Raw genomic sequence first — 576716 nt, 5'->3', positions numbered from 1 at the left:
CTCCTTCTCTTCTTGCCAGGTGCCTGTGTCATTGATTCAGGTTCCTGGAACTTTTGACTCTCCTCTTCGGCTGCCAGTGACTGTGTGGTTAGGAAAACTCACTCAGGCATCCCTAACATCTCCAAGTGTGACCGGGGCTCTACCTCCTTCCAGATGATGTGCTCCATATCATTACCCAGCAGACGATCCAAAGTATGGCTGGACTCACAGCTACCTTCAAGTTACTTAAGACCCTGCTCCATTCAAATGGACCAGAGCCACAGGTTGTCTGCAGTAACCACCTGGTAGACTAGATTGGGAGGTTTGTGCTCCAAGAACACCAATTGTAGACGTACTGGCTGTTGTATCTCTCATAGCCTCCACCCTCTGCCCTTTGATGGTGTTTGAAAATGGCCCTCTCTGAAGTGTCACCTCAAACTTTTTGCCTTCCTCCTCCTATTTTTCTGACCTCGTTTTTGTTGCTGTTAGGACTCTGAGCACTTTACTACTGCTGACCAGTGCTTAAGTGCATGTGCTCTCTACTCTAAACATGGTGTAATTGGTTTACACTTTTTCAGCATATTTGATTTACTTCTAAGTCCCTTGTAAAATGATATGCCAAATACCCAGGGCCTGTAAATGAAATGCTACTAGTGGTATTACTTACCACCACTCGTTTGGGCTCCCAACAGTAAGGCCAAGCCACTGACCTGTATTTAACTAAACAAACACCAATACTGTTCTCTTATTTATAGTCTAATCAGTACAACCACATCGAAAGACCAAACAACATGTGCTAAAGACTACTAGTTTTGTCTGAATCAATTGTTTTAAGTATTTTTTGTCAAAAGAATAATTTTTCAATTTTGCAAAACATTTACATTTTTTTCATCATGATTACAACACACATACCACATTAAAACATTCACCTGTACATATTTCTAGTTTCCCCATACAGACTCTCAATCTCTCTCAATCACCTTTTTCAAACACTCAAACACTCATACGCTGCATTCACAACTAACATTATCTATTTACAATTCAGTTTCAGTTCAATCTTTTTTATTTAGAACAATGCCATTGATAAAACAATATCAGCACTTTATCGTTTTATGCATAATTCAAACTTTGTTTAGGTATTCTTATGGCGAGAAAAACTGGTCTACGCGTTTTGAACTCTTGTTGGATGTAGAGTTCTCTTCAGGACCCAATAGCTGGAAGGAAAAACAAAAAAGATGTTTTCTAACTCTTGGTCTTCAACCACTAGCTGCTCACCAGCTTTTTATCTCTTAATCAACTCTTACCTTCTCTTACACAAGCTTTGATCAAACCGACGTTGGGAACTTCTAAGTCCCTTGTAAAATGGTATACCAAATACCCAGGGTCTGTAAATGAAATGCTACTAGTGGTATTGCAGCACTGATTGTAACACACATAGAAGTAGCCTTTCAAACCTGTCTCAGGTCTGCTTCTGCAGTGCCTGTGTATGCAGTTTACTTCCACTTTGACTTGGCATTTACAACTACTTTCCAAGCCTTAAACTCCCCTTTTCTTACATTTAAGTCACCCCTAAGGTAGGCCCTAAGTAACCCTAAGGGCGGGGTTTTGTCTAACTAAAAGATAGGACATGTACCTTTATGTCTTGCATATCCTATTAGTGATAAACAGACAATTTCATTTTTCACTACTGTGAAGCCTACCCTTCCCATAGTCCAGCACTGGGAATCTCTTAATTTTTTTAATGTTTTAATTTTTTTAAATTTTATATAGCGCGAACAAGATCTTTGCAGATAACAGAGCGCTTTACAGAAACAGGTGCTAGGGGCAACAGGAGGGTGATTAAACAGCTTAATGGGTTCAATATAGCAGTCAGTAGTAAGTGAGTAGCAAAATAGGATAGCAGTCATGTACAGATATAATAACAACAAAAAAAACAATCAGTTAACCAATAATACAAAAACGGTGTAAAGTCTTTGATCCAGCAACAGTAGAGTACAGGTGAACTTTGGCTATAAGGATGGCCTGTACCTATTTCTTAAAAATTACAGAAAAACACAGGGTAGGGGCATCAAGAGGGTGATTAACCAAACTATTGGGTACAATATAGTAGTCAGTAGTAAGTGAGTAGCATAATAGGATCGCAAACATGTAAAAATATAGTGACAATAATCAATCAGGTATCCAATGATACAAAAGCGGTGCAAAGTCTCTGATCCAGCAACAAAAGAGTTCAGGTGAACTTGGCCATAAGGATGGCTTTTACCTCTTTCTTGAAAAATGCAGTGGAGGAGATAAGCCTGATTTCAGGAGGGAGAGCATTCCAGATCCTGGGTGCCATTCCTGAGAAGGAGCGTTTGTATGTTTTTTCCTTCCGGAATCTACGAGGTTTCAGGAGTAGATTTTTTGTACTTCTATTGGATCTCGAACCTCCTGATATAGTCAACTTCTGAGTGAGGTAGTTGGGTGACTTGTGGTGTACGGCCGAGTGTGTCATAATGGCAATTTTCAGCTGTATTCTGGCTTCAAAAGGCAGCCATTCCAGGGATTTTAAGTCAGGGGATATGTGTGAATGTTTTCTTGAACCAGTAATGAGTCTCGCGGCCGCGTTCAAGGAGGCTCTTAGGGGTGCCGGTGTTGATAGGGGGAGTCCGCTGAGGGCCACAATTCCATAGTCTATGCGAGGGATGACTAGGGCTTGTACAGCAGTTTGGAAGTCCTTGGCTGGGAAGAAGGGTTTAAGTTTCCTCAACGTGATGATTTGGAAATTAGCTCCTTTCGTTGCTTTGCTAATGTGCTGCTGCATGTTGAGCTTGGCGTCAAGTGTGATGCCTAAGGATTTCGCGGATTCCACGATGATGGGTTGGACATTGAGCGCAGTTAGGTGATTGAGCCAGATTTGGGTGATGGCAATTTTCGCAGGAGGTGAGATCAGAAGGAACTCAGTTTTCAGAGCATTTAGTTTGAGGTGATTATCGGCCAACCATGATTGGGTGTCTCTAAGTGTGGAGTTCAGAAGTTCGATGTCTTCCGGGGATTGTAGCTTGAGGTAAAGTTGAGTGTCATCAGCATACATATGGAAGTGTACATTAGATGCTTGGAGCAGGGTGGTGAGTGGTTCCATGACGAGGTTGAACAATGTGGGGGAAAGGGAAGATCCTTGTGGGACGCCTAAAGTTACAGGCACAGGTGAGGACAGCACGTTGTTGATCTTGAACTTCTGAGACCGGTTATGCAGGAAGGAGGTGAACCATTTGAGAACAGTCCCAGATAAACCCATTCTGGTATTCAGCAGCTCCAGTAGGTTCTCATGTTTGACCGTATCAAATGCTGAGGCGAGATCAAGAAGGATGAGGAGGCAGGAATCATTGCGATCCAAGATTTGGAGGGCGTCATCAATTATGTGCGTCATAGCCGTTTCCGTGCTGTGTTTCGCACGGAAGCCTGATCGATGAGGGTTGAGGAGGTCAAACTGATCAATGTGTTTTGTCAGTTGGAGTTGTACACATTTTTACAGCAGTTTGGCCAAGGTGGGGATATTGGTGATAGGGCGGTAATTGTTTAGGTCAGACGGGTCAGCTGTAGGTTTCTTGAGTATAGGTGTGACTTGCCCCACCTTGAGAGAGTCTGGGATGAGTCCTTGTTGAAGGGAGCTGTTAATGATTTTAGTCCAGAGTGGGAGGAGCAGGGGGTGAAGTCTTTTACAGCATTAGCAGGTAGGGGGTCTGTGAAGTGATTAGAGGGCTTCAAGGTACCGAGCAGTTTGTGAATTGCTTCTTCAGAGTAGGTGTCGAAGGACGTCCATGATGCGTTGTTTTTAGGTTGAGTGGTATTCATGCTGATGGGGCTGGAGTATCGGCTTACATCATTGAGGAGATCACTTCTTATGTTGTCGTTCTTTAGCTTAAAGAAAGCAGAAAAGTCTTCACAGTGTGGAATATTGCTTGTTGTGCTTTTTGATTGTATGGGTTGCAACTTGGTTTGATTTTTGACTAGTTCGAACAGTTTTCTTGGTTGGTTTTTTGCTTGGTCTAGCTGGAGGCTAAAAAAGTCAGATTTCGAGCGCTTGAGTTTCCTAAAGTAGGCATTTCTCTTGTTCTTAAGCGTTTTAAGGTGCCGTGCTGAGGGGTCAGATCTCCAGGTGCGCTCTGTCATTCGCATAGCACGCCTGTCTTCATTGAGTCTACCGTCATACCAAGGGTTCGAGTTCTTGGCGGAGACTCTCTTCAGTTGCAGTGGGGCGGCTTCGTTGATTATTGAATTCATAGAATCAAGGTAGAGGTCGGTCAGTGATTGAACATCAGAGGCGCCCAAAGGGGGAAGGAGGAGACTGCAGGTGTGAGGAGGCAAGGAGTTGGGGTTAAGATTCTTCATGTCCCTTTTCCAGATCTTGGATTTGGTGGGTTGAGCCGGGTTGAGTTTAACTTTTTCGTTGATGAAGAAAGTGATAATATGGTGGTCTGACCAGTCACAGGGTTGGATCGCCCCCAGTTGGGTAGAGTCCTCTTTGGCGATGATAAGGTCGAGTATCGAACCTTTGTCGTGTGTGGGGCTGTTGCATATTTGGGTGAGGTCAAGCGCATTAAGGAAAGTTTTGAGACTATTCACCACTGCGTCTTTCTGATCGTTCTGTCGTGTATTCCTATAGGTTCTGAATCGATCCCCCTATTCCTGACCCTATTCTGGTTAAACTAACTATCGAGTTAACTAACAGTCAGCCCATGAGGCAAGAAAAGCCCCCATAATGCAGATACCGTTATCTGACGCAGTCACACTACGGCACAGGAACGTGTTATCTGATTAGGTCATAACGCTTGAGATCTAATTAGACAAGCGACATTCCTCCAGCCCCTGATAAGGCATACGACGTTCTCATAACAAATCAAACCTATGACAACCTGGAAAATCCGTGCGGCCATTGTTTTGATTTCACAGAGAACTTCAGTAAAAGAATGTGCTAACGAGCAAGTCGTATGACATCTTTATTGACGTATCTATGTCCATCCTTACGTCAATCTCGGCACCTTAAAGGTATAAATATTGCCGATCTTGCCCTATGCAAACACACGCGTGGTGACGAGACGGAGCAGCCATACTTGCCGAAGCCAAGAGCAGAGCAGACCCCGCTGGCAGCAGCCCCGCCTTCCTGACGCGCTGAGAGAAGCTGCTTTCTCCTGCCGAGAATCCAGCACCGGCGTTTCCGGGTAGCCCTCGCAGGCAGCCTGGAATATCGAGACCAGAGAAAGAGATACCATTCCTCATTTCATCCTAACTTCCAGGTACAGAACTGAATAACCCCTCACAGAGAATTCTTTAGTTATTCACTTGGCAAAAACAAACTTAACTTAAACTGTAACTTTCTATTCCCGCCCACGCATTAGACTTAGGTCAGGTACACGGGGTAGGCGTATTTAGAAACACCAGTTGAGTACGTTTAGTCAAATGTATATGTGTATGTAATATATTTTAATCATTTTAAACATCATATGGCTCAGAAACCATATCAATGTTTTTACAGTATTATTTTATACTATTGCTTTTAATGTATGCACTTTACTTAACTATAAGTATTGCAATAATATCGATCCATTTCTCTTGTACGAGAAAAGAGACTGATCAATAAATAACACCTTTTTATTGAACACGCCCGTCTCTTCCTTTTCTCTACAATCTGATGAGACTAAGAATGCACGTACTGACTGAGTAAAATAATTGCCTTGTGCTCACACGACTCTGGAGATACACTCTTGATTAGGGGAGAGCAAAGTTGTCATGTTCTATGGTTGTCAGAAACTAAATCCCTTCTTGTCTAATCAGGGGAGTTAATTCTTTCCTGAACATTCGAGAAAGTTTCTAGCGAACTCTGAGCTACGCTGGCAAACCCAAAACTTAAGTCTAGTATCGACAGTAGTAGACCTAGTTAACGTCTGGCCTAGGCCTTTACTGCTGTAGGTATTATTCCAATGCGCAGAGCCTATTGGGAAGATAGGAACTACACTACATGGCGCCCAACGCGTTTGGAAAGGGCGATAAAACTAACGTAAGACATTTAGAGTAACTCAGTCGTGCTTTCTCACTCAGACCCCTTTTCCCAAATTCTCCAAAGACGTCTGGAGTGGGTGAAAGGTAATATCCTCCAAAACCTCGCAGGAGGGAACTCCTATGTATGGTTCTTGGTACAGTCAACGTTGAAGGATACACTGTTCCGAAATATTGTGCATCTAATCTTTGTTCCATTAGAAACCTGATCTGCAAACAAACATAATACCATCCTGTCGGTAAAATGGGAGACAGTGATGAAGAAAGAGAGGCAGTTAGATTAGCAGCTGAAATAGCAGCAGCAGATACTGCACTAAAGGATGCAGACGCGGATATAATACTCATTCCGGTCAGCAAAAGGAGATCTATAACCTTAAAACTTATAGAAAATGGACTGACACCTAGAGGTGGCACAGTCATATTCGTAATTGAGGCACACGAATATCGGCAGACAGAGGTATACTATACATGGATACATTTTCCAGCAGCAAATGCTGTAACAAAGTACTTCCACTATTACAAAATAGAGGTACCACCTGACATTTACACTCCTTTCGAGGAGGTGGAAGTACCACTCAAATTCCAAGAGCATTTGCTCTTATTTGATGGCGCCCTAATACATAACAATCACATTACAAGGCTCGGTCCTTTAGGTAGACCAGGAGCAACGTGGCCGGTCTTAGCCGGATACACACCACACCCAGACATCGAAGGGATGTCTACTGGAGAGCTGTTAATACAGCTAAAACAATTACTAAAAATTCATAGACAATTAGTCCAGTATGTAATGCGGACTTCAACAATTCAGCCAGCGATTAAACTTCCACAGCTGACCCCTCACCAGGGGAACACAAATAAAATTACACCACAGAACATCCAATCCTGCCTAGGTAAAGTTCCGGCTAAACGGGAACAGATACCATTCTGGTTGGCACAGAAAATCACCCAAATAGAGGCGGTGTTTCCTGACACCACCCCGCTAGAAAAACACAGGATTCTGACTATATGTCTCCCAATGGGAATCGCACCACACATAGAGGACTGTGACACTTGGGGTACAGTCTTTGCTTCAATCTACACAAAAACGCACGGTGTTCCATCCATTTCGGTAATACCAGATGTGCTAAAACAAATTCAAGATGAATACGGTCCAGAACCAGCTTTAACTCTTGGTATGAAATTACTGAAAGACTTCAAGCAGGTCTCGGCTATATTATTAGCCAATATAAAAGGTGAAGCAGCAAACCTGGCGATCCGCCAAAGGTTAAAAGAGACAGATATAGCAGACCAACCAGTTGAAATTGCCAGAATCATAGAAAAATCCTATGAGGAACTAGGTAGAGATAGTTTAGGGGGAATACCAGTAAAACCGCAACTGACTGAAAGTCCAGAAAAAATATTTTTTAATAAATCACCAAAAAAGAACTGGGATGGAAACAAACAATCCAATCCAAAAGAAAAGAAATTCCAGTCCCGAGGAAGGTCTCCTAGGCGAAGGGAGAAATCTCCGAACCAGAGACACAGGTCACCCCAGAGTGACCCCTCTGGGAAAAGATATAACCTTAGAAATAGGGATAATATTAAAAAACCTGATAGATATCAAGACATTGATACACGTCCCTCTCAATCTTTTCAAAATTCCTCGCAGAAATCGGAAAGAAGAGGACGATCAGAACAAAGAGAAGAGCACGCCAAGTCCAAAGACAAGGAACCTGCTCAGCTAAAAAAGAAATTACAATTTCCAAAAAAGAAGGTAGCCAGTATCAAGGTAGTTAACAATGCCGAGAATACTGAAGACACAACTGAAAAACGGAGAGTGGGCTCAGACAATGCTAGACAGCGCAGCAGAAGTGAGCATAGCTCGCAAAGTCCTTATGAATCATCTGGAGACAGTGGACACGAATGAATATCTTCAAGTGGAAACTGCAGACACCAGAGTTAGCAAACCCCACAAGATATACGAGATAACATTACGTATAGAGGGAGATAAGACTAGGAAAATAAGGGGACTATTTTGGGATAATCTCTCTAAGGGCTATGATATCCTTCTAGCTGAAAAAGACTGGCCACCAGAGTTTGTTAGGGAGTGCCCTCATGGCGAAGAAATAATTATGCCTGCCTTCTCGAATCAAATCCCGATTCATAAAAAATATACACTTGCCAGAAAGTGGGCAGTGGCTCTAGCACCTGCTTTATATAAAAATCATGTAGGATGGGATGAGGACTCCCCTCCTCACAAAATCCAGTTAAAATCACAACCTACTGCACAAAGGCAGTACCCAATTAAGCAAGAAGCTAAAAAACAGGTAAATGAAATACTAGATCAGCTAGAATACCAGGGGGTGATTGAAACTTGCACCTCACAAATGAACAACCCTTTGTTTCCGGTCTCCAAACCAGACAATACATATCGTCTAGTTTTGGATTACCGACACCTTAACACATGTTGCAAAACCTTTGCAGTGCAAAACTCACACAGTGCTGCACTAATGAATAACATAGTGCGCAAAAAATACAAAACAACCTTGGACATCTCCAATGGATTCGTTTGTCAAAACATAGCACCAGAGAGCAGATATTTAACTGCATTCTCGGTAAATGGCACTCAAAAACAATTCTGTCGGTTAGCCCAGGGGTACAAGAACAGCCCGGGGGTATTCTCAGCGAGAGTAACAGAATTACTACAACTATATGATGATGAAGCATTATCTTATGTCGATGACATTTACTTAACAGATGATGACTTGGAGACTCACTTGAAAAGAGTGAACACCATAATACTTGGGTTCGCAGCAGAGGGTTACAAATTCAACTTTAAAAAATCCAGAATTGCCCATCTGACAGTCCTATTCTTAGGATATGAATTATCAAGTGAAGGCAAAAGCCTGGCTGACAATTTCCTAGAGAAATGTGCCGTAATCCAAGCTCCTAAAACACTAAAAAACCTACAGTCAATTCTAGGCTTCCTAAATTTCGGAAGAACATACATTGCAAATTACGCAGAAAGGGTCAAACCCCTTTATGATCTAATTAAACCAGACTTTAAAAGATCCAATTGGACTCAAACACACACAGAAATTTTGAGATCCTTACAAACAGACATGCTAATTAAAACAAAATTAGAAACACGTGATAACACACGCAATCTTGTGATTCGAGTCATCCCAGGGAGATGCGGATTCACATACCTGACCTCTAATGCGGGAGAAAAGGTACCAATTGCATTCAAATCACACTTGCACACAGAAGCTGAACAGAAATTCAGTAATACAGGAAAAATCATTCGTGCAGTTCAAACCGCAATAGCTAGAGAAAAAGACATAGCTGACGGTAGACATATCACAGTCAGAACAGCAGAATCAGCCTTTGAGGCACTAACAACACCGTGTAATTTACCAACAACAACATTGAATCCGGAATGGATACAATGGGTGAATTCAATCACAACGGACAAAGTATACTACTACTTTGATCCAGAACTAGAAGTAGTAAAAAATCTAAAGTATGAAAAGACGTATCCTCTGCCAATCGACATTCTGCCTCTACGACATTACGCCTGTGTAATCTATACAGACGGACATGCTCAACCCCCCGTTTGGGGAGAACAAGCATACAACCCCACATGTGAGATTACAAAAGAAGTGTGGCGCGGAGGTAAACTAAAACCTCTATTAACAAAATCACACTCAGTAGAAACTAATTCAGAACAACAAACTGAAATAATAGCATTGAAAATGGCGCTAGATAATGCGGATCGCGAATTCCCGACACTTATAGTGTCAGATTCATATTACTGCGTCAAATCATATAACAGCGATTTGCAGGCATGGATTCAAAACGGTTACAAAGATGACACAGATGCACCAATAAAGCAGAAACTGCTGTGGGAACAAATAGCTCTTTTACAAAAAGAACTACCAAAGACTCACGTGACACACTCACTGAGTCATCAGCGTGATGGCGTTCACGTTGTAGGGAATTCATTGGCTGAAGAGGCCGCAGCGGCAGCCACTAAATCGGCTCCCGTAGTTCGAAAAAAGCATACATTAAAATACATTGACGGTGAAACAGTGCTGGCGGTGAAAACGTCATCAAAAGGCGACTGCTCAGCGTTACCGATCAACTATCCACTCAATTATACATACATAATCGATGCAAACTCCGTCCCTTTTGCTCGAATCCCTGGAGTGGGGGATAGAGTGATTCCAAACATGGACAGGAGAAACTTGTTAATCGCAGACGCACATATGGGCGAGGGTCTCAGACACCTTAAATTAAAAGATTCTCTGGAAGAATTACAATCACGGTACTGGTGGCCAGGCATGAGCCTGCATCACACCATGTTTGTAAAAAACTGCCCAAACTGCAACAGAGATCGCAGTGGGGAGAGAAACAGTTTAATACCTCGTCGTATCAAGGCAGATAATATCACCAGTAAAAAGCAGGGCTTGCGATTAACATATACAGGCTAGTTTCCACTTATAATGTCGATCCTCAGCACTCGGCTGACGTCCGGACTGTTATACAAAGATCTGCGAGTCTAAATGGCATATACGCTAAGAGCATGTTACGTTTGACCATTGTCTTCACTCTAGCCCTCCGGCCGGGGGGGAAACATGGCCAAATGAGCACAGCCCAGCGGGAATCTTCTCACTTCCTTCCTGAGGGTACGGGATGGTGTAAAGAAAAAACCAAGGCAGAAAGCAATCTATAATGGAAAGGATATTAGGTTCGGGAGCTGGGTGGGTCAAACATCTAATAAGTGTCCAACGTAGTCTAAATAACTTGCCAAGAAATTCTCTGAAGGGATTCAGTCCGTACGAATTATTATTTGGAACTAGAATGATTATCTCTGACCTCGACAGTCAGACTTCAGTGGTTAAAAAAAAAAAAGCTTTGATGTCAAAGACCGTTTGGCTATTTTGCAGGACTTAAACAAAACAAGAAAAGACCTGAGCAACATACAGTTGAAACAACAGCCAACAACCACTGAAGAATCACCATCTGTCCCAGCAAGACCTGTCTGGATTCCAAAAGTCGGGGATCTAGTCAGGGAGAAGATCGCGGTAAAGAAGGAATTTGGGCCTTCTTACAGAAAAGCAGTTCCTGTCTTGTCTGTCAACGGGACAAGATCAGTTGTACTACCGCCACTTGCTGGTAAAAAGGAGAACCGAGTTGTATCCATCGACCTGGTAAAACCACAACATGTGGCCGATAACAAACAGTAGGCCAAGTGGACTCCCAATAAGTAGCAGAACACCAAGGTTTGCTACCAGTACAGAGGTCCTAACGAAGAGGCTCATCACATTCGAAACGCCTACAGAAGAACAACAAGGACTATGCAACAATGCAATAGAACTAAGACCTCTGAAAACCCAAATAAAAACATTTAGCAGAGACACACCAATCTATAATGAAGTACCAAGTGAAAATGCAAGAAACAGAAATCCTGAACCAATTGGAACAATTGACAGAACTGCATCCGGCTACTTCATAAACTTCGATTATTCCTCTGAAGGCTTCAGTGAATCAAAGACACAGCCATCATCAAAAACCTTTAAAGAAAAAGCTAATGAACTTTTGAACCAACTGAAAGAAACATATCTGATTTCTCCATGGATTGAATTTTGGGTGGGTTTTGGTGCATTTATCCTCATACTTTGGCTCAGCATGGTATTAACTTTGGGACGCTTCATTGAGGGAAAATATGCTAAAATGGACACAGCAAGTCAGAACATCAACTTGATCCTCAAACCACACACATCTTCACACGTCGAGAAAAGAGAACTTTCTTCAGCCAACTTCACAGCCAATCCGATACCTGGTGGGGTAGCCTGGGACAACACTGACTATGAAATTTATGGTCCGGTCGAAATCCTGAAATATCCACACCAAATTAAGATCTCCTTGAGTGACTTTGTAAAACCAAACTCATTTGCTGATGATTGGGACTTCGAAAGCATTAATAACATGATGTCTGATTTAGTAATGTCTGCTAAATTTACCAAACATGATTATTTGCAGGGTTCTACAAATTATGACAGTATGTATTGCTATAACCACTATGGTAATCACTTTTTACATAGATCTGCACAACCTAGAAATGTGTTAAATTATAATCAATGGGAACATTGTGCGACACCTCCAAAAGGGAGCTCAAGAACCGTTTACGACAAATATTCATATTTTTCAGGTTTTAACACAAGTAATGCTGAAACATTTTATTTTAAATTATCAAACAAGACAGGGATGAAAACCATGATAACCAACACAAAATTGTTATATTCAGACTCATTTTTTGAACAAATGAATACTTTTGGATTTGATTATTGGGACAAAAATGTTGATTTGAAAAGTGTTTGGGGTACAAAAGAATGGCAAGTACAGGGTTTAGAAGCTTTGTTTAGAGCTTGCATGATCCCAGAACAAATGATATTTTTAAATGACACTGTTCAACAAACCACCTGTCTTGGCCTAGCCAAAATCAAAGATTTAAATAAACCGTCTATTCCAAAGCCAACAATGTTTAGCAATAGCTCTGATATGGATGAAGAGATAGACGTAAACCATATATTAAACCAAAACAGAAAACATCCTGATTGGAAACAATGGTTGATCTGGCCCACAGATACAAATAACTGTCAAGACAGATTCCTGAATAAAACACAGGGGTTCAAAATGACCAGGCCAGACCCTAGATATCCCCAAAGACATCACCCAGGGATAATAACAACCTACAGTGTGGGCAAATTATGCCTTCAATGGCTACAAACTTCCACACTGCCTGAAATTAAGCAACACCTAACTTTACTTACTGATGGTGCTGACTTGCGTGATTTCATTTTGGGACCACGCAAACAGCGTCAGAAGCGTTTCATAGCAGCCTCTGTATATGCAGCATACAATGAGGCCTGGAAGGTTAATCAAATTGAAACAGCAGAGAGAATACGGGAAATTGACCGTATTAATTTGGAAAAATCACTTTCTGTAGTGGACAATGGGTTAATGACTCTGTCCTCCAGAATTTTTTCATTGGACAGCATTGTGTCTTCAGCAATCGATATATTATCGCAAGACTTACTGTTATTACAACATGGTCAGTCACAATTGCGTTCTATTGTACAGCTTGGCTGGACGTTACAAAATCTTCGTTCAGGCTATGTGCCTTGGCGTTTTAATCAACACAACGTCACTATTCCAAATCTTTTACCTTACTGATAGACAAATCGGTATGGCGCAAAAGGGTGCTGATTATACAATCTTGAGCATTGAAAAACTAGAAAGATTACCAATGACAATGTCAGAACGACCTGTCAGTGAATGGATAATACATGGAATCATAAATATTCCAATCTCAACCTTCAGGTTTCAATACTGCCAAAAATATATACAGGCTGGCATGTACGAGCGATTGGGAAAGGGGTACCTTAAAACAACTTGGAACCTGCCCTATTCACATGCATGTGTCAGTAATAAAGGACAGAAAGTGTTTCTTAGTGGCAACAATTGTGCTATGTCACTAAGCGGCACGCTTCTGTGTAACGGAATTAGTTTGCATGGAGCCTGTGAAGGGAATTCATACAACCTTTCATGTCACCAGCAAGGCGCACCTGCAACTGAAATAGAACCATTCTTTCAAAGACTCTATAATGGGAGTTACATTCTTATTGTAGACCGCAGATGTTGTAGTCTTACGCCCGGGACTCCTTATCTAGTAACTACGACTGCGAAGGTCAAGTGCTGTGGACGTTCTTTGTTCCCCAGCTCCTTTCCAGACAGGGAGGCAAGGGCATGGCCCAATTTGAAAATTACTTCTATTCGAATAGATACTTTAAGCAGAATGAAAACAGTGCTTCTTCAGACGCCTACAAGGCTCACGTCATCAAAAGAAACGTATGATCTACAAGTCGCAAGGACGACTGCAGAGATACATACATTATTATCAACTAATTCACCCGTACATTTCGCGGTAATCCTGAGCGAAATCTTAAATATTTCTGATACCACTGGGGTCTCAAAGGTATTTAAGACAGTATTTTCGATGGCATTAACACCATTCAAAGCCATACTGGGTATTTTTCCAGATTTCGTCCATTCGATTTTTGGCGGACTTCCCCTGATCCTGGGACTAATTGCAGGAATCCTATTTTTAGTCCTTATTTTTCGTTATGGCAACCCATGTCAGAGATCAAACTCTCGCGACAATGGAAGAAACAATCCTAGCCATTGGATACCGGGACCGGATATCAAAAATCCTGGGACTCTCCCGGCTTAGAGACCTGAACATGACTCGGTTTCTATCATTTCGACCAATGTGGCAAAGGTGTGTTTTACCTGAATTAAGGTGTCTGCTATGCGGAGAAGAATGCGTGTTAGACACCTGTCTGACGCTACAATCGGATGCGCCAGTGGATGCAGATACATTGTTGGTTCCTACCAAGGTTCACGCTTTGTGCTGCCCTCAAAGGCTGCCAATCCTGATGACGGCATTCGTGGAGTCTTCACCACTACGATTGAAGAGTAGTGAAGTTCAAGATGAAAGCAGCATCGATCAGGTACGACCTTCTGTCAGCAATGCGAATCAGAATGTCAATGGAGACAATCATGCGCACGAATGCATGGTTACACCTATTTCCGACTTAGTGGAACTTTCCCATGAAGCTGTTGACAGTTTTTTCGAAAGCCTTAATGATATGATGTTCTCTCCAGAACAGAAATAGAGACTTTTGAGCAAGCTCGCACACGGCGTTCCCTGAATTCGGCCTTCAACTTTGAAAATAAAGTCACATGAACAATTTTTCCCACCAGTTCACGGACAACAATTTTTTTAGCAGCCCCAAATTAATTTATACAAAAATTTCGGGACACTTATCTTCTGCTTAAAGTAAGAAACTATTCCTAGAGAACTAAGATTTCTATTTTTAGATACTTTATAAACTTTAGTTGCCCGCTGGTATGTTCACAAATATTTTATTATGTGATGAAATGGTCTCGAACTTTCTTTCTGTGTAGCCGTATTAAGAGCCATTTCATGTGTATTTCTCATATACCATATAAGCAATAATGTATACAAATGCGTGTTTACTTTGGCATTTAATTCATAGCTTGAGTGCATACGATACATATGACTGCAATTTTTCAGTATATTTGAACGTTTCCAAATGCATTTATGTATTTTGGGGTGGTAAGGTATACACTATACTCTATAGTATGTTGTACTATGTTATACTATGCATAGATTAGTAAATATGACCATAGTTAGCGTGGAGTGGGTGTCATGTATTCCTATAGGTTCTGAATCGATCCCCCTATTCCTGACCCTATTCTGGTTAAACTAACTATCGAGTTAACTAACAGTCAGCCCATGAGGCAAGAAAAGCCCCCATGATGCAGATACCGTTATCTGACGCAGTCACACTACGGCACAAGAACGTGTTATCTGATTAGGTCATAACGCTTGAGATCTAATTAGACAAGCGACATTCCTCCAGCCCCTGATAAGGCATACGACGTTCTCATAACAAATGAAACCTATGACAACCTGGAAAATCCGTGCGGCCATTGTTTTGATTTCACAGAGAACTTCAGTAAAAGAATGTGCTAACGAGCAAGTCGTATGACATCTTTATTGACGTATCTATGTCCATCCTTACGTCAATCTCGGCACCTTAAAGGTATAAATATTGCCGATCTTGCCCTATGCAAACACACGCGTGGTGACGAGACGGAGCAGCCATACTTGCCGAAGCCAAGAGCAGAGCAGACCCCGCTGGCAGCAGCCCCGCCTTCCTGACGCGCTGAGAGAAGCTGCTTTCTCCTGCCGAGAATCCAGCACCGGCGTTTCCGGGTAGCCCTCGCAGGCAGCCTGGAATATCGAGACCAGAGAAAGAGATACCATTCCTCATTTCATCCTAACTTCCAGGTACAGAACTGAATAACCCCTCACAGAGAATTCTTTAGTTATTCACTTGGCAAAAACAAACTTAACTTAAACTGTAACTTTCTATTCCCGCCCACGCATTAGACTTAGGTCAGGTACACGGGGTAGGCGTATTTAGAAACACCAGTTGAGTACGTTTAGTCAAATGTATATGTGTATGTAATATATTTTAATCATTTTAAACATCATATGGCTCAGAAACCATATCAATGTTTTTACAGTATTATTTTATACTATTGCTTTTAATGTATGCACTTTACTTAACTATAAGTATTGCAATAATATCGATCCATTTCTCTTGTACGAGAAAAGAGACTGATCAATAAATAACACCTTTTTATTGAACACGCCCGTCTCTTCCTTTTCTCTACAATCTGATGAGACTAAGAATGCACGTACTGACTGAGTAAAATAATTGCCTTGTGCTCACACGACTCTGGAGATACACTCTTGATTAGGGAGAGCAAAGTTGTCATGTTCTATGGTTGTCAGAAACTAAATCCCTTCTTGTCTAATCAGGGGAGTTAATTCTTTCCTGAACATTCGAGAAAGTTTCTAGCGAACTCTGAGCTACGCTGGCAAACCCAAAACTTAAGTCTAGTATCGACAGTAGTAGACCTAGTTAATGTCTGGCCTAGGCCTTTACTGCTGTAGGTATTATTCCAATGCGCAGAGCCTATTGGGAAGATAGGAACTACACTACAGTTCCAGTGGAGATTGAAGTCACCCAGGTAGATTTGAGTGATCTGCCGACCGGCGTTGGATGAGATCGTGTCCATGAGTTGTTGGGTGAAGGTGAGGTTGTCCCCAGGCGGGTGGTAGATGAGATATAAAGCGCATACTGGCTTGCCCTCGCTGGAGATATCGAGGCAGAAGAGTTCACATGAGGTGAGGGAGGGGGAGGTGACTTTAGTAACGGAGAGGTTGCTCCTAAAAATGCATGCGATTCCCCCGCCCGTCTTGCCGGTCCTGTCGAGTCTAATGATGTGGTAGTTGGGGGGGACTAGTATGTCTTATATAGGTGTAGAAGCTTCAGTTAGCCACGTTTCAGTCAGAATGGCTAGGTCAAGATCCATTGTTATGACGAGATCGGCGATGTCGGAGGAGTGTCTCGGAGCCGATCTGCAGTTGAGTAGGATGCATTTGAGTCTGGGGGTGAGAAGGGTGGTCGAGTGTTCTAGAGAGAGGGGGACTTTTCTTAGATTATTGGGGACGGAGCTTCTGTTGCTTCGAGTGGGGGGCCTAAGGGGATTTGTGAGAATTGTGGGTATGGGGAGGTGTGTGGTGGTTGTGTGTTTTAAGGGGCCTGGGCCAAAAGAGCGGAGGAGGGAGCATAGGTCGTGGTCCGAAAGGGATTTGAGGGCGCGCCGGGGTCGGTGGGTGTGATTGCGAGCGGGGATAGAGGGCCAACGCGGGGAGAGTTGATTGCGAGGGTCTGTGGGGAGGGTGGGGGACTTGTTGGATGAGGAAGTGGTGGTAGGTCGGGGTTGTCTGGGGTGTGTGTAAAGAAGTTCTTTGATGGTGTGGAGATCTTCTTTGACTTGTAGGAGGGTGGATAAAATCATGTCCAGAGGTGGATTGGGGATGGTGTTGGGGATGAGAGCCGTAGGCGAGAGGTTGAGTAGGGAGCTGGAAAGGGAACTGGGTAGGGAGGGGGGGGGATATGCTAGAGTTAGTGCAGGGCTCTGAGGTAATAGTGAGTGGGGTGGCATTCGATGGGTGAGAGAAGTTGTGGGCGAGGGGTGTGGGTGAGGTAGGGGGGAGGTTGGAGGCATAGATGGGATTAATACACTTTTAAGCTGCAATTACTGATCAGAGAGGAGTAGCTTTTTCATGCTTGATATATTTGGAATGGTAATGATAAATCCTCCTTACTGATGAAGTTGGATATAACATGACTGTTTTAGAAATGGCACTTTTAGAAAGTTGTCATTTCACTGTACTCACTGTTCTTTGTGGGGCAGGGAGGAATCATAGGGGCTGACACTTACGCTTCAATAGGTAGTGGCCTGTCTACACACAAAGAACTGATTTACCCACAAGGGTTAGCCTGGCAGACAAGACTGAGTTGAAAGGGATCCTTGTGCACTTCCGAGAGTTCCTTTGAAGTCCCCCCCACATCAAAGGCACTTTGGGGTATAGGTACTGGGTCTCTGACCCCTGAAATCAGATGCTTCTGGATCTTGAATAAAGCCTCTGTCATAAGGACTGCTGTGCTGCTTAAACGACTCAACTGGAAGGAATGCTTTTCTGCTTGTTTCCCTGCTGCCTGCTGCTCCCTGACACTGCTGAAAGGACTCTGCCTTCCCTCTAAGTGAACTCCAAGGGCTTGCTAGCTTGCCTCCTGTTTTTCTGAAGTCTCAGGGACACAAAAGACTTCAGACAATTCTGATGATGCTGCTGGACTATGCCTTCTTTGAACCCTACCATTGCCTAAGGTGCCCCCTCCAAGAAGTGGGATCTGCAACTGTTTTCATGAAAAATCGAAGCATTGCATTAAATGTGTGTGAAATTCCACCACAAAATCCTTCGACACCGATGCAGAGGCTGCCTGATGATAGTGGTTCCACAGTCTGTGCGGCTCGATTATGGCAACCAGCGCGTTTCTGTGATGACACATTACATTCAATTCAGCCGAGTTCCAAGATGATGTGAGACCCCTTTTGAGTGGCTATACAATGACAAAGTAGACTCTTAACATCAATAAAAGCTCCATCCAAGGTATTTCTTCAGTAGGACCTGCCTGAGTCCTCTAGCCCACCTGCTGTTGATTGCGGCCAGTCTGAACTTTGGATTTTCACCAGTCCCCCATTACCTCAAGTAGCCTTTTGACTGCTAGTGACTTCTGAGCACTATTTTTGATTTAGGACCTGATTTAGAACTTGGTGGATGGGTTACTACATAACAATGATGACGGATATCCCATCCTTCAAAATAAAAGTCCCATTACATCCTATTGGATTAAATATTTCAGAGGATGAGATATCCATCACCGTTGTGACAAAGTAACCTGTTTGTCAAGTTCTAAATAAGATACTCAATCCTTAAAAAGTCAGATCTCAACTTCTACTGATTGGATTGCTGTCACTTTGGTCTTGTTTTACTCAAATACATAGTCTCTATTCTTCTAAACCTGCATGGAATCTCTGTGGTGTTTTCATTGTGTTACTGTGTGTGTTGCATAAATATTTTACACATTGCCTTTGGAGATAAGCTTGACTGCTTTGTGCCAAGCTACCAGAGAGTGAGCACAGGTTATCTTATTGTGTATCTAGCTTACCCTGACTAGAGGGTGGTTCGTGCCTGGCCTTGGTGCATACCTCAGCCAACAACGAGTCCCATTTATAGCAGATGATGACCCACTGCTTATGCATTTATAGTGTTATGTGGGGCAACGACCACTACAACGCGGCCTTTTCCACGAAAACCTTTACCACGCATGCATTACAACGCATGCGTGGTAACAACGAGAGGCTTTACCACGCATACATTTACTACGAAATACGTAGTAAAGGTATGTGTGGTAAATGAAAAAAAAGGTGGGCTTGGGTGGTCTCCCCCCAAAAACTAAAAAAGCGTGGGATTAAAAAGGGGGGTTTGGCAAAAAAAGAACTAACCTGAAGTGCCGAAGATCAAGCAATCAGCGTCGTTAAAGAGGAAACGGAATTAAACTTCCGCTTCCTCTTTACGACGTACGGCCGACGTAACCAAGAAGATGGAGAGGAGACGAGTTAAAAAGGTAAGGGGAAATGTAATTTAAAACAAAAAATTAAGGGTTAAGGGCAGGGGTAATTATAAGGAGTAGAGGCCAGGGACGTGTAAGGGGAGAGGTGTAACCTTTAACAAGAATATGCACTCACCATGCATAAATTAACAACAAAAACGTTGTTAATCTATGCGTGGTAAAGGAATATTAGTGGTAAATGTTATGCGTAGAAAACGAATTCCGTTGTAACGCATGCGTGTTAATCTATGCGTGGTAAAGGAATATTAGTGGTAAATGTTATGGGTAGAAAACGAATTTTGTTGTAACGCATGCGTGGTAAAGGCATGCGTTGCAACGGAATTCGTTGTAACGACATATAACCATTATGTGAGTCTTGGGTACTATCTATCTGCCACACAAGGAAACTAGTGTCAACTAGGGACAACCTCTTCCCTGAGCACTGCACTCGCCATTCCACGGTTTCCACACCAATGAGGGCTGCTGCCTTTTTTGGCAGGTGTGGACGCCCTTTGAGTGTCTGTACCTGTGACACTCAAAGCACTTAAGGGTCAAGTGACCTGAACGCTTCTTCTCTTAGAAGCCTCCCTTCTTCTGGTCAGAATGGGATGGAATCCCTTCCCTCAGAACTCAGTTGTTTAATTTTTGTCTCTCCCCTCTTTCTTCTGGTTTGGACCCAGTCCACTATTTGAGTGATGCCCTCTGGATATCTCCTTGTGGATCCTGGTGCTGAGCCAGCGGTCCACCTCCTTGGCAAGCTCCCTAGGGCTAGTGAGCTTGCTATCTGTCATATGTTGGTGGAAGCCTGGGAAGCAATGACTGAAAATGTGTTCTCTGGAAAACAGATTGTACAGCTCATCATAGGTATTTACATCACTGCCCTTAACCCAACCATCCAGTGCCTTACTGAAATACTCAAAAGCTCCACCCAAGACTGTAGGGGCAGCTTCTGGTTGTGACTGAACTTCAACGTACACTTCTCAGGGGTGAGTCCATACTTACTGATAAGTGCTGCTTTTAGCAGGGGCTATTTCATTCTGCCACCCTTTCTTAGGGCTGGGCTAGCAAAATAAAATCCCTGGCTCCCCAATCTCCCTCTGGGACAATGTGCATTTTCTCAGGCTAACTTGTAGGCCTCAATCCACTTATTCATGTGTTCTCCCACTCTAAAGTTAGGCACCAGGTCACTATTAGGGGCGGACAGAACTTGCAGAATTTTACTCTGTGGAGTTCGACGGAGTTACCCAAAAACTCTGCAAGACTCTGCAGAGTTCTGCGAGCAGTGGAGTTGTGGCACATTGCACTGCTTGTGTTAATTTTTAGCACCGTGAGCTTGTCCCATGCTGTAAAATCAACACAAACAGCACTATGTGGCGCACCGGAGGGCGCTTCTTCTTTCTTTCCACTCAAGTATATTTTCTGCTCCAGGAGCAGCTTTCTCACCGCATGCTGCAGCTTTCACAACCCGAGTGGGAGTGACCTGTCGCGACCGCCCATATTGGCAAATCTTGCTGGGAGGCAGTTTAGCGCTTAATTTTCTCGCTTGCACTAACCAACTTACTGTTGGTGAGCCACGCACAACAAAAAACTCTGTCATGCAGTGCTTGGTGGAGTTTATCCAAAACTCTGCACTCCAAACGGAGGGCACAGTGGACAAAACTCTGTGAACTCCACCAGTGGAGTTTACCGCCCACCCCATGTCATTAGGTACATGCACTCTCCTTTCTTCATGGGACACTGGGAGGTCACTATCACCAATGTAGCTGGACCCTGTGTGTTATTTGGCTTTGAGGTCCAACTCACGTCCTGAACAAGCAAATGTTTCCTCTGCCTCTGCCTTCTCCTTGGTTAAGACTCTTTCTGCCACAGCATTGTTCTCCTCCAGGACCAGCTACCTCTCCACCAAGGCCCTCTCAGCAGCTGCCTGCTCTTTGGCAGGCTATAGTTTCAATTTTTCCAGCTGCACCTTGAACTCCCTCTTAACCCTCCTGTCCTCCAGCTTCTCATCTGACATGTAGCTGGAAGACTCACTGCTTCCTGACAGGAGGCCTTGCTCCCCCAGTGATTGCAGCTTAGGGCCAGTTGCCAGGCCATCTCCTTTCGTATCCTCATCCCTAAAAGACCACCTCCCCATCCTCAAAATTAGGAGTGAGTGGTACTTGCAGTTTCACTCTGCGGTATTCCGTGGAGGTACACAAAAACTCTGCGAGATCCAAGAAGTCCCGCCAATGCAATGCGATTTAGTGTTGGTAGCACAAGCAGCACTGAAAAATCAGCACCAATGGCACCATTCATTACTCAAGAGCTTGCAACCATTTGAGTTGATTTTGCTACCTCTCGGCTAGAAACCACGACTGGCCACATTTGAAAATCATACTAGGAGATGCCAAATGTCACTCGCCAGCACTCATTTTCTGTAGCATCACAGGAGAAACATTCTTCCATGGGGAATTTGGCAGATTTTTAGCAGAACTCCACATTAAAGTGTAAAGCGGAATGACGCAATCAACAACATTGCAAAAAAACTCTGAGAAGGAAAAGGTGGGTTTCCTGGCTGGAGGGTGGTGAAGATTTCTACCTTAGGGTTTGGAAGTTTTTTTGGAGCTAAAAATACCAGAGTGGCACGAAACTGCAGGCTGTAGATGAGATGGATCCACAAGGCCTGATACAATCATTAAGAGGTCCTGCTGAAAGAAATTTACTGCTGTGGACAACAAACGGGAGCTGCTGAAAATTCAATCTTTGTTGGATTGGCTTGCAGGAAGGTCCTTGTCTCCTCTCAGTTTTGTCCTATTAATTGTCTAAGTTCAAGATGTCACATGGGACACCAAGCACTATCTATTACTTCATACAGATATTACTTGTATAAAACAAGATTTAGACTGCTTATTTTTTATTTGTGTATAAAATTCCTCCCTTTGACACCCTTTTCGCTGGTCTGAATTTGAGATTTGTAGTTATGTATCATTTATCATGTACATTGTCCACAAGAACCATTGTTTCTGTAATACACTAAGAGCCATCAGGGCCTACATTAGGGGCGCCTTATATGTACTAAAAAGTAAGGTTTAGGCCTAGCAAAATATTTATTTTGCCAGGTCAAAATGACAGTTTGAAAGTGCACTACAGTTCGCAGTGGCCAGCCTGAGGCATGTTTTAAAGGGCTACCTTAGTGGGTGGCACAATGAGTGATGCTGGCCCACTAGAAGAATTTCATTAACAGACCCTGGGTATACAGAGTATCTTTTACTAGGGACTTACAAGTAAAGTAAATGTGGCAATTAGGTGTAGGCCAATTTGATCAGGTTTCAAGGAGAGAGTACAAGCACTTTAGCAGTGGTTAGCAGTGGTAAAGTGCACATAGTCCTAAAGCCAACAATCACCAATTCAGCAACTAGGAAGTGTGAATGCAAAAAGGGTTAAGGGACTACCACCCAGGGAAGTCATGTCTAACAAACATACTCTATCATTTGAAACCTCAGGTGTTCATGTGATCACAAATCAGTTGTGCACATAAAGAAGAGAAAGATTTTCGATAATGTTACAATCAATGCATTTTTAAGGAGCTTGAGAACATTTTAGTAATCAAATGTTAATGAAGAGACACATGTTGTCTCATCACTGGGCATAGGGAGACAGTTGTGGCTATTGCACATAAATATCAATAGAGGGTATTGCTTCTTTTCTTTCCTTGGGCTCTTTCTTAAGAAAAAAGGTGTGATGCTACCTTACCCTCATTAAGATGACACTAGGAGGGTTCAAAAGGATTCTGAGCCAGGTGGCAAAAAATGGATAAGAATAAGCTGCAATCTTGATAGAGGTAGAAGGACACCTAAGTGAAGAATAAGCATAAGGGTCAAACACCTCTCAAAATACACAACATTCAAAGCCAAGCAAAGATGAAGTACATGGTAGGCAATAAGGGTATGCAGTGAAACTGAGCGATGAACATGATATTGTCAAGATATCCAGTGAGTCACTGGATGTACAAAGTACTTGCCATAAATAGGCCAGCCCATAAAGCCGGGTTGGTGTCCCAGTGGACTAATGCCTCCACGGCAGGAGCCTGTGTTCGACCTCATGGTCACAGGTTTAAATCCTGGTGGGTCCACTCAGTCTTTCATCCATCTGAGGTCGATAAAATGAGTACCATTGAGTTTGGTACCAAGAAACATCTGTTATTCAGTGCCAAGATACCTCCGGGTGAACGTGCGGCTTACAAATACTTATGTTATAAATAATCTTTTTAATTAGAACATCTGAAGCTGCCCATAAATGTTCTTACTCTTGCCCGAAAATGCAAACTCACAAATATTTTCCATGTAACTCTTTGGCTACCAGTAATACCAAATGCTACCCCTAAAGTTTGCTGTCCTTCAAACATACTTAACCAGTGTGCGTGTGTGAGAAAGTGCCTTTTTCTGCAAGGTCGTCTATATTTCTAGTGGACTGATGCTGCTAGGCTTATGACTCAGTTCACTGTTACACTGCCAACCAGGACTAGGTGCATGTGTTCTGACACTTAAAATGTGTTGAAATTGACTTACTCCTACTTGGCATATCTAAATTTCTTATCAGGCCATAGAAATTGTGTCTAAAAATACACCCTTAGCATGGTAAGTTAAATGCAACATATGGACTACAGCATAACTTTGCCATCTACTAGTGTGACAACAAACATGGATGCTACCCCTGTAACCTGGCTGATTCACATTTAAAAATTGCCGTCTGATCTGTCAAAAACACAACATTAGCAAATTTGACAAGAGAAAACTAAAATATTAATGCCACCCCTAAGTAGTCCTTGCAGCCCACAAGGCAGAATGCAGGCTATTTAAAACTAAGACATGGAAGCTAACATGTTATTAGAGAAGGTGTCTCCAACCAGTTGATCGTGAGTGAACAGTAGCTCTCAAAAACCTATAGAGTAGCTCCCAGCCTTGAGTTCATTTTTAACTAAGAACTGCAATACATTAATGTTGCGTTTTCCTTTTAAAGTTAAGGAAAGGCAATTTTATTTTACATTATTATCAGGCTGCAGATAGCAAAGCTTGATAATGAGCAGTGCTCTACTCAGATTTAAGACCCATGTGGGTCTAAGAGATTCAGTGCTGAAGCACTGAGGTATTCAACTGTGAAATACATTCTCAACTCAATATTGGAGCATGAGAACAAAATGATATTTCTGGATGCTTTTAAATAAGAGAAAATTAAAATGAATTAAACATTATGTCAACTCTTCATTTTAATTTTCTACCTTTTCAAAGTGTCACATTTAAAAACAGCAGGCATCTTGCCCCCAGTGTCTGGTAGACACAGTGCTATATTTATAACTGAAAAACATTCATATTCTTTTAAATGAGAGAAATTAAAAATGAAGAAAAATATTTCTATTAAATATTGTCTTAATGTTTTTCCTCACTTAAGCCAATTACGTCCTATTGTTTTATAAATCATGTTTCTTCACTTTAAATTTTTAACATTTAAATAAATGACTGTATTTTCCTGTTATAAATATGGCACACCGTGTCTACTGGTCACTGGAAATAATATGGAAAAAATGTTGTTTGTAAAGACACTTTGACATGGTTTGAATTTAAAATTAAAATGATGAGTTTTATGTAAGGCATTATAACATAATGTTTTGGGAAATTGAGATTATTTAAAGTGCAGAAAAATGTTCCATCAAGTGCAGAAAAAGGTTGCTTATTATACAAATTTTTTCAGAACATTTTTCTGCACTTTAAATTTCTCCCATTTAAATTCTTTTTTGAATGTTTGTGTTGTACATGTAATGATGCCACATATGGTGAAAGGTATGTCCTGTGTCATTAGTACATACAACACAGGCTTTCAGTCGCCCATACATATATATCCCATTTATTCACACACATGTTCATACATTCCCACAGACCATGCTCTCACTGAGGCACATGTTAGCTCTATCATAGTACCGCTAATCACAATACTTTGTTCAAACCAAGGTATCCGGCTCCATGGACATTAGGTTTGAAGTCAATGAAGCTGGGTAGGGAGTGTCTGATAAGAATGCATGTGTTACTTTGCCTTCAGTAGCTCACAATGTTTTCTCTGATCAGAAGTAGCTCTCATTACAGAATTGATTGGAGACTCCTGCCTTATAGTGATTCGCACCTTAAAGCCATTTCCACTGTAACAAAGTTAGCTAGTTCATCGAGAAACAGTGAGAAGCAACATTAACAACATTAGATATTAATTCAGCTATCTCAGGTTAGGGACCAACCAGAAAGTTGACAAATATTTTGAATACTTAATGGTGGAGCCGTATTTTTGAAAAATGTTAAGGAAAGGGGATTTTTAGAAAATTACATTCTTCCTACCTGTAAGCTAACTTGCATTAACCTCTAACTGTCACACAGCAGATGAATAGCCCTGTTGAGGCGTGAAAACTGCTCCCAGAGTAAAGACAATGGTCTGGGTGTGGGGAGGTATTTTGGTTCCCCTAACAGGAAGACAAGATGAGCTGTAGTTGGGCCCTTCTTTTATGTCAAAAGTGCACCCTGTCAGAAACAGATGTCAGCAGACACCTGAACAGGCCCCATCCTTTGTCCTTTCAATCAGACAGGCTCCATATCTAGTGGGGGAAAGCTGCACCCCAGCACTGGTTTGGAGTGACCACACCGAAAAGGAGAGACTTCTCATTACTCTGATCACACCTCTGGGTGGGCATACAGGCTCTGAACAAGGAGAGAACAATTTCTGCATCTTGGATTTAGGGAGTGAGCACTACTGTGGTATTGTTTGCAGTAGGGTAGACACGACCTTCTGTAAAAGTAGGTAGGATTCCCCCTGATAATATTTACCTTATTAGTTAGGGAGGGGCCAAGAGCCACATCAAACACCAAACTAGTACCAAGAATAAATGTGGCAACCCCAAAACACTTTCTTCAGACGACTCAGGATCTGTGGAAAATCACAAGAAAAGCTGCACCTGCTGTTTTAAACCTGTGAGGAGGCCTGAAAGCTTGGACTAGCTCCCATTTGTACCCAGGATAAAGAAGTGGACTCCAAGGGTTAGTTGGTTGGCCTCCTGTGTAGCTACTAAAACACAATAAGCTGCTAGACACATTTTCCTAGAGTACCCAGCTTAATAGTACCAACTGGACCTGACCTGGACCCTGCGTGTTGCCTTTGCTGGATTGAGTCTTGACTCTCATATGCTGGTACTGGGGTACTGGTACCCTTGACTGTCTCGAACTGGACTTCTTCTATCATCTTTGATAGGCTGGGAATTAGAAACTTTTTTAGCTCCAAGACCACTAGAGGACTGAGACAAACCTGTGAGATAATCTTCCCAAAATTCACTCTTCCTGGGCTGAAGAAACAAGGTTCTTCTACTCTGAGCTTCTCCACAGCAGTAATTCTGGTTTAGCAAAGCATTGGTGAGAATATATCCACCCTTGTGGAGTCCCTATCCAACACAGCCCACATGTTATCCAGCTGGAAAAATCTGCCCTCCAAAAAAGAGGCTCAGTCCAAAGGTAAAAATCTTGACAGGGTTATGATGTCAAAAGTATCTGGCCAGAAATAGGTCTTCTCTAGGTGCTAAATTTGAATTTTCCTGCTCTGAGGTTTTCTCGGCAAAAACCAATGGCTTCAGCGAGATCTTGTCCAATGCCCATCCCCTACTTAGATTTTTTTAATTTTGGTGTCATTTTGTTCATTAAATTATTCTCGATTATTATAAATTGAAGTGGGGTTTTTAATGTGTTCTGTTTTTGGCTTTTTAACTGTTTTGGTATTTCTAAAAGCTTTACACATTTTCTCTAAGTTAAGCCTGTCTGCTCTGTGCCATAGCTACCCGGGTTTGAGCTCAGGATTAACATACTGAAACATGCAGTAGACCTAACACAATACTCATCTTATCACTACCATCCATGCCAGTTAGTCATCAACTTTCTCACAGTTTGGCTAAAGTCCTCATTTGTTTTCATATGGGCTTGTGTTATCTGGTTAGGACACTGACAGAGCCGAATGCCATGTTCCAAAGGTTCGAGAAAAGGGCACTGGCAAATGCCAATGACCATAACAGGAGAACGTGCCAGCTGCAACCCTTCACTGCTTAACATGTGAGTCATCTCCAAACTGACTGAATGGGTTTTGGGAGTAGCTCGGGCAGGTGTCAGAAAGCTCCTCTATTTGTGGTGAGGGCATAACATTAAATCATTTTGAAAATGAAAAAATATCAGAACAATGTCGAGAATGAGGTATAATAAGTTGCATCTAGGTTTAAAATCTGAGATACTTTATGACCAGTGGAGGCAGGAATTAACATTTTAGTTTATTGGTTCATCACCCATGGCCTTAAAGACCAAAACACTATATAATTTAAGGTGTGTTGCAAATGGTGTCACTCAGAACTTGATGGGAAATATAAATTTGTTTGATACTTACCAATTTAAAATTTAAAATTCTACTTCTATAGCGAGAGAGAGCACTATATTGATAGATATTAACAAATATGTATGTATGTATGTATTGCACACTTGTATAGCGCTGCTATCACCCAGAGGGTATCCTGGCGCTTTGACTCTACCTGACCAGATACTTATGGGTATACATAGTAATATTTATATTTAGTTACTTGCTGTGTAATATCTCTTGTGAAATAGTGAATCCCACTGTTGTATACTCATATGCCCAGTGTAACTGGATACAGCATTGTGGCACCAGGGCTATATCTTATTTTTTATCCCTGTTCTCAAACCAGGAATGTGCAAAGTGCACAATTACTGGTTTGTAAATTAGGGATGTAATTTGGAATATGACCTATGTACTAATACTTTGCATTGCAATGTATCTATTTGCAGGGTCACAGAACAAACTACCTTATGAATATTAATTTGGCAGGTTGCATAAATAGCTTCAAATGGAGGTATGGTGGTACAGAAAGGGCAATAGTCAACCATCCGTCCAAGTACTTTCCAAAGCAGAAAACGTGTTCTTGAAGCAACCCACATCAATTACAGAGACAGAAATTGATATTGAAAAAAATTATCTTTTGGCAACACATCAGGGGGAACATGAGTCCCAAAAAAAGAAGTCATCCACAAGCCCAGGTTTCCCCTTTGTAAGTCATTTCCCACTCCATCTTAAGAAGTGGTAACATTTCAATGGCGTGTGACTGCAATTGGAATCACAAATGTTTGATGTATGCCTTTGCAATTCAGATAGGATCGCAAATCCTTTTATGACTCAGAAAGACTTTTGTTCATTGTGAAAAGTTGTTTTGCAAATCCTGATTCACATACTTTGGGGGTAAAGGAAATATATGTCCCGATTTACTAGGAGTTTGTGTCAAGGGTGCATACCTTTTTGTATACAGTCCCAAAAATTCTATTTTACTAAGCCGCATAATTCCGATTTGCATGGTTTTGTGTATCTTTTACATGTATTTAAAAAACAATAGTGAAGCAAGGCATATGGCTACCCTGCATTACTTTGCATGAGGTAGGCAATACATGGGTGATGCATGGCCATTTCCTGTGCATCCAACTATGTATTTTGATGAGAGAGAGAGAGAGAGAGAGAGAGAGAGAGAGAGAGAGAAAACTTTGTTTATTTAGACCATAGTCTTTTAAACATACAAAACACGATCAGGATCCATATGGTGTAAACAATCTAAATTCTACTGCATAATAAATAGTTAAAATACTATACATGTTAAAAGAAGGTAACACCCTCAAACACATACAATTAATTAAACACAATTTGCAGAAATCTCTAAATTCCTACTAAAAAATAAAAAGAAAAATTCACATTTGTGAAAGTCCTAAAAACATTTAAGATCAATGCCCCTCCTCCAGTTTCTCCCATACAAGTTCTTTTATGGCCTTCAGGAATGTTCCCAATCTTATTGCAATTTCCAACGAGGGCATATCTGTAAGTAAACAAACCGCTTGGACACGCAAATTTATCTTATGTGATAAAAATATAGGACGTAAAAACAATTTCCGTATGTCAAGAACAAATGTGCAATCAAGCAATATGTGCAATATGTTGTTTCTTAATCCTAGCCCACAATTACAGTTTCCATCTGGGCCAATCAATACAGTCTTTATTTTCCCGTCTATCTTCCAAGGGTTAATCCCAACTCGGGTCCTTAGGATTTCATATCTTAAAACTTGGTTGGGCAGTATATCCAAGTACGGAAGCCAAACTTCATTTGCCCATGAGTTCTTTAACCACTGGACCGATTTTTTCATTAACATATAATCAAGGTCCTGGGCCCTTGAAAAAGACTGACCTTGTTCCCTAAGCGTTCTCTTTGTAAAATTGGCCACCAAGGAGTCCTGGGAGAGTCTCACATTAAGGCGCCCTGTTACCTTCTGAAGGATTCTTCTCACATCCTTTGCCCAACTAAGGCTCCTTGTTTGAATCTCCTCTCTACACCATTGTGAGACCTTCTGTACAACTCCTGATGCTTCTAAAATCTTACCAGGGCCATTTGGGATTGCACACTCCAAGAAGTTAACCCTAGTTCCATTCTGATTGCTTGGACCATTGTGCAGCTAGGTAAAGACATTCATATTTTTAAAATGTTTCCTTCTTCCTGATCCCACTCATATTTACCACTCAGGTATAAAACTTCTGCCCCATACAATACTTGCGGGGGGATCATTGCTTCGAATGCCTTCAGCATTGGTCTGTGTGACATATCGCCATATTCTTTATGCATCTGTGCATGTACACCTGTGCCATGTGGCACACAGACATGCCCTAAGGGCATATCTGTGTGCCACATGGCGCACAAGCAAGTTACAGGGGTGCAACAGGGTGTCAAAGTGACACCCTGTCCCCCTTGTAAATTCGATATTTTTACCGATTCGGTAATTACCGAATCGATAACTGCCATTGAATCCTATGGGCTTCAAGGCCCATAGGAATCAATGGCAAATACCGATTCTGTAATTACAGAATCGGTAAATACCGAATCATACCGATTCGGTATTTGTTACCGAATTTCTACCTAAATTTGAATTACCGATTCATGAATACCGAATCGGTAAAATTCGGTATTTATGAATCGGTAATTCACATTTACCTAAATCTAGGCCTATATTCTTTAACTGCCTCCAATTTGTCATGGCCCAAAAACCACTTAAAATTCTTCTGGCTCTTCCCAAAACATAAAACCTTGTTTTTTTGCCATATTTACAGTCAATACTTTTCTATCACAATAATGTTTGAAAGCATTTAATTTCCTTTGGAGTCCTATTTCTGTTTGATCAAGGATCACTAGATTATCAGCATATAGGAGACAGGGCACTTTGTGACCACTCATTCTTGGGCTAGCGCTTCTTTCAACTTCTAATGCCGCGGGGAGATCTGCCAAGAAAATTGAAAATAACAGGGGTGCCAGAACGCACCCCTGTCTAAGGCCATTCTCTACAGATATCTTATGAGTTAATGGCCCCTGCGTGTCCCTAATGACCTGGGCCCAATTCCCTCTATGTAACTCTTTTAAGAACATCAATAAATCATCCGAGATTCTATATTTTAGCAAGTCTTCCCAGAGTCTATTACAGTCCACAGAGTCAAACGCTGCCCGAAAATCGACAAAACAACAATGCAACTTCCCATTTTGTTATATCGATTTCCGGGCCAGGGGCCATAGGGCAAAGCAGTGATCTATTGTGGAATGGCCTTCTTTAAAACCACCTTGTTCAACTGGGATACTTGATCCCTCTTCTGCCCAAGTCTTTAACCTACCTAATATTATTTTAGCAAATATCTTTTCACCAATATCAAGTAGATTAATTAGTCTATAATTCCTAGGTGCTTAGACATCCCGTTTTTTATGGATCGGTTTAATTATCGCACCCTTCCAATTAATCGAGATCGTCCCTGTTTCTAGGATTACTGAGAACATTAGAGAAAAAAATTCAGCCCGACATGATGTCCGTGACTTTATTATTAAGGCTGGCAAGTTATCTGGGCCAGCAGTTCTTGTTAAGTTTAGGGTCTTTATCGTAATAAAAACATTTTCTACTGAGAAGTCTGGTTCTAGATCCTCTACCAGACCACTCCAGTCCCCTAATACTTCCTCTACAATTTCTCTCCCCGGAGAATACAATACCTTCAGATAGTCCTCCCAGGCACCCTCTTCAACCACACAATTCATTGAAGAAACTGAGGCCTCTGTTACTGATTGTACTAACTTCCATAACTGTCGTATGTTCTTGGATTCAATAGCCTCCAACAGTTTCCCCCAGAAGGTTTCCTTATGGACTCTTTTGGTGCTATAAAGAAGTGTGATATATTCTTACTTTAGTTTAACAAGATTTTCTGCCCTAGATTTATCAAATTTTTTACGCAAGGTATGCTGTTCTCTCCTTAGTTCTCTTTTCTTGTTTAAACAGTCTATATTAAACCAGTTGCCTTGCCTAACCTGTGTATTTTGTTTACTCTTGGTGTCCTTTAAATCTATTCTAAGTTCGACCTTTATACTTTGTACCACTTGATTTATTTTTTCAATGTACCAGGCCAGGTTTAGTCCATCTACACTTCCTAGAGTGATGTTTTGTTGGAGCCTGGTTAGCCTTTCTATACATTTTTCGGTTAACCGTGTTGAAATACGCCTTGGGTAATCCATCTGATGTATGATTATTTACTCACAGGCAATCTGATGGAAATACACCAGATCCAATTCTAGAATATTGTGATCACTGTCTTCTATATGGTTAACCCTGAAGCCCTTTATTAAGTTGAAGTTCCATGCTGGCATACAAACATAATCTATGGGGCAATTTTGTGTCCCTTGTTTGAAAGTTTTCTTTGCTGGGCAGTCTTGGGGAAACCTACCGTTCAAGCAAAAAAGACTTTTTGTCGCTAGGTAATTTCCCAAACTTGCATCATGCATTGAACAAAGACTTTCAGGAAACTTTGCTTGAATTATATCATAGGACTCCAAAATTTCCAAATACATAAGGTCATGCCGCTTAGGGTTAAGTTTATGATTAAAATCTCCTACCAACAAAATCAAATCTGAATCGTACTTTTCAGATAATAAGTCTAAATCATTCTTAAAATATCCCATTTCAACACCATATTCCTCCAGATCACCCCATTGCATATAGACATTTAAAACCAACACATTTTCTTTCTTATTACCAGCAGCAATTAGGGTTATTCTACAGCAGAGCAGCCATTTGCATGTTACAGTGAGCTGGGATACATTTCTCTAGTTTTGTAGATAATAATGTCAGTAAGCCACCTGCAGGGCGGCCAGCCCTAGATTTTACTGCCGAGTGATAGACTTGGAGGAGCCCATCCACTACCGGGGTCTCACCACTTAGCCAGGTCTCCTGAATACAAATGATCTCGTTATTTTTTGCCAGTTCTTTTTTCCGTTCATACTTTATTTGATTTCCTAACCCATTTATATTCCAGGAGACCATTTTTAGGCCATGTGGCTGCCCCATTACCTATTCTACATCACTAAGGGGCCCATACCCATTGGATTCCTCTAAGTAACGCTGATAAGGCCCTGGGGGGATAGTACTAAGGCTCTAATTCTTCCAAGAGTCCTCCAGTGCAGAATTATTTATTACTATATTAAGGTTTCCCAAGCCTAAACCTACACCTCTTTCTAGTAGTCTTACTTGCCTCTTTCCAAGCCCTGCATGGTACTTTAGAAAAGCTTTTTCTTGCTGATCATTGTATTCTGCCCCTACTTCTTCAATGGGTACTAGCCGGATCCCTGCTTTTAATATCTCACTCTCTGCTCTCTCTATGGCAATTTTTACCAGATCAGAGTAGACTTGTACCTTAGTAAGGTCTTTTGCATCGAGTGTTGATTGAAAACCCACCTGTCGGAGGTATTTTGTGCCGATTCTTTTCAAGTTGGGGCAATGGGCGAATAAGTTAAGAAGAAGTGATTTATTTAGATACGATCTCTTCATCGTTTTTTTTTCCGCCCCTTCCCATTTTTACTTATTCAAAATACAGCCACTGGTTTCCTTTAGCCTCCATTCCTATTAATTTTGGCCCCCTATGTGGCTGTTGTATATTGGTTCTTGCCCCATCCTCTGATATATTGCTCAAATGATGCCACTCTTTAAGGGTAGCAGTTGTAGCAGGTTTTTTAGTTATATTACATGGTGCATGTTTTATGCATCTAGTCAACTTCTCCTTGAAATTTTGTTTACTAATACCAATACCCTTTTTCGCTTCATTCTTTACTGGTTTCTCAGTGCTTCCTGTTCTTATTCTACTCACTCTCTCTCTCATAGTTTTAGGTGTCTTTGATTTTAGCACTTGTTCCGCTAATCCTAAAGGATTCCTTCATCTCTCTCCCTTTTCCCACTACTCTGCCTGTACCCTTTCTTTGCGCACCTTTTCTAAAGGGTCTCCCCTGTCTTAATAAGGCATGTCTATTATAACCGCCCCTTCTTTTTACCAACATCGGCCATCTTGAGATGTATACTTCGTGGTTGGCAGGTGGGGGTTCTATATTCCCGACCTCCCCCCCCCCACAGTTGGGGTTATATACTCGGGGTCAGGAACAGGTCTTAACATTAGAGGCATTTGGCCCCTAATTCCTTGTAGTTCCCCCTGAATTTTAGAAAGATGCGAATTCTGTGTTTTTAAAATGTCATGATTTAACATTGTAACTTCCAGGATCCCCTGGAGTGCTTTTTGCAGCATTAGCATCAGTTCCAGCATTGAGGAGGCCGGAGTTGTAGAAGATTCTGAATTAAGCTGTAAAGATTGATTACAGTCATTTGTGCCCTTGGACCCTATAGTGTGCTCATTGTACGCTTCATGTCCCTTCGAGCTTCCGTCCAAGGCAGAACCATCTTCCTCCTCTTGCCCTAGGTCTTCACTATTTATTTCCTCGGGGTTATGGAGTAAGGACAACCTTGGAGACGAGGATAGTCGGGGTGACATTATTGGTCCATTATGAACTGTTAAAGATTGTAGGGATTGGTTGATTAAATTTGCAGAGTCCATCATTTGTTCATCAAATATAACGGAGGAACCTCCCTTCCATGATTCCTCCCCAGCTATTTCAAGATCAGATGCAAGGGGCTTGACTGGTGAGAAAAACCTTTTAAAATGCTTTCCCACAAAGTCTTTCAGGGAGTTTGATGCTATACCCCCCTTTCGCCCCACTTGCGGTGGCGCCTTGGGTATTTTCTCTTTTTTCTTCTGTATATGTTTTGATTTTGGTTTTGTCCCAGGGTACAGTGGGCTTCCTCTCGAAGCGTTTTGATCCATTGAGGGGTCTTTTAGTATCTTTGTCTGTCCCAGTGCACTTTTATTCTTCCTTGGAGCCATCAATTGGGCTTTTTGACTTAGAAATAGCTGCTTCTCTGTACCCTTGCAGACTCGACCCCTTATTTCCAAACACAGTCCTCAGGACAGGGGTGGTCAGATAAAGTATTAAAAATGAAAGAAATAAAAAAAGGAAAGGGAGAAAAAGCGAAAACTCCCTTTTCCCCACTTACCTCTGTTGTGCTACGTGCGTATACCTGCGCCGTGCCCGTGCCCTTCTCTACTTGCATCTGTGCATCCAACTATGTATTTTGATGCAAATACTAAAGACTTATAAACATCCGCTTGCACCAAAATGGTGCGCCTACCAGATGCTAGCATGGCAAGGAGAAATTGCTTTATTTCTCCACACTACTCCCTATTTGCATGTGTGCTGCATTCAAAGAGAAACAAGCTTCCATGAATAGGTTTTGTGCAGGAAGGCATACCTTTCTGTACATAAACTATCTTGATGCAAAGCTGTCTGAATTGGCGTTAGGCAGCCAAAAGTGTGCTACGAGAGAGAGCAGAACTGCACCATATCTTTGTAAATAGGGCCCCTTTTTGCTCTCTCTCATTCATGCAACAAAGCAACTTGAATTGGTGCATTGTGCTACATGAACTTTGAGTAAATATGGCCTGAGAAGGCCTGTATATTGTAATGCTTTGTTTGTTATGGCAAATATTGTCTTCTCCCTCTACATTTGCGTTAGTCTGGCCCTTTTAAAAACGCTTTTTAAAGTTTAAATCATGCAAATTCAGCTTCTTTATAAAATATTTGTGGAGTTTTAAAAAGTTTATTTAGTTCTTCTCTGTAATTCCATACCTCACTGAAGATAATACTGGCTCTCAATGCTTGAAAAGCCAGATTCTTCATATCCTCTTTAAGTTTGGTCAACTCGATGTCATCTTTCATTTTTATGTGTCTCAGACACAATAATTGCACCTCTTAGAAAGGCTTTCATACTTTTCCAAGCAACACTTTTACCCTGCATCCTTTTCATCTTTATACATGATGTCAGTCCCCAGTTCTGCTACAAAGTGTTTAGCTTGCAGAACAAAAGTGTTCATTTTCCAGGATATGTTTTGAGTGTGTTGAGTGTGTTGAGATGAAAATGCAAAAGGCGCATGGTTTTATCTGTGATATTATAGGTGTCTGCTACAGATTGTGCAATTCCTCTGGCATTGAGGTATGAAAGTCCTGCCTCAATACTAAAATCTTGTTTTCAATGGGAACTAGATGCTAGTTACACCACAGACTATGCCTGAAAAACGTTTGGTGTGTAATTGTATACCTACCCTGCTAAGGACTGGGATAGGAGATCCTCCAGTCCCCATTTATTGAAAGAGATATGGGACAATTGTGCCTTTGATCTTTAGACTGCCAGTGTATGACATGATTTACCTCTAACAGGTTAATAAATAATAGCCAGTCTCAAAATCAATGTTCACACCACATAAGTGATTTTTATCCATTTGCTTGTGTTTGTGTGGCATATTTGTTTCAGAAACTGTCACAAATCCCAAAAACAACTACAAATGCATATGATGTCTACATGAATGAATGATGAATGACTCACTACGTATGTGTCTGTCCCTAGACATAAAAATACAATATATTTTTCAAAACTGGTACAATTCAATATAACACACACATGCAGTATCTGTCATCACTGACAACATAATTGACACCAACCATGTATATCTGTAGCTCATGAAGTTATTTGCTTGCAAAATCTTGCAAATACATTACCTTTAAATAATAACAATATGCATTATTTGCAATCAAAATATCGACTTTCATCAACCCGCTGACCTTTTCTTATTATATTAACTTCTACTTGACTTTGTTACTTTTGATACATATTGAAGGCATTGTACAATATCAACTTTTTTTATCAATGTGTTTCGAAGCAATTCTATAGCCAAATGCATTGGCTGAAGAAACATTGGGCCATATTTGCATGGAGCTAACACCACTGCAATGTCGTATTCTTGATGCTGCAGAGGCTTTTTTCACATTTTCCCTGCTAGCGCCTTTTTTTGCATGCAAGGTAGGCATTCCCCTGGCAAAAGTATTGCATAACTGGCGCAGCTGTATTTACAAGCAGCTGCTTTTACTGCTACGGAAAAGCTAGCATAAAAATTACTCATGCACACTGGTATGAAAGAAGACCATACCCAAATCACTTTTGCAAGCTCAACTACACCATGGATATACTACTATTGCAGCTTGGAGCACCAAGGAGATATCTACAAGCACCACAGGAGCCACCACCACCACAGACCACCACCACTGACGCAGCGCAGGAGAAGGGAACGGACACACCACCAGAGGATTACCCTCATTGACCTTAGGGAGAAAGAGGAGGTCATTGCCTATTACAGGCTCAGGAGGGAGTCCATTATTCGCCTCCTGCACCAGATAGCACCAAGGGTGAAGAAATTGCAGCACTGAACCAACATACCTCCGCAGGCCTAGCTACTGGCTGTCCTGCATATGCTGGAATCTGGAAATTTCCAATCCATCACAGCCAGGGTGGCAGGAGTATCCCCAGGATGCTTCTTAAGTTTACTCCCCTCTGTCCTGGATGCCATCATAAGCCTCAAAGCCCAGCTCTTATACATAATACATCCTTAAATGGCAATAACTCTGGAAGAGCATACTCTACCAATAAGGAAGATCTATGTGATAGTCCCCCTGTTGAACAATCTTGCTTTTCTCTTGTGGTGACACAGGTTCATCTAAAACCAAATAGCTTTGAATTAAATGCTCTTTAACAACTGGACCTAGATTTTTCTCGATGAAGAGCAAAGAGGTATCAGAAGTGATTTTACTACTACCAGAGGAGGCATGAAGATTACCCTTCATGTCAGCCCAGGAGAGGTGAGGCTGAGGCTGAGGCTGGGGGTTATAGCTGCAGCACAACAATTTATATCACTGGCTACCATTGCATTTGCCAGGGGGTAAATGCATATGGTCTTACTTGCTGTCAACTTGCCAACTTGCTCGCTCGCTGCTCGCATGCACATCTGGAAACCAGATGCCAAACTAGAAGGCTTATAGAGTGGCAGGGAGCACCGAGAAGTGTGGACACCAGACTCCAAACACCAAATACCTAGACATTGTAGTTCTTCTCCTCGTCCTCCTCATCAGCATGCTCGAGTGAGATTAAGGGAACAAAGTTTCCAGGCAGGCTGAGCAGGTTGATTCTTCATCTGCGAGTCACAGGCTCAAGGGGTTCGCGTGGCTCATGCCGCCGGCGTAGTATGTAACGCTTTGTACTCGCCTTGCCTTGGCTTTGCTTCCTTCCTCCCCCTCCGAGAACACTGAAATGAACAGCGATGTGTAGGTTGTAGCATCAACATAGCAAAATGAAAAAGATGGACTGGGTTGCAGACATGAGTAATTACCAGAGACTGAGATTAATTCAAGCATTCCACCATTTCTTGTTTTGTATTCCTCAGTATTACACCTAAATGCAGAAGGTATGCTCTGTGCTTGGTGTGGCCTATGTGTCAAGCTGCAATCTACTGATGAGGCCCAATAGGCCAATCTAGGGTTGCTTGTGTTGTCAATCAGAGGAGACCTGGCCTTGAAGTCTGGGCTGCACTGTTCTACCTGGTTCAGAACCAAGGCTGATTTCCATATTTCTAGTTTGTGTCTAAGGTGGCATGCTGGGCAAAAAAGCAATGAACTCAGATGTGGCCCTAGTAATTAGCAGTGATTGAGAGGAACTCTAGGATTCGACCCATCACTTTTTATATTTCCGGCATTTTGTCAGCGAGCATCAAATTTGAAGATCATCCTAATCGATTAAGGGTCTTATTTATGAAGGCCTGCTTCACTTTTGCACCACCACTTTTAGTGACGAAGTGGCGGTGTAAATAATGCGCCATATTGCGCTATATTTACGAAGTGACACATCTAGGCAGATGCATCACTTTGCAAACCCCTGCGCTACATTATACCTGTGTCAGGTATAATTTATGCAAGGTGGGCATACCCCACAAGAGAGGGTCGTAGGAGTGGCACAGTGAAATCTATGAGATTTTTCTGCGCCACTTCTAGGACGCCAATCCTTCAAAATCTTACGCCTGCCTCGAAGCCCCATGTGAAAGGAACATTCCTGGAGTTACGTCATACTTCCATCACAACTCCAGCAATGCGCCACTTTGCGTCGACAGATAAGTCAGTAATACTGACGTATCTGCCATTCCTTGCGACATGATGTGTCATACAGCAAATATGACGCATCATTTGTGTCGCAAGGAGGACGGACTGAAAAGTGTTGCATTGCTGCTATCAGGCAGCAATGCAACACTTCTCATAAATGAGGCTCTTAGAGATTACAGACTCATCTCTCCCGCCTTGATGCATGTGTCTAAATTTCTGTCTGTATCCTGCTTTGTTCTTATTTTGTTAGCATTGTATACCGTGAGGCGTCTTTTTTCATTTCAAAGAATCTCTTGGCACCTTCAGTGCCATGAAATGGTGTCACTGTTAGCAGAAAAATCGTGCCTCATTTTGTCCTACGTACAAACCCACAACAAATGTCATCGGTTTTACTGGCGGGCACATTCCCCATGCTCTCCAGATTCTGGAGGGTTCGGTATTTACTTGATGTAAATGTTATTTGTGCACTGATTTCTGAATGTTTGACCTCGTTTCGGGGAACCTGCTTCTCACAGGTTAAATACATCGGTTTTAAAATGACAAGGTGCAGGTGTTACGTTTTACGTAATCCTGATTCTAGCGAAAATTCCCATTTAAACCCGAATTGAGGTTAGCACTGAACTTAAAATGAGGACCGTAAACCGAATTCCCCGAGATTAGACACAAAGCAAGCTGAGAACCAATAAAATCTGTTGGAGTGCGCACTTCTGTTGTGCTTGCACATGTGGGCACATGTGGGCACACTCCATATCCAGAATGTTCTCCTGACACTAAAATCACTGCACGAACCATCACGACTTTCAGCCTTGCAATGTGTTCATAACCCTGGGCACAGAAAAAGCTCGAAGATGCACAGTGGGCATGCGTCCAGCTAGGGCTCTGTGCACAGCTGCTGTGCACTTGGAACGAGTGGAACATTTTTTCTCCCGGACCTCATACATATTGTTTATTTAAGCTGATGATATCTTGCCGTAGGGCCTGCTTCCTCTCTTGCTGGCATGTGCCCCTAAGCCTCTGCTATACAAAGAACGTGGTCTTCTTAGCTGCGGATCACCACACACATTCTCTGTTTAGGGCCTAGAAGCCACGGAAAGCCTGGATTTCGACGTGGAGTGGAACCAAAATAAATTTCAGCACTCTGTCGCAGGGTCTTCTTGCTCGCTCTCAACTTGTAAATGAAAAACTGACCCAGTTGCACAGTTAGATAGGATTTAGTGGCTTTTATTCACAACAGATGCACATCATATTTGGGCACCAATTGCTGTCCTATTAGCCTGTGTCATTTGCAAGAGGGATTCCCGTAACTCGATCTGGCAGAATCCTAATGCGTTTTTCTATCAAGCATTGGCAGAGCCTATAGGATGACGCTGGCCGCTAGCCTTTAGCTTTGTCAATGCTTATTTTATTTCGGCATAGCTTTTGCAAAGCTTTATGGTTGGAGAAGCTGCCTGACTATGTCAATTTAAAGAAAAAAACATTGGCTAAAAATAGTATCAAAAAGTACACATTGCCATAGTAGTTCGTAGCACTTAGTGGAACTACTTTATGTGAGGATGTGGTTCTGGTGGAGGATGTGGTTATTGTTGAAGGGCAGAATACCAACACTCACAATGAAGTTGGCTGCCCACTGGCCTACTTCATTGCGGGTACCTAGAAAACCTAGAAAGTGTGAAAAAGTATCTTGCCTCTAGAAACCCAGACTATCTGGGCGCACTATAAAAAGCCAGATCCTAAAAATCCAAGTTTCCAGCAGTTCTTTCAAAACGAAGGGGCAGATTTATGTTGGTCATGCGCCACGTTTGCGTCACGCAACTGCGGCGTAAACGTGGCGCATCCCTACGACCCATTTACAACGTGACGCATCTAGGCAGATGCGTCACGTTGTAAAGCCCTGCGCCATATGTGGGCGTTCCGGCGCAGGGTGGGCGTTCCGGGGCAGGTGCGCCTCGCAAAAGTGGCTGAGTGAAATCTATAAGAATTCACTCAGTCACTTTCAGGCCAATGCTGCGTCAAAACCCTGCGCCTGATTGAAGCAGGCGTAAGGCTTGACGCAGCATTGGACAGATAGGGCACCCCCGAGCATTGCTGGAGCTGCGTCGCGCTTGCGACGCAACTCCAGCAATGCGCCACCTTTACGGCACAGATGCGTCACGCATCTGTGCCGTTTTTGCCCTATGGTGCGCCGCATTGTAAATGCGGCGTACCATGGGTGGCGGAGCTGCGGCGCAAAATAACTGGCGCATCCCTGGGGATGCGCCAGTTATCATAAATCTGCCCCGAAGTACTTTAGTTAACTTTTCAGAGAGAGAGCCATGACATTCGCTTCTTTGCCATCTGAAACATTAAAGATCAGCCACCTTGTATAGACTTCCTTGTCCTTTTATAGGACGTCGACTCTTTATATAGTGCACTAAAATCAAGTACACTGTGCCGAGAGTCCAGTGAGTCCCAGATTGGTATACAGGTGCAAAATTAGATAATACTAACGCTCTATTTGTGGTTGAGTGGGTGAGCAGTTAGGCTTGTCAGGGGTTAGCTCTAAGCATTTGTTGTACTCGGAGAGGCAATAAATGAGACACTCACTTAAATATAAACCCGAGAGCAATTTATAAAAATAACACCGATTTTGATGGTTTTTTTTCAGACCAAGAACTTTGTTCTACAGTAAGTACTTTTTATGATATAAATTTTCAAAGTTCGGAAAATGAATTACTTTTGTGCGCTATTACGTTCCATGGAATTCAAGGGGAAGAAACCAGAAAATCAAAGGAATTTAAAAGGTTCACCTTTGTGATTTAAGTAGCAACGCCAGGCCCAATGTTCCACCAGCGGATTCTCTGAAGTATCCAAAATTTGGCCTGGAGCAGGGTGCTGACGTCGTTGGCAGCTGGTGCGCAACGAACAAGAGGGCCACCTGGATACACACTGCACAAGGGGGCTTAAAGGTAAGTCTGAGGGGTCCCACTTGAGGGACCAGGTACAAAAGCCTCAGGACCACAGGAGCATAGCTGGTTTTCAGTATCCTGGCAGGCTGTGTACAGAGTAGACTGTTTTCAAGCTTGATGGGGAGACAGATGTGATCCTCCAGAGCTCGTGTTCCACTTTTGGTTTGGGTGCTGCATCGGAGTCGCCGGGGAGCAGCAAGTCGGCAAACTCAGATTCTGAGGTTCGTTGCCAGCGGGCAGAAGGGGACTGGGACCTTGACTCCAAAGGAGTTCTTTGTAATATGTAGAAGGCTGGAAGCGCTCCGGGGTTCTTGGAGGCCTCACAGTTGAAGGACGAGATGGCACACCACAATTCACGAGTCCTACAGGCAGCAGGCATGGTTTGGCATCAATTTTCTACAGCAGGGCTTCAGTCTTCGGGTCAGCAGCTCTTCTTTGTCCATTCAATCTGAGGTCAGGGTCCAGGGATGCCACTTAAATACTAAATTTAGGGGCATTAAAGGGAAAGACAGGTAGTAGTCAACGGGCCACCTAATTTTAGAGTGTTCACACCCTCTTAGTAACCACTCCTCTGGCTAGGAGACCTACCCTGACCCTTATTGGCTAATTCCCCCTCACACCAAGATGGAGGGAAATGGAAAATGTGGTCCACATCACCTGCCCCACCTTAGCTGTGGTCCTGGTTGAATATTCATCTCCCCTTGTTGGGGAAAGATCCAACTACTTATACTCTGGAGTCTCAGTGACCCCTCTGAGAGAGTCCACAGCACTAAGGAAGCCACTCACAGCTGAGGCATGGTATGGTGCCCCTTGCCAAAGCACTCCCGCTCCCCTTTTTGGGGAAGGATTCAGTAGGTAGGCCTTGGAGTCTCAGAGACCCCTCTGAGAGAGTCCACTGTGTAAAGGGAGCCTCTCACATCTGAGTTGGGGGAATGATATCAATTCCCCTGGGATCACAGCTTACTGGACTTTGGACACAGCTTTTACTCGTCTACTGGTTTGTGCCCCCATCACACTCCCCCTCTTCTTTCATGTTGTGTCTCTCACCCTCCCCCTCCTCTTTCCTTCCTTTATTCGCTGTCTACTTCCCCTGTTACTACCCCCTCCCCCCTGATTCGCTCCCCTTACCTCCTTTTTCCCTTAAGGGTATGCCCTTATTGTTTGTCTCGACCGAACATGTAACTATGTAGCTATGCTCTAATAACTGTATAACCTTTGTTACGATGTAACCTGCAGCTATGGTCTGATACTCATGTAAAGCGCTCTGATACCTCCGGGTCTAGCCAGCGCTATATAAAACCCTTCAAATAAATCAAATAAAATATGGACTCACATTCTACTTTACCTAATTTTCCCAGCTGTCCTCTTGCCAAATGTAGAGCAGGGAAGGGAGGTTGGCATCCTCCACTAGATGGAGCATGCCTGGGTTGCATTTCGAAGGCAGCATTGCCTTTGAAGCTTCCCATCTTTGAAGGCCATGCTGTCTAGGGGGAGGTGTGAAGCACCTCCGCCCAGAGCAGGCTTTGTTCCTGGCCACTGAGATTGCTGGTCCTCACCCCATGATGTCAGAAAAATGTCTGCAGGTGGCAGATTGGGTAAGACTAGTCAGAGACCACATCAGTGTTGGTAGGTTTACAGTGGACCCTATAAAGGGTCTCCTGTGTGCATTTATTATTAAATCCAGCTCCTGTCATCATTGAGGATAAGATTTTTGGTACCAAACTTTTTAGGGTAAGGTGAAGCCATCATGGAGCTAGGCAACCCATAATGACAAATACCTAATCCATTTTAAAACCAGGAAAAAGTAGGAGGGCAGTGCATCAAGAATATAGTTTCTCATGCCTTGGCATGCTTAAGAGAGAGGCTGATGTAGAATGTCACCTGCTTGTGGGATGACACAAGTGCGGGAGATGAGGAATGATATGGGGTCCTTTCTAGTAAAAGGCTTTAAAACAGACAGAGAGAATTACAAAAAAGTGTTTGTGCGTAGGAAACCAGTGAAGCGACTGTAAATATACAGAGATGGAATCCTGACACAGAAGTGTAAGTTAGACTGAGCCACTGCATTTTAACCATTTGAAGCTGATGAATAGTGCATCAAGGCAGATCAAAATAAAAAGAGTTTGCATAATCAGCCTAGAACAGACAATTGTTTGCAGAATAAGGATAGGATGTCAAGAAGTTTGGTAATCTGTGTTATAAATGCGAATACATTTCCTAATATCACTGCCTGATTTTTCAAGGTATGAGATGGTGGTGGACAATTTCCTAGTTCAATAGGCCACCATCATATGTGACACACTGACCACCATGCCTTCAGTGTAACTTCAATTAAGTTTCGAGCATTTACAGGTTATCAAGTCAACTACTGCTTTAAGACCAGACTGACAATTAAGATGAGCCTCCTCACTGCTGCTGTCTAAACTGAAAATCTGCTGGGCATTATCAGCATAACAAAGTTAGAAGTTATTGATAATCATGGAGGGGTAGGCAAGATAAAGATTTGAAAAGCATGGCATTTAAAGAAAAGTCTTAAGCAACTCCACAAACCATTGGCCTGGAGGATATATCTAAATAATGGACACTACCTGCACATGCTCTGTTAAAAGACCTAATCCATCCCACGGATGCCTCCCTCACTCCGATGTCCACCAGTGTGCCATGACACACAGTATCAAAGGTTGCGGAAAGGCATAAGAGGATAAGAGCCCGGAGAACGCCTGGGTCAAATATCACACTGAGTTCAACCTGAACAGCCACAAGGACCACTTCCACTGCATGATTAGGACGGAAGCCAGCTTGGGATAAGTTAAGCAGAAAGCTGGTAATAGCGAATTTTGATATCTCAAGTTGACTACTTTTTCGATCAACTTGGCACTGAAAGGTAGCAATGAGATCGGACGAGAATAATCTAACACCGAAGGGTCCAGGGATGGCTTCTTGAATAGTGAAATAAATTTGAGAGAAAGCAATAATAACTATCAAAAGTAATAATATAAGATAGGAATTTCTGACAAGAAAATTCTCCGACAATTAAATGCTGGTTTAACTCAGGGGGCATTGTATTAGTCAGGGAATACTAAAATGACAGAGTAACGGGGACAGGTATTTCACTTAACCACACACAATTCTCTTATAACATTAATATGTAGCTGCATGCAAAATCCGTCAATGATAAAAAATGCAGAACATTTTGGACCATGTTGTCTAAAGCTATTGGATTGAACTTTATCCCTTATGGCTGTCCTATATACTACTTTGGACAGCCCAGCATCAACCCACCACATGAAGAGCTAGAACTATACCGTTCTAGCTCTGGCACTGATTGCTTCCGAACCAAGGTCTTGATTCAGGAAATTGAGTAAATCCCGTAGTGTGGCCTCCTAAGGATCTCTTCTCATTCTTAAAGAGGGTGAAATAGGGGAACACGGGCACAATGCCCATGGCCCCCATTGCTGATAACCATTCACACACTTGCTTCTCCATAAAGGCTACATGTTTACACGAGGAAGAGTAAGGTTGAGACATCTCCACAAATACACCACCGCTGGCATACCACTCAAAATTCGAACACACCCCTTCTATTTCCTTTCACCCACACTTCCTGCCTACGATGCAATTTGTGATTTTTTAAATAAAGTTTCATAAAAAAGAGAACAAGAGCGAGAAAAGGAAAAACACCTAATCATCGAACAAATCACAGCACATTTAGGGCCTCATTAAAATACGCATACTTCGGGCCGGCCTGGAGTATGCAGATTATCCGCCGCAGTGACATAGAAGACCCACCGCCAGATCAGGATGGCGGTGGGAGTGCGGTTGGACCAGCGGCGGACGGCAGGTCCGTCCGCCGCTGATCCGCGGTGTGAGGAGGGCAATTTGGTGACGGTGTCTGCAAGACACCGTCAGCCAAATTAGGATTTGCACAAACACATGCTTTTCCGCGGCGGCTTTTCCGCCATGGAAAAGCATGTGGACTTTGGCTTTTGGGGGCCCGTTGCGGGCCCCCAGGGTGTCGGGGGTGGGGGGTGCACATGGGGGGTACCTATGGTACCCCCCAACATTTACATGCTCAAAGCGGCAGGCACCGCGCGGTGCCTGCCGCTTTGTGCATGTAAATGTAACACATGCAGTTTTAACATTGCGGCGGGTGCTGCTTCAAGCAGCACCCGCCGCAATGTTATAACATACAGGATGTGACCGCCAGGGTGCACGGAGGGACCGCCGCTGCCCCTGCGGACGGTCCCTCAACCTCTGGGGTGGCGGACGGACGCAAGTCCGGCCGCCATCCTAATCGGCCCCTAAATCAGCAATTTGATGCATTCTTAAAAGGCACCAAATACATTTATCAGTAGGACAATATAACAAGCATTGGAAAATCCAATAGGTCTCGGCAATGCCCGAGCTATTGGCCTTGTCAATGTGAATGTTTTTTAGCCATGTTGTTTAGTAGCACATCAGCTGTACAGCATGGCTGAATGTCACTACAAGCCCAGAACCTCAAGCTGCAGAGTCTCTTCACCACCCATGTTGAGTTTATAGTACAACACAAAAAATTGCTATGACATGTCCTGCACTGGCCACATCATAACACTTTTTCCAGTGACTGTTAGCAATTCCGAACAGCAGATGTGCTGCGAGACAACATGGCTAAAAGGCTTTCATATTGTCACGCCCAATAGCTCGAGCAGTGCAGAGATTTATTGGCTTTGCAAGTGCTTGTTCGGTGTTGAAGGGGTCTTGCTGAACAAATGTGGAAGTGATAGTGAGAAACAGTAGAGGAGCTTTGAAGAAAAGCGAGGCTATGGTGTAATGGCCACAGCTGACGACAGGGGGAATCTTGGGGTCGGCTGAACAATTTGTGATTCTGGGCAAATCACTTACATTTCCCCATGCCTTCAACAATGAATGTGTCATTGTGTAATGTAACTGGTGAGCCCTTGACTTAAAGCACTCCAATAACATTGCATTGTGTTGGCACTATGGCAATATGGAGTACAGAACAAGCGCTCCAATACTATCATATCGTGCAAAAAAAAACTGCTAAAGAACTTTGAAACAGTAAGAGCCCTATCTCTAGTCTGATGGTCTGAGGACCACCAGACTTGTGTTGGTGCAACGGTGGCGGATCCAGCCACTGCTGCACAGGCGGGCTGATCGGGCAGTCGCACCGCCCTGGGACCGCCAGCTCAACCAGGAACCTCCGTTCCCTAGTGTAGGAGCTGCAGTCAGAGGCCACAATATACTTAACAGGACCGCCATGTTTCCGCCAAGCATATTATAAGTTTCCTCTCCGCCATGAAAACCCTGGCACAGAGGAAACGAGGGCCTCAAACATATGCGGAAGCACACAGGAGGGCATAGCATGTGCCTCCCTGTGTGCATGCTCATATGTTCCTGCACGAAATGGACATTCGCATCCATGGTGTGCAGGAACTGTGTACTGTGGTTCCATTACGGCGCCTTTTTTAATGGCACCAGTGCCTTTGAAAGAGGAACTGGGCTTTGGACCACCATGCCACCTGCCTGCCAGACTACTGAAAAGTCATAATCTGGCGGACGGGCAGCGTAACCTTTGGCAGAGCGGTGGCGCGGCCTTGTACCGCTTCGCCAAAAAATCATAATAGGCCTCTAAGGGGTTGCGGTGGCTTGATACGCCACACCACTGCAAGTCTGGCAGTCAGCGAACTGCCAGACTCGTAATAGGGCATTAAGGGCCTGATTCACAAAAGTAATCTCAGACAAAATCCTAACCTTATGACTTTCGTAATTCACAAAAGTAATTTAGGAGTAGTAAAGTTAGGATTCCTAACTTTAGTACTCCTAAACTGAGAAAAATCGTAACATTTTAGACTTTCGGTATTCACAAAAGGCATTTAGGAGTAGTAAAGTTAAGATTCCTAACTTTACTACTGCTAAACTGAGAAAAATCCTAACTTTACGACTTTCGGTAATCATAAAAGTCATTTAGGAGTATTAAAGTTAGGATTCCTAACTTTACTACTACTAAAAGCCCTACGTGTATGCCGAAAGTAGACTGGTCGGCAGACTGGTTACCTCATTACAATGGTGACGGTTATCCCTTCAGCCGAAATATAAATCCTATTGGATATAAGGGGATTTATATTTCGGCGGACGGGATATCCTTCACCCTTGTGACGGAGTAACCTGGTTGTTAAGATCTAAATCAAGCTCTTTAGCACCCCAGGGCTACCAATAAATTAATGTATCCTTCTGTAATGTAACTGGTGCTCATATAATATGCTCCTATCCCTTTGGTTTGAGCTATCTCTATAAAAATACTACCAAAAAAAAAAACTAGCAGGAGACGGAGAGCGGATGCTACAACAGCCAGTGAAAGAACAGGGATTGTGAGAGGCAAAGAGAAAGAAATAATTAGTAGGCCTGGGCAGAGCTCCCAGAGTTTCACTCCGTGGAATTCCGTAGAGTTACGAAAAACTCCAGCAAATTCCATGGAGTTACACAAGCGGGTTGTAGTTAGTGACAAGAGAGGTGTAGTGGTGAAGTGACTCCCTAGCACTCCCTTCTTCCCTGTTTCTTATTCAAGTGGAATACTCTCAGATTCCGTATTTAACCCACCAACACACAAGCGATCCGCACAGTTCTTTTCATTCAGACTTCACGCGTGTTTTATCTGCTTAACCCTGAAGAGTACAGACAGCAGGTTTACTCAGTGTTCTACATGGGGAAATTAACAATTATTCACATCTCTCCAATCTAACTGAAGTGTATGCGAAGTCTGAAAATCGGGCCAGCCCAGTGCATGTGCTGCACTTGGTGCTTTACGGAAATGAGAGGGTCACCTCTGCATTACAAACTACATGCGGTCCGCAGCACCATGGTCAGGCTGCAGGGCCCTTAAAGGGAAACAAACTGCAACTTCTGTTGTTTTAAAAAATGTACATTTGGGCAAATACAGTAACAGTATCTATTGTCTGCCACAGCTAGTGGAAAACTACTGTTTTTGTTGTTGTTTTTTTAATAAATGTGTTATGTCTTTACTAACAGCCTAACAAATAACATGACATAAAGACTGAGTGTCCAAACTAACAATATCTCATTTATGCCTTGGAAACTTGCAACAACATGTAAAAAGTGCAAAGGATTTGTTATATGACAAAAATAATGATCCTCTCTCTCCTGTATATGCAAGACATAAATCAATGTGACTGCAAAGCCCCTATGCAATAAAATACGACAAAGTGAAAGCTACAGAACAGCTTAAATTGGGACCAAGAGTCTAATCCCCCGAAAAACAAGTTAATCGAAATCCCCTTTGTCCGACTCTGGTGATACGGCTAACTAAACAGGCTGCTTTTACTAAATAATGGCTACTCATTACACTAGAGCCTAAGGGTGCAGAAGGCGTATATGTGGCTGTGGACAACAAAAAAATCACCACAGCGGACCAAGCAATGAGCACCTCAAACTTCAGTAGTCCCACACAGTGTTAAAAGTTCTGTGCTGTACAACCTCCAAGACCTGCTGTGTTTCGGTCCCACTGGATTTCCAGATAACAACTTGAAGAAACGTGGAGGCAGCACCAGTTAGAAAGTGATTTGAAGAGGCATATAGTTGTATATGTGGCTGTGGCGCTGCTCATAAAAGGTGACCATGGTGGCACTGTATGCCAGCCTTAGCTCCACTGCTCTGTTCTTACTTCTACTCTGGACAGCTCCTCATTGGGCCTGTAGCCAACAGCACTTTGTAATCAAGGCACTGCATTAGCATAGCCAAGTTCAGTCACTCCACCAGCAATATCAGCTTGCCAAAGTATGGATCTAGACACATGTGAGCCATGCGGAACTCACAACCAATCGAAAAACGGTAAGCCTTTCCACAACCAACCTCAAGCCTTAGAACAGACAAACTACAACTAATGACAGTTTGACAATAGCTCACCAACCAATCCAAGACCTCCTCTTTTCCACTACGGAAATAATATGATTGGTTGCAGACTTCTGCATAAACATCCACAGAATGATAATTTTGAGGGGTGGCCATTCTGATATTGGACCACCACTACTAACATTTCAGGGCCGTGTTTGAACAAGGTCCCTCTGAGTGAATCAATGATTATGTTCTAATCTTAATTTTATTGCCTCAATATTGACATGGTGTGTGAAATTTTCTAGTTTTAATTGAATATCTTTAATAATAGTCCCTTAGGTTTTAACTCCCAGAAATTCTCTAATTGAAGATTGGAATATAGTGACAAAATAAAATGTATTCTATTAATAATTTACTAGGGGACGAGAACCAAGGTAGTAAGTAACCCCCAGTAGCTCAGGGGACTGCGAATAAAGATGTTAGCGACAATGACTATATGCTCGCTTCCCCGTTCGAGTTAGGAATATTATTTGAGCATTATGTTCAGTTAAAAGAAGAAGACTATATTAAAAAAATAATAAGAAGAATTTTTATAGAGTTTTACTGGTGTAGGGAGCTTAATGCAGTAGCTTTCTAACTACACAGGAGCAAATGGCCATATCACTAAAGGAGAAAGTGATGGAGTTTCATTACCAAATGAAAGAGTATGAGAAGTGGCTGCAACCAAATAACAAGAGAGTTAGTTGAGGGATTTGGAGCTCAGAGTATAATGCCATATACTCGAGGGAAATACGCAAGACAAGATGCATATTCCCAGAGATACAAAATGCTCCCTCAGTTGCCTTGATATAGTCTTATAATATGACTAGTTTTTTTACCCCTTGACTGGGGGTGAATGTATGAGTTATTCAGCATTCCGTCCATCATTTGTTTGCGTAGCACTTTTCTCACTAAGTGAGATGGGGATGCCCAGACGTTGGGCCCTTTCTCACTGTGCCACTGGATTAAAGCTAGCCTGGCTAATTAAGGTTAATACCAAGAAACCGGACCCAGTATGCTTGTTTTCGGTCCAGGAAGGACCTGGCTAGGCAGTTTGGTCTGGACTGTTCCCATGAGGCACAGGGTCAAGACTGATTTGCATATGGCTAGGTCTAAACTGGGGTGGCATGGTGAGCAAAAGAACAATGAATTTAACTCAGATCTCTTGACTAGGGGTGAATGTATGATTTTTTCAGCATTCTGTCCATCATTTGTTTACATAGCACTTTTTACCCTAAGTAAGATGGGTATGCCCAGACGTGGGTCCCTTGCTCACTGTGCCACTGAATTCAAGCTAGTCTGGCTGATGAAGGGTAATACCCAGAAACCGGTCCCAGGATGCTTGTTTCCAGTCCAGGGAGGACCTGGCTTGGCAATTCGATTTGGACTGTTCCAATGAGGCACAGGGTCAAGACTGATTTGCATATGACTGGGTCTAAACTGAGGTTGCATGGAGAGCAAAGGAACGATGGATTTACCCAGAGACCTTGACTGGGGGTGAATTGATCATTTTTCCAGCATTCGGTCCATCATTTGTTTGCATAGCACTTTTCAACCTAAGTGGGATGGGTATGCCCAACATGGGTCTCTCGCTCACTGTGCCACTGGATTCAAGCTATCCTGGTTGATGAAGGGTAATACCCAGAAACTGGTCCCAGGATACTTGTTTCCTGTCCAGGGAGGACCTGGCTTGGCAGTTTGGTATGCACAGTTCCCATGAGGCACAGGGTCAAGACTGATTTGCATATGGCTGGGTCTAAACTGGGGTTGCATGGTGAGCCAAAGAACAATGGATTTAACTCAGATCTCGACTGGGGGTGAATGTATGATTTATTCAGCATTCTGTCCATCATTTGTTTGGGTAGCACATTTCATCCTAAGTGGGATGGGTATGCCCAGATATGTGTCCCTTGCTTACTGTGCCACTGGATTCAAGCTAGCCTGGCTGATGAAGGGTAATACCCAGAAACCGTTCCTAGGATGCTTGTTACCGGTCCAGGGAGGACCTGGATTGGCAGTTCGGTCTGCACTGTTCCCATGAGGCACTGGGTCAAGACTGATTTGCACATGGCTGGGTCTAAACTGGGGTGGCATCGTGAGCAAAAGAACGATGGATTTAACCCAGATCTCTTGACTGGGGTGAATTTATGATTTAATCAGCATTCCGTCCATCATTTGTTTGCGTAGTATTTTTTTGTGACTCAGTTCCAATTGCAGACCCATGTCAAGGGAGCTCGAATACTGAGCAAAATATAATTTGAATTATTAAAGAATACATGAATTCAAAGTTAAATGGGGGGAGGAATGGCTTTCTCTAAAGGGAATACAAGTGATATATTAGAAAAGGAGTCTCATCTGCCTCCATGTATCCCCGCTCCAATGCAGTGACTAATATATATATGAACCATCAAGAGAAAATTGGAAGCTAGTTTAAGACCAGGATGACCTAAAGCTACGGATTTGAGAGGTAAAATTCATAACAAAATATATTGCTAATCAGGTGACCCCACAGGAAGCTTTATGGATAAAGATAGCTTCAAGCGCAGGAAACAAGTGGGATAAATAACCAGTGTCTATACGGAGCTCTAAAAATACAAAGAGATAACTGCCATGCGGTTTTACAAGAATTTTATAAGGCATGCACTTTTACCTACTCCCATGTAGCCAGTGTTTTAGATATTGTAATACATCCAATGTATTTGTAATTCTTTAGTAATTTTATTCTCTTTATCTAAGGAGATATATATGTTTTTATATATTTTGGGAGGCATTACAAAGTGTGTTTGTTAAAGAGGATTGCAAACGATAGAGAGGTAGATCAATATAGATCAAATATGAATGAACTAGGAATATTTACTTTCTATGTTTAAGGATGATTTAAAATGATACATCATTTTGTGTTGGTATCAGCCCTGATGAAGCGCAGTAGGCTGTTTTCTGTATTGAAGGCTGTTTGCTGTATTGACATGAAACATCTAAAGAAAGAATAAAAGAAATTTACAAGAAACAAAGAAGAAGAAGTTACTGTTGCTTGTGAAGTCTCAGTATTATGTTCTTTATATGATCAAAATGCCACACTGGTGGGGACAAGTAACTGAGATACTTAGTGCTGGGCATTATTCCTGTTACCCAAAGTAGATTGTTATATAAATTCAAACCGTAACATCGTAATTATCCAGTATATGATACAAATATATGTCCACCAGTTGATGTAGTTCAAATGAGTATGTCTGCAGTTTGCGGGGTCACCAGCGGTGGAATCACTGAGCTTGCCCGGGATATGTTTGTGTCGCTGCCTTCTTCTTACGAGGTGAAGATGTGTGGGCCTCTATCTTCGTCTGCTGCCATTGAGGCTCCAAGTGACCAGTGTACGGGTCATGGATTTAGAGCGCATGGTGAGTTTCTTGGGATGGCATCTGTTCTTCAGCATTTATGATTGTCCATTGCTTTTTGAGGTTGGGTGCGGATGATTTTGACAGTTTTGCTTCATCCCTTAATAGGCTGCAGCGTGGTCTGTAAAAATCATAGTGGTTCCATCATGCATAATTCTGAGTCGTGCTGGAAATAGCAGTGAATACTGGATTCCCTCTTGGCAGAGTCATTGGCTGACTTCCAGAAACGAAAATTGTTGGCACTACACTGATCGAGAGTAGTCTGGAAAGAGCATTATGTGTTTAGTCTTCGACTTAAATGGGCCATGTTGCCTGGTGGTGTGGAGCACCGCGTCTCTGTCTCTATAATAGAGAAACTTAGCTAGTAATGGACGGGGGGATCTTGGAAGTGGGCGGCAAACCCCCACCCTGTGTGATCTCTCCATTGAGAAGAAAGCGGTCAGATTCGCAGTCGGGGGGAATGTGTTTATCCAGGTTTCTAAGTAGTCAATGGGATTGGTTCCGTCTATGCCTTCAGTCAGGTAAAAATAAAACGTGAATGTTACATCTTCTCAAGCGTCCTTCAAGGTCATCTGTATGCTCCTCCAAGGTCGCTACCTGATTCTGCAGTGTCCGTAGTGTTTCTTGCTGCGTTTTTGTCAGAGGTTGTAGAGTGGCAATAGTTTTCTCTTCATCCGCTACTTTGTCTGTAAGTTTATGGTGATCGCCGCGTAATAGATTAAGACTTATAGCCTGGGAGCTGAACCATTCTTCCATTGTGTCCCTGGAGTGCTCAGTGGCCGCTAATACCTTATCCAAGTCAGACATGGTGAGGGCGGAAGGGGCTTCTCCCTCTCCTTGCTGAGTTGTAGCTGTTTGGGTTTGACTCTGTGCTGTGGAGGGCACCGGGGATCCAGTATGGGAGCGAAGTTTCCCCATATTTGTATTGGATTGGGCACATCTCGTCACCTTGATTTGGATTAGACCTTGGGATTTATACTGTCTTGTTTGTGGGAGCTATGCATGTTGTGTATTCCAGGCTTCTTTTCAGACACAGGAGCAGCGTAAGGGCTGCCGTTGGCCGTCCTGCCACATATATTCTGGCCAAACCTTAGCAGAGGTGGGTGGGGTGAGTTTTTAGATCTTGAAATAAGTAGAGGCTGTGTGGGTGCTGCTGCCCAGGGCCACACCTCGATTTTGGGTGCCATATGGCGCATGCTTTTTATTTGAAATTGTTCAGGTCCTCCTGATGCGTTGGGCCTTCTCGTTATGTGGGTTGTGCCCTGGGGTCTGCATTGGGGGCCCAGTGGGAGGAGGCCATGGACCTGCTTGCTGTCCTGCTACACCAATCATGCCTCACGGCCTGCGTTCGGTATTAGATGCGGTTATGGGGGATGAACCTCTGGGAGTCCACTGGGGTTCACCGAGCAGTGTGGTTCTCGCCACTGCAGCTATGGACCCCTGCACGAGTCCACAGACAAGTAGCCCTGGCAAGGAGATAAGTTGCAGCATGACCTCATGGAGGTGCTCCAAAAGGTACCCTTGAAGGCGCCGGCTTCTTCGTACCTGGCCTGTATGTGGGCCTGATGCAGGACTGCAGCCCCAGGTGCACACAGATTCTCACTCAGCACAATGGAGCCGATGGGGAGGGGCGCGTCTATTTACTCTTCATATTGCGCCTACTGCTGTCCTCGCTTATGTGCCGGGTGCCTCTCCCACCATCGCGAACCCTTCTGTGATGTCCTTCCTAAGGGGGGTGGCCGTCTGGACTCACTGGCTGGGCAACTCCACCACCGAACCCTGGCTCCTGCTGGTCATGCATCAGTAGCACAATTCTACTCCTCTGTGTGTACAGCGTTGCAGGTTCCAAGGACTATGGATCGGCAGGCTTATCAGGGTCCTGCCCATCCTTTGACGAGTGGATCCTTATTACTTTGGGGACGTATATGTTTTTAGCCAGAATTTTCACATGAGCTGACACAAGCTTAGAGGAAGAATACTTTCTAAATCGCCTTTCATTCAGACAGCCTAAACAGCTACGCGGTCTGCAGACTGTGTCATTAACCTTGCAATTTGAACATATAAGAAGGAGGGACGTAAATTTTCTTTTTGGATATCAATCCATACGTATAGCCTTGAAAAAGTCTAGGAGAACAAAACACGTGTCGACTGCCGTGTTTCGTGGACATTATTGTATAAAGAATTTTCTTCTGAAGCAAACAAGATTGAAGTACTGTGCTTTGTGACTGAATTTAACTACTGGATGAGTGGACCATCATAAAGAAATGAATTAATCAACAACAAACTGCACTGTGTGTGCTTGAGAGCTACACTTTGTGCTTAGATAGTAGGTGTGCATTTTTTCAAGTGCAGTCGGATTGCACCAAATGTGGCTGGGTGCAGGCAGCGCATTAGCACTACTAAAAGGAATTTGACTCTGTTATTTTTAGTGTTTTTGTTTTTGGCCTGGACCTGAAGATGGATTCGCAGAAATTTGGTTTAGCCACCATATATTAGGTTTTGATCGCAATTTTAAGGGGTTCGTTGTTGTGGTAGCATTGGAGCCCGTAGGCTAGGCCCAAAGTCTCTCAGTTGCCTTTCTGCTTGCGGGGAAGCCCCAGCATTTACCGCAGCATAGCAACACCAGTGAGATGTCCGCTCCGCTGGTCCAATGTGCTCTCCCAGCGCCGGAGCACCTGTGGGCTTATCCAGGGGGATGGATTAGGATGTGCATGTTGTGTGTCGATTTAGATTCTGTATGAATTTTCCCGATTCATTCCTTTATATAATTCACATTACCCTTATATAGGCATAGAAATCCAGTCCTTGGTTAGCATCGCCCATGCTACCCAAATACAGGCATGGCTTCTTCCTTTCGTTCATCAATGTCACAACGAGTTCTTGGAAAACCAGACTCTTAAGCCGTTAGAGACATCCCCTTGCTTGAATATTGATTTCTCCAAGAACTCATTATTATGCATGAACATCTATTCCCTAGAGGTTTTTTCATGATGTTCTTATTCCCGACTCTTACGTCAATACTGGCATTCCCAAACACCCTCAAGGTATAAATATACCTTCACTTGCTATGGCAAAGCACGGTGTGGTTCGGTGCAGTTCAACTACCTACTTGCACGACGCAGCTCGCCACAGCAAGTACCGAAAGAAGCCAGCTCCCCAGCTGACGCACTGACCAGATGCTTTCATCCTCCTGCTGAGAATCTATCTCCAGTGTTTCTGACTTCCCTTGCAGGGTGTTGGAAAATCGAATCCCAAGAAAGGGATACCAACCTCTCTCATTCTAAGGTATGGAGCTGATTAGAACCTAGAAAAACCTTTGACAGATTATTGGCAAAACTAAACTTATGCTAAAGCAGCACCTACTTCTTCCCTAGTACTATACTTAGGTTAGGTACACTTGGGTAGGATTATTTAAAAGCACCAGTTGAGTATTTTAGCCAATGTTATTAATGTATTTATTTTTATGAACATGTGATAGCAACAAAACCATCCTATTACAATATTATTTGATATTACTGCTAACGCTGTACATATTCTATTTCACATTCTGTCTTACGATTGTAGCAGTTTATATCTCTTGCATGAGAAAGAAGACTGTTCAATAAACTTTTTATTGAAACGCCCTTTTCTCTATGTCTGTGCAACTCTGTAGAAACAAAGCATGCATGATTGACTCAGAGAAATAGTTATCTATTGTTTCCACGACTCTGAAGATATTGTTCTGATTCTAGGGAAACAAAGTTGTCATGTTTATGCGGTTATCAGAGACTAATCCCTTCTTGTTTATTCAAGAAAGTTTCTAGTGACCTCTGAGTTAGCTGGCACACACACAATTAAGTTTAATATACTTGATAGAGACATATTGACCTCAGTCCTATGTCAAATCTATAGTGTATGTTATTCCAATGTGCAGAGCCTATTAGTGATATAGGAACTACACTACAGGGGCTGCCCCAGCTGCTTCTTGGCTATAGAGCTCCCCTCTCTCACTCGGGTGCCGCCATGTTGGTGCTGCACCACACATGGCATGGACCATGTTGCCCACAGCACCGGGTCTTCAGGGTCAGAAAATGGAGTGCTGTTGTCGCAGCGGCATCACAGGGCCTGATGGTTCCGATTGGTGGCAACTCCCACACGGATTGTGGGTGAGTCTCGAGCCAGTTCGCGGAGCCTCACCCAAGCATGTCCACCATCTTGGCTGGCTTGGCCATGCCCCCTTGTGATAGCCAGTGAGATGGGTCTATTTGATTTGCAGAGCTTAGCCATTGAGCGGATTTTACCAGAACTATGATCATTACTTCTTGCAGATCCATTTGACCCTGTTGTTTTACACAAGGCCAGTTGGAAAATCACATCACCAGCTTCATTTCCTGAGATCAGTTGCTCAAGCTGCTGTCGATAGTGATGGTTGTGGAATACTGTCTATGAAATGATCTAGTCCCAATGCTGAGCAAGACAGGTCGGCAACTTTAGAGGTGGCCGTAAAAGATTGCGAATCACACCACAGTTTTAAGGTGGACAACAAGGACACCCTCAGCAGAGCTCACCTCTCTGACATGTTGGGATGGGTCTTTTATGCAAAATGACCAATAACGATCTTTACTGACTTTATCAGAACAATTATAAATGTGTCTCTAAGTAGGGAACTATTAGCATTTTACAACTTCTGTTAAGGTTTGTCTTTAAAAGATCTGTACAAAATCTAATTTGACGAGCACATAAATCTCATAAATGTGCCCATATTTTGCTTGAGCTCAAGAAGTCCAATTTTGAAAAGTGCTATTGCCTCCTTCTTTTCCATTTTCAGTAAGTGTATGAAGCTCAAAGGCTGACCCTAAATCACTCACTTGAAGGCCTCCTAGAGCGTGACTAGATATTCAACCAAAACCGTAGTGACCTGAAAGTAGGAGTCCGCCTCCTCAAAGAGATAAGATCAGAAGACTTTATAGGCAATCACCATAGTGTGATTCTCCACATACCCCCACAGAGGGCTAAGTGGTGACCCAATGAAATTAGCTCTGGAAAATGGTTTGAGTTTCCAAGTGCAGGATGTTCATCTCAGACATAAGGTGTAAGTCAATAGTGGGCAGAAAAAGGTAATGGGATGGATCAATTGCCAGGAGTCCACCAATCCGAAGGAGAGTACAAAGTCCCAAAGGTTGTTTGGCCAGAACTGGTCATGAGGTTGTGCAAGTGCCTATCTCGTTCCCACTCCATGACCACATTGAAGCTTTCCACAGCAATAAAGGTGCCCAGGAATCAACAATTATCACCTGAAAAATTAAAAAGAGTAAATTGGCTAATGTCAGAGGAGAAGTGTAAACAATGGGACAGGTGATTGGGTTGTCATCTAATGACCCAGAGACAATCAGCTGTCACTCCTGAACATGCCTCTTAGTAGCATGGATATGGAATAGGGAGTTTGTAAATCGCAAGCCTCTGTAGAAGTTAGAATGTGTATGTCTATAAATCCATATCTACCCAGAAGGGAGTCTGAAGAACCAGTTAAGTGTGTCTGGTGAAGAAGTAGTGCATCTAGAGAGCACTGTTTGACATCCTTGAGTGAAGTTCCCCCTCGATCAGCCCATTAATGTACAACAACGAGATTCGAAGGTGGGGCATACCCATCCTGGTGTTTCAGGCATCTTTCATGTTATACCAAGGCAGTTATGCAAAAACACCTGGCAGAATACAGGGAAAAAAACGTTGCACAAGTCGGTGCCCATTCAAGAAAGAGGACAAAAGTGAAATCCAACTGACACACACAACTCCATGTGTAACTGCAACAAACAAGCAACCTCAGGAAGCCAATTATCCAGGAGCACAGTAATGGAAATAGAGGAGAGGGCTTCAGTACTGATGCTCCTACGATGTTGAACATCAAGGGCTTCATCCCTATTGCCCCCATTACTGAACTGCCCCATCAACTCTCCAAATCAAATAAATGAGGTCATGTAGTAATCAGGGCTTATGTTGGGTCTTCTTTGGCTTCAGCCCCACCATCTTTAAAGTACATCTTTGGCTCAGACGCCATATCATCACAAGCCACAGAGTCAATTCTCAGACATCTGGTTGATTTTACAGGATGTAGTGTAGCATCGGAGTCAAAGGAGTGTGATCTGGAGACTCAGGGGAGCACCCATTTCCCCAGACCATTGAGCTTTGTGTTTGGAGAAATTTCTCTTCCACTATAGTTCTTGGTGTTGTGAGTCCTGCAGCCCAGGTCATATCAGCCATTCACCAATTCCTATACCATTTCAGGGGTGTTGAAAAAAAAGGACTTGGACATGGGAATTACATTCAACTTATCTGCTTAGAGGAGCATATAGCAAAGTATCATACTTTTCAAATTCTGTTTGACTGCTTTGACTGACATTCTCATCACTTGAACCTGTTGGCTGTAGTCTGGATACACCATGATCTGGGCAGATTATTACTTAGTTTGCCAGTTGCACCCGGCCTGCCTCTCGGGTGAGGGGGCCGGTGCCGAGGATCAGGGGTCACGCGGGGACTTGAAGCGGGGTCACAATGGAGGGAGGGAGAAAAAAAAATACTAAAATAAAAATCACTTGCTTTGGGGCCGCTGGATCCCTACGTCTCTGTGCCTGCTCTTCTGCTTCCAACTTCAGGAACAGGAAGCAGGCAGCCAGGCTCCCTCCCCTTAGCCACTCACAATGCTGCAATGCAGGATTGTGTTTGGTCTGAGCACTGTGACACGGCGCTCAGCCAGGGGCTGAAGGGGTGGTGCATGTTCCCCATGCAGGCTGTAATGCAGCCTACATGGAGAAGGGGAAAGCGTGAATGACTGGTTTGGGCAGTTCGAGAGGGTGGGCACTTAGGAGTGTTCAAACCACTCCAGCCTGCCTGCCAGCAAAGAAAGATAAAATGGTAATAACTAAAATGTATTACCATTTTATGTTATTGCTTCTCCCACTGCGAGATATCAGTGGGGTGACGCTCCTCCGCCATAGCAGAGGAGCCGCCCCTGGAGTCTGCTCTAAGACATTATATATGCTGTAAGAATGCATCCCAGTCTTTGTAATTGAGTATTCTGGTTAAGTATAGTGGGTGCGCCCAACAACAAAAAAGGTGAGAGCACAGGAACTGGAATTGAATCCCTCAGTCATTGTTCAATGAAGCAGTCAGGCTAGGTCACCTCTACCCTCTCTGGAAAATCCTAGATTCAGAGGAATTTGCATCAAGATTATTCCTCTGCATCCACCATCTGCTCTTCTAGAGTTTTAGAAATCATATTCAAGGACGCTATGGGAGCCTGTAGTGTCTGGACCATGTCTTCCAGACCTGAAGTTTGTGCTTCTGCTTCAGTGACCCTGCCAATGACATTTGAAAGAGATCTTGGTAGAAAAGGGTCACATCTAGCCACACCTCCCTATCAGTGTCACAAGTGGAGAGGCCTATGGATTACTTTCGTGGAGGTTGTTAAAGGGGACATAACATGCATTTGTAAAGCGCACGTTCACCCAAGGGTAATGGAGTGCTGAATAACAGATGTTTATTGTCACCCAACTCAATGGTACTCATTTTTTCAACCTCAGAAGGATGAAAGGCTTTGTGGACCCGCCATGATTTGAGCCTGTGACCATGAGGTTGAACACAGGCCCTCATAGTGGATGCATTAGCCCACTAAGCCACCTGACCAGTTTGTTAAAGGGGACAGGGAGTCCTTGTGAGCTGGAGTTTGGTTATCCATTAAGTAGTTAGAAAACTGAATGCCCATGGCGATACCTTTTGTAAACTTGACTAATTTGGCCTGTTTGGGGTATCGGGCCATATTTGCCCGTCAAAAAATTCAAATGGGGAATGGATCACTTGTCCTGTGTAACCAAGGTTCTATGGAATTTTCGAATAATATATACCAATAAAAAACCCTCATTCACGTACAGAGGTTGGTAGTCGCGGTATATCTTGGTTCTCCACCTGACTCTTAAAAACGCGACAGCATCATCATAAGGTTAGTACTTATGCTTCCTCTGCCGGGAGGTGTACCCCTGGTTAGAGCAGTGATAAAGGGGTTCTTGTTGTAGTGAGTCTCAAAGCAGGAAAAAGTAAATATAGTAAAAAACGTCGTATAACCAGATTCAAAGGTTTAATGGTTCTGGGTTCGAGGTTGGCTTAAAATAGGTTCCATGCGTAGGGGGATCTTTAGGGATCTCCCGCACTTAAAATTGTCCATAAAAAGGTTGACATGTTTCAGCCTCAATATATGCCCTTACGGGTCAGATGGGCTTTCTTCAGGGCCTAGGGTGATAAGAATATAGATTAACAGTGATAGAGACCTTGTGTGTCTCCGTGAAAGTAGACCAGTGAGTGCCCGGGTCTTGATGGATCAAGGTGTATTAACCTGATTCCCAAGAGGTCAAGTAGTACCTGTAAACATAGAAAAGGGAGGGGGGAGACAACAAAATAAGATTGAGGATATCTACAAGACCAAAACCAAGGAGGTACATCCCTCAAGAGCCCAATCACATGCACACAAATGTTCCTCTCCGATAGCACACATCCACTTACACCGTTACACGAAGCACAGTCCAAGTAACTGGTAAGAAATGGGGCCTCATGCTAGAGGAGAGAACCCTCCATTTCTGTGGTTGTTGCTTCAGGAGGATTGAGCAGTCTTATTTTCTCCACTCACAGGTAATTTGTCTAGTTACTTTAGCTACCTGGGTCCAACAGTATCCATGTAGAAAACGAGCATTCCTGTTATGAAGCCATGCTGAGGGGTAGGTCTGATGGCCCACTCTCTTCGGCCTCGATACAGGGAAACGTATTTCCTTTCTAACCCACTCTCTGAGCCTGGAGGCTCTGCAATGGGTGGGCGAGAGAGAGCATAAGCATTTAGAAGTGAAGGGCCTGAGGTCCCAGATCCCCAGCAATGCTGTCAGAAACAACACAAGTCCACAATGGTCCATAATGCCTCCTTGCCTGCACCGTAATGGAGTTATGCTGCCCTCAATCTGAGACCTCAGCATTTGCCTCCAATTAGAAGGACAAGTGAGGGCTTCCAGCCCCAAGGTTTTAAGGCAGCTCACAACATCCACAGGATCCAGCACATGCACAGGTCTGTCATCCATTAAACCACCGGAGCAAGGACACAGGAGCCAGGTAGTGCCCTGCCCTAATTGACCTCTGCCATCACATCCCGTGGCGTAAGCCATTTAGCCCAGTTCAGTAATCACCAGAAGTGGCAATGATCAACACTGTGTATGAACCTCACCCGCTTTAGACCCTAAGTCCCCATCACCGCTTTAGACCCTGAGTCCCCATCATTACAGCATGTCGCATGACACAGCCCCACCTCTGTCCTCACAACAGAAGGAATTGGCTGTAGTAGCTTCAGCACTACTCAGAAAAGTGTCCCATATGTTAGTCAATGTAACAGGGGAGGCCACATTCTCGTCCTTGACATCCATGCCTTAATAAATGAAGGACGTTGAAGCATTTCACAGTGTGGAGCTTTAACAAAGCGCCATGTTGGCCACCATAGGCACTGCCCCCAATTTGTAATTTCTGATTCATGGTTCACCTCTTGTACTGTTTCCTGCTGCTGCAGTATGCATATTTGACTTCATCACACATTTCTCTCAATCTCTCCAGTGTTCCCGAATAAACATATAGCACATATGAAACCCTATTGTATACTAACAGTTCTTGTCAGTCTTATTGCACTGGACTATGCTCAATATAACTCTTTGCTATCCTCGCTCAACTGTGTCAGCTTAAAGTGTACGTTGCCATGGTACCTTAACAACTGAGTCACCCACACAAACAGTCAAGGTGTCCGATGTCCTCACATACGATAATTGTGACTGTCTCAGTATAAACACGTACCAACATTTACATCCGCTCCTCATATGTGTCTGTGATCAAGGGTAGTGTGTTTTGACCAATGTTGGTTAGACTTGAACCTCCTTGAATGTTTGTTTACTCAGTATCTCATTTTCTGCCCACAGAACTCTGCACAGAGGAACTTTCCTTGCTGTTGTTTATTCTTTCTTTTCAGTGTTTAGGACACAACTCATATGCGCAGCAATATTTTACGAGAATGGAGTTTACTTATTTTTACACCTCTCAATGTACTTTAGTTTGTTTAAATATATCAATGCATAACCTTTTCACATAAAATATAGGCCTTTTAAAAGTGGAGTGCTAGTTGCAAGATCCTATTTTTGAGACAGACAGCCAGCTCCAAATAGAGGGGGTTTCATGAGGAGGTTGTTATTTCTGTGCCATCATCAGAAAATGCTCCATAAACAACACGTTTATGTTATTTGGGGGTTTGTGTAGGAAATAAGTAATACAACATCTCAAAAATATACTTAGATTAGTTTTGTGCAACCGGTGAATCTCCGAATTTGCATATACTCTTGATGTACTTTTCTGATGTCACCTTTCTGTGCTTTTGTGAAATGCAAGTGCATTGCGTGACTAGTGAAGACTTCTATCACAGTACCTTTCAGTTTTAACTTCCTGGAAATCCATGTTAGGGGCCACCGGATTGCTTCATCTGACTGTTTAAATGTAGGTTCACAAAATGTCATATTTCTGCCTTTTTCTCACTGTGTGTCTCACAGGCACAATATGTGAAGCTTCTATACAATGTTTATGCTTTGTATTTGCTTACTTACCAAAACCACATTTTCAAGTGATAATGATTCTTTACTTAACTTCTGTCTACATTTATTTAGTTCCCTTGATTTTCAAATTAGAAGTTGCCCTAGGGGCCCATCATGAGTTGGTAAATTGCCCTTTCTCCATGAACTGATTTGGAATAATCAGTGTTCTAATTTGTGTTTACTTTACAATTTTCCCAACCCACCATTTTCCGAACTGTTACACATTACAAAGGAGTGCCAGGGACACAACAACTGTTGTTCATGTTCCCTTTCTTGATTTCTGCCATTTCATCACTTCTACCAATTTTACTTCTCCATGCAAAAAAACATATTTATTCCATTTAAATGTAGTTTTTTTTAGTTTATTGACTTTCCAGCCCATTTGTATTTCATTTTCTCTGCCACTCTCTCTATCTCACTCTCATTCAAGGATTGGATTGCGGAAAGAGTCGCTCTAGTTTTTACTTTGATTGCACAAGGAACGAGTGACTTCTCCCCTTACTACATATGAATGGTGTCAAGTGTTACTCAAAAGGCTCACAGTTAGGAGGAAAAAGCCACACGGAAAAAAAACAAATTGACAATTTTGATGGTTACTCAAATGTAGTTTAGAAGGAAGACTAAGGTTTAAATTCAAGTCACCATACCCACACTAAATCAGGGTTACTAAAGATACTTGCATAAGAAGGCCAAGTGCATGATAAAATCCTAATGAAAAAAGAGGCAAAAGTGAACAGCAATGAGCGAGGAATGCAACAGAAACTCATGGCATTAATGTGTTGCAATCTCTTCTATACGTGCTTGCTTCAGGAAATTATATCACAGGAAGAAAGATAAAAGTCATCTTAGTTTGGAAATTTCAGGAAACCATCTTGGACAGGAGTCGGTATAAAGTTAGATCGGTCTACTGTTTCCAAATATTGGTTTGCAAAGGAAGATGAACAAAGAAGGACAAAGATTTTACTTTCTGACTTTGTCTCTGAAATGGAAGTTGAAATCCCACAGCAGGGCATGGTGGCAGGGTACATCCAACAAAGTCCTGAAGAAGCCAACTAGCCATTTTAGCACATCTCGTTAAAGCCATTGGTTTTGGCTGGAGAAGCTCTGAGCATGAGAATTTAAGTTTTGTTGCTGCCAAAGTCCCCACATCAGACGGATACTTTTTGCACACTCCCTTGGTCTAGATTTCTACTTGGTCTTCTCTATGGAGGTCAGAATCCTCCAGGGGGAAGCCTGAAGCTGTATCCAAAGTAGTTCCTCCAGCACCCTTGCAGCGAAGTCCCACTGACTCTCCAGAGGTGTTGGAAATGCAAATATTTTCAGATTACCAACTTATCAGATGTTCTGGAGTAGCTCTTCTTGATCACTTCAAAGGCTCCAAGGACCTCAGGGACAGCAATTTGGAAACAAGGCTTACTCCAGCAGAGGCATCCAGCAGTGTCCAGTTCTAGGTTCAATTGCTTCTGGTCAGCTGGGTACTTCAGGTAAAAGGATTCTTGTAGCTTGTTGTCCTTCTGTAGCCACACAGGAGTTCAGCCTAATGACCCGTGGAGTCCACTTCTGAGTCCTAGGTACAAGTGGAGCAGGTACAAACCCCAGGTCTTCAAACCGCAGATCCAGTTATTTTCTGTTCTTCCACAGGTCTAGACAGTATTTTGATGAGCTGTGAATGAGGTGCTACCCTTTCAGGACTTACTAGCCAGTGATTGAAGGTGACTCCTGGACACTTTCTAACCAAGGAGAAACAAGTTCGCAGGAATAACCCTTCACACTTTTGTAGCACATCCTGTTCGCCCAAACTATCCCACACTGCTCTACGTGGGGGGAATATCCAATATGGCAGATTCTTTCTGCCCTTGAACGTAGCATGTATGCCAGCTAGGGATATGTTTAGAGAAAGGAGCTGTCCTTTCCTCCTCAGCTACACCAAACTGGTACTGGGTAGGGGTGGTAGGAAGTCTGTGGATTTCCGCGGAGATACAGAAATTCTCAGCGAGAGTCCTCCGAATTCTTCCAACGGGTGGAAAATATGCAGCTCGTGCTGCAATTTAATGCATGTAGTGTGAGAAGAGCTGAAAATCAGCACATACATCATCATGCATTGCATGCATGCCCATTTGAGTTGATTTTGATGCTGCTTGTTTAGAAAATCTACTCAAGTGTCAGCAAATCTACTCCAATGGCAGCCCTCTGACTACGACCGCTCATGAACACTGGTGACTGCCCTCATTGGAAAATCACGCCAGGGGACACCAAATCACGCTTCCATATTCTGGAGCACCGCAGGAGAAAAAATCCACTATGCAGTGACTGGTGGAATTTGGCCTGAACTTCGCATTGAAAAGTAACACGGAGTGTAAAAAATTCTGCCATTCAACAGGCAGAATGGAACATTCTGTTCACCCCTAGTTCTGGGACCAGCTCCCCCTCCCACTGGGCTCATGCCAAACTGGCTACGGCAGACCCAAACTAGAGGATAGAAGGCTTCTCTTCCCCAGAAATTTCTTTACAATTAACTATGGATTGTCTGACATGAACCATGTCTATTTCAGAATAATGAAGTTCCGGAACCTTTTTCTAGCTGCCCTTTTTGAAATGACACGGGTCATACCTTACGCCCAGGTATTCCTGACAAACGGCATTAACTGTTGTTTCTACCCTGGGAGTAGTTTTCTTACCAAACTAAACTAAAGCCCTGGCGGAAGAGCCATCTGCCAGTAGGGTAATGCTATTTAGCCACTGGAGGTTCATGTAGAAAACATCAAGTTTTAGACATCACTTTTTCAAAGTATGTATTAAAATGTTGACTTCACTACTGAAATGAATGTTCAATAAACATTGACATTTTTGTTGGAAATGTTCGAGTAGCAGGTCCCCAACAAGAGTTAGTAGAATTATCATTTTATTTAATTCTTCAGTTTTTCTCAAATGACAGCCACAGCCTTGTAGAGCACTCCACCTTGTTGACTACAAGGATTAATTAGGGGTGACTTATTTATTATTTGAAAGTAAGTTTAATTCCTGTCAGAAACAGTTATTTTGACCTGTTCACCTGCAGGTTTAAAAGCTGCAGGAATCAGGCTAAACAGGCAGGCCTGTAGTCATGTTTTCTTTGTCACTGTAGTCGATTGCATAATCTTCCGCAATCCAAAAATGACATATTTGCATTTTTCTATGCCATTGGTGACCTTCCTGCCCATTGTATTATGGCCAGACTGGAAATTTAAATATGTCAATTTGGACTCAAATGCTTTAGTATATTTTAGGGGCCAGAGCACATACACTGGGGACTGGACAGCAGAGTCTCAGTGTGCATAGTTAAAAACCTAGGGACATCAGTCCACAAAACATGTGTCTGATCACAAAAAAGATGCACATTCGCACACCTTCACAACTTACCGTTATATTCCTACACCCAGTGCGTGACATGCAGATGTGAGAGCAACATGGTATGAATGATAAACTCTCTTTGTGCACTTAACAAATGTATCAATGACGCACTTATTTTTTGTGGTTCACAGCAAAAAGCCAAAGGTGCACACCTCCGCTGGTGAGTTTTGCTCTGAATTCTGCTTTGAGATGTAACACTCCTTCTTGTTCTCTCTCTCCCTAACTGCCTTTCTCTTTGTCTATTACTATCTTCTCTCTTGCTTTCCGTGAGCAATTTGGAACTTAGCTTCACAAATGTGATCCTTTCCCACCATTCAAATGTATGAGCCACTGAAATATTTACCCATTTCTGTAATATGTTTTAACAACTTAATATTATTATTATTATGTTAAAAACATACAAACACCACAACGGGTGAAGGTTTACATACGAGACCTTGAAATCAGATAAATTTAAGTGTAAGATCAGTCTTCAATACATTGAACTGCTAAACTGACAACCATTTCTAAGACTATTGAGAGCCCTCTTCTAACTATTTGAAGCTATGGGTAACTGTTTGGGAGTACATCTCTGGGCTTAGGTGCTACAATTGTCAGGGCCCAATTGTGTTGTGGCACATTCCTCGCAAAAGGCTTCACTCAAGAGCCATTGTAACGGGAAGTGTAGAGGAAAAATGGAGAAATGTGCCCTCACGATTTGTCGACAATAGTTCAAAAAGGAAAATCAAACGTTCTTTGAAAATTTCACATGCGTGGTTTTTATTTCATATTACTTCTGCGGAAAAAGGACAGCCGACACGTGTTTCGCCCTAGTGGCCTATTGGCCGTGGGTTTTTTCAAGGCAAAAATCAGTTGTGGTGACAGTTTGAATTCATGAATCTCTGGAAAGTTGGTATATAGTATCTGCGTTCCTGGAACAAGACTATTTGAAGCTAGCTCACAAATTTTAAGAACTATGTACACATCTGGAGATAAGATTTGGCTTGCATCATTAAAATTAGAGAGCATTTTCTAATAATTGTTTCAAAAGTAGATGTTCGGTTGGGTTTTGGTATATCACTGTTTGACCAGGACACTTCACAGCTATACATTTGCTAAGTGCTATTAAACTTGGCACAACTGTATAGTTTTGGAACAAATTAAAGTAGGTACAGCAGATGCTCATCACTTAGGGCGGGGGCCATGCCCACATCTTTTGGACATAAGGAGTGTCTGTCAGACTGCACAAAGGTTAACCTGACAGACAGGCAGCAATGAGCGAGGCATGCTTTAAATGAGCAGGTTCCTGCTGCCTGACCTAAAGTTTGCTGGGCTGGGTAAGTGTTATGTTTTAAGTGACTTTTTGGTGTGTGCATGTATGTATGAATGTATGTTTATTTCTAAGTCAGTGTTGTGAATAAGTGTGTGTGTGCCTTTGCTTGTGAATGCATGGGTGTAAATGATTGTGCATGTGTGTGTGGCCCCCCTCCCCGCTAAGCTTTATTTACTGGCCACCACTGAGCAGGTGTCTGACATGATTATGCCTTCTGTGACACTCCACAGCCAGAAATTATTATGGAAGTGTCTTCGAGGTGTTGCCGAAACATGAGTGCAAAGAGGTGTTTGTTCAGTTTGGTGCTCATCACATTTTTCTTAGCAGTAGGCTCGTTGGAAAGACCTCCTAGGAGTTCTAGAAGATCAAGAAGTGGGGCTTGGAGCTGCAGTGACCAAATAAAGGACTCAGAAATCCCTATTAGATTGGGAATAGGTGATGTTGCAATAAAAGAATACCAGTCCATTCAGTTAGGAAAGCAGCTATGAGAGAGTAAAACACATTTTTCCTACATTTACACGCACATGTTTCTGCATAAGAGAAATAATGTTCTTGGTTATCATGCCAAACCATGAAATACTGAAATATTCAATGAATTTCTCTTCCAGATTACCTATGACTTTCTAGTCAGTAGCACCAGTAAGGCTGATGCAATAAGCATTATTCATGCAGTCTTGTAGGAGTGTACACATATACGATTTGTACATAGTGCTTTTGTTTTCAATCTGCTGCTGTATTTCACCAGTACAGCATGATATGGTTGGGTTGCTTTTGATTCTCAATAGTTTTCATATTTTCTTTTCAGAACTTCCCCTCAAGACAATTTTGCAAGAGTATAAGCTGGAGACCTTCAATCAATCAATCGGTATTTGTAGAGCGCTACTAATCACCCATGAGGGTATCCAGACACTAGGTTGCTAGGCTCAGTTAAAAAGCCAGGTCTTGAGTCTCTTCCTGAAGTCCGCCAGTGATTGTGATGCCATGAGGTGGAGGGGAGGCAATTCTAGGCCTTAGTGGCAAGGTTGGAGAAGGAACGGCCTCTGCTGTGGCAGATGCATGATGTCCGCACAAGGGAGGCTGAGCAAAGGTCTCTGGATGGTTGATGGAAGCTCAGGCAGTAGTTCATGTATGCTGATCCCTGGTTTTGGAGGACTTTGTAGGCATGCATCAAAATTGAATTAAATTGGTATCTTTTCTAGACGTGGAGCAGGTGGAGGTCCTTGAGGTGTGCAGTTATGTGGGTTTGTTTGGGTATCTAGAGGATGAATTTGGCCACTGAGTTCTGCATTGTCTGTCTCATGAGTTTGGTGTTGGTTCGTACATATAGTGCATTGCCATAGTCCAGCCAGCTTATAATTAGGGCCTTAGGTGATGGTTTTCTCATGCCATTGGGAAGCCATTTGAAGATTCTTCGGAGCATGCGAAGAGCATGGAAGCAGATGGAGGTGAGTAGTGTGGCTCACTGGTTAGAGGCAGCAGGCCTGAGAGCAGAAGTCGGCCCGGGACCAGGGTTCAATTCCCGACGCGGCAGGGTCGTGGACCTTGGTCAGCGGACTCGATAATTCTCGCTTCGGTGCTTACTCTAATCAGGGGTTCCACTCGGCAACTCTGGGCATTAGCTTGCCTAATCTCCACAACGGCCCCACCAATTCCGGGGATGCCTGGCTCCACCTCGGGGACTCCCAGCAAGGGACTATCCCACAGGGAAAGCCAGGACGGGTTCCCCAGAGTTATACAGCGCTGTGCGCTTTACAAGTATACTACATTTACATTTACATTTACTTTGTTGATCTTTTATTTCAGGGTGAGTTTTGTGAGGTGTGTGACAAAGTATCCTATTTATTATTCATCTGCTTCTTTTGAGTCAGGGAAGTACGAGAAATGCATTTGGAGAAGAGCAGGGCCATTGGAATAAAAAATAGATAATTTTCAACTACAGCTACCCTACCTGCAGACAGAGGCAAACTACCCGACGAGCTGGCTAGCAATAAGCATGGCTTCTTTACTTTAGCACAGCACAGAACTTGTACTCGATATAGTGAATAATGCCAAATTAATTAAGGAGAGGTAATTTATTTTTCAGCTCAAAGTGTCTGTTTATAGTTACCTGAAAAGCCTTTAGAAAAAAATATTCAAATTGCTGTATTTTTTAATCCGGTGTTATTCTGCCTTTTAATACTTTTCTGCTGCACAGTCAGTACTTCTTTATACAAGGCTTGTGTGGGTAAACCATAAATTGACTCATGTGACTCTCCTAATCATATTCACATCAAATTCCAATGGCCCCAGGGGATCAGCATTGTACTGCTACTGCGCCATCCTGGAATTTAAAACAATTGTTTGCACAGAGCATTATCTTTTTTTTTCTCAATAAAGCTGCTCCTGCTGGTCCAGACAGACTTCCCAACAGGCAGAAGAAAGCGATCCATTTGCTGCAGCAGAGGCTGGAGTGTAACCAGCAAGAGTACCAGTGGCTAGTGGCCCTGGAAGAGGACAACTCCTGTCCCCCTCTCACATTGACAACATGCCATTGCTGCACCGCATCCTCGGAAGCTGGACTCCATCGAGGGCCGACTCCCCATGACAGAGCAGAGCCTTGACCAGCTCCATACCGACACATCCATAATCTAGCTCTTTTTCAAACTGTTTGCTTTAGTGGGAGTGACTAGTTAGTTAGGGTTGGGTGGAGAGGGTGGGAAGTGAGTTGGGACTAAAGTTACTTTTTCTTTAGAAATTTTGAGTTTTGGGACTTAAAGGCTTGGGTCAGTTTTGTTTAGGGAGAGGGTGGGTTTCTTTGTAAAAAATAAAGAGGGAATCACATTTTTTTAATCTAAATTCATGCCTGAAGTAGTTTGTTTTACATTTACTTTGCACTGCTGCTTTCAGCTAGTTTTACGCAGCTTATTTATGTGCTTGTAAGAGAGACTGTAGTGCTTAGTTAAAGAGTTATACTTCTCTAACTATCTTGACCAATAGGGGAAATGCTGCTGTGATGACCTATATTGTCTATAACATTCTAGATACAGAATATAAGCAGTTGGTTATTTACTGTTAGAAATAACCCTGAGCAGAGATCTGCACACTGCTAGCGGAGTTAGCAGAGTTTCCCGCAGTCCGCGTTGCGTGGAGCTTGCGGAGTTCTGAAAAACTCTGCATCATGTAGCAGAGCAGAGTTTTTTCCTTGCTCGCGATCGTCAACATCAAGTTGGCGACCGCGAGCGAGGAAACTCAACCTCTCCGCGAGATTTTTCCTCGTTCGCAATCGTCTGCATCAAGTTGGTGAGCATAAGCATGGAAAATAAACATCCCGGCGAGATTTCTCTACGCGGGGTGGTCATGTTTCTCATTGCTAATGGTCGCGTATGCTTGCGACCGCTTGCGATGAGAAACTGCTTGTTCGCGTTGAGAAAGCTGCAGCTCGAGTAAAAATCTACTTGAGCGGCAGAAAAGGTAAAGAAGGGACTGCTTGCACTGTGCAAGGTGCCGTTCACGATGATTGCACTGTGCGGACAAGCCTCCGAACTGTGCAATCACAGCGAACAGCATTTTTCTATGAAACTCCGCTCCTTGCGGTGATCCTCGTAGTGCGGCAGAGTTTTATTGCCACTTCGCGGAGTTACGCGTAGTGCAACTCCGTGAACCCCGGCCAAGCTTAGTTCGAATTTGGTTTTCTGATTGGATAGGGTATGCACCTAAGCCAGACAGAATCCACACTCTAGTCAGGATAAGGGGATAGCCCATCTAAAATAAGCCCTGCTCACCCCCTAGGGAGCTTGTGATGAGCAGTCAGGCTTATCTCAGAGGCAATGTGTAAGGCATTTGCACACAACAAACTACCACAGCCTTGTGAGCAAAGAAATAACAGTTCTGGCTGCCCCCGGCATCACGGGACCTCTACTGTGTCGGGGAGACCCATAAAGCAGTACCTTTGGAGATGCAGGGCGTCAGACCTTGCAGGGAGCTCTGGAGGAGCGGCATTGGCAGAGGTCAGTTTCATCAGTCGATGCAGGAGTCGTTGGGCCCTTAAAGTCACATGTGTTGTGGGTTGAACTCTGTGAGTTTGAAGTCACGAGCACCAGCATTGGCAGGCGTAGGTGTGGAAAATGACAATGTATATGTACATAAGCGGCGTTCCTTTGTGTTCACCCTCGCCACTGTTGAAGGTAAAGCGAAAGTCACGAAACAGTGGCCCCGCCATCTTGTTCCCTTTTAGGCCCCATCACGAACATAGATAGTAGCCATCTTTGTGTCATGACCTCTCTGCCCATTGCCAATAGCCATCATCTCTCTCTCTCTCTCTCTCTCTCTCTCTCTCCAGCCTCGCAAGCACCCCGCGCCCTGACAGCCCCCGGTCTCTCCTGTTCGGGCCATAAACGCACCGCTAAACACGACCTTGTCTCCGTGCTGAACCCCTGCCCCCTCGCTCTTTCATCCTACTCATAGAACGGGCCCTTTTGGTAACCTCTTCCTCCCTGCCCGATTGCCCGGCCTGATCCCAGGCCATCACCTAGCCCAACAGATGCAGTTTATTGCTTCCTACAGTATGACCTCGCCTCACATCAGAGGAGCAGTGATTAATCAATGCCTTCACACCCCTAGATCTGACCGACACCCCTGCATTCCTCCCAGGAACACCCTTCCTCTCTTCTGATGACCCCCCCCGGCTACACCTGGCCTCTCGACCCAGTCCCATATCATAAAACTAGGTCTCGTGGATGTACCCCTCCGGCCCCGCATAGCGAAACATGATCTTATCGCCTGCCCAACCTTAGATCTGACCACCCCCTCCTGCCCTCGCGTCCTGTTGGAATGTCCGGCTGCAGATTACAATCACAAGTTACATTTGGGAGGGGAAAACAACATCAGAGCAGTCGGTATGGGAATGGGCCTGGAGCTGAGGTCCCAAACATGCCCTTTTTGTACTTCAAAGTGTCTTTATTGCAATAAGGAATGTTTGTACATCATAAACCTGTGTATAAAAGACGGAGCCGTAGAGAAACTCGAGAAGATACCCTGTTGTCTGATTTGACGTGTTCTGTTCCGTCGGAAATAAACTCCTGTTTCCTGCCTTCCAGTCTCCAGCGCCTGCCTCTTTGTTTGGTAATCGTGAGTTGGGTGAGAAGCGGCTAACGCCGGGCAAACCTAGAAAAGGGGTATAACCACCTGATCTGCCTGAACCCTTTTTCATCAATTGGCGTCCCAAACGTGGGGCCCATCAGCGACACGTGGATCCAGTGAGAGAGGTCCCAACGACAGAGTGAACGACTGCAACGATCGGGAAGAGCTCCTGCCCGATAGACCCTTGTCTGGCAGCCGATCATCCGTACTTCACTGGTTCCGAACAGACCTCTCTCGAGTGATCTACGGTCCTGACTGGGAACCATCAGGAGTGCCACAGCAATTACGGAGAATAGAGGACGATCGGGCGCTGGAAACGGAAGAAACTGTCCATACGGTCCGGGTAAGGTCGTGTAAACACGACAAATTGCGAATTGATTGTTTGATTGTCATTGGAAAATACTAGTATTACGCATTTGATTGTTTTGTCCTGAGAGATTCTCTGTCTACAAACGGGGAAGGATAGGAGTATTCCCCCTTTGCAGATAGTGAAGGGTGGGTAGCGCAGGCTTTTGCCCCCGTTGTAACCCGTCGCGCCTATTTCCCTCTCCATTTGATTGATTGTTATCCAAGCATTTATTGTTTTGGAATTGGTTCTCTTTGGATCATTCTCTATTTGCAAACAAGCACAGAGTCGCCATACTCTGTTTAGTCTTTGCAGATAGTGAAGGATAGGTAACGCAGGCCTTTGCCCCCGTTGTAATCCGTCGTGCCTATTTTTATCCCCCACTGATTGATTGTTTGACCGAACATTGATCGTTCGGAATTGGTTCTCGGAAAGGATCTTCTCTGCCTACAAACAGAGAGGAACAGGAAGATCTCTCTCTTTGCAGATAGTGAAGGGTAGGTAGCGCAGGCTTTTGCCCCCGTTGTAACCCGTCGCGCCTATTGTATTCCTCATTTGATTGATTGATTGTTTGTCCGAACTTGACTGTTTGGAATTGGTTCTCTCTTTGGGTATTCCCTATTTGCGAATACTGTAGAATAGAAATATTCTACCTAGTCTCCGCAAAGTAGTGAAGGATAGGTAGTGCTGACTTTTGTCCCCGTTGTAACCCGTCATGCCTATCTCCCCCCCATTGCTCGGTAGTTGGTTCAGCCCGGACCGTTTATTAGAGGTAGACCATCTGGCTCCACCGGAGGACACCCCTAATAAAAAGGACATATATAAAGAAAATGCGGATTAGCCGCTGTATCGTGCTAGCAAATAAAAGAACATAAGAATCGTTAGGAAAAACAAAAGGAATCGAGTAAAATCAGTAGGCCACTGATGATATCTCTTTTCAACCTCACTGAAATGGAAGCATTAGGAACAACCCCTCAGGAAATATGAAACTAGTGAGGAAAGCCAAACTCAACGCCATGATGACTGCGAGACAGCTCGGCTCCACCGACCACCCCGCCCAATTAACGACAAACCCTAGGCAAATATTAGAAATATACAACACAGTAGCAAAGTAACAGGTTAAACGTTTTTATTTGAACAAAAATATATTAAACAACTATTTACACGGCAAACGGCTGCAACAACAAACCCACAATGCATTTCGCCGTCTGCTTTACGCCGTTCCTGTCCCTCCTTCCCCAAAGTAGCAATGCTGGGCTACCTTGGGCTACTTTCTAGTAGGTTTTTGGGCGTCAGAAAGTCTACAAAAGCCGTCGGCGGCGGCCTGGGGTGGAGAACTATTACGCGAATAGTCCGGAGGCGACACCACGTGCCAAGGCCTGTCCCCAGGATGAACCAAGGGACCCGTTCCTGGGGCCGTGGCAAAGAGCGGCCGGCCGCCATCGGCCGGAGAAGGCATGGGCCCGACCCGAGATGTACTGGTCTTCCCGTTCCCTTCCTCTTTCGGCGCCTTGCAGGCCATGGGGGGGATGTCTTGCATATGCCTCCGACCCCCCCCTCTTCTTCATCGCCTGGTCCGGCCATAACAAATGTCAGCGAGACGCCGTGGGGTGCACTGGGAGGGAGAGGCGGCGCGGACGAGCCTCTCCCGCCTCCCCAGGTGGAGGCCCCTCAGCTGCACCCCCAACGCTCCACGCACCTGGCAAAGGGTTCGTCCACTCTTGCGGTGCAGGGACGCTCCACACACCCGGCAAAGGGTTCGTACACTCTTGCAGTATAGGGACGCTCCACACACCCGGCAAAGGGTTTGTCCACTCTTGCAGTATAGCGACGTTCCACTCACCCAGCAGGGTCTCGTCCACTGTGGCGGTGCCACGACACCTCGCCCAACAGGCTGGAGTGCGTCTGCTCATTTGACCCAGTGACTGCCGGTAGCTGCAGAACTCCTAAAAATGGCGGTCGACTCTGCAGGAATGAACCTGGCGTGCAAGGATGGCCTGGTCGCTGGCCAGCTAGAAAAACCAGTCCTCCGTTCTGAAACGTTCTCCTCAGCTTTGAAGATTCTACGAGAACTGCAGGGGCCCCGGCCCCCGATGGGGAGCGACTGCCATGATTGCCCACAGAACGACCAAGACGTAGCCACGAGACGTTGGCGCCCTCATGCTGGCGCCAGCCTCAGTTTTTGAATGACCAAAAATACTGCAGGCTACCGATTTGATCAGTTCCGGTGGAACATCAGTACGACCCGGTAGGAAAGATTGTTGCCCCTCCCTTTTCTTTGATTGATGGTTCATGTCACCGGTCCCTTCTGTTGCCCCTTAACGAAACTTTTGGACTGCCGAAAGAGGTTCAGGTCCGACCACGAGTTGGTAGAGACATTTTGACTATACTTGGACCCGCCTGACCCCACCCAAAATGGCGCCGGTACAAACGAAACTCGCAATTCCCCGTTGTGTTCCGGATGCTCAGCCTTGATATCATGAGATATGTATGCAGTTTTGAAGCACATGGCGGGAGGGGATGAGTATTGCTTGAACATTCGAACAATGAATTTGATATTAAGTTCTGACGCATCATTGATTACAGTATTATTGAAAGTTCGAATCTTTTTGACACTGATGGTACTTACCCACAATGAATTTTCGATATGATTTTATTGCACTTATCGTACCTTGATGAAATAAAACAACCACCGACTCAGTTATGTTTTCCGCAGATAAATATGCCCTCATGTACAGTTCCAGTCTGCTCCGTGGCTGGCCCATGTGGTTGTAGGCCTGCATTTGTACGTCTGAGAAACAAAAAGCAACCCACACTTCACATTTAGCACCATACAGTTTTGGTGGAAAAGAAGATAAACAAAATTTAATATGTTTATCCTGGCAATTAATTGCCTCGTTTTTATTCAATAAAAATTTTTTGGTTGTTATTCATAAAGTCCAGAGAAATGACATTGCCTTTCATGTACTAGCCATAAATGTCGCGATGTTCACTTGGTACAACACAACACAGAAAATTAAATCAAAATTCAATATACAATGTGCAAAAAATTTTTGAATCAAAATTACATATACAATGTGCAAACATATAAATATTGTGCAAAAAAAGTGATACCATATCTCACAACAAGAAGAGAAGAAAAATATTTCAATCAAAACATGATGAATGCTTATTCACAATTATTTGACCATCAAACAGACTATCACTGTGTCTGTTGAAAGCACTGCCAACGTTCTGTGGAAGTGCTAGTAGGCTACAAGTTCCTAAGCAATTTAACTATGAATCCGGACTAAGGACTTGATCCTGTTTGCCTACGCGTTACGAGTTTGGGAGGGTTCTTCACAAACTCTCATCAGGGCCAAATGAATTCCTTCCTTCGTTTCTCAAACCTAATAGTGAAAACATAAACCAAATTGTGGACATTTAATATAAATTGCTCCACTCAACCTTCCCGGTCCTTCTCATATCTACAACTGTAAAAATGGAACATACCTCAGGGGACTTGAGGTAAGTTCTGGTCTTCCATAGCAACATTCATGAATTCATGGAGTCTGTGGGTATTTCTAGAAAAACGTATTTTCACGTAAGGTGCTGATATTATGCAGTTCTGACCATTTGAAATGCTAATAAAACAGAGAGAGAGACAAATGACTGGATGTCTCTTACCTGAATTAAAATGGGGAGAGTGCCTGTTGGATTCCTGCTATTTCCTATTTTCTAATTCTGGAATTTATCGCCACTCGTTTTTAGGAAGCACTGTAACACATGTTTTAAAATTGCCCATTACTCGCTTATATTGCTCTGTATCACATTGTGACCCAACATTGCAGGCTGGGGGTTCGGGCAACTTACTGCGTTTGTGTCCCGCTTTCGTGATGGGGGTGGCTCACGAGCCTCTCACGAACGTCTTCATTTACTGAATTCCAAGAGTCTATCCAGTTACTCTTGCCGCTCAACCCAGGTGCAGAGATCCTGTATAGATAGACATGGGCACCCCTTATTCACCCTGAAATTTTACATATGTTCACTAAACACTAGAAGCCGGCCACCGAGTTTAGGCTTGAAGTCGTTTTTGTGGAAGACGCGCGCGGCGTTGTTTACAAGCGGCGCGTTTCCACTGCGGGCTTCTGAAGTTGACGTGCTGTTACTTGAGAGACAAGCGGTAATGCTTTGGCAACCCGCTTCTTAGTTTGAATGTGAGATAAACGAGGGCGCTTCCTATTTGCAAATGTTAAAAATAAATAAAGACTTTAAATCATTATGATGGAGGCGCGCGCGGGGATGTTTACATGCGTCGCGTTTATACTTTCAGCTTTTAAAGTTGAATGTGTGCAGGCGCACGTACTGTTGCTTAGGAGCAGCGCGGAATTGCTTTAACGAACAGCTTCCAAGGATGATTATAAGGAAAACGTGGGCGCTTGTTACTAGAAAATTTTAAGATTAAAAGTGTCTTCATTACCGAGGCGCAGGAACTATGTCTTCTCCTGTCGACTCTAAGTCACTCAAGCTGCACATACCTGAGGATTTGGCATCGCCTTTCACTTCCTCATTCCATTACACAGAGAGAGGGGGAGATTCACTTGCAATGGCCTATCTAAAAGGTTCACTATTTTCTCCACCAATCGCTAGTGGCGCGAATTAGTTAACCGGACCAGAGCATTATGGGATTTGGAGTGTATACTTGCATTCAACACTCAAAGTCTGGTGATTTTACTAATTGAGTTCAGACCAGTGTTTATGGTGTCAAAGCGAAGTATCAGATAGGCCTCTTTGCGCAACAACGCCTTCTCCACATTAGGCGATTTGTGCTGTGGGTCCATCCCAGCTAAAACTGTCCATTTGAAATCCGTCTCTTTGTGGTCGGCTGCCAAAAAATGCTCAACCATTGGGGCATTTTGCACTTTTCTCTTTAGTCGTGAACGATGTTGTGTTATCCTTACATTTACTTGCTGGCATGTTTTTCCTATATACAGTTTGTTGCATGCACACAGAATCCCATAAATTACATTTTTGCTTTTGCAATTTGTATGTAAGCTATGTCTCCATTTCCTACCATTATGGCAAAATTCATCTCCCTCTACAACATTATTGCAGGCCACACAAGTGCCACATTTGTGGTGGCCTGTGATGGGTTTAAGATTCCATTTTGTCATCAGGTCACTTTTTGGTTTCGGTATGTAACTGTCGGCTCGAATGATTTGTTGACCAACACTCTGATTTTTCTTCATTGCGAAGATTGGCCTTTGTAGTGGGAATTCCAATCCCTCCAACAAGTGCCAATTGCGCAGTATAATTTGGCGAAATTTGTTCGTGTGAACCCCATAGGTGGTAACACAAACGAGTTTCTCCAACTCCTTCTTGGCTTTTACTTTCAACAATTCTTCCCGTGGTGTGAAGTGTGCCCTTTTCTTCGAATGCTTCAAAAGCTTTTTAGGATAACCTCTTTTTGCTAGTTCCTCACAAAAACTGTCTGCATGTGTATTGAACTCATCGAGTTCAGAACAATTGCGTCTAATCCTGAGGAGTTGACCATAGGGAAGGTTCTCTTTTAAACACTGCGGATGAGCGCTTTTATAGTGTAAGATGGTGTTTTTGTCTGTTGCTTTCTTGAAAAGGGTGGTGGTGAATTTCCCCCCTTCCGTGCCAACAGCCACATCGAGAAATGTCATTCTTTGATTGCTGCAATCAATGGAAAATTTAATATCGGGGTGTCTCAAATTGAGCCATTCATAAAAGGACATGAGCTCGGTCTGGCTCCCCTGCCACAGGAGCCAGACGTCGTCAATGTACCTCATCCATTGCTTGATGTTTGTGCTGTAAGGATTGTCATTATAAATGAATTTCTCCTCATATTGTGACATGTACAGCACCGCCATTTCAGGAGCATAGGGACAACCCATGGCCGTACCCTTGACCTGGACAAAGAACTCGTTTTCAAATTTGAAGTAATTACTTTTCAGTGTAATTTGGGCCAAAGATAGAATAAATGCAGTTGGAACTCTATGTGGTCTTACACGTTGTTCTAAATAGATTTCCATGACCTCGAGGGCCTCCCCTTGGGGAATCTGAGTATAGAGAGAGGCAACGTCTAGCGTTACCATCAATTGTGTTTCTGAGTCAAAAGTCATTTCATTGAGTTTATTAATGAAATCGATGGTATCCCTTAGGTACGATTTGACCTCAGGTAAAAAAGGCTTCAGAAAAAAATCAATGTATTTTGATGCCGGCTCCAGGACTGAATCACAACCGGAGACGATTGGTCTGCCTGGGGGTGTAGTGTCGTCCTTATGAATTTTTGGAAGAAAGTAAAGAACAGGTGTTCTTGGTGACTTTTTATTTAAGAATTCCAATTCCTTTGGGCCTAAAAAGCCACTTTCAAATGCCTCCTTGGTAACGCATGCGATTTTGTTTTGGATTTCTACCACTGGGTCATCCTTTACCGCTCGGTGCCATTCCGAATTATCAACATGTTTCCTACCTTCAAGTAGATACATCGTGCGTGGCCAGACAACCACCGCACCGCCCTTATCGGCCTGTTTAATGATAATTGTTGGATCCGATTTCAAATCTTTGATGGCTTTAAGTTGACCCTTACTAATATTGTGATGAATAAATGATTTACTTTTTTCCAATTTTGTTAGCGATGACAAGACCGCTTGTTCGAAGGCGTATACCTGTTTAGGAATATTACTAGTTGGCATAAATTTTGATTTTTCTCTGAGGCCTGTAGCTTCAAAACTCGCGGTGACTTCAGCACCAGCAAAAAAGGTTTTGAGTCTAATTTTCCGGCAGAAGTCCAAAGCTTCAAGTTTAAGCTTTGTGAAATCCGTCCGGCGATTTGGTACAAATTTGAGACCGAAGTTTAAAATAGTGTTTTCATCCTCAGTGAGGGTTTTATTGGAAAGGTTAACTACTGTGGACACATCTAGTTGTTGTAGTACCTGTTCCTTGTCCGCATTTCCCATGGTGCTTTGAAGCGGACGTTTTGTTGACCGCCCCTTCCTAAAAAAGATTGGTTTGAACCCTTTTTGTTTTGCTGACCTTGATTGGGGTCAGAAGAAGAACCTGATGATGAGGTGGACGAGAAGGTAGTGAACCTTGTTCTTGACCTGCCTTGATGAGTTTAAGGCCCTCTTCGAATCAACCGTAGTGTAATAATCCTCTTTGAGAAAGGGGTACACTTGTTCTATTATAAATGATTTGGAGTCTTTCTCAAACTGAGCAGTTTTGGTGTTGATCGTGATATCTTTGAAGGTTTGAATCTCTTTTTCAATTTTCTCCAATAGATTTTTTGCCTCTAGTTCAGTTTTATTATCAGCTATGGCTTTTATAAGTTCAGCAATTTCCTTTTCTTCCTCACTACATAAACGTTGGGCCGTTTCAATCGTATGGACCATAAGGTCTCAAGGCAGGTCAAGAACAAGGTTCACTACCTTCTCGTCCACCTCATCATCAGGTTCTTCTTCTGACCCCAATCAAGGTCAGCAAAACAAAAAGGGTTCAAACCAATCTTTTTTAGGAAGGGGCGGTCAACAAAACGTCCGCTTCAAAGCACCATGGGAAATGCGGACAAGGAACAGGTACTACAACAACTAGATGTGTCCACAGTAGTTAACCTTTCCAATAAAACCCTCACTGAGGATGAAAACACTATTTTAAACTTCGGTCTCAAATTTGTACCAAATCGCCGGACGGATTTCACAAAGCTTAAACTTGAAGCTTTGGACTTCTGCCGGAAAATTAGACTCAAAACCTTTTTTGCTGGTGCTGAAGTCACCACGAGTTTTGAAGCTACAGGCCTCAGAGAAAAATCAAAATTTATGCCAACTAGTAATATTCCTAAACAGGTATACGCCTTCGAACAAGCGGTCTTGTCATCGCTAACAAAATTGGAAAAAAGTAAATCATTTATTCATCACAATATTAGTAAGGGTCAACTTAAAGCCATCAAAGATTTGAAATCGGATCCAACAATTATCATTAAACAGGCCGATAAGGGCGGTGCGGTGGTTGTCTGGCCACGCACGATGTATCTACTTGAAGGTAGGAAACATGTTGATAATTCGGAATGGTACCGAGCGGTAAAGGATGACCCAGTGGTAGAAATCCAAAACAAAATCGCATGCGTTACCAAGGAGGCATTTGAAAGTGGCTTTTTAGGCCCAAAGGAATTGGAATTCTTAAATAAAAAGTCACCAAGAACACCTGTTCTTTACTTTCTTCCAAAAATTCATAAGGACGACACTACACCCCCAGGCAGACCAATCGTCTCCGGTTGTGATTCAGTCCTGGAGCCGGCATCAAAATACATTGATTTTTTTCTGAAGCCTTTTTTACCTGAGGTCAAATCGTACCTAAGGGATACCATCGATTTCATTAATAAACTCAATGAAATGACTTTTGACTCAGAAACACAATTGATGGTAACGCTAGACGTTGCCTCTCTCTATACTCAGATTCCCCAAGGGGAGGCCCTCGAGGTCATGGAAATCTATTTAGAACAACGTGTAAGACCACATAGAGTTCCAACTGCATTTATTCTATCTTTGGCCCAAATTACACTGAAAAGTAATTACTTCAAATTTGAAAACGAGTTCTTTGTCCAGGTCAAGGGTACGGCCATGGGTTGTCCCTATGCTCCTGAAATGGCGGTGCTGTACATGTCACAATATGAGGAGAAATTCATTTATAATGACAATCCTTACAGCACAAACATCAAGCAATGGATGAGGTACATTGACGACGTCTGGCTCCTGTGGCAGGGGAGCCAGACCGAGCTCATGTCCTTTTATGAATGGCTCAATTTGAGACACCCCGATATTAAATTTTCCATTGATTGCAGCAATCAAAGAATGACATTTCTCGATGTGGCTGTTGGCACGGAAGGGGGGAAATTCACCACCACCCTTTTCAAGAAAGCAACAGACAAAAACACCATCTTACACTATAAAAGCGCTCATCCGCAGTGTTTAAAAGAGAACCTTCCCTATGGTCAACTCCTCAGGATTAGACGCAATTGTTCTGAACTCGATGAGTTCAATACACATGCAGACAGTTTTTGTGAGGAACTAGCAAAAAGAGGTTATCCTAAAAAGCTTTTGAAGCATTCGAAGAAAAGGGCACACTTCACACCACGGGAAGAATTGTTGAAAGTAAAAGCCAAGAAGGAGTTGGAGAAACTCGTTTGTGTTACCACCTATGGGGTTCACACGAACAAATTTCGCCAAATTATACTGCGCAATTGGCACTTGTTGGAGGGATTGGAATTCCCACTACAAAGGCCAATCTTCGCAATGAAGAAAAATCAGAGTGTTGGTCAACAAATCATTCGAGCCGACAGTTACATACCGAAACCAAAAAGTGACCTGATGACAAAATGGAATCTTAAACCCATCACAGGCCACCACAAATGTGGCACTTGTGTGGCCTGCAATAATGTTGTAGAGGGAGATGAATTTTGCCATAATGGTAGGAAATGGAGACATAGCTTACATACAAATTGCAAAAGCAAAAATGTCATTTATGGGATTCTGTGTGCATGCAACAAACTGTATATAGGAAAAACATGCCAGCAAGTAAATGTAAGGATAACACAACATCGTTCACGACTAAAGAGAAAAGTGCAAAATGCCCCAATGGTTGAGCATTTTTTGGCAGCCGACCACAAAGAGACGGATTTCAAATGGACAGTTTTAGCTGGGATGGACCCACAGCACAAATCGCCTAATGTGGAGAAGGCGTTGTTGCGCAAAGAGGCCTATCTGATACTTCGCTTTGACACCATAAACACTGGTCTGAACTCAATTAGTGAAATCACCAGACTTTGAGTGTTGAATGCAAGTATACACTCCAAATCCCATAATGCACTGGTCCGGTTAACTAATTCGCGCCACTAGCGATTGGTGGAGAAAATAGTGAACCTTTTAGATAGGCCATTGCAAGTGAATCTCCCCCTCTCTCTGTGTAATGGAATGAGGAAGTGAAAGGCGATGCCAAATCCTCAGGTATGTGCAGCTTGACTGACTTAGAGTCGACAGGAGAAGACATAGTTCCTGCGCCTCGGTAATGAAGACACTTTTAATCTTAAAATTTTCTAGTAACAAGCGCCCACGTTTTCCTTATAATCATCCTTGGAAGCTGTTCGTTAAAGCAATTCCGCGCTGCTCCTAAGCAACAGTACGTGCGCCTGCACACATTCAACTTTAAAAGCTGAAAGTATAAACGCGACACATGTAAACATCCCCGCGCGCGCCTCCATCATAATGATTTAAAGTCTTTATTTATTTTTAACATTTGCAAATAGGAAGCGCCCTCGTTTATCTCACATTCAAACTAAGAAGCGGGTTGCCAAAGCATTACCGCTTGTCTCTCAAGTAACAGCACGTCAACTTCAGAAGCCCGCAGTGGAAACGCGCCGCTTGTAAACAACGCCGCGCGCGTCTTCCACAAAAACGACTTCAAGCCTAAACTCGGTGGCCGGCTTCTAGTGTTTAGTGAACATATGTAAAATTTCAGGGTGAATAAGGGGTGCCCATGTCTATCTATACAGGATCTCTGCACCTGGGTTGAGCGGCAAGAGTAACTGGATAGACTCTTGGAATTCAGTAAATGAAGACGTTCGTGAGAGGCTCGTGAGCCACCCCCATCACGAAAGCGGGACACAAACGCAGTAAGTTGCCCGAACCCCCAGCCTGCAATGTTGGGTCACAATGTGATACAGAGCAATATAAGCGAGTAATGGGCAATTTTAAAACATGTGTTACAGTGCTTCCTAAAAACGAGTGGCGATAAATTCCAGAATTAGAAAATAGGAAATAGCAGGAATCCAACAGGCACTCTCCCCATTTTAATTCAGGTAAGAGACATCCAGTCATTTGTCTCTCTCTCTGTTTTATTAGCATTTCAAATGGTCAGAACTGCATAATATCAGCACCTTACGTGAAAATACGTTTTTCTAGAAATACCCACAGACTCCATGAATTCATGAATGTTGCTATGGAAGACCAGAACTTACCTCAAGTCCCCTGAGGTATGTTCCATTTTTACAGTTGTAGATATGAGAAGGACCGGGAAGGTTGAGTGGAGCAATTTATATTAAATGTCCACAATTTGGTTTATGTTTTCACTATTAGGTTTGAGAAACGAAGGAAGGAATTCATTTGGCCCTGATGAGAGTTTGTGAAGAACCCTCCCAAACTCGAAACGCGTAGGCAAACAGGATCAAGTCCTTAGTCCGGATTCATAGTTAAATTGCTTAGGAACTTGTAGCCTACTAGCACTTCCACAGAACGTTGGCAGTGCTTTCAACAGACACAGTGATAGTCTGTTTGATGGTCAAATAATTGTGAATAAGCATTCATCATGTTTTGATTGAAATATTTTTCTTCTCTTCTTGTTGTGAGATATGGTATCACTTTTTTTGCACAATATTTATATGTTTGCACATTGTATATGTAATTTTGATTCAAAATTTTTTTGCACATTGTATATTGAATTTTGATTTAATTTTCTGTGTTGTGTTGTACCAAGTGAACATCGCGACATTTATGGCTAGTACATGAAAGGCAATGTCATTTCTCTGGACTTTATGAATAACAACCAAAAAATTTTCATTGAATAAAAACGAGGCAATTAATTGCCAGGATAAACATATTAAATTTTGTTTATCTTCTTTTCCACCAAAACTGTATGGTGCTAAATGTGAAGTGTGGGTTGCTTTTTGTTTCTCAAAGTATCTTGGGCCCTTACCCCACTTCTGTCCATATGGGTCAAACTCTTTTTTGTTAGAAAATGCATTTGTACGTCAACATTTTTTTAAATAAAGATTTTGTGACAAACAAGTATAGTCGTAGCTTTTGGATTGGTAAGTTCGAATACATAGCCCTTGTTTCCGATCTATGTAAAATACAGGCGAAATAAAGCAAGTCGATTACTGAAAGGTTAAAAAGCAAAGTACCCAGAAATATTGAAAATGTGAATGATCCAAGTTTGTTGCGTGTGTTTTTTAACTTTTGTGCAACATAAGGCAATCGATAAAGGTCCCGGTGTTCTGTTTTACTTTGTATGTCACATATCTCAGGGAAATTGTTTCAGATGCCCCTAAACCAGACCCGGTACCACTGTAGACCACCCCGACTCCTCGAAGAAGAACACGAGTTCACCCCGCTTTACCCTGATTGCCCTTTTGTTTCGCCCCCCCACACAAGATCCGCAATACCACATGTGGGCGATCTATGCAATGTGTGGTCCATAAATGATTATGCCTCCCGCACGACCAGTCCCTCTGGGCTTAAACCGCCGAGATGGAAGGGACTGCACCCCGCGGGGATAGGTCGAATACGTGGTAAGTAAAAGCCTTTTGAGTTTATGCGCGCGAATGTGTCTTAAAACGCTGCCCCCACCCCTTCTTTTTCCCCTTCTTTCTGCAGGTCACATCGGAACATCGACTAAAGTATGGAAAAGACCTAAGCAACGCACCATGGTTCCGCGGGGACAAATGATACATTATCCATGGGGACTGCCCCTGAGGACATGACGATTTTGGGTGATATGAATGCACGCGTGTATGACCGGATGTGTATAACTCGACTGGATATACGTTGCACGCGTTGGCTTGATAAGAATGATGTTTTTGTACGACTTGAGTGATGATCGAACGACCGATGGAATGGGGAAAAAGGGGGGTATGAACATGGTGCCTATACACGACGAGCAAACATAGATATAACACTCCCTTACTTAGAAACGACCGTCTCTCTCTCTCTGAACCCAGCGACTGGAGGGGTGGCCTGAAGCAGAAACTTGGCGGGTTATTGCAGTATGACAAAAATATGACTCCAACCGGCCCCCGAATAATGCAACCAAGAATGACGTGCACCTACGAGTAGATTCTTACGCCATGAAACTCGAAGTTGCCCATTGTCCCCCCACCTAACACCCTCCGTTGCCTCAGCCTGGATACCCGTTCACTAAAAATGATTCAAAGATCCCACCGTAAGTACTAGCCCGACCAGGATAATTCCCGAACAATTGACGAAAGTATAAGTATTTGCAACAGAGACCAACAGCAAAAGACAGCCAGGCGAATTAAATGGGAAACTAAGGATGCGCAGCATGCAGGAGGAAATGTCTTTGGCCAAGTACTGTTCTATGTTTTGTCTTGAGTTCAGTATGTAAATACATGTACCCCCCCCGCCTGAATTCATGTGTACGTAGTATATGGATTTACGTTGTCCCTCAGTCTGTGTTTCTATATAATATGACCCCTACTGTTTTGTGTTGTGTGCGCACCAAAATGGCCTATTATTGTACACGTTTCTCTCTCTCTTCCTTTCCCTTCATGTTGTACGTGTACCGAATAGTTCATTTAAAATGCGAACGACCCCTGCTCCCTCTTCCTTTGAGTGGTAATGTTGTGCCCCGCCGGCACGAGCCTAATTGGTTTTTCGAACACAAAGGTGATCGACAAATTGCCAGAAACTAAAACAATTGTAATTTGCCATGTTACTACCTCTCCTTTCTGTAAAAATGATAGAACTCGAATTGGCTATAAGGAAAGGACAGGTAAGACGACTGATGTCCCCCTAATCTGGCCCTTTTTATAGGAGGACTATACGTCAGTGGCCTTCTGCTCTCAGCTCGTTAGAAACACAATCTCCTAGGCCCAGATTGCCCCACCCCTCCGCACCCAAGTACGGATGTCCAAAACGTCCCCGTTCCTCCCGCTTGACCCCAGCTCCGTAAACTCGAGGTATAACTGATGACCCTGCTTAACTGTTGCTCCCCGAGAAAAGAGTGTTTAGCCTCTACCCCTCTCTCATGATGATAAAAGACTGCCAGGGCTAGGGTCAGAAAGCCACATGCGACATGAATGAACGCCAAATAGACTTAGTACAAACTCAGTAGACATGCCTGTATACATGCTCCACAGTGATAACTTCTGACCTTGACCGATGAAACGTACCCCCAGCTACCTAGATCTGGGACGGAATTGAAATGTATAAATGCCTTCTCTTGCCAGTTCGCTAAAACCTGTTTTGTACCCATTCAAGGATACACAGTCACCGGAGGAGAGGGGCTGGACGTGACGCACAGCCTGGCCACAGATCGTGAGGCGCGTGTGACCTCGACCTAAGATGGAGCCGCAGAGCAACGGGACGCGGGACGATGCACCACTCTCAAACGCAGAAAACGAAGGAATGGAGGGCTGCCTTGAAGCCCTCTGCTTGTTGACCCACGCGTGCCAGAAGTCCCCGCCCTTTGAGCCCGATTGATGGACCTGCCTGCGCATCACCCTTTTGCTCCCTTGGTCCGTCTCAAAGATCCGGTCCCACTCCGCCCTCTCCTCCCTCGATTATCCGACAAAACCCCTTCTATCCTTTCCACGTGGATTCTGACTCCGAGAAAGAAATGCAGGTGCCCAGCATAAGGCACCCTTAAGAGAGATTAGCTAGGAAACAGGACTGTGGCCTAACGGCAAAGGACAGATCACACCCTGCGACGTGTAAAGAAGGACCCGAGCTGGACCTATAGCTCCACCGCCGGTGCTCAACAGCGCCAACGGAAGAAAACGAACTACCAGAGCCTACCAGTGATGACTCGCTACTAAAAAGACACTGTGGCGAAGACCCCCCCTTTTTTCGGAACTTTCTACACCCCTTGACTAAATTGCTTGTATTGGACTAAATTCCTTCCTCAACCACTTTTGCCTGTAAAATGTTTCATCGGTCACTTTTTAAGTACGACAAATGTAAATTTATATGTATTCCACCTCGTATGTCGCATCAACTGCACACGGTTATATGTAAGTCTACCAGTATTGACAAACGCTATTTCATTGACTACACACAACTATATGTACAGCCCGTCAGTTAGGATAAACACGGAAATGACCTATCTTATGTAAAAAGCGGCGACTGTGGAAAATGACAATGTATATGTACATAAGCGGCGTTCATTTGTGTTCACCCTCGCCACTGTTGAAGGTAAAGCGAAAGTCACGAAACAGTGGCCCCGCCATCTTGTTCCCATTTAGGCCCCATCACGAACATAGATAGTAGCCATCTTTGTGTCATGACCTCTCTGCCCATTGCCAATAGCCATCATCTCTCTCTCTCTCTCTCTCTCTCTCTCCAGCCTCGCAAGCACCCCGCGCCCCGACAGCCCCCGGTCTCTCCTGTTCGGGCCATAAACGCACTGCTAAACACGACCTTGTCTCCGTGCTGAACCCCTGCCCCCTCGCTCTTTCATCCTACTCATAGAACGTGCACTTTTGGTAACCTCTTCCTCCCTGCCCGATTGCCCGGCCTGATCCCAGGCCATCACCTAGCCCAACAGATGCAGTTTATTGCTTCCTACAGTAGGACCTCGCCTCACATCAGAGGAGCGGTGATTAATCAATGCCTTCACACCCCTAGATCTGACCGACACCCCTGCATTCCTCCCAGGAACACCCTTCCTCTCTTCTGATGACCCCCCCCCCCCGGCTACACCTGGCCTCTCGACCCAGTCCCATATCATAAAACTAGGTCTCGTGGATGTACCCCTCCGGCCCCGCATAGCGAAACATGATCTTATCGCCTGCCCAACCTTAGATCTGACCACACCCTCCTGCCCTAGCGTCCTGTTGGAATGTCCGGCTGCAGATTACAATCACATGTTACATTTGGGAGGGGAAAACAACATCAGAGCAGTCGGTATGGGAATGGGCCTGGAGCTGGGGTCCCAAACATGCCCTTTTTGTACTTCAAAGTGTCTTTATTGCAATAAGGAATGTTTGTACATCATAAACCTGTGTATAAAAGACGGAGCCGTAGAGAAACTAAAGAGAGCACCTCGAGAAGATACCCTGTTGTCTGATTTGACGTGTTCTGTTCCGTCGGAAATAAACTCCTGTTTCCTGCCTTCCAGTCTCCAGCGCCTGCCTCTTTGTTTGGTAATCGTGAGTTGGGTGAGAAGCGGCTAACGCGGGGCAAACCTAGAAAAGGGGTATAACGACCTGATCTGCCTGAACCCTTTTTCATCATAGGGGCTGAGGTGAGAAGCGGAGCAGTGTGACATTGCGGTGCCCTCAGGTCGCAGTGCAGCCAGCGGATAGGTGACAGTCATCCAGCAGCATCGGTGAGACCAGGGCTGCAGTGCGAAGTGGGGTGGTGCTCATTGCTTTGCTAACAGATCACGGTGCCATTGTTGCTGAAGCGTTGTCATCGGTAGACCCTAGGCTGTGGTGCGAGATGGGACAATGCGGTGTGCAGGGCCCATAGGTTGTGCTCCAGGCAGCAGCATCAGTTGACAAACTGGAGTCGATGGCGCTGATGTCGGTGGGAAAGGCTGCAGTGAGGGACAGGCTGGTGCATCATGTAACTTACGAGTGGTGCCCCTAAACTACGGTCCAAGCAATGGTGTTAATGTCAGCTTGGAGCGTCATCATTGGTGAGACCAGGACTGCGGTGTGAAGCGGGACGGTGCTCTGTGTTCTCTACGAGCGGTGTACATAGGTCATGATGCAGGTAGAGGCGTCGGTGTCAGCGTCGCAATGTCATTGGTGATACCAGGACGGTGGTGTGCAACAAGGAGGTGTGGAGTGTGGTGCCCACAGGTCACAGTGCAAGCAGCAGCTGAGTGGCAGAATTGGACGCTGTCATCAGTGAGACAAGGCTAGGGGTACAAAATGCACTGGTGCCCTCTGGGATGCCTTCAGGCCACGAGACCAGGAGCAGTGTCAATGACAGCATTGGGTTACCTTTTCCCTCCATGGCAGCTGAAACATCCAGTTCCAGAAACCGGCACCCAAAAGATGTTGAAGTCTTTGATAACCCTGAGATATCCAACAGGAGGTAAGCTCTACATCAAACCCCTGGAGATACTTAGGAGCAGATTTACAAGCCCCTTGCTCCACTTTTGCATCACGTTTCCCATGTTAAAAATTACGCAAAGTGGCTCAAGGGCCTTGTAAATAAGCACCATAGAATGCAGAAAGAACAGTCCAGTCCACTCTTTGCCAAAGACAGAAGCAGAAACTGCAGGCCAACTCAGCAAAGCACACAGCAAAGTGGTAGTCTCTCCTCACAGCTCTTCCAGCTTTTCCTCCAGGCATGTTCCTTAGTCCAGCAGTAATTTAAAGTTCTGGGATCAGGGCCGCAATATTAATACCACATTTGCTTTTTAAAGTTCTGTGGTATTAGCGCAAACAAAGTTCTCCTGGCACACATCAACCAGTTCAGCCTGGCTCAGGCCAGGTTCACCACAGGAGGTGGAGATAGCCTTGTGAGAAGTAGCCAAAGTCCATTCAGGTGCAGCAGACAACTCTTCCCACTGCACTGGCTGCAGCCAGTGCTATTCAGCCTGACTAAGAGTTACTCAGGAAAGGCAGAACACACCTCAACCCCCTTTGACCCTGTATTGTGGGAATGCACATCCCCTACTCCTGCCACTCTAAACACAAACAGGGAATACACAAAAGGCAGAGGGACAAAGGGTAGTTAGAGAAGAAAATACCCACTTTGCCAAAGTGGTATTTTCAAACACACAATATAAAAATCATCTTTACTAAAAGATGTCATTTCAAATTCTGAGTTGATGCATGCTAAATGCCACTGTTTTAGCAACTCCCAGCCAAATTTGTAAAAGTGTTACAAAGCAGCTCTCATGTTAACATATGGGAGAGATAGCCTTTCAACAGTGAAAATGAAATGCACAGTATTTCACAATCAGGCCATGTAACACACACCAGTACGAGTCCTAAATTCATGGCACCCTGCCCAGAGGGGTATCTTAGGCCTACCTTAGGGGCGTCTTTTATGTAAGAAAAGGGAAGGTTAGGGCCTGGCAAGTGCGTGCAAGTCGACATGGCAACAACACTGCATACAGACACTGCAGTGGCAGGTCTGGGAACTCTTTGAAAGGCTACTTGTTTGGGTAGCACAATCGGTACTGCAGGCCCCACTAACAGTATTTGATTTACAGGCCCTGGGCACACCTGTGCACATTACTAGGGACTAATTAGTAAATCATATTTGCAAATTATGGAAACATCAATCCATAAGCAAAATTTACATGGACAGCATATGTACTTTAGCACTATATAGCAGTGGTAAAGTGCCCAGGGTCGTAAAACCAATAAAAAATACGTCAAAAACAGGAGGTCAAAAGGCAACAATTCTGGCAGTAAACCTGCTGAAAAAGTCAAGTCTAACACTTACTTACTAAGTAAACTAGTTCAGTTTCATCCATACTAGGTGTCTTACCTGAATGTAGATGAAGCACTAACTGGGAAAGCATCACAGCTTCACAAGCGTGGTCCCACTTTCAGTTCCATCCAGGTGAGCTTCAACTGTAGGATTAATCTGAATGAAATAAATGAAAATAAAAAAACTAAGTTAGTGGGTTATATTTTATCAAAGCTTTACAAAGAATTGACACCTGAGCATGATGACACAACACGAATGCCTGATAGTGCTAAAATAGAAAAATAGCAAAACTAGTAAGTTTTGGCTAATGGGAAGCTAGTAGTATTATTTGTGAAATCATCTAGTTACAAAAATAATGGACTCACAGGGGCACATTCTCAAGAATGTGTGATGATTTTCGCAAAATCAGCTCAACGCAACTCTTCACATCGCAATCTATCGGGGGAAAATAACGCTGTGTTAACGTTGTGTTTTCAACACTGCGGTACCATGCGATAGTCTCATGACAGCGTGTCAAATGACAGCGTAAAAATTAACGCAATGCCGAAAAAACACGAAACATGAACGTGAAAATAGTAGCGATGAGGCCAATCGCGATTCAAAAATCAACAATAACCAGCGACAGGCCTGCAATTCCCACGCGTCATGTGGGAAAAATCCCGATAAAAGTAGAAAAAAACATACAAACAAAATCAAAACAACTGCAAAGCACAATGGAGGTAGCCGGAGCAAGTACAGAGGACATCCAGAACCCCACAAGCCCACCGGAGGACCAGCTTGGGACCTCGGGGTCAGGGAAGGGCAAGGACAAGAAGAATCGGAAGAAGCAGTTCAGTCTGCAGGAAAACAGGATCCTGATAACAGAGGTAGACTAACACCATCAACTACTGCTCATCACCGCCACTGTGTCATTGGCAACAAGAAATGGAATATGGCAATCCATCGTAGACAAGGTGAATGCAGTCAGAGTGCTGAGGAGGACAATGGAAGAGTCCAAGAGGCACTGGAATGATGTGAAGTGCAAAACCAAGTGGAAACTGACCAACAACCGGAAGGCAGTAATGCAGACTGGAGGTGGGAGTCCGGTGCCACAGGAGGACCTGGATGAGATGGAGGAAATGGTGTCCACAGTCATCAGTGGGGAGACAGTGGCAGGAGTTGGGGGACCGGACGCTGCCCAACATGACCGGATACAACAGCACCAGGGTGAGTAATGACCAGGGACTGGGGGGAGGTGGGAGATGGGCACAATGGCACACATGCACAATTAAGTCGAGCACACATGCGGACACACCATGCCCCAGATCCCCAATTCCCACCAGGAGACCAACGTACCCAAGTATGCAACATCTCAGCACTGTATAAGCACAGAAGTCAAAGGCATACCACATGAGAGGGAAAAGGGGCAGCAAAAACAGAGCTGCAGGTGTGTTTACCCCACAATGCAGCACACACACATAACATGCAGAGCACATCAACATTGACAATTATGTGGTAGAAAGCGCAAGACAGCCACAACAGAACAGAGGACACAACTGGTATTGCTTGTGTGTAGATACTGGCCAATCACATTTGGCATTGCAGGGAAATGTGAGTTGACAATGTACAAGTACAAACACACATCTGTGATGTTGTTGAAAGGTCTACTGTCCCGCATCAAATAGGCAGCTCCTCACAAACAGTCATAATGTACACTGTCATGCAGTCTGAATGTAAACATGTACAATGCGTCAGCATACATGTGAACACAATGTTAAACTGCATCTTGGCTTGGTAGTTTGGTCTGCCCTGTTCCCATGATGCACTGGGCCAGGGACAGACTAATTTGCATATAGCCAGGTTCTGAGCTGGGATGGGGCAGTGAGCTAAATAACGGTGATGGATCAAGCCCTGATCTTTGGACTGGGTAAGAGTGGTCTGCTTAATTCAGACACTCTGTTCATCACCACCCCCTTTTCTGAATCGTTTTTGGCCACTATAGGTGTGGCAGGGTATACTCAGACATGAGTCCCTTGCTCACTGCTCCATCAGGATTCAAGCAAGCCGGGCCGACGAGGCTGAAATGCCAGAAACCGGTCCCCGGTAGCTTGTATCCTTTCTGGTGAAGAATTGGCTTGGTAGTTTGGTCTGCCCTGTTCCCATGATGCACTGGGCCAGGGACAGACTAATTTGCATATAGCCAGGTTCTGAGCTGGGATGGGGCAGTGAGCTAAATAACGGTGATGGATCAAGCCCTGATCTTTGGACTGGGTAAGAGTGGTCTGCTTAATTCAGACACTCTGTTCATCACCACCCCCTTTTCTGAATCGTTTTTGGCCACTATAGGTGTGGCAGGGTATACTCAGACATGAGTCCCTTGCTCACTGCTCCATCAGGATTCAAGCAAACCGGGCCGACGAGGCTGAAATGCCAGAAACCGGTCCCCGGTAGCTTGTATCCTTTCTGGTGAAGAATTGGCTTGGTAGTTTGGTCTGCCCTGTTCCCATGATGCACTGGGCCAGGGACAGACTAATTTGCATAGCCAGGTTCTGAGCTGGGATGGGGCAGTGAGCTAAATAACGGTGATGGATCAAGCCCTGATCTTTGGACTGGGTAAGAGTGGTCTGCTTAATTCAGACACTCTGTTCATCACCACCCCCTTTTCTGAATCGTTTTTGGCCACTATAGGTGTGGCAGGGTATACTCAGACATGAGTCCCTTGCTCACTGCTCCATCAGGATTCAAGCAAGCCGGGCCGACGAGGCTGAAATGCCAGAAACCGGTCCCCGGTAGCTTGTATCCTTTCTGGTGAAGAATTGGCTTGGTAGTTTGGTCTGCCCTGTTCCCATGATGCACTGGGCCAGGGACAGACTAATTTGCATATAGCCAGGTTCTGAGCTGGGATGGGGCAGTGAGCTAAATAACGGTGATGGATCAAGCCCTGATCTTTGGACTGGGTAAGAGTGGTCTGCTTAATTCAGACACTCTGTTCATCACCACCCCCTTTTCTGAATCGTTTTTGGCCACTATAGGTGTGGCAGGGTATACTCAGACATGAGTCCCTTGCTCACTGCTCCATCAGGATTCAAGCAAGCCGGGCCGACGAGGCTGAAATGCCAGAAACCGGTCCCCGGTAGCTTGTATCCTTTCTGGTGAAGAATTGGCTTGGTAGTTTGGTCTGCCCTGTTCCCATGATGCACTGGGCCAGGGACAGACTAATTTGCATATAGCCAGGTTCTGAGCTGGGATGGGGCAGTGAGCTAAATAACGGTGATGGATCAAGCCCTGATCTTTGGACTGGGTAAGAGTGGTCTGCTTAATTCAGACACTCTGTTCATCACCACCCCCTTTTCTGAATCGTTTTTGGCCACTATAGGTGTGGCAGGGTATACTCAGACATGAGTCCCTTGCTCACTGCTCCATCAGGATTCAAGCAAGCCGGGCCGACGAGGCTGAAATGCCAGAAACCGGTCCCCGGTAGCTTGTATCCTTTCTGGTGAAGAATTGGCTTGGTAGTTTGGTCTGCCCTGTTCCCATGATGCACTGGGCCAGGGACAGACTAATTTGCATATAGCCAGGTTCTGAGCTGGGATGGGGCAGTGAGCTAAATAACGGTGATGGATCAAGCCCTGATCTTTGGACTGGATAAGAGTGGTCTGCTTAATTCAGACACTCTGTTCATCACCACCCCCTTTTCTGAATCGTTTTTGGCCACTATAGGTGTGGCAGGGTATACTCAGACATGAGTCCCTTGCTCACTGCTCCATCAGGATTCAAGCAAGCCGGGCCGACGAGGCTGAAATGCCAGAAACCGGTCCCCGGTAGCTTGTATCCTTTCTGGTGAAGAATTGGCTTGGTAGTTTGGTCTGCCCTGTTCCCATGATGCACTGGGCCAGGGACAGACTAATTTGCATATAGCCAGGTTCTGAGCTGGGATGGGGCAGTGAGCTAAATAACGGTGATGGATCAAGCCCTGATCTTTGGACTGGGTAAGAGTGGTCTGCTTAATTCAGACACTCTGTTCATCACCACCCCCTTTTCTGAATCGTTTTTGGCCACTATAGGTGTGGCAGGGTATACTCAGACATGAGTCCCTTGCTCACTGCTCCATCAGGATTCAAGCAAGCCGGGCCGACGAGGCTGAAATGCCAGAAACCGGTCCCCGGTAGCTTGTATCCTTTCTGGTGAAGAATTGGCTTGGTAGTTTGGTCTGCCCTGTTCCCATGATGCACTGGGCCAGGGACAGACTAATTTGCATATAGCCAGGTTCTGAGCTGGGATGGGGCAGTGAGCTAAATAACGGTGATGGATCAAGCCCTGATCTTTGGACTGGGTAAGAGTGGTCTGCTTAATTCAGACACTCTGTTCATCACCACCCCCTTTTCTGAATCGTTTTTGGCCACTATAGGTGTGGCAGGGTATACTCAGACATGAGTCCCTTGCTCACTGCTCCATCAGGATTCAAGCAAGCCGGGCCAACGAGGCTGAAATGCCAGAAACCGGTCCCCGGTAGCTTGTATCCTTTCTGGTGAAGAATTGGCTTGGTAGTTTGGTCTGCCCTGTTCCCATGATGCACTGGGCCAGGGACAGACTAATTTGCATATAGCCAGGTTCTGAGCTGGGATGGGGCAGTGAGCTAAATAACGGTGATGGATCAAGCCCTGATCTTTGGACTGGGTAAGAGTGGTCTGCTTAATTCAGACACTCTGTTCATCACCACCCCCTTTTCTGAATCGTTTTTGGCCACTATAGGTGTGGCAGGGTATACTCAGACATGAGTCCCTTGCTCACTGCTCCATCAGGATTCAAGCAAGCCGGGCCGACGAGGCTGAAATGCCAGAAACCGGTCCCCGGTAGCTTGTATCCTTTCTGGTGAAGAATTGGCTTGGTAGTTTGGTCTGCCCTGTTCCCATGATGCACTGGGCCAGGGACAGACTAATTTGCATATAGCCAGGTTCTGAGCTGGGATGGGGCAGTGAGCTAAATAACGGTGATGGATCAAGCCCTGATCTTTGGACTGGGTAAGAGTGGTCTGCTTAATTCAGACACTCTGTTCATCACCACCCCCTTTTCTGAATCGTTTTTGGCCACTATAGGTGTGGCAGGGTATACTCAGACATGAGTCCCTTGCTCACTGCTCCATCAGGATTCAAGCAAGCCGGGCCGACGAGGCTGAAATGCCAGAAACCGGTCCCCGGTAGCTTGTATCCTTTCTGGTGAAGAATTGGCTTGGTAGTTTGGTCTGCCCTGTTCCCATGATGCACTGGGCCAGGGACAGACTAATTTGCATATAGCCAGGTTCTGAGCTGGGATGGGGCAGTGAGCTAAATAACGGTGATGGATCAAGCCCTGATCTTTGGACTGGATAAGAGTGGTCTGCTTAATTCAGACACTCTGTTCATCACCACCCCCTTTTCTGAATCGTTTTTGGCCACTATAGGTGTGGCAGGGTATACTCAGACATGAGTCCCTTGCTCACTGCTCCATCAGGATTCAAGCAAGCCGGGCCGACGAGGCTGAAATGCCAGAAACCGGTCCCCGGTAGCTTGTATCCTTTCTGGTGAAGAATTGGCTTGGTAGTTTGGTCTGCCCTGTTCCCATGATGCACTGGGCCAGGGACAGACTAATTTGCATATAGCCAGGTTCTGAGCTGGGATGGGGCAGTGAGCTAAATAACGGTGATGGATCAAGCCCTGATCTTTGGACTGGGTAAGAGTGGTCTGCTTAATTCAGACACTCTGTTCATCACCACCCCCTTTTCTGAATCGTTTTTGGCCACTATAGGTGTGGCAGGGTATACTCAGACATGAGTCCCTTGCTCACTGCTCCATCAGGATTCAAGCAAGCCGGGCCGACGAGGCTGAAATGCCAGAAACCGGTCCCCGGTAGCTTGTATCCTTTCTGGTGAAGAATTGGCTTGGTAGTTTGGTCTGCCCTGTTCCCATGATGCACTGGGCCAGGGACAGACTAATTTGCATATAGCCAGGTTCTGAGCTGGGATGGGGCAGTGAGCTAAATAACGGTGATGGATCAAGCCCTGATCTTTGGACTGGGTAAGAGTGGTCTGCTTAATTCAGACACTCTGTTCATCACCACCCCCTTTTCTGAATCGTTTTTGGCCACTATAGGTGTGGCAGGGTATACTCAGACATGAGTCCCTTGCTCACTGCTCCATCAGGATTCAAGCAAGCCGGGCCAACGAGGCTGAAATGCCAGAAACCGGTCCCCGGTAGCTTGTATCCTTTCTGGTGAAGAATTGGCTTGGTAGTTTGGTCTGCCCTGTTCCCATGATGCACTGGGCCAGGGACAGACTAATTTGCATATAGCCAGGTTCTGAGCTGGGATGGGGCAGTGAGCTAAATAACGGTGATGGATCAAGCCCTGATCTTTGGACTGGGTAAGAGTGGTCTGCTTAATTCAGACACTCTGTTCATCACCACCCCCTTTTCTGAATCGTTTTTGGCCACTATAGGTGTGGCAGGGTATACTCAGACATGAGTCCCTTGCTCACTGCTCCATCAGGATTCAAGCAAGCCGGGCCGACGAGGCTGAAATGCCAGAAACCGGTCCCCGGTAGCTTGTATCCTTTCTGGTGAAGAATTGGCTTGGTAGTTTGGTCTGCCCTGTTCCCATGATGCACTGGGCCAGGGACAGACTAATTTGCATATAGCCAGGTTCTGAGCTGGGATGGGGCAGTGAGCTAAATAACGGTGATGGATCAAGCCCTGATCTTTGGACTGGGTAAGAGTGGTCTGCTTAATTCAGACACTCTGTTCATCACCACCCCCTTTTCTGAATCGTTTTTGGCCACTATAGGTGTGGCAGGGTATACTCAGACATGAGTCCCTTGCTCACTGCTCCATCAGGATTCAAGCAAGCCGGGCCGACGAGGCTGAAATGCCAGAAACTGGTCCCCGGTAGCTTGTATCCTTTCTGGTGAAGAATTGGCTTGGTAGTTTGGTCTGCCCTGTTCCCATGATGCACTGGGCCAGGGACAGACTAATTTGCATATAGCCAGGTTCTGAGCTGGGATGGGGCAGTGAGCTAAATAACGGTGATGGGTCAAGCCCTGATCTTTGGACTGGGTAAGAGTGGTCTGCTTAATTCAGACACTCTGTTCATCCCCACCCCCTTTTCTGAATAGTGACACACAGTGTGGCAGACATTCCACCTCTGGCCCCTGAGGTGTCACTGCCACACAGTGCTGGAGACAGAATACCACCACCCACATGTGAGGCACATGAAACAGCAGAGGATGAAGATGCTGATGAATCTGTCTTCGTGGCAAGAAGGACGGAATAGCATTCATCTCCGCCATATGGTCGGTTTCTGTTTGGTTCTGCCCTCTGCATCATCACCTTCCACTTACCCCCTGATTCACTCTGCGACACTCACCTTGGAACGGCTTTATCCCTGGAAAGGGTACTACAGATCACACTCGTAGGGCCATCTCTCTTTTCGACATCATGAGTGTGACGGGGGGGCCAGATGCCGATGATCCTGCTCGACGCCGAGAAGGCTTTCGACCGAGTCTCTTGGAAGTTTTTATGGGAAGTACTTGAATTGAACAACTTCGGACCAGGGTTTGCCAAATCCATCAAGGCAATGTACTCAGACCCTAGGGCTAGACTCTGGTAATGGGTACAGAATCGGGATTGATTAACATACAAAGAGGCACAAGGCAGGGCTGTCCATGCTCGCCGATTTTGTTTGCTTTGTTTATCAATCCATTGATTTTAAAACTAATTGCATCCCATACAATAGAACCAATTACGGTGGGGATCTATGAAACCAAGATACTGGCATACGCCGATGATGTGGCGGTATTAGCACCTAACCCTGCTGAGGCAATTCAGGAAATCGAGCAAATCACTCAGACTTTTGGCTACTATTCAGGGTATTCCCTGAACAGGGATAAAACAATGGTTTTATGCACGGAGAATATTTCGTACGAAAATCCAAAGAAGGTGAATAATGCTATTTATCTCGGAGATTGTATCTCCCCCAAGGAGGAAACTATTAATAAACTCAACTATGAACCCCTAATTAAGACCATTAAAAAGGATCTCATACGGGTAAATAGTCTCCACCTATCAATCATTGGTAGGGGGAACTTTTAAAAAATGTCATTATATCTATTTCGCGCGGTATACAACCTTTACAACGCAACTTTTACAACGACCTACCATTACCACGCATTTTTTACAACGCAGGATCCATTACAACGCATACCATTACCACGCATGTATTTACAACGCAGGTACTTTTACAACGCATACCATTACAACGTAAGTATTGGTAAGTATATTATTTTATTAAAAATATTATTTGGGTTTTTGGGTAAAAGGGTATTTTTAGGGTTCAGGGTCAGTTTTCAGTTTTTTGGGTAAAGGGGTATTTTTAGGGTTCAGGGTCAGTTTTCAGTTTTTGGGTAAAGGGGTATTTTTAGGGTTCAGGGTCAGTTTTCAGTTTTTGGGTAAAGGGGTATTTTTAGGGTTTAGGGTCAGTTTTCAGTTTTTGGGTAAAGGGGTATTTTTAGGGTTTAGGGTCAGTTTTCAGTTTTTGGGTAAAAGGGTATTTTTAGGGTTCAGGGTCAGTTTTCAGTTTTTGGGTAAAGGGGTATTTTTAGGGTTCACGGTCAGTTTTCAGTTTTTGGGTAAAGGGGTATTTTTAGGGTTTAGGGTCAGTTTTCAGTTTTTGGGTAAAGGGGTATTTATAGGGTTTAGGGTCAGTTTTCAGTTTTTGGGTAAAGGGGTATTTTTAGGGTTCAGGGTCAGTTTTCAGTTTTTGGGTAAAGGGGTATTTTTAGGGTTCAGGGTCAGTTTTCAATTTTTGGGTAAAGGGGTATTTTTAGGGTTCAGGGTCAGTTTTCAGTTTTTGGGTAAAGGGGTATTTTTAGCGTTCAGGGTCAGTTTTGGGTTTTTGGGTAAAGGGGTATTTTTAGGGTTCAGGGTCAGTTTTGGGTTTTTGGGTAAAGGGGTATTTTTAGGGTTCAGGATTAGTTTTGGGTTTTTGGGTAAAAGGGTATTTTTAGGGTTTAGGGTCAGTTTTGAGTTTTTGGGTAAAGGGGTATTTTTAGGGTTCAGGGTCAGTTTTGGGTTTTTGGGTAAAGGGGTATTTTTAGGGTTCAGGGTCAGTTTTGAGTTTTTGGGTAAAAGGGTACAGGGTAAAAATTAAATATAATTAAATTTAAATTAAATTAAATTAAATTGATTAAATTAAATTACATTATATTAATTTTAATTAAATTAAATTAAAAAAAATATTATATACTTACCAATACTTACGTTGTAATTGTATGCGTTGTAAAGGTATATGCGCTGTAAATACATGCGTGGTAATGGTACTTCGTTGTAATGGATTCTGCGTTGTAAAAATTGCGTGGTAATGGTAGGCGTGGTAAAAGTATGCGTTGTAACGTCATACATCCATTTCGCGCTATCCCCCTGATGGTCGATGATAATATTATCAAAACTATTCACTCACACATGTCCAAATTTATCTGGAACTATGGTAAATAAGAAGGGCTTCGTCATACCTATCATTACCATAGCACAGGGGAGGATTGCCGATCCCTAATATGATGCTATATCTTTGGGCAGCTCTTCTCCAGCAAATGACACCGTTATTCAACCCAAAAATACCAACTGGAATCATACAAGATGGGGAGATACCGTCAATATATGAATTAGCAATTGGGGACAAAGAAAGAGGGCTGCTGTTAAGACAATTGGAACCGTCTTACTTTAAGAGAGTAAAATTTAAGATCATCCATAGTGCATGGAATATTTGGAAAAAGTCCACCGAACATCTAGCAATACCAAAACTCAATAAATATACCCCGCTATGTCATAGCTCTGTCTTACCGATTCAATTTATTGATAGAACTGCCAAAAATTTGGAAAGCATGGGGATTGCTACAGTGGGGGACTTTCTTGGTCAGGAACCAAATACTGAATTTCTGAATTTACAAAAAAAATGTCTGTGCCTAGTAGTGATTTTCTTAAATTTATACAGGTGAACACTGTTCTTAATCAAGTTATCCCAAGAATCACACTGGAAAGCATCCCCTTCTTTGAGTTTATAGGGAAACGGTCTGCTAGGATAGGTGCTATTTATGACTTACTAATTAAGAAACAACGAGACGATCTGGAACATGTTGAGAGTGACTGGGCGGGCAAACTTGATAATCCCAATGTGGACATTGACATGTCATTATTGTTATCGTCTAAATTATTTTTAGCGTCTAATCTAAAATCGCAACTTTATAAAACCATATATAACTTATATTCCACGCCGGCTAAGTTATATACTTGGGGCAAAAGAACAAATAATGAATGTCCAAGATGCAGTCTGGGTCCTGCAAACCTAATACATATGTTCGCTGAATGTTCCAAACTAGACCTATTTAAAAAAAATATTTCTCATTATTGGAAAGAAGTCTTTGGTCATAAAGTGGTGGTATCAACAACACTTTATCTAGTAGGCTATGATGATACCCTTGGGCATAATAAGGAGGAGGAAATGAAATGAAATAAAATTAAATTTATAAAGCGCTACAGTTGCCCTGAGGCGTCCAGGCGGTAAAACTAAACAGAAGATGCCCTCAGAAGGTTACTACTTGTTGAACAGAAAGGTTTTGAGCTGTTTCCGGAAGCTAGTTAGATTGGAATTATCTCGCATCTGCAGAGGGAGGGTGTTCCACAGTTTAGACACATTATATGAGAACGAGCGTCCTCCTGCTCTGGCTCTAAAAATTTTGGGAATTTTGGCTAGTGATGCGGTTGAGGAACGGTGTGCCTTGTTGGGCAGATATGGGGAGATCAGGGCGCAGTTGATTTCTGGGCCCATTTTCCAGAAAGTCTTGTGGGCAATGCATAGAGCTTTAAACTTCACTCTATCCCTAACAGGTAACCAGTGTAGAGTTCTTAGGCCAGTTTTTATTGAGGTCCTCCGTGGGACTCCCAATAGCGCACGGGCTGCACAATTTTGATTGCGCTGAAGTTTCTGTAGGGTGTAGTATGGTGCTCCAAGATAGAGGGCATTATTAAAATCCAGACGGGATTGGACAAGGCCCTGTATGATTATTTGTCTGGCCTCAAATGGGAGAAGGGGAAGAATTTTTTTAATCATCCTAAGGAGGCCGATACAGGTGGCCGACACCTTGGTGGCCTGTGTATTAAGGCTCAACGATTTATCGAGCCATACTCCCAGACTTTTGATATTATCTCTCGGGGGTGGGGCTGCACCCATGCTTGTGGGCCATATCAGCTCCAGAGCAGAGGGGACCGCCGGGCCCAGGAGCATGAGCTCGGTTTTATCGTTGTTGAGCTTCAGACATGAGCTCATCATCCAGCTCTTTACATCCTCCAGGCATGCCGCTAGATTGGGCGGTGATTGGAGGCCGCTCTTCTGTGCAAGGGAGACCACCAGCTGGGTGTCGTCCACATAGGAGATGATATTGACACCATGCGGACGAACAATCCCAGCCAGCGGCCTCATATATGCGTTGAAGAGCATAGGGCTCAAGGATGAACCCTGCGGGACTCCACACCCCAAAGGCCTACTTGATGATACGGATGTGCCGTCGAAGACCTGGAAGGTTCTGTCCGATAGAAAAGACTCGAACCAAACCAGGGCTTTTCCAGACACTCCTAGGTCGGTGAGACGGTTCAACAGAATTTTATGATGTACCGTGTCAAACGCGGCACTCAGATCGAGGAGGATCACTGCCACTGACCCCCCCCCCGATCCAAGATCCGTCTCGCCTCCTCAGTTACGGCCAGTAGAGCGGTCTCCGTCCCATGTTTTGGGCGAAAGCCTGTCTGAGAGGCATCGAGAAGATGATTTTCCTCGAAAAAAATTCGTCAGAATGGTATTGACATGCTTCTCCAGGATCTTAGATGCCCATGGGAGCAGAGAAATCGGGCGGTAATTGCCTGGGTTAGCTGGGTCAAGGGAAGGTTTTTTTAGAAGGGCCCGCACCATTGCATGTTTTCAGGTCGCTGGTACCGTCCCACTTAATATGGAAGAGTTCAGCAATTCCAGGAGGGTAGGGAGAATAGTTTTACTGGCCAGCCCCAGTGAGCCCGGTGGAGCAGGGTCACATGGAGAGCCGGTTTTTATTTGTTGAGCTAGACTCTCCAAAGTTTCCAGTTTCAACAGAGGAAAAGACTCCAACCTATTGTCCCTGTCCAGAACTGAGTCCAGGTGTAGAGAGGGCGAGTCAGTGGGAGGGTTTAGAAAGGAAAGGTAGATTTTGTTCACTTTCTGAAAAAAGAAGTCCGCCAACTCGTTGCATTTGGACGATGAACTACTATTGTCTGTGAAAGGCAGGACGGGTTTTATCAGGGAGTTTACTATGCGATATATTTCTTTCGGCTTAGATTTAGCCGTTGTAATTTTGTCATTATAGTAAGCTGCTTGCGAAGTTTTTATGGCCAGTTTGTAATTCCTAATAATTTCCCTGTAGATGGCTTTTTCAGCAGGGTTATAGGTCATGCGCCATTTCCTCTCTTGTCTCTTACAGAGACGCTTTTGATTTCTGAGGTCTTCTGTATACCACAGGGCTGATTTGCTTTGCCTCTTTGACTTAGATGGATATGAAGGGAGAACCGAGTCAAGAGAGGTGGTTATCCACTCGTCATATTTAATATTGTTTGCCATTGGGTCATGAGAAAGTATGGGTCTGGTAGTGCTGAGAGCCTTCGTCCAGTTGTCGATCGGAACGATCATGTTTATTCTTGGGTATGGCGGTGTACCGGATTATATTGGCGGCCCAGTGGAAAGAAGTTGATCCTCCTAGCTTCCAAATGTGGTTAACTCGCTTTTTAGGAATTTATAACCAAGAAATAGCTATCTATGAAGCTAGAGGTAAAAAGTCTAGAATACGTGGATGCCAAATTTGGTCTCCAATTACTGTCTGGTCTAACGATATAAGGAATGCTCTCTGATGATTGTTTGTATAGACTTTTCTGCTATGATAAGCTATGTGAGAGAAAACTTAATGCTTTTATAATAATCCTATGAATTGATTTTGATCTTAACCTTTCCTAATGTTTACTGTGGTAATCTGATATTTCTTTCATATGTATTTTTGTATTACTGGAGTATGAACTATGTATTTTTGCATTATCTGAAACTAAAAATAAATTATTTTTTTTAAAAAAGGAACTCGACATGGACTGCCATATGTTGTTTAGTCACCAATATTATTTACAACAAGGGGTGGTGAGGGACAGAGTCTCTGAATTAAGCAGAATACTCTCACCCAGTCAAGAGATCAGGGCTAGATCCAACACCGTTTTTTAGCTCATTGCATCATCCCAGTTTCAGAACCTGGCTGTATGCAAATTAGTCTGTTCCTGTCCCAGTGCATGATGGGAACAGGGCAAACCAAACTACAAAAGCCAATTCTTACACTGGGAAGGAAACAAGCTTCCGGGGACCGGTTTCTGGCATTACAGCCGTCTTCGGCCCGGCTTGCTTGAATCCTGATGGTGCAATGAGCAAGGGACTCATGTCTGAGTATACCCTTCCACGCTTAGGGTGGACAAAATTATTTACAACAAGGGGTGGTGAGGGACAGAGTCTCTGAATTAAGCAGAATACTCTCACCCAGTCAAGAGATCAGGGCTAGATCCAACACCGTTTTTTAGCTCATTGCACCATCCCAGTTTCAGAACCTGGCTGTATGCAAATTAGTCTGTTCCTGTCCCAGTGCATGATGGGAACAGGGCAAACCAAACTACAAAAGCCAATTCTTACACTGGGAAGGAAACAAGCTTCCGGGGACCGGTTTCTGGCATTACAGCCGTCTTCGGCCCGGCTTGCTTGAATCCTGATGGTGCATGAGCAAGGGACTCATGTCTGAGTATACCCTTCCACGCTTAGGGTGGACAAAATTTTTTACAACAAGGGGTGGTGAGGGACAGAGTCTCTGAATTAAGCAGAATACTCTCACCCAGTCAAGAGATCAGGGCTAGATCCAACACCGTTTTTTAGCTCATTGCACCATCCCAGTTTCAGAACCTGGCTGTATGCAAATTAGTCTGTTCCTGTCCCAGTGCATGATGGGAACAGGGCAAACCAAACTACAAAAGCCAATTCTTACACTGGGAAGGAAACAAGCTTCCGGGGACCGGTTTCTGGCATTACAGCCGTCTTCGGCCCGGCTTGCTTGAATCCTGATGGTGCAATGAGCAAGGGACTCATGTCTGAGTATACCCTTCCACGCTTAGGGTGGACAAAATTATTTACAACAAGGGGTGGTGAGGGACAGAGTCTCTGAATTAAGCAGAATACTCTCACCCAGTCAAGAGATCAGGGCTAGATCCAACACCGTTTTTAGCTCATTGCACCATCCCAGTTTCAGAACCTGGCTGTATGCAAATTAGTCTGTTCCTGTCCCAGTGCATGATGGGAACAGGGCAAACCAAACTACAAAAGCCAATTCTTACACTGGGAAGGAAACAAGCTTCCGGGGACCGGTTTCTGGCATTACAGCCGTCTTCGGCCCGGCTTGCTTGAATCCTGATGGTGCAATGAGCAAGGGACTCATGTCTGAGTATACCCTTCCACGCTTAGGGTGGACAAAATTATTTACAACAAGGGGTGGTGAGGGACAGAGTCTCTGAATTAAGCAGAATACTCTCACCCAGTCAAGAGATCAGGGCTAGATCCAACACCGTTTTTTAGCTCATTGCACCATCCCAGTTTCAGAACCTGGCTGTATGCAAATTAGTCTGTTCCTGTCCCAGTGCATGATGGGAACAGGGCAAACCAAACTACAAAAGCCAATTCTTACACTGGGAAGGAAACAAGCTTCCGGGGACCGGTTTCTGGCATTACAGCCGTCTTCGGCCCGGCTTGCTTGAATCCTGATGGTGCAATGAGCAAGGGACTCATGTCTGAGTATACCCTTCCACGCTTAGGGTGGACAAAATTATTTCCAACAAGGGGGGGTGAGGGACAGAGTCTCTGAATTAAGCAGAATACTCTCACCCAGTCAAGAGATCAGGGCTAGATCCAACACCGTTTTTTAGCTCATTGCACCATCCCAGTTTCAGAACCTGGCTGTATGCAAATTAGTCTGTTCCTGTCCCAGTGCATGATGGGAACAGGGCAAACCAAACTACAAAAGCCAATTCTTACACTGGGAAGGAAACAAGCTTCCGGGGACCGGTTTCTGGCATTACAGCCGTCTTCGGCCCGGCTTGCTTGAATCCTGATGGTGCAATGAGCAAGGGACTCATGTCTGAGTATACCCTTCCACGCTTAGGGTGGACAAAATTATTTACAACAAGGGGTGGTGAGGGACAGAGTCTCTGAATTAAGCAGAATACTCTCACCCAGTCAAGAGATCAGGGCTAGATCCAACACCGTTTTTTAGCTCATTGCACCATCCCAGTTTCAGAACCTGGCTGTATGCAAATTAGTCTGTTCCTGTCCCAGTGCATGATGGGAACAGGGCAAACCAAACTACAAAAGCCAATTCTTACACTGGGAAGGAAACAAGCTTCCGGGTACCGGTTTCTGGCATTACAGCCGTCTTCGGCCCGGCTTGCTTGAATCCTGATGGTGCAATGAGCAAGGGACTCATGTCTGAGTATACCCTTCCACGCTTAGGGTGGACAAAATTATTTACAACAAGGGGTGGTGAGGGACAGAGTCTCTGAATTAAGCAGAATACTCTCACCCAGTCAAGAGATCAGGGCTAGATCCAACACCGTTTTTTAGCTCATTGCACCATCCCAGTTTCAGAACCTGGCTGTATGCAAATTAGTCTGTTCCTGTCCCAGTGCATGATGGGAACAGGGCAAACCAAACTACAAAAGCCAATTCTTACACTGGGAAGGAAACAAGCTTCCGGGGACCGGTTTCTGGCATTACAGCCGTCTTCGGCCCGGCTTGCTTGAATCCTGATGGTGCAATGAGCAAGGGACTCATGTCTGAGTATACCCTTCCACGCTTAGGGTGGACAAAATTATTTACAACAAGGGGTGGTGAGGGACAGAGTCTCTGAATTAAGCAGAATACTCTCACCCAGTCAAGAGATCAGGGCTAGATCCAACACCGTTTTTTAGCTCATTGCACCATCCCAGTTTCAGAACCTGGCTGTATGCAAATTAGTCTGTTCCTGTCCCAGTGCATGATGGGAACAGGGCAAACCAAACTACAAAAGCCAATTCTTACACTGGGAAGGAAACAAGCTTCCGGGGACCGGTTTCTGGCATTACAGCCGTCTTCGGCCCGGCTTGCTTGAATCCTGATGGTGTAATGAGCAAGGGACTCATGTCTGAGTATACCCTTCCACGCTTAGGGTGGACAAAATTATTTACAACAAGGGGTGGTGAGGGACAGAGTCTCTGAATTAAGCAGAATACTCTCACCCAGTCAAGATTTCAGGGCTAGATCCAACACCGTTTTTTAGCTCATTGCACCATCCCAGTTTCAGAACCTGGCTGTATGCAAATTAGTCTGTTCCTGTCCCAGTGCATGATGGGAACAGGGCAAACCAAACTACAAAAGCCAATTCTTACACTGGGAAGGAAACAAGCTTCCGGGGACCGGTTTCTGGCATTACAGCCGTCTTCGGCCCGGCTTGCTTGAATCCTGATGGTGCAATGAGCAAGGGACTCATGTCTGAGTATACCCTTCCACGCTTAGGGTGGACAAAATTATTTACAACAAGGGGTGGTGAGGGACAGAGTCTCTGAATTAAGCAGAATACTCTCACCCAGTCAAGAGATCAGGGCTAGATCCAACACCGTTTTTTAGCTCATTGCACCATCCCAGTTTCAGAACCTGGCTGTATGCAAATTAGTCTGTTCCTGTCCCAGTGCATGATGGGAACAGGGCAAACCAAACTACAAAAGCCAATTCTTACACTGGGAAGGAAACAAGCTTCCGGGGACCGGTTTCTGGCATTACAGCCGTCTTCGGCCCGGCTTGCTTGAATCCTGATGGTGCAATGAGCAAGGGACTCATGTCTGAGTATACCCTTCCACGCTTAGGGTGGACAAAATTATTTACAACAAGGGGTGGTGAGGGACAGTCTCTGAATTGAGCAGAATACTCTCACCCAGTCAAGAGATCAGGGCTAGATCCAACACCGTTTTTTAGCTCATTGCACCATCCCAGTTTCAGAACCTGGCTGTATGCAAATTAGTCTGTTCCTGTCCCAGTGCATGATGGGAACAGGGCAAACCAAACTACAAAAGCCAATTCTTACACTGGGAAGGAAACAAGCTTCCGGGGACCGGTTTCTGGCATTACAGCCGTCTTCGGCCCGGCTTGCTTGAATCCTGATGGTGCAATGAGCAAGGGACTCATGTCTGAGTATACCCTTCCACGCTTAGGGTGGACAAAATTATTTACAACAAGGGGTGGTGAGGGACAGAGTCTCTGAATTAAGCAGAATACTCTCACCCAGTCAAGAGATCAGGGCTAGATCCAACACCGTTTTTTAGCTCATTGCACCATCCCAGTTTCAGAACCTGGCTGTATGCAAATTAGTCTGTTCCTGTCCCAGTGCATGATGGGAACAGGGCAAACCAAACTACAAAAGCCAATTCTTACACTGGGAAGGAAACAAGCTTCCGGGGACCGGTTTCTGGCATTACAGCCGTCTTCGGCCCGGCTTGCTTGAATCCTGATGGTGCAATGAGCAAGGGACTCATGTCTGAGTATACCCTTCCACGCTTCGGGTGGACAAAATTATTTACAACAAGGGGTGGTGAGGGACAGAGTCTCTGAATTAAGCAGAATACTCTCACCCAGTCCCCCTTGTTGTAAATTATTTAGTCCACCCTAAGCGTGGAAGGGTATACTCAGATGTGAGTCCCTTGCTCATTGCACCATCAGGATTCAAGCAAGCCGGGCCGAAGACGCCTGAAATGGCAGAAACCGGTCCCCGGAAGCTTGTTTCCTTCCCAGTGTAAGAATTGGCTTTTGTAGTCTGGTCTGCCCTGTTCCCATGATGCACTGGGCCAGGGACAGACTAATTTGCATACAGCCAGGTTCTGAAACTGGGATGGTGCAATGAGCTAAAAAACGGTGTTGGATCTAGCCCTGATCTCTTGACTGGGTGAGAGTACTCTGCTTAATTCAGAGACTCTGTCCATCACCACCCCTTGTTGTAAATTATTTTGTCCACCCTAAGCGTGGAAGGGTATACTCAGATGTGAGTCCCTTGCTCATTGCACCATCAGGATTCAAGCAAGCCGGGCCGAAGACGCCTGAAATGGCAGAAACCGGTCCCCGGAAGCTTGTTTCCTTCCCAGTGTAAGAATTGGCTTTTGTAGTCTGGTCTGCCCTGTTCCCATGATGCACTGGGCCAGGGACAGACTAATTTGCATACAGCCAGGTTCTGAAACTGGGATGGTGCAATGAGCTAAAAAACGGTGTTGGATCTAGCCCTGATCTCTTGACTGGGTGAGAGTACTCTGCTTAATTCAGAGACTCTGTCCATCACCACCCCTTGTTGTAAATTATTTTGTCCACCCTAAGCGTGGAAGGGTATACTCAGATGTGAGTCCCTTGCTCATTGCACCATCAGGATTCAAGCAAGCCGGGCTGAAGACGCCTGAAATGGCAGAAACCGGTCCCCGGAAGCTTGTTTCCTTCCCAGTGTAAGAATTGGCTTTTGTAGTCTGGTCTGCCCTGTTCCCATGATGCACTGGGCCAGGGACAGACTAATTTGCATACAGCCAGGTTCTGAAACTGGGATGGTGCAATGAGCTAAAAAACGGTGTTGGATCTAGCCCTGATCTCTTGACTGGGTGAGAGTACTCTGCTTAATTCAGAGACTCTGTCCATCACCACCCCTTGTTGTAAATTATTTTGTCCACCCTAAGCGTGGAAGGGTATACTCAGATGTGAGTCCCTTGCTCATTGCACCATCAGGATTCAAGCAAGCCGGGCCGAAGACGCCTGAAATGGCAGAAACCGGTCCCCGGAAGCTTGTTTCCTTCCCAGTGTAAGAATTGGCTTTTGTAGTCTGGTCTGCCCTGTTCCCATGATGCACTGGGCCAGGGATAGACTAATTTGCATACAGCCAGGTTCTGAAACTGGGATGGTGCAATGAGCTAAAAAACGGTGTTGGATCTAGCCCTGATCTCTTGACTGGGTGAGAGTACTCTGCTTAATTCAGAGACTCTGTCCATCACCACCCCTTGTTGTAAATTATTTTGTCCACCCTAAGCGTGGAAGGGTATACTCAGATGTGAGTCCCTTGCTCATTGCACCATCAGGATTCAAGCAAGCCGGGCCGAAGACGCCTGAAATGGCAGAAACCGGTCCCCGGAAGCTTGTTTCCTTCCCAGTGTAAGAATTGGCTTTTGTAGTCTGGTCTGCCCTGTTCCCATGATGCACTGGGCCAGGGACAGACTAATTTGCATACAGCCAGGTTCTGAAACTGGGATGGTGCAATGAGCTAAAAAACGGTGTTGGATCTAGCCCTGATCTCTTGACTGGGTGAGAGTACTCTGCTTAATTCAGAGACTCTGTCCATCACCACCCCTTGTTGTAAATTATTTTGTCCACCCTAAGCGTGGAAGGGTATACTCAGATGTGAGTCCCTTGCTCATTGCACCATCGGGATTCAAGCAAGCCGGGCCGAAGACGCCTGAAAAGGCAGAAACCGGTCCCCGGAAGCTTGTTTCCTTCCCAGTGTAAGAATTGGCTTTTGTAGTCTGGTCTGCCCTGTTCCCATGATGCACTGGGCCAGGGACAGACTAATTTGCATACAGCCAGGTTCTGAAACTGGGATGGTGCAATGAGCTAAAAAACGGTGTTGGATCTAGCCCTGATCTCTTGACTGGGTGAGAGTACTCTGCTTAATTCAGAGACTCTGTCCATCACCACCCCTTGTTGTAAATTGTTTAGTCACCAATGACACAGCATTCAGACTGTGGACTGTACTCTTCATCTACGGATGAACTTGTCATTCCCTAAAGGACTCTGGCTGGCCCTCCACGGACAAACAATGTAAAGGGGGGTTTGCACGGCCCTGTACTGCTCCAGCTATGACATTCCACTGAATGTGCATTAAACATTCATATTCACACAGATGTGTCATGTCTCTGATCTTTCAAGTGTGGAGGTATGGATGAATGAAGGGTCAGTGATTCCTCCTTACGTCCATGTTGCTCTTGTTGTGGGACTTGGTTCACAGTGTGACACATGCTGATTGCGGTCCGGGCGGTACCGGCACTACAACAGAGACGCACAAATGAGTTACTTCCTTGCCCAGCCCATGACAGAACCACGCCCAGAGCCCCGGGGTCATTGTTCACACCCTTACACTGGACTGGCACATGCAAAGCCAGCCCAATCCGCGGACGCTTACAGGGGAGATGACAGCACTACATGTGCCAGGTCTTCCCGGTAGTAATATGCCGATCACAGGTCTAGTTGTCAGCATGCCACAGCCACTCCCTCAAAGCTGGTTTATACCCACACACACACATACAGCAAAGGCATCTCAGGACATTTGACCCTGCCAATAAAAAGGGCCTGGCAGACATGCCGGATGCCAGTTCCACTCTCTATCTGGGTCTATCAGTGTGGGTATTATTTATGCATGAGGGCCTAGGGCCCTGCCACCTCACTTTACCCAGTGCCGGAGGTGACATGATGGCATCCGCAACACAAGACTCAATCTTTAGGGGTCCATGACTTGCGGTGCAAAGACTTGGTGGCCCCGAATACACTGCGCCCGGCACAGGCCCACCGCCACGGAACAGTGACTTTTGGTGCACTGAAGTAGGGGCACCTTAAGTGCTGAACGGGTGTGCAGCCTGAGATGATGCCCCATCCTGTCGGTCCGGATTGGTAAGGGTTTGTGTGAGCCTGGATGGACCGCAGTGTAGGCCTGAGCCAGCGAGCAGCGCGTGCCTACCACCATGTGGCGTTGCCTCGCGGGTCGCAGAGTTAGTAGCACCTAAAGAGCTGAGCGGGTGTGCAGCTGTGATGATGCCATGTGCACAGGGGCGGGCAAGCGTTGCTGGCATGTGCAACTGTATAGACTGTACCATTCATGACTCTGGACTCTGCTTCAGATAAGGGATCTGGTGGACTGCAGTGTAAACCTGCACGTGGTTGGAGACACACTGGTGGCAGCAGGTGAGCAGTGAGGCCTGGGTCCGCAGTGTCGGCACTCTCTCTCCCTCTCTTCCTTTCACTCTCTCTGTTTCTCTCTTTCTCTCTCTCTCGCTCTCTCTCTCTCCCTCTCTTTCTCTCTTTCTCTCCCTCTCTTTCTCTCTTTTTCTCTCTCTCACCCCCTCTCTTTCTCTCCCTCTCTTTCTCTCTATCTCTTTCTCTCTCTCCCTCTCTTTCTTTCTCTCTCTATGTCTCTTTTCTCTTTCGCTCTCTTTCTCTGTTCTTTGAACTGCTGTGTAAGAACAAATAAATAAACAGAATTGCAGAACAAATAGAGAAACAGAATTGCAGTGTTTGCACAGGTTTTTGTTTGTAAACTAAAGTGACTGTTCAGGTCTCCTAAGAACCAGAAAAAAGGAAAGGTGCCTGCAATTTAATCCGGCTAAGTGTGAAAGCGCCGATCACCTCCAGGGAAAAAAGTAATTGCCCATCACTCAGGCCCCAAACATTTACAAATCAATAATCATCTCAAGATATTTATCGTATTACAGTTGAACACATCCTCACTCACTGTCAGCACCCACTGTCAGCCTCCACATCAATCATCACTCACAGTCCATCAAGAATCTGATCACTTGCAATGGTTACCTGTTCCGGTCCGGTCCTCGGATGCTTGATTCCGTTCTGGGAAGGACATGGCTTTTGTAGTTCGGACTGGACTGTTCCCATGGGGCAACAGGGTCAGAGCTGATTTGCATATCGCCATTGTCTAACCCAGGGTGGTGTGGAGTGCAAAAAAACGATGGATTTGGGCCCAGATCTTTTGACTGGGGGAGTGTGTGACATTGATCCACATTCAGTCCATCACTTGTTGTTTTTGCAATTGCCGCCCTAAGTGCGCTGGGGATGCCCAGACGTGGGTCCCAGGCACTCCACACCACTTGGAGTCAAGCTAGCCGGGCTGAAGAGAGGGGTTACCTCGAAATGGGTCCGGTCCTCGGATGCTTGATTCCGTTCTGGGAAGGACATGGCTTTTGTAGTTCGGACTGGACTGTTCCCATGGGGCAACAGGGTCAGAGCTGATTTGCATATCGCCATTGTCTAACCCAGGGTGGTGTGGAGTGCAAAAAAACGATGGATTTGGGCCCAGATCTTTTGACTGGGGGAGTGTGTGACATTGATCCACATTCAGTCCATCACTTGTTGTTTTTGCACCTGTTCCAAACCAAGCATAGTAGAAGGTACACTATCTCCCTTTTAATCCAAGGAACAGATTGGAATTTGGCAGTCTTTTAAATCAAATGATTGTCTTGGGCAGCCATCCTAGATGCTGAAAAAAACCAGAAGGATCATAGGAGTAGACCATACAGGTTAATTCGGTTTCAGTAAGTAAGTTTGAGAAGGCCAGTCACCTTCAGGGAAAAAATTATAGCCCATCCTTCCGGCCACAAACATTGCAAATGAATGGCAAGTTCTCATATTACAGTTCAACACTGTCTGTCACCCCATGAATCATCAATCATCATCATCACTCACAGAATCAGTCATTCACCATTGCAATAGTTGAAGTTACCTCTTCCAATCTAAGTATGGGTAGTTTAGGTATAAGGTATTCATCTTTGATGCTGGCAACACATTGGAATTTGGTATTGGCAGGCGGTCTTGTAGATGATAAATGATATTCTGGGACAGACCTTCTAGAGTCAGATATCCAAAAAGTGATAAGTAAAAGGCATGACAGGGGGCAGGTATTGTCCCCAATGTCATAAAAGGAATTGTGGAGGCTTCTTCAAAACACACTGGTCCAACTGCAATACGGCAATATATGTGACTAAATAAAAGGTTGGACAGCGTAAATCTGACACACAAATAATAATGTTATACTAGCTATTTTTTTGGCAAAGATACAACTAAGTTCAACAAGAAATAATTAAAAATCTTATATGGGCACTGGCATACTTAGTCTGGGAAGTAGAGTTTGTCCTCAAATTCAAGTGGTTCACCCAGAAGTTGGTCAGCTAACACATTTGATTCAATTTCGGACCAATCACCATCCTCCTCCTGTGTTTCTGTTTTAGGAATGGTGTAATTGTGTGGTATAAAATGTTGGTCCATTTGGATCATAGTCAATCTCTCCAGTTTTGAGGTGAGATACTGGTCCTTAGCACTGTAACAATCGCACCAGCTGCACTGAACACACATTCAGCAGGCACATTGGCAACAGGACAAGCCAGATACTTTATTGCCAACCTTCTGAGCTCAAGCCTTTGGTGCATGTTCCCATACCAATGCACCAATGGATTTTAATCCACATAGACCTTTTTTGAATCATCCAATTACTCCTGAAAAATCTTGTGGATGGTCATTGGTGCTGCTATTTGCTCAACATGTTTTGCCATTGTCTCTTGACTGGGCTTGACCCCTGCCAATTGAAACCAATACAATGCAGAGGTTGGGTCCGGTCCTTCCGTTATTGTTGTTGCTGGTGTTCTGGTTGACGGTGTTGTTGGCTGCTGTGAGACAAGACTGCCCTCTCTGAATTTGACTCCCTAAAGCAGGCCATGTGCTCAGCAGCTGTGCTCTAGGCCCTTGACTTCTCCATGGAGTTTATCATTCAAACAGATGCCTCAGAACATGGCATAGGGGCAGTTTTATCACAGCTAAATAAAGGGGGCCTAGAACAAACTATAGCCTTCATCGCCAGAAGGTTACTCCACAGGGAGCAAATTTAGAGTGCTGTAGAAAGAGAGGCCTTTTCTGTAATCTGGGCACTGAAGAAGTTGAGGCCATACCTGTTTGGCACTCACTTCCTTATTCAGACTGACCACAGGCCCATCATGTTGCTCATGCAAATGAGGATCGAGAATTCAAACTTGTTGAGGTGGTCCATTTCTCTATAGGGTATGGACTTCAGGGTGGAACAAAGATCAGAACTAGACCACACCAATGCTGATGGTCCATCTAGCTTCGTCCGCCCTATGATGAGAAATCCCTAGAGGTTGGATAGATCTCCCCACTTTCAGCTAGGGGGCACATGTTAGACCTGTCATCCCTGGGGCGGTCTTCCTCCAAACATTTTGCCTGCTTACCTCCTCTTTTTGCTGTACCTTTCTGTTGGCCTTAAGACTCTGATCAGTTTACCACCGATGACTAGCGCTGAAGAGCATGTGCTTTCCCACAAACATGGTGGTATTCATGTACACATGATTGGCATATTTAGTTTATTTTTAAGTCCCTTGTAAAGTGGTATACCATATCCCCTGGGCCTGTAATCTAAATGCCACTGCAAGTCCTGTGTGTGCAGTGTATTGCCACTTCGATTTGGCATTTAAAGCCCCTTACCAAGCCTTAAACTCCCCCCCTTTTTTAACACACTTTTATTGAGTTCTTTCAATTCTTATAGCATGTGAGATTCATAGCTGGTCAGTAAAAAGAGTATATTTTTGAACAGGTGATCTTGTGAGACTGCAATACAACCAAACTGTAATCGTATACATAAGAAAATATACATATTACCATTTTATTGTCTGTGGTTAAGAGGATTTTGGTACTCAATAAGATACAGTGTGCAAGAAATCACTGATACTGATGTCTGGTCGACATCAGAGTTGCCTATTGGGTCTGCACAGGTGACCCAAAGGGCAGAAAGTCAGTTACAGATTTGCGGACATGGCTATTTTAATAACGAAATGTGCCATTACCAAGAAATGGAAATATGCCTTCCCCTACACCACTTTCATGGCAAGCAGAAATGACCCGTTGGGGTACTGCAGAGAGTACGAATATTAGACAAGAAGAATTTTGTGGTCTATGTAAAATACCCATCTCTATGGAATGGGATCACACGCTAGAAGCTTTGAATTCCATAGATCCATTGGCTACTCCAACATGTCAGGCTGCAAGTACACCTCCCACTTTCATTTTAGCTAACTCAACCGTACCCGTATAATGCCATATATCTCACAATGTCTTATTAACTAGGAGCATAAAAATTTATATTATTAGTAAAACTGTTTGGGCGATAGAATAAAACCTTCTGTTACAACCACAATGATATAGGAAGCCTTAAACTCCCCTTTTATTACACTTAATTCATCCTCAAGGTAGACCCTAGCTAGCCTGAAAGGCAGGGTGCTGTGTAAGTAAAAGATAGGAAATGTAGTATTAGGTTTTGCATGCCCTGGCAGTGAAAAACATCAAATTTCATGTTTTTTACTACTGTTAGGCCTACTTCTCTTATTGGCTAACATTGGGATTTATTTAAAACATTCTTAAGCTGTAATTTATTATCAGAAAGAAGTAGCTGCATTATGTATTATATCTTTGGTATTGTAATGTTAAATCCTATTTACTGGTAAAGTTGGATTTAACATTACTATTTTAGAAATGCCACTGTTAGAAAGTGGGCATTACTGCTTGCTCTGTGTGCCTTGCAGCCTGTCTCCAAAACATGTCTGGGGTGGGTGACAGCTACACTTTGTGCAGTCCCTCTAGACAGTCACATGCACATGAAGGGTGGGGGTGACAGAGAAATCATCTGCAATCATCTGCATTCTGATAGATTTTCCTGGGCATAAAGAGAGGGGGGATCTGCAACTTACACCTGAATAGTAAGTGTCCTGTTTGCCACACAAAGGGCTGATTACCATCTATGGATAGTCTGGAACCAGGGCTGGAAAGATAGGGGGACTTGTACACTTCATGGACCTTCTTTGAAGTCAAACCCACTTTAAAGCACGACTTGGCATAAGTACTGGGCCACTGACTCTACCAAGACAATACACTGCTGGACCTGTGAAGAACTCTGCCAGGAGTAAAAACTACTTTGCTGCAAGGACTGTTGCTCTGGAAGAAATGCTTTTTTGCTTTGCTGTGCTGCCTTGCTGCCTGCTGATCTCTGCCCTGCTGAAGATAAGGACTCGACCCATCTCACTTGAAACTAGAGTGACTCCAAGGCCTTGCTGGTTTGCCCCCTGTTCAGAAATCTCAGGGCCATCAAATACTTCATTCAACCCTGCAATAGCACCTGGCTCTGCCATCTGTGAGATTCCAAGTGGTGGCAATCCAGTCCTGGGCACTTGAGAGGTGACTTCTGCTGTACAGAACCATCAAAATCAACACTGTGATGACTTTGCATCAACTGGAAGCAATGCATTGCCCATTAAATGCAATGCAGGAGCCAAACGGTTACATCGCTTTTACGGACTGCGCGGCTCGATGACAACATCCAACTCTGCTCGATGACAATTCGGTGCCTGCATCGTAAAGGGGTTTGTTAATGAATCTGTCTTCTCCTTTGTGGATCAGAACCAATGCATTGAATCTCCAATGTCGACTCTTGCTCCATCCAAGGTACTTTTTCAGCAGTACCTGCACGAGTCCTGTAGCTGGACTATCCTACATCACGGTCAGACTGAAATTTGGATTTACCAAGGTCCAGCGCTACCTAATGTAACACCTAAGTTCTACTTCCTTCTAAGCACTAATTTTTTATATTTTTATTTAAAAATTGATACTGGTTCTACTTACTGAATTGTTGTCATTTTGGTCTTGGTTTACTGGTAACATTATTATGTATTTTTGTAAACCTATGTGGAGTCTTTCTGTGTTGTTTTCATTGTGTTACTGTGTGTGCTGCACAGACTCTTTGTATGTTGCCTCTTTAGATAAGTCTGAGTTCTCTGTGCCAAGCTACCAGAGGGGGGCACAGATTATTTTTCAATCTGTATTTAGCTTACCCAGAGTGGTGGTTCCTGCTTGGACAGGGTGCATACCTCTGACAACCAGAAACCCCATTTCTAACTATTAAACAGAGAAATACATTTTATTTAGCACCAATAGACGTCATCTTGTGTAATAAATGGGGAACTGTTTGTTTCATTTGAATCTATGATTCTAACTCAGGGACATATGAACAACCATATACTAATAAATAATTGAAATATAAGGAAGTTTCAGCATGGTGCGAACATTACAGAATGAGATATATGAATTGACAGCTGGGGAATATAAACAAAGGACTGGATTTCCCAATAAACTGAGTTAAGTGCACAAAGAAAAGACTATTGGGCTACATTTCCAAAAGCATTTGTGAGCCTGAACATGTGCAAATAAAAAGGAAACAGAGAGACTTTTATATGCTGTGACCAAGACCGCACGCGGTTGCAACCACAGTATTTTCTTTGCATTTTGTCACCTTATTAGATATGAAATATCACACCATCATGGTATGCCGTTCATACTTTCTTTTTGCTTAGTTCAATGTATGAGGCATGGACAAATTTCACTGGGTGAGCTCCAGGGAGAGGGCATCAGCTGCTAGGGTCCATATTGTGGTGGAACAACACTAAAATATAATATCTTTAATAAATATAAAAACTGATTAAGACAATAAAACATAGTATGAAATCATTTATAAATAAACAATATACATTATTAAAGATCAAAATAACAGATTCAAATTAATAAATACATAAATTATATCAAAAACACATAATATTCTACGGTTATGAAAAAAAAAAAACATAATATACTATAAACACACTTACTACCTCACTCTCGAACAAACCAAGAACCCACAAAACTAATCAAACTGTTAGTAATATGTTACACAATGATTAAAAAATATACCTCTATAAAACCAGCTATTAAAAACGAAATCATAGTATGGTAGATTAATTTGATAAAGTAAATAAACCAAATAAATTAATTACATCATTAATTTGCCACCAAAACTTAAATAAATACATTGTTTTCAATTATAAAATATGTATTAAAAAAACGTCCCCCCCGCTTGCTGACAAACCCGAAATCCTGTCAATAAACAAACAAAATTGATATAAAATCAAAACAAATTCCTTACATGTATTACCTAAACACAAATGAGCTAGACATAATTACACAACATTAACATTAAAATCCATAAAACCTAACACATAAAAATTAATTAACAATAATAATATTTAATAATATATTAAATACTTTAAATAATATATTCTTACCGGCAATATTGTTTCCCATGCAATTCCCAACAGCACAATATTTTTGTCACAACATTTGTGTGCAACAATATTTGTAAACAATATTTAGGCTGCACACCATTTTAGTCACCTGGGAAGCTGCAGTTTTGGAGTACAGGGTGAGATTACACCAGAGAAATCCAACCCATGACATTTCTGAAAATTGAAAACTTGAGTTGATGGTGAAGTAGTTTATGTAGATTCTACTACTCGTTCTCACCCAGAGTACCTTGCAAATGTGAACCTTTGACTGAAATCACTGATGTTCCTCACATTGTTTGTGTGGGAAAGTTACACAATTATTCTGGGGACACTGGCAGCTTTTTCATACTTAGAATGCCCTGCAAACATCACACTATGGTCATAATCATTGAATTTCATCACATTTCTAGGAGGGAAAGATCTGGAATCTGTGGTGAATCACAAGAGTCCTACCACACAAAGGTTCCACACTAATCCAAAAGAATTGTACCCTACTTGTGTGAGTGGGTCTATAGTGTGGGACAGGGAAGTTCCCAAAATACAACGTAGATGTTTCCTTTGATTTTCAATCATACTATCTGTAGGGATCCACAAACGTCCTACTAGTCAGAGTTTTCACACTGATCCAAACAAAATGGTAACCTACTTATGCAGGATACCCTATAAAAAAACAAAGTATGGGCAAAACAAAACTTTCAACTTCCTCAGTTTCATGTGACATACAATTTCATAACTTGAAACCCACTGCAAAATCCCTACTTTAATGCATTTCCATTCTTCAAGATGAAAATGCCCCCCCCCCCATTTGTGGGTGGAACAATGTCAGTGGATAGAAGCCGGTGAAAACATGGAGTAGGTGAAGTCAATCTGATGTAAATGTGGCATTTGCAAGTTTATTATGGTTTGTTCCCATCACAGGCATTAGCCCAACCCACCCATGAGGTGCTGTTTTTCGCGAGAGATATGTGGGAATACATAATGGTAAGATTTTTTACATTCCTCAAAATGCCAGAGCTTCCTCTCTTAGAAGTGAAGGCAAAATTGCATTTTTGACCCATAATTTGTTTTTTCTACAGTGTATTCTAAGTAAGGAAACGTGCTGAGATCCATGCAACCCAAACTACCCTTATTTCACCTGGGTTGCAATTTGCTAAAAATGGACTGAAATGGTTTCTTTGGTGCCATCCATCTTTGGGCCCAAATGTTACAGCCATCTGCCATGAAAGTGAGAGTGATTTTGGTGTTTTAGGCACAATATTTATGTTTGAAGGGAATTCTAGGCAAGACAGTATGTTCAGACCCATCAAGTGGCATCACCTGGATTAACATGGGCCTCAGGATTTCATATTTTCCCAGGGATGGTAGGTTTCTCTTGCCCCTGAGACAAGTGAGATGAAATTGGGATTTCTTGTGGCATACTTTTGAAATATGGGCCAACAGAGAAAAGTTACAAACCTCATTATTTCTTCCCCCATAGTGGGAAGAAAGACTATATGGGGCCCATGGGATAGGGCAATTCAACACTTCATAGGTCAGCAACCCACCCATACCTTTTTTATATATATGTTAAACTTGGTGGTCTGGTGGGACTTTATGCTAGACTAGGGGCAGATTGGGAGTGCATATTAACTATCAGAAGACAGTCTTGGCCCTAGGGGTGCAGGGCATGGCCCAATACCAAGACTAATCAGCCTCCCAGCCTATACATAATTTAAAAAAGCAATAATAGGTGGTTAGACTGTCTTGGTCCCAGATGTGGGGATAGCCCAGTGTCATGATGGGTTAGATCCTCATGCTTTACCTAATAAAATAAAATTAAGATAAGTATTCCTAGGTATCTAGTGATGCTTCCTGACAATCCTGGGTAGATGGACTTGGGATTAACCCCCAGATGCATCAACAAACCAATTTGCGATTCCTTAATAGCGAAAAATACCGATTCGCTATTAAGGAATTGCAAAATGGAATGCATCAAGAAATCACGATTTCTTGATGCAAAAAAATAGCGATTTCTTAGAATTCCTTAATTGCGACTCGCAAATTACGAGTCGCAATTAAGGAATACCTCCCCATTCATTCCTATGGGCCTGGAGGCCCATAGGAATGAATGGGAAGACAATTTCAATTTGCGAATCGCAATTAGCGATTCGCAAATTGAGATTGCGATTTCAAGGGTGCAGGGGTGTCCAAAGGACACCCTGTTGCACCCCTGAAATCGATATGTGCACATATGTTGCGCACGCGCAACATGGAACTTTGAAAAATGCACTTTAGTGCATTTTTTAAAGTTTTTGCAAATTACCACGAAGTTGTACTTCATGGTAATTTGCGTGCCCTATTAGCAAATTCGCTATTTTAGAAACTTTCATGCATTGCATTTAAGGAATCTCAAATTGAGATTCAATGCAAATAATCACAATTTAGCGATTTCTAAAAATGCGATTTTTGCATTTGGGATGATGCATCCCAAATGCAAAAATACCGCTAGCAAAGGGCCAGATTCTCAGAATCTGGCCCTTTGCGTGTGGATTTTGGTTTGATGAATCTGGCCCTAACTCCTCAAACTCCTCAAACTACCTCCATTCAGGGCAAAACGACTTTATGGACCTCTAGGGTGGAAGGAAGCGGACTGATGGCAATAAACACTAGCTCTATATGATAGGAAACATCATATTTGTTGTCTAGTGGTGGATTCTGCCCCCCTCCTACTTGGGCAGAGTGGGACTAAACTCCCCATTCTTCCTCCCAAGTGTCAGAAAAACTGTGTGGGACCATTGGGTGGATGATTGAGGTTCAGTGCCAATTAGGGATGCTTCCTACCATACATAATAAAATAAATCATCAAGTGATCTTTGATATCCATTAGTACTTTTAATTTCCCACAGGTGAGAAGATTTTGGTTAAGCTCCTCAATGTGCCTACAAAGAGGTGCAGAAAGACTGTGCTGGCCACTGTGGTTGCGGAGGGCAGCCCAAAGCCAAAAGGGGCAGCCCAAGCCCACATATAATAAAAATAAGAACTCCCTGGAGTTTAGTGGTGCTTTCTACCTTCCTGGATTTCAGGTTTGGGGTAAACACAACATTCTGCCGCTAGAACGCAGGCATTATTACTGTCCGAGTCCCTGGGCTAGAACGGTTGGGCCTAATTCCAATACTGGCCTCTCCTTACTCTATTTTTTACAAGAACAATGGTCCCTAACTAGAACTCAATTTTGAAGGATTATTTATATAGAAATTCAATGATGTCTATATTTGGCTGTCCAACTGGACAAAATCGTTTACTATGAAGAAACAGCATACAAGTTGGGACATGTACAACAGAGAAAGGAAAAAATCAGACATTGCATGGAGCATGGCCAAATAAATACATCAATTGGGCCAGCAAACAATATACATTGATGCACTCTCGCACATACAGATATAATTAGAAGATTGTGTTAAGAGCGCTTAAACGTCAATGACGAATCGATCCCTTCAACACATTATTGGGATCATCTTCAGGAATAGGTGCCTGAGCACGATGCCTTTTGGTGTCTAGAAAGTAAAAGGAGGGGGAAAGGGACAAGAAGCTGAAGGAGAAAATTAGAGGGAGAAGGCGGAATCCTGGTAAATCATAGAGTAATGATCAATAATTAGCATGCGCCAATTGTGAGGTATGCTATTTACCGTACTCTTAAGGGGTTTGTATTTATACAGAGTTCCGACGTTAATTATCTGTACAGTGGTCACGTTTACCAGAATTCAATAGTAGTATATTCAAGAAGTGAGAATTTAGTTAGGCTAGTTTACCAATTCAGGGAGTAGTCCACAGTAAGTATGCTGGTGGTTCTCCTGCAATTTATATTCAAGGGTGATGGGGGCTGCCGTCTAGGTAGATAACCAACAACAGTGATAGAATGGATCAACCATAGAAAGTAGTGGGCAGAAAGTTACATACCCTTCCAGCTAATCAGGGAGAAGACCAAAAAGGCATTGCATCTGAGACGGACAAAATTGTTCAGAGTAAACGCTGGAAAATTAAAGTACATGAGTTGTTTATATATCTGACCTAAAGTCGATCAATGATAGCCCCACCTATGTCAAAAAATCTTACTGGGTTGTGCGATGGTGAAGAATCTCCAGGGGGATTGACAGCAATTGGGTGCTGTGAGCTGCAGAGATGATAAAGTGGGAGGAATTGTGTGTGATTAACGTGATGACGTACTCGCCACGCATGCAACTCAATGTATTGGCAAGAAATAGAAAAAATCACGGCCATGTTGGGGGAGGTGTTTCAAAGAAATAGAATAATAGTAGAGTGGAGAGAGGAAAGGGGAAAATGAGGAGAGATTGTGAAAGCCTATACCATGAGAGGCAATATGAGATATGAATATTCTTCCAAGACAGTAACTTATTATATATATGAGCTGGCAAATTTAAAAATTAATCTGCTCAAATTGAGAGAGTAGAAATGAGTGCTAGCGTAAATATATTATATTGAAAAGTTATTTTATTGTTGAGAATTGGAAGTGGAAGACTGATTGCACTTAAATCAAGTCTGTAATCACAGGGCATAAGGTGCAAACATAACTTACAAGGTGAAATAAGGTTGGGTGCACAATGTAAACTTGGAATTGTACAATACCACTAAGGAAGATTGTTAGAAATTAATACAATTCAATATTGTTAAGGATGCTCGTTAGGAGTCAAATAAGGTGGTCCAGTCCTCCAATTGATTTAGAACTGTGTAACTGGTGCAAAGAATACACTTCAGTTATTCTTTGTTGAGGAGTTGTTTGATGTTGGCACCTCTTGGTGGTAGTTTTACCACATTGATGACTTGCCAACAGATATTGTCTTCTGTGTGTGCTTTTGACCAGAATTGGTCCAGAAGTGGGGCATTTGCGACCTTGCATCGAAGGCGGCTGCGGTACTGACAAATATAGGCTATCACTTTTTGAGTAGTTTGGTCAAAATAAATCATGTTGAATGGACAAAAAATGGCATAGATCGCATTGGAAGTGTAAACACATACAAACAAGCATTGGCATAGCCAATAGGTCGCGCTTTGGGGCCTTATAAGTATTTAGTTATGCAGCACAATATCCGTGGTGCAAAAAAATCAACTGTTGCATGGCTAAACACTTATAAGGTCCCAAAGGGGAGACCTATTGGCTATGCCAATGCTTGTTTATTGTTGTTGTAGTGGTACAGTACGCAAGATCTTCATCTGGGCCCATCCAGTTCTCTTTTCCTACCTCTTTTTTTGCCATATACAATTCTGATAAAAACTCAACCCAGGCTTCTTCTGAAATCTTACAACTCAATGCCTCTCTGTTCTTATTAGTACCTTCCTTTACCAGTTCCTAAACTTTCTTCCTGTCCTTTGAAGCCAACATTGCTCATGTCCTTCCTATCCAAATTTACTTTGTAGTTTTCCGTCTTCCTCTCTCTAATTATTTTGGCATACTAAAGTTTAGTGTTTCGAAGAAGCCCTTCCCTAACGTCACTTGACTCTACAACTTCATATTGCATGTTTCCTCAACTTCCTTTTTAGAAACCAGTGCGCGCAGATCTATATTTGATTATTCGTGAGAATTGAATGTTTCTTTAGTGAAACCAGCAGACAGCCAACCACGTTAGCAAAGGTATCTAACACTGAACAAGATGATCTAAAGCTAACAACCCAACCAAGGCATGGTGAAGAGGATGCTTTATCACAATTTCATAAACTAGCTTGATTTGTGCCAACACCTGGGATAATGCATACATGTTTATTATGTTATTTGCGCCCTCTGAACTCAATTTGTTTGCTCATTAGACAAACATACTACATAAGGCAATTCAGAGAACGTTATGCTGTAATACAATGCCTGTTGCTTTACTTTAAAAGTCATGTTTTTGACTTGTCACAACCAGTGCTTAATTTGTAAAATAATAAATGGCAGGGACAAAGATATTTCTCAAAAAGCCACTGCTGCTTGTGCCACCTCAGGTCCCTCCCAGCGTTGCCAAATACCAGTACCAACAACACCTACTTACCATTACTACAACTGTTAGAAGTTACACTCTACTAGGTGATCCAAATCTGGAAGAATGGGCAGAGCACCCTGGTATTATTATTTTTATGTGTGTAATGAACTATTAAACAATTTGCTCACATGCTTTATTTTACTAAACAAAGTAGACTGACAGCGCCACCATGTGCTCAAATGTCATAAATATGTGCTAGTGAAATTAATTAAGTGCTGGCGCCAAGCATCAGCAAACACTGGCACAAATTAAGCATTGGTTACAACTTTAAAACAGTATATACATTTCATCACACCATAAACACTTAAAATAGGTAATTTAAACATGTGTACATGAAAAATATTGAAGTACTAAAGTTGAACTTCTGCATTAAAACTTTTAATCTGACGCTCTATCATCCATTAACATTAAGTTGTCAAAGCATCACTGTGCACATACATTGTAACACATGCATATTTTGTAACACTGCAAATGTATTTTATAGCGAATACACTCACTTGGGTTTATGTTATGTTATGTTATAATACATTTATATCGCGCACAGATACTCAAGAGTGTCCCGGCGCGGGCGGTGGGCGTGAAAGCGGTTGTTCTGAGATTAAATGGGCTTAATAAAAAGTAGGGTCTTTAATAGCTTCTTCAACAGCCTAGTATCCTGAGTATTCCCAAGCTCCACGGGGAGGGAGTTCCAGGCTTCCGCTGCTTTGATGGAAATCGAGCAACCCCCCAAGCAAGTCCTGCTGAAGCCCGGGACCACTGCCAATCGCTGCAGGGCAGAACGCAAAGTTCTGCGAGGGACATAGAAGGCAAAACACCTCCTAAGATATGCCAGCCCTAGTACATGCAAGGCTCTGTGAGCCAGAGTAAAGGCTTTGAACTGAACTCTATGGGCCACAGGGAACCAGTGGAGGTCCCGCAGACGCTATTTCATGCTTGATCTTCCTGGAATGCCCAGCAGAAGCCTGGCTGCTGCATTCTGCATCGTTTGCAGTTTTTGTAGCAGGTAACCAGGTTTGTAAAGAGCATTGACATAATCAATGCATGACAAGATAAGAGCATGAGCCACCATTTCCTTGGCTGATCTGGGCAACAAGAGGAGAAACTTTCTGAGCGATTTGAGTGTTCCGAAGCAGACACCTGCAAGCCTCTTAATCTGCATGGAGAACCTGAAATCCTCACCAAACCAGACCCCCAAGTTCTTAGCAGGGTTATCCACTGACTTGGGCAGAGGATACTCTGAGGGCCACAGAGTTTCCCTGAAAGATGGGGAAAGATCGATACAAAAGGACCCCCGACTTGTCCTCGTTGCACTTCAGCTGCGCTAGTGCAAGCAATTTGTAAACGGTAGAAAGACAGTTATAAGCTGTGTCATTTTCCCTTCAAGTAAAGAGGAACTGAGTATCGACTGCATAGGCTATGATCTTCTGCAAGATAAATCAGGGGCATGATATAGATATTAAAAAGCAGAGGACTCAGAGTAGAGCCCTACCGGACTCCCGTGGACACATTTCTGGGGGCCGACAAGAATGGTGGCATCCATCCTGCTGGGTGCGATCCTCTAAGAAGGATTTAAGCCATTCCCAGGCCCGTCCAGACATGCCAATGTTTGAAAGACAGGCAAGTAGTTGTTGATGGGGCACCGTATCAAAGGGGGCAGAGAGGTCTAATAAAATCAGAGTCACTCTGCCAGTTACGTCCAAGCACTCCTTTATTGCCTCCGACATTTCAACGAGAGCAGTCTCTGTGCTGTGAGTCACCCTGAATCTGGATTGAGCAGGGTGAAGTGCCCCGGTTGACTCGACAAAGGAGGAAAGCTGTCTAAAGACAGCTTTCTCGCACATCTTTGCTACAGCTGGAAGAAGGGAGATAGGGCGATAACTAGAGAGTATGGTAAGATCTAAAGAGGGCTTTTTCAAAAGCTGTAACAGTTTAGCCTGTTACCATGACAGTGGCGGTCTGGAGAGAAAAATTTATGATGACAACCCTTGCTAGTAACCTAGCCAGACACAGGTCTTTTGGAGAGCCCGACTTAAGTAATTTAAGGATAGACAATGAGTCCAACAAAGCAATAGGAGAGAAGTCCATCAGCGGGGGAGCTGGCGGAGTGGGAACTAAAATGTTCGGGATGTGGCACCCTGCCTGCTCAAGGAAGCTAGTCCCTAGGCTGTCCTGAATTGCCTGTATTGTATCAATAAAGAAGCACAACAGCTCCTCACAGCATTCCGCCGAGGCAGGGAGAGCAATATGCTCAGCGCAAGGTGTTAGAAAACTCTGGACGATGGTGAACATTTCCTTACAGTTGTCATTGTACCTAGCAATGCATTCCACATAAAAGTTGCTTTTCTCCTCCCTGATGGCTGCATAATAGTCTCTCTGAGCCCTTCTTAAAGTTGTTTAAGCCAGGGGGCAGTATTCCTATCTCCAGCTACGTTCACGTTTTTTGGAGCCCTTTTTAAGATCTTTAAGTTTGCTGGAGTACCAAGGTTTTGAGGGTGCATTTTTTACTTGTCTGTTAGAGAGGGGCGTGGTTATCAATTCAATCACCTGGGAAATCCAATTAGAAAGGTTCTCTATCACTCCCTTCAGATTAACAGCGGATTGCAGACCCACAATAAAAGCTGTTTTGTCGCACCTCTTGTTTTCCTGGTCGGCCAATAAATACTACTAACTAATTCGTAAGTCTAAAAGCCAAATTTACAAATATTTTTTTGTGACTTACTCTTCAAGTACCACAAAATTCCAGGACTACGGTGGGAGTACTTCTGTCTTGCTCCAGAAATTCAACAGTAAGCCAAGAGTCACATCAACTCATGCCTAAATCTTTGTGAAGAAAGCCCTAAAGTTAGACAATCATTTCCTAATTCCGATGATCAAATTAAAAAAAATGTGTACATTTCTACTGCTTGTTCTATTCATTCTCTGCTTGCTCTGTGCACTGCTCTTATGCTTTAAATTCATATTTCCATAGTTTTTGTCAGAAATGACAATTATCCCTCTTTTTATTTTAATAATAATTTAGAATTAATTTAGTGTGCCCTCAAATACTTTTAAAGTATGATATTTTTTTCATGCTTTTGCTGCTTTAGATTATTATTAAACAGAGTAAAATAGTGCATTTCACTGCTTTCCCACATTTTTAGTGGCATGGACATTACAATACAGGTCGGGAAGATAAAATATCCGCCTGGTGGCAACACTGGGCTATATGGCTAAATGGTGGAGGAGAATGGGCAGTTCTGTGGTGTCCGCAGTACCTGGTGCTTATATTGCTGTCACTGCATAAGGAGTCCACTGGTGACTGGTGGCAGTGGGAGTAGTTGTACGCACTTTGGTGTCCAGATGCTCTCAGCAGTACATAAAGGCTTGGGTGGTGTCCCTAGAGGGGGGGAGCCTGGCTTAGTGTGGGGTGCTGCATCAGGTGCAGTGCGTGCATTGGAAGGAAGGTGCAGTCGTTGGAGTTTAGTGCAATGGGACGGTGGTGTTGTCAGTTCGTGTTGGCAAGGGTGCAGAGATGCGTTCAAGCTTGTAATGAAAGAGTACAGGATAGGTAGTGTACAGATGCCTCATGATATTGAACAGACTTAAGGTTTGGGGGTGGAGGTGCACTGCGAGATGGTTGCAACTGTTTTCAGACTCCCCATTAGAACGTGACTTCACCTAGGCATGCTCTAATTGGTGGGAGGGTGCAGTGATGACTTAGCCCCGGAGCACCCCCATGCCTAATGCGTGACAGCAGGATTGTCCCTATGCTGAGGTGCTCCCAGTACATGAAACTTTGGTGGTTGGCATGGGAGGGAAATGCTGTGGTCCAAGACGCTCATTGGGATGCTGTCAGTTCTCGATGCTATAAGTGCAGTGATGACTTAGCCTTGGAGCGCGGTCACGCCTAATGCGTGACAGCAGGAGTGTGCCTGTCCTAAGATGCTACCGCTACAGGGAGCTGAGGCTGCTGTCACTGGAAGGAAGTGCAGTAGTCGGTGCTGGCAGTTTGAGGTGACATGGATGCAATCATGCAGGTAAAGGGGTAGTAGTAGGTTTAGTACTGGGGTGTACTGATGGGCAGTGGTGTATGGTGCCTCCGGTACTTGAAGCAAAGACTGCTGTCATTCAAGTGTGGTAGTGAATTAACGTGCCATTGCTCTATGGATCTGCAACTGTGAGGTACCCCAAACTGGTGGAGATGTGTCTTTAAGAGGCTGTCAGTAGCATCAGAAGCACGACATGCTCTCATCGAAGCTGTAAGTGCATTATGGCATGATGCGTGTGCATTAATATAGCATTATGCTGAATTAATGGTACGGCGAGTTCATTGTTGTGGTATTAAGCTGGTAGTGCTACTGCTTTTAAATGCTCTCAGTAGTACCTGTAGCCTGGGTACTCTCATTGGAGGGTGAGTGCTTTGATGAGGCATGAGGGTGATACGTTACCACTGGTAAAGAGATGGCTTTAAGGCACTATCACTGCAACTGTAAGTTAGCAGTACCTTACAGCCGGATCACTGCTATCTGAAGCTGAGTGTGCACTCATCCTAGTAGGGGATGAGTGCGTAAGAGAGGCATGCTGCTGTGGCACTGCGGCGCGCTGCTAGAGCATCCTTCACAGTGTTAGGTTCTTTGAAAGCTGTCAGTCGTACCTGAAGCTGAGGGTGCAGAGCAGCTAGTAGGACTTGTGGCTGCTGTTCTACCCCATGACTTTTCCACAGAAGTCGTTGCTTAAGATGCTCCGGAGCGGGGTCCCGGCCGGACATCGGTGTTGTTGATGATGGCCCAGATATCATTGTGCAGGAATTCCCCGGGCAGCGCCTGCCGGTAGCACAACGCGCAGACCAGGCACAGGGAAAGCAGTGGCCCGAAGAGCCGGGGACAGCGCCAGGCGTGCATCACGTCCTCAGCGCTCGGGCATCCCGCGAGTCTCAGCTACAGTCCACTTGCGCTACCCCAACCGTGTTCTCGCGGCCCTGCATAGCATGCGACCCTATTGGCTGCCTGTCTCGGCTCCCTCTGTCACGTGCTCCTCCTCGAGCCACCTCTCCTGCTAGCACAGCCCGCACTGGCAGCAGCTGCCCACGAAAGAAACATCCTCGGCCGTCTAGACTGCGCACATGCGTACTCTAACCTGAGCCTAAAATACATTGTGGAGTGCTGCGTGCAACTGGTGGAGTTGGGAGGGAAGAGGGGCAGGTGAGGTGGGCTGCGAGTCATGTTTATAGTGAAATATTAGATACAGTACAAAGACAGAGTAGTAACCTGCGATATGAGGCCTTTTGGGGGTGGGACTGTGCAGCACGCATGCAGGCAGAGGGAGGAAAGAATGTCTGCAGAGGCATTAAGATTGCAAGAGAGAGAGGCTACATGCACAGCGTTTTCCTTACGAGAGCGAGCAGCGGCACCATCTGTTTTGAAGATAATTAAAAACAGATCGTGCCGCTGCTTGCTCCTGCAACAGAAACGCCAAATGTGCACGAATTGCAATACAAACCAATGCTAAACATGCATGCAGTTAAGCAAAAGTCCTGAGCGATTGCTAAAGGTCCCCTCCTAAGCAGCGCTTGCGTGCTGCATGGCAAGACCTAAAAAGGTAGTGGGGAGTAAACTGAGCAAGGTAAAGTGAAATAGTAACTATCGCAAATATCTCCTTCCTGTTAGAACAAAAGTTCAAAGGAAATTGGGCCACGACCACCCAATGTTGTCAACAGTGTGGAACAATCCACACACTTCTAAAAAACACAATCAATTTCCTGAGCTACAGTCACTTAGTATAGGCACAATTAATCCATGCGGTATTCTTTATTCTGCATCCCTTGTTGTACAGTCCATTTTTCAGTTCTTCAAAAACAGAACAGCAACAGAACAGATAGCCACAGGTAAATGCCAACACGTGTTTCATCCTCTGGATTTAACCAAAGACTTCCTCAGGGCACCAACTGCGGTATGCAATATGCAATTGGTAATCAATGCCTATCGCTGTATTCAAATACAGAACATAAAAGTTCATAGTGCATCCATCGGAAGCGAAGTAGAGAAAACCTAATAAGTAATCATCACTCGGTACCAGCACAAATTTGGCTGATATCCGATCTTACAATCCTCGTTTATGAAACAGAGAGTAATCTGCATCTAGTTCCGGCGTGTCGCATTGGAAGTGCTACAGTTAGAAAAACATTCTAAGGAAATTCTGATGGCATCAAATGCAAATTCCTTGCTTTCAATGGTAAACTTACATGCAACACAGTTGCTGCATTTAGAATGGCCGGTTACAGGAGGAAAGGCCCAGTGCTCATTGAGTGTCTGTGCTCTGACCAGATGATCTTTAATGTTTTTATTTTTCCAAAATGCAAAAAGGGGGCGTTCCAAATTAGCATTACCAGCTTATAATGTTTGCCAGTGCTTTAGAATGCTTTTTGTCACTTTGTTGGATATAGGTGAGAAAGTTGTTACACATACTTTACTCTTTACATATTCAAAAATTAGTCAATTCCTGGTGTCTAGTGGTACTTTCTGATCCCCTCTATTTGAGCATATTAAGTTTAAACTCAGCAGTCTGACTCCCAAAGCAATGCAAAAAGACTGTGTATAACGGACAGTTGTGGGGGCAGCCCAACACTAGATAGGCGAGCACCCACACCACATTCTTTTTTTTCAACTATTTTCATTGGTGTCTCGTGAGCTTTCTTTCTCCCTTGTACAGGCAGATTGAGGGTAGATTCCTCAACCGACCCCTGAAAAGTGGTCAGAAAAGTGGCCTTAATGCTGGTGAGGGGCCTGATAACAGAAGAACTTGTCCCACCACCCCATACATTTTGTGTCATGGATTTCCCAAATGTCTAATGGGCTTTCCATCATCCTGGGGCTGGGAAATTGGAGGTAAAAAGCCTAATCTGCCCCCTGAGAGTGGACAGAAGTTCTGTGTAGGGAATGGGTGTGGGGAAAAGCCTGTACCTTGAGGATGCTCCCTGCCATGAAAATAACCCTGGTGGTGTAAAATGATGGATAACTGGTGTTTCCAGAGATTTCTCTCCGTTTAAGGTCAGAGTGGGGGGGGTCTGAGTGGTGCCCCAAGTACTGTTGACGTTGAAAGCTGCTGAATCTGAAAGCTGTGATTGCTTTCAGTTTCATATTTGATGACATCTGTGCACATTGCATGCTGGTTGTTCTCAATAAAAAATAGTGCCTCAGGCAACATGAAAATCTTTATTTGCAGCACATGCTGAGAGCCTCAGACGGAAATCCCTCTGGTGCAAGCACAAGAGGGATTTCCAACCCTGGGTGCTTTGATGTGACATTACCACAAATAGTGCTCTATGGCTTAAGAGGTTAAGAGGCTAAATTCTCTGCAACCCACTGCAATGTGCTTCTTTATCTCCCTGGGAAGGATATCTGTAACAACATACTTGAGTGTCTTTTTCCCTGCAAGAGACCAAGAGCTGGATGCCTTTAGAACCAAAACCTACGGTGTGCAATTGAACAATCCCTGAAAGAGTGTTCTGCCTCTCTGTTGGTTTTATTACTGAGGGAAGCAAATATGTTGGATATTTTTTCTGGAAAGTAATTTGTAAAGGTAACCCACCAATCGAGAATAGTATATTTTTCAGTTAGTACTACATTAGAATATTTATTCTGCTCAAGCCCATGCTATACTCCATTTGTTCTATCCAGCATACTAGCAGTTAGGACAGCAGAAGCCCAGGGTCACCAAGACCGTACTGTCTAAATGTCCTTGTGAGTGGGTTGCCCTAATGAAGTGCAGAATACTCCCTTGGTTAGGGATGTCAAATGGGAATCTCAAATGGTGAAAAGGTGTGCTGTCCGCATCTCAAGGCCTAAGGGACTCTCTATTGCCACATTAGGATGTGCTGATGAGGGCGCACTCTCTCACTACTCCCAAAGACATTGAGGCAGATTTTTGCTGTGAATTTAGAATAGAATAGATTTCTAAAGCACATGTTCACTCAGACACATGCTGAATCATAACTGGGATAGAACGCATCAGCCATGGCAATGCTGCCTCCAGACTATCAGATTTTTTTTATTTTCAAGGCTGTTACAAGTGTTAATTGTAATGTCATATGTTGGAGATCTTTTGGTAGATTATTAGAAGTTCAGGACCGTAGGTAGCTGATTGTTCTACTACCATATCATGTACACTTAACTCTAGGGTCTTAAAACAAAAGAACAAAATCAGAGTATAGTCCCTTGTTGGAAGAGTGTCTGCCAAGTTAGGAAGTCAAAGATGAAGTATCAGTGTTATAGTAAACTTTTTTTTCATCAGACAAGCACTTTTGAAGGGAACCAGAAAAGGATCTCCCTAGACTTGGACATGTGTTTACACTTTTTTAGTCAGATAACCTTTCTAACTCAAATGCTTTGGTTTATTTTGAGCTTAAGAGAAAGAATCAGGTGATCCTGAATATAGTCTGTTTACCATAATCAATTTTGGATGTAACAAGCACTGAAATAACTTTTGCATGGTTGTACGTAGGCAGAAATGGGAGGACCTTAGACAAACATTTGAGAAATAGAAAGGAAGCAGAAATGGCTTTATTTATTTTGAGTCTATAGGTAGATTAGAATAAATAACCTGTAAGGATTGTTCTGATGTTGCCTTAAGGAAGGGGCCACAATCTGTTCTTCCATCTGTCAATATGTTTGTCAATACATAACAGCCTTAGCTTGATACAGTTAGGTTTCAGGAAACTGTTACTCATCTGTGTTTAAACAGCCCTAAAACATTTTTTAGGCTGGTAAATGAGAAATAAACTTTGTGGCTGGGTTGAATTAACAGTTGGGTGTGGTAGGAAATGTTTACTCTTCTGCTGGGTTACCACATATTTTTCACATTTTGCTGGGCCCTATGTTTTGCTATCTAAAGAATTCTGTGAACTTTACCTCTGCTAACCAATGATACAGTGCCTGTGATCTCCCTTTCAACTTGATGAAACTGATATACTCATGATTAGCATGTTAATCTTACTTGTATGTCCCTAGTATAGGGTACAAATGGTACTCAGGGCCTCTATGTCAAATGTCACTAGTGGAGTCTTACACCTATCGTACCATCCACTACTGTGACAGTGCAAACATTACTGCAGGCTTACCATTTGTAGTCCGGCTGTTGCAGTTTTAAACTGCAAATACAACCATTGAAATTAACTCCCTTTAAAATATTTATAAGTCACCCCTATGAAGGCTTATTAAAAAAAACGCAGGGTGTATGGTATTTGGAAATGTAATGTTAAACATGTCCTTAGAGTGAAGAAGCCCAAAAAGCTATTTTCACTGTAGCAAGTCTGACTGCTCCATAGACAAACATTGAGCTAGATTAAATAATGCTCATTCTGGTTAGGAAACAGCTAGAAAAATAATTAAAAATCTCTTTTTAATAGTTATTAAAACTCCATTTTAATGGTGAACTTGGATATTTGATAACAATTAAAGAAAAGGTTCTTTTAGAATAATACAGTTTTCCTGCCTAAAGACTTTGGAGGCCCATTTGCTTTCCCACTTCTGCCAGCCATTAATTTGCATTTGAATAGGTGTGAATGGGTGTGAAATGCCTCCCAGAAGCAAATAATAGGCTGACATGAGTGGACAGAGATGAGACCTCTCAACCTGATAAAATATGCAAGGTGGGGCTACGAGCATTCTATTTGACATTACAGCATCAAATCCAGCTTGATAAAATGTAGGGCACACTTCAAACATGCCTCCACTTCCGCTGTCACAGACAAATGTAAGCCTATACCTGGGCAGGTCCCTTCCTTTACCCCCCACCCCGAGACAGACATGCTGCAATTCCAGTGGGCCTCTTTTCCATCTTCTATGCTGGTCGAGTGTTCTATCCTGCTTGACAGGTCTGCTGGGGTTTACTTATAACACTTGAGATGCACTTCAAGAGGCAAGAATAGGATGCCAAAGCAATGTGTGTGTATCCAGTGTCTGGTTGCTGGAAAACCCTGCATTTTTCTACCAGACTTCTATCTCTGGGTTTATTAGTGGTACAGTGACTGCCACAAACTGAATTTTAGGGTTAGGTGGGGGAGCACACGAGGAGTACCATAGTATACTCGCCATAAATTCCAAAGCTCTAAGAGCCCAAGTTTTGTTTGGCCAAAGACTTTCATAAAATCTTTGACCAAGATGAGCCTGGTAAATGTCTCAGACCTGAGCTCCATCGCAGTCAGCATCAAATTGCGACTTGGTTCGAGTCCACAGCGACCATTGTTTATCCTTGGCACTTTGTGCTTCTTGGCTCTATTTTAACCTAAAAGTTTTAAAAAATCATAATTAAAGTTCCCTTTATTAGAGTTTTGTCATTCTGGTGTCATTTTATTTATTACAATTTAGACTGTTTTTCTAATGTGGTTTGGGATGCCTATTGTTTTACATTTTTACTTTATTACTGTTTTAGTACTGCATATATATTTTACACATGGCCCCAAGTTAAGTCTGTCTACTCTTAGTCATAGATACCTGGGGACAGAGCACAGATTAATTTAGATACTTTGAGGGTTTATCCTAACATAGGTTGTGATTATCTCTTGAGGTCGATAGTCACCCGCCCCCAAAAAACGTGTCATCTATGTAATAATCACAAAGACCTTAAAAGGCCTAATCAGTCTCAAGACAGTTTGAAATACATAATAAATAGAACCAGGGATAATGAAGAATCATGTGGGAGATTGCATACCACTAAGCTATCCGTGGTTCTCAACGAAGACTCAATGCCTTAGAGTAGTCCATTAGAAAAGAGCTTTGACATTTGACAGCATTCCTTGAAATGCTTAGTTCCTCAATATGTGCCACAGGATACTGTGATCCACCTTATCAAAGGCTGCCGAGAGATCTAAGAAAATGAATGCTGCAGAGTTGAGGCTCCCTTATCTACTATCAGTCTTGCATCATCTGTGACAGTGTTCAGGCATGTCTCCATGCTTCGCCTAGGACAGGAAGCCATTTAAAAGTTATCTAAGAGAGTTTATATTCAAGGTGTGATGAAAGTTCAAAAGAGACTATTCTTTCAGCTACTCTTGCCAAAAAAAAGTGTAGAGTTATAGGCAACGGTTGTTAACCACCTTGCCATCCAGATTATTGTTAAGTTATGTTTTGCTGTGTTATGTTGTTTGTACTTGTAAAGCGCCCTATCACCCTGGAGGGTATCCTGCTGCTGAAAAGGTCTGAGACCAGCCTCGCCTGAGGAAGGCAGGAGGGACTAATAGAAAGATTAGGACTAACCGGACATTAGGTTATAGAAATGTACACTGGGATGAGTCAGAATTGTTCAAGACCTCCCCAGATTCAAACAGGGCATGCACAAAAACTGGGCATATTCTAAACAAACTTAGATTTTATCACTGTCTCATGGTAAAAGATCACAGGGCATATTTTCAAGGAACGGCATTAAAATTATCGCCGCTTTAGCGGCAGGAAACTGCCGCTAAAACTGCGATAATGGGCTTGATAATATGCCATAGAGAATTCCATTAGAAGCCCAGGTTAACACCAGAACATGGGCTTCTATTGGAATTCTCAAGGGCATATTATCGAGCCCATTGTCGCCGCTTTAGCGGCAGTTTCCTGCCGCTAAAGCGGCGATAATTTTAACGCTGTTCCTTGACAATACGCCCCCACATTTCTTTCTAGAGGGTCACTCTACTTCCTGCTGCAGGTGAAGCAGTATCGGGTTTTGTCTGACCCTGTAAAAGACCGTGGATCCAGAGAAAAGAAAAAAATAGTTGCTCTCACCTTAAATACTAGTGCTGCTACCACAATTACCCAGTTATAAATTGAAAGCTCTTACATGTGACGGCATGCAGCACAATAAATCATCATTTATTAATTGGAGAAATTAAAATGCACTTGCGAAGTAACAGGAAGTGCACCCTTCAGTAAGTGCACACTGGAGAGGCTGCACTGGGTGTCCTCTGCACAGTGTACTCTTTTCTTGAAAATTTCGCAGCATCAGTTAGCGCTGCAAAAATGCCACCCAAAGCACAGTCACAGACTGAGTGCTGCGCTGCTGTTGTTTTGAAAGGTGTCCAAAGTTAACAAGCCCGGCTCTCCCAAGCAGGGGTCGAACCCTCGAGCGCCGAACTGGGGTGGCTGAGCATGTAAGAGAGCAATCAGAAAACGCTGCCACGAACACACAAATATTAATCTACAGCTATTTCCTCTGCTTTCTTTAACATGAATGGAGGGCTTGTCTCCCTCTGCCTCGTAAATTGCTCTTGGTCACAGGGGGCATGCACAGTGTCAGAATTCTGACCGGCCAGGATCAAACAAGAAAGAGCCCTGTGAACACAAAGTGGAGACAAACACACGGTGATTAGTACCTCAAGTTTTTGCCTGGAGTTAAACTCATTTTTCTGTCAGCAGTATTGACTTTGTTTGCCTGGGAGGAAACAGGAGGTGATTTCTTAAGATGTAGATGCACAGGAGAAAAAACACTTGGGAACGTGAGATGCAGAAAAAAAAGACAGAGGTTACAGGAAATGGCGGACATTTTTTCTCTTGAATTAAACCATTAGGAGTGACCCAGCCTCCGACGAGCAAGGGAGGAAACAACTGGATACGTTTAGGTCACAGGGACGAGCCAAACGGGGAGCTGAAACCAATTAACATAAATGAATGTTTCTCTTTTATTCCTGACCACCGTGCGCGCTCCCAGGATGCTCTCCGCCTCGCAGTAGACACAGCTGCAGAAAAATACTGTTTTGTTCCTTGACCTTATTAGCTGATGCTATTGTTGGTGGATGCAAAATCTGGAAATAGTGGTAGGATGATTAATACACTAAATAAAAATAACGAACCATCTTGGAAATGCACCCACAAAGTAAAACAATAGCTTTGTGCATTCGTTTATGCAGTTCAGGATTATTTAATTCAGTAAATGATTTACAGCTGGAAATGTTAATTCCATAAACATAAGAAAGACTGATTGAGGAAACACAGATGTTTTATAAATTGTGTGCCCCCAAAAACAATGTTTTAAAAGTAGCTGTCAATGAGCATCCTTTACTAGTTTTGGTCAGAAAGTTATTTATTCGGCAAGACGCAATAAAAGACGTGCACATTAAAAAGACTTAATATAATGGAAAAACCCCAATATAAAATAATATGTAATGCGATACATATGCAATACATGATCTAAAAGCAAGATAGTTGATATATATTTAAGAAACATTCATGACCCTATGTTTCCTTAACCTAATAGGGGTCTGCATAATCTTGTATACAATAAAACAAATAATTTACTTTGAGAGCATTTGTAAATAAAGTAGTGCCCTTCTGCACTTTCTAATATTGAGTTATTTCAGTGAATGGTCCGGAAACAGCTTTCCAGGGCTCTTATAAAATATACAAAAAGAAAACAAAAATGCAAAGAATATTGGACAGAGACTGAGTGAAATGGACAACGTACAAAATCCGGCTCCCTATACATTCCTTCTGGATATCTTACTACATGGTATGCCTTATTAAACCTGAACCCAGTGAGATAGAACCTATGTTGCACAGATGGTAAAACCCTCAACTACGGTTCCATTATATTGGTGGTGGAGAGAACTTGATAATCTCTCACCATCCTATTGTTCATATACTGTAATTCTCTGTCCTCCTTGCACTGAGACAGAAACACGCAATTTGACAATATCTTTTGCAGAAGAGCTTATACAACGTGGATTGCCGAATACTTCTGGCTTACTGAACCTAGTAAACTGTACTTTCAGATAGGCCAAGCAGGGTATTTATATCGCACTATCGTGCATGAGACAGTCAGAAATGACGGTTGAAGCCAGTCTCCTTTTTTAACCAATGCAAATAAAAGGTGTAATCTGACATATTCTTCCAAATAAACTACACCCAATTCTGAGTGACGTAGGGCCAGATGTACGTAGCTTTGTGTTTGTGATTACCTAATAGCAAATTTCTGCAATTCACTATTAGGTACTCGCAAACAGCGATGTACAAATGTGTGTTTCACACTTTTAGCAATTCCCAGTGCGTCGCAAATTAACCTACCTCATAATCAGCCTGATTCATGAAAAACGGGATTTGCGATTCTCAAATAGCGATAAATTGCGAATCGCTATTGAGACATCGCAAATCTGAATTCATGAAGATTACCGATAAAAAAAAGCGATTCGCACGCGGGCGCAAATTCCGTTTGCGATTAACGATAAGCGCAGAATAATCGCTATTTCCGGCTACCCGCGTCGGGATTGCGATTCGCAAACTCGCGAGATCGGGAAAACGGGAAGTCGCATTTCGAGCACAGTGATGACATCACAACCAGGAAGCAGGCAGTTCCCACCCCCATTCACCACAGTGAGGCAGACCTGGAGGGAGCAAGTGGGAGAGCTGCTGCTATTCTGGTGATTTGTATACTGCAACTACTCTGCTGCCATGTCAGAGGAACCTGTTCCTGGCCCCTGCAACAACACAGGGCGAAAGAGGAAGCTCAAATTTTCTGAGCAGGAGCTCGAACATTTGATTGAAGGGGTGGTGGCCAACCATGAAACACTCTTTGGAAAAGACTCCAGGAAGGTCCCGGAGCAAGAAAAAAGGATGATCTGGCAGGGAATAGCCTCCACTGTCAACTCCGTGGGTGTGGCCGATAGGTCACTTGAGGAGCTGAAGAAAAGATGGTATGACCTCCGAGGTCGTGCCAAGGAGAGGGTGGCGGAGCGCCTTGGAGAGTCATCGGGCACTGGAGGTGGCGGACCTACAGTCCCTCCTAACACACCCTTGGAGGACCAGGTGGAGAACACCCTTGAGAGGGAGGAGTGCGTTGGCGTCACACGTCTGGACTCCTCCCGCCCCACCCAAGACACCCAAGGTAAGTGGCATGCGACTGCGACCCTGTCCCCTATGACTGTCCCTGACCAAATAGGCTCCCATAATGTCCCTTAGTCATGCCATTGTTGCACATCTGGGAATGCCCTGAAGCATTGTGGGAGATGTAGTGTGGCCACAATGTAGTAGTACCACAATGCAGCCAGACAGGTTCCAAAGTACGCATATCCACAGCCATTCAGGGAATGTCACCCAGCATGCATGTAACAACTGCACGTCTGACAGACACATGCAACTAATGATTGTCCACTTACCCTCACAGGTGGCGCTGAAAGCAGCGACAGTGAAAGGCTGCAAATAGATGAGGAGGCCCAGGAGGAGGATTTTCCACCACAAACCCAGGCACCAGCCCCTGCCGCTGCTACAACACCAGCAGCCAGGCCCCCCACCATTGTGCCCCCTGCATCTGGCGGACCACCGACAGCCACAGCCAGGCCCGCCACTATTGTGCCCCCTGCATCTGGCGGACCACCGACAGCCACAGCCAGGCCCGCCACCATTGTGCCCCCTGCATCTGGCGGACCACCGACAGCCACAGCCAGGCCCGCCACCATTGTGCCCCCTGCATCTGGCGGACCAGCAACGCCTGCTGTGACACCACCAGCAGCTGGTGCTACAACATCTGGGCCTGCGACAGCGCCAACACAGCTGCCAGCCACAGTGACAGGCCAGCTGAGCAGGCGTGGGAGGTCTCGCCAGCACACCACTGCTGCAATCAGCAGGAGGGGCAATGGACAGAGTCTTGCTTGTATGAGCGTCGAAAGACGCATGTTGAGAATACATCAGCGCCAGGCACGGCAGCAAGGTGCTATTCAGCTCCAGCTCCACAAGATTGGGCGCAATGTGGCCGGAGTGGGAGACCGCATGGACCGCATGACGGCGGCCATGGCAGGTATGGGAGACCGCATGGACAACATGACTGCAGCCATGGCAGGTGTGGGGGAGGGAATGGCCCGCATGACTGCAGCCATGGAGGCCAACACCGCTGCGATGACTTAGCAGCGCAGTGCAGCACGCCGGCGCCACCACCAGCTCATGAGCCGGCTGGCCTCCTACAGCAGGTCCAATTATGTGGCAGCGAATGCCACTTCACAGTTGTCGCGGCGGTCACTAGTACAGCAGCACCAACTCGTACAGTGCTGTGAGGACATGACCAGGGTCCTGGAGCACCTTACCACGGCGGTTACGGCACTACACCCTCCTGCTCTACCTGCCACTGTTGGGGGTGATGATGGCAGTGAGGGGGCATCCAGCTTCAGCAGCCACTCTGCCACACTAGTCCCGCCACTCAGGCGCAGCACCAGGGCAACGCCAGGTACAGGTGCCCCGGAAGAGGATGAGCCTCAGAGGCGCTTGGGCGGAACGCGCGTGAGGCGCAATTGACTCATTTAGACAATAACAGGCACAGGCTGACTCTAAGCCTGCCCTGTCCTTTGACACTGCAGTATGAAGTAATACTGTTAGTAGAAAATAGTTGTAATGGTGACATTTTTTGTGAATGAAACAAATATATTTATTTTGCAGCACACATTAGCGTTGTGTCATCATTACATTTTGCATGCAATTGTGATTTGTGGGGTGAGGGAAGAGGGTGGCCTAGAAACTGTTCACTGTGATGTGGTTGCGACGTCTGTGGCCTTCAGCTGGGTTCTCCCCGCGTGCATGGTGCGCATGTGCAGGTGGCCGGTCGTCCCCTTCAGATTCACTGCCAGAGATGTCGACAGGTATCCGGCGCTTGGTTGCAATGTTATGTAGTATTGCGCAGACAGCCACAATGCGGCAGCACACTGCAGGACTGTAATACATGGCCCCACCTGTCTTGTGCAGTATGCGGAACCTGCTCTTGAGCAGGCCAAATGTCCTTTCTATGCAATTCCTTGTCCGTATGTGTGCAACATTGTAGCGCCGTTGCTGGGGTGTGGCAGGGTTGAGGTAAGGGGTCAGGAGGTATTCACGTAGGGCGTAGCCACTGTCACCTGAATGAGAGGAGCAGATGGTGATTGCCTGTGCTGCGCAGTTACTTCATAGCAATGTGACATTGTCGACAAAGTGTACTTACCAAGTAGGTGTCCTTCCCCAAACTCTCCCCTGAGCAGTCGTGTGTGGAGGCCGCTGTGCCGGAATATAAAGGAGTCATGGGTACTCCCTGGGTACTGGGCGACAATGTCAGTGATGTAGGTCTTAGCATTGCAGACCATCTGTATGTTGAGGGAGTGGTAGGACTTTCTATTGCGGAACATATACTCCGTGGCAGCTGGTGGGCAGATGGCGACGTGGGTACAGTCTATGCATCCGAGTACATGGGGAAAATGGGCTACATTGTAGAATTGTAGCTTTGTCAAGTCCAATTCCTGTTGGCTCGTGGGAAATGTGATGTGACGGTGTAGCTGGGTGAGCATGGCAGCAACGAAAGTGTGGAGGCAGCGTGACATGGTGGGCTGGGATATCCCCCCAGCAGCCGCTACTATCCCCTGGAAACTCCCGGAGGCCAGGAGGTGCAGGCTACACAATACCTGCACATGTGTAGGCACCGCATTGGTTCGCCTTGTTGGGTGCTGCATCAGGGGGTCAAGGTCATGTATTAGCTGGATTATCATTTCCCCATTCAGCCTGTATTTTGCAAATATCTGCTCTCTGGTTTGGCCCAGCAAGGTGACCCGCTGGCGGAAAATCCTGTCCTGGATCCTGCGTCTCCTCCTTGCTGCTCGCTGTAGCCTTCGGCGCCTCACCACCATGTACATTCCTGGCATTGTGGAACACCTAATGCTGCTGCTGAATGTTCTTATGTGTGATTGGTCAGGCCTGAACCTGTTGGTGATTGGCCAACGGTTTTTCAAATGTAATTAGTTCATGGCTTTTATGGTTACCACCTGCTTTGAGTTGTCCTTAATTTGCGCCGCGCAAACAGCGATTTTTGGGTTTTTCGCTACTAGCGATTTTTCATGAATGCCGATTGAGAATATATTGCGATTTCGCTATTTATTTCGCAGAATCCGTGGTTTGTCGCATTTTCCGATTCGCTAATGCTCGCCTACCGGGAATCTGCGAATTTTATTGCGAATTCGCTATTATGTGTTAGCGAATTCGCTATTTTGTTGTTGAATGCCAATTACGTAAATTGCGCCCGCAATTGCATTTTCGCAGCGATTGCGGGCGCAATTTTACTTCATGAATCAGGCTGTAAATTTCATAAGTTAGGTCTCAGTTTGCTACCCATTGGGAATCGCAAAAATCACAGGGATTGTGGGCTGCTGGGGTCAGTAGACCACCATGTCTGTGATTGCTTAAAAAAAAAATAGCACGTTTTCAGTAAAAGGAAAATGGGATGTGTTCCAAAAAGAAAAATGACAATTTTTCTTTAATTTTTTGTGAGTAGGTAGTGGTTTGTGGGACCACTGCCTGCTCTAAAAAACGTTTTTTACAAACATTCACAAAGGGGAAGGGGTCCCATTTGCAAATGGGTTACCACCTACTTGCAGTCAGCAGTGAAATGCTAATGTTTTGTGACCAAAATATTCAGACGTACCACTGTGAGTTCCAATTAGGAAGGGACGCCCTTAACACTTCTCTTCCTAAAGCTGAACTGCAAACCCATTTTGTGATTTGAGAATAGGTCACCGAATCACAAAACAGGGCTCTGTACATAGAAAAATGTTTTCTTTCCGGGCGCAAATGTCCCTATTCTGCAAATCAGCCTGTGTGAGACCTAAACAAAGCATCATACATAAGACCCATATCGCTATAGGAGAACTATCCATTGTAAAAGTGAATACTCCCTGGGGAGGTAAGGAGGGCATGGTCCCTCCAAGATGCCCACTAGTTCCTGAAGTTTCAGATCCCCAGGCTGAACAAATGAGGACTTCTACCATATTCCTAATGGTTCTGCAGTGGCGGATGTGAGCGGGAGGCAGACACTAAGGGGTGTTCTGCCGTTGTGTCCCCCATCTTAGTTATCAGTTATGCTTAGAAGCACTTGTTGAACTCAAAATGCCACTTGCTGCTGTGTATTTACTCCAATCCATTCCAGCACAAGAACTTCACCTAAAAGTCTACTTTTTGTTAATTTGTGCAACCTATTCAGGAACTTCGCTTTTCATTACATTTTTTGCATCATGGGAAAGGACTACCTCACACAGAATTCTGATGGTTTATAAACTAAGTTAATTAGTACCCTGGTAGGGTTGTTCCTCACTATTGTAACATTCCTAGTCTTGGATGAAAGGATCTTCACAAAAAAAATCAAAGTAGCAGAATCATACTTCTCATTAAAAAAATTATCACAACTTCCATTTTAGTTCCTTAGAAATGTTAGAACCTATAGTTCTTACAATGGATAGCTTAGCAACATCCATCCCTAAATCTCTCACCTCTTCTGCTTTAGTTGGTCATCCTAATCCTCATCAAGATAGCTCTGGTGTCCTACTGTTTTGTTTCTGAAATTCGTTTTAAATTTGTATTTGTGCCTCTTCATTGACTCACTGTTTTACTCTTTTTCCTGCCGGGATCGTTCTTGTTTTGTCAGCTGAAGAGGATAAATGTTTCCATCATACTGTTGCTTTTTCTTGTTCCCCTGTTTACCCATACAATTGTCTCCTGACCTTCTGATGCTTGGTAAGTGTTTTCAACAGTGGCGGCTCACACAGGTAACGCTGTGGACGGCGAGGCGGGCCGGGAACGGGCCCGGGTGGGGGAGTAGTGCAGTTTGACATACGACGGAAAAGTGGAGAGTAAAGTAATAATTAAATAAAAGCACTTACTTTGCTCTCGCAGCATCGCCGGGTTGGCAATGCTTCACTTGCAAAGTGCTTATATTTATTCATTTCTTTACTCTCCACTTTCCCATTGTATGTCACACTCCACTACCACCAGCCCCAACCCTGGCCCGCCTCGCCCCCACAGTGTTACCTGTGCAAGCCGTAACTGGTTTCCAATATATTCCCTATGCAAATCTTCAGTCCTCAATGATCTGAAGTATTGTTTTAATGGGGACTCATGGAATCATGATGGCTCTTGCCTCAGGGTTATTATTGGTATTACTATGGTTGAGGAAATTCCAACATTTTACCATTCTTCTATCTCTATCCTCTATGGGATGAATTCGTTTCCCCCCCATTCTCTTTATTCTTTCACTCCTGTCTTTCCTTCTTATCTTCTTATGTTTCCCTCTTTTTCCTTTATGTCTTAAGTTTTGGATATTTTACTTGTTTTTATCATTTTCTATTTTGTGCTAGACTTTGTTGCTCTTACCATTTAATTGTTACGGTTTATCTTTTTCTAACATTATATATTTACATTTGCTGTAATACTAATCAGGTGATGGAAGGCGAATGTAATCAAATTATAGATCCATTTCTTGAAAGGTAATCTACTTCAATTTATACACCTAGTAAGATGCAAAAATAATTTAAGCATTCCATATCCTCCGGGGAATTAGTTGACTCATGATGTATCTATATTCCTGACATTTTAGAATGTACCTTCTACTCACTGGTACATAAGTCCAGATCTAGGATGTATGATATTTGTTCAATTCCTAACATGCTAGGTTCTCAAGAAATGCTGAAATAGAGATTTGTCTTATTCCAGATCAGCTGCTGTCATTATAGATCTCTAGACCTTGCACTTGACACCCCTAAAACATATAGATGACTTTTTAATAATTCACTTTTAAAACATACATTTTTTGGAACAAATCTGAATGTTTTCTAATGAATTTTTGTAACTTAATATTACACCAGACATGTCCTTTGGCACAATATGGGAAGCCTTTAATCAACAGCTAGAGTTTTTGGTATTAATTTCATGATGGCCAGCAACTGGATGGCCAGCAACTGCTTGAAACTTAACTCCGAAAAAACGGAGGTTATTATATTCGGAAAGCTTTCCCCGGAATGGTCCGGCTTAAGGTGGCCGTCACCACTGGGTACGTTACCCAGTCCGGTACATAAGGCTAGGAATTTAGGAATCATTTTTGATGACAATTTGAATTTTCTATCACATACTAACCAAGTAGTCTCAACTACCTTCTATAAACTCAATTTGATTAAAGAATTGATTCCCTATTTTCCGGAAGATGCAGGTAAAATGTTGGTCAGTACTTTGGTGATGTCCTCCTTGGACTACTGTAACGGGCTGTTTGCCAATGCACAATGTAGGGTGATCAATAAATTGCAAACGGTCCAGAATGCTGCCGCAAGACTGCTATCGGGGACCCTCAAATTTAAACCCATAACCCATGTCATCAGGAGTTACCTTTGGCTAACGGTCAAGAACCGGGTTCAATTTAAAGCTCTATGTATAGCATTCAAAGCTGCACATCAACTGGGCCCTCAGTTCCTGAAAGATCATCTATCATTTTACTGTCCCAACAGGCAACTTCGCTCAATGACTGCCTTTCAGTTACAGGTCCCCAGAGTAAAGACATTATCTTGGGGAGATCGGCGTTTCGTAGTTACTGCGGCCAGACTCTGGAACGCACTGCCCCCACAGATCCGTTCATGTCAGACACTATTGCACTTCCGTAAATTGATAAAAACATGGCTGTTTAACCAATAAGCAGTGGCTCTCCTGTCCGATGAAGTGTATTATGGTCATCTATCCTTCAGTTACCTTTGATCCTGCTCAGTTCATAGTGCCGAGACGCCTAAGGGCATTTGTTGCGCTCTATAAGTTTCAAAAATAAATAAACAAGAAGAAGACAGCTTCCAGCCTCAAAGTGATTGAAGACCTTGAATACAAAAAGTTTGACTCGCCTAAACCAACTACTTTAGCCTGTTTGACCTAAGCTAAATTTAATTTCAACAGACATTCTACCCTTATTGCTTCTGGCACTTTACTTAAAGTTGAAGATAAATATCATGGTGGGCGTAATAAGGCTTCCAAGATGTTAGCTAATTATTCAAAAATATGAAAAGTAAAGTTTGAAATTCCTGTTATATCAGATGAAAAAGGTCACAAACATCATGAATTTTTTGAGATATTAGGCTATTTTATGTGAATTGGTGTCAAAAACTGTATACTCCTTAATAATAACTAATAGATAGTGAATTAGATGAATATTTCACCTCTGTACCCAAATGCTCCCAGCAACTGGTGTATCTCCCCCGTTGGAAAAACACATTACTATTCAAGAAGTTTGTGGTGGCCTCATTAAATTACCTCATGATAAATCACCTGGTGTTGACAGATTTGTAGTCAAGTTTTATTTGTGTTTTCCCAAACTTTTAGTGGGAAAACTCTTTTCACACATTTCTCTTTAATGGGTCCTTTCTCAAAGCTATGTTGTGTTTGATCCCTAAGAAAAACCAAGATTTGTCGGTGTGTCAAACTATGGACCCATCTTCCTTATTAATACACCATGTAAAATGTTTGTTAAACTCTTGTGACTTAGAATTGATACATGTATTCCTAATCAAATTGGTATTAAACAGTCTGGTTTCATCAAAGGTAGAAACATCACAGATAATACCAAAACTTTCCTTAACGTTATACACACCACATCTCACAGTTCAATTCAAATAAAACTGTACTAGATGGTGAAAAAGACTTTGCACAATTAAATTGGATTTTTTTAATGAAAGTATAACATCGGCACAAATTTAACCCAAATATTTTAAGAAATATCAATCTGCTTTATTCTACATCCAGAATGTCTGGGTTTGTTAATGGTCCCCAATTACCTTATCGTGGTTTAAAAAGAGGTACAAAGCAGGGCTGCCCTGTTTCCCCACTATTATTTATTTTAGTCCTAGAACTATTTCTGGAAAAAATTCACAGATCAGATGACTATCTGGGTTCTAAGTATGGAGATTTCACTGTTAAGTTTACAGCATATGCAGATGACATATTATTATTTACATCAAATCCTGAAACCACTATTCCATTCTTTTTGTTCACTACATGCACATTCCAGAGTATCAGGATACAAATTGAATATAGATAAGAGAGATGTCATGTTATTTAATACATTTTGTGTAAAAGACATGTTTGAAAATGTTGGCTTCTCGTGGACTTCTACTTGTATTACATATCTGGGTGGTAAATGCTCTCCTTCAATATGTGAAACCATTTCTATTAATCTTGAGGACATTAAACAAATCCTTCATTCTCTTTGAATGAGGTGGTTACCTCTATTTGGTTCCTGTTTGGCAGATTAAACACTTTTTACTCTGCAGTGTTACATAAAAACTGTGTGACATGACATGGACTTCTGCGAGCGCACCGAATTCGGCATGTTGTGCTGATTTTTAGTGCTGGAAGCTTGTTCCTCACTATAAAATCAGCACAAAGAGCACCACGCAGCATGCCAGAGGGCACTGCTTCTTTCTGCTGCTTGAATATAATTTCTACTCAAGTGACAACTTTCGCAATGCAAACAGTCGCAAACAGTCGCAATCTCGCGATCTGCCGTGACCGCTGGCATTGAGAAATTTTAGTGGGAGGCATTCTAGCACTCTTAAATCATGCTAGGAGATGCAAATTCTCACTTGTGCTCGCCAACTTAACTCTGACGAGCCATGTGCGAGAAAAAACTCCTCCACACATTGGTTTGCAGAGTTTTGCTGGAACTCTTAATTCCAAGCAGAACGTGGAGTGGGCAAAACTCCACAAACTCCTCTGGCAGAGACACATTTTTCTCCCTTCCCCTACTATTAAGATGATGATGCTACTAGTTATTAACGTTTGTTTATCAATGCCGTCTTTCAAGAATCCTCTTAATTTTTTTTATCCATTCACAACATTCTAAGGAAATTCTTGTTAAATGGTAAAATGCCACATATTTCCTTACCCAAACTCAAAAGGTCCCAAGATAAAGGTGGGGTTCATTTACCTGACTTTATTTGTTATCACTCAGCTTTTATCCTCAAATAAATTTGAAACTCACTTTCTTCTGATTCTGACATTTTTGCCACAGTTTGGAGAAACATGGAACTTAATTTCTCCTTTTTCACTCTGAGATCTAGATTATTTTACAAATAAACCCTAATTTATTTAATCAAATCTATCATAAAGCATTCAATATTCCTTGCTAAGCCCTTAGCTTCTCAACCTCAACTTCCATTATATAGTTTTGGACTATTCTTATACGATATAATACAAACATCAAAAATAACAATAAAGTACTTTTTTGGCAGGATCGGGTTCATAAAGGTATCCAGTTTGTGGACCAAGTCATTAAAGACAATGACTCCATGTCTTTCCAAACATTCCTGCATACTTTTAAGATGTCTTCTTCTTCAAAGTATACATTTAATCTCTCCATTACACAAGTCTTACCTAGCACATTATTACATATCATACAGTTGCTTGACCAAACCTTAATTGTACATAATTTGTGTTCTGAACAAAAAGCATCTCAAATTTACAAGGCTTTATCTTCCTCAGACACCCACAGAGATCAAATCGAAGTGGAATTTGAATTGGAAACAGAATTCCATCAATCTTTCCTGATATACATGTTAAATCAAATTTGGTCGAAAATACACTCCACCACTTGCTCATTTAGTACCACACAAATTTAATTTACTGTCAAAATAGAGTTTTTAACCCCTAAATCTCTTTACAATTTAAAACTCTCTACTTAAGGTAAGTGCAAGTTCTGTGATGTGGATAAGAGCAATGTTTTACATATAGTTTTTGACTGCCCACAAGTTAATTTTTATTGGTTACAGGTGTGGGATACGGTTGTTGGTATATGTTTAGTTCAAATACTACTCAACAATATTTACATTTTTCTAGGAGGATCCTCTAATGCCTGGATTATTGACACTATGACTGGAATGTTTGTAGATCTTAAGTTTGATATTGCTTTGCGACTTATAACTTCAAAATGAAAAGACACTACACAAATTCCTCTCGCAAGATGATCAAGCTTACTTTGACATAATGGCAGAGTAGACAGAGCATACTCATCTTCTTTCCAAAACATGACTAAACTGGACCTGTTATGGAAGCCCCCAACCTCCTTCTTGGCTAGACATGCCCAAGGATCATCTACTGAAAACATTGTATTTAATCCCCATTAATGTTATATCAACTGCTGTATTTCTTGTACCAGTGGATTTGTAGATACTTACATTACTGTTTCCTTATGTAAGGCTCCTCCCATTTTCTCTTCTTTTCATTGGTTCTTCTTTTTCTTTTCTTTCTTGGCATACAACATCACATAAAATGCATTGGAGGTGCATTTTAATAACTCTAGTATGATATTAGATTTTGATGTCCTCAAATGTAGAACTTTTTTATTGATAACATAGATTGTAACTTAATTAATTGGAGTTAAATTAAGCATTTGCAAACTTTAAAAAATGCATATTCCGCCTTTTGTATAGAGGATAGTTTGGAAATCCCCTTACACCTGCACCATATAAGACAACAGAAATACACCTGGCTTTGTAAATTTAATCATAGTTTCTACTGACTTGGAGCCTAATTTTGATGAAAACCTAAAGACCGCTTCACACATTTTACTTCTTTGACCTGATGTGATGTAACCCTGGTGTTGCTTCATCCACACACCATATCAAATGATTTTGTGAGATTAGTCATTAAGTCTAGCCTGTCTACAAATGCAGTAAACAAACCCAATAGCTACTGCAAACCATTGGCCATTCGTGTCATAAGCACAGAATCATCTGCATACATCCAATGGGAATTGCACAGTGTCTTGTATCTTTGGGCCTGATTATGAGTCTGGTGGTCTTCTGACTGCCAGACTCATGGTGGTACAGCTGTGTTGGTCCACTGCTTTACGACTTCCAAAGTCATTGTGACGGTGGACTGTCAGCTGCACCAGGGAACAGTTGATCCCTGGTGGTGGTGCAGTCCCGCTCAGCATATTATAAGTTCCTGGACCACAAACCTTTTCATGGGGAAGCCCCGCCATGAAAAAGCTGGTGGTGCAAGATCAAAGACACCCATGGCCACCCACCATGGGGATATATTCAGACATATGCGCCTCTGTCTGTACCCCCACAAAGATACAGCACGGAATGGATGTCCACATCCATGCCGTGCCAGAATCTTTTTGCTGGACCCAAGGGAGTGCCTGTTTTCCAGGCACTGCCATGGGAATAGCAAAGGACCTGTCACTGTATTACGAGTTACACATTTTTAACTCATAATATGGTCAGCAGTCTTTGCACGGCTATGGCGCTTTGCGCCATCACAGCTACACCAAAGTCATAACAGGCACTATGTTCTTTGTATATGTAATCACCATTGGAGCACTGCATCGTCTGCACATTGATCACTTATTTTTTTGATTGTTACACTTGATTGGAGTCAAATCATTACAAGATGCAAATTACATCAGCCATGTGTTTTGTCTTCTTTGGAACTTATTTTGGTCCAATTAATAAGTCTAAGTAACTCTGGGTTCCTTCTAAAAAGCATAAGAAGGTACCACGTTTGAATGAGCTCCATGAGACAATTGTACATTTTTAATGCATGTCCCAGTCTCCGGATCATTAATATATAAGTGAACAGAAAAGGATTCAATACACAACCATCTCTGACCCACCTCTCAACCATACTCTGATCAGAAAAGTCATCAGTGGGGCTATCATGTTCATATGTAAATGCTCTTCAACTTCTAATTGTGAAATCATGCCCCATAACTTTGATCGATTTATGCAGTCAAAGAAAGGCAGAGCTTAGATCCATTAAATCTAGATGTAAACAACCCTTATTCACTCTAAAATATGGAGTCTGTTTGTGATGAGTCAACACAATCTCATAGACGTTTCCAAAGGAGAGAAACCAAGATCAAAATCAATAGGACACCTTGTTGTCTTCCCGCCCTAGACAGGACTGCAAACGGTATATAGCCATCCATGTGGTATGTTTCAAGAGATCAAGTCTCCTTTGGAAAAATTACATGTAATGCCCTTACATATGCTACCCAGTGTGGGGTTTCCAATTTACTGGCCTAGCCAGCCACATTTCAAGATACCAGATTTATATTCTGCTGATTTAGCAAATGTGTGCTATGGGAGCTCTGCTCTGTTAAGTTATTGCTTATTTAACATCCTGAAGGGGAAACATCCTTTACAACGCAACTTTTACTCCGCACTACCATTACGACGCAACTATTACAACGCAAGTCATTACAACGACTTGCGCTGGAGGGCGCTCTAGGATAGGGAATAGTTTAATTACTATCCAACACCTTCCCTACTATCCACGGGGACTGGAGTTGGAATAGTAAATTAAACTATTCCACTATCCAGCGCCCCCCAACGCAAGTCGTTGTAACGACTTGCGTTGTAAAAGTTGCGTCGTAATGGCATGCGGAGTGAAAGCATGCGTTGTAGTGTCATACATCCAGCTGAAGTAGTAGCTGGTGAAGCAATTGTTGAAGGAGCAATGGGACACCCAACTTTGGATCCTTTGCTAGAACATTTAGGCAATTGCTGACAGACAACAGCGCATTGTCCTGAATTATTTTACATGTTTCAGCATAGCATGTTGCAACTTTTCTCCATCCTGCAATGGAACTATTCACTGTCAGAAACCAGTTATTCCGATTGGATGAATCTCCTAAGGGGACCCTTTTTTTGTAAACGTTCACTTTGACCCTTTCTGTGCCTTTTAGCCTATGTCTTGCTATTGAGCCATGAGAGGTGGGCAACCAGTTACATTGTTTTTCTTTGCATCCCATGTTTGTGACTTCTTAAGAAGATGTCACATGTTTTCGCCTTTGTACTCAATGCTCTACCTGTCACTCTGAAATTTGTTTGCATGTTGTGTCTGGCTGCCTCCAATGAGATGTCACGCTTGCCAATTTCCATCTCATCATGTAAATACGATGAGCTGTAGGTCGTAATTGCTTACTATAGAAGCTAACGGCGAATTATGGACTTTGCATCAGTGTCATCTGGCTGATGTAACCCACAGGTGCCTCTGGGTACCGATGGTGCACTAGTCTTTGATGACAAGAAATGTCTAACACTAGTTAATCAATTAATTATATATGCCCTTGAGCATTGTACCTTCTGAGACCTCCTGATGCAAAGGATGGTGAGTAATTTGATGGACAAACTTTATTTCATCAAATAACAAAGCACATTACGATTAAATCTGGATGTCATTTTTGTCACACCAGCAAAATTTCACGTAATCTTAAGCATTTGGGGCCTCGTTTATGAAAAGTGGCGCATCGCTGCGTGAAAACAGCGATGCGTCACTTTTCATTGCGCCCTCCTTGCGACACCAATGATGCGTCATATTTACAGTATGACGCATCATGTCGCAAGGAGTTACAGATACGTCAGTATTTCTGACGTATCTGTGGGCACAAAAGTGACGCATTGCTGGAGTGTGTCACAAAAGTGACGCAACTCCAACAATGTGTCCTTTCACATGGGGCAAGCCCCATGTGAAAGGGCCTGCGTCAGTCTTACGCCTGCTGTGAGGCAGGTGTAAGATGTTGACGCATTTGAGTCCTAGAAGTGGCGCAGTGAAATCTCATAGATTTCATAGCGTCACTTCCATGACCCTTTCTTGCGTCATACGCCCCCCTTGCATACATTATACCTGGCGCAGGTATAATGTGGCACAGGGGTTTACAAAGTGACGCATCCACCTAGATGCGTCACTTTGTAAATATGGCGCAGCAAGGCGCATTTTTTACGCCACTGGTGCGTCACAAAAAGTGACGCACGGGCGGCGTAAAAGTGACTCACAACCTCATAAATAAGGCCCTTGGTGTTGCGGAAATGATGCATAATGCCAAAGATTATGCCATTATGTCACAACACTTATATGAGATTGTCGTTTGGGTAGAAACCTATCATAGGAGCACACGAACAATGCAATTGACACGCCCACGAGCAGCTGTTCTTTAACACCGGCAGTAATAAAGTTAACTTGAAAATTAATTTTTAGTTGATTTTGTACCTAAGTTATCTATTCAAGTATTTTTTTTAAGTGTGAAAGGCATCTTTATTATTTATTTTCGTAGATGAGGCGCCATAGAGAGTGAGGTTACTGTGCATACAGTGTCAACTTCCTCTTTTTATCCTGATGACTCCAACTTGTACTTTCTTTATTCATTGGTCATTTTGTATTTGAATTTTGAAGGGAAAGCATAACTCTTCCCATACTTTGGGGCAGATTTACAATAACTGGCGCATCCTCAGGAATGCGCCAGTTATTGTGCGCCACAGCTCCGCCAACCATGGTGCGCCGCATTTACAATGCGGCGCACCATGGGGCAAAAACGGCACAGATGCGTGACGCATCTGTGCCGTAAAGGCGGCACATTGCTGGAGTTGCGTCGCAAGTGCAACGCAGCTCCAGTAATGCTCTGGGGGGCCCTATCTGTCCAATGCTGCGTCAAGCCTTACACCTGCTTCAAGCAGGCGCAGGGTTTTGACGCAGCATTGGCCTAAAAGTGCCTGCGTGAAATCTTGTAGATTTCACGCAGGCACTTTTGCGAGGCGCACCTGCCCCGGAACGCCCACCCTGTGCCGGAACGCCCACAGGTGGCGCAGGGCTTTACAACGTGACGCATCTGCCTAGATGTGTCACATTGTAAATGGGTCGCAGGGATGCGCCACGTTTACGCCGCTGTTGCGTGACGCAATGGCGGCATAAACGTGGCGCAAGTCCGACATAAATCTGCCCATTTGTGTGTAATCTCTGCTGCATCATCAACTCTTGGAATGTTTGCCTTTTTAGGAAAATCTAGTAAATTCTGTGGAGCTGTGTTTGTTGGCAGGCACCACTAATTTTGTTTCCTTTTTTTACATTTTGTTTGTTTTTTGCTGGATGGCTTCGAGTGTGGCGTAGAGGGTGCATGCAGGCACATATGGGATTAAGTTCTAGGAATATAAGGGCAGTGAATATTTTGCAATGGTGGAGGACTGGGGATATATTTCCTTGTGTTTTCTGTGAATTATGCAGAGATTTGTTCACTGTAGCGTTTTGCTGTTGAGGGTTTAGTCCGCTGTAGGCTTTGGCTGTATTTTTGAAATTACTTTTCACTTTCTCGCTGCTACTGTCCCAGAGATGATCTTTATTATTTTTGGGGCTTTAATTCAGGCAAAATTTGCTTGCTATGTATGTGGCCATCATGTTGTGGAGCTAGTGTGCATTTATTTTGCCATGTAGCAATCACAATTTTATGGGTCTGGTGTGTTTAGGTGTATCGCAGGTAGCCATTTTGTGTGTGTTTCCCCGCCTCCTTCTTTGTTTGCTATGTGGATAACAACCATTTTATAGATATTAATAGTTGATGCCTCTTTTAAAACCTTTTGCTAGGAACATTGGGGCATATGTATCAAAGGATACATTTGCAATTCTCACACTATGTATGTAGGATTTGCAAATAATTTTGTGAATCCTACATATTCCTTAATTGCAAATCACAAATTGCAATTCGTAATTAAGGAATACCTCCCCATTCATTCCTACGGGCCTAGAGGCCCATAGGAATGAATGGGAAGACATTCTCAATTTGCGATTCTCAATTAGAGAATTGCAAATTGAGAATGCAATTTCAAGGGTGCCAAGGTGTGTTGCACCCCTGAAATGTACATGTGTGCACATGTGTCACACATACATGCCCTAAGGGCAAGTATGTGCGCCACATGGCACTTTGAAAAATGCAAACAAGTGAATTTTTCAAAGAAATCGCAAATTACCATCAACTTGAAGTTGGTGATAATTTGCGATTTCTTAAGGAGAAGTCGCACAACTTGGGTGTTTTTTACAAAGCATTTAAGGAATCACAAATTGTGATTCCTTAAATGCTTTTGCAAAATAAGGAATTGCAAATTTTGCGATTCCCTATTTTGCGAGGGCCTTTTGGGATGATACATCCCAAAAGGCTTTTTCCCATTCACAAACGCGCCGATTCTGAGAATCGGCCCGTTTGTGAACGGGAAATGGGCTTTATACATATGCCCCATTGATTGTTAAGGACTTTTAGAAACCCATGATATTTATATTTCTTTTTCATATATTCATATAATCTTTCTGTGCTTGTGGTTGATTATAGTAGTCTGTAGTAAATGGTTGTGTTTTTGCTACCTCTCGTGGGATTCCCTGGGCGCTTAAGGGACACCATATATTTGTTTATTAATTTCATATGATTTTTGCCTTCTTACCCATGATTCTCAAATGGGTCCAATGGGCCCTTGAAGTACATTATGAATTCATTTATTCATTTAATAAATTTTTGTCAGCCTCTGCCTTTCTCCAATGTGGGCACTGGAGAGCCACCACGTGTTTTTTTTTTTTTAAATTAATGTAACCGTTTTATACAATATAGCTATGAGGATTATGATGGTGGTGATTTTCATTGCACTGATTAGAATTGCTATGTTTCCCTGTTGTTATTGCCTGCAGGTGCATAAGAGGATAATGCAACAGAGAGAAGTCTGTGAATTTGCTGATGATAGAGACCAGGCACCTCTCTATCAAGTGCCTCTGTTGCTGATGAATGACAGAAGTGAAGAAGATTGTCTGGGAGAAGCAGGTTACTGCCAAGAAAGAGGACAGTGAGAAGAAGTCTGTTGCACCTACTGGCAACAAGCTTTCATCTTTTTTTTTTTAATTGGAGTGCACGAGAAGCATCAAGAAAAATCACACCTGAATAAACAATAATACCACCTCCACCAAATCTAAAGCAGATGTCTCGTAGCACTGTGGAGACTACAGTAACGGCTAAGAGCAGTAAGTCTGAAATCCAACTGTCCCAGCAGCAACCACATATTTCCAATAAACGTCAAAGCTTTTAGAGCGACACCTGACATTCTGGAGGAAGGAGTAGAGCAGAAAGTTGAGCTGGATGCACAGCAGGATATTGTGACTGTTCTTCCATTGACTTAACTATTTCCTCTAAGGAAAAGAAACAACACTCTCCTATGTTCTCCAAGCCCCCATCAGATGATTGCAAGAGGGATTGAACCCCAAAGCCTCACCATGGTAGGCGGATGCTTGTGAGGCTGCTGCTGCTTCGTTTTTATGTAGCTCATGTTTTTAACGTGTGCACGCTGATCAACTAGTGCGCCATTTTCACTGTTTTCACTCTCTCACCTGCTGTGTGCTTTTGGCCCCGTTCCACTGTGGCTGTGTGCCACTTGTGTGAAGGGCTTTTCATCTACTTCCTGGCCAATCCTTGTGGATCACATACTTCCGGGTGCTGGAGGGGGCAGTCTATTCTTGCCGCTCTCTCCTCCATTTAACCCAATGTGTCAGCGGACGCACAGGGCTTGCCTTAGGCGCGCTTCATCATGCCAGCAGCGCGCCTAAGGCAAGCCCACCTGTGCACGTCCGAACCTGGATGACCCAAGACGCCAGACCTGCTGACGGATTGTCCAGTAACAAGCAGTCCTACTCCTGGTGTGACTAATTGTCTATCAGGAAGAGGGCCAGTCCATGCAGGATTTCATTTGACCAACAATGTGAGAATCTGTCTGCCTTCTTCATTATGAAGGTTGAGAGCATCTATAGGACCTTCTCTCACACCGCGATTAGATCAGGCCCTGTCCACGGGCCCTATGCTACCCCCACACTCTCTGTCTTCCCACCGATCCCACCGATCTCTCAAGTTGAGATGCTTACGATATGCAGGAAAGCTAAATCAGGTTCTCCTGCAGATCCTCTTAAACCTCAGCAATTCCTTAAATCACTGCCTGTGCTCCTCGTGCCTTTTTGTCAGCTGATTAATATGTCCCTGTAAAGAAATCCACATTGGATGCCTCTAAACCGGAGAACTTTAGACCGATCTCTCTCCTGTCATAGGTTCCTAAGATTGCAGAGGCCTACATCAACTACATTCTGACAAAATGTCTAGAAAATAACAAGCTTTACTCTTCTCAGAATGGTTTCTGCCCGGGTCACAGCATGGAGACTGCCCTCCTAGCTCTAACCAAACACCTGAGGGTGGCCTTGAATGCTGGGCGAACATCAGCGCTGATACTCTTAGCTATTAGTGCCGCGGTCAACACGGTTTCTCATTGGACTCTGTTGCATCGTCTGGAGGAGGCTGGCATTGAGGATCCAGCCCTAAGCTGGTTTGTCTCTTTTCTATCCGAAAGAACCTTCCAGGTGTCGGCACACCTTTTCCCCTCCCTGATACACACTATCAAACATGGGGTTCCACAGGGCTTAGCGCTGAGCCCAACGCTACTCAACCTATTTGTCCAACCTCTAGCAGTGGTAGCCAAGGAGTCGAGGACTAATGGTACTATCATACTATCATACACTGATGACACCCAGCTGGTAGTGGCTCTCTCTGACGACTCCATGCAGGATGCATTTAAGTTCAGGAGCGATCTAACAGCCATTGCAGAGTGGATGACTGCCAACTGCCGCCAGCTAAATGCTACGAAGCAGAGATTTTGCTAGTGGGAAGAGACACCGAGCTGTGGAGTAAGAACTGGTTACCTTTGACATTGGGTTGCTCACCAGTCCCTTAACAAGTGGTCAAAAAATCTGGGAGTTTGGGTTAATTCTTCCCTCAACTTCCAGGCCCAAACTAAAAAAGTAGTTGGAACCTGAATTGGACTCCTGCGCAGGCGCAATCCTCTGCTGGGTCTCTTTGACCCCACAGTCCCCCAAGTCATCATCTAGGCCTCCATTCTGTCAAGTCAAGGCTGGATTACGCCAGTTCACTTTATCTGGGGGCTAATAAGGCTGAAATCCTACATCTACAAACGGCTCAAAATGCAGCAGCCAAAACCCCACTTGGCCTCCCAAGAACCTGCCCCATAACCAATGGCAACCTGCAGACTTCATTGGCTGCCAGTGGCGAAACACATTGAATATAAGTCTATCTGCATTGCTCACAAAATCATGAATCTCTATTCCCCAAATATCCTGGCAACCTCCTATCACCCTACATACCCACTTGCCAACTACATTCTCCATGGGCCTGCATCTGGCGGTTGTTCATCAGGTGAGGAAAGAGCATGCAGGTAGATGCTCTTTCTGCGTCCTGGCTGCAAAACTCTGGAACTCTCTCCCAGTTCACATCCGTAGTATCAATAACCACATTGTATTTCGTAAAGCCATGAACATTCACATTTTCCCTATGTCATAGGCCTTGCTGTTCTCTTTCAGTTTCCTCCTAACATCCATTACAGTCAGCACTGGGTTGCCCCTTTTCTGGGGCAGCTGTGCGCTCTACATAACTCATAACATAACATAACATAACACTACATTACTTAACATAACATAACAAAAGAAAAAGAAGTTTGGGAAAAGCCCTGGAAGTGAGGAAGATGAAACTGTGATTATTCATGTGGACAGTGGCAAATGGGAAGTGTAGAATACTTTTATTCAACCTGCTCTTACTCCTATGGTACCACCAACGTCACCTGCTTCTATATTTTGAAGAACTCAAAACCTTGCAGCAGCTCACGTCCCTACCTCAGTCACAGCTTACCTTAAAGAAAGGCAGACATAAATACCTTGGTCCACCACAAAATGCCTTCAGACTTTGGCTCTAGAAGGAAGCTCATATCCCTGGTTTTTGAATTCTGTACTCTTTGGTTGCATGAGAAAAACTTTGCAGATTGCAAACGTTGCCACAGATATTGTATCGTAGGAACCAGGTGGTACTAGGGGTCAACTGGGCTCTCTGAAAACCAACATGCAATCAGTATCCATATTTAATGAATGCCTAGATTTCTTGAAAAGAAACAAGCTACCTGCCTCCCATTCCTAACCTTTCATTCCATGTTCACATGTCCTTCTCGTTGGCCCTTAACACCCCAGCCCCTCCACGTCACCCCAAAAACATTTGGACCCGGAATTGGAGTCGAGTTGACACCTCCACCTTGTGTAGCTCACTCCGCTCCTCCCTCCCAGCCCTCGAGGGTCTGGCTCTACATTCCCAGGTCACCACATTGGACAATTGGCTTGTCAAAACCTGCGACCATATAGCCCCACTTAAGCGGGTAACTATCAACCGTGTCCACAATGCCAATAAGTTGTTTAGTCCAGCCCTAAAAGCCAAGAAACTTACAGTGCGACAAGCCGAACATGCATGGCGCCGTGCTTACTGTCCTTCAGCTAGGCAGCTTTATGTCACAGCTCTTTCTGAATACAAGCGAGATATTTTAGCCGCAAAAAAAGACTACTTCTCTGGACGCATTATGGCGGCTGAGAACCAGCCACGAGAGATCTTCGCGATGGTCCATGAGTTGGCCGCCTCTGATAGGACCCAGTCAAAAATTCCCCCTTCACAGACTTTGTGTAACTCCCTTAACGAGTTTTTTATAGAAAAAGTGGCTACCATTAAGGCTAATATCCCCCCCTCACCCTCTTTCTGCGAGTGTCCCATTCCCACCAATAGCCAGTCTTTAGCCCACATTCCCCCTCTGACTCTGGATTCACTTCCCCCTCTTCTTACACGGGTGAAATCTGGCTCCCCCGCTGACACCTGCCCAGCACGTATATTAAGTCAGATCTTCCTAGATTGTCCCTCTCCCGCCCTTACCCTACTAAACAATTCATTTGAACAGGGCATTGTCCCCTCTTCCTTTAAGGCTGCTACGATCATCCCCATTCTAAAAAAACCCGGGGCAGACCCCGGTGCCCCAGCCAACTATCGGCCAATTTCCCTCCTTCCTTTTATAGGGAAGATTGCTGAGTCCCATCTTACTCAGGTCTTAAGCTCCTTCATCGAGGGCAGCAAGTATCTCGCCCCCTGCCAAGCAGGCTTTCGCCCCCGCCATTCCACAGAGAAGGTGGTCATTTCAGTCCTGGACCGACTCAGGGAGGGATTGGACTCCAGCGCGCCTCAGGCCCTCGTTTTATTAGATCTGTCCGCCGCCTTTGACACGGTGGACCATTCCATCCTTTTGCGCCGTGTCAAGTCGGCGGGCATCGAGGGCTCCCCCTTGGCCTGGCTGGAGTCCTTCTTTTCAGATCGCTCCCAGGCTGTCCACCTGGCAGAATTCACTGCTCCTTCTCGTAGAATCACTTGTGGGGTTCCCCAGGGCTCTTCCCTTTCCCCTCTACTTTTTAATTTATACATTTTCCTTCTTATCTTTGCTTTGCAGCACATGGAGGTCGCGGTGTATAACTATGCCGACGACCTCCAACTTATTTTTGATTTGTCCCCGACCTCGCCAGGTCAAACCGGCTTCCAGTCCGTGATGCTATTCATCCGTGAATGGATGAATACGAACCATCTTAAACTAAATCCGGACAAAACGGAGCTGGTTTTGACGGGCGGGATCGGCAATCCTTGGTCACCTCTTTTCTGGCCACCATCCTTGGGTGCTCCCCCCACTTCTTCCCCATCAGTTAAAACGCTGGGCATTATTCTCAATCACCAACTCACACTTCATTCACACATTTGCTCAGTTGCTTCTTCTTGTTTTTTTTCTTTACGGACCATCAGGAAAATATCCCGTTTCTTTTCTGTTCCCGCCCTTAAATTGATTATAATGGCCATGGTTTTGTCAAAAATTGATTATGGGAACATCGTTTATAATGGTGCTCCCGCATATGCCCTTCACCGCCTTCAGCTGGTCCAGAACCAGGCAGCTCGCCTGGTTTATGGCCTGGCTAAGTCACACCACTCCACCCCTCTCTTGAAAGCCCTTCATTGGCTTCCTATTAAACAGCGGGCACTGTTTAAATTGGGATGCCTTACTTTTCAAGCCCGAGCGGGCACTGCCCCGGCATTTATCAATTCTGCTGTCACGAACTACTGCCCTCCGAGAGCTCTTCGTTCCTCTTCCCTGGGCTTGCTGGCAGTACCACGCTTTAAGAAGAAAAGAGCTGGTGGTCAGAAATTTTCAGTTCTGGCCCCCACCTTCTGGAATGCCCTCCTACCTTCAATAAGACTCTTGCCCTCCTATATGGAATATCGTAGAGCCTTAAAAACCCTTTTGTTCCAGCAAGCGTTTAACTGCTAGCCTACTGTTCTCTGCCTGCTTGTTCTTGCCACTGCTGCTTTAAGCGCCAAGAAACTGCCTAGTACACGAGCGCTCTATAAATGCTTTTAAATTCAAATTCAAATTCAAGATTCAAAGGGCTGCACTGCTTATGTATGTCACTTCCAAGTGAAAATAAGCATATAGAAAGGTAGATGCATGTATGTTATGCTATGCTATGCTATTTTATGCTATGTTATATTATTTAACGTTATGTTATGCTTTGTTATGGTATTTTATGTTATGGTATTTCATGTTATGTAATGTAGATTTTTAGGGTGCATTATCACCCGGGAGGGTATCCTGGCCCTGAGCATGAGTTTAGATTCACCTAGGGCCTTTGTGCAAGTAGGAGTCCGGATGAGTGGAGGTCTCTGGCAGGCTTGTGAAAGCAAATGCAATTATTGAAGAATTTTGGGCTAGTGTTGTGTTGCCTGGAAAGTGCTGGTGGGGAGTTTGAATTGTGCTAATCTGTGAATGGGTAGCCAGTGGAGCTCCTTAAAGTGTGGTGTGTTGTGAGTGCGTCATTTATGGGAGGTTAAGAGTGGTTCTGTCTGCTAATTTCTGAATGGTCTGTAGCCTTCTGGTGAGTTTTTTGTTGATCCCGGAATAGATGAAGTTCCCGTGGTTCAGCTTTCTTGTGAACAAGGTGTGCATAACCATTTTGCAAGTGATGATTGGGATCCATTTGATAATCTTCCTCAGCGTCTTCAGGGTTGGGAAGCATGAAGTGGTGACAGCATTGACTTGGGCAGTCCTGAGTGTTGGTCTCAGCTCTGTTGAGTGCTAGGTGGAGTCCCACAGTGATGTACTCTACCCAAAGATCACAATTTCAGCCTTGTCAGTGTTCAGCTTTAGTCAATTGGTCTTTATCCAGTGGGTGATTTCAGCCATGCAGACATTGAATTTGATCTGCATACTGGGCATCTTGTCCATTAGGCAGAGAACGAGTTGCGAATTATTAGCATACGAGAGGGTGCTAATATCATGAGGGCAAATGATGTTGGCTAAATGGATCGTGTATGCATTGAAAAGCGTTGTGCTCAGGAAGAATCCTTGAAGAACTCCATAGATGAGGTCACTGGCATTGAGTTGTAAGGTGCCAGGTTGACTGACTGGGTCCCTCCAGCCAGGAAGGAGTACATTAATTGGAGTGTGTCTCTTGAACTCCAATGTCTTATAGGTGTTGAATAATGATAGGGTGGGAGACTGTCAAATGCTGCAGAGAGGTCAAGGAGGATGAGGTGAGATGTATTTCCTCTGTCCAGAGCTATGCTAATGTAATTCGTGGAAGCAATGAGGGCAGTTCATGTATTATGGTTGGGTTTGAAACCAGACTTAAGGCCACATTACGAGTCTGGCAGTCTGAGGACCACCAGACTAATTGGGGCATGGCAGTGGCTGTCCAGCCAACATCGCACCGGCAGTCTGACCACCCCAGTATGAGTTGGGAAGTCGGACAGCTCTGGGACCACCAAATCTACTGACAGGAAACCCCCATTTCCTGATGGTTTTGCAGCAGTCAAGGGCCGCAATTTGCTTGGCAGGACTGCTGAGGTCCCGCCGAGCAAATTAATTGTTTCTTCTACACCGGCAGTGTCATGGAGGTTCCTCTATCAAACACCATGGTGGAGACGAATCAAGGGCAGCCCTACATGGCCCCATGTGCCTCATACACATGCGGACACACACTGGAGCGTAACATGTTCCCCCCTGTGTGCATGCACACCAGCTCCTGCACGGCATGGACTTTCGAGTCCATGTCATGCAGGAACCTTCTTGTGCTGTCCCATTATGATGCTTTTTCAAAGACATCCCAGTGTTTGAAATAGATACTTTTTGAAACAAACTGGGTTTGGGTTGTGAGAGCAGGAATCAATGGCGCTCTAAGCAGTATGATCTCTTGATAGGACTGGTCGTGCAGTGGGCACGCGGTGCAAACAGGACAGGGGAACACAAACCCAGAGAACCACCCCTGCAGCGGAATAGGAGGACCTAATCCAAAAGTAAAGGAGAACAGATCCTGTGCACACGCTGGTGAAATCAGTTGTCCTGAAGTCAGAACGCAATTTCTACATAAAATGGAAAGCATGTGAAAGGTTCAAAAGGATCAAAATACAGTTTCATGTAGGTGAAAATTGTTTTTATATAGGTCAATTGTTGGTCAGTATTGAAAATAATAGCCAGCCAACACGTGTTTCGTCACACCGTGTGGAAGATGTGACTCATCAGGGCTTTACTTTGAAACAGATACTGCCATGGGATGACCATGCTGCCGACCCACCAGACCACTTTTAAGTTGTACTCTGACAGGCGGGCAGCAGGCGGTCTCTGCACTGCGGGGACAAGCTGCGGTGGCATACTGCTTGCTCCCGCGCCCCTGAAACTCATTAACAGCCCCTAAGTATTGTTGAGGATTTGATGGTAGTTGAAGCATTTGGTGAGGTGTCTGTTGATGATTTTCTTTAAGACCTTTACAGTAGACTTAGTAGCAGGGAAACCTGTCTGTAGTTGGCAAGCTTTGAAGGGTATGTTTAGGATTTCTTTGGCAATGAGAGGACAGTTTGATGTTTCCAAGTATCTGGGAATGTCAAAACAGAGGTGGAGGCATTCAGAATGGGTGTGAGCATGACACCAATAGGTTGCAATCCTCAGGAGTAGGCACATTGCAGTAAGCGATCTTTATAGGTCTCCTGATTGGATGAATCTAATGGTGGTGGTGGCAGTGTCTTCTGGGGAAATGACAGGACTTGTGGTTAGCATTGGTTCTTTGGATAATTTTGGGAGGTGTTTGATGATGTCTTTCGGGTGTGGTTGTTGGCTGAAGGTACTCATAGCAGTGATTTTGTTGCTGAACAATTGAGAGAGGTTGTTGCAGAGGGTTTACGAAGGAGTGAATGAATTGAAGGCAACCGTTGGTGAGGTGAAATCTTTCACAATGACGAATATTTCTTTGCTATTTTGAAAGTGAAGGGCTGACAGAGATGCCGATCAGTAAACGCTCTCCCAAATGTATATAAATAGAAATCAGTTATACCATTCTCTATTAGATCCTAGATTGAGTACTTGAAGTCCAGAACTTGAGGGTCACTGGAAGCATTTGCTAAGTGGAGCAAAAGCCCTCGCCCACCCTAGGGTGACATGATTCATCATCGGGCATGCTCCTTCATTGGGCCCCGCGAATGGTCTTTTTACCGGAGATCTTCTTATGCCCAATCAGTTTGTCAAAAGTGCAACTCAAATGCCACAAATGCTTGAGGACATCAACAGGACAGTCTAGGAAGATTGGTAAGGGGTAATAAAATTAACCATACAGCCCTACTGGTCACTTTTATTCATTATTTGAGTCTATGTGAAATTTAAAAAGAGATCAGAGAATATAAGGGAAAATGTTGTTCCTTTATTCACACTAAATGATGCTTGGATGGTTGTTTATATTTGGATTTCTTTGTGATTGAATAGGTCTACATGTTTCATGCCTTTATTGTCCAAAATGACCTACATCCATTCTTCAGGATCAAATCTCAATAACCTAATCTTCTCCCATTGGTCAAGTTCCTGTCCTAATTTGGGAAAGAGTGAACTCCAACGTCTAGTGAATGGATGACACTTGTCCGCAAGACTTATATCCCATATGATCAGGTTGTAGTCGACTCAATTATATCAGTGAACATAAATTCTTAATTAGAAGGCCACATAGAGTATGTGGATGTTGGATGGGCCCCAGGTAATTTCCCCATAGATGTGTCCTGGCTGTTAGGCTTACCCATGTTTTATACAGTTTGCCACAGCAGCAAATTGGTGGTCCAGATCATTGGGTGGTAGTGTCTCAGATTAATTTTGAAAGTGCTTCTGTCTATATTGTCCTGGCTCATTCTCCATTTATGCACCATTTGTTTGCAGTGGTGTTTCATCACTCTGAGTTTCTCCATATCCCAACTGACCTGTAGTCCTGATCTTGTTGTACATTGTGCTTGAGTGGGACTAGAGAGTCGACTCAGGAGGTGATCCTATTGTTGAAATTCTTGATTGCGTTGGGGAGGTTGTTGCTCTGTTCAGTTAGGGTGTTGAGAGTGGGGTTCCAGTACTTGTCAGTGATGCTGTTCCAGTTTCCGCAAGCTGATCTGGCGATGGTGCATGTGCATTAGACAAGGATGGGGATGTTGACTTGACAAGGGCATGATCTGTACTGGGAATTCGTGTGGGCTCGTCATCTCGAATGTTGCCAAAGTTTCTGAAAATATGGTCCACGAGGTGTCCAGCAATGTGTGTATGTAGGTCCTTTTACTGCTTGAGTGAGGGCCAGGTTTTTAATGAGTGCTCTTGGATTGCGGGGTCAGTGTGGTTTTCGAGCTTGAAGTTCAAGTCTCCGAGTAGGATGTGATTGCTAACATTGACAGTAATTGGTGCGATGAAGTCTGTGATGGCGTCAGTGAAGTTGAAGCATGATCCCATTGGTTTGTAAATGATAGCGCCGCATAGGGTGTAGTTGACTGTGACATGGAGCTTGAATGATAGGCATTCCATGTTGGAGGATGACATGTCTGTGGATGAGGTTCAGCTGATTGTGTTCTTGTGGATGATGGTGAGTCCGCCTCCATGCTTGTGAACTTAGACTTGTAGTCAGCGGGATTGGCTGTGGTAATGTCATGTCCAATACAGGGTTCAGCAAGGTTTCAGTGGGAAAAAGTAGGTATGTTGCATTATCGTGCAGCAGGTCGAGATCTCTGTGGCCCGCTTGGTTAGTCAATGAGTGTTGAAGAGCATGCATGCGAGTGTGGATTGTTGTGTGTGTGGCAGCAGGACTGTGTGTCAGAGAGTGTGGTGTTGCGTGCTGTTGGTGCAATGAGTATTTAGTGTGGGTAAGTGCATGAATACTTGCATGAAGTGAAGGAGATTGCTCCCTCAGTGTTGTGTGGTGTGGAGAGGCTGCTTTATTTACAATATGTGGCAGCCTTTAGGTAGGTCCTGGTAGGTGAGAAGACTGATGTCACCTCCTGTGCATATGAATGATGGGAAATCCAATGATGTCACTTCCTGTGCAGAAGAATGAGGGGAAATCCAGTGATGTCACTTCTGTGTAGATGGATGATTGGAAACCTAGTAATGTCACTTCTTGTTCAGAAGTATAATGGAAATGACTCCACCTGAGTGGCTGCTGCTTTTAAAGACATTTGTGGCAGGACCCCACTGATATCTCTTCCTGTGCAGGCAGATGATGGGAAATTCAGTGATGTTACTTTCTGTGCATGACGGAAATGAGTCATCTTGCTTTGCTTTTACTTTTAAACAGTTTTGGCAGGAAACCAGTGATGCCACTTCTTGTGTTGATGAATGATGGAAAATCCAGAGATTTCACTTATTGATTTTGTACAAGTAGCCTGCATCAATGAACTCCAAATGGTGCTTCATATAATGGACAGGGGTATCTGAAAACATTTGGGTTAGTAACTGGGATGGACAGAAGCTCACCCACAAGGAAGAAGATCAGAAATCTATCAAGCTAAATACAGTTTATATTTTTTAAACTTAGCTCAACCCTCTGGTAATCAGTAGTCACTATTAAAAAATGACTGAGAAGTTGATGTGATTTCAGGCGCAGTTCAAAAACACCAGGTGGGTTCATTCTAACCCTGGGTATAGTACTGCGCTACGCTAAGAGAACATATGCAGTTTGTACTAATTCACACGTAGCACAGTACAAAATGCAGTGCTTAATCGCGTAGTGTAGCAGCTAAATAAACAACATCCTCAGATACTTTGATAAAGCAATTTTACATGCTAAAAAGCATATAACCAATTCACAAAAGTGAACTTTTTCAATGAAAACATTAGTCAATGAGAGAGGTGATGATTTTGGGGTCCCCCCTAACCTGGGGGGAGGACCAAGCAGATGCCTTGAACACAAAGAGCATAAACAAAAAGCACATCTTGTTGAACTTCAGTGATGGTCCAATCCTCTTAGGACCACCCCAAGCACAGTTATTGGCAAAAAACAATCTCAACCAAACGCCCTGCAATGCATTATGGGACGAGATTAGCAGTGGCAGTGAATATTGTAGTATCCAATATCAAAATAATTCTACAAAGAGCTGCAGTTCAACTAGTCGTTACTAGATGTCCCTCATGAGTCAAATGCAAAGCATTGAAATTATTCTTACATCAAGCGGCAGTTCCACTAGTCGTTACTAGATGTCCCTCACGAGTCAAATGCAAAACCATTGAGACCCTTTCATCAAGCATTTGCATTTGACTTGTGAGGGTCACATCGAGATCTGAAACAACAATATTGTTTTATGGTTGATGTTATTCGAAAACCTGTTCCTTATCTGGAATGGGAATGAAGTTGAGGCAATCACAATGATGGGGAGAGGAGTTGGTCTAACGGCTAGGGTGGTCGACCTCGAATCTGGGGAACCGGGTTTGACTTTCGGCAATGACGCTGAGCATCCTGTGATTTTGGGCAAATCACTTTATCTCCCCGTGCCTAACAAAATTTGCCCTCATGTAACACAACTGGGGCTATGTAAAGCGCTCTGATACCCGATACCTTCGGGTCAAGTTCGCGCTATATAAAACAGGCGTTTGACATTTGTGGGAAGTTCAATACCAATGATAACATTTTTGATTTTCCTGTTACAATGAGTGAGTATGAAGTGGAAGTTTTGGATTTCAAGCTCATGATTGAAAGTCAAAAAATGTGTACATCTGTGTACAATTCTTGCCCTGAGCTTTCATCCAGAGCCTCTAAAAAAGAATATCTCTTTTTGTGATTTTTTTTAAGGACGAAGCGAATATGTAGTAATTTGGAGTTGTTGAAACAGGAGCAGGAAAAACTCGATTGAGTAAACAAGGATAAAATCAGAGTATCCTGCAATATGCCTTACAAACGTCTAAAAGAAGGACCCAAGAAGATATATTATTAGGGAAAAAATATGAACAGAGTCAGATATTAAAGAGCCCAGACTAATAACTACTTTAACACCCAAAATAGTAGTTTGAGAAAACATTTACTTAAAAGATGGGACCTGATATTAAGGGATCCTACAATTGGTGATAAAGAACATGATTCATAGAAGGCCTCCGCACTCATGGCATGAGAATTCTCATTGCAAAGATACTGCCCTTAGTGCAAGGACTCCCCCACGACTAGTACAGAGGCACTTTGTAGATCAGGTCTAAAGTGTCTAGACACCCACTCATTTCTTATAGAAGAATGCCCTCAATAAGTGACCATTTAGTCAAATGTGATCTCCATCCACAAACAAATATTATCAGTCTACCAAAGAGCTTTAGAGCAAGTCATAATTGTCAGGCATGTAAATATAGTGAGGATTGTAATGAAATTACATCTCAGGACAGAAACAAGTGCATAAAGTTACCAGATTTCTTTCATGCAAAACAAAATATGCAATTTATAAATTGTCATATCCCAGTGGGAAAATCCTCATAGGGAGTGCAAAATTGAGAGTTCATAAACAAATTCTGCAACATATATGTGCAATCAGGAACAATGATCAGAATAATCTGGTTGCACATCATTTTCATAAAATGCATGAAGGAAAAGCCGACTTTTAAAAATATTCTGTAATTGATTGTTCCTAATTCACCAAGAGGAGGGGACAGGGAATTCATACTTCACAGATTGCAATATAGATATATAATTTTGCTTGACACGTAGGATCACAATAGTGCTAATTACATATTCACTTATGCATGTAATCCTGTATCTTTAACAACATGTGAAGCTGTCTTTAGTACTGTTGTTTGTTTTTGTTGTTAATACTTATTTTTTCTAACCCTGGGCGAAGCACTATGCTACGCTCGCGTAGTTTGCGAAGTTTGCGCAACTTTGCACTACGCGAGCTGCACGTAGCACAGTGCGAACACGCGTAGCGCAGTGGTCATTTTTTGCTTATTCGCGGTCCTCAACGCCATGTTCGCGACCGCGAGCAAGCAAAATGACATCCCGGCGAGATTCTCAACGCAGGGAGGTCAGGTTTCTCATTGCGAGTGGTCGCGGATGCTCACGACCGCTCGCGATGAGAAACTACCAGTCCGTGTTGAGAAAGCTGCCGCTCGAGTAAAAGCCTACTCGAGCGGCAGAAAACTACAGCTTGCACTGTGCAAGATGCCGATTTCAATGATTGCACAGTGCCGGATGCTTGTCCGCAATGTGCAATCATTGAAAATGCATCTTGCACAGTGCGAACATGCTACTACGCAGCTCGCGTAGTGCTACGTGAAGTTCACGTAGAGCGAAGTGCACTTCGCGTTGCTTCGCGTAGCGCTACTTTGCGAACTACGCCTAGGGTTAATTTTTTCATACATAGGTTTTTTTTTTTTTTTTTTTTAAAACCTTTGTTGTGAAATGGCAGAAGAACAAATACGGGCCCACAACCACCCGGCCGGCCACGATACCATTCGAAGCAATATCGCAAGCAATGCGGCGACTCAGTAGCACATCTACACAAAGTGACAATCAATTAGGGTTACACTGGATACCATCGTGTTACTGAGAAACAGGAGCAATGAAGGTTAATTTTAAAGACTTTTTCCCTAATATAAAACGTTTTAAAATATAGCACACAAAGATAAGCAGAGTCTGTGCAATCCTCTTACAACATGAGTTGGCAACATCGTTGAGTGAATATCCGCAAATAGTGAAGTCCCCCCACTCAGCATGGTGGCACAAGGATATATGCAACAGGAATATCAAACAACTGGTATATATCATGTCTATCGTTACCCACCCCGTATCAAACCCACCCGCGGACCCAAGTTGGAAACAAGAAAAGAAAAGAGTTGAGACGAAAGGAGAAAAATAAGGCCCATAGAAACGAAAACGGAAAAAATAAAAATCCCCACCTCCTACCCCCCACCCTACACGCATGCAGGGGCTACGGCCTACCCCCCCCCCAGCAGTGTGCCTGTCACCCAATAAAGAACCCGAAATATAGAAACGAAAGAAAGAAAGAAAAGAAAAAGGAAACCACATAAGACCGGAGGAGGGCATAATCAAATTCTCCCGGACTCCTCCGCCACACATTTGAATTCTACCTCATATATAAAAACAACAGCAAAATGAATCAAGCACAGGATGGAATGGGGAGAATCATCACATATCACAGCAGTACGTGTTGTGGAAACGCTCCAGACCGCGTCCCCACCGGCCGATCAATCACAAGTTGTAAAAAAGGAATCCCTTAGCCCTGGCCAGTCCGTGGGCGTCTCCCTAAGCATGGCGCCAAAAGAAGACCCGCCCCAGACAGAACAAAGGAACAAAATGGCCACATTCGGTAAAGGAGATGTGCACCAAAACGAAATGGACATCGCCAGTCACAAACAGTTCCATTGGCCCAAAGAAGGGGCATCTCCAGGTTCGCCTGATGAAATGCAGTACATTGTAGGGATAGCCAAGCCAGCGAGACAAAGGCAACAAGGGGAACAGGTAGCTGTATTAGCGGCGTCAGAAACAAAAGTAGCGAGATCAAGGGTGAGGGCGCAGGCTTCGGTAGAGAGGGAAACATTGTAGCACCGCTTAGGTAGGCGGACTGCAGTCCGCAAGCACCAACACAGCTGAAGGACCGATCCTCTCCGCACTCGTGTGGCAGCACCGTAGCGTGGTCAGAAACCAGCGGAGGCAGGTCAGCACATCGTTGAGAGCAGGGTAGTGGCGCATTGCCCAGAGCTAGTGTAACATCATCAAGCTTCCCACTCAGCACTCGGGAGCACTCCCTCCATTCAGTTCGCAAATCGGCAAGAGCGGCAAGAACTGAGCCATAAGTTAACACAGGCTGCAGATCCAACAAGTCCGTGATACGAAATGTGACACACGGTCCCACACACCGCTCACCTCCATGCAGGGCGACACAGTCAGGAGTCGATGAGACACTCACCCCCACAGTCAAGGAGCCAGCCGCCATTGCCACCCCGTCAGGGGATGCACAGGAATGTGGGGGCAAAACCGACACCCAGAGGCTGGAGTCAAAGCCGCCGATCTTGTCCGGACACGCTAACACTGTTCAACCCACAGCGAGTGTCATCTCCTTTGCGGCTCAAGGCGGGGGAATACACGGGGGTGATCCACGATGGCCAGGCAAGCGCCAAAATGGGGTCAGCGCAGCACAGCTCACCTTCAGCGTTCCACAAGGAGAAAGGAACAGAATGAGCTCCCACTCGGCCGATGTGCACAGGTCGCATAAGGGTCCGTCTTTTTCCCTCACAGCAGGCAGCGCGTCTCACAGTGCCAGCTCCGCTCCAGCTCGACCGTCCGTCGTCGCCCCAGCCGCCTCCGGCGGCATACGGTAACACAGGTCCCGGTTCCAGGGCTACAAAGGCCGACAAACCATACATAGGTTTTTGAAAAATTGGATTTGAACTTCAGGACGTTACGTATTTTAATTGGATTGATCCATATTATTTGATCCCTGTGAACGGGCCCACTTGGGCAACATATGAAATATATTTTAAAGTATATACATGTAGTTAGGATATTGCTCTACTATGCATTGCCCACTTGGGTGTGAGTTCTGTATTTGAATAAGAGGAGTGGGTTCAGGGAAAAGCCCTGGCGCTTTCCTCAGCCCAGAACCTAATTCTTTCAGCGACACTGCCACTCGTGTGCTGGCAGTGGGCTCAGTATAAAGTAGCCCGATCAAGCTCAGGAATCGGGGTTTAAACCCCATCACCCACAGAACTTTGATCAGGTAACCCCAGTATTGAAGGCTTTTCCAGGCCAATGGAGAACAAGGCCATTTAGTCATTGCAATGCTTCACCTCGTGCATAACATGTGATAATCACCTGAGATTCATCCCGGTGTTATGACCTGGGATAAACCCGCACTGGTCTTATGAACCAAGCTCTGGTTCAGGCAGCTGGCCAGTAGCTTTCACATTCCTAAACATCTGAATTAATTATAATTAGTGGCCTATACGATGCAGGGTCAGTCTAGTCTCCTTCTGGTTTTAGTAACACACAAATGTCCCCTTCCCTCATAATAAGAAGCAGAACCCCCTTTCCCTTGCCTCAAGGAAAATCTTAAACAGTCCCTCTGTGACCACAGCTGAGAACTCCTGAAAAATCTTCCCACCGGAGTCGTGGCCCATGGCAGCATACAAAGTGCTGCAGGCAGTTCTTCTAGCTCAACAGTAGTGTCAAGTTCCTCAGCTGCACCCTCCCTGAATATGGGGAGCCTTAAGCCTTCCAGAAAGTTCCTGTAATGGTCTGGTGCTATCCTAGTATCTGCAGTATACACCTGCTCCAGATGATCCCACAATGCGAATGTGAATATTTTAGAGTGCAGTGAATATTATAGTATCCAGTATCAAAACATTCCTCAAGCGCAGCAGCTCTCTAGCTCTCTGGGCTCAGCTGAGAACTAATACTATAATATTCACTGCACTCTAAAATCTCGCCCTATAATGCTTTGCTGGGCCTTTGGTTGGCATTGCATTTTTGCCCATAACTTTGCTTGTGGTGGTCCTAGGAGGATGGGACCACCACCGAATAGTTCAGCATGATATGCTCTTTGTGTTCAATGCATCTGCTTGGTCCTCCCCCTAAGTTAGGGGGGCCCAAAATCATCACCTCTCGCATTGCCTGATAGTTTTCAAAGCTCCCTTTTGTGAATTGGTTATATGCTTTTTAGCACGAAAGATAAAGTTATATCAAAGGTTTGTGGGTGCAGTAACTAACTCCGTTACGATGTGGAGTGGAGTTTGGACATGAATTCCATGATTTCAATGTAATGCATAGTTAGCAATTCTCTGCAACCTCCACGAGTGGAGTTCATTGCCCATGGTTACAGAAAATCAATTGCATGCATGCTTGTAAACTCACAAGGTCAGAAAAGACCCAATTTGGCCTTGTATCCCCGTTGGCTGAAGTGACGTCCCCATGCTTGGTTTTTATTACAAAGACTAATGTGCATTATCGTGACTGTAGAGGCATAGAAGCCTCCCGCTTCAACTCTTTTCTTGTGCAGAGAGCAGCGTTTCCAAGTCGTGCCTGCTCTGAGGAGATTCTGTAGCATTTCTTCATTCCATTTGCTCGGAGAAAGAGGAATGATATTTCCGATTTTTGGCTCTGCCCTCTGAGGAGCGGTGTGCACGCCAGGGAATTTTCCCTTTCTAGAGATTAGTGTCTCCAAGTCATCTTTTTGATTACAACATATCTTGAGCGAAGGGGAAGCCTTGTCTTCGTTTGGATAAAGGACAGTAAGTCCTAGAGACTTTTTATAGCTGGCTTCAATAAGAAGCTTCAGAAATATTTGGATATTCTGCTTTCTTTGAAACTTTCCAGAACTTGTTCTTATAGCATTTCAAGAAAACAAACTTTACGAAGATTCTCCATAACGTTTACTTTATAGTCACATTAATCTGAATTAATAATTGTATGTAAAACAGAAAGAGGCAAGCCTGTTCAGCGTTCAGGTAGGTGAGAGTATGATTTGCGAATGAATATGCGTGAGGTGTGGAACTGTTAGGCAGGGAGATCTAATCTGAATGCTCTTGTCACCCACTGACAGGTTCCGCCATGGAAACTTACCCAATAAAGAAATGCATGCTATTAGCGCGGAATAGAACATCACAAACAATATTGAGAGACGATTCAGGCAAAATTCCTGGACCTGGAGGCAGGCTTTCCTTTTTTCCCACTCCCCTTTACCCCTTGTGGATGTGAAACGCAGGCTTAAATTCAGATATGTGCTCGCAGTACAAGAGAGATTTGGGAAATAAGCATCCGCTCCTATGAAAGTTCCGGCACTAAGTACGTTTTCTGACAGATTGAAGTGCCTTAAAAAATATTCCCCCTGAGGAGACTGACAGAGGGTCTGGATGTAAATGCGATGGCCATGCTCATAAATAATATGCAGCAATAACTGAAAAGAATAAGAATTTAAGGGAGGAAATAAAAAGATCCCAGGTTGAGTCTCAACAGATCATGCAAACATTAAATTAATTAACCTTAATAACTTATTTCAGGCTAAGTGGTACTACAAGTAAAACCTTCTCAATTCCAACATCAGAGGACACTATTCAAGTAACTCATTTTATTTCCCCGTCAATAACGTATTTCAGGCTAAGTGGTACTACAAGTAAAACCTTCTCAATTCCAACATCAGAGGACACTATTCAAGTAATTCATTTTATTTCCCCGTCATCCCTCTAACCCCTCCTGTGCACTTAAATAGTGACCCACATAAGTCCCAAATTTTCCTCACCCAATGTTCTTCACACTTTCTTTGCAGACCAGTTATTTTTGCAGATGATCAGTCCAAAACTGCCTTAGTATTGTCTTATTTGATTGGTGATGCAGCGTCTGGGTCTATGCCATTAGTTTCTAAAAATGACTCTATGTTATATAATATTGAAAAATGTAAGACAGGATTTCTTCGAATTTTTGATCGCAAAGCAGTCTCTCAAGCAACCGATGATGAGCTACTTGAGCTTAAACAAAGCAGCAGAGATCTGATTTTGTATTTTGGCTCGATTAAAAAAATCATTGTGTAGACAGAATGGCCATAGTAGTTAAAAGAACAGCAATTGTTTTATCAAAGGTTATGAGGCTGATTAAAGGATGCACTGGCTTCAATACCATATCGACCCACAGAGGTGTCAAAATAAATAGATCTTGTTTTACAGATTGATCAGGGCTTGTTGTACAGGAGCAAGGTCGAAGCTCCAAGAATTCCGAAGGACACCCAATAGAGGAAGCAATGCAGATAGGCAGTGTTAGGGGTCCTTTATCTAAGGAGGAAAAAGAAAAGAGAAAATCCAGCAACCTCTGTTTTATATAATGGTAAATCAGGACACTTCATAATAGAATGCCCTAAGAATCCTAAGATAAATAATTCTGGAAAAGAGAAACCCCATCAGTGAAGAGGGTTGCCTTGATGGATGTTCATTAAAAGCCAACCCCAGAACACCAACAGGTGACAAATGCTTTGCAATTTGCTTCCCCACATTTAACAAAATATTTCTACCTCATTTTTGGAAAAAATACTCTCAAATAATCTTCCGTTATGATACATTCCGGTGCTACTGGAAATTTCTGCAACATCCAATATGCCAAAATATCAGGAATACATTTTGTAAAGAAAGAAGTTCTGGAGTCAGTGTGAGCAGTAGATGGTACCAATTTGTCCACTGGTCCAATCACAAATGAGACAGAACTCATTGTTCTTGAGGATCCTCATGGAGAAAGAATATTGATGCTCCTCAATTCTAGTTGATTCTGGGGTTACCTTGGTTGACAGAGCACAACCCGGAAATAAAGTGGGAAAAAAGAACATTCCGGTTAAATTCAAGTTATTGCCGGAAACATTGGTATAGTTCTTCAAAAGAAGATTCAACATTTTTTACTGCTAATGGTTTAGGAACCATTTCTAAAATAGTCTGTGCCTTGGAAAAAGTGGTCATTCCTCTAGAGTATTAACAGTTTGCAGCAGTTTTTGCTAAGTCCGAAGCGGAAAAGTTACCATCCCACAGGCCCTATGACTGCAAGACTGAGCTGGAACCAGGAGCAAATGTGCCCTGTAGTTGAATCTATACCATTAGAGAGAAAGAGAACAAATAGATCAATGAATATTTAGAACAGTATTTTGCAAATAGTTTCATCCTTCCTTCTCAAGCTCCAGTTTCATCTACCCTATTCTTTGTCCTGAAGAAGAACCAAGAGTTAAGAACCTGCATTGATTATCATGGTTTGAACCAGATGACAATGAATAATCGATATTCATTGCCCTTGATTTCCGTTTTATTAGAGCAGGTAAAAGATGCAAAGTTTTACACAAAACTAGATCTTCATGGTGCTTACCATTTGATTCATGTGGCTAAAGGAGATGAACAGAAACAGCATTTCATACTAGATTTGGCTTACATGAGTACCAAGTCATGCCTCATGGGCTATGTAACGCCCCAACCACCTTCCATCACTTCGTGAACTACTTTTTAGGATAATTCCTGCATCAAATTGTAGTGGTGTACATCCACAATATTTTCATATTTTCCAAAAATTTGCAGAACTACGTGGAGCATGTACACGGAATCTTGAAGAAATTTTGGGAAAACAACTTGTAAGTAAAATTACAAAAATGTGTATTTCCTGTAAAGTAAGTGGAATTCTTGGGATTCGCCCTTTCAGAGAGCAGAATGTCCATGGATCCAGTCAAGATCCCAGCGATCCTGGATTGGCCTTTACCCCAGAAGGTGAAGGAAGTACAAAGCTTCATAGGATTTGCAAATTTTGTATTGTTGTTTTATCAAGGAATTTTCTAAGAAGGTTGTCTCTATTAGCAGACTTTTGAAGAAAGGAATAGTGTTTCATTGGTCTAGTGATGCAGAGGAGACATTTACCTTCCTTAAGAAGTTGTTTACTTCAGCACCAATTCTTCTTCATCCAGATCCAAACAAACCATTTTATGTAGAAGCAGAAGCTTCAGACCAAGCCGTTGGCGGTATCCTGTCCCAATGGCACAAAGAAACTGGGCAACTGCATCCAGTCGCTTTTTGATCAAGAAAACTGACTCCGCCAGAAATTAATTACACAACTGCAGACAAAGAGTTGTTAGCTGTGAAAGACGCCTTTCAAGAGTGGCAGCATTATGTGCTTGGGGCACAATACGTAGTCACAGTATTCACTGACCACAAAAATCTTCAATTCTTGAAGTCAGCCAAGACCTTGACTCCAAGACAATTGAGATGGTCATTGTATTTTGCACATTTCAATGTTACCATTACTTATCGACCAGACTAATGGCAAGTCGGCTGCCTTATCAAGAATTGATGCTAAACCGGAATGAGGAGATGTAGAAATGGTTCCAATAATTCCAGTGGAGAAGTTTGCTTGCCTCCTACAGTTTTCTGAGATCAATGTAAAAATCTGAGAATCCATGTTTGACAAACAAATCTCAGCCAGGGTAAAAGCAGAACAGGAGAGTCATTGAGGACCTGCCTTAGGTCCAAGAGGCCTTGTATCTACCAACTCAAGAATTGCAGGAAGCTTCTTTAAAGGCCTGCCATGATGACCATTTGGCGGGTCACCAAGGAATTTAAAAAAAACCACAGAATTGTGACCTGCTATGACCCCCAAGTAAAAACATATGTTCAAACTTGTGAAAAATGCATGTGAAGAAAAAGTAGACTAATAGAAAACCCCCTGAAGGAGAGCTCCAAACCCTCCCCACTGCTCCTTACCCTTGGCATACAATAACCATGGATCTATTTGTAGATTTGCCCTCGAATCAGAGATTCAATACATTTTGGAATTTGTAGATACCTTTCTCCAAGATCAATCAATCGATTAGGTGTTTGTTCAGCGCAACTACTCACCCATAAAGGTCTCAAGGTGCTGGGGGTGGGGTGGTGTGCAAGTTCCAGTCCATCAAGGAGGGGGTCTGTCAAAGAGTCAGGTCTTGAGGTTTCTTACGAAGATGGTAAGTGATGTTGTCTGTCTGAGGTGGAGCAGAAGGGTTTTCCAGGCCTTGGCCGCGAGGAATGAGAAGGAGCGCCCTCCTGATCTGGTTTTTCAAGATGAGCTGTTTTATTCCACTGAAGAAGGTTCCTAGAGCTTCTCAATTGGCTCAGCTATTTTCATAACACATAGTCAGGGCACATGGTTTTCCAGTAGCGGTGATTTCACATCGTGGAACCCAATTTGACTCCCATTCTGGAAAGCCTTCATGCAGCAGTTAGGAGATGATACACAATATCCAACCAGCTACCACACAGAAACAGATGGTCAGATGGAAAGAGTTAATAAGGAGATAGAGCAGTACCTACGTTCATACCTCTTAGATAAGGAAGGTGAATTGACAAACATCATTTGGATGGCAGAATTTGCATTCAACAATGCTGTTCATACTTCCACTGCGTTCTCCCTATTGTATCTGAATTCAGGCAGACATCCAAATGTCGGCATAGGAAAATCTTATGGTTCCGTTCCTGCAGTAGGCAATCTTAGTAAAATAATTCAAAAGGCTTATGAATCAGTGAGGGAACACTGTCCTCACCCAGATTTTGAGGACATTCTGTGCCAATACCTGCTCCACTCCTTCCGGGAACCCCATCACACAAATAGTACTGCATGTGGAGCATCCCTAAGCATCTTCCACTCTGCACACAAGCTCACCAGAGACTGTGGACATTTTTGCCATCTGATGCTTAAGAGGTGCAACCTCCTCCTTTAGCATCTCAATGTTGCCTTTGGCTGTTGTGACTTTATCAGCTACTTTCCGCAGATTAGCATGAAGGAGATTAACGTGCATGGAGACAGTGGATCCATCCGTATTGTCTTCCGCACCCTCTATTGGGAGTGTCTGGGACTACTGGTGCAGTGGTGTGTACTTTGTGATGGTGTTTTCAGGATGGGTGTCTGTCATTGTCCATGGTTTTGCATTGGAGTGTGTATGTGTGCCCACCAGCAGCCACTGCTAGTAACTCTCATGCATTGGGTAAGCCTGGGCAATGAATTCTGCTCCGCGAGCGAAGTTTTGGAGATTTGATAACTACACATTTCATTAAAACACTGAATTCATGCAAGAATTCCCCACTCCGATACGCAATGGAGTTTTCTACTATACCCACAACTCTATGGTTAATCAACTTTACTTTTAGATGCTCACAAGCATATAACCATTTCATTAAAATTACCTTTGAAAACCATCAGGCAATGAGAGAGGTGATGATTTTGGAGTCACCCCTTACCTAGGGGGAGGGCAAGCAGATGCCTTGAACACAAAGAGCATTTCATACTGAACGATTCGGTGGTGGTCCCATCCTCCTAGGACAACCCCAAGCAAAATTATGGGCAAAAATACAATGCAAACCAAAGGCCCAGCAAAGCATTATGGGGCAAGATTATAGAGTTTAGTGAATATTATAGTATTAGCTCTCAGCTGAGCCTGAGAGCCTGCCCCTTGAGGAATGTTTTTATATTGGATACTATAATATTCACTGCACTCTAGAATATCGTCCCATAATGCTTTGTATTGCCTTTGGATTGTATTTTTGCCCATAACTTTGCTTGGGGTGGTCCTAGGAGGATGGAACCACCACCGAATCATTTCAGCATGATGTGCTCTTTATGTTCAAGGCATCTGCTTGGTCCTCTATCTAGGTTAGGAAGGACCCCAAAATCATTAGGTCTAACTGCTTGCTATTTTTCATTTTTACTTTTGTGAGATGACTATATGCATTTCAGTATGCAAAGATAGAATTATGTAATGTTTAATTAAAGGCACTGCTTGCTATATTTTCATTTTTGTGAGATGGCACTATGTATTTAAGCAAGCAAAGATAAATATTTTTGTTTTTTACTAAAGATATGTGACATTCCTGTTTAAAAATGTATTAAGACAGTTCATGCATAAACTCTGGATTATGCTACTGCACCCACATTTCATTGATAAAACAAGTTTACCTTCACATGCTACAAAGCATGTAACCAATTCACAAAAGTGCGGTTTGAAAACTATCAGTCAATGAGAGAGGTGATGATTTTGGGGCCCACCATAACCTAGAGGGAGGACCAAGCAGGTGCCTTGCACACAAAGATCACATCATTCTCAATTATTGTAGTGGTCCCATCATCCTAGGACCACCCCAATCAAAGTTATGGGCAAAATACAATGCCAACCAAAGGCCCAGCAAAGAATTATGGGGCAAGAGTCTAGAGTTTAGTGAATATTATTGTATTAGCTCTCAGCTGAGCTGGAGAGCCTGCCCCTTGAGGACTGTTTTGATATTGAATACTATAATATTCACTGCACCCTAGAATATTGTCCCATGATGCTTTGTAGGGCCGTTGGATGGGAATGTATTTTTTGCCCATAACTGTCCTTGGGGTGGTCCTAGGAGGATGGGACCACCACCAATTCTTCAGCATGATGTGCTTTTTTTCTTCAAGGCATCTGCTTGGTTCTCTTCTTAGGTTAGGAGGACATCAAAATCATCACCACTCTCACTGTTTGCTGTATTTTCACTTTTGTGAGATGATTGTATGCATTTTAGCATGTAATACTAGAGTTACATGTGAGGTTTCTGTTTTATAAATTGTGGTGAGATGAAATGGAGTTGTGGCGCGGAATTTACTGAGGGGCATATTACCAACAACTGGCGATTTTTATCGCTAAATGGGCTTAGCAAGTTTTTTTTATCGCCAAGCATCGCCGGATATTATCGCAGAGATAACGTGCTATTAGCAACGTTTATCTCTAGAGAGATAAAATATCCGGCGATAGTGGCGAAATGCCTGATAATGAGTGAATATCGCTGAGAATACAGCGATATTCACGCATTAACGCCAATAGGGTCTTAGCCATAATATACACCTCCCATTGGATATAATGGCTAAGTAATGGTCTGAACAGGCGTTAGCTTTTGGAGATATTCACGCTTAGTGCGAATATTTCCATCGCTACGCCTCCGTTGATAATAGGCGATAGCGACTGTTTTTAGTCGCAAACGGGTGGGGACACCCACTTTGCAAGTCATTAGCGATAAATATCGCTGACATGTAAAGCGGGCCCCAAACCTCTTGCTATCACCTCAAAGCCGTCGCTAACATCAGTTAGCGACAGCTTGCTTATAGGGCGATTATCTAATATCGCCAGGCTTGGTAATATGCCCCTGAGTTTTTTATTAATTCCACAGAATTCCGTGTAGTGGTACTCTGCCAACTATGCCCCCCCTTAGCATTGGGGCCTCAGCTCTCAATCTGTTGCCCGTTGAAAAGAAGAGCCAAACGCAGGTAAGTAGGAGGCTCGTTTATTACGACCAGTCCAAACAGCTCCCAGGCAGCAACTGCCCAACATAGAATTCCCCACATAGAATCCCCATTGACACTCCAAAGTTGGAACCCACAAGCACGAGCTAAAGAGAACCCAAGACACCCCCCTTCCTTCAAAACAAGAAAAAACAAAACAAAAGAATTTTAACAAAATAAAACTGTAAATAAAGCAAGTAATGCATGAGTAGAAAAATTGAACAAGCAAGCAACAATACTTCAATTCATGGTCACAAAGATTTGACTGACCTGCACCATTGATGTGGTACTCATACACTATTTACCACATTTTATAATCAGGAAATTTAGCAGGAATAGATTTTACCCTGAAAGAGGTTTCCCTTGAAGAAATACGATTAAAAGGTAAAACTTTACTCTCACAGACATTAGTAGGGCGAGAATCATCAGTAGGGCGAGAATCATCAAAAGAAGTATGAACCTAAAACCTCTTGTTGACACAATCGGTCATGGAACCAGGCACAACGGATAAAGTACTCTTGTTCCAAACCCTACCATCATCCAACACAACAACATGATCTTTTACAACAGACACTCTCTTGGGAGATGAAAATCGTGACTCACCCTTACGGAGAAAGCCAGGCTTTTTTACCCTTACCCAATCACCCACTCTCACTTTGGACAGAGAAAAAAACGGGGGTCTAGTGTCATAATAGGCTTGGACACAAGCACTGACATCAGTTACAACAGCTAAACTTTCAGCATCCACTAACCTTCTTGACATCCATTCTTGGTTTAATTTAGAACCAGCAACCCTTCCTCGCAACAAAGTAAAAGGGGCAACACCAGTAGAAACATGAGGAGTAGTCCTCACTGCCCACAACATATCACTAATTGCTTGACGCCAATGCAACCCATTCACCAAAGCAAGCTGAAGATGTTCCTTAACAATGCAGTTGAAACGCTCAACTAAACCGTTGCTGCAGGGATGATAAAGTGACGTAAGGACATGCTTAATTCCAGCCTCCTTGAGAAACAAAGACATTTTTGTCGAAACCAGTTGTGTCCCGTTTTCTTCCGGAAACCCTTCCCTTAGGAAAACATTCTGCAAAAATGTTATGACCACAGACGAACTAATAGTGTCAACAAATCTAACTCATGTAATCAATTAATACCAGGACATACTTTGGAGAAGTTCCTATGAGACCAAACAGACCAGCTACGTATAACCCTAATTTGGACCAGGGGATATTCTTCACAACAACTGGTATGACAGGAGAAGGATGAGTCACTTGAGATTTGTCACTGATCACACACTCGCAACAATCACAAACAAAATGCTCAACATCTTTTTAGATAGACGGCCACCAAAAATCTTGTCTCAGTCTGCGTTTCATAGCCCTAATACCTGGATAACCTTCGTGAGCTAAGCACTAAATCTTTTTCCGAATAGAAGAAGGAGCTACCAACAGCCCCCTCTTCTCAATATACCATCCACAACAGATAATTCATCCTTAACTCTCTTATAAGGCATTAACTCTGGTGAACATTCCTTGTCACAAGGCCATACACTACTCACGAGGTCAATGACCTTCACCATATCAGCGTCTAAAGAAATGCTTTCCAACCACTCATGTTCAGTGAGAGCACAACCTACAGCGTCACTCAAGGAACCCATAGCACAAACCACCTCTAAGTCATCACATTCAGAACCGTCATCATCGTCTGGAAGAGGAAGTCTGGACAAACAATCAGCCACCAAGTTCTTGGCTCCAGCCACATATTCGAGCTGATAATGAAATTCCTGTAACCTAATTTGCCATTTGGAAATGCGTGGAGTGGCCCTTCCCCCCCTTTGGTCGTGAATAGATCAACCAAAGGCTTGTGATCAGTTCTCAAAATAAATTTGTTACCCCAAAGAAATTTTTTAAAATGCAAAACACCCCACCACAAGGCCAGAGCCTCTTTTTCTATAGTGGAATATGTCCTTTCAGCACCCCTCAAAGTTCTGGAGCCAAAAGCAATGGTTTCCTCACGACCATCACCCCTTCTTTGCATGAGGACAGCCCCCAAACCCACATTGCTGGCGTCTGAGGATAAAATACATAAATCATTGATATTAAACTGTTTCAAAGGACGAGCACACACAATCTCACGCTTGATGGTTTCAAAATTACAATTACATTCATCGTCCCCAAACAAATTTGACATTTTTCTTGAGTAAATTACGCATGGCAGCCGTTTTAGTGGAAAAATTCTTGACAAATTTAGAGTAATATTCCACCAACCCAAGGTAGGAGCGAAGCTGATCTTTGTTCACAGGAATAGATGCATTTTGAATAGCATCAATGATCTTAATTTTAGGCTCGATTCCCTTGTGAGATATATGGTGACCAAGGTAATCCACACCATCATGGAGAAACTTACACTTGTCTTCCCTTAAAGTTAGACAATTGGATTTTAAGATACTCAAAATCAATTTTACACGCTCATTATGCTCTAATTCAGTCTTTCCATGAATTAAAATGTCATCTTGGAAGAAGACAACACCGGGAATATCCTTAAACAAATTATTCATCAGCCTCTGAAAAACAGCCGAGGCTGAGGCCAACCCAAATGGCATACGTATATAGCGAAAAGCACCATCCGGAGTAACAAAAGATGTGAGATGTCTGGATTCTTCACACAACTCAATCTGATGGTAAGCAGATGAAATGTCAAGGGAAGTGAAAAACCTAGCTCCTTCAAGGGTGGCCAACATCTCATTGATATTTGGAAGCGGTTGGTGATCAATCCAGATATTTGCGTTGAGATCGCTCAAGTCAACACACATTCATAAATATTTATCTGATTTCAGTGCCAAAATTATGGGGGCAAGTCATTCAGAACCTTCAATTGGTTCAATTACTCCTGCGGTACATAAACGTTCTAACTCCTTCCTAAGTTCTGGGCGTAAACTCAAAGGCACTTTACGTACTTTGTGGGCAACAGGTTTGGCGTTCTCTTCTAGTACGATACGATGCTTGAACCCTTTGAGCTTACAAAGCTCCCCATTGAATACCTCTGGAAACATTAGTGCCCACTTAGCATTAGAGATTTGAGAAATAGTGTGAGCTTAGGTGCTTTGGAGATGGAATTGTAACATTCGCATAGAGCACCACGGGATATTACCATCTCAGGATGATTGGGATCCAGGATGATATTCAAATCTACTTGTTCATCCCAGCCTAATAAATTGGCGCCTTCATTAACCACAAATACCACTCCTGTGGTATGATCAGAATTGAAATTCAATTCAGCAGTACATTTTCCTAGTACTTCTACCCTTTTGCCGCTATATGCAAAAATCTTGATATTGGAACATTCCAAGAGTGCTTCAGAAATTTTACTAAAGTCAACAAGATTCAATAAGGTAAAAGGGGACCCAGAATCTGCGAGAAATTTACAACTTACTCCATTTACAGTTATGTTGCAAGAAGGAGATTTCCTTTTGCGGAGACCAGACAGGGAAGACAATTCGACAACACCAGTCTCATGGGTAGAAGACAACATCAATAAATCATAACACTCCTCATCGGATTCCTCGGTAATAGGTTTTACTGTTTGAAGAGTTTTTTTTGCAAGAGCAGCTCTGCACATTCTAGAATAAGGACCTTTGTTGCCACATTTGCAACAGGTTTGATTAAGGGCAAAACAGAACTTGGCAGTGCCAAGATGTGACTTGCTACCACAACGAAAACACACAAGTTCATTCTGTACAGGCTTGGTTTTGGATGGAGCAAAAACTGTAGTAGGCCGGGAAACACTATTGGTAGGTACGCTAGTTTTGGGTTTAGGAGGAGGCCTGGAATTTAAAAGTTTCACCTCTGCGGCAGGAAAATTAGAACCAATTTCTTTGACACAGAATTGCAAATGTTCAAAGCTTTTAGCTAGAGTGAGAGCGGTCTCTAAATCAGGATCACCAGAAGCCAGTAATTTTTCTTGGATCTTCTTGTTACAAGTCCTTTCAATTAATTGATCACGAGTAATTTCATCCCTAAACTCCCTATAATTACAGGTAATGGCAAGAATACGAAGAGCTGCCGCAAAGTCATTGATAGATTCACCAGGAGTTTGAGCACGTTGGAGAAACTTATGACGTTGAAGTACAACATTCCTTTTGGGACAGAACCTTTTGTCAAGAGTTTTTACTAAAGAAGCATACTCATCAATTAAAAGAGAATCTCCATTATCACCACCGCTAACTACAGTACTAACAATGTCGAGTGTCAAAGTTTTCAATATGTTTCTGCCTTCGGTGCCCAAATTATATATTAAAAGTGTTTTTTTAGAAGTAAAAGTATCGCCATCAATTGCTTCTAAATAAGCCTCAAAAGTGTCTTTCCACTGTTCCCATGGCACCGGTGGTGTACCAGCTGACTGCAAAAAGGGAGGAGGTGCCAAAACACGATCCATTTGCGTGAGTGAGTTGCTGTCCCACTCTAGAAAATGAAGTGTGCGTTTCACTGAAAACAAACACAATCAAAAGTGAATAAAAATTGCTGTGTTAAACAAAATGAAATACTGAGCATGAGCTTTCATAGATTGCAGCACAAAGACAAAGCAAGTATGCTGTGCAAAACGCATGAAATGTCTCTTGGTGCGTGGAAAATGACAATCAATGCAATTGCTGTGCACATCAGCGAAGAATTAACAATAGGGAACAGACGCAATGTAAATGTGCATCAGCGCAATAGCGTGGTCACACTGAGTTTAATCATAACTGCGTCAGCGACGAAAACAATGTGAAACGCATGCAAATTAAGCTATGCACATTAGCGAAGAAAACAATGTGAAGCGCATGCAAATTGAGCTGTGCGCATCAGCGCTGAAGTCCGATGCGTTGCTATAACAATGCCAACCTCTCAAAATGGCTTACAATGTGAAGCGCATGCAAATTGAGCTGGGCGCCTCAGCGCTGAAGTCCGATGCGTTGCTATGACAATGCCAACCTCTCAAAATGGCTTCACGCTACGTCAAGCGTCACAATACAGAGGGTCAGGCAACGTTGCAGGAGAAGATGCAGACTTTTCAAAATGGCCTCACGCAACGTCAAGCGTGACGTCACAATATCGCGTGAAGGCAGCGTCGAGCAGCGTGGAAGGAAAAGGAGATGCGGCTCGCGAAGAAGGATCCCAGCAGCGCACAAGCGAAAATATATGTATCTCTAAGAGCCCGAACTGGCTCTGACGCCACACTTGCGGACATCAGAGGAAACCAGCCACGGCCCTCAGAGTTCACAGACCGAAACTGGATTCATCCACGGGGTGAGCTGACGATCGGCAGCAGACGATCGGCAACAACAGGATTACAGGAAACTCACAACGAAATGGAAGAGTAGGACTGGCCAGCCTCGTCGTCAATGAAAAGAAGAGCCAAACGCAGGTAAGTAGGAGGCTTGTTTATTACGACCAGTCCAAACAGCTCCCAGGCAGCAACTGCCCAACATAGAATTCCCCACATAGAATCCCCATTGACACTCCAAGTTGGAACCCACAAGGACGAGCTAAAGAGAACCCAACGCCCGTGCACGTGGTGGTTGCCAGCTAAGTACACCCTGCTTAGGGGGTGTTTACTGATGCCACCACTGGTTCAAACTGGAGGCCCCAGCAAGCAGTCCACTCCAGGTCATCCACTAACCTTCTGGGTGTCGCCACTCCTGCTACCCAGCTCCAGTGGCTGTAGGAGGCTCCTGCTTGTCACATAGGTGATGTCCTATCCCTCTAGGATATCCCACCTGCCAAGACTCACCAGTGGCTTTGGTCAAACAGAGTTGGAGCTTGGGAGTGGCCAATCAACATGGTCAACAGGATATAAGCATCCGAGCTGCCTTCTGGCCACTCAGCTAATCCTTCATAATCATTCTGCACATAGCAATTTAAACCTCCAAAAAGCACCTCAGGAATAACAGCCATACCTGAGAGCACGATTGATGCTACTTCTGGGATCCCTGAGACATCGGGAGCCTGAATAACCAGCGGAGGCCTTGTAAGGCTGCGATGAGAAGTGCCTGTGCTGGAACGGATCGGGGTGTAATGCTCCCGCCTGAGTACTGTGGGGTGATCCTTTGCTTGCAATGGCCCTGCGGACACGATCTTGTCAGCCCGGTCTTCCACTGGATTATTCGAGCTGGGTGGAGCAGGGTCTCTATGGTGGAGCAGTGGCGGATGAGAACTGCACTGGGGATCTAGCGAGCCAATGCCTGGAGCCCACATTGACTCTGAGGGGACCCCCAGGCTTAACTTAAAGGCAATGTGTAAAATATTATGGAGCACTCAACAATAGCAATACATTGGAAATACTAAACAAGAAAAACCCCAATGCAATTTGTAAAAGTGGAGTATATTCAATTAATAAAATCTCAGCAAAATAATATAATTCCAAACAGTAGGAACAGCGTTATGAATTTTTAAAGTTCTAGGAGAAAATAGTGCCTAAAAGCACAAAGTGCAACCTACTGTTTTAATCCTTGAAAAATGCCTAGGGATGTATCTCACTGACTTTGTTACGTTGTAATGTATTCATTTACAGCACTCCGTATGTTCCACCATGTCTGCTGTCCCTTCCTGGACAGAGCACCAGTTGTGCAGCACTTCACTTGGGGCCTGCACATTTCGTCCCATTTGAGCATTAACACCCTCCCCTTTCTATCTCTGCTTAGATGCAGCACTTCCCCCTCCTCGCTTATTATAAAACACATCAGTTCGGCATTCACTTACATTCTTTGATATCGGGAAGAAGCATTACTGCACCGCCATTCCAGCTGTCACGTATTGCACCATTGCACCTTCCCTGTGGCCATTGGATGGATGCTATTAGAACACACCTGTTGTCCATTGGCCGAATGGAAACACCTACATACTACACTATAAAACACACCCAATTTCAGATCATAATTCTGTGCCATTCCACTGCACCATGATATTTTCTATCAGAGATGTTGCCAGTTAAGTGAGGATACTTTGTTCCTTTTCCCTGTATCGTGTGCCTTTTTCTCCTTTCATTTATTACCTTGTGGTTAATTTTTTATTTAATAAAATTCTTTGCATAATGCAAAAAAACATGTTTTACTGAGGGAGAATTGTCAGTCATGGTGGATCAAATCATACGAGTAAAGCCACAATTGTTTGGAGCCCAAGTCCATAATACACCTCTGCCTCAGAAAAGGCAAATTTGGGCCAGAATAGTCAACAGATTGAATTCTGTAGCTAACAACCTGCGCACACAGGAGGAAATAAGGAAGAGGTGGAACGACTTGTGGGGGAGGGTGCATTCCCTGGCTTCCAAGCATCACATGGAGGACTGGTAGTTGTTCTCCCTGGCCCCTCTTACAACTTATGTCCTAGGAGAAGACAGTCTTGCAGATCCTACATCCAAAAGGCTTGACAGGACTCTCTAGAGGAGTGGAGTCTGGAAAGTTACACTTTACAACATCTCACTAAACCTCAATGTCCTGTTTGTTCTCAACTCAGCTGTTGTCAATGTATTCTGCACATATTTTCATAATAGGGAAATCTCAAAGCTATCAGTATCAGATAATTTGGTTTGTTTGTTTGAATGTATTAATTTGCACCTAAGATTACAGGTGTCAATCTCCATTACATGTCACATGATAATATGATGCCTGTAAGTGCTACAACAGCATATAACCCATTACCCATATGGGCGTCCTATTGTAGGTGTCTGACCTATTTCAACTGCATAATATCCACAGGTATGTTCAACTAGCCATTTAATAAGCATTGGGAAGTTGTTTTTGAAATGACTACAACTACCACAATGCCCTGTTACTGTTTTTCTATGACATATTGCTCATTCTCTCGTGTGATTTCAACATATGGTAAGGTGTCATGTAGCGATCAATCCCTATTCAATGCTCTCTTCTGAAAATGGTTTGTGTTGTTCTCAACCAATTGAATAGATGTCTTTAATTTAACCATTCAAACTGTGTTGACCAAAAAAAAGTGTAAGGTATGAACATTATTATGCTGCAAAAATTGACTATGAACTGTTTACTTTATGACTAATGTCAAACATCCATTGAAGTATTGCAAATGTCAGTTTTGAAGTCAACTAGGCCTTGGAATATTTAATTAAACATTTCACCTCACTGCTGTGTTGGGTAAATGGTTGGGAAAGGCTAGCTATACTTCCTAATCACTTCATAAACATTTCACAACATCTTCTTACCTGCGCATTTGAAGTTATACTGTTTGGGTAATATGTTCAATACCACTGAAAGCCATCATCCTAATAATCTCTACCTCTTTTTACTTCTAGGTATTTTGTTTGCCTCAAAATATTTGGAGGTGTAATGCATACCTTTGCTAATAAAAAAATTCTCAATTTCTCAATAGGCTTAAGCTCTAGGAATCTGCCACCTCCACTCCAGCACAGGATGACAACACTCCTAGTACAACAACAAACTTTATTCAGTTCTTTCAAAAAAGTCCTGCAACATCAATAAAACTCCATCTATATACAGAGTATTCCAACAAGGTGACCATTATAGAATGATTACAGTAAGATAATAAACAGAAAAGAAAAAGAAGCTCATACTGACAAAATTAATCACAACTTGATCCCAGCCTGTTGTCAGCCCTTAGAAAACTGGGAAAAACACTCCTAGTATTCTGGATAATGATGAGGATCCTGGTCCACCTGGTCAGCATGGGCAGACGTGTCCAGTGACTATTTCTGGACACATTTATCTTTCTGATGCTAGTTGTATTTTGGACATTGCTCTTCAGCTATTGTTTCAATCACTATGTCTGACATCTTCACTTTTTGTTTTGCTTTATCATTTTCACCTTGTTTAAGTGCTTCACATTTAGTTCAATAAATTCACAGCACAAAAACTCATAGACTGGTGTTGTGTATTGCAACTCTATCAATGAATTTGTTTCCTTTCATCATAACTTTACAATGACAAAAATCAAAGTATTGTGTAAACATAAATATTTTGCATATTGATAATGTTTTTCAAAAGTTCCCAAACATGACTCCCAATAAAATAACAAATCTTGAGAGGGTGAACCTATCTGTAGGGATCCCATCAGTTATCAGGGATCTGCTGTGTGGTTCATAGTATATCTCTAGAAAATGCTAGACCCACACCCAGGTGAATTAGTTTTATCTTGGTATTTATTGAAACTTTTTGTAGGATCCTCACCCACAAGTACCTAGTGTGAGTGGATGGCTCAGTGCACTTTGTAAGCAGAACACTTAAACTAAGAATGTGGGATAATTAATGAGATAAAATTGCCAGCTGGATCCTAGCTTGCTTTTTACTCAGGAGGTCCTAAGGCAGGGTTGAAAATAGTGGGATGTCTCAGGGGTATGATGGCCCCAGACATCAAAAGGTTGACATGTTTCAGACTATGTAATGTCCTGTGGGTCACTAGCTTTTCTTTAGGACCAAGTAATGTATAGTGTACCTGTGTAGTGTGGTTACAAAAGCCAACCATTCATACTTATGCAATATAAATGAAGCATGCACGCAACCATGCAGACCATATGAGGATCTTTTCCTAGTTTCTGGTCCATTCCCTCCATAATAGTTAGGTTCCATAAGGTTTGTGGGGATGGACAATCCCTGCAGTCAAATATTCGTCAGGGGATTTTGTCTGGGTAAATAACTACCTGGCTTCCCACATGCCTTGCATCTTGTCCACTCTGTTAACCTGATTTGCAGTTCAGATTTGGCTGCACCAGCGTGTAACCTGATAGCACTATTGTGGATCCGCTGTACCTAGAGTCACCACTGGAATAGCCTTTAGGATTCTCATTTAACAGAGGGAGGAATTGTGGCTATCAAGCATATCTGAACAGAATAAACAACTTTATGAACTGGACCTAACATGCACCACAGTGTGTTTTTTGGGGGCAAGAATTATTTCAACCTTATAGACAATATTTGTCTACACTCATCTTCGTCATAATCAGGGCTGAACTGGCCATAGCGGGCACCGGGCATTTCCCCGGTGGGCGCCAAGGTTGAGGGCCGGTTTTGGGTCCCTCGGTGCCGATTTTGTTACAGGGCCATTTTTGCAGCATAGCTGCAATATCGGCCACTGTAATGAAATCGGCAGAAACCGGCCTGGATAAACAGCTCGGTCGCACCCCCAAACCCCTGGGGGGCCGGCCAAGCACTTTGCCAGGGCTGGTTTTTGGGTCCCAGTCCGGCCCTGGTTATAATTACTTATGAAAGATGACATCCAGTATAGAAAAAAATGCAGTTCCCCTCGTCCAGTCTGAGTTTCCGACAATCAGTAAAAATAAGTATTTAAGACATTCAAGTATTCAACAGAAAACCATTCCAATATGTATATTTTGGATCTATGATGTTACAACGCGTTATTTTACAACGCAGACCGTTACATCGCAATTTTTACAACGCAGGATCCATTACAACGCATGGCATTACAACGCATGGCATTACATCGCAGATGCTATTACAACGCATGGCATTACATCGTAAGTATAGGTAAGTATACCTTTTTTAAAAAAATGTAATTATTTTAATTTAATTAAATTATTTTAATTAAAATACTTTTTAAAATAGTAATTATTTTTATTTAATAATTTTAAATCTATTTATTTAAATTAATTTTAATAAAAAATGTAATTAATTTTATTTAATTAATATAATTAAATTAATTTAATTTAAATATTTTTTTGATTGTAATTAAAATAAATTATTTAAAATAATGTATTTAATTTAATTATTTTAATTAAGAACACCCCTGTACCCCAAAACCCAAACCCTGCCCTGAAACCTAAAAACACCCCTGTACCCCAAAACCCAAACCTGCCCTGAAACCTAAAAACACCCCTGTACCCCAAAACCCAAACCCTACCCTGAAACCTAAAAACACCCCTGTACCCCAAAACCCAAACCCTGCCCTGAAACCTAAAAACACCCCTGTACCCCAAAACCCAAACCCTGCCCTGAAACCTAAAAACACCCCTGTACCCCAAAAACCAAACCCTACCCTGAAACCTAAAAACACCCCTGTACCCCAAAACCCAAACCCTACCCTGAAACCTAAAAACACCCCTGTACCCCAAAACCCAAACCCTACCCTGAAACCTAAAAACACCCCTGTACCCCAAAACCCAAACCCTACCCTGAAACCTAAAAACACCCCTGTATCCCAAAACCCAAACCCTACCCTGAAACCTAAAAACACCCCTGTACCCCAAAACCCAAACCCTGCCCTAAAACCTCAGTACACCTATACATATACTCCTATACTCATATTTAATAAAAAAATTACTTAAATTAATAAATTTAATTTATAATATTTAAAAACATAAATAAATATTTTTATTTATTTTTATTTATAATTAATATTAATTAAATCATTTATATAATATTAAATAAAATTAAAATAAATTATATACTTACCAATATTTACGATGTAATGGTATGCGTTGTAATAGCATCTGCGATGTAATGCCATGCGTTGTAATGCCATGCGTTGTAATGGATCCTGCGTTGTAATAGCTGCGTTGTAACAGCATTACAACGTAAAAGTTGCGTTGTAAGTGATACACACCGTATATTTTGAGCCACATTTATCATTGTGTTGTGCCACCTTTGCTCCATGCAATGGGTTATAGGGGCAGCGCAACACTAAAGTTAGATTTATCAAGCCAATCAAAGCTACCTTGGGTTTTGGTGCATTCACAGATTTGTCATTAGTGGTAGTCCTGGGAATGCGTGAAAATGCTATGTTTCCGAGTGATGCGTAATAAAGAGAAATATCTTTATTTCTCTGAGTTTTTTCCTCTTTCTATGTGTGCTGCATTCTGCAACACCCATAGAAAGAGGAAATTGTTTTTGTGCAGGAAGGTAAACCATCCTCCACAAAAATAATCCTGCTTACAACGTAGACACCCTTGCACCATGCTGCAAGGGCACCTGTGTTGATGCAAGGCAGCACTTTGTGAACCAGTGCAGAGAGAGAGCATGAATGTATAATGTGAAATGCAGCACATTCCTGCCTTGTTCCTTTCATGCAGTGCAGGAAGGTGGCTTGCTGCATGAAATAATCTGCACCATTTGTAGGTGTGTTAATCTTAAATATTTTCAGAAATCTTGTTAAACTATGCAAAGTGTTGCAGTCAACCCTGCGTTTTGTTGAATATGTCTTTTATCAGTCTCAGAGTGGGCAGAGTGGCTTGCGCGAGGTCCTGGGCACAGTAGATCGCCTCTTCTTATTTGATATTTGATATTTGTGTTTTTTTTTATAAAGCGCTACTATCGCTCCCGGAGGAGCATCTTGGCGCTGTGCCCACAGCAGATCTATTTGAGTAACATGAATCGGATCAGATGGCTGCGAGAACTGAGGAGTCCGATTGAGAGTAGATCCACGTCTTCAGGGTTTTCCTGAAAAGGCTTTCTGAGGGGGCATGCCTAAGATGAGGGGGAAGGCGATTCCATGCCCTAACAGCAAGGAATGAAAAGGTCTTTCCACCTTTTGTTTTTAATTTGATACGAGGTTCAGAGATGAAATTAGCGCCTGATGACCTCAAACAGCGCGTAGGAGTATAATGCTGAAAGCGCTTAATCAGGTAAGCTGGGCCCATGCACTTGTTAGCTTTAAAAACAGTAATTAAGAGCTTGAACAAAATTCTCTTATGGAGGGGCAGCCAATGGAGTGCGTTGAGGGCTGCAGTGGCCGAGGACCTCCGGGGGAGTTTTAGGACGAGTCTAGCGGCTGCATGTTGAACGGTCTGTAGTTTTTTTAGTGAGGACTTCTTGATGCCTGCAAGGAGACCGTTGCAATAATCCAACCGGGATAGGATGAGTGCAACCGCAACTGATTTCCTGGCTGAAATGGGCAAGAAATTAAAAAATTTCTTTAATTGCCTGATTAAACTGAAACAGCGTCCTGCGGTGATGCGCACATGTTCATCGAAGCTGAGGGAAGCATCGAATTGAACTCCCAGGTTGCGAGCTGACACAACCGCATTAGGTGGTGCTTCAGAATTTTGGGGCCACCACTCTTTAGGAAAAAAGAGTGTGCCTTTACCGAGAGGTATTATTTCGGTTTTGGCGCTGTTGCACTTCAGGTGATTCAAGTTGAGCCAGGAAAAGACTTCTGAGAGGCAGTTTTGGAGTCTGATGGTAGCGTCCGGGATTCTTTTGTCAATGGTGACGACGAGCTGGGTGTCGTCAGCATAGGACGTCACTAGAATCCCATGTGACTCAATCAGCGTAAGGAGGGGGGCCATATATACATTGAAAAAAAGAGGGCTTAAAATGGAGCCCTGAGGGACACCTGAGATGATGGGGCATTCACCAGAAAGATAGGGGCCTAAGGAAACCGTTTGAGAGCGATTGGACAAAAATGAAATTATCCAAGCAAGCGCGGAACCCGAGACACCAATCCCACGCATCCTGCTAATAAGGATCGCATGGGAAATGGTGTCGAAGGCCGCGGTAAGGTCGAGCAAGATGAGGACAGCTTGCCTGCCCTCATCTTGCAAGAACTTGATGGTGTCAGATAACTCGATCAAAGCGGTTTCTGTAGAGTGGCCGGTGCGGAAGCCGGATTGCTGTGGGTGCAAAATATGTCGATTTTCCACAAAGTGTTTTAGTTCCTCATGAACCAATTGCTCGGTGATTTTTCCTAGTACAGGAAGAAGGGAAATTGGGCGCATATTAGTCAAGTCGGTGGGGGATTTATTTTGCTTTTTCATAAGGGGCTTGACTATGGCCTTCTTCCAGTCAGAGGGTACAGTACCGGAGTGGAGAGATTGATTCACAATAGCATTAATTAGAGGATTAACAACTTCAACGAGATGGTGAAGGATGACTGGAGGGCAGGAGTCCGTGGGGGCGCCTGATTTACACGCCAAGATGGCTTTATGCGTTTGCTGTGGGGAGACTGGTGTGAATTGGTTAAGTAGGGGCATGAATGAATCAAGTTCTAAGGTTGGAATGGGTGGGGGGGGGAAGTCCTTATCACATGTCTATGCTTTTTCCTCTCTATCCCCCTTTCTCCCTCCTTCCTTTGACTTTCATCCTTTCTCTCATTGTTCATTCTCCCATTACTTCTCTTTCCAAAGAAATGAAAACGAGTGCATACGTTTTACACTGAAATCCGTATGAAGAAGTTGAAGAGAAACCTGGGTATTTTTACATCTGGGTCTTAAACTATAAAGTTCTGCTCAATTTAGGGCCCGAGAAATTTGAGTAATTCCACCAGGTCCATAAAGCCATATAGGCCACTTTAACGGCGCGTGTTTATTTATTTAGCGTGCAATTTCTCACAAGAGATACAGGCGGGAGTTGTGTCCCTCGGCCCAGCATCTCTGGTTCAAATAACGATGGACTCTGCCAGGAAAAAAGACCACCGTGTTTTACTTCCAGTTTCCGACTGCGAGGGCCAGAAAATAAAATTAAAAAGCAGGCTTTTCTTTGCTGTATTCCGGCTGCCCTGATGTGGTTGCTGAGGTATTGCTTGAGAACACAAACATTACGGCGCATATGGTAAGCTTACTGCACAGTAGAATTGGTTCCTAAAGCAACATGTTAGTCTGGAAAAATTTATGTTCATGCTAAGACAGCAGTGTGGTAATGTTTTTCAGTGGAAGCGAAAGCCTACATTTAGGGTGGAAACGTGTGTCTACACTGAAGGTGAGAACATTAAAGCTGGTCTTGGATTTTATTATGGCACCTCGGTCGTGGAGACATGGGTATGGTTCAGAGGTCCATTTTAATGTGATTTAGGATTTTATTTTCAGTTTCTCCAGGCATGGATGAGAAATGTATATTTTGGATTAGTCAAACATAACGTGTTACAAAGTCAAAAAGTTGTAGTCAATAGGCGCTTTTCAGCCTGGCTTGAAATACATCAAGTTAGTATTAGGCAGGTGAACATATTTGATTCTCTGTAGTAGAACCATTTTAAGATCGTCTTTTTCACCAATGTGGCTGAAGGATGTCAACTTCCAGATTTCCAAACGGTGAACATACAATAAATTACATGTGCTAAGTTACTGTGGTGTTTTGAATAGTTGCCATGTTTTCTAAAGTCTTACTTAAAATATCATTTTACAGTATGTGTAAAATGATTGTTAACAAAACTGGATGGATGAACATTTTTAAGTGAACACATATTAATCACTGGGAAATCCATCTGGGCATCATTGGGTGATATGATGTCAGCGCGCCTGGGCCAATAGTGCACAAGCATTGGCAAAAGTAATAATTCTTACTCATAAAACTGTGATGCAGGCCTATAGGCTTTGCCATTGCTTTGGTTCTTCACAGGTGACTGCTGTACATGCTCACTCATGGGCATCATGGAATGCTTATTCTTTAGCTTTAATAAAAATGATTCCATTATGGATTTTCTTAAAAATAAAAACATTACAAAATTCCTTTAAAAAGCATTCCAAGATGGCCGCTTTTCATATGTACATGGAGGCATGCAGGCACAACATTTAGGTAGCCATCTTGAAATAGTTTGTGAGAGGCTTGAAGGCTGTAAGCAAGTGATCAGGCGGGTTTATTTTTAAGCAAAGAGAGCAGGAGTTGAGAAAGGGGTGGGGCAGGGAGAGGAATGAGAAACAAAGAAAGGGTGGAAAAATATTCTCTCATGCACTGGAATGCAGAGGCCCTGACATCAGCTGTGGGAGAATACATTACTATATAAACAATACGAGGTACGCTGTTCCCCAAGGTGAAAGAAAAAGAATGAACCGGACAATGAAAAGAGGCCCCAACAAGGGAAGAAAGGGAGGGGAATCCTCCTTTCCTGGCTTGTATCTATATGGCATCCTTTGAAGAAACTGTGGTCATGACTACTTCCAATCCATACAGAGACAACCTCACTGTATGGAGAAGATATATTAACGATATCCTGATACTATGGAAGGGGGACTCCAATACCTGAAAAGCCTTCTGTGACTGGTTGACTACCCAGAATCCATTCTTAAATTTCACCAGCACTATGTCAGATACCAACATTCCTTTCCTGGACCTGAGGATTAGGCTCAATGAGAGGGGTCTTTGTACCAACCTGCATAGGAAAGACACAGACTGCGCTACGAGAGTCATCACCCAAAGTCCCTTAGGGACAACTTCCTCTTCGGACAATTCCTCCGTATCCGGAGGAATTGTTCCACTATGTCAGATTACAAGACTGAGGCTTTGCAGCTACAATACAAACTCCTGGACAGAGGCTATCCTACCAGGCAAATTCGCAACTCTTACAAGAGAGCTATGAACAATTCCAGAGAGGTGCTGCTTGAACCCAAGGCAAAGGAGCCTACTGACAACCTCACGTGTGTCACATCATTCACAAGAAATTCTGGGTTTATAAAAAAGACAATCGATAAGCACTGGGGTATAGTCAATTTGGGCGACCTAGCTATCCCCCGCCCTAGATTTGCCTTCAAGCACACAGCCAATTTGAAAGATATCCTTATACACACAAGACCTAAGAAGAAAGAAGTAATTGCCCAGCGAACCCTATGGGACCTGCCCCTTGTCACTGGGCACTACCCCTGTCGGGGTTGCGCTGTATGCAACCAGACGAGCGCCCAAAAAGAGATAAAAATCACAGAGACCTTCACATGGCATCTCACAAAACATACAAACTGTACAACACACAGATGTATTTACCTCCTGACTTGTCCCTGTGACAAAAAATACGTGGGGATGACCATGAGACAGATCAAACTCCGCATTACGGAGCATAACAGTAACATCAGGTGCGCAAAGACACACACTAGATTGTATACTCACTACAAAGACATGAACCACTCTGCAGACAGCCTCAAATGGACTGTGCTGGAATCACACCCACACATTACACAACAGGCATGATTCAGAACAGAGCAAAGATGGGTCAACCGCCTGGGTACACACATAGATGGCCTCAATGATTCCATCCCATGGGCTACTTTGACTAGACCAGGGGTCTCTAACGAGTAGCTCGGGAGCTACTGGTAGCTCACCAGTTCCTTCAAAGTAGCTCTCACAGATGAAGCCAAGCCCAGTATCAAATTCGGAGAGTAGGCGCCTATTAAAGAAGGCAGCACTGCTGATCTCAAGATCCTAAGAGTGACAGCCAGCCAAATCTATGGCAGTAACTTATGCTAAACACTCAAACACACAAAGTATCGGTCTATAGGCCTGCCACTTGACAGTCTGTATCTAATCTCAATATAACTAAGCCACAAGGAGATTGACCATTTTGTATCCCTGCTTTATTAGTCACAACTTGTGTGACCAGTTAACCACAAAAGAAGTACAACAGTAGTAGCCTGAGCAGTAATGAGTGCTGACCCACCAAAGTGTGGGACTGCAGGAGTCAGAGTGAAAATGTGTCAGTTGGGTGTATAACCAGCTCAAGACCTGAGGAGAACAGGGCATGATTCAGACCAGAGAAAATGAAGAGACTCATCAGCATTTATGTGCGTCCCTAATAAACACTATTGCTTCTTGAAAGCTACGCCTGGTGTCAAGGACCACCAAATGTCTTTTCTATCCCCCAACATAAGGGTGTTATATATGACATAATTGTGCCCATTCCTGGCAGAATAGTGCCAATGGCATAATAATGGTCATCCTGGACTATTTGGGGTATTTTTGGTCTAGTTGTGGTATACTGGCAGCCATCATTTACATACTGGAAGAATGACTGGCCTACATTTACGTATTCCTGGGGTAATAGTGGTCATGACTGATATATGATCTCTGCCTTGACCCTTATGGTTTCAAGCCTTGGCCCAACTGTGACCCTAGTATAATGGTGGGCATTATTGTCATAATACAGACATCCGTGTTTCTGGTACAGGGAGGACCTGGCTTGGCAGTTCGGTCTGGACTGTTCCCATGAGGCACGGGATCGACACTGATTTGTATATGGCTGGGTCTAAACTGGAGTGGCATGGTGAGCAAATGAATGATGGATTTAACCCAGATCTCTTGACTGGGGGTGAATGTATGAGTCATTCAGCATTACGTCCATCATTTGTTTGTGTAGCACTTTTCACCCTAAGTGGGATGGGTATGCCCAGATGTGGGTCCTTGCTCACTGTGCTACTGAATTCAAGCTAGCCTGGCCGATGAAGAGTGACATAGCCTGAAACCGGTCCCAGGATGCTTGTTTCTGGTCCAGGGAGGACCTGGCATGGCAGTTCAGTCTGGACTGTTCTCATGAGGCACCGGGTCAAGACTGATTTGCATATGGCTGGGTCTAAACTGGGCTGGCATTGTGAGCAAAAGAACAATGGATTTGTCCGAGATCTCTTGACTGGGGTGAATGTATGACTCATTCAGCATTCCGTCCATCATTTGTTTGCGTAGCACTTTTCACCCTAAGTGGGATGGGTATGCCCAGGTGTGGTCCCTTGCTCACTGTGCCACTGGATTCAAGCTAGCCTTGCTGATGAAGGGTGACATACCCTGAAACCAGTCCCAGGATGCTTGTTTCTGGTGCAGGGAGGACCTGGCTTGGCAGTTCGGTCTGGATTGTTCCCATGAGGCACAGGGTCAAGGCTGATTTGCATATGGCTGGGTCTACACTGGGGTGGCATGGTGAGCAAAAGAACAATGGATTTCACCCAGATCTCTTGACTGGGGGTGAATGTATGATTCATTCAGCATTCCGTCCATCATTTGTTTGTGTGAGCATTTGTGGCACAAGACTGTAATACCTGGGTATTCAAAGTAGTCTGTCCATATGAGGCATTTGTACATGGGAGTACTTGATGAAGATGAAAAGCTGATGTTTTGGGACTGTGCAATTCCTAAAATCTGAAAACAGATATTTTAAAGGCAGTTTTTGTTTTAAAAAATTGATTTTCTTCTGTTAAATTAAGTGTTTGCCCACAGGGGAAAGTGGTATTTGATAGAAAGATGTGCACTTTCAGAAACTGATGAATAATAATTCAAGCTGAGGTGGGGAGACCTACTGCTGTATTTATATACTTTGTGCCATAGGGCATGTCTAGATTTGAATGTTACTTCATAAGTCAGGTGGAGGCATTTTATAATGATGAATGTTTACCTGGCATTTCAGATGGTAACCGCACCAGGAATACTTGGATGGTCAATACTGATAATCCTGCTTAGGGTGGTCATAGCGTAGTCACTATTTTACAGTTATAAAGTGTGCTAGTAGCTCAGGAAGACTTTCCTTCAGCAGAAGTAGCTCTCACTACAGAAAAGGTTGGAGACCCCTGGACTAGACTATAGCGTGGGCATTTGGCTTTTACACACCGCACGTGTGTATCTACAAATGTCCCATATGTCCTTAAACACTCTGGGGCTTATTTACAAGCTCCTTGCACCACTTTTGCGTCACATTTCCCATGTTAAAAGTGATGCGAAAGTGGCGCAAGGGGCTTGTAAATCTGCCCCTCTGTCTGAGGAGTCCTTAAACCACAAGGGCATCATTATCGAGGTATCGCTTGCTCCACAACTATTTATTCTTAACTTTTGAGCTTACAAGATTAGCACACCACACTACATCGGCACTGCCCTTGGGAGCGTCTTTTCTGTTAACAGACCCGATACCCGGTCTAGGAATACCATTGTCAGAAGCCACGCGACCCCCTATCGCCTATATCATGTATCTTACAATTTACTTATTGCAGATCACTGTCTCTACTTCAGGAGCTTAGTCCTCCATTAGCGCTAATCCCCCACCCGATAGCGCTTCTGTTTCTCTTTATTCCCGTTCTGGCTTCTGATTACATGGGTCGTTTACCTGCCGTACTCAGTGCTTTCTGTCATTCCTCCGCTTTCCAACACCTGATTTGACTAGTCTGAGTGCTATTCACAGAATCAGGCCTTACTACCCTTCAAGATGGCGGCCATTTTTGGCCTGATAATACACCCTTACTTTGCCATGCCTCAGCTGCGCTGACCCTACCATACGCGTATGCACAGACCGACTGTTTCCTTGGCTCACGTCATCCCCGGAGTCTTGGATCCAGGAAGCGTTGATAAAAGCGGCGTTACCGTGCGAAAGACCGCTCTGGCTTCTCGCACTTTGCTTGATGTGTTGGGTAGGTGAACAGCTGTCGTCTGCTCTGCAGTAAGGTAAGTATTAGTGTTGTTTCTGGTTACGGTGCGCACTACCCCAGTCGCCCCATTGCGATGTTACCACTTCACTCCTCAAGACCTCTGAGAGGGTGGGGCCAGCATCATACCTGCGCTCAGCATCACGCTACCCTGTGTCATCCTAGACCTATCTGTCCACGCTGAGATCACTCGGGACGCGCTTCTCACGGCGGGCCTCCTGGACACGTAAATGAGGGGCACAGGACCATGTTTCACTCCTGCTACGCCTGTTTTACTGTGGCCCCAGCGGTTCCCCAGTGCGGACCCCTTTGTTTTAGCTTGGGTTGAGTTGACTTGGGTCCAGGGATGTGTGCTTCATTGTTTGCTACTCCACTTTGGTTTACTGACCACGGAGTCTCCTTTGGCTGGTAACATGACGTCTCCCTTCTTCACCACCCACCCCTCGATGGCTATGAGTGTTATGGCCCATGCTCTGTCGCTGACTTAGGGTCCTATTGTCATATGTAGTGGCTTAGAATTGTACCTGTTTTATTTAATTTCCTTAGGGTACCTACTCTTGGGGTGCTCTACGTGAGAAGACCATTGAAGCTACATTCCTCTACACAGTAGGGTGATATCCAGTTTCTGGTTGTTTCTCCCCTCACCATCACAATGTGCATTATATATTCTTTTGTAGACTCTTTTGAGTTTTTAAGTACTGACCCTTTCATCCTTGTTTTTAAGTACCTGAGTTTGAGGTAGCTTTAGTCGCCCTCGCGGAAGACCCACTCACCTGATCATGTTTGAACCGTAATGAAATGTGATAGGTGATAATTGAATTTCACAATATATTCTCCTGTGACTCTCCTTCCATTTGTTTTTGTCCTCCTACTATAGGTCCCACTAAGAAGTGTCAGGACTCCTGGCCTGTCCTTCAGTCTCCTGTGATGTAGGTACTTCCCCCTACCATGGCGTGTAGATAGCGCACCACTGTTTAGGTCCTGATAAATTGCACTGAATCTAGATGATCACTTAGCATGAAACATGTTGACCGATAAGTTGAGCCACACCATTAAAGTATCCCTGTGGACTACCTAACCTTTTTTAACTACCACCACTTCCCAACATCTACACTTCTCCTAGGGCTCTCACACCCACAGCACCAACTGGCAGGGACAAACGAACTCCGATAAAGAGCCCCTTTTAGGGTGCCCCTCAGACATTGCACCGCCAGTTTGACGAGGAGAAAAACCCAGATGATGAAGCCTAGCTTGCTGGGTGTGTGAGGGTTTTAGTCCCGAAAGGGAGGAATCCCCTCCCTTTTTTCCCTTGTTGGGGTCTCTTTTCATTGTCTGGTTCATTCTTTTTCTTTCACCTTGTAGAACAGCGTACCTCGTATTGTTTACATAGTCTCTGGGAATGTACACTAGACCCCGTTAAATATAGCTGGACCTGTCCCTCTCCTTTGTTTAATAGAATACATTACTATCCATTTTCCATCACAAAGAGAACCTCATGAATATACTTATATTGTCGCGGCTTAACTATTGTATTAGCATTTATATCTTAAAAGATCAGAGCACATTAGCCCTATACTCCAGTACCTTCATTGCTACCATTCAAACAAAGGATAACTTTGAAGTTGCAATGCGCTACCCATTGAGCATATAGGCCCTAGGGGCAAATATATGTTGACACTGTTGTCAAGCTGCAAACCTCAATGCAATCAGTATTACCATGGCACCATTCAGCAAAAAACAGACTGGGAAGCACAATTCAAGCATTTATAGACCTTCAGCATGGAACAGTTTGCCCCTTGAACTTAGACATCAGTGATGTCATCAGTGGTGTCACTGACCATGTCATGAGTGATGTAATATGTGATGTCATCAGTAGTGCAATGCGGGGGTGCGTAACGGTTAAATTTTCCTGGTTTTATATGAGTGAAATGCCCAACTAACTACAACGTCCATGAAACCTGTGTTTTTTCATTGAGTCTCTAATGTGTTTGAAATGCTAATTTCTAATTATGCCTTCATAGGTAGGACATGTGCAGAAAGAGGAAGAAAAGTGCAGAAATAAGCAAGAGAAGTGCAGAAAGAGGCAGGAGAGGTGCAGAAAGAGGAAAAAAGGTGCAGAAAGAAGCAAGAGAAATGCAGAAAGAGGCAAAAGAAGTCCAGAAAGAGAAAGAAAGGTGCAGAAAGAAGCAAGAGATGTGCAGAAACAACCAACAGATGTGAAGAAAGAGGCCAACTTTGTCTATACCATACAACAAACTCATACAAAGTACCCTAATCACTATTCCTTCTCCGAAGATGTCTTAAACTTCACTTTTCTCTTGAAGGTTCACTATTAGTCGACTGCTCAAAATGGTAGGCCCACCAAATATAAAACAGCAATCCTAAGCATATCAATGTTGGAAGTCTGGCCAAGTTTATGAAGGTGTGCCTGCATGCCTATGATTTCTTTTTTTTTTTTTGTCCTCATCCCACCTTGTCAAGTCGTTGTGGTTCTTTTGCAACCTTATACTCTATCTGGGCACCACAAGGCTTCCCACATTCACTTGGGTCATCTGACCTTCCCCTTTTAGTGCTTTCATCTAGTGACATGTTAAATGAAAATAAACATACAAACACTTGAATACCTGTGTTTCAAACAGCATACTCTGTAAATTTGTATTACAAAGTTGTATGCATTTCTTTCTGCTCACAATAGAGGGTTATAGAACTATTTTGTCTGATGCCCGATGGAGCTACTTGGTTTAGCTATAGGGGAGATGTGCCGTGGTTTCAATCCTTGGTGGTCACCTACCCAGTCGGTCTTTAGACAGACTTCTTTTCGTCTCTCCTTATTGTCTTGTCCCCAGCTCCTATCCCCTCTCACCCGAATCTCTCCCCTTGCCTGCTACTCTGCCTACCCCCCTGTCCTTTGTGCCCTTTGACTAAGCACTCCTTCTCCCCTTGTTGAGGAAAGATCCAATATTTACACTCTGGAGTCTCAGAGAACCCGCTGAGTGAGTCCACTGCGCCAAGGGAGCCACTCACACTTGAGGTTTGGTATGGCACCCCTTGCCAAAGCACTCCCTCTCCCCTTTCTGGGGAAGGATCCAGTATGTAGGCCTTGGAGTCTCAGAGACCACTCTGAGAGAGTCCACTGCGCAAAGGGAGCCTCTCGCAACATAGTTAGGGAAGTGATACCACTTCCCCTGGGATCACAGCTTACTGGACTTTGGACTTTTGCGTTGACTCGTCTACCGGTTTGTGTCCCCGTCACCCTTCCCTTCCTCTTCCCATGCTGTGTCTCTCACCCTACCCACCTCTTTCCCGCCTTCATTATCTGTCTACTTCCCCTGCTCCAACCCCCCTCCCCTGATTCTCTCACCTTGCCTGCTTTTCCCCTTTCGTATTTGTGCTTATTGTTTATCACACCCTTACAAGTTGCTATGTGGCCATGCTGTACGAACTATGTAACCTTTGTAATGATGTAACCTGTAACTATGATCTGATGCTCATGTAAAGCGCTCTGATACCTCCGGGTCTAGTCAGCGCTATATAAAACTTTTGAAATAAATAAATAAATAAGGGTACATGGGTATTCAGTAGTATATTTGAGGGGCTCTATAAGACATTAATACATAAGACATGACTGCCTGTGCAACCGAATGACAGTGCAGAACTGAGAAAATTTGACCACCTATAGGAGATGTTACCCGCTTTTTAAGCTACCATCTTGAGATGCATAACACATGTAAGAATACATATACAAGTAGACATGTACCTCAGTCGCGAGAGCACGCACACATTCAAACTTGACAGCTTGCACTTCCCATTTGAGTACAGAAAGAGGCGAGAGAAGTTCAGAAAAAAGCAAAAGAGTTGCAGAAACAGGCAAGAGCACTGCAGAAAGAACCAACAGAGGTGCAGAAGGATCAAGAGGGGTGCAGAAAGAGGTAAAAGAAGTGCAGAAAGTAGCAACAGAGGTGCAGAAGGAGACAAGAGAACTGCAGAAAGAGGCAAAAGAGTTGCAAAAACAGGCAAGAGAGGTGCAGAAAAAGGGAACCGGGTGCAGAAAGATGCAAGAGAGAGGTGGAGAAAGAGGGAGGAGAAGTGCGGAAAGAAGCAAGAGAAGTGCAGAAAGAAGCAAACAGGGGTGCAGAAGGAAGCAAGAGAGGTGCAGAAAGAAGCAAGAGCGGTCCAGAAAAAGCAAGAGCAGTGCAGAAAGAACTAACAGAAGTACAAAAAGAGGCAAGAGGGGTGTAGAACGGGGTAGGAGAGGTGCACAAGGAAGCAAGTGGGATACAGAAAGATATAGGAGGTGGTGCAGAAAGAAGGAAGAGAAGCGGAGAAAGAAGCAACAGAGGTACAGAAAGAGGCAAGAGTGGTGCAGAAAGAGGGAAGAGAGATGTTGAAAGAGGCAAGAGAGTTGCAAAAGAGGGACGAGGGGTGCAGAAAGACGCAAGAGGGATACAGAAATAGGCAGAGAATTGCTGAAAGAAGCAACAGAGGTGTAGAAAGAAGCAAGTGATGTGCAGAAATAGGTAACAGGGTTGCAGAAAGAAGCAAGACAGATGCATAAATAAGCATAAGAAGAGCAAAATGAAGCAACAAGGGTGCAGAAAGAGGCAGGAGGGGTGCAGAAAGAAGGAAGTGAGGTGCAGTAAGATGCAAGAGAGGTGCAGAAAGAGGCAAGAGAGTTGCAGAAACAGGCAAAAGAGGTAATGAAAGTGGGAACAGGGGTGCAGACACAGGCAAGGAAGGTGGGTAAGAGGGATGCAGAAATTTGCAAGAGAGGTGCAGAAAGAAGTAAGAGCAATGCAAAAGAACTAACAGAGGTGCAGAAAGAGGCAAGTGAGGTTCAGAAGGAGGCAAGAGAACTACAGAAAGAGGCAAGAGAGGTGCAGAAACAGGCAAAAGGGGTGCAGAAAGAGGGAACAGGTTGGCAGGCTGAGGCAAGAGAGGTGCAGAACGAGGGAAGAGGTGTACAGGAAGAGGCAAGAGAATGCATACATTTGCAACAGAGGTGCAAAAAGAAGCAAGAGCAGTGCAGAAACAGGCAAAAGAGGTAATGAAAGTAGGAACAGGGGTGCAGACAAAGGCAAGGAAGGTACAGAAAGAGGTAAGAGAGATGTAGAAAGAGGCAAGTGAGATTCAGAAGGAGGCAAGAGAGGTACAGAAACAGGCAAAAGGAGTACAGAAAGAGAGAACGAGTAGGCAGGCTGAGGCAAGAGAGGTGCAGAACCAGGGAAGAGGTGTACAGAAAGAGGCAAGAGAATGCATACATTTGCAACAGAGGTGCAGAAAGAAGCAAGAGTGGTGCAGAAAGAGGCAAGTGAAGTGCAGAACTAAGAAAAAGAGGTGCAGAAAGAGGCAAGAGAACTGCAGAAAAAGGCAAGAGAGGTGCAGAATGAAGCAGGAGAGGTGCACAGCGGCAAGAGGGGTACAGTAAGAGGCAAGGGGTACAGACAGAAGCAAGAAGTGCAGAAAGAGGTAAGAGGCATGTAGAAAGAGACAAGATAAGTGCAGAAAGAAGCAACACTCACTCACTTAAAAATTGTCTCACGGAATGCCGCCGGTTTGTCTAATTGCCCAGAGAAATTTGATTTCCTATTCTCCCTAAATGCAGATGTGTTATGTATCCAGGAAACATGGTGTCAAAGTCTCCCATACGGAGGGAAAGATTACTATGTCCTGGAGGCTCCTGCAATTCCCTCAAAAAAAGGCCATGCAAAAGGCGGAATTGCCTGTCTGTTATCCAATACCTTACAATGGCAATTCTCCCACTATACAGACGTTAGTAATCTTTTTCAATCCATAACCATTTCTAACCTACCCACAACAGGCAATCGGTCCTCATTTACAATTTTAAATGCTTACATTCCTCCTGAAGATAAGTTTACTATTGTTTTAAAGCGTCTGTTTTCCTATGTTAAACAAATATTAGAGGTTGATCACCCCCCATATATTCTATTGGTGGGGGACCTAAATAGCAAAATATCTAATTTTACTTTGGACATGTACAGAAATAAATCTAAGGAAGAGGCATACAATATACCCCAAGCTCTCCTGCCTACTAAAATAAAAACTAATAAAAGAGGTAAAATCCTCCTTGAGGAACTTAGTTTCCTAGAGGGCTTTATCATAAATGGCAGGATGCCTTCGGATACTCCTGCGGACTATACACATAGATCCGTTAGCAGTGAATCCATACTGGATTATGCAATTACGGACTACGATACATTCTCTTTCATTAAAGATATGGAGATATCTCAAACCCCCTTGAGTGACCATAAAAATATTAATATAATGGTCTCATTAATCCCCCCGGAAACTAATTCCTGGTCTCTAAAGAATAGAGGACTGTCAATAAAGTGTAATTCTTGTAGATGTTATTGGGGATCCATAAATATGGAAGATGTACAAAACATTCTTGCCCAAACGTTGTTAGAACTTGATCATTGGCAAGGTGCAGAATTCTTTCATCTTGAAAAATTCCTCAAAAAAATCACTGCCATGGCTAAGAAATCAGGAAATCTAAAAAAGACATATTTCTCTCCTAGTCCATTATTATTATTAAATATGGAGATAAACAAAATAGTTAGGAAACAATATTCTATTAGAACTAGGGAAAATGAGCATCATTTAGCAGTGTTAAAAAGAAGGAGGGTAAGATTGAGATCCAAGATAAAAAGAGAAAAAGAAGATTCTCTATGGATCAAGCTAAGAGAGGCTTCGACCTCCAAAAAATCTAGAGACTTCTGGTCCATAATAAGGAAAGGATGTGGTTCAATAACAACTCCCACTCCTATTGCTATCTCTGAAGTCGTCTGGACCACATTTGTGTCCACCCTTTATGCCTCTAACGGGGAAGGGAGGGATACTTGGGTTTCAGACCCAAACAAAGACTCTGGAATGGAATTCCTTACAGAGAAAGCCATAGCCTCCGTGATAAAGAGCATGCGTTCTTCCGGAGCTATGGGTCCCGACGAACTGCCTATGTCTATAATTAAGCAGGATGTTATCACTTGGAGCAGGATTCTTCTTCCAGTATTTCTAGCATGTTTTAAAGTACGCTCAGTCCCCCACTCTTGGAGGGGTAGTATATTAATCCCTATATTTAAAAAGGGGGAACGAGATAAACCTTCTAATTATCGTCTAATAGCTTTATTGGACTCCATAGGAAAAATCTTCGCAAAACTTCTTTTAAAGACAATAATGGAATGTGCTGATTCTAATAATATTTTACCGAGGGAACAATCCGGATTTCGAAAAGAGCATGGAACTCTAGATAATCTGACAATATTACAGGTGATAATGGATAAATATGCACGTGTTCGAGGTGGTGGCGTATACGTAGCATTTATAGATTTTTCCACGGCGTTTGACAAGGTAGACCGTCCAACACTGTGGAAAAAGTTGGCAGCATTGGGGATGCCAGGATATTTACTCGAACTAGTTAAGTCTTTACACACGAATACATGGTGTAAGGTGCTACAAGGTGGAGAGAGGGGTCTTTCACAATCTATCCCCTCTCCGAATGGATTAAAGCAAGGATGCATATTAGCGCCCATATTGTTTTCCTTGTATATGGCTGATCTTCCATCTACCATTGCGGCTTGTGATGGTTTAACGCCTTCTATTGGAGGGACACCTATATCAATATTAATGTATGCGGACGATATATTTGTATTAGATTTGACCCCGAGGGGCTTATCTAATCGTCTTCATGCACTGAATCTATTCGCCGAAGCACATTTTATGAAAATCAACAGTTCGAAAAGCAAAATTATGTGCATCTTTGGTAAAAAGAAATGCAGGTCCAGTAATTATAATTGGACTATTAACGGACAAAAACTTGAGGTGGTGAAAACCTATACCTTCTTAGGGAAAATAATCTCCGCAAATTTGAGTGAGAAGCCTCATATTGAACATAACTCACGTAAAGCGTTGGCTCATGGGACAGGGCTTTATGCTTTGTATAATGCAACTGGGAAAAGGCACTTTTCCCTCTTCCTGGATGTATTTAGAGCGAAAATTCCCGCTACACTCTTATATGGAATGGAATTAGTGGAGTTGAATCAATGGGGCTTTATGCATAAAATAGAAGGAAAGGTACTAAGGAAAATTTCTTCCCTCAACACTGCATGCTCAACATCTGCATGCAGGTTAGAATTCGGACTTCGTAGCTGTTGGGTACAGGGGTTGGTTGCTCTTGTAAGATGGGTAGCCTGTTTGGCTAGAGGTAAACTAGGTACCTTAAGAGAACTTATCAAAAAAGAACTCCTGGGTAACTTTAATGAGTACTCACAGTTAGTAAAAAACTTTAGAAAAGCGGTATCTCTGCTTGAATTGGATGAAAGTACATTATTTTTACTTTCACCATCTGAACTTAAGCTCAAATTAAAAAGTGCATCTTGGGAGCTATGTTATAAGTCTGACATCCTTGCCCATCCGAGCCAAAAAGAAAGAGAAGCCCTGATAAAAACATATATTCCAAAACTAGCCCAAAAATATCTTATTTGGAATATTCCCCACAGTGTCCGTAGACTATGGTACCTGTTTGCTTCCACTTAATATACTTCTAGCAAAATGGTATGGGATATCTCCTCTATGCAATTTCTGTAATATTGCGGTACAGGATGTCAATCATGTTATGTTTATTTGTCCCGCATTGCGCCCTTTGCGCCTCAAATGGTTAAAACCAATTTGTTTACAATTGGGAATTGTAAATGTAAAAATGTTCTTCCATGCACTTTATTGCCCCCCAAATGAAATGTTTTGTTCCAGGATTTTTAAATTTTTTAAAGGGATTTTAGATATTTATTAATGAAATACAGGGAGATGTTGATGATCGCTTTACTTGTTGATAATTAGTGTCCTCTTATGTTCTAAGTCGATTTTATGTGTTATTTGGAAATATAATTGTGTGTATACATTTTATGTGGCCCTCTATTGAGAGCCAAAACATAATAAAAAACTTTGGGTCCTTAAACTTTGGGTCCAACAGAGGTGGGGAAAGAGGGAACAGGGGTGCAGAAATAACAAACGGAGCTGCAAAAAGATATAAGAGGGTGGAGAAAGGAGTAGGAGAGGTGCACAAAGAGGTAAGAGGGGTACAGAAAGAGGCAGGAGGAGTACAGAAAGAATGAAGAGAAGTACAGAAAGAATTAACAGAGGTGCTGAAAGAGGCACAAAGGGTACAGAAAGAGGAAAGAGAAGTGCAGAAAGAAGTAACAGGTACAAAAGAGGCAAGAGTGGTGCAGAAAGAGGGAAGAGAAGTGTAGAAAGAGGCAAGAGAGTTGCACAAAGAGGGAAGAGGGGTGCAGAAAGAGGTCAGAGGGGTGCAGAAAGAAGCATGTGAGGTACAGAAAGGCAAAAGAGGTACAAAAAGGCAAAATAGGTACAGAAAGGGACAAGAGAGATGCAGAAACAGGCAAGAGAAGAGTAGAAAGAGGCAAGAGTGGTACAGAATGAGGCAAGAGAACTGCAGTAAGAGGCCACGTGAGATGCAGAAGGACGCAAGAGAACTGCAGAAAGAGGCAAGACAGTTGTAGAAACAGGCAAAAGAGGTACAGAAAGAGGGAACAGATGGCCAGATTGAGGCAAGAGAGGTACAGAAAGAAGGAAGAGGAATGCACAAAGCGGCAAGTGGGGTGAAGAAAGAAGCAACAGAGGTGCAGAAAGAGGTTAGAGGGGTCAGAAAGAGGCAAGAGAAGTACAGAGAAAAGCAACATAGGTACATTAAGAGGCAAGAGAAGTAGAAAGAGGCATGGAAGATGCAGAAACGGGCAGGGGAGGTGCAGAAAGAGGGGACAGGAGTACAAAAACAGGCAAGAAAGGTGCAGAAAGAGGTAAGAAGGGTGCAGAAAAAGACAGGAGGGGTACAGGAAGAAGCAACTGAGGTGCAGAAAGAGGCGACAGAGGTGCAGAAAGAGGCAAGAAAAGTGCAGAAAGTAGATGAGATCAGCAGAAAGAGGCAAAAGAAGTGCAGAAAAAAAGAAAAGTGATGAAAGAAGCAACAGAAATTCAGAAAGAGGCAATAGAGGCGCAGAAAGAAGCAAGAGTAGTTTGCACACCATTAGTACCCCATATTTAGCAATAAGTATTAGGTGACCATTCTAGGTTTGCAAAGGGCCTCCCCCCTTGCTGTAACACTTGTCGCTGCATTTTTAGTAGAATTGAGCAGTTTGAGCTAGAAACAAAGTTTTTTTGGTTTATATCTGCAGATGATGCAGCAGATGAAGGATTATGTGGCAAATGAGAACAATGTATAATTGTACAACAGTCGGCACAGCTAAATAGTAGCACAATTCCAGTGGCCCTGCTCATACCTCCAACTAGGTCCTAAACTGCTCCTCAGTAGTTCCTTCTTTTTTTTTGTCTCATTGAGTTTATAGTTCAGCTTCTATGGAAATGAGGAAGACTAAACCTGAGGTTACCACTCCACAACACAGACTAACATACCACATAATTACTCTCCATACACATAATCTCACTCTACATAATTCCTATACACTAAATACCACATACTTTCTACCCACATATTTTCACTGCACAACATACCGTATAATTCAACAACACACAACATAAATCAACTCCACTCCAAAAAACAAGAGTAAAACATGTTTATATTTACAATGTCAATATCCGTAACTTTTGCAAATGCGAGACCTAATAAATTCCAAATGTATCTTTAATTTGTAGTCGCGTTTGCAGAGTAGTGGAGAAAGGGAGCTGGGCCTCCGACCAGAACGCAGGAATTCTGCTGCATAGGACGTAAAGGAGTTACCAGGAAGGCTTCTTGCCCCCAAAGTCCCTCAGTTCTAAAGTGGACTTCATCCCCAATCAGTTGTGTACTAGGAGGCGCGTTTATATAGTTGTGGAGAAAGGGGGACATGGCCTCCAAAGACTTCTTAGCAATTCCATTGTATGGGACTTACTGGAGGTAACTGGAGGGGTAGGTGGCCCCAAGGACATTCTTGTGGGCCAACTACCCCTTTCATAACTTCCAGTAAGTCCCACACAGCAGGATTGCTAAGTTCTCATAGCTGGCCGCACCCCCTTTGCCAACCAATCTTCAAACGCGCACCCTGGGGTGCTCTTGGATGGAGATTGAAGTCCCCTTTGCTGTTGGGGGTCCTTAGGGCCAACTAGCCTACCTGTTACCTCCAGTAAGCCCCACAGAGTGGGATTGCTGAGAAGTGGACAGAGGCTATGTCCCGTTTCTCCACTGAAGAAATATAAACCGCCTAAGGGGTTCACTGATACACCTGGTCCTTTTAACCAACAAAGAAGAGATTGGCACAGAAGCTGTAATATCAAGAAAACATATTTATTAACCTCAGATGAGGGAGACTATGTCACACAGTACCCCCAGGCCACTGTAGGAGGCATTCTAAGGAGTACAGAGAACAGGGGACTTATATATGCATAGGTTACATAGTCATCATAAAACCAAGGGGAGGTCCTGGCACATACAAGAATACTTACTGACTAATATGGCTATACAACTTTTGCTTGCTCAACAATGTGGGAGGAGTGACATTTCTCCTTACAACAGCAAGAATAGCCTGGCAGTTATAACATAAGAGGAGATGACTTCTGAAGCTAGGCCTTCCTGACCATGTGCAAGGCTCTGGAAGAGGGAGAAAGCTCATGGCAAGCACATGGCTAACTAAGATGGCTGCCAAGTAAAAAATGGCTTTCAGCTCATGCTAACAGATTCCTGCAATCTTTAACATATTGTCCTTTTAGCATGAGCTAAAGACATTCCCATGATCTAGTAGGAACATAGAAAATGTTTTGCACATCTATTCTCATAAATTTATCAATATCCGAATTCATTGCTAGGTGGGCATTTTTCATTCTAAACATTTCATTAAGCGGGTATATATAAGGTATAAGCAGGAGTACAAAGGGAACAAAGCATTGGGTCATATTTAACATACAGATAGCAGGAGAGAGTAATGACTATTATCACAAGCTGAATTATCAATTTTTCCAGCCCTTAGCAAAAAGCAAATCCTAGAACCATCTAGTCCAATTCTATGTAAAAACATTTTCAGGGCTCCTACGCATTTCAGTGACCATCCATTTCAATTTCAGAATAGCCAACAGCACGTATCTAAGAAAAACATTTTCAATAGACTTTTCCAGTGTTCCTTTTATGAGGGCTAGAATATCAATCATTATACTTTTAGGAGGAGGGCAAAGTCACATTTGTTAACTGTTCAGAAGAATGTTTCTCTCGCAATTTTTTTTTATACCTAATACAAATATTAAAACAGTTAAATATATTATTGCAAAAATAATCCTGGCTCCAAGGGACCAGGAGGACCACACAGGGTGATAGCAATTAGGACGAGGAGCCACAAAGGGCTGCTCCTCCTCAAAAATGGAACGTCCAAAGGGGTACATTACTAACAAAAAAAAGAAGTCCTTGGGATATTAAAGCAGCTGTACAACCAGCCAGAGGGGTCTTCTCCCTGTGTCCGTTTGACCCTCACAGGCAGGCTCTTGTTGTTCCCACGGTGGAGCTGCACAACTCGCAAATCAGGAATCACGGCCCAGTTTAAGAAGGAAAAGAAGTCTTTCTTTCAGGATAGGGCAATCATCCCCCAGGGCAAATGCCCTCAACTATCCTGTCCAGTGTCTCAAGCAGTGCACCAGTTTTCTTCACTTCAATCTAACAGGCACCAGAGACACAGCACCTGTACCCTAAACTCAAGGACTTCTCTAACTCCTGTATTGCTCTGCTGGCGCACTGCTCTTTTTTTGGGACCAAATATTATCCAGTATGCCCAGGCACTTTAGATCAACAAACAAAGGTGCAAACTTGCATTCACTTTGGGACCAGGATTCAGAGGCTTGATGCTAGGATCTCTGAAGCAACCCTTGTTTCAAAAGGGGTCACCTCGAGTAAAAACCTCCTCGCCGTTCTGGTCAGTCGGTGACTCTCAGCTGGGCATTGCAACTTGATCCGAGATTTCTTCTTTCTGATTTGTGACCCCGTCTTTAACCCAAGACAATGGTAAGGGTAGACACTTCACATTCCAGTGCTTCCGCCTTCACTGAGGTCCTAGTTGCTAGCAATGCCTGTGCTGGTTACCTTCACCTTGGCTTCAAGCTGGACTGGTGCTGACTCCCAAGGCTGGATCTGATGTCTGGGACCCTCTGGCAATGATTGTAAGGTAGCAAATATTTATTGGTGGACAGAACTAAAGGTCTTTAGACAAGGCATACAAATAATCTATCAACAGAGAGGATAGTCTCAGAATACTTCCTAGTCTTGGGATGCCCCATATATTAGCAAGGCACCCAAGAACTACTTTATCTATCTGAGAGTAAAAACCCCAGACCTATTACTCTATTTGAAGCAACTAAGAAGTATTAAGGAAGTCTGTGTTCATTAACTAAATTCTGAGAAAAAGCTAGAAATAATACAGACATACTCCAAATCCCTGCATTTGTGTATTCCTATATTATTAATCTGAAGACCCACAAGAAAAGAGGAAATGTTCTACACTTTTAGTCATAGACTTTACATTACTTGTACAGGACTGCAGACACTTCTAAAATGGTTTATTCTTAATAAAAGTACCTACATTGTATGCTTAGGACCATGCTCTCATGTTATAGGTGCAGCAGGAACATCTAAAACTGCTAATTTAGCAGGAATTCTTATTACATAAAGAACTATAAAAAAAACTTCAAAATAGTGGATACATATGTTTCTCCAGCAGAACATGCTGTGGAAAACAATCTCCTATAAAACAATATTTTCTTCAAAAATGTTTGCTAAGGGTCACATTGGCGTATTTTCTGGGTTCTATTTTTCATGATCCAAACTATCCAACATCAACTCTAATATGGAATGTCACTAGCTAATAATAATGGTGTTGTCACCTGAGAATTTTAGAACAAAAACTACCCACATCTAGTTCCCCTTAAAGGTCAAATAAGGGAACAGCAATCTAGACTACTCATCCTTTCATAAAAACATCAGACAGGATGGGCAGTTACATAGCATATATATATTTATTCATTTTATTAATGCTAACATTTTTTAAAACAGTAATACTGAATAGCCAATTAAATGTCTCATGGCTATTTCACAGACAGCTTAGACAGGCTCAAAAGAGATTGAGAAAGAGAGAGAGGAAACATAAATTTTCCTACCCTTAATTTGTAAAGGAGCTAGCCTCCTTCCCCCATTTCAACAGTAGGGAAACCTGAAACAGGTTTCACTTCTGTCGCCGCTATCAATCCCTATTTGTAGCAACTGGGCATAAACAAAGTTATAGGAGGTAAATAGCACATTTAGCTAGCTAGAAAACATTAATAACCAACCACCTCCTTTAGCAATTATACTAGTTGTAACATGAGGGTGCATGAATTCAAACTAAATCCTTTGCCTTATTATCTCAGTCCTCTCCCTGCGCTGTCATCTCGTCTTTCAATAAGTTTCAGAGGTCGAAGTGTCAAAGCAAAATTTGCTCTGAGCCCTGCTAGGCTCCTAAATGCAGAACTCAACCTTTAACCCTTATCAGCTATCCTATTTTTATGCAAGGCTTTCCATGCGGCTTTTCCAATTCAAAGCAACTATGAAAAATCACAGCTGAAAGGCAGTCCTGTTATTCCTGTTTTCCAGTAATTAAGAGGTACGCTTAATAACTTCTGCCGTTTTTTATATTTATTTACATTTGTTTCGACTTTGGTGTTTGGGACACTTAAAATGAATATTCTACAATGTTTTGGCATAGTAGTCATCCCCAGAATGTCCTCTACATATCCCAGAGATAGGGGATCAGAAATGTATTAGGTACACCCTTATAAAAATGTGTTTTATACACCTGGATACAGTGACATTTCACATTTTAGTTCCCCCCATTGCGGTAAAACACTGCTTAAATTCAACTTTAAATGCTAGGAGTTCACAGTATGATAATTAGGCAGTATAGAGATCGAAATCGTTTTTAGTGCACTTATTTTTAATGACAGTTTTTCATATAATTAAAATTCCGCTTTTTGACTTATTTTTAATGACAGTTTTTTTATATAATCAAAATTCCGCCTTTTTATTATTATTATTTTTTTTAATAACACCAACCCTGTTGGTGGTTGCACATATGAAAAGCAAGTTTCATTCCTTTCCTGTCGTATTTAAATGCATTCATTTATAACCTTAAGCACAGAAGCCTTACTTGAAACATGAACATTTTGTGCCACTTTTTAAAGGAGTAATTATCTAACATCAAAACCACAGATGTGCTTATGTAAACAGGCATTAAGAAAGGAAAATCTCTACTTTCACCTTTTTTCTCTGTTATCCTAAATAAAGAAACTGCTTTTTGTAAATGTTAAGATTAGTCTGTAATGCAGGCTTTTATACCAGGTTTACACTGACTTAAAATCTAGTTGACTCAGCAGTTTCCTTGTGGCTTGCGGTCAGGAATAGCCATGTGCTATTGACCCAGCTGCTGCTGTGACCAGCAGGCGTCAAATTCTCACGCCTTTCAAGCCAGCACAAATCTATCGTTCTGTAATGTGTGTTAGTTAAGCAACAACCAATTCACTGAGATGATGTGAATGCCTTTTAATATCTAATACAATGTATCTAAGGAAAATCCTGTAACATTTTGTATTTTAGTCATAATTTTCCATTTCGTTTTTGAGGTCGATTTTATTTCTATTGAATGGGAATTCTAATTGTATCTTTTGTAGTGTAGTTCCTATAGTCCCAATAGGCTCTGCGCATTGGAATAATATCATCAGTAGTGTAGACGTAGGACTGAGGTTATCTAGGTCTCTACTGACTATAGTAGACTTAAGTTTTGTGCCAGCTAGCTCAGAGTTCAGTAGAAACGTTCTCGAGTAAGCGAGGAGGAGTTTAACCTCCCTGGATAGAAAAGAAGGGATTTAGTTTCTGACAACCATAAAACATGACAACTTTGCTCTCCCTGAATAAGAGTATATCTCTAGAGTCGTGTGAAAACAAAAGACAGCTATTTCACTCAGTCAAAGGTGCGTACTTAGTTTCACCAGATTGCAGAGAAAAAGAGAGACGGGCGTTTTCAATAAAAGGTGTTATTCATTGAGCAGTCTCTTTCCTCATTCAAGAGAAATGAATTGCTACAATTGCAATACTTGTAGTTAAGTAAAGTACATACAGTAAAAGCAGGATTATGAAATAATACTGTAAAAGCATTGATATGGTTTCTTAGCCATGTGATACTTTAAAATGGATAAAATAGATACATACATATATACATTGACTAATCGTACTCAACTGGTGCTTCTAACTACGCCTACCCCGGTGTACCTGACCTAAGCCTAATACATGGGAGGGAGCAAGTAAGTAGCAGTTTAAGTTAAGTTTGTTTTGCCAAGAATCTGACTCAAGAATTCTCTGTAAGGGTTTAGTCAGTTCAGTACCTGGGTATTAGAAGGCAGGAGGGCTGGTATCTCTCTCTCAGGACTCGGTATCCCAGTCACCCGCAAAGGTAGGCTGGAAACGCCGGAGGCTGGATTTCTCGGCAAGAGAAAAGAAAGCGTCTTTCTCAGTGCGTCAAAAGGGAGGGGCAGCGTCCGTGGGCTCTCGCATCAGCTGGGCTCTTGGGCAAGTAGTAGCTGCTCCAGGTTCATCACCACCGTGTGTTTTCTTAAGGCAACGTTGGTATATTTATACCTGAAAGGTGCCGGGTTTGACGTAAGGCTGGACATAAGACGTCAATAAAGATGTCACTAAGAACTGGTCGTTCTTACAGTGCTTTACAGGAGTTCTCGGACGAAATCAAAACAAAACAGCGGGGATTTCCCAGCTTGCTGGAGGCTTGGATTTGTTTAAGAACTCGGTGTGCTTTCTAGGGGGCTGGAGGAATAGGCTTGCTTAATGTGACAGCATGCGCTATGACTGAATTATGAAAAGGGCTTCTATGCCGTTGTAGGGACATTATTGAATTATAACCGGACAAGGGCAAAGAATAGGAATATCGATTCAGGTACCTAGATAAAACACACTACACCCACTCCACGAATTCATGTCCATAATTACTAAACTAAGCAATAGTAAACATATCTAACGGTGCATGTGTATACCGGTCCACCCCAAAATACATTATTTTGCATCTGAAATGGCATGTGCGAAATACACGAAAAATGAGTATAGGTACTGTACGCTTTCAAGCAGTGTAATAATTCATTAAAAGGATGCACATATATATCAGCATGAATGATTTGCGAAAATGACACATGAAAATGGCTCTCGATACAGAAAAGAAAAGTGCTAGACCATTTCATCACATATAAATACAGTTATTTGGAAATATGCTAGAGGCTGAGGTAATATATTGTCTCTAGAGTTCCTAAAAATAGAAGCTCTGTTCTCTAAGAATAGTTCTACTTTAAGCAGAGGATGAGTGCCAAAAAAGGTAAATATTTTGGAATCGGGGAAAAAAATAATTCAGTTTTTCAAGGGAAGAAGCCAAAACAGTTCCAAATATTTTCAGAAGCTTTTGTTTTGCAACGCTGAAGGCCAAATTCAGAGTTCAGGGAACGCTGAGTGCTCGTTTGTTTAAAAGTTTATTCTTTCTGTTCAGGGAGAACATCATTTCAGACAGACTTTCAAAAAAGCAGTTTACCGCTTCAGGTGAAAGTTCGACCAAGTTGGAAAATGCCGCAACTGTGCAGTCGTGAGAATGATTGCTATCATCGATGACATGATCAGCATTGCTCACTGAAGGTCGTACCTGGTTGATGCTGCTCTCATATTGCACTTCACTACCCTTCAATCGCAGTGGTGAAGTCTCAACGAATGCCGTCATCAGGATGGGTAACCGCTGGGGACAACACGATGCATGAGCCTTTGCTGGACTCAGCAAAGTATCTGTATCCAAAGGTACTTCTGATTGTAGTGTGAGACAGACGTCTAACATGCATTCTTCTCCGCACAGCATACATCTTAACACAGGTAAGATACAGTTCTGCCAGATGGGTCTGAATGAAAGAAACCAGGTCATATTCAGATCTCTTAGCCGGGCTAATCCAAGGACTTTAGTTATGCGGTCCCGATAGCGTATAGCTAGGATCGTTTCTTCCATTGTTGCTGGAGTGTTGTCTGTGACGTGGCTTGCCATAACGAAGCAGGATTATCAAAAATAAAATGCCTGCTACGAGTCCCAACAGGAGTGGAAGGCCGCCAAAGAGTGAATGGACAAAATTAGGAAAGATGCCCAAGACTGCTTTGAAAGGTGTCAACAGTCCCGAAAAATTGTCTTAAATACACTTGCGATACCATTCGTATCAGAAGTGTTTAAGATTTGGTTTAGCATTTCTGCGAAGTGTAGGGGGCAATTTGTTGATAAAAGGTTATGTATCTCTGCCGTTGTCCTTGCAACTTGGAGATCATATGTTTCTTTTGATGACGTCAAGTGCACTGGCGTCTGTAGAAGAACAGACTTCATTCTGCTTAAAGTATCAATTCGAATAGAAGAGATTTTCAAACTGGGCCAAATTTTTCCCTCCCTGTCTGGAGTGTCGTTTGGATACAATACTTTCATACAGCAAGTGACCCTGGACGAAACGCTTACGAGATAAGCTTTTCCTGGCACCAGGCCACAACATCTGTGGTCCACTATTAGAATGTAGCTCCCGTTCGAAAGCCGTCTAAAGAATAGCTCTATTCAAGTTGCAGGTGTGCCAAGCTGGTGACATGAAAGGTTATTTGATGTCCCCTCACAGGCCCCATGTAGATTTATACTCTGACACAGAAGTATACCACTTAGTGATTTTTCACAATTATCACCACTAAGAAATACATTCTGTCCTTTTTCACTATAACATGTGTGAGTGTAAGGTAATTTCCATGATGACTTGATGTATCCTTTACCCAACCTTTCATACTGGCCTGCCTGTATATACTTTTGGCAGTATCGAAATTGGAAAGTTGTTATCGGAATAGTTATGATTCCGTGTATTATCCATTCAATGACAAGTCGTTCTGACATTGTCAATGGTAATCTCTCAAGTTTTTCAATGCTCAGAATTGTATATTCTGCTCCTTTTTGTGCCAAGCTGATTTGTATATCAGTAAGGTTAAAGATAGAGAACAGTGACGTTGTGTTGATTAAACGCCAGGGCACGTAGCCTGAACGCAGATTTTGTAACGTCCAGCCAAGCTGTACAATAGAACGCAATTGGGACTGACCATGTTGTAACATTAGCATGTCCTGCTCTATTATATCGATTGCAGATGATACAATACTGTCCAGTGAATATATTCTGGAGGACAGAGTCATTAAACCATTGTCCACAACAGAAAGTAATTTTTCCGAATTAATACGGTCAATTTCCCGTATTTTCTTTGCTGTTTCAATTTGAGTTTCTTTCCAAACTTCGTTATAAGCTGCATATATAGAGGCCACTATGAAACGTTTTTGACGCTGTTTGCGTGTTCCCATAATGAAATCACGCAAGTCAGCACCTTCTTTTAGTAAAGTTAAGTGTTGCTTAATTTCTGCCAGTGTGGATGTATGTAGCCATTCAAGGCAGAGTTTTCCTACACTGTATGTTGTTGCTATCCCTGGATGTTGTCGCTGGGAGTATCTAGGTTCTGGCCTGGTCAATTTGAACCCCTGTATTTTGTTCAGGAATCTATCTTGACAGTTATTTGTGTCTGTGGGCCAGATCAACCATTTTTTCCAATCAGGATGTGTTCTGTTTTGGTTTAAAATATGGGATACGTCTATCTCAACCTCTGTAGTGCTATTACTGTCAGGAGTTGGCTTTGGAATAGACGGTTTGTTTAAGTCTTTAATTTTGGCTAGGCCAAGACAGGTTGTTTGTTGAATTGTGTCATTCAAAAATATAGTTTGTTCTGGGATCATGCAGGCTCTGAATAATGATTCTATACCTTGCACTTGCCAATCTTTAGTACCCCAGATGGTTTTTGTCTCAATGTTATTGTTCCAAAAATCAAAACCAAATTTATTCTTTTTTTCAAAAAAAAAAATCTGAATAGATTAATTTTGTATTTGTCAGCATGGTTTTCATTCCTGTCTTATTTAACAGTTTTAAATAAAACGTTTCTGCTTCACTTGTGTTAAACCCTGAGAAGTATGGGAATTTCTCATAAAATGTTTTTGAACTACCTTTTGGTGGAGTTGCACAATGTTCCCATTGATTATAATTTAAAACATTTCTAGGTTGAGCAGATTTATGCAAATAATGGTTACCATAGTGGTTGTAGCAGCACATCTGATCATAATTCGATGAACCTTGTAAATAATCATGTTCTGTAAATCTTGCTGACATAACTAAGTCTGACATCATATCATTAATACTTTCAAAATCCCAATCATCAGAGAATGTACTCGGTTTTACAAAGTCACTTAATGAAACCTTAAATTGATGAGGATACTTCAAGAGCTCGACCGGGCCATATATATCGTAATCTGTTTCGTCCCATGCTACCCCACCGGGTATCGGATTGGCTGTGAAGTTTACTGAAGAAAGTTCTCTTTTCTCGATGTGTGAAGACTTGTGTGGCTTTAGGACCAGGTTGATATTCTGGCTTGCTGTGTCCATTGTAACATATTTTCCCTCAATGAAGTGTCCCAAGCATAGCACCATGATGAGCCAAAGCAGGAGGAAAAGTACACCTAGCACCACCCAAAATTCAATCCATGGGGAAATCAGATAGGTTTCTTTTAGCTGATGAAAGAGTTCCTTAGTTTTATCTTTAAAAGTTTTTGTTGTTGTTGGCTGTTCCTCAGGTTCGCTCGGATCCTCAGAAAAGTATTCGAAATTGATGAAGTAGCCTGATGCAGTTCTGTCAATTATTGGAATTGCTTCTGGATTTTTCTTTGTTCCATTAGTATAGTCTCTGGCTACATCGTTGTAGACAGGTGTTACTTGACGAATTGTTGTATTTGGGTTTCTGGGTCCCCAGAGTTAGAAAAGAGAGACAAGGTGGTAGAGCCCTATTTTCAAGGGCCCTACCATCTGGAATTCCCTACCACTCACCCTCAGACTAAATTCTAATTTACTTGCATTTAGGAAATGTCTAAAGACCTTTCTATTTTCCACTCAATAACTCCCTTCTGCTAATCACCTACTTTGCATTTTACTGTCCACGGTCTTGGTCTTCAGAACGAACAAAGCGCGGAGATATCTCTTCGGAGATCGAATTCCTGCGCTATAAAAGAACCTAAAATAAATAAATAAATAAAATAAAGAGGCATTAGTTCCATGGCTTTGTTGCATAGTTCTTGTTGATTCACTGTAGGTTTATCAAATGTGATTAGTCTCTCAGTTTGAACCTCTTGTTTTGTAGCAAACTTTGGTGTTCTGCTACTTCTTGGGAGTCCACTTGGCCTACTACTTATTATTGACCACATGATTGTGGTTTAACCAGGTCGATGGATACAACTCGGTTCTCCTTTTTACCAGCAAGGGGCGGTACTACAACTGATCTTGTTCCGTTGACAGCTAAGACAGGTACTGCTTTTCTGTAAGAAGGCCCAAATTCCTTCTTCACCGCGATTTTCTCTCTGACCAGATCCCCAATCTTTGGAATCCAGACAGGCCTTGCTGGGACAGGTGGTTTCTCTTCAGTGGCTGTTGGCTGTTGTTTCAACTTTATGTTGCTCAGGTCTTTTCTTGTTTCATTTAAGTCCTGTAAAATAGCCAAACGATCTTTGATATCAAAGCATTTTCCTTCTACCACTGAAGTTTGACTATCGAGATCCTGGATATGCATTCTAGTCCCGAACAATAGTTCGTACGGACTGAAACCTTTTAGAGAATTTCTTGGCAGATTGTTAAGACTACGTTGGACACTTATTAAATGTTTGACCCACCCAACCCCCGAACCTAATAACTTTGCCGTTATAGATTGCTTTATGTCTCGGTTTTTTCTTTCCACCATCCCATTTCCCTCAGGAAGGAAGTGATAAGATTCCCGCAATGCAATGCCCATGCTGGTCACGTCCTCCTCCTAAGCTCGAGAGCTAAAAGCAGGACCCTGGTCAGAATGTAGCATGCCAATTGCGTCTATGCCGCTATATAACAGTTCAGACGTCAGCCGAGAGCTGGGGTATACATTTTAAGTGAAACTAGTCTTAAATAATTTTTAAAGGGACGCATTTTTTCTGGGTATCTCGTATTGATATTCTTGTGATATCTAAAAGAAGGGTATTGGTAGTACTCCGGGCATTTCGCCACTGCGGTCTCTGTTGCAGTTTTGACAGTAAAATGCAAATTTGTAGTTTTGCAGGCTCATTCCCGGCCACCAGTATATTGATTGTAATTCTTTCAGAGATTCCTTTATCTTAAGGTGTCTTAGACCCTCACCCATATGTGCGTCTGCCACTAATAAGTTTCTCCTGTTCGTGTTTGGAATTACTGTATCCCCCACTCCAGGGATTTGAGCAAAAGGAACAGAGTTTGCATCGATTACGTATGTATAATTGAGTGGATAGTTGACAGGTAGCGCTGCACAGTCGCCTTTTGATGACGTTTTTACCGCCAGCATCGTTTCCCCGTCTACGTATTTTCCTGAACGCTTTTTTGTAGCTACGGAAGCCGGCTTAGTTGCTTCCGCTGTGGCTGTCTCAGCCAATGAATTCCCTGAAACGTGAACGCCATCACGTTCATGACTCAATGAATGTATCACGTGAGTCTTTGGTAGTTCTTTCTGTAAAAGCACTACTTGTTCCCAAAGCGATTTTTGCTTTATTGTGACACCTGTGTTATCTTTGTAACCGTTTTGAACCCAGTTCTGCAAGTCGTTATTGTATGATTTGACGCAGTAATATGAATCGCACACTATTAGTGTCGGGAATTCGCGATCAGCATTATCTAGCGCCATTTTTAACGCTATTATTTCAGTTTGTTTATCTGAATTATTTTCTACAGAGTGTGATTTTGTTACCAGAGGTCTCAATTTACCTCCGCGCCACACGTATTTAACAATCTTGCATGTGGCGTTATAGGCTTGTTTTCCCCAAACTGAGGGTTGTGCATGTCCGTCTGTATATATTACACAGGCGTACTGTTGTATGGGCAGAATGTCGATTGGCAGAGGATATTCTCTTTCATATTCTAGATTTTTTAATTTTTTCATTTCCGGGTCAAATTGGTATTTCACTTTGTCTTTAGCAAGAGAATTTTCCCATTGTATCCATTTTGGATTTAATGCCTCAAAGGCTGATTCTGCTGTTCTAACAGTAATCTGTCTGCCATCAGCTTGGTCTCTTTCTTTTGCTACAGCTGTTTGAACCGCATGAACAATGTTTTCCTTAATACTGAATGGTTTTTCAGCTTCTGTGTACAAATGTGATTTGTACGCTATAGGTACCTTTTCTCCCTCATTAGAGGTCAGGTATGTGAATCCGCATCTTCCTGGGATGACTCGGATTACAAGGTTGCGAGTGTTATCGCGTGTTTGCAGTTTTGCTTTAGCTAACATGTCTGTTTGCAATGATCTCAACATTTTTGTGTGTTTTTGAGTCCAATTGATTGTTTTAAAATCTGGTTTTATTAGTTCATAGAGAGGATTAACCCTCTCTGCATAATTTAGAATGTAAGTTCTTCCGAAATTCAGGAAACCTAGAATTGATTGTAAGTTTTTCAGCGTTCTTGGTGCTTGGATTACAGCGCACTTCTCTAAGAAGTTGTGTGCCAGGCTTTTGCCTTCCCTTTTTTAATTCATATCCTAAAAACAGGACAGTTAGATGGGCAATTCGTGACTTTTTAAAGTTGAATTTGTAACCCTCTGCTGCGAACCCAAGTATTATGGTGTTCACTCTTTTCAAGTGAGTATCCAAGTCATCATCTGTTAGATAGATGTCATCGACATAAGATAATGCCTCATCATCATACATTTGTAGTAACTCTGTTACTCTTGCTGAGAATAATCCTGGGCTGTTCTTGAACCCCTGTGGGAGTCGACAGAATTTTTCTGCGAGCTCATTATTGAGAAAGCGGTCAAATACCTGCTTTCAGGTGCTATATTTTGACAAAAGAATCCATTAGAGATGTCTAATGTTGTTTTGTATTTTTTGCGCACGATGTTATCAATTAGTGCTGTACTGTGTGAGTTTTGTACTGCAAAGGTTTTGCAACATGAGTTAAGGTGTCTGTAGTCCAAAACTAGACGATATGAATCGTCTGGCTTGGAGACAGGAAACAAAGGATTGTTCATTTGTGAGGTGCATGTTTCAATCACCCCCTGGTATTCAAGTTGATCTAAGATCTCCCTGACCTGTTTTTTTAGCTTCTTGCTTAATTGGGTACTGCCTCTGTGCAGTTGGTTGACATTTTAACTGGATTGTGTGAGGAGGAGAGTCCTAATCCCATCCAACATGGTTTTTATATAAGGCAGGAGCTTGGGCTACTGCCCACTTTCTTGCAAGTGTATATTTTTTATGAATTGGAATATGATTTGATAAGGCGGGCATAATCATTTCTTCGCCATGAGGGCACTCTCTGACAAACTCCGGTGGCCAGTCTTTTTCAGCTAAAAGGATGTCATAGCCTTTGGAAAGGTTATCCCAAAATAGACCCCTTATTTTCCTAGTCTTATCTCCCTCTATACGTAATGTTATTTCGTATATTTTATGAGGTTTGCTAACTCTGGTGTCTGCAGTTTCCACCTGAATGTATTCATTCGTGTCCACTGTCTCCAGATGATTCATCAGGATCTTGCGAGCTATGCTCACTTCTGCTGCGCTGTCTAGCATTGTCTGTGCCCACTCTCCGTTTTTCAGCTGTGTCCTCAGGATCCTCGGCATGTTTGATTATTTTAATGCTTGCTACCTTCTTTTTTGGAAATTGTAGTTTTTTACTTTGATGAGCAGGTTCTTTGTCTTTGGACTTGACGTGCTCTTCCCTGTGTTCTGACCGTCCTCTTCTTTCCGATTTCTGCGAGGAAGTCTGAAAAGATCGAGAGGGACATGTATCAATATCTTGATATCTATCAGGTTTCTTCAAATTATCCCTATTTCTAAGGTTGTATCTTTTCTCAGAGGGCTCCCTCTGGGGAGACTTGTGTCCTTGGTCCGGAGATCTTTCTCTCCGCCGAGGAGACTTTCCTCTGGACTGGAATCTTTTTTCTTTGGGAGTGGATTGTTTATTTCCATCCCAGCTCTTTTTTGGAGTGTTTAGATTATTTTTAATAAATATCTTTTCAGGATTTTCAGTTAGCTGGGGTTTTACTGGTTTCCCACCCAAACTATCTCTTCCTAGCTCTTCATAGGATTTTTCTATGATTCTGGCAAGTTCAAATGGCTGTTCTGCTATATCTGTTTCTTTCAATTTCTGGAGGAAAGTTATATCCTCTGTTGCCAATTGAACCAACTCTCTATATGCCTGTGTTAATTCTTTTATTTTAACTAAGAGTTCTTCACTTGACATTTTTTCAATGTCTGGATGTGGTGTGTAGCTGGCTAGAACCGGCCACGTTGCTCCTGGTCTACCTAGTGGACCGAGCCTGGTGATGTGATTATTATGTTTTAGGGCGCCTTTAAACCAGAGCAGGTGCTCTTGGTATTTTAATGGGAATTCCACCTCCTCGAAAGGAGTGTAGATATCCGGTGGTTCCTCTATTTTGTAATAGTGGAATTCATGTGTGACAGCGTTTGCTGCTGGAAAGTTTATCCATGAATAGAATACCTCTGTCTGCCGATATTCATGTGCCTCAATTACGAATATGACTGTACCACCTCTCGATGTCAGTCCATTTTCTATTAGTTTAAGAGTTATAGTTTTTCTTATGTTGACCGGGATGAGTATTGCATCCGGGTCTGACTGCAGGAGACTATTGTCTTCCTCTAGGAGACGAGCTGCAATTCTAGCTGTCTCCCTATCTCCTTCACCGTCTGACATTTTACTGACAGGAAGGTTTTTTGTTGCATATCAGGTTTTCAAGGAAACAAAGATTAGGTGCACAATATTTTGGAACACTGTATCCTTCAACGTTGAATAAACCAAAAACTATACATGGAAATCTCTTTCTACTAAGTTCTGGCGGATTTTTAACCTTTGACCCACTCCAGACGTCTTTGGAGTATTTACGGGAGAAAGGGTCTGTGTGAAAAAGCACGACCGAGTTACTCTAACGTCTTGCGTTAGATTTATCGCCTTACCAAACGTTGGGCGCCATGTAGTGTAGTTCCTAAAGTCCCAATAGGCTCTGCGCATTGGAATAATATCATCAGTAGTGTAGACATAGGACTGAGGTTATCTAGGTCTCTACTGACTATATTAGACTCAAGTTTTGTGCCAGCTAGCTCAGAGTTCACTAGAAACTTTCTCGAGTAAGCGAGGAGGAGTTTAACCTCCCTGGATAGACAAGAAGGGATTTAGTTTCTGACAACCATAAAACATGACAACTTTGCTCTCCCTGAATAAGAGTATATCTCTAGAGTCGTGTGAAAACAAAAGACAGCTATTTCACTCAGTCAAAGGTGCATACTTAGTTTCACCAGATTGCAGAGAAAAAGAGAGACGGGCGTTTTCAATAAAAGGTGTTATTTATTGAGCAGTCTCTTTCCTTATACAAGAGAAATGAATTGCTACAATTGCAATACTTGTAGTTAAGTAAAGTGCATACAGTAAAAGCAGGATTATGAAATAATACTGTAAAAGCATTGATATGGTTTCTTAGCCATATGATACTTTAAAATGGATAAAATAGATACATACATATATACATTGACTAATCGTACTCAACTGGTGCTTCTAACTACGCCTACCCCGGTGTACCTGACCTAAGCCTAATACATGGGAGGGGGTAAGTAAGTAGCAGTTTAAGTTAAGTTTGTTTTGCCAAGAATCTGACTCAAGAATTCTCTGTAAGGGTTTAGTCAGTTCAGTACCTGGGTATTAGAAGGCAGGAGGGCTGGTATCTCTATCTCAGGACTCGGTATCCCAGTCACCCACAAAGGTAGGCTGGAAACGCCGGAGGCTGGATTTCTCGGCAAGAGAAAAGACAGCGTCTTTCTCAGCGCGTCAAAAGGGAGGGGCAGCGTCCGTGGGCTCTCGCATCAGCTGGGCTCTCGGGCAAGTAGAAGCTGCTCCAGATTCATCACCACCGTGTGTTTGCTTAAGGCAACGTTGGTATATTTATACCTGAAAGGTGCCGGGTTTGACGTAAGGTTGGACATAAGACGTCAATAAAGATGTCACTAAGAACTGGTCGTTCTTACAGTGCTTTACAGGAGTTCTCGGACGAAATCAAAACAAAGCAGCGGGGATTTCCCAGGTTGCTGGAGGCTTGGATTTGTTTAATAACTCGGTGTGCTTTCTAGGGGGCTGGAGGAATAGGCTTGCTTAATGTGACAGCATGCGCTATGACTGAATTATGAAAAGGGTTTCTATGCCGTTGTAGGGACATTATTGAATTATAACCGGACAAGGGCAAAGAATAGGAATATCGATTCAGGTACCTAGATAAAACACACTACACTTTAGCATTGTGGCAATTTGCACACGTGTATAATTTCTTACTCTGTCAATTTAATAGTAACATGCAGCTATTTAGCATATGTTTTATAATTCATTTCTGGATTTTTTATTTAATATATATTTGATTAAATAACATTCTGCATAAAAGAATGATCACAAAAAAAACAAATTGAGCTCATTCCAGACATTTACAGAAGGGGGTCATCCACTCAGAACACACAATACAGCGCGCTTAAGGCTACCCATTCTTACAGAAAGAGCGCAATCGCTATTTACTCACACAAGTACCACCAAAGTCAAACCACATAGACCTTTAAACACACGATTCAACACTTAGGACAGAAACAAGAGACAGCCCACAGAGTGTACTTAAACCAAACAATTTGTAAATACTGATTGTAAGTCATATTTACAAGAAAATCTTGTCAAAGGTAGCCCAAAAACACACAAAAAACAGCCCAAAGACTGTTCCATGTTCAGGAAGCCAAAATACACCAAATGCGGTAGTTTTGACTAGCAGAACACTCAAAAAGAGCTCTGCATATCATTACTAAGTGCACAAAGCAGGATCCTTTTTCATGTACATATTTTAATTCCATGGGGTACGTAGTCACCAAGGAAGAAATACGTTTTTATACCTAAACCTATTTAAGTATCCCCTCTATGGGAGCCGGCTGATTCCATTCTAGTTCCATAATGGTACCTCCATAAAAGCAACACATTCTACGATGTGTACTTAGAACAGGCCTGCCAAAAATATTGCAGCATATGCAATATTATACGCAAAGTAGCACTTATCTCAATGTGTGCTGTTCAAGTTTTATAAAAAGTAGAGAAAAATCTCCTCATTACCTGTCTATATAAATTGCAATTCATATATAAACAAATTTCAAATATTAGCCAATTTCCATACAATTCCAAAACCAAAAAGCGTCGCAACAAACGACCTTACCAAGCACACATCTCCAACCTCTCACTGCCAAGTTCTGAGTGACCTAACGGTTGTTTTAGAATACTCACGCCAAAAGGGTTCTCAGTCAGGAGCAGTAAACATTTGGAGGCTCAAATCAGGAAGATTCCTGTCTCTCATCAAGACCACTCCCTTGGATAGCCGCTTCTCTGATGAGGTCCCTATTCGGGCACCATTTGAAGAAATATAAACCTCCTAAGGGGTTCACTGATACACCTGGTACTTTTAACCAACAAAGAAGAGGTTGGCACAGAAGCTAATATCAAGAAAACATATTTATTAACCTCAGATGAGGGAGACTATGTCACACAGTACCCTCAGGCCACTGTAGGGGGCATTCTAAGGAGTACAGAGAACAGGGCCTTATATATGCATAGGTTACATAGTCAGGCTAAAACCAAGGGGAGGTCCTGGCACATGCAAGAATACTTACTGACTAATATGGCTATACACAATTTGCTTGCTCAACAAAGTGCTGACATGCAGCTCCCCTTGTCCAAAAGCAATCTGCTTTGCTTCATGGAAGCTAAAGCAGGTTTTCTGCTCTTGCTTCCATGAAGGGAAGCATAGTTTGCAATGACAGGATGGGTGCCCTGCTTCTGCACTGTCATTGCAAACTACAATGCCACGGAGGTGGGCACCCCGGGACATTGCTGGAGCCAGCCATGGGGTTGGCGGTCCCCAGGGCCATGAGGGCTCCAGGAGGGGGACCGTGCAGCCCCCCTCCCTTTGTGTGCAAAGCCCCGGGAAAGTGGTGGTCCATGGGGCTGGGGGTCTGCAACCGACCCCCGAACTTAATGTATAAATGCCCCTGGGAGTTGGCAGTCCACGGGGCAGCTTGGGGGGTAAGGATTATTTTTCACCGGGATTCAATCACCCAGCGCATATTCTGCTGATTTGTTTTTAAAAAAATGCTTTTTTGGGGCTCGGGGGTTCCTGTGGAACCCCCTGTATATGCCTAGGGGGTCAGGGTGTTTCTACCCTTCCCCTTTTGTTGTTTTTTTATCTTTTTTTACTGTTTCCTTGCGACTCTGTTTTACTGAGTCACAAGATAGCTGCCAACACTTCTTGGTTTGGAGCGTTGGTTGCCAATCAGAATGAAGGTCATGCTCTGGAGGATTCGCCAATCCTCCTCGGTCACCAGATATCAATATTTTTATTTTTGGGATTTCTCAGGATTTAATGAATGGATTTAAACCATATTAAAAAAGGTCTCTTTCTGAACCAAGACCTACCGTTTGGCCAACTTTGGTGTAATTCCATTCAGCAGTTTGGGCTTTAGCTTTATCTATAGTTTCTGATGGAAATTAAAATGGAGAAAACGAGTCTTGGGACCCCCTTTTTTCTCGGACCCCACTCAACGAATCACCCCAATTTTTAAGACAGGAGCCGACCTGAGTAAACCATTAGTTTTGAAAAATTCGAAAAGATTTGTCAAACGGCGCTAAATATATTGGCAAAAGAAAAAAACTAATTTTGAATAGAAACAAGGTCCTAACGAAAGCTAGTAGGTAAAATATATATATATATAATTGACAGTCTTGAATTAATTTTTGCATTGACACTTTAGTCAATCTATGTTTTCTGGCTATGCACTAGACTTGCACTTAGCACTTTATTTTTGCAAGGAATATTGGAAATATTGCGGGCCTTAGCATTTGCCTCATGTTTTTAAAACTTTTTCAAAAAACGGCAAGCTATTCATGCATTTAATGATGGAGTTGAATTTTTGTTACACTTTTATGAGCATATAGCACTTTGCCTGATCAACAGATTACGTAGTATAAGTTGTTGTTTGTTTGATCTGAATTTGCGGGATTTTGGTTGGATATTTAGACTAGGGGCACTTGCCAAACATTTCCTACATGTATTTATACATTAACTCGCACTACAAAAAAGAACCTAATATTGGACAAACATGTATTGATTTAACAATATTTATTTATTGAAATGTTTTTCCTAGATTTGATTTTTTGTCTGCAATGGTTTTAAATTTACAGCACTTTTAAGTATTTAAAGTATGTTGTTCACCTCCATGACTTGCTTGGGAGGAGCCAATGTTCAATGAAACAGCATTTAATCACATAGGTGGTTGGGGCATGTCATGTGATCAAGACCTGGGTTCCCTGTCAAAACGCGTCAAGTCTGCTGATCTATACTACTATAATAAAGGAAGAACTTTCAGCCTTTGAGGCGGGTAAACTCGGGAACCACAGCGCCAATCCACACACCGATACACCGTTGGAATCGTCAGGGTGTGTAGATGGTTATAGGCTATATAAATAAAAAAAAACGTGATTTAAAAAATTTACAGTAAAAAAAAAAGTAGTCCCTCCGAACTAGCGCCGGCCACGACGTGCGTGCTCACGTTAGGAGCACAGGGAGGAGCGGCGTCCAGGAGCGCGACGAGGAGCGGCGGACATGGCGCGGGGGAGGAGCGGTGACATGAGGAGCAGCGGACAGGCCAGCGGCGGTGCGAGCAGCGGACAGGCGGGAGGAGCGGCGGCTCAGGTAAGGGGACCCATGTCGGGGCAGGCGGGGGTCGGGGCAGGCGGGGGACGGGCTGCTGCACAATGTCGGGGCGGGTGGGGGTCGGGGAAGCCTGTTGCACCCGGATAAGGTCGGGACGGGCTGCTAGTATTGGAATAAAGCACTGAAATTAGTACCTGCTGTGTAGTGGTCCGTATTAGCTCTCAGCTGAGCAGGGCTGCCCCTTGAGGAATGTTTTGAGAATGGATACTGTAATATTTACTGCACTCTAGAATTTCGTCCCATAATGCTTTGCAGGGCCTTTGGTTGGGATTGTATTTTTGCCCATAACTTTGCGTGAGGTGGTCCTAGGAGGATGGGACCACTACTGAATCGTTCAGCATGATATGCTCTTTGTATTCAAGGCATCTGCTTGGTCCCCCCCTAGGTTAGGGAGGACCCCAAACCATCACCTCTCTCATTGCCTGATATTTGTCAATGTTCACTTTTGTGAATTGGTTATATGCTTTTTACCATGTAAAGGTAAAGTTGCTAATTCCACTACGTGGCAGAGTCACGTAGTCAGAGTTTTTGCATGAATTTCGTGTTTTTAATATAATGCGTAGTTAGCAAATCTCTGCGAGCGGAGCTAGTTGCCCACGGTTAATTATATACAAGCAGATTAAGAAAAATGCAGTCAGTTTTTTGCATTATAGTGCTTTTTTCATTCTTCTGTTTTTTATTTAAAGTACTGACCTAAAGTAAGAATATTTTTAGCATTCCATTGGTATAATTCTACAGAATATAGATGAATTCTTCAGCTGATCTTGGATTGTCAAGTTGGATACAGTTTGGTGGACTTCTAAAGATAATATAAAAGTGTGATTACCTCAGCCACTACTGGCCAAAATAAAACAGTGAGGGATGAGATTGAGCAATGTGAGAAATATTTCAGAATTAGAATATAAGAAATATCAAATCTATAAAGTGATAACACTGAGAGACTCAGGGGCAGATGTATCAACCAATTTTTTAGTCGCAAATGCTGCGAATCGCAAAAAAACTGCGTTTGCGACAAAACAATAGGAAAAAGGTATGTATGAAAGAAATCGCATCGCAATATAAGGAATCGCAAAAATTGCGATTTCTTATGTTGCGAGAACATCAATTCTGTAAATTAAATTGCTATTTCTAATTTTGCGATGTTTCAAGTTTGCGAAAATCGCAAACTAGAAATCACAAATTAAGAAATCGCAATGACATGTATGAAAAAATCGCTAATTGCGAATTCATGGAAATCACAATTTAAGAAATCGCAATTACCACCAAGTGCATGCAGGTGATAACCAGGTTGAAGGTATAAAAAGCAACCCACAATGCAACAGAGACTTCCAACATGGCAGGACTATACCTGATAGCCAGGAGGCTGCGTAGCCGTGCCCTTGCACAGAGGAGACCGAGACAGGAGCGAATATTCAGACTGCGCATCACGCTGTTCCAGCAGACTGAAGAGGACATCTATGATAAGTACAGGATGCACCCACACACCATTTTGGACCTCTTAGATGAGCTGAAACCCTTTTTGTAGCACCCAACAGGCAGGACACAATCAATTCCTACCCATGTGTAGGTATTGTGCTCACTGCACCTTCTGGCCTCAGTGTCTTTTCAAGGAGTCATAGCAAAGGTTGGTAGGGTGTCTCAGAGTGCGCTTTCATGTTTTTTCATACCTTTTTGGATGCAATGCTGAACAGGCTACGACATCACATTTACTTTCCAAGCACCCAACAGGCAATACAAGAACCAAAACTTGATTTGTATCAAATTGCACGTTTCCCCCATGTGATTGGGTACATTGATGGGACCCATATTGCCATCACACCACCAGCAGCTACAGAATATGTCTTCAGGAATTGGAAAAGCTACCATTCCCTGAGCATCCAGATTGTGTGCAATTCCAAATACATAATCAATGACATTGTGGCCAAATACCCAGGCAGCACACATGACTATTACATTTTCCGACATAGTGGGATACATGGACGTCTGAGTGCTGGACAGCTTGGAGAGGGATACCTGCTAGGTAAATACATTTCACACATACATCCTTCCATACACTACTAATTTGTCAGCGGAACATAGACTTACTCTTACTTTCCATCCATGCAGGTGACAGTGCCTACGCAGTGCGAGACTTCATCTTAACGCCATATTTAAATCCATCAAATGCAAGTGAGAGAAGATACAACAGGGCACACCAGTCAACGTGCAGCGTCATAGAACGCACATTTGGCATTTTGAAAAGCCGTTTCAGGTGCATACACAAAAGTGGAGGGCCATTGCAGTACAGGCCTGAAGCATGTTGTAAAATTGTGACAAGCTGCGCAATGCTACACAACATGGCAATGAGGAAAGGTACTGAAATTGAATTGAGCGACTCAAACACATCGGATGATGATTGCACAACTCCCCCTAGCAGGGCAGCAGTAGGAGTAGGAGCAGTGGCTGGACGCCAGAGACGGTCTGAGATCACACAAAATTACTTTTAGGTAAGAAATGAATGTAGTCTCACAAAATATCTGTGTCACAGGTGCTGTGTTTATTCATACTTTACACACCTTATTGATCTTAGAACCCATAACATGTTACAACACAGTCATGGCACTGTACAGTAAAGTAAGTTCAAAATAATAGTGTTGTTGCTTCACCATTTTAAACAGTAGTGTACTGAAGTACTTCACTTCCTACGGTGGTGGTTAGGTGCAGGGCGCTGTTCAGATTGTCTGCTCTCCATTCCATGGCTACTAGCAGAACCATGTCTGCCACTTCTGCATTGAGTGACTGGCAATGTGAGAGTGTTACTGCTCCTGCTAGAGGTCTCCTCGCTTTCTCCTGAGACCATTAGGGTACTGGCACCAGAGTTGACTGTTTGCAATAGTTCCACAGAATTTGTGACTTGCTCTAGGCCTCTAGCAATATCTTTGCTGCAGTGAGTCATCTGCGTCTGCATGCTGATGCTGCGCCTTGTGAAGTTTGATGTGACTGTGCAGAGGCGGTTTACAGCCTTCGTCGTGTAGCTGTGCATACGTACATGTGCACGTTGTTCAGCCCTGTTTCTTTCAGTTTCGGTGAGCTCAAGTGTTGTACATAATTTTTCTATTGCACCTGCCATCGCCATCATGCCCTCACCCATGTTACGCTGATTTCTGTTTAAATTGGACAGCTGCCTATTGATTGAGTGCCTTGTGTTGTAGACGCTGCACCTCAAGCATGTCTTGCTCCAGTCCAGCAAATACAGTGGGTGTCTCTACATTAACACTACTACTCCTGGACAAGGACCTTTGTGATCCATATGTGCATGTTCTTTGCTGCTGTTGCTGTTGTCCTAGGCTCTCACCAGGTTCCACAGTGTGTTGACTACTGTCTCATGCATCCCCATCAATGTCCATGTCTTCCTCCAAAGGAGGAAGAGGGGGCACATGTCTATGCTTCCTGCGCACTATTGGTGTGGTCACACGTTCCTCACTGCTATCCCCTTCATTGCCAGAATCAACATGGATGTGGGAGTCCCCTCCCTCAGCAATGTCCCCTGGTGCCCTTGATTGAGCTATGGATGTAAAGTGGGACATGTGAGTTTGTGTTTTGTTATGCATCTTGAAACAAATAAAGTTTTCAATTTTGAAGTTCTATCAATCCTGACACTCTCATTTTGCCTACAATCACAACCACAATGTGAGCATGTGTATCATTGCTCTCAAATACAGAGTATCCTTTATAAGACTACAACTCCCATGATGCATTTGTATGTGTATGTTAAGGAGTGGACTTGGACTCAAACTTGTTAACTTAATTTCCCTCTATCTACAGTGTGTGCATGCAACACCTAGATGTTTTTATCTTTGTATCATGCATCTTACCTTGAGAACTGGTAGCAGGGTCGGAGCTGTCAATATCTATCACTCCACTAACACTCTCAGGCAGGAGAGTTGTCTCCACGAGTTCCTCATGTGGTGTTGGTTGCTCAGCAGTTGAAGAACCACCACCAGTCTTCTGTGCTTCCTGTAACCTGGCTGCCACCCTCTCTTTAGATCTCTGGCGCATATCGTACAATCTTTTTCTTAATTCCTCTATGGTACGTGTGGTGACTCCAACAGCATTCACCTTTTCTTGTCAAGCCAGATCTTCCTCTTCCTTGACTCTGGAACCTTCAATGCTTTCTTCCCAAACAGCATCTCATGGCTGCAAACCATCTCCTCAATTGAAACCTCCTGCTCCTTTTATGAAAACTTATGCTTCCTTTTCCTTTTTTCTGCATCCATGCCCTCCTGTGGCCTCTGGGACTCCATTGCAGAGCTAGCAGTTCAGTGCAGCTTCCAAACACTCTCCTAACTGCCACTGGGTATGGCTCAGGCAAGCAGGTGCAGGTGATCACTCCCTCTTCCTGGTTGAGATGTCATCAACCTGCACCTGCTTTGCAGATTACCGTTTTTGCGATTTCTTAAATTGCGAATTTCACAATTAAGGAATCGCAAACCATTATTCTGCGACTTTTTAGCAACAATTAAGAAATCACTCAAATTTAGCGAATAATTACATACATCCCATTTTGCGAATCTGCAACTGCGAATCGCAAAATTTTGCAAATACAGATTCGCAAAACAGAATCTTGATACATCTGCCCCTAAGCTACTCAAGTATTTCCACTCCTGTGCTAACCTCTTTTTGTTCATCTTTCTGGTACTTTGCATTTCAGCCTTATAACATCATTCACAAAAGGCCTTCGCAATCATGGCAGAGGCACCACAGTCGTGGGGGAGTCTATGTACTAGGGGTGGAACCCATGCAATGAGAATTCTCATTGGGGAGAATTCGCCCGGAGTGCCGAGACTCCCCTTTGACTGAGGGGTCTCCACCACAAGTGCGGAGGACGTTTGTAAATCAGGCCCTTTGTTCCCACAAAAGCTATCCAAGTCAAGTGTGCATCCTTTTATCAAACATCCTGGGGATACTAAAGGCACCCACGGTTGGTGAATGTCCCTAGAGTTAACTGAGAAAATAGACAAAATATAGCCATTTTCTAAAAAATGGGGAAAAGGTACTGTGCAAGAAAGTGTAATTTTTTTTTCTATAAAATGACATCAATGAAGGGTTTGCTGTGCCTCGATCACCAACTTCCTAGCTTTCAAGAACAAACAGAGGGGCATATTATCAAGGGATTTATCTCCGCTTTTTTGGCTTTAAAAGCCAAGAAAGCGGAGATAAAATTATCTCCCTATCAGCAACAGGGTGCTAACACGCAAATTTGCATGTTAGCACCCTTTTTCTCTACGCTTCCCCTTGCATCTCTAATGAGATGCAAAGGGGGCGTTCCAGAGAAAAATAATAGGGGAAATGTTGTTAAGCGACATTTCTCCTATTATCAAGGATGTTGTTAACCCTGTTAGTGATAAAAAAGCAGCACTAACCCCGGTTAGCACTGCTTTTTTTACACCTGGTATTTTCCTGACTTAGCCATGATATCCTATGGAAGGTGGATATCATGGCTAAGTTTGTGAGCCCCTATTATCAAGCTAACGCCAAACTTCGAGAGATTATCATTGGTTTTCCAGCGATAATCTCTCAATTGGCAGTTAGAGCGAGGATTTTTATCACTTCTGAGATAAACCTTGCTAATAGCAAGTTATCTCTGCGATAATTTCCGGCGATGCTTAGCGTTAAAAATTTCGTTGCTAAGCATCTTTAGCAATAAATATCGCTAAACGTTGGTAATATGCCCCAGAGTTGTATACAAAAAAACATTTTTTTTACTTCAGGTTTTATATTTTTCTTGGAAGAACTCAGGGGCATATTATCAAGGGATTTATCTCCGCTTTTTTGGCTTTAAAAGCCAAGAAAGCGGAGATAAAATTATCTCCCTATCAGCAACAGGGTGCTAACACGCAAATTCACATGTTAGCACCCTTTTTCTCTACGCTTCCCTTTGCATCTCTAATGAGATGCAAAGGGGGCGTTCCAGAGAAAAATAATAGGAGATATGTTGGTAAGCGACATTTCTCTTATTATCAAGGATTTCGCTAACCCTGTTGGTGATAAAAAAAAGCAGCACTAACCGCGGGTAGCACTGCTTTTTTTACACCTGGTATTTTCCTGACTTAGCCATGATATCCTATGGAAGGTGGATATCATGGCTAAGTTTGTGAACCCCTATCATCAAGCTAATGCCAAACTTCGAGAGATTATCGTTGGTTTTCCAGCGATAATCTCTCATTTGGCAGTTAGCGCGAGGATTTTTATCACTTCTGAGATAAACCTTGCTAATAGCAAGTTATCTCTGCGATAATTTCCGGCGATGCTTAACGTTAAAAAAATCGTTGCTAAGCATCGTTAGCGATAAATATTGCTAATCGTTGATAATATGCCCCTCAATTTTTTCTGGTGTTTCGTTGTTTCAACCTCCTTGCAGTTTGTGAGTAGAAACAGGTAAAGCCCATGGGTGATTCTGGTAAGCTATACATTTCTGAAAAATAGATACAATTCTAAATACACCAAAGAGTCATTTGTGTGGATCTCTCAAGGGTTTTCCTGAGTAAATAGTTGTAAAACAAGAAAATAATGAAAAATAGTAGAATTAACAGCCATTGGTGGCAACAATTTCAGCCATATTTTTTGTTCACATTGATTGATCTACAAAAGCAAGATGCAGTTACAACTGATAGGGTGGTGTGACTTGTGTGCATTAAATACTTTTTTTTATACAGAGGCCTTTGCAAACCTTAAATTTTGGCTAAAAACACACATTTTCTTCCCATTTATGTGAGGGAAAGTTCTGTAATTTGGAGATCCTCAAATTTCTTTCCACCGAGTGGTCCCACACCTGTCCTGATAAAAATGCTACCCCACTTTTTTTGGTTGGGTCTAGTACCTTTGACAGGAACTGATCCTGGTATACACAGGAGCAGTGTTGCAGCCTGTTGTTGGTGTCAAAACCCAAATATTAACAACACACTACCACCATGTGTCTACTATCTTTGTGTCACATATGGTGTGTTTTTGTGCAAATGTAAGCATTTAAAAAAAATCTACATTATTTGAATGGTTAACTTATCCAAAGGTGGAGCACACATGTCCAGAGTGCATTTGAACAAGAATGCAGTAGGGAGGCTGATTTGAGGTGAGCATAATGAACTAGTTCTACTTATCAATAGATATATTTATGTTGCACACTATGAGTTGTATCACTTCTAGATTCTTCTATTGCTTCACCCTCCACATCAACATGAAGATCAAACACTGTTTCTGAATTAAATCATATCTGGATGAATCTTACGCGAATAATTTTAACTAGAGCCATGGCATATGCTTGATGGGGTAGGAACTCTGAGGCTACAGAGAGTATCACTATGGCCTGATTCATAAATAATGTGTTACTCTTAAAAGAAGTATATGGCCTCAAAGTAAAAAGCTATTCTGGGAGTGAATATTCTATTATCCTGATTTACAGAATCAGGAGCAGTGGGCCTCTCAGTGTACAGCTCAAACTTACTCATGAGTACAATCTGCCACTTTTTCAGATTGTATACTGTACAATATGTCTGAAAGCAGGAAAGGCTGTGCTCCTGGATTACTGTTCAGTAAAAAATTGCAGAATACCCACACAACTGCCAGTTTGCCAGTACTGAGAAACACTTAGGATATTTCCCACTACATTGAGTTCCTTTTGCTAACAACACTAGAAAGTACATTTCCTGGTAGGAAATAAATAGGTACATATACACATGTCACTAAACATTAGGAAAATGAGTCTCTCCAAAGGAGAACGTTTTCACGATGGAGAATAAACATTAACAAAAACAAGCGGCCCTTCACACATTTCTGTGACGTGTGACCCTGTTAGTTTTTTACCAAACAAAAATTAGGGCCTGATTACACATTTGGCAGTGTGGTGTCGGGTCCGCGCTGCCACCACACTGCCAGAGCCACGGTCGGGCCCAACAGATTAGGAGTTTCCTCCTGTCTGGCAGGCTTTTTTAGGCATTCCCAAGGCAGTGCCTATAAAAACGGGCACTGGGAATGCCAAAAGCAGTTCCTGAACAGCATGGACTGCTGTAGTCCATGCCATGAGGAAACTGGTGTGCATGCACACAAATTCCCCCCTCTGTGCATCCACAGGGTGCAAAGGTAACAGGGGGCCCTGTAGTGCCCCTTTGTTTCCTCTCTGCCAGGATTTTCAGATTGTTCATGGAGGATGAACCACAATGAAAAACCTGGCACCGAGAAAACTCCTAATATGCTTGGCGGGACTGTGGCATTCCCTCCATGCATGGATACCTCTGCATGGCCGCAACACCACCTGGCAGCTGCGATGGGGCTGTGGCGGTGCGACCACCTGACTCATCATAATAACCCCCTTTCAATGAAGAATATATACAGAAGAGTAGGGTTGGCAATGCATGATGTTTATAGATTCTCATGCACACCAGCAAGTTATTATAAGATGAAAGGGCCTTCGAGTGATCAGCTGGAGTTACAGTTATAGGGACAATGGTGTTTGCCTGTGAAATAGATGAGGCTTAAACACAAAGTATTTGCGTAAAATGAAAGTGATTTTGTATTACATTGTTAATTCTACTCCTGGCCAGGCTATCCTCTCATATTTTGCTTATTACTCCAAAACTCCTTCAAGTCACAATATGATTAAAGAAACAAAAAGGAAGAAAATGTACGGATTAGATGCATGTGTAGGATAACACATACATTGTGAATATGAGTAAACTTACAATTTGGGGTTTCACAATTACAGTCAGTAGACATGGTTATTAGAAGCTGGTCATGTTGAAGAACAGAAACATGTTAGAACAGAGAGATGCTGTAATTTGGAACCTTCTGTGGAGAGATGCATTGAAAAGCAGCATTGAAATTGGGGGATCTAGCTAGGAGACGATTAAAAAGCAGAGGAGCTAGAAAACGTGTGGATTGTGTTTATCAAGGCCAGTATAGAGCATGGCATTGATGAGCAGTGAGGAGGAACACTGAATGATTGTAAGAAATTACCGTCTTTTGTGCGGTGTATTCTAAGAGTTTTACTCTTTCTTTTTTTCGGCTTCAAAACTCTATGGGAGGATGCATTTTGTTGGTATTGGCCCATTCACAATGGAATTCCCTTGCACTGCACTTGGTAATGCCGCCACGGAAAGGCATGCGGAGTGACTCCGTGGGGGTGGGGGGTGCACATGGGGGGTACCTATGGTACTCCCCTGCATTTCAATGCACAACCTAACAGGCACCTCGCAGTGCCTGTCATGTTGTGCATTGAAATGCACAACGTGCATTTTTAGCATTGCGGCGGGCGGTGCTTTCAGCACCGCCCGCCGCAATGCTACAAGTGCGGGAAGTGCCCGCCACTGTGGCATGCGCATCATAATATGTAGAACGGGACCTCCGCCCTTATGGCGGGTGGTCCCATACACCGGTAGGATGACGGAAAGTCCGCCCGTCATCCTAATGGACCCCTCCGACTCCCGAGGGAGGCCTCGTTTTTTTCCTCTTTCTATGCATGCAGCACACATAGAATGGGGAAATCACCTCTTGTTATTGTTTGTGTGCAGGAAGGGGCCCTTCCTGCACATAAACAATCCTCCTCGTGATGCAGGCATCCTTGCACCATGGTGCAAGGGTGCCTGCGTCTGCGCATGGCAGCCAATTGTGCCATAGCGCAGGGGAAAGCACAGGGATGCAACATATTATTGTAAATATGTTGTGTCCCTGTGATTTGAAAGCACACCCCTAGTTATTTTAATTCAATTTAGTAGTAATCATTTTATTGACCTCAGAAGTGTGAACGGTTGAGTCATCTTCCACTATATGCAAAGTTCTAACCTAATTTTCCCTGGGTGGAAGCCCATTGAGCTATCACACCAGGCAATAGCAGATGTTGCATCATACTGTCTGGGTGGCACTGTGAAACGCAGCAACGAGCAAGGTTGAAATAAAATTAAACAGTGCAAACTCAGCAATCCAAAAATATACGCACTTTGTTAACAGAACAGTATGCAATGAAAAAGAAAAGAGGATGCTGTAACAAAAACTAAAGTTAACAAAACATGCCTGTAGGCAAACTAATTTTGTTAATTATTGCGGTAGAACACATTGGTGTTCTTATTCTTTTGTATTAAGTGCCTTTGATAATATTAGTTCCCTCGGGTTTAGACGGTAAAGACATTTAGCAGATTTCCCTTGCATAGTAATCATTTTCGCATATCATAAAGCCAGAGGAAAGGAGCAAGCAGTTTCTGTTCTACCACATGTGAGCTCTGTGGGCTGTGGTTAGGTTCCCTTTAGGTACTTCTTCAACCAGACTTACTTCATAAAAGCCCTCGGGAGACCGCCGACATGTCTACATCCATCCTTCTCAAATCGGCTCATTTAAAAAGTAAATTGTCGTATTATTGCATAGTTTGCAAAACCCCAAATACACAAGTGGCAGAAATAAAATAAATTATAGTGAACTGCGGCAGAATATAAACATGCACCCATTGCTATGTCTGTGATGGCTGGTAACCATGCAGCAGGTTTGTTTCAAGCTGGATTATATTATGTGTATGATTCATAATGCAGGCACACTGAGGCAGTAGGAAACAGCAATGATAGTCTTCTTGGCAGCCAAACAAAACAAGGCAGAAGAGGTTGCGAGCAGTAGCTTGACACCAATGTTAGATGCATCCAGGTATGCTTATATTCTGTCTCCCACATCTGGAGGTATGTTAGCTGGCATGGGACAGACTACATATTTAACTGACTTGGCATATAACCCATGAGAAGAGAGCAAGTGCATTGTGGCCAAGTGAAATAAATAGATAATGTGCAGTGGAAAATACTAATAAAATCTCCACCTTGCAAAACTCACTTTATGTATATAAATATAGACGATATATTCGTCATATGGAAAGGCAGTGAGACAAGTGCAGTAGAAACAATAAATGACCAAACCAGAAATGAATATACCCTTAAACTTATCTGCACCATAAGTGAAGAGAGTATTGAATTCCTGGCCGTTAAATTCGAGGTGGAGACCAACAAACTCAAAACTACACTTCACAGGAATTGTGAACTGTAGTTGGTAACTGTCTCCTACATGCTCTCAGTAGTCACCCAGAAACCCTGAAATGTAGTATTCCATGTGGGGAATTGCTGGGAGCAAAGAGGAACTGCAGTACTGATGGCGAGGAAAGAGGAAAATATGATGAAGAGATTTACGGAACAAGGCTACTCCATATGGGTTCTGAAGAGAGCTAGAGAAAAGGCTAATAGAATCACATGCGAAGAAATGCTACAGGAAAAACAGGAGAAACAGGCAAATACTAACAAAGAAGCCACACCTAGGGTCATTCTGACATAAATCTAGGAAGATCGCAGGAATAGTGGCACGTAACTGGAATATCTTGGCAAGTGACCCAATTTTGGGACAAGGCCTCCCTAAAAGACCAATGATAACATACAGGTTAATATACAGGGAAGGAAGAAACCTTGGAGACATATTGGTCAAGGAGGATATAACCAGAAAACAACACAGCTTCAAACAGGGACTATAGTTTTTTTTCCATGTGGCCACTGCAAAGCCTGCCGGGCAAGCTACATGAAAAAAACTTATGAAACACCTACTGGTTTGAGAAACATCAACCAATTCCTAACCTGTAGCTCCGCTTACATCATCTCTGTACTTGAGTGCCCCTGTAAATTACAGTACGTAGGGAGTACAATCTTTCCCGCAAAGGAAAGGATATTAGAGCACATGCAGGCTATAAACAAGAAAGATCCACACTGCCCGATGGCCAGGCATTTCGCTGGGTATCACCTGTCCAACAGCTCCCTCCTACAATATTTCATCATTGAGCAGGTACACAAGAATTACAGAGGTGGACACAGAACCCTACAGTTTAGGAAAAGGGAATCCTGACATATTCTCAATCTATAATGTAGATTCCCGAGAGGGCACAATGTTGAGGAAGAATTAGGTATTCACCTACATGAAAACTAGGAACACTAGTCGGCATATACTCAAGGAGTCTCACTTCACACTACATATTCACTCTAAGTGACTTCTTTGGGCTTCTGAAACTGTTTAAATTCTATATGAATATATTGTGTGTTTTATAAAATGCATACTCCATGAATTGCATACGTTTTTTTCTCTTTTTATGCCAGAGGGGTAAAAGAAGGGACCATCTCTCAAGGGGTGTGATCATCAGGGGTTCCTACCCCTTTCTTTGAATATCACGATGAAGTGATGAAGGGCACGTCACAGATAAGACCCAATGCTTTTTTAATCTAATTTTGATCACATGGACTTCACAGTCCCTTACTTTACCCTTAGTATTATTATTTAACACATGACGTACACCACTAGATTTAGAATGTGATGCATGAACAAGCAGTTGGCCAGCTTGCTTTTCCCAAGATACACGATTTTCATTCTAATCCTTTGCAAATAATTGCGGTATCATAGGCCTAATATGTGTTAATGTGTAGGTGATGGTTCCATAATCTCGCCACTATGGCTCACATATCTTTAAAGATGTAAAGTGGGGCACTATGCCAACAGAAACAATCAATTGAAAATACAGTTCATAGTATATGATATTAAATTGTGTAACACTTACATCTAGACTGCTCAGATACCTCCATAGTCCCTACATGTGCTGAGATGTTTCTCCTAGAATACAGAGTTCATACATTCTCTATAATTATATGTATCTCACTATGAGGAGAACATACTTTAGAAAGTAGACATTCCAAGATGGATGCCATAATCGTAATTGGTATGGCTCAACACAATAATCCCAGTGAGAGCTGTATGTGAAGGTATTATTGTGACTGTGAACAAAGTACCTAAATGGAATAACACTGAGCTATTTATACCTGTGTTAAGTACAGCATATCAATAATATGTTGACTGAAAACTGAAGTAATGGGCACCAGGGCAATGGGTATTTATGCACTTCAGAATGGATGCCCTGTTTCCTAGTTTAATAATGCTCCCTTTTTTTTCCGCCTTCTATTTCGAAGGAAATGTATGTATTCTGCTGAATTACTCACATCCAGTGTGTGAGCAAGAGTGCGTGACACTCAAAATGTGTTACTGGATTAAACAATAACCGTTCGATAAACTCCCTGAGTGATCGCTTGATTTTGAAATAAATTGTTTATATATATATATATTCACTGAAAAAAACATAGGTTTCAGCCACGTTATAGTTAAAAATTAGCATTTAAAAAACGTTAGAAATTCACTGAAAATAACATAGGTTTCACACACGTTATAGTTAAAAATTAGCATTTAAGAAACCTTAGAAATTCACTGAAAAACCATAGATTTCACACATGTTAGAGTTAGCTGGACATTTCACTCATACAAAACCATTGAAAATCCTCCGTTATAGTTAACTATAACTCGCGCGCCTGCAATGCACTGCTGATGTCGTCACATATTACATCACTCATGCCATGGTCAGTGACATCACTCATGACATAACTGGCCAATTCCAGCCCCGGGGACCCCATCCTCCGGGTCATGGCCAACTTTATTTTATTTTTATTTTTTGGAGGAGGGCTGCATAGCCCCCCTTCATTTGCCCCCTTAAGGCCCCGGGGACCCCATTCCCGGGGGCCGGCCTTTTATTTATTTATTTTTTATTTTTTTGGGATGGGGGGCCCCTCCCGGGCCACTTCTGGCCCTGGGGACCCCATCCCCTGGGGCCTGGCCTTCCTCGTTGGGGGCGGTGGGGGGGTCCCCAAGCCCCCCACAGTCCCTGCCAGCTCCCCGCATCCTGCGGGAGCCGGCATTGCTTTACTGCATGGGGAGCAGTCCCTTGCTCACTGCACCATCAGGATTCAAGCAAGCCGGGCTGAAGACGGCTGCAATGCCAGAAACCGGTCCCCGGAAGCTTGTTTCCTTTCCAGTAAAGAATTGGCTTGGTAGTTTGGTCTGCCCTGTTCCCATGATGCATTGGGCCAGGGTCAGACTAATTTGCATGTAGCCAGGTTCTGAACTGGGATGGTGCAGTGAGCTAAAAAACGGTGATGGATCAAGCCCTGATCTTTTGACTTGGTAGGAGTGTTCTGCTTAATTTCGATACTCTGTCCATCACCACCCCCTTTTATGAATCGTTTTGGCCACCACAAGTGTGGAAGGGTATACTCAGATGTGAGTCCCTTGCTCACTGCACCATCAGGATTCAAGCAAGCCAGGTTGAAGACGGCTGCAATGCCAGAAACCGGTCCCCGGAAGCTTGTTTCCTCTACAGTAAAGAATTGGCTTGGTAGTTTGGTCTGCCCTGTTCCCATGATGCATTGGGCCAGGGTCAGACTAATTTGCATGTAGCCAGGTTCTGAACTGGGATGGTGCAGTGAGCTAAAAAACGGTGATGGATCAAGCCCTGATCTTTTGACTGGGTAGGAGTGTTCTGCTTAATTCAGATACTCTGTCCATCACCACCCCCTTTTATGAATCGTTTTGGCCACCACAAGTGTGGAAGGGTATACTCAGATGTGAGTCCCTTGCTCACTGCACCATCAGGATTCAAGCAAGCCAGGTTGAAGGCGGCTGCAATGCCAGAAACCGGTCCCCGGAAGCTTGTTTCCTTTCCAGTAAAGAATTGGCTTGGTAGTTTGGTCTGCCCTGTTCCCATGATGCATTGGGCCAGGGTCAGACTAATTTGCATGTAGCCAGGTTCTGAACTGGGATGGTGCAGTGAGCTAAAAAACGGTGATGGATCAAGCCCTGATCTTTTGACTGGGTAGGAGTGTTCTGCTTAATTCAGATACTCTGTCCATCACCACCCCCTTTTATGAATCGTTTTGGCCACCACAAGTGTGGAAGGGTATACTCAGATGTGAGTCCCTTGCTCACTGCACCATCAGGATTCAAGCAAACCGGGCTGAAGACGGCTGCAATGCCAGAAACCGGTCCCCGGAAGCTTGTTTCCTTTCCAGTAAAGAATTGGCTTGGTAGTTTGGTCTGCCCTGTTCCCATGCTGCATTGGGCCAGGGTCAGACTAATTTGCATGTAGCCAGGTTCTGAACTGGGATGGTGCAGTGAGCTAAAAAACGGTGATGGATCAAGCCCTGATCTTTTGACTGGGTAGGAGTGTTCTGCTTAATTCAGATACTCTGTCCATCACCACCCCCTTTTATGAATCGTTTTGGCCACCACAAGTGTGGAAGGGTATACTCAGATGTGAGTCCCTTGCTCACTGCACCATCAGGATTCAAGCAAGCCGGGCTGAAGACGGCTGCAATGCCAGAAACCGGTCCCCGGAAGCTTGTTTCCTTTCCAGTAAAGAATTGGCTTGGTGGTTTGGTCTGCCCTGTTCCCATGATGCATTGGGCCAGGGTCAGACTAATTTGCATGTAGCCAGGTTCTGAACTGGGATGGTGCAGTGAGCTAAAAAACGGTGATGGATCAAGCCCTGATCTTTTGACTGGGTAGGAGTGTTCTGCTTAATTCAGATACTCTGTCCATCACCACCCCCTTTTATGAATCGTTTTGGCCACCACAAGTGTGGAAGGGTATACTCAGATGTGAGTCCCTTGCTCACTGCACCATCAGGATTCAAGCAAGCCAGGTTGAAGACGGCTGCAATGCCAGAAACCGGTCCCCGGAAGCTTGTTTCCTTTCCAGTAAAGAATTGGCTTGGTAGTTTGGTCTGCCCTGTTCCCATGATGCATTGGGCCAGGGTCAGACTAATTTGCATGTAGCCAGGTTCTGAACTGGGATGGTGCAGTGAGCTAAAAAACGGTGATGAATCAAGCCCTGATCTTTTGACTGGGTAGGAGTGTTCTGCTTAATTCAGATACTCTGTCCATCACCACCCCCTTTTATGAATCGTTTTGGCCACCACAAGTGTGGAAGGGTATACTCAGATGTGAGTCCCTTGCTCACTGCACCATCAGGATTCAAGCAAGCCGGGCTGAAGACGGCTGCAATGCCAGAAACCGGTCCCCGGAAGCTTGTTTCCTTTCCAGTAAAGAATTGGCTTGGTAGTTTGGTCTGCCCTGTTCCCATGCTGCATTGGGCCAGGGTCAGACTAATTTGCATGTAGCCAGGTTCTGAACTGGGATGGTGCAGTGAGCTAAAAAACGGTGATGGATCAAGCCCTGATCTTTTGACTGGGTAGGAGTGTTCTGCTTAATTCAGATACTCTGTCCATCACCACCCCCTTTTATGAATCGTTTTGGCCACCACAAGTGTGGAAGGGTATACTCAGATGTGAGTCCCTTGCTCACTGCACCATCAGGATTCAAGCAAGCCGGGCTGAAGACGGCTGCAATGCCAGAAACCGGTCCCCGGAAGCTTGTTTCCTTTCCAGTAAAGAATTGGCTTGGTGGTTTGGTCTGCCCTGTTCCCATGATGCATTGGGCCAGGGTCAGACTAATTTGCATGTAGCCAGGTTCTGAACTGGGATGGTGCAGTGAGCTAAAAAACGGTGAAGGATCAAGCCCTGATCTTTTGACTGGGTAGGAGTGTTCTGCTTAATTCAGATACTCTGTCCATCACCACCCCCTTTTATGAATCGTTTTGGCCACCACAAGTGTGGAAGGGTATACTCAGATGTGAGTCCCTTGCTCACTGCACCATCAGGATTCAAGCAAGCCGGGCTGAAGACGGCTGCAATGCCAGAAACCGGTCCCCGAAAGCTTGTTTCCTTTCCAGTAAAGAATTGGCTTGGTAGTTTGGTCTGCCCTGTTCCCATGCTGCATTGGGCCAGGGTCAGACTAATTTGCATGTAGCCAGGTTCTGAACTGGGATGGTGCAGTGAGCTAAAAAACGGTGATGGATCAAGCCCTGATCTTTTGACTGGGTAGGAGTGTTCTGCTTAATTCAGATACTCTGTCCATCACCACCCCCTTTTATGAATCGTTTTGGCCACCACAAGTGTGGAAGGGTATACTCAGATGTGAGTCCCTTGCTCACTGCACCATCAGGATTCAAGCAAGCCGGGCTGAAGACGGCTGCAATGCCAGAAACCGGTCCCCGGAAGCTTGTTTCCTTTCCAGTAAAGAATTGGCTTGGTGGTTTGGTCTGCCCTGTTCCCATGATGCATTGGGCCAGGGTCAGACTAATTTGCATGTAGCCAGGTTCTGAACTGGGATGGTGCAGTGAGCTAAAAAACGGTGATGGATCAAGCCCTGATCTTTTGACTGGGTAGGAGTGTTCTGCTTAATTCAGATACTCTGTCCATCACCACCCCCTTTTATGAATCGTTTTGGCCACCACAAGTGTGGAAGGGTATACTCAGATGTGAGTCCCTTGCTCACTGCACCATCAGGATTCAAGCAAGCCGGGCTGAAGACGGCTGCAATGCCAGAAACCGGTCCCCGGAAGCTTGTTTCCTTTTCAGTAAAGAATTGGCTTGGTAGTTTGGTCTGCCCTGTTCCCATGATGCATTGGGCCAGGGTCAGACTAATTTGCATGTAGCCAGGTTCTGAACTGGGATGGTGCAGTGAGCTAAAAACGGTGATGGATCAAGCCCTGATCTTTTGACTGGGTAGGAGTGTTCTGCTTATTTCAGATACTCTGTCCATCACCACCCCCTTTTATGAATCGTTTTGGCCACCACAAGTGTGGAAGGGTATACTCAGATGTGAGTCCCTTGCTCACTGCACCATCAGGATTCAAGCAAGCCGGGCTGAAGACGGCTGCAATGCCAGAAACCGGTCCCCGGAAGCTTGTTTCCTTTCCAGTAAAGAAATGGCTTGGTAGTTTGGTCTGCCCTGTTCCCATGATGCATTGGGCCAGGGTCAGACTAATTTGCATGTAGCCAGGTTCTGAACTGGGATGGTGCAGTGAGCTAAAAAACGGTGATGGATCAAGCCCTGATCTTTTGACTGGGTAGGAGTGTTCTGCTTAATTCAGATACTCTGTCCATCACCACCCCCTTTTATGAATCGTTTTGGCCACCACAAGTGTGGAAGGGTATACTCAGATGTGAGTCCCTTGCTCACTGCACCATCAGGATTCAAGCAAGCCGGGCTGAAGACGGCTGCAATGCCAGAAACCGGTCCCCGGAAGCTTGTTTCCTTTCCAGTAAAGAATTGGCTTGGTAGTTTGGTCTGCCCTGTTCCCATGATGCATTGGGCCAGGGTCAGACTAATTTGCATGTAGCCAGGTTCTGAACTGGGATGGTGCAGTGAGCTAAAAAACGGTGATTGATCAAGCCCTGATCTTTTGACTGGGTAGGAGTGTTCTGCTTAATTCAGATACTCTGTCCATCACCACCCCCTTTTATGAATCCCCATACAGAAAAGCAATCGTCTTTAATTTTTGAAAGAGAGAGCAGGTTTCCTGCTCTCTCTTTCAAAAATCAAAGCAGTTTGCTGTGGTAGGGTAGGAGCCACAAGGCTCCCGCCCTACCACAGCAAACAGCAGTGTTCTGGGTGAAGGCACCCTGGGACTCTGCAGGAGCCGGCCCTGGGGGGTGGTGGTCCCCAGGGCCATCGAGGGCTCCAGGAGGAAGGGCCCCCCTCCCAACATCTAAGAAGCCCCAGGGGTGGTGGTCCCTGGGGCGTGTGGGGGGGCTTGAGCCCCCCCCCCCACAGGTTGTTTTAAAAAAAAAAATTAAGCCCCGGGGGTTGGCGGTCCCCGGGGCTCGGGGGGGCGTGTGGCCCCCCACTAGGATAATGACTTTTCCCCGGGGGATGGCGGTCCCTGGAGCAGTGTGGGGGGATTGGGCCCCGCCCACACTTTTTAAAAAAATATGCCCCCGGGATTTGGTCCCCCAAGGGGCTAATTTTTAAAAAAGCAATCTGGGGTGGGATTTTTTCACAGGGTACGCGTGCGTACGCGTACCCCGCGATTTAAAAAAAAATCAAGTGTTTTGCGCGTTTGTTTTCAGCTTTCTTGTGCCTCGGTTCTACCGAGGCACAAGATGGCTGCCAACACTTCCTGGTTTGGAGTGTTGACAGCCAATTAGCATTCAGCTCGTGCTCGGGAAGGTACAGAGTACAGTAAGCTTACAGTAAGCTCCTCTAGATAATCTTATGAGTTTACTTATGATTTTCTCAGGAACTACTGAACGGATTTACACCATTCAACAAAAAAGGGTCATCTGCGAACCAAACGCTACCTTTTTGCCAAATTTGGTGGAATTACGTTCGACGTTCGGGCTGTAGCCCTGGTTAAATATCCTATGGAAAATTGCATGGGGAAAACACGTTTTGGGACCCCTTTTTTCTTGGCCCATGCTTCACGAAAAACCACCAAACTTTCAAGGAAGGAGCGGAGCGGAGCAGGCCATTTTCTTGGAGAAATTTACGAAGATTCGTCCACCGGCACCAAAGTTATTCCAAATAGAATGTTGCGGATTTCCTATGGAAACTAGGTTTTAACTATAACTATCTACTGGCGACCACCAGTAAGTAATATGTATATATATATATATTACCTACTGGCGGTCGCCAGTAGGTATATATAGTTAGGACCTAGTTACCATAGGAAATCCGCAACATTCTATTGGGAATAACTTTGGCGTCCATTGAGGAAATTGCGTGCAATTTTCCAAAATTTAGGCCAGCTCAGTTCTGTTCCTTCCCTAAAAGTTTTGGGGGGATTCCTCAAGCGGGGGCCGAGAAAAAAGTGGGGCCCAAAACGTGTTTTCCCCATGTTAATTTCCATAAGACGATTAGACACGGCTACAGCCCGAACGGCTGAACGGAATTACACCAAACTTGGCAAAATGGTAGGGACTGGTATGCAGTAGTGCCTTTTCTATATTTGGTGAAGATCCCTCCAGTAGTTCCTGAGAAAATCAAAAGAGAAAAAACATATATAACTATAGCAGCTTACTGTAAGCTTACTGTAAGCTTACCTTTCTGAGCACGAGCTGCATGCTGATTGGCTGTCAACTGTCTGTCAACACTCCAAACCAGAAACTGTTGGCAGCCATCTTGGGACCAATATACATGATCAATCAATCAATCAATCATGCCATTTGTATAGCGCACTACTCACCCGGGAGGGTCTCAAGGCGCTTGGGGGGAGGGGTATGCTACTGCTCGAACAGCCAGGTCTTGAGTTGTTTCCTGAAGGCGAGATGGTCCTGGGTCAGCCGAAGGTGGATGGGGAGGGAGTTCCAAGTCTTGGCAGCCAGGTAAGAGAAGGATCTTCCTCCGGCGGTGGCTCTTCGGAAGCGTGGTACGGCGGCGAGGGCGAGGCTGGTGGATCATAGCTGGCGGGTGGGCGTGTAGAAGGTCAGGCGGTCGTTGAGGTACTTGGGGCCCAGGTCATGGAGAGACTTGTGTGCGTGGGTGAGGAGCCGGAACGTGATCCTCTTGTCGACGGGGAGCCAGTGCAGGTTCCTCAGGTGGCTGGAGATGTGGCTGCGTCGGGGGACATCCAGGATGCGTCGGGCGGAGGCGTTCTGGATGCGCTGGAGTCTTTTCTGTAGCTTGGCTGTGGTTCCGGCGTAGAGGGCGTTTCCGTAGTCCAGTCGATAGCACCTCATTAAAAAGCATTGCAGTTACTAGAAGGTTTTAAGACTTTAGTTACATTATAAATCATTTGTTGATAGTACCATACTAATTTTAGGAATTGTGGTGTGTTCTAAGGTGATTTTACCATGTGAAAAAGCCTTCTGCTGGGATATCATGAATCATGTTTGAAAGAAAACTATTATCTCATGGTTTTCCCACAGTTTGTTTGGAAGGGGATCTATAAGCTAAGCTGAAAGCATATTTTCTGTCAATTCACATTATCTTTCTCAGTCATGTGAGAATGAAGTCTGACATTCTCAGTAAAACATGTATATCCAACAAGGACAGAGACTGTCAGTTGATTCCTTTGTGTTCTACTGCAGCTTCCCCGAGTGTTCTAAAGAACAACTAGAGCGCTAACAGTCTTACCTATGACAAAAGTATGGCACACCTGAAGCCATCTTGATTGGAATAAAGTGGTAAGCCTGAAAACATTTAATTTAAAAAGGAACAAAATGAGGGGGTATATTTTGCCATAGAAAGTATGATTAGTGCTTCAGAAAGAAAAATTAGGGCACATTTTGAGTGACTTCTCAAATCCTCTTCTATTTCATTAAAAAATTCTGACATGCAGTCTCCCAAGACGGCCACCAGGGACAAATGTTCCCAAATGTAGCCCAAATATCACCCAGATGTAGCCCAAGTATAGCCCAATGACAGAATGTCCCAGAGTGTTCTAAAGAACAACTAGAGCGCTAACAGTCTTACTTATGACAAACGTATGGCACACCAGAAGCCATCTTGATTGGAATGAAGTGGTAAGTCTGAAAACATTTAATTTAAAAAGGAACAAAATGAGGGGGTTCATTTTGCCATAGAAAGTATGATTAGTGCTTCAGAAAGAAAAATTAGGGCACATTTTGAGTGACTTCTCAAATCCTCTTCTATTTCATTAAAACAATTCTGACATGCAGCCTGAAACATGCACTTTGAATACCAGCAGCAGACTTCCCTGGTGAGCAGTAGCTTTACTACAGTGATCTAATGAGCAACTAGAGTGCTAACATTCAGAATTTATGGCAAATGTGTGACACATCTGAATGCCTTCTTGATGGAACCAAAGTAAACAAGCATTGAAAATGCAATAGATCTCGCCCTCGTTTAAGTTAAAGCCATTCTGTTTGTAATGAGGTGGCTTTTTAGCCTTGCTTTTATTAGTGTTTTTTAAACTTTCATGTAAATAACATGCATCTGTATGCATATATGTATATGTATGCATGCATTTATATTTGTATTTATATAGATATACAGATTATATATGTTTATATATGTATTTATATATATATTCACTGAAAAAACCATAGGTTTCACACCAGTTATAGTTAGGAATTAGCATTTAAAAAACCTATTAAATTCACTGAAAAAACCATAGGTTTGACACCAGTTATAGTTAGCTGGAAATTTTACTGACATAAAACCATTGAAATTCCCACGTTATAGTTAGTTGGACTCACTATAACTTGCGCGCCATCCAGTGAATGTGTGTCTTTCTGAAAAATAAATATGTTTTATATATGTATATGTAAAGGTCGATGGAAGAATAAATGTTTAAATACGTGTCTTACTGGATGTTTTAAAAAAAAATGATTGGTTAACTGGCTTATTAAGTGTATCTTAGTGAATACATATATTAGCGAGTATTGTTTAAATATTTAAATGTTTGTATCAGTGTTTCACTTTGTGTATAAGTGGCTGCATGGGTTGCTGAGTAGCTACATGTGTGTGTATATGGGTTATTAGATGTTTTTTTAGTATCAGTATGAGTGTCTGTATGGTTTGGTGGGGGTGTTACTTAGCACATAGATGCATCAATGACTGACTCACTGTTTGTATGTGTTTTGAAGACAGCATATGTGCAGGACTGTATGGGTGGATGAGTGTGTATATGTGTGTGTTAGTGAGTGAATGACTGTCTCACTAGTGTCTTTATCAGTAACTACATATGTTTTAATCTAGTATATGTGAGTATTGATGTATATAAGTGAGTATATGTAAGAGTGAGAGATTGAAAGAGTTCTTGTTTAAATAAGTATGTGTTTCTATAAGTGATTGTTTAAGAGAGTAAGTATGTGTAAGTTTCCTTAGAAGTAAGGTGGTAGTGTGTGTATAGCTGTGTATGCAAATAAATGGATGTTCAATAGTTTATTTGCATGTGTGATTATGTGTGTGAGTAACTTTTGGATGACTGTCGGTGTGTAAGAGGATGTATAGGTGTTTCACTACATATGATGAGTGAATATATGTATGAGTGACTATATAGAACTGTTGGTGAATGAGTGGATGTGTATATAGATGGTGGTATTACTGAATTGGTTGTTGTAACTGGTATGGGTATCTCTATTTTTTTGAAAATTTTAGTATCTATTTTTGAATATGTGTTTCAAGGGTTATATTACACTGAAAGGAGGTCTGTCACTCTGTCACAAGGATGGTGTCATCAGTGATGTCATGAGTGATGTCACTGACCATGTCATGAGTGATGTAATATGTGACGTCATCAGCAGTGCATTGCAGGCGCGCAAGTTATAGTGAGTCCAACTAACTATAACGTGGGAATTTCAATGGTCTTATGTCAGTAAAATTTACAGATAACTATAACTGGTGTCAAACCTATGGTTTTCTCAGTGAATATATATATATATATATATATATATATATATATATATATATATATATATATATTTATATATATATATACATATATACATATTACCTACTGGCGGTCGCCAGTAGGTAGTTATAGTTAGGACCTACTTTCCATAGGAAATCCAAAACATTCTATTTAGAATATCGTTTGCTCTGGCGAACGAATCTTCGTGAATTTCTCCATAAAAATGGCCTGCTCAGCTCTGCTCCTTCCCTGAAAGTTTGGGGGTGATTCGCCATGTGGGGGCCGAGAAAAAAGGGGGTCCCAAACATGTTTTCCCCATGGAATTTTCCTAGGGATCTTTAGCCAGGGCTACAGCCCGAACGGCTGAACGGAATTACACCAAATTTGGCAGAGAGGTAGAGTGCGGTTCGCAGATTGTGCTTTTTGTTAAATCCATTCAGTAGGTCCTGAGAAAATTAAAAGTAAAATCATAGCGATATCTGGAGACGAAGTACTGTACGCGTACAGAAATCCGTACAATTACGAGCACGAGCTGCATGCTGATTGGTTGTCAACTGTCTGTCAACACACCAAACCAGGAAGTGTTGGCAGCCATCTTGTGCCTCGGTAGAACCGAGGCACAAGAAAACAGAAAAGGAAGGCGAAAAACGCAAAAAGGGGGCAGGGTAGAAACACCCTGACTCCCTAGACCTGCTTAGGGGGTCCCACAAGGACGCGTACCCTGCCAATCCCCCCCAAAAAATTAAGGCACCACTCTGCAAACGCGCCCCCTGAGGAAAAACAGGCTCCAGCACGCTCGGGCTCACAAAAAAGGGCTTTATTGTGGGTACAACACAACGGGTAACGCGTTTCAACCACAACCCTACTCAACCCTTGTTAATGTTGCTGCCATTTTTGTTTCCATTGATACAGCCATGTAAAGTTTCAACAACATTATTAAAGTGACAGTGCCAAATTCCTGATTAAAGTGATGTGCATAATATCTACCAAAGTGAACTGACCTGTGCCTTATTTGCTAATACATCTTAACAAATATAGAACGTGAACTCCATGCCAGTATGGAATTTCAAAAAGACAACAAGCATTAATTCACATTGTTGACAGCTGGCTCCACACTCAATTCATGTTTTGGAGGGTTATTATATTGCACCAGTGTGCTCATTGCCCATAATTCATTCTGATCTAAATGACACAATGTAATCATCCATTTCATTGAAAACACGCGTAGGTCACATAAAATGCCTATTGTCTCACACTTCCAATGTGATTACAACATCATATAGGGCAAGTACCCATTAATACTTTTTGTTTTAAATATATCTAAAATTCCTACTGATTGTAAACAGATCTGATTAGTGCTAACGTGCCTTGCAAATGAGTGAAACGTTTAAAACTTGGGTAAAACATTATATGCAGGAGTGGACTTGGATAGAAAAATCTGAAGCAAATTCATTGAGGTTAAAAACCATAAACTCATAAACTCTAACAAAGTCACATAGAGTATCATTCAAGGTTAGATTTCAACAACTTGTGGGCTCTTCCTTTGGGACTAACTTTTCTGGATGGATTTAGCGGCTGAGCCCAGCCACGGGAGAGACCCATCGCTTGTCTGTGAACAGTTGATGACGCCATGCAGCTTCATCGTTTCAACAGGAGGAGTTTTTCGGGGGTGTCAGCACGAGTCACACAGCATCTGAAGCAGCATGAGGTGCGTCAACCCACTGTGGTGTTTTAAAGTGGACATTGTGGCATAACTCCAAGACAGACTCACTTGAGATTATCATTGCTGCACTACGAGGACCAGAGGGCTTAGCAATTGGCCCCTCCCACTGGGGTTGGTCAAGTAAATTCAAAAGAAGTACGCAAAGTTGTTCCTGGTGTTTTCAGCATTCGGCCATTAAGGAAGGGAACAATACCGGAAACTCGTCTGGCTGGAATACTAGATGCATTCTGCCTGTTTTTACCTGCTGTGGCTGTCATCCAAGACAGACTCACTTGAGATTATCATTGCTGCACTACGAGGACCAGAGGGCTTAGCAATTGGCCCCTCCCACTGGGGTTGGTCAAGTAAATTCAAAAGAAGTACGCAAAGTTGTTCCTGGTGTTTTCAGCATTCGGCCATTAAGGAAGGGAACAATACCGGAAACTCGTCTGGCTGGAATACTAGATGCATTCTGCCTGTTTTTACCTGCTGTGGCTGTCATCCATTAAAGAATCGAGCCAATTCAACAACTAGTGGGCTCTTACTTTGGTGCTAACTTTTATGATTGAGTGCTTCTTGAGATTAAAGGTAGATTTGTAACTTCAGGAAATGACTTTTATACTGGCAGTGGCCCAGCATATCACCCAACAATACAGGTTTGCATAACCATGACAAGAGTATGCAGTAGAATGGGCATGTGGCAAGGTGAAGTAACACTTTGTCATTTTTGGCAGCTCAGTGATGACTACTGCTGTAGCCTTAACTCGGGTTATGGAGGACAGTTCTGAGGCAGGATCAGAAACTGAAACAGAAGATACTGAGGCTGCATCTGAGGGAGTGGAGAATGAAGTAGAATCTGGAAGTGATTTTTCAGATGGAGGAGATCCATCCAACAACTCATCTTCCAGCGATTATAAGGAACATGATGATGCAGTTGTGCTGTCATCTTACAAGCACAGTCTGTGTAGTGGATCAAACTTAGTAGATTAGTTCAACCCAGAGAGCAGGTATGTGCAATAGCAAGCACAAATAGAGCTCTCCTGGGAGCCCCCCAATTTAGTTCTGCCCCAAATTCCACCTTTCACTGGTGACGCTGGATGTAAAGACGATACAGTAAATTCTTTACCAATTGACTACATCCATCTCTTTGTGGATTTTGACTTACTTGAGAAAATTGTGCAGCAAACACATTTGCATGCTGGTCAGTTTCTGAGGGAGCATGTAGGCATGCTAGATCCTCATTTTAGGGCACACCTGTGGACTTCACTTGAGGAGTTGAAGATATTTTTCGGGCCTTACGCTCAAAATTGGGTTAGTGAGCTACACAACCATGCAATCGTACTGGTCTACTCACACGGTTTGTGTAACCCCCATCTTCTTACCGTAGATGAGCAGAGGTTTTTTTGTGCTATTGTAGCATATGCTGCATTTCAGTGACAATTCTGCTGCATTGCCCCAAGACCATCCAGGCCATGACAGGTTGTTCAAAATTCGGCCTGTTGTGGAAAATTTACCTGCCAAGTTTTCAGAAATGTATTGTCCTGGAAAGTACACAGCCATTGATCAAACAGTCAATCAATTAAACAGCATTGGTAAAGCGCAACACAGTCACCCCTAGATGTATCTGAGCGCTGAGTCTCCATCAAAGAGCCAGGTCTTGAGTGTCTGAGTCTCTATCTGAAGTCTGCCATTGAGAGGGTTGTATGGAGCTGGAGGGAAATGTTGTTCCAGGTCTTGGCAGAGATGTAGGAGAAGGAGCAGCCACTGTTGCAAATACAATAGATGTAGGGGGGTGAGGCAGAGTGAAGAGAAGTGCAGGTGTCTAAAGGGTTTGTGGAATTTCAGACCATGGTTAATGTAGGCAGGTCCTAGATTGTGGAGGACTTTGTAGGCATAATTGAGGATCTTGAACAGGCACCTCTACTGCATGGGCAGCCAGTGAAGGTCCCTCAGGTGGGGGCTGATGCGAGTCAATTTGGGGAGGTCCAGGATGAGTCTGGCTGCAGTATGGTCCAGAGTCTTCTGAGGAGCTGGTTGGATATACCAGCGTAGAGTGACGATCTTTCTAGTGTTGGTTGGGATCCATCTGAAGATTCTACTGAGCATGCAAAGTGTGTGGCAGCTGGAGGAGGTGACTGTGTTGACTTGCCATTTCATGGTCAGTTGGCTCTCGTGGAAGATTTAGAGGTTGTGTGCATGGTGGGTTAGGGTGGGTGTAGGTCCGTGTTTTGGCAGGCCACCAGCTGTGGTCCCAAGCAGAGGTGTTCTTCCAAAAGATTTTTCAGTTTTGTCAGACTTGAGTTGAGGCAGTTATCTCTTATCCATTTGGCTACATTGGTCATGCCATCGCGGAGGTTGGATTTTGTGTTGGAGAGGTCCTCTGTGAGTGAGAGGATCAGTTGAGTGTCGTCTGCGTAGGAGATTATGTTGAGATCATGGGACCTGACTATGTCTGTGAGGGGATCCTTGATCCTGTCCAATGGGTGGCTGCTTTTCAGACTGAACGAGAGAGCAAAAGAGCACACTATGGCATCAAGTTGTACATGTTGTGTGAGAGCTCTACTGGCTTTGTGTACAGCTTGAGAGTGTATACATGGAAGGACTCCACTCTAAACCCTCTAGGTTGCCCTCCCACGGGACCGATTGTATGAGTGCTTGTCCAGCCACTCCTTCACAAAGGTTATAATCTTTATGTGGACAATTTATATATTGGATTAGAGTTGTTCAATGGTCTGTAAAAATCTGGCACTGTGGCATGCAGTACAAATCATTGTCACCACAGAGGATTCCTATTTGTAAGAAGCTAAAGAAATCCTAGAGAACTGCATTGCATTCCGAACAGCTCTGGGTCAAGTTCTCTGATAGGCGTGATGTGTTCGTGCTCACTACAATTCATGATGAGAGTTTTCCCCCATGGTTTGGGTTCAGAAGGCCATGGTTCACAAGCCCCCTGGTATACTTGATTACAACAAGTACATGGGCAAAGTGGATAAGAACAACCAGGTTCTTCAGTCATACAAGGCGAGTCGTAAAACATGCACTTGGTATAAGAAACTGCTTACCCACCTGATCCACATAACAGCATACAATACATATGTTGTTTATTGTCAGACCACCTTCAGAAGACTTGTGTCTTTCCTTGACTTTCATTTGACAGAAGCAAAAGCCTCCTCTTTATAATCTCTGGAGTATGTGGCAAGACTGCAGGATCGCCACTTCGCCAACCACATTCATGAAACAGCTAAAATACCATGTTGTCATTGTAGAGTCTGCTCTACGCAAGGAAAGAGATAGGAGAGTCAAGTTTATTGTTCCCAATGACCATCACAGCCAGCCCCACTTGCTTTCTGTTGTACCATACAAAAATGAAGTATTCAGAAATTTACTGAGGTGGAGTTGCCTTAAGGTGAACCTTTCAATGACTGTGCATGTATATGTACTTTCCATGGGTCACTACTTCATTAGGCAAGCAGCCATAGAATGTTTTTTCCTTTACTTTAGGAATTCATAGACTTGATTATGGCCTGCTCAACACCTTTATCGGCTGTCAGAACATGGTAGGTTTTCAGTTCACTGAATGGCAAGTGAATTATCATGCCCACACTGCACATTATGGTGGACAGAACATCAGCCACATTGTGAAGCAAGTACACTGTGTGGCAACATTGTAAAGTCTTGACTAGATTTAGAAGGGCTATTTAGGTCTCTTAGGCAGTCTTCCCCAGCACGTCTGCCTTAGTTTCAAAGCTAGATATGCTCATTCAGTTCAAGAAATTTAGGCCTCGGAGGCATTCTGAGACACCCGTAACTTGCCTCTACAAACTAGAAGGAGATGGATTTAATACAGTGAGTACACTGTAGGCATATGAAAGACATCTTTTCTTGAGCTTCAATTAGCTAGCAACTGAAAGTGTTAGTATAGGTTCACTTAAGAAGTATACAGGATAAGTCAAGACTTTGATGAGGACAGGGATGTGAATGGGTAGGAAAAGCTTAAACTAGGTGTGCTTTCACTGGAATATTGCATTGATAGAAAGCATATAGCCAAGGTAGTACACGTACACATGCCATCTACTTCATCTTCACCTACAATTTCTAAGCCATTGGCAGTGCACCTAACCCGATACTGAGCCACTCTCTAACTGAACTAAGCAGATGACTTCAAACCATGTCAAATCCAGCAGGCAGTCTCCTCCCTCAACATCAAAGCATGCACACACCCTGAACCTCAAACAACCTAACTGACTCCCTATTCACAGCGCTTTTCAAACTCCTGCAACACACATTGAAAGCCCTACAAAGTCAAGTTCCAGAATACCTCAATACCACCTCAGATTTTAGAAATCTTCCAGATACCTTAGGTCAGCATAGTCAGCACCAGAACAAGATACTTTACCTAATTGGCTCCAAAAGGGTGAATAATCTACCTCTACACATATGGACATCGCTAAAATTAGTGGCTTCTGCCCAAAGCTGAACACTTGGCTCTTCAACTAGGTTAAACCATGGATCAGCCCTGATGGCTCTTGCATCAGTAACAAGATAACCTCTCTTGTGATATTGCATTTTCCCCTAAAAATCATAACTTACAAAGGACTCACCACCCAAGAATATACGAATGGGTAAAATGTTTGTTCTGCATGCAATGTTAATCCTCCTTCAGAACTTAGGGCCTCAGAACGATGGTGGTTGGACATGGTACCTACCATCATTGCTGCAGGCAGGTGACCGTCTGACAATGAATCGGCGGTCCCACCCGCCCTATTATGATATGACTGCCATGCAGTTGGTCATAACATTGCTTTTTCAACTGCGGCTTCTGCTGCGGCCCGGTAAAGGGCCGGAGCACAAGCCGCAATAGAAAAATACACTTTTTAAACATCCATGCATTGTGTCCACAATGTGCATGGATGTTTGGGGGGCACCACATATGACCCCTTGGCCACTTACCAGTGGCCCATGGGCACCCGGCCTGGGGGCTCCTAAGTCCTCCTCGATGCCTTTGCATTGTAGGGATTAGTGTCTGACCACAGCCTCGACGCGCTCCTTTAATCTGTTGGGGGCAGTGGTCTGACTGTTCAAGTCGTAATGCAGTGGTCAAACTGAAGGCCTGGTTGTCAGTAGAACAACTACCGACAGCCTGTCGGTGGCGGTCCGACTGACATAAAAAAAGGCCCTTAGTATGTGTTCAGTTTACTCTATGACAAGTCATTTCAATTTGTCTTTATTTTGATTCAAAGCATCATAAAAGAAAACAACAATAAAAATCCTTCCTGCAGAATTAATACATGATAAAATTCTTAAAAAAAGACTTAGGCGTCCGCGTGGCCAAGATGGCGGTGGAGTAAGACGTGCCTTGCTGTCCCTCCGGCGCCGGGCCTTTTTATAGCTTTGCCTAGCGCTTGACCCCGGACTCTGGTACGGCTTCTGGACAGCCCCGGACCCCCTGGGGGCTGTGGCCGGTGTTTGGAGAGGGACCGAACTGCCTGCTGCGTTCGCAGCCCGGTAGGGAACAGCGGAACGAAACGGCCGACCGACGCTGCTAGACATCCTTGGGACGCCCTTGCCGCGCGGTGGAGGCTGTAGACCGCGGCGGGCCCTGCAGTGAGCCGACCGAGTCGCCGGAAGGTGAGGTGCCACATCGCCTGCGCCCGAAACAGTGGAATCCGCTGCCAACTGAACGGGGGCGGGGCCCTGGGGCCAAAGAGACAGCGCCTCCCGGCCCGACCGGTGCGATACGCAAGGCCGGGGATTAAGGCCTAACCGCGGCCGGAGGTCCTGACCGCTGCAGATCACGCTAGCGGCTCTGCCTGGGACGGAGCGGAGACCTTCTGCCTGGGCCGGCCTGGAGGGCAGCAGAAGTGTGGAGGAGGCACACCCCGCGGTGGGGGAAGCATAACCACCGGGACTACAGCTCTGCCCGGGCAGGTCCCCCCGGGGTTCGTGAGCCGGGTGGAGCCGCGAAAGATCGTAGACCTGGGCCCCCTGCATTGCCGGAGTGGCGGAAGCACTTCCTGGGCTGGGACCCCGAAGGGTGCGAGGAGTGGTGCGCCCGGAGGCGTGTGCACATGCCGAGGCTCTCCTGTCCACGTGAGGGCTCCCGGGTCCGACGAGGGGCCGGAAGAGGTGCGCTGAGGCTGTTCAGCGAGGGACATCAGGGCCATCCTGAAGACACTCCACCTGAGTGGCCGGGACCCCATCGACATCTGGAGGCGAGCATTGATTTCAGTCAGTGGGACGTCGAACCGGCTTGAGGGCCGAAGGGCTGCACTTCGGGGACCTGGCCGGATCAAGCTATGGGCCCAGTAGAAAAGAACGGGGGGCGCCTCAATCGGCTTCCAGGCTCTGTGGAACTTAGCCGGCGCTGCAGGCCTCAAGCGGGACAGCAACTGGTAAACCACCGCGCACCCCCCTGATTTGGTGCGACTCATCTGTGTACTGGTGCCACGGGGGTTATCGGCCTGTAGCGCCTGGATCTTCCTAACCCACCGCGGGGCCGGAGGGCTACTTGTGGCCGTTGAGCGGCATTCCCGCCTGAGACTAGCCGCAGGACCTGGCGGTGCTCCCCTCTCCTGCACAGTGCTTTCTCGCCTTTCCGCCAGGTGGAGTGGTGCAGCAGTGATGACCTCTACGCACCGCAAAGGGAAGCCCGGTAAGGAGGGGACATCCAAGAGCTCCCAGCCCCCGGCCTCCCCTGGCCCTACTGCTTCGCCTAGGAGAACAGATGATGAGGCCCCGGCCACCAAGGCTTTCATGACGGAACTCTTCGCCTCAATAAAAGACGATATCTCGGAACTCCGCGCCCAACTTGCGTCGGATCTTCGCGAGGTGCGGAGGGACGTCGACGGCATCGGAGAGAGAGTGGCCACGTTGGAAGATCACGATCTCAGCATGGCCAATGACGTCCATCAACTGCAGCAAGACGTGCTTCGTCTTATGGAACAGAACATAGACCTACAGGCCCACGCGGAGGATCTGGAGAATCGTTCCCATCGGAACAACATCCGCATACGGGCGGTACCGTGGGATGGCGAAGCGGGAGACCTCCGAGGCTATGTGCAGGCACTCTTTCTACAAATCCTGGACGAAGAGGACTTGCAAGAAATCAGGATGGATAGAGTCCACAGAGTGGGGCTGCCCAGGCGTAATGGTGGTCCTCCCCCTGACATACTTGTATGTGTGCACGACTTCCAACTCAAGGAGCGAATCCTTAGAAAGGCACGGGACATGCCTTCCTTGCAGTTTCGGGAACATCGTCCTCAACTCTATCAGGACTTGGCAGCCACGACGCTCCAGAAGAGGCGGGAATTCCGCCCGGTCACGGCCTACTTGCGAGAGCACAACATCTCCTACTCCTGGGGTCACCCCTTCCGCATAGTCTTTCGGTGGCAGAATAGACTGGCACAGATCCGGTCTCTCCGGGAGGCAAAGGAGCTTCTGGGTATTGACGACGAGGCCCCTGCGCCTGGCCCTCACAGTCCTTCACCACGGAGGAGGCGTCGCTCCTCATCTTGGCACAGAATGGGTTCGGAGGCGAGTCGCAGAAGACCTGATCGCACGACTAGGCTACAGGAGAGAGGGAGTGCGGTGGCCTCTGTGGTCTCCGCGACGCTGATGTCCTCACAGCAGAGCTCCGGGGCGGCCTGATCATCGGACAGCTGGCCCTAGGCGGCCGGAGGGACACGTGTACTCAGGTACCGGGGATATGTATGTACTTTCTGAGAAGACGTCCCGGTCTTCGGCCTTGGGAGATCCATTGTTGGGTTCCCGACCCCGCACCCTGGGAGGTTTTGCTCAGGGTTTGCTTCTTCCAGGACTAATTTGTTTTGTGTTTTGGGTTCTGGGGGTGTTGGGGTGGTGGGGGGAGATGGGCTGGGGGGGGTTGAGGGGAGGTTCTGTTGGGGCGGGTGTTGGGGTGGGTATGGTGGTGGTGGCGACTGCTGGATGCTTGCTGTAGGTGCTGCCCGTCTGGGGATTTCAACTTGCTAGTCCTTAATGGCATTTGTCTCTCCGTATTGTGCTCCGAGGAGCGGTTATCAGATAGAATCCTTCCCCTATGCCCGGAGGAGTTGGTTGCAGGGGACCGGGAGCAGGAACGGGTGGCGGGTGGGGAGGGGTCTGATCCGGTGTGCGCTAGGGGGACCTGTTGAGGAGGGGAGTGAGTGGACGTGTGGAGTGTGGGATGAGTGGAGATGTGTAGCTTTTGCGGCTGTGAAGCGGTGGGGTCTGAAGTTTCCTCATGCCTCTTAGCATTGGCACATGGAACGTGAAAGGCCTCAACTCCCCACAGAAACGCCAAAAACTATGGAAATATTTGTTGGACCATCATCTGTATGTGGTGGGTCTCCAGGAGACCCACCTAGCACGCAAGGACGAGCTCCGGCTCCGACACAGGCAATTTCCCCTCATCTACAGATCTTCTGCCTCTACTAAGCACAGGGGGGTGGCTCTTCTCTTCCGGGCGTCCATCCAATTCCAGCCTATGGGAGTGTGTTGTGATAAAGAAGGCAGATGGTTGATGGTCAAAGGGGTGCTTTATGGCCGTCTGTGTACGTTTGTGGTGGTGTATGCACCCAATGCCCAACAGAATAGCTTTCTTAAGGGACTGTTGGATAAGATGGGAGGGTTTGTGGAGGGCCATCTGTTTGCCTTGGGGGATTTCAATATGGTGTGGGATAAAACCCTAGATAGCTCCCGTGCCCAGAGGACGGACTCTGGTGTTTTCTCCTCCGCAACAAAAGACCAGATGGGGGAGCTGGGGCTGATAGATGGCTGGCGCACCGTGCAAACGGAGGCCCGGGACTATACATTTTTCTCCCACGTGCACCACACCTATTCCCGTATAGATCATATATTTTTAAGCCAGGCGCTCAGAGGAGATGTCCGCGATTCCAAGATCTTTCCGCTCTCTGTCTCAGATCAAAGCCTATTAGTGCTCCTGCTACAGTGGTCAGTGAGGGGGGATGGCTTTCGGAAATGGTACTTCCCGGCGGCACTAGTACGAGATGATACCTCTTGTAAGGAGCTAAGGAAGGCCATCAAGGAGTTCCTGACGCTCAACCCAGCCTCAGACACGTCTGTGTTCAACACTTGGGACGCCTGTAAGGCCTCCTTGAGGGGCACCTGCATAGGCCTCAATGCGGCCCTTAATCGATTGAGGAGGGAAGACCGGGAGAAATTGGAGGTTGAACTCGAGGGCCTGGAGCGGGCTTACAAACTGAACCCTTCTCGCGCGACACTCCGACCGCTGACGGCTGTCAAGGGGAAGTTGAAAGCCCATTACAACAATCGTGCTGACTTCACGCTCCTGAGACTGCGATGGGTGTCGTACGCGCAGGGGAACAAGGTGGGTCGACATTTGGCCCGTCAACTTCGAGAGAAAAGGGAGAAAGAATATATAGGGGGTATTCAGGATTCGGGGGGTTCCATGCGACACAGGGATGAGGATAAGGCAGACATCTTTGGCCGGTTCTATGCGGCACTCTATAAGGGTGACTCCCTAGATCAGAGTGCGTAAGACGCATTTCTTTCGGGCCTTCCCTTCCCGCAGGTCTCTACTGAACGGAACGAACAGCTGACGGCCCCCTTCACCAGGGAGGAAGTGCTCGAAGCGATCAAGGCCTTGAAGCCTAATAAGGCTCCCGGCCCGGACGGATATACTGCTTATTTCTACCAATCGTTTGCGTCTGAACTGGTTGATTGCTTGGTGTCTCTCTTCAACTAAATGGCGGCCACTGGGGAGACCTCTGGCACTATGGCCGAGGCCATGATCACCGTGATCCCCAAACAGGGGAAGGACCCCTCCAGATGCGCATCATACCGCCCAATAGCCCTAAATTATATTCCTCTATCATCGCCCGCCGGCTACAAGATCTGATGCTGGCTATTATACATCCGGACCAGTCCGGATTCATTAAGGGACGGCAAACTCATGACAACTTGCGGAGGGTGCTGCATTTGATAGAGAAGGCCACCAGATTTCGCATTCCGGCAGTCCTTGTGGGGCTGGATGCGGAGAAAGCGTTCGATCGTGTCGATTGGGGATTCCTGTTTCGCACTCTAACCGCCTTTGGTTTTTCGCGCCAATTCCTCACGATGATCCGTGCGAATTATAATAGCCCTACTTCGAGGGTGCTGATTAACGGACACCGGTCTGCTTGCTTCCCTCACTCCCGGGGGATGAGGCAGGGGTGCCCCCTCTCCCCTCTCCTCTTTGCCTTGAGTATCGAACCCCTGGCCCTGCCAATCCGGGAGCAGGACCAGATCAAGGGCCTTCCCTTCACGGGGGAACAGCACAAAATTTCCCTTTTTGCGGACGATGTACTGTTGTCGTTGGGAGACCCGGCTCAGTCCTTGCCGCGGGTCCGCGAGGACCTCTCTCGTTTTGAAGCGGTGGCGGGATTCAGAGTCAACTTCGACAAGTTGTACATTTGCTCACGGCCCTATCATGGGCTCCTGCCTCCCTATTATACCTGGGGGTGCATCTGACGCCTACTATTGGGTCCCTGTTCGCGGCTAACTTTCCCCCTTTGCTGGCCACGATACGGACTGAACTGGACCGATGGAAGCCGAAATTCCTCTCGTGGCTTGGCAGGATCCATGCACTTAAAATGGTCCTCCTACCTAAATGTCTTTATCTTTTCCAGGACCTCCCTATTCCTATTGACATGGACTTCTTCCGCCGATTACGGACGTTGATGCTGAAATATGTCTGGCAGGGTGGACGGGCTCGTATTCCCTTCACAACGTTGCGACGACCAAGGAAGGAGGGAGGAGTTGGGTTCCCTGACATGCTCCTATACTATAAGGCTGCGCAGTTACGGGTGATAGTGGAATGGTCCCAGCAGCTCTCAGAGAAACACTGGCTGCATATGGACAGGGCCGTGGCGAGGAGGTCGATTTGGGACTTGATCAGGAAACCCAAAGCGGACCGACCTAAAAATGCTTACATTAGCTCTCCTACTAGCACGGTTTTGAAGGTGTGGGACACGGTCGCTGTCGACGACCGTTGGACCACGTTTCCGTCTCCCTTTACCCCCATTCACTTCAACCCGGCCTTTCACCAGCTTTATGGGAGGGACCTTTCAGGCTGTGTCGAGAGGGGGGCTGTAGGGTGCTTACGCATTTGTTTCACGGGAGGGTTCCCCTCACATTTCACAACTGCATGCGCGACTATGGGATTCCGGTCACTGAGCGCTTTCGCCATGCCCAGCTTCTCCATTGGGCAACATCGGCGGAGATCAGCGAGGCCGCTACACGACCGCCTTCCCCTTTTGAGTCCTTTCTGCTCCGCACTTCCGCAATGCGGGGGACGATCTCCTTCTTATACGGGCTGCTTCTGGCCACTGCGGTCGCCCCGCGCCCTCGCTATATGGAACAGTGGGAGGTCCTTCTGGATCGAGACATCTCTGAGGAAGAATGGAAGCACCTCTGGAGGGACATAGTGATGCACAACCACTCAGTGAGCCTTACGGAAGCACACTTGAAAACCATGCATGACTGGTATCTCTACCCGGCCAAGCTCCACCGTATCTTCCCAACTTCTTCGGACAGATGCTGGAGAGGTTGTGGCCTATTGGGGGACTTCCGCCACATCTGGTGGGACTGTCCGGTCATTCGCCCTTTCTGGGCTGAGATACTTTCCCACATCAAGGAGATCTTGGGGTATCCAATCTCGGACTCTGTTGCTCATGTCCTACTGGGTCTCCGAGATCCTTTATTGGAACATCAAGCTAAGGCGGATAAACGCATTCAATGGCTTTGCTTAGGGGCAGCTAAGCTTACGTTGGCGGCAGCATGGAAGAAACCACATGCCCCAGCTATATCATTGTGGCATGCGAGACTTTGGGGACTACTGAGTATGGAGAGAGTGGCGGACATCTTCCTGGGCAATTTTAAAAACTTTCAGTTCCGTTGGGGGCCACTGGTCCATTTCTTGTCAACTGGGCTGCCATCTGCGGTGTGCCCGCTTACGCTCCGTGCACTCCACCTGTTCCAAATTTAACCGGATTGCATACCTTTGAAGCTTAGTACGGCGCGAGAGTGTCTGTGTGGTCACCACTGGGGGGGGGGAAACCAGTTGGGTGCGGGTTTTTGTTAATTGTTGCGACACTGCTTAGCTCTTGGGGGTGCAGTGCTTCTATATTATTTTCTGTACCCCCCTTCTACTGGCCCTCGGACAGCGTTTGGATTCAAGCCTGAGAACTCTCAAGCTGGCACTGGCTTTACTTCTGGACTCGGATATCATGCTTGCCACTTCTTCCAGCCATTTCACGCATATATCATCGAGTAATTATTGCAGCTACCCCTGTGAGGGATTTGTGGTGGGATTGTCGCCTGTATGATTTTTCTTTATCCTTTCCCTCTTCCTCCTTCCCTTCCCTTTTTCTGAAAATTTTGAATAAAAACACATTTTACAAAAAAAAAGACTTAGGGGTCGATTCCGATCTGGTAAAAAAAACGTCCGTACGAATCGTATCCGGAGCCCTCTCCGTACGACTCGTACACACGCCGTACGACCCGACGAGTACGATCCGGGGCATCAGGACGCGATCCATACGGTCCACGTCAGGTAAGGGCGATTCGTACGGAAAAGCGCACAATCACATTCACACCGTATGGTGCGTACCCCCCATGATCGCAGGGGTATGCCCCCTACACCCAATGTACATGGGGTATGGTGCGTACCCCCCCATGATCGCAGGGGTACGCACCGTGCACCCAGCGTACATGGTGTACGGTGCGCTCCCCTGCGATCATGGGGGTACGCACCGTACCCCATGTACGCTGGGTGTACGGTGCATACCCCTGCGATCATGGGGGTTACGCACCGTACCCAGGGGGGCCGTTCTATACCTGTTTCGGTGCGAACTCTGCTTTTACGGCTGTTTTCAGCTCCCGTAAAAAAAGGGTCGTATGGTGCGTACCCGACACGTATCGTACTTGCTGGGTCATATAAACCAGCCGCGAGCCATACAGATATCGCGTACAGCGGGTTCCGATGGAGACTCGTACGGGGATTTGGGTCGTACGGTCTCTGTACGATTCGTACGGAGTCCAGCTCCTGGTACGAATCGTACTTCGACGTACGTACGCGAGACGTTACGGGGTATGATTTATATGGGAAAAACGCTCCAAACGGCTATTCGGAGCAGTTTTTCCCGAATCGGAATCGACCCCTTAATGTTGTCAGTAGTACACAAAGTAAAAATTCCCATTTTGTCTAAGAAATGTCCCACTTATATAAACACATTGACTACATTGAATATACCCCGTATCTCATCATAATACAACCTTGAGTAACACAGCCTAGATAATTCTTTAATTAGATCGCAATTGTGGTAATAATTACACTCTGACAAGTGCATTACAGTCACAGTCCTGCACATGACAGTGGACATGACATATACTATGGTCTTGCCAACCACCATTTGTGTCACAAACTAGCTTTCTTCATAGTTTGACATTCTCTTTAAAGGAACTTATGCAATATTCCACATCATGGTTGCCTTAGTTTCAAAGGTAGATATGCTCAATTCGAGCAATGTAGGCCTCAGAAGGCATTCTCAGACAACCCCAAATTGCATTGTCAAATTGTAAGGAGTTGAATTTACCACAGAGTGTGTACTAAAGTCTAATGTAAGACATGTCATTCTGAATCTAATGTGGCTGTCATGAGAGCCATTAGTAAAGGTTCACTAGGCATGAGTTTGGTAATGTTCAGAAAGTATTCAGACAAAATATTGCTTTAACAAAATCGAGTAGCAAATATATCATGTTTTTAATAATGTGGCACAGAAATATTGTGTGCAAAAATATAATTGACAAAAATACAGATTTTTTAAGGTAAGAAATATTGTTTTTCTAAGTTTTCTATATGTTTAAATAATATCTTAAGTGTATATGTTTTATATTATCTGTGTAATTGTTGTTAATGTTTTTAAATATAGTTTGTAAATGTAAGTTATTTGTATTTATTATTTGTTTGTAAAATACTAATTTATAGTGTTGTAGTGGGTTGTGAGGTTTGGGGGCTACAGGCTGGGAAGTCAATTTATAATTCATTTATCATTTTTGTTAAATTAAGTATGTAAATTGTGTAAATAGTAGTGGGTAGATGGGCTTGTAGGGAAATAGGGTCGGAATGTAACTAATTATTAATTGATCAATTATTCATACATTATTAATTACATTGTTAATTAATTATGTAAATTGCATAATTATTATAATTGTATTCATTTACATTTTAGGTGTGGGTTGTTGGGTTTTTAGGATATTATGGGAAGTTAATTAAATAATCATTCAATAATTATAAATTATGTATTTATTAATAATTAATTGTTCATTTATCATGTAAATTGTGTAATTATTATTATACAAAAAATGTATTTAGACATATGTTAAATGTGTGTTGTTATGTTTATGGTACTTTAGTGTCGGAATTTAATGAAATAGTTATTACATAACTTTTCTCTTATATTAATTATTTAAAAATGCATAACAATTTTATTTGTTTAAAACATGTTTTAATGTATATATTTAACTTTACGTTAATAGTTTTATAATTTTATGAAATTAATACTTGTATTAAAACAAGGTACTTTCCCTATTGTTGCACAGATTGGAGAGGGATTAGTAAATGTTTCCCCTTTTGAGTCCAACGCTTTCCCTTCTGTTGCACTGACTGGAGTGGGAATATGAAATTTTACCTTTCCAGAGTTGAACTCTTTGCCTACTGTTGCACCGACTGGAGTGGGAATAGTAAATGTTACCACTCCTGAGTCCAACACTTTCCATACTGTTGCACAAACTGGAGTGGGAACTATGATTTTTATTCCTCTGGAGTCCAACGCTTTCCGTTCAGTTGCATCTACTGGAGTGAAAATAGTAAATTTTACCCCTCCTGGATCCAACGCTTTCCCGGCTGTTGCAGAGTCTGGAGTGGAAATAGTACATTTGACCTCTTTTGAGTGAAACGCTTTCCCTACTGTTGCACAGATTGGAGTGGGAATAGAATATTTTACACCTCCAGGGTCCAACGATTTCCCTATTGTTGCACAGACTGGAGTGGGAATAGTGTATGTATTATTCCTAGTATTTTATGGTTTTGTTTATATTGTTTAAAATTATTTTATTATGTGTCGGTGCATTTCAAAATATATTATTAATTAGTGATATTTTAATAACGTATTCTTTTGTATTGCTTACTTTTTGTGTTTAATTAAATTGGTATTTAAAAAAAAAGCTGGTTAATTTCTTATGGCTTTTATATTATTTTGTGTGTGTATATCTATAAATATGAATATACATATTATATGATATTATATATATAATACATATTATATATATATATATATATATATATATATATATATATAATATGTATTATACTATATAATATACATATTATATGATACTAAACTGAGCATCATCTACAGCCAAGCACTCAGAATAAGACGCATCTGCAGCAATGAGGAAACCTGTAAAGACCATCTACAGGAGCTTGCTACATTATTTAGAAGGCGAGGCTATCCTCTGCATATCATACAGCAACAAATTGACAAGTCTTTGCAGTTACCCAGAGAAGCACTTATTTGGAATACCAACGCCAGAAACAAAAGTGACAGAACTCTATTTGTAGTTGACTATCATCCATCAGCTCCCAACTACAGGAATATAATGCAAAAAACATTTCCCTTACTGTCCACTTGTGAAAAATTGCAAAAGGTTTTTCCAAAACCGCCAGTCATTGCTTACCGCAGAGCTCCAAATTTACGATCTCTTATTGTGAGAGCTGAACTCAAGCAAGCTGTAACAAATGCAGGGGTTCATTGCTGTTACTCTAAAAGGTGCATCACGTGTGAATACCTTTTACAAACATCATCAGTTACTAGTTATGTTACCAGAAGAACCTATGCAATAAGGCAGCATCTAACATGTTGCTCAACATGCATTATTTATGTGATTCAGTGCCAACGGCAGAGCTGTAAAAAACAATATGTAGGCCAAACAGTGAATGACCTCCGCACACGATTCAGGAACCACAAATCAGCAATAATTAATAAGAAAATTGACCAGCCTGTAGCCAATCATTTTAACCTTGTGGATCATTCACTATCAGATTTGAAGATTTTCCCCGTAGAACATATCTCAAAGGAAGAACTACTGGACTCCAGGGAAAACTTCTGGATGTACCGTTTAAAATAATTGCATCCAGATGGACTGAACATTACTGACAATACAACCTGATTACTGCATATCTCAGGAACTCTCAGAACTGCATTGATTCCACATTCCAAATGGAATCTTCACTCATGATGCTTTTTGAAAATTCAGCTGTGTCATCTGTGCAGCCACTGAGCTTACCATCTTGAAACTACCTGAGGAAGGCGGATGCTGAAACGTTGTAGTGGAAATATATTTTTGTTCTTTGGTAAATCTATCTGTTTGAGTCACTTCTTTCTTGGATATTTTATTTCTTTGTGACTCATTGTATCCTTTGGGATCCAGATTTTTGCCCTGGCTGGCTGTTGTTTTCTTGTGATCCTTCATCTTCATGTATATATATATATATATGTATATATATATATATACAGAGTTTCCGAATCTTGAACCTCGGCCACAATCGCAAACGTTTACCAGGTACAGACCACAAAATACGCAACAGATTTCTGTTAAGGTGGTTTATTTCGCCATCGTCTCCAGCAAGACGCGTTTTGGCTACGTCACCGCAGCCTTGTTCACAACATATATATTTATGTATATATATATATATTACCTACTGGCAGTTGCCAGTAGGTAGTTATAGTTAGGACCTATTATCCATAGGAAATCCACAACATTCTATTTGGAATAACTTTGGCGGTGGTAGACGAATCTTTGCAAAATTTCCACAACTGGTGGCCCGCTCCAGTCCGCTCCTATTCTGAAAGTCTCGGGGTGATTTCTCAAGCGGGGGCTGAGGAAAAAGGGGTCCCAAAATGTATTTTCACCATGCTACAGCTCGAACTGCTGAACAGAATTACACCAAATTTGGCAAAGAGGTAGCCCTTGGTTCGGGCTGGTGTCTTTTGGTTAAATGGTGTACATCTGTTCAGTAGTTGCTGAGAAAATCAAAAGTAAAATCATAGATATATCTATGGCCGCTGTGGATCCGCATCCTGAGGGCACCTTGTTTGCACCCTTACGATCACGAGCTGCATTCTAATTGGTTGTCAACTGTCTGTCAACACTCCAAACCAGGAAGTGTTGACAGCCATTTTGTGCCTCAGTAGAAGCAAGGGTCAAGAATTCAGTGGAACAAGTGTGCAAAACGTATAAAGGGGGCAGGGTAGAAATATCCTGACCCTCTAAACCTGCTCTCTCTTTAAAATGCAAAGGAGATAGCTTTTCCACACGGGGAGTTGCATATTAGCAACTCCCCGTGTGGAAAAAGAATGGCGGCTCCCAAAGGACGCGAGGAGCCGGCTGGGACAGTGGGGGCATTGGAGCTCCCCCCACGGTCCCCAATATTGTATATAGGCCTCAGGGAGAATAAAAACTAGTGGTAGGTGGTAATTATTTTTATGGTAAAATTAGGAGTTTCTAAGTTTTGGCATGTCGACAATCCCGTCTCCCACTTAAATAGCCACAAAGTATTTAGTGAAGTCCACACTGTGAGGCGTTTTACAAAACATGAAACAGCAGTGTTTGACAGATCGATAAAGAATGGCCCACTGACGAGCATAGAGTACGCAAATTGTACAGGGGGTTTTGTAACGCCAGTGGCTGCTGCTCTCGCCCTCTCTTGAGGTTAATTCGAAGAGTTGTGTACTCCTTTTACTCCTAATGTACACAGCGCTACGCTGTCTCTGTTTGCTTTCCCCTCTGTCATGTAGAGGCCCCTGGGGAAATATGAAAAGGTAGAAGAGCCGGCAAAGAGTCATCCCATGTATTACACTTCCAGTTATAAACACCATTCTTTTCTTAGTAAAACTTTGAGCCCCGGCACTTATTCTTTTACAAATTACGTAGTGTGTTAATGTCACATGTGAATTGGGCGCGGAAGGGTACAAAGACGTTTTGCAGTCTAGGAGAGTGCCACCTTCCCGGGTATTGTTTATTATTTCTTCGAGGAGCTCGAGGTGAACTTAAGTACGGGGATCGTCATACTCAGAATCTTCATTTAAATATGCAGGGTGGGCCTCGGCAGTCCCTGATGCCTCGGTGGTCCTAGGGAGTGCCTTATTTGTTCTGTAATCACACGGGCAGTACTTAAGGTGTTATAAAATGATACACTCATAGAACTCTTGCAGTTGTATAATTACACAGAGTTCATGTGCCTAACAGTTAGTTACATTATTTTTTGTTGGTGCACTGTAATGTTAAATAGTATTGACTGTAAAATCTTCTATAAACAGATGATTATCACAATAAATAATAGTCAATGGTTGTCATAAAAGGAAGACCTATACACAGTTTTTTTGAAGTAACTTTTATTAAAACAGAAATAAATAAAATTGTAACTTTAAAAGAACAGTATAATAATAAAAAAAGTGGATTGGACTCCAGTGGGAGCAGCGTAGGTAACCTGCAAGACTAAAATGAAACATAAGTATGTGTGCTATGTGGAAGAGGTAAAGAAAGCTTGTTTGAATGAAAGAATCATAGTGAAAATGGAAGGGAGGGGCAGTGGGTGGAAGTGAGAAAGGGAGGGAGAGTTAAAGAAGAGAGGGAGGAAGAGTCAGAGCGTTGGCCAATTGCACTCAGCCCTTAGTGTTTACCCTCCGTCACCCGTTTGTGTAGGACACAAGGATCTGCAAGATAGACTGTGGTTTAAGAAGGCCTTAAAACAAAATACATGAAGCCAGAGATTATGGGCCATATTATGAAGGAAGGGCAATAACATTATCACAATTTTAGCAGCAGGAAAGCGCAGCTAAAGCGGCAATAAGACGTTCATAATATACTGTTGTGAATTCCCTTAGAAGCACAGGTTTTGGTGTGAACCTGGGTTTCTATGGAAATTCACAAGTGCATATTATCAACCCCTTATCGTCGCTTTAGTGTCAGTTTCCTGTTGGTAAAGTGGTAATGATGTTATCGCCGTTTTTAGATAATATAGTCCTACCTTATTAGCTGAAGGAAAATCGCTTGCATGCACCTGTGCACCCAGGGTGCTGCACCCCAGTCCCTTCCCCCGCAATGAGCTCAATTGTAGGCCTTGCACACTGAGGCTTCACAGCTCACCTGCCACCACTGGTGTGTCCCATGATGTGTTGGTGCAAGCTCCGAGTCCGGGGTAAATTTGTATGGAAGACCAGGTCTCCAAAATGAAACGATGTCTTGATACTGCCATGGAAGGTTTTAGAATGCTCAGGGCATCATTGCGGGAGAGAGTTCCCGCTCAGCCCCTATACCGCTAATTAATGAATTTCTGTAAAGGGAGAAATAATTTAATGGTGGAAACGTTTGGAGGTAAATTAAGGTTTATTTTAGCTTGATAGAAAATAGGAGTTGAGTGCATCCTTCGTTTTTGAAGTACGATCAACAGTTAGTGGTAATCGTGGTTCAAAGAGGAGTTGGAGTGCACGAGAATACTCAAGGTTAAATAATAATATGTTATGGTAAAGTTTCCATAGAAAGTAATAGAGCACATGCTAGAAGCTTAATGTTCGGGTCTAATGCAGTGGTGGGAGCCTGTGTGTATGTACACTCATTAAGGAGCTAACTACAGTGTCTTAAAAGCCAATGCCAAGTGTCTGTAGGGCAGCGCTGCCTGCTGTATCAGGTCCAGTAGGTCCTTAAAATTAGACTGATGTGACTGAATGAGGTCAGAGATCTCAACATAACACTTGGCAATATTGCTTATACGCACATGCGCAGTCTGCCTGATGCATCCGACCCCTCTCGCAGCACCGCACTGAAGAGGTGTCTGTAGGGCAGCGCTGCCCACTGGCTCAGGTCTACAGTATGGTCCAGCAGGTCTTTAAAATGAGACAGAGATGAGACTGATGCACCTCACCCCTATTGCCGTACCGCGTTCAATTGGAGGCACTGTGCACCTAGACCGCTCTGCTTACCTGCTGCATACACTACAGGCAGCAGAGCTCACAACTTGAATTCTGCTTTGGATTTACACTACGGGCATCTTTGAATTCAGCCTTGATTTATTAATCTGCACTGTGGACAGCAGGGTTTACAACTTGAAAAGAGAAAGTAAAACAGTGTGAGAGAGAGGAAGAGAGAGATAGAAAGAGTGAGAGAGAGGAAGAGAGAGAAAGAAAGAATGAGACAGAGAGAGGAAGAGACGAAGATAGAGAGAAGGTGTGAGAGAGAAAGGAAGAGATGGAGAAGGAAAGGGAGTGTTCATAGTGGAGAAAATCTTTGCAGCTCACCTTTCTGTCACATGCGTGTGTCCAACCATGTGCCGGGTCATAGTGCACCCTCAAGTTTAGTGATCTGAAAGATAGTATAGAATTAGTAATTGCAGAGTACATACAACTGCACACGCATATTTCTGTGTTACGCCTCTGCGCACCCAGGCTGCTGTATTCCATCAACTCCCACTGCAAGGAGGTGTCTGTGCACTCTTTTCCCCTCAGGGTGCTGTACCTCATCTACTCCTACTGCACAGCGGTGACTTCCCATTACTGCGTACCCAGACTGCTGCACCCTATCCACTCCCAGTGCCCGGAGGTGATTGTCCATTCCTTCGCACTCAGGTTGCTGCACACTATCCACTCTCACTGCCCAGAGGTGACTTCTCGCTGCTGTGGAAAGAAGCTTCTCTGCTCACCTTGTGCCACCAGCGTGTTTCAAAGAGGGTCCACCACATGCCAAAGCAACCTTCTCAGGCATTGTTAAGATTAGGCCTGGGCGTAGTGTGCATAGCAGCGCTACACATAGCTTCACATAATACACTTTGAACTTCAAGTAGTACACGTAGTCTGCGTAGCGTAGCTGATGACACTGTGTACTTGTCTGCACTGCAAAAAAATTGCAAAATAATTGCAAATGGCATCCTGCATAATGCCAGTTATGATAAAATAAGTATCTCTATCTTTATATGCTAAAGTACATATAGTACTTTCACAAAAGTGAATCTGAAAAATTAGCAAGCTGTGAGAGAGGTGATGGTTTGGGGATCCACCCAAACCTAGGGGGAGTACCATACAGATGCCTTGAAAACATAAAAGCACATCTTATTGAACAATTTGATGGTGGTCCCATCCTCTTAGGACCACCCCAAGCACAGTTATTGGCAAACAAACATTCCCAATCAAAGGCCCTGCAAAGCATTATGGGATGAGATTAGCAGTGGGCAGTGAATATTATATAGTATCCAATATCAAAATAATTCTACAAAGAGCTGCAGTACAACTGGTGGTTACTAGATGTCCCTCACGAGTCAAATGCAAATGCTTGATGAAAGGGTTTCAATGGTTTTGTATTTGACTCGTGAGGGACATATAGTAACGACTAGTAGAACTGCAGCTTGATGTAAGAATAATTTCAATGTTTTGCATTTGACTTGTAAGGGACATCTAGTAATGACTAGGTGAACTGCAGCGCTTTGTAGAATTATTTTGATATTGGATACTATAATTTCTAACTATAACGTCCCTGACACCTATGGTTTTTTCAGTGAATTTCTAAGGCTTTTTAAATGTTAATTTCTAACTATGCCTACAAAGGTAGGACATGTGAAGAAAGAGTAAGAAAAGCACAGAAAGAAGCAAGACAAATGCAGAAAGAGGCAACAGAAGTCCAGAAAGACGAAGAAAAGTGCAGGAAGAAGAAGAGATGTGCAGAAAGAACCAACAGAGGAGCAGAAAGTCCTCCTGTGCCCCCAACTTTTTGCTGCTGGGTACTGGTGGTAACTGACTCTGACTAAACAGGTCTAGAGCCAGTGCTATGGTAAAAGGCACTTAGAATACAGTAAAAACACCTACAGGGAACACTATGCGTTGGGGTAACCCTGTGAAAAGCATGACCTCCTCTGTATTTGCCATGAGTTAATGTCTGGGTCATTGCATGAGTACATGAGTAGTGACTGGATGATTAGAGTGCTACAAGGAGAGTGCATTGTGATTTTATAAGTGCTTGGGTTTTGGCGCAGTGATTGAATAAGCACATTGGATTGCTGGGTGATTGGAGGACGGCATTGATAGTACCAGGGAGATTACTGGACAGCATAGGTAGTCCTCAAGGTATTGCAGCAGTGCATGTGTTAGTGACTGGGTCATTGCATGAGTACTGAGTGGATAATTAGAGTACTGCAAGGAGAGTGCATGGTGAACTTATAAGTGCTTGGCTATTGGAGGAATGTTTGGATTAGTACGTGGTAGTGGCTGGGTGACTGGAGGAGTGCACAAGGACTGAGAGCGTGATTGCGGGACTGCATGGGTATTACCTGGGGAACTGAAAGAGCAAATGAGAAGTGTGTAAGTGGGTACAGAACTATATAGGTAGGGCATATATGGATTGTAACAGTGATCAGTTAGTGCCTGGATCATTGCATTAGTACATAGCTACTAACTGAAAGATTAGAATACTGCAAGGAGAGTGCCTGAGTGAATTTATAAGTGCTTGGGTATTGGTGGAGTGTGTGGATTAGTAAATGGTAGTGGCTGGGTGACTAGAGGACTGCACAGGGAGTGGCAGGGTGATTGCTGGACAGCATGGGTAGTACCAGGGGAATTGAAGGAGTGAATGATGAGTGTGTGGTTGGTTAGAGGGCTGCATGGGTAGTACAAAGGGATTGTAGCAGTGCATGTGTTAGTGCCTGGAGCATTGCATGACTACATGGGCAGTGACTGGATGATTAGAGTACTGCAAGGAAAGTGCATGGTGAATTTATAAGTGCTTGGGTTTTGGTGTAGTGATTGGATAAGGACATAGGACTGGCTGGGTGATTGGAGGACTGCATTAGTAGTACCAGGGAGATTACTGGACTGAATAGGTAGTCCTCACTGGATTGCAGCAGTGCATGTGTCAGTGACTGGATCATTGCATGAGTACCTGGGTAGTGACTCGATGACTAGAGTGCTGCAAGGACAGTGCATGGTGATTTTATAACTGCTTGGGTTTTGGCAGAGTGATTGGATAAGTACATAGTGCTGTCTGGGTGATTGAAGGAGTGCATGACTAGTGACAGAGGGATTTCTGGAGTGCATGGGTAATTGGAGGAGTGACTCAGTAGTGTGTATGTGGTTAGAGGTCAGCATAGGAAGTGATTAGGGGATTGTAACAGTGCTTGTCTTAGTGCCTGGACCATTCCTTGAGTACATGGCTACTGACTGGAAGATTAGAGTACTGCAAGGAGAGTTCATGGTGAATTTGTAAGTGTTTGGGTTTTGGTGGAGTGATTGGATAAGTACATGATGCTGGCTGGGTGATTGAAGGAGTGCATGGGTACAGACAGGGCGATGGCTGGACTGCATGGCTTGTGCTCACGGTATTGTAGCAGTGCATGTGGTAGTGCATGGGTCATTGCATGAGTGCATGGGTGCTGACTGGATGACTAGAGTACTGCAAGGAGAGTGCATGGTGAATTTATAAGTGATTGGGTTTTGGTGGAGTGATTGGATAAGTACATACATGTCATATCAGTCCCGCCCTATCCCTTGATCACTCTGCAAACGCACCCCCTGGCCTGTTGTAAGAGGGGGAATTGATTGTGCTTGAATACTGAGGGTACCTGGGGGACAACTAGCCCACCAGGTACCTCCAGTAAGCACCACAGAGCTGGGTTGCAGAGAGGTGGCACAAGGCCACACCCCTTTTTACACCTCTTTGCAACGCAGCTCTGTAGCACTTACTGGAGGTACCTGCTTTACATTCCTTCAAGACTTAGTCTGAAGGTTGCTCTCATTAGCTACCACTAGGATAGCTCTCATTAAAGGTTGTCTTTAACCTAATCATCAATAAGCGTTGTTTGGACTGGTACAAGGTGCCCACTATGACTAGTGGTCAGCATATACCAAGCAAACTTCTCACAAAGCCCCCTTTGAATTAAAAACATTTTAGCTCCCCCCTCCCCAACCCGGTTTTTGATTTAGTTAAAAATTAGATGTGTGTTTTTAAAGCCTAATAGGATACAGAGAAGGGAAATGCACTTTATAAAGTGTTTACAACAATGTTATTTGTTTGTTCTTTACATATATTCAATATTAGTCTAAAAAACATACGGAAATCAGAATATCCTACAGTTTGGTTTGGAGGAGTAGGACTATAGTTGTGTTGTGTTTGAGGAAAGAATGCTCTGTTGACAGTGCTGCAGTCCATTCTAGTTTTAAGAAAGCCTTCCTTGCTGCTTCCTTTTGCTATACAAATCAAGCCGGTTTGTTGCTGCTTCTGTAAAGCTGCTGTCTGTCTACATAGAAGTGAAGCTGTGGTGCTGTCAATGTCTTGCCTGTGTGTGTGTGTGTGCGGTGTGTGGTGTGTATGTATACCATTCCTGTCTGATTTGATTGATGCATTTATAAAGCTCAGGCTGTCACTCCGACAGGAGCATCCTGGCACTAGTCGGGGGAAGGTAGAGGTGGAGCCGCAAGGACCCTATATGAGGGATAGGCAGAATTCATTTGAAGATCCAAGTTTTCAGTGCCTTCCTAAACTGTGTCTCTGTTTTCAACAGCCTAATGTGTGTTGGCAAGATGTTCCTGGCTTTAGTTCCTAATGCAGCTACTTTTTTTCCTCCCTTGGTTTTGTACCTAAAACAGGGGGTTTTGAAGTTTGATGATGAGGATCTGAGAGTCCTAACTTTGGTGTATGGGGTGAATCTGGCTGAGAGGTACATTGGGCCTAAGTTTAGTGAGTATCTTAAATAGGATTCTCTTAGGTAGTGGAAGCCAATGGAGGGTTTTGAGAGCTGCATATGCGGTGGACCTATGTGGTAATTTCAGGACTAAGTGGGCCCCCGTTGTGTTGCCCCACTTGTAGTCTTTTTAGTATTTGTTTATTTGCTCCTGCCAGGAGGCTGTTGCAGTAGTCCAGGCGCACGAGAATCCGTGCCACTGCCACTGTCTTCCTTTCGGCAAGGGGGATGAAGTCAAAGAATTTTTTTAATGACTTGATAAGGTTAAAGCAGGTCCCTGCCACTGTCAATGCGTGTGTTCAGAAGGAGAGAGCGGTGTCAAATTGCACTCCTAGGTTTTTGGCTACCTTGACAGTAGTGGGAGCTGGTTTTGTACCTTCGCCCTCTAATCACTTTGTAAAAAAAATAGAAACCTTCTCAAGGGTCCCACTGATACTTGGTCCTTTTAAACCAACAAAGAAGAAATTGGCACAGAAGCTGAAATATAAAAGAACATCTTTATTAACCTCAAATGAGTGAGACTATGTCACACAGAAGCCATAGCAACTGAATGAGGCAGTCTGAGGAGTGCAGAAAACAGAGGCCATATATATGCTGAGGGTTACATAGTCATCATAAGACCAAGGGCAGTCCTGGCTCATGTAAGCATGCAAAATGACTAAGATGGGCATAAAAGATCTGCTTGCTCAACAAAGTGGGAGGAGAGTTACTTCTCCATACAGCAGCAAAAATAGCCTGACAGTTATACTAGAGAAGCAGGTGCATTCTACCAGCTAGGCCCTTCTGGACATGTGCGAAGGTGGAAATGCTAAATATAGTTCGTTTCTAGGCAGATTACAAGAGCAGTCAACACTGAGGCAGGACAGCCTGCCTGTCATGCTAACAAATCCCTCCAATATTTAACAGATAATCCTTTTAGCATGAGCTAAAGACATTCCTATGATCCAGTAGGAACATAGAAAGTGTTTGCACATTAAGTTTCATAAATTTATCAATATCCTAATTCATTGCTAGGTGGGCATTTTCCATTCTAAACATTTCATTATGTGGGTATATATAAGGTATAAGCAGGAATACAAAACATCGGGTCATAATAAACATACAGATAGCAGGAGAAAGTAATGACCACTATCACAAACAGAATTATCATTTTTCTAGTCCTAAGCAAAAGCAAATCCTAAAATCATCTAGTAAACATTTTCAGTGCTCCTATGCATTTCAGTGACTATTCATTTTAATTTCAGAATAGCTAACAACACATATCTAAAAAACATTTTCCAATTGACTTTTACATTTTCCTTTTTATGAGGGCTAGAACATCAATCATATCTGGGACCAGGAGGACCACACAGGGCCATAGGAATTAGGACGAAGAGCTGCAAAGGGTTGCTCCTCCTCAAAAATGGGGTACATTATTGACCAAAAGAAGAAGTCCTTGGGAAAATTGAAGCTGCTGTACAACCAACCAGAGGGGAGTCTTCTCCCTGTGTCTGTTTGAGCCTCACAGGCAGGCTCTTGTTGTTTCCACGGTGGAGCTGCACAACTCGCAACTCAAGAATCACAGCCCAGTTTCAAGGAAAAAGTCTCTTCTTTCAGGATAGGGCAGTCACCCACAAGGCAAATGCTCTTAGCGATCCTGTCCTGTCTCAGGCAGTGCACCCGTTTTCTCCACTTCAATATAACAGGCACCAGAGACACAGCACCTGTACCCTAATCTCAAGTCCTTCCCTAACTCCTGTATTGCTCTGCTGGCGCACTGCTCATTCGTTGGGGCCACACATTACATCCAGTGTACCCAGGTATCTCTTGACCAACAAACAAAGGAGAAAACTTGCATTCACTTTAGGACCAGGATTCAGAGGCCTGATGCTAGGATGTCTGAAGCAACCCTTGTTTCAGAAGGGGTCACCTCAACTAAGGCCTCCTCGCCATTCTGGTCGGTCTGTGACTCTCAGCTGGGCATGATCCACAATTTCTCCTTTCTGATTTGTGACCCTGTCTTTCGCCCAAGACAGTGGCATGGGTACACACTTGATCACAGGGCTTCCACCTTCACTGAGGTCCTAGTTGCCAGCAATGCCTGTGCTGGTTACCTTCAATTTGGCTTCAAGCTGGACTGATGCTGACGCTGACTCTCCAGGCTGAATCTGATGTCCAGCCCCCTCGGGCAATGGTTGTAAGGCAGCAAATATCTATTGGTGGACAGAACAAAAAGTCTTTAGACAAGGCACAGAAACAGTCTATCAACAGAGAGGATAGTGTTAGAATACTTACTAGTCTTGGGATGCCCCATATATTAGCAAGGCACCCAAGAACCACTTTCACCTATCTATGAGAGAGAAAAAAACAACAGCCTGGACCTATTGGCAAGTATAAAAGGAACTCTTTGGTGAACTGACGAGTAATACATCACCCAACCCCAAGCAGCTAAGGAAGACTGTATTAATTTACTATCTCAGAGGAAAAGAGAAAAACAACACAGACATACTCTAAATCCTTACATTGGTGTATTCCTGTGTACTAATCTGAAAACCCTTAAAAAAGGAAATGTTCTACACTTTTGCTCATAAACTTTACATTACTTCTACAGGACTGCAGACACTTCTAAAATGATTCTTCTTAATAAAAAACACCTACTTGTACGCTTTAGGACCATGCTCTCGTGTTATAGGAGCAGCAGGAAAATCTAAAACTGCTAATTTAACAGGGTTCTTATCTATAAAACAATATTATCTTCAAAACATTTTTTGCTAAGGTTCACATGGCATCTTCCCTGCGTTCTACTTTTCATGATCCAAACTATGCAACATCAGCTCTAATAAGGATTGTCAGTTTATTTACACAGACTAGCTAAAAAACAACTAGCAATGCCCTTGCAAAATTATGTAGCATGGAAAAACATGCAATAATGGTGTTATCACCTAAGAATTTTAGAACAAAAACTACCCACTTCTAGCTCCCCTTAAAGGTCAAATAAGGGAACAACAATCTAGACTACTGAACCTGTCATCATTTCATCAAACAGGATGCGCAGTAACATGTATTTATTCATTTTATTAATGCTAACAATGTTTAAAACAGTATTACTGAATAGCCAATTAAGTGTATCATTGCTATTTCACAGAAAATTTAGACAGGCTAAAAACAAAAAGGAGAAAAGGAGAGAGCAACATACATATTACCTAGCCTTAATTTGTAGAGGAGCTAGCCTCCTTCCCCCATTTTGACAGCAGAAAACCTGAAACAGGTTTCACTTCTGTCAACACTATCAGCCCCTATTTGTAGCAACTGGCCATAAACAAAGTTATAGGAGGTACATAGCACTTTTGAGGAGGTAAAGAATATGAATACCCAAACCCCAATCCTTTTAGCAAATGTAAAAATATAACATGAGGGCGAATTAATTCAAACTAAATCCCATTAGCTCAGCCCTAGTAAGCACCAAACTAAAAGCATTAGTGCTGTATATATGGCCAAGCTCACATGCACATTTGTATTGTGGTATATTCATATGAGTGCATAAAACTTGCTTTAGCCAACAAAAAAAAGCACAACTCCTCCATGTGCTGCCATCTTGTCTTTCAAAAAGTTTCAGATGTCAAAATGTCAAAGCAGAACTTGCTCTGGTAGCTCTGCCAGGCTTCTAAATATAGAACTATCCTATTCTGTATGCAAATTTTCCATGCAGCTTTCCCTATTCAAAGTCACCCTGAAAACAGAAGGCTGACCCATTCTCCTGTTTGTCAGTTTAATAACTTCTGCTGCTTTTTTATACATATTTTCAATTATAAGCAGTGTGCAATATGCTTGTCTAATAATATAGAAGTCAGCTATTTGTATTATACCTAAATGTATGCATTTACTGAAGCCTAAGGCACTTTAAAAGCTACTCTGAATGAAAAACAATGCTGTTCAAATAGTGAATTTTGCCCAATTTCGACTTTGATATTTGGGGCACTTAAAAATGAATATCCTATAATTTATTTGCATAATAGTCATCCTGAAAATATTCTCTAGATAGCCCGGGAGTGAGAAATCAGAAATAATCGTATATACCGTTATAAAAAAGAGTTATTTTTACGCCTGCGCAGAGTGAAATTCCATATGCAAATATCCTCATTATGCAGTACAACACAACTTAAATTTAATTTTAATGCTAGGAGGTCACAGTATGAGTATTAAGCTTTATAAATATTAAAAAACTAATTTAAAGGCACTCATTTTTTAAAATATTTTTTCATAATTAATCATTTTTTTATTAAATAAAACCAATTATTTTTGATAATTCCACATGAAAAGCAAGCTGCATCCCATGCCTATCATATTTAGATACATTCATTCACAAGCCTAAGCACAGAAGCCTAACTTGAAACATGAAACATTTTTGCGTCACTTTTTTAAAAGGACAATTATTTAACATCAGAACCACGAATATGCTTATAAAAAAAAGGCTTTGAAAAAGGAAATCCTTACGTTAAATGTTTTCCTGTTATCCAAAATAATGATGAACAACAATAAGGGAGTTAAACCTTAGGAATCAAACCCAACCTCAGTAGAGGGTAGGCGAGTCAATGTGTTAGCCACAAACCAAAGGGAGGACGTCCTTTGTCCTTAAGAAGACCCCTCACTCACCAACCTAGTTGGTGACATGCTTCATCATCGGGGTCCCACCCGGATAGCCGAGTGCCATCCAGGTGTGCTGCGACACCTGATTACAGTGGAGCTGGTTTTTCTTTTATGTGTGCTAGGAGAAAAAACAAGTGTTGTTAAAAGTATCCGGTACTACCCACTCACGGAGTTTATTCTGGAGTGTCACAGATACTGTTAAAAGAAGAGGCACCTGTTGCCCAATTAGGAGGGCTTTCGGTGTAAAAACTAGGAGGGTGTGAGTTAAAAAGGTCTACATGTTTCAACCTATGTGTGAAGTTTACAGGTTTTCTTCAGGACCATGTGAAGTTCCTGCGGGACGGTGTGCGCACGCTAAGGCGCACCCTATCCTCGTAGGTAACAAAAGGAGAGGCTCAAAATGAGTCGCCAATAAAAAAATCTGTTTTCTTCCTGTATTCATGGAAAAAAAGCTAGGAGCGCTACTATTCAAGGCTCCATGAGCAAAACCCGGGACTGGCACAATCCTTGCTATGATTTGTAGAGGGAAAGACGGGTGCCGTTTATGCCTATGCCGTCCCCGCGGGTGCTCCGTAGGTGGGACCCCGATGATGAAGCATGTCACCAACTAGGTTGGTGAGTGAGGGGTCTTCTTAAGGACAAAGGACGTCCTCCCTTTGGTTTGTGGCTAACACATTGACTCGCCTACCCTCTACTGAGGTTGGGTTTGATTCCTAAGGTTTAACTCCCTTATTGGTGTTCATCGATATATTCAGGGGACAGGGAGTCCCATTCCTTCCTTCATTGGCAAATACCCTTTCTCTCTCTATTGTTGACCTATCCAAAATAATGAACCTGATTTTTGTAACTTTTTAAAACAGCAGTCTGAAATGCAGGATTTTACATGTGTTTTAACTGACAAAATCCTGGCTGAGGCAACATTCCTGTCTCTCCGTGGCCTACAATCAAAACAACAGGTGTTGTAAAGCTTTTTTCAGTGTTGAAATGGAAGCACGGTGGAAGTCTATTTAAAACTGAGGCATTTCAATGCATGTTCTATAAAATGTGTTTAGTTCAGCAAAATCCAATTTACTCAGATGATGTGTTTGCCTAATAATATCTAATACAATGTATCTAAGGAAAATGCAAAACACACAATTTCGTTTTTGAGGCCTATTTTATTCCTATTGAATGAAAATTCAAATTTTATCTTTTAAGCATTAGCAGTTTGTACATGTGCATAGTTGCTTACTCTATAATTTAAATAGTAACATATAATTATTTAGCATATCATATGATTCATTTCTGGATTTTTATTTAATTTTTATTTAGTACTAGCTTACCCGTCGCGCGTTGCTGCGATCTCTGAAGAAAGGAAATTCAAGGAAACTCGTTATGACAACTATCAATTTACATTGTGTCATTTTTATAGAAACCTATTCATTCTAATATGGAAAACATTTCAAAGTGTTGTTTTAATACTATTTATTTATTCGAGTGCTTGTGGAAACACGATTTTTTTGTTTTCCATCTGGTGCGTACATCAGTATTTGAAAGATTATGAGGGCCCGGGGGGGGAGGTGCTATTTTTAAAAAAATGTATGCCAGAAACCTTCGCTGGAGTGTACTCAACAACTTCCCAAAGTTTCCTGGCGATCGGATGAATGCTGTTTTAATTCTATTTATTTATTCGAGTTGATGGAGCAAGGATTCGCACATAAAGCGACTTGCTCGTATTCAAGAACCTCGAATAACAGGATTAACAAGAGACCAACATGTTTGTCCTACTAAACTTTTATTTTCCCCACATATCGGGTGTCCGAATGAAGCTTGCTTATGTGTTTTCTAATCCTAATACGCTTGCAAATAAAATGGTCGCTGCTACACGGGAATTTGGACTGCGCATGCGCCTGTCATACCCACGTGACATGACGTACTCGCAGCTTTGGAGGGAAGCTGTTCGCATCTGCGCATTAGAATCAAGATGGCTGCTTTGTGTTCTCTCATGCGAGAAGCTTGCACTGCTGCTTTTGCTAAGCTGTCTGTTCTGCTTAATCCTAATGCTATAGTTTATTATAAAGTAATGGGTATAGAGTAGAAGTTCATGGTATACAGTGTATTCATTTATTTTGTGTTCTAAAACTGTTTTCTTTTACTTTTCATGTATCGTAATCTTTGGGCCTGGGAGGTGCTATTTACTCAATTTTGAAAATCCTTTCTGCGCATGACAGTCCACAGCCAGAGGATGAACTCTGTGTTATTGAACGCAAGCCAGATGGAAACACCAGCCAAGATGTGCCTGGGAACTCACTTCTAACCCCACTAAGAAGAAGTCATAAGACTACAATGTATTTATCAATAGACTGTTCATTGTTATATGAAATGAAGACATCATGAGAACCTGAATTCGATGGGCGGGAACATTAATTTGAATAGGAGATGGCAAAATTCTAAAATATTAGGTGGTGTGATGACCTGTCCTCTTCCTTGTCCAATCGAAATTGGGGATTCTTACACTTGCAACATTTGGGGGGTGGTACACTGAACTAGAAAATGGTATAACTAGCGTAGGTTTAGCTAGAGAAATTGTCCGACTTGTCCGAATAGCTGACCTGTCACTGACCCAACGCACTCAATAGCTGATCGAGAACAGAGGTGCTGCGGAGCACTCTGTCAGAAGACTCGCTGACCCAATCGGGGTTTTGGGACCTGAAGTGCTGGCGAAGCACTTTGCTGGGGAATTCGATAACCAAATCGGGGTTTTGACTGATAGCTGCAGTGAGGGAGTAGCGCAGGCGTTGCAACTGAACTGCGGGTGCTGGTCTCAACTTTCGGTGGTCCGGTTCTGATCCAAATCTGGTCTTTCCTGTCCTGATTCTGACCTGCACTTGCTGGCCTACAGGCATTTTGCAACTTACGGGGTTTCTGTCCTTAACTGACCCGTGGCCAGGGTTGGTCTTCACACTGTTCTAGGTAAATATAAATCTGCGTGGGAAACAAATAGTACATTTGTGTCCTTGTCTTACCCTCCCTGAATCTTGCTGAAGTCATAATTGCATATGTTCCTTTTCTCTCCCCCTCCTTTGGGATAATTAATAAAATCGTGATTCTTACTATTTTAGCATGACCCATTTTTCTCCTATCCTTTAGAATTGAAGATAAAGAACTGTTCATGAAGATATAAATGTTCCTTTTTCTTTACCCTCCCTTAGAAGAACTAAAGTGGTTATTCTGAATTATTAGCGTGTTCCATTTTCTTACCTTCCCTATAGCTACATGGTTACTCCATTTTTCGTCATTATAATTTGTGTTCCCTTTTCTTACCCACCCTTTGAAAGCGATTAAACTGTGACTTCTAGCATGTTCCTTGTTTTTCCCATCCTTTAGAAGATATCATTTCAAATCAGATTTCTATAAGTTCATTTCAGTATGTTCCTTGTTCTTACCTTCCCTTTAGAATTCTAAATGGTTGGCATAATATATCTTTTGCATAGTTATACACTTTTCATGATTTTGGTTATTGATAGCTTGCTTGCTGTAAACCTTTGGCTTATAACTTTTGATGAAGATTAGATAAAGGTTTTTAAAACTTCTCGAGTCTGTGGTTATTATATGAGGGCATATTATTGTATTGCTACCATACTCATTATGCCAATTTCCCTGATCCCATAGGTCCTCGCATACCAGTGACTTGGAGAGTAAGTTAAGGGTATAGGCCCTGGGAAGTACAATATCTGCTAGCCAGTGCCCAGGTTACCTGATCTGAGAAATTGTGATTAATGTCTATATGGGCCTAAGTGAGTATTTTGGTAAATTATAGACGGGTGACCTGCGCGCTCTATCAGTATATTTTCTGGTAGCAGAGGAAAGGTTAGGGATTAGTTAAGATAGTTAGCTAGGTAATTTGCTGATAAAAAAACAAATTAAATTACTGCTAAATTATTTATCGATCAAATGAAAAATGTTTATTCAAATATGAAATGTTCAGAAATGTTTTGAACGTTTACTGATTTTATGCTGTATTGATCTATGTATTAACCAAACCCGTTTGTGACTGTTATATGTTTGTCTAGAATCCCTGGGGGCAGAATAGCGGGTGGTAAAGGGAAGCCACACTGCAGAGAGGTCACTTACTCGCAGGAAGTTAGTGCATGGTTAGGCAGAACTGGAAGCACTATTTAGGGTTTTCTGTATGAATGTATGAATACGTCTGTTGTGATATCACCTAGTAAGGGTCACACGGAAGGAGTAGCAGGTTCGTCTGAGCTTGATTGATAGCAAAGGGGTTCGCTGGTGAAAATGTGGTCTTAGTATATATCCCAGGGTGGATGAGCCCGGAGGAGTAGCAGGTTTGCTAATGCTTGTGTGAAGGGTAGGCAGAAGAGATCTATCCGCAGTGTATGAGAAGTAAACTGAAGGGATTTACTTGCAGTTAAAGCAATCTTTCCTTTCTAGTCACTCGAGTACTGTGGCAAATGTTTAATGGTGTAAATTTAAACAGAGCACTTGCACTTTAAATTAAAGAATTTAATTTTACGTTACCTTGTGAAGGAGGGAGTCAGTTGCGGAGCTGCGCTGACGTCACTCAGTGCCGCGCTGGTATTGGTTAAGACAGCAGGCGTTCAGCTGAGATAGCATTGTAAAGGAGTGGTGAGCACAGGAGCATGAGAACTCGTCTCACGAGAAAATCCGCGCACTCATTGGTCGAAATTAATTGAAACCGCATTTTTGGTTGGTTGCAGGAAAATAAAAGATGTGCTAGTATTGGAAGTGATTTGTAAACAAAAAGTTAGGTGATCTTTGAATTTTATAAAATATATGTGGTATCCAAGCCATCCAGAGATTCGACCTGATCCAAGGTACCAAGATTTTGCTAGAGATCAGTCGATAAGAGGCAGGCCTCGCAATATGTACGGAAGCAAGAGAAAATTGTCACTTGTAGATAAAGTCAGGAATTACTTTAAAAAAGACAAGCCCATTAAAACTAGAGAAGGAGTCATTATTCCACCACCAAACACTCCGGCATCATTTATGATGTTTGATAGAGGTTATCACTCCTGTGTATGGTTAGAGAACTGGGTGGAATATACTAAAGATGATGGAATTTTAGCATTTCCCTTAGAAGGTACATTTAATGGAAGACTTTTGTTCAATTTGAGGACCCGAATGAATGATTTACATCCCAGACCTAGATTAACGCAATATGAGGCTTTAGAGGAATGGGAAATAGAAGCTTTTGAGCGAGACAGACCCAGAATTGACAAAGGACTGAGTAAATTCTATCCTAAGGTTCAACGAGAAACTAAAGACAAACAAATGAAATGATGGACACAGAACATGTTAGTTGAAGGATTATATCCTGTATTAACATTAGGAGAGCCCACGGGAGGTAAAAGGACTGAGAAAACAAAACATTTAATGACTAGTGGTGATTCAGACGATGATTATTTGGAAGATTTATTAATGAAGAATCCACCACCTTATAATGAGGAACCTAGATCCCTAAATCCGAGAAACCCATTTGTAAACCCAACTTATAATGAAGAACCAAGTATGGTAAATCCAAGTGCCCCATGTTTAAACCCACCTTTGATTTCGCAAATAGTACACAAAACGTCCATAGAAAAGGTCCTACAGGACAAAGAACGAGAGGCTTTAGTCAAACAAAGAACTGAGCTGATTCAGAAAATTTCCCAATTAAACACAATTCCTGAAGCTTTGACAATCCCAGTAACTATTGGCCCAGTTGTTCCTTTATACGGGGATAAGCAAGGTAGTTCAAAAACTCCAGTTATAACTACATCAGTAGTGCAGCCGAGAAAAGAGTCCTTGGTAATAGATGACCAGGCAAGCGAATGTGAGTCAGTAATTTCTTTAATGGACTTACCAATAAGGGAACCAGAAGGTAGTTCAATGAGAAAGAACACTGCTTTAAATTTAAGAGAAGTCCAGATAGAGACATCTTCTGGTACGAGAAGTGCCACGGTAGTGACCCCTGAAGAAATAGACAGATGGACACGAGAAATAGAGAGACCCAAAACCCAGCCAAAACTATTAGATATATACACGCTAACAATCAAATTGGAAGGATTGATGGCTGGGAATGTGGGATTGGACAAACTGAACACTCTTAGTGAAGATGAATTATTATTCATTTGCAAAAGTATTACCCGGAATACAAGAGTGTACCATAAAAAATTAATGGGCACCGCAGCTAGCATGGGGATTGGCATTGGCAAATCTAAAGTGTTGCAAAAGCCATATCGAGCAGAATTTTCTGACAAGGATTTAGAAAACATGAATGTGTCAGGAAGAAAGGTGCAGATAAGAGAATTACTAGACCTGTTACAAAAATGGGGAGACTTAGGAAAATGGAAAGCCAGGTGGGCTAAGAAAAAAGAAGAGGCTCGCTCAAAACAAATGACTTCTGAATATGTCCTAAAAGAAGCAGAAAAGGTGGAAAAATTATATCCTATGCGAGAAGCGCCAGGTGGAGGTTATGTACATGTGCCATGGTCCATACAGGATATTGTATCCTTTACAAATGACTTCCCAAAACTGCGCGAAAAACCTGTAGACTGGTACAGGCAGGTCAAAAGATTTTTGAAAGTTTCCAAATGCCTTCTGAAAGATCTAGACAGATTTTTTGACATTGTAGCTCCCGTAGTAAGTAAGTAAGTAAGTAGTTCCCGTAGATTTGTGGACAGAATTTAAAATTGCTGTTGATTGGCCTACTGAGGAATACCCCAGAGACCCAAAGACAGGGGCCCCATCCGAGGATGTCATGAAGAAATATAATCAGGTGATACTGTACCTGAAAGGAAAGGTGCCTGCAAAAGAGACTGACTGGACTAGGATAGATAGGACCACTCAGAACCGAGATGAAACTGTTCATTCATACTATGAACGTCTGTTACAGGTGTTCAAGATGTACAGTGGACTAGACAATATCGAAATGAAAGACATGACCCATTTCATTTATCGATTTGTGTTAGGGTTAAGGCCTGAGATTTTACAGTGGATCAAAGACAATAAAATCTGTTGGCAGGCCAAGCCAATTGACAAAGTCCTTAAATATGCTAAGTACTGAGAAGATGAGCTAGAAAACAAACGAAAAGAGTTGAAAGAAAAGGTCATGTGGGCACAGGTAAAATTAGGCAGAGCACCAGGAACAGCAGCTAAGCAAATTGACTAGTAACCAGAATCAGGGAACTGGAAATGGGGGAAAGCCGAGGTGAAAAATGAGTAGAGAGGAGGCAAAGAAGAAATTCCCCTGCCACGGGTGCGGAAAGTTGGGACACTGGAAAGACGAGTGTAAGGCTGTGCAGAGTGGTAATGTGCAAATTAATGATTTAAATCCACAGACGCAGAATGAGGTGCCACGGAAGACCCAGCGGCAGGTAAAGCAGAATCAGTTGCCTCATGCACCTATGCCAAATTATAGGAGAAAAGCGCAACAGGGTGCAGATACCACAAATTGGGAGGGAAGGGAGAATCGAGATACAGCAACTTCACAATTTCTGTTAAATGACACGTTCCTCTGTGACGAACCTTACTGACGGTGCCTGAGGGGGGAGGACAAGGAGTGCGTGCTTGGCGCCTCCTTGCCGGTGGACCAGTCAGGGCCATACATTGAAGGAAAGGTTGAAGGAAATGATGTCACCTTTCTGTTGGACACTTGTGCTACCCGGTCTACTGTGAGAACAGCAGACGTACCTAACCCAACCCTCTCGTGAGAAGTGATCCAAGTAGTGGGAGTTTCTAATAAACAAATTAGTACCCCAGTTACAGAACCCATGGAAGTTAGAATTGGCAATTTTAAAGAAATGCATAGATTCGTTGTCTGTGATTCAACTCCTGTTAACCTACTAGGGCGAGATTTGCTGTGCAAAATGATTTGTACCATCTTTTGCACTCCAAATGGTGTTGAAATTCAAACCCCAGATGAAGACGGAATTTACAAATTAATGTTAGCAAGCCCAGAGACTGAAATTAAAAGGCTGACAATGCAAAATTTACCAGAAGAACTCCAACAGACAGTAAAACCAGAGGTGTGGGTCTTTACTGGAAAAGACGTAGGATTGATGGCAAATGTTGACCCAATAAAAATAGCAATAAAAGAAGATGCAGTCTACCCAAATACTAGACAGTATAAAATGAGTGCAGAAGTAAAAGCAGGGGTTGCTGTTGAAATAAAACAATTGGTGGAAGCATGCATTTTGCAGGAAGTGTTGAGAAGTCCTTGTAATTCTCCCTTAATTGGCATAAAGAAACCGAGTGGTAAATACAGGGTCGTACAAGACTTGCGCAAGGTTAATAAAATTGTTGTTCCTTGCTGCCCAGACGTGCCAAATCCTGCAGTGATTTTATACCAAATACCCTGGAATGCTGGATGGTTTACTGTCATTGACCTGTGTCATGCATTCTTTTCGATTCCATTACATCCATACAGCACATTTCTTTTCTCATTTGAGTTCGACAGTCATGTCTACGTCTGGAATCGTGTTCCTCAGGGGTACACAGAGAGTCCCTCAATTTTTAATCAAATTCAGAAAAATGCCTTGAATCTCTGATATTGCCCGGAAAGTCAGTCCTAGTGCAATACATAGACGACCTCTTGGTAGCGTCTAAAAGCCGGAAAGACTGTGTTGTTGACATCATTGCATTACTGAACCAATAAGGAGAAGAAGGACATAAAGTGTCACCAGATAAATTACAGTTTTGTACTTCATCAGTAAAATATCTGGGGCACCAGATAGAAAGGGGTATCAGGAAATTTACCACAGAGAGAATTAGAATAATTCGAAACATGGAGTTGCCCAACACTCAGAAAGAAATCAGAATGTTTCTTGGAGTTGTTGGATACTGCAGGCAGTGGATTGTGGGATTTGCAGTCCTAGCAAGACCATTGATAAAAAAGACAAAGAAAGGAGCTAAGGACCCAGTGGAGTGGGATGACAAAAGCATGACTGCTTTTGTAAAATTACGAGAATGTTTGTGTACAGCTCCAGCACTAGGAATGCCTGACTATTCAAAAGAGTTTGCATTGTTTTGTGATACACGAGACAATTATGCACTTTCAGTCCTGACCCAAATTCATGGCTTAACAAGACGTCCTGTGGCATATCTTTTTCCACAATGGACCCAGTGGCAGCTGCATTACCTGGATGCCTGAAAGCAGTAGCTGCAATTTGCATGAGTCTTGAGCAGAGCGAATCCATCATTATGGGACATCCTGTAACTGTGTATGTTCCACATGCAGTTGTAATTTTACTGACAAGAACAAAAACCCAGTATCTCACACCTAGTCGGCTGACTAAGTACGAGAGAATCCTTGTAGGTGCAGGAAACGTAACCATTGCCAGATGTAATATCTTGAATCCAGCTACCCTACTACCAAATTCACTCTCAGCAGAAGTAAAGGGAGAAGTTGAACATGACTGCATTGATCTGACCGAGTTTAGTACAAAACCACGCCCAGACATAAAAGAAGAGCCCTTAACTGATGCAGAATATCAGCTGTTTGTAGATGGCTCTTGTATGAGACATGAGGAAGGAGGCCTAAGCGCTGCTTACTCAGTGTGTACATTGGGATGTCCAGTTGAAGCACTCTATTTACCTGGGGTCAAGTCTGCACAAGTAGCTGAATTGTTTGCATTGGCAAGAGCCTGTAAATTTGGAAAGAACTGGAAAGTAACCATATATACTGAAAGCCAATATGGTTATGGAGTTGTGCATGACTTTGGCCAATTATGGATGCGAAGGGAGTTTCTGACTTCTTCGGGTACTCCCATTAGAAATGGAAATTATGTACAAGATTTAATGGAAGCAATCCAGTTACCAAAAGAATTGGCTGTGGTCAAATGTGCTGCTCACAAATCTGGCAACGACAAAGTGACAGCAGGTAATTGATATGCTGACCAGTTAGCCCAACATTGTGCAAAAAACAAAATGGCTATTAATAAAAAGGTTGGGGTGAACGGAAACCGCTGCCAACTTATGATGCTAGAAGGAATAAACACATGGTAAGAAGTGAGAGATTTACAGGACACAGCAGAGCCAAAAGAGAAGGAAAATTGGAAGAAATTTGGTTGTCAGAGAAGGGTTGAAGATGGTGTCATTGTTTACCTTGATGGTATGCCTGTGTTACCAGACTGTCTGCTTGCTCCTATGGCTAGGTTGAGACATGGAGACACTCATTTGGGAAGAGATGCTATGATACGCATATTTAGACAGGCATGGTTCAACTCGAAATTCAGAAACATAGCAGAGGCACTCTGCCAGAGGTGTCTGGTTTGTAAACAATTTAACCCAGTAAAGAAAACAGTAGTGTTGCCAGGAAAAATTGGAAAGGCAGAGGGCCCTTTTATACGATTACAACTTGATTTCATTCAGTTACCCCCTTGTCGAGGAATGAAATATATACTTTATTGTCTGCCTGTTTTCAAAATGGGTGGAAGCCTACCCCACACACAGGAATGATAGCATCACAATATGGCCAAACTGTTACTTAAGGAACTTATACCTCGGTATGGATTTCCAGTAATAATTGAATCAGACAGAGGAAAACATTTCCATAGCGAAATAATAAATCAAATTTGTGCAGCTTTCAAAATTACGCAAAAACTGCACTGTACATATCACCCAGAGGCTTCTGGCGTGGTAGAACAATTGAATGGCACAATCAAATCAAGATTGGGAAAAATGTGTGAATCAACTCAAATGGAATGGCCCCTTGTTTTGATGGGACTTAGACTGGAACACAGGCTTGAGTCCCAATGAGATACTGATGGGAAGAGCAATGCGGCAAGCATGGGTGCCAGGATACAAACTGATAAGCATTTCTGATGATTTGGTGCTAGAATACTGCAAAGAACTGGCTGACCAAGTGCGTTCTATCTCTCACCAGGTTGGGGAAGACACTGTCACCAGACCAGCAACACCCGCACATGACCTGAACCCTGGTGATTGGGTCATGATAAAGAAACATACTCGGAAAACTTGCCTTGCACCATGGTGGGGAAAACCGGGACAAGTAATTCTGGTTACCACCACAGCTGTGAAATGTGCAGGAGTGTTGTCAGTGGACACCTTGTAGGTGTGTTCATGAAGCCCTCACCCACCAACCTAGTTGGTGGCATGCTTCACCATCGGGCCCACCCAGTGACACCTAATGTGTCCCAGGTGTGCTTCAAAGCCTGATTAAAGCGGAGCTGGTATGTTACTGAGAGTGCAGTGTTGGGAGTTAGTAACGTGACAGTTAAAACGGCTTGGCGAGGGTCTCAGTACCCGAGGGTAAATTAAATTTTAATGACTGGGCCGCCGTCAGCGGTTAAAAATAAGGCAAGAGGATGTATTGGTGGTGAGCTGCGACCTCCTACATCCGTTATCGGTCGACATGTTTCAGCCAGTGCCTTAGGATTAATCTGGCTTTCCTCAGGACCTAATAAAAAAATGTGCATGTGCAAGTAAAAAAGAGGTGGGTAGGTGTAATACAGACTATGTGTTACACTCACTAAGGTGTTTTTCTAGGTGTGAGATGGGGATTCCCTTCTCATGCATACCTGAACATGCGACATATAGGACATGGACAAAACATATAGGTAAAGAAGAGTCACTAAGCATGTAGCTAAAAGTCATACAAACAGATTAATGCCGAGACTAAAGTGCATTGTGGGTAGACTATAGTCGGCCTAAGTGTAACGGTACTGGTGGTACCATTAGGGTGAGTATCGCATTCTAATTAGGCGTAGTGAAGCTAAAACAAGGATATCACAAAAAATAAGTTACATAGTGTGATGAGGCGTAAGGAGTTGTTCTTATGATGGGATTTAGCAGCCAATGCTTCTAGGAGTGAAGCGGCAAGGGGTTGACCCTGTGGGGCGAAATGATTGGCCACAGGGGGTTAGGAGACCTATAGGGGAGAAAAAGGGCTTACCCGAAGTTGCTGTATGGGGGTCGTCATACTCACAGCTATTCTGATCTGAGCCTGCCATGTACCTTTAACGCCGTCTTCACATTCCTGTGAACTGGGTGTTGGATCTTTGTTCGTTTTTATCAGCCCGTTAATGACGCGTTAACGATTGTCACCTGTGTGGGGGTAAGGGTAGAAATACTTCCCCAGGCGTGCAGGGTGCCGCAGGCGCATGTGCGCTGCCAGACGCTACTAATTTGTTCAAGTGCATGCGCGGTAGGTGTGTTCTAGCGCATGAGCTATGCAAGAGGGACCGACGCTGATGGTTCTTGTTGGCGCATGCGCGGTAGCGCATGTCCTTTGGAGATGCATTTGCCCAATGTTTCTAATGGATGAGACTCACTATAATGGAAAAGAGCATTGCACATACAGTGGGTGGAGGGGTACACGCGCTTATGATATGCGCGATGGCAGGCGCAAAGCCTTCTATTTGGCGCATGCGCGATTGGAGTATAGTAGCACATGTGCTGAGAGGAGTATTGAGATGATGCTATCTAAGTGTGTTAGCATGTGATTGAGCTCCAAGGAATTGCATTGTTTAATCCTTCAGTTTGTGTGGAGAGGCCGTAAATCCACAGCTGCTCCTTGTTTAGCAGTATTTTCTCATTCTCCACCGCACTTTCAGGCAATTGTTCAATTATGGTCCACGTAAGATCATTCGGGGTGTGGCAGTAGGTGATGAAATGGTTAGTCAGTTTACTTATGTTCTTTTTGCACCTGATGCTGCTTCGGTGTTCCGTAACTCTTGTGCGTATTTTGTGTGTGGTCATTCCGATGTAGCGGAGACCACAGGTGCATGTGAGTAGATACACCACATTGCGTGAATTACAGTTAGTGTGGCTTCGTTGAGTCCAAACTTTGTTTTGTTCGAGGTCTAGGGTTTTGGTGTATGTGGTGAGATGGCACACACTACAATCATTGCACGGGTAGTGGCCAGTTACTTTTGGGAGGCCACAGGCATTGAGAATAGTGTTTGGTTGTGATCTGGTCTGTGTTCTGGGGCGGGTGGACACGAGTTGGTCCTTCAGGTTGCTGCACCGTTTGTAAGCAAACCTGGGTGTGTCACACTGTCTTAGGCCTGAGTTGAGGATCTTCCAGTTTTTTCGGATCAGTTTAACCACTTCGTTAGGTGCTGTATTGTACGTTGTTACACAGGTGATTGGTTGTTCCTGGAGTTCCTTTTCTGTGGTTTCAAGGAGGGCATCCCAATTTAGGTTCCTGGCCCTTTTCTTGGTTTTGGAAATGATGGCTTGTGGGTAGCCACGTTCCTTGAGTTTGTTAGCCAGATCAGATGATTGTCTTTTGTGGTCTGTAATATTGCTGCAATTTCCACGTATGCGTGAGAACTGCCCAAAAGGGAGGTTTTCTCTGAGTGGGCGAGGATGGAAGCTTGTGAAGTGGAGTAGGGAGTTCCTGGCAGTGGGTTTATAGTACGTGGTGGTGACGAGCGCCCCTTCTTTGACCGTAATGTCTAGGTCTAGGAAGGCAAGTTGGCTGGCGCTGGAGGTACTTGTGAATTTTAGGTAGGGGTCTCTGCTGTTGAGCCATGTTAGGAATTTCTCCAGGGTGGGTTGTGATCCCAGCCAGATCACTAGGATGTCGTCTATGTATCGGCACCATTTGAGGATGTGGTGCGCAAAAGGATTGGTGTTTGCTGCAATGTGCGTACGTTCAAAATGATGGACATACAACCCCGCAACACTGGGGGCAAAAACGCTGCCCATGGATGTTCCGTTTGTCTGGAGGTAGAACTACCCCTCGTATTCGAAATAGTTCTCTTTTAGGGCGAGTGTAGCACATTGTAGGATGAATTCCCTTGGAGTGTGGTGCGGCCACGGTGTCTGCATCAGAATGTCCCTAAGTACTTGCAGAGTTGCGTCCTGTTGAGGCTGGTATACAGGCTCTCAATGTCTAATCCAACCAATAGTTGGGTGTTGGCGTCAAAGGGTGTGTTATTAATTACATGCAGGAGGTGCTTTGTATCCTTGATGTAGCTAGGAGTTTGTTGCACTAGAGGATTGAGGAAAAAAACGCAATATCGCGAAAGGGGCTCGAGGAGGGAATTGATGCCAGACACTATGGGTCTGCCCGGTGGGGGAGTTATGCCTTTGTGTACCTTTGGTACTGTGTAGAAGTATGGAACTTTGATTTTTTGTGGGCAAAGGTATTCTGCTACCTGTTTGGAAATGTGTTCAGCATCGCTGGCTGTCTTTACCAGTGCTTGGATAGTTGTTCGTAGTATGTTGGTGGGGTCTTGTTCAAGCCTTTTGTAATTTCTGGTGTCGCTAAGCAGTCTGCGGCATTCCGTGTCGTAATTTCTTGTCCATTAGTACAATGCCTCCCCCCTTGTCGTCTGGTTTAATAATGATGGAGGGGTTGTTTTGGAGGCGTTGGATTGCGTTCCTATCTTCTTTGGAAGCAATTAGTTGGCTTCAGTTTTTCAACATCGTTGTACACCGCCAGTTCAAAGGTGGTGATCTCTGGAGGGACAGTAGAGGGCGGTGGGTTGAAGGTAGATTTTGTTCTCAGGCCCGTGATGTTTGGATTCTCATTAGTGGGTTGGTCGTCCACTGTCGGTTTTTCAAAGAAGGCTTTCAGTTTTAATTTTCGGAAGAATTCTGCCAGTTCCACGTGAAGCTGACAACTAGTAAGAGAGGCATGCTGCGCTTTATTCTGTTTTTAAAACCACTTTTGTATTACTTTTAAACGTGTTCACTCGCCGCATTTTGTTAACAATTGATCCCCTTGCTTCCCCGGTCCACCACTGACTCTGTCAGCTTGTTGTGGAGGGAAGATTAGAAGAGGAGCACACCGGAAGTGACTGCGACTTCCTCCGTGCATCCTTCACCAATTAGGGGCCCGGCACTACAAAAGACTGCAGCCACGATCGCACTCTCCAGCTGACAACTGGTAAGAGAGGCGTGCTGCGCTTTATTCTGTTTTTAAAACCACTTGCTCACATTGATTATATTTGTGCTTACTTTCAAACTTGTTCACTCGCCGCATTTTGTTAACAATTGATCCCCTCGCTTCCCCGGTCCACCACTGACTCTGTCAGCTTGTTGTGGAGGGAAGATTAGAAGAGGAGCACACCGGAAGTGACTGCGACTTCCTCCGTGCATCCTTCACCAATTAGACGGGCCCTCACTAGTTTAAAGAGAAAGGCGGGTCAGGAGCGCAGCGGACGAGCGCAGCGGGCACGTCCTCAGCACGCCGAAGACTCGCCAAAGACAAGCCCGTCTACACCCGTCCGCGCCAGACCGCCGCCATACTGCTGTCAGGTCCCCTCCTTGCGGTAATAAAATTCCAATGGCCATTATTAAATACTCTCGCTCAGAGTTACTTTCCCTCAACACTCCCCCTTATCCAGTAACAGCGAAGACCCTCCTCCACTCGCATCGCTAGCTTCCCCCTGCCATCTCAAGTGTCTTTACGGAAATGTGCGTTCCCTCCCTAAGCATGTCCTCGAAATATGGGCCCTACTGGATCAGGAATCTCCAGATCTCTTTTTCATCACGGAGACCTGGCTCCAAGAAACGTCCTGCCCGGATTTAGCCATTGCCATACCTACAGGATATAGTATTTTAAGATTAGACAGCACGGCTAAAAGAGGAGGAGGTACAGCAATAGTCTACAAACTTCTGGCCATTGACACACAGATCACTGAATGGGTTGAATTTCTTATCTTCTCCCTCTCCCTAAATGACAAAGAATCCTGGGAAGTAGCGCTCATCTACAGACCACCAGAAAATAAAACCCATTTCGCGACCCAACTACTGGATATTCTGGCCCCTCATGTCCTAGCATGTAATAGGAGATTTCAACTATCACATAGAACTGCAGCAGGACACTCATACCACTGAACTAATGGACAATATCAAGGCAATGGACCTGACGCTATTAGAAACAGGTCCGACCCACAAGGCCGGTCACACTTTAGATTTCCTCTGCACCAATTAGCAGGCAGTTCAAATTGTCGAGCTTTACCCAATCCTATGGTCTGACCATATGATAATTAAATTCAATATCCAAGTCTATTCGATAAAACCCACTCACTCAAAAAAGGTAAAAATTAGTAGGCCCTGGAATAAAATCAATTCAGACTCCTTTGCTAGCGTCTTCACGCCTCCCCCCATAACCCTTAACTCTGACCCAGACAAGGTGGTAAAGGACCTAGACAAAGCAATCAAGATGGCTTTGGATCATATCGCCCCAATACAGCAAACAAAATGTCCAAACACAAGATCTCCTTGGTTTACACCAGACCTTAAATCAATGAAACAGGCTATGAGGTGCACCGAGCATAAATGGAGAAGTACAAAAGAGCCCCTAGACAAACAGCTTTACAAAGCAAAGAAAGCTTATCTAGGTACCAGAATAGAACTGTCTGGAAACTCACATAAAGAACTATATTCTATAGTTAAGGAATTCTCAAATCCCTCTTCCTGCCAACCATCAACCATCGAGTCCCAAGAATGGGCTGACAGGCTCTCCATTTATTTCAAGGATAAAATCGATATAATTCACAAGGCCTTCCCTAGAGAGACAGAATCCCTCAACATCAAGGACAAGCACATATGTCCACCTAATCTGCCTACCCCGCAAGCCACATCCCTACCTAAACCTCTTCTCGAATTCCACACTGTTACGGTGGAAGAAGTCACAGACAAATTAAAGAAAGTAAAATCAGGTTCCCCTAGTGATCCCGCATCGGCTCAGATCCTGACAAAAATAGCTCCAGCTATGACGACTGAATTAACGGCAATTTTTAACCTATCTTTAGCTCAAGCCATCTTTCCTGTGTCCTGGAAAGAAGCTATTGTAAGACCCATCTTAAAAAAGAACAATACTGACCCAGACCAACCAGTACACTACCGTCCTATTTCTCTTTTGCCACTCTTTGGCAAAATAATGGAATCATTAATCAACACCCAATTAACAAAGCATCTAGAGGACAACATGTTACTGGACACCACCCAATCGGGCTTTAGAGCTTGCCACAGCACAGAGACCGCTCTCCTGGAGGTCATGGATAACATCCGGCTGTCCTTGGACGCCAAGCAATCAGTCATCCTGATTTTACTTGACCTGTCGGCGGCCTTCGACACCATTTCTCATAGCGTCCTATTAAAGCCGCTAGCTGAGATTGGTCTCGAGGGTCAAGCACACAGATGGATTCAGAGCTATCTGACAGGGAGGCGGCCAAAGGTCAAAACAGGCCCGTTCTCGTCATCTTACGTGGACAAGTGGAGAAGTGTGGCTCACTGATTAGAGCGGCAGACCCTGAGGCAGAGGTCTGGTCCGGGACCAGGGTTCAATCCCCGTCGCGGCAGGGTCTTGGGCTCAATGTCCTCGGATCCGATAATTCTCGCCTCAGTGTCTACTCTAATCATGGGTGCCACTCTGCAACTCTGGGCAATAGCTTGTTTAATCTCCACACGGCCCTACCAATGCTAGGATGCCTGGCTTCACCTTGGGGGTGCCCAGGAGTGGACACCTCACAGGAACAGGCCAGGAAGGGTTCCACAGCGGTATTCGTACAGCGCTTAGAGACCCCAGGGTGATAGGCGCTATACAAGTGCAAATTACATTTACATTTACAATGATAAAGGAGTCCCACAGGGCTCGATCTTGAGCCCAACTTTATTTAATATATACCTATCGCCTCTAGCTAAAGTAATCAAAGCACACGGCTTTGAGATGGTATCTTACGCCGACGATACACAGATCCTGATAACCCTAGGACCAAACCACTTAGATGCCAAAGTGAGATTCCAACAGTGCATGATCTCCATTCAAGAATGGATGACGACCAACTACTTAATGCTAAATGCGGCAAAAACGGAAATCCTGCTATTTGGCAAGGCCAATAAAATCTGGTCGGAAGAGTGGTGGCCATCATCCCTAGGCCCTTGCCCAGCTCCAAAAAATTCAGCAAGGAATTTGGGAATCATCATCGATGACAAACTGACCCTGTCCCAACACATAAACAAAGTGGTTCACACCAGCATTGGGCAAATGCGAAGCCTTAGAAAAAGCTTCAAGTGGATTCCACTCGCTTCCTGGAAACCCCTCATCCAGGGCCTCATAATCAGTCGCCTTGATTATGGGAACGCACTACTGGCTGATGTGAACGAAGGTCTCTTAACTAAACTTCAGACCCTGCAAAACTCTGCCGCAAGGCTGATTCTTGACCTCCCTCCCCGCACTCCTTCAGCTCCGTGCCTAAGGACTCTCCACTGGCTCCCAATAAGAAAGCGCATTAAATTCAAGATCTGCTGCCTAGTGCACAAGTCCATAAACGGACAGGGACCAAAGTACCTCCAGAGAAAACTCCAGGGCTACTGCCCGGGAAGGACTCTACGTTCATCAAATAAACATCTTTTAAAAGTCCCAAAGGTCAGGACTGTCAGAAATGGGGACAGAAGTTTCTCCAAAATAGGCCCCACCACCTGGAATTCCTCACCATTATCTATCAGAACTGACCCTAACCACAAAACTTTCCGCAAGAATCTTAAAACCTGGCTATTTTAAATCTGTTAACTGCCCCTCGTCTCTCTAACTTTTTAGATTCAGCAAGCGCTCTGAGACCGAACGGTGACATATGCGCTATGCAAAAATAAACACATAAACATAAACATAAGCTTAAATTTGTCAAGTTTTGATGTCGGGACGAATGACAGTCCTTTTTCTAACACTGATAGTTCTTTGGTGGTCAAAGAGAGGCTGAATAAGTTAAATACCATAGACGTCTGTGGTTCGTGTGTCACTGTTTGCTTGTTCCCGGTTGGTCTTTCGCCTTCTGGCGGGTATTGGAGCTCACTGGGGTTCCTTCTTCCACCCAGTGTACCCGTTGTTGTGGCGGGTTTTGTCTTCTTCTGCCCCGTGACCCTCGGCCCTGTCCTAAAAAAGGAATGTGTGTACCGGGGTTACTTGCGAAGAGTGGAATAGGTAACGGTGGGTACATCGGTGTATATCCATGTATGGATTCTGCATGGGGCCAAAGTCCGGGGACACGGACTAGCTTTCTAGTCCTCTCTCTCTCTCTTGATACGTCTACACTTAGGAAGCGCACAGCTGCGAGAGTCTCTAACTGAACCATGGCAGAGAACCATGGTCTCACCTTCAGCGAGGATGACGTGAGTGACATACTCGCAGATCCTTCCTTCCAAGCTGACTTCAATATCGCAAATTCAATATCCCAAACCACTGATTGGGAGACCTTAACCGAAAAAAAGCGCAACAGAATACGAACCATCCTCCACGGAGTTATCCTAACCCAGTACGTAAGAACAAACACGGCCCGAGAGGCCTCATCGTTACTCTTTCTAGAAGATCCAACCTTCAAGAAAGACTGGGCCCAGATCGCCTGGCACTGCACCAGGGACTGGATGGTATTGATCATGAAGACGGCCAAACGTCTATCAGACGCTATCATAATTGACATCCAGGCAACGAAGAGCCACTTCAAAACAACAATAACTGTATACAAAAAGAAACTTGAAGACCAAAACAAAGAGATGAATGAATATAAAGAATACCTCACACAAGCCAAAATCAAAAAGGTTGATAAAGATCTGAAAAAATTCAGCTACTCAGAAACATACCCCTACCCTGAGGATGACTACACACCACAACCCAAGAACCCCAACACCACTGACTCATCAGCTGATGACAGCTCCGCTTCAAGTGACTCCAGCACCGGTTCCTACAAACGAGGCGGCAGAGGTCGTCGCAGTAAGCGATGGCCCAACTCATGGCAGGGACCCCAACAGGGACAATTCTATGGACCTCCCCACAACTTTGGCCCCATGCAGAATCCATACTATGGATATACACCGATGTACCCACGAGACCTATGCCACTCTTCGCAGGCAACCCCGGTACACACATTCCTTTATTAGGACAGGGCCAAGGATCACGGGGCAGACGAAGACAAAACCCGCCACAACAACGGGTACACTGGGCGGAAGAAGGAACCCCAGTGAGCTCCAATACCCGCCAGAAGGCGAAAGACCAACCAGGAACAAGCAAACAGTGACACACGAACCACAGACGTCTATGGTATTTAACTTATCCAGCCTCTCTTTGACCACCATAGAACAATCAGTGTTAGAAAAAGGACTGTCATTTGTCCCAACATCAAAACTTGACAAATTTAAGTTTCACGTGGAACTGGCAGAATTCTTCCGGAAATTAAAACTGAAAGCCTTCTTTGAAAAATAGAGAGTGGACGACCAACCCACTAATGAGATTCCAAACATCTCGGACCTGAGAACAAAATCTACCTTCAACCCACGCCCTCTACTGTCCCTCCAGAGATCACCACCTTTGAACTGGCGGTGTACAATGACGTTGAAAAACTGAAGCCAACTAATTGCTTCAATAACCTGTCCAAAGAAGATAGGAACACAATCCAACGCCTCCAAAACAACCCCTCCATCATTATTAAACCAGCCGACAAGGGGGGAGGCATTGTACTCATGGACAAGAAAGATTACGGCACGGAATGCCGCAGACTGCTTAGCGACACCAGAAATTACAAAAGGCTTGAACAAGACCCCACCAACATACTACGCACAACTATCCAAGCACTGGTAAAGACAGCCAGCGATGCTGAACACATATCCAAACAGGAAGCAGAATACCTTTGCCCACAAAAAAAAAAAGTTCCATACTTCTACACAGTACCAAAGGTACACAAAGGCATAACTCCCCCACCGGGCAGACCCATAGTGTCTGGCATCAATTCCCTCCTCGAGCCCCTTTCGCGATATTGCGATTTTTTCCTCAATCCTCTAGTGCAACAAACTCCTAGCTACATCAAGGATACAAAGCACCTCCTGCATGTAATTAATAACACACCCTTTGACGCCAACACCCAACTATTGGTTGGATTAGACATTGAGAGCCTGTATACCAGCCTCCCCCAGGACGCAACTCTGCAAGTACTTAGGGACATTCTGATGCAGACACCGTGGCCGCACCACACTCCAAGGGAATTCATCCTACAATGTGCTACGCTCGCCCTAAAAGAGAACTATTTCGAATACGAGGGATCGTTCTACCTCCAGACCAATGGAACATCCATGGGCAGCGTTTTTGCCCCCAGTGTTGCGGGGCTGTATGTCCATCATTTTGAACGTACGCACATTGCAGCAAATACCAACCTTTTTGCGAACCACATCCTCAAATGGCGCCGATACATAGACGACATCCTAGTGATCTGGCAGGGATCACAACCCATCCTGGAGAAATTCCTAACTTGGCTCAAAAGCAGAGACCCCTACCTAAAATTCACAAGTACCTCTAGCGCCAGCCAACTTGCCTTCCTAGACCTAGACATTGCGGTCAAAGAAGGGACGCTCGTCACCACCACGTACTATAAACCCACTGCCAGGAACTCCCTACTCCACTTCACAAGCTTCCATCCTCGCCCACTCAGAGAAAACCTCCCTTTTGGGCAGTTCTCACGCATACGTAGAAATTGCAGCAATATTACAGACTACAAAAGACAATCATCTGATCTGGCTAACAAACTCAAGGAACGCGTGTACCCACAAGCCATCATTTCTAAAACCAAAAAAAGGGCCAGGAACTTAAATAGGGATGCCCTCCTTGAAACCACAGAAAAGGAACACCAGGAACAACCAATCACCTGTGTAACAACGTACAATACAGCATCTAACGAAGTGGCTAAACTGATCCGAAAAAACTGGAAGATCCTCAACTCAGGCCTAAGACAGTGGGACACACCCAGGTTTGCTTACAAACGGTGCAGCAACCTGAAGGACCAACTCGTGTCCACCCACCCCAGAACACAGACCAGATCACAACCAAACACTGTTCTTAACGCCGGGGGCCTCCCAAAAGTAACCGGCCACTACCTGTGCAATGATTATAGTGTGCCATCTCACCACACACACCAAAACCCTAGACCTCGAACAAAACAAAGTTTGGACTCAACGCAGCCACGCTAATTGTAATTCACGCAATGTGGTGTATCTACTCACATGCACCTGTGGTCTCCGCTACATCGGAATGACCACACGCAAAATACGCACAAGAATTACGGAACACCGAAGCAGCATCAGGTGCAAAAAGAACATAAGTAAACTGACTAACCATTTCATCACCTACTGCCACACCCCGAATGATCTTACGTGGACCATAATTGAACAATTGCCTGAAAGTGCGGTGGACAATGAGAAAAGACTGCTAAGTAAGGAGCAGCGGTGGATTTACCGCCTCTCCACACAAACTGAAGGATTAAACGATGCAATTCCTTGGAACTCAATCACATGCTAACACACTTAGATAGCATTGTCTCAATACTCCTCTCAGCACATGTGCTACTATACTCCAATCGCGCATGCGCCAAATAGAAGGCTTTGCGCCTGCCATTGCGCATATCATAAGCGCGTGTACCCCTCCACCCACTGTATGTGCAATTCCCTTTTCCATTATAGTGAGTCTCATCCATTAGAAACATTGCGCATATGCATCTCCAAAGGATGCGCCAACAAGAACCATCAGCGTCTGTCCCTCTTGCATAGCTAATGCGCTAGGACACACCTACAGCGCATGCGCTTGAACAAATCAGTAGCGTCTGGCGGCGCGCATGCACCTGCGGCAACCTGCTCGCCTGGGGAAGTCTTTCTACCCTTACCCCCACACAGGTGACAATCGTTAACGCATCATTAACTGGCTGATAAAAACGAACAAAGATCCAACGCGCAGTTCACCGGAATGTGAAGACGGCGTTACAGGTACACGGCAGGCTCTGATCAGAAAAGCTGTGAGTATGATGACCCCCATACATCAACTTCGGTAAGCGCTTTTTCTCCCCTACAGGTCTCCTAACCCCCAGTGGCCAATCGTTTCTCCCCACAGGGTCAACCCCTTGCCGCTTCACTCCTGGAAGCATTGGCTGCTAAATCCCAGCGTAAGAACAACTGCTTATGCATCATCACATTATGTACCTTATTTTTGTGTGATATCCGTGTTTTAGCTTCACCACGCCTAATTAGAATGCGATACTCACCCTAGCGGTACCACCAGTACCGTTACACTTAGACCGACTATAGTCTACCCATCATGCACTTTAGTCTCGGCATTAATCTGTTTGTATGACTTTTAACTACATGCTAAGTGACTCTTCTTTACCTATATGTTTTGTCCATGTCCTATATGTCGTATGTTGAGGTATGCATGAGAAGGGAATGCCCCTCTCACACCTAGAAAAACACATAGTCTGTATTACACCTACCCACCTTTTTTAACTTGCACATGCACATTTTTTTAATAGGTCCTGAGGAAAGCCAGATTAATCCTAAGGCACTGGCTGAAACATGTCGACCGATAACGGATGTAGGAGGTTGTAACTCACCACCAATACATCCTCTTGCCTTATTTTTAACCGCTGACGGTGGCCCAGTCATTAAAATGTAATTTACCCTCGGGTACTGGGACCCTAGCCAAGCCGTTTTAACTGTCACGTCACTAACACCCAACACTGCACTCTCAGTAACCTACCAGCTCCACTGTAATCAGGCGTTGAAGCACACCTGGGACACATTAGGTGTCACTGGGTGGGCCCGATGATGAAGCATGCCACCAACTAGGTTGGTGGGTGAGGGCTTCATGAACACACCTACAAGGTGTCCACTGACAAAACTAGTCAGAGTCCCAACCATAAAGTCATATAGTGCTAGTCTTCCTTGTTGATACATATAATCCCACGGGGACACAGACTAGCTTTCTAGTCCTCTCTCTCTCTCTCTCTCTCTTGATACGTCTAAAAATGTGCAGGAGTGCCACATTGGATCCATGCCAGTCACACGAAGAAAGTGACTGAACCTGAGGAAACTGAGGCTGAAGGTTGTGCAGCTGAAGGGTCTTGAGAACCTGATCAAGAAGTAGCTGAAGAGGAACAACCGAGCTCCAGTCAAGATGATTGGGTCCCAATAATCGACCTGACTGTAGATCCTGTGAGAACAAGAAGACAGACCTATTTAGATAGACAGTGGGAGAGTGAGGACGAGACAGGTGTAGAAGGAGATACTCAGATCATCGAAATCCAAATCAAAACTGATAGTGAGGAGGACCAGATAGGGAAAGAGCAGGCAATCGACACACCTCCAAGAACTCCTGAGCCTAAAGAGGGACAGATAGAAATTAGGGCGGAGGTTCAAGTGGAAGAAAATCAAAAGTTTGAAGAGCTTGAACAGGACCAGATAGGAATAGACAATTGTGTTCAGGAAGAAGAAAACGAAATAAACCAAAGACAAATCCAGCATATACCTGAACAAGGCCAGTTTAGAGACCAGGCAGAAGAAGCTGAAATAAGACCTGGACCTAGTAAGTTAGGGAGGAAAACAGAAGACGATCTTGAAACAAATGTGCCACAACTGAATGAAAATAAAAGAGCATTTGAAGGGGGCCAAGACACAGTGCCAGTTAAAAGACTCAAAAAAGGAGATAAGCTGCCTAGATTTGTCAAAAGACTGAGACTGCGACTAAAGACAATCAACGAAGAACCTGAACAGGTGAATGAAGTCTCAAGTCAAGCTGAACCATCTGTGATACAGACTAGAAGGAGGAGTCCCCGAATAAAAAGACTGAATAATAAATATAAAAGCCCTGAATGGACTTATCTTATTTTGGAAGATTTTGAAAACCTGGAAATAAGTGACGAAAGTGATGAAGAATTGATTACTGACCAGACTGACGAAGAAGTGAGACCGACCTGAAATCCACACAGGGTAAAAGGCTGTGTAAAGTTACAAAGAGGGGTTGAAATTCCTTTCAGTCAAAATGACTGATCCTTCTGTTAATGGAAGACCGAAGCGAGGTTGTTTTAAAACATGCTGTAAAGTATGTTTATGTAGTATAGCAATAGTACTTATACTTTGGATAGGACTAACAATAGCTATTCCTTACATGATGAGTAAAGACACAAACCTGTACCCTACTAATCAATTACCACATGTCACTGAAGAGCTACAAACTAGAGATACAACACAAAGAGTAGATACACAAGAGAGAGCACTTAGCCTTAGACAAACAAAGGTAGAAGCACCAGATGAGGATGGATTACATTATAATAACATTAAAAACAGAACTCATTTAAATGTGTTTGCAAACCTGTTAGTACATTATGTAATCCTACCAAGGATTTTAGCTCCTTAACTGTACCTTTCAAATTCTATTTGCTAAGTCATTCATCTTTCTTTCTAGGCTGTCACATGCTAACTAGGCCTGGGCGTAGTTTGCGTAGCAGCACTACACGTACCTTCATGTAGTCTGACATGGTGTAAATGTCTGCACTGTGAAAAAATTGCAAAATAATTGCAAATGGCATCTTGCACAGTGCCAATTATGATAAAAAAAGTATCTCTATCTTTAGATTCTAATAGTACTTTTACAAAAGTGAAACTGAAGAATCAGCAAGCAGTGAGAGAGGTGATGATTTTGGTATCCTCCCTAACCTAGGGGGAGTACCAAACAGATGCCTTAAAAACAAAAAAGCACATCTTATTGAACGATTTGGTTGTGGTCCCATCCTCTTAGGACCACCCCAAGCATTGGCAAAAAAAATCCTAGGCCTATTGCAGGCTGTGCATTTAGCGCAAGGTTTCCACAAAGTGGTTTCTCATCTTCCGGGGGAGACTCTCCTGTTGCCAGCAAGCCATGCTGTTGTTGTATGCTGGTGTCTGGTTTTTTCACTAAAATAATTTGGTATTTATTTGCACTAATAAAGTCCAAGGATCTTTCAGCAGCCATGATTCCACCTAAGGGCAGTTCTCCAAGGATAGTACCTTAGACAGGTCAGAAAAAAGTAGATCAATAAACAACACTAAAATGTTAGCTCAAATAAAACTCACTATGAAACAGATTGGTCTATGTGATATATGGAGGGAGAGTGCGGATCCAAAAGAGGCATTAGATATAATAACAAAAATTATGGCCATCAATCCAGAATGTACTATTTTTTTGTAAAAAGAGACAGGTGCAAGAGGTTAAACATTTAGGGGCTCACATGTCAGACCACTCAGCAGTTTTATTACATCTGACTCTAGTTTGTAAGATAAGCCAGGGTACATGGACAATAGACTGCTCTCTCCTACTTGATGAAGAAACTATAAAAACACTTTGAACTGAGACTGAGGAGTTTTTTTGTATCAATCTAGGAACGGTCCCTTTGGGAGTGGTTTGGGACTCTTAAAAGGCCTATTTATAGGGGAATTTATCAGTCTATTTTCTTTCAAAAGGAAAGAACATATCAGAGAGGTTGAAAAATTGGAATCCCATATACAGGAGGTTGAGGCAAAACTGTCTCAACTGACTTTAGATCATAAGGAGATAGAGCTCTAACAGACCTCTTTGCAAAACATAAAAAAACAGCCAGCGGCTGTAGTGGAGGATAGAATAAGGAAGAGATGAGAGGCTAGTAAGTTATCTTATTTCGAGTTTGGAGAAAACTTTGGTAGGTTGTTAGCTTGGAAGACTAAAGTAGATCTTGCAAGAAATGTTATCAATGAAATAAACTGCAACAACACTCGGACACTGTTAGGAGAAAATGGGGAGTTTGAGAAGACACTTGAAACTTTCTTTGAAGAGCTATATCATGAAGATGTAGTGAAAACAGAGGAGGGGGTGAATAAATGGCTGAAACAAGAACATCCAATCATATTAATTGAGGATAATAATGTATACCTTAATAGTAAAATAAAAACACCTGGAGAATAGACAAGCAGTTAAGTCAGGAAATCTAGATACGGCTGCAGGCCCTTAAGGCTTTACTCATGAGATATATAAAGGTTTGTCTGATACCTTGTTACCAATCTTGAAAAATATATTCGGGGAGATTTTGAGAAAGGGTTATCCGTACCTGCAACATTAAATAATGCCCCAGTTACATTAATTTTAAAACCTGGAAAATGCCAGAGGAACTGCGAGTCATACAGGCCAATTTCCCTCCTAACATGCAGTCATAAGATATTCACCAAAATATTAGTGGGGAGACTTAATCGGGGGCACCTACACGGGGACCAGAAGGGCTTTTGAGGAAGAGGGCATTTCATGAGTTGACTTATAGCTTAATTGGTGCTATAGATCTTGCCAGTACATATAAGGTACCACTAGGAGTAATAGCTTTACAAGCTAGGAAAGCATTCAAGTGGGTAAATTGGGTCTACTTGCAATCTACGCTGAAGCTCTATAATCTAGGAGAAAGCTTTTGTAGGATGCTGCATTGATCAGGCAAACTGCTTGTGCTAAAGATTTAGTAAATGGGAATCTCACTTCCCCATTTAAAATAACTAGGGGACAAGACAGGGTGCCTATTATCTCTGCTACTGTCCAGTATATAAATCAAACAGTTAGCAAGCAAAATTAGAAATTAAAAAGCTATACCCCCTTTACGTATGATGACTGAGAAAAATATTGCCCTCACTGCTGATGATCTGATATCATAATCGGGAGATTGACTTGGGAATTTGGTCAGGTAGCAGGACATTTTGTCAACAATCTTAAGACAGAAAATAAGGCCTGGACTGTGAGGGGGGGAAAGTAATTTTGTTAAGAAGGAAATGAGATATGTTGGGGTTAAAATTACACAGGATATGAAGAAAACTACCTGAGGGGAATTTCCTAAACATAATGAAAAAGGCATGCAACTTGATGATGAGCTGGGCTCAACTACCTCCATCTGTATTTGGGGGAGTACATTTTATCAAGACGTCGATTTAGCCAAAAGTTACTTTTTTGTTCAATGCAATCACCTTACCTTTTAAGAATGAATGGCTAGATAGATTGCGAGGTAGAATATATAGCTTTATCTGGGCCTTGAAAGGAGCACAGATTGCTTGGAACAAATTGCGGAGGATGAAAGAATAAAGTGGGTTTGACTCTGCTGGATTTAAATTATTATGCCTGGGCTTTTATGTTAAAAAAGGAAGGATGCTCCTACATAAACTGGATAGTTCAGAAATAGGTAGGATGTCTAAAGTAATGTTGATGGTCACTCGGGTAGAGATTCCAGTTTCCTGTATACATTTGGAGACCCTAAATACTATAAAAAGTCTCGCTCCTTCTCTGGCAAAGCCCCAACTATTTGGAACATCCTCCCCAAAGAACTTCGGTGCAACCCCTCCTATTCCACTTTCAAAAAAGACCTTAAATCTCACCTTCTCACCAAATATTGGGGAAACTAAAACCCGGATCTCCTTTCTGTCTATTTCCCCTCCCCCGTCCTTATGCCTCCCCCTCCCCACTCACTCATTCACCCTCCCCACTCCCCACCCCCTCTTTCTCCTGTCGCCTCCCTCTCCTCCTCCCCATCACTCTACCACCTGTTTCCTATTATGTCCTTTGAGTTCCCCCAGCCATACTGTTAAATATGCTATTTTACTATAATTCTTCTGGTTTCTGCAACTTGCTCTCCTATATGTACTTCATTTTGTTTCCTTAATTACTCCATATATCTCTATTACTGTTTCTCCACCTCCAGCCCGTTTATTTTTTGCTCAACTGCTAATGACTGTTTTTATTATGTGCAACCATTGATGATGTAAAGCGCTCTGATACCCTTGGGTGAAGCTAGCACTATATAAAACCTTCAAAATAAATTTTAAAAAAATTAATATGGCTGAACTATGGTTTCGTATCAAGAAAGAGAATACACTCAACTACTATAGCAAGGTTGCACCCATTTGGGACGCTCCAGGCTCCCCTGAGTGGGTTAAGAATGAACTGGCACTACCGTTAAAAGAGGCAGGCATTTGGACATGGGGACAACTGGTGAAGGAGGGTAGGTCTTATGGGATGTGCTCTGTGACCTGACAGATATTACAGTTTCAAAATGCAAATAACTAAAGCTCAGGGTTATTACCCAGAAAAAGCACCTCTGTTTTAGTGCTGTTTAGCTTCAGGGCATGACTGGTCATCCACAAGGAGACCTTACTCAAGCCAGGCTGAAGCAGGGAGGGATCTTGATGCTGAATGGTAGAAAGTGTAAAGATAATCTGTGTATCGTCAGCATAAGGAGAGATGGTCAATCCCGACTTCTCAACAATGTCAGCCAGAGGGCGAACATAAATGTTTAAAAGCAAAGGGCTCAAAACTTAACCCCGAGGCACTCCAGAGGTCAGTGCTAGAGTATTTAATCTAAAGTCATTCAAAAAGACCTGGAAGGTGCAGTCTTTTAAAAGTGAGATCAACCACCTCAAAGCCAAACCCTTAATGCCAGAGGCTTCAAGACGCTCTGTCAGAATAGTATGTGACACTGTGTCGAAAGCAGCACTCAAATCTAGCAGAATCAGGGCGGCAGTACCACCGGAGTCTAGTTACTGCCTGAGATATTCAGTAACCCGAGAAGGGCAGATTCGGTACTATGGCCTGGTCTAAAACCAGACTGTGAAGGGTGCAGCAAATTACAAGTTTTGATAAAAGAGGAAAGTTGAACTTTTTTTTTTCCTAAATTGATTTATTCTTGTCAGTTAAAGATTACAGAGGTCCACATTGTACATTCAGGTATTTACAACATCCGTGAAGATCAAGCCCATATTGACATGTTTAAGACATTTCTTCCATTGTTGAGTATTCATTTGTTCACGCTACATTCTAATAATTTGTCCTTGATGCATCTTCGGCAGACCTAGTCCATAGCATTTACATTTAGCTGTATTCAGTCTCTTCACCCCTATCTTCTTTTACATATCTGAGTATAATCTCTCATACACTGTGCATTACTTGTCTTTGTTATAATGTATGTTTAATCATCTGTTTGTGTGGAACTGAGGTATTGCACAAATGGGTCCCAAAATCACTGGGCCGGGAGGATTGTGGTAGTTCCTCCGCATATGTTTCAAGCGTCTCCTTACAGTATATCATGTCTTTAACCCAGTCTTTACACTGTGGTGTGTGTCTGCTCCCCCAGCGCATAGCTCTGTGTCTCTTGGCCAATAGTAGTGCCACCGCTAGCAGTTTACGCCTGTGGGCTAGTCGGGTCCTATAAATGCCCAAAAGGCACACCAGAGACTCATTGGGTATCTGTCCCGCCAGCATGAGAGTAAGTGCATTTTTGGCTTCTTGCCTATATAGTTGGAGTCTAGGGCAAGCCCATGCCATGTGTAAAAAGTCTGCACCCGACGCGCTGCATCTGTGGCATCTGTCATCTGTACGTAAACCATATTTATGCAGCTACACTGGTGTATAATATACTTGGTGTATAAATTTAAAATGTATAATGCACAGATTCTAATTGGATGTGAACATTTGCATCTGTACGCAGCTATACTCCCAGTCCTTTTTAACAATGGTGCAGCCAAGTGCCTCCTCCCATCTCTTTAAGGGTTTTTCCTGTTCTCTGAATTACTCATATTGAGCTGCCTGGTATAGTCGCGTAACTAATCGCTGGTGCGTCGGTGCTGTTAGTAGGACCTGAAGCGCATTGTGTTTCGGTGGTTCGTCTGGGAATGTGGGGTAGAGATCCTTCACTGCCATTCGCAGATGCAGGTACCCAAATATCTTCAAAGGTGTGTGGCGTGCACTAAGGGTTGCGTCAGTTTGTAATACAAATTGACCGTATGTCGGGAGTTTATGCGCACATGTCGCCAGTGTATGCCACGCTCTCAAAGTACAATAATAGAGTGTATTTCATTTCTCTGTATACTCTGTCTTTGTTCATATATATAGGTGATCAAAGGGGCTGGATGTATTCGCTCATGTTCTACTGCTATATGCGGCATGTGGCCATGTGGGTGCAGCCAGTAGTGTGTGTGTTTCGCCTGCGCACAGTAATAGTACAGCTGTAGATCTGGTGCACCAAATCCCCCATGAATGTATGGCCTAGTCAATTCCTTCCACCCTACTCTTGCCTGTTTTCTTGCCAACATTAGCTTTAACATGGCAGTGCGCAGTTTAAGAAACAGCAGTTGTGTAATCCATTTCGTTATGTTCATGAACAGGTAAAGAAATCTAAGCAACACCACCATTGTTTGTACTGTGATCCTGTCAGCTAGTGACAGTGGTAGTTTGATCCACCTATCTATCTGTTCTCTAGCCTGGACATGGCTCTGCCGTAATTTTCACGGATCACAAGTTCCGGATCTCGGTGTATCCAGATGCCTAAATACTTCACCGGGTCTTCCTGCTATTGCAGTGGATAATCTAATGTTGGTTTTGTTGTGGCTGGTGTGAGTGGTATTACCACAGATTTGTCCCAGTTTATGCAAAGTCTTGAATAGTGTTCGAATTTGATATATTCTCTGAGGAGTTTATTTAAAATAGCCTTTAGGTATTGTTGTGTGTCGTTTTAGAAACCGTAAAAAGGTTTCCCGATTTACGCCCTTATATAGGCACAATTCGCATTGCCTGTATATAGGCATAGAAATCCAACCCTTAATTTAGGCATTATCCATGCTAATCAAATACAGGCATGGCCACCTACATCCGTCCATTCACGTCACAACGAGTTCTTGGAAAACAGACTCTTAAGCCTTTAGGACTTCCCCCTGCTTGGATTATTGATTTCGCCAAGAACTAATTTATTATGCATGAACATCTATTCCTCAGGGGTTCATTCATGACGTTCCTCTGCCCGACTTTTACATCAATAATGGCATTCCTAAATACCTTCAAGGTATAAATATACCTTCACTTGCCATGGCAAGGCACAGCTTCCTACCAACTGCATGACTGCATACATGCATGGCTCGGCTGCGGCTCGCCACGGCAAGTTCGGAAGGAATTTGAGTCCCCACCTGACACACTGACCAGACGCTGTCATCCTCCTCGCAGATAATCCAGTACCCGTGTTTCTGGCTCCCCTTGCGGGGTGTTAGAGATCGAGACTTGGAAAGAGATTCCAGCCTCTCTCATTCTAAGGTTTGGAGCAGACTAGAACCTAGAGGGACTCTTGCAACTCTGGCAAAACTAAACTATAGCTAGCTATACTTTAGAAAACAGCACCTACTACTTACCTCGTACTACACTTAGGTTAGGTACACTGGGGTACTACTAACTAGAAGCACCAGATGAGTATTAACATTTAGCCTGTGTTATTTATGTATGTATTTTTATGAATATATGTCATAGCTACAAACCATGCTTTTGCAATGTTATTTTATCTTACTGCTAAAGCTGTATGTATTATACTTTGCATTCTGTCTTACGATTGTAGCAGTTGATATCTCTTGCACAAGAAATAAGACTGTTCAATAAACCCTTTTTATTGAAACACCCGTCTACATATTTTCGTGTAAACTCTGTAGAAACGAAGCATGCACGATTGACTGAGTAAAACTGTTATCTATTGTTTCCACGATTCTGAGACTGCTCCGATTCTAAGGGAACAAATTTGTCTTGTATGTGTGGTTGTCAGAAACTAATTCCTTCTTGTTTATTCGAGAAGTTCCTAGTGACCTCTGAGTTAGCAGCCTGGCACACACAAGTAATTAAGGTTAATGTACTTGATAGAGACACACTGACTTCAGTCCTATGTCAAATCTATAGTGTATATTATTCCAATGCGCAGAGCCTATCAGGGATATAGGAACTACAGTACATGGCGCCCAATGGTTTGGTAAGGCACTAATTTAATGCTAGATACTGAAGTACCTCAGTCGTGCTTTTCTCAGAGACCCCTACTCATAATACTCCATAAGACGTCAGGAATGGGTAGGGATAATATCCGCCATAGCTGAGTAGGACGAATATCCTATGTATTAGCTGTTTGGTTTGTTCAACGTTGAAGGATACAGTGTTCCAAAATAGTGTGCGCCTTATCTTTGTTCCCTTGAAACTTGCTCTGCAATTTTCATTAAACAATGACTGAAAACGGCGTTGACACCGGAACCGGCGGAGCAGTATCCGACCATGTCGCAGCAGTTTTTATTATACAGGTTTTAATGAAACCCATTCGGATGCAATTCCTATCCATCCAAATTTAAGGAAAGCCATCACTCTAAAACTTATAAAACATGGTCTAATACCTAGAGGTGGTAGAATCAATCAATCAATCAATCAATCATATCATTTGTAAAGCGCACTACTTACCCTTGAGGGTCTCCAGGTGCTGGGGTGGGGAATGCTGCTACTTCTCGAAAAGCCAAGTCTTGAGGAGTTTTCTGAAGGTCAGCAGGTCTTGGGTCTGCCGTAGGTGGATGGGGAGGGTGTTCTAGGTCTTGGCGGCGAGGTGGGAGAATGATCTGCCGCCGGAGGTTGCTCTTCAGAAGCGGGGGACTGTGGCAAAGGGGATGTCGGTGGAGCGGAGCTGGCGGGTGGAGGTGTAGAAGCTGAGTGGTCTATTGAGGTACGTTGGTCCGATGTTGTGGACTGCCTTGTGTGCGTGGGTGAGGAGCTTGAAGGTTATCCTCTTGTTGACGGGGAGCCAGTGCAGGTCTCTCAGGTGGGGTGTGATGTGGCTGTGCAAGGGATGTCGAGGATCAGGCATGCAGATGTGTTCTGGATGCTTTGGAGCCATCTCAGGAGTTTGGCCGAGGCTCCTGCGTAGAGGGCGTTTCCGTAGTCCAACCTGCTGCTGACGAGGGCCTGGATGACTGTTCTTCTTGTTTCAGTGGGGATCCACTTGTAGATCCTGTGGAGCATGCGGAGGGTGTTGAAACAGGAGGAGGAGGCAGCGTTGACTTGTTTAGTCATGGAGAGGGAGGAGTTGAGGATGACCCCTAGGTTGCGTGCGTGGTCGGTTGGTGTCGGAGCAGTTCCCAGTGCGGTTGGCCAAACAGGAGTCGTCCCAGGCCAAAGGGGTGGATCTGAAGACGAGGGCCTCCATCTTGTCCGAGTTCAGCTTCAGTCGGCTGTTCCTCATCTATTTAGCGACGACATTCATTCCTTTGTGAAGGTTGGTATTGGCGGTATGGGGGTCCTTGGTGAGGGAGAGGATTAGCTGGGTGTCATCAGCGTAGGAGATGATTTTGAGGTCGTGCAGACGGGCGACATGGGCGACAAGTGCCAGTTAGATGTTAAATAGCATTGGGCTGAGGGATGAGCCCTGGGGTATCCCGCAGATGATCTTGGTGGCTTCGGAGCGGAAGGAGGGAAGGTGGACGCTCTGTGTTCTGCCTGAGAGGAAGGAGGTGATCCAGTCCAGGGCCTTCTCTTGGATCCCGGCGTTGTGGAGGCGTGTTCGTAGTGTGTGGTGGCAGACCATGTCGAAGGCGGCTGACAGGTCCAGGAGGATGAGAGGCATCGTTTCTCTGTTGTCCCGCAGGGCCTTGATGTCATCGGTGGCAGCGATTAGGGCAGGCTCGGTGCTGTTGTTGCTGCGGAACCCAGACTGGAAAGGGTCCAGGATGTTGTTCTCCTCGAGGTAGCTGGCCAGTTGTTAGTTGACAGTCTTCTCGATGACCTTTGCCGGGAACGGGATTAGGGAGATGGGCCAGTAGTTCTTGAGGTCCTTGGGGTCCGCCTTGGGTTTCTTGAGTAAGGCGTTGATCTCAGTGTGCTTCCAGCTCTCCGGGAAGGTTGCTGTCTCGAAGGAGGTGATGATGACTTTCTGGAGATGGGGTGTGATGGCTGTGCTAGCTTTGTTGTAGATTTGGTGTGGGCATGGGTCTGACGGAGATCCGGAGTGGATGGTGTTCATGATTTTGATGGTGTAGTCGTCTTTGATGTTGGTCCAGAAGAGCAGGCAGTTGGTGCGGTTGGTGGTCGTGGGGGTGGAGGTCTCAGTGGTTGTCGGCGCAGTCGTGGCGTTGAAGCTGTCATGGATGTCTACGATCTTGCGGTGGAAGAAGGTGGCCAGCGAGTCGCACAGGTCTTGCAAGGGTGGGACGTGGTTGGTGTTGAAGCTGGGGTTGGAGAGTTCCCTCACTATGTTGAAGTGCTCTTTGCTGTTGTGCATGTTGTTGTCTAGGCGGTCTTTGGAGGAGGCCCTTTTGGCAGATCTGATGAGCTGATGGTGTCTGCGGTGGCGTTCTTGTGGGCTGCGTGGCTGCCTGTCCGGTGTTCGTTCACTTAGCCAGATCTTCTCCAGCTTTCAGCAGGCTTGCTTGGAGGCCCGGAGGTCTTCAGTGAACCAGCTGGCTTTCTTTCTGGTGTGACTGTTGGAGGGTTTCTTCATTGGGGTGAGGGTGTTGGCGCAGTCATAGATCCACCGGCTGAGGTTGAGGGAGGCGGAGTCGGGGTCAGTGGGGTCGGCGGGCGGTCTCTGGGCGAGGGTGGTGGTTAGCTGGTCTTCGGTGACTTTGCTCCAGCAGCAGCAAAGCATCTGTTGGGTGCGGTGGTGCGTGGTGGGTTTTTTGAAGGTGAAGTGGATGCAGCAATGTTCAGTCCAGTGGTGTTCGGTGGTGTGGTTGAAGGAGATGTGGGGGCTTGCGAAGAAGATGGGGTCAAACGTGTGACTGGCGGAGTGGGTGGGTGTTGTGACGAGTTGTCTGAGTCTGAGGTTTTCTAGGTTTGTGCTGACAAAATCGGCGATGGAGTCGCTGAACTGTTGTCGGGGTCTGGGGGGTCTGTAGGTGTTCGGCTGTGCTGAGGGTGTCATCAGTGTTGGTCGAGATGCTGAGAGTGTTCCTGTGGACAATGGCGATTCCTCCTCCTGCTCCGTTAGTGCGGTACCTGCTGGTGATATTGTAGCCTTCCGTGTAGCCTTCTGGGACGGCTGTGGCTATGTCGGGTGTCTCCATCAGAAAGGGGACATTTGGGGAGGTTGAGTCGAGTAGGTCCCAGAGTTCAACGGCATGTTTGCGGGTGGAGCGGTTGTTGAGAAGGAGGCATCTGAGGTGGTTCGGTCCTGGTCGGCAGCATGGCAGGGTGGATGCTGGTGAAGCTGCAATTCCGGCAGTTGAAAGCTCCGTGGGTGAGCTTCGGGGCAGCCAGGAAGCAGGTGTGTGATCGTCCGGTGTTGAGTGCATGGAGGGTTCTGGCATTGTAGCGGTATCGGGCGTCGTGTCGTTCGCTGGGTCCAGGGGTCCTGGCGCTGGGCGCAGTTCAGGCACCAACAGCGGCAGACAGGCTTGCCTTAGGCACACCAGCGGCGCGGGCTCTCCGCGGTCTCCATATATGGGGATGTGGGAGGGAGGAGCAGCTGGGAGGCAGGAGCGTGGCAGAAAATGCAATTACAGGGGGTGGGGACGCAGGGACGCAGCGGCGGGAAAAACAGGACAGGGGCCGCGGGAGAACTAGGCACAAGAAGGAAAAACAAGTTTAGGCAAGAAAACAAGTACAGGCATAGAGGATTAAAACCAAGTATGGGCAAGAAAGCAAGTTAGGCACAGGGTAAAAATACAAGATTAGGCAAAAGCAATGCAGGCAGAGCCACGCAGCAGCGTGGGGAGTGACTTGCCTGCCTGCAGGGTCAGAGGTCGAGCTGTTTTTGTGATAGAGGCACATGAATCTCACCAGACAGAGGTATTCTACTCATGGATAATATTCCCTGAATCACATCCAGTAACACCAAGGGGTGATTGAAACATGGACCTCATCAATGAACAATCCTTTGTTTCCTGTTTCCAAACCAGACAATACATATTGTCTAGTTTTGGATTACAGACACCTAAACTCTTGTTGTAAAACATTTGCACTGCAAAATGCACACAGTACAGCATTAATGAATAACATTGTGCGTAAAAAATATAAAACCACATTAGATATTTCTAACGGTTTGTTTTGTCAAAACACAACACCTGAAAGCAGGTATTTGACAGCTTTCTCAATAATGGGGACCCAGCATCACTTCTGTTGACTCCCTCAAGGGTTCAAGAACAGCCTGGGGTTATTCTCAGCAAGGGTAACAGAGTTATTACAAATTTATGATGACGAGACATTGTCATATGTCAATGACATCTATCTGACAGACGATGACCTGGATAGGCACTTGCACAAGGTGAACCCCATTATACTGGGCTTCACCTTGTAGTGTAGTTCCTATATTCCCAATAGGCTCTGCGCATTGGAATAATAAATCCTGTAGTTTAGACGTGGGACTGAGGTCGACTAGGTCTCTACCGAATCTATTAGACTTAATTGTGAGTGCCAGCTAGCTCAGAGGTCACTAGAAACTTTCTCAAATTCACAAGAAGGGATTAGTTTCTGACAACCGCATTTTGTTGATAATAATGCATGTATCTCTGCAGAAGACCTTGCAACTTGCAGATCATACGTTTCTCTAGACAAGGTCAGTGGCACAGTTTTTTGTAAAAGAATGACTTTCATTCTGCTTAAAGTATCAATTCGTGTAGAAGAGATATTCAGTGAAGGCCATAATTCCGTCCCCCTGTCTGTCTTGTGCGTTGGATACAATACTTGCATACAACAAGTGATCATGGACGAGACACTGACTAGATACGCTTTTCCTGGCAACATGCCACAACAGCTGTGGTCGTTGAGCATAACGTAACTGCCATTGGATAGCTGAATGAAAATTGGTTCTATCACTGCGGAGGGTGTACCGTGCAGATGGCATGAAAGGTTATTTGCAGAACCTTTGCAGGCTCCGTGTAAATTGATACCTTGGCACAAAAGGGTACCACTTAGTGACTTCTTACAATTTTTACCACTAAGGAATACCTCCTTTTCCTCATTCCAACATTTGTGTGTGTATGGTAAAGTCCAGGTCGACTTAATGTATTCTTTACCCAACCTTTCATACAGGCCCGCTGGTATATGCTGTAGACAATACTGAAATTGGAAAATCGTCACTGGTATCGTGATGGAGCCATGTATTATCCATTCAATGACAGGCTTCTCAGAAACTGTCAATGGCAATCTTTCCAGTTTTTCAATGCTCAGCACCGTATAGTCTGCTCCTTTTTGTGCCAAAGAGATTTGTTTATCTGTAAGGTTAAATACAGAAAACAATGACGTGATGTTGATTAGACGCCATGGCACATAGCCTGAACGGAGATTTTGCAACGTCCAGCCTAGCAGCATTATAGAACGTAATTGAGACTGGCCATGTTGTAACATTAGCAAGTCTTGCTCTATTATGTCAATTGCAGAGGATACAATGCTGTCCAAAGAATATATTCTGGAGGACAGAGTCGTTAACCCATTGTCCACTACAGAGAGAGCTTTATTTAAATTAATACAATCTATTTCTCGTATTCTTTCTGCAGTTTCCATTTGCGTTATTTTCCAAGCTTCGTTGTACGCAGCGTATATACCGGCGTATATGAAATGTTTTTGACGTGGTTTGCGAGGCCCCATTAAGAAATCTCGCAAATCATTGCCTACTTTAAGTAAAGATAAGTGTTGTTTGATTTCTGGAAGTGTAGATTTCTGTAGCCACTCAAGGCATAGCTTTCCTACGCTGTAACTAGTGCTATCCCTGGATGTTGTCTCTGTGTGTATCTTGGGTCTGGCCTATTCACTGTAAACCCTTGTGTTTTGTTCAGGAATCTATCTTGACAGTTATTCGTGTATGTGTGCCAGATTAACCATTTTTTCCATTCAGGATTAGTTCTGTTTCGTTGTAAAATCTGTTTTACGTCTACCTCCTCATCCGAAGTGTTATTACTGTCCGGTGCGGGCTTTGGTATGGACGGTTTATATAAATCTTTTATTTAAGCTCAGCCAAGACAAGAAGTTTGTTGAACAGTGTCATTTAAAAACATTATTTGTTCTGGTATAATGCAGGCTCTGAACAGGGCTTCTAAAGCTTGCACCTGCCAATCTTTTGTGCCCCAGACAGTTTTTGTCTCAATGTTGTCTTTCCAAAAGTCAAACCCTAATGTAGACAGCTGAGCATAAACGTTTGCAGAATAAATTTGTTTAGTATTGGTCAACATTGTTTTCATTCCTGTCTTATTTATATTTTTAAAATAAAACGTTTCTGGATTTGTAAGATTAAACCCTGAGAAGTACGGACATTTTTCATAAAATGTTTTTGAGCTGCTTTTTGGCGTGGTTGGACAATGTTCCCATTGATTATCAGTAAAAACATTTCTAGGGTTTGCAGATTTATGCAAATATTGGTGACCATAATGATTAAAACAATACATTTGTTCATAATCTGATGAACCTTCGAGGTATTCATGTTCTGTAAATTTAGCTGACATTTCTAAATCTGTCATCATGTTGTTAATAGTTTCAAAGTCCCAAGCATCAGAACATGTGCTGGGTGATACAAAGTCACTCAAAGAAACCTTGAACTGGTTTGGAATCTTTAATAGCTCCACCGGGCCATATATGTCATAATCAGTTCTGTCCCATGCTATACCACCAGGTATAGGAACAGCTGTGAGGTTTACTGATGACAGGTCTCTTCTTTCACGATGAGATGATTTGTGAGGTTTCAGGAGCAAGTTGATTTTCTTACTTGCTGTGTCAATTGTACTGTATTTTCCATCTATCATCTTTCCCAAGCTTAAACCCAGAATGAGCCAGAGCAGGAGGAACAGTACACATAACACAATCCAAAATTCAATCCATGGTGAAACCAGATATGTTTTTTCAAGTTGAAGAAAGAGTTCTGTTATTTTTTCTTTGAAAGTTTTATTTACTGCCTTATCTTCAGGTTCACGGGATCCTAAGAAAATGTATCAAAGTTGATGAAATAGCCAGAGGCAGTTCTGTCAATTGTTGGAATTGCATCAGGATTGTTATTAATCTTTGTAGTTGCTTCTTCCTTTGTCATATTTGTATAGTCAGATGCTATATCATTGTAGACAGGTGTTTCTTGACGAACTGTTATTTGGGTCTCAAGAGGTACAAGTTCCATGGTTTTGTTGCATAGTCCTTCTTTTCTTACTGCAGGTTTATCAAAGGTGATAAGTCTTTCAGTTTGAACCTCTTGGATTGTAGCAAGATTTGGTTGTCTGCTACTTTTTGGGAGTCCACTGGGCCTATTACTTATTATTGGCCACATGATGTGGTTTGACCAAGTCGATGGACACAACTCTGTTCTCCCTTTTACCAGCAAGGGGCGGTAGTAATACTGATCCTGTTCCTTGGATTGCCAAGACAGACTGCCAAGACTGCTTTTCTGTAAGAAGGCCCAAATTCCTTCTTTACCGCGATCTTTTCCCTGACTAGATCCCCAATCTTTGGAATCCAGACAGGTCTTGCTAGGACAGGTGGTTTTTCTTCAGTGGTTGTTGGCTTCTGTATCGTGTTACTCAGACTTCTTCTTGTTTCATTTAAGTCCTGTAAGACAGCCAAACGATCTTTGACATCAAAGGGTTTTTGTTCCACCACTGAAGTTTGACAATCGAGGTCTTAGATTAACATTCTAGTACCAAACAGTAATTCATACGGAGTGATTCCACCCAGAGAATTTCTTGGCAGATTGTTAAGACTATGCTGGACACTTATTAGATGTTTGACCCAGCCATCACCCGAACCTAATACCTTAGCTGTTATCGATTGCTTTATGTCACTTTTTTTCCTTCCACTACCGCATTACCCTCAGGATGGAAGGGACTAGAATACCGCAATTCAACGGCCAAGCTAGCCATGGCCTCTTTGTAAGCTCGAGAGCTAAACGCAGGACCCTGGTCAGAGTGTAGCGTGCCGTTTGTGTATGTGCCGATAAAGACTCGCAAATCCTTTATAACAGTTCTGGCGTCAGCCGAGCACTGGGGCCACATCCAAATAAATCTTGTGCAGGAATCCAATGCGACCATGATATATTTATGGTTACCTTCCCTTTGTAAGGGACCACAGTGGTCCAGGTTAACACATGCTAGTGGTTTATCTGAAATCATAAGGGGCGTCTGTGCAGGTCGTTTCACTGTTGAAAATTTTTTTTTGTTGCAGATTTTACATTCTAAAACATAATTTCTAGTTTGTTTCCTCATCGCGGCCACCAATATCTTTGTTTTAATAATGATACTGTGGCGGAAATTCCTGCATGTGTAGATGCCAGTGATCGCAGCTGCCGAAGCCGTTTGCACAGCTGCCTTCGCGGCTTCATCAGCCAATGATTTCCCTGCAACGTCAACGCCATCATGCTGATGACTCAGTGTATGAATCACTTGAGTCTTTTGTAGTTCTTTTTGTAATAGAACTACTTGTTCCCAAAGCATTTTATACTTAATTGTGGCATTGTTTGCATCTTTGAACCCGTTTTGAACCCAGATCTGCAAATATTCATAGTAAGACTGGACGCAGTTATACGAATCGCACACTATTAGTGTGGGGAATTCGCGATCGGTATTTTCAAGCGCCATCTTGAAAGCCTGTAGTTCAGCTCGCTTAGCTGTACAGTCTCCGAGTGATTGAGTTTAAGTGACCATAGGTCTAAATTTACCTTCTCGCCAGCGACCTTTAACAATCGCGCACGCAGCACTATCGGCTTTTTTACCCCCAATTGCGGGCTGTGCTGATCCGTCTGTATAGATTATACAGCCGTAATGTTCTAGAGGCAGAATCTCAGTCGGCAGAGGACATTCGTATTCGTATTGTAGGAATTCTTGTGTCTTCAAGCAGGGGTCAAATACATATTCAACGTCTGCAGCAGCAAGAGAATTAACCCATTGTATCCATCTCGGATGTAAAGCCTTAGCATTGGGAATGCTTGCTTTGGTCACTGCCTCTAAGGCAGGTACAGGTGTAATGATCATTATGCGCTTACCCTGTGCGAGGGCTCTCTCTTTTGCTACTGCAGTTTGAACCGCTGTCAGAATTTTTTCTGTAGACGTGAATTTTATTTCCGCTTTTCACCTTCATTAAAGGTTAGGTATGTGAATCCGCATCTTCCTGGGATGGTTCGGATCACAAGATTGTGCGCATTGTCGCGTGTTTCTAACTGTGCTTTTGCTAACATGTCTGTTTGCACTGAACGCAAAATATCTGTATGGTTTTGAGTGCAATTTGTTGGTTTGAAATCAGGTTTGATTAGTTCGTAGAGAGGTTTAACCCGTTCTGCGTAATTTAGAATATAAGTTCTTCCAAAATTCAGGAAACCTAGAATCGACTGTAAGTTCTTCAGCGTCTTTGGAGGTTGGAGCAGCGCACATTTCTCTAGGAAGTTGGCTGCCAGGCTTTTGCCTTCACTTGATAATTCGTATCCTATGAATAGGACGTTGAGATGGGCAATTCGTGATTTCTTAAAATTGAATTTGTACCCTTCAGAAGCGAACCCAATGATTATGGTGTTCACTCTTTTCAAGTGCACGTCCAAATCATCGTCTGTAAGATAGATGTCATCGGCATAAGATAATGCCTCATCATCGTACATTTGTAGTAACTCTGTTACTCTGGCTGAAAATAACCCAGGACTATTCTTGAATCCCTGAGGGAGACGGCAAAATTGTCGCTGTGTCCCCATAATTGAGAAAGCGGTCGAGTGGCAGCTTTCAGGTGCAATGTTTTGACAGAAAAACCCATTTGAAATATCTAATGTGGTTTTATATTTTTAGTTTAGATGTCTGTAATCCAAAACTAGACGATATGAATTGCCTGGTTTGGAGACAGGAAACAAAGGATTGTTCATTGACGAGGTGCATGTTTCAATCACCCCTTGGTATTCAAGTTGATTTAAAATCTCCCTGACTTGTTTTTTAGCTTCTTGCTTAACTGGATACTGCCTTTGTGCAGTAGATTGATTCTTTAACTGTATTTTATGGTGAGGAGAATCCCATCCCACATGATTTTTATATAATGCTGGAGCCTGAGCTACTGCCCATTTTCTGGCATATGTATATTTTTTATGTATTGGAATGTGATTTGAGAAGGCTGGCATAATTATCTCTTCTTTCTGAAGTGGTACGTGATGACACAATCACGACCCTACCTGGCGCACAGCTTTGGTTTGGTAGTATTTCCTCCTTTTCTATAGTTATCCAATTTTTCCAATTATTCCAACATTTCACAGTTTGTTTTCAATTGTTGAATTTATTTTCAAAAAAGCCAACTTTCAAGAAAAACGATCTTGTGCATTCAGATCAACGGATCCCCAGAGGCCTCAGACTTGCCATTAAACCACTATTATTTCGATTACAACACAACAAAAATTTCATGGAGAGATGGTATGCTGTCCTCAATAAATGCTCCCTAGACCTTATCTTACTTATTGTCGAAGAATTATCAAAAACAATAAAAGACCTAGAGGAAGAAATTTTTAATCTCCAAATGTGCGCCAGGTAGGGTCGTGATTGTGTCATCACGTACCACTTCAGAAATAATTGTTCAACTAAGGGAAAGGCAGCCCTTAATTACCGAGCAGCACGCTAAAGAAGGACTCACAAACTATAAAGACTATACAGAGAAGGTTGAATCAAATTTGAATCAAAGGAGTGCCTACGCCCTATCCCAAATTCAATATTCATTAAAGTCACTGCCAACTTGGGCCAGAGCACCCACCAGATTTAACAGGATGACATCCTTTGACAGCATAGCAGGTACTACAGAAAATCGAGCACACACGATAACATATACATCAGAACAAGCTACAGAGATTTATGCTTTAATAAAAGCCACAAAAACCTTTGAGTCTCACCAAGGCTCCACCATCCAACAATTAAAACACCTTGAATTCAATATGCGCCGTGAACTAAATCAGAGGCTACATGTGACCACGCTCATTCAATACCATAAACATCAACGGATCCCCAGAGGCCTCAGACTTGCCATTAAACCACTATTATTTCGATTACAACACAACAAAAATTTCATGGAGAGATGGTATGCGGTCCTCAATAAATGCTCCCTAGACCTTATCTTACTTATTGTCGAAGAATTATCAAAAACAATAAAAGACCTAGAGGAAGAAATTTTTAATCTCCAAAGAGACCTATCTAAACGAATGGAAACAACTGAATGGACAAATGAACTCGAAATAATCAACAACAAATTGGAAAGCTATGAAAAAGATTTGCAGGAAAGAAAACTGAGAAAATTTAAACGGGACACGATCGATTATCGTCTAAACGAGGTGTACACATGGGCAGAAATGTATGCTCAACGTCGTCCAACATTCAAAAAACAGTTTACCTCCTCAGACGAAAGCGTAGTTTCAGATGGCGATATCGCAACTTCAAGACTACCAATCCAAAGAAAAGTAACAGAAGGCACATCCAGTGATGCGACCACCACAGCAACTACATCCCAGACATCTACTCCTGAAACTTTTTTAGAACAAGGCCAACAACCAGCGAAACCACCCGATCCCATAGTCAAACCAAGTGGAAACCAACCAAAACCAGGAGAAGCCAAAACAAAAGAAATCACCAAACCAAATCTCCGGAGCGGGAAAACATAGTCATTAACATCTCATCGACTCAATTGACAAAAGAACAGATGCAAGTTCTAAATAAAGGAACATCATTCGTCCCTACATACCATACTAATCTAGCGGAAACAGAAATCTCACTATACAAATTCATGAGAAACATTCGACTAAGGCACTTTTTCACCAATGTCATCACAGAGAAAGAACAACCAGAAGTCAAAGAATATGTGGAATTCAAATCTAAAAGCACATATGTAGCACCGGTATCTCACAAAACCATAGATCTGTTTGAAAAACTGGTCCTTTTAGATATCCATAAACTCAATTTTCATCCTACCAAAGGCTCTAACTTCTCTAAAAAAGAAAAAAAGCATACTACAAAATTTGTCAAAAATGGGAGAGCTTACATTCCAAAGAGCTGATAAAGGTGGAGCACTTATAGTAATGGATACTGAATACTACAATAAAAAGGTCAAAGAACATCTAACCGATGAAACCACATATTTGCTTTTGGATAAAGACCCAACCATAGAAGTCAGTGCAACTTTAGAAAAAATTTTGGAACATGCTAAAGAGATGGATTGGATATCGGGGAAAACAGCACATTTCCTAACCAAGCAAAACCCAAAAAGACCCCATATGTACATGCTCCCAAAAGTGCACAAGAATTTGTATAATCCCCCCTTCAGACCAATCGTGTCAGGAATAGAGTCTCTTTTTGAACCACTTGGAACTTACATAGATTTCTTTCTTCAAAAATTTGTTTCGCATATTTATATGAATATCACGTTTCTTTGCAGAAACGGTGAAGCTCCACTCACGAAGAGCAGGTAACCTCATGGCGAAGCTGCGCCAATTTTTTATACAAATTTGATTATTGTCACAGACTACTGATACAAACCCCTTTCATATTTCATGCAGGTTTTTAATTCATATGAAGTTTGTTAAGGGCATAAAATAGATTCCCCACATGCCCAAGTTTCACCAAATCGGTGAGTTATTTAAAATACACTACTACTCTCTATGTCTAGCCAAAATGTTCCACAGGCACCATGCAGATTTAAATACTTACAGCAGGAAGAGAATGTTACAGAATTGGTGATTATTTGATGACGCTACTTATATCCAGATATTGATGATTGGATGTGGATAGACTATTGAAAATGTCAATATTAGCAGGATGAGAATGTTACAGTATTGGTGATTATTCAATGACGCTACCAAACACCCAGATATGAATGATTGGATTTGTATAGACCATTGAGAATGTCATTAATAGCATATTGATACTGCTGTTTATTTGGAAATATGAACTGGAAACACCATGATTTAGTAATAGAATGTACACGTATGAGCCAGGTGAGCTCAAGTAAAAGTGGCTGATGTTTAGAGGTTAAAAACTTAATAGCTAAAATACTGTGAGAAAGCATTAATGTTTATGTAATAATTTGTTTACAGAGGCCCCTGAGGAAGGGACGAGGGTCCCGAAATGCATCGGGCCAATGAATTAAGTGAAGGATGTATTTGAAGGACATAACGATCATCCTTACAGATATATACTTGTATGAAGTTGAATACAAAATATGAACCATAAAAGCTATAAAGTAAAATGAAATGAATCTGAATGCACAAGATCGTTTTTCTTGAAAGTTGGCTTTTTTGAAAATAAATTCAACAATTGAAAACAAACTGTGAAATGTTGGAATAATTGGAAAAATTGGATAACTATAGAAAAGGAGGAAATACTACCAAACCAAAGCTGTGCGCCAGGTAGGGTCGTGATTGTGTCATCACGTACCACTTCAGAAATAATTGTTCAACTAAGGGAAAGGCAGCCCTTAATTACCGAGCAGCACGCTAAAGAAGGACTCACAAACTATAAAGACTATACAGAGAAGGTTGAATCAAATTTGAATCAAAGGAGTGCCTACGCCCTATCCCAAATTCAATAATTATCTCTTCGCCATGTAGGCATTCCATGACAAATTCAGGTGGCCAGTCTTGTTCAGCTAGAAGAATGTCATAACCCTTAGAAAGCTTCTCCCAAAAGAGTGCCTTGATTTTTCTAGGTATGTCCCCCGGATGTATGACATTACAACGCATGCTTTTACCACGCATGCCTTTACAAAGTGGTATTTACAACGAATACCTTTACAACGCATAGTGCTTTGGGGCGCTGGATAGTGAATAGTTTAATTTACTATTCCAACTCCAGTCCCTGTGGATAGTAGGGAAGGTGTTGGATAGTAAATTAAATCTATACCCTATCCTAGAGCGCACCCCAGTGCAATGCGTTGTAATGGTTTGCGTTGTAAAAGTTGCGTTGTAAAGGCACTGAGTGGTAAAAGTTGCGTTGTAAAGGATGTTTCCCATGTCCCCCTCCATCCGGAGTGTTACTTTATATAACTTGTGGGGTACACTAACCCTGGTGCTGGCAGTTTCAACTTGAATGCATTCATTCAAGTCCACTGTCTCCAGGTGATCCATCAGGATCTTGCGAGCTATGGTCACTTCTGCTGCGCTGTCTAGCATTGTCTGAGCCCTCTCTCCGTTCTTGAGTTGTGTCCTCAAGATCTTCGGCATGTCTGATCGTTATGCTTGCTACCTTCTTTTTGTTGAATTGAGTTTTCTTATTTTTTGGAACGTGCTGTTCTTCTTTGGACTTCACGCGTTCCTCTTTCTGTTCTGATCGTCCTCTCCTCTCGGATTTCTGCGAGGAAGTCTGAAAGGTACGAGAGGAACGTGTATGAGTATCTTAAGTTATCCCTATTTCTAAGGTTATATCTTTTTTGAGAGGGCTCCCGTTGGGGAGACCTACCTCCCCGTTGGGGAGATCTTCCTCTGGACTGAGAACGTTCCTCTTTAGGAAGTGTCTGTTTACTATTTTCCCATTTCTTTTTAGGAGTAGTGAGATTACTTTTAATAAAAACCTTTTCAGGATTTTCAGTTAGTTGGGGTTTTAACGGTTTCCCACCCAAACTATCTCTACCTAGTTCTTCATATGATTTTTCAATAATTCTTGCAAGCTCATATGGTTGATATGTTATGTCTGTTTCTTTTAACTTCTGGCAGATTGCCACGTATGCTGCTTCACCTTTAATGTTGGCTAATAGTATAGCCGAGACCTGTTTGAAATCCTTTAGTAATGTCCTCCCTAGATTTAAGGCAGGTTCTGGTCCGTATTCATTTTGAATCTGTCTTAGGACGTCTGGTATTACTGCCATAGACGGAACACCATGTATTTTTGTGTAGATTGAAGCAAAGACTGTACCCCAAGTGTCGCAGTCCTCCACATGTGGTGCTATCCCCATTGGTAAACAGATTGTCAGAATTTTGTGTTTCTCTTGAGGTGTACTATCAGGGAATACTGCTTCAATTTGAGTAATTTTTTGTGCTAACCAAAATGAAATTTGTTTCCTTTTGGCAGGCAATTTACCAATGACTGATTGTATAGTCTGTGGTGTTATTTTGTTTGTGTTCCCCTGGTGGGGGGTGTGCTGTGGAATCCTTACAGTAGGTTGGACTGTTAAGGTCCGCATGACATATTGAACCAATTGTCTATGTGTTTTAATTAACTGTTTTAGCTGAGCTAACAGTTCTGGACCTGTCATTATTTCAATGTCATGATGTGGTGTATAGCTGGCTAGTACCGGCCATGTTGCTCCTGGTCTACCTAGTGGACCGAGCCTGGTAATGTGATATTGATGTTGTAAGGCGCCTTTGAACCAGAGCTGATGCTCTTGGTAAGTTAATGGAATTTCAATGTCCTCGTAAGGAACGTATTCCTCTGGAGGTTCCTCTACTTTGTAGTAGTGGAACTCGTGTGTCCCTCCATCTGCTGGAGAAAAGTGAATCCATGAATAGAATACCTCTGTCTGCCGATATTCATGTGCCTCTATAACAAAGATTACTTTACCACCGCTCGATGATACCCCATTATTTATGAGTTTGTAAGTTATATTTTTCCTCACATTTACCGGGATGTTTATAACATCTGGGTCATTCTGTAACCTATTTCTGTCATCTAAATCTGCTTGTGCTGCTGCTGCAGCTATTTCTTTGTCACTAATCATTTTTTTACTGACTGAAGAGTTTGCAGAACAAGTTTCAAGGAAACAAATATTAGGTGCACAATATTTTGGAACACTGTATCCTTCAACGTTGAACAAACCAAACACAAATACATAGGATTTTTCATCCTACTCAGTTTTGGCGGATATTTAGCCTTTCACCCACTCCAGACGTCTATTGGAGTTTTCACAGGAGAAAGGGGTCAGTGCAAAAAGCACGACTGAGTTACTCAAGTATCTAGCGTTAAATTATGACCTTATCAAACGTTGGGCACCATGTAGTGTAGTTTCTATATTCCCAATAGGCTCTGCGCATTGGAATAATAAATCCTGTAGTTTAGACGTAGGACTGAGGTCGACTAGGTCTCTACTGAATCTATTAGACTTAATTGTGAGTGCCAGCTAGCTCAGAGGTCACTAGAAACGTTCTCGAATTCACAAGAAGGGATTAGTTTCTGACAACCGCATAAACATGACAACTTTGTTTCCCAAGAATAAGAAATCAACATCTAGACTCGCGGAAACAATAGATAGCTATTTTACTCAGTCAATCGTGCATGCTTCGTTTCACCAGAAGTGCTGAGAAAATAGAGAGACGGGCGTTTTCAATAAAAAAAATTTATTGAACAATCTTCTTTCTCAAGGTTAAGAAATGTACTGCTACAATCGTAATACTGATTATAAAGTACAGGACATATAATACGAAAAAGTATTATATAGTAGTACTGTAAAAGCATGATATGGTTTCTAAGCCATAAGTTGCCTAAAACATATAAAATACATACAGTGATAAAATAATGACTAAAAGTACTCAACTGGTGCTTCTAAAATACACCTACCCCGGTGTACATAACCTAGGTCTAGTACAAGGGAAGAAGTAAGTGAGGAGTAGCTTAGGTTTAGTATTTCTCTGCCAAGAGTCTGTCCAAGAATTCTCTAAGGGTCTAATCAGCTTCGTACCTTGGTTTAGAATAAAGGAGGTCTTGTATCTCTCTCTCAGGACTTGATTTCCCAGCAACCGACAAGGGTAGCCTGATAACACTGGAGCTGTATTTCTCGGCAGGAGAAAAGACAGCGTCTCTCAGTGCGTCAGCTGGAAGGTCGGCTTCCTTCGGCACTTGCTGCTGCAGGGTGTCGGGCAAGTAGTTAGTCGATCTGCTCCAAACCACAGTGTGTTTGTCTGGGCAAATCTAGGCATATTTATACTTTGAAGGTGCCGAGTTTGACGTGTGATTGGACTTAATAACGTCATCAAAGACTCAGTTCTTAGAAAACTCCATGATTTCCTAGATAAATTAGTATTCAGGCAAGGGGAAGTCCCTAGCTGCTGAAGGCGGGTTTCTTTAAGAAATTGTTGTTGATTCTTGGAACTTAGTGGAAGTAGCCATGCCGTATTTGGGCTGCATAGGCTCAGTCTAAATATGGTAATGATTTCTATGCCTATATAAGGATCGGATAATCTATTCCTATATCAGGGCATGAATCGGGAAAAATTACACTAGGGTCCTAGATTCATTTACAACAGCCTCTGAGGGTTCTGAATTCAATTTAAAAAAATCAAGAATTGCCCATCTAAATGTGTTTTTCCGAGGATATGAACTTTCAAGTGAAGGCAAAAGCCTGGCAGCCAACTTTTTAATAAAGTGTGCGCTGCTCCAATCTCCAAAAACGCTGAAAAACTTACAGTCGATTCTAGGTTTCCTGGATTTTGGAAGTACTTACATTCTAAACTACGTAGAAAAGTTAAACCTCTCTACGAATTAATCAAACCTGATTTTAGAATCAAACACTAGACACAGGAACACACAGATATCCTGCGTTCACTTCAAGCTGACATGTTAGCAACAAAACACTTACAAAAATGCGTAAATGTACGCAACTTAGTGATCCAAATCATTCCGGGTCAATGCGGATTCACCTACTTAATTTTTAAGAAAGATGAAAAAGTACCAATTGCATACAAATCACATTTGTTTACACAAGCAGAAATTAAATTTACATCAACAGAAAAAATTCTGACAGCAGTTCTAACCGCTGTAGCAAAAGAAAGAGCCTAGCGTAGGGGAAACGCATTATTGTCGTAACCACTGTACCAGCCTTAGAGGCAGTTACAAAAGCTAGCATTCCGAATGCAAAAGTTTTACATCCAAGATGGATACAATGGGTTAATTCACTTGCCGCAACTGATGTTGAATATGTTTTCGATCTTTATTTGAAAACACAAGCATTCCTGTAATACTAAAACGAGTGTCCTCTGCCTACTGCGATTCTCCCTCGTGACCAGTACAAATTTATAATTTATACTTCCGGATCTGCACTACCCGCTACGTGGGTAAGCAAGCTTACAGTGCAGCGTGCGCGATCATTAAAGGACATATGCACGATGGCAAATTCAGACCGATTGACACAAAAACACAATCTCTAGGAGATTGTACAGCACAGAGAGCTGAACTACAAGCATTCAAAATTGCACTTGAAAATACAGATAGCGAATTCCCCACATTCATAGTTTGCGTTTCTTTTTACTGCGTTCAATCTTACAATGAATATTTACAGAATTGGCTTCAAAATGGTTTCAAAGATGCAAAAGGTGGCACAATCAAGCACAAAATGTTGTGGGAACAAGTAGTTCAGTTGTGGAATGGACTAGAAAACATTCACGTGAGACACACGCTGAGTCATCAACATGATGACGTTCACGTTGAAAGGAATTCATTGGTTGATGAAGGCGTGAAGAGGGCTGTGCAAACGGCTTCCGTAGCTGTTCTCACTCGTTCAAAAACGAGAATAGACGTGAAATAATACTGGCAGCATTACCAAAAGGTTTCCACTCAAATACTCATATACAATTGATGCAAAAAATGTTCTGTTTGCTGGAATCACTGGTGTGGGTGATAGGGTAATACCAAACATGAAACAGAGATTAGGACTAATCCTAGCAGCACATGCAGGTGTTTCGGCCACAGTATCATTATTAAAACAGAGATACTGGTGGCCAGGAATTAATGGCTGTAATGCCAGAAACCGGTCCTCGGAAGCTTGTTTCCGGTCCAGGGAAGGCATGGCTTGGCAGTTCGGGCTGGACTGTTCCCATGAGGCAAAGGGTCAGACTGATTTGCATATAGCCATGTCTGAACTGGGGTGGCAGAGTGGGCTAAAGAACGGTGATGGATTCAACCCAGATCTTTTGACTGGGTGTGAGTGTTTGATTGGTTCTGATGCTCCGTCCATCACCATCCCCTTTTGTACCGCTTTTGGCCGCCATAAGTGTAGCAGGGTATGCTCAGACGTGAGTCCCTTGCTCACTTTGCCACTGGATTCAAGCAAGCCGGGCTGAAGACGGCTGTAATGCCAGAAACCGGTCCTCGGAAGCTTGTTTCCGGTCCAGGGAAGGCATGGCTTGGCAGTTCGGGCTGGACTGTTCCCATGAGGCACAGGGTCAGACTGATTTGCATATAGCCATGTCTGAACTGGGATGGCAGAGTGGGCTAAAGAACGGTGATGGATTCAACCCAGGTCTTTTGACTGGGTGTGAGTGTTTGATTGGTTCTGATGCTCCGTCCATCACCATCCCCTTTTGTACCACTTTTGGCCGCCATAAGTGTGGCAGGGTATGCTCAGACGTGAGTCCCTTGCTCACTTTGCCACTGGATTCAAGCAAGCCGGGCTGAAGACGGCTGTAATGCCAGAAACCGGTCCTTGGAAGCTTGTTTCTGGTCCAGGGAAGGCATGGCTTGGCAGTTCGGGCTAGACTGTTCCCATGAGGCACAGGTTCAGACTGATTTGCATATAGCCATGTCTGAACTGGGGTGGCAGAGTGGGCTAAAGAACGGTGATGGATTGGTTCTGATGCTCCGTCCATCACCATCCCCTTTTGTACGGCCAGGAATTAAGAAACAGACCAGAAAATATCTTTTGGTCTGTGGAATATGCCAAAAGATGAAAGTCTCTACTGTGAAACGTCCTGCGCAGACGCCCCTGTTAATCTCAGATAAACCATTAGCGTGTGTTTACCTGGACCACTGCGGTCCCTTACAAAGGGATGGTAACTATAAATATATCATGGTCGCAGTGGATTCGTGTTCAAGGTTCCTATGGATGTGGCCTCAGCGCACGGCTGACGCTCGAACTGTTATAAAAGATTTGAAAGTCTTTATCGGCATATACGCAATTGGCACACTACACTCTGACCAGGTTCCTGCATTTAGCTCTTGAGCTTACAAAGTAGCCATGGCCAGTTTGAGTGTGGCATTGCGGTATTCTTCTCCATTCCATCTTGAGGGAAATTCTGTTGTGGAAAGAAAAACCTGGATATAAAGCAGCCTATGACAGCTAGGGTATTCGGTTCGGTTGATGGGTGGGTCAAACATCTTTACGGGGTCCACACCCTTGACATGAAAGGCACAGTGTTGGAAAATAAAGAATTTGATCTCAAAGATCGTTTGGCTGTTTTACAGGACTTAAATGAACTAAGATCAAAACAAAGCAACATGTTCCTGAAGCCAACCACCACTGGGGAAAAAACAGCCATCCCAGCAAGACCTGTCTGAATCCCAAAGCTTGTTGATCTAGTCAGAGAAAATATTGCGGACAAGAAGGAATTTGGGCCTTCTTACAGACAACCAGTACCAGTCCTAGCAATCCACGGATCAAGAACAGTACTTTTGCTGACCCTTGCTGGTAAAAAGGAAAAAGATTTGTGTCCATCGACCTGATCAAACCACACTATGTGGCAGATACTAGGCAGTAGGCCAAGTGGACTCCGAAAATGTAGCAGACACACTCCTCAAGCTACAATCCAAGAGGTTCAAACTGAAAGTCTCATCACCTTTGAAGATTCTACAGTGAGAAATGAAGGACTAAGCAACAAAGCTATGGAACTCGTTCCTCTTGAAACCCAAATAACAGTTTATCCTGATACACCTGTGTACAATGAAGTAACAATTTATCAACTGGTCCAGCGATTTCAACGAATCCTGATGCAATTCCATTTCATTAAGTTTGATATGTTTTCTGAGGATCCCAGCAAACCTGAAACGACGCCAGCACAAAGAACTTTCAAAGAACAAGCAACAGATTTCTTTTTCATCTCCTGAAAGACTTATCTGGTTGCACCATGGATTGAATTATGGATTGTTTTGGGAATATTCTTCTTTCTACTTTGGTAAGCTCTGGTAATAACTCTGGGAATGCTGAGAAATGGAAGATATATTTGGGCACAGCAAGTAAAAGAGTGAACTTACTTCTCCAGCCACACAAATCATCCCATAATGAAGCAAGAGACTTGTCAGCAGCGAACATCACAGCCGTTCCTATACCAGATGGTAGAGTTTCGGACAAAACTGATTATGACATTTTTTGCCCATAAGAACTCTTGACGATTCCACACTTATTTAAAATTTCATCAAGTGACTTTATTACCTCTAGTACCTTTTCTGATGATTGGGACTTTGAGACTGTTAATAACATGATGTCTGATCTAGAAATGTCTGCAGTGTTCACAAATAATGAATATTTGGAGGGTTCATCAGACTATGAACAACTGTATTGTTATAACCACTATGGTCATCATTTCTTGCATAGAACTACATCACATAGAAATGCATTTTTGTATAACCAATGGGAACATTTTCCTACACCTCTAAAGGGAAGCTCAAAAACTTTTGCAAAGATGTTTCCATATTGTTCAGGGTTTAACTTGTAAAATCCAGAATAGTTTTATTTTAAAAATGTTAACAAGACAGGAACGAAGCATATGTTAACCAATACAAAACAGATTTATTCTGCAGCCTTTATTGCCCAACTATCTTGACAGGGTTTGGACTTTTGGAAAGACAACATTGAGACAAAATCTGTCTGGGATACCAAAGATTGGCACGTGCAGGGGTAGAAGCTTTGTTTAGAGCCTGTATCATCCCTGAGCAAATTATGTTTTTGAATGACACTGTCCAACAAACGTCTTGCCTTGGGATAGCCAAGATCAAAGACATGAACACTCCGTCCATACCTGCACCTGCAAGTAATAGCACTACACAGGGGGAGGTCGACGTACATACTATTTTGCATCACAACAGATCATATCCAGATTGGAACAAATGGTTGCTCTGGCCCACAGACACAAACAACTATCAAGATCGATTCCTGAACAAAACACAGGGTTTCACTATCAATAGGCCAGACCCACGCCATGTTCAAAGACAGCATCCAGGGGTAGTAACAACATGCAGTGTAGGGAAACTTTGCCTTGATTGGCTACAGAAAGCTACACTAGAGGATGTGAAACAACACTTAACTTTACTTCAAGAAGGCGCAGAACTTAGGGATTTCTTGCTAGGTCCAAGAAAACCGCGTCAAAAACGTTTCATATATGCCGATATCTATGCTGCTTATAATGAAATATGGAAGGTTACCCAAGCGGAGACTGCAGAAAGAATATGAAAAATTGATCGTATTAATTTAGAGAAATATCTCGCTGTAGTAGACAATCGGTTAACAACTCTGTTGTCCAGGATTTATTCATTGGACAGCATAGTATCCTCTGCCATAGACATCATAGAACAAGACTTGGTCATGCTGCAACATGGTCAGTCTCAACTACGTTCTATCATGCTATTAGGCTGGCCGCTTCAAAACTTGTGTGCAGGCTATGTACCTTGGTGTTTAATGAACACTACGTCACTATTTTCAGAATTCAATCTCACTGACAAACAGATTAAACTGGCTCGAAAGGGAGCAGACTATACGGTACTGACCATTGAAAAACAGGAAAAATTACCATTCACGGTGCAGAAAATCCAGCTACTGATTGGATCATACATGGTAAAATTACTCTGCCTGTTACAACTTTCCTTTTTCAGTATTGCCTAAAACATATACCAGCAGGCAAATATGAAAGGTTGGGTAAAGGATACATCAAGACATCCTGGGATTTACCTTACACACACAGATGTTGGAGTGGGGGGCGTGAAGTGTTTCTTAGCGGTACAAACTGTGACAACGCACTAAGCGGTTCTCTCCTATGCCAGGGTATTAATTTACACGGGGCCTGTGATGGTTTCACTACAGTCTAATCCTACCACCTGCAAGGTTCTCGGGCTGCAGTTATTAATCCAATTTTTTGACAACTTTCAAATGGAAGTTACCTCATGTTGAATGATCACAGCTGCTGTGGCATGTTGCCAGGTATCCCATATCTAGTAACGGTTACATCCAGGGTAACTTGCTGTATGCAAGTCTTGATCCCCCAAATAGAGACAGCCAGGGAGTCGCCTTTATGGCCTTCACTGAACATCTCTTCTATACGAATTGATACTCTAAGCCAGAATAAAAGCCATTCTTTTACAACAAACAGTGCCTCTGACCTCCCTCAAAGACACCTATGATCTAAAAGTCGCAAGGACTTCAGCCGAGATACAAGCCATTTTGAATACAAACTGCCCTATACATTTCTCAAAAAATTTTGGAATGTGTCTGATACGAGCGGTATTGAACATGTATTTAAGAATGTGTGTTCAGGACTGTTAGCACCTTTTCAAGCAGTCCTCGGAATAATTTCCAACTTCATGCACTCTGTGTTTGGTGGACTGCCACTACTTTTAGCACTTGTTGCAGGGATCCTATTTTTGCTCCTACTGCTATGATATGGCAAGCCAAATCACCAGCATCACTCCAAGCACCATAGAGAGAGCTCTACTGACGAAGAAGTGTTGTGAGCGCATCGTCAATTTCAGGTTTACCTCATCTACGAGAATTTTATACCTCATAGTTTCTGTCATTCAGACCAATCTGGCAAGATTGCATCTTACCTGTTCTACGCTGCCTGCTTTGCGGTGAAAAATGTGTGCTAGACATCTATCTAACACTTCCATCAGTCATGCCAATGGATATCGATACTCTGCTGGACCCGGTACCGGCTCATGCTGTGTGTTGTCCGTAGCGGCTACCAATACTGATGACGGCATTCATTGAGATCTCATAGGCGCAAATTGCTACTGCTGAGGTACGAGAGGAAACAATAGGCATGCAGGTAAGATCCGATACGAACATTGCTGATGCAACCAATGCTGAAGGCGATGCTTCTCACCTATGTATGGTTAGTCTTCTAAACGAGGTAATCAAACTTTCACCTACAACGGTGAATGACTTTTTGTCTACAGGATTAGAAGATTTCATGTTTTCCCCATCCCCATACACTGACTTTTGATTCAGTACACAGTATACCGGGAAGACTTTGAATTTGGCCATGATTTTTTAAGAACAAAGATTGAACTTGGAACTTTTTCCTATGATACATTTTTTTTCCAAATTTGTATTTTTCCTTTTTTGGCAAAGTAATCTGCTTACAGTAGAAGTATTCACCGAGAACAGAATTCTTTGAAACACTTTCAGAGACAATATGTCACCTTGTCAATAACAATTGTTTTATGTAACTTCACATGAAATGGTTTCGGCCTTTTTCTTCTGTATTTACAAGCCATTTCATCATGTGTGTATATATATATATATGTATGTTCATTCCAATCCAATCCAAATATTCTTTATTTTGGCCATTTGAGACCATAAAAGATACATTAAAAAACAAACAAAACACATGGAAACATACAGTGTAAAAACATGGCAAGGAGCGAAGGACTAATTAATTCAGTGCCTATTAAAGTCTGAGAAACTGGGGACCCAGTTAGCTACAGTTCATTACAATCCATTACACGTTTAGTAAAAGGTTATCCTTTCAGTACTTTTCCCCTTATCTGCCACATGGCCATTAAATACTTGGCTACCGCAAAAACAATATAGTGCAGGGTACTTGTCCTCAGGATTCTGTATGACTGTAAATAGTTTCTAATGCCCAGATTCCTACACAGTGGCGCTAGCCAGTACTTTCTCGGTCTATTGTAAGCAGGGCAGAAAAACAGCACGTGTAGTTCGTCCTGTATGTTCATTCATTTAGCATTCAATGCCAACTCATGCTTAGAATGAAACATTGCTTTAATATTTACCGCACCATTGCATTTTAATGCATAGCCACAGTTTTAATGCATTTTTTACAATGTTTTTTAGACATATTTTAAGGAATTCATGTGTAGCTATATTTTAGATATGTTTAGCATGTTTAGAATTTAGTAGTGTCATTCATACGAAACTGGAGCGGGTGTTGTGTGTTGTTCGTATATAGGCTTCCCAATTTACACCCTTATATAGGCACAATTCGAATTGCCCGTATATAGACATAGAAAATCTAACCCTTATTTAGGCAGTATCCAAGCTAAACATATACAGGCATGGCCACTTACATCTGTCCATCCGCGTCACAAAGAGTCACAGACTCTTAAGCCTGTAGGACTTCCCCTTGCTTGGATTATTGATTTCTCCAAGAACTCATTTATTATGCATGAACATTTATTCCTTAAGGGTTCATTCATGACGTTCCTCTGTCCGTTCCTCTGCCCGACTTTTATGTCAATACTGTCATTCCTAAACACCTTCAAGGTATAATTATACCTTCACTTGCCATGGCAAGGCACGGCTACCTACCGACTGCATGACTGTATACTTGCACGGCTCGGCTGCGGTCGCCACGGCAAGTTCGGAAGGAATTTGATTCCCCACCTGACCAGACGCTGTCATACTCCGCACAGAGAATCCAGCTCCAATGTTTCTGACTCCCCTTGCGGGGTGTTATAGATCGAGACCCAAAAGAGATTCCTACCTCTCTCATTCTAAGGTATGGAGCAGACTATAACCTAGATGGACTTTTGGCAACTCTGGCAAAACTAAACTATAGCTGGCTAAACTTTAGAAAACAGTACATACTTCTCACCTCATACTATGCTTAAGTTAGGTACACTGGGATAGCACTAACTAGAAGCACCAGATGAGTATTCACATTTTAGCCTGTGTTATTTATGTATGTATTTTTATTAATATATGTCATAGCGACAAACCATGCTATTGCAGTATTATTTTATCTTACTGCTAACGCTATACGTATTATACTTCACATTCTGTCTTACAATTGTAGCAGTTCATATCTCTTGAACGAGAAATAAGACTGTTCAATAAACCCTTTTTATTGAAACGCCCGTCTACATATTTCCGTGTATACTCTGTAGAAACGAAGCATGCGCGATTGACTGAGTGAAACTGTTATCTATTATTGCCACGATTCTGAGACTGTTCCCATTCTTAGGGAAACAAAGTTGTCATGTTTAAGCGGTTGTCAGAAACAAATCCCTTCTTGTTTATTCCAGAAGTTTCTAGTGACCCATGAGTTAGCTGGCACACACAAGTAATTACGCTTAATGTACTCGATAGAGACATACTGACCTCAGTCCGATGTCAAATCTATAGTGTATATTAAAACTGTAAACTTCGTACTTGCATAGCGCGCTTATACCCTGAGGCCTCTAGGCGCTGTACGCATACCGCTGTGGAACCCTTCCTGGCTGTTCATTGTTAAGTGTCGACTCCTGGGCACCCCCAAGGGGAAGCCTGGCATCCCAGCGCTGTTGGGGCCGTTCTGGAGATTAAGCAAGCTATTGCCCAGAGTTGCAGAGTGGGACCCATGATAAGATTAGGCACCGAGACGAGAATTATGAGGTCCGAGGAAATTGAGCCCAAGACCCGCCGAGGCGGGAATTGAACTCTGGTCCCGGGCTAGACCTCTGCATCAGGGTCTGCCGCTCTAACCATTGAGCCACACTTCGCCACATATTATTCCAATGCGCAGAGCCTATCAGGGATATAAGAACTACACTACAGCATCTTGTATAAAGGACCGTGTAATCCGCATGCATCGATACACTGACTGGTCAGAGTTGGAACTGTAGTGCGGTGTCTGCGTATTTTTGCCTTATCTTACATGCTAGTGGTTTCAGTGTCAGTGTAAATATAAGTGTCAACAGTGGATACCCTCGCCCTGTTCCCTGGTGTATATTAATTGGTTCAGACGTGGTGCCACTCACTCTTAGTCGTGCACATGGCTCTGTGTATAGTAACGTTATCCAGCACAAGAAAGGCTCAGCAAACCCTATCCTCCTAATCACAGCAAACTTATAGGGCCATTCCATAGAGTCAAAAGCCTTCGCTGCATCCAACAAGGCAGCAGCTGCCGGCAACTTGAGATTCAACTGGTGAAACATGACAAATATGGTTCTCAGGTTTTGCGTTGTGGATCTTATCGGTATAAAGCCGGCTTGATCCAGTAGTACCGGGTCCCTCATTAAGGGTTGTACCCTTAATGCGATACTTTTTGCCAGTATTTTGGCGTCTATATTTATTAACTACAGCGGGTGGTATGATTCACATTTTACAGGATCTTTGTCCAGTTTAAGATGGGTAACTAACAGTGCCTCTCGTAATGATGCCGGCAACATGCCTTCTTCATATGCCTCTTCGTACATTGCAGCGAGGTGTGGAATTAATATGTCTTTATATTCTTTATAGAATTCCTCGGGTAACCCGTCCATGCCAGTGGCTTTAGTATTTGGGAGAGAGTTTATTGCTTCTTTAATCTCATCCTCAGTAAAATGATGACTAGAATATTCACGATGCTCGTCAGATAGCCATGCTTAGGCAATATCTTCTAAATATTTATTAATCTCAGCTGTGGATTTGTTTGTCCCAGGAAAGTTGAACATTATTATGCCTTTCCAAAATTTTCGAAAACATGGACAAAAGAAATATATGCCGAATATTTGACCAACAGAGAGGTTCAAGAGCTTCCTTTTTTAACACCTTGCCTGCGGCGCCAATTCTCCCCCGGTGCTGAACATTCCATTTGCGGGTGTGGTCATGACGGAACGGTTCTGTCATGAGCACAGTGCGACCAATGCTCATGAAGGAACCGTTCCGTCATAAGCATTGAAGGGGTTAATAGAGGAAGGACGAATGCATGTTGCCAACTTTGAGGTACCGAACCTGTACTTAAGGATGTATTGAGAAAGTTAAGGATCACAGTAAGGGCAGCCTCATTCAAAAGACTACGTTTAGAAGGAGGGAGGGAATCAAGAGGTGAACCGGAAGTAATAGATCTCAACAACAGCTGCAGATAGGCAAATCCAAAGGGAGTCATGACCTGATATGTGTGGATTCCACAGACTCAGGAACCTGGAGGAAAATTTCAAGGCGCCCCTACGTTTCGTTTAAAGCAAATGTTAGATACCTTCATTGGGCGGCATCAGCATCATGTTGGCCATGGATGGACCTGTCTTTATTATAAAAGAACAACGCAAGCTCATCACATTGATGATGAGAAATGGAGGGAGGGGGCAAGAAAGTACTAGCTGCCGAGAGTTTAATCTCAACTTTGAACAAAGTTTTGTAGCTGTTTTGGGAGCTAGAAATCTTCTCAGTAAAGAAGATTGCTTGAGCCGATCTGCAAAGAGCATGGTATTTTTTTAATGTACCCAAATATTCCAACTTTGCAGTGGGTAAATAGTTTTTTCTCCATTGTCTTTCTAAGACTTTGTAGCATTTTTTCTCCTGTTTTAGAGGATCAGTAAGCCAGGGGGGAGGATGTATTTGGAGCTGCGGCTTTACTGAAAGAGGTAGGGCAGAATCAATGACCTCTGTAAGCCATTGATGAACGGGAAGCTGGTCTTGATCAGGAAGGGAAACAATAGAGGGCATTTTTAACAAGAAGCAAATTGTTATGCACCGACCAATTCTTAGTTTAAGGCAATGAGGTCAGCCTGGTAGAAGAAGTGGAAGGAACTTAATAGGAAAAGGAACTGCTCCATCCAGCAAAGCCTAAGAAGTGTTTCCTGGACCATTCTAAGGCCGTTCCTCCTGTCTGGCCTCCAGGTGTCTGGGCTAGTTCCCCTTTTGGCTGATCACTTCCTTCTGTAGACTCCTCACCCTAGCCAATCTCCGGTGTTCCCAAATCACCAGCATTTCCATCCATAAATCTGCAATAGAGCGAGCCCATATTCCTCTAGCCTCCTCTCTGGCCAACACCCTCTCTTCAGCCTTTGCGCAGTGGGTAACATCCTCCCTCCAGGTATGGGCCCTAGGACCTCTAGCCAATTTCTAAGTCATGGCTATTCGTCTCTTAGACAACACAAGCGCTTGTGCCAACCTTTCGCAAGGCCTGTCTTGGGAACAGTCCTAGAGGACATGCCTGCAGAGTGCAGGGAGGGGACTGCCCAAGTATCATCTCCATGGCCTTAAGTATGTCTTCCAAATGTAGGGCAATGCCATGCCTTGTGTGCAAAACCGGCATCCATGTGACCACATCTGGGGCATGGGCAGGGCTCGCCCCCATGTACCACCTGGATTTTGTGCAGGGTCACAGTCCCAGATCAAGTCACACACCAGTGCATCCAAGTTTTTAAACCATGTGAGTGGCACTCCCACCGGTACATTCGCGAAGAAATAAAGGAGCCTTGAGAGCACGACCATTTTAGTGAGGGAGAACCTGGCCATTATATGTACCTTATGAAAAACACCAAAGTGTGATGCAGGTCTTCAGAGAATGGAGGGCCTTTCCCAAATTAGCTTCCAAAGATCTTCCAGTTGGTGAAAGATCTGGATCCCCAGGTATCGAAAGGAAGTGGGTGACCACATCAAGTCCAAGGGAAACCCTCTGGATTGTGGCAAGCCTGGGGAAAAGGGGAAGACATATGTCTTGGACTGATTGATCCACAAGCCTGACACCAACTCAAAACTCCACAGATATTCCAGAACGTTCATAATACTCAGAGCCCTCAGGTATAAAAGGATATCATCCATGTAGAGGGGGATGATATGTTCGCGCCCCTCGACTGTTGTGCGGGAGCCCCTGCTCTCTCAACTAAATAGTTCTGTCAGGGGTTTTATGGGCCAGGGCAAGCAACAGCAGGGATAGCGGGCATCCCTGCCTCTACAGAATGCATTTTGCGGGGAAAGCGTGGTGCCCATTTTGACTGGGGCAGTGTATAATAGCCAGTCCCATTTAACCCAGTTCTCTCCCAGGCTAATCTTAAGCATTAATTAAAAACAATAATCACACACCTTTCTAGGTCTACCGACATTAGCAGTACAGCTGGGTTTTCAAGAGCTGTAGGATGATACATCACATGGTATAGCCGCCTGAGGTTCTGTGAAGTGTTAATGAAGTGTTACTGGTAGGGATAAAACCACTTTGGTCTCTGTGAATGAGGGTCCCCATATGAGAAAGCAAGCGAAGAGCCAGTACCCTTGCTAAGGATATTAAAGTCAGTGTTTAACATAGAAAGAGGGTGAAACTTAGTAACCCGCTCTCCTTGTGTCTTGACCTTGGGGAGTGGAATGACCACAGTAGTGGATTCCGAGAGTGCCGAGCCACCACGAATCCACATCATCTACACTAACCGTGGTGTCAAGGTCACGGCATAAATTGCATAAAACTCAGTCAAGAGGCCATCAGGGCCCAGTGTTTTGCCCCTAGCCATATCCTTAATTGCCACCCTGATCTCCTGTGCTGTTATAGATCCACCCAGATCTTTATGATTCTCCTCAGGTAGAGTCGACAGCAATTTAGTCGCTAAGTAAGTCAATTGTGAGACCTCAGGGAGTGGTGCAGGGGCAGCATATTTATATTATTCACAGAACTCACTATTGATAGCAGACAGGGAATGCAGTGACCAGCCATCCCCCTGTTGTATGTGTGTGATAGGGCACCCCATGAGAATCCGGTTGAATAAGCCATGCTAACAGCAGATTTGCCTCACCTTCCTGCTCATGGACTTTAGAAATGTACTGTTTTTAATCTTGACTTCGCAGTCTCTTAAAGTTGGTTTTATACCGCTCTCTTGTCTCCCAGACTTCCTCCATCACTCAAGCCTGGGTGCCCGGAGTTTTATCAAAGGCCTGCAATTTGTCTTCAAGTGTTTGGAGCTCCCTACCCAACTCTCTCTGGGTACCAACCATCAGCCCGATACAGCAACCCTGTGTCACCACTTTGAAAGCCTCCTATTCCGTGAGACTTGTGGATGCGATGCCCTGGTTCTGAGCAAATAGTTTGAGATAATTTCTGTCAGGGAGTCGCAATAGCATGTATCTTCTAGGGGACTGGATTAAGCCTCTACATAGAGACGGTCGGGTGTTCCCCCATCGGTCGGAACCCCAAGGAGCACAGAATTGTGGTCAGACATAATGCAACCAAATACTCAGAGTATGTAGAATGTTGGGTGAGCCTCTGGGAGCACACAAGCCTGTCTATTTCAGTGTGTAAGTTATGGATATGAGAAGAATAGGAGAAGTCTTGTTCCTCTCTGTGCTGCGTCCACCACACATCAACCATCGTCCAGTGCTCAAGCCACTCCCATAGACCCCACAGCAGTTTGCCCGCTCCAGTTCCTGTCAGCCGGGGTGTTGAGCGATCTAGTAACATGGTCAGCACACAGTTAAAGTCGGCACCTATAAGCAGATGGTCAACCGGGAGGCCAGCCATGTGAGCAGAGTGTAAAAAGAGGATCTGATCCTGATTTGGAGCATAGGTGCATCCCGCTGCAATTTCTTTCCCATATAATCTACCCTCTACAATGACATATCTAGCCTCTTTATTTATAGTAGGGGAGGATGCCCACATGGGACCCCTACCCACCCAAGAGGTACCTGTGAATTCCATGTCTCTTCTTGGGGGGAACCCATCCCCTTGATGGTCCCAGACATAATGGTCAGGGCTTGCCGTTGTTCAGCCATACTAAGTTATGTTAAGGTATCTTTCTTGGTGCCCGCAAGGGCCTATCACCCTCCCAGCTCACCCTCATGATGCATTGTGCAGTACCCCTATGAACACAAAAAAAGGAAAAAAGACAATAAGAAAGGTAAAAGAAGAATGGGGACATGAATGGCCTCCAACTATAAAATCCCTTACTCAAGGGCAGCATTGCAACAGCCGGCCGGCCAAACCAAGCATCATAAACAGCTCCCAAATGAATATCTCCCTCAGTCAGCCTGCAAGGACTACTCTGTGAGGTGTGAGCCAAGGTCGTGAAATTTCAGCCCAGCACATGATGACAAGTTCAATTATCCGTCCAGCAAACATTTAAACCTGCCAAAGGCAGAACACTGACAAGAATCGTACAGAGTGATATGAATCAACCCCAGAGCTATCTCCCCACAACCCCACCCTGTTCTCCCATAATCTCCTTAGCCACAGAGCCTTGTACAATAAAGGATATCAGGGCAAGCCAGCCATCATATGACGTGAAATGGCTGGGAGGCAAATGTCATCCCCTTTAGAGGACATGAGTCGGAGGGCGCTGACTTGTGTTCTAAAGCAGTGTCTGCATCAGGAGTTCTCCTATGCTCCTGCACAATGACAGCCATGACCTTCAATGCGGCTGCCCATTCCAGTTCAGTTTGTGAGGGCGATGAGCCACCCCTAAAGCCATCTGTTAGAGCCCAATGTGGGTGCCTCCACACCCTCTTCCTTGGCCCTGAGGTTCATGTGCATGCAGAAGGAAGATTGTTTCCTCCCTATAGGTCTCAAGCCAAGTCCATGTATGTTCTGGATCTTCAGAGAAGTGCATGGTGCCATCAAGAACAATTTGGAGTTTCGATGGGAACAGCAAGGAGTATTGGATACTATTTTCATAGACAGCTCCTTTGACCTCCAAAAAGAAGTCCCAGCTAGCCAGCACCGCTTCTGTAAAATCCGGGAAAATAGAGACCATCCCATTTTCTACAACATAGGGGCCATCAGAGCGAACCTTCCGTAATATAATTTCTCTGTCCCAGTATTGCAGTAGCCGCGCCACCACTGCTTTAGGTGGCCAGTCAGAGGTCAATTTGGCACTCGCCGTGCTTGTTCCAGGACAAAAAAGGGGGTGAGGAAAGCAGCAGCCACCTCCGTGCGTAACCAGATCTCCAGGTAGCTCACCATATCACCCTTTTCAATTCTCTCTGGAAGACCTAGCACCCTAATATTGTTCCGTCTATTTCAGCCTTCGGCATCTTCTGCTCTCTGTTCAAGGACTAGTACTCTGTCTTTCAGGCTGCACACCTGATTAGCAAGTGTTGTGCATTCAGGTCGGAGTTCAGTAATGGAAGTTTCTACTTCTTTGACTCGGTCCACCAGCTTATGGTGTTCTGTGTGAAAGAGGCCCAGGGCCACTGACACTGTGCCTATATCCTGCTGTAAAGTAGATCTAGTGTCTTCAATAGCCCCTAGGATCTTGTTGAGTTGGAGATGTATAGGGTCCATGGCCTGGGGGACCTGACCGCTATTGGCTGCTGGGCCTCAGGTGTGACCCCTGACGGTTTGAAGTGTGACTTCCCCATCAAGACTGCCATAAGTAGGGCACCAAAAAAAAGCGAGGTGCTTAGGGATATGCATGTAGCCTCCCCTACATGACTGTTGCTGTTCTGCACCATAGCGGTATATGATAGGCCATGCCGTGTTACGTTATCTCAGCAGTGCTTCAGACTGAGGACACCCCAGGCCCACTGTCCATAGAGTTACAAACAGAGATTGACTAGGCATTCACCATCAACCTGCTACATCCACCAGGCACTGGAAGTGTATGGAAGGAGGCAGCTAGTCCAAAGCAGGGCGATTTAACACTTCAGAGAGTAGAAGATAACCACTATCCACATGGGGTTCCACGGACCTCCGCTACCCCCTCAGGTGGCCACAATCCCACAGATGGGTAGCAGGTGATCAATCTAAGGCAGATAGATACACATTCTCTAATGTCTGTCTTCCAGGCCCTAGGTCTATCGGTAGCAACCATCGCAAGGAACTGCTTTCATGGTATTCTAGGCCGCTTTCAATCAGATGAGCCATGGCACTAGTTCCCACTCCCTCACTCTCCCTGGGGAGCCATACGTCAGTACTTTTGCCCCATTGACTCACTGCCGTTCCAGGGGTTCTCTTAGTAGGACGTGCACCCTCGAGGGACGCCTGTTTCCAGGACATCACCGCCAGCTACAGGGCTCACCCCATTGTCTCAGAGAGGAAAGGGCATCCACGGTTTGCCGTGGCCTCGCTCTCTCCAGCCATCTCAGGAACTTCCCTCGGCCACCAACATAGAGCAGCCATCCTTCTGCTCTGCAAGGGACAGGCCTCTGGCAGATGCAAGCCAGGAGACAGCATGTAGGGAATCTGGGCTTGGTCTACTGTCGGGCCATCGCTCCGCAACCCCCATTCCGATCAGCCATGCTGCCCTCCCCAGTTGCTGCACCAGTGTCGGGGTGGGTTGCAGGAGGTGTTATCCGGGCTCCTGTCAGCTCGCCACTGATCCAGATTTGTCTTCCAGGTCTCCGGCCCTTGCTGCTTTGTCTTAGTCACCGGTAATCTTCCCCAGGATTCGACTGCAAAGGCAATCAGGGCACTGAAGCTCTCCAGAGCATATTGCTCTGGCGACTGGGCTGCTCTCATTGTTGTTTACTCTGGTGTCCTGGCTGGCTCTCGAGGGTCCAGCAATCACCCAGGGGTAGCAGTCTGTGAAGCAACAGAGGGTAGCCTTGCTGTGCAGTTCCCAGGATCAACCCAAGTCTGTGTAGCTGCCTCCAGTAAGAGGAAGCACCCTAGGCCATTCCCCACCAGAACCACTGAAGGCCACGTCCAACCCCGGCGAACGATGACCCCATCTGGCCCCGCAAGAGGCTGCTTTGGGATGGGCAGCATAGGCCCAGTCTGACAGGAGGTCGATGGCACTGGATCACAGGAGAAATGGTGCGCCTCACACGGAGCTAGACTAAAACGTATCACATGCGGCCGCCATCATGATCACGCCCCCAAAACACATCTCTATTATTGTAATTAATTTACAAATTTGGTGGAAGCTGCCTTCACAATAATGGACACTTACACAAACATTTTAATCACTCCACAAATCAAAAAATAATAATACACATGTGCTTAATTAATTTTCCAAACCCATAAAAAGATAAACAAATGCATTACACATTATTGGGATAAGTGAAATTAATATGATGTAGAAACTGCACTAGACAATGTGAAATATTTGTTTTAAAATAACTGTCATATCAATGTTAGTTTCAAACTTGAATCATTTAATATATTTATTAATGTAACATTTGCCCTTGTCTAGTGCATTTTCTGTATTTTATTAAATGTTATTTGTGTCTGGGTTTAAGGTGTAATGCACATGTGTTCATTGATTTTACCTGTATTAACACTTTAAAAATGCTTTTAAACAATCCATTTCTTGGTCTAAGCATATATTATCATGATGAATGCTTATACCAAAATGTAAATGTCCATCACATTCTTTGTTTACTAGTGTATGCAGTTTACAAAATAGAAATTTAAAAAGCTGTCGCATTTGTTGTCATAATTCAAAATGAACATATGTATTACACATATTTATCATCAACAGTTCTAGCAATCAAGGATTTGTAAAAGCAAAATAATGTCAAGACAACTTAATGAAAAAAATAAGAGATTTTTATTGACAAATGAGAAACTTCTCTCATTAAAATATATATTTATTTACAAAACATGAAACAGTAACTAATATGCCATGACCAGAAAGACAGTCTGTTGGACTGTTGTTCCAAACTTGCCTCCTAAAAAGACTGCCAAAAGGAACGTCTTCAGGAAGGGACATCTATTGGGCACAGAGCAGGCACCTCAAGGATCTTTCTTGGGAGAGGTCGGTTTGGGTTTGACAGGGGTTATGGCAAGGTAATACATAAATTCAGGAGGAGGGGTAAGGGTAGGAGGGGTGGCAGAGGATTGGGTTTGAAAGGTAGAGGGAGCTGCAGTTTGTGATGTGCGTGTTTTGTTGGTTTTGCAGTTGCATATGAGTCAGTTTCCCATACAAATGTGTGTTGTTTGGATGAGTGTGGGCATTTGTGTTTGGTGGGTGTTGTTTTGCATGTAGGTGTGCTTGTGTGCGAGAGTGTTAATTTGGATGAGTGTGCTGTTGAGGTGGTTCGTGTGGTTGCGGTGCATGTGGGTATGGGTGTATATTTTGCAGTTACATGTGTATCTGGTGTATGTTTGGATGTGTGTGGTTTCTCATGTGTTTTCCGTTTGGGTGAGTGTGTTCATTTGTGTTTTGTAAGTGTTGTTTTGCATGTGTGTGTGTGCATTTTGATGAGTCTGTTGTGATTCAAATGGTTGTGGTGCTTGTGGGTGTGGGTTTGAGGGATTGTGGTAGTTGTGGTGCTTGTGGGTGTGGTGGTAGTTCTGGTGGATGTGGGTGTGGTGGTAGTTGTGATGCCTATGGGTGCAGTGTCAATAGTGTCTGTTTGTTGTTTGCTTGTGTTTCTTTGTGTGTGTATGTGTGAGAATGTGATGTTTGTATCTGTTAGAGTGGGCTCCTGCAAAGAAGTGAGTGTGCTTGGGATAGGGGTGGGACTTTGTATTTGCGATGAGGAAGAGGCCTGAGTTGGGGCACAAGGTTGGCCTGGTTGGTGAGGAGGCTATTTTAGCAAGCAATCGCTGTATGCCAGACATTGAACTGTGAAAAGCTTCCAGAAATGCACCCATCTGTTGCATTTGGCAACTAAAGCCCTGGATGGCATTCACGATTGTAATCTGGCCTACAGAGATAATTCATAAGACTTCAATAGCCTCCTCACTCAGCACAGCTGGGGTGACAGAGGCAGGGGGTGAGGTGTCTGTGACAAATGAGACCCTAATCCTTTTATGGGTTCGGGGCTTGAGAGGAAGCCCGAGGGAGGGTGGCAATGTGTCTCTGGGTGGCAAACAGGGATGGAGGTGGTACAGTTACTATATGGTATGCCATCCCTAGGGATTGATGTTGACAAGCTGGTGGCCTCCATTCCAGCCCCCTCATCCTCTGTGACACTGTGTCGATCGGTGTCTGTAATCTTACCACCCAAAAAATAGTTGCCAGCAGCTTTCATGCCTTCTTGGCCAATGTCCCCTTCGCCGACTCCTGGAGATGCTGAACAGATAAATACAATAGTTTTATTTTATCTGTGTAAATAGAAGTGATCATGAACTTTTTTCTAAAAGCATTTTCCAAATTTTCAGGTTTAAAACTTTGATTAATTTTTATAATTATCTCATGCATGTAGGGAACATCTTCAGAAAACATTTAGCCACATTTTTGTAAATTCCCATCATTGCTCCTATATAATTTATGATCTTTTCTCTTAACCATTTTAAATTCTCTCCAGGAACTTTTTACCATCTGTGTATGGTTCTGGTTTGTTGTTTAGAATAGTGGCACAAAAAATGATATGAAGGAAAATACCTTTGTGCAGTGTGTGTGCAAGGCAAAACAAACTGAATTTGTGTCACCAATTACTGCAATGTTGTACCAATATTTGTATATGCTGAACTTCTGTTTATTAGTTTGAGCATTTTACAATGTTAATACTTACTTCAAGTAACATAAGTATATTTTAAATGTTAAAAATATATTTATGGATTCAGTACTGAAGTTGCTTATTAATGTATCACTCCCAATGTATATACTAATGCGGTTGAAGAAATGAAGAAATATTTTTGGGGGTATTTACAAGTGCCTCCTACAGCATAAGCAAATACATAGTGCTTGATACATTTCTAATCCAGTACAGAGCAAAAATATTTTACATTTGACCCCAAACTTTCTGAAGTATTTACCGTTGTGAAAAATATGGTGGCTTTCACTTCAGGCAAAATTTGTACAAGACCACAGTAAATATTTCATACCCTGATTCATATATAATTTATAAATGAGACATTGCAATGCAAATGAGAATATGCAACAGATTAAATCCTGATGCATTTCTACAGTTTCCTAATGACTCATGAGTTGTGCCTGATTTTGAATTTTCCAGGTAGGATTCTTCAAATTATATGTGACGGAAAATTCCATCTGCAAAATTCCCTTTAAGTATCGTATTTTTGGGGGGCGTGGCTAAGACGCAGAAGAAGGTGGTCATGTGATCGAGTATCTCCACTCCGGCTCATCAATATTCCTGAGGAATTGCCCTGTTGGCGGGGTGCTGGTTGGTCTGTGACCCCTATTGGTTTGTGTGAAGCTCTGGTGCTGTAGTGGAGAGCTGGAGGAGCCCTTCCGAAGACAGCGGCGCCTGGGACCGTGGCGGGCCCTGGAGACCCATGACTATGGTCTGGAGGCCAGCCTGAGCCATCGCACGGTGTGACCGCTGGTGGAGAACGCTGGGCGGGTGACGGCGGCCTGGAAGAGACAGGATGCTACCGGGGTGATGATCAAAAGACAACTGCGTGGAGGGAAAAGGGCAGATGGCTGGGAGGCAGGGAACCGCCGCGGGGAGCCTCCGGAGATCACATGAGACAACTTGCCTGGGTGCGGTGAGCCCCAGAGACACGCTACAGGGGCATTATCTAACTGCTGGTGGAGGCCTTGAGGGGATCTGGCGATACAGGCACCAAAGAGGTCAACAGCAGCGAGTGCAGAGCTGAGCAGCTGATGCTAGGTCCAGATCAGAGGGCGGGGGTGTGAGCAGTGCTTGCCCTGTGCAGGGAAGGCTTGCGTGAGACTTTTGAGGCCAGTCGACTGGAGGAACAGGGCAAAGGCAGAGGAAACCGGAGCCCTCCCGGCACACAAGTTGGAGCATAAATGTACTGGCCACTAAGGAGGTGGGTTAGCACCAGGCCCCTGGCTGGATCAGTAAACAACCCTGACTGACCACAGAGTGGCGGTGCTTACAGTGTGGCTTGAATTCTTGCCCACTGTGAGATGGTATGAGATTGCATCACTGTAGGTGGAGGCAGTGCTGGGCAGACATCCTGGTAGGGGAGACTTAAATTGTGTGGATGATATTGACCTAGACAGGTCGACCCCCGTTGAATGGTACACTGGTTTCTAAGGTGATAAAGGGGGTTCAGAGAATGGATGGAACGGCGAGACCTGGTAGATATCGAGAGAGTGTGGCATGGGAACCTACAGGATTATTCCTATTACTCACATCTTTATGGTTTAAATACCAGATTAGACATGTATGCCTGCTCGGCCTGCCTGGGACCTACTATAACACGCACTGAAAATCTGGGACGCACATTATCAGATCGTAATCCACTATTAATCCATGTACGCCCCCTGGAAGAGCCCAAAGGCGGCTTGAACCTGCCTACCTCGAAGATGCATGCTTCCGGGCTTCTTTAAAGAAATTGACCTCTGAGTACTTCCAGTTTAACCAGGATATGTCTGCGGAGTGCTAAATTCCATGCCTGGGGGGTCCGACCGACGGCCAATACAGCTATGCATAAAAGATTAGAGAACACGAGGAAGGAACACAGTAAGGTGTTGGAACGGCTGAGATGCCTGGACTTACGTGAGTATCAGACACAAGTGCATGCTGAGGGGGGCACAGCGCTTACTCGGACTGCACAATACTCTAACATCACGCAATCACGTGTCACGGCCCACCAACCCTTCCTGATTGGCGCTCCAGTTTAGGATTACTCTTGCAGCGGTTACCTCGCCCTTCCTTGCCACCAATTGATAATTACCTCCAAATCGGTTGAATTGGTGAGATCCTCTATGGAGTAGTGAAGGTTGCTGTGGAGGATGAAGACATTGGAATTGAGGATCAGGAGGGCACCACATTCTGCAATTGTTCTGTTGAAGTTGGTGTGTCATCCAGGAGGGATATAGTTGAAAATGCCGCTCAAGCCTTTAGTTGACGGTGCTGAGTATTTGGAAGGTCAAGTGTTCAATGTTGCTGGTGGTGCTGTCCAAGGTGGTGGAGCATTGGATGGGTTCTTTGAAGATGATAGCAAATCTGCCTTTGAGTCTGTTTTGTTGCGTCTTGCAATCTTGTATCTGGAGGGATTGGTATGTTGATGACGGGGGCTGATGCATGAGCGAGCCAGGTTTCAGTCAGGAAGAACAGGTCAGGTGAGTGGTTGTATAGCAGATCCCGAATTTCACTGGTATGTTTAGTGAGGGAACAAATGTTGAGGATTATGCAGGACAGGAAGGGGTGTGATGTATTTGGGTCAGGTGAGCATGGTCCTGTGGGTTGAGTGTGTTGGGTGTTTGTATTGCATGGGGGAGTGAAATGGGTGCAGGAGAGTGCATGTAAAATGGTAGGTGATGCAGGAAAATGCACCTTCAGTTTTAGGTCATGAGGTATGGCAGCATCTCTGGGAGCTGCAACTGGATTCAAGGCCTAGAAGGTCGTGCAGGAGTAGAAGCAGAGGGTGGGGGTAGGAAGACTAGGGGACCTGATGCTAGACATGGGCATGGTGTGGACTGGTGCAGACGAGCTTGCCTTTGGCACGGTAGTGCATGCCTCCGGTATTGCACTAGGGTATCCAAAAGATCCCAGCTGGCTGATCCTAAGAAGGGGCTAGTGCCACACCATGGAAGGAGGGAAGAAACAAGTCTCAAAAGAAAACTATTTAGGGCCAAAAAATTCAGCTAAGGGGAAACAGTCCCAACCCACTTCTGGAAAGCAGGGAAGTGAAAAGCGGAAAGAAACGCTTTGAGAGGGATAGGTTCTTTGATTTTCTGCAGCCAGGGCACCAAATGGGAGATTTCTTATGCTCTAACAGGGAGGTTAACACTAGCGGGCACTCCACAGGTATGGCAAGTGAAGCTTTGCGGGAAGATTCCCCAAAGGAGACCCTGGTATGCTTTTGTTGAGATTTGGGCCCAGAAGATAGGCTAGTTGTTGCTTAGGATAGTGGGAATCACTTCTCAAGTGGCGCAGTGAATGATGGGGTCCCTGTTACTGATCAACAGGATACCTGTGCCTGCTAGACCATAGTTGTGGATAGGCTGTTTTCCCCTCAGCAGTATCTGTTAGGACAGGTTTGCAGAGCCATAAAGGTTCATGGACAGGATTCTGTCTGCCCTGTGACCCTGATATCCTTAGATTGGGAGGAGATACTTGCACAAAGGAAGGTAATTGTCTGTCTCCAATGGATCATAAACTGCATCCTTGGCAGTGTGTACTAAAAGACAAGAAAAGAGTTTCCCACCGGGTCCTGAAAACAAAGGGTCCTGCGGGTGTTGTCCTTATGCTGAGGGTACAAAGTCCCCGGAGAAGAGTGAGGGGTAGAAGGTGGATGCGATCCGGATGTATGACGTTTCAACGCATGCTTTTACAACGCATGCCATTACGACGCAGGTTTTACAACGCAAGTCGTTACAACGACTTGCGTTGGGGAGCGCTTGATAGTGAATAGTTTAATTTACTATTCCAACTCCAGTCCCCGTGGATAGTAGGGAAGGGGTTGGATAGTAATTAAACTATTCCCTATCCTAGAGCACCCCCCAGCACAATGCGTTGTAATAACTTGCGTTGTAAAAGTTGCGTCGTAATGGTAGTGCGTTGTAAAAGTTGCGTTGTAAAGGATGTTCCCCATGCGATCCACAGTAGGAGGCAAAAAGAACAAATGATGGACTCAATGCTGAACAATGCCAGGCACTGACCCCCAATTGGGAATCTGTAGGTAAATCACTTGTTTTTTGTGCTGACCATGTCATTCCAGTTTGGCCCCAGCCATATCAAAATCAGCCTTGGCCCTGATCCCCATGGGAACAGTCCAACTCAAGCTACCAAGCCAGGTTCTCCCTGGACCAGAAACAAACATCCTCGGACCGGTTTTGGGGTATCAATCCTCATCAGCAGGGATAGCTTGAATCCAGTGACAAGAAGGTTCCTATCATCTGGGAGCTCGTGAGGATGCTTCTTTTTTTCACATTTTCACACATTGTGAATGCTGCACCTTTTGTGCATCAGCGAGTTAATTTGAAAGCAAAATGTCCTTTAGTGATTTGAGCCCTTAGTTAATTTAAAGCAGATACATTATCTGCAACATATACCTTGTGACACGCATTGGGAGGGCAGAAAAAATACAATCTCCTAATTAAGAAAAAGAATAATAATAACCTGGAAGTGGGAAGTTACCTACTCATATAGTTGTTGATTTATAAATTTGCGAAATCGCAAAACTATACAAAAGAACAACCAGAAAGCTATGTTATTTATAGGTTTCTATGGTTTCCTAAGGAAAAGAAATTACATTCAAATTCACACCTTCTCAGAGGCATGCACACAGGCTGTACAGTTGAAACATAGAAATTCCATCACTTTTTTGAAATGGCACTCTTTCTATCTCCATACATAAAATATGTTTGCTCATGGAGAAAACTCTTTTCATTCACCCCAAACAGGTATATAGCCATTCCCCTTCACTATGGGTGAGAAAACAGTCGAACAGGAATCTCAGAAAGTCCTGACTGTGTGGGTCTAATAAAATCTACCAGGTAACTCCACCATGCGAACCTACCCCCAATCCCACCAGATGCATTTTCACATTTTAATAACGCATCATTGTGGGTTTATAGTACTTAGTAGAGGGATCCTTTTGTTGAATACCGTTCACTTGTGAATTAAGCCATTTGAAAGTATAATTCAGAAATTCGTAGGCACATGGCTTAGTTCATAAGGACAACAATGTCTAAGAACAAAACCATTGCTGCAAAGTCATCCAGTGGGCCCTGTGCACACTCATTTTTTTGCTGATTGGTGCAGATGATAACTTACTCTGACTGACCCTGGGCTCTGCCTAACCAGGCCTGCGGCCAGTGCATGTTGGAAACACTGTGAAAACATGCACATGCATAAGGGTACACTATGTATTAGGGTACACTTATAATTGGCATGCCCTACCTTATAAGTCATTATAACATAATAGAGCAGATGGATTCAAACTACCTTTATGTCCCTAGTAAATAATAGGGCATGGCAGTTTAGAGGCCAGGAGCCTTTTCTGCACTTGCATGTGTGGACTGCTGAGAGCTTGAGGTCATTTTAAAAGCAGCCCTGTGTTGCAGCACAACTCGACTTTGGAGGTAGGGGCACTTAAAAAGTGATAAAATACAATATTTAGGCATATTGGCTACCCCAGGGTCTCCCCTAGGTTTCCCAGAGGTGGGAGTCATGTAATTATAAGAATGACCCTTATAAAAGAGGTTTTATATGCCTTTCAGATAGAGAAGTTGCAAATTTCACTACCCTATTACAGTTAAGTGCCTCACAAAATCGACTTTGGTGCTATGTGCACTGTGGAGTGAGGATCTACACTATTTTTGCATATTGAGAACCTCTAAAGTCTCCCCTCGGTGCCCAAGGATTGGAGGGGGTCATGTAATTATGAGCATGGTCCTTGAAAATGATGTTTTATATGCCTTGTTGTTGGAGAAATTGCCCATTTCATTTTCCTCATTGTAGAACCATAGTCACATATGCCAACATGGCAATAGTTTATTAATGATTAACTATCGCTACAAACTAACTAAATATCATTCAAGGACTTAGGGGAATGGTATTGAAAAAAACAACAACGTGCTATTGTTAATTTTATCAAAAAAATACTGAACAGAAGTTTAAGGACATTCTTGTCTATAAGCCAGAATTCAGCCTGTCTGTGGTCTCCCTTGATTGGTCAGCTAACAGGATTAGCCAGGCTTCGTTGATGAAATGCTAAGTGGTTCAGCCAGAAGGAGGCTATCTGTCAGAGGGACCTCTGCTACACAGGAATGACAGAGCAGTGGGGAGGGGTTATAAAGCATGAGCTTTAAAGGAGGAAGAGGACAGGCAGAGAATGCCAGGTCCATCTACCCACTGCCCCATTGACCCAGCCAGCTTGAGGCAGGAATTTACAGATGGTAGGGGGAGGAGAGCTATGAAACTTAGCCATACTGGGGGTTGTTTTAACTAGTTCTTGCTCCTCGGCTGAGATTTCAGCCATACCGAATTTTGGTGGATTAGAGCTTTCTGGGAGAAGATTATGCCACACTTTGGAGGAAGTAGTCATGCTCTGGGATGTTGCCCTGCACCTCGTTGGACAGGAGTGCTCCCCTGCTTCACCCCAGAGAACACTGTATACATATGTGAGAGGAGCAGAGCCTCTCAGATCGGCTGTTTGAAACTGAAAGAAGAAGATTTGCCAAGCTGGAAACTTGATTTGCACCATCAGACCCTGTATTCTGACTGACTGTGCCTGCTGCATTATCTGGAACTACAGCTCGTTGGATGTACCTTTCTTCAAGAGGAATAAAGAGTGACATTCCTGCAAGCTACATGTTAACAGAGCTCACCTGGACCAAGAATACCCAGTCTGGATTGCAAACAGTGGATTTGTAAGGGTTTTGTCCAAGTGGATTGTGGGAACTGAAGTCTCAACTTATCCAATATTAGATCTTTCAAAGATTCTCATGCTTGAATCATCCCCACCGTCGAGGTGGGAGTCTCACGATAAATGTTAAAATAGCAATAATAAATCATACCATAGGCAATGCATTGCACCATCACTGCATTAGCCCATCCATGTCCTTTTGTAAAAAGAACCAAAGTCAAAACAGAGCCAATCAGACATCAGCACCCTCCAGAACACTCCACAGAGAGGCAAGACCTCAGATTTTCTACTGCACAGCATTGTGACAGGGAGTCTCCATGAGGTCTGCTCAGTTTTTCTCTTCATCTTGGATTTTTGCGATTTCATGATGTCAGAATCTTCTACCAAAGGACTCTTTAGGCATTGTGGGTCATGTTGTAAAATAAATGACAAGCTGAATATCTCCACAAGGATTGTATTTACTGCCTGTATCCACTTCATAAAGTAAAGGACTGTAGAATCTGCAGAACTTTTTCTTCAAAAACTTTGAAAGATAGAGAAGGCAGACTAATTATTTGGTTGGAGAGGCTAAAATCAAAATCTTTTGTGGTCTCTGATGATGAAGGCAGTGTAAGTTTCCAGGCATCAGTCCAGCTCTCTACGAAAAGGGGTAGATCCTTGTAATCTCCTGAGGGACATAAAAAAGCATAAAAAAAGACCCATCATGAGTCGGCGCATACAGCCTAAAAAAAAGTGGGAAACTTCCATTCCTTTTTGAGGAACAATCTGCCTCAAAAACTGCCTCTAAACATTCACAGATTCAGTCCGAGTCTGTGACGATATCGTCCTAGTCAAATAAGACCTCGTTGACAATAAATCCGCAGTTGGAATTCATCTCCCAACATTCGTTGACAACGCTTACACTGTCTATGGAGGCTTCGTCGACTAGGATTATATCGGCTGAAGTTTTGACAACCTCAACAGCACCTATTCCACCGTCGACACTATTCTCTTCGTTTGCACCTGCAGTGCCGACTGTTCTGCCAACGTCGACGCCTCCACCATGGTTGGGGTCTCTAATGCCTCATCAACCATCGACGACACCTTCATCAACTACTCCTCCGCCGTCGATGACAACTCCTTAGCAAATACCAACTTCTTCTTCGATGACATAGACAATGACAACACCATTGCTGACTATTGTTTTTTTCTATGTTGACAATATCTGTTTCACAATTGGCAAACATTTTGTTGACTCCTCAAACAAAGACACCTTTAACCTTACATATCACACCTATTTTGTCTACGAGAATCTCAGTGACAATGCCGTGGCCGGGAGGTTTCTAACAGGATCCTTCATGTAGCTCCACTTTGCCTCCTAGTCAGTTTTTTTAGGACCTCTGAGGATATTGAGTCCATCTAAATCAAAAGAGGGAGTGGAGAGAGAGAGTGTCCAGTGGGACACAGGGAGTGGATTCAGTCCCCCGTTACTATGATTTGTAAACATTAGGGGCCTCATTTATGAAAAGTGACGCATCGCTGCGTGAAAACAGCGATGCGTCACTTTTCACTGTTCCCTCCTTGCACCACCAATGATGCGTCATATTTACAGTATGACGCATCATTGCTCAAGGAGTTACAGATACGTCTGTATTTCTGACGTATCTGTATGGCACAAAAGTGACGCATTGCTGGAGTGTGTCACAAAAGTGACGCAACTCCAGCAATGTATCCTTTCGAATGGGGCAAGCCCCATGTGACAGGGCCTGCGTCAGTCTTACACCTGCTGTGAGGCAGGCGTAAGAAATTAACGCATTTGTGTCCTAGAAGTGGTGCAGTGAAATCACATATATTTCACTGCGTCACTTCTACGACCCTTTCTTGCGTCAATACGCCCCCTTGCATACATTATACCTGGCGCAGGTATAATGTGGTGCAGGGGTTTGCAAAGTGACGCATCTACCTAGATGCATCACTTTGTAAATATGGCGAAACAAGGCGCATTTTTTACGCCACTGGTGCATCACAAAAAGTGACGCACCAGCGGCGTAAAAGTGACGCACAGCCTCATAAATGAGGCCCCTAGGAATCCACCCACAAGGCATAAAATTAAACCCAATGGACAATCTCACTAGTGATGTGGTTCCTACTTTGGTGGGAAGCACATTGTGTTTTTAAAATAACCCTCACACACCAAAAGGGCCCTTGGTGTCATGCTTCATCATAGGGGTCTTCGCACCCCTCTATGGAGCGCGGCGTGCTACTAACCAGCAAATACGCGGGATCACTTGATGTGACCTCTATGTGTAGTGTGTGAGACAGAGTGGAAGTGAGTGGTAGGGACAGAGGTGAATAGTGAGTGGATGTTAAAAAATACCTGGTAGGTAGGACTAGAATGAATTTTAATAAACCTCCTGCTGGTATTGGTTAAAAGACGTGAGCCGGAGGATTATAATGTATTAATGTACAAAAAGCCTCCTACGTTTCTGTGTCAACATGTTTCAAAGTTGGATACTTCTTCATCAGGACGGGTAACCAGATCTCTACCCTGCTCACAGTCAGACAGTAAAATACTGTCAAAACATAGGGAATGCTATGTGTATGTTTACTTGAGGGATGCCTAATCAGCTCAATATGGTATGTGGACAAGATACTGTCTTGATCTCCTTCTGAAAAGAAAAGGTAAAAAAGTAACATTTAGCTGGATTGGTTGATTCCAGACGAGATTTATCATGACCTGTAAATGTGAAACACACACTGATCATGCAACCCAAGGTGGGCTAAAAAGTTGTGTAGGTGCAGTTATCTGGAAAAAACCACAAACGTAGATATAACACACAATAAAATTCACATATACTACACACACTTTCACGGTACACTCTAGTCATGCAGAGTGTCTTTGTTATAGTATAGAAGGGAAGAAAAAGACGTAAATAGTCATGCAGCAAAATTCATAATTCATACTTGCAATTCAGTGGTTTCTGGTCTCATGAGCCATCATGGAGAAAAACGTAGGGGACCCTGTGCTTTAATCGAGCACGCTGTATGGGAAAAGTTTACCGGTATTAAGAACAAAATTGTGCCACCCTTTGGTAAAAGAAGCTCGACTCACAGTGTGGACGCGGCTATGCTCTACTTACAATTGGGAGGATACTACCTCACCCGACAGTCCCCTCCGCGGCTCCGTGGATTGTGAGAGGAGCGGGAGAAGGACGTTGTTATGTACTGCCCTTGATTGAATAATTGGTACTTGCATACGTGGGAGGCAGCCATGACAGAGAGTCAATAAGGATGATAAGCGGTAGAAACTAGACCGACGAACCAAAGGTTTTTTTTTCCAGTGGAGACGGCCCGGGTTATGCGTTGCCCTGATAAGTCTTCTGGCTTCATAATGAAAGTAGCGCATGCGCAGACCCGTAAAAAGGAGCGGCGGACTCAGTCCAGCTGTTCCTGTCTGGTATTGTTGGTGTTTAGAACCAGGTCGCCATAGTTTATAGGAGAGTGTCGAAAATAAATAAACACCCATGTAGAGGTGTTAGCAAAACTGAATTTGCTCGCAATTACAGGTTATTGGTCACCAGAAACCTGGAATGAGGACGTTGTGTGTAAACCCCAAGAAATAAAAAATATATAAATAATAGAAAAAGGACGTTGCTTGTAAAGTCCCAAAAATAAAATATATATAAATAAATATAAAAGATATTGAGTCCAGCCCGCAGCCCTTCTCAACTACATGTAAAATTTCAGGAAGAGGAGGATGAAAATGAATATTATGGGCTACAGTATAATTAACCCATGGATAGATCACAAATTTTGATGCCATGCCAGGAACTGATGATATAGCTGACCGTTGCATAGGTGCAAGATCTAACAGCTATGTTGCGCGATTACCATACTCTTTTCCGTACATCAGCAGAATCTTCTTTACCCCACGTACCTACAAATAAAACTCATTTCAAGGTACCGGTGGGTTAATTTTAATACACCAGCACCACAACTCTCTTCTAGACCCACATGCACAACTGCGGCGTCTCCTAAAAGATCTCTGATAAAGAGCCCTCTCGTGAGGCCCGTGGAGGACAGGAGCGCCAACCCATAAGGAGCAACGTCCAATGATGAAGCATGACACTTGCAAGAGTGTGTGGTGGCACTATTTTTGAAAGAAGAAATTCCCCATCTTCATCAGATCAGTAACACACAGAGACCATCCATTTACATTTCTTTCATGTAACCTAATAGGTTACAGCTCTCTCTATATGCATATTTACCACTACTATAAACCCTGTTTCTAAAAATCAATCAATCAATCAATCAATCAATCAATCATAGCATTTGGAAAGTGCACTACATACCCGTGAGGGTCACAAGGCGGGGGTGGGGGGTGCTGCTACTGTTCGAAGAGCCATGTCTTGAGGAGTCTCCTGAAGGTCGGAAGGTCTTCGGTCTGCCGTAGGCAGATGGGGAGGGTGTTCCACGTCTTGGCGGCAAAGTGGGAGAATGATCTGCCGTTGGCGGTCACTCTTCAGATGCGGAGGACGGTGGCGAGGGCGTGGTCTGCAGTGCGGAGCTGGCGGGCGGGGGTGTAGAGGCTGAGTCGTCTGTTGAGGTACGCTGGTCCAGTGTCATGGAGTGCCTTGTGTGCGTGGGTGAGGAGCTTGAAGGTTATCCTCTTGTTGATGGGGAGCCAGTGCAGGTCTTTCGGGTGGGGTGTGATCTGGCTGCGGAGGGGGATGTCGAGGATCAGGCGTGCGGAGGCGTTCTGGATGCGTTGTAGTCGTTTCAGGAGTTTGGCCGGGGCTCCTGCGTAGAGTGCGTTGCATTAGTCCAGTCTGCTGCTGACAAGGGCCTGGGTGACCATCCTTCTAGTTTCGGTGGGGATCCACTTGAAGATCCTACGAAGCATGCGGAGGGTGTTGAAGCAGGAGGAGGAGACGGCGTTGAGCTGCTTTGTCATGGAGAGTGTGGAGTCGAGGATAACCCCTAGGTTTTGTGCATGGTTGGTGGGTGTATGGGGTGCTCCTAGTGCCGTCTGCCACCAGGAGTCATCCCAGGCCGAGGTGGTGGAGCCGAGGAGGAGGACCTCCGCCTTGTCTGAGTTCAGCTTCAGTCAACTGTTCCTCATCCAGTCGGCGATGGCCTTCCTTCCTTTGTGGAGGTTGGTTTTAGCGGTGTGGGGGTCCTTGGTGAGTGAGAGGATCAGCTGGGTGTCGTCAGCGTAGGAGATGATGTTTAGGTTGTGCTGTCGGGCGACGTGGGCAAGTGGTGCCATTTAGAAGTTGAACAACATTGGGCTGAGAGATGAGCCTTGGGGTACGCCGCAGATGTTCTCGGTGGCTTCGGAGTGGAAGGGGGGAGGCGGACGCTCTAGGTTCTCCCAAAGAGGAAGGAGGTGGTCCAGTCCAGGGCCTTCTCTTGTATTCCGGCGTTGTGGAGGCATGCTTTTAGTGTGTGGTGGCAGACTGTGTCGAAAGCGGCTGACAGGTCCAGGAGGATGAGGGCCGCGGTTTCTCCGTTGTCGAGCATGTTCCTGATGTCGTCCTAGGCGGCGATGAGGGCAGTTTTGGTGCTGTGGTTGCTGCGGAACCTTGACTGGGATGTGTCCAGGATGTTGTTCTCTTCGAGGAAGCAGGTCAGTTGTTTGTTGATGGCCTTTTCGATGACCTTCGCTGGGAACGGGAGCAGGGAGATGGATCGGAAGTTCTTGAGGTCCTTAGAGTCCACCTTGTTTTTTTTTAGTAAGGCTTTGATCTCTGCATGATTCCAGCTCTCCGGGAAGGTCCCTGTCCCGAAGGAGATGTTGATGGTTTTTCGGAGGTGGCGTGCGATGGTGCTGCTGGCTTTGTTGTAGATGTGGTGAGGGCACGGATCTTCTGCGGAACCCAAGTGGACGGTGTTCATGATCTTGATGGGGACGTTGTCGTTGATGTTGGTCCAGGCGCGCAGACCGTTGTGCGGGTGGCGGTCGTGGGAGCGGGAGTGTGGGCAGTGGCCGTGGTTGCAGGGGTGGTGACGGTGTCGAAGGTGTCGTGGATGTCTGTGATCTTCCGATGGAAGAAGGTGGCCAGCGAGTCGCACAGGTCTTGTGACGGTGGATGTCGTTGGTGTTGGAGCTGGAGTTGGAGATTTCCTTCACGATGCTGAAGAGCTCTTTGCTGTTGTGTGCATTGTTGTCTAGGTGGTCTTTGAAGGCGGTCCTTTTGGCAGATCTGATGAGTTGGTGGTGTCGGCGGGTGGCGTTCCTGTGGGCCGTGTAGCTTTCCGGTGTTCTTTCGCGGTCCCGTTTTTTTCTAGTTTTCGGCAGGTTCGCTTGGAGGCCTGGAGGTCTTCGGTGAAGCAGCTGGCTCTCTTGCTGGTGTGGGTGTTCGGGGGTTTCTTGAGCGGGGCGCGTTGATCCATTTTCTGAGGCTGCGGGCTGCGGCGTCTGGGTCAGTTTGGTCTGAGGGTTGGTTCTGGGCGAGGGCGGCGGTTAGCTGGTCCTCGGTGATCTTGCCCCAGCTGGGGCGAGGCATCTGCTGGCTGCGGTGGTGTGTGGTTGGTTTCCGGAAGGTGAAGTGGATGCAGCGGTGGTCGGTCAAGTGGAGTTCGTGGAGCGGTCGAAGAAGACATGGGTGCTTGCTGAGAAGATGGGGCAAGCGTGTGGCCGGCGGAGTGTGTGAGTGCTGTGACGAGTTGTCTGAGTCCGAGGTTGCCGAGGTTGTCGATCAGGGTGGAGGAATTGGCGTCGTTGTTTTTCTCAAAGTGGAAGTTCAGGTCCCCGAGGAGGATGTAGTCTGTGGAGGCAAGGGCGTGTGTGCTGACGAGGTCGGTGATGGAGTCGCAGAACTGCGATCGGGGTTCGGGGGGTCTGTAGATGAGGGTGCCTCTGAGGGTGGTGTTGGGGTCGGTTTAGATCTGAAAGTACAGGTGTCCGGCGGTGCTGAGTGTGTCGTCAGCATGTCTCGAGATTTTGAGGGTGTTTCTCTCCCATGCTAACCATAAAAGTTTTAGAAGAATTTATTTTTAAAAAGTAGAGTGATAGGAGATGATCTCACAAGTCAAGATGAACCTTTCAATGACAAAAACAGCACTTGAATGAGCAAAAATGTAGTAATTTTGCAAATAGAAGCAAAGGTTTTTTTTCGGAAACTAGTTTGGGACACACTTCAAAAGGAAGCAGCATTGGAGGAAGAAAGGAAGAGAGGAGGAATGAAGAAAGAAATAAAGAGAAGAAGGGGTAGAAGAAGAAGGTGACTGAGAATGCAAAGAAATGAGGAGGTGATACAGGGAGGACGTAGTAATAGAGGAATGAAGTACAGAAGCTAGGAAGTTAGGAAGAAAAGAAGTAAGGAAAGACTAAAGGAATGAAAAATAGAAGGGAGGAAAGAAGGAAATGAGTCAAGAAAAGAGGAATTGAGGGAATAAATAAAGCTGGGAGGGTAGAAAGAATAAAGGAAGAACAGAGGATTACATAATGAGTCATATAATCAACATACGGTTCTATGCATACATTTGCTTTGATGAATAACTTATTTTAAGATTTGTTTAAGACCCTGCAACTCGAGCTGAAAAATTAAAAATTAAATATTGTTAACTTTCTTATGCTGATGGAATAAATCCCTGGGGTGTACACAGTATAAGTTACTTGAGTTTGCCTTTCATTAACTGTGTACAATAGTGTGCGCTTTCATAATGATTATGGTGATCGCAGCAAAAGTAAAAACCTGTGTAAATAAAGCACTAATTGTAGCCAGACACGTCCTGGGTCTTGCACCGCAAAACAATTATTATTTTTGGACTCCTGGAGTACTTGTATGTTGGAATGCAATCCCTGTGTAAATTATGTTAACAAACCTGCAGCTGAAAACAACACAGCTTACCTCCTACTGTAGGGAGAGGTGGGCGAGCCCGTTTCTGTCTGAACTAATTTGTGAACAGAACAGTCCAGCACTGCCTTCAAAAGAGAAATATGCTAAATACCCGTCAAAGCTCGACCATTTGATTCATGAACTCAGAGGGGGCACCTGCAGATAGATTTTGAGGCAGTAAGGCTTTAGTTGTGAATATGTTCAGTTAAAAAAAAGATGCTTTCATGGGCTGGATCTGGATCCATAGTTTAAAAAAGTTAAAGTGCAGCTTTAATGCCTTGCTGGTGCGCAGTCTGAAGGTGCCATAAACAACTGTTATAAGGCAGTTGGGCGGTTCTGCTTGAGAAATTTTTCAGGGCCTTACTGGAAAAGACGCTGAGCCCTCACCCACCTAGTTGGCCTGCTTCATCACTGGGGTACTTCCCACAAGTACATCTAGGGGGATATTCACAAGGACTCTACCAGCCGCAGCCGGTAGTGGGAGTACCTGCCGGGCGGTGACGTGGGGAGGGGGAGGGGCAGGGTGGGAGGTAGTAATGTATGGATTCCAGACCTTAACAGGTAAGTAAACATATAAATAAATAAAAAAAATTGTTGCGTGCACTGCATCACCAAATGCGATGCAGTGCGCGCAACGAAATTCGTCCACACCAGTGAATGCATGGAGAGGAGTAAGAGATGTGGCTCAGTCCGGATGAAAGCTGGATCAGAGTCACAACAACTGACCTGGTGCCATCAGCCCTGTTCACCGCAAGTCCACCTCCCGTGTTGCCACTGAACCTGAACTACGCAGGCCGATGGGGCCATCTAACCGAAGCAGGCGACACTCCGTGAATGGCCCGGGCTGACCACTGCCTCAGGCATACCCTGCGGTCCAGTAGGTCAGACATGTGGAACTGTGTCTTGGGTAAGATGTGGAGGAGTCCACATCACTGGACACAACCCATCGAAGGATGCATCCCCTAACAGCACTGTCGTTAGAAGGCCACTATTCACTTTCATTGGAAACATTTCACAAATGTCTGCAAGACACTGCCGCATGACTACGTAATAACTATTTGCAATTCAATGGGGACAAAACTGAGATTTTGTGTTGTCCAGTCAGGAAGGTTTCCCGTTCATTGCCAAAGGACTTTCGGGCCATTCCCGGTGACAGCACCAATAACCCCTGTTAAAGTAGCACGTAATTTAGGTGTCAGCTTTCCTTGACTCCACTGGGTTCTTAGATCAGACCCAGCACGGGTTCAGGAAGCTGCATAGCACGGAGTCTGCACTTACCATGGTGACAAATCACATCAGAGTGAAAGTGGATCAGGGGCTGACAACGCTGCTGGTTTTACTCGATCTGACCGCAGCATTTGACACCCTATCTCCCTCAATTTTAACATCTCATTTGAGGGAGATAGGAGTGGAGGGGCCCGCTTTGAGCCTTCTGTCCTCCTTTTTAGATCTTAGAGAACAGAGGGTCAAATTTGGAGAATACCTCTCCCCTGCTACTTCATTGCAATGTGGGGTACCACAGGGGTCGGCTCTAAGCCCTACCCTATTTAACATTTATGTGGCCACACTAGCAAGACTAGTAAAAGCCCATGGTATGGAAGTAGTGTCATATGCAGACGACACTCAGGTCATGGTGTCACTGGCCCAACCGGCCAGCAACTCCGCATCCAGCTTCAGGAGTTGTATGCAATCAGTCTCTGACTGGATGATACTCAACTCCTTGAGGCTGAATGGTGAAAAGACCGAGGTGCTGATATTTGGAAGGGACCAGGATGTATGGTCGAATGAATGGTGGCCGTCTTCCCTGGGAACATGCCCTGTTCCCTCTCATTCAGCCAGAAATTTAGGGGTTATTTTTGACACCTCGCTGGCAATGACCCTTCAGGTCAACAGAACGGTGGCTACTTGCTGGGGAATTATTAAAATTCTCCGACGAATAGTGCACTATCTTTCTCCTCAGGCTAGGAAACAGACAGTAGTTGCGCTGGTCGGGGCAAGATTGGATTATTGCAACTCTCTTTATGCAGAGATCAACAAGGGACTGATCCAGCGCCTCCAAACAGTACAGAATGCGGCCGCAAGATTTGTATTAGACATTCCCCGCTCCTCCTCTGCGACACTAGCTAGAAAGAGCCTTCACTGGCTTCCCATAGAGCATCGTATCTCCTTTAAGATCATCTGTCTTGTGCACAGGGCTCTGAAAGCGGGAACATCTGATGGGCTGGGATCTCTTCTCTTTGGCTATACCCCTAGCAGGTGTCTACGATCATCACAACACAATTTGTTGGTGATCCCTCGGACTAAGAAGTCCAGATGGGGTGGAAGAGCATTTTCCACAATTGCCCCGCGCCTTTGGAATGCACTTCCACTGGAACTCAAGTCCCTAACCTCTCTGCCCCTTTTTAAAAAGGCCCTAAAAACATGGTGTTTCAAGAAAGCCTACCAATAATTCAACTCTCTGGACATGAAAAATATATATATATATATTTTTTTTTTTGGTTAGACGCCTTGATGCCCGATGGGCTGAGTCAGCGCGGTATAAATTTATTTTCATTTCATTTCATTTCATTTCAGGTGTCAGTTTCAATTGTAATCTAAGTTTAGAGCCTCAAGTGACTAAGACAATTGCTAGCTGCTTTACTTTGATTTGAGTGTTTGAAGGTTCGTTAGCATTGTTTGGTGATGTTTAGCACACATTCTTGTGAATATACCCCCTAATTCGGGATGGGCTAAAGGTAAGAAAGTGAGAATGTTAAAATTGCCTTTAGGTGGACGAAGATTCTTTTTTAATTGTCACCCTGTAGTCAGGTTTACATCAACCCTTCAAGTGTGTGCCAACATGTTTTTGCATGGGTGGTTCTTTGGTGTTCATCAGGAGGGTGATCCCTGTCCTCACCATGTCTTATGTCTACCTTAGGTTACGATTTTGTCTGAATTTATAGTAGACAGATAGGGGTATATGTGTAAGGAAGTGGTGCAGTGCTACGATACGGCAAATTTTGCAGCACTGCGTCATTTCCAAGCACAAAGATGCACCATATTTACAAGAATACGGAGCACTCATATGTTTTCCCTATAACGCTAGCGCCAAAAATAGCTGCCTAAAAATCCGTCAAATGCATCAATCCCTAGGCACACATAACCATACAACATTAAACACAATGTGCATGGTGTGGGAGGCAGACATTCCAGACCTCACAGATGATGACTGACGCATGTTCTAGCAAGTCCTTGGGGCGCACCTATCGTGACATAATTCTGTTTGATTCAATTCAAATATGTGCATAGAATTTACTATACAAGTTCCCGGCTCTGATGCATGGGTGTTATACCATACCCTACTTTTCTCAGATGCTACGACGAGGAGGGGACTTTTTTTACATAGTATGGAGATGCAGGGCTCTCCAGCTATATAGGCGAAAGGTTACTGCTTGCCTTGAGAGGGTCTTATCCTGGCATCTCACCCCTGTGCCAAAGCTATATTTACTACACAGTAAAGAGGGGATTGGGGGAACCACTACAAACAGCACCTCTTGTTCCTGGGCCGCACACTGGCCAAATGGGATATTGCCCAACTGCGGAAGAGGACTGTGCCACCATCTATTGGGGCTTGGAAGTGCCGCATGGATGGATGCATGGGGGCCGTGTTCAAGGCATGAGGTTGCCCGCAGAAAGATAAGAAGGTCTAGTCCCACTGGGCAACATACAAAGGCATTGACCTACCCCCTACACAAACGATAGACCCATCATAAACAGTGAATATACACACCGGTTACTGGCACCCTCTTGTGTTAGAGACTCGGCCATATAATAAAATGTTTACAAATTTCCCCGAGGTCAGGGAGCGAAGTGTACTGCCTGTGCCATGATTCTAGTTTTGTTTATCTGTTTCTTTCACACGCTCATATTGATGCTTGCTATACTGGTACCTTGTTGTCACAGATTTCTACTTGCCTCTATGTAATTGGCTCCGGTCGCTATGTACCACAAAAATCCAATAAAATGTGTTTATAAAAAAATAGCTGCCTAGCACCAACACAGACAACCTTACACCACAGTGCAAGGATGTCTGCCTTGCAGGGATGATTGCTTATGTGCAGGAAGTTATCTCAGAATATCACAAATATTGTGGACAGGAGTATCCAAGGTAACAATCTTGATTTTGGTGTTGTTTTCTAATATCGTTGTAAAATATTTCAGAGTACAAAATATTGCTGTATGTAAAATTGTGTGTAAGTGTTAATTGGTATGAAATGTATTGTGGTATGCTTGATTGTATGTCTTTAATAATTTTATTATTTGTGTTTTTCGTAAGGAATTTTTGTTACACATGAAATTGTTATTTCAAGAGACAATGGTCCCTTTAGAAGGAGAATCAATGAAATGTACCCAAATTAGCAATATGGCGATTGGCTTAGTCTGTGTCTAAAATGACAGTATCAACAAATGTAATTGCAATAAATAAAAAACAACACTATACATACAAGGTGAGTGAGCTGGATGTGACATGGTAAGAGGAAATCAGCTGATTTTCTTACCCCAGGCAAGTGACTTCAAAGTGACTTTTAGGTGACAAATGTAAATATACAAAAGTCACTATAAAAATACATCTTCTACTCCACATATATAATCAGTTACAGTTCAGAGTTAAGATGTAGGTGTCAACAACGTTTCGATTCCAAGCATGGTTATGTGATCATCATCAGGACTAAATAATAGAGCAAATGCCTGGGAAGTAGCCCTGAATGAGCAAACACACAGTCAATCTAAACATGCTGGCAAGAGCCAGCCAGCTGTGCCAGGATAGAACTGCCGAGGGATGAGGGTTAAATGAGCGTGTATGGATAGCTTGAACGATAAGCAATGGGGCGCACACACCAAAATCCACTTGGAGACAACCACCCTTGGTCCCTTTTTGACCCTGAGGTTTTCCTTGTTTCTATTTTTGTACGTATGAAATTGTTGACATTTGTATTTTTTGTTGTATTAATCTATATATTTAACTGTTGAATATTTTTTAGTAGCGGGATAGTAAGGTTTTAGGGCATAAGGGTGGGGACATTTTTAAAATGTATATTACTAGGGAATGATTTTCAATAAATGCAAATTAATATTTTTGAAATGTTAAATGCATTTTTTAATATATTATTATTTTTTAATTTGATGGTTATCTAGGTCTATATTAATGGTGTTACATATTTTTAAATAGGAAGAATTTGAATACGAAATAGATACTTTTTGAATTACATATTCAGAAATATTTGTGCTAAAATTAAATACTTTTCAATTTGAACTAACATATTTTCAATTGTATAAAATATTTAGATTTTCATAAAAAAGTGAATTTGAATTTGAAGTTATTTGTTTTGGTTTTAAAAAAACGTAAATGCTAATTTTATGTAATTTTTTTAAATAATGATGGCTAATTTAATATGATATATATATATATTAAGATATATATATATATATATATATATATATATATATATATATATATATATATATATATATATATATATACATATTTTAATTTATGGTAGTAAAGCTGTTGTACAATATATTACTTTTTCATAGTAAATAAAATAGCAATCATATATTTTAAAATATAAATAGGTGTATGAAGGTTTGTAGTTTAGATTTGTGTGTTTTTAAATAACCATTTAGTTAATGTTATATAACATAAATGTGTTTAAGTTTAGATTGCAGTGGGAATAGTAAGTGTAAACTTTATAGTGTTCAACCCCTTCCCCAAATTGGTTTAGCTTGGAGTGGGAAGAGAAAATGTCACCCCTTTAGTGTCCAACACCGTCCCACAATATGGTTGGATTAGAGTGGGTACAGTAAATGCCTCCCCTTTAGTGTCCAACACCGTCTCCAAATTGGTTTAAATTAGAGCGGAATAGTAAATGTTACCCTTTTAATGTTCAACACCTTACCCAAATTGGTTTAGATTGGAGTGGGAATAGTAAATGTAGCCCCTTTAGTGTCCAACATCTTCCCTCAATATGGTTATATTGGAGTGGGTATAATAAGTGTCTCCTCTTTCGTATTCAACATCTTCCCCAAATTGCTTTAGATTGCAGTGGGAGTAGTAAATGTCACTTAATGTCTAAGGCCTTCCCCAAATTGGTTTAGTTTGGAGTGGAACTGTCTCCCCTTTAGTAACTATCATCTTTCGCCAATATAGTTATATTAGAGTGCAAATAGTAACGTCACCCCTTTAGTGTGCACCACCTTCCCTCAACGTGGTTAGCTTGGAGTAGGAATAGTGAATGGCACCCCTATAGTGTCCAACACCTTCTTCAAATTGGTTTAGATTGAAGTGGATAGTAAATGTCAGTTACAGTTACCTGAGCTATCTATAACTTACACCCCAACAATGCACTGCTTTTGACCTCACATATTACATCGCTCCTATCATGGTCAGTGACATCACTGATGACATCTCAAATGACATCACTGATGACGTCACTAAAGACATCATCCATGAAACCACTCACGCATCCACTCACATACCCACTCACACACACACGCACACACACACGCACACACATATATATATATATATATATATATATATATATATATATATATATATATATATATATATATATATATATATATATTACCTACTGGCGGTCGCCAGTAGGTATATATAGTTAGGATTTTTTCTCTATGGGATTTTTGAAAATTCTATGTCTAATAACTTTGGCGTTTGTGGACGGAATTGGCTGAAATTTTCAGGAAAATGGAACATTTTGTTTCTGAGCAGCCCCTGAAAATTTGGGGGGGGTTCGTCAAGGGGGGCCTGGAATAAAGGGGGGTCCCAAAACGCGTTTTTCCCATGTTAGTTTCCATAGGGCGGTTGGCCTCACTTTTAGCCCGAACGGCTGAATGGATTTGCACGAAACTTGGCAAAATTGTAGGTACCGGTAGCCCGATGTACCTTTGCTGGGTCTCAATATATGTGCTCCAGTGGATTTTGAGAAATTAACGTTTAAAAAAAGATATATATCTGTGACAGCGTCCCGGGTAGCGCTCCGTTTCGCGTACTTTTCGCGTTACGGAGCTTTGCGAAGCGAAGCTGATTGGCTCTCCGGTGTCTGTAAACATTCCAAACAGTACGGAGCGGCCGCCATCTTGTCTCTCGGTAGGATCGAGAGACAAGAGGAGGCCAAAGCGAAGGGGCAAATGATCATAAGGGGGCATAGTAGATCCTCCCTGACCCCCTAGGTGTGATGTGGAGGCTTTAAAAGGGCTCCGCGTGGCACAAAAAAAACGTTTTTTTTTCATGGGGTGCGCCCGGTTCGCGTAACAGGAAGCGGACTGGGGAGCGTACTACAAGGAAACAAGAATGATTGACTTTTAACTTATTGTATGTTTATAGACTTTTTTTTTTCTTTTTTTTCTGCTGAGTGACGTCTCGGCCTATCTCCACGGGATGCAGTCCCTACCATCTCGGCGTTTAAGCCGAGGGGGACCGGTAGTGTGGGAGAGATAACGTCTGTTAACGTTCGATTCGAAGGAAATCATGAAGTGTTGATAAACATTGTCTGCGCCATCTTGCCTTTTTTCAAATGCCACACTTTTGTCGTGCACGGCAGCCATTTTAGATGCCTTGACCAGACCCACTCTCTGCACGCTGTCGATCCTTAGCATGGCTCCCCACCCTCGCAAACATCTCCCCCAGGCACTGGTCACCCCCGCTCTCTGTCTTATGCATGGGCAATAAACCTCCCCCCATCTGCGCTGCTCTTCCCTGAGAATCACACCCTGTGCCCTCCCGACACCTCCCTTTCGCCCTATTCACTACCGCACCCTCTGAAAGTCCTCTTCCTCTGTGTCCGATTGTCCAGGCCGGTCCCAGGCTATCACCTAGCCCTGCAGATGTAGTTTATGGCCCCAGCTGTAAAGAATCACCCCTCTTCAAAGGAGTTACAGTAGATCAAGGCCCCCACCCGATGAGATCCGTCACACCACACGCGTTCCTACTATCTGAAAACCATCCTGTATTGTGATTGGGGAGGGGACCGAGCCTGAAGCGGAAGATTCGAGGGATGCCTCTTTGTACATCAAAGTTTTTACAATTATGTGTCACATTAAAAATATATAGCACTCCAACAAAGTAGTAGGATTATAAAACTTTAATAACTTATAAATATATACAACGCAACAAAAACAGTAAAAACATTTAAACATTTTTAGGAAAAAAGAAGCAACAATGGTCAGTAGCTGTGTTTTGTGCGAATAGTCCCAAGGCAGCACAACGTGCTGAGTTCTGGACGGCACCCAGGTGATGTTGCCTGGGTGCCGCACTGGTTTTGGGTATCCTACAATGCAGCTCCGAAAAACGGCGTGGGGCGTCCCGGGGGGTGGCCTCGTCAGTAGCGGTCTGTTGTGCGAATAGTCCCAAGGCAGCAGAACGCGCTGAGATGTGGATGGCACCCAGGTGATGTCCAGTAAGTTGCCGCACTGGTTTTGGTATCCTACAATGCTGCTCCGAATAACGGCGTGGGGCGTCCCGGGGGTGGCTCGTCAGTAGCGGTCTGTTGTGCGAATAGTCCCAAGGCAGCAGAACGCGCTGAGATGTGGATGGCACCCAGGTGATGTCAAGTAAGTTGCCGCACTGGTTTTGGTATCCTACAATGCTGCTCCGAATAACGGCGTGGGGCGCCCCGGGGGGGGGGGTTGAGGCGGCGTGAACGGGCCTCCCCAGGTGGAGGCTCGTCTGCTGTAGTGGGGCGCCCCTTTACCGTTTCAGTTGCCATTCCGCCCGCTTTTGGTACACTGTGCCAAAATCCGCCATTCAGCTGAGTTGCGCCCACTCTTGCGGTGCAGCGATAGGCGGCTGCCACAGGACTCTCAAAATGGCGGCAGGCTCTTTCCTTTTTGGGCCTGGTCCACTGAAATGGCCCTGGGACACCTTGGAAATCGGACGCTTGTCTGCTAGGTCTTGGACCCCATTCTCGAAAGCGTCCCCTCAGCCTTGAAGATTCTACAAAAGTCTTGGGGGCCCCCGACTCCTGCAGGCTTCCGGCGGGGAGCGGCTGCCATGATTGCTCGCAGAATGACCACGACAGAGCCACGAGATGGTGGTGCTTTCATGCTGACGCCAGCTTCAGTCTGAAACATCCAGAAACAAGGTGGGGCTTTCATCGTTTGGGAAAAAAAAAAAGTTTTCATTCAATGAAAAGTGTTATTTTTAGGTCATATGATCAAGCCTTCCATCATTAGGAAACCAAAAGTAAAATGAACCAATGAAAAGTTTTATAAACAAGTCACATGACCTGTTATGCGGCATAGGGTATAAAAAGCGCAGAAAATCCGTTGGCACGTGAGGCGGCGTCAGTAGCGGACCGATGTGCGAATAGGCCGAAGGCAGCACAACGCGCCAAGATCCGGATGGCACCGAGGTGGTGTCCACCAAGTTGCCGCACTGGTGTGGCCATCCTACAATGCTGCGCCGAAAGTCGGCGTGGGGTGCCCCGTTGGCCTGTGAGGCGGCGTCAGTAGCGGACCGATGTGCGAATAGGCCGAAGGCAGCACAACGCGCCAAGATCCGGATGGCACCGAGGTGGGGTCCAGCAAGTTGCCGCACTGGTGTGGCCATCCTACAATGCTGCGCCGAAAGTCGGCGTGGGGCGCCCCGTTGGCCTGTGAGTTCGCATCAGTAGCGGACCGATGTGCGAATAGGCCGAAGGCAGCACAACGCGCCAAGATCCGGATGGCACCGAGGTGGTGTCCAGCAAGTTGCCGCACTGGTGTGGCCATCCTAGAATGCTGCGCCGAAAGTCGGCGTGGGGCACCCCGTTGGCCTGTGAGGTGGCGTCAGTAGCGGACCGATGTGCGAATAGGGCCAAAGGCAGCGCAACACGCCAAGATCCGGATGGCACCGAGGTGGGGTCCAGCAAGTTGCCGCACTGGTGTGGCCATCCTACAATGCTGCGCCGAAAGTCGGCGTGGGGCGCCCCGTTTGCCTGTGAGGCGGCATCAGTCAGTGGGGGCTGTTTGAGGATCTGACTGCATTGGAAAGCAATGTGATGCTGTGCGTCGCCCCCAAGATGAAGGTTCCTCGGCTGCAGTGGGGCGCCCCTTGGTGTTTCACTCGCTATGCAGCTGAGTTGCGTGCGCACTTGCGGCGAATAGGCCGAAGGCAGCACAACAATATTTTCGGAATGGAAGACACCACAAGGCGCTGAGATTCAGTTGGCACCGAGGTGGTGTCTAGCAAGTTGCCGCACTGGTGTGGCCATCCTACAATGCTGCTCCGAATAACGGCGTGGGGTGCCCGAAGGGGGGGGGAGGCGGCGTGAACGGGCCTCCCCAGGTGGAGGCTCGTCTGCTGTAGTTGGGCGCCCCTTTACCGTTTCAGTTGCCATTCAGCTGAGTTTCGGCCGCTCTTGATGCTACAGCGACAGGCGGCTGCAACAGGACTCTCAAAATGGCGGCCTGTTCTTTGGATTTGGGCCTGGTCCACTAAAATGGCCCTGGGACACCTTAGAACTCGGACGCTCGAATTTTTTTTCCTTTCCTCTACATGCAAAAAAGGTAAATGCCCGGTACGTTACCTGCCTCATCTGCCACGATGTACTCTCCAGAGGAACCGAAAAAAAATATAGTTATGGTAATTATACCATGCATCGTCATATGGAGAGGTGGCACCGATTAATTATAGTGCTGCACAAAAGAGAGATTTGGAGGAGAACCCCCGATCTGCCAGTACATTCACCAAAGAAGTGGCACTGACAGCATCAGAGGCAAGGGAAACGGTCCCAAATATTTAGAAGAACTTTGGAAAGATTAAAATGACATGTTTAGATTGTGGCAAATTAATTTCATGTGGACAGATGAGTGTTACTCTAATAAATACAGCATATGAACATCATCATAGTCGATGGTTGGTGGAGACATTTTGACTATATCCTGGACCTGCCCGTCCTCGCCCAAAATGGCGCCGGAATAAATGGGACTCGTAACTCCTTGTTGTGTACTGGTTGCACAACCTTGATATCACGAGATACGTATGCAGTTTTGAAGCACATGGCGGGCGGGGACGAGAATTGATTGAATATTTCGACATCCCTAGTGATATTAAGTTCTGATGTGTTATTGATTACTGTACTATTGAAAGTTCGAATTAACGTCACCCATGGTACTTGCCCGCAAATGTATATCTAGATAATTTTATTGTTACTGGCCCTGTCGTATTTTAATTATAAAATGTACGTCCACCGATTCCGCAACTGTTAGACACCTTAGTTCTTGCAACCTAATGGCCCGCCCGTTACGTTCCTCTACAGTGTAAATGTCTACTCATCATATACGATTACAGTTTGCTCCGTGGCCGGCCCACGTGGTTATAGGCCCGTATTTGTATACTGACATTTTCACAATAAAGGTTTTTAAAAGAAAACATGGTAGTAGTATTTACATTGGTAAAGTTTTTAATAATAGTCACTGTTTTAGAATCAGTAAAAGGCAAGTGAAATAAAGCAGTCCAATTACATGAAGGGTAAAAGGTATAATACGCAGGAACGCAGTAAAGATAAATGGTCAAGGGCTGTTGTGTTTTCTACTCCTGCAACATAAAGTGATCGAAAAGAATCTGATATTCAGGCGTATCGGCGACTAAGACAGCAGGCCGAGCCTCTTTTGCTCAACGGCTCCGTCATGGGACGAAGAAACGCCCTTTTTCTCGAAAAAGGAATATATTTTACTTGCAGAACAGTTGTAAATTTTCCGGGAAAGTACATTAGCCTGGAACATTATAACATATGTTTAAGAAAAAATAATGTTCGAAAGTAATAAAAAGCGTAATTTTTAGGTCATATGACCAAGCCTTTCATCATTAGAATAAGAAAAGTAAATGAACCAGTGAAAAGTTTTATTAACAAGTCACATGACCTGTTATGCTTACGTTACGCGCTGCGCGCCGCGCCCCGGATCGCTTCCGGGAAGCTGCGCTTCGCGCACCGGAGCACTTCCGGATGCGCTAACGCGGCGTGTCATATGACGCATTACGCGACAACGCAGGTCCAGAATATAGTCAAAATGTCTCCACCAACCAGCGGTCGGAACACAACCCCTTTCAGCAGGCTAAATAGTTCTGTTAAATGACATCAGAAGGGACAGGCAACAAGAACCATCAGTCAAAGAGGGGAGGGCAAGTTCTTCTCTACCGGGTCACGTTGGGGCGCTACCGGAACTGATCGAATTGGTAGTCTACAGTGTTTCTGGATGTTTCAGACTGAAGCTGGCGTCAGCATGAGAGCACCACCATCTCGTAGCTCCGTTGTGGCCATTCCACGAGCAATCATGGCAGCCGCTCCCCACCAGAAGCCTGCGGGAGTCGGGGGCCCCCAAGACTTTTGTAGAATCTTCAAGGCTGAGGGGACGCTTTCGAGAATGGAGCCCAAGCCCTAGCAGACAAGCGTCCGAGTTCCAAGTTGTCGCAGAGCCATTTTAGTGGACCACGCCCAAATCTGAAGAGCCGGCCGCCATTTTGAGAGTCCTGTGGCAGCCGCCTATCGCTGCACCGCAAGAGCGGGAGCAACTCAACTACATGGTGAGCGAGACGCTGTAGTCGAAAGAGCGGGCGGTAAACAGCTGAATAGCGGAAGAGGCACAGTGTAGCAAAAGCGGGCGGAATGTCAACTGAAACGGTAAAGGGGCGCCCCACTACAGCGTGTCTTTAGGTGAAACGGATTGTGGGACAAGGTCAAGAATGGAAGAGTCACCAAAAGGCAAAAAGTTCCGCTTGACCCCGGGAGCCGGCCACCTATGTCGGGGGCGATCTCAGGCCACACCAGGGCAACACGACTTGGGGAGGGGGCCGGAGCCAAGCGCCCCCTCCGAGTCCGCGCCATCACACCGTCCCTCGGGGGCCTCCGTCAAGCGGTTCAGGGTGGCACCGCATCACATTGTTTTCAAATGCAGTCACGTCCTCAAACAGCCCCCACTTACATTGAGAATAGTGAAGCTGTAGCAAGTGCAAATAAGCTTCAGACAGTGTTACAAGCACTCCTCAAGACTTTGAACTATCAGAGTGCATGAGTTTCATGCTCGATCGATTGAGCTAGCCGGATCGGGCACCAAAAAGTATAAAATAGTTATGTAAATAGTTATTTAATAAAATGTTTTACCCTGTTACTTTGCTGGTGTGTTGTATATATTTGTAATATTTGCATAGAGTTTATCGTTATTTTGGGCGGGGTGGGTGGCGGAGCCGAGCTGTCTTGCAGCCATCCTGGTGTGGAGCTCAGTTCATCTCACTAGTTTCGTATTTCTCATGAGGGGTTGTTCCTAATGTTTCTATTTTAGCGAGGTCAAAAAGAGATCCCATTAGTGGCCTACTGATTTTGCTCGATTCCTTTTGTTTTTTTACACGATTTTTCACTATCTGCAAAGACTAAACAGAGTATTGCGACTCTGTGCTTGTTTGTAAATAGAGAATGAACCAAAGAGAACCAATTCTAAAACAGTAAATGCTTGGATAACAATCAATCAAATGGAGAGAGAAGCAGGCACGACGGATTAAACGGGGGCAAAGGCCTGCGTTAACTACCCTTCACTATCTGCAAATAGAGAGTACTCCTAATAGAAATGAGGGGGAGGGGGGGGCAGCATTCAAAGCAGATCAGTGTGCATAAACACGAAAATGTTTTTACTTACCATGTACTTGACATTCGACAGCTTATGATATTTGCTATTAAAAAACCATTGAAATTCACTGAAAAAACCATAGGTTAGAGACCATATATAGTTAGGAATTAGCATTTAAAAAACCTTGAAAATTCACTGAAAAAACCATAGGTTATAGACCATATATAGTTAGGAATTAGCATTTAAAAAACCTTATTTTACTCACACAAAACCATTGAAATTCCATATAAAGTTAGTTGCACTAACTATATATCGCGCACCCGCAATTCACTGCTGATGATGTCACATATTACATCATTCATGACATGGTCAGTGACATCACTGATGACATCACTGATGACATCTCAAATGACATCACTGATGACATCACTGATGACATCTCAAATGAGATCACTGATTATATCACTGATGACATCTCAAATGACATCACTGATAACATCTCAAATGACATCACTGATGACATCTCAAATGACATCACTGATGACATCACTGATGACATCTCATTTGACATCATTGGTCACATCACTGATGATATCATTCATGTGACAATACAATGCATCTCCTCACACTTTCATATAACCTCTGTTACACCCAGTGTTAAATACAGAGTATAATTTTTTAAACCATTGACACACCAATACTAGTTACTACATACGCACTCACTGATTCCTATGTTTACACAAACACTCACTCATTCACCCATACAATCATTCATACATACAATCACTCATCTTTACAACACTATCATATGCACTCATACACCTATACAGACACTCACACTCTGCCACTCATCCATGGAGTTACTCACACACCTAGTCAGTCCTGTAAAGAATCAATCACACTTCCATTTTCTAATCTATACAGCTAAACATAGTGCACCTTACATTTTCAAACATATACTAACACATACTTACTCTCTTATACAATCATTGATACAAGTACACATTGATCTGCACAGAGTCACACACCTCCCAGCCAGCCACACACACACTCAGTCTCCCATACAAATACTTGGGCAATCAATCAATAACCCATATAGTTACTCATATAGCTACTGATCAACACATGCAGCAGTTTACAGAACAAAAGACATAATGATGCACAAATTAAGACAGTTTAGTCACTAACCCATGCACTCAGTGAGACACATTTAATCACTCACTCATACATTCAGTCATGCACCTACTAAATCCTTCGTCCAGACACTTATACATCTACTCATTTTTTAATATGTAAGACATATTTTAACTTTACAGAAACATACAGTCACTGGATGTTGTCATCAGTGATGTTATCAGTGATGTCATTTGAGATGTCATCAGTGATGTCATCAGTGATGTCACTGACCATGTCATGAATGATGTAATATGTGACATCATCAGCAGTGAATTGCGGGTGCGCGATATATAGTTAGTGCAACTAACTATATATGGAATTTCAATGGTTTTGTGTGAGTAAAATAAGGTTTTTTAAATGCTAATTCCTAACTATATATGGTCTATAACCTATGGTTTTTTCAGTGAATTTTCAAGGTTTTTTAAATGCTAATTCCTAACTATATATGGTCTCTAACCTATGGTTTTTTCAGTGAATATATATATATATATATATATATATATATATATATATATATTACAAACAATCCTTCTTCATAACAATTCCTGCTTTTCTGAATCAAAGAAATGGAACAGACTCTTCTATCTTGTGCATACAAATTTATTCCGTGCAGTGTGCTGCCATGACTCGTTTCGGCCTCGCAGGGCATTGTTGACATGGTCTACCACTGTTACCTCCCCTTATTTAAGGTGCCAAGTGCCTCAATGACAAATACACATCATTGTAAGCATCGGTCCTACATGTTGCACAATATGTGCAAATGACGCAAATAATCTGTATAAATACAGGAAAGTAAATGCAAACATAGTGAATAGCAATTGTATATTATAATATTTAAAAGGACCACTTAGAATTCCATGTGCAAAGAGATGCAAAAAACATATATGTGGGCATCTACCCTGCCGCTTGTAAACTTTAGACCTAAAGCGCATGTGTGCATAAAGTGCCTTAAATGCTAATCTGCATGGATAGATTCTGATGCAGGAAAAAGTGGCAAGTGCAGGATTAAAAATGTAATTGTACAACTTATAAATTCCTGAAGAACCTTTGAATACAATTACAATAAAAAGGGGATATAGTACTTGATGAATATGTTGGATAGCAGCTGATTAAGATTCTATACTTCCTAGTTGCATATTATTTCTTTATGTTTCTTATAGTTATGTTTGGAGACTTGTGATTAGGAGGTAGTGTTGTTAATTTAAAGCCATGTATGTAAGTCCTCGGTGGTGTTTAAACCATGGGGTCTTATGCTGTCCATCTCTAGGGTATACCTTGTTACAAGCCTTCTTAGACTGGCTTCTCTATTTCCACTTTGTCTCTGGTGAGGGACAGTATCTACCACAAAGTATTTCAAGTGGTCCAAGTTATCGTGGACCTCCTTGAAGTGGCGCACCACCGGATAGGTCATGTCTGAATTAGTAATAGCCCTTAAATGCTGGAGGATTCTCTTTTGGACCTGCAGTTTGGTGCTGCCCACATACCGTAGTCCACAAGAGCAGTCCAGCACATATATAGCGTACCTTGTTTTCCAGGTTATGAATTTGTCTATTGTCACGGGTCTGTCTCTGAACAGGGTATTGTAGGTGGTCTTGCTTACGCCATACTTACATACCTTGCATGTTTGGCATTTCACAAAACGCTTACGACCACTTAGCCAACTGGTACCTGATTGTGTTTTGGGAATGCTCTTTACCAGTAAATCACAGGTACTGGGTGCCCTTCTGAATGTTAATTGGGGTGATTCTGGAAGTATGTCACTTAATATGAGATCACTACGTACTAGGTGCCAATTCCTATTGATAATCCTAGGAATGCTGTCCCTTTGTTGGTTAAAGGTGATGATTAACATTGGACCTTCTGTTTTTTACCTGAATTTTTAATCTGTTTGAGCTTGCTATTAGATGGCTTAAATAGCAGGTCACCTCTTGACAATGTTGTAGTACGGCTGATGTCTATATCTGTGATGTTTTAATAGTACCCTCTAGCAAGGAAACAGGATTTGCACTCTTGCTGTGCTATCTTGAGATCTTCTTCATTGCTGCAGATTCTACGGATCCTGAGCATTTGTCCGTACGGAATGCTATTGAGTGTGTGTTTTGGGTGGAAACTTGTCAAGTTCAATACTGTGTTTTGAGCGGATGGTTTCCGATGTAGCTTGGTCTACATGCTGTTATTACTTATATAGACTTCTACATCCAGGAAACATACTGTGTTCTTACTAATAGTATGTGTCAGGTGCAAATTAATATTATTGTTCCCTGCAATGTATATGTCTCCCCACCAAAGCACAAATAAATCGTCGATGTATCGGACCCATTTTATGACATGATTGGCCATAACCTCAGCATGCATTTTGGATACAACCATCTCCTCCGATCAACCCATGTGGAGGCAGGCTTGGCTAGGGGAGAAACTAGCCCCTATGGCTACGCCTCTTACTTGTTGGTATATCTGTTGCTGAAACAAAAAATAATTATTCTCAAGGCAGAATTTAGCAAGGTCAATGATCATTTTGTTGTGCAGATGCAGTTCAATTAGCCTAGTGCTCAAGAAATGTTCCAGTGCTCGGATGCCATCATCATTATGGATGGATATATCTAGTGATAGTAACAGATAATCCTCTTGCCTTTGGATCCTGTTTATCTGTCTCAGGAAGTCCGTGGTGTCTTGTGTATATGAAGGCAAGGATTTTACCAGGTCTTGTAAGAAGGAGTCGGTGTATATGGACACATTTACCAGTAAACTCTGTTTTGCTGAGATAACTGGCGGCCTAAGAATGTCCTTGTGCACCTTCGATTTGAAGTAAATAACCGGCAGTAGTCACTCAGGTCAGCTCCTGTCTTGAAAGTTTCGGGGTGATTCTTCAAGCGGGGGCCGAGAAAAAAGAGGAGGCCCAAAACGCGTTTCCCCCATGTTCATTTCTATAGGAACTTTAGACACAGCTACAGCCTGAACTGCTGAATGGAATTAAACAGGAAGGGGTGGGAGCACACTGCTGACCTGCCAGCACAGTTCGCCCCTCAGCATTCTGGTAAATGCAGTTTGCAGTGCATGCTTACTTGGTAATTTGCTGGAGTGTTCCACAAAGTTGGTGCAGATTAGTGCTGTCATCTCTAGACACATGTGTTTCTGGATTTTATCCGTCATCAGTAGAGATCAAAAAACGATTTTCTTCTGGGGTTGCTGAGCAGACTGCCTAAATTCTTACAGGTCTCAGTACCTCTCACAGGTGCACAGGTGCATTCCCACTAGCTCGTCAGCTCAGTGGCTCAATTGAGCCTTTTTAAACAGGAAGGGGTGGGCGCACACTGCTGACCTCCCACCACAGTTTGCCCCTTATCATTCTGGTAAATGCAGTTTGCAGTGCATGCTCCCCACGCCGCACGGCTCCTCCCGAGTGCCCGTGCCTCTCCCCCACTGCTGCCGAGGGTTCGCCGCCCCTGGTGACTGTATGGTTACTGCCTGATTTTATTGCTAATCTTGTTTCTTTTTTCCAATTGTCTATTTGTAATTGGTATTTGGCATTGCTGCTTTTACTTAGGCGCACCTCCTTGTGCCACTGCCCTCTGTGCCCCCCGCTTCCCGCCGCTGCTCCCCTGCGGCCCGCCTCCTTTTGCCTTCTGTGTCCGTCCACCGCCCATTGGCCGCCCCGCTCCCGCCTCCCAGCTGCCACTCCTTCCCACTTGGCCTCATATGGAGGTCGCCGCGCGGCAGTGAGTGTGACCTGACCTCGGGTCGCTCCCCACGCCCCACGGCTCCTCCCGAGTGCCCGTGCCTCTCCCCCGCTGCTGCCGAGGGTACGCCACCCCTGGTGACTGTTTGGTGACTGTCTGATTTAACTGCTAATATTGTTTCTTTTTTCCAATTGTCTATTTGTAATTTGTCTTTGGCATTCCTGCTTTTACTTAGGTGCTTCTTCTTGCGCCACAGCCCTCTGTGCCCCCCCGCCCGCTTCCCGCCGCTGCTCCCCTGCGGCCTGCCCCCTTTTCCCTTCTGTGTCTGTCCCCTCACCCATTGGCCGCCCCGCTCCCGCTTCCAGGCTGCCCCTCCCTCCCACTTGGCCTCTTATGGAGGTCGCCGCGTGGAAACGCAGCGGACGCGCGCAGCGGGCGTGCCGCTGGCGCGCCGTAGGCACACCAAAGGCAAGTTTGTCTGCGCCCGTCCGTGCCTGGACCGTGCCCAGCTCCAGGACCCCTGGACCCTGCGCCCCCCGCAATGCCAGACTACACTACGACTCCAGCACTCTCCACGCACTCAACACCGGATGAGACCACCCCTGCTACCGGGCCACCCCAAAGCGCACCCAAGGACCCTTCGCCTGCCGGAACTGCAGATTTACCAGCACCCAGCCCACCAAACCACCAGCCAGAGAACCCAACCACCTCCGCTGCATCCTCCTCAACACCCACTTCGCTCACAAGCACGCCATCGAACTCTGGGAACTCCTAGACTCCACCGCCCCGACGTCGCCTTCCTGACGGAGACCTGGCTGAACGCCACCTCAGCACCAGACATCGCCATAGCCATACCACAGGGCTACAAGATCTCCCGCAGAGACCGCACCAACGGAGTGGGAGGGGGAATCGCCATCATCCACAAGGACACCATCAGAGTCTCGACCAACACAGATGACACCCTCACCACCGCCGAGCACATGCACTTCCAGATCCACACCGACCCCAACACCACCCTCAGAGGAACACTCGTCTACAGACCACCCGGACCCCGACCACAGTTCAACGACACCATCGCCGACCTCGTCAGCACCCACGCCCTCGCCTCAACGGACTACATCCTCCTCGGGGACCTGAACTTCCACCTCGAGAACAACAACAACGCCAACTCAACTGCCCTGATCGACAACCTCGCCAACCTTGGACTCAAACAGCTCATGACGACACCCACCCACTCCACTGGACACACGTTAGACCCCATCTTCTCAACAAGCCCCCACGTCTCATTCAACCACACCACTGAGCCCCATTGGACCGACCACAGATGCGTCCACTTCACCTTCGAGAAACCCACAACACACGACTGCACCCAACAGCTGCCACGCCGCTGCTGGGGCAAGGTCACCAAGGACCAACTGACAACCATCCTCGCCCTGAGTCCACCCGCCGACACCACCGACCCAGACACCGCCGCAACCAATCTCAAACAGTGGATCAATGACTGCGCCAACACCCTCGCCCCTCTCAAGACCACCACAACCAACCACACCAACAAGAAAGCCGCCTGGTTCACCGAAGACCTCCGAACCTCCAAACGCACCTGTCGAAAGCTGGAGAAGAAATGGCTCCACGACCGAACACCAGACAGCCATACCGACCACAAGAGTGCCACCTGCAGACACCACCAACTCATCAGAACCGCCAAGAGGACCGCCTTCAAGGACCGCTTAGACAACAACGCACACAACACCAAAGAGCTCTTCAGCATCGTAAAACCAACCCCAGCTCCAACACCAACAACATCCCACCATCACAAGACCTGTGCCATTCCCTGGCCACCTTCTTTCACCTCAAGATCACCGACATCCATGACAGCTTCAACTCCGACACCCCCGCACCCACCACCGAGTCCACCACCCCTGCGACCACCACCCGCACCTGCCGCCTGACCACCTGGTCCTACGTCAGCGACGAAGACACCATAAAAACAATGAACTCCATCCACTCCGGATCCCCATCTGACCCCTGCCCCCACCACGTCTTCAACAAAGCGAGCACAACCATCGCGCCCCAGCTCCGGAAAACAATCAACAGCTCCTTCGAGACAGCAACCTTCCCGGAAAGCTGGAAGCAAGCCGAGATCAACGCCCTTCTGAAGAAGCCCAAGGCGGACCCCAAGGACCTCAAGAACTTCCGGCCCATCTCCCTGCTCCCGTTCCCGGCAAAAGTGACAGAGAAGATTGTCAACAAACAGCTAACCAGCTACCTCGAAGACAACAACATCCTGGACCCTTTCCAATCCGGCTTTTGCAGCAACCACAGCACTGAGACCGCCCTCATCGCCGCCACTGACGACATCAGGATCCTGATGGACAAAGGAGAAACATCCGCCCTCATCCTCCTGGAACTATCAGCAGCCTTTGACACAGTCTGCCACCGCACCCTATCAGCACACCTCCATGATGCCGGAATCCAAGAGAAGGCCCTGGCCTGGGCCACATCCTTCCTCTCCGGTAGAACCCAGCGCGTCCCCATCCCACCCTTCCGCTCAAAAACCACCGAGATGATCTGCGGCGTCCCACAGGGATCCTTCCTCAGCCCAACTCTGTTCAATATCTACATGGCACCGCTCGCCCACGTCGCACGACAACATAACCTCAAAATCATCTCCTACGCCGACGACACCCAGCTGATCATATCCCTCACCAAAGACCCCCACACAGCCAAAGCCAACCTCCACAGAGGAATGATGGTCGTAGCCGACTGGATGAAGGACAGCAGACTGAAGCTGAATTCAGACAAGACGGAGGTCCTCATTCTCGGACCTACCCCATCGGCCTGGGATGACTCTTGGTGGCCTACAGCGCTAGGCACAGCCCTGGAACCTACAGACCACGCACGCAACCTGGGACTCATCCTCGACTCCACCCTCTCCATGACCAGGCAAGTCAACGTCATATCCGCGTCCTGCTTCAACACTCTCCGTATGCTCCGCAGGATCTTCAAATGGAACCCATCGACACAAGAAAAACTGTCACCCAGGCCTTCATCACCAGGAGACTCGACTACGGGAACGCCCTCTACTCCGGAACAACAACCAAGCTCCTGAGATGACTACAACGAATCCAGAACGCCTCAATACGACTGATCCTTGACATCCCCTGACGCAGCCACATCACACCCGACCTGAGAGGCCTGCACTGGCTCCCCGTCAACAAGAGGATCACCTTCAACCTCCTCATCCATGCACACAAAGCACTACACAACACCTGACCCACATACCTCAACAACCGACTCAGCTTCCACACCCACACCCGAAGCCTCCGCTCAGCCAACCTCGCCCTCACCACAGTTCCTCGTATCCGTAAATCCACCGCCGGTGGCAGATCCTTCTCCTACCTCGCCACCAAGACCTGGAACACTCTCCCTACCAACCTACGATAGACTCAGGACCTGCTGGCCTTCAGAAGACTTCTCAAGACCTGGCTCTTCGATCAGTAGCAGCCCCCCCCCCAGCGCCTTGAGACCCTCACGGGTATGTAGCGCGTTTTAGAAATGCAATTGATGATTGATATTTTGCTGCAGTGTTCCACCAAAGTTGGTGCATATTATTGCTGTCATCTCTAGACACATGTGTTTCTGGATTTTATCCGTCATCAGTAGAGATCAAAAAATGATTTTCTTCTGGGGTTGCTGAGCAGGCTGCCAAAATTCTTACAGGTCTCAGTACGCCTCACAGACCACAGGTGCATCTCCACTAGCTCGTCAGCTCAGTGGCTCAAGGGAGCCTTTTTAAACAGGAAGGGGTGGGAGCACACTGCTGACCTCACAGCACAGTTCGCCCCTTGGCATTCTGGTAAATGCAGTTTGCAGTGCATGCTTACTTGGTATTTGGCTGGAGTGTTCCACCAAAGTTGGTGCAGATTAGTGCTGTCATCTCTAGACATGTGTTTCTAGATTTTATCCGTCATCAGTAGAGATGAAAAAACGATTTTCTTCTGGGGTTGCTGAGCAGGCTGCCAAAATGTTTACAGGTCTCAGTACCTCTCACAGGCGCACAGGTGCATCTCCACTAACTCGTCAGATCAGTGGCTCAAGGGAGTCTTTTTAAACAGTAAGGGGTGGGAGCACACTGCTGACCTCCTAGCACAGTTCGCCCCTTAGCATTCTGGTAAATGCAGTTTGCAGTGCATACTTACTTGGTATTCTGCTGGAGTGTTCCACCAAAGTTGGTGCAGATTAGTGCTGTCATCTCTAGACATGTGTTTCTGGATTTTATCCGTCATCAGTAGAAATCAAAAAATTATTCTCTTCTGGGGTTGCTGAGCAGGCTGCCAAAATTCTAACAGGTCTCAGTACCTCTCACAGGCGCACAGGTGCATTTCCACTAACTCGTTAGCTCAGTGGCTCAAGAAAGCCTTTTTAAACAGGAAGGGGTGGGAGCACACTGCTGACCTCCCAGCACAGTTCGCTCCTTAGCATTCTGGTAAACGCAGTTTGCAGTGCATGCTTACTTGCTATATTTCTGGAGTGTTCCACCAAAGTTGGTGCAGATTAGTGCTGTCATCTCTAGACACATGTGTTTCTGGATTTTATCCGTCATCAGTAGAGGTAAAACAACGATTTTCTTCTGGGGTTGCTTAGCAGGCTGCCAAAATTCCTACAGGTTTCAGTACCTCTCACAGGCGCACATGTGCATCTCCACTAGCTCGTCAGCTCAGTGCTGAATGGAGTTACACCAAATTATGCAAAAAGGTAGGTCTAGGTCCATAAAGCAACCTTTTTTTTAAAAATGGTGTAAATCCATTCTGTAGTTGCTGAGAACTTAAAAAAATAAAAATGTATTTGTGAATCTCACAGAGCACGAGCTTCATTCTAATTGGCTGCAATATTCCAAACAAGAATGTGTTTGCAGCCATTTTGTGACTCGGTTGAATCAAGTCACATCAAAAAAAGGTTGTTAATGTAGCAAAGGGGTCAGGGTAGAAACACCCGGACCCCCTAGGGCTGGTCAGGGGATCCCACAAGGAAAAACAGAGCTAAAAAAAGCATATATATGTTTTTTTAAATCGTTTGAATTTGCGCTGGGTGCACGAATCCAGGTGAGAAAATAAAAAAAAGGAAGCGCTTCATTGTACTTAAGCCCCCAGGTGGACCACCACCTCCCTAGGCTTCATTTTTTTTTTTCGGGGGGCAGGCAGCCCCCTCACAGCCCAGGGGACAGCTCCCTCCCTGGGGCTCTGTTATTTTTTTAAATACAAATGTGTGGGGGGATTGACCCCTCCCACACACCCTGGGGACCACCACCTCCGAGGGCGTACAGTTATTTGTATGCAGGGGTCTGTTGCGGACCCCTGGGCCCCAGGGACCACCACCTCCCTGGGGATTTGAAATGATGGAAGGGTGACCGTGCGGCCCCCTCCTGGAGCCCTCCTTGGCCCTGGGGACCCCCACCACTCAGATACTTACAACATAAAAAGAAGTGAAGATTCAAAGTATATTGATGACTACATGTCAGGATTCCCAAAAGGTTTCCTCATCATCATTCAATAGTTGCCAGTATTCTGCTTCCCAAACATCCTAGCAAAGGTAGGAACTGGAGGACGAGTTGGCAGCTTTGAAATTCCAAGATGCATGCCAACTGGCCTTTTCTAGCAGCTCTCTAGTATTTTGAATTCCAATCTGGATTGGAATGTGAAGCACTCGCAAGCATTCAAATGCGCACTTCACCTGAGGAATTTATGAAGAAGAAGCCTTGTTCCAGGACTCGGTCGCGAAAGCTAGTGAGGATAGAGCGACGGGCTGCGTTTTAGGCCTTCAGTGTCTTGCTATAAAGGAGGGGTCATCCTTAGTTCAGGTCAGTGTTTCTGCGCATGCTATTGACATGTTAGTTGAGTAGTGTTTAGTTTGTGCGCATGCCAGATGCCTCGGAGTTGCGTCTTGCGCTTTGGGCTATCCAGCCTCAGTGAAGTGAGAGACGTTAGTGAAGCTCTCTAATTCACCAAGTCTTAAATTAATTTGAGTGTGAGAAGCTGCCGTTGCAATGTGTTATTACCGCGTCTGACTAAAAAACTAATTACGGATTAGAGCATTTCGAGTTCTGTGTGGCGCCGGTTCCGATCAGTAATAATACCACACTAGAGCTTGAGAATTTATTTCCGACATGTGAGTTCAAGTGCCGACTAATAAAAAGAAAAGCAGTGGTAGAGTTTGTCCGAATACCAAATAAGAATAGAATTAGCCTAATCCAAAAATCAAGAAACTGTTGGGCTATTACAAGGACAATTCTAAAGTCATGAACTTGAAGATATGGTTCACTTCAATGTTCCATGAACTGTTGCTATGGAAACTGGCATTAGGCAGAAGGGGGGAAGGGTTGAGTGTTATCTGAGATTTTAAAATGTGGAACTGTAATTTATATATAGGTTTTATGCTACTAAAGTAAGATTTCCCAAGTCAGTAATATCTTGAGAAGTTGTGTGTTATTAAAAAAATTGTTATTTTTTTTATTTGTAATATATTTTTGGACTCCGTATGGATTCACTGCTCCATCACGTTGGTGCAGGGTGGATTCACGACTCAAAAAAAAATCCAGAATCAGTTTGGGCACTTTTAGAAGTTAGTTGTTAAGGGTTATTATATCTAACCAATATAAATGTGTTGTACAATTTGAAATTATGTAGGAAGCAATGTGATGTGTTACTTACATTTATTTGTGTGGAAAAAGAGAGAGGGAAAGTTTTCCATTACTGGTTTTACCTTATTGAGAGAGGTGCATTACATTGATTGTGTGCATAAGAATATCTTTTATGAGTTTCTGATATTTCATATTCTACAAATCAATTTGGAAGGTGAGTTATATATTTCTGAGGTGTATTATGTATTAGCTTTATTTTTAAACTAAATTATTCAAGAACTGTGATGTTTGAAATATATTAATAAATGTAGAGATGGGTATTGTAGTTTGTTATATTGTAGTTAAATGTTGCAAGAAATAGATTTTGTATAGTAATATGTGTATATTGGAAGATTGATTAGTGATTATGGTAGTTTGTTTTAGTGTGTGGATATGTACATTTGTAGTACACCACATAATTGTAGGTGTTTGTTTGACATTTGAAGTTTATTCTGTTAAGTTATAAGGTGTACATGGTCACAAGTATGTCTCTACTTGTATATGTATTTTCATATGTCTTATACGTTTGAAGGTGCATGATGTATAACAATGAGGTGCTTTTTATGTGGTAGGCGCAACTCTGTGAGTAGTAGTAGAATGATGAAGATGCAGCATAATAGTGTGGTTTAAAAGATGTTGACATCAGGTATGAGTGACTTTGCTACTTTTTATAAGTCTCTAGAGATGTACAGTTGAAATATGACACATAATTGTTGGTGTTTGCTTTAAATTTGAAGTTTGCTCCATGAATTTTCGAGGTGTGCATAGTGTTGTGGTAGAGACCTATGCATGCATGCTTTCAGGATGTTGCACTTTTTTCTCTCATTCAGGCACTACCACAGTACTACTACAATGTCCCAGGTAGTACCCATGCACTTATGAAATCACCCAGGCAGTTTATGTGTACTCTTGTAATTCCCCAGATATTATCCCTCAGCTCATGCAAACACCCAGGCATTATGTATGGACTCCGTAATCCCCCAAACATTATCTTTGCACTCATGTAATCACCAATGCATTAGCTATACAATGATCCAAGCACCAAGCACTATCCTTGCTCTCCTCAAATCACTCAGGCAGTACTGCAGTTCTACTTCAATCACCCAGGAACTACACATACACGTATACAATGAAATAGGCACTTCCTATGCACTCATGTAATCTCCCAGATATTACCTCTGCAATCATGGAATCACCAGGCATTACCTATGTACTCCTTTGATCCCCAGACATAATTTCCGCAGTCATGCAATCACCAATGCATTACCTATACAGTGGTTCAATCACCCAGGCAATACCCTTGCACTCCTCCAATCACCCCCTCAGGATCTATGCACAGTTCCAATCACTTAGCCAGTGCTAATGCAGTTATGAAATCACCCATGCACTACCTCTATACTCTTCCAAACACTTAGGCACTACCACAGCGTTACGCCTATCACCCAGGCAGTATCAATGCAAAATCACCCAGGCCCTTTCTATGCACTCCTGTAGTCCCCAGATATTACCTTTGAACTCATGCAATCATCAATGCATTAGCCACACATTGGTTCAATCACCCAGACAATACCCATGCACTCCTCAAATTACCTTTTCAAAATCTATGCATTTGTCCTATTACTTAGCCAGTGCCCATTCACTTATAAAATCACCCAGGCACTATTTTCACACTCCAATCACTGAGGCACTACCACAATAGTACTCTAATCACCTAGGCAGTATCGATGCACTTATAAAATCACTCAGGTACTTCCTCTGTACTCTTACAATGCCCTGATCTTATCCCTTATCTCATGAATCACCCAGAGATTACCTATGTGCTCCTGCAATCCCTTAGACATTAATTCTGCACTCATGCAATCACCAGAGCATTAGCTATACAGTGGGTCAATCACCCAGGCACTACCCTTATACTCCTCCAATAAGCCTCTCAGAATGTATGCACTGGTCCAAACATTCAGCTAGTGCCCATACACTTATATAATCATCCAGGCACTATCTTGGCACTCCTCCACTCACTCAGGCATTCCCTCAGTACTCTTGCAATCCCCCAAGCATTACTCATGAACTTATAAAATCACCCATTCACTTGGTATGTACTCCAGTAGTCCTCTAGATATTACCTCTGTAGTCATGGACTCACACAGGAACTAGTTATGTACTACCCCTGCAGTCATAGAATCATGTAGAGTCTACCTATGCACTTATGTAATAACCCAGGCACTAGCCTTGCAGTTGTACAATCACCCAGGCCATACTGTTGCACTTATCTATTCACCTAGGGACTACTCCATGACTCATCTATGACTTCAGGTGCTATTTAAACACGTATCCATGCACTCAACCTGTATGTGTACACTTACACAATTAGCCACTCACTATTCATCTTCTGCTGCAATTACCCAGTGACTACCCTGGCACTCATACAATCACCCAAGCACTACCAATGAAGTTATACAATCACTGTGGCAGATCTATTACATGTTTCAGTTGTAGAGTACTACAAAATTTATTAAAAGATTGCAAAAAATATAGATCAGCATTTTACAAGAAAAAACAACAGTTTGAAAGTGTAGTCGAAAAGGCTTTTGAATTGAAAAGCAGATTGTTTATTTTAGTATTGAAGAGAATGAACACATTGAATAAAACACTGCACTATATGAAGGAGAAAATTAAAAGAAAAACACTGGTTAATAAAATTAACTTTTTCAAACAAAATTCAGGTAAATGGAAGCACACTTCTAGGACTGAACCTTTTTTAATGAAGAAAGATATTTTCTACAAAGTACATTAGTTCATGCAGTTGATACCAGGGGGTGTTGTTATGAGGTTAAAAACGATTGTTCAATTGAAAAAGAAAAAATGGTTCCTGAAAATGTAATAGCTGAAGAGGTTCAAGGGAGATGTACACAAGCTCCAGTGTATAAGTGGGATTTTAGTAGTATTTGTAGTAGACGAGAGGAATCTATTGATATATTACGACATTTCATACAAGATTATGAGAAAAAAAGTGTTAAAAAAAAATTAAGATGTTGCTAGGACTACATCCTTGTAAAGTGAGAAAATATAGTAACTTGCAGGGTCATTCTCTGGATTGTTTTTCTAGAAAAAAACGCAGAATTACTTTTCATCATTGAAGAATCTTAGCAGTATATCACTCAGAAATGCGGATTTGTACTATGTGAAAAGTCCTGCATTATCTTTAGGTGAAATAAATACAGCTCTTTTGCATGGTTCAATATTGGATGAAAAAAAAGTTTCTGATGATATAGAGTTTAGTTTCTTTGGTCCTCAAGAGGAGTGTAGAGAAAGGGAGAGTTTGATAACAATAGGTGTTGAAGAAGAAGTGGAAGTAAGTACTATTAATACATTTGCAGAAGAAATTACAAAGTTTAAGGTAGTTTCTTGAGAAAAAACAAACTATGGGGCCAATTAGGATGGCGGGCGGACTTTGTCCGTCCGCCATCCCGGTGGAAAACGGGACCGTCCGCCATCTGGGCCGCGGTCCCGCCATGCCAATTATGATGCATCCGCCACACTGGCTGGCGCATCATGCATTTTTAACATTGCGGCGGACGGTGCTGAAAGCAATGTAAAAAATGCAGGCATGCATTTGCATACACAAATCGGCAGGCACCCGCAGGGGGCCCCCAAAGTAAAGACCGCATGCCTTTCAGTGGCGGCATTGCGGCCACAGGAAGGCATCTGCATGAGGCCATCCTAATATGGCTGGCGGTGTCTGGAAGACACCGCCAGCCATATGAACCCTTTTCGGTCCGAGCCACAAGGCGACCGGGGCGGAAAAGCGGAAGACGGCGTTTCCGTCTGCCGCTGTCCCCCCGCCGTTGTAATGTGGTGGGGGGAAATAGGTGGCAGACAGGCACGGATGGCGGACAGATCGCCACCGCCTGCATGGTGGTGGCGATCCATCCGCCATCCTAATCGGCCCCTATGTTTGTATTTGTTGTCGACATACTCACTATAGAAGTCAAACTAGGAATGTTGATGTATATTTAAAAAGTGAAAAGGAAAACAATAATAAGTGGGAACAATTTAGTGCCTATTTGTTGGTGGAAGGGCATTTTGAGTTGGCTAGTGATCAACGTATTTGTAAATATTGTTACAACAAATTAGAAGAGAACAAAATGCCAGCTAGAGCTATACATAACAACTTAAAGTTGGTAGCTATTCCTCCAGAACTGGTAGATTTAAATACTTATGAGTCTATTCTTGTTCAATCTGTGCATCCCTTTCAGGCTATAGTTCGTATGGAGCCTAAAACAGGTAAGCTGTCTCCAACAGATGTACAGAGAGGTTTAAAAGGGAGAGTTGTGTATTTACCTTTAGATTTTAAGAAAAATATTGGTATAATGGGAGAGGAAAGTGATCCTGTAGTTATCCTAGCTAATGGTGTACCAACATTGGGGTCGATTCCGATTCGGTAAAAAGCGCTCCGATTAGCTTTATGGAGCCTTTTTCCCGTACGAATCGTACACCTACAACGTCCCCGTACGAACTAGCAAGTACGATCCTAACCCAAAGTGCCGCTCCGTACGACTCGTACCAAACACCGTACAACAACAAAGTACATACGAATTCAATCCAGCCGATGCAATACGCCACGTCCGTACGTAAATATGCAGCCATTTCCGAACCAGGAAGTACGATCCATGTTGACGACACTCCGTAGGGCCCTTTTGCTACGAGAGCTGTAAACTGCTGTAAAACCAGAGTCCGCCACGAACAGCACCCCTGTACGCGACACACACGACATGAACACCATCGACCGTGTCATCCGAGTCCTGTACGCCTACGACCTCGTACATAGAAACCGACGACGGCGCAGACGGTGAGTACTACCCACCGCAACAACTGAAGTATACCTGTACGGTGTGCCACACACCAGCACATATCACCATTGCAATAGAGATACGTGCCGCACACACGTCAGAAAGCTCGGGGTATGGTGCGTAACACGCTAGCGCATATCACCATTGCAATAGTGATACGTGCCGCACACACGTCATAATTCTCGGGGTACGATGCGTCACACGCTAGCGCATATCACCATTGCAATAGTGATACGTGCCGCACCCATGTCAGAAAGCTCGGGGTACGGTGCGTCACACGCTAGCGCATATCACCATTGCAATAGTGATACGTGCCGCACACACGCCGAACTATGGGGGTACGGTTCATCACATCTGAGTCGAGGTTGGAAAAAACCCACAGCAGTGCCCAGCAGTGCCCAACAGTATAGGGGGTGGGTGCAGAGGACCCCCAGCAGTGCCCAACAGTATAGGGGGTGGGTGCAGAGGACCCCCAGCAGTGCCCAGCAGTGCCCAACAGTATAGGGGGTGGGTGCAGAGGACCCCCAGCAGTGCCCAACAGTGCCCAACAGTATGGGGGTGGGTGCAGAGGACCCCCAGCTATGCCCAACAGTATAGGGGCGTGTGCAGAGGACCCCCAGCAGTGCCCAGCAGTGCCCAAAAGTATAGGGTGTGGGTGCAGAGGACCCCCAGCAGTGCTCAACAGTATAGGGGGTGGGTGCAGAGGACCCTCAGCAGTGCCCAACAGTAAAGGGGGTGGGTACAGAGGACCCCCAGCAGTGCCCAACAGTGCCCAACAGTATAGGGGGTGGGTGCAGAGGACTCCCAGCAGTGCCCAACAGTGCCCAACAGTATATGGGTGGGTGCAGAGGACCCCCAGCAGTGCCCAACAGTGCCAACAGTATAGGGGGTGGGTGCAGAGGACCACCAGCAGTGCCCAACAGTATAGGGTTGGGTGCATAGGACCCCCAGCAGTGCCCAACAGTATAGGGGTGGGTGCAGAGGACCCCCATCAGTGCCCAACAGGGCCTAACAGTGTAGGGGGTGGGTGCAGAGGACCACCAGCAGTGCCCAACAGTATTGGGATGGGTGCAGAGGACCCCAAGCAGTGCCCAACAGGGCCTAACAGTGTAGGGGGTGGGTGCAGAGGACCCCCAGCAGTGCCCAACAGTATAGGGGGTGGGTGCAGAGGACCCCCAGCAGTGCCCAACAGTGCCCAACAGTATAGGGGGTGGGTGCAGAGGACCCCCAGCAGTGCCCAACAGTATAGGGGGTGGGTGCAGAGGACCCCCAGCAGTGCCCAACAGTATAGGGGGTGGGTGCAGAGGACCTCCAGCAGTGCCCAACAATGCCCAACAATATAGGGGCTGGGTGCAGAGGACCCCCAGCAGTGCCCAACAGTACCCAACAGTATAGGGGGTGGCTGCAGTGGACCCCCAGCAGTGCCCAACAGTGCCTAACAGTATATGGGTGGGTGCAGAGGACCCCCAGCAGTGCCCAACAGTATAGGGGGTGGGTGCAGAGGACCCCCAGCAGTGCCCAACAGTGCCAACAGTATAGGGGGTGGGTGCAGAGGACCACCAGCAGTGCCCAACAGTATAGGGTTGGGTGCAGAGGACCCTCAGCAGTGCCCAGCAGTGCCCAACAGTATAGGGGTGGGTGCAGAGGACCCCCAGCAGTGCCCAACAGGGCCTAACAGTGTGGGGGTGGGTGCAGAGGACCCCCAGCAGTGCCCAACAGTATAAGGGGTGGGTGCAGAGGACCCCCAGCAGTGCCCAACAGTGCCCAACAGTATAGGGGCTGGGTGCGGAGGACCCCCAGCAGTGCCCAACAGTATAGGGGGTGGGTGCAGAGGACCCCCAGCAGTGCCCAACAGTGCCCAACAGTATAGGGGTGGGTGCAGAGGACCCCCAGCAGTGCCCAACAGTGCCCAACAGTATATGGGTGGGTGCAGAGGACCCCCAGCAGTGCCCAACAGTATAGGGGGTGGGTGCAGAGAACCCCCAGCAGTGCCCAACAGTGCCAACAGTATAGGGGGTGGGTGCAGAGGACCACCAGCAGTGCCCAACAGTATAGGGTTGGGTGCAGAGGACTCCCAGCAGTGCCCAGCAGTGCCCAACAGTATAGGGGTGGGTGCAGAGGACCCCCAGCAGTGCCCAACAGGGCCTAACAGTGTAGGGGGTGGGTGCAGAGGACCCCCAGCAGTGCCCAACAGTATAGGGGGTGGGTGCAGAGGACCCCCAGCAGTGCCCAGCAGTGCCCAACAGTATAGGGGGTGGGTGTAGAAGACCCCCAGCAGTGCCCAACAGTATAGGGGGTGGGTGCAGAGGACCCCCAGCAGTGCCCAACAGTGCCCAACAGTATAGGGGGTGGGTGCAGAGGACCCCCAGCAGTGCCCAACTATGCCCAACAGTATAGGGGCTGGGTGCGGAGGACCCCCAGCAGTGCCCAACAGTATAGGGGGTGGGTGCAGAGGACCCCCAGCAGTGCCCAACAGTGCCCAACAGTATAGTGGGTGGGTGCAGAGGACCCCCAGCAGTGCCCAACAGTATAGGGGGTGGGTGCAGAGGACCCCTAGCAATGCTCAGCAGTGCCCAACAGTATAGGGGGTGGGTGCAGAGGACCCCCAGCAGTGCCCAACAGTGCCCAACAGTATAGGGGGTGGGTGCAGAGGACCCCCAGCAGTGCCCAACAGTATAGTGGGTGGGTGCAGAGGGCCCCCAGCAGTGCCCAACAGTATAGGGGGTGGGTGCAGAGGACCCCCAGCAGTGCCCAACAGTATAGGGGGTGGGTGCAGAGGACCCCCAGCAGTGCCCAACAGTGCCCAACAATATATGGGGTGGGTGCAGAGGACCCCCAGCAGTGCCCAACTGTGCCCAACAGTATAGGGGTGGGTGCAGAGGACCCCCAGCAGTGCTCAACAGTGCCCAATGGATTAGGGGGTGGGTGCAGAGGACCCCCAGCAGTGCCCAACAGTATAGGGGGTGGGTGCAGAGGACCCCCAGCAGTGCCCAACAGTGCCCAACAGTATAGGGGGTGGGTGCAGAGGACCCCCAGCAGTGCCCAACAGTATAGGGGGTGGGTACAGAGGGCCCCCAGCAATGCCCAGCATTGCCCAACAGTATGGGGGGTGGGTGAAGAGGACCCCCAACAGTGCCCAACAGTAGAGGGGGTGGGTGCAGATGACCCCCAGCAGTGCCCAACAGTATAGGGGATGGGTGCAGAGGACTCCCAGCAGTGCCCAACAGTGCCCAACAGTATAGGGGATGGGTGCAGAGGACCCCCAGCAGTGCTCAACAGTGCCCAACAGTTTAGGGGGTGGGTGCAGATGACCCCCAGCAGTGCCCAACAGTATAGGGGGTGGGTGCAGAGGACCCCCAGCAGTGCCCAGCAGTGCCCAACAGTATAGGGGATGGGTGCAGAGGACTCCCAGCAGTGCCCAACAGTGCCCAACAGTATAGGGGGTGGGTGCAGAGGACTCCCAGCAGTGCCCAACAGTATAGGGGGTGGGTGCAGAGGCCCCCAGCAGTGCCCAGACATAGGGGTGTGCATTTCCGACATCATACAACAACTACCTACCTGTATGTGTACATCCCTAACTTGTGACACTCATGATAGTTGCATACCAACACATCACTCACAGCAGTGACCTACTCCACGGAAAATGGTCTCCTGTCACACACTGAGTGACGCACCACATGTGGTTGTTTTGGAAGATCCCACAGCCATATCCACCCTTGTAGTTTGCTTGCACATCCCCCCCTCCAGCATGACTCAATAGTGTGTAGACATGCAACAGACCACTCAACAAATGAAGCACAAATGTAATTAGGAAGAGTCATGCACATCCCGGACATGATGTGGCTGTCCATGTGGTGAAACATGTACTCCCTCATAGAAGGAACAGAGTAGGAAAGCCCTAGATACAAAGCACCCAAATCTGTATTTTTAACACATATTTTAAATGTGACCATCTGAATCATGAGGTCAAGGCGGATAACATTGTCATGCATAGTGTGGAAAATTATGATGGACTCCCTGAAGGCATTAATACACACCACAAACCCAAGCACAGTTAGTAGCATGGATGGCACTGACCAATTGTCAGATAGCATTTGTGAGCAGGCATGGCCATTGCACAAGTGAATGCACTAATCAATGGGAAATCTATACTGAAGTCACCACAACAATTGTGCAACTGTCTGTAGTGAATATCTCATGTGTCACAGAGGAAGGGACACTCTTTAGGATAATGTCTGTATGCAAACTGCACACACACAAATCTAGATAATTATCAGAAACATTGGGATAGCACAGAGACACCATGGTCCACCTCATTCCCATCTGAAAAATAGACATATTTCACAATACCAAAACATTTGCATTACACAATCTTTTAGGCACACAGCACCTAAAGCAATCCCCTGAAATGCAATAGTTCAGAGAGAAAAATAAAATGCTTTATTCAGCGCCAATAGTTAAAGAAACAAATAAATGAGTCCAGGCTCACAGAAGGCCAATGGCCAGTCCAAAATACAGTCCATAACAGTGGTGACTTTGTGGAGGCTGTCACCCCAAAACTTGCCTGCACATGTTGGACTTACAGGTCCATGGACCCATGGGGGGCATCATCTGAGTCAGTGTCTGGCACCGCGGGGACAGGAGAGGGAAGGGTATGTGTAGTGGGTGCAGGTGGGGAGGATTCCTCCATAGTGGCAGGTTCAGCGCAAAGGTTGCAACATATTCAGCACTGCACACTGCTGCCAGTTCAGACAGGCTACCACCTGAACCCGGGGACACAATGGGAGTGGAGGTAGAGGGCTATGAGTCAGGTGTATGGTGCCTGTGGGTGGGTGGGTGATGTGTGTCCCCTGTCCCTGGGAGTGTGCGTAATCCCCCTGAGATTGGGTGAATGTAGGTCTGCGCTTAGACTTACGTGTGGGTGTGCTGGGTGTCTATGTTGGGGTGTATGATCTTGAGCGTCTGCGTGTATGGTGGACAGGGATGGGAGAGGGGGATGTGGATGGTTCATAAGGAGTGGGGAGGGATTGACGCTGCATGATGGCAAGTGCTGCCGTCAGTGTTGAGTCCTTGTACGCCAAACTCCGACGTTGATCAGACATGTCAGCTGACATGCCCTCCATGAGTGACAACAACTGGGTCATTATTTGTGTTTGTCCATGGAGGACAGTCAGCATTGACGCCTGAGCAACTTGAATCAGCCAGAGTAGGTCAACAGACTCAGCACTGAGGGCAGCAGGCGAGACAGGGGCAGGGGCTGCGGTGCCGGGGACAAAGGAGACACGGGGGGTAGAACGGACTCTAGGGCCCCTAACAACTGGGAGGGTGGAGATGGGTCTGGAGGAGGAGGGGACAGACATAGTTGCAGTAGATGGCATTGCTGCATATTCCCCCTCCTCCTGGGACTCAGAATCCGAGCCGTCTGCATGGTAGGAGGTGTCGCCTCACCCTCTGTGCCACTGCCTCCCTCCGACTCCTCGAAGCTGGTGGCACTGTTGCTGGGTCCTCTGTCCGTTCTGTGTCTGTGTCTCCTCCAGGTTGTGGTGATGATGCTGTTGGCAACGAGAAAATGAACAATATATCAGTCACCTGTCCACATCATACATATCAGCAACCAAAACATTGGGGGCATTTCTAATCATGGCATGAATCATGAGTCACATGCCACAGAACTCTGCATATATATATATAAGTCTGCGCAATTGTAAGAGACACAACGCTCATTGTATACAACGATCCAACTTGGATTACAGTCACAATGATGAGCCACTGCCTGTCAACAGGAGAGGTGTTGAACAATCACCGTCAAGTTGCCATCCAGGGCCAGAGATGGACATTTTCAAATCTGTTTTAGCCTGTGCCACATGGGAACAGTCTTGCCTGGACAGCCATGTAATTCCATCCCTGGAGCTGAAACAAGTTTGACATCAACTCTCACTGGCATTACAGCTGTATACAGCCAGGCTTGTGTGAAACACAGATGTGTATACAAACAAGCATGGCGGAAGACGGCAGTAATGCCAGAAAGTTTCTTGTTACCAGTCCAGGGAATGCATGGCTTAACAATTATGGCAAGACTGTTTCCATGAGGCACATGGATAGACAGATTTGCACATGGCCATGTTTGAATTTGGGTGCAGAGTGTGCAACAGAGAGGTGATGGCTAAAAATCTGACCTGTTGACTGTGTGTGAGTATATGATTGGTACAGAGGCTCCCTCCATCGCCAGACACCTTAGTGAAACTCCTCACAGTGGCATCTATCCCCAGACCACACAGTTGCTAGCACGTAACACACACTGGCTGTCAAGTGAAGTGGTACACATGTACAAAATTAAGAAAATGTCAAAGCTAATGTGCCTACAATTGTGAATGTCAGAAACATTGATACATTATTGACACATCTGCAACCAGATGGGAAAATTGAAAACAGTAGCGTGGACACCAAGCCCAAACTGCGTAGCACCACCAATACATATATGTATCATAAAACGCTGTTGAACAATCATCTCTGGGAGCCAATAACATTTCCTGTTAACTGGCCATGTAAATTGGCTGATGCAGCATGGCCTTGCAACTAAGTTCATACTATTGTGTAGGAACTGTGTTTCACACTGTACATTGTGCCTCATTGCTGTCACCGCCGGTATCTTTCCAGACCGCATGCGTTCAATATGGTATTCTTTACAATGATAGTTCATATGTGGTTATGTGTACACTGACAACAAGCATGCTGTTCGTAATGGCTAATGGACCATATTGTGCATGATGTACATGGTTGTGTATGTGTTCTGTTGCTTGCTACACACAACGTGCAGGCTACAGCTGTGTGTCCTGTGCCCCGCTTGGCATCATGGTGACTGGTCCTGTGGCCGTGATGTTTATTCAATGTTCACACATTTGCTGGGACTGACCCATGGTTAACCAGCCACTCCAGGCTCACATACACATGTCAATTTTTGCCTAGCAAGAATCCTTCGGTTGTGTGGCTGTTTTGCATGTTCTATCACCCCTTCTGCCGTCATGTGTTCACTCCTCCCGGCTGCAGCATCCCCAGCCACAAGGCTGCACCGCATGACCCAACCCAGCCACACACACCTGTGAGATACTCATCCATACATCCATCCATCCATCCATCATTGAAGCATGCCGCAGCTTGTATGTGCCACTGTTGCACACCCACCATGACAAAGGTATGTCCGTCAACACCTGCAACATGCACACTGCTAGACACTCAGCTCATTTGATGATACATGTGACCGCATCAGTAGGAAGTAGTTTAGCTAGCAAGTCCCTCCCCTTTTGAATAGTGGTGGACGATTGTCCTTGGCTCTCATAGGGGTACCAGGTGCACACACACATTAGTTTGACCATAATTGACAGGAGGTGACATAGTGGTTGTTTATTTTTGCACCATATTATTATTAGTTAGGGAATCACTGTTTGTATTTTCCTCTTTGTTCTTTACTCAGACGAAGACAGAGTGGCCGATGATGAGAAGTGGGTAAACTGGCAATTGTCTGTCAGGAACCCCCTCGGGTGTTGCTACCGTGAGGCACTCTCTCTTAGCTCTCTTCATTTTTAATTTTGTGAGTGGGATCAGACCTTGGTGCAAATTTGATGTAAACGTGAAACACACTATGACCCTATGGATTAGTGTAAAGGTACACCTCTGAGGCAGTATTTGGAATTGGCCATGTAACTCTGCCATTGGTTGTAAGGAATTTGTTGAGAGTTGGGTTAGGCCTTTTTGTTGTTGAACAGTGTCTGAATGGGGTGCGCCATTTTCCCTTGATATCCACTTAGACTCCTTTTGATTGAATGACAGATGTGACACAACAGACTCATGCCCCAGACAACCTCCACACAGTGAACAGCAGACAATCATCCACCTGGTAACACGCTACCACAAACACACCCATGACAGCCTCTCAGGCTGTGTGTGACAACACGGCGCAGACACACTTAACAGTGCGTGTACGTACAACCAGGTCATGTGCCTCGTACTGCACACACACTACTTCCAGCAGCACCACATTGTGGTGTATTACCTCGTTGACACACCACCACACATCCCCTCAAATGCTGTAACGTGGTAGTACGCAACCTGAGAACACCACGTATGCCGGGACATCACTGACAGATTGTCAAAATCCCATAGGGATCACACACCCAATCCAGGATTATGATTGGTCAGACTTAACGGCCTACACCCTCAGAGTCACATCCAACACCATGGACACACTCTGCATTGTCAAACATCTGCACAGCCTGTTTCACACCAGCATCCTGACCAGCATAATTGTAACTATCATCTACAGCTCTCCTACACTACACACAAAATTTGCCTAAGCCTTCTATCAATCAGTTGATTCATTAGTTTAATGCACTACCTACCCGTGACGGTCTCAATGCACTGGGGGGTGCTGGTACTGATCTAAACACACTGGGCTTGAGAAGTATTGTGAAGGGCAGCAGGTCCTGGGTCTGTAGTTAACTTGTAGGGATGGTGTTACAGGTCTTGGAGTTGAGGTAGGAGAATGATCTGTCACTGTCCGTGTTCTTCCGGATGTGAGGGACAGTGGCGAGAGCATGGTTGGTAGAGCAGAGGCTGCGGGTGGGTGTGTAGAAGGTGAGAGTCTGTGGTTGTGGCATGCTGGTCCTGCGTGGTGTAGAGATTTGTGTGCGTGGATGTGGATTTGTAAGCTTATTCTGTTGGTGACAGGGAGCCAGTGCAGGCCTCTTGGGTGTTGTGTGATGTGGCCGGGTTGTGGCAAATGATGATCAGACGTACCGATGTGTTCCAGATGCGTTGCAGCAGGCTCAGGAGTTTGGGTGTTGTAGCTGCGTAGATGGCGTTCACTTACTCAAGTCAGCTGTTGGAGAGGGGCAGGGTGACTGTATTTTGTGTATTTGAGCTGATCCATCATAAGACCCTGCGGGCCATTCAGAGGGTGTTGAAGCTGAAAGCAGAGATGGCGTTGTCCTGCTTGGTCATGGGGAGTGAGTAGTCCAGGATGGCCCCCAGGTAGTGTGCGTGTTTGGTGGGTTATGGTGCAGTTCCTAGCGATGTTGGCCACCAGGAGTCGTCACAGGCTGAGCTAGTTGGGCCGAGGATGTGTTCCTCAGATTTGTCTTGATTCTGCATCAACCTGCTGTCCTTACTCCATTTTGCTACAGCCGTGAATCCTCTGTGGAGGTAGATGTTGCCAGTGTGTGGGTCCTTGGTGAGGGATATGATCAAATGGGTGTAATTGGCGTAGTAGATGGTATTGAGGCTCTGTTGTTGTGCCACATGGGTGAGTAGTGCCATGTGGATATTTAAGTCAGTTGGGCTGTGGGATGATCCCTGTGTGACGCTGCGGATGGTGTCAGTGGTATTGGAACAGTACTGTGGGAGGCAGATGCTCGAGGTTGTGCCGGTGGGAAAGGATGTGGGCCAGCCAGGGCACTCGCTTGATTCCTGCGTCATGGATGTGTACTGTTAGGATGCCGTGGGCGTCCGTGTGGAAGTCTGCTGATAGGTCCTGATGGATGTGGGCGTCTGTTTCTCCTTTGTCCATGAGGATGCAGATGTTGTTGGTGTTGGCTATGAGGCCGGTGTCCGTGCTCTGGTTGATGTAGGTTCCAGACTGTGTTGGTTCTGTGATGTTTTTGTCTTTGAGGTTGTGGGTCAGCTGTCTGTTGATGATCTTCAACATGACTTGTTCGGGTAAGGGGAGCAGGGAGATGTGCAGGAATATCGAGATGTATTTGTGGTCCACCTTAGGTTTATTCAGTAAGACGGTGAACACACCATTCTCCAAACTCCCTGTGAAGATTGTTGTCTTGAAGGAGAAGTAGGATATTTTTACGGAGAAGGGTTGAGATGGCTTATCTGGCTTGTTAGGTAATGTGGATATGCCATGGGTCAGATGGGTATCCAGAGTGAATGTATTCCTTGCTCATGATGGTGTCTTCCGTGCAGACGTTGTAGCAGGCAATATAGTGAATTTTGTGGGTGTTTGTTGCAGGAGGGGTGGTCTCGGTTGTGGATGTGGGGCTAGTGGAGTAGAAGCTTGTGTGGATGTAGTTGATCTTACCGCGAGCGGAGTTGGCCAGTGAGTCACACAGGTCTTGTGATGGTGGAATGTAGTTGGCGCTATAGTTGGCTTTAGAGAGTTGAATAGCGATGTTGATGTGCTATTTGCTGGTGTGTGTGTTGCTGTCTAGCCGGTCCTTTATGGGTCAATCAATCAATCAGGAGTTTGTTAAAGCGCGACTACTCACCCGTAAGGGTCTCAAGGCGCTAGGGGTGGGGGGGGATTTGGGGGGGTGCAGGTTCCATTCCATCAAGGACGGGGTCTGTCGAAGAGCCAGGTTTTGAGGTTTCTTGCGAAGATGGGGAGCGATGTTGTCAGTCTGAGGTGGAGCGGAAGGGCGTTCCATGCCTTGGCCGTGAGGAAGGAGAAGGAGCGGCCTCCCGATCTGGTCTTTCTGGTGCGGGGGACCACAGCGTAGGAAAGCTGGGCTGATCGTAGGGTCCTTTGGGGTGCGTGGAATTTGAGTCGGCTGTTCAGGTATGCTGGTCCGGTGCCGTGGAGGACCTTGTGTGCGTGGATGAGCATCTTAAAGGTGATTCTCGCCTCGACGGGGAGCCAGTGGAGTGTGCGCAGGTGCTGGGAGATGTGGCAGTGTTTTGGCAGGTTGAGGACCAGTCTTGCGGCGGCGTTCTGGATGTTCTGTAGCTTGCGGATGAGGTTTTTGTTTATTCCGGCGTAGAGTGCGTTGCCGTAGTCGAGTCTGCTGGTGACCAGGGCGTGAGTGACTGTCTTTCGTTGTTCGAGGGGGATCCATTTGAAGGTCTTACGAAGGAGGCGGAGGGTGTGGAAGCAGGAAGATGAGACAGAGTTGATCTGGCGGTCCATTTTGAGCTCGGAGTCCAGGATGATTCCCAGGTTGCGTGCGTGGTCTGTGGGGGTTGGCGGGTTTCCGAGGGCGGTGGGCCACCAGGTGTCACTCCAGGCGTCGGGGTTTGGGCCCATGATGAGTAATTCTGTTTTGTTGGTGTTTAGTTGTAGGCAGCTGTTTTTCATCCATTTGGCGACGGCTTCCATGCCTTCTCGAAAGTTGTGTTTGGCGGTGTTGGGCTCGTTGGATAGGGAGAGGATGAGCTGAGTATCGTCTGCATATGACACGATGTTGAGTCCGTAGGTTCTGACGATGGGGGCAAGTGGAGCCATGTAGACGTTGAAGAGCGTCGGGCTGAGGGAGGAGCCCTGGGGCACTCCGCAGGTGATAGGTGTGGGGTCCGAGAGGAAAGGGAGGAGTCTGACCCGCTGCGTCCTGCTGGAGAGGAAGGAGCAGATCCAGTCGAGGGCCTTGTCCTGGATTCCTGCATCGTAGAGTCTGCGTATTAGGGTGCGGTGGGAGACTGTGTTGAACGCCGCTGATAGGTCGAGGAGGATGAGGGCTACTGTTTCTCCTTTGTCCAGTAAGGTGCGGATGTCGTCTGTTGCGGCGAGGAGGGCGGTTTCCGTACTGTGGTTTTTTCTGAAGCTGGATTGGGAGGAGTCGAGGATGTTGTGTTCTTCAATGAATGTGGCGAGTTGGCTGTTGATGGCTTTCTCGATGACTTTCGCTGGGAACGGGAGCAGGGAGATGGGTCTGTAGTTTTTGAGGTCGGTGGGGTCGGTCCGCTGAGGGTTTCTTTAGGAGGGGGTTGACCTGTTGTCGGTCATGAAGTGTTGGTGGTGTCTGCGGGTGGCATTCTGGTGTACGTTGTAGCTTTCTCGTGATTGTTTTGCAGTGCCTGCTCCTCTACAGCTTCCAACAGGTGCACTTGAGGGTCCTGGGTTCTTTGGTGAACCATGTGGCTATGTGATTGTTGTGTTAGGTGGCGGAGGACTTGATTGGGATGAAGGTGTCTGCGCAGTCGGTGATCCACTGTTTGAGGAAGATGGCAGTGGTGTGGGGGTTGGTGGGTTAGGCTTGTGGGCCCAGGGTAAGGGTGGCTGTCAGTTAGTCCTTGTTGAGCTTGCACCAGCAGCTGCGAGGCATGATCTGTGTGCCGGGGTATTGTGTTGGATTTCCTGAAGCTGAAGTGTAGGCTTCTGTGGTCTCTCCAGTATTGTGAGGTGTTGTTGTTGGATGAGACGTGTGGAGTTTCTGCAAAGATGGGGTCCTGTGTGTGTCTAGCGGTGTGGGTGTGGGTTGTCACGAGTTGTTGTAATCCAAGGTTGGCAAGGTTGGCCATCAGGGCAGTGGAGTTTATGTCATTGTTGTAATTACGGTGAAAGTAAATTTCCCCAAGGAGGATGTAGTCCGTGTAGGCGAGGGCATGCGTGCTGATGAGGTGAGCGATGGAGTTGATGAATAGTGTTGGGACTCCAAGTGGTCTCTAGATGAGTGTTCCTCAGAGGGTGGTGTTTGTGTGGATCTGTAAATGCATGTTTTAGGCGATGTGGAGGGTGTCGTTGTTGGTAGTGACTCTGGGAGTGTTAATGTGGATGATGGCAATTCCTCCTACCACTCTGTCGGTATGGTGTTAGCGGGAATTGTCATTTCCTTCTGGTATGTCTATGGTGATGTCTGTTGGCAAGGTGATGTTCAGCCTGGTTACCGTCCATAACACCAGCCAGCCCTACTACAGCAACTACCTCTACACAGGAACAAGAACGTGACTTACGGAGTACTTGTGGAAATCCAGGGTGCATGCACACACCTCATCCTCAACATCCCCTGCTGCTGCCACATGACCATCCGCCTGAGATACCTACAATGGTCCCACAGTCAAATGCAGGTTCACTTTCATACTCATCAGCCACACTCAGTCGGCACTCCACAGACCCAGGCTAAATAAATTATATGGACGTCTAACATCTAATACCCTATTGCCCACAGTCCCTGTTGGCACCCTCGGCCAGGCCATCAATCTTCACATACACAGTACAACAGCATGTGGCTGCTAGTTCTCATGCCTCATTACACAGATCCTGGTGCTCCCTCTGTGGACACCTAGCATATTTGCCATGCTCTTGACACCTCACACACTCTTGTATGACTGTCTGTCATTACAGTATTACAAGCAAACCCCATCTTCTGCAGTTAGTAACCATCACGGGTGAGTATTGCTATCCATGTATGTAATTTAGGCTATCTTGTGACCTATGTGTTTCCACTGCCGGACTAAAATCCCTGTGTGTAGATGGCTAGAGTTTGCAGGAGACGGTGGCATTTGAAGACATTTCACCTCACAAATGTATTAGAATCTGGGTACATACAAATACATCAATGCTTTTTGTGCGAGTTAGATTTATTTTTTACTCTTGTGCGTGTAACGTGAGTAGGTGCTGTACAACAAAGGAGGAATCCAAAGTTCACAGCAGGAGATGTGATGCCTTACAGTATGAGTCAACAGAGTCCAGTCCACAGTGCTTGGCATCATTGGGCACACTTTGACCAGCAAGTCCATGTGGGAGAGTCTGAAAGTCAATAGGGTGATGCTGTTGCCCACGAAGGCAAGATGCCAGACCAGGTGACCTGGGAGTTGTTCATGGCCCTATGCCTCGCAACGTCTTGACCGTGGACGACTCACCTTCCTTGGGGAACCCTCACGTGCAGGCCTTGACGATGCATGGGATTCTCCGTCTGACAATTCCGCCTCCTCCTCCCTCCCTGTGCCTGTTGTTGGTCTTTGCCTAGATGTTTCTGGCCTCGTGACCAGGGAGGGTGCTGCATGTTAACAGCAATTAGACGAAGCGATTGGTTAATTTCCCGATGCACCGTCATTAGCTCATCCAGTCTTGCCTCCATCCGTCCCTGGTGTCGTTCTTGACTGGCATGTAGCTGGGCCTGCTGATCTGTCATTTTGTTGAGGGCCTCCACTACCAGGCTGAACTCCCCGGTGTCCCGCCGGTATTCAGCCATGATGTCATGGATTCGGCCATACCGGGCCCTGCAGCTGGCTGGTCAGGTTCTCACCTCCGCCTTGCACCACTCCCACCACCCCTGCCCACACAAGCTGGGCCTACGTTTGTGGGCACATCATGTCGACGGGACACATGAGTGCTGGCAGTGGAGGTGTCGTCTGCCACCTCATGGGTGCCCGGCGAACGATGTCCCTCATTGTCAGACAGGCTCTGTTGTGTATTATGGGCAGGGCTCCGAGCTGTCTGCTGGGATGTGGCGGGAATGGGTGTGGTGGTTGGCACAGATGTATCTGTTCCAGCTGCTGCAGGGGTTTGGGATCCAGAGGGGCCTGGTTGATTGGGGTCATCCACAGTGTATTGAGAGGCTTCGGTTACGGTGGAGTCACTGCCGTGCTGAGACTGGGACTGGGATCCTTCTCCCCCCTGGTTGGGGATAGTTTCCGCACGTTCCCCTGTGGGTGTGAGAGACAAACACTGTTAATGCACTATCATGCAATATCCAAATGTAATATACATACTCGTTAGCAATGTTACCCCTGCTTTGGATTGTTGAAATTGTTCACTTGTGTATGTGTATGTTGTGAGCTGAGATTGACATGTGCTCAGGAGTGTTTGACATGTTGGGTACTGTTTTCGATGATTGTCACAGCCATTACTGTGACTTGTGTGGCCAGCACCACACAGATTCAGATGTGCTCTGTGTGGCCCAATCTGCACAATGCAGTCGGATTAAATATTGGTGGTTCAAGCATGCACAGGGTTTTCATGCTATATGTTTATGATGGCGACTGAGTAGAATTTAGCTGATTTCATCCAGCTACTTGAGAGAGGGGTTTCAGGGCCGTGATGGCCACTCACTGCCAACCCCCCAGGAGCAGTACACCCTCTTCAGGCACAGGGCTTTAAGACGTGGCACTTCTCTAAGATGCATTACCTTGTCAATACCCATGTCCATGGTGCTACTTGAGTGCATCCGCAGCATCACAAAGCTGTGGCAACAGCACTGTGTGAGAGGCACAATGGACTTGTGAATCTGCACTGTGCTTCATTTGTTTGCATACGTCATCAGATCAGTATTTGAGAGGTTTTGTTACATGACGATTGTGACAGTGGTGCACTCCATTGTCTGTCCCCAGGGGCTCAGTTTCTGTAAGGGGTGTGTGTGACAGGCCATGGTAGTAGTTTGAGTGTGATTGGCAAGTGTGCGTCCCTCATGGTGTGTCTGTCCCCCCATGAAGCATGCTGCCATGACAGTGGTTGTGAGTTCCTGTGCAAGATATCTGCACTTGTCCTGGTGTTAGTGTTTGCACTGGTCACAGGAGTTCCATGTGCTGCCTACACCAGGGCCCAGTGTGAGCTATCTTGTCTGTACTTTCACACTCCCTGTGCATTGAGCATGGTGCATGGGTGTGTACCTGGCCCATATGGGTTGAGTGCTGCCTCCTACCATACACCTTGCACCCTCTCCCCCTCCCCCTTGCAGCCTTCTGCACCTCCCCTTGCACCCCCCATGCTGTTAGCTACTGCAGGGAGACATGGCCACAGCGCCCCACACCCCCCATACTGTTGGGCACTGCTGGGAGTCATGGCCACACCTCCCCACCCCCCCTACTGTTGGGCACTGCTGGGAGTCATGGCCACACACCCCCACACCCCCCCTCCACTCCCCCACGCACCACCCCCATACTGTTGGCCACTGCTGGGAGTCATGGCCACACACCCCCCCATACTGTTGGGCACTGCTGGGAGTCATGGCCACATACCCCCACACCCCCCATACTGTTGGGCACTGCTGGGAGTCATGGCCACCCCTCCCACCCCCATACTGTTGGGCACTGCTGGGAGTCATGGCCGCACACCCCCACACCCCCCTACTGATGGACACTGCTAGGAGTCATGGCCACACACCCCCATACCCCCCTACACCCCCACACACCACCCCCATGCTGTTGGCCACTGCTGGGAGTCATGGCCACACACTCCCACACCACCAATATTTTTGGGCACTGCTGGGAGTCATGGCCACATCCCCCCACCCCCCGTACTGTTGGACACTGCTGGGAGTCATGGCCATACCCCCATACTGTTGGGCACTGCTGGGAGTCATGGCCACACCCCCCCACACCCCCCCATACTGTTGGGCACTGCTGGGAGTCATGGCCACACACCCCCTACTGTTGGGCACTGCTGAGAGTCATGGCCACACCTCCCCACACCCCCACACACCCCCACACACTACCCCCATACTGTTGGCCACTGCTGGGAGTCATGGCCACACCCCCCATACTGTTGGGCACTGCTGGGAGTCATAGCCACCCCCTCCACCCCCCCATACTGTTGGGCACTGCTGGGAGTCATGGCCACACACCCCCTACTGTTGGGCACTGCTGGGAGTCATGGCCACACACCCCCACACCCGCCTACTGTTGGGCACTGCAGGGAGTCATGGTCACACACCCCCCATACTGTTGGGAACTCCTGGTAGTCCCCCCATGTTACATGAGTTGTTTGGATACTCACAAGGCTCAACGGCTCCTTAGATTCCGTGAACTCCCACCAGTGGTAGCAGGGCCATGACTTTCTCCTCCCAGGGATGGTATTGTGTGGGTCTGCGGGGAGGTCCACCTCTAGTGTGATGAGCGTTAGCTTAGTCCTCATCCATCTTGCGCTTGACCATCCTCCGCAGATCGTACCACCTGTTCTGGCAAACCGCCCTGGTGCGCCTGATGGGTGCAACAGCATTCACCTTCTCGACCATCCTCTCCCACAGGCGTGTCTTTTGAGCTATGCTGGTCTGTCTGACGAATGCACCAAACAGCTGTGGAAAGACTCTGATGACTTCAACTGTAAGGATCTCCATCTCTGGGTTAGTGAACTTTGGATTCTTTGTTGTGGTCATGGTGTGGGGTGTATGTGATTGGGGGGGTGATGGTGTGTATGGATGAGGGTGTGTGGGTCTGATTGTGAAGGGGATGTGTGTGTGAATGAGATAGGGTATATGTGTGAAGGTGGATGGCTGCAGTTGTTGGTGTGATGTCAGTGTCTTAGCAAGAATAGGTATATTGCAAAGGATGATGGGTTGTATGTGTGGGCCCTTTTATTGGTCTATTTGTAGGTGTGGCGTTGTTGAATTTTTGGTGGGTGTGTGTTATAAGGGGTGGTTGTGACTTGGCCCCTCTGTTTGTTTGTATGTGGCAAGGACATTGTTTTCCTTATACTGTGTAGACTGTAGCCTTGTTTAGTGGGCTGTGCATGTCGTATTTGTTTGTGCGTCTGGCAGTTAGGGTCGTTTATCGGGCCCGGGGTACGTGTACGCTTGCTTGTGGGGTGTGCGCGTTGTACTTGTTTGTGCGTCTGGCAGTTAGGGTCGTTTATCGGGCCCGGGGTACGTGTACGCTTGCTTGTGGGGTTTGCGCGTCATATTTGTTTGTGCGTCTGGCAGTAAGGGTCGTTTATTGGGCCCAGGGTACATGTACGCTTGCTTGTGGGGTGTGCGCGTCGTATTTGTTTGTGCGTCTGGCAGTTAGGGTCGTTTATCGGGCCTGGGGTACGTGTACGCTTGCTTGTGGGGTGTGCGCGTCGTATTTGTTTGTGCGTCTGCCAGTTAGGGTTGTTTATCGGGCCCGGGGAACGCGTACGCTGGCTTGTGGGGTATGCGCGGCGTATTTGTGTGTCTGGCAGTTAGAGTCGTTTATCGGGCCCGGGGTACGTGTACGCTTGCTTGTGGTGTGTGCACCTCGTATTTGTTGGTGCGGCTCGCTCATACGCGATGTTTTCCGTACAAATCGTGCTTCATGCGGGACAACGTTTGCCCATACAAATCGCGTACTTGGTCCCTGGTCAGGATCGTACTTGTTAGTTCGTACGGCATGTTTACAAATCGTACGGTTGGAGTTCCGACGACATTTCGTATGGGTATTCGATTGTGATTCGTACAGTTTGCTGATATTCGTACGTATTTTCGGGAAACAGATCGTACTACGCTATTGGGACGGTCTTTTCTAAATCGTATGGAAACGGCTAGGAATAAGAATCGTACGACGGATTTTTCTCCCGAATCGGAATCGGCCCCCAAGTGTCGGAAAATATGGCAAGAGTAAGTAGATGTCTCCAAACTTCAAAAGGCTACATTATATCTTATACAAAATAATATTTCATATAAAAATGTATATGGAAGAACAAGAATTATATATAGAAGATGAAAGAGAAATTTCAACTGGCCAAATAGAAAAAGTGGACAACTCAAGGATAGAAGAAATGTATGAACATTATAGTATACATCCTCTACATTCAAAAGAAGTGATAGGAAACAATATTCAACTATTCTAAATGAAGGAAGCAAAGGAACATCTAATGAGTGTATGGGAAAAAAGTTTAGAAGCTCATTATTTTCCACAGCTCTTCCTCACAGGAAAAGGTGGACGATATGATGAATGACCAGTACAGATTCCAGCTTCAGAATATCGTACAACAAGATTATACTCAGAACATTCAACATTTCAACAGTGTATTCCATATTTATTTCATCTTCTGTTTGAAAGTGACTTGTCTGGACTTTCATATGCAGTGAACCACATATTAAAAACAGGAGTTCATCTTACACATCTTTTTGCAAAGACATTTTTGGATAAAGTTAAACAAACAGATGATCATTTAGACTCTCAGTGAATTAATTTGATGGCATGTAAACGTGGTACTAATGAGTATTGGTATCATACTCACAGAGAACTTAAATGTATGTTAAGGAATTTAGGAACCCCTACATGGTTTGATATGCTTAGCTGTGCTGAATACGCATGGGACGATTTACTTGAATTTCTACAAGAAGCAAATTCAAATGTAAAAACATTGAATTGAAGACAGCTGGAGAACTCTATTCTTTGGATTCTGTAAATGTGTGCAGATATTTTAATCATAGGTTTCAAGCTATGATGTCTTTTATTTGCACTAAAAATAATCCACCTCATGGAGAAGATATTGATTTTTTTGGGGGAAAGGATTACCAAGCCAGAGGTGCTCCTCATATACACATGCTATTATGGATCAAGAAAGCACCTCAATTTGGAACCGATTCCGATGAAACTGTTTTGTCTTTAATTGAAGACTATGTTACCTGTGCCATTCCAAAAAAAGGAGGAGAAAACAGCTTAAGACAACAAGTATTAGGGTTTCAAAGTTATAGAAAATAATGTCGACGCAAATACACGTCAAAGAGAAAATTATATACAAAATGTCGTTTTCAAAAGCGGGGGTCAACAGTTTCATGTCAGCAGTAAGACATACTATAACTCGAAAATCGCCAAAGAATACTTACAACAAAAAAGAAGTGAAGATTCAAAGTGTATTGATGACTACATGTCAGGATTCCCAGGAGGTTTCCTTCTCATGGTTCAATAGTTGCCAGTATTCTGCTTCCCACACATCCTAGCAAAGGAAGGAACTGGAGGACAAGTTGGCAGCTTTGGAATTCCAAGATGCATGACAACTCGCCTTTCCTATCAGTACTCTAGTGTTTTGAATTCCAATCTAGATTGAAATGTGAAGCGCGCGCAAGCATTCGAATGAGCACTTCAGCTGAGGAATTTATGGAGAAGAAGCCTTGTTCCAGAACTCCGTCGCAAAAGCTAGTGAGGGTAGAGCAGCGGGCTGTGTTTTAGCCTTTCAATCTCTTGTTATAAAGGAGGAGTCATCCTTAGTTCAGGTCAGTGTTTCCGTGCATGCCTATCGACATGTTAGTTGAGTAGTGTTTAGTTTGTGCACATGTTAGGTACCTCAGAGTTGTGTCTTGCGCTCTGGGCTATCCAGCCTCAGTGGAAGAAAGACATTAGTGGAACTCTTTAATTCACCATTTTGTAAATAAAATAATTTTTTCTGACTCGAGTGAATTCGAGTGTGAGAAGCTGCCATTGCGATGTGTCATTACGGCGTCTGACTAAAAACAAATTGCGGATTAGAGCATTTCGAGTTCTGTGTGGTGCTAGTTCCGATCAGTAAAAACCGCGCTCGAGCTTGAGAAATCATTTCCGACTTGTGAGTTCAAGTGCGGACTAATAAAAGCAGTGGTAGAGTTTGTCCTAATACCAAAACTCAAGAAACAGTTGAGCTATTACAAGGACAATTCAAAAATCCTTAGATGGTATCTGAGAAAACGAACATTTAAATCCAACTCTGCTTATCTAGTCAAACATAGAATATAGAAATCACTTACCTGAGCTTCTTCATCCATGTACAATGATCGCTTGGAGTAGTATCATTATTCCAAGCTGCTGTCATCACCTGCAAGAGAAGAAACAAGGTCAGGATTTTTAAACTATAACTACATCACAGAAGAGAAGCAATAGTCAAGAGTATAACTGGTAAGAGTTTGTTAAAAGGAAATGCATGATAAAAAATAATAATGAAATAGAATGTTGTATTAAACATTGATATTGTGCTACAGTGAGAATAAGAAGAAAGAAAAAAATGATATAGGAAACTATCAGCAGAATGCAACCAGTTGTCTGTCTCTTCTTATCCCCATCCCCTTTCCCCCCTTGGCACAAACTTGCAGAGGAGTTATAATGTCTTCACAGGGGTGTTCCGGAGAGGGCATTGGGAATTAGCATTGTTCTGCTCCTGTGCACGTTGGCAATCAAGAAGTACTGAACCTGACACTGCAGTCCAGTGATTTTGACAATGTGGAATGCAAACATGGATATTCAGTATGTTGCAGATAATTTAATGGCTGTTGCTCATTATAGGGACTTAATTAAAATGATACTAACACAGGAACAATCTCTTTATCGGTCTTATCGGCAGTATGAGAACTACATTACCCATGAGCCTATGCGCAGCGCCGTGACGTCTGAGCGCCGCGCCTATCGCTCTCGTGGGAAACCGGAACCTGTAAATACAGACTGATCAGTCCAGTCGGTACCTCCCACAGACAGCCCAGAAGGACGTCTGGAGTACCGACGGGCAGGTGAGTAATTTAACAAACAGGCAGCGATTTGTATTCATGGCCCATTGAGGGCTGTTACCGACAGGGCGGGCAATCACATGACTTACACGTGAATGGCCAGGAGTGTGCTCTCTGCTCGCATGTCCTACTGCCGTAATTCAATTTAACAATAATGTGCCAAACAAACCGATTCTGGTATCAAACAAATCGGTTCTGATCAAAAATGGTTGCGCGATTTTTGGCGCATATGATCTCCGCACACAAGATTAAAAATGTAGTCTAAGATCAAACTACAACATCATGAGTCAACTTTTGTGGCTCTTTGAACGTATTGCTTGAGAATATTAGTAAAGGATTTAGTGGTTGGTCTCGGCCCAATAGTGCCTCCCCTGACCCCTTTTTCTGCTTATGTTTGCTTACACAGAGTGGGGCTCCGTCATACCTGCGCTAATGCCGGGTGAGGTGGGGCGACATTCTCCATAGCATTGGGTGAGTGTACTTTACCACAGATTATTCTGCTCTCATGTGACTCGCATTGCGGGAACTTGATATGTGAGTGTTTTAATTCAATTAGCAGCTATAGTGTGGTGCTTTGTATCACCTTTGCTGTATGTGAGAAACTAGCTAATGTGTTTTTTCTCTTTTCTTCTTTTTTGCATATTGGTGTGTGTGTCACTTTGTGAAATCCGGGGATTTGCCAACCAGGAGAATTTAAGGTGATAACTATTTTTTCACTCCCCTTTATGTTTACTCACTTAAAGTAAGCAGTAGTAAAAGAAGGTCCTGATGAAGCAGTAGGTGACCTATGGGCCCAAGGTAAAACTGCAGAAACATGTCGACCATGACCATTATAACTGTCAAGGTAGTTATTTGTTGACACTACCTCTTTCACTGTTTTTAATAGTGGGAATGGAAGGTCTCCATTAAACTTTTTTCCTTCCTTTACCCCATTTTATCAACACCACTTCGTTTTGATATAGATTGTTTATTTCACCATTTAGCACTGTTTATTAGATACCTCCTGATACCTACTAAATAACTAGATACATTGGGATATAGAGGACGACCAGGGCACTATTGTGCCAAATCGTACATTGGGTCACTCCCTGTGTGCTATCTGTCATATTCCCTAATGATGCAGGGCGGTACAGGTTGGAATTCTGATGGGAACATTATAAACATTTTGAGAGTGCCCAGTGAACGATTTCGCTATTAGCTCACACACATTAATTCATTCCTCTTCGGAGGTTTCGACCGAGTGCTACTATTGAGTTGGTTTTCAAGAGTTTTTATGGTTGTAGCATTGTGGTCGTTAAACATTCCCTTAGACCCCCCTTTGCGTTAGTATTGTTGCTCGTTATGTCACATCATATATAACCAAATCTGAAATGACGGAGTTGAAAGAAATGTGGGGAAAAATTTCACAAGAGAAGACTCCTAGTAAGAAATTGTACAGCTTTAGTTTGAAGATGCTTTCCCATCGAGAGATTGGACCCTACGAATGTTCGGATTGGTTGACCTTTGCAAGTTTATATTCAAAGTCGAGAGGAATCATTTGGGTAAGTCTAGGTCTTGCTCACAAATGAAATCGAGTTTTGAAATCTGTACAAGAAATTGAAAACTTTGCATTGAATGAATCAGAAAGTACAGATATTGTTAAAACAAATAAGTTGGATAAGTACCATCCCCAAAGAAGTCCACATCTGGAAAACATATGTCTCTAAGAAGAGAAGTACTACAACATTATAGTTTCAAGAGAAATGTTACAGAAAATATAAATGAAGAAAAATATGCAGTAATTTCATGTAATGGATGTTTGGTAAAACATGCCAAAGGAAATCTTATTAATCACAGAAAACTCAGTTCAGAAACTTCAGATGAAAGGGATTTTTTAAATTTAGCACTTCTGCAAATCTTCAAGCCTTGGTGTACTAAAAAGGAATTACTTGGAGATTTTGACTGCTATGAAGGTTCTTTTAATGCATGTAAAGATAGTATTCAATGCACAATTTTTCCAAATTATCTACAAATGTTAAATGAAGAGATTAAACAAGAAACTACTATTGTAACTGAAATTGCTAGAAACAGTTCTCAAGATAGTCAAAGTTTGGCTCCTTAAAGTCAAGATCCATTAGGACAACCAATTCTTGAAAATGAAGCAGCAATAGCCATGACTGAATTAGAAACGGCAATGCAACAAGCACAACAGGATATAATTAAGTTGGGAAACTTGGAAGACCAACTAAATATTGAACAAAAATAAATATATCAGCATGTGACACAACAGATACAGCATGGTTTACTGCATGAAAGAAAGAGTGCAACTGCACATCATTTAAACCTATTTAAATGTATATCAGTGGTCAAGCTGGAACAGGAAAACGTTTCTTAATTAAAGTTTTGACCAGTTATCTATAGAAAACCACTGAATCATATTTATCTTGTGTTGTAACAGCTCCAACTGGGTGAGCGGCACCCAACATTAAAGTGATTACATTATTGTTTACTCATGCTACCAGTGGAACATGAACATAAGTTGGACTATCGTAAACTCTCTGGAGAAGCTTGTTATGAAGTCTCAAGAATACTAAAGAAAATGAAACTTCTAATCATTGATGAGGTGAGAATGGTCTCAAACCTATCGATTGCCTATGTACATTTAAGAATGGAACGGATTGAAAAACAGATTTTGATATTTTATTTGGAGGAAAACCTGTATTTGGTGATCTACTAAAATTGACTAAGCATGGGCGCAAAATCCAATCCGCTCGCGGATTTTGCAGATTTTCGGCAAATTCGCGATCCGTGAATTCCCGCGAATTTGCCGAAAATCCGCAAATCCACGAGCGGAACGGATCCGGGGGGCAAAAGTTCAAGCTTCAAGCTTGTAACTATTTTAGAACAGCGCCGGCAAGCTGCCAGCACCATTCTAAAATAGTTACTAAGTTAGCTTCAACAGGAAGCACTAATAGATAAAATGCAGCTTTATTTTATCTATTAGTGCTTCCTGATGAAGCTAACTTAGTAACTATTTTAGAATGGCGCTGGCAGCTTGCCGGCAACATTCTAAAATAAAACAGGAGTGGGGCAGAGGGCAGAAGGTCACAGAGTGGGGAAGAGGGCAGAAGGGCACAGCAACGAGTGGGGCAGAGGGCAGAATGGCACATAAAACGAGTGGGGCAAGGGGCACAAGAGCACAACAACGAGTGGGGCAAAGGGCAGAATGGCACAAAAACGAGTGGGGCAAGGGGCACAAGGGCACAACAACGAGTGGTGCAGAGGGCAGAATGGCACAAAAATGAGTGGGGCAAGGGGCACAAGGGCACAACAACGAGTGGGGCAGAGGGCAGAATGGCACAAAAACGAGTGGGGCAAGGGGCACAAGGGCACAACAACGATTGGGGCAGAGGGCAGAATGGCACAAAAACGAGTGGGGCAAGAGGCACAAGGGCACAACAACGAGTGGGGCAGAGGGCAGAATGGCACAAAAACGAGTGGGGCAAGGGGCACAAGGGCACAACAACGAGTGGGGCAGAGGGCAGAATGGCACAAAAATGAGTGGGGCAAGGGGCACAAGGGCACAACAACGATTGGGGCAGAGGGCAGAATGGCACAAAAACGAGTGGGGCAAGAGGCACAAGGGCACAACAACGAGTGGGGCAGAGGGCAGAATGGCACAAAAACGAGTGGGGCAAGGGGCACAAGGGCACAACAACGAGTGGGGCAGAGGGCAGAATGGCACAAAAACGAGTTGGGCAGAGGGCAGACTGGCACAAAAATGAGTGGGGCAAGGGGCACAAGGGCACAACAATGATTGGGGCAGAGGGCAGAATGGCACAAAAACAAGTGAGGCAAGGGGCACAAGGGCACAACAACGAGTGTGGCAGAGGGCAGAATGGCACAACAACGAGTGGGGCAGAGGGCAGAATGGCACAAAAATGAGTGGGGCAAGGGGCACAAGGGCACAACAACGATTGGGGCAGAGGGCAGAATGGCACAAAAACGAGTGGGGCAAGAGGCACAAGGGCACAACAACGAGTGGGGCAGAGGGCAGAATGGCACAAAAACGAGTGGGGCAAGGGGCACAAGGGCACAACAACGAGTGGGGCAGAGGGCAGAATGGCACAAAAAACGAGTTGGGCAGAGGGCAGACTGGCACAAAAATGAGTGGGGCAAGGGGCACAAGGGCACAACAACGAGTGGGGCAGATGGCAGAAGGGCACTAAAACAAGTGGGGCAGAGGGCAGAATGGCACAAAAACGAGTGGGGCAAGGGGCACAAGGGCACAACAATGAGTGGGGCAGAGGGCAGAATGGCACAAAAACGAGTGGAGCAAGGGGCACAAGGGCACAACATTGAGTGGGACAAAGGGCAGAATGGCACAAAAACGAGTGGGGCAAGGGGCACAAGGGCACAACAACGCATGGGGCAGAGGGCAGAATGGCACAAAAACGAGTGGGGCAAAGGGCACAAGGGCACAAAAATGAGTGGGGCAAGGGGCACAAGGGCACAACAACGAGTGGGGCAGAGGGCAGAATGGCACAAAAAAGAGTGGGGCAAGGGGCACAAGGGCACAACAACGAGTGGGGCAGAGGGCAGAATGGCACAAAAACGAGTGGGGCAAGGGGCACAAGGGCACAACAACAAGTGGGGCAGAGGGCAGAATGGCACAAAAATGAGAGGGGCAAGGGGCACAAGGGCACAACAACGAGTGGGGCAGAGGGCAGAATGGCACAAAAACGAGTGGGGCAAGGGGCACAAGGGCACAACAACGAGTGGGGCAGAGGGCAGAATGGCACAAAAACGAGTGGGGAAGAGGGCAGAATGGCACAAAAATGAGTGGGGCAAGGGGCACAAGGGCACAACAATGATTGGGTCAGAGGGCAGAATGGCACAAAAACAAGTGGGGCAAGGGGCACAAGGGCACAACAACAAGTGTGGCAGAGGGCAGAATGGCACAAAAATGAGTGGGGCAGAGGGCAGAATGGCACAAAAACAAGTGGGGCAAGGGGCACAAGGGCACAACAACGAGTGGGGCAGAGGGCAGAATGGCATAAAAACGAGTGGGGCAAGGGGCACAAGGGCACAACAACGATTGGGGCAGAGGGCAGAATGGCACAAAAACAAATGGGGCAAGGGGCACAAGGGCACAACAACAAGTGGGGCAGAGGGCAGAATGGCACAAAAATGAGAGGGGCAAGGGGCACAAGGGCACAACAACGAGTGGGGCAGAGGGCAGAATGGCACAAAAACGAGTGGGGCAAGGGGCACAAGGGCACAACAACGAGTGGGGCAGAGGGCTGAATGGCACAAAAACGAGTGGGGAAGAGGGCAGAATGGCACAAAAATGAGTGGGGCAAGGGGCACAAGGGCACAACAATGATTGGGGCAGAGGGCAGAATGGCACAAAAACAAGTGAGGCAAGGGGCACAAGGGCACAACAACGAGTGTGGCAGAGGGCAGAATGGCACAACAACGATTGGGGCAGAGGGCAGAATGGCACAAAAATGAGTGGGGCAAGGGGCACAAGGGCACAACAACGAGTGGGGCAGAGGGCAGAATGGCATAAAAACGAGTGGGGCAAGGGGCACAAGGGCACAACAACGATTGGGGCAGAGGGCAGAATGGCACAAAAACAAATGGGGCAAGGGGCACAAGGGCACAACAACGAGTGGGGCAGAGGGCAGAATGGCACAAAAACAAGTGGGGCAAGGGGCACAAGGGCACAACAACGAGTGGGGCAGAGGGCAGAATGGCACAAAAACAAGTGGGGCAAGGGGCACAAGGGCACAACGAGTGGGGCAGAGGGCAGAATGGCACAAAAACGAGTGTGGCAGAGGGCAGAAGGGCACAAAAAAAACGAGAGGGTGGGTGTGATGAACCAGAGGGCGCATCGCGGTCTCGCACAAAAAAACCCCAAACACGCAAAGCACCCCGCGAACACGCCAAGAGCCCCGCGAATGCGCAAAAATAAAAAAATCCACAAATTCGCACAAATTTGCGAATTTTGCGGATTGCGAATTCGCAAATCCGCAAATTTGCGGATCGCGAGTTCGCAAAATTCACCCATGCTTAAAATTGACTCCTGTGAAAGGACAACCAGTTTTTAAAACTCTTGTCCATGAAGATACTATGAAATCTTTGGGAAGTATTGGAAATGTAAACATTTGGTCTGATTTTGAATATAAAGAACTTAATAAGAATATGCGACAAGCAAGTGATGAACACTATGGAAAAATTCTTCAAGATATAAGAATAGGAGTTTTGACACAACATGGAAAAGAGTTTTACAAAGTTGGCTACATACGAATTTGTTTCCAAATGAAAACATTGCTCCTGAAATAATGTTTAAAAAATTGGAGAAAAGAAGTCTATAGTTTACCTAATGCCAACACTGCAAGAGTGTTCTACAGTCAATCATAAACTTTTGTAACTGGAAAACAACCAATGGTGAAAATGGAAGCCATTGATAAAATGGTACACAAAAGAGTTACAATTCTTCTCTCAGAGAAATTACAGTCAAAGTTGGGTTCTTTGGAAAAGTCAGTGTCTAAGACTGCTGATTCAGAAAAGACTTTATATGTATGTGAAAACTGTTGGGTAATTTAACAACGTAATTCTGGGGAAAAGTTGTTAATTTGTTAATTTTCAGAACAGAGATGGAATTGAATTTTTGAAGATTAAATTTGATCAAATTGAAGAGGTTAAACAGATTGGCTGTTGTGCTGTTCGTTTTTTGCTTTTAAAAGACTTGTATGTTCTTAGAAAACAGTTTCCTCTTTCTATAGCATATGCAGTAACCATTCATAAATCTCAAGGTTTAAGTGTAGACAGTGCTGTGGAAAATATTGGAAGTACAGTGTTTAAAGAAGGTATGGCATATGGTGCATTGTCTCGAGTAAGAACATTATCTGGTTTGTATTTGATTGATTTTCATGAGAAAAATGTTAGTACTGATGCAAATTGTGTAAGAGAGTATAATCGGTTAAGAAGACTGTTTGCTCCTACCTTAGGTGATGTTGGAAAGGCGATCCCAGGGGAGACAGAAGATGTCTGACTGCCCGCCCCGAGACTCACCTCTCTCTATGGAATAGGCCGAGCGCCGTAGGGAGGCCTCCTTGGCGAGGCTCCTCTCCTACAATCGTACCAGCTGAGCAATCACACTACTACAGACGGACACCACACGACGGGATATTCACAAGTATCTTTATATAAGAAATGAAGGCACGTTCTTAGCAGGTTAACAGGCAGGGATCAAGGGATCCATAAAGTCGTGGTTTCGGGACTAGTGGGGTAGCGGGACAGTCTTGGCACCAACTAGTGCGCGGATAGTTCAAGGGGTCAGGCCGCGACAGCGTCAGCAGGGCCTCGAAGGTGGTTCAGCTTGGTCAGGCCGCGACAGCGTCAGCAGGGCCTCGAAGGTGGTTCCGCTTGGTCAGGCCGCGACAGCGTCAGCAGGGCCTCGAAGGTGGTTCAGCTTGGTCAGGCCGCGACAGCGTCAGCAGGGCCTCGAAGGTGGTTCAGCTTGGTCAGGCCGCGACAGGGTCAGCAGGGCTTCGAAGGTGGTTCAGCTCGGTCAGGCCGCGACAGCGTCAGCAGGGCCTCGAAGGTGGTTCAGCTCGGTCAGGTCGCTACAGCGTCAGCAGGGCCTCGAAGGTGGTTCAGCTTGGTCAGGCCGCGACAGCGTCAGCAGGGCCTCGAAGGTGGTTCAGCTTGGTCCGGCCGTGACAGCGTCAGCAGGGCCTCGAAGGTGGTTCAGCTCGGTCAGGCCGCGACAGCGTCAGCAGGGCCTCGACGGTGGTTCCGGTGCACGAGTTCGGATCAGGATCAGCCGCGACAAGGTCAGCAGGGCTTCGACTCCAAGATACAACTCGAGTCCTAATCCAGGGCTGGCCCAGATATAGGACTGGAGTCCTTTGATGTCCGGACCCTCGCGCTTGGGGGTCCGAGGGGCCGGGATGAAGGTGTCCAGACACCCAGCAGGGGGGTGGAGCCAGGGCCCAGGGAGGCTGGAGTGCGATCGACACTAGGCGTCCGGGGATGGCTGGCGGCCCATCGAAATTCCCCTCCTCCGGGATCCGCCAAGTGGCCACTCTACCACCTGGGAGGATCTTGGTGCCTCGATGTCGGGGTTTCGCTGGGGCCGGGGCCAGGGGTGGTTGCGGCCACGTGCTCGGGACGTGATGGGCCCAAGATGGAGTTGGGCCAGAAATGGTGGCCTGGCATGGTCGCCAGACCGGCAGTGTTGGCGAGCAGGGTCCGCTGGGGTCCCAGGGGGGGAGAGCTGTGGGTTGCCAGGGGGGCTGCTCTCGTCAATGGTTCGTGTTCAGGGGGACCGACGGTTGGCCGACGGAGGCCGATGTCGTCCCGGGCCCGCCATGCAGGAGGGGTAGGACCACGCCACGAGGCCGGGTCCAACACACGTCCACTTCAGCTGAAGGCATGGAGAGTCACCCATCTTCCTGGGTATTCTCCTCGTCGAGGCGGAAGAAGCGGGACAGGCCGTCAGCGTTGGCGTGGTCATTGCCAGGGCGATGCTCCACAGTGAAGTCCATCCCTTGGAGGGAGATGGACCATCGCAGCAGCTTTGGGTTTTCGCCACGCATCTGCATCAGCCACCGCAGGGGCCGGTGGTCAGTCTGGACCCGGAAGTGGGTGCCGAAGAGGTAGGGCCTGAGTTTCTTGAGGGCCCACACGACGGCGAAGGCCTCTCTCTCGATGGTGCTCCATCGCTGCTCTCTGGCCAGCAGCCGCCGGCTGATGAAGGCCACAGGATGGTCAATCCCCTCGGGGTCAATCTGAGATAGGACCGCCCCAATGCCGTGCTCCGAGGCGTCGGTCTGGACTATGAACTCCCGGCTGTAGTCAGGGGCTTGGAGCACAGGGGCGGTGCACATGGCTGTTTTCAAAGTCTCGAAGGCCACCTGACACGCGGGTGTCCATGGTACTTTCTGTGGCTGGTTCTTCGAGGTCAGTTCCATGAGGGGACCCACAATGCTCCCATAGTTCTTTATGAAGCGCCGATAATATCCAGTGAGCCCCACGAAGGCTCGGACGGCTGTCTGGTTGACCGGGGGCTCCCAGGCCACGATGGCGTCAATCTTGGGTTGGAGGGGAGCCACGTGGCCGCTCCCCACTTGGTGTCCCAGGTAGGTCACGGACCCTTGACCTATTTGGCACTTGCTGGCCTTTATTGTTAGTCCGGCCCGTCGGAGGGCCGTCAGGACCTCCCAGAGGTGCTTCAGGTGCTCGGCCCAGTGGAGGCTGTACACTGCAATGTCGTCTAGATAGGCGGCGCTGAATTCTTCTAGCCCCGCCAGCACTTTGTTCACCAGTCTCTGGAAAGTTGCTGGGGCGTTTTTCATGCCGAAGGGCATCACCTTGAATTGGAAGTGGCCATCGGGGGTGGAGAAGGCCGATCGCTCCTGGGCGCCAGGGGTGAGGCCGATCTGCCAGTACCCTGCTGTGAGGTCGAAAGTACTGAGGTACTTGGCGGCTTCCAGGCGGTCTATTAGTTCATCGGCCCGGGGGATGGGATGTGCGTCGGTTATGGTAACAGCATTTAGTCCCCGGTAGTCGACACAAAACCTGAGTTCTGGAGGTGTGCCAGGTGCGGCGGCTTTGGGGACCAGGACAACTGGGCTGGCCCAGGGACTGTTGGAGGGTTCGACCACCCCCATGGCCAGCATTTTGGTAACTTCGGTCTGGATGCAGGCCCGAACTCGGTCGGGAACTCGGTAGGCCCGGTGTCGCACTGGCTGGCTGTCCCCGGTGTCGACATCGTGGACACACCACTGGGTAACCCCGGGGGTGAGGGAGAACAGGTCCGTAAATTGTTCCAACAGTTCTTGGCAGTCTCGGCGCTGTGCGGGGGTCAGGTCGGAGGAGCGAGAGATTCCCTCGACGGAGCCGTCTTTCTCAGCGCACCTTAGGAGGTCGGGCAGGGGCTCGGAGTCGTCTTCGGCCCCATCATCGGTAGCTAGCAGCAGGCTCAGTTCTGTGCGGGCAAAATGAGGTTTGAGCCGGTTTGCGTGCAGGACCCGGAGGGGGTTTCGGGGTGACTCCATGTCCACGAGATAGGTGACGGGGCTCTTGCGCTCGATCACTTTGAAGGGGCCCGACCATTTGTCCTGGAGGGCACAAGGTTTGACCGGGGACATGACCCAGACCTGCTGGCCGGGCTCGAACTCGATGGATGAAGTGTTCTGGTCATACCAGCGTTTCATGTCTTCCTGGCTGGCCTCAAGGTCGGCCTCGGCAAGGGCCCGTAACTTCCGAGTCTGGCTTCGGAGGGTCAGGAGATACCGGTAGACATCCGGCGAGGCGTCTTGGACTGTAGTTTCCCAGCCTTCTTTGACCAGGCTGAGGGGACCTCGGACAGGGTGCCCGTATAAGAGTTCGAAGGGGCTAAACCCCAGGGATTTCTGTGGTACCTCCCGATAGGCGAACAGGAGGAAGGGCAGCAGGAGGTCCCATTTGCCGCGGAGGGCTTCTTCTAGGCCCTGGATCATCCCCTTGAGTGTTCGGTTAAACCGCTCCACAAGTCCATTCCCTTGGGGGTGATACGGGGTGGTGAACTTATATGTGACCCCGCACTGTTGCCACAGGGACCGCATATACTTCGATATAAAGTTTGTGCCCCGATCACTCACGACTTCTCGGGGAACCCCACTCTGGAGAAGATCTCCATCAGTGCTCGGCCCACCACGGGAGCCGTTATGGTGCGTAGGGGGATGGCTTCGGGATAGCGGGCGGCATGGTCCACCAGGACGAGGATGAAGCGATGCCCTTAAGAGGTTCGGGGGTCCAGGGGCCCCACGATGTTGATCCCCACTCGCTCGAAGGGAGTGGTCACCACTGGAAAGGGTTGGAGCGGGGCCTTCACCTTCCCCCCGCCCTTTCCGCTGGCTTGGCATGTCGGGCAGGTGTGGCAGTGGTTATGCACATCGTTGCACATTTTCGGCCAGTAGAAATGGGTCACCAGGCGGCTGTAAGTTTTGTCCTGCCCCAGGTGCCCGGCGAGGGGCACATCGTGTGCCAGGTTCAAGAGAAAGTCTCTGAATCGTAGGGGGACCACCAACACTCGGCTGGCTCCCAGCTCGGCAATTTTCTGTTCACTGATTAGGAGGCCGGGAACCCAGTATATCCAGTGGGACCCCGAGGTGTCCCCGGCAGCTTGGGCCATGGCTTGTTGTCGGGACCCCTCGAGGGAGGGGCAGGCCTTCTGTTCCTGCCGGAATTGTTCTCGGGTGGGACCACCCTCCTGGCGCCATTGGGCTAGTTCGGGTATGTCGCTGAGTTCGGCGCTGCCTTCTCGGTCATGCTCTGATGGCTCGTGCTCGGATTCTTCATTGACTGCGGGCGGTGGTGGCGCCGGCCACTCCGGCTCTTCAGTCGAGGTGACCTCAGGTGCCGCCGGGGCCCGGGCAGTCATAGAGCGGGTCGTAGAGCAGACCCACTCTGGTAGTCCCATCATTCCTAGATGTTCTCTCCGCTCGACTTGGGCCCAGGGAGAGCTCTCGAGGTCGTTTCCGAGGAGGCAGTCCACGGGGGCGTCGTCCCGGACGGTCACCTTGAGGGTGCCAGACACCCCCCCCACTCGAAGGGGATTCGGACCATCTGACACAGAGTCTCGGAGTTGTCGGCGGCCCTCACAGGGCATCGCACGTTGGGTATGATCTGTTCGGGGGTCACCAAGTGGCAGCGGACGGCCGTCACACTGGCTCCCATGTCTCGGAGGGCTTCGGTCCGTCGTCCATTGATGTGGACCCACTGACGGTATTTTTGAGTGTTGCTCGGTAGAGGGGCTTGGGGGACCATGCCTCTTTCGCCCAGGCAGGCTAGGGCCATGGCGGCCGGTTCATACTCGGTCTGATCTTCATCGTAGACCTCTTCGCCTTCTTCTCCCCCTTCCCCCAGTGCCGCGGCAGCGAACTGGCGGGTCGGAGGCCCGGTGGTGCCGGGGCGCTGGTTCATGGGGCAGAGGGGGTCACTGGCATAGTGACCGGGCCGCTGGCATCTGTGGCAAGTAATGTTCGGGCAGGGCCCTGGCCGTGCTGGAGGGGGTCCTCTTCTGGTCAGGGTTGGCAAATGTTTATTCTGGAGGGAACACCGAGGCGGGCTCCGGCCCGGGGCCGCCGGGAAGTCTCGGCTCCTGTTCTGGCCTCCTCCGCCGCCACACTGGCGGGGGTGCCCCTGGCCGTTCCGTCCCGTTTCTCCTATCGGGGTCCGGGGGACCCGGGTGCTCACCCATCGATCAGCCTCGACGGCGAGTTTTCGGGGCTCGGTCAGCTTGCTGTCGAGGAGATGCTGTCTGAGCTCGACAAAGCAGTTGTTGGAGAGGTGCTCCCAAACGATGAGGTCGAACAGCTGCTCGTAGGTTGACACTTTGCTGCCCTTTATCCATCCTTCCAGGGCCTGGCTATAAAAGTTTACGTATTCCACCCATGTGGTACCGGGGATCTTTTTGCAGTCTCTGAACCTCTGTCGGTACATCTCGGGGGTGAGGCCATACCGGGTGAGCAGGGCGTTCTTCATGTGGTCATAGGAGGACATCACTTCCTCGGCCAGCTCGAGCAGGGTGTCCCTCCCTTCGCTGACAAATCTCCCCCATGAGCCGGCACCCCAATCTTTTCGCGGGATGCGGTGCGCGGTCATGGCAACTTCATACGCCTTGAACCATTGCTGGATATCGTCATTCTTGTAGTATTCCTTGACGATATCTTTGGGAATGTGGACCTTCGGGTCCGCAGGAGGTGGAGGGTCCCGGGTTATCGCGGCGCCAGCCTTTTCGGTCTTTGACTTGATCTCTAGTTCTTTGAGGCCACGCTCGTGTTCGTACGTGAGCTTTTTTTTCTTCCAATTCCCTTTGCCCCCGCCTCTCTTCCAGATCTCCTTCTAATCGTAGTTGCTCAATGGCCATTTTCTTTTCTGCTAATTGAAGTTCTCCATCCAGCCGGAGTCGGGCGAGCTCTAGTTCATAGAGCCGACTCCTCTCTCGCTCCCGGGCGTCTTCGTGGGAGAGGCCCGGTTCTCTGTTGGCGGTTCTTTCTTCCACTGGGTGTCATACCTTTCCCGGGGGGCGAGAAGAACAGCGTCGGGAAAACACAACATCGCGAAAGCCGGGGACTACACTTCCGGGTTCGCGACACCGGAAGGAACTACAATTCCCAGGAGGCACGGCGCGGCTCATGCGCACTACAGCAAACAGTATTTAAACGATGGCGGCGCCCGCGGACACCGTCATTTATTGCTGCTGTTCCACGGAAGAATCTCCACAAGGTAAGAGACTACGTTCTCCTGCGCTTGTCTCTCAGTTCTACCCAAGGGAAGTGCCAAGCCGTTGTCTGACAGCCGCCTAGTCTGGAGTTCGGCGCACTCTCATGCGCACGGCGAACTCGTTAAGTTAAGACCTCCCTGGGCTGAGGAAAGCTAACACGGCGTCTAGTTGGTGCTCGGACACCAAACAATCAGGGGAAGCGGTCCGGACTATACCTGCTCCACAGCCTAACTATTCCTTGGGGAGACAGTGACGTAACTGCTCGCCCAGGTGTTGTGGACATAGGGTTACACGAGCATCCGAATTGTGCCCTGTACACTTTGGTGGGGTTGACCAAAGTTCTGTACCCCACATTGGGGAGTGCCGGGACCGGCATTCTTGCGGGGGACGGTTTGGGGCAAGGTGCAAGAAGGTCGAGTGGCATTGTCGGCCATTACATAGCACGGTGCCCTCCGTTGGCGAGTGTCTGGACTGACTTTCATGCGGAGGACGGTCTAAAGGAGAATCGAGCACCTAGGGTGAAGTTAACCCTAACAAGACTTCAGGCATATACCTTTCACTACGTGGAAGTTTGTTTTGTATGCTCATAAAAAACCGTCATACTAAAACCATTTGAGTCAGTCTGCTTTCTTCTGGCGCAGGCACGCCTCAGGTTAAGGACAGGTTCGAACCCAATCCTTAGGGCAATGAGGGATTACAAAATAAACGACCTTGAAAATCATAATCAGCCTCCCGGTTGGGATATCGAACATGACGGACATGTACGATGTGTTAGCTGCCCTTCAGGCAGTCCAGAATGAATTAACGGCCTCAAGGTTGGAGACTGCGGACATAAGGGCCAGAATGGAACACCTGCAAAGGAACCCGTTTAACGCGGGTACGCCAGTGGTTGCTCAGCCAGCGGCAGTGGTCGTGGAGCTACCAGTGTCTATACCGCTTGCGACACCGGAACGTTACAGCGGTGATCCAAGCACAGTGCAAGTGTTCCTTACACAAATAGCCCTGCACTTCTCCTGTAAGCCAAGGTCTTTCCCCACGAACCAGGCGAGAGTCGCCTTTCTGATTTCTTATCTGGCCGGAAACGCAGCCCAGTGGGCTGTACCTCTAGTGAGCAGAGATGACCCTCTTATACACGATTGGGACACATTCCAAGAAGAATTCATAAAGGTGTTCGACAGAAGAGCCGACTCGTATACAGCTGATAGGGAGCTGCTTGAACTACGCCAAGGCAATAGCGGGCTGGTACAGTACATGAACTCCTTTCGAAGACTGGTGTCGGAAACTAAGTGGCCAGACGAGAAGCGGGCTGCTCTGTTCCATCAAGGTTTAAGCGAGGAGCTGAAGGATGTGATAGCACAAATTGACCCCCAACCAGCCACGTGTGAAGGTCTCATAAGTCTGGTTCTTCAACTCGATCACAGATTAGGAGAACGCCGTGGGGACCATAAGAAAAAGGATAAAACCCTGCCTGTCCAAGGGCCTTCAGGGGCCACAGAAACACCCCCTCCAGTACGATCCGAGCCCATGCATGTAGGGGCCATAAGGGCCAGCTTAACAGCCACAGAAAGGGAATCACGACGCAAGCAGGGCCTGTGCTTGTATTGCGGCAAGAAAGGCCACTTTGTGAGAGAGTGTCTGGTTAAACCAAAGACCAGTCGCTTCAAGGGCCCAAGAATAACAGCCGCACCTATCGACAACCCTGCGGAAAACTGAAGAGCTCCGGGAACAGAGAAGGGGATTCCGGGAGTCGTTGTTTAATCCCTTCCATACAGGTGAAAACGTTGCCCAGACCGAGACACTTGTTCGTTACCATTCACCTGCACGTTAGAGGAGAGTGGTCACCGGTGGAAGCCATGGTAGACTCGGGTGCCACGGGTCTCTTTATGGACGCAGAAAAGGCAAGAGACCTATCTCTCGTACTTGCAATAAAGACTGTGGCAGAGGACGTCTTTGCGGTGGATGGAAGGAGTCTGGCCTCAGGGCCCATTAGGCAACACACAGGGGGCATCCAAACACGATATGGGAAGGAACATCAGGAGATCATCGACTTCAACATCATAAAAGCCCCTCAATACGGAGTGATATTAGGGTTGCCATGGCTCCAGAAACACAACCCTTTGATCAATTGGAAAACCCATACTGTAAGCATGACGTCTGGTTACTGTGCCCGCAAGTGCGGGGTGTCCATTTCAACTAAGGAGGTAGAGCATACGATACCACATACCGTGTCCACAGCGGCGGAAAAAAGTGTGGAGTTACCCGAGGTCTACAAGGCGTTGGCCGACGTGTTTAACAGCACGCAAGCCGAAGAGCTCCCACCGCATCGGATATATGATTGCCAGATAGACTTGGTCCCGGGGGCAAGCGTTCCAAGTGGGAGGCTCTACGCGCTATCCGAACCAGAGAACGTACACCTACGTGCATACCTTAACGACATGTTACGCCTGGGGTTCATCCGCCCATCGAAATCACCGGCCGCTTCTCCCCTGTTCTTCATCCCCAAAGCCAACGGGGAACTCCGCGCTTGTGTGGACTTCAGGGCCCTCAATGCCATCACTGTAAAGAACCGTTATCCATTGCCTCTTATCAACATTCTATTGGAACAAGTGAAGACGGCAAAGATCTACACCAAGCTCGACTTGAAAGGGGCATACCACTTAGTGCGCATGAGAACAGGGGACGAGTGGAAAACGGCATTCAAAACACGGTTTGGTCTGTACGAATACATGGTAATGCCGTATGGCCTGTGTAACGCCCCTGCGGCCTTTCAGTTTTTTCTGAATGATGTCCTCCGGGACATGCCGGATGTTTCCGTCGTAGTATATATTGGTGTACTCCGACAACGAAATGGATCACGTACAGCATGTGTCCAAGGTTCTGCAAGTCCTGCGAGAACACCTGTTGTTCTGTAAACTCAGCAAGTGCGACTTCCATGTCACAACGGTGGAGTTCCTGGGCGTGATGCTGAGTCCCGAGGGCCAGACAATGGCAGATCGGAAAGTAAAGGCCATTAACGAGTGGCCTAGGCCAAGGAACGTCAAGGAAGTACAGAGCTTCATAGGCTTTGCCAATTTCTATAGGCGTTTTATCGATGGCTTTTCCGGACTGGTGGCCCCTATCACCCAGTTGTTAAGGAAAGCGCAAGTCTTTCTGTGGACCCCTGACGCGGAGACAGCCTTTTTGGCATTGAAGACAGCCTTTGGAACAGCACCGGTGTTGGCTCACCCAAACACGGATGTGCCGTTCATCGTGGAGGCAGATGCGTCAGACGTGGCCCTGGGAGCCATATTGTCACAAAAGCAACAGAGTACAGGTGTGCTACACCCTGTAGCTTTCATGTCTAGGAAATTGAACGAGGCCGAGCGCAATTACCACATAGCCGAGAAGGAACTGTTGGCTATCAAGGATGCCTTCTCAGAATGGAGACATCTGCTGATGGGGGCTAAACATGTCGTGACCGTATTTACGGATCATAGAAACCTACAATTCATGACAGCGGCCAGGCAACTATCTCCCAGGCAGATGCGGTGGATGCTCTTCTTCTCGGGGTTCAATTTCACCATCACCTACAGACCAGGAGTCGAGAATCGTAAAGCTGATGCTCTCTCCCGCCAGACCTCAGCGTCTTCGCTTCTCCCTGCACCAGAGGCCTCCATCATCCAACTCAACAAGGTAATCGGGGCGGTCCAACCCATTAACTTCCTGAAAGGGGTGCTGAGGGGAGCCCGCACACACGAGTGGAAGACGTGGCTACATCACCACCCGGAGTGGCAGATGCAAGATGGGATTCCTATGAAAGGGAGTCGCATACTGCTACCGAACCTACAACTGAGGATACAAGCCTTCAAATGGTGTCACGACTCCCCCAGCGCTGGGCATCTAGGGTCTGAGAAAACGGGAGAATACATCCTTAGGAATTTCTGGTGGCCCAGTCTTCGTCGAGATGTGGATGCATGGGTGGCGTCCTGTGAGGTATGCGCGTCCATGAAAGCCGATCACCGAAAGCCCCAGGGGCTGCTGCAGCCACTACCAACGCCCTCGAGGCCGTGGGAATGCATTTCCCTGGATTTCGTGGTAGGACTCCCAGTGGATCAAGGGATGACTGCGGTACTGGTGGTGGTGGATTACCTCACCAAGATGGGACACTTCATAGCATGTAAAAGGGTACCAACGGCCGGGAAACTGGCGTATGTGCTGCTGAAGGAGGTGGTGCGTATTCATGGGTTGCCCAGAGTGATCGTGTCGGACAGGGGGTCCCAGTTCACGGCACGGTTCTGGAAAACCTGGTGCTCCTCCTTGCACGTCAAGTCGGCTCTGTCCACCAGCTACCATCCACAGACGGACGGCCAAACAGAGAGGCTCAACCAAACTCTCAAGCAATACCTCAGGTGTTACATAGAGCAGGGGAAGGAGGAATGGGTGGAATATCTATGGCTTGCCGAAATCGCGTACAACAACGCCACGCACAGCTTCACGAAAGTATCGCCGTTCTACGGCAACTATGGTCATCATCCCAGGTTTCTCCCGTTGGCACACCCAACAGGGGACAGGAGTCTGCCTGAGGCAACACGGAGAGCAGCCTACATGAAAGAAGTGGTGGGGCATACTCAGGAGTGTTTGGCCAAGGCCAAGTACAGGTACAAGACCCAGGCGGACAAACACCGGAGGACTGGTCCCTTGTATAAGGTGGGAGATTATGTGTGGGTATCTTCCCGCAACATGCACTTCAGGAAACATAGCCTGTTTCACCCTAAGTACATTGGTCCGTTCCGAATCGAGAAGTGCATCAGTCCGTTGAACATGAGGCTGTCCTTGCCATCCACAATGAGGATACATCCAGTCTTCCACATATCCCTTCTGAAGCCCTCAGCGTCCACGCGGCAACCTGCTCCCATGGTGGTTCGGTTAGAGGCCGACCAGGACTACGAAGTGGAGGGGATCCGTGATTCAAAGTGGAAAAGAGGCAAACTGTGGTACCTGGTGGCATGGAAGGGGTACGGTCCAGAGGAACAGACGTGGGAGCCCGTGGCAGGCATCTCGGCCACCAGGTTGATAGCGGAGTTTCACAAAAGGTACCCTAAGAAGCCGGGCCCAGAGGTGGGAGCCGTGTGAGGAGGGATGTGCTGTCATACCTTTCCCGGGGGGCGAGAAGAACAGCGTCGGGAAAACACAACATCGCGAAAGCCAGGGACTACACTTCCGGGTTCGCGACACCGGAAGGAACTACAATTCCCAGGAGGCACGGCGCGGCTCATGCGCACTACAGCAAACAGTATTTAAACGATGGCGGCGCCCGCGGACACCGTCGTTTATTGCTGCTGTTCTACGGAAGAATCTCCACAAGGTAAGAGACTACGTTCTCCTGCGCTTGTCTCTCAGTTCTACCCAAGGGAAGCGCCAAGTCGTTGTCTGACAGCCGCCTAGTCTGGAGTTCGGCGCACTCTCATGCGCACGGCGAACTCGTTAAGTTAAGACCTCCCTGGGCTGAGGAAAGCTAACACGGCGTCTAGTTGGTGCTTGGACACCAAACAATCAGGGGAAGCGGTCCGGACTATACCTGCTCCACAGCCTAACTATTCCTTGGGGAGACAGTGATGTAACTGCTCGCCCAGGTGTTGTGGACATAGGGTTACACGAGCATCCGAATTGTGCCCTGTACACTTTGGTGGGGTTAACCAAAGTTCTGTACCCCACGTTGGGGAGTGCCGGGACCGGCATTCTTGCGGGGGACGGTTTGGGGCAAGGTGCAAGAAGGTCGAGTGGCATTGTCGGCCATTACATAGCACGGTGCCCTCCGTTGGCGAGTGTCTGGACTGACATTCATGCGGAGGACGGTCTAAAGGAGAATCGAGCACCTAGGGTGAAGTTAACCCTAACAAGACTTCGGGCGTATACCTTTCACTACGTGGAAGTTTGTTTTGTATTCTCATAAAAAACCGTCATACTAAAACCATTTGAGTCAGTCTGCTTTCTTCTGGCGCAGGCACGCCTCAGGTTAAGGACAGGTTCGAACCCAATCCTGAGGGCAATCAGGGATTACACTGGGGCTATGACCGTACTCAGGGGTACTTCTAGGATAATGTCATCGTTAGCCTGGGGTGGGGTTGCTCTGGTCTCCACCCACGTTTGCAGCGCGTCTTTGAAATCGTCTTTTGTGCTTAGTCTGGTGGTAGCGATACCCAGGGCTTTGCAGAATTGTTTGAGTTCTTTATGGGTGTACTCCTCTAATCGTTCCTTCTGGAATTCTGTGGTCGTTCCGGTTTCCTTAGTAGTCATCGTGGTTGTGGGTCTCTGTTAGTAGTGGCTAATTACTCGCTGTACGATTTGCGCGGGCTCGGATCCCGTCGCTTGCCACCAATGTTGGAAAGGCGATCCCAGGGGAGACAGAAGATGTCTGACTGCCCGCCCCGAGACTCACCTCTCTCTATGGAATAGGCCGAGCGCCGTAGGGAGGTCTCCTTGGCGAGGCTCCTCTCCTACAATCGTACCAGCTGAGCAATCACACTACTACGGACGGACACCACACAACGGGATATTCACAAGTATCTTTATATAAGAAATGAAGGCACGTTCTTAGCAGGTTAACAGGCAGGGATCAAGGGATCCATAAAGTCGTGGTTTCGGTACTAGCGGGGTAGCGGGACAGTCTTGGCACCAACTAGTGCGCGGATAGTTCAAGGGGTCAGGCCGCGACAGCGTCAGCAGGGCCTCGAAGGTGGTTCAGCTTGGTCAGGCCGCGACAGCGTCAGCAGGGCCTCGAAGGTGGTTCCGCTTGGTCAGGCCGCGACAGCGTCAGCAGGGTCTCGAAGGTGGTTCAGCTTGGTCAGGCCGCGACAGCGTCAGCAGGGCCTCGAAGGTGGTTCAGCTCAGTCAGGCCGCGACAGCGTCAGCAGGGCCTCGAAGGTGGTTCAGCTCGGTCAGGCCGCGACAGCGTCAGCAGAGCCTCGAAGGTGGTTCAGCTTGGTCAGGCCGCGACAGCGTCAGCAGGGCCTCGAAGGTGGTTCAGCTTGGTCAGGCCGCGACAGCGTCAGCAGGGCCTCGAAGGTGGTACAGCTCGGTCAGGCCGCGACAGCGTCAGCAGGGCCTCGAAGGTGGTTCCGATGCACGAGTTCGGATCAGGATCAGCCGCGAGAAGGTCAGCTGGGCTTCGACTCCAAGATACAACTCGAGTCCTAATCCAGGGCTGGCCCAGATATAGGACTGGAGTCCTTTGATGTCCGGACCCTCGCGCCTGGGGGTCCGAGGGGCCGGGATGAAGGTGTCCAGACACCCAGCAGGGGGTGGAGCCAGGGCCCAGGGAGGCTGGAGGGCGATCGACACTAGGCGTCCGGCGATGGCTGGCGGACCATCGAAACTCCCCTCCTCCGAGATCCGCCAAGTGGCCACTCTACCACCTGGGAGGATCTTGGTGCCTCGATGTCGGGGCTTCGCTGTGGCCGGGGCCAGGGGTGGCTGCGGCCACGTGCTCGGGACGTCATGTGCCCAAGATGGAGTCGGGCCGGAAATGGTGGCCTGGCATGGTCGCCAGACCGGCAGTGTTGGCGAGAAGGGTCCGCTGGGGTCCCAGGGGGGGAGAGCTGTGGGTTGCCAGGGGGGCTGCTCTCGTCAATGGTTCGTGTTCAGGGGGACCGACGGTGGGCCGACGGAGGCCGATGTCGTCCCGGGCCCGCCATGCGGGAGGGGTAGGACCACGCCACGAGGCCGGGTCCAACAGGTGAATATCCTGTATATGAAAAAGTGTGTAGTGTGTCTAAAATGACAATATGACAAACATCCTAGTGAGGGTCGAAAAAAGAAAACAATTTGAGAATGATGAAGCTGCAAAGAAAATGAAAATGGACACTGTTGATATAATGAAGGATACCAGTTAGAAATTAGTTCAGTTATCAACTGCTTTTCTAATGAAATTGTGAATGTTGTGTTTTATATGGAAGGTCTTCATCTTGAAATTATGGAAAATCGAGAAAACCAATTCTGTTCTTTACTACATAATGTTTTTCAAAAGTTGGTAACTGATTCAAGTAAAATCCATACTGCTTCTGGCATTTGGCATCTATTGGATATATGTACTGGTTGTTCACTATTTATACTCAATATACAACAAGATGCACAAGAATTTCTTATGTTTATGCTTGGTGTATTGGAAGATGAAGGAATAGAAAATGAAAATGTATTTGGACTATGTTACAGATATGATTATAAATGTGAAGTGTTAATTTTTTTCCACCACTGGAATAGACATTGAACGATTTATTTACTCGACGATACCAGATAGATTGTAAATCAGAAATGTTGTAAACGTTATATATAGATATTGAAAAACATATATTTTTAATGCAAAACGTTGTAGAGCAAATGGAAGAAAATTGGAAACTAAAATTAAAAAGTTTGTGGTAAGTTAACTTTCAATTTCACGAAGAACTTTTAAGACAGTGGCTGTTATTTTCCAGGACGGACCTACTACAACATCTGGACACTATAATGTGTATTTAAAGTACAATAAAGGATTGGCACATTGCAATGATGCCCATTTGGAATTCAAATGTAGGTTGCCTTTCGAATTACCAGATTCATACCTGATATTTTTGATGCCAAAATTTCGAAAACATCATTCGGCATATTGGGACGATGTGAACACGAATTAACAAGTTTATTTTGGATATTTTCAATGCAAATGGATTTGGAAACATTATTCGGCCTATTGGGAAGAACAATTACTGTTTGGATTATTGTTTGTGGTATTTCTTATTGCATTTGAAAATTGTGTTTGAATGGACTAGCTTATGTAGTTGATCTTTATAATATACGCAAGGTAAATGAGAGTGTATAGTTTAGAAAATGCACTTCAGAGCAATAAATGATATGATATAGTTGAAGAATGTATTTTAGAACCTGTAGATAGGTAAACAGATAGTTGAATTTGTTTTAAATATTTCCGACGCAGATTGTTTTTTTTTTCAATCTCATTGATTGTATTTTTTTCCCCACTGTTATATGATGACCTACATTGAAATCACTGTGTATGGTGAAATTCACTAAAATCTGAAAACAGTAAAAAAGTGAAACTGAATATGTTATGTAATTGTAAATATATGTTGTATTCTAAAAACCATAATATGATATGTAATTACAGAAAGTAATAGGAAACCTTGAAAAGATTTTAAATTCAGTTTACAACAGAACAACTGGAAAATAGTTTCACTAAGTTTGGTATGTATTTTAATAAAGTAGGTAAGATGAGATAAGCATAATAATATGAAGGAATGTTTACCGTCATTTTTATTGCACTGATCCATTTTTTCAGATACTAACCAGGAACTGATCTATGTAATTAGGGACTATTCTCACACTCCTGCCATCACCCATGCACTATCCAAGCATTTCTCAATTCACCTAGCTTGAATCCTTATACTTATAGTATCACCCAGAGACTACATATGTACTCTTCCAATTACCCAAGCACTACCCATGCAGTATTTCAATCATCCACGCACTACTCCTGCACTCATGCAATCACCCTGCTACTACTCATGCACTCCTCCAATCACCAAGAAACTACCCAGGCAGTTCTACATGGAGTCAGCCATGCACTATTTCATGTACCCAGGCATTACCCATACACTCCTTCAATCACCGAAACATTATCCCTGCACTCTTACAATCACACACGCATTCACTATGCACTCCTTCAATCACTCAAGCACTATACCTGCAGTCATTTAATCACCCAGGCACTACTTATGCACTCATGCAATAACCCAGGCACTACTCTTGCACTCTTCCAGTCATCCTGACACTACCCATGCACTCCTCCAATCACTCAGCTACTACACATACACTTATAAAATCACCAAGGCAGTACCTATACACTATGTAATCACTCAGGTACTGCCCATGCACACCATCATTCACCCAGACATTATCCCTGTTTTCATACAATCATCCAGGCATTACCCATGCACTACTTCAGTCACTCAGTGTCAATGCAGTCATACATGTGCTCAGGCACTTTTTTTTGCAGCACTCACCAAGCACTACCCATGCAGCCTTCCAATCATCCGCAGACTTCTTCTGCACTCATGCAATCACCCTGCTACTACTCATGCACCCCTCCAATCACCCAGGAACTACCCAGGCAGTCCTACATGCACCCACGCACTACCCATGCACTCCTCCATGCACCTAGGCATTGCCCATACACTCCTTCAATAACCTAGATATTTCCCCTGCATTCATACAATCACACAGGTGTTACCCATGTACCCCTTTAATCACTCAGTCATGCAATCACCCAGGTACTACTAATGCACTCATGAAATAACCCAGGCACTACTCCTGCACTACTCCAGTCATTCTCGCACTGTCCATGCACTCATCCAATCAACCAACCACTGCCTATTCACTTATAAAATCGCTAAGCTACTGCCTATACACATCTAATCCCTCAGTCAAAGTCCAAGCACTCCTCCATTTACAGAGACATTATCCCTGCATCCAAACAATTACCCAGCCATTACCCATGCACTCCTTCAATCACTCAGGCAGTGCGCATGCACTCCTCTAATCATCCAGACATTACCCCTGCACTTAAGCAGTCACCCAGGCATTACTCATGTACTCATACATGCACTCATGCACTTTTTCAACACTCATTCAATCACCCAAGCACTACCCATGCAGTCTTCCAATCTTCCAAGCACTAATCCTGCACTCATGCAGTTACCCAGGTACTACTCATGCACTCCTCCAATCACCCAGGAACTACCCATGCAGTCCTACATGCACCCAGGCACTACCCATGCACTCTTCCATGCATCCATGCATTACCCATGCACTCCTTCAATCACTCAGGCAGTGCTTTTGCAGTTATACATGTGCTCAGGCAGTTCTGCAGCACTTATGCAAGTATCCAACCACTACCCATGCAGTCTCCCAATCATCCACGCTCTACCCCTGCACTCATGCAATCACCCAGGCACTACTTATAAATTAATGGAATAACCCAGGCACCATCCTTGCACTCTTCCAGTCATCCAGGTACTATCCATGCATTCCTAAAATGCACTTATAAAATCACCAAAGCACTAGCTATAAGTTCATCTAATCACTCAGGCACTACCCATGCACTCCTCCATTCACCTAGACATTACCCCTGCATTCATGCAATCACCCAGGCATTGTCCATTTACTGCTTCAATCACTCAGGCACTACCCCTACTGTCATGAAATAACCCAGGTACTACCCTTGCACTCCTCCATTTATAGTCATCCAGGCACTATACATTCACTTATGCAATAAATCAGGCACTAGCTATACATTAATGTAATCAGTCAGGGACTACTACTATACTCATTCATTCCCTCAAACACTATTGTAGCACTCATTCAATGACTCAGGCAATGCTGCTGCACTCATTCATTCACTGAGACAGTACTTATTCACTCATACAATGATTCAGACATTACAATAGCAGTCAATCATAGCACATGTTTGTTTATTTTTAACCAATTAGGCGGTTCTAAAAAGAAAAAAAAATCTTCTTTTTTAAATATTTTTTTATTTGTTTAACCCTTTTTTGAATTTTTTGGTGTTTTTTAACAAAACAATAAAAAAGAGCCAACAGTGAACATGTTGAAAGAATTATGCAATTATAAACTCATTGCATAGGAAAAAAATTAACACCGGTGGTGGACAGCATCCAGTGATTCCTCACCAAAACAGAGAGTTTTTTGCATTCGATGCAGCACTGGTCCACTCAAGCGAAGTCAGGGAAGATGTTGGCTGTGCTAGATGAAGTTGAAGCACTTGATGTGCTAGGTCCAGCAGCACTGTTGTAATTTCCTTGCTTCTCTTGTTCCCGTCTAAATTGTTCACTGAAAAAAAAACATAGGTTTCAGGGACGTCATAGTTAGAAATTAGCATTTAAAAAACCTTATAAATTCACTGGAAAAACCACAGGTTTCAGGGATGGTATATTTAGAACTTAGCATTTAAAAAAACTTTGATATTTACTGAAAAACCACAGGTTTTTGGGATGTTATAGTTAGTTGGACATTTCATTTGTACAAAACCAGAGAAATTCGGCTGTTATAGTTAGTTGAGCTAACCATATTTTGTGCCCCTGCAATGCACTGCTGATGACATCACATATGACATCACTCATGACATGATCAGTGACATCACTGATGACATGTCAAATGACACCACTGATGACATCACTGATGACATCATTTACTTAATAGCTGATGCACCTCCTCACACCCCAATATAACCTTTCATATACCCACTCTAAAATATAGAAGGCCATTCTCAAAACCAATACCAGTTACTACATACCCACTCACTGATTCCTGTCTACACGCACATCCACTCATTCATCCATACAGTCACTCATGCAGGCAGTCACTCATCAATACAGCCACTATTATATGCACTCATTTTCCCATATAGACACTCAAACACCGCCACTCATCCATAGAATTACTCACACACCTAGTCAGTCACCCAAGACTCAATCACACTGCCATTTACTCACCAATACAGTTATACACACACCACCTCACTTATTCATACAAATACTAACACATACTTACTCTCTTATACAATCACTGACACAAGCACACACTAATCCATAAAGCCACTCTCACAATCACTCACTCCCACATATAGTCACTTATATACTCCAACATTCACATATACTGCTTTTCATATATGTAGTTACTCACACATATACCCACTAAGAGATTCATTCACTCAATAACACAGCCATACGCACACTCACTCACCAATACCCTCACCCACACAATCCCTCGCCAACGTACTTTTCAACTCATACACCCACTGAATAACCCACTCACACATCCATGGAGGGAGTCCGTCCCCCTCCCACCTACCCACACAGACACTCAGGCAACCATACAGGTAATTAGACAACAAATCACTAACCCTTATGGACACTCATGTAGCTACTCACCAACCCAGGCAGCAACTTACACACCAACTGACAGACTGATAGAGACATTCACACAGATTAGTCATTCACCCATGCATTCACTAAAACATGTTCTCTCACTTAAACAGTCAGTCACACACACACTAAATGATCCATTCAGACACTCATACACCTACTCATTATTCAATACACCTTTGCATATCTATAATTAACATTCTTAAACTTTTAAAAATCACCCAGTTTCTGGATGATGTCATCACTGATGTCATTTGAGATGTCATCAGTGAAGTCAATGACCATGTCATAAGTGATGTAATATGTGATGTCATCAGCAGTGCATTGCGGGGGAGCGAGGTATAGTTAGCTCAACTAACTACAATGGCCGAATTTCTCTGGTTTTGTAAGAGTGCAATGTCCAACTAACTATAACATCCTTGAAACCTGTGTTGTTTCAGTGACTATCTAAGGTTTTTTAAATGCTAATTCCTAACTATAACATCCCTGAAACCTGTGTTTTCAGTGAATTTCTTTTTTTAAATGCTAATTCCTAACTATAACGTCCCTGAAACCTGTGGTTGTCATAAGACTGGTGTTACTTATGACCTGCTCTTCCCACCAGCCTAGGTACAACACAGCAAAGCTGGGGTCAAAGCAGGTCCCCATTGCCGTTCCCTGGGTTTGTCTATATATTTGATTGTTAAAAAGGAAAAAAATATTGATGAGACATATATGCATCATTTACAGAAGCATTTCTGTGTGAAATAAATAACAAAGGGATCTTGCTCTCAAAAAATATCTGCTGGCTGTAATCCTAAATCATGTGGAATGCAACTTGGCCAACATGGAAGGTACGGGGTATCACTGACTCTATATTTGTTCATAGTTGCACACATAAAAGATAGTAGACATGACGTATTTCTGCGATTATGAATGTTTATTGTACATTCAGTGGAGTGTTGTAGCTGTAGTAATAAAGGGCTGTGAAAGGTTTAAGTTGCAGTTTTTGGCACATGAAGGGCAGCTAATATATATTCATATGTGGTCATTCAGGTACAGTGAAGAACTTGATGCTGGAAATCAGTGTTCGAATCTCGGAGTTGCGTCCACATCCTGGTATTGTAGAGTACTGACGTAATCTACGCGTGCCTCAAAATGTACTGTAAATACAGTGCTTATGTAAATTGCTGATATACTTTTGGGTTGATTTTGCGCTATATAAATATGCTTTAAAAATAAAAGGAGGAATAGCCCACACTGACTGTCCCAGGTAAGATGGTTGCATATGCTATATATAGTACAATATAATGTAGTAGGACCCTGAGCCAGCATTTTAGAAACATAATAAATGCACAGACACAGATAAATAGTTGAAGTAGGTATGGGCACGTGTGCTGAACTCCATTTTTTTACGTTGTTGGTAACAAGTAGAATAGTAATCATGATATATACACAGATATTTAATCATAAACGGTTTATGACTTCTGTTGTACTAATGTAGGAGCATTGTATGTGAAATAATACACAGAAAATTATATTGTAACGGATTCATGAGTTTTGGTTCACTGAGGTAGGGGCAGTTAGTGTGCAGCCTGCGATGATGCATGGTCCAGGCAGACCGCACTGGTAAAAATGTGTTTTGACTATTGAATTTTGCCTTAACAAGGGCATGTGGTGATTATTTACGGTGTACTGAGTTAGTGGTACGTCTGGCGTTTATCGTGTGCTCACCCTGCGATGATGCGTGGTCTGAGCTGGCTGTACTGAAATCATTCACTGTTGTATACTGGACTATATGAACTTTGAAGTGGACAAAAAAAAGTAGCATCAATGGTTATCAATTGCTGTGCAAACTAGGTCTACTGATTCCTCCCCATAACAAATTAAATGATTGCACTTCACTCTGTGCATTCTAACTTTCTCAAATTGTGGACGTATGTCTGGTGGCGATGTTGAAGGTGATACCCCAGAGGTACTTGGTTTTGCCAGTGGTGGAGGTACATTTTGGCGCAATCTTCTACATTCTTTGTTGTCATAGTTCACGGAATGCAACGATTGAATGTGGTTGCGCATACTAGCAGTGCAACTGCACTATTTTTTTCATCTGCTTTAAATGAATCAAGGCTGAATGTAATGCTGTCTATAGTGTGGATGAAAAGGTAAGTTCAAGTTGTGAACCCTACTGTGCACATTGTAAATGGGAGCTAGTAGTCAGTACAGTTATAGAACAATGGTTTTGTTTTTTTTCACCTTTTTTAAACAAAATCTGAATACATACAGTATAATTGACTCTGCATTAAATAAATCAAGGTTGAATTTCCTACTGTCTGCAGTGTATATGCAAAGGTGAATTGAAGTTGTAAACCCTGCTGTACGCAGTGTACATCTTTAATGTTGAGTGCATCATATGCAATTATGATTGAAGTGGAAGATAGTATATGTATGCAGCATGCATTTTATTATTGAACTAAACTTATAAGTGATGTAAAATAAGTTTGTCTAGGAAGCATAATAAAGGGATATTGTGTGCGGTTTGATAGGTGTTATACTTACTTTGATTTACACAGAGTTAGTGGTATGTAAAACAAGAAGGTTCTGTGGAGCCTGTGAAGATGCATGGTCGAAGCAGGCTGTATTGATAGTAATGTTTTTTGTGTTGTGAATGGTGCCTTAGTAAGGGCCCGTGATAATCATTTTTGGTTTCTAGTATCTTTGGTTTATTTATTTATTTATTTGCGGGTTTGTATAGCGCTAGGATAAACTCCCGAAGGAGTATCTCCGCGCTCAAAGACAGCAACAAGCATAGGTCAGGACAATGACAATAATACCGCACCAGAAACGCACAGATTAGCGGAGCTAAAATATGTCATAGCTCAGCTAGTTTCGCTTAAACAGGAAGGTTTTCAATTGCTTTCTAAAGGAAAAATGATCGGAACACTACCTCAATTGGAAAGGAAGATCGTTCCATAAGATCGGACCTAACACTGATAAAGCCTTTCCACCCAGTCTGGTCCTGCTGATCTTGGCTACCCTCAGCAGCAACTGCTCACTTGACCTGAGTGTGCGTGTAGGAACATATGGAACGAATTTATTAGCCAGATAGGCAGGTCCCAAATCATGTAAACCTTTGTGTATAATACAGCAAGTCTTGAAATTCACTATCTGGCGAATGGATAACCAATGGAGTTTATCCAACAGAGGTTTGGATGAAGATCTGGGGGGGGGCATTGAGGACTAGCCTGGCTGCTGTGTTTTGCACCACCTGCAGTTGGTCTAGCACCTCTTCATTTGCAGACACCAGAAGACCATTACAATAATCAAGTCGGCTGATGACTAGAGCCTGAACCAGAGTCCTTCTAATGGAGTCCGGAAGGAACGGGAATATCCTACGGAGGAGGCCTATCACGTGGAAACAGGATCCCACCGTGGTGTTTCCATGTTGTTTCATAGTCAGCTCCGGCTCCAAACGTACCCCAAGGTTCTTGATTATTTGTTTTGGTTCGGGAACTGGACCTAGATCCAGTGGCCACCAATCAGGGGACCATTGCACCTTAGCCTCACCGAAAAGCATCACCTCAGTCTCACCAACATTGCACTGAAGAAAGTCGGAAGCCATCCACTGGGATACTGCTTTCATCCCCTCGGAGAAAGATTGTATAACCTCCGGAGTTAGTAATTTAAAGGGAAAAAGCAGCTGAGTGTCATCAGCATAGGACACTGGACAGAATCCAAAGGCTCTTATTATATCTGCCAGGGGGGCCACATAGGTGTTAAAAAGAGTTGGGCTTAAACACGAGCCCTGTGTCACCCCCTTGGTGATCTTAACCTCATCCGACCAGAAATCACCCATGGTGACACATTGGGTGCGGTCGGAGAGAAAGCTCTTTATCCAGTCCAGTGCCTTGCCACCGAGTCCATTCACAGTCAGTCGTTCGATCAAGATCTTATGCGAAATGGTATCGAACGCTGCCGATAAATCTAGTAGCACCAGGACAACGGAAAAACCCCTGTCCTGGTACATGCAGAGGTCATCAGTTATCGACAGCAGGGATGTTTCGGTGCTAAATTTTGGCCTAAAACCTGACTGTGAAGGATCAAGGCTTCCCGATTGTTCCAGGAAGTTGGACAAATGCTTATTAGTGTGCTTTTCGATGATTTTTCCCAGAAAAGGCAGCAGGGAGATAGGCCTGAGGTTGGACATGTTGGTCCACGGGGTGGAGATGTTCTTCCGAATAGGTCTAACTAGAGCCTTTTTCCATTCCCGTGGGACACATCCCGTTGTTAACGAGAGGTTCACCAGGCTCTGAATATCTGGACCAAGTACTCTCCCCACCGTTCCCATTAATCTTGCTGGTAGAAGATCAGAAGGGCTCCCACTTTTGATATTATTGATCAACATTTCTACCTCTGGCAGAGAGATATTAGGAAAGTTGAGAAATGAGTTAGAATTGGTAGCAACTGCTTGCACCGGCATGTGGACATCCTCACTGATTATGGGTGGAATGAGTGCCTCTATTTTCTTATAGATAGCGTCAACTTTCTCGGTAAAAAAACTCGAGATGTCATCACAAAGATGTTGTGACGCCATGTCCGCACTTTCAAATGCCACTGGTATTAGAAAGGTGTTTCCAATTTGGAAAAGCACTTTCGGATCATTACCTGCCGCCTCCAATTGTGAGGTAACATAGCTCTTGCGTGCAGATCGGATGGCTTTATGATAGATGTTTATAGCCATCTGATAAATGATTTTATCCTCCTCCAAGTGCGACTTTCTCCAAACTTTCTCGGTTTTCCTAGCAGTACGCTTAAGGCACCGGAGTTCTTCAGAAAGCCATACTTCCTGTTTCCTTGCAGGACGACTTTTAAATATTTTTAGCGGGGCAATCTGCTCCACTGCAGTATGAGTGGCAGAATCATATTTAAATAGGGCCGAATCAATGTCATCAGTAACTAAAATATGTGGAGCAGCATAAACCTTTTTAAATGTTTCATCAGATATTTTGTGCCATTGCCTTCGCCGAGCCGGGATCTGTGGAGGATAATTGAAAGATATATCAATCTTCGGCATCGAAAACTCAAGAACAAAGTGATCTGTCCAGTTAGTCTGTTTAGGCACATAGCACTTAATACCAGGAAAATTGGAAACGATCAGGTCTAGAGTGTGACCCGCCAAATGCGTAGGCCCACTGTTAAACTGTTTCAATCCCAGCAGAGATACATCGGTCAAAAAGGATTGAACCTCCATGCTGTCTTTTATCTCGCTGTGGATATTAAAATCTCCAAGCAGTATAAATTCTTTATCTGGTTCTTAGCGTGTACATATTCTGCGATGATGAGTGGTCTGGGGGAGGAGGAAAAGTAATTGAAGTAATGTGTTTTGTCGATTAGATTCTGCATGAATTCCACTTAAAAGTGATAGTATGCCTCATTGCACATAAAACTGACAACACAGTAGTATTTTTCTCCCTTAAATAATTCAACAGTGAATTTTATGTTGTTTGTAGTGCTTATGCGGCACTGGTATGAAGCTGTTAACTCTTTTGATCGCAGTGTACGTTTGACAACAGAACTCAGTATTTTTTGTGGCATTCATTAACAAAATTGTCTCTGCCTTACATATATCAAGGATATCTTGAATGCTGTCCGTAGTGTAGATGGAAAGCTGAATTCAAGTTGTGAACCCTGTTGTATGCAGTGTAGATTTAAGGCAGTAGAGGAAACAAAGATCGATGAATGCTATTTAGTCACAGTTAACAGAATCTGAGGATACAGTACAATTGGCTCTGCCTTACATACATTAGAGAGTGAATTTAATGTTATGTTATGTTATGTTATGTTAAGGCCGTACTTTTAGAGCGCACGGCTACCCCAGGAGGTGTCCTGGCGCTTTGGCAAAGAGGCCTGAAGTCCTAGAATACAAAGGCAGAAAACGCTACAGTCACAGTGATTACACGGAAAAGAGCATGGTCTTCAGCTCTTTCCTAAAAGCTAAAAGGCTGTTAGCTTTGCGGAGGGAGAGAGGGAGCTCATTCCAGAGGCACGCTGCCATATATTGGAAGGACCGTCCTCCCATCCGAACTCATTTGACAGTAGGCACCTCCATTTTAGCCAAATCAGCTGACCGCAGCATCCTCCGTGGCACATAGAAAGCAGTACGCTTTCTAATGTAGTTGGGACCCACCTAATGAAGGACTTTGAACGCCAGCGTGAGAATTTTTAACCTAATTCTTTTAGAAATAGGTAACCAATGCAACCTATTTAAAAGCAGAGAAGCACCGGCTCTTCTTGGCAGGCCAAATATGGCACGGGCCGCCGAGTTTTGAACGATTTGCAGTCTAGCCAGAAGATACTTGGGCAGGCCTGCAAAAAGCGCGTTTGCGTAATCTAACCGTGACCCTACTAGTGCCTGGACTATAGTCTTTCGATATTGCAGGGAAAGCAGTGGCAGAAATTTCCTCAGCATTTTAAGAATGCCGAAGCATTTCCCTGCTAGTCCCATATTATGGGGACGGAACGATAGATTGTCATCCAATACCACTCCAAGATTTTTCACTTGGGAGGATGACTTCTCAGGAGGGAACATGTCCTGAGGCCACCATGACTTCCAGCTCGGGTCGGGGGCACAGCCAAAGAAAAGCAGCTCAGACTTATCCGAGTTGCATTTCAGGCTGTGCCGCTGAAACCACGCAAAGACTGCACTCAGACAGTCTTTGATCCTGTCGCCGTCAAAGACCTCTCCTTTGCTGCACGTGAACAGGAGCTGGGTGTCATCAGCATATGAGATGACCCGGGCCCCAATATGTTGTTTGTAGTGCCTCTCTGCTTCTGGTATCAAGTAGTGAACTCTGTTGATCACAGTGTACATTTGAAGGAAGTACTTTTTACAGATTTGAGGAATGTTTTTTGTGGCATTCATTAACAAAATTGTCTCTGACTTACAGAAATGAAGGATATTTTGAATGCTGTCCGTAGTGTAGATGGAAAGCTACATTCAAGTTGTGAACCCTGTTGTACGCAGTGTAGATTGAAGGCAGTAGTCGACACATAGATCGATGAATGGTATTTTGTCACAGTTGACAGAATCTGAGGACATAGTACAATTGTCTGCCTTAAATAAAACAAGGCTGGATTCAATGCTGTCTGCAGTGTTGATGCAAAGCTGAATTCAAGTTGTGAACCATTCTGTCCGTAGTGTAGATTGAAGACTGTAGTGAGCACAGTTATAGATGAATGCTTTTTGTCACATTCTTTAACAAAATCGGAAGACATAGAATCCATTTGTCTATACCTTAAATAAAGCAAGGCTGGATTCAACAATGTCCGTGGTACAGATGCAAATCTGAATTCAAGTTGTGAACCCTGCTGTCCGCAGTGTACAGTGTAGATTGAAGACTGTAGTGAGCACAGTTATAGATGAATGCTTTTTGTCACATTCTTTTACAAAATCGGAAGACATAGAATCCATTTGTGTCTACCTTAAATAAAGCAAGGCTGGATTCAACGCTGTCCGTAGTATAGATGCAAATCTGAATTCAAGTTGTGAACCCTCCTGTACGCAATGGAGATCGAAGGCAGAAGTTGATACAGACATAAGTCTGCGGTGCTGTGGCGCTGAGTTCGCAATGGGCCTGTATCAAGGAAGCACGCGGTCATGGCCGCAGCCACGTGGTAGGGTGCGGACCTTCGCTGTGTCGGAGTCTCTTCTCTTTGCAGAAGTGAACCACACCCAAGGCGTAGCCTAATTATTTATAGTCTTACGTTGAAATTTTGTACGTAGGAGTAGCCCACTTTGCTTTTGTTTCAAAGGAGGGAGGGGTGAACAGGGCAAAATATTCCCCAGTGTCTGAGATAATATGGTTGCGTCCACTATTCAGTAGACTACACGTATCAATGATATATGGACACACTGAAAAGTTTTTGATTTCTATAGTGAATTGTGTATAGTATTTCACCGGTAGTCTTAGCAATGTGTACATTATTGTTGATGTTCCAGTTTTTTCCCTTATACATACTTGGTTGCCACATCTTTGTAGATTAAGGTAGTGTACTGTTGAGGAGATATATTATTTTGGAAAGGTCCGTAGTACTGTTTTGCGCTGCCTCTGAGGTAGTAGGGGGGAGGGGTCCGTGGGTATTGTTGTGGTGATCGTAGCGCTGGGTATTGTGATTTTGTTGGGTGTGTGAAGTATAATTAAAAACTCTATCACATATTGCTCTTTAAACATAGGTGTGAGTTGAATGTAATTGACGCAGAACATATTCGACGTTCTTACAGTACTTAAATGTTGATGTTAATTTGTTAGTGGTAAGAGGAACTATTGCCTGATTTTTTAGGTAGCATTGCAGATTTGCTTAGTTGTTGAAAATATGGGGAAGTGGTCAACATTATAAGTAGGAATTGTCATTTAAAAGACTTTCGCAATTCACTGAAAAAACCATAGGATTCAGACAGGTTATAGTTAGGAATTAGCATTTAAAAAACCTTAGAAATTCACTGAAAACACCATAGGTTTTAGGGGTGTTATAGTTAGCTGGACATTTCACTCATACAAAACCATTGACATTCCTCTGTTACAGTTAGTTGTACTAACTGTAACTCTCGCGCCCGCAATCCACTGGTGATGATGTCACATATTACATCATTCATGACATGGTCAGTGACATCACTGATGACATCACTGATGACATCTCAAATGACATACGAAAGGGGAAGCTGCATGATTTGCATAATAAAGAAACGTTTCTTTACCTTGACGGAGTTCGGCCTTAATTGCTGGAGCAAATCTTGATGGTATATATATATATATATATATATATATATATATATATATATTCACTGAAAAAACCATAGGTTTTACACACGTTATAGTTAGGAAGTAGCATTTACAAAACCTATGAAATTCACTGAAAAAACCATAGGTTTGATACCAGTTATAGTTAGCTGGAAATTTTACTGATATAAAACCAATGAAATTCCACGTTATAGTTAGTTGGACTCACTATAACTTGCGCGTGTAATGCACTGCTGATGACGTCACATATTACATCACTCATGACATCACTGATGACACCATCCTTGTGACACAGTGACAGACCTCCTTTCACTGTAATCTAACCCTTGAAACACATATTCAAAAATAGAAACTAAAATTTTCAAAAAAATGGAGATACCCCTACCAGTTACAACAACCAATTCAATAATTCCACCATCTATATACACATGCACTAATTCACCAACAGTTCTATATGTAAATGTAAATGTAAATGTAGTTGAGCTTATATAGCGCACAGCTACCCGCAGTGGGTGTCCCGGCGCTTGCTTAGGGACCCCTTCCTGGTATTCCCCTGTGAGATAGCAGGGTATCCACAAGGTGAAAGTCAGGCATCCTGCCGCGAGGGGCCGTTGTGGAGATTAAGCAAGCTATTGCCCAGAGTCGCAGAGTGTGAACCCGTGAGTCGAGGAGGCACCGGGGCGAGAATTATCGAGTCCGTGGAATTTTTAGCCCAAGACCCCGCCGAGGCGGGGAATTGAACCCTGGTCCAGGACCGATTTCAGCTTCCGGGTCTGCTGCCTCTAACCCCTGAGCCATACTTCTCCACACTCCACACCACACTCATACATATATTCACTAATCATATGTAGTGATACACCTACACATCCTGTTACACACCGACAGTCATCCAAAAGTTATTCACACACATACTCACACATGAAAATAAACTATTGAACATCCATTTATTTGCATAAACAGCTATACACACACTACCACTTTACTTCTAAGGAAACTTACACATACTTACTCTCTTAAAAAATCACTTATAGAAACACATACTAATTTAAACAGGAACTCTTACAATCCCTCACTCTCACATATACTCACTTATATACATCAATATTCACATATACTAGATTAAAACATATGTAGTTACTGATAAAGACACTAATAAGACAGTCATTCACTCACTAACACAGACATATACACACTCATCCACCCATACAGTCCTGCACATATGCTGTCTTCAAAACACATACAAACAGAGACTCAGTCATTCTTGCATCTATGTAATAAGTAATACTCCCACCAAAGCATGCAAACACTCATACTGATACTAAGAAAAACATCTAATCACCTATATACATACACATGTACCTACTCATCAACCCATGCAGCCACTTATACACAAAGTGAAACACTAATACATATATTTAAATATTTAAGCATTACTCACTAATATATGTATTCACTAAGATATTCAATAATATATACATATATAACACATATTTATTTTTCAGAAAGACACACATTCACTGGATGGTGTCATCAGTGATGTCATGAGTGATGTAATATGTGACGTCATCAGCAGTGCATTACACGCGCAAGTTATAGTGAGTCCAACTAACTATAACGTGGAATTTCATTGGTTTTATATCAGTAAAATTTCCAGCTAACTATAACTGGTATCAAACCTATGGATTTTTCAGTGAATTTCATAGGTTTTGTAAATGCTACTTCCTAACTATAACGTGTGTAAAACCTATGTTTTTTTCAGTGAATTTCATTGGTTTTTAAAATGCTAATTCAGAAATATCTCGTGTATACAACCTATACTTTTGTCAATAAAGTTCTGGCAATATTTTTTTCAGAAACAAGCCGTTTTCTTCACTGTTCAAGTTGCATACAGACTCCTTGTAAAGCGATACAGAATTAGAAAGTCTGTACCTTACCTTTTTTTCAACGCATTAAAATTTGCCTGTAAATAAAAATAGCCTTTCTAAACTTTCGTGCACGACCCGGTGTGCGCACTCTCGGCAACAGTTCTCAATAAAATGGATAGTGCATTTCCAGGCTTTCGTGCGCGACCGACTGCGCGCACCCGCCTATATATTTCGTGAAAACTTTGCAATCTGAACTTATTGAATTTCTTCATAGACCCATCAAAGAACTTATACTACGTCAAAGAGACTAAACCTAGGCTTCTTTTTTAATATTATGAAAATTTTCATTAAATGAAGCCGAATGTCTTTTTAAACTTTCGTGTGTGACCGAATGTACACACCTTGGTATTTTAGAAAAATATATAAAAGGTTTTATACTTTAACAATTGTATGCTTGAATCGAGCTCAGAAGATATATTAAATCCGGATATGTTTGGATTTACTCCTTTTCACGTTTTGAAACTTTGCTGAATTAGACCGCTACTTCCAAATGGCGTACGTGACCAGATACTATCACCGCGTACACGTCCTGAGACGCGCATGTGAAGTCATGTGACTTGAAAACAACACTTCCAATTGGTTCTTAGTAGTTTCTATTCTGCAATTTACACGGAGGACTCCACCCACTCCTCTCACTATCTTTTCTACTCTCAAAAGAGAACGACGTTCAACACCCTTCGGAAGACTTTGCTGAAATGGCTGCCGCCCCGCATTCATCTTCCGAATCTGAAGGAAATGAGCGACTACCTTTAAAAAGAAAAAAGGAATCTTTTATTTGGCAATTTTTCACTTATCCTGAAGAACAAAAGAAAGTGAATGCGCCAAAAGTTACCTGCACGATATGCAATTCGGTTCTCTCAAGAGGAAATCCAAGAAAAAAATATTCCTTTTCCATACATACCATGGTGCGGCAGGTCAAACAAGTGCACCCTGTGGAATTTGCAAAGGCATCGACAAGAGCCCTGGCCACGCTATTACCATCAGAGGTGGCCAGCACATCTTCTGGTGGACGACCTGTATCACCATCGAGTGCTGTGATGGACTTGAGACCATATCTTGCAATGGTGCACATGAAATGCAACGAGTGTGGAGAAATTCTTCTGTACGGAGAGCAGAGCCTCATTCTTACTAAACTAAAAATTGAGAGTCATAAATGCCCCCGTGAAAAGATACATTTCTTCATTTCATTTTGATCCTGTGTCACACATGAAAATGTTGTTGCAAGTTTAAAAAATCAAAAACAACATAACACTTGTTTTAAAAAAAAAAAAAAAGTTCTTTTCAGAACTAACTCATTCTACCAAAAAGAGCTCCAGGAGCATATTATAAAGGGGGTTTATCTCCGCTTTTTTGGCTTTCGTTCGTGCGCGACCGTGTGCGCGCACCCGCCTATATATTTCGTGAAAACTTTGCAATTGCAACTTCTTAAATTTCTTCATAGACCCATCAAAGAACTTATACTACGTCAAAGACAGTAAACCTAGGCTTCTTTTTTATTATTATGAAAATTTTCATAAAATGGAGCCGAATGTCTTTTTAAACTTTCGTGCGTGACCGAATGTACACACCTTGGTATTTAAAAAAAAATATATAAAAGGTTTTATACTTTAACAATTGTATGCTTGAATCGAGCTCAGAAGATATATTAAATCCGGATGTGTTTGGATTTACTCCTTTTCACGTTTTGAAACTTCGCTGAATTAGACCGCTACTTCCAAATGGCGTACATGACTAGATACTGTCACCGCCTACACGTCCCGAGACGCGCATGTGAAGTCATGTGACTCGAAAACAACACTTCCAATTGGTTCTTAGTAGTTTCTTTTCTGCAATTTACACGCAGCACTCCACCCACTTATCTCACTATCTTTTCTACTCTCAAAAGAGAACAACGTTCAACATCTTTCGAAAGACTTTCTTTTCACGCGATAATGTGAAATACTGAGATTGTTACAGGATTTTTATCACTTAGAAGCCTTCCTATTATGAAGGTTTATCTCCTAATTCTCTGATTCTCAAACTGTGCAACGCGGCTCCCCTGTGTGCCGTAATGAAGTGCAAGGGGCGCCGCCCACACTCTAGTGTGACTAACCATCTATAAATTCCACAGACATCTCTACCCTGTTATCTGCAATTGTGAGCATCAAAAGGAGCTGCGCTACGCCCCTGTGAGAGGCCTCACTCCCACTGCTGCAACGGCTTGGCAGTCCTCCAGATGCACAGGAACAGCCCCTCTGATCCATTGAAGTTCTCTGTCGTGAGAGGCCTCACTCCCACTGCTGCAACAGCTTGGCAGTCCTCCAGATGCACAGGAACAGCCCCTCCGATCCATTGAAGTTCTGTGTCGGTCTCAATACCACTTACGAAATGAAAATAAGCACTGAAGAATATTCAAGCATGTAGTACTCCTCCTGCTACAGCATACAAAATGCATTCTATTACCTATAAAAAAGTCAAACAACCACGCTACAATCATATAGAACACTTCCTCTAAAGAAGCCTGTGAATAACTTTAAAACATCAGGTTAACCTTTTTTTACTCTCTCATCATTATTAAAGATAAGTATTTACAATGCTATATTAAACAATGCCATGGTTCTTGCTTTTTAATTTTAAAAATCTTGCAATCTTTCACAAACCCAATACTCATGGCTTCTTTTTCGTGACAAAAATCTTGCAATATTACATACCTACATAGAATAACAGAAAAAACATAACACTACAAAGGCCGAACACTCTACTAAACGCGGATTTGTAACCTATGAGGCAGATTTATGTTAACTACTTCATACCCAGATATGCACCAGTTAATGTGCACCACAGTATGCTAGTGCTCCGTTACCCATGGTGTGCCACATTTGAAATGTGGCGCACCATGGTACAAAAACACCATACATGCGTAACACATCTGTGCTCAAAAAGTAATACATTGCTAGAGTTGCATCGCAAGTGTGATGCAGCTCCAGCAAGGCTCACCAATGCACTATATTCACAATACTGCGTCAATACCTACGCCTGCTTCAAGCACATGCACAGTTTTGAAACAGCATAGGTCTGAAAGTCACTGAGTGAAATATCATGCATTACAGTCAGCCACTTTCAAGACGCATTCCTTCAGAGGAACACTTCCTTATGGTGCAGGGCTTTAGAATGTGACATATCTCCTAGATCCATAACGTTGTAAATATGGTACATTATTTCCACTGTCATTGTATTAAATAAACTGACGAAATTGTGGCGCAAAGAGACGCAACGTCAACATAAAGCTGCTACAATGTGTTTTAAAGTGCCCTTTAAATTACAACCAACACTCTCTTTGAAGAGACCCCTCATGTTTTTTTAACACCTGTTAAGTCCTTCCATGCCCATGACAGAGCCGCTCCATCACGAGCATTGCCTCAGCTGTCCCCAGAATAGACCAGTTTTGTCATGGCCTTGCCCCTGTGCTTGCACAGCACTAATATTGTACCTCCATGACACGTTCTATTGACTAAGCAGAGCCATGAGAGAACCACTGTCTCATGAACAGATCTCAACCGTGGCTCATGAAGGAGTACCTCTATCATGAACATAGAAGTACCACTCAGCCCCCCGGCCCCCTAATGCTGAGGCAGAATTGCCACTGCAGCAAAGGACTTAAACTCCTGGAAAGAACAACATGTAACATTTAATATAATTTCCCACCAATGTTTTCATATATCAGTGTTGCTGAACTCACTCAGTAAAATGTCGCTCATTTCATTAAATCACTTTTAAAGCATGCCTTATAACAATGCACCCAATCCTATGTGGAAGTGCTTATATTAAACATGACATTGCTTTAAGCAGGATAGTCAAAGAAATGACACAGTTATGTAAAAGTTTCTTTATTTTTTATACTTACCTAAAAAATAGTAAAAAAGTAAAGTAAATTTCTTTTAAAAACGTAGTACCTGTGGAAGAAAAGTAAAAATAAGATTATAATGTACATTTCATAAAATAAAAAAAATAAGAGAAAATAAGAGAGAGGCAGAGAAAACTCTCGGATGTTATTAGTTGTACTTACCTTATAAATATAATATCTGTGGAAGACAGTAAAAAAATATGTTTTAATACATATTTCTAAATTCAATGTAACAAAATAACTCAAACAACATATTAAATGGTTTATTTTTGCTGTCCTCAGAATACATGAATTTTCACTATAAACAGTGATTTCAATATTAATCATCATATAACAGCGGGGAAAAAAAAACACAATCAAAATGATTGTGTTTAAAAAACCCATCCAAAATCTCCATACATATTATAAATACCTGAAAAAAACATATCTTAAATGTTTTTCTCAAATTCGCAATTTCTTGAGTAAGCACACTACATCTTCCACAGTTACAAACTAATTAAACTATACAACCTATTTTTAAATATATCTCAAAAAAACACCGTGCAAGTATCTCCTATAAAAATCTTAAGTATACATTTTCTTTTCTCATACCTTTCCGCATGGCCAAATTGTATAAGTTAACTCATTACCTTTTAAATACCTCTCCCAAAAACTTGCGTCCATATATGTTCTAAAATAATTATCTAAAGTACTCATTTTCTTCTCTCATATTTTTCCACATGGCCAAATACTGTGAGTTAAGTAGTTTTTTTCTGAAATTTCTTAATCTTAATCTTATCTATTCTTTTGTGAACCTTTACAGTAAAAATGTGTAACATGCTTTATACCACCAAACATTAACTAAATTTCTACCTGATGTTATCACTATACCAAACACAAATTTCATTTATAGATTTGTAGACCCTCAGTCACATGATATTTGTAAACAAGAAAGTTTCATATCTTTACAGTATTAATCTTCCTACAGCAAGTGATTCTACTGAAATTTGGGTTCCAAAAATAGCAGATAGGAGTTAGTTAAGGCAAAAAGCACACGTTTCTTAAAAGTCAATTGGGTATCATTGCAAAGCGTCCAGCCACTTCCACACTTCAAATAAGCTGTATAATGTCCTGATGATGTGGAAGGCCCTTCATGAAAAATCATGGCTACAGTTACAAATGTTCTTCTAGAAATAGATACTTGAGTAGCCGCAAAATTTTTAATTAAAGTTGACAATTTACTCCCATCAGCTCTGCATCGTTGAAACATTAATATTACATATTGTCCATATCTATGGATAAATAAAGTTGATAACATTTCAGACTTACATTGAGAACAGACCATGTTCTGATGCGCATCTTTAACTAGTTTATTAAAAGACACTTCTTTACAGTCTGGTAATGTTAAATATATAAATCTTTCACTGTGTATATCAGTACTACTTGAAAATGAGCACTTATCACAGTTATGTTCCCATTTATAAGAAAGGCCAAAAAGATTATCAATATCTACACCTTCATCTTCCAAAACTGTACACATATACATAATAAATTCCTGACAATCTTGCTGAATATTCTGTGAAAATTGATTTACTCCTGCACATATGTCTAAAACATTCCTTAGTTCTGAAACACTTCCTACTTCACTTTCACCACTACTACATTTTTCAAATATAGAATTTAAGGAGTAGCAAACTGTTTGCTCCTGATTTTCTACAATCTGTTCCCTAACATTTTTTAGAAAAAAAACAACATTAACTACTACATTTGCATAACAGTTGACACCATACCTGTTTTCAAACTTAAATCCAACAATCTCTTCAATACTAACCGTTTTCTTATGTCTACCAACAACAGCTACATCTTTTTTTCGTCGTTTCTCAACTACTTCAGCACATTTCTCCTCATTTTTCCTTTTCTGACCAACCATACGCCTTTCAATTAAAGGATATTGAGGTAAACTTGGAGCATATTCTCTTCTTAACCTATTATACTCCTTCACACAATTTAAATCTGCACTAATCTTTGTCTCATCATAATCAATTAAATAAAGTCCACATAAAGTTCTAATTCGCGATAAAGCAACATATGCCATACCCTCTTTGAATACAGTGCTTCCAATATTTACCAAAGCACAATCTACACTTAAACCTTGAGATTTGTGAATAGTCACTGCATATGCCAAACAAATTGGAAATTGCTTCCGACGGACATATAAGTCTTTCACAAGCAAAAAACTATTTGAACAGCGACTAATTTGCTGAACTTCCTCAATTCCATCAAATTTTATTCTTAAAAATTCAATCTCATCTCTATTTGTATAATTAACAAAACCAACAACATTACCCATTGCTCCATTTACCAATCCTCTTTCTACATGTAAATTTCTCCTTAAAATTATCCGACAATTTAAACATACATACAGATTTTTCTCTAAACCAGCAGTTTTAGATATACTTTTTTGAAGAGAATCCAATTTTAACTTCAACTTTTCAGACAAAACAATAGTACTACCTTCATGCTCTATTCTATCTTTAGCTTCCAGTTTCCTAATTTGTTGATTTTCTAAATTCAACATTTTCTCATTAAAAACTGAACATTCTTTCACAGTTGGCATCAAGCATATCACTGATTTATCTGCTACCTCTTTACTATATATTTTCTCAGATACATTATCTTCATTAGGAAACAGCTTGGAAAGTAATCGTGTTCGTAGAGTGTGTTTCGCATCTTCAGTTAGTTTTCCAATCCTGATATCTTGAAGAATATTTCCATATTTAGTATCCTTTGCCTGTCGCATATTTTGAATCAGTTCAGTATATTTGAAATGTGACCATATATTAACATTTCCAATACTGCCCAGGCACTTTCTAGTCTCCTCATGCGTAACAGTTTCAAATACAGGTTGTCCTTTCACTGGAGTTAGTTGGAGTAGATCTCCAAAAACTATGACATGTTTACCTCCAAATAACACATCATACTCTGTCTTAAGTATCTGTTGCATTCTTAAATGCACAAAAGCAAGCATTAAATTAGATACCATGCTTACTTCATCAATAATAAGAAGTTTCATTTTTTTAAGCACTCTAGAAACTTCAAAACAAGCTTCTCCAGATAGCTTGTGATATTGTAATTTATTTTCATGTTCAACTGGCAGCATCAGTAAACGATGTAAAGTAATACCTTTAATATTATGTGCTGCCAATCCAGTTGGAGCAGTAACAACACACGACAGTGTTGACTGAGTTCTTTGCTGTAAATATGTAGTAATTCCTTTAATTAGGAAACTTTTACCAGTTCCAGCTTCTCCACATACATATAATCGAATAGGTTGAAATGACATACATGAGCAATCTTTTCTCTCATGAGGAAAGCCATGCTCAATGTGCTCTGTCACTTCATCATATATCTGTCTTTGCTCAACATTACATTGCTACTTTAATTCTTCTAAGTTGATTGCTTCCTCTTGACCTTGCTGCATTGCTCTTTCCACCTCATCCATGGCGGTGGCTGCTTCATTTTGGATAATTGGTTGTCCCAGTGGATCTTGACTTAATGAAGCCAAACTTTGACTATCTTGTGAACTATCTCTACCAATCTCCGCTGCAATTGTCGCTTCTTGCTCTATTTCATCATTCAACATTTGCAGATAATTACTAAAAACAGTACATTCAATACTACTTTTAGATGCGTTGAATGAATCTTCATAACTATCAAAGTCCCCAAGTAGTTCCTCTTCTCTACGCCATGGTTTAAAGAGTTGCAAAAGAGCAAAATAGTAAAATTCTCTTTTGTCAGGTGTTTTGCAACTCAGTTTCCGATGATTAATCAAGTGTCCTTTTCTTTGCTTCACCAGACATCCTTCTTGTCCAATTACAGCATATACACCTTTATCAATGTTCTCTGTAACATTCCTTTTAAAAGTGTAGTTTTGAAGTATTTCATACAGACAAATGTTTTCTAGAAGAGTACTTCTATTTGGATAGTATGTATCCAACATATTTGTTTTCAGAATGTCTGTACTGTTTGGTTCTTTCTGGGCTAAATATTCAATTTCTTGCACAGGTTTTAGAACACGGTTTCGTGTTTTTGCAAGACCCAAACTCACCCAGAGAATAGTCCTTGATTTAGCATAAAGACTTGCTGATGATAATCGGTCACAACATTCATATGCTCCAATTTCTCGATGAGACAACATCTTCAAACTGTACGTATACAATTTTTTGCTTAGGCTCTTTTCATGAGAAATGCCTTCCCACATCTCCTTCAGTTCCGTCTTTTCAGATTTTGTGATGTAAGACGTTACATATCGAGCCACAGCAATAGAGTTGTCTGCAACATATTGTATGTCCATGTTAGCATTCCACATGGACAAAATGACTGGGTTATAGTCATTTATATATTTGGATTCTTCACCTCTTCTTAAATTGTACATATTTTTAGATGACCTTCTTCAGATGTTATGTCGCAAAGATGACATCAAATTGTTGACTCTTCCTTTTGAAAGTACCGGTCGTGCAAATCCAAAACGACATTTGGTGTCGAATTTACTCTTTGATTTGAATTTTCGCCGACAATATTTTCCACAACGATGACTTTGAAAGCGTAACACTTTTCCTCTTAAGTCCTTATCAGTTGTACTATTAGGTATGTCACAAGTGGCATACTGTTCAATAAAAGAGAGTACAGTCTCATCCGAGTCTCTTCCAAATTTAGGAGCATCCTTGATCCATAACAGCATATGAATATGAGGAGCACCTCTTGCTTGGTATTCTTTTCTCCAAAAGAAATCCAGTACTTCACCAAGAGGCGGATTTTTCTTGTTTGTAAGAAAAGACATCATAGCTTCAAATCTATGATTAAAATATCTGCAAACATTAACCGGATCTAACGAACACAGTTCTCCGGGTGTCTTGTAGTTTATATTTTCTATGTTTGCATTCGCCTCCTGAAGAAATTCAAGTAAATCTTCCCAAGCATACTCTGCACAGCTTAGAGTTAAAAACGATGTTGGTGCTCCTAAGTTTCTAAGCATGCACTTCAAATCTCCATGACGACGGTACCAATACTCATTAGTACCACGCTGACAAGCCATTAAATTAATTAGGTGTGAATCCAAAACACTATCTTTCTGTTGCACTTTATCCATAAATTCCTTTGCTGAAATATTATGCAGATGAACTCCACTTTTTAAGATATGATTTACTGCATAAGAGAGACCAGATAAGTCACTCTCAAACAGAAGATGAAACAAATATGGAATGCATTAGCGAAACCTCGGATCTTCTGCATATAATCTTGTTGTCCGGTATTCAGATGCAGGAATCTGCATAGGTCGATCATCATATCGTGTACCTTCACCTGTAGGGAAATCTGTGGGAAACAACGACCTTCCAAACTTTCTTCCCACACACTAATAGGATTTCCTTTCGCCTTTTTCATCTGAAATAATTCAATAGCATTCCCTATTGCTTCTTTGGAATGCAGTGGATGAACACTGTAATGTTCATACATTTCTTCACTTCTGGATAGATCAACTTTTTCAATTTGTCCAATAGACAAATCACTCTCCTCTTCTTCACTTATATCTTCTTCTTCTACGTATACATCTTTATAGTACTTATTGTTTTGAACTAAATACAACGTTGCCTTTTTGACTTTTCTAACATCCACTAAATCTTGCCAGATTTTCTTACTCTTTGTAGGTACACCATTAACTAGAATAACTAGAGGTTCCTCTTCTACATTTTCAACACCAATTGTTTCCATATTTTTTTTTAAATCAAGTGGCAAATATACAACTCTACCCTTTAATCCTCTTTGTAAATCTGAAGGATTTAATTTACCAGTCTTAGGCTCCATACGAACAATAGCCTGAAAAGGATGTACACATTGGATCAGAATAGTCTCATAAGTATTTAAATCCATCAATTCTGATGGAATATTTATCAACTCTAGATTATTATGAACTGCTCTAGCAGGCATTTTATTTTCATTTAATTTATTATAACAATATTTACAAATACGTTGCTCAAAACCCAAATCAAAATAGTTTTCCACCAACAAATAAGTTGCAAAATCTTTCCATTGACCATTACTTTCATCTTCACTTTTTAAATATAAATCAACTAACCTAGTTTGACTTTTGTAATGAATGCGTCGACAACAGACACAAGAAAAATTTGGTTTCTCACCTGCAATTACCTTAAACTTTATTATTTCCTGTTCAAAATTTTCAATATTAACATGTCCAACATTTTCTAACACATTTCCTTCTATAATTATATCAGTTTCTGCATTACCTTCCTCTGGACCAGAATAACTTACCTCAATTTCTGCACAAATCTTCTTAACATCTAATTCACATCCATACAAAAGAGCAGTATTTAACTGTTTAAGTGCTGGACTTTTAGCATAATACAACTTTCTCACCAATTTTCTCATTTTAGTATGATGCACTGCTAACATCCTGAAGTGATGAAACACACTCTGGCATATTTTTTTAGAAAGACAAGCCAGAGAATGACCTTGCAGACCTATTTTTTCTCGCACTCTGCAATGATCTAATTCTTGCAACATAACAATTTTTTTTCTAAGACTTTCTTTAGTGTACTTACGTAAGAAATTGCGAAAGAAATCAATTGAATCCTGTCGTACACTACAAATGCTACTACAATTCCAACTGTAAACAGGAACATTAGCACGTCCCCCTGAAGCTTCTCCAGCCATCACCTCTTCTGCATTTCTAACCACAATTTTCTCTTTCTCAATTACACATCCCTCCTTCACCTCGTATCCTCGACCACTGGTGTCAACTGCATGCAACAAATCGTTACTTTGAAAGTAACTCTCTTCATTAAAAAATGGTTCAGACGTTGAAGTATGCATCCACTTCCCAGAAAACACTTTACAAAAATTACTCCTATTTATGTGTCTATTCCATTTACTTTTAGCTTTTAAAACTTGTATTGCCTTATTTAGCGTATTTATTCTATTAAGTACTAAAATAAATAATTTTCTTTTTGTCTCAAACGCGCGCTCAACAATACCCTCTATATATTGTTTCTTCTTAAGAAAAGCAGATCTTCTTTTAGAAACTTTCTCCTTTTGTAATAAATTCGAAACTACTCTGTTGTAAAACATACGCTTCCTGATTTGGCTAAATTGATTCATCCGAGTTTTACTGTACAGATTTTCCTGTCTCCTGATTCCAGAAACATTTTTATCTTTGGTTCCATGTCTCCTTCTCGATACTGGTATACTTTTTTCCTTGTCCACTTCAATACTAACATTTTTCCTTCCACATATTGCTCTCAAAAACTTTTTGGTTTGCTTACCAGGAGCACTCTTCTTTTTATCCGTCCTATGTTCTTTTGATACTTCTTCAATTCCTTTCTTCTTCAAATTGTAAGTCCGTTTATAGAGCTTTCTTTTTTCAGTTCTGGTCGGCATCTTAATTTAAGATTTTGATGAAATTCTCAATCTGTAAAACACAAACATAACAAATATTATAGTTGACTACTAGCATATAACGTACAAATTTAAACCACAGATTCATTTTCTAAGTAGAATTAAGAAAATAACAGAAAGTCTCTGAACAGAGTAGGAAATCCTGTAGTGAATGTTGGTTCTTAATTTTATCACACTCCATATCTGTTTTAACATTATAGACAGTTTTTAATTCTAATTTTTAAAGCATACAAACAGTACACTTTTTTCAAGAACTATGGGTCATCGTAGATGTTTTAATCTTTTTTACTACAATCTCTTTTACACTTCATGAGAACATGTCTTATCACTCTCCTAAAGCACATCAACGACGAATAGGACAAGAAAACTGTCTTCAAGAATGCTTTACTATCAAAAAAAATTTTATTTATTGAAATCTTCATAATTTTGTAGAACTTCCACCATTATATCATCAGGGACTTCTTCAAGTCCAAAGTCCTCATCTCCTTCAACCATCTCTAAGTAAGCGGAGTCTAAAGACATGTCCATAAAATGATTTTTTTCATCTATTTCCTCTTGAAAGACTGCGTCTAAAATTTCCTCCATCACTTCGTTAATGATTTCAAAATGAATTTGTTTCTCTTCTGAGGAATTCTCCATAACTAGACTCAGTTTATTCTTCTGTATCCTTTTAAAAAAATATAGAGACTAAATTATATCTTTTTTCATAAATGTATAACTTAAAAATACCTTTACTAATTTTTAAACTACATATATTTTTATAATTTCTAACTTATTAACTCTATATATTTTAAGATATCACGTTCCTCTTCTTTTGAAAAGAAATTGGCAATATAACCCTAAACATTAACACTGATCTTTTTTTTCCATTAAATAATTACTATTGTTAAAAGACATTTTACTGTAAAATTTCTTTTTAGATTTTCTAGATATCACAAATATTGATAATCTGTAGAATTAATTTTTAGAGAACCATTTTTTCAGTTCACCAGTACAAAGAGCTATGTAAACTATATGCACTCTGAAGAGAAGGCTCACACTATACAAACCATAGCATTCACTTAACAGATTACTACTTCTCACAGAGACAGTTCCTTTTATGTTTCAACAGCATACTCACCATGTAAAAGTCATAGCATATACAAAATGTCATACTAAGCATGAAGAACAACCTCATAATAAACCTCTGCATGAATATGTAAAACAATGCCTATACATAGTATAATCACAGATATGCAGGAAAGATACCCATCACACCTAGAACCATATCATAATACCTCTTTGTAAATAAAGGAGAAAAACTGCCAAACATAATGCAACAAGATTTCAAAAATCATGAGCACTTCACAAGATTTAAGTAATGGAAACATGAAAGAATTATACTCCAATGATCCGTAAATCTGAACTCCGTCAAAAAGAACACATGCACCAAGCCCATTAAAAGATAATTTCAACTGTCAGTGGGGAATATCTCAAAATACATATCTAGTATAAGCAGATACAACCCATGTGAATAATTCAAGATAAAATCATATTCCAAAATGAAATTTTACAAACATTTAAAAAAATCTTCTCCATTATTTTCATGTGCACCCAAAAAAATTGCCTATGCAAAAATACCAACTCACCTGAAAAAAAGAATATAATTACTCAAATTCTGTAATTCAGAAGGCACGTTGTTGCTTTTCAGCACCAAACACTGTAAAAAAAAAATAATAAAATGTAATTAACTTATTACAGACTTATTTCTTACACAACATAGAGCCATTATAGCAAAGAACAAGCATAACAGATAAATTCCCCAAGATTCTCTATCATTACAATAAGATACAAAATGTCTCATTTATGAAACCATTGCGCCACAGATATATCACTTTTTCCCATGTTAAAACTCATGCACCAGCGACACAAGGCCTTCATAACTAAAAGCCCATGTGACGGAGAACAAGTGCATAGACAGAAAATACAGGGCCAACCATGGGCATATGCAAGCAGTACACCTGCACAGAACCACCAAACCCCAGGAGCCACCATATTAATATAGATCCTTAATATAATAATCCTCTAAGGATGCATACATATTTGCGTAGCGGACCATGGCAGGAATTTGGCGTGCTCTGCCTCTGTTCCACTTCCAAACACCTTGATCCACCCCCCCCTCTTCAGTGGGCTGCACGCTCCGCCCCGCCCAAACCCCCTGTTACAGAGCCCCCTACCTACGCTCCCTGCCCAGGGCTGCCATGACCCTATACCCGCCCCTGGAAAATGTGTAAGACACAGCAACAGTAAAAATCAAAGAATAGGCAACATGCAGAAAAACTACACAGTAGATAAAGAAACAAGGGGAATATTATCAAGGGGGTTTATCTCCGCTTGTTTGGCTTTAAAAGCCAAGAAAGCGGAGATAAAATTATCTCCCTATTACCTAGCTGTCGCTAACACCAGTTAGCGACAGCTAGTAGGAGATAGCGTCCATCTTGGGCCCCACTTTGCATGTCAGTGATATTTATCACTAATGACATGCAAAGTGGGCGTGCCAAGATGTTAGCGACTGGAAACAGTCGCTAACATCGCTATCTCCTATTACCAACTTTTGAAGATATTCGTGCTAGGCGCGAATATCTCCAAAAGCTAACACCTGCCCTGAGCAGTTCTTAGCCATGTTATCCAATGGGAGGTGGATAACATGGCTAAGAGCATTAGCTCGGTAATGCATAAATATCGCTGACTTTTCAGCGATATTCATGCATTGCGGCCGTTTTTTATCGCAGTTGCGATAAACCTTGGTAATACCAAGGTTTATCTGCGATAAAAATTACCGCAGCGCAGCGGTACATTTTTGTCTCCAACCAAGCAATAGCGATAATTATCGCTATTGCTTCATAATATGCCCCCATATGTTTAAGATAACCCCATTGAAAAACATGTAGTAATTTTTTTAATCTGCCATTCATCTAGCCCTCCACGACCGCTTTGGAAACTCCTGCTCTAAACCTTTACATTTCATTTTTAAAACAAACGCAAGTTTTTTTTCAAAGCTGCATTTTAAACGCCTAAACATATATTTAGTCGTCCACATGCAGGCACTTTCAATTACATGACTTATTTAAGTGGAATCCCTGTAATGTTGCATATCTTTCCAAAAATACACCAGTGCCTATTATTATAACGATTTTTTTTCATTCTTCATCAATGATATTATTTTTTACATATAATGAAAATCACTATGACTTTTTAAACGACAAAGCTTACGCGGTAAAAATCACTCTGCATTTGCTTCCCTTTAAGAATGTAGTTTATCTACCCCACGCATGTGAACCTTGATGTTTTCATCTGGCAGCGAATTCTGGCCTTGAATCACAAGACATGAACAACAGCCTTATTGTCACAAAAACAAGTTAGCGTAGCATCTGTTCGCGAACATATCTTTCACTTAGCTAATATTCACAGACAACACCATTCCTTATAAAAGAGTGGCCTTCCTTTACAATTTACTGAGGTGACTCCCTTAATTTTAAACACATCCGCCACTTCAAGACACACTATTTTTTTTATAACTACTAACCAATGGTTTATTGACCGGACTGCCAAAAATTATATCAAGTCATTCTGCTACTATTCACTCCATGCTCTGCGACCTATTTCTGTGGACTTCCTGTTGAACTGCCAGTGCTGCGACGTTTGTGTTCCCATCTCGTTTATTTCAAAATGGATGTCCCTCCTGTCTTCGCAAACAAGCCGGAACACTTAGAACTATTTCGCCAGAAGATACTTGACTACTACGGCATCTTAGCACTCTCGACTCTGAATACTTCATATCGATTATCATTTCGATATTCCTATTTCACCTGTGTGCAGCCTGTATTTCATTGCCTGAGCTGTGATTTCATGTGGGCCCTGGACTTATGTCTCTGCAACTTGGTACCTCCTGAAGTGAATTACAATCATCTCATGAATCCGTTAATTGATCATGAACAACTTTGTTGCAACGGAGGGATTATGGCCTTTGCAGCGATACAAGGAGTTCTGGGTCATTGGGATATATTTGCAGCGGCGCAAGATTTCCTGACAGACAGCTACATTGAAAACCCACCGAGCTGTCCTCTGATGGTACTAGAGGCTCCGGTAATAACAGATCATGAATGCTGCTTTCCTCTTTTCAATTGGATGGCTGACATGTTTTCGGATCATAACAGTGACTTCCTGTTAGAAGCAGTTGCTGCCTACTTCGCCTATACAATCCTGGGTTGACTGTTATGCAAGCCATTGACGTCCACATTTCGTTTTGCCTCCCTATATTTTTCACGTTTTCTTGGATACTTTCTTAACATGAACAGACCTATTGGCTTTACTAACAGTGGACATTATGATTTCCTACTGGTTAAATTTTGATCTTTTATGTGGACTACATTTTTTTTCTTCAGCTACTCGATTTTGATTTTATTAAAGTCTAATCTCAACAATTCTATTGTATATCTTATCTTATGTTATTTCAAACGTACTCGAACCAAAACTCGCTAATATATGCTACATGTGCCCTAATTAATGTGTAAATATAGAATGAGTTTTTTATAACTGTAAACGCCATTTCGCATTAGAACTGCTTAATTCCGCCTCAGACACCTCTGATCATTTAATTTTCCATAAATTGAAATATTTTGATTACATACATGCACCTCCCGCCATTTTGTCCGTTTTGGCGCGTTTTTTTTCCCTTACACAATAGCATAACAGAAACGTGATAGTGCTTCGCATACAGAGAGCTGATTGATAAAGACATAATGTCTAACCACTAGCATTTTCATGTATCGTTCCTAAACTGAAAGGCCAGAGACCTTCTTCCATTTATTAAAATATAATATACTTCCTCATAAGAGTGTATAATTAATTTTGCAAAACCATATTCATTTTTCATCAACTATACCGTTTGTATTCTATGTACTACTGACTATACCGATTACTTTGTTTTTTGCAATGTCTCTACTCGTATTAGAATAGAAACTTGCCTTAAAAACAGTGCATTTCTGAATAAACATTTCAAATATACACGTTCTCTCTTTTAATCCATAATCTCAACTAAAATGATTGTATACTGAAACAGTATTCATGTGTTCCACGTAACTTCAGCTGTACTAACTTAATATTTTCTTTTGTCGACCTGATTTACTCATACTAGAACCCACAGCCCTATAACAGCCCGTGAACCCTTTCTTAGTAGGTCGCGCACCATGCAGACAGTTGTACCTCTGTAAAAAAATAATTTATTACTCTTCTCAAGCACCGTCGCAGTTCCGCTCCACTCAGTGTTAATCACTGCTCCCACGCTTCTACAGACCAGACGCTATGTCGTATTTCACTCCTTATCACGCTTTAATCTCCACAATAACAAACACTTCTCCGCCAGCCACCAGAGAACAGAGTGCACATGCAGAGGCACTAAGTAGTGAAATACAACATACCCTCTGCTCTATGGAAACAACCGAGCGGTAATTCTGAAAGAAAACATTCACTAGCGCTTCAAAAAAGCATTTCAATTATATAAATAGTTTTTTGAAAACGTTCCAACTACTTTGATGCGACTATCTGTGTGTGCCTCCACAGCAAAGTTCCTCAGCCCGGACTGAAGGCAGACACAGACAGACACACACACAATAAGATAACACAGGGCAACGGAGACGGAAAACAGAAGAGAGATAAAGATGCAGTCAAACAGCAGGAGTGAGAGAGATATTTTTATACTCCGTTTGGTACCTCAATTTACGAACACATTTACTGCACAAATCTGTGTACAACCTCATGGTCAGAACTTTTCATTTTATTTTACTCGACCACCTGCCCTTCTCACCCTACCCCCACCATCGCAGGCCGCGGCCACAAACCGCACTATAATTTTGTCGTCTGACACAAACTTTAAGAATTCATTAAGCATTACCACTTTTTCAAGACCGTATCACATGTAATGTACCAACATTTCATTTTATTTTACTCGACCACCTGCCCTTCTCACCCTACGCCCACCAATGCAGGCCGCGGCCACAAACCGCACTATAATTTTGTCGTCTGACAGAAACTTTAAGAATTCATTAAACATTACCACTTTTTCAAGACGGTATCACATGTAATATACCAACTTTTCATTTTATTTCACTCAACCACCTGCCCCTCTCACCCTACACCCACCAATGCAGGTCGCGTCCAGAAACCGCACTCTAATTTTGTCGTGTGACAGAAAGTTTACGAATTCATTAACCATTAACATTTTTTCACGACGGTATCACATGTAATTTACCATTTCTCTCTCTATCTGCATTATCTGTCTCTCTGCTAATATCATTTTTTCACTTCATAAACAACTTCTCTCATTATATATAAAGGCTTCAAAATCACACAAATAATTTCTCTTTATATTAAACATATTTTATACTTCATATTTCACATTTAAATTAAAAATAGTTTTAGAAATACAACACATTATGACAGCCAAAAATGAGTTTAGTTTCAAACTATGAGGAAAATCAATCATTGTTTGTGAGTAAACCATATTTTACGGTACATGACAAAACAAACAGTTACAGACTTACCTTTACCAATGCTTTGTACGATGTACAACAGTGACAGTCACAAAATAGATATTCGTTTGACGGAAGTCTCAATTATGCTGCTATCACTGCAACCAAAATTCAATGGCACAGATATCCAGTCAATACAGACTCATATATGTCTCTTCAGCCAATCATATTTCCTCCCGCAAAATTTTGTATTCAAATTTACATTTCAGTTGGTTGTCCCTCACAATATTTTCAATGTCACATAAAAGTCACCCATCACCCACTGCCATCTCTGGCTGTTTCCATGGTAACACCTCATTCTGCACCTGGCTGAAGGCACAGGTCAAAAAAGTTCATATCTCAACGTTCTACAGCAAACTAACAACACTGTTCTCCCTCCAGAAACACCTGCCTATCCACAGCTCTGTTACATGTCATTTTTTTCACACCCAATACTACTTTTTCTTTTACATAACATTAACATGCAACGTAGTCTTCAATCTTCACGTATTAGAATCAACCAATCATTTTTCGTTTTTCAACCACAACAAGCTTCATCCATTTTTTTATCCTGACTTTCAGCTTCTAACTGCCATTCCACTTCCAGAACCCATCGGAGTACGAGTGCATCTGCCTTGAAAATGAAGGTTTGGCTTTTAGGACACAGCTATATTCACTGGAGTGGAAAATATGCAGCAAGCAGACGAATTTCCAACCTTGATTTACCAAATGTGCAGATAACGTGGATTGGGCAAAGAGGATTAAGATGTCACCAATTAATACCATTGGTGAAAACTTTTATGCATCTCCCAGAACCAGACCTTATAATTGTGCACTGTGGTGGGAACGATCTAGGCACATTGACTGGGGTAGGTCTAAAAGACACCTTTCGACAATTGATGACACTTTTTCCTCGAACTGCCTTGGTATATTCCAATATATGCCAAAGACAGAAATAGAATTGGTCCAATCAACATTGTGCACAAATTGAGAAAGCAAGGAGACATGTAAATAAATCTGTTTCTGCTTTCCTCAGAGATTATAGCATGGGTTCTATTTACCACAACAACTTGCGTTACCACATGCAAGACATCTATAAGACAGATGGTGTTCATTTCACGGATGAGGGAAACAGAATCTTCCTCTGCAACATCAGACTCTGCATCGGTACTTACTTATAAATGCAGAAAAAACTCAATTAACACAAGGGCTCTTTTCAGAGCCACCTTATATCAAAGCACTCAAACTTCTGATTTATCTCCATTTTCACACTCTTGTAAATAGGAGTGCGCGCCCGGGTGCGCGCACCCCGCAACTTAAAAAAAAATATATATATATATATTTTCGCGTTTAAGGGCCTTACTGCACACCCTGAGAGAACCTACGCAGCAAAACAATCTCTACCTTCTCCCCTTTCCATGTTCCAACGCTTTGAAATGACAATATATTTACTCGCAGTGACAAAATGGCGGTCAACACTTCCTGATTTCCTTCGAATCGAACGTTAACAGACGTCACGCAGCAAAAAAAAAATTCCGCTCGCGCGCAGCCGCTTGAGTGCACGCACCCGTACGCGCTTATAGATATATAATTGACTTTAACTTTAATTTTCTCAGCAAATACTGAACAGATTTACACCATTCCAAAAAAAGCGTAATCTGCGAGCCGGACTCTACAGTTTTGCCAAATTTCTTATAAATTCATTCAGCCGTTCGACCTGTAGCTGTGTCTAAACGTCCTATGGAAAATAACATGGAGAAAACACGTTTTGGGACCCCCCTTTTATCTCAGCCCCCACTTCACCAATCCCCCCAAACTTTCAGGGAAGGAGCGCAGCCGACCGAGCCATCTTCTTTGAGAAATTCGCAAAGATTCATCCACCAGGGCCAAAGTTAATCCAAATAGAATGTTGAGGATTTCCTATGGAAACTAGGTCCTAACTATAACTACCTACTGGCGACCGCCAGTAGGTAATATATATATATATATATACATATATATATATATATTTACCAAGTTGTCCTGTGCTTGAAGGACGCCACTCCACCAGGATTTGTTCACAGAACTTTATTTTCGGCAGACAGCTTGAAAACCGAGCTCATGTAATGACTCCCTGACGCGTTTCGAGACAAACGTGTCTCTTAATCATAGGGAAAAGCAGTCAGTGCGCGGCTGCGCTTTACAACCATTTAATCCCATTTTGCAGACTGCCCCCACCTGGGTATTGTAGCAGCATGCTGGGAGTTGTAGTGCATTTCGACCCTCCAATAGGTAATAACAAGTCCTTAATGTCTGCCGGGCACCAACCTTTATTGACGCTTGTTTCAGTCTTTTATAGCCCTCCAGTGGGCCTCAATTTGGAAAGCTGTCCGTGATTTAAGAAACAATCCTGGTGCCGCACATTATGCCTGCATGATTCTGGCAAGCAGCCCCGCCATCCCTTCACGCGGGCGGTGCATCCTTCCACGGCCGGACTGCCGCGTCGAAAACATTTACCAAGTTGTCCTGTGCTTGAGGGACGCCACTCCACCAGGATTTGTTCACAGAACTTTATTTTCGGCAGACAGCTTGAAAACCGAGCTCATGTAATGACTCCCTGACGCGTTTCGAGACAAACGTGTCTCTTAATCATAGGGAAAAGCAGTCAGTGCGCGGCTGCGCTTTACAACCATTTAATCCCATTTTGCAGACTGCCCCCACCTGGGTATTGTAGCAGCATGCTGGGAGTTGTAGTGCATTTCGACCCTCCAATAGGTAATAACAAGTCCTTAATGTCTGCCGGGCACCAACCTTTATTGTCGCTTGTTTCAGTCTTTTATAGCCCTCCAGTGGGCCTCAATTTGGAAAGCTGTCCGTGATTTAAGAAACAATCCTGGTGCCGCACATTATGCCTGCATGATTCTGGCAAGCAGCCCCGCCATCCCTTCACGCGGGCGGTGCATCCTTCCACGGCCGGACTGCCGCGTCGAAAACATTTACCAAGTTGTCCTGTGCTTGAAGGACGCCACTCCACCAGGATTTGTTCACAGAACTTTATTTTCGGCAGACAGCTTGAAAACCGAGCTCATGTAATGACTCCCTGACGCGTTTCGAGACAAACGTGTCTCTTAATCATAGGGAAAAGCAGTCAGTGCGCGGCTGCGCTTTACAACCATTTAATCCCATTTTGCAGACTGCCCCCACCTGGGTATTGTAGCAGCATGCTGGGAGTTGTAGTGCATTTCGACCCTCCAATAGGTAATAACAAGTCCTTAATGTCTGCTGGGCACCAACCTTTATTGTCGCTTGTTTCAGTCTTTTATAGCCCTCCGGTGGGCCTCAATTTGGAAAGCTGTCCGTGATTTAAGAAACAATCCTGGTGCCGCACATTATGCCTGCATGATTCTGGCAAGCAGCCCCGCCATCCCTTCACGCGGGCGGTGCATCCTTCCACGGCCGGACTGCCGAGTCGAAAACATTTACCAAGTTGTCCTGTGCTTGAAGGATGCCACTCCACCAGGATTTGTTCACAGAACTTTATTTTCGGCAGACAGCTTGAAAACCGAGCTCATATAATGACTCCCTGACGCGTTTCGAGACAAACGTGTCTCTTAATCATAGGGAAAAGCAGTCAGTGCGCGGCTGCGCTTTACAACCATTTAATCCCATTTTGCAGACTGCCCCCACCTGGGTATTGTAGCAGCATGCTGGGAGTTGTAGTGCATTTCGACCCTCCAATAGGTAATAACAAGTCCTTAATGTCTGCCGGGCACCAACCTTTATTGTCGCTTGTTTCAGTCTTTTATAGCCCTCCAGTGGGCCTCAATTTGGAAAGCTGTCCGTGATTTAAGAAACAATCCTGGTGCCGCACATTATGCCTGCATGATTCTGGCAAGCAGCCCCGCCATCCCTTCACGCGGGCGGTGCATCCTTCCACGGCCGGACTGCCGCATCGAAAACATTTACCAAGTTGTCCTGTGCTTGAAGGACGCCACTCCACCAGGATTTGTTCACAGAACTTTATTTTCGGCAGACAGCTTGAAAACCGAGCTCATGTAATGACTCCCTGACGCGTTTTCGAGACAAACGTGTCTCTTAATCATAGGGAAAAGCAGTCAGTGCGCGGCTGCGCTTTACAACCATTTAATCCCATTTTGCAGACTGCCCCCACCTGGGTATTGTAGCAGCATGCTGGGAGTTGTAGTGCATTTCGACCCTCCAATAGGTAATAACAAGTCCTTAATGTCTGCCGGGCACCAACCTTTATTGTCGCTTGTTTCAGTCTTTTATAGCCCTCCAGTGGGCCTCAATTTGGAAAGCTGTCCGTGATTTAAGAAACAATCCTGGTGCCGCACATTATGCCTGCATGATTCTGGCAAGCAGCCCCGCCATCCCTTCACGCGGGCGGTGCATCCTTCCACGGCCGGACTGCCGCATCGAAAACATTTACCAAGTTGTCCTGTGCTTGAAGGACGCCACTCCACCAGGATTTGTTCACAGAACTTTATTTTCGGCAGACAGCTTGAAAACCGAGCTCATGTAATGACTCCCTGACGCGTTTCGAGACAAACGTGTCTCTTAATCATAGGGAAAAGCAGTCAGTGCGCGGCTGCGCTTTACAACCATTTAATCCCATTTTGCAGACTGCCCCCACCTGGGTATTGTAGCAGCATGCTGGGAGTTGTAGTGCATTTCGACCCTCCAATAGGTAATAACAAGTCCTTAATGTCTGCCGGGCACCAACCTTTATTGTCGCTTGTTTCAGTCTTTTATAGCCCTCCAGTGGGCCTCAATTTGGAAAGCTGTCCGTGATTTAAGAAACAATCCTGGTGCCGCACATTATGCCTGCATGATTCTGGCAAGCAGCCCCGCCATCCCTTCACGCGGGCGGTGCATCCTTCCACGGCCGGACTGCCGCGTCGAAAACATTTACCAAGTTGTCCTGTGCTTGAAGGACGCCACTCCACCAGGATTTGTTCACAGAACTTTATTTTCGGCAGACAGCTTGAAAACCGAGCTCATGTAATGACTCCCTGACGCGTTTCGAGACAAACGTGTCTCTTAATCATAGGGAAAAGCAGTCAGTGCGCGGCTGCGCTTTACAACCATTTAATCCCATTTTGCAGACTGCCCCCACCTGGGTATTGTAGCAGCATGCTGGGAGTTGTAGTGCATTTCGACCCTCAAATAGGTAATAACAAGTCCTTAATGTCTGCCGGGCACCAACCTTTATTGTCGCTTGTTTCAGTCTTTTATAGCCCTCCAGTGGGCTCAATTTGGAAAGCTGTCCGTGATTTAAGAAACAATCCTGGTGCCGCACATTATGCCTGCATGATTCTGGCAAGCAGCCCCGCCATCCCTTCACGCGGGCGGTGCATCCTTCCACGGCCGGACTGCCGCGTCGAAAACATTTACCAAGTTGTCCTGTGCTTGAAGGACGCCACTCCACCAGGATTTGTTCACAGAACTTTATTTTCGGCAGACAGCTTGAAAACCGAGCTCATGTAATGACTCCCTGACGCGTTTCGAGACAAACGTGTCTCTTAATCATAGGGAAAAGCAGTCAGTGCGCGGCTGCGCTTTACCACCATTTAATCCCATTTTGCAGACTGCCCCCACCTGGGTATTGTAGCAGCATGCTGGGAGTTGTAGTGCATTTCGACCCTCCAATAGGTAATAACAAGTCCTTAATGTCTGCCGGTGGAATGAACAAATCCTGGTGGAGTGGCGTCCTTCAAGCACAGGACAACTTGGTAAATATATATATATATATATATATATATATATATATATATATATATATATATATATATATATATATATATATATATATATAAATGATTTTATCCTCCTCCAAGTGCGACTTTCTCCAAACTTTCTCGGTTTTCCTAGCAGTACGCTTAAGGCACCGGAGTTCTTCAGAAAACCATACTTCCTGTTTCCTTGCAGGACGACTTTTAAATATTTTTAGCGGGGCAATCTGCTCCACTGCAGTATGAGTGGCAGAATCATATTTAAATAGGGCCGAATCAATGTCATCAGTAACTAAAATATGTGGAGCAGCATAAACCTTTTTAAATGTTTCATCAGATATTTTGTGCCATTGCCTTCGCCGAGCCGGGATCTGTGGAGGATAATTGAAAGATATATCAATCTTCGGCATCGAAAACTCAAGAACAAAGTGATCTGTCCAGTTAGTCTGTTTAGGCACATAGCACTTAATACCAGGAAAATTGGAAAGGATCAGGTCTAGAGTGTGACCCGCCAAATGCGTAGGCCCACTGTTAAACTGTTTCAATCCCAACAGAGATACATCGGTCAAAAAGGATTGAACCTCCATGCTGTCTTTTATCTCGCTATGGATATTAAAATCTCCAAGCAGTATAAATTCTTTATCTGGTTCTTAGCGTGTACATATTCTGCGATGATGAGTGGTCTGGGGGAGGAGGGTAAGTAATTGAAGTAATGTGTTTTGTCGATTAGATTCTGCATGAATTCCACTTAAAAGTGATAGTATGCCTCATTGCACATAAAACTGACAACACAGTAGTATTTTTCTCCCTTAATTAAATCAACAGTGAATTTTATGTTGTTTGTAGTGCTTATGCGGCACTGGTATGAAGCTGTTAACTCTTTTGATCGCAGTGTACGTTTGACAACAGAACTCAGTGTTTTTTGTGGCATTCATTAACAAAATTGTCTCTGCCTTACATATATCAAGGATATCTTGAATGCTGTCCGTAGTGTAGATGGAAAGCTGAATTCAAGTTGTGAACCCTGTTGTATGCAGTGTAGATTTAAGGCAGTAGAGGAAACAAAGATCGATGAATGCTATTTAGTCACATTTAACAGAATCTGAGGATACAGTACAATTGGCTCTGCCTTAAATACATCGAGTGTGAATTTAATGTTGTTTGTAGTGCTTCTCTGCTTCTGGTATCAAGTAGTGAACTCTGTTGATCACAGTGTACATTTGAAGGAAGTACTTTTTACAGACATTGAAGAATGTTTTTTGTGGCATTCATTAACAAAATTGTCTCTGACTTACAGAAATGAAGGATATTTTGAATGCTGTCCGTAGTGTAGATGGAAAGCTACATTCAAGTTGTGAACCCTGTTGTACGGAGTGTAGATTGAAGGCAGTAGTCGACACAACGATCGATGAATGGTATTTTGTCACAGTTAACAGAATCTGAGGACATAGTACAATTGTCTGCCTTAAATAAAACAAGGCTGGATTCAATGCTGTCTGCAGTGCTGATGCAAAGCTGAATTCAAGTTGTGAACCCTGCTGTCCGTAGTGTAGATTGAAGACTGTAGTAAGCACAGTTATAGATGAATGCTTTTTGTCACATTCTTTAACAAAATCGGAAGACATTGAATCCATTTGTCTCTACCTTAAATAAAGCAAGGCTGGAATCAACAATGTCCGTGGTACAGATGCAAATCTGAATTCAAGTTGTGAACCCTGCTGTCCACAGTGTACAGTGTAGATTGAAGACTGTAGTGAGCACAGTTATAGATGAATGTTTTTGTCACATTCTTTTACAAAATCGGAAGACATAGAATCCATTTGTCTCTACCTTAAATAAAGCAAGGCTGGATTCAACGCTGTCTGTAGTATAGATTCAAATCTGAATTCAAGTTGTGAACCCTCCTGTCCGCAATGGAGATCGATGGCAGAAGTTGATACAGACATAAGTCTGCGGTGCTGTGGCGCTGAGTTCGCAATGGGCCTGTATCAAAGAAGCACGCGGTCATGGCCGCAGCCACGTGGTAGGGTGCGGACCTTCGCTGTGTCGGAGTCTCTTCTCTTTGCAGAAGTGAACCACACCCAAGGCGTAGCCTAATTATTTATAGTCTTACGTTGAAATTGTGTACGTAGGAGTAGCCCACTTTGCTTCTGTTTCAAAGGAGGGAGGGGTGAACAGGGCAAAATATTCCCCAGTGTCTGAGATAATATGGTTGCGTCCACTATTCAGTAGACTACACGTATCAATGATATATGGACACACTGAAAAGTTTTTGATTTCTATAGTGAATTGTGTATAGTATTTCACCGGTAGTCTTAGCAATGTGTACATTATTGTTGATGTTCCAGTTTTTTCCCTTATACATACTTGGTTGCCACATCTTTGTAGATTAAGGTAGTGTACTGTTGAGGAGATATATTATTTTGGAAAGGTCCGTAGTACTGTTTTGCGCTGCCTCTGAGGTAGTAGGGGGGGAGGGGTCCGTGGGTATTGTTGTGGTGATCGTAGCGCTGGGTATTGTGATTTTGTTGGGTGTGTGAAGTATAATTAAAAACTCTATCACATATTGCTCTTTAAACATAGGTGTGAGTTGAATGTAATTGACGCAGAACATATTCGACGTTCTTACAGTACTTAAATGTTGATGTTAATTTGTTAGTGGTAAGAGGAACTATTGCCTGATTTTTTAGGTAGCATTGCAGATTTGCTTAGTTGTTGAAAATATGGGGAAGTGGTCAACATTATAAGTAGGAATTGTCATTTAAAAGACTTTCGCAATTCACTGAAAAAACCATAGGATTCAGACAGGTTATAGTTAGGAATTAGCATTTAAAAAACCTTAGAAATTCACTGAAAACACCATAGGTTTTAGGGGTGTTATAGTTAGCTGGACATTTCACTCATACAAAACCATTGAAATTCCTCTGTTACAGTTAGTTGTACTAACTGTAACTCTCACGCCCGCAATCCACTGGCGATGATGTCACATATTACATCATTCATGACATGGTCAGTGACATCACTGATGACATCACTGATGACATCTCAAATGACATACGAAAGGGTAAGCTGCATGATTTGCATAATAAAGAAACGTTTCTTTACCTTGACGGAGTTCGGCCTTAATTGCTGGAGCAATTCTTGATTGAATATATATATATATATATATAAATATATATATATATATATATATATATAGCTCAGGTTCCTGCCGATTCTGAGAGCACTCTCAGACGGGTGCGTGATGCGGTAGCAGGATCCGCATGAATATTCAGCTCACGGTTTCAAAAGGAGACAGCTTAAGTCAAGGAAACCACGCACTCCAGGGTAGCTCTTAGTATCTTTTAATCTCGCAACAGACGCGTTTCGGCGCTCCGCCTTTGTCAATGTTACAAACATTGATGGTGGGAGCCATGTTTTTTCGGCAGGAACCTGAGCTGTATGAATACTTGAGAGCACCGCCACGCCGAGGAAAGGGAAAGGATAAACGGCTCCAAGCGGCTTTGTTGGACCGGAGCGGCACTTCGTTGGGAGAGCTGCGTATGGAACCACATAGCGGTGAGGAGACAACAAACCTTTTCTATATATCACGGCATACTGGGCAAGACGTGAGGGGGTAAATGCTCTCAATTGTGGAAGAGAAGCGCCAATAAAACAAAAATGGATGGCGCTATGTTTAACGAGGCGTCACGGCATGAAGCCGTTAAGGGAATGTTTAAAAAGCACAAGGAAGGATCAGTACCATCCTCCAAAGCCACCCCGCCAAATAAACTAAGTGACCGACTGACTGCCCTGGAAAGGCTTTACGAAAGAGAGGTCAGAAAGTGGTGGGAGGCGACGAGCCTGCAGCATTATTTCGATGAACAGATGGTACCAAGGGGGCTTAGAGTTTATACAGTCCCGTCGTATGAGAACCCCGACCCGCAATTGTTAACGGACTGGGAGGAACTAACATCACATTACTGTAAGGGCACCCTTGGTCTCCTGATAAAATATGCCTGGAGTGACCGTGAAAAGGCATTACTCGAGATTAAAACAATAGAGGAAGAACTGGCTAAAATGGAGGAGGATAAAGAAATGATTGACAACATGAGAACACAGATGAAGATAAGGCTTGGCAAGTATGAACAAAAGATCAAAACACGCAAACAAGAGAAATTTGACCGAGACCAAAGAGATTACTCGCAGGGTCGCATTCTCACGTTTGCTCGAAAATTTGATGCTCCCAGAAAGGAATTAAATAAGAAAAGTGGACAAGCACCGACACGCAGAGTGGAAACCTCCGAATCTAGTGCAACGGAGAACGACTCAGCGGATGACACAAATCTGAGGGAGAAAAGCCAAGCGACGACATCTAAGACTACACCTTTTCAAGACGAATTCCAAGTGATTCAACAGGCATGGCTGCGGGGGGGCAAAAACAAACCCCCGGAGCGAGAAGAAGAAAAACGAGAAGAGGAGGCGGGGGCAGGAAGTGGAAGAGGTCGTGGAAGACCAAAGAGATCCAATTGGGTAAACAGGAAGAAATAAGCACACCCAAGGATCTAACAGAGGACATTACTGTAATAAACTTAACTTCAAGAGTCCTCACTCCCACCGAAAATAGAGTGCTGAGCCTTGGGCTCAGCTTTTGCCCAACAAGTCACCTCGAATACACGCAAACGCGTATTGATCTGTTTAATTTCGTCAGAAAAATTAAATTGCACAAATATTTTAAAACAAGACCTTCGGTGAAGAACTATACTGGAATATGTATGAGGGCCACTGCCACTGATGCTTTGAAAGGGAATGATCTATCATCCGTTGAAACACTGCAAGGTCTTGCACTTGAGGAATACACAAGCCAGCTCCCGTCGTCTAGCGAGGATGAAGCGGTAAGAGCAGCAATCTTGGGGATCGACCAAGAAAGAGAGGAGAGCGGCTACAAATTGAGATCGCATTTCAACCCACAACTGACGTTGGATGCCATAGATGTATTCTCGGAGGCAATGACAAATGACCTACAGAAATTTAGGTCACAGACTGCAAAGAGTAACAAAAAAAGAGGAAGTGACAATATAAATCAGGAAGAAAGGAAAGCCATCTTGGGTGTAATGCATGATACGAGTGTGATAATAAAGCCTTCAGATAAAGGCGGTAATGTTGTCCTGCAAACCAGGGAAAACTATTGTAAAGAGGCAAAGAAACAACTGCAAAATATAACAAATTACGAGCTATCATCGAAAGAACATTATGCCAAAAGCATACAAAAATATGATGAACTGATTTATACCTGGTATCGCAGAGATATGCTAGGTAAAGAGGAATATTTATTTCTACGAAGCAACAACCCAACCGTTCCAACATTCTATCACATTCCTAAAATTCACAAAAACAGCATCAATCCCCCGGGCAGACCCATTATTTCATCTCAAAACAGTTTAACTGAACATTTGTCTAATTTTATTGATCACTTCCTTAATCCGTTGGTACAACAGCTGAATTCCCACATAAAGGATACAAAAGATTTTTTGTCCAAAATTGAACAAACAAAATGGGACCCGAGCTACACAATGCTAGTACTGGATATAACTAGCTTGTATACTTGTATCAGTCATGCTAAAGGCATCAAGGCAGTAGAACATTACCTCAAAAAACGACAACTGCGATTTTTGGAACACAATCAGATGATAGCAAATTTTGTGGAATTCTGTCTGGAAAATAATATTTTCTTATTTGAGGACGTCTACTACAGACAAACATCTGGTACGGCGATGGGTACCTGCTTTGCCCCCAGCTATGCGAATTTATTCGTAGGCTGGTAGGAGGAGCAGGTGCCCAGGTCGCTGGAAGTGGATGGTGAGAAAGGCAGAGTAATCAAGTGGTGTCGTTACATAGACGACTTGTTTATAATTTGGCAGGGATCGGAACATACTGCCAAGGCCTACATTGACGTCCTCAATATGAATGAGATGAATCTGCATTTTAGTGGAACAATAAGCAACATCAGTGTGGAATATTTGGACTTGAAGGTATTTATAGTCAATAATAAGATAGAAACATCTCTTTTCCGCAAAAGTACAGCGGGGAATTCGGTACTATATGCCACAAGCAATCATCCAACAGCGCTGATCCAAAGTATCCCCTACGGAGAGCTACTAAGGCTCAAACGAAATAGTTCCAGGGACTCAGATTTCCAACTTGCGGCATCAGCTTGTATCAACCGTTTCCAGAAAAGAGGCTATGCGATGGCCACACTACAAAATGCATTGCATAAGGTGAATGCATTACAGAGATCGAATTTGCTAACTGAGAAGTGTTGTAGTCCAACTAAGGCTGACAATGAAGAGGGAAAAGTCCGGCTGGTAACTCCCTATTCGGCGGAAGCGAACTATTTGAAAAAGATGCTAAGAAAGAATTGGCACATATTGAAAACCGACAGTCGCATTAAAGATGACATTCCAGATTACCCATTAGTAACCTTTAAGAAATCAAGGTCTCTTAGGGACATGTTGGTCCAAAGTCATCTGAAGAAAATTGAGAAGAAACCTAATACACTTGCAGATCTAAAATGTTTCCATCCATGTCATCATTGCAAAGCCTGTGCACATAGCAAGAGAGTGAAAACCTATGAGATTCCAAACACAGGCATAGTGAAAACAATCAATAAGTACCTTACCTGTGGCACCCCCTATGCGGTGTATTGCCTCAAGTGTCCATGTGGACTGATGTATATTGGTAGTACCATCAAACCCCTGAAGTTACGGATTCTGGAACACATGAGGGCGATTGACAAAAACGATCAATCCTATCCTGTTGCGAGACATTTCCAGGAAAAACATTCCAGCAGCAGATATCATTTGCAATATTTTGGTATAGACTATATACCAGAGAATCCGAGAGGAGGAGACAGGCTACATGGACTTAGAAGGCTTGAGTCCCGATACATCATTGACTTAATGACTAAACATCCGAACGGGTTGAATGCTGGGGAGGAATTGGCATCTCATATAGGTTTCTGAATCCAATTTAAGAAACACTCCAAGTGCATATGATTTATTGTATGACATTGATCGGATCCGTGTATGGAATTTAATACGTGAGACTGCGATGATGACTATGTAGGACTATGTAGGGTAATGTAATTACAATTGCTGACTAATTTATGATTCTTTACCAACTTATCCCCATGATAATGTCCTTTATTAGGAGACTCTGAGACATGATTTCTATTAGAAGGTCATATTAGTTGCAACAATGTTGAAAATTTGTGTAAAATTACTCATGTATTCCTTCCATAGTGTTGAAATTTGAATTTTGAATTTAGAATAGTAATTGAAACTAGAATCTAGTGTTTGGGCATAGCAATTGAAATTCAAGGGAGAATTGCCGATCCACGGCGGTATCAGTTTTACTCATCGTGAGTTTTGAACAATACTTTCGCTTAAGGAAAGGATGTTGTGACCTTAAAGCCGATACACGGCTAAATTGTGGTTCACATATTAGGTTAATTGCATGAAGAAATGTAAAAGATTTTATTCTTTGTGTGCAATGAAACTGAATTATTTCCTTCCATTTATGCTTGAAAATATTGCGAAGCATGTATATGGGTTGTAGGGGAGTTATACACCCTTGCATTATGTTTTGTTTAAAGCTACGATGAAACCTATGAACAACATCCAATATGGAGCTTTGAATTTTTGTCCCTTCTTTGTGTTGCCCATGATCACGTGCACGCTGTTAAAAACATGGCTCCCACCATCAATGTTTGTAACATTGACAAAGGCGGAGCGCCGAAACGCGTCTGTTGCGAGATTAAAAGATACTAAGACCTACCCTGGAGTGCGTGGTTTCCTTGACTTAAGCTGTCTCCTTTTGAAACCGTGAGCTGAATATATATATATATATATATATATATATATATATATATATATATATATATATATATATATATATTACCTACTGGCGGTCGCCAGTAGGTATATATAGTTAGGATTTTTTCTCTATGGGTTTTTTGAAAATTCTATGTCTAATAACTTTGGCGTTTGTGGACGGAATTGGCTGAAATTTTCAGGAAAATGGCACATTTTGTTTCTGAGCAGCCCCTGAAAATTGGGGGGGTTCGTCCAGGGGGGGTCGAGAAAAAAGGGGCGTCCCAAAACGTGTTTTTAACATTGAGTTTTCCATAGGGCGGTTGGCCTCACTTTTAGCCCGAACGGCTGAATGGATTTGCACGAAACTTGGCAAAATTGTAGGGACTGGTAGCCCGATGTGCCTTTTGTAGGTCTCAATATATGTGCTACAGTGGATTTTGAGAAATTAACGTTTAAAAAAAGATATATATCTGTAACAGCGGACCGGGCAGCGCTCCAGGACGCGTACTTTTCGCGCAACGGAGCTTTGTGAAGCGAAGCTGATTGGTTCTCCGGCGTCTGTCAACATTCCAAACAGTCCGTAGCGGCCGCCATCTTGTCTCTCGGTAGGATCGAGAGACAAGAGGAGGCCAAAGCGAAGGGGCAAATGACCATAAGGGGGAATAGTAGATCCTCGCTGACCCCCTAGGTTTGATGTGGAGGTTTTAAAAGGGCCCCGCGGGGCAAAAAAAAAAAATAATAATAATAATCGAACGGCTGAATGGATTTGCACAAAACTTGGCAAAATTGTAGGGACTGGTAGCCCGATGTGCCTTTGCTAGGTCTCAATATATGTGCTTCAGTGGATTTTGAGAAATTAACGTTCAAAAAAAGATATATATCTGTAACAGCGCACTGATTTGCGTACTTTTCGCGTTACGGAGCTTTGCGAAGCGAAGCTGATTGGCTCTCCGGTGTCTGTAAACATTCCAAACAGTACGTAGCGGCCGCCATCTTGTCTCTCGGTAGGATCGAGAGACAAGAGGAGGCCAAAGCGAAGGGGCAAATGACCATAAGGGGGCATAGTAGATCCTCGCTGACCCCCTAGGTTTGATGTGGAGGTTTTAAAAGGGCCCCGCGGGGCAAAAAAAAAAAATAATAATAATAATCGAACGGCTGAATGGATTTGCACGAAACTTGGTAAAATATTAGGAACTGGTAGCCCGATGTGCCTTTGCTAGGTCTCAATATATGTGCTTCAGTGCATTTTGAGAAATTAACGTTCAAAAACAAGATATATATCTGTAACAGCGCTCCGCTTCGCGGAGATAAAATTATATCTGTATTACCTAGCTGTTGCTAACACCAGTTAGCGACGGCTAGTAGGAGATAGCGACCATCTTGGGCCCCACTTTGCATGTGAGTGATATTTATCACTAATGACATGCAAAGTGGGCATGCCAAGATGTTAGCGACTGGAAACAGTCGCTAACATCGCTATCTCCTATTATCAACTTTTGGAAATATTCGAGATAAGCGCGAATATCTCCAAAAAGTAACAGCTGCCCTGAGCAGTTCTTAGCCATGTTATCCAATGGGAGGTGGATAACATGGCTAAGAGCATTAGCTCGGTAATGCATGAATATCGCTGAGTTTTCAGCGATATTAATGCATTGCGGTCGTTTTTTATCGTATTTGCGATAAACCTTGATAATAGCAAGGTTTATCTGCGATAATTTCTGACGGTAAAAAAATCTTTGCAATGCATCGTTAGGGATAAATATCGCTTAACTTTGGTAATATGCCCCAACGTCTGTTAACGTTCGATTCGAAGGAAATCAGGAAGTGTTGAAAAACATTGTCTGCGCCATCTTGTCTTTTTTCAAATGCCACACTTTTGTCGTGCACGGCAGCCATTTTAGATGCCTTGACCAGACCCACTCTGTGCACGCTGTCGATCCTTAGCATGGCTCCCCACCCTCGCAAGCATCTCACCCAGGCAGGGGTCACCCCTGTTCTCTGTCTTATGCATGGGTAATAAACCTCCCCCATCTGCGCTGCTCTTCCCTGAGAATCACACCCTGTGCCCGCCCGACACCTCCCTTTCGCCCTATTCACTACCGCACCCTCTGACACTCCTTTTCCTCTGTGTCCGATTGTCCAGGCCGGTCCTAGGCTATCAGCTAGCCCTGCAGATGTAGTTTATGGCCACAGCTGTAAAGAATCACCCCTCTTCAAAGGAGTTATAGTAGATCAAGGCCCACACTCGATGAGATCCGTCACAGCAGAAGCGTTGCTATTATCTGAAAACCATCCTGTATTGTGATTGGGGAGGGGACCGAGCGTGAAGCGGAAGATTCCAGGGATGACTCTTTGTACATCAAAGTTTTTACAATTATGTGTCACATTAAAAATATATAGCACTCCGACAAAGTAGTAAGATTATAAAACTTTAATAATTTATAAATATATACAAGAAAACAAAAATAGTAATAACATATAAACATTTTTAGGGAAAAACAACGAAGTAGCGGTCGGCTGTGCGAATAGTGCCAACGCAGCACAACGTCCAGATTTCCGGCGTGGGGCGTCGCGGGGGGTGGGTCATCAGTAGCAAACTGTTGTGCGAATAGTTCCAAGGCAGCAGAACGCGCCGAAATCTAGATGACACGAAAGTGATGTCTAGTAAGTTGCCACCCAGCAAATAACGGCGTGGGGCGTCGCGGGGGGTGGGTCATCAGTAGCAAACTGTTGTGCGAATAGTTCCAAGGCAGCAGAACGATGGCACCAAGGTGATGTCCAGTAAGTTGCCGCACTGGTTTTGGTATCCTACAATGCTGCTCCGAATAACGGCGTGGGGCGCCCTGGGGGAGGCGGCGTGAACGGGCCTCTCCAGGTGGAGTGTCATCTGTTGTAGTGGGGCGCCCCTTTACCGTTTCAGTTGCCATTCCGTCCGTTTTTGGTCCACTGTGTCAAAAGCCGCAATTCAGCTGAGTTGCGCCCACTCTTGCGGTGCAGCGATAGGCGGCTGTCACAGGACTCTCAAAATGGCGGCAGGCTCTTTCCTTTTTGGGCCTGGTCCACTGAAATGGCCCTGGGACACCTTGGAAATCGGACGCTTGTCTGCTAGGTCTTGGACCCCATTCTCGAAAGCGTCCCCTCCGCCTTGAGAATTCATCAAAAGTTTTGGGGGCCCCGACTCCTGCAGGCTTCTGGTGAGGAGCGGCTGCCATGATTGCTCGCGGAATGACCACGACGGAGCTACGAGATGGTGGTGCTCTCATGCTGACGCCAGTTTAGTCTGAAACATCCAGAAACAAGGTGGGGCTTTCATCGTTTGGGAAAAAAAAAAAGTTTTCATCCAATGAAAAGTGTTGTTTTTAGGTCATATGATCAAGCCTTCCATCATTAGGAAACCAAAAGTAAAATGAACCAATGAAAAGTTTTATAAACAAGTCACATGACCTGTTATGCGGCATAGGGTATAAAATGCGGAGAAAATACGTTGGCACGTGAGGCGGCGTCAGTAGCGGACCGATGTGCGAATAGGCCGAAGGCAATACAACGCGCCAAGATCCGGATGGCACCGAGGTGGTGTCCAGCAAGTTGCAGCACTGGTGTGGCCATCCTACAATGCTGAAAGTCGGCGTGGGGCGCCCCGTTGGCCTGTGAGTTTGCGTCAGTAGCGGACCGATGTGCGAATAGGCCGAAGGCAGCACAACGCGCCAAGATCCGGATGGCACCGAGGTGGTGTCTAGTAAGTTGCCGCACTGGTGTGGCCATCCAACAATGCTGAAAGTCGGCGTGGGGCGCCCCGTTGGCCTGTGAGATGGCGTCAGTAGCGGACCGATGTGCGAATAGGCCGAAGGCAGCACAACGCGCCAAGATCCGGATGGCACCAAGGTGGTGTCTAGTAAGGTGCACTGGTGTGGCCATCCTACAATGCTGAAAGTCGGCGTGGGGCGCCCCGTTGGCCTGTGAGTTTGCGTCAGTAGCGGACCGATGTGCGAATAGGCCGAAGGCAGCACAACGCGCCAAGATCCGGATGGCACCGAGGTGGTGTCTAGTAAGTTGTCGCACTTCTGTGGCCATCCTACAATGTTGAAAGTCGGCGTGGGGCGCCCCGTTGGCCTGTGAGATGGCGTCAGTAGCGGACCGATGTGCGAATGGGGCCAAAGGCAGCGCAACAATATTTTCTGACTGACACCACAAGGCGCTGAGATGCCAAGATCCGGATGGCACCGAGGTGATGTCTAAGTTGCGGACTGATGTGAGAATGGGGCCAAAGGCAGCGTAACAATATTTTTTGTATGGAAGATACCACTAGGCGTTGAGATGCCAAGATTCGGATGGCACCGAGGTGATGTCTAGCAAGTTGCTGTACTGGTGTGGTCATCCTACAATGCTGAAACTCGGCGTGGGTCGCCCCATTAGCCTGTGAGATGGCGTCAGTAGCGGACCGATGTGCGAATAGGCCGAAGGCAGCACAACGCGCCAAGATCCGGATGTCACCGTGGTGGTTTCATAGTTGAGAGGCACTTCATCTGCAGTGGGGCGCCGAGATCCGGATGGCACCGAGGTGATGTCTAGCAAGTTGCTGTACTGGTGTGGTCATTCTACAATGCTGAAAGTCGGCGTGGGGCGCCCCATTAGCCTGTGAGATGGCGTCAGTAGCGGACTGATGTGCGAATGGGGCCAAAGGCAGCGCAACAATATTTTCTGAAGAGAAGACACCTAAAGGTGCTGACATTCCAAGATCCGGATGGCACCGAGGTGGTGTCTAGCAAGCTATGCAGTTGAGTTGTGTGCGCACTTGCGGCGAATAGGTCGAAGGCAGCATAACAATGTTTTTTGAATAGAAGACACCACAAGGCGTTGAGATTCGGTTACCACCGAGGTGATGTCTAGCAAGTTGCCGCACTGGTGTGGCCATCCTACAATACTGCTCCGAATAACGGCGTGGGGTGCCCGAAGGGGGGGGGAGCCGGCGTGAATGGGCCTTCCTAGGTGGAGGCTCGTCTGCTGTAGTGGGGCGCCCCTTTACCGTTTCAGTTGCCATTCAGCTGAGTTTCGGCTGCTCTTGATGCTACAGCGACAGGCGGCTGCAAGAGGACTCTCAAAATGGCGGCCTGTTCTTTGGATTTGGGCCTGGTCCACTAAAATGGCCCTGGGACACCTTAGAACTCGGACGCTCGATTTTTTTTTCCTTTCCTGTACATGCAAAAAAAGGTAAATGCCCGGTACGTTACACGCTTCATCTGCCACGATGAACTCTCCAGAGGAACCGAAAAAAAATATAGTTGTGGTAACTATACCATGCATCGTCATATGGAGAGGTGGCACCAATTAATTATAGTGCTGCATAAAAGAGAGATTTGGAGGAGAACCCCTGACCTGCTAGTACATTCATCAAAGAAGTGGCAAGGGAAACGGTCCCAAATATTTAGAAGAACTTTGGAAAGATTAAAATGACATGTTTAGATTGTGGCAAATTAATTTCATGTGGACAGATGAGTGTTACTCTAATAAATACAGCATATGAACATCATCATAGTCGATGGTTGGTAGAGACATTTTGACTATATCCTGGACCTGCCCGTCCTCGCCCAAAATGGCGCCGGAATAAATGGGACTCGTAACTCCTTGTTGTGTACTGGTTGCAGAACCTTGAAATCACGAGATACGTATGCAGTTTTGAAGCACATGGCGGGCGGGGACGAGAATTGATTGAATATTTCGACATCCCTATTGATATTAAGTTCTGATGTGTTATTGATTACTGTACTGTTGAAAGTTCGAATTAACGTCACCCATGGTACTTGCCCGCAAATGTATATCTAGATAATTTTATTGTAACTGGCCCTGTCGTATTTTAATTATAAAATGTACGTCCACCGATTCCGTAACTGTTAGACACCTTAGTTCTTGCAACCTAATGGCCCGCCCGTTACGTTCCTCTACAGTGTAAATGTCTATTCATCATATATGATTACAGTTTGCTCCGTGGCAGGCCCACGTGGTTATAGGCTCGTATTTGTATAATGAAATTTTCACAATAAAGGTTTTTAAAAGAAAACATGGTAGTAGTATATACATTGGTAAAGTTTTTAATAATAGTGACTGTTTTAGAATCATTAAAAGGCAAGTGAAATAAAGCAGACCAATTACATGAAGGGTAAAAGGTATAATACGAAGGAACGCAGTAAAGATAAATGGTCAAGGGCTGTTGTGTTTTCTATTCCTGCAACATAAAGTGATCGATAAGAATCTCATATTCAGGCGTATCGGCGACTAAGACAGCAGGTCGACCCTCTTTTGCTCAACGGCTCCATCATGGGACGAAGAAACGCTCTTTTTCTCGAAAAAAGAATATATTTTACTTGCAGGACAGTTGTAAAATTTCCGGGAAAGTACATTAGCCTGGAACATTATAACATATATTTAAGAAAATATAATGTTCGGAAGTAATGAAAAGTGTAATTTTTAGGTCATATGACCAAGCCTTTCATCATTACAATAAGAAAAGTAAAATGAACCAATGAAAAGTTTTATTAACAAGTCACATGACTTGTTATGCTTACGTTACGCGCTGCGCGCCCCGGATGACTTCCGGATGCGCTAACGCGGCGCGTCATATGACGCATTACGCGACAACGCAGGTACAGAATATAGTCAAAATGTCTCCACCAACCAGCGGTCGGAACACAACCCCTTTCAGCAGGCTAAATAGTTCTGTTAAATGACAACAGAAGGGACAGGCAACAAGAACCATCAGTCAAAGAGGGGAGGGCTAGTTCTTCTCTACCGGGTTACATTGGGGCGCTACCGGAACTGATCGAATTGGTAGTCTACAGTGTTTCTGGATGTTTCAGACTGAAGCTGGGGTTAGCATGAGAGCAGCACCATTTCGTAGCTCCGTCGTGGTCATTCCGCAACCAATCATGGCAGCCGTTCTTTATCGTTATTTTGGGTGGGGTGGGTGGCGGAGCCGAGCTGTTTTGCAGCCATCATTGTGTGGAGTTCAGTTCATCTCACTAGTTTTGTATTTGTCATGAGGGGTTGTTCCTAATGTTTCTATTTTAGCGAGGTCAAAAAGAGATCCCATTAGTGGCCTACTGATTTTGCTCGATTCCTTTTCTTTTTTTTTTACACGATTTTTCGTTATCTGCAAAGACTAAACAGAGTATTGCGACTCTGTGTTTGTTTGTAAATAGAGAATGAACCAAAGAGAACTAATTCTAAAACAGTAAATACTTGGATAACAATCAATCAAATGGAGAGAGAAGCAGGCACGACGGATTACAACGGGGGCAAAGGCCTGCGTTAACTACCTTTCACTATCTGCAAAGAGAGAGTACTCCTAATAGAAATGAGGGGGGGGGGCACCATTCAAAGCAGATCAGTGTGCATAAACACGAAAATGTTTTCACTTACCACGTACTTGACATTCGACAGCTTATGATATTTGCTATTAAAAAACCATTGAAATTCACTGAAATAACCATAGGTTATAGACCATATATAGTTAGGAATTAGCATTTACAAAACCTTGAAAATTCACTGAAAAAACCATAGGTTATAGACCATATATAGTTAGGAATTAGCATTTAAAAAACCTTATTTTACTCACACAAAACCATTGAAATTCCATATATAGTTAGTTGCACTAACTATATATCGCGCACCCGCAATCCACTGCTGATCATGTCACATATTACATCATTCATGACATGGTCAGTGACATCACTGATGACATCACTGATGACATCTCAAATGACATCACTGATGACATCACTGATGACATCTCATTTGACATCATTCTTGTGCTAATACGATAAACCTCTTCAGACTCTAATATAACCTTAGATACACTCAGTGTATACAGACACTCACACACTGCCACTCATCCATGGAGTTACTCACACACCCAGTCAGTCATGCAAAGAAACAATCTCACCTCCATTTCTTCAACTATACAGTTAAACACACCTTACTTATTGAAACATATACTAACACATATTTACTCTCTTATACAATCCCTGATACAAGTTCACAATGATCGATACAACCACTCACTCATTCAGTGGCTCTCATGCACAGTTATTTATATATGCCAACTCTCACATGTACTGTGTTTTACATATGTACTTACTATGACATGTAGCATTGAGATATCCATTCACTCATCAATACACTCATGCACACAGTCAACTGCCCATGTAGCTGTTTCCACATGCACTCTTGAACTCATACACCTAGTGAATAAACTGCTCACACATCTATGCATAGAGTCACACACCTTCCAGCCACCCCCACACAAACTCAATCTCCCATAGAAATACTTGGGCAACCAATTAATAACACATATAGCCTCTCGTATAGCTAATGATCAACACATGCAGCAGTTTACAGAACAACAGACATAATGATGCACAAATTAAGACAGTTTAGTCACTAACCCATGCATTCAGTGAGACACATTTAATCACTCACTCATACAGTCAGTCACGCACCTACTAAATCCTTCATCCAGACACTTATACATCCACTCATTCTTTAATATGTAAGACATATTTTAACTTTACAGAAACATACAGTCACTGGATGTTGTCATCAGTGATGTCATCAGTGATGTCATTTGAGATGTCATCAGTGATGTCATCAGTGATGTCACTGACCATGTCATGAATGATGTAATATGTGACATGATCAGCAGTGGATTGCGGGTGCGCGATATATAGTTAGTGCAACTAACTATATATGGAATTTCAATGGTTTTGTGTGAGTAAAATAAGGTTTTTTAAATGCTAATTCCTAACTATATATGGTCTATAACCTATGGTTTTTTCAGTGAATATATATATATATATATATATATATATATATATATATATATATATATATATATATATATATATATATATATAAATGATTTTATCCTCCTCCAAGTGCGACTTTCTCCAAACTTTCTCGGTTTTCCTAGCAGTACGCTTAAGGCACCGGAGTTCTTCAGAAAACCATACTTCCTGTTTCCTTGCAGGACGACTTTTAAATATTTTTAGCGGGGCAATCTGCTCCACTGCAGTATGAGTGGCAGAATCATATTTAAATAGGGCCGAATCAATGTCATCAGTAACTAAAATATGTGGAGCAGCATAAACCTTTTTAAATGTTTCATCAGATATTTTGTGCCATTGCCTTCGCCGAGCCGGTATCTGTGGAGGATAATTGAAAGATATATCAATCTTCGGCATCGAAAACTCAAGAACAAAGTGATCTGTCCAGTTAGTCTGTTTAGGCACATAGCACTTAATACCAGGAAAATTGGAAAGGATCAGGTCTAGAGTGTGACCCGCCAAATGCGTAGGCCCACTGTTAAACTGTTTCAATCCCAGCAGAGATACATCGGTCAAAAAGGATTGAACCTCCATGCTGTCTTTTATCTCGCTATGGATATTAAAATCTCCAAGCAGTATACATTCTTTATCTGGTTCTTAGCGTGTACATATTCTGCGATGATGAGTGGTCTGGGGGAGGAGGGAAAGTAATTGAAGTAATGTGTTTTGTCGAATAGATTCTGCATGAATTCCACTTAAAAGTGATAGTATGCCTCATTGCACATAAAACTGACAACACAGTAGTATTTTTCTCCCTTAATTAAATCAACAGTGAATTTTATGTTGTTTGTAGTGCTTATGCGGCACTGGTATGAAGCTGTTAACTCTTTTGATCGCAGTGTACGTTTGACAACAGAACACAGTGTTTTTTGTGGCATTCATTAACAAAATTGTCTCTGCCTTACATATATCAAGGATATTTTGAATGCTGTCCGTAGTGTAGATGGAAAGCTGAATTCAAGTTGTGAACCCTGTTGTATGCAGTGTAGATTTAAGGCAGTAGAGGAAACAAAGATCGATGAATGCTATTTAGTCACAGTTAACTGAATCTGAGAATACAGTACAATTGGCTCTGCCTTAAATACATCGAGTGTGAATTTAATGTTGTTTGTAGTGCTTCTCTGCTTCTGGTTGTAAGTAGTGAACTCTGTTGATCACAGTGTACATTTGAAGGAAGTACTTTTTACAGACATTGAGGAATGTTTTTTGTGGCATTCATTAACAAAATTGTCTCTGGCTTACAGAAATGAAGGATATTTTGAATGCTGTCCGTAGTGTAGATGGAAAGCTACATTCAAGTTGTGAACCCTGTTGTACGCAGTGTAGATTGAAGGCAGTAGTCGACACAAAGATCGATGAATGGTATTTTGTCACAGTTAACAGAATCTGAGGACATAGTACAATTGTCTGCCTTAAATAAAACAAGGCTGGATTCAATGCTGTCTGCAGTGCTGATGCAAAGCTGAATTCAAGTTGTGAACCCTGCTGTCCGTAGTGTAGATTGAAGACTGTAGTGAGCACAGTTATAGATGAATGCTTTTTGTCACATTCTTTAACAAAATCAGAAGACATAGAATCCATTTGTCTCTACCTTAAATAAAGCAAGGCTGGATTCAACAATGTCCGTGGTACAGATGCAAATCTGAATTCAAGTTGTGAACCCTGCTGTCCACAGTGTACAGTGTAGATTGAAGACTGTAGTGAGCACAGTTATAGATGAATGCTTTTTGTCACATTCTTTTACAAAATCGGAAGACATAGAATCCATTTGTCTCTACCTTAAATAAAGCAAGGCTGGATTCAACGCTGTCCGTAGTATAGATGCAAATCTGAATTCAAGTGGTGAACCCTCCTGTCCGCAATGGAGATCGAAGGCAGAAGTTGATACAGACATAAGTCTGCGGTGCTGTGGCGCTGAGTTCGCAATGGGCCTGTATCAAGGAAGCACGCGGTCATGGCCGCAGCCACGTGGTAGGGTGCGGACCTTCGCTGTGTCGGAGTCTCTTCTCTTTGCAGAAGTGAACCACACCCAAGGCGTAGCCTAATTATTTATAGTCTTACGTTGAAATTGTGTATGTAGGAGTAGCCCACTCCGCTTCTGTTTCAAAGGAGGGAGGGGTGAACAGGGCGAAATATTCCCCAGTGTCTGAGATAATATGGTTGCGTCCACTATTCAGTAGACTACATGTATCAATGATATATGGACACACTGAAAAGTTTTTGATTTCTATAGTGAATTGTGTATAGTATTTCACCGGTAGTCTTAGCAATGTGTACATTATTGTTGATGTTCCAGTTTTTTCCCTTATACATACTTGGTTGCCACATCTTTGTAGATTAAGGTAGTGTACTGTTGAGGAGATATATTATTTTGGAAAGGTCCGTAGTACTGTTTTGCGCTGCCTCTGAGGTAGTAGGGGGGAGGGGTCCGTGGGTATTGTTGTGGTGATCGTAGCGCTGGGTATTGTGATTTTGTTGGGTGTGTGAAGTATAATTAAAAACTCTATCACATATTGCTCTTTAAACATAGGTGTGAGTTGAATGTAATTGACGCAGTACATATTCGACGTTCTTACAGTACTTAAATGGTGATGTTAATTTGTTAGTGGTAAGAGGAACTATTGCCTGATTTTTTAGGTAGCATTGCAGATTTGCTTAGTTGTTGAAAATATGGGGAAGTGGTCAACATTATAAGTAGGAATTGTCATTTAAAAGACTTTCGCAATTCACTGACAAAACCATAGGATTCAGACAGGTTATAGTTAGGAATTAGCATTTAAAAAACCTTAGAAATTCACCGAAAACACCATAGGTTTTAGGGGTGTTATAGTTAGCTGGACATTTCACTCATACAAAACCATTGAAATTCCTCTGTTACAGTTAGTTGTACTAACTGTAACTCTCGCGCCCGCAATCCACTGGCGATGATGTCACATATTACATCATTCATGACATGGTCAGTGACATCACTGATGACATCTCAAATGACATACGAAAGGGGAAGCTGCATGATTTGCATAATAAAGAAACGTTTCTTTACCTTGACGGAGTTCGGCCTTAATTGCCGAAAAACGGCTGAATGGATTTCCACGAAACTTGGCAAAATTGTAGGGACTGGTAGCCCGATGTGCCTTTGCTAGGTCTCAATTTATGTGCTCCAGTGGATTTTGAGAAATTAACGTTCAAAAAAATATATATATCTGTAAGCGCGCTCCGGGCAGCGCCCCGGTTCGCGTACCTGACGCGTAACGGAACTTCGCGAAGCGAAGCTGATTGGCTCTCAGGTGTCTGTCAACATTCTAAACAGTCCGGAGCGGCCGCCATCTTGTCTCTCGGTAGGATCGAGAGACAAGAGGAGGCCAAAACAAAGGGGTAAATGACCATAAGGGGGCATAGCAGATCCTCCCTGACCCCCTAGGTTTGATGTGGAGGCTTTAAAAGGGCCCCGCGAAAAAAAAAAAATGTTTTTTTTGCGTGGGGAGCGCCCGGTACGCGCACCGGGAAGCGGTCCGGGGAACGTACTATAAGGAAAAAAGAATTATAGACTTTTTAAATATTGTATGTTTATTGATTGTTCATTTTGTTGTTTTTTTTTGTTGTTTTTTATTAAATATAATTTATTTTTGTGATTCTTTTTCCAAATTTAACAGAACATTTAACAACACATTGTCGGAAATGTCCTCATCAGCGAATCTACTGCAGCTACACATTGAACTAATTCATGGTCCCGTGATTCATCCATGAAATCTGAGTCATCCTTGTCCTCAATATCTTTTTCTGTGTTGTTCTCCAGAACAATTTTGAAGGAAATTTTCTGCTCTCCTTCCATTTTCTTGCTGTAATTTGCATAAAAAATAAATATATCAGTAGAGATAGGGCACTGTTGGGTTTAAGTTCAGACAGGTACTTGTGAGTTTATAACAGAGAAGTAATCTATGGGCACTGTATGGTTTGAGGCGTGAAGTAGTACTATTAAAAAGTGCCTGTGAAGAAGCCTAAGTAAATTCATAATTATACCACAGAAACCTAAATCAATCCATAATTATAATAAACAAGCCTTTCTCAATGTCTAACTCTTACAGAGGGACAGTATATAACTATCTAAAAATGTTTTCCCAAATTAATTTAAAGTGCATGACATAGTTCTCCTTTCAAATTTACAAAATAACATCTTACCTTTTAAAAACAAGTTTAAGTTGTCAGTGAAAATGCTCTTGCAATGTACTTCAGGAAGTAGTAGTCAAAATGGCTGTGTTTCTCTCTCTTTCTTTATATATATTCAGGTACATAACCAATCAAATGTCAGGTAAAAAAAGTAGAAAATGAAAGTAACATTTTAATTGGTTGTCAATTCCAACAATTCAGATGTGTTTTGTGAAGTAATTTACCTCAGGGTATTTAGAGAGGTCTACAGGCTAAATGGCTAAATGGAATTCCAACCAAATTTGTGAAAATGGTAGGGATTGGTATGTAGTAGGAGCTAATCTATATTTGGTGAAAGTGTCTCCAGTGGTTTTTCTGTATATTACTTTCCCACCTTTTTTGAGCGAGCGCTTCCTGGTGCGCGCCCCGGTACGCGAACCGGCAGCGTTACGGGAGTCCTCCATTTTGTGTTTCGGTAGATTTGAGATACAAGATGGAGGGCAAATAATGTTGAGAATGGGTAGAAGGGGGCACGGTAGACGTATCCTGACTCCCTAGGTTTTCTGAGGGTGGCTGAGGAGGCCCATATGTGCGGAAAAAAAACATTTTTTTTCAAATTTTTGCACGGTTAGCGTCCGGTGCGCGAACCGGGTAGCGCTCCAGTGAGCGTACTTTGGTGAAAATTAGTGAAAAAAGTTAGAGTAAAATAATAATTGTGAGCGATCAGATGTAGGGTAGCTCTGAAAAGAGCTTTTGGGTCCTGTGGCTGATTTAGGTACTTACAAGTAGGTACCAATGCACAGTCTTAAATTCAGGATGAAAATTCTGTTCCGCTCATCTGAGAAGTGAACTCCATCTCTTCTGTAGATATCTTGCATGTAGTAACGCAAGTTATTGTTGTAGATGGAGCCCATTCCATGGTCTCTCATGTAAGCTGAAACAGACTTATTTTCATGCTTCCTCGATTTCTCAATTTGTGGAAAAAATTGGTTGGACCACCTCCATTTCTGTCTTTGGCATATATTTGAATATACCAAGGCAGTTTGAGGAAAAAGTGCCATCAATTGGTCAAAGGTGTCTTTTAAAAGCATTTCCAGACCTACCCCAGTCAAAGTGCCCAAGTCATTTCCTCCACAGTGCACAATTAACAGGTCAGGTTTTGGCAAATGCAAAAAGGTTTTCACCAATGGTATCAATTGGTGACATCTTAATCCTCTGTGGCCAATCCAGTTGATTTCCACATTTTGTAAATTGAGGTTGTGTAAATTTCTGTTATCAGCATACCTTTGAGCCCAGTGGATATAACTATGTCCAACAATCCAGACAGAAAACATGGTGAGAGGAGGTTCTGCTGCAGTCAGATGAAGTGTGGGAATGAAATGGCAGTTGGAACAGTAGGAGTATGTAATGAAAAAAACTGTGGAGTTTCTGTGGTAATTAATCAGTAGCAGTGATTGGTGGATTTTGATTGCTGAAAACAGAAAGTTAGGGTGCATGGATGAGTTCTTTGAAAGATGTAATTTGAATGGTCAAGAATTTTTTTTATGAAAGATTGCACTGGATACGCAGGTGTACTGAGAGTTCAGAGTTCAATTGAAACATTGTTGTGTGAACTTGCAAACATGAGAAGTCTTTCAGGAGGTGGTTGCTATGGAAAAAAAAGGCAGAAAGGGCAGAAGGGGGAAGGGTGTTGATTTGAAAAAAGTGAGGGAAGAGTTTTGATTGGGTGACATGAGAGATATGTGTGATGAATTACAGCATTTCTGTGCCATTGTTGGTTGCAGCCTCTGGAGTGCATACCTTTTTCTCTGCTGAAGACAAATTGGTGTGTGTCTGAGACTGTTTTGAAACTCAAAAAGTATTTGCTAAGGTGAGAAAAGATTCATTTAATTTAGATAGAGAATAGTATGCTTTAGGGAGAAAATTATGAAGAAAGTTGTGTATTTAAAATGTTGCTTTGTTTTATAGGTTGCTTGGGGCATATTTACAAGGCCTTTGAGTCCCTTTGATATTATTTTTCCCATTTTAATTTAAGACTTTTCCCCGTGGTGCAAGGTCCTTGTAAATACGCCCCCATGTGTGCTTGGCAAATTTAGATTTTGTTTCTTTGAGTTACATAGCCATGTTAAAAGTGATGCAAAAATGGTTTAAGGGCCTTCAAAATACGCTTTCATGTGTGTTAGGGCATTTTAAGTCACTTCCCCATGAATGTAGTTGAATAACTGCTTTACTTGATGTGTTTAAAAACGTTTATTGAAGTCATTTAAGTTTCTTGATATGTACTGCTAGAGTTTCATAGGCTGCTTGGGGCATATTTACAAGGCCTTTGAGTCCCTTTGATATTATTTTTCCCATTTTAATTTAAGACATTTCCCCGTGGTGCAAGGTCCTTGTAAATACGCCCCCATGTGTGCTTGGCAAATTTAGATTTTGTTTCTTTGAGTTACATAGCCATGTTAAAAGTGATGCAAAAATGGTTTAAGGGCCTTCAAAATACGCTTTCATGTGTGTTAGGGCATTTTAAGTCACTTCCCCATGAATGTAGTTGAATAACTGCTTTACTTGATGTGTTTAAAAACGTTTATTGAAGTCATTTAAGTTTCTTGATATGTACTGCTAATGTTTCATAGGCTGCTTGGGGCATATTTACAAGGCCTTTGAGTCCCTTTGATGTTATTTTCCCCATTTTAATTTAAGTCATTTCCCCGTGGTGCAAGGTCCTTGTAAATACGCCCCCATGTGTGCTTGGCAAATTTAGATTTTGTTTCTTTGAGTTACATAGCCATGTTAAAAGTGATGGAAAAATGGTGCAAGAGCCTTCAAAATACGCTTTCATGTGTGTTAGGGCATTTTAAGTCACTTCCCCTTGAATGTAGTTGAATAACTGCTTTACTTGATGTGTTTGAAAACGTTTATTGAAGTCATTTAAGTTTCTTGATATGTACTGCTAGAGTTTCATAGGCTGCTTGGGGCATATTTACAAGGCCTTTGAGTCCCTTTGATGTTATTTTCCCCATTTTAATTTAAGTCATTTCCCCGTGGTGCAAGGTCCTTGTAAATACGCCCCCATGTGTGCTTGGCAAATTTAGATTTTGTTTCTTTGAGTTACATAGCCATGTTAAAAGTGATGGAAAAATGGTGCAAGGGCCTTCAAAATACGCTTTAATGTGTGTTAGGGCATTTTAAGTCACTTCCCCTTGAATGTAGTTGAATAACTGCTTTACTTGATGTGTTTAAAAACGTTTATTGAAGTCATTTAAGTTTCTTGATATGTACTGCCAGAGTTTCATAGGCTGCTTGGGGCATATTTAAAAGGCCTTTGAGTCCCTTTGATGTTATTTTCCCCATTTTAATTTAAGTTATTTCCCCGTGGTGTAAGGTCCTTGTAAATACGCCCCCATGTGTGCTTGGCTAATTTAAGTACTGATAGGATGTGCTTCTACATAGGACCTGTGTTGTGTTTTCAAATTATGACCAGAAAATCGTTTTTTTTTTAAAAAAAAAACGCTTTTCACATTTATGAGAAGGTCATATTGGTGTCTGCTTCTTTAAATAAATATTGAACTGAGAAATATTAAACTGAGGCTTCTGTAAGTGTCAAAGGAGGTGAGTAATGTACATTGCTCTGTTGCATACAGTCCTCATCCTCTGCGTACTCTTGGATATGCTAGACTAAATCTGCTCAATGAGATAACTAAGCTGAGGAAACACAGGTGATGTGATTGTGAATTGAGCATAAATATTTGCACGTTTTTCAATTACATCACCTGTGTTTCCTAACATTACGAATCACATTGTGCAGATGAGGTTTAGGCCTGTCCAGGGAGATAGAGGAGGTCTGGCCTTTGTTCAAGAGTGTAGTGGACATGACTCACTTCATTGGTAGGCCTGCACATGTATTATCTCCTCTGTACTCTTCAACAAGCCTAAATTTCATCTGCAACACTGAGTAGGCCTCACCTCAAACAAACCTCTGGATAGGCCACACCTTATCGTCATCCTGAATCAATCATTTATAATATTAGGGGCAGATTTATGATGGCCGTGCGCCTCTTTTGTGCCGCTGTTGTGTCACTTTTGTGATGCAGCAGTGATGCAAAAGATGCACCATGTTGCAAGACAGGCCTCACTTCATCTCCAACAAGATACCGTCAGTTTAAACTGTAAACATTTAGGACAGTGTAGGGGGCATGGAGAAGCTGAATCTTCTGTAAATGTCAAAATTGTTCCATACAGTGCTCAACTTCTTCGTAGTCTTTGATATGTTAGTTTCCATCTGCACAATGAGATTCCTAAGCAAAGGAAACACAGGTTATGTGATTCTGAAATGAGGAAAATAAATTCCACATTTTTCAATTACATCACCTGTGTTTCCTAACATTATGAAACACATTGTGCAGTTGAGGTTTAGGCCTGTCCAGGGACACAGAAGAGGTCTGGCCTTTGTTCAAGAGTGAAGTGGACATGACTCACTTCATTGGTAGGCCTGCACATGTATTATCTCCTCTGTACTCTTCAAGAAGCCTAAATTTCATTTGCAACCCTGAGTAGGCCTCACCTCAAACAAACCTCTGGATAGGCCACACCTTATCGTCATCCTGAATCAATCATTTAAAATGTTAGTGGCAGATTTATGATGGCCGTGTGCCTCTTTTGTGCCGCTGTTGCATCACTTTTGTGATGCAGCAGTGATGCAAAAGATGCACCATGTTGCAAGACAGGCCTCACTTCATCTCCAACAAGATACCGTCAGTTTAAACTGTAAACATTTAGGACTGTGTAGGGAGCATGGAGAAGCTGAATCTTCTGTTAATGTCAAAATTGTTGCATACAGTGCTCAACTTCTGCGTAGTCTTTGATATGTTAGTTTCCATCTGCACAATGAGATACCTAAGCAAAGGAAACACAGGTTATGTGATTCTGAAATGAGGAAAATAAATTCCACATTTTTCAATTACATCACCTGTGTTTCCTAACATTATGAATCACATTGTGCAGTTGAGGTTTAGGCCTGTCCAGGGACACAGAAGAGGTCTGGCCTTTGTTCAAGAGTGAAGTGGACATGACTCACTTCATTGGTAGGCCTGCACATGTATTATCTCCTCTGTACTCTTCAACAAGCCTAAATTTCATCTGCAACCCTGAGTAGGCCTCACATCAAACAAACCTCTGGATAGTCCACACCTTATCGTCATCCTGAATCAATCATTTAAAATGTTAGGGGCATATTTATGATGGACGTGCGCCTCTTTTGCGCCGCTGTTGCGTCACTTTTGTGATGCAGCAGTGATGCAAAAGATGTACCATGTTGCAAGATAGGCCTCACTTCATCTGCAACAAGATACTGTTAGTTTAAAATGTATATATTTAGGACTGTGTAGGGGGCATGGAGAAGCTGAATCTTCTGTAAATGTCAAAATTGTTGTATACAGTGCTCAATTTCTGCGTACTCTTTGATATGCTAGACTCCATCTGCACAATGAGATACCTAAGCAAAGGAAACACAGGTGATGTGATTGTGAAATGAGGAAAAGAAATTCCACATTTTTCAATTACATCACCTGTGTTTCCTAACTTTATGAATCACATTGTGCAGATGAGGTTTAGGCCTGTCCACGGACACAGAAGAGGTCTGACCTTTGTTCAAGAGTGCAGTGGACATGATTCACTTCATTGGTAGGCCTGCACATGTATTATCTCCTCTGTACTCTTCAACAAGCCTAAATTCCATCTGAAACCCTGAGTAGGCCTCACCTCAAACAAACCTCTGGATAGTCCACACCTTATCGTCATCCTGAATCAATCATTTAAAATGTAAGGGGCAGATTTATGATGGCCGTGTGCCTCTTTTGCGCCGCTGTTGCGTCACTTTTGTGATGCAGCAGTGATGCAAAAGATGCACCATGTTGCAAGATAGGCCTCACTTCATCTCCAACAAGATACCGTCAGTTTAAACTGTAAACATTTAGGACTGTGTAGGGGGCATGGAGAAGCTGAATCTTCTGTTAATGTCAAAATTGTTGCATACAGTGCTCAACTTCTGCGTACTCTTTGATATGCTAGACTCCATCTGCACAATGAGATACCTAAGCAAAGGAAACACAGGTGATGTGATTGTGAAATGAGGAAAAGAAATTCCACATTTTTCAATTACATCACCTGTGTTTCCTAAAATTACGAATCACATTGTGCAGATGAGGTTTAGGCCTGTTCACGGACACAGAAGAGGTCTGACCTTTGTTCAAGAGTGCAGTGGACATGATTCACTTCATTGGTAGGCCTGCACATGTATTATCTCCTCTGTACTTTTCAACAAGCCTAAATTTCATCTGCAACCCTGAGTAGGCCTCACCTCAAACAAACCTCTGGATAGGCCACACCTTATCGTCATCCTGAATCAATCATTTAAAATGTTAGGGACAGATTTATGATAGCTGTGTGCCTCTTTTGCGCCGCTGTGCGTCACTTTTGTGACGCAGCGGCGGCGGTGATCCACATTCTGTCCATCATTGTTGTGTTTGCAGTTACCGCTCTAAGTGTACTGGGGATGCTCAGACGTGAGTCCCAGACACTCCACACCACTGGAATCAAGCTAGCCGGGCTGATGAGAGGTGTTACCTCGAAACCGGGCCGGTCCTCGGATGCTTGTTTCCGTTCTGGGAAGGACATGGCTTTTGTAGTTCGGACTGGACTGTTCCCATGGGGCAACAGGGTCAGCGCTGATTTGCATATCGCCATTGTCTAACCCAGGGTGGTGTGGAGTGGAAAAACGATGGATTTGGGCCCAGATCTTTTGACTGGGGTGAATGTGTGACATTGATCCACATTCTGTCCATCATTGTTGTGTTTGCAGTTACCGCTCTAAATGTACTGGGGATGCTCAGACGTGAGTCCCAGACACTCCACACCACTGGAATCAAGCTAGCCGGGCTGATGAGAGGTGTTACCTCGAACCCGGGCCGGTCCTCGGATGCTTGTTTCCGTACTGGGAAGGACATGGCTTTTGTAGTTCGGACTGGACTGTTCCCATGGGGCAACAGGGTCAGCGCTGATTTGCATATCGCCATTGTCTAACCCAGGGTGGTGTGGAGTGGAAAAACAATGGATTTGGGCCCAGATCTTTTGACTGGGGTGAATGTGTGACATTGATCCACATTCTGTCCATCATTGTTGTGTTTGCAGTTACCGCTCTAAGTGTACTGGGGATGCTCAGACGTGAGTCCCAGACACTCCACACCACTGGAATCAAGCTAGCCGGGCTGATGAGAGGTGTTACCTCGAAACCGGGCCGGTCCTCGGATGCTTGTTTCCGTTCTGGGAAGGACATGGCTTTTGTAGTTCGGACTGGACTGTTCCCATGGGGCAACAGGGTCAGCGCTGATTTGCATATCGCCATTGTCTAACCCAGGGTGGTGTGGAGTGGAAAAACGATGGATTTGGGCCCAGATCTTTTGACTGGGGTGAATGTGTGACATTGATCCACATTCTGTCCATCATTGTTGTGTTTGCAGTTACCGCTCTAAATGTACTGGGGATGCTCAGACGTGAGTCCCAGACACTCCACACCACTGGAATCAAGCTAGCCGGGCTGATGAGAGGTGTTACCTCGAAACCGGGCCGGTCCTCGGATGCTTGTTTCCGTTCTGGGAAGGACATGGCTTTTGTAGTTCGGACTGGACTGTTCCCATGGGGCAACAGGGTCAGCGCTGATTTGCATATCGCCATTGTCTAACCCAGGGTGGTGTGGAGTGGAAAAACAATGGATTTGGGCCCAGATCTTTTGACTGGGGTGAATGTGTGACATTGATCCACATTCTGTCCATCATTGTTGTGTTTGCAGTTACCGCTCTAAGTGTACTGGGGATGCTCAGACGTGAGTCCCAGACACTCCACACCACTGGAATCAAGCTAGCCGGGCTGATGAGAGGTGTTACCTCGAAACCGGGCCGGTCCTCGGATGCTTGTTTCCGTTCTGGGAAGGACATGGCTTTTGTAGTTCGGACTGGACTGTTCCCATGGGGCAACAGGGTCAGCGCTGATTTGCATATCGCCATTGTCTAACCCAGGGTGGTGTGGAGTGGAAAAACGATGGATTTGGGCCCAGATCTTTTGACTGGGGTGAATGTGTGACATTGATCCACATTCTGTCCATCATTGTTGCGTTTGCAGTTACCGCTCTAAGTGTACTGGGGATGCTCAGACGTGAGTCCCAGACACTCCACACCACTGGAATCAAGCTAGCCGGGCTGATGAGAGGTGTTACCTCGAAACCGGGCCGGTCCTCGGATGCTTGTTTCCGTTCTGGGAAGGACATGGCTTTTGTAGTTCGGACTGGACTGTTCCCATGGGGCAACAGGGTCAGCGCTGATTTGCATATCGCCATTGTCTAACCCAGGGTGGTGTGGAGTGGAAAAACGATGGATTTGGGCCCAGATCTTTTGACTGGGGTGAATGTGTGACATTGATCCACATTCTGTCCATCATTGTTGTGTTTGCTGCATTGTAAATGCGGCACATCATGGGTGGCAGAGCAGTGGCGCACGTTAACTGGTGCATCCCTGGGGATGCGCCAGTTAACATAAATCTGCTCCTTTAAATTTAAGTATTAGCAGGGGACACAGTGTTGGTGAGGCTTATCCAAGGTTAAGAAGAGATGAGTCCTGTTCACTGAAAAATTGGACATAGGCCTCACCTCCTCACCATCGCTGGACATGGTTAAATAATATCTGCAAAACGTTACTCTTGTTAAACAATTTTACAATTATAGTCTCTGAGATTTGTCTCTTACTCTGCAACATCTCATTGTTGTTCTCTTTCTTTAAAGATAACGACAACATCAAGCATGAGTGATAATGAGCAATCTGTTGATCTCGATATTATCATTGAAATTGTGATTGAAACATCAGTGGAAGTAGATCCCTTGGATGATTTAAATCCTGAGGATGATGAAGAACATGATGAGGATGCCGATTTGTCAGAATTGTATGACATAGGGTGGGAAGCTGACCTGCTCGAGCCTATGGAACTATAAACATTTATTTTTAAAAGTTACTGGAAATGAAAAGTAACCATGTTAACCGTTTCATTTAAAATTAAACACATCTACAAAAACAGCTTGTGTGAAGTGTCTTTAATAAAATAGGGAAATATGCTGATAAAAATTAGTTCAGATTCACATATAAAAGAGCAAAGGTCAAATGTAGAAGCATTCTATTTCTTTGCTACTAGTTGTGAGTACTAAATTTGCCAATGCACTAAAAATTATTGTATGTAAAATTGACAAGTAGTGTGTTAATTTTTTGACGACTGTTATTGCTTTACTGTTTGGTAATAGTGGTTAATACATTTTTTTATTATATTTTACCACAGATTCAACTGCAGATCATTTCAAAACTACATTATGCCATCTAAAGAAAGAAGCCGAAAGGCTACAAAACATCAAAGGCAGCAGATTACTAAATGCTTGCAGCAGTCCTCTACAATAAAAACTCGTCAAGTCACCAAGAAAGCTCCGGGTAAGACAACGAAATCATTCCTAAGAAACATTTGTAGAAAAAAAAGTATTACTACAGAACATGTTTTAGTCCAGAAAAAGAGAGCCAATTTAAACGGAAAGGAAAGGCCAATCAAAAATGTTACTGCTAGAGCAGGAGATAACTCTGTGCATGGTAGTAGAAGGAAAAATCAGTTTAGGGACATTCGTAGACGAATGTTCCGCAACAGGATAACTGGCAATTTGTTAAAAAATATTAAGAAAGGTCATCAGAAAGTGGTTTTTTATAAGAGAAAAAAAAAGTTGAGAAAATTATTGATCAGGCATTTGAAATTAAGCGAAAGTTATTTATTTTGATAATCAATAGAATTAGGAAACTAAACAAGGCAATTTATGATTTCAAAACAAATAGTAGATGGAAGAGAACAGTTGATCGTAGTAATTTTTGTGAAGTTTTTTCAGAAGAATGGATGCATAGTTCAAGTTGTGAGGCATTTTTTAATGAGGAGAGTTATTTCCAGGATAATGATTTGGTGCATGCAGTTGACACCAGTGGTCGAGCTTATGAGGTGAAAGATGGTTGTCCAGTTGAAAAAGAAAAACTTGTGACAACAGAGGCAGAAGAGGTGTTAGGTAATGAGGTTTTAGGAAGACGTCCTAAGGGACCAGTGTATACCTGGAAGTGTAGTAGTATTTGCAGTGTGCGACAGGATTCCATCAATTTGCTTTGTGATTTTGTACGCACATTTAAGAAGAAAACTTTAAAACAGAAAATGAAGTTGTTGCAAGAATTAGATCCTTGCAGAGTGAGAGAAGTGACAGGTTTGCATGGTCATTCACTGGCTTGTCTTTCCAGGGGAGTATGCCAGAGTGTTTTTCATCATTTCAGGATGCTAGCAGTGCATCATAATAAAGTGAGGAAATTAGTTAGAATGTTGTATTATGCTAAGAGTCCGGCAATTATGCTTAAACAATTACGCACTGCTCTTTTGCATGGTTCTGAAGTAGATGTGAAGAATATTTGTGAAGAAATTGAGTTTTGTTACTTTGCAAGTAAAGAGGAGAATGTTGAAATTGACCCAGAAGAAGAAGGTAATGTGGAAGATAGTGTACAGGTTTCCAGTACAGATAATTTACAGAAAGAAATTGCCACGTTTCAGGTGAAATCAAGTGAGAGGCCTAATTTCACTTGTGTGTGTTGTTGACGCACTTATTATAAGAATCAGACTAAGTTAGTGGATTTATATGCGAAAAGTGAAAGGGAAAATAATAGTGAATGGAAGGATTTTGCAACATACTTAATGGTAGAAAATTGTTTTGATTTGGGATCGGATCAACGTGTATGTAATTATTGTTGTAACAAATTAAATCAAAACCGGATGCCTGCTAGAGCGGTTCATAATAATCTGGAATTGGTTGAGATTCCTTCTGAATTGAAGGATTTAAATACTTATGAATCTATTTTGATTCAAAGTATCCATCCCTTTCAGGCTATTGTACGAATGGAGCCAAAGACAGGGAAATTACCTCCATCAGATTTACAGAGAGGATTAAAGGGAAGAGTTGTTTTTTGCCTCTAGATTTGAAGAAAAACATTAATACAATTGGAGTAGAGAAAGTGGAAGAGGAACCTCTGGTTATCTTAGTTAATGGGGTTCCGACAAAGAGTAAGAAAATCTGGCAAGATTTAGTGGATGTTAGGAAAGTCAAAAAGGCAACATTGTATTTGAAGAAAAACAATAAGTACTACAAGAATGTATATGTTGCAGAAGAGGAAGTAAGTGAAGAAGAGGATAGCGATTTGTGTGCTGGTCAAATTGAGAAAGTAGAAGCCTCTAAAAATGAAGAAATATATGAACATTATAGTGTTCATCCTTTGCATTCCAAGGAAGTCATGGGGAATGCTATTGAGTTGTTTCAAGTGAAACAAGCCAAAGGAAGTCCCATTAGTGTTTGGGAGGAAAGTTTGGAAGCTCGGTGTTTCCCACAGCTATTTCCAACAGGTCAAGGAGGACGATATGATGAGCGACCTGATCAAATTCCTGCTTCTGAATACCGGACTTTATGATTGTATGCAGAAGATCCTAGGTTTCGTCAATGCATTCCCTATTTGTTTCATCTACTGTTTGAAAGCGATCTATCTGGACTGTCATATGCAGTGAACCACATCTTGAAAAGTGGTGTACACATGCAAAATATCTCGGCAAGGGACTTTATGGATAAAGTCAATGTGCAAGACAGTATTTTGGATTCTCACCTGATTAATCTCATGGCGTGTCAGCGTGGTACTAATGAGTACTGGTACCGTCGTCATGGTGATTTAAAATGTATGCTGAGGAACTTAGGAACTCCCACATGGTTCCTCACTCTCAGCTGTGCCGAGTATGGCTGGGAAGACTTACTTGAATTTCTACGAGAGGCAAATGGAAACATTGAAAATATCGAATTCAAGACACCCGGAGAACTGTGCTCTTTGGATCCAGTGAATGTATGCAGGTACTTCAATCATAGATTTGAAGCTATGATGTCTTTCATCATGAACAAGAGAAATCCACCTCTTGGAGAGGTGTTGGATTTCTTCTGGAGAAAGGAGTACCAAGCAAGAGGTGCTCCTCATATACATATGCTGCTGTGGATCAAAGATGCACCCAAATTTGGAACAGATCCGGATGACTTAGTGATGAGTTTCATAGAACAGTATTCTACATGTGCTGTTCCAAAGGCAAAGGAAGACAAAAGCCTAAGAGAACAAGTTTTACGCTTCCAAAGCCATCGTTGTGGAAAGTACTGTCGTCGTAAATTCTGAAACAAGGACAAGTTCTACACAAAATGTCGTTTCGCCTTTCCACGACCGGTGATTTCTAAAGGAAGAGTGAACAGTTTGATGTCTTCGCTGCGACATAATGTGATGAAGAAATCACCCAAAAATACCTACAATTTGAAAAGGAACGAAGAGTCCAAGTACATCAACGACTACAACCCAGTGATTTTGTCCATGTGGAATGCTAACATGGATATACAGTTTGTGGCTGATAACTGTATGGCTGTCGCTCGGTATGTGACATCTTACATCACCAAAAAAGAAAAGACAGAATTGAAGGATGTGTGGGAGGACATTTCCCATGAAATAGCCTCAGTAAGAAGTTGTACAGTTTCAGTCTGAAGATGTTGTCGCATCGAGAAATCGGAGCTTACGAATGTTCTGACCGGTTGTCTTCAGCAAGTCTCTATGCCAAATCCAGGAGTATCATTTGGGCGAGTCTTGGTCTTGCTGCAACGCGTAATCGAGTTCTGAAACCTGTACGGGAAATTGAGTATTTGGCGGAAAAGGAGCCAAACAGTACAGATATTTTGAAGACCAACATGTTGGATACATATTATCCAAATAGAAGCAGTCACCTCGAGAATGTTTGTCTGTATGAGGTTCTACAAAATTACATATTCAAGAGGAACATCAAAGAAGATATTGATAAAGGAGTGTATGCTGTAATTGGAAGTGAGGGATGTCTGGTCAAGCAAAGAAAATGCCACTTGGTAAACCATCGAAAATTGAGTGGCGAATCTCCTGAAAGAAAAGAGTTTTTCTATTTAGCACTTTTGCAACTTTTCAAGCCTTGGCGTGCAGAAGAGGAACTGCTTGGAGATTTCCTCTGTTACGAAGACTCTTTCAATGCCGCCAAGGAGACCATAGAATGTACTGTTTTTCCCAAATATCTAGAAATGTTGAATGCGGAAATCGAGCAGGAAGCAACGATTGCAGCCGAGATTGCTAGAGACAGTTCTCTGGACAGTCAGAGTTCTGTTTCATTGAGTCAGGATCCACTAGGAGGACCAGTTATCGAAAATGAAGCTGCCACTGCCATGATTGAAGTGGAAAGAGCCATGGCACATGCTCAGGAGGATGCGGTTTACTTAGAAGACTTGGAAAGACAACTCAACGTTGAGCAGAGGAAAATATATGACAAAGTTACCAACCAAATAGATCATGGATTAAGTCATGAGAAGAAAGAGTGCTCATGTACGTCGTTGAAGCCTGTCCGACTGTACGTGAGTGGAGAAGCGGGAACTGGAAAAAGTTTCCTCATTAAAGCAATTTCATATTATATGCAGAAAAGGACTGAGTCATCGCTGTCTTGTGTTGTCACCGCTCCAACTGGACTGGCAGCACATAACATTAAAGGTATTACTTTGCATCGTCTACTGATGCTGCCAGTGGAGCATGATTACAAATTACAATACCACAAGTTATCTGGAGATGCTTGTTGTGAAGTTTCAAGAGTCTTGAGGAAAATGAAACTTCTTATTATTGACGAAGTAAGCATGGTTTCCAATGTCATGCTTGCCTTTGTGCATTTGAGAATGCAAGAAGTTCTCAAAACAGAGTATGATGTGTTATTTGGTGGCAAACACATCATTGTTTTCGGTGATCTTCTGCAGCTGACACCAGTGAAAGGACAACCTGTGTTCAAAATGCTCACGCATGAAGATACCAGGAAGTGCCTAGGGAGCATTGGCAACGTCAATATATGGTTAAACTTCAATTATGCTGAACTGCGTGAAAATATGCGTCAAGCGAAGGATGAAGATTATAAGAATATTCTACAAGATGTTAGAATCGGAAAAGTGACCGAGCATGGGAAAGAAGCTTTACATGCACGATTACTATCAAATTTGTATCCAGAAGAAGACGTTGTGCCTGAGAATATTTTTCGGAAAATTACTGAGAAGAAATCTGGAATATGTTTGATGCCAACTCTTGCAGAATGTGCCATCTTTAACAACAAAATGTTGAATTTAGAAAACCAAGAGATTGTGAAACTGGAAGCTATTGACAGAATACAGCATATGGGAGCAACAATTATTTTGTCTGAGAATTTGAAATCAAAATTGGATTCATTAGAGAAGAGTATATCTAAAACTGCTGGTTTTGAAAAGACTCTGAATGTGTGCTTAAATTGCCGTATAATTTTAAGAAGGAATTTACATGTTGAGGTCTGGTAAATGGATCAATGGGTAATGTTGTTGATTTTGAGAAATACAGAAATAGAGATGGAATTGAATTTTTAAAAATTAAATTTGATGGCATTGAGGAAGTACAGCTAATTGATCGTTGCTCTGCTAGGTTTTTGCTTGTAAAAGACTTATATGTTCGCCGTAAGCAGTTTCCTGTTTGCTTGGCATATGCGGTGACAATCCATAAATCGCAAGGTTTAAGTGTAGACAGTGCATTGGTGAATATTGGCAGTTCTGTGTTCAAGGAAGGTATGGCATATGTGGCATTGTCACGAGTCAGAACTTTATCGGGATTGTACTTGATTGAGTGTGATGTCACAAACATTTGTGCGGATCTAGATTGTGTTAAGGAATACAATAGGTTAAGAAGAGAGTATGTGCCACATTTGCCTCAATATCCTTTGTTTGAGAAACGTGTGGTAGGCCGGAAACGAAGAAATGTGACCAATAGTAGGGAGGTTGTAGCAAAAAGACGAAAAGTCGATGAACCCAAAATTATAAGCAGAAAAAAATGGATTCTGTTGAAGATGTTGTTGGTTTTCAATTTGAAAATAGTTCTGGTGTCAACTGCTATGCTAATGTTGTGGTTAATGTTGTCTTTTCTCTAGAAACTTTAAAAGAAGAGATTGTGGTCAATTCGGATCAAAGATTTTGCAGTTTGTTGAATTCTGTGTTAGAGAAATGTAGCACTGATAGAACAAAAATAGAAAGTGTGTCTGAAATTCGAAATCTGTTAGACAAATGTTCAGGTCAAACGCAATTCTCTCAAAATATTCAGCAAGATTGTCAGGAGTTTTTAATGTATATGCTTGATGTATTGCAAGACGAAGGTGTAGATGTAGATCACCTGTTTGGCCTTTCTTATCCATGGCAGCATGACTGCGAGAACTGTAGGGTATCAAGTACTACTAGTGTAGACTCAGAAAAATGTATATATTTAACTTTGCCAGACAGTAAATCAGTGTCCTTTAATAAGCAAGTAAAAGCAGCCGATCACAACATGGAGTGTAGCCAATGTAAGTCTGAAATGTTGTCCACATTATTTATACGAACATATGGCCAGTATGTCATTTTAATATTTCAACGATGTAGGCCTGATGGAACAAAATTGACAACTTTAATTAAAAATGTTGTGGCTTCGCAGTTGTCAATATCAGGAAGGACTTTTGTAACTGCAGCAATTATATATCATGACGGTCCTTCAACAACATCAGGACATTACACAGCTTATTTGAAGTCTAGAAACGGCTGGTCATTCTGCAATGATTCTGTTTTAACTTTAAAAAAAAAATTGCCTTTTGACCTTAAAAATTCTTACCTGGTGTTTTTACAACCAAAATTTTAGGGAAAGAATCTCGGGATTTGCTCTGAGGAATTTCAAGAGGTTCTAATGGCTCCTACACTATTTGGCCTTGAGGATAAGTGTAGTACAGAGTCAAAAGTTATTTTTCAGTTTTAAGTAGTTCCTGAAAAAAAAGAAGGTTTTCTTACAGAAAGTGGTGGGCACGGATTAGTTAAAGGACAACAGAGTATTTCCCAAAGCAAACGGTGTTCTTACCATAACACTTGACGTCATGGAAAAATAACTGCACTTTGAATGAGTTCAGAAAAACTGTTTCTTTTAATAAGCTAATTCAAGCAGCCAATCAAAACATGGAGTAGAGGTAATGTAAGTCTGCAATGCTGTCGACATATTTTGAACAAACTTTTGGTTATAATGTGATTTAAAAATTCCAACTATATAAACCTGATGAAAATAAGTTTTCAACTTTAATTACAAATGTTATGGCTACACAGTCGTTGATTTTAGGAAGAACATTTCTAACTGCAGCTATTATATGACATGATGGTCCTTTGACAACATCCACTTATTACACATCTTATTCAAAATGTAAAAAAAGCTGATGTTCCTGAAATAATTCACATTGCACTATGAAACAATGTTGCCTTTTTATTTAAAAATATTCTTACTTTCTGTTTTCAGAAGAAAGAATTTAGGGTAGGTAACTGGCCTATAATGATTTTAGGAGTTGATATAATTTTATGTACTGTTTTAAATTGCTTTGTGATTAAAAGTGATGTAGAGAATTAAATAATTGTAGTAGTCATAGAGGTAGTGTAAGTCTGCTTCATAGTAAGCAGTATCAGTGTCATAGGAAATGTGGAACATGAGTGAGCAAGAAGGGTGAGATATTACTAGTACAGGATTGTGAAAGTGATCTTGAACGTTTTCTTTCTGAAAGTTGCGGAAAAAGAAAATGACGGGATTTGCTTAGAAGAATTCCAAGAGTTGTAAATGGCTCTTACACGATTTGGCCTTGAGGAGAAGTGCGGTAGAGAGCGAGAAGTCATTTATTGTATGTAACATATTTGTCAAAACGATTGAGCTTTTCTTTCAGAAAGTGGCGGGCTGAAAATAATAACAGCACAACAGAGTATAAGCTGTTCATAGGACATCCTTCGACGTCATGGAAAGTAAGTTACTTTTGAGGAGTTCTGATTTCTGATTGGTTATGTTATATGGGTTTTTTAAACACAATCATTTTGATTGTGTTTTTTTTCCCCGCTGTTATATGATGAATACCTTCAAGTCACTGTTTTTAGTGAAATTTGATATATTCTGAGAACAGCAAAAATAAACCATTTAACATGTATAATTAATTCTGTACTTTTTGTATTTATGATATACATTTAGAACTGTGTAGGAGGCATGGAGAAACTGAGGCTTCTGTAAGTGTCAAGGGAGGTGAGTAATGTACATTGCTCTGTTGCATACAGTCCTCACCTTCTGCGTACTCTTGGATATGCTAGACTACATCTGTACAATGAGATACCTAAGCTGAGGAAATACAGGTGATGTGATTGTTAAATGAGCAAAAATATTTGCACGTTTTTCAATTATATCACCTGTGTTTCCTAACATTACGAATCACATTGTGCAGATGAGGTTTAGGCCTGTCCAGGGAGACAGAGGAGGTCTGGCCTTTGTTCAAGAGTGCAGTGGACATGACTCACTTCGTTGGTAGGCTTGCACATGTATTATCTCCTCTGTACTCTTCAACAAGCCTAAATTTAATCTGTAACTCTGAGTAGACCTCACCTCAAACAAATCTCTGGATAGGCCACACCTTATCGGCATCCTGAAACAAACATTTAAAATGTTAGGGGCAGTTTTATGATGGCCGTGCACCTCTTTTGCGCTGCGGTTGTGTCACTTTTGTGACACAGCAGCAGTGCAAAAGATGCACCATGTTGCAAGATAGGCCTCACTTCATCTGCAACAAGATACTGTTAGTTTAAAATGTATATATTTAGGACTGTGTAGGGGGCATGGAGAAGCAGAGGCTTCTGTAAGTGTCAAAGTTGTTGCATACAGTGGTCACCTTCTGCGTAGTCTTTCATATGCTAGACTACATCTGCACAATGAGATACCTAAGCAAAGGAAACACAAGTGATGTGATTGTGGAATAAACAAAAAAAATTGAACGTTTTTCAATTACATTACCGTGTTTCCTAACATTATGAATCACATTGTGTAGATGCCTCACTCAGTCTGTATCTGACACTCTTTCCTTCACTTCCTCTGTCTCCTCTCTCCCTCACTCTCTTTTCCTTATTCACCCTTTCCTTAGATAGGTTACCTTACTCAGTTTCTTTTAGTAGCTTTCACAACTTCAATTTAGTTTTCTCTTCTATCCTTCTTTTCTGTCACTGAAAGTATCTTCTTTTTTTTTCTCTTAGTAATTTACTCTATTTCAATTTCTTTTTGTCTCTGACTGTCTATCACCGTTTCTTTCTCTTTTTTTTCTGCATGTTCATCTCTAACTTTATTTCTTTGTAAAATTGGATGATTGTCAATCTTTTCCCTTGTGTTTTCTAATTTTTCTAATTTTTAAATACATGTTTTAATATTTTTCAAATTTTTGTTGTTTCTTTCACAGATTGAAAGTATAAAAATAACAAGTGACTAAGTTAACGACAATTATAAGGTAAATGTTTTGTACTCTTTTTGTTGCATTTCTATCACATTTAACTTCTATTAGTTCTTTAACCCTCAGTTTCCTGCCTTTGCTAATTCCCTCATTCCTTTCTCTATTACTTACTTACTCTACTCCTTCCACTCTTTTTCTCAATCCCTCTGTTCTCATAGTTCCTCACTCCTGTTCACTCACTTCGTCTCTATTACTCTCACTGTCTCTGACTGATCACTCTTTCACTACTTGTTCATTATGCTTTCTTCCTGTAGTTCAAGCACACTAAGGGGCATATTATCAACACAGGCGATACATTTATCGCTGCTTTTATCGGCAGAAAACTGCCGCAAAAGCGGCTTTAGCGGCAGTTTTCTGCTGCAAAAGCGGCTTTAGCGTCAGATTTCTGCCGATAAAAGCAGCGATAATTTTATCGCTTGTGTTGATAATATGCCCCTATGTTATTTACATTTCTTTGCTGTTTCAATCATTCCTTTTCTGTCACTTCTTCTTTTCTGCTTTCTGTTTTTTCTCTCTGTTATTCCACATGTTTTAACCTTAGTCACTATCATACATCTTGTTTTATTCCTTTTTACTTTTGCTCACTGTTTTCTTAACACTTTCCCTCATGATTGTTCTTAAAGTCCGGTTCTATCCCTACCTCTCATTCCACATCCTTTACTATTTTTCTTCTTATTTTGAACATTCACTCACATTCTCTAAGAAACTCTTGTTTATTATTCTTCTACTCTCCTTTTTTTCTTTCACTTCCTTATCTATTTTGTTTTTCACAATTATACCCTCTTCCATCTTTTCTTCGGTAAATAGATCTATTAAACAGTATCTCTGTGTTACTCCCTCTAGCTGTCTTTCTTTTAACATTACTCTCTGTTTCCTTCCCTTATACTTACTCTTCTTTTTTTTTTTTTGGTTCGCTTCCGGTTCGCGTACCGGCGTGCGAACCGGGAAGCGAATCAAAAGAAATAGAGGTTGCCAGAGTGCTAAAGATTCTAGCAATTTTTTATAAAGGAGAGGTAGTTCTGAAAAGAACTTTTTTTAAAATTATTTTTGTTGTTTTATATTTTTTTTATTATTTTTCTGAACATTTTTTTACTTTTTTTGTATTTTTTGAACGATTTGATATTTTTTTTGTTTTTTTGGGGGGGGAGAGAAACGAAAATGATTCATTATAAAGGGCTCAACAGGAGCAACAAAAAAAAAAGATAATTTATTTTCTGGGGCGTTTTGGACAATCATGATTGTCGATAGCTCTGTTGAGAGTGATGCTACTTTCCCTGTAGCATATCAATTGGTCACAATAAACGCAGACTTGTTTGATACTCCCAAACTTCATTTGTATATTTGGGACCGTCTCCCTCACCTCTGGTCCCGTCACTGCCTCTACATTTGATGTTCTGGGCACAGGAGGGGGGTTATCCTGCAGGTCACGTAATTGTGCATTACTATAATTATTAGGGTGCCACCTCTGCATATGGCGATGCATGGTGTAATTGCTATAGCTATATTTTTTATCTGTCCCTCTGGACAGATCTTTCTTGCAGATAAGGCAAGTTACTTAGCGGGCATTCACTTTCTTTTGGCCCTGGGGAAATGAATAAAATTGCCATATAAAATCTTCCTTTATATGAGAAATTCTTGGTTCCTCAGGCAAAAAATGCCTCTCCCCTTGCGTCTGTTCCTCTTCTTCCTCTTCTTCCTCCTCTTGTTGAATGATAATCTGAGGAGGTGGTCCTCTCTTCCTAGGAGGTGGGGGTGGTGGTGGGGGTGCACCAGCTGCAGCTACAAGACTTGCCATTTCTAAGTAATGAAAAAAGGTCTTCCTCTCACAAAGTTGAAAGTCAGAGTGAGGAAACAAGGAGGGGTTTTCATCATTTGGAAAAAAAAATTATTCTAAACCAATGAAAAGTGTTATTTTTAGGTCACATGACCTAGCCTTACATCATTAGGAAACCAAAAGTGAAATGAACCAATGAAAACTTTTGATAACAAGTTATATGACCTGTTACGCCGCGCCCCGGGTCGCTTCCGGGGCGCTGCGCTTCGCGCCTCGGTTCGCGCTCTGGAGCACTTCCGGGTGCGCTAACGCGGCACGTCATAAGACGCATTACGCGAGAACGCCATACGTCGCGATTACGCGACGCGTCACGATGTTGTTTTCTAACGCGGCAGTTGCGCAAACGGAACGTTTACCAGTTCGCGGACCGGGTCGCGGCACCAATTTGAGCTAACGGGAAGCGACCCGGTTCGCGGACCGGGAGCGAAACAAAAAAAAATAATAAAAAAAATACATAAAAAGTTTGTATTAAAAACATATAAAATATATTTTTCGAATTAAAGAAGAATACATTTTAAAGCTTTTGATATTTGCTATTAAAAAACCATTGCAATTCACTGAAAAAACCATAGGTTATAGACCATATATAGTTAGGAATTAGCATTTACAAAACCTTGAAAATTCACTGAAAAAACCATAGGTTATAGACCATATATAGTTAGGAATTAGCATTTACAAAACCTTATTTTACTCACACAAAACCATTGAAATTCGCATATATAGTTAATTGTACTAACTATATATCGCGCACCCGCAATCCACTGCTGATCATGTCACACATTACATCATTCATGACATGGTCAGTGACATCACTGATGACATCTCAAATGACATCACTGATGACATCACTGATGACATCTCAAATGACATCACTGATGACATCTCAAATGACATCACTGATGACATCACTGATGACATCTCATTTGACATTACTGATCACATCACTGATGACATCATTCATGTGATAATACGATGAACCTCTTCAGACTCTAATATAAACTTAGATACACTCAGTGTAAACAGACACTCACAGACTGTCACTCATCCATGGAGTTACTCACACACCTAGTCAGTCATGCAAAGAATCAATCACACCTCCATTTCCTCAACTATACAGTTATACACACCTTACTTATTCAAACATATACTAACACATATTTACTCTCTTATACAATCCCTGATACAAGTTCACAATGATCCATACAGCCACTCACACATTCACTGGCTCTTATGCACAGTTATTTATATATGTCAACTCTCACATGTACTGTGTTTTACATATGTACTTACTTTGACATGTAGCACTGAGATATCCATTCACTCACCAATACACTCATGCACACAGTCAACCGCCCATACAGCTGTTTCCACATGCACTTTTGAACCCATACATCTAGTGAATCAACTGCTCACACATCTATGCACAGAGTCATACACCTCCCAGCCACCCACACACACACTCAGTCTCCCATACAAATACTTGGGCAACCAATCGATAACCCATATAGTTACTCATATAGCTACTGATCAACACATGCAGCAGTTTACAGAACAACAGACATAATGATGCACACATTAAGACAGTTTAGTCAGTAACCCATGCACTCAGTGAGACACATTTAATCACTCACTCATACAGTCAGTCATGCACCTACTAAATCCTTCATCTAGACACTTATACATCCACTCATTCTTCAATATGTAAGACATATTTTACCTTTACAGAAACATACAGTCACTGGATGTTGTCATCAGTGATGTCATCAGTGATGTCATTTGAGATGTCATCAGTGATGTCATCAGTGATGTCACTGACCATGTCATGAATGATGTAATATGTGACATGATCAGCAGTGGATTGCGGGTGCGCGATATATAGTTAGTACAATTAACTATATATGCGAATTTCAATGTTTTTGTGTGAGTAAAATAAGGTTTTGTAAATGCTAATCCCTAACTATATATGGTCTATAACCTATGGTTTTTTCAGTGAATATATATATATATATATATATATATATATATATATATATATATATATATATATATATATATATATATATATATGCAGGTACGCGGGAGCAATCTGTACAAGGGCTGACAAGTTCAGGGCATCACTGCATGCACGGGCAGGTTATTATACCTTGCTTGCGAATTGGAACATTTGTGCCCCCCTCTGTATAATCGCTGCACAGGATTCAGTGCGGGGAACCGTGAAAAGGACACTTGGAGAGAAGTAAAAAAGTACTTACTAGTTGGAATTTTTCCCTGTCCTCTCTTGATGACCACATCAGTCAACCAATTGCATTCCCCGCCACAGACATTTAAACATCGTTCTGTCATAAGCCTCACCTTGATCTATCCAGCTATAACGGCATTGATAAAGGCAACCGCCGAAACACGTCTGCCAGGAGCTGTGACTGAGGACATTGTTTTAATCACTTGTGCAACTTGGTGGCAATAAATTTACCGCTCAGCAACTCCAGCATGTGCCTGACCCGTTTTTAAAGTGAAGCGGGATTGGTGAAGTATGTGAGGCGGAGGTCGGCTCCGCAATCAGGCGCGCCTCTTGGTCTGGAGCTCCACGTGTAACCGACAAACTTTGTGGAGAAGTGCACGGACTGCACAATGCAGCGCCCCCCCAGCCTGGACTGTGGCAAAGGCACTGGGGAAAGAGCAGCAGCTGGTCTGCTGATAGAGTTGCTCAGCGGTGAAGGACCTTGCGATTGTTTAGCAGGTACGCGGGAGCAATCTGTACAAGGGCTGACAAGTTCAGGGCTTCACTGCATGCACGGGCAGGTTATTATACCTTGCTCGCGAATTGGAACATTTGTGCCCCCCTCTGTATAATCGCTGCACAGGATTCAGTGTGGGTAACCGTGAAATGGACACTTGGAGAGAAGAAAAAAGTACTTACTAGTTGGCATTTTTCCCTGTCCTCTCTCGATGACCACATCAGTCAACCAATTGCGTACCCCGCCACAGACATTTAAACATCGTTCTGTCATAAGCCTCACCTTGATCCATCCAGCTACAACGGCATTGATAAAGGCAACTGCCGAAACGCGTCTGCCAGGAGCTGTGACTGAGGACATTGTTTTAATCACTTGTGCAACATGGTGGCAATAAATTTACCGCTCAGCAACTCCAGCATGTGCCGGACCCGTTTTTAAAGTGAAGCGGGATTGGTGAAGTATATATATACTCGATGAGGAACTGGCAACCCACTTACATGAGTAAATCGGAAGGGATCTTGTAACATGAAACTGTGGATACAGAAATGAGGTAACATTAATGAAACGGTAGAATGAGTGACTAATATGGTAACATATCTTGCATTCCATTGTATAAAATTTGATCACTGTATATTTTAGCATTTATTATTGTTTTTTTAGGACACGAGTCGGAATTCCTAGTCACTTTCCTGGGCACAGCACTGGTTTTCCTACATTGATTTCCCTCTTTTCTTCTTTTAAATCCACGGGGGATTGAAGACACCTTTGTAAGATAAGATTTAATAATTTACTGCCTCAAGCACTAGTCTTCGTACTTATTATCGGCTTAGAAGGTACTACACAGAAACATATGAAGGTTTGTTTTTAGTCTAAAGCAATAGACAAGGACAATGTGGAATCCTACACGGGTTTACACAACCTACGAGTGCCATTTTGGAATAACTGTACAAAGTATTCTTTCTAACACTTGCTTAGGGAAGATGTCTCCACATTTGGAAGGTTGAAATAATGTATTTTCCTCATTACCTACCATTAGGGTACTATACCGAATGTAACGAGAAATGTGTTTCTGAATCACTGCAAGTTGGCAAATATAAGCAGCCAAGTATGTGGAAACTATCGAAAAAGACATGTGGGTTTATTTACCTGGGGCTCCGTAATGAATTAAGGGGGCCCGTACATGTCAAAAATTGACAAACGAGAATAATAATAACAATGCATAAAACAATTCACTCAAAATATATATACATGTATATACGCTGGTTGTAGGACTTGCATGTCCACAAATAGAGTTCATGTATAGAAGCAGATGTACTACAATGCATTGATATGTTAAGTACAGTTTTCACCTCTTAGAAATTTCACCTCTTAGAAATGGTGGATTAAAAAACACCTGAGATCATGTGACATTAACATACTCTCAAGCCTTTGTTTATGTTGTTTGTTCCTTTAAAGATGCCGAAAATGTCGAAGCATTTCGTGTGAACAAGACACAGAATTGTGTTGAAACGCGTAGCGTAGCGTAATCTGGGAATAAATCCTTTTGTCTTCAAAAACCTGCCTCTGAGTGCGTAATATGCTTGATTAAGCACCTTGGAAAACTGCAAATACTAACGGCATGGGGTTCGCCGTAAAATACGCCACCTGACTATGGGAGAAATGATCTCGGAAGGACCCTAACTACTTTGGATATACATATATATATATCTGTGTGTATATATATATATAAATATATATATATATATATTCACTGAAAAAACCATAGGTTATAGACCATATATAGTTAGGAATTAGCATTTACAAAACCTTGAAAATTCACTGAAAAAACCATAGGTTATAGACCATATATAGTTAGGAATTAGCATTTAAAAAACCTTATTTTACTCACACAAAACCATTGAAATTCCATATATAGTTAGTTGCACTAACTATATATTGCGCACCCGCAATCCACTGCTGATCATGTCACATATTACATCATTCATGACATGGTCAGTGACATCACTGATGACATCACTGATGACATCTCAAATGACATCACTGATGACATCACTGATGACAACATCCAGTGACTATGTTTCTGTAAAGTTAAAATATGTCTTACATATTGAAGAATGAGTGGATGTATAAGTGTCTGGATGAAGGATTTAGTAGGTGCATGCCTGACTGTATGAGTGAGTGATTAAATGTGTCTCACTGAGTGCATGGGTTAGTGACTAAACTGTCTTAATTTGTGCATCATTATGTCTGTTGTTCTGTAAACTGCTGCATGTGTTGATCAGTAGCTATATGAGTAACTATATGGGTTATTGATTGGTTGCCCAAGTATTTGTATGGGAGACTGAGTGTGTGTGTGGGTGGCTGGGAGGTGTATGACTCTGTGCATAGATGTGTGAGCAGTTGATTCACTAGATGTATGGGTTCAAAAGTGCATGTGGAAACAGCTGTATGGGCGGTTGACTGTGTGCATGAGTGTATTGGTGAGTGAATGGATATCTCAGTGCTGCATGTCAAAGTAAGTACATATGTAAAACACAGTACATGTGAGAGTTGACATATATAAATAACTGTGCATAAGAGCCAGTGAATGTGTGAGTGGCTGTATGGATCACTGTGAACTTGTATCAGGGATTGTATAATAGAGTAAATATGTGTTAGTATATGTTTGAATAAGTAAGGTGTGTATAACTGTATAGTTGAGGAAATGGAGGTGTGATTGATTCTTTGCATGACTGACTAGGTGTGTGAGTAACTCCATGGATGAGTGACAGTCTGTGAGTGTCTGTTTACACTGAGTTTATCTAAGGTTATATTAGAGTCTGAAGAGGTTCATCGTATTATCACATGAATGATGTCATCAGTGATGTGATCAGTAATGTCAAATGAGATGTCATCAGTGATGTCATCAGTGATGTCATTTGAGATGTCATCAGTGATGTCATCAGTGATGTCATTTGAGATGTCATCAGTGATGTCATCAGTGATGTCATTTGAGATGTCATCAGTGATGTCATCAGTGATGTCACTGACCATGTCATGAATGATGTAATATGTGACATGATCAGCAGTGGATTGCGGGTGCGCAATATATAGTTAGTGCAACTAACTATATATGGAATTTCAATGGTTTTGTGTGAGTAAAATAAGGTTTTTTAAATGCTAATTCCTAACTATATATGGTCTATAACCTATGGTTTTTTCAGTGAATTTTCAAGGTTTTGTAAATGCTAATTCCTAACTATATATGGTCTATAACCTATGGTTTTTTCAGTGAATTTCAATGGTTTTTTAATAGCAAATATCATAAGCTGTCGAATGTCAAGTACGTGGTAAGTGAAAACATTTTCGTGTTTATGCACACTGATCTGCTTTGAATGGTGCCCCCCCCTCATTTCTATTAGGAGTACTCTCTCTTTGCAGATAGTGAAAGGTAGTTAACGCAGGCCTTCTTTGCCCCCGTTGTAATCCGTCGTGCCTGCTTCTCTCTCCATTTGATTGATTGTTATCCAAGTATTTACTGTTTTAGAATTAGTTCTCTTTGGTTCATTCTCTATTTACAAACAAACACAGAGTCGCAATACTCTGTTTAGTCTTTGCAGATAACGAAAAATCGTGTAAAAAAAAAGAAAAGGAATCGAGTAAAATCAGTAGGCCACTAATGGGATCTCTTTTTGACCTCGCTAAAATAGAAACATTAGGAACAACCCCTCATGACAAATACAAAACTAGTGAGATGAACTGAACTCCACACAATGATGGCTGCAAAACAGCTCGGCTCCGCCACCCACCCCGCCCAAAATAACGATAAAGAGCGGCTGCCATGATTGGTTGCGGAATGGCCACAACGGAGCTATGAAATGGTGCTTGTCTCATGCTAACCCCAGCTTCAGTCTGAAACATCCAGAAACACTGTAGACTACCAATTCGATCAGTTCCGGTAGCGCCCCAATGTAACCCGGTAGAGAAGAACTAGCCCTCCCCTCTTTGACTGATGGTTCTTGTTGCCTGTCCCTTCTGTTGTCATTTAACAGAACTATTTAGCCTGCTGAAAGGGGTTGTGTTCCGACCGCTGGTTGGTGGAGACATTTTGACTATATTCTGGACCTGCGTTGTCGCGTAATGCGTCATATGACGCGCCGCGTTAGCGCATCCGGAAGTCATCCGGGGCGCGCAGCGCGTAACGTAAGCATAACAAGTCATGTGACTTGTTAATAAAACTTTTCATTGGTTCATTTTACTTTTCTTATTGTAATGATGAAAGGCTTGGTCATATCACCTAAAAATTACGCTTTTCATTACTTCCGAACATTATTTTTTCTTAAATATATGTTATAATGTTCCAGGCTAATGTACTTTCCCGGAAATTTTACAACTGTCCTGCAAGTAAAATATATTCTTTTTTCGAGAAAAAGAGCGTTTCTTCGTCCCATGACAGAGCCGTTGAGCAAAAGAGGGTCGACCTGCTGTCTTAGTCGCCGATACGCCTGAATATGAGATTCTTATCGATCACTTTATGTTGCAGGAATAGAAAACACAACAGCCCTTGACCATTTATCTTTACTGCGTTCCTTCGTATTATACCTTTTACCCTTCATGTAATTGGTCTGCTTTATTTCACTTGCCTTTTAATGATTCTAAAACAGTGACTATTATTAAAAACTTTACCAATGTATATACTACTACCATGTTTTCTTTTAAAAACCTTTATTGTGAAAATTTCATTATACAAATACGAGCCTATAACCACGTGGGCCTGCCACGGAGCAAACTGTAATCGTATATGATGAATAGACATTTACACTGTAGAGGAACGTAACGGGCGGGCCATTAGGTTGCAAGAACTAAGGTGTCTAACAGTTACGGAATCGGTGGACGTACATTTTATAATTAAAATACGACAGGGCCAGTTACAATAAAATTATCTAGATATACATTTGCGGGCAAGTACCATGGGTGACGTTAATTCGAACTTTCAACAGTACAGTAATCAATAACACATCAGAACTTAATATCAATAGGGATGTCGAAATATTCAATCAATTCTCGTCCCCGCCCGCCATGTGCTTCAAAACTGCATACGTATCTCGTGATTTCAAGGTTCTGCAACCAGTACACAACAAGGAGTTACGAGTCCCATTTATTCCGGCGCCATTTTGGGCGAGGACGGGCAGGTCCAGGATATAGTCAAAATGTCTCTACCAACCATCGACTATGATGATGTTCATATGCTGTATTTATTAGAGTAACACTCATCTGTCCACATGAAATTAATTTACCACAATCTAAACATGTCATTTTAATCTTTCCAAAGTTCTTCTAAATATTTGGGACCGTTTCCCTTGCCTCTGAAGCTCTCAGTGCCACTTCTTTGATGAATGTACTAGCAGGTCAGGGGTTCTCCTCCAAATCTCTCTTTTATGCAGCACTATAATTAATTGGTGCCACCTCTCCATATGACGATGCATGGTATAGTTACCACAACTATATTTTTTTTCGGTTCCTCTGGAGAGTTCATCGTGGCAGATGAAGCGTGTAACGTACCGGGCATTTACCTTTTTTTGCATGTACAGGAAAGGAAAAAAAAATTGAGCGTCCGAGTTCTAAGGTGTCCCAGGGCCATTTTAGTGGACCAGGCCCAAATCCAAAGAACAGGCCCCCATTTTGAGAGTCCTCTTGCAGCCGCCTGTCGCTGTAGCATCAACAGCAGCCGAAACTCAGCTGAATGGCAACTGAAACGGTAAAGGGGCGCCCCACTACAGCAGACGAGCCTCCACCTAGGAAGGCCCATTCACGCCGGCTCCCCCCCCCCCTTCGGGCACCCCACGCCGTTATTCGGAGCAGTATTGTAGGATGGCCACACCAGTGCGGCAACTTGCTAGACATCACCCCGGTGGTAACCGAATCTCAACGCCTTGTGGTGTCTTCTATTCAGAAAACATTGTTATGCTGCCTTCGACCTATTCGCCGCAAGTGCGCACACAACTCAACTGCATAGCTTGCTAGACACCACCTCGGTGCCATCCGGATCTTGGAATGTCAGCGCCTTTTGGTGTCTTCTCTTCAGAAAATATTGTTGCGCTGCCTTTGGCCCCATTCGCACATCGGTCCGCAACTTAGACATCACCTCGGTGCCATCCGGATCTTGGCATCTCAGCGCCTTGTGGTGTCAGTCAGAAAATATTGTTGCGCTGCCTTTGGCCCCATTCGCACATCAGTCCGCTACTGACACCATCTCACAGGCCAACAGGGCGCCCCACGCCGACTTTTACCATTGTAGGATGGCCACACCAGTGCCACAACTTGCTAGACACCACCTCGGTGCCATCTGGAACTTGGCATCTCAGCGCCTTGTGGTGTCTTCAATTCAGAATATATTGTTGCGCTGCCTTTGGCCCCATTCGCACATCGGTCCGCTACTGACGCCATCTCACAGGCCAACGGGGCGCCCCACGCCGACTATCAGCATTGTAGGATAGCCACACCAGTACAGCAACTTGCTAGACATCACCTCGGTGCCATCCGGATCTCGGCGCCCCACTGCAGATGAAGTGCCTCTCAACTATGAAACCACCACGGTGACATCCGGATCTTGGCGCGTTGTGCTGCCTTCGGCCTATTCGCACATCGGTCCGCTACTGACGCCATCTCACAGGCTAATGGGGCGACCCACGCCGAGTTTCAGCATTGTAGGATGGCCACACCAGTGCGGCAACTTACTAGACACCACCTCGGTGCCATCCGGATCTTGGCGCGTTGTGCTGCCTTCGGCCTATTCGCACATCGGTCCGCTACTGACGCAAACTCACAGGCCAACGGGGCGCCCCACGCCGACTTTCAGCATTGTTGGATGGCCACACTAGTGCGGCAACTTAATAGACACCACCTCGGTGCCATGCGGATCTTGGCGCGTTGTGCTGCCTTCGGCCTATTCGCACATCGGTCCGCTACTGACGCAAACTCACAGGCCAACGGGGCGCCCCACGCCGACTTTCAGCATTGTAGGATGGCCACACCAGTGCACCTTACTAGACACCACCTCGGTGCCATCCGGATCTTGGCGCGTAGTGAAGCTGCAGCAGCTGCAAATAAGCTTCAGACAGTGTTACAACCGCTGCTCAGAACTCTCAACTATGACACCACCTCGGTGCCATCCGGATCTTGGCACGTTGTATTGCCTTCGGCCTATTCGCACATCGGTCCGCTACTGACGCCGCCTCACGTGCCAACGTATTTTCTCCGCATTTTATACCCTATGCCGCATAACAGGTCATGTGACTTGTTTATAAAACTTTTCATTGGTTCATTTTACTTTTGGTTTCCTAATGATGGAAGGCTTGATCATATGACCTAAAAACAACACTTTTCATTGGATGAAAACTTTTTTTTTTTCCCAAACGATGAAAGCCCCACCTTGTTTCTGGATGTTTCAGACTGAAGCTGGCGTCAGCATGAGAGCACCACCATCTCGTAGCTCAGTCGTGGTCATTCCGCGAGCAATCATGGCAGCCGCTCCCCACCAGAAGCCTGCAGGAGTCGGGGCCCCCCAAACTTTTGATGAATTCTCAAGGCGGAGGGGACGCTTTCGAGAATGGGGTCCAAGACCTAGCAGACAAGCGTCCGATTTCCAAGGTGTCCCAGGGCCATTTCAGTGAACCAGGCCCAAAAAGGAAACAGCCTGCCGCCATTTTGAGAGTCCTGTGACAGCCGCCTATCGCTGCACCGCAAGAGTGGGCGCAACTCAGCTGAATTGCGGCTTTTGACACAGTGGACCAAAAACGGACGGAATGGCAACTGAAACGGTAAAGGGGCGCCCCACTACAACAGATGACACTCCACCTGGAGAGGCCCGTTCACGCCGCCTCCCCCGGGGCGCCCCACGCCGTTATTCGGAGCAGCATTGTAGGATACCAAAACCAGTGCGGCAACTTACTGGACATCACCTTGGTGCCATCGTTCTGCTGCCTTGGAACTATTCGCACAACAGTTTGCTACTGATGACCCACCCCCCACGACGCCCCACGCCGTTATTTGCTGGGTGGCAACTTACTAGACATCACTTTCGTGTCATCTAGATTTCAGCGCGTTCTGCTGCCTTGGAACTATTCGCACAACAGTTTGCTACTGATGACCCACCCCCCGCGACGCCCCACGCCGGAAATCTGGACGTTGTGCTGCGTTGGGACTATTCGCACAGCCGACCGCTACTTCGTTGTTTTTCCCTAAAAATGTTTATATGGTATTACTATTTTTGTTTTCTTGTATATATTTATAAATTATTAAAGTTTTATAATCTTACTACTTTGTCGGAGTGCTATATATTTTTAATGTGACACATAATTGTAAAAACTTTGATGTACAAAGAGTCATCCCTGGAATCTTCCGCTTCAGGCTCGGTCCCCTCCCCAATCACAATACAGGATGGTTTTCAGATAATAGCAACGCTTCTGCTGTGACGGATCTCATCGAGTGTGGGCCTTGATCTACTATAACTCCTTTGAAGAGGGGTGATTCTTTACAGCTGTGGCCATAAACTACATCTGCAGGGCTAGCTGATACCCTAGGACCAGCCTGGACAATCGGACACAGAGGAAAAGGAGTGTCAGAGGGTGCGGTAGTGAATAGGGCGAAAGGGAGGTGTCGGGCGGGCACAGGGTGTGATTCTCAGGGAAGAGCAGCGCAGATGGGGGGAGGTTTATTACCCATGCATAAGACAGAGAGCGGGGGTGACCACTGCCTGGGGGAGATGCTTGCGAGGGTGGGGAGCCATGCTAAGGATCGACAGCGTGCACAGAGTGGGTCTGGTCAAGGCATCTAAAATGGCTGCCGTGCACGACAAAAGTGTGGCATTTGAAAAAAGACAAGATGGCGCAGACAATGTTTTTCAACACTTCCTGATTTCCTTCGAATCGAACGTTAACAGACGTTGGGGCATATTACCAAAGTTAAGCGATATTTATCCCTAACGATGCTTAGCAACGATTTTTTTACCGTCAGAAATTATCGCAGATAAACCTTGCTATTATCAAGGTTTATCGCAAATACGATAAAAAACGACCGCAATGCATTAATATCGCTGAAAACTCCGCGATATTCATGCATTACCCAGCTAATGCTCTTAGCCATGTTATCCACCTCCCATTGGATAACATGGCTAAGAACTGCTCAGGGCAGGTGGTAGCTTTTGGAGATATTCGCGCTTATCTCGAATATTTCCAAAAGTTGATAATAGGAGATAGCGATGTTAGCGACTGTTTCCAGTCGCTAACATCTTGGCATGCCCACTTTGCATGTCATTAGTGATAAATATCACTCACATGCAAAGTGGGGCCCAAGATGGTCGCTATCTTCTACTAGCCGTCGCTAACTGGTGTTAGCAACAGCTAGGTAATACACATATAATTTTATCTCCGCGAAGCGGAGCGCTGTTACAGATATATATCTTGTTTTTCAACGTTAATTTCTCAAAATGCACTGAAGCACATATATTGAGACCTAGCAAAGGCACATCGGGCTACCAGTCCCTACAATTTTGCCAAGTTTCGTGCAAATCCATTCAGCTGTTCGATCCTACCGAGAGACAAGATGGCGGCCGCTACGGACTGTTTGGAATGTTTACAGACACCGGAGAGCCAATCAGCTTTGCTTCGCAAAGCTCCGTAACGCGAAAAGTACGCGAAGCGGTGCGCTGTTACAGATATATATCTTTTTTTGAACGTTAATTTCTCAAAATCCACTGGAGCACATATATTGAGATCTAGCAAAGGCACATCGGGCTACCAGTCCCAACAATTTTGCCAAGTTTCGTGCAAATCCATTCAGCTGTTCGATTATTATTATTATTTTTTTTTTGCCCCGCGGGGCCCTTTTAAAACCTCCACATCAAACCTAAACGGTCAGGGAGGATCTACTATGCCCCCTTATGGTCATTTGCCCCTTCGGTTTGGCCTCCGCTTGTCTCTCGATCCTACCGAGAGACAAGATGGCGGCCGCTACGGACTGTTTGGAATGTTTACAGACGCCGGAGAACCAATCAGCTTCGCTTTACAAAGCTCCGTTGCGCGAAAAGTACGCGTCCTGGAGCGCTGCCCGGTCCGCTGTTACAGATATATATCTTTTTTTAAACGTTAATTTCTCAAAATCCACTGTAGCACATATATTGAGACCTACAAAAGGCACATCGGGCTACCAGTCCCTACAATTTTGACAAGTTTCGTGCAAATCCATTCAGCCGTTCGGGCTAAAAGTGAGGCCAACCGCCCTATGGAAAACTCAATGTTAAAAACACGTTTTGGGACCCCCCTTTTTTCTCGGCCCCCCCTTGACGAACCCCCCCCAAATTTTCAAGGGCTACTCAGAAACAAAATGTGCCATTTTCCTGAAGCCAATTCCGTCCACAAACGCCAAAGTTATTAGACATAGAATTTTCAAAAATCCCATAGAGAAAAAATCCTAACTATATATACCTACTGGCGACCGCCAGTAGGTAATATATATATATATATATATATTCACAGAAAAAACCATAGGTTATAGACCATATATAGTTAGGAATTAGCATTTACAAAACCTTGAAAATTCACTGAAAAAACCATAGGTTATAGACCATATATAGTTAGGAATTAGCATTTAGAAAACCTTATTTTACTCACACAAAACCATTGAAATTCCATATATAGTTAGTTGCACTAACTATATATCGCGCACCCGCAATCCACTGCTGATGATGTCACATATTACATCATTCATGACATGGTCAGTGACATCACTGATGACATCACTGATGACATCTCAAATGACATCACTGATGACATCACTGATGACATCTCATTTGACATCATTCTTGTGCTAATACGATAAACCTCTTCAGACTCTAATATAACCTTAGATACACTCAGTGTATACAGACACTCACACACTGTCACTCATCCATGGAGTTGCTCACACACCTAGTCAGTCATGCAAAGAAACAATCTCACCTCCATTTCCTCAACTATACAGTTATACACACCTTACTTATTCAAACATATACTAACACATATTTACTCTCTTATACAATCCCTGATACAAGTTCACAATGATCCATACAGCCACTCACACATTCAGTGGCTCTCATGCACAGTTATTTATATATGCCAACTCTCACATGTACTGTGTTTTACATATGTACTTACTATGACATGTAGCATTGAGATATCCATTCACTCATCAATACACTCATGCACACAGTCAACCGCCCATGTAGCTTTTTCCACATGCACTCTTGAACTCATACACCTAGTGAATCAACTGCTCACACATCTATGCACAGAGTCACACACCTCCCAGCCACCCCCACACAAACTCAATCTCCCATAGAAATACTTGGGCAACCAATTAATAACACATATAGCCTCTCGTATAGCTAATGATCAACACATGCAGCAGTTTACATCACAACAGACATAATGATGCACAAATTAAGACAGTTTAGTCACTAACCCATGCATTCAGTGAGACACATTTAATCACTCACTCATACAGTCAGTCACGCACCTACTAAATCCTTCATCCAGACACTTATACATCCACTCATTCTTCAATATCTAAGACATATTTTAACTTTACAGAAACATACAGTCACTGGATGTTGTCATCAGTGATGTCATTTGAGATGTCATCAGTGATGTCATCAGTGATGTCACTGACCATGTCATGAATGATGTAATATGTGACATCATCAGCAGTGGATTGCGGGTGCGCGATATATAGTTAGTGCAACTAACTATATATGGAATTTCAATGGTTTTGTGTGAGTAAAATAAGGTTTTCTAAATGCTAATTCCTAACTATATATGGTCTATAACCTATGGTTTTTTCAGTGAATTTTCAAGGTTTTGTAAATGCTAATTCCTAACTATATATGGTCTATAACCTATGGTTTTTTCTGTGAATTTCATTGGTTTTTTAACAGCTAATATCTGTAGCTGTAAAATGTATTCTTCTTTAAATCCAAAAATATATTTTATATGTTTATGAATAATTTTTTTTTTAAATATTTTTTTTTCTTCGTTCCCGCTTCGCGAATCGGGAAGCTTCCCGTTAGCTGACCTTGATGCCGCGAAATAGACCGCGAGCCGGTAAACGTTTCTTTACCGCAAGTGCCGCGTTAGAAAACAACATCGTGACGCCTCCCGTCCGCATGACGTTTCACGTTGTCGCGTGATACGTCATATGACGTGCTACGTTAGCGAACTGGTACGCGAAGCGAGTGCCAAAGCGCAGGTTTCTGGAAGCAAACCGGGAGGCCCTGCAAAGCGCTTAACGTAAACACAGCAAGTCATGTGACTTGGTAATAACACTTTTCATTGGTTCATTTCACTTTTGGTTTCCTAATGATGTAAGACTAGGTCATATAATCTAAAATGAACACTTTTGATTGGTTGAGAACTCTTGTTTTTCCCAAATGATGAAAATCCCTCCTTCTTTCCTCACTCTGACTTTCATCATTGTGAGAGAAAGACCCTTTGTGATCACTGAGCAATGGCTTCTTTAGTAGCTTCAGCTGGTGCTTCCCCACCACCTCCACCACATCCAAGGAAGAGTGGACCACCTGCTCAAGTTGTAATTCAACAAGAAGAAGAAGAAGAGGAACAGGAGGACGAGCACGAAGAGAGGCAGTTTTTGCCTGAGCAGCCCAAGACGTCTCACCGGAAAGAAAACTTCATTTGGCAATTTTTTAAAATTCCCAAAGGTCAGAAAAAAGTAAATGCAAGATACGTAACTTGCCTTATATGTCAAGATAGACTGTCCAGAGGGACCGACAAAAAATACAGTTTCGGAAACTACACAATGCATCGCCATATGACTAGGTGGCATCCTAACAACTACAGTGCTGCACAGTTTCGGAACGACCTAGATAATCTCCCTATTATGGCCAGAAGATCTGTTGTACCGGAAGTAACGGGACCAGAGGGCAGGGAGATGGTGCCAAATATACAAATGAGATTTGGTGAAGTAAAACACACCTGCGTATTTTGCGATGGATTCATTTCCTACGGAGAAAGAAGCATCACTCTGATCAACAGAGCTATTGACTATCATATGCAAGTTTGTCCGAAACGCCCAAAATAATAAATACTTCTTTTTTTTGTTTTGTTGCTCCTGTTGAGCCCTTTACAATGAATCGTTTTCATTGCCCCCTCCAAGAAAAACCCAAAAAAATATAAAACTGTTCCGAAAAATTCAAAAACAGTAAAAAAATGTTCAGAAAAATAAAAAAAAAAGTTCTTTTCAGAACTACCTCCCCGTTATTAAAAAATTGGTACAATATTTGGAACTGTGCCAACCTCTATTTCTCTTAGTTCGCTTCCTAGTTCGCTCGCTGGTACGCGAACTGGAAGCGAACCAAAAACAGTAAGTATAAGGGAAGGAAACACACACTTATGTTAAAAGAAAGACAGCTATAGGGGAGTAAACTAGAGATACTATTACCCATAATCCACTGCTGATGATGTCACATATTACATCATTCATGACATGCTCAGTGACATCATCAGCAGAGGATTGCGGGTTTTTTGGCAACATGCCTTATCCACGGTTTAATAACGCTGCCTTTTGCTTTATATAAGTTTTCAAATTGTATGAAATATATACCAATAGGTCTTTATGAACCTTTAGGTAGTGCTTTTGTTCATGAGGTCTGGTCGCTTCCATACACATACAGATGTTTCAAAGATGATCAAGAAGTTTATCTGAATGGAGAGGAATGCACTGAGACGCCAGATCATTCACTAATGTGTAGGCACATACAGTTACACGATTCATGCAACAAACACCGACCAAATATGGCTTGCGTGTTGCAAGGCACGCCAGTTCCTGCTATCATCCCCACGTTCAAGTTGTTGGAAAATGGTAGTTATTTGATGCTCAATAATGAAGATTGTTCTGAGTTAATTAAAAGTATTCCTTTTATCGTAACAGTAAGTGAACGGGTTATTTGCTGCAGAAATGTTCTATTTCCTCCCACACATGAACATAGGGAGTTTTCAATCTGGCCACAAATACCAACCTTGGGACACGTTTCAACGGCATGGCAAGAATAAGAGCTCTTTTGTCTCAGAGAGAGATGGCCTTGAGTTCGGCCCGTGAAACTTTCGTACTTCACATAGCGAACACCCGTACACAGGTTTGCCTTTCAATTTCAGCAACATGTTTCCGACTATCTTTAACGCATCCTCCACAAAATCCCTGGCACACTTTTTTAAAGTTGTTACCAGTGGTCTCGTGACTTCATTTGAGAAAATCTTTGGAGTCATCCCTGCTCCCTTTCATTGTATTTTCTGCACTCTGGTTCGTGGATTGGCATTTTTACTTGCATTACCAGCGGACGCTCTTGTGCTTTTTTACATTTTTAAATATGGATGTCCCTCCTATGCAACCTCCGACCCTGCAGCTGCTGACACTGTTCCGCAATCGCATGCTAGAATATTATGGCACAATGCCGTTGGCGATATTAAGCACGGCATATGGGGATTATCTTTTCGGTTCTCCTACTTCACCTGTGTCCAGCCTGTATTTCACTGCCTGACCTGTGATTTCGATTGGGCCATTGATTTGTGTCTCTGCGGACCGGTTTCTCCTGACGTCGACTTTAATCAGCTGATGACTCCTATCATTACTCACGAGTTGATTTGTCCTGGCGAAAGGATTATGGCTGTGGCATTGATGCATGGACTACTTGGTCCCTGGAATTTACTGGCGGCAGCACAGTCTTTCTTGGAACACAGCTTTCTTGAAAACCCACCGAGCTGTCCTCTGATGGTGATAGAGGATCCGGTGCTGGGAGAGCACGTATGTTCTTTTCCGCTTTTAAATTGGATGGCTGAACTGTTTTCGGATGAAGACGGTGACTTCCTATTGGAGGCTGTTGCAGCTTATTTTGCATACACAGTTATGTCATAGACCTTTTTCATGTTTGATATGCTGAGTACTAGCATTTCATTGACAATTCATTGACTTATTTGTCAAGTTTTTATTATTTACCTTGCCTATTGGCTTAAGACTCGATAAAGTACTTGGCTGTTTTATTTTTCTTTAGCATTGAATTTTCCTAGTTTTTAATGCTTTACCTTGCGGACCGTCCACATATAAACTTGCAATCTGCTCTCATGAGATGGCACTTCTATTATCTTATTCAGTTCATTTCCGGATCATGAGGAGGTGTCATCTAGGTCCTGGATATCTTTACACCGTGTTAAGTTAGCATGGGCTCATTACCGGTTTAAACGCCATTTTTCCTTTTTTGCAACTTCTGCACACGACACTTAGTTGTTGCTTTAGCTTTCCACCTAGTAGTTCATCGTGGTTTACATGAGAATAATATGTTATTGGTCTACTATCTGCTTTACTTGTTAAACTATATCTGTACAGCGAGTGCTAAAGTTTCAAGAACAACACGATACAGAATTGTTATGAGGTCTGATCTCCACGACTTCATACTCATAACATAAGTGCAACTTCTGCCAATTCTGGGCATGAGGCGGGTTTTATATTGCTTTGCCGAACACACATACACAACAGTTGATGCGGTTCACATGAAGAGAGAGCTGGTGTATGCTGATGTGATTCCTTCAAATCTAAGACACTAAAGTATGGGCACGCCCTAAACCAACACAAAGAGACCTTCTTAGCAAATAATATAATATGTGTATTAGGGAGGGTGAGATATAAGCAGCCGCGGGCCGTGGAGGGAGTTACGATGGGGCAGGGAGGCGGGGAGGGGGAGAAGCAGGGTGGAGCCCTCTCTACCTTGCCCCTCCCCCTCCCCGCCTCCCTGCCCCACCGTAACTCCCTCCACGGCCCGCGGCTGCTTATAAGTGTTGCTAACTCTTATTCATTTACAGCATGTTAACATACTGTCACCATTCGCTTTTTATGTACTAGTAACTATGCTGGTAATTTTGCTACTGATAATATGTGTACTTGTATTCTCCACCCTGCTTCTCCCCCTCCCCGCCTCCCTGCCTCACCGTAACTCCCTCCACGGCCCGCGGCTGCTTATAAGTGTTGCTAACTCTTATTCATTTACAGCATGTTAACATACTATCACCATTCACTTTTTATGTACTAGTAACTATGCTGGTAATTTTGCTACTGATAATATGTGTACTTTTATTATCTAAGGTACTACGCCTGAGAAGACGGCATTAGTAAATAAACATTTCAAATACACATCTGTTCTTCTTAACTCCATGTTCTGGTTTCTAAGAAATCTATAACGACCGACTGTTCATGAGTTCCACGTATCCTGAGGTACTATAAGTTCATATTCTGGATTGTCTAAACATTGAGAGTTTGTTATATCCAATGTGACACTGTACCTAGCTTGCTAAATAGTTTTTGATTACTAACGTGAGTTTTGGGACACCCTAATTCGCCGAGGTTCCAATCCTCTGTCCACAGTTCTGTGTGAGAACAGAAACCCTGCGACAGGGGCACCCCCGACCCTTGCTGGAGCTTCATCACACTTGCGATACAACTCCAGCAATGCGCCACCTTTACGGCACAGATACATCACGCATCTGTGCTGTTTTTGCCCCATGATGCGCCGCATTGTAAATGCAGCACACCATAGGTGACGGAACAGCGGCACAGAATGACTAACACATCCCTGGTGATGCGCCAGTCATCATAAATCTATCCCTATGCTTCTTATCTTGTTAGAGATGAACCGCCATATGTATCATCAAAGTTATTTGCATTTCCTAAATAGCGAACTTTAAGGAATAAATAGCGATTCTTTACCATTCCTAGTTTGCGATGAGCTATTTGCTAATTAGCCGAATGTAGCCCAATGAAGCCCAATGTAGCCCAATGTAGCCCAAAGATGGCCGCCAGACACACAAAAAAACAAATGTAGCCCAAATATCAGCCAGATGTAGCCCAACTATAGCCCAGTGACAGAATGACCAATCAGCTTCGCAAACCTCCGTTACGCGAAGCGGAGCGCTGTTACAGATATATATCTTTTTTTGAACGTTAATTTCTCAAAATCCACTGGAGCACATATATTGAGACCTAGCAAAGGCACATCGGGCTACCAGTCCCTAATATTTTGCCAAGTTTCGTGCAAATCCATTCAGCCGTTCAATTATTATTTTTATTATTTTTTTTTGCCCCGCGGGGCCCTTTTAAAACCTCCACATCAAACCTAGGGGGTCAGCGAGGATCTACTATGCCCCCTTATAGTTATTTCCCCCTTTGTTTTGACCTCCTCTTGTCTCTCGATCCTACCGAGAGACAAGATGGCGGCCGCTACGGACTGTTTGGAATGTTGACAGACGCCGGAGAACCAATCAGCTTCGCTTCACAAAGCTCCGTTGCGCGAAAAGTCCGCGAACCAGAGCGCTGCCTGGTCCGCGCTTACAGATATATATCTTTTTTTAAACGTTAATTTCTCAAAATCCACTGGAGCACATATATTGAGACCTACAAAAGGCACATCGGGCTACCAGTCCCTACAATTTTGCCAAGTTTCGTGCAAATCCATTCAGCCGTTCGGGCTAAAAGTGAGGCCAACCGCCCTATGGAAAACTCAATGTTAAAAACACGTTTTGGGACCCCCCTTTTTTCTCGGCCCCCCCTGGACGAACCCCCCCCAAATTTTCAAGGGCTGCTCAGAAACAAAATGTGCCATTTTCCTGAAAATTTCAGCCAATTCCGTCCACAAACGTCAAAGTTATTAGACATAGAATTTTCAAAAAACCCATAGAGAAAAAATCCTAACTATATATACCTACTGGCGACCGCCAGTAGGTAATATATATATATATATATATATATATATATATATATATATATATATATATATATATATTTATATATATATATATATATATATTACCTACTGGTGGTCGCCAGTAGGTAGTTAGAGTTACGACCTACTTTCCATAGGAAATCTACAAGTTTAGGGGGTGATTCGTCAAGTTGGGCCAAGAAAAAAGGGGGCTCCCAAAACGTGTTTTCCCCATGCAATTTTCCGTAGGGACCTTTAGCCAGGGCTACAGCCCGAACGGCTGAACGGAATTATAGCAAATTTGGCAGAGAGGTAGAGTTCAGTTCACAGATTGTGCTTTTTGTTAAATGGTGTAAATCCGTTCAGTAGTTTCTGAAAAATGACAAGTAAAATCATAGCGATATCTAGAGACGGAGTTCGACACGCGTACCGAAATTCGTACAATTACAAGCACGAGCTGCATGCTGATTGGATGTCAACTGTCTGTGAACACTGCAAACCAGGAAGTGTTGGCAGCAATTTTGTTCGTCGCTACACGCGAGTCACAAGAAAACAGTAAAACAAAGTTGTGAAATAAGGAAAGGGGGTAGGGTAGAAATATCCTGACTCTCTAGGCTTGCTCAGGGGGTCGTACATGGATTTTTAGGGTACATTTTTATTTTTTTTAAATAAAAAATCACGGCGTATGCGTATTCTACTCGTACGAGGTGGAAAAGGGAAAAAAATATATATATTTATATATATATATATATATATATTACCTACTGGCGGTCGCCAGTAGGTAGTTAGAGTTACGACCTACTTTCCATAGGAAATCTACAAGTTTAGGGGGTGATTCGTCAAGTGGGGGCCAAGAAAAAAGGGGGCTCCCAAAACGTGTTTTCCCCATGCAATTTTCCGTAGGGACCTTTAGCCAGGGCTACAGCCCGAACGGCTGAACGGAATTATAGCAAATTTGGCAGAGAGGTAGAGTTCAGTTCACAGATTGCGCTTTTTGTTAAATGGTGTAAATCCGTTCAGTAGTTTCTGAAAAATGACAAGTAAAATCATAGCGATATCTAGAGACGGAGTTCGACACGCGTACCGAAATTCGTACAATTACAAGCACGAGCTGCATGCTGATTGGATGTCAACTGTCTGTGAACACTGCAAACCAGGAAGTGTTGGCAGCAATTTTGTTCGTCGCTACACGCGAGTCACAAGAAAACAGTAAAACAAAGTTGTGAAATAAGGAAAGGGGGTAGGGTAGAAATATCCTGACTCTCTAGGCTTGCTCAGGGGGTCGTGCATGGATTTTTAGGGTACATTTTTATTTTTTTTAAATGAAAAATCACGGCGTATGCGTATTCTACTCGTACGAGGTGGAAAAGGGAAAAAAACTAGAAGTACGTTTTATTCATTAGGTCTCGGGGGGAAAATTTTAGAGCTATATTTCTATGACAGTATGTAAAACTTTTAGTTTTTTTCCTGGATCAGTTGTACTCTCTACGCATGCGCAGCCTTGTTTGCAAGTGCACTTTTTTTCTTTTTCTTCAAGTTTGCCAAGCAAACCTCTCCTGATTTTAGGTATTAAATTTGGCGCTTTCTTTTCCCGGGTCGTGTGTGTCATCCGGTGCTATACTTTTGTAATATATTAATAAACATATTGTATGTATATTTATTTGAAATGTAGTGTCGAGGCGAGGTTACTTTCATTTTACCCTGCGCATATTTTCTCTGTGATCAATGAGATTTCCTGCCACAGACACCACGGTGTTTGTCCTTTGCCTCCGATCTTATCAGACTTGGTCACACGTATACCTAGAAACTAATTTGAAGGACGTAAGCCACAGCCATTACAACGCGTGTTCGTCAACAAAAAAACAATATTAAGATTATACGTTTATCATGCATGGTAAATGCATACTAGTTCTAAAAGCATGTGTGGTAAAGTGATATGCGTGCTAATGGTTTTGTGGTGATGATCACGCATGCTTATGAACTGGGTCTGAGCGTGGTGGAGTCTAGGGCACCAGGCGGAGGGCCACGCAGCTCTGGGTGATTCAACAAGCGGGGGCTGAGAAAAAAGGGGGTCCCAACATGTGTTTTCCCCATGTAATTTTCCATAGAAATTTTAGACACAACTACAGCCCGAACTGCGGAACAGAATCACACCAAATTTGGCAAAAAGGTAGCCCTTGGTTCTGAAAGATACCTTTTTTTTAAATGGTGTGAATCCGTTCAATAGTTCCTGAAGAATTTGAAAAAGAAAAAGTTTCGATATCTAGGGATGCAGTTCCCTAGATATCGAGCACGAGCTTCACTGTGATTGGCTGGCAACACTCCAAACCAGGAAGTGTTGGCAGCCATCTTGTGACTCTATAGAACCGAGTCATAAGAAAACAGTGAAAAAATGTTTAAAAACAACTAAAGGGGGCAGGGTAGAAATACCCTGACCCCCTAGGCCTGCTTTGGGGTTCCCACAAAGACCGCCCTGTCATAGCAAACACTGCTTTTGATTTTGGAAGTGAGAGCAGGGAAACCTGCTCTCTCTTTAAAATCCAAAGCAGATTGCTTTTCCACATGGGGAGCTACATGTCAGCAGCTCCCCATGTGGAAAAGCAATGGCGGCTCCCGCAGGAGGCAAGGAGCCGGCGGGACCGTGGGGGAATTCGGGTCCCCCACGGTTCTCAATGGATAGGGCCGGCCCCGGGGATGGGGTCCCTGGGGCCAGAAGTGGCCCTGGAAGAGGGCTACATGGCCCCCTCCCTTAAAAATAAATAAATTAAAGGCAGACCGGCCAGCCCCAGGGGATGTGGCCATAATTGGCCTGAGGAGTGGGGCCCCCCTCTCAAAAGTAAATAATAAAGGATGGCCAGGCCCCATGGAATGGGATCCTCAGGGCCAGAAGTGGCCCGGGAAGAGGGCCTCGCAGCCCCACTCCACCCAAAGATAAAAAAATAAAAGCAGGCCCAGGGGATGGGGTTCCCAGGGTCAATAGAAGCCTCATGAGGGGGGCATGCAGCCCCCGTATTAAAAAAAAATATATATATGGCCATGCCCTGGGGGATGGGGTCCCCAGGGCTGGAATTGGCCATGGGAGTCCCACGCAGCCCCCTTCCCGTTCAGATTTTCTTTTAAAAAGGGGTCAGGACCTCAGGGATGGGGTTCCAGGGCCCAAACCCATTCTAAAGAAATAAAACAAAACAATGACCAGCATCGTGCCGGAGACCCCACCCCCTCATAGCATCACTCCGCAAACACGCCCTGTGGTGTGTTTTAAATTGGGGAATTCATTCCTCGTCAATACTGGGGGTTCCTGGGGGCCAACTAACACAGCAGGTACCTCCAATATGCACCACAGGGCTGCCTTGCAGAGAGGTGGTCTGAGGCCATGCCCCCATTTACACCTCTCAGCAATGCAGTCCTGTGGCGCATACTGGAGGTATCTGGTGGGCTAGTTGGCCCCAAGGGACCCTCGGGATTCAAGAGGACTTAATCCCCCTACTTAAACCCTGATAGGGGGTGCGTTTGCACAGTGGTGAAGGGAGGGGCGGGATTGATGTGACATGCGTGTACTTATCTATGCACTCTTCTTGCAGTACTCTAATCATCAAGTCAGTACCCATGCACTCATGCAATGACACATGCACTAACTCATGCACTGCTACAATATCCTGAGCACTACCCGTGTAATCCAGCCATCGCCCTGTCAGTAAGCATGTACTCCTCCAAAACCCAAACACTTATAAATTCACAATGCACTCTCCTTGCAGTACTCTAATCTTCAAGTCAGTACCCATGTACTCATGGAATGGCCCAGGCACCAACACATGCACTGCTACAATCCCCTAAGCACTTCCCATGCAGACCTCTACCCACCTACTCACTACTAATTCACTCCTCCAATTACCCAGGTAGCACCCATGCACTTCAGAAATCCCTCTGTCACTACCCAGGCACTTGTCCAATCACCCAGCGAGCACTATGTACTCATTCAATCACTCCGCCAAAACCCAAGCTGATATAAAATCACCATGCACTGTCCTTGCAGCACTCTAATCATCCTGTCCCTACCCATTTACTCGTGCACTGACCCAGTCACTAATGCATGCACTGCTGCAATTCATTGAGGGCTACCTATGCAGTCCAGTAATCTCCCTGGTACTATCAATGCAGTCTTCCAATCACCCAGCCAGTCCTATGTCCTTATCCAATCACTGTGCCAAACCCCATGCGCTTCTAAATTAATCATGTACTCTCCTCGCAGTACTCTAATCATTCAGTCACTACCCATGTAGTCATACAATGATCCAGGCACTCACACATGCACGGTTACAATACCTGTGTACTACCCATGCAGTCCTCTAACCACCTACACACTTCGCATTCGCTCCTTCAATTCCCCTGGCAGTACCCATGCAGTCCAGCAATCATCCTGTCACTCCCTGTGCAGTCCTCCAGTCACCCAGCCACTACGATGTACTAATCCAAACACTCCGCCAATACTTAAACACTTATAAATTCACTCAGGCATTCTCCTTGCAGTATTCTAATCTTTCAGTCAATAGCTATATACTCATGCAATGATCCAGGCACTAATTGATCAATGTTACAATCCCATATGCCATACCCATACAGTCCTGTACTAACTTATACACTTCTCATTTGCTCCTTCAATTCCCCAGGTAGTACTCATGCAGTCCTGCAATCACACTGTCACGCCCTGTGCGCTCCTCCAGTCACCCAGCTACTACCATGTACTAATCCAAACACTCCTCCAATATCCAAGCAATTATAAATTCACCACGCAATCTCCTTGCAGTACTCTCATTATCCACTCAGTACCTATGTACTCATGTATTGACCCAATCACTAACACGTGCACTGCTGCAATACCTTGAGGACTACCTATGCAGTCCAGTAATCTCCCTGGTACTACCTATGCAGTCCTCCAATCGCCCAGCCGATCCTATGTGCTTATCCGACCACTGCGCCAGAACCCAAGCACTTATAAAATCACCATGCACTCTCCTTGTAGCACTCTAATCATCCAGTCACCTAGCATTAACTCATGGCAAAAACGTGGGAGGTCATGCTAATCACAGGGGTACCCCAATGCATAGTGTTCCCTAGTGTATGTAGGTGTTTTCACTGTATTCAACGTGTCTTTTAGCATTGCACTGGCTCTAGGCCTGGTGAGTCATAGTCAGTTACCACCAATACCCATCAGCAAAAAGTTGGGGGCACAGCAGGACTTTCTGCTCCTCTGTTGGTTGTTTTCTGTTATATTATGTTAGCTAATATTTATAAAGTGCACAGCTACTCCCAGGAGTGTCCCGGCCCTGAGAAACAGAGATCACATAACATCAAACAAAGCATTCCGCTACTGCAAAGCTCACAAATGAAAGAGCCATGTTTTCAGACTCTTCCTAAAAGTAAGGAGGCCCGGGATCTGTCTAAGCGATAAGTGTAGGCTATTCCACAGCTGGGAGGCCACTGATTGGAAAGATCTACCCCCTACCCGGGAGAGCAGGACCTTTGGAGCAGAGATCAAAAGCTGGGAAGAAGATCTCAAAGAGCGCTGCGGAACATAAGGTTGAAATCTTTCCCTAAGGTAGGGGGCTACAATCTTATGAAATGCTTTAAAGATCAAGACCAAGGCTTTAAAATGTATTCTTTTCCGCACCGGGAGCCAGTGTAGCGAGGACAGATGCTGAGTTGTATAAGTCCTGGGTCCTGTCAGAAAAATGTACCTTGCTGCCACGTTCTGAATCACCTGTGGTCGACCCAGGATGTAAGGCCGAGGCACAAGGAGTTAACATAGTCAAATCTAGACACCACCAGGGCCTGGACCAATGATTTTTTTAGGGGACTGAGAGCAGGGGAAGAAAATTCTGCAGTATTCTCAACACCCCGAAACAGACCCCAGCCACCGTTTGGACTTGGGCCTTCATAGGAAGGGCCGTATCCAATTTGACCCCTAAATCTTTCACGGTGGCGACAGAGGACGAAGGGGGACACATGTCCTGAGGCCACCAGATATTCCCAGCTTTGTACGGACATGGACCAAAGAAGTTACACTTTAATTGATTGTGTCAAAGCCAGGAGAAGACTTCAGAGAGACAGTTGTTAATCAAATTGCTGTTGAATTCGACACCCTTCTCGCACGTGAACAGCAGCTGGGTGTCATAGCCCCAAATTTCTTGGCGAGAAGGGCAAGAGGGGCCATGTACAAATTCAATAATGTTGGGCTCAATATTGAGCCCTGAGGGACCCCAAAACTCATAGGTGGAATTGCAGCGGCAAAAGGAGGAGACCAGATAGTTTGAGAGCGTTAACAAGGAAAGACGCGCACATGCATATCTCTTCTTCCCGCACTTTTCTTCATCTTACTGGACTTCTGTTGCCTCTTTCTGCATTTGTCTTGCTTCTTTTTGCGCTTTTCTTCCTCTTTCTTCACATGTCCTACCTTTGTAGGCATAGTTAGAAATTAGCATTTAAAAAACCTTTGAAATTCACTGAAAAAAAACAAAGGCTTCAATGATGTTATAGTTAGAAATTAACATTTAATAAAACTTTCGAAATTCACTGAAAAAAACATAGGTTTCAGGGACGTTAGTTTGCGAAGTTTGCGCTACTTCGCACTATGCAAATTGCACGTAGCACAGTGCAAACACGTGTAGCATGGTAGGCAGACAAAATATTGAGTTTTGAATATCGACATACAATAATGTCGATGTTTAAATATCGAAGGGACATAATATGGAAGGTAAGTTATATCGATATGTTTAATATCGATGTTAGTAATATCTATGTCACTAATATTGATGTTACAAATATCGATGTTAGTAATATCGATGTTAGTAATATCGATTTTTATATGATTTTTATGTATATTATTATGTATTTATTATTATTTATTGAATTTTTATTTATGTAATTTAAGTACATTTTGTATTTTAGTACTGTAGCGGGTTCTGGGTTCATAGGGGAATAGGGTGGGAAGTAATTTAATTATAGTAAATTAATTATTAATTATTAGGAATTAGGAATACATTTTAATTAATTGGTAATGAATTTTTATTAATTGGTAAATAATTTTGATTAATTGATTAATTGATAATTATGTTCTCTAGCGGGTTATGGATTTATAGGGGAATAGGGTGGGAAGTAATTTAATTATACTAAATTAATTAATTTTTAGGAATTATAAATTAATTTTAATAAATTGGAAATTAATTTGTATTAATTGGTAATTAATTTTAATTAATTGATTAATTGATAATTATGTTCTGTAGCGGGTTATGGGTTTATAGGGGAATAGGGTGGGAAGTAATTTAATTATGCTAAATTAATTATTAATTTTTAGGAAATATAAATACATTTTAATTAATTGGTATTTAATTTTTATTAATTGGTAATTAATTTTAATTAATTGATTAATTGATAATTATGTTCTTTAGCGGGTTATGGGTTTATAGGGGAATAGGGTGGTAAGTAATTTAAATGTAATTAAGTAATAATTTATTTTAATTTATAGTTTTGTTAATGATATTATTGTTAATTTATTATTAATTTGTAATTTAATATTATTAATTGGTATTTATTATTAATTTATTTTTACTTAAATATTTATTGCTAATCATGGCTTTAATAATTATGTATTGTATTTGTAAATAGTTCATATTTATTTAATAATACATTTTTGTATTATTTTAAATTATTAATTTATATATAATTATGTTATTTTTACCTTCTACGCTATCCAATACTTTCCCTACTGTTGCACTCTCTGGAGTTGAAATAGTAATTTTTACCCCTACGCTATCCAACACTTTCCCTACTGTTGCACTCTCTGGAGTGAGAATAGTCATTTTTACTCCTACGCAATCCAACACTTTACCTACTGTTGCACTCTCTCGAGTGGGAATAGTAATTTTTACCCCTACGCTATCTAACACTTTCCCTACTGTTGCACTCTCTGTAGTGGGAATAGTAATTTTTACCCCTACGTTATCCAACAATTTCCCTACTGTTGCACTCTCTCAATCAATCAATCAATCATGCCATTTGTATAGCGCACTACTCACCCGGGAGGGTCTCAAGGTGCTTGGGGGGAGGGGTATGCTACTGCTCGAACAGCCAGGTCTTAAGTTGTTTCCTGAAGGCGAGATGGTCCTGGGTCAGCCGAAGGTGGATGGGGAGGGAGTTCCAAGTCTTGGCAGCCAGGTAAGAGAAGGATCTTCCTCTGGCGGTGGCTCTTCTTGTTCTCCAGGTGGAGTGGGAATAGTAATTTTTACCCCTACGCTATCCAACACTTTCCCTACTGTTGCACTCTCTGGATTGGGAATAGTAATTTTTACCCCTACGCTATCCAACACTTTCCTTACTTTTGCACTCTCTGGAGTGGGAATTGTAATTTTTACCCCTACGCTATCCAACACTTTTCCTACTTTTGCACTCTCTGGAGTGGGAATTGTAATTTTTACTCCTACGGTATCCAACACTGTCCCTACTGTTGCACTCCCTGGAGTGGGATTAGTCATTTTTACCCCTACGCTATCCAACACTTTCCCTACTGTTGCACTCTCTGGAGTGGGAATAGTAATTTTTATCCCTACGCTAGCCAACACTTTCCCTACTGTTGCACTCTCTGTAGTGGGAATAGTAATTTTTACCCCTAAGCTATCCAACATTTACTTACATTTTTTATTTTTTTAAACATTTGTATTAATTTTTATTTGTATTATTATTTTATGTGTATACATTTATTTGTAATTTATAATATTTTTATTTATTTATAAGTTATTACAATTATTTGTAAAAGTTAGTATCAAGGACCTATATAATATGTATTGTATTTATGTTATTAATTATTTATTTAATAAATTATGTATTATTTATTAATTTTAAATATTATAACATATTTTAAACTATATTTATTGCATTTATAAGTATTATTTTATTTATATTACATATTTTTTAATTTAAAACAACAATATGTTTTTAATAACGATATTTTTTACATCGATATTTTTAAAAATATATTTTTGTACTTACCTTGTTAGAGATAGCATGTTGATATTTTTGTAATCAATATTTTTGTTGCGTAGATATTTTTGTAATCGATATTTTGTCAGAGATTCGTGTAGCATAGCATAGCATAGCATCATTTTTTGCTTCCTCACGGTCCTCAACGTCAAGTTGGCGACTGCGAACAAGCGAAATTACATCCCGGCGAGAATTTTTCCTTGTTCGCGATCAGCAACATCAAGTTGCCGATCGCAAGCGTGGAAAATAAACCTCCCGGCAAGATTCTCAATGCGGGGAGGTAAGGTTTCTCATTGTGTGTGGTCGGTAAGCTCGCGACCGCTCGCGATGAGAAACTACCAGTCAGTGTTGCAAAAGCTGCCACTCGAGTAGAAATCTACTCGAGCTGCAGAAAACAAACACCGCTTGCACTGTGCAAGAAGTGGTTTGCACTGATTGCACAGTGCAGACAAGCATCCGGGACTGTGCAATCAGTGTGAACAGCATTTTGCACAGTGCACTAAGCAGTTCACATAGCTACGCGTAGGTCACTTTGCAAAGCTACGCGTAGCGCTGCTACGCGAACTGCGCCCAGGGTTACATATAGTTAGAGATTAGCATTTAAAAAACCTAAGAAGTTTACTGAAAAAAACATAGATTTCAGGGACGTATGAAACCCTAGAAATGTGGCTGCTATAGTTAGTAGACCTGACTATAACCAGCTCCCCCTGCAATGCACTACTGATGATTTCACATATTACATCACTCATGACATGCTCAGTGACATCACTGATTACATCATTAATGAATGGACTTCTGTCCCACAACAGCCCTTTGACAGTAAGATCAGAAACAAGTGGAGAAAACATTTCAAAAGTGGCTGATTTCACAGAACTAAAGACTGGAATGTATGGCTATAATCCAGGATATGATGATTTTCTGATCAATCTCCACACATTATTGTATAGAATCCATTATCATGGCATCATTTGTCTATACATCAGATTTGGTAAATGTGTGGGAGAACTGTTCTCAGGACATATGGCATTTGAAACATTGATTCCCTGAGATGGCTGGGAAATTTCACATTGGAAGATTGAGAATATGGGGCCACAAGAAGCCATGTTCTTCTGTATCAAGTTTGCCCCACGCCTCGCTTTGGCTGGGATTTTTGTTTACAGACCCCCAAACTCCTCAGACGAGCACTTGACAAAATTCTATGGTGTGGCAGCTGACCTTTCGCTCAAGCATGCAAGTTTCACTATTCTAGGGGATTTCAATGTCCACATGGACAATGACAACTGCACCAAAGCCAGACATTTGGCTGATACTTTCAACGGCCTTAACATGACACAGTTGATTAAGGGCCCCACACATTCTGCTGGCCACACGTTAGATCTTATTTTTTCTAACCATCCTAATCTGATAGTTGAGCACACTGTACCAATCACCTGGTCGGATCGCTACCTTATACCTTTCGGCCTGACACTGAAGTCTGGTACCACCAGACCTTATCAAATCCAAGAAAATAAATGAATGTGGCGCAATGTTACTATAAATACCATGGCACCAATAATCGCTACTTCCCCCCTCCAATTTTCTGGCAACCCAGACTCAGATTCACTAATCTTCAACAGCCGGCTATCTTCAGGGCTAGACATTATTGCCCCTCTTAGACCTGTCTCTTCCTTTAGGCGGAGACCATCAGCCCCTTGGTTCTCCCCTGAGCTTTGTGCTGAGAAACACTACTGCAAAAAACTGGAACGCTCCTGGAGAGTATCCTACGACTTTGCGGCGAAGATGGCATACAAAGAAGCCTTGAAAAATGTTCATAAACTCGAGCGCTCTTATATGAGAGACTATTTCTCCAATAAGATCCAACTAGCAGGGAATTCAGCTAAAACTCTATTTAAAATTGTTCAAGAGTTCACTAAGCCTCCTGTCACTGCCAGCACAGTGCTCCCTACTGTAACGCTGTGCTCAGGACTGTCAGACTTTTTTCAGGAATAAATTCACACTATATACACACCTCCTTCCCCCCCTCAGTCCACCTCAGAGCTTACGGCTGCACCAGTCAGCAATGATAGAATTATCACTTTCCGCCCTCCCTCTCTTGATGTTAAACTGTAGAAACTCTTAACTTGCAAATCAGGCTCACCCGGTGATCAAGTTCTTTTTAACTCCTGGCACCCTTTATTAATACCCCACTGAATCAGATCTGGAACTCCTCAGGGATTTTCCTGGAAGTATGGAAACAGATTATCTTCTGCCGATCCTCAAAAATTGGATGCTGATCCTGCTGCTTTAAAAATCTTTAGACCCATTTACCTGTTACCAGCACCTGCAAAGATTCTCGAACAAATAGTCCAGGAGCAACTCTCCTACCACCTTGAATCTAGTAATCATTTTCAAGACTCCCAATCTGGCTTCAGAGCTGGCTTCAGCATGGAGACTGCTGTCCTTGAAGTATCCGGAATGTCCGCGAGAACATCAATGTGGGCAAAGCAGCCATGCTTGTGCTACTCAATCTGTCTGCAGCCTTCGATATGGTTGCCCACCCCATTCTTTTGGATAGGTTAAGAGACATGGGTATTCAGGGCACCGTTCTGTCCTGGATCGATCCTTTCTGGGAAACTGGTCAAAACAAGTCTTACTCTGTCCTTTCATCTCAGACGAGAAGCCCTTGCTCTGCGGGGTTCCTCAGGGCTCGGCCTTGAGCCCTCTCCTCTTCAACGCCTACCTTTCACCTCTTGCGGCGTCGGTGGAATCGTGCAGGGTGAGGGTGGTCTCCTACGCTGATGACACCCAACTGGTGTTCTCCTTCGAGAAGCATAAGGAAGCTACTTTTTCCAATTTTAGAATTGTCTGAGTAACATCTCATCATGGATGTCTGTGAATCATCTCAAGTCTCCACCCCCCCCGTGCTCTTGTCACGATTCGCTCCCTGTGCTCTCATACCCACCACCACGGGGCCGCATAGTGGGACTTTCCAGTATTCTAATAAGCTTCCAGACCCTCTCCTGCATGCATATCCTGACTTCCAGCCATTTGGACACTTATTGAGAATTGAAATCCATTCCCAATCCATGCCGGGTTTTGTGAAAGCCAGCCTGCTTATACTTGAAGCCAGCCTACTCATGCCTGAAACTTCAATACCAGAATTCTCTGCTCACTGCTTTGTCTCCATCCCTTCAAGCCAAGGATGGGTGGAGGAATTTAGCTCGCCTGTGGCTGCCTGTTGCTAGCCTGCTCACACCTGATGCATATGATTACTGTGAGCTCTTTCAAGCCCCAGCTCCCTTCAGGCCAAGATTGGTCATTGTAGCTGTTTACCGGTGAGACCGATCCATGTTTCCAGTGCTCCCTGAGCTTTTGCTATCCTTGTTTCCAGTGTTTCCTGAGCTTTAGTTTTGCCTTGTTCCTGACCTGCTACTGTTTTCCTTGTTCCTGAATTAGCACTGCCTGCAGTGCTACCATGGCCCCTGAGCCTTAGTATTCCTTGTTCCTGAACTGCAGCAGTTTCCCTTCTCCTGAATTAGCACTGCTTGCAGTGCTACCTTGTTTCTAGAGTTTCTGAGCTATAGCTATTCCTTGTACCTGAGTTAGCACTGCCTGCAGTGCTCTTGTTTCCTGAGTTCCTGGGCTATAGTTATTGTTTGTTCCTGGTCCTGGGCCTCAGCCATTTTCTTGTTCCTGATTTGCACTGCTTTCAGTGCTCTCTTGACTCCTTGTTTCCTGAGCTGTAGCTATGTCCTGTTTCCTTGAACCAGTACTGCCTGCAGTGCTACCTTGAGTCCTGAGCTGTAGCTATGTCCTGTTTCTTGACTAGCACTGCCTGCAGTCCTATCTTGACTCCTAAAGTTTTAGCAATTCCCTATTGCTGAAATGGCACTGCCTGCGGTACTGCCTTGACTTCTGAAGCTTTGGTAATTCCCTGTTTCTGAACCGGCACTGTCTTCAGTGCTACCTAGACTCCTGAGCTTTAGCTCAATTATTGTTCCTGCCCCAGCACTGCCTTCCATGCTACTTTGTTTTCTTGATTCCTTAGCCTGCACTATTCTAGTATACCTTTGTAGCCTCCCTTCTGTAAATCCCTTTCCAGTCCCTGCCTTTCTTCCCAATTCCTTGGTTCCAGTTCCTAGTTTGCTGTCTTTCTATTCTGCTGTCTTTGTTCTTTTCCCTTTATGCTTTGTCTCCTGCTTTCTGCCAAGTGTGCCCTGTGAATTCCTTCCTTTCCTGTTAAGCACTCCTCCATGCCAGCTCCTTGTCTATTGTGCTTGCTTAGTTCTACCCTCTTGCTGTTACTGCCTTGTGTGTTCCTGTTTCATCGCCAGGATCCGTGGCCACAGCTGACTAGCTCACTGTGAGTATTGTCTTTGAGTTACATTTATAACATCACCATAGGTAGAAGCTCCACAGACCCTGCCTTTGCATGCATATCCTACATGTTGGTATTGCAGTCAGTATCTGTAACAGCAATTGTGGATGAGAAACTTACTGAGCTCCAGTCTTAACATGTGGAGCTCCTGAGTGCTTTACCCCACACTTCCCTTTATTGTTAATGTTGTATTATATATATGTCTTGCACGTCCGTCCTGGGTGTAGTTAGTCTGAATGCTAAATTGCCTTGTGAGTGCCCTTCCTTTCTGAGTCTTAGCCATCTTGTTCACTTGTACAGGCTTCCCCTATGGATCCCTTTTCCTCTTCTGACTTCCTGTGTGATCCTGTCCAGTGTTGTACTCCTCTCTGTGTAGATTTTCTACCCCATTCCCATTCCCAGTCCTTGCCCAAGTCCCTGACTGTGTTCCTGACATAGTCCCGGACAGTCCCTGACAGAATGGCCAACCCACATCTCCAGGGTGACTTGTGAGGTTTTTTTTTTGCATTCAGTTAGCTACCATTCTTCTGTTACATTTCTGTTTGAACATCTTGAAGGTGTGTCATAATGAGAGGATTTAGAAAGAAACACCCCAGTGCACCATTTAATTTTATGCAGGGCAGTTCGCCAGCACCCAACAATGTGAGGCATTTAGTGTCCATTTTACCATTTGAGGATGTTAACCCTAGTCCTGAAACTATAAATCCTCTCATGAGAATCGAGTATTTAAGTTCTGAATATTTTACTCATTGGCTCTCAAACAACTCTTTGCCAGATCCTTACTTGCTCTTCTGTTCTGATCCAGATTCAATGACTGTGTTAGCATTGCAAAAGGAAAATAATAACTTACTAAGTTTGCTAAAAAAGACTTCTGATTCTCCCATATCTGCTGTAAGTGGTTGTAAAATACAATGTTCAACCACACAACAAGAAAGAGCAGATCAACCAATCAATCAAGAATTTGTAGAGCACGCTACTTACCCGTGAGGGTCTCAAGGTGCTGGGAGAAAAAAGGTGGGGGTGCTACAGGTCGAACAACCAGGTCTTGAGTAGCCTCCTGAAGGTGAGCAGGTCTTGGGTCTGTCGTAGGTTCAATCGAAGGGTGTTCCAGGTCATGGCGGCGAGGTGGCAGAAGGATCTGCCACCGGTGGTTGTTCTTCGGATGCGAGGGACTGTGGCGAGGGCGAGGTCGGTGGAACAGAGCTGGTGGTTGGGGATGTAGAAGAAGAGTTGTCTGTTGAGGTAGGCTGGGCCGGTCTTTTGGAGTGCCTTGTGTGCGTGGATGGGTGGTTTGATGGCTGCGGTGCACCACACCACGTAGTCAGAGGTGAGCCGTGCCCCGCCCCCCTGCAATGGTGGATCCTGTCTGGCGTCCGTGCGAGAGGCTGGCGTCCTTGTGTTTCTGACCTGCAATTTCCTCGACTGAAGCCTGGGTCTGAGTGGCTATGCTAAATGGAATGCTCCTTCCCTGCTCGGAGATGGATTTCTTTTTTCTGATTGAGGCTCGTTTGAGACTCAGTAGCGCTCGATTGTTTTGAAGCGCTATGCTCTGCCAGGCATCGACCGGAGAGGGAGCGGAGAGAGGCCAAGGTGGTTGTGGCTTGATGCATGAACGCCGCTCATCCTATTTTCTGTATATTGCGGTAATTGTGGCAAACCTGAAAAGAGACCGGCATCTCCTGGATTTAGTCGGCGTCGGCCCGGTGGAGGAGTAGTGAGAGCTTTTTTCTGCAGTGGAGGTGTCCGTTTCGATTTGCAATAAAGCCCCTGGAAACTAAACTATTAAAAACATTGTGGAGAGGCAGCGTGAGGGGAGCTGAGCCTCGAGAAAAGTTACGGACGGGACTGTGACTTTTGTGGGAGGCTTGTGCTAAAGTTAATATCGAGACATTGCAACAGCACACCTGGTAATACTGAGGGGCTTGCGAATATTCTGCCTCTGTCTTTCCCTTTGCCTCTGCCTTGATTGTACTATCCAGCATTGCTCGCAAGTCTCTGTGGGGGCAGCACTTGGTACTTGAAAGCTGGAAGAGAAATCTCTTGAAGTACAAGTATTATACTCAGTATTGAGATTTGGTGTAATAATTAATAGTGCCTCTGGGGGTTTCAACTGCTGGGAAAAGAAAGAGCTGTTATCCTTTTGAGGAAAAATCTCTCTTTATAATAAGCGCAGATTCAGCCACGACCTCAAGATGAGTACCATCTGAGGCTCCATCAATTTTACCTGTTCCATCGGTACAGCTGGACTCCAAGGGGGAAAGTGCAAACATTGATATCGATATCCTGTGGAAAAATGCTAATCAGAGTTCAGAAAGCGAAGGGAGGTATCACCTAGATATTCGCGATATGTTGAATCTGATCCTCAAAGAGATACGAGATATGAAAAAAACTCAGCAAGTAGAGATCGCAGCCCTACATTTGAGGCTGGAAAAGTTCGAAGAAACAATGTCTGGACTGCCAAATAGACTACAGGAGACTGAGGCTAGAATTTCCCTATTAGAGGACCAAATGAATCTGGCTAAGGGCGAGGTCAAAGAGGGGGCAAAAAAGAAGAATTTTCTTGAAAATAAATTGGAGGAGCTCGAGAACCATTCTGGGAGGTCAAACCTCAGGATTGTGGGGGTCCCTAAAGGCATAGTAGGCTCCAACCCGCTCCAATGGGTCAACTCATTTATCCAACAGAAAGTACTGCCTGAATTTGAGGGTGATCTCACCATTAGAAGAGCTCATAGAGTTCCTGCACATCGTTTTCCCAATTCTACCATTCCTAGAACTATCCTGCTGAACTTTGCTGATTTCCGGATTAAGGAGAAGATCCTGTCAAAGGCCATTCAGCAGAGACAGTTCTCGGTGACAGAGACAAGCAAATGTCGTATATTTTCTGACATGACTGCCGCAGCTGCACGGAGGAGAAAAGAATTTGTAAAAATTCTCCATTTATTTCAAGAACATGGCTCGCAAGCTTCAATTTCTCAGCAGTTGAAGCTGAGTGTTTTGGTGAAAGGATTTTTTTTTATGTTTTCAGATCTAGAAGAAGCACAATCCCTCCTGAAAGAAATCTCAGCAGGGGCTAGTATCTGATTATCTATGTATGGGTAATTTCACCAATAGTAAAATATCTCCTCTTTTAATATATTAGCTGACTAGAACACCTAGAGTAATCTCACGATATTGAAGAGGATTTCTAGTTTGATAGTCTTGTTATCTGATAATACATGTGCTTTTTTTGGTCCTAAATATTTGTTGTGCTTGTAAACAATTCAAGTATTTAATAGAGATAATATGGCAGGGGGTGCGGGGATCAACGGGGACATCTAGGGTGTGGTTCCATGACACCCAGGTTAGAAGGGAGGGCTGGAATGTGGTTGGTAGGGGGTATTTCACATTTCAGCAATGGGAGGGGGATTGCTAGGGGTAGGATGGGTGGCTTTGGGTCAAGAGCAGTAAAAAGAGTAAGAGCAAAAGGTACTACTAAAAGTCTAAGGATATTTTGCGAGTGGAAGCCTTGATGGAAATTAACAAATGTAAGATCCTATCCGTCAACGCTAATGGGATCCTAAGCAAACAAAAATATGGCGCTCTTATTAAATGGTTGATATCTTTTAATCCCCAAGTGGTATTCTTTCAGGAGACACATTTAAAATCAAATACTCCTAAATTATTTTTACCTAGGTTCTTTTCTCATGTATTTTTTGCCTCAGCGGGGTCGGCTCTGAAAGGAGTTGCTATTTATTTTTCTAGAAAATTATCCTGGGAATTTCTACAAGTCCAAAGAGACCCACAGGGGAGATGGTTATGGGTTGTGGCTAGGCTACATTGGAAAATTATGAATTTTTTTAATTATTAACGTCCGGTTTTGGACGATATTTCCAGTCTGGTCAAAATCAATGATCTTTTGAGGGGGTCCCCTGGTCAGCTTATTGTAGGAGGAGATTTTCATTTTATACAGGATTTGAAAAAATACACTTCAAACAAAAATAAAAAAACAACTGAAACCAAATACTAAAAGAATTATGGAAGTCTTCAAAATAGAATATCAATTAGTTGACCCCTGTTGAAACAGAAACCCAGAAAAAACTAATTTTACTTGCTATTTGCATCGTTTTCGAACTGCATCTAGAATTTATGTTTGCCTTATATCAAGATCTCTCCAGGTTTCCAAGATAGATAGTGGGTGTAATCCCTTTTCAGATCATGCTAAAGTGGAGCTTGAAATTGTACTTGGCGGGGAAAACAGAGAGCGATCCAGGTGTAAACTGGACCGCACTCTGCTCCAAGATCAGGATTGGGTGGCGGGCTTTAGAGAGTGGATTGTTGAATATTTTAAGATAAATGAAAGTACTGTGGAGCGTTTCCCTGTGTGGGGTAGGTTTAAAGCGGCAGCTCGCGGACAGATTATTGCCTACACAGCCACCTAGGCAAATGAAAGAAGGCTGAAAATAGCCAAGCTACAAACCGCAGTTGAAAAAGAATACGCCCTTCAGCTCCAGCAGTATCCTAACCAACTAGACCAGGCGAGAGCAGCTCTGAGAGATTATTTTGTATTGGAGGAAATTTGTAGTTAAAAAATGTACCAACAGAAGGTGTATGAAGATAACCAGTTAGTGTGGAAACTTCTGGCTAACACAACAAGAAAAAGACAGAAGTCTGCAACTATAGTGAAGGTACGGGACCCCCAGACCGGCCAGGAAGAGGTTAATGGTGATAAGATTACACAGATTTTTTTAGAACATTTCCACCGAATTTATTCTATAGAGTATACAGTAAGGGAAGAATCGATCGAGGATTATTTTTCTAATTTAAATATCCCTCAACTTTCAGATAGTCGGATTAGCCAATTAGGAGCCGATATAAATTCTGCAGAAATATTGACCTCTATTAAAAAACCAGCTGGGGCAAAAGCATGTGGCCAGGACGGTTTCCCTATTGAATTTTATAAAACCTTTTTAAATGAATTGTTGATACCTTTGAAAAAACTATTTCATTATATTAAGCAAGGAGGTCTGGTTCCCGCAATTTTCAAAGAAGCGATAATTGTCTCAATTCCTAAAAAAGATAAAAACCCTAAGGATGTAAATTCTTATAGGCCCATCAGTCTTTTAAATTCAGACTATAAGATTTTAATGAAGGTGTGGGCCAAGCGTTTTTTATTTGCAGCCCAGTAGATCATTCACAGGGACCATACATGTTTTATTGTGGGAAGATTAATAGCAGCTAATACTGAGTTTTTAATACAGGCCCTGGATTATTTGATCACCAACTTAACCCCAGCATACATAGTAATGGTGGATGCTAAAAAAGCTTTCAACCTCGTTAATTGGACAAGCCTGTTTTTTTCCCTTGGTCGATTCGGATTCCCAGCTCAGGTTACTGATATGTTATGTAACATTTATCGGGGGCCTCGGACCAGGTGTTAATTAACACAAAATGAGCAGGATCGATAAAAATAAACTGGGGCACTAGACTGGGTTGTCCACTTTCACCACTGCTTTTTACTTTTTTTTATAGAACTAATGCTGCTATCCAATCCCCTATTCCCCGAATGGCTAAGCTGAAACTTTTTGCAGACGACATTATTTTATATTTGATGCCCAATAAAGAAAATATTGAAAGTGTATTGAGGGAATTTAGAGACTTTGAACAGATTGGGGGCTACAAAATAAATCCTAATAAAACAGAGGTCCTTGCCCTCAACACTGATTTAAATCTTTTTCCAGCTTGTTTGAGAGCTCAAGCCGCAAATCAAGACCCAGTCAGATACCTTGGGATTTGTGAAACTAGTCAATACCATTATTATTATAAACACTTATAGAGCGCACTGCAACCCTACTGGCATCCTGGCACTAATTAGCTACATAATGGAGGTTTGAAATGCTGTCCAGCAAATCTACTTCCACCCCTCACAGGGAGTCCTATTACAACCTGAGGAACAACCAGGTCTTAATTTTCTTACGGATCATCATCAGGCCTTGCGTTCTCCTTATTTCTAAGGGGAGGCTGTTCCAAGGCATGCTGCTGCCACGCTAAAGGCTCTTCCTCCCATGGTCACCCTCCTTACTTTGAGTACTCTCATGCAGTTTGTAGTTGTGGAACAAAGATTCCGGGTAGGTTTATACCACTGAAATCTAGCCTGGAGTGGCTTAGGGCCTTGCTCATAGAGAGCTTTATGCATGATACACAAGGATTTAAAGCAGATCCTTTGAGCTACTGGTAGCCAGTGTAGATCCGCCAGTGCTTGTGTTGTTGACGAGCCACGCGGTTGGGAGAGTGCTAGCTTTGCTGCTGCCGCCTGGATACTTTGCAATCTGGCAATCAGATAGCCCTGGGATTCCAAAAGCAAGGCATTGCAATAGTCCAGGCGGCTAAGGATGGTACTCCTGATCACCGTTGCTCTAACCTGAACAGGAAGCAGCGGCAGCACCTTACGGAGACCACGAATTATGGAGAAACAAGTTCCCACCAGTTTATTAACATGGGTCTCCAAATTAAGATTTGCATTGAAACAGACCCCCAAGTTGTGTACCATATTCACTGGGGTCATTATGCCATCTGAAGTCAGGGACCAAAAATCGAATGGCAGGCTGCGGGCAATCCCCCCCGTCCTACACTGTAGGATCTCTGTTTTTCTGCTGTTAAACTGGAGAGAATTTCCCCTCAGCCACTTTGTCATCTCATGCATACAATCATAAAAGCAGTCCAATGATTCCGCCTGGTCCCCCTCCAGGGATATCATCAATTGCGTATCATCAGCATAATTATTTACACTGATGTTGTGTGCCTTAATGATACCCAGCAGAGGTTGCATACAAATATTAAATAGGATAGGGCTAACGGCTGACCCCTGCGGTCCCCCACAAGGAACTTCCACCATTTCTGACTGGTACGGAGGGAGTGCCACCGCCTGTTTCCTGTCCGACAAATAGGACTGCAGCCACCTAAGTGCTGCTCCCTTAACTCCAACGGTCCTCAGTCTTGAAAGCAGGGTATCATGGTCCACTGTATAAAATGCGGCGGACAGGTCCAGCAGGATTAGAATGGCCGACTGTCCCCTGTCCATCCGCATCTGCAGGTCATCCATCGCCACCACCAAGGCTGATTCTGTCCCATGACCCGGGCGGAAGCCGAACTGTTCCCCTTCTAAGATGTTATTTGTCTCCAAATATTGGGACAGAGTCCTGCTAACCCAACGTTCCAAGATCTTAACCGGGTAAGGCAGGAGGGAGATCGGTCGGTGGTTCTTGTAGCTGCCCGGGTCAAGGGTGGATTTCTTCAGGAGTGGAGTGATAATAGCTCACTTCCATTCCAAGGGTACAGTCCCAGTGTAAATAGACTGGCAACAGAGCTGTTGTAAGATAGGAAAGATTTCTGTCCCAAACTCCTTCATCAGCCTATGGGGTAGTGGATCCAAAGGGGAACCAGAGGAAACCCCTAAGGCCACCCCAACAAACTCCTCCTCTGATGGAATAGGGAACTTGTCCAGGGAGATCCCGGGGGCGACTATCTCAGTGGTGCCCTCCTCATTTAATCCTCTGACCCCCCCTGTCTGGGCCACTGAGATAGATTGAGGTTGTTCCTTCATGCTTTCCACGATTTTATTTATTTTCTCCGGGAAGAAGTACGCCAGTCCATCACACTGTTCCTGGGACGGTTTAATTTTACTCATAGTGCATTCTGGGTTGATCAGATCTTTCACTATCTTAAAAATATCCTTAGATTTGTTGGAGCTCTTATATATAATGGATGCGAAAAAATCTGCCTAGGCCGTGGATATTTCTAAATTATATTTTATGATTGTGCACCTCCAGCTAGATCGGTCTTCCTCCGAGAAACCCTTCCTCCACTGTTTCTCTGCCTTTTTACATGAAAGCTTGAGACTTCTCAGTCTCTCCGTGTACCAGGGGGCAGATGGCTTTCCCCTTTCTTGATGACTTTGACTGGGGCGACCTGATCCATTTCCTTGATTAAGGAATCATAAAATACTGTATAGTTCTCTGTTATCTCCTTTCCAGAGTCAAACAGAGCCTCCAAGTGAAACACAGGGCCATTCGCCTCTGCTTTCTTTTTAAGAAGACCCTTCCAGTCACGTCCAAGGAGCATTCTCCCTTTCCTATCCCCATGTCTTATACCATCCAAACTTTGGATAATAAACAGAATGAGGTGGTGATCTGTCCACCCCATAGGCATAATTGCCCCCAGGCTAACAAGGCCCTCTTGTGAAAAAATCATATCTAGAGTATGATCACCTTTGTGTGTAGGTTCCACCACCCACTGCTTCATACCCAGATTTGTGCAAGATGGAGTTATATTATGAAAAGCTGTATCCATATTGCCATTTTCCCATAGATTAAAATCTCCCAGCACTATTAGCCAGGTGTGCGTAACTGCCATATTACTGATGACATCGATCAATTCTTGCTGTTGACGTGCATTCAGTGCACCTGGAGGTCTGTAGCAGATCATACCAGAGACAATCTGGCCTGCATCATCCCTGACTGAAAAGCCTAGAAGCTCTGCACAGTGGATTTCATCTATGTCCAAAAAAGTGAAATTCAGCTCCTCTCTAAAAATAATTCCCACTCCACCTCCCCTACCGCTGGTCCTGGGCCTATGCTGGACCTTATATCCCGATGGGCATGCTGGTTCCAGTTCCAGCTTCATCCCCGCTACGGTCCAGGTCTCAGTTAAGATCAGGGCGTCCAGGTTATGGGTCTCTATTAGCAAATTAATTTCCGTAGAGTGTCTGGGGAGTGATCTGACATTAAGCATGCCACATTCCATGCTTCTCTTCCTTCCATTATTGACTGCCTCCGTCGTCCCTGTTATTGAAACCATTTCTATTTTGTCATTCGAAAAGAGACTTGGCGTTTCCTCACTAGAGGCCCTCTCCATCGTGTTGCCTCGTAATAGAGCAGGCAGCTGGCTCCAGTGGTCCATGATACTCGGGAGCGGAGTCAAGCATGTAGAGCACATGCTTGCCCTCCCTCTAGTAGGATAGTTGGGCGAGACTCGTTGACATAGAGCCTCTCCTTTCAACGGGTCCAATCCCAAAAGAATATCTCTTGAGTAACATAGATGTTCTGATTTCTCGATGGAGGAAGAACCAGGGGAACCAGCCCTGTACCCGGTCCATGCGCGGACGGGCGCAGACGGGCTTGCCTTTGGCCCGCCCGCTGCGCTCCCGCATCATGGCCCACTTAAATACCTGTATCCAAACAGTATACTGCCGACCAAGATGGCGGCCAGGCGAAGAACCAGAAGTGAGTACTTCCCTACAAGCGTTCGGGGCGCCCTCCACAACAATCAGCCTAAATGGCTGCGGTGGACCGGGGCGTCTCGAGCAAGTACAAAAATTGTCAGGAGCAAGTTTTAGCCCGAGGTAAGAATAAAAAAATGATTGCAGTTCAAATTAGCCCCCAAATACATAAAAATTGTCGCAGTTCAATTAGCCTCCAAAAGCAAAGTGCACACCATAAGAGTCCGAAGTATCAAGGTGACAAGTTTAAAAACACGCCGATTTTCAGGCCCACCTCACATGTAGCAGCCTGATCCCAGTCTGCAGCCCGATTAAATACTCGGTATGCTGGGAGTGTCCAAACAGCTAGACCGCCGACCAAGATGGCGGCCAGCCGAAGAACCGTAAGTGAGTACTTCCCTACAAGCGTTCGGGCGCCCTCCACAAAAATCACCCTAAATGGCTGCGGTGGACCGGAGCGTCTCGAGCAAGTACAAAAATTGTCAGGAGCAAGTTTTAGCCTGAGGTAAGAATTAAAAAATTATTGCAGTTCAAATTAGCCCCCAAATACATAAAAATTGTCTCAGTTCAATTAGCCCCCAAAAGCTAAGTGCACACCATAAGAGTCCGAAGTATCAAGGTGACAAGTTTAAAAACACACGATTTTCAGGCGCACCTCACATGTAGCAATACCATCAGTTGTATCATCTGAATTTTATAAGAATGAAAAATAAAATCAAGAGACTTTTAGATCAGTGGCTGTTACTCCCTCTTTCAATAGTGGGCAGGGTTTCACTAATAAAAATTTCGATATTATACATTCATAACATCACCATAGCTAGAAGCTCCACAGACCCTGCCTTTGCATGCATATCCTACATGTGGGTATTTGCAGTCAGTATCTGTAACAGCAATTGTGGGTGAGAAACTTACTGAGCTTCAGTCTTACGGTGTGGAACTCCTGAGTGCCTTACCCCACACTCCCCTTTATTGTTAATGTTGTATTATATATATATGTCTTGCACGTCCAACCTGTGTGCAGTTAGTCTGAATGCTAAATTGCCTTGTGAGTGCCCTTCCTTTCTGAGTCTTAGCCATCTTGTTCACTTGTACAGGCTTCCCCTTTGGATCCCTTTTCCTCTTCTGACTTCCTGTGTGATCCTGGCCAGTGCTGTACTGCTCTCTGAGTACATTTTCTACCCCATTCCCATTTCCAGTCCTTGCCCAAGTCCCTGACTGTGTTCCTGACATAGTCCCAGACAGTACCTGACAGAATGACCAACCCACATCTCCAGGGTGACTTGTGAGATTTTCTTTTGCATTCAGTTAGCTACCATTCTTCTGTTACATTTCTGTTTGAACATCTTGAAGGTGTGTCATAATGAGAGGTTTAAGAAAGAACACACCAGTGCATCATTTAAGTTTATGCAGGGCAGTTCGCCAGCACCCAACAATGAGTGGCATTTAGTGTCAATTTTACCATTTGAGGATGTTAACCCTAGTCCTGAAACTATAAATCCTCTTATGAGAAACGGACATTTACGTTCTGAATATTTTACTCATTGGCTCTCAAACAACTCTTTGCCAGATCCTGACTTGCTCTTCTGTTCTGATCCAGATTCAATGCCTGTGTTAGCATTGCAAAAGGAACAAATTACCTTAGTAAGTTTGCTAAACAAGACTTCTGATTCTCACATGTCTGCTGTAAGTGGCTGTAAAATACAATGTTCAACCACACAACCAAAGAAAGAGCAGATGCCTTTCATAACCAATGCTTTCCATTCAGATAATGTTACTCAATCTTGTAGTCCAGTAAAGATCAGAGTTCCGGATACTAAAGGGACCTTGTTAGACACCACAATCAAAGTAGACAATAATCACTTTGACAAAAGAGAGAAAAGACCTACTAGAGCACAGGTGGCTAATAGCCACCTTGAACAAAATCCAAGGTATAGCTCTGTTGCTTGTTGTAAAGTTGCCATGTCTACCACTGTCCTTTTAGAGAAAGATCTGCACTCTTCACAGGATATAAGTACTTCTAAAATTCTTGAATTCCAACGAGAGAATAACATGTTTCAGACTCTGTTAAAAAACTTATAACCCAGAGTTAAAGTGGGAATTTAAAACCCCAGTAGAAAACAACTTTTCCATCTCTATGCTAGCCTTCTTAGAAATGAAGAATGAAGCCTTGCGTTCTCTTTTGTGTTCCCCTCAGAGCTGGTCCAGGGATTGTGTGAATAATACAGTGGCAGATCCCTCAGATTCCATTCAGAAAAAACATAGTACTTTGTCTCATAGTCCAATTAATGAAAGTGTTTGTTTGAATTCTGCAATTTCTACCTCCTCTGATTTGTTGTCTTCTAGTGCTAAATTACATCTACTTGCTATATATGGTGGGGTCAGTTCCAGTCCGGGGGTTTCACACACTTTGGCCATTGACATGCAGACAAAACCTGAACCAGTGACCCACATATTCCCTGATGTGACAATGTCATGTGACTCAGACCATGCTCTTGATTTAGCTGCTGTAACTTAATTCAACCTCCTTGCTGAGGAGAAGAAACCAAATCCTGACCCCTTCTTTGCTGTTTTGCCTTCAAGCACACCACATATTGAAAAGGCAGGGAATTATAGTACTCTATGCTCTATTTCATCTGTACCACCTTGTAATGCAGAAGAAAATTGAAAAGTTCTCCCTTGGCCAAGGAATCTTTGACCTATTTCCTCTGACTGTGAGGTGTGAATTGCCAAAATGTGAAAGAAGCCTGAGCATCAGGAACTCTATGATCAGCACTATTCTGAGCCATCTGGAAGAAGATACTCCCATGTGTTTTAATCTGACAAGGACCTGTGAAGATGTCACTACTGACAACAGCAAATATACTGTTCACAAGCTACTACCATTCCCAGAGCTTAAAGTATATGAACCATATGTCACTCTGCCTTCAGCTTGCCTTCTTGCAGAGTCTCCAGAGTCATTAGCCGGCTGGCTGCCTTCGGGGCCCAAGTCCTCAGCCGTCCCGCTGCCTTCAGGGCCCAGGTCCTCAGCCGGCCCGCTGCCTTCAGGGCCGAAGTCCGCAGCCGGCCCGCTGCCTTCAGGAACCAAGTCGTCAGCTGGCCCGCTGCCTTCAGGGCCCAAGTCCTCAGCTGGCCTGCTGCCTTCAGGGCCCAAGTCTTCAGTCAGCCCGCTGCTTTTAGAGCCTGAGTCCTCAGCAGGCCTACCTGCGGAACTTCAGCCTGTAGCCTTCTTGCCTCCTGAGCCAGAGCCTGCAGCCTTCCTGCCTCCAGAGCCCACGCCTTCAGCCTTCCTGCCTCCAGAGCCCGCGCCTGCAGCTGTCCTGCCTCTAGAACCAGGGCTTCCAGGCCCCCTGCCTTCAGCACCAGGGCTTCCAGGCCCCCTGCCTTCAGCAGAAGAGCTTCCAGGCTCCCTGCCTCCAGCATCAGAGCTTCCAGACTCCCTTCTTCCAACACCTGAGCTTCCAGGCTCCCTGCCTCCAGCACCAGAGCTTCCAGGCTCCCTCCCTTCTGGCATTGAGCCTCTAGTTTGCCAACTTTTTGACCCTGTACTCCCTTGGCCAAGGAATCTTTGACCTATTTCCTCTGACTGTGAGGTGTGAATTGCCAAAATGTGAAAGAAGCCTGAGCATCAGGAACTCTATGATCAGCACTATTCTGAGCCATCTGGAAGAAGATACTCCCATGTGTTTTAATCTGACAAGGACCTGTGAAGATGTCACTACTGACAACAGCAAATATACTGTTCACAAGCTACTACCATTCCCAGAGCCTCTAGAACCAGGGCTTCCAGGCCCCCTGCCTTCAGCACCAGGGCTTCCAGGCCCCCTGCCTTCAGCAGAAGAGCTTCCAGGCTCCCTGCCTCCAGCATCAGAGCTTCCAGGCTCCCTTCTTCCAACACCTGAGCTTCCAGGCTCCCTGCCTCCAGCACCAGAGCTTCCAGGCTCCCTCCCTTCTGGCATTGAGCCTCTATTTTGCCAACTTTTTGACCCTGTACTTCTGAGCCTTCAGAGGTCTCAATACATATACATTCAGAGACTGAACCTCCAGCACCAGAGACAAAACTCTCAACGTGTAAGCCTCTAGGGCCTGGGTCTCCTGCATACCTGCTTCCTAAGTCTCCTGCATGTGTATCTTTTGTATATTTTCCTCTGGGGCTAGAACTTCAGGTCTGCTTCCTATCACCTCCTTCATTTTTAGCCAGTTTCCCTTTGACCTCTGTGCCTCCTGCCAATCCGTTATGTTCTTTTGACCCTACAGCCAATCTGCCTTTGTTTTCAGAGTGCTACTCTAGCCTGCCATCATCAGGACTTAAAAGACCTTTAATGCAGGCTTCTAAGCCCATGTCATCGGATTTGGACTCCTCATGTTCTACCTTCAATACTGCTGTTAATTTACAGACTATTATCCAACCCTCCAAAACCTCACAATTTACCTTCAGTCCTCTGATAGCGTGCACTGCATCTATGATGGAAATTGACCTAATTCTTAGGAGCAAAGGCTTTGGATCCAGTTCCAGACTCTGGAAGAGGGTCTGTGGAGGGGGAGTACTGTCACGATTCGCTCCCTGTGCTCTCTTACCCACCACCAGGGGGCCGCATAGTAGGACTTTCCAGTCTTCTAATAAGCTTCCAGACCCTCCCCTGCATACATATCCTGACTTCCAGCTACTTGGACACTTATTGAGAATTGACAACCATTCCCAATCCATGCCGGGGTTTGTGAAAGCCAGCCTGCTTATTCTTGAAGCCAGCCTACTCATGCCTGAAACCTCAATACCCAGAATTCCCTGCTCACTGCGTTGTCTCCACCCCTGCAGGCCAAGGATGGATGGATGAATTCAGCTCACCTGTGGCTGGCTGCTGCTAGGCTGCTCACACCTGATGCATATGATTACTGAGAGCTCTTTTAAACCCCAGCTCCCTTCAGGCCAAGGTTGGTCATTGTAGCTGTTTACCGGTGAGACTGATCCTTGTTTCCAGTGCTCCCTGAGCTTTTGCTATCCTTGTTTCCAGTGTTTCCTGAGCTTTAGTTTTGCCTTGTTCCTGACCTGCTGCTGCTTTCATTGTTACTGAATTAGCACTGCCTGCAGTGCTACCTTGACCCCTGAGCCATAGTATTCCTTGTTCCTGAACTGCAGCAGTTTCCCTTATCCTGAATTAGCACTGCTTGCAGTACTACCTTGTTTCCAGAGTTCCTGAGCTATAGCTATTCCTTGTACCTGAATCAGCACTGCTCCTGAGTTCCTGAGCTATAGTTATTTTTTGTTCCTGTTCCTGGGCCTCAGCTATTTTCTTGTTCCTGATTTGCACTGCTTGCAGTGCTCTCTTCACTCCTTGTTTCCTGAGCTGTAGCTATGTCCTGTTTCCTTGAACCAGTACTGCCTGCAGGCTACCTTGACTCCTGAACTGTAGCTATGTCCAGTTTCTTGACTAGCACTGCCTGCAGTCCTACCTTGACTCCTAATGTTTTAGCAATTTCCTGTTCCTGAACTGGCACTGCTTGCGGTACTGCCTTGACTTCTGAAGCTTTGGTAATTCCCTGTTTCTGAACCGGCCCTGTGCTCAGTGCTACCTAGACTCCTGGGATTTAGCTCAATTCTTGTTCCTGCCCCAGCACTGCCTTCTATGCTACTTTGTTTTCTTGATTCCTTAACCTACACTATTCTAGTATACCCTTGTAGCCTCCCCTTCTGTATATCCCTTTCCAGTCCCTGCCTTTCTTCCTAATTCCTTGGTTCCAGTTCCTAGTTTGCTGTCTTTCCATTCCGCTGTCTTGCTTCTGTTGCCTTGTATGTTGGTTACCTGCTTTCTGCCAAGTGTGCTCTGTGATTTTCTTCCTTCCTGTTAAGCACTCCTCCTTGCTAGCTCCTTGTCTATTGTGATGGTTTAGTTCTACCCTCTTGCTGTTACTGCCTTGCATGTTCCTACCTAGGTGGTGTTTCTTGTTCACTGTGAGTATTGTCTATGAGTTACATTTCTACCATAACCATAGGTATTAGCTCCACAGACCCTGCTGTTGCATGCATATCCTACATGTGGGTATTTGCAGTCAGTGTCTGTAACAGCAATTGTGGGTGAGAAACTTACTGAGCTTCAGTCTTACCATGTGGAGCTCCTGAGTGCTTTACCCACACTCCCCTTTATTGTTAATGTTGTATTAAATATATGTCTTGCACGTTCGTCCTGGGTGTAGTTAGTCTAAATGCTAAATTGCCTTGTGAGTGCCCTTCCTTTCTGAGTCTTAGCCATCTTGTTCACTTGTACAGGCTTCCCCTTTGGATCCCTTTTCCTCTTCTGACTTCCTGTGTGATCATGGGCAGTACTGTACTCCTCTCAGTGTACATTTTCTAACCCATTCCCATTCCTAGTCCTTCCCCAAGTCCCTCCTGTGTTCCTGACATAGTCCCGGACAGTCTCTGACAGCTCTGGTGGCCTCGGGAGATGAATCCTCCTCCCAAGCCTATTGATTCGGAGAGAAATCTTGGTTTTAGATTCAACACCGAACTCTCCTGCAAAACCAATGTTTTGCAAGCAAGTCTCTTCCTCATGCTTTGGGAAGCTTTGCACGTTGCAGAAACTCCTACACTTCCTTCCCCTGGAATGTAGATGTATAGTTGTCCATACCTTAATCACAACCCACCTGGACTATGCCAACAGTCGCTATCTGGGTGCTCCACATCTGACTCGGCATTTGCAGATAATTAAACATGCTGCTGCCAGATTGATCTGTACTATACCTGTCCACCACTTCATCATCCCCCACCTGCAGATCCTGCACTGGTTACCTATTGTCAAGCGCATTGAGGGATTTCTGGGACTAGGCCTGGCTGAGCTAGACTCCAACGCTACCATCACAACAGGACCCTGCATTCTAACCACCAGTGTGGTGGTGTGGTGACGGAGGAGGAGATTCAGAGGAGGAGGGGGAGATTAGGGACAGGGGGGTAGTAACGATGTTGAAAGTGTGTTACAGGTTCGACCGCGGCTGGACGGGCCTAGGGTGACAGCCCCCTCAGCTCCACTGGTTAGGCAGCGGGATCCGGTGAGGACGCCGACCTTCACGCCAGGTAAGATGGGAGACAGAGCTGGGAGTGGTTTGGGCAGGAAGCGCAGCGCGCAGGTCTCGGTGGGAACGGAGGCACGGGGAGGACCCTGTACGGTTGGTAAAAGGGCGCTATGTGACGGATGTGGGGGTAGGCACAGACGGGGTGCCACCGTTGGTGGAGGCAGAGGCCGCTGGGGAGAGTGAAAAGGGAAGCGCAACGGTGGAGAGCGCGGTGGCGGTCACGGTCGCCGGGGGGAAGGAGAGTTGCGTGGTGCCGGTGCGTAAGCTCCCATACATGGGGGTGATGAAGCGGCTGGGGGCACATCTCTCCATGGCGACGAAGGAGAAGATATGGAAGGGGGAGAACGTGGAAATGTTGAAGCTCCTGCACAGGGAGCTAACGGCCAAGGAGGGGTCTAAGGAGGAGGAACAGGAGTTGGCCAGGCGCCCTAAGGTGCCACTGACGATTGACAGTTGGTCGGCGGCGTTCCTTATATACGCTAGCGTATACTGCAAAAAGTATCCGGACAGGTCCGTGGCATTGTTCAAATATATGGACGTGGTGCGGAGGGCGCAGGTGACATATGGCGGTTATGCCTGGTCACACTATGACGAGGAGTTCCGAGCGCGAATGGTGGCGGACCCAGAGGCGAAGTGGGGAGAGCTAGACTCCGACTTGTATCAGCAGACGATGGGAGGGGTGAAGTTTGGTTGCACGGTATATACGGCGAGCGGGCTGCATCTGGTGCCGACCCCCTTTTCGGCTCGCCCCTACCGGGGAGGGGTGGGGCAGGGGGAGAGCTCCGGGCAGAGCTCAATCGGGGCTTGTTGGATGTTAACAAGGGGGCATGTGGTCGACAAATGTGCCATTTTCGGCACGAGTGCTCTAAGTGCAGACGCCGGCACCCAGTGTTGCGCTGCTGGGGAGTTGGAGGCACGTCGGGACAGCAGTATGCGGCGGCGGTTCAGCAACACGCAGCGGCAGGCAACCAAGCAGGGGGGTGGGGGGTAGGCAGGGGGGGCAGGAGCGGTGGGAAAAGGCTCATACGCCGGTTAGACTGGACAGGCTGGAGCCGTTGCTGGCGGCATACGGCGGGCAGACGATGCGGCCGTGCTGCGTCGGGGCTTCGGGGAGGGTTTCCGGTTGGGGTACGAGGGACCAAGGATTGCGCTCTGGGCGGAGAATTTGAAGTCGGTGCATGCGCGAACAGGTGTGGTGCGGGAGAAGCTGTTCAAAGAGGTGAAGGAAGGCCGGATGGCAGGCCCCTTCACTGAGCCGCCGATGCCGAATCTGATCATCTCCCCAATTGGGGTGGTCCCCAAAAAGGAGCCGGGGCAGATCCGGCTGATACAGCAATTGTCGTGGCCGGAGGGGGCTTCGGTGAACGAATTCATATCGGCGGATCTCGCGTCGGTCACGTACTCGTCGGTGGATGTGGTGCGGAAGATTGTGGCGGCGGTAGGCCCGGGGGCGTTGATGGCGAAGTGTGACATCAAGTCCGCTTTCAGATTGCTCCCGGTGCACCCCGAGGATTACCAGTTGTTGGGAATCCAATTTGACGGCAGCATATTTGTAGACAAGGCGCTGCCGATGGGGTGCGCGATTTCATGTGCTTTGTTTGAACGGTTCAGCTCTTTCCTGCTGTGGGCTTGTTCCTGGCGCACAGGCTCTGAGACGGTGACGCACTACTTGGATGATTTATTTTTGGTGGGACGGCCCAAGTCGACGGA

This window comes from Lissotriton helveticus, chromosome 1_2 (genome assembly GCF_964261635.1).
Source record: "Lissotriton helveticus chromosome 1_2, aLisHel1.1, whole genome shotgun sequence".
Lineage (NCBI taxonomy): Eukaryota > Metazoa > Chordata > Amphibia > Caudata > Salamandridae > Lissotriton > Lissotriton helveticus.
The sequence above is the reverse complement of the archived record's forward strand: the minus strand, read 5'-3'. Positions refer to the sequence as shown.